A 576,716-nucleotide genomic window follows, 5' to 3' on the forward strand; every position below is an offset into this window, starting at 1 on the left:
ATCTGGCTTCCCCACTTGCCTGGTTACAACTATCACCTGTCAGTCTGTCCTCCTTCCCCTCCTCCACCTTCTTATCCGAGCTTTTCCCAGCTTCCTTTCCCATCCTGATGAAGGGTTTGGTCCGAAACATTGATTGTTTATTCCCATCCATGTATGCTGCCTGATCTGAGTTCCTCCAGCATGTGGTGTGTGTGCCTCAAATGACAGATTATTTTTTAATTGACCTGTTATATGAAGCACACTAGAACATTATTGTTCTCTAAAATCAGGCAGAAAACACTTTTATCTCGAGACCGAACCAGACAGGGAATGAAACCCCAATAATAAATGAGTACTGAGGAGTGTAGCATGTGGGAATTCTATGGTCTCCCATGTGCAGGAAGTGCAGCCAACTCCAGCTCCTGAAAGACCTCATTAAGGAGCTGGAGCTAGAGTTGGATGAACTAAGGATCATCCGAGAGGCAGAGCAATTGATAGATAAGACTTTTGAGCAGGTGGTTACACCCAGAGTGCCGAATTCAGGGAGTAGATGGGTGAACACCGAGAGAGGTAAAGAGAAAGAGAAGTCAGAGCAAGGTCCCCCTGTGGCCATTCCCCTCAGCAACAGGACACTGATGAGGGGGTTGAATTACCTGAGCAAGGCAGCAGCAGCCAGACCAACAGCACTGTGGTCGGCACTGAGCCACAGAAGGGCAGGGTGAAGTCAGGCAGAGCAATAGTCATAGGGGGCTCGATAGTTAGGGGGACAGATAGGAGATCCTGTGGCAGCAAGAGAGACTCCAGGATAGAGTGTTGCCTCCCGGGTGCTAGGGTCCAGGATGTCTCTGAGCGGTTGCAGAATATTCTTGAAAGGGAAGGTGAGCATCCAGAGGTCGTGGTACATATTGGTACCAATGACGTAGACAGGAGAGGGATCGACGTCCTTCACAGTAAGTTTAGGGAATTAGGAAGGAGGCTGAAGAGCAGGACCTCCAAGGTGGTAATCTCCAGATTACTCCTGGTGCCACGAGCTCGGGAAGGTCAGAACAGGACAATAGTGCAGATGAGAGAGTGGTTGAGGGGGCAAGGGTTCAAGGTTTTGGATCATTGGAACCTTCTGGAAAGGGGAGACCTGTACAAGTGGAACCAGTTGCACCTGAACTGGAGGAGAACCAATATTCTGGGAGGGAGGTTTGCTAATGCTGTTGGGGAGGGTATAAACGAAATTTGCAGGGGATGAAGCAGCTGGCACACAAGTACAGACAACTTGTAGGGAGTTTGTGAGGAAGGATAGGAAGATGATAGAACAAAGAAGCATTCAGCCGGATAGTTTGAGATGTGTCTACTTTAATGCAAGGAGTATCAGAAGCAAGGCAGATGAACTTAAGAGCGTGGATCAATACATGGAACTATGGTATTGTGGCCATTACAGAGACTTGGATGTCTCAGGAGCATGAATGGCTGCTGAGTGTGCCAGGCTTTAAAAAAGGATGTTTCAAAAAGGACAGGGGGGGAGGCAAAAGAGGTGGGGGCATGGCATTGCTAATCAGGGATAGTATCACGGCTGCAGAAAAGGAGGAAGTCATGGAGGGATTGTCTATTGAGTCAGTGTGAGTGGAAGTCAGAAAGAGGAAGGGAACAATAACTCTACTGGGTGTTTTTTATAGACCCCCCAGTAGTAACAAAGACACCGAGGAGCAGATAGGGAGGCAGATTCTGGAACAGTACAAAAATAATAGGGTTGTTGTGATGGGTGATTTTAACTTTCCTAATATTGACCGGCATCTCCTTAGACCAAGGGGTTTGGATGGGTTAGTGTTTAATAGGTGTGCTTAGAAAGGTTTTCTGACTCGACATCTAGATATGCCAACTGGAGGAGAGGCTGTACCTGATCTGGTACTGGGAAATGAACCTGCTCAGCTGTCAGATCTCTCAGTGGGAGAGCATTTTGGAAGCAGTGATCACAACTCTATCTCCTTTACCAATGCGCTGGAGAGGCATAGGAGCAGACAATTTGGGAAAACCTTTAACTGGGCTGGGGAAAATATGATGCCATTAGGCAGAAACTTGGGAGTATAAATTGGGAACAGACGTTCTCGGGGAAATGCATGGCAGAAATGTGGCAAATTTTCAGGGAACATTTTGCATGGCGTTCTGCATAGGTATGTTTCATCGAGGCAGGGAACGGATGGTAGGGTAAAAGAACCATGGTGTACAAAGGATGTGGAAAATCTAGTTAAGAAAAGGTTACAAAAGGTTCAAGAAACTAGCTATTGGTAGAGCTCTAGAAAATTACAAGGTTGCCAGGAAGGTGCTTAAGAATGAAATCAGGAGAGCTAAAAGGGGCCATGAGAAGGCATTGGTGAGCAGGATTAAGGAAAACCCCAAGGCATTCTACAAGTTTGTGAAGAGCAAGAGGATGAGCTGTGTGAGAATAGGACCAATCAGGTGCAATCGTGGAAACGTGTGCATGGAGCCGGAGGAGGCAGCTGAAGTACTCAATGAATACTTTGCTTCAGTATTCACCAGGGAAAAGGACCTTAGCAATTGTGGGTTGTGACTTACAGTGGACTGAAATGCTTGACTGTATAGACTTTAAGAAAGAGGAAGTGTTGGAATTTTTGAAAAGCATTAAGTTAGATAAGTCGCCAGAACTGGACAAGATATACCCCAGGATACCGGGCAAGCGAGGGAGGAAATTGCTGAGCCTCTGGCAATGCTTTTCATCATCAATAGGGATGGGAGAAGTAAAGTACCAGAGAATTGGAGGGTTGCAAATATTGTTCCCTTGTTCAAGAAAGGGAGTACAGATAACCCAGGAAAGTATAGACCAGTGAGTCTTATTTCAGTAGTGGGCAAGTTGTTGGAGAAGATCCTGAAAGGCAGGACTTATGAGCATTTGGAGAGACATAATCTGGGATAGTCAGTATGGCTTTGACAAGGGCAGATTATCTCTTACGAGTCTGCTTGAATTCTTTGAGGATGTAACAAAACACATTTTTGAAGGTAGAGCAGTGGATGTAGTGTATATGGATTTCAGTAAGGCACTTGATAAGGTTCCCCATGCAAAGCTCATTCAGAGAGTAAAGAGGCATGGGATCCAAGGAGACCTTGCTTTGTGGATACGGACATCAAAGTTGCTGGTGAACGCAGCAGGCCAGGCAGCATCTCTATGAAGAGGTATCATCCACATTTTGGGCCGAGACCCTTCATCAGGACTGACTGAAAGAACAGCTAGTAAGAGATTTGAAAGTGGGAGCGGGAGGGGGAGATCCAAAATGATAGGAGAAGACAGGAGGGGGAGGGATGGAGCCAAGAGCTGGACAGTTGATTGGCAAAAGGGATATGAGAGGATCATGGAACAGAAGGCCCTTGTCCATTCCCCCCCCCCACATCCCTCCCCACTGATCTCCCTTCTGGCACTTATCCTTGTAAGCAGAACAAATGCTACACATGCCCTAACACTTCCTCCATTCCCGCCATTCAGGGCCCCAGACAGTCCTTCCAGGTGAGACGATACTTCACCTGTGAGTCGGCTGGAGTGATATACTGCATCCGGTGCTCTCAACGTGGTCTTTTATATATTGGCAAGACCCGACGCAGACTGGGAGATCGTTTCGCTGAACACCTACGCTCTGTCCGCCAGAGAAAGCAGGATCTCCCAGTGGCCATACATTTTAATTCCGCGTCCCATTCCCATTCTGATATGTCTATCCACGGTCTCCTCTACTGTAAAGATGAAGCCACACTCAGGTTGGACTTATATTCCGTCTGGGTAGCCTCCAACCTGATGGCATGAACACTGACTTCTCAGACTTCCGCTAATGCCCCACCCCCCTCCCTCGTACCCCATCCATTATTTATTTATATACACACATTCTTTCTCTCTCTCTCCTTTTTCTCCCTCTGTCCCTCTTACTATACCCCTTGCCCATCCTCTGAGTTTCCCCCCCCCTTTTCTTCCTCCCCGGACCTCCTGTCCCATGATCCTCTCATATCCCTTTTGCCAATCAACTGTCCAGCTCTTGGCTCCATCCCTCCCCCTCCTGTCTTCTCCTATCATTTTGGATTTCCCCCTCCCACTTTCAAATATCTTACTAGCTCTTCCTTCAGTTAGTCCTGATGAAGGGTCTTGGCCTGAAACGTAGACTGTACCTCTTCCTAGAGATGCTGCCTGACCTGCTGCGTTCACCAGCAACTTTGATGTGTGTTGCTTGAATTTCCAGCATCTGCAGAATTCCTCGTGTTTGTGGATACAGAATTGGCTTGTGCACAGAAGGCAAAGGGTGGTTGTAGATGGTTTGTATTCTGCATGGAGGTCGGTGACCAGTGGTGTTCTGCGGGGATCTGTTCTGGGCCCCCCCCCCTTTGTGATTTTATAAATGACCTGGATGAGGAAGTAGAAGGGTGGGTTAGTTAGTTAGTTAGCTGGTGACACAGAAGTTGGGGGTGTTGTGGATAGTCTGGAGGGTTGTCAGAGGTTACAGTAGGACATCGATAAGGTGCAGAACTGGGCTGAGAAATGGCAGATGGAGTTCAACCCAGATAAGTGTGAAGTGGTTCATTTTGGTAGGTCAAATTTTGAGACAGAATAAAATATTAACAGTAAGACTCTTGACAGTGTGGAAGATCAGAGAGATCTTGGGTTCCATGTCCATAGGGCACTCAAAGCTGCTGCGCAGGTTGAGTGTTATTTAGAAGGCGTATGGTGCATTGGTCTTTATCAACCGTGGGATTGAGTTCAAGAGCCGTGAGATAATGTTACAGCTATATAAGACCTTAGTTAAACCCCACTGAGTACTGTGTTCAGTTCTCTCACCTCATTACAGGAAGAATGTGGATACTATAGAGAGAGTGTAGAGGAGAATTATACGGATGTTGCCTGGATTGGAGAGCGTGCCTTATGAGAAGAGGTTGAGTGTCCTTGGAGCAACAAAGGTGACTTGATAGAGCTGTATAAGCTGATGAGAGGCATTGATCGTATGGATAGCCAGAGGCTTTTACCCAGGGCTGAAATAGCTAACATGAGGGAGCATAGTTTTAAAGTGCTTGCAAGTAGGTACAGGGGGGACATCAGAGGTAAGTTTTTCACAGAGAGTGGTAGGTGTGTGAAATGCACTGCTAGTGATGGTAGTACAGGCAGATACAATACTGTATTTTAAGAGACTCTTAGGTACATGGAGCTTAGAAAAATGGAGGGCTATGCGGTAGGGAAATTCTATACAGTTTCTACAGTAGGTTACATAGTCAGCACAACATTGTGGGCCGAAGGGCCTGTAATGTGCTGCAGATTTCTATGTTCTATGACTGCTCTGTGTGTTTAAGTGTGTAGCATGTACATCTAGCTGTCCTACTGCCTCTTACTCCCCTCTCAGTCCACCAATTTTCTCAGAGTCCTTTCCACTCCCCTTCTCCTCTCTATGTTGGTGATCTTGCCTATCAACTTTCAGTCCTGATGCAGGGCTTTGACCCAAAATGTTGACAGTTTCTTTTTTCTCATTAATGCTGCTCAGCTCACTGAGTTCTCCTTGCAGATTGTTTGTTTAGTTAAAGCCATTCTTTAGTTAGAGCCTTCAGTATTTTGGGCATTGAGAGAGAGAGGAAGAGGAAAGCCATCCGCAGTACCACTGATGCGGCAGAGAGGACCTCAAGATGGCTGTGGCTCAAAAGAGGGCAGCCATGGGGTCATAAGTAGCTAGCCATCTGGACACAAGCTGGGGTCTGATCAGCCCCAGCTGGGTCACCTAGAGGAGGTTGTATGATGTTGAAAGACCCGAAACACCCGATGATTCCAGGAACATCACTGAAGATGTGTCCAGAAGCATCACTAGATGGATGTACACAGTTGCTTTAAATTTCTTCACATGACTCTATTCACTTATCCCATTTTGACTTGTTATGCAAAGGAGAGGGAAGGTTTCAATTTATTGTCAGGCCTCTTCCAGGGTGCAGTGTCTGCACCACTAATCAATCTCATTTAACTGGATGTAGGATGTGACTGATCCTGTGGGAAGATAACTTATTGGATACACGGTATTGCTTGTATTTTCTGACTTTTATTATCAACCTCAAAGTTCTGCAGAGTGCTCTGAGGATTGCTGTAGTTTCTTTTGACCTCTGATTTCTTTGACCCTAACAGAGCTGTGAATAGTGAATTTGAATGAGTAAGTACTTTTCCAAAACATTCAAATAATGTCAGTTGCAATGCAAGAAGTACTGATGAACATGCCTCTCTAAGATAATGCTGCTGTCTGACAGTAGATTGGCATCTGTGCAGTGGTCATCCCCTTGGATTCTTGGAAATTATTGAAATCATAGCTGATGATCCTTTCATGATTTTTTTAAAATATATGAAACCCAGGTTTCATAGCTGCACAAAAAGGCTGGTATGACTATGCCAAAGATCCTGTGTTGGAAGTTTTTATCCATATTTACTTCCTAAGAAAGAAAGCCACTTAAATAAGCAAAGAGTTCCATGTTTTTTTGAAGCCACAAATCTCAACACACGTGATATGGTGGGAAAGATGAGGAGGACAGTGATGATCCCAGCCATAAGGTTGACTTAGCTGGCTGGAAAATGGATATGTCAGATCCTTTTCAAGTATCCTGTCATACTTCATAATAAACACTTGATTCTACATGAGTAGACAGCATGAATTTCATGTAGATGGGTTTCAGATACGTGTTGCATAAGAAGATCATAAACCCATAAGATACAGGAGCAGAATCAGGCCACTTGGACCATCAGGTCTGCTCCCACCATTTCATCATAGCCGATCCATTTCCCTCAGCCCCAATCTCCTCTCTTCTCCCTGTAACCCTTCACGCCCTGATTAATCATGAATCTATCAACCACCACCCAATGACTTAATCTCCACAACCACAAGTGACAATGAATTCCAAAGATTCACCACTCTATGGCTAAAGAAATTCCTCCTCATCTCCGTTCTGAGTGGATTCCCCTCTATTCTGAGGCTGTGCCCTCCAGTCCGAGACTCCCCCACCATAGGAAACACCCTCTCCACATCCACTCTGTTGAGGCCTTCCAATATTTGATAGGTTTCAATGACATCTGTTGTGTTCTTTATATTCATATGTACTGTGGGTTACTAATAAAGAACCATGTTCTGGAAGAAATAGAACTTTTATTTCACAACAACCACCACGTTTTTACAATACCATGTTCCTCGATCTTTCTATCATCTCCTTGCATGCTCAGAACTCTCTCCAATCACGTTCTTACAGGTCATATCACCACATCTTCCTTTCCTTAAAAAGAAAAACAATTAGCAACATTGACCAGAGCAAATGCATAATTTAACATGTCTCTATCAGTCTCTCTGGGGGTTTATGAACACAAGTAGACCTTTTAAGTGGTTCACACAGTTCTTGTGTTTCATTGTTATTTCCATGTTTTGTCTGGTCTGCATCAGTTAACTGAAACTCTGAAGTTGGCTCTTTCTTGAGGTCTTTGCGATTTCTTCTTAACACTGCTCCTTCTTCTGTTTGGACCATGTATGATCTGGGTTGTACTTCTTCAAGTACTGTAGCTTTCTGTGTCCATGTGTTCATTTTGTCTTGTATGCTTATTTCATCTCCTTGGTGCAGTTCAGGTAATGGATGAGAACATCTGTCAATGTATGTTTTCTGCTTTGCTTTTAGTTCATCTTTCCATTTTTTCACTTGTTCATCTCCCTCTGTTCTCAGAAGGCTCTCATCTATTGGCAGATTGGATCTCAAACAGCTTCCCATCAAAAGCTGAGCAGGTGAAAATCCACATTCAAGTGGACTACTGCGATTGGCTAACAAAGTTTTATAAAAATCACCTCCACTATCTCTTGCTTTGTGCATCAGTTTCTTGATAATTCCTACCGACTTCTCAACTAATCCATTGGACTGAGGGAAAAATGGACTAGATGTTGTATGAACAAAGCCCCATTCATGAGCAAAATGTCTCGTGCATTCACTGTTGGATGGAAGTGACCAACAACTCTGATAGAGGCAGATGCCAAGTTTTTAAGCTCACCAGTGGGAGGTGGTGCTTTAGCACTGCTGGCCCACCACCTCGAGGGAGTCTTGATCATAAGTGGGCCGAAACTCCTGAAGACAGGTGGCAGATCAACTGATGATCCCACTGGTGATAGCACAGGACAGTTAACGTCTTAGTCCACGTGCATTTTTTTTTAAAACTCTACCAGGACTGAGGGAAAAATTGACTAGATGTTTTATGAACAAAGCCCCATTCCTGAGCAAAATGTCTCATGCATTCACCATTGAATTGTGGACCATTGTCTGTGAAAACTTCATCAGGTACACCATGTCTGGAAAAATCTCATTTCATGCATGTAATTACATTCTCTGCTGTTGTTCTGCTCAGACCATATACTTCAGGATACAATAAGTAATCTGTTATTAATAACAAACAACAGGAATTCTGCAGATGCTGGAAATTCAAGCAACACACATCAAAGTTGCTGGTGAACGCAGCAGGCCAGGCAGCATCTCTAGGAAGAGGTGCAGTCGACGTTTCAGGCCGAGACCCTTCGTCAGGAGTAACTGAAGGAAGAGTGAGTAAGGGATTTGAAAGTTGGAGGGGGAGGGGGAGATCCAAAATGATAGGAGAAGACAGGAGGGGGAGGGATGGAGCCAAGAGCTGGACAGGTGATAGGCAAAAGGGGATATGAGAGGATCATGGGACAGGAGGTCCGGGAAGAAAGACAAGGGGGGGGTGGGACCCAGAGGATGGGCAAGAGGTATATTCAGAGGGACAGAGGGAGAAAAAGGAGAGTGAGAGAAAGAATGTGTGCATAAAAATAAGTAACAGATGGGGTACGAGGGGGAGGTAGGGCCTAGCGGAAGTTAGAGAAGTCGATGTTCATGCCATCAGGTTGGAGGTTACCCAGACGGAATATAAGGTGTTGTTCCTCCAACCTGAGTGTGGCTTCATCTTTACAGTAGAGGAGGCCGTGGATAGACATGTCAGAATGGGAATGGGATGTGGAATTAAAATGTGTGGCCACTGGGAGATCCTGCTTTCTCTGGCAGACAGAGCGTAGATGTTCAGCAAAGCGGTCTCCCAGTCTGCGTCGGGTCTTGCCAATATATAAAAGGCCACATCGGAAGCACCGGATGCAGTATATCACCCCAGTCGACTCACAGGTGAAGTGTTGCCTCACCTGGAAGGACTGTTTGGGGCCCTGAATGGTGGTAAGGGAGGAAGTGTAAGGGCATGTGTAGCACTTGTTCTGCTTACACGGATAAGTGCCAGGAGGGAGATCAGTGGGGAGGGATGGGGGGGACAAATGGACAAGGGAGTTGTGTGGGGAGCGATCCCTGCGGAATGCAGAGAGAGGGGGGGAGGGAAAGATGTGCTTAGTGGTGGGATCCCATTGGAGGTGGCGGAAGTTACGGAGAATAATATGTTGGACCCGGAGGCTGGTGGGGTGGTAGGTGAGGACCAGGGGAACCCTATTCCTAGCAGATTCACGTACATCTGCTCTCACTCCATCCTCCCGCCACCCCACTAGGAATAGGGTTCACCAGCAACTTTGATGTGTGTTGCTGTTATTAATAAATAATCTTTGTTGTCAGTTACAAAAAGATCAACGCCCATCTTCTGATAACATTCCTGAGGACTAGGATGTGGATGCAGTGGCTCTTTAGGGTTGCTAGGTTAGTATTTAAAGCATATTTGACAAGAAGACACCAATTCTGCAATTTCTTGATTCATCCTGGGCCAAAACATCACTTCCCACGCTCTTCTCTTACATTTTTCAATACCTAGGTGGCCTTCATGAATTTTCCCAAGCATTACTTTTCGGAGACTTCTAGAAAATACAGTTCTGCTACCTTTGTACAATATCCCATCCACAACAGGAAGTTCTGATCTGTGGTTCCAATATTCTTGTACTTCTAAGGTACAGTCATGCTTATTATCTGGCCATCCATCCATCACTACTAGTATTACCTGACTGAGAATTTTGTCCTCTGTCTTAAGACGCAGCAGTTCCAACTTTCCAGCAGCAACAGGTACAGTCTCTATGATCATATCAACAAATGCCTGAACATCAACAGCGTCCCTGTGACTGTCTTTTGTTGTTGGATCCACAGCTCTGGAAAGTATGTCAGCCGTGTACATGAATTTTCCAGGTTTGTATGACACATTCAATGCATATCTTTGCAATTTGATCATCATTCGCTGAATTCGCAAAGGACAGTCACTTAAAGTTTGGGAAACAATGCAATCAGAGGCTTATGATCAGTTTCATCATCAATAGATTGCCCTGACATAGACTGATGAAATCTCTCACAAGCAAACATAATGCTGAGCAATTCTTTTTCAATTTGGGCATACCTTGTTTCTGGATCAGATAATGAACGAGACGCATAAGCCACTGGTAACCATTCCTGATCATGTTTCTGGAGTAATACTGCTCCTAAGGCTGCCTGAGATGCATCACGTGAGATTTTGGTGGGTCTTTCAGCATCACAGAATTTCAACACAGGTTCTTTGGTGAGCACTTTCTTCAGATTTTGCCATGCCTTCTCCTGTCATGATTTCAACTCCATTCGTTTCTCTTTTCTGTTAGCTGCCTCAATGGAGCAAGCTGTTTCGAAAGATTGGGTATGAATTTTCCCATGTAGTTGACCATTCCCATGAACCTTTGAACATCCTTTTTACATTGCGGTCTTGGCATGTTCTCAATAGCAGAAACCTTCAATGGATCAGGACGCACACCCTCGTTGCTGATGATATCACCCACAAAGGTAAGTTCAGTCACTCCTAGCTGACATTTGTCTTTATTCAACTTCAGGTTTGCCTTGTGTGTTGCCTCTAAGACTTGTCTGAGTCTGGTGTCATGCTTTTGTTTAGTTGATCCCCAAACAATAACATCATCCATGGATGTATCCACACCCTCAGTGTGCTCATACAGCATGTGAATGGTTTTATGGTACACTTCAGGAGCTGATGCAATTCCAAACGGAAGCCGAAGAAAAGAATATCTGGCAAAAGGAGTGTTAAGGGTCCTCAACTTTGAACTCGGTTCATCTAGTTTAAGTTACCAGAATCCAGAGAATGTATCTAATTTACTAAAGTACTTTGCATTAGCAAACTGTGAGATAATTTCTTCACGAGTAGGCAATTTGAAATGCTCTCTTTTAATGGCTCGATTCGAGTCTCTTGGATCTAAGCAAATCCTCAGTTTTCCATTTTTCTTATCAACAATGACAAGTGAATTGACCCATTCAGATGGTTCATCAATTTTTTTTATGACTCCTAACCGTTCCATTCTGTCAAGCTCTGTTTTCAGTTTATGACGTAATGCAAAAGGCACTTTTCTACATGGATTACTACGTGTTGTCAACTTTAATCGTGTGCTCTCCTGGAAGACAACTAAGCCCTCTGAACAAGTCCTCATACTCTTTCATCAAGTCACTGTATTCTGACTGTGTCACTGTCCAGGACTAATACTCTTTTCACCAAATTCAGTCTCTCACAGGCAGATAAACCCAGTATTGACTGTACGTTCTTTGGCACCACCACAAATTAAAGTGTGTGCACAATATTTTTGTGTGATACTTTTGCCATACTTGTTCCTTTAACTGGAATGTCTGCACCTGAATACCCAGTCACTTTTATATTTGTCTTATGTAACTTTGATTTTGGTTTTAATGCATTAAACTCAGATCCTGCAAGAACATTTACTTGTGCTCCAGTATCAAGTTTAAACAGAATATTATTTTGGTTCACTGGCAATGGAATAGTCCAGTCATTTTTACTTTATTTGTTTTCACAAAGCACATCTATGTAAAACTCAAGTTCATTTTCAAGCACTTCATTTACTTGTATAATTTTCTTTCTACTTCTGCAACAGTGTGAAAAATGTGCAGTCATTGCACATTTTCCCATATGCTGGACACTATTTTGGCCGATGCTGCTGCCCACAGTGATCACATAGCTTTTTTTTCTCTCAGATGACGTCTTGCTCTCTGTTGGTTTTGTTGTCATTTTATTATTTTTTCTAATATGTTTGCACTTCCTCACAGAATCTACATTGCAGCTCTTAATGGTAAGTTCTTTAGCCTGTGACGTCACTGTTTCTGAAGCTTTGCAGAGCATCAAAGCTTTTTCCAAGTCTAAGTCTTGTTCCCTTAACAGTCTTTCTCTCAGACCATCATCCAAAATGCCACAAACAATTCAGTCTTTAATGAGAGAGTCTGTCAGTTCTCCAAACTCGCATGTTTTACTCTGGTGTCTCAACTCAGTAACATATTGATCAATAGCTTCACCAACTCTCTGCGTACATGTAAAAAATCTATGCCGCTCATACGTCACATTACGCTTCGGTATACAAAATGCTTCAAATTTGTCCATTATCGATTTTAACTTTAATTTATCTCCATTTTCAAAAATAAAATGATTGTATACCTCAATTGCGTCGTCACCTATTACGTGGAGTAGAAGTGTAGCTTTCATTTTTTCTAGTTTTTGATCCGCATCAATTGCTGATAAATACAATTCAAAATGTTGCTTAAATTTTCTCCAGCTCTCAGCTAAGCTCCCAGACAATTGAAGTGTCGATGGACACTGCAAACCTTCCATTTGTAAAACTGTTAGCAACACCAAAACAGTTTGAACTCTTTTTTCAGAGGCATTGAAAGCTCCTCGTATGATAAGCCTTTAAATTTCAGAAAAATTTTTGTGAACCTCCTTTGAACTTTTTCCAAAGTCAGCACAGGTCCCAAAACTGCTCACAATACTCCAAGTGAGGGCTCACCAATACCTTATAAAGCCTTGACGTTTCATCCTTGCTTTTAAATTCTAGTCCTCTTGAACTGAATACTGACATTGCATTTGTCTTCCTTACCACTGATTCAACTTGCAAATTAACCTTTTGGATTTGGAATTCCAACGGAGGCAATATTTTCCCTTAAGGAAACCGTGCTGACTTTGGCCTACTTTATCATGTGCCTCAAAGTACCCCGAAACCACATCCTTAACAATTGACTCCAATATCTTCCTGGCTACCGAGGTCAGACTAACTGGTCTATAATTTCCTTTCTTGAAGAGTGGAATGACATTTGCAATTTTCCAGTTCTCCGGAATCATGCCAAACTCAACTGATTCTTTAAAGATCATTACTAACGCCTCCACAATCTCTTCAGCCACCTCTTTCAGAACCCTAGGGTGTAGACCATCTGGTCCAGGTGATTTATCTATTTTCAGACCTTCCAGTTTCCCAAGCACCTTCTCCCTAGTTGTGGCAACTTCATTCACTTTGCCCCCTGACACTCTTGAATATCTCGCATACTGCTAGTATCTTCCACAGTGAAAACTGTTGGAAAATATTTATTCAGTTCATCTGCCATTTCCTTGTCTCACATTATTACCTCTCCAGCATCATTTTCCAGCGGTTTGATATCTACTCTCGATTCTATATATCTAAAGAAACCTTTGGTATCCTCTTTAATATTATTGGCCAGCTTACCTTCGTATTCCTGCTTTTTCCTCTTTATGACTTTTTTAGTTACCTTCTGTTGGTTTTTAAAAGCTTCCAGATCCTCACTAATGTTTTGCTTTATTATATGCCGTCTTTGGCAGCCACTGCTGTGTCATCCTGCCTTTAGAATACTTTTTCTTTCGGATGTATCTATCCTGTGCCTTCTGAATTGCTCCCTGAAACTCCAGCCATTGTTGTTCTGCCGTCATCCCTGCTGGTGTCCCCTTCCAAACAACTTTGGCCAGCTCCTCTCTCATGCCTCTGTAATTCCTTTTACTCCACTGTAATATTGATACATCTGACTTCAGCTTCATTTCCTCAAATTGCAGGGTGAATTCTGTCATGTTTTGATCACTGCCACCCAAGGGTTCCTTTACCTTAAGCTATCTAATCAATTCCAGTTTGTTGCACAACACGCAGTTCTGAACAGCTGATCCCCCAGTGGGTTCAATCATGAGCTGCTCTAAAAAGCCATCTTGAAGGCATTCTACAAATCCCCCCTCTTGGGATCCAGCACCAAGCTGCGTATTGAAATCCCCCATGACTATCATAACATTGCCCTTTTGACATACATTTTCTATCTCCTTTTGTAATTCGTAGCCCACATCTTTGCTACTCTTTGGAGGCCTGCATATAATCCTTGCAATCTTTTTACCCTTGCAATTTATCAGCTCTTACAACAATCTTACACCTTCCAATCCTATGTTACCTCTTTCTAAGGATCTTATTTCATTTTTTACCAACAAGACAAGCCCACCCCCTCTGCCTACCTGCCTGTCCTCTTGAAACAATGTGTATCTTGAATGTTAAGCTCCCAGCTATAATCTCAGCCACCATTCAGTGCCTGCCGAACTTGAACTGTGCTGCAAGTTCATCTACCTTATTCCATATACTGTGTGCATTCAAATATAACACCTCCTGTCCTGTATTCATCACTCTTTCTTATTTTGTCCCCCTTTTACATTGCAACCCATCCCAATGACTACAATGTTGCCCTATTATCAGTCTGTCCTCTTTGCCTTCAGGTGTAACCCAACTCCTTTATACAGGTCGTACCTTCCCCAGAAGGTATCCCAATGATCCAGAAATTTGAACCCTTGCCCCTGCGGCTGTTTCTCAACCATGTATTTATCTGCCAAATGCTCCTATTTTACCCTCACTGGTATGTGACACAGGGAGCAATCCAGAGATTACTACCCTGTTGGTTCTGCTTTCAGCTCTCTACTTATCTCCCTAAAATTTATCTTCTGGATCTCCTCATTTTTTCTACTGATGTCATTGGTGCCAATATGTACCAAGACTTCTAGCTGCTCACCCTCGCTCTTTAGAATTCCGTGGACCCAATTCGAGATATCCCTGACTCTGGCATCAGAGAGGCAACATACCCTCCAGGTGTCCCTATTGTTACCAGCCCACAGGTTTTGTTTACTGTGGACTGTCACTTCAAGAACCTCTAAATAAGGTAGGACTATAATGTTAACACAAGGAAATCTGCAGATGCTGGAATTTCAAGCAACACACCTAAAAGTTGCTGGTGAACGCAGCAGGCCAGGCAGCATCTCTAGGAAGAGGTACAGTAGACATTTTAGGCTGAGTCCCTTCGTCAGGACTCACTGAAAGAAGAGCTAGTAAGATATTTGAAAGAGGGAGGGGGAGGGGGAGAACCAAAATGATAGGAGAAGACAGGAAGGGGAGGGATGGAGCCAAAAGCTGGACAGTTGATTAGCAAAAGGGATATGAGAGGATCATGGGACAGGAGGCCTAGGGTGAAAGAAAAGGGGAGGAGGGGGAAGCCCAGAGGATGGGCAAGGGGTATAGTGAGAGGGACAGAGGGAGAAAAAGGAGAGAGAAAAGGAATGTGTGTATATAGATAAATAACGGATGGGGTACGAGAGGGATGTGGGGCATTAACGGAAGTTTGAGAAGTCAATGTTCATGCCATCAGGTTGGAGGCTACCCAGACGGAATATAAGGTGTTGTTCCTCCAACCTGAGTGTGGCTTCACCTTTACAGTAGAGGAGGCCGTGGAAAGACATATCAGAATGGGAATGGGACGTGGAATTAAAATGTGTGGCCACTGGGAGATCCTGCTTTCTCTGGTGGATAGAGCATAGGTGTTCAGCGAAATGATCTACCATTCAGGGCCCCAGAGAGTCCTTCCAGGTGAGGTGACACTTCACTTGTGAGTCGGCTGGGGTGATATACTGCCTCCGGTGCTCCCAATGTGGCTTTCTATATATTGGCGAGACTGGGACATCATTTCGCTGAACACCTACACTCTGTCCACCAGAGAAAGCAGGATCTCCCAGTGGCCACACATTTTAATTCCATGTCCCATTCCCATTCTGATATGTCTATCCACTGCCTCCTCTACTGTAAAGATGAAGCCACACTCAGGTTGGAGGAACAACTTCTCAAACTTCCGCTAATGCCCCACCTCCCCCTCATACCCCATCCATTATTTATTTATATACGCACATTCTTTTTCTCTCTCTCCTTTTTCTCCCTCTGTCCCTCTCACTATACCCCTTGCCCATCCTCTGGGCTTTCCCCCTCCCCCTTTTCTTTCTCCCTTGGCCTCCTGTCCCATGATCCTCTCATATCCCTTTTGCCAATCAACTGTCCAGCTCTTGGCTCTATCCCTCCCCCTCCTGTCTCCTCCTATCATTTCAGACCTCCCCCTCCACCTCCCACTTTCAAATCTCTTACTAGCTCTTCTTTCAGTGAGTCCTGATGAAGGTTCTCGGCCCAAAACGTCGACTGTACCTCTTCCTAGAGATGCTCTCTGGCCTGCTGTGTTCACCAGCAACTTTTATGTGTGGGACTATGATGTTGTTCACTGACTGACTTGCAGCTTGTTTAACTTTAAAACAAGGACACAGAGAGTCATGGTCGGGGTGTGGAGGGTAAGAGGGCAGAGAGAGGGGAGAGAAAAAAAACCTGGAAAAGAGCAGCAGCTCCAGCTTGTCGAAGCTGGGGTTTTAGAACTCTGATATACCCACAAGGGTGGTTTGATTATAATCCATAGGAGTGAATTAAGGAATGTCCTGTGGGAAGTTAACCCTTGCCTGGGTATGTTATGTGGTAACTGCTTTGAAGACGACATCCCTGTGACAGATCACCCTGGTGGTAATTTGTTTGTGGATTTGGAACGGCTCGATGGAGGATCTTCGACAACTGATATTTATTAATTACCATCATGGAACCTGTGGAATTCAATGTAATTGCCTTCTCTCTACATTTACCCTGGATTACAAATATCTCTCTCTCTCACATCATTTATTCCGCAGATTAACTGAACTTTCCTACTTTACCATCTCAAGACTCTAAGCTTTGTTTCCCCAAGCTTAACTTAGTCTGGGTGCTATATTACGCACATATATACACATAACACTGTTAACATTTGTTTACCTTGGTTAAGTTATGATATTATAAGTAGATACTAATAAAGATAGTGGTTTTAACATTAAAACCCAACTCAGTGCGAAATGTCTTGCTGCTGGTTTATTTCTAAAACATTACAGTTCGTAACACTATCATGGCCACAGAATCAAGTCTCTATTCTTCTAACTATGAACTCTCCTATCACCACTACAGTCCTCTCCTCCTCTCTTCTCTTCTGATCCACAGACCCGGTCACTGCAGCTCTCCCCTGGTAAGTCGTCCCCCTCAACGGTATACTTATTATTGAGGGGAATGGCCATAGGGGTACTCCGTACTGGCTGTCCATTTACCTTCCTTCTACTGACAGACACCCAGTTTCCTGTCTCCTGCAACCTAGGGGTGATTCCCTCCCTGTAGTTCCTATCTATCCCTTCCTCAGACTTCCATATGAGCTGAAGGTCATCGTTCCCTGAGGTGCTGCACGCCTGCTGCAGATGTGGTAAGACGTGAGGCTAGAGATCTTCCAGAGTTCCCATATTGTACACAAAGAACACAACACAACCCCGGAGCTGTTTTCACTGCACTAACTATGCCCAAACAGACAATGAATGAAGAATAAAGAAGAAGCAGCTTACCAGATACTTAACTTGCTCAAGCTTGATGAGCCAAGGCTAAAACTTCCCTTGCAGTCGCCATTACCTCAGCTTCCCAAGGACGAAAGATTGGAGCGACTGGGCTTGTATACTCTGGAATTTAGAAGGCTGAAAGGGGATTTTATTGAAACATATAAGATTATTAAGGGATTGGACACGCTGGAGGCAGGAAGCATGTTCCCGCTGATGGGTGAGTCTAGAACCAGAGGCCACAGTTTAAGAATAAGGGGTAGGCCATTTAGAACAGAGTTGAGGAAAAACTTTTTCACCCAGAGAGTGGTGGATATATGGAATGCCCTGCCCCAGAAGGCTGTGGAGGCCAAGTCTCCAGATGCTTCCAAGAAAGAGATGGATAGAGCTCTTAAAGATAGCAGAATCAAAGGTTATGGGGATAAGGCAGGAACTGGATACTGATTGTGGATGATCAGCCACGATCACAGTGAATGGTGGTACTGGCTCGAAGGGCCGAATGGCCTACTCCTGCACCTATTGTCTATTGTCTATTGACTCCTGCTTCTATCTTGACCACTGGACATAATGTCATAAGGGGGTATTGGGAGCGGACCCACATGCAAGACACAGACACTGAAGTACTAGGAACAGGACCAGGTTTGTCAGGAAAGCAAGGTAAGATATTGACACAGGCCCTGGATGAGACTAGAATTCAGGGCCTGGGCTAGGACTTGGGTTAGAAGCATGGGACCTGGAAATGGAACTAGGAACAAGGAGCCTGGATTAGGAACTCGGAACTCTGGAACCAGAGTCTGGACAAGGACTCGGAACCTGGGTCTTGACTTGGAACCCGATCCCGGGTCTAGGCTAGGATTCGGGACTAGGATCTTGGCAAGGACAGGAACGTGGCTACAGGACAGGATGAGGTACTCCAGCACAGGATGAGGTATCCCAGCACAGGACGAGGTATCTCCAGCACCGGGCTGGGCGAGGAAACAGAACTAAATGAGGACACAAAGCTCAGATTTGGACAGGCTGGAACACGGCGCCTGGACTTGGTCTTGGAACACAGAACCTTGGACTTGAACTGGACGCTCAGAGCCTTGGACGTGGACTGGACGCTCAGAGCCTTGGACGTGGACTGGACGCTCAGAGCCTTGAACGAGGTACTCCAGGGCGGGACGAGGCTCTTGGACTAGTTTTGGCTCAGCTTTTGGACTCAGCTTGGTTAGGTTCTTGGGTACAGAGCCGGGATTCCTCCTTGGAGCACAGGGCTGGGACCCTTTCTAGGATGCAGGGCTGGGATGACTGCCGAGGTAAACTGCCAAGGATTCGGATGGGGACGATCCAGCCCAGGACAAGGAATCTCCAGCACCGGGCTGGGCAAAAACATGAAGCCTTGACTTGGACAGGACTGGAACACGGCACCTGGAACTTGGAACACAGGAACACAGAACACAGAGCTGGGACCCCTTCTTGGGAACAGGACTTAGGACTGGGGCTCTTCTTTGACACGGACACTAAATACGTGGACACAAAGAGATAGTTCTAACCTCAAGAATAGATAGTTCCTTAACTTGGCTTGGCATGGCATGGCAAGGCTCCAGTCTCACTTAGGTGGTTGAACTTGACAGGGATTCAGACAAGGCTTCAAAAGGAAGGGGAAGGGAACAGTCTGGCAGGGAATCCTTGGTTTGAGAAGTATTTATGTGCCAGCCCAAAACGAGAATCAAGTGCCTCAATTAAGGCACCCAATGGAACAAGGGAAAACAGGAAAACCCGGAATAAGGAATCAGCGGACCGGACCGTGAACCGGAACGTGGACTTCACAGACCGGACCATAACACATAAAGGTTATGCTCTCAAGGTTACAAGAAGGAAACCAATTGTTGAAATAGTTTTTCAAAAATTCCAAACTATGTAAATTTTATATCAAAGTGTTTCACCAGCTATCAAGCAGGATGCAGCCAATTTTCACATGATGAAGCTGTACAAGCAAGAACAAAATATTGATCAGCTATTTTTGTAATTGCATTGATCATTTTTATATAAATATATTGATTAAAAATCAAATGTTAACTTGTGCCACAGAGTTTTTTGGTTCTTTTGCAATGTTCAAGAATAAGTATTATATCAATTTTAGAAAGCAAATAGAGTTTTGGTTTAGCTGTTCATCCTATCTGTATTGTGACAGTCTTTCATTCCTTCTAAAGCTACAGAGTAATTTATATACTCAAGTTTCCAGACTAGATAGGTAACTGAGCCTAAGTTTGCAAAAGTCTTTATTGCTCTTATGAGTGTCCAAAAGTACTGAATATATTTATATATATATATAAGCAATACCTAAGCAAGCTATTTCTTTGTTAAGTTGTGGTTGGGTTCTGCATTGCCTGAACCACTCGGATGACTCTCTTGTTTCTTGGTTACCAGACGTGAAAATAGTCTTTGAAGTGTGGTTTGACCATAGGAGCAACTTCCTCTGATGAGTAATCTTTTTGATTTTAAAGTAGTTCGACAAATTATTTGATTTTGATTCCTGTTCAGTATTGGAACTTTTGAGATACAACACCCTTAAATCTCTTCCAGTTTCAACAACATTCAAGAATTTTGCACTTTTCCTCAACAGTTAATGCTGTCCCTGCATTAAATGTCATCTGCTAATGTGCCTCACATTAACTAACATGTTTTGTATTCCTTTGGAGTTCCTGAGCTGCCTGTCTCTTTCAGCCCCCAAATTTAACTGAATGCTATTTATTTAGTTTATGAATACAAGTCATTGATGTGAATTAGTGAAAGTAATATTTGTAAGTCTGTGCCTTGACTCACTCTAACAGAGATCCCCACCAATCCACTCCTCCCCACACTGCAGCAGTCATAAATCTCCCTTCCAACCAATACTCATTCTTATCCTTCCTTGTTTTGCTCTGAAGTCCAACAACAGTGGGATTAGTTAGTAATCCAATGTAATGGATTTTATCATATGCCTTTTTAAAGATACACATTGCATGATTCACCAGTTGATGTGATTATCACTTAAAAGGAGTGATTAGGCACATCTTAGATGGTGTTTACTGTTATTTTACAAGGGCATTGTGTGAAGGTCTTAAGTTTACTCAAGATTTTACATGTATTTAAAGTTAGTGAACTTGAACCACTGGGGTAGAACTTACCAGAAAATGCTGAATGCTCCATTCTAAACGGCCAGCATTTTTTCTGGCATGAGCCAGAAGGTCCAAAGCTGCTTCTGACTTCCCCATTAATACAGTGGAGATTGTGAAGGAAATGTTGTTGCCAATCTGACCTGACTGGGGTCTGCAAGTGAGGAAACTGAGGATCCAATTGCACAAGGAGGTCTTGAGGCCAAGGTGTTGAAGCTTATTGATTTGTTTTAAGGGAAGATAGTATTGAATGTCGAGCTGTAATCAATAAAGAGCATGTTTACTGTCTAGATGTTCCAGTGTTGAGTGAAGATCCAATGAAATGGCATCTGCTGGGACCTGTTGTGACGGTAGGTAAATTGGAGTGGATCCAAGTCACTTCTTAGGCAGGAGTTGATATGTTTCGTCACCAAGCTCTCAAAAAACACTTCATCACCGTGGATGTAAGTACATAACAAAACCATTAATTCATGCAGCATGGGTGCTGGGATCCCGCACAGCAGAAGGGAAGCAGAGGATCCAAAAAGATAAGATCCTGAGCAGTGCCAGTTTCTTACATCACTGTCTTTAAAAAAATGATGCAACCCCAGTTTGCTGGTTTTCAAAATTGCCAAATACTTAGATTGTCCTAAATCATAAATGTAGAATGACGAGAAGAACTCCATGAAATACTGAAAACTTCTTTAAATGATGCAACATTTAAAATAGAAATATTTTTAAATCCCTTAATTAAAATATTAAATCAAACAATATTCCAAAAACATTAATTGCCATGTATTTTCTGTTCTTCCTTGCAGCAACCCCTTTCCATGGAAAATGAACAGGCTCCAGTTCCTATGCCATGAATTAGGAATATTGAACAGGCTTCCTATTCCATTTTGGTAGTCTCTAATCCGATGGCATGAACATAGATAATCCTTATATAATTTTTTCCCTCCCCCTTCCCATTTCCTCTATTCCTCTTACCTCTTCTCCTCACCTACCTCTTCTCACCTCTCTCTGGTGCCCCTTCTTCTTCCCTTTCTCCCATGGTCTACACTCCTCGTCTAGCAGATTCCTTCTTCTCTAGCTCTTTGCCTTTTCCACCTATCACCTGCCAGGTTTTTACTTCATCTCCCCTTCACCACCCACCTGGCTTCACCTTCTTTCTGAGCATTATATCAGTTCAATTTACTTCCTACTTGCTTTAAACAGGTAGGGCTACTCCACCTCTCTTTATCTATTTTCTATATTTGCTGAATGCTAAATATATCTGAATCTGAATCATTGACATCTTCTGAGTTTATAATTCCAATGTTCCCACATGAAAGTTCTCCATTGGTTCTCCATCACCTACATTTCCATTATCTTTCTTTCCAGAGTTTCAACTACACTTTCCTAAGCAATTCATACTTCATACTTTCATAGATAACAGTCAAATTCTCATCGCAACCAGTAACCTTAAACTGAAAATGAAAAAAATCTGTCTCATTGTCTCATCCGCATATGTAATAGACATGAGTTTTAAACCAAAGATTTGATGGTGATGGACGCAATAGCAGAGCCCATTGTTCAGATGGAGTCATTGAATGGCGTGATTAGATTCAGAATTCCAGCTACTTTTTTTCTCCTTCATGAGCCTGATCTTGAAATCAACAGCAGAAATTCAACTAGTGCCTGAGCAGAGATCAGATAAGCACAGAGTTGAAAGAGAAATGCTATTTTTAAGTATTTATAATTTGGTATTACATGGTATTACATATCAATCAAATAGTTATTTATACCTTTTCATTTTAGTTCCTTAAGGAAACAATAATTTATTGCAATTTTCTTGCAACTAATTACTGTGTTTTAACAACACGGAGGACTTAAATTCTATGTGAAATTTGAACATGTTTACTTCAAAGTTCATGATAGTATCCAATGCCACTGAATATTCCTGCACAAGCTAATCTTTGTCCCAGTAAGTAGTGAGGAAAGCAGTTGGCCAGGAACTATGTTCTGAACTGGTATCCAATGGTGCTGCATTAATGGCCCAGAAGCATAAGTTCAAACCTTACTAAAAGGTTTTGAGCGGGGTCGCTGATGGGTGAAAGAAATAAAGGGCTGGAGAAGGTGGAATCTGATAGGAGAGAGTAGAAGACCATGGAAGAAAGGGAAGGGAGAGGAGCATCAGAGTTGATGGGCAGGTAAGGAGATGAGGTGAAAGAGGGAAATGGGAATAGGAATGGGATTGGTGAAGGGGTCAATTATCAGAAGTTCGAGAAACCGATGCTCATGCCATCAAGCTAGAGGCTGCCCAAATGGAATACAAGGTGTTGCACCTCCAACCAAAGTGTGGCCTTATCGTGGCAGTAGAGAAGGCCATGGATTGAGACGGCAGAATGGGAACGGTAGGTAGAATTGAACAGGGTCACCACCAAGAGATCCCACTTTTTCTGGTGGATGGAGTAGAGGTGCTCAACGGAGCCATCTCCAATCTACATCGGGTCTCACGGATATAGTAGATGACCCCAACAGACTCACAGGTGAAGAGTTACATCAGCTGGAAGGGCAGTTTGGGGCGCTGAATTGTAGTGAGGGAGGAGGTGTAGGGGCAGGTGTGGCACTTGTTCCAATTGCAAGGTTAAGTGCCAGGAGGGAGATCATTGGGAAGGGATGAATGACAAGGGAGTCATATAGTGGGAGGAGGGAAATATGTGCTTAGTGGTGGGAACATTGAAACATAATATGCATCACTGACGGCACCATCGTTATTGGTCAGATCAAAGGTAGTGACAAATCAGCATTTCAGAGAGATATTTAAAATCTGGTTGAGTGGTGTCACAACAATAACCATAACCCAACATCATTAAAACCAAAGAGCTCATTATTGACTACAGGACGAAGAAGCTGGAGGTCCATGACCCTGTCCCATCAAAGGATCCGAGGTGGAGAGGGTCAATAACTTTAAATTCCTTGGTGTCAACATATCAGAGGATCTATCCTGGGACCAGCACATACACTCAGTGGCCATTTTATTAAGTACTTTTCTACACCCGCTCATTAATGCAAATATCTAATCAGCCAATCATGTGGCAGCAATTCAATGCATAAAAGCATGCAGACCTGGTCAAGAGGTTCAGTTGTTGTTCAGACCAAACAACAGAATGGGGAAGAAATGTGATCTAAGTGACCTTGACTGTGAATGATTATTGGTGCCAGATGGGGTGGTTTGAGTATCTCAGAAACTACTGATCTGGGATTTTCATGCACAACAGTCTCTAGAGTTTACAGAGGATAATGTAAAAGACAGAAATAAAACATCCAGTGAGTGGCGATTCTGTGGGTGAAAAAGCAAAGTCAGAGAATGGCGGATTGGTTCAGGCTGACAGGAAGGCAACAGTAACTTAAATAACCACACATTACAACAGTAGTGTGCAGAGGAGAATCTCTGAGTGCATAACATGTTGAACCTTGATGTGGATGGGGTACAGCAGCAGAAGACCACGAACATACACTCAGTGGCCACTTTATTAGGTACAGGAGTTGCCTAATAAAGTAGTCACTGAATGTTCTTTAAGTGTCATTATAAAAAAGGCACAACAACACTTCTACTTTCTTCGAAGTTTGAGTAGTTTCAGCATTTCACCAAAATTTGACAGGATGCAAAGTGGAAAATATCCTGCAGGGTTGCTTCACGGGTTGGTGTAGAAACTCAATGCCCAGGTGCAGAAAGTGGTGGATACAGCCCAAAGAGGAGAAAATCTGCAGGTGCTGGAAATCTAACCAACACACACAAAATGCTGGAGGATCTCAGCAGGCCAGACAGCATCTATGGAAAAGAGTAAACAGTTGATGTTTCGGGGCAAGACCCTTCATCAGAACTGAAAAAAAAGATTAGATAGATACAGCTCAGTCCATCACAGGCAAAACCCTCCCTACCATTGAGTATATTGACGTGGAGCACTGGCACAAGAAAGCAGCATCCATCATCAAACAGCTCCATCATGGTCTCTTCTCTCTGCCACCATCGGACAGGAGGCACCACACCACAGGCTTTGGGAACAATTATTACCTGCAACCATCATACTCCTGAACAGCATAGACAACTACATTCACCACGACTCTGAACTGATTTTATAATCTACAAACTCATGTTCGAGGACTCTTCATGTTCTCAGCGTTATTTTTATTTGCAGTTTGTCAGTCATTGTCTGTTTATGTATAGTTTTCATAAAACTCAATTTTACAAAAAAACTGTACATAAACACCATCTGGTATGGAGGGGCCGCTGCACTGAAAAAACTGCAGAAAGTTGTACTCACAGCCAGTTCCATCATGGACACCAGCCTCCCCAGCATCCAGAACACCTTCAAAGGCAGCATCCCTCTTTAAGGACCCCTCCACTCATCACCCAGGATATACCCTCTTCTCATTGCTACCACCAAGGAGGAGGTACAGGAGGCTGAAGATACACTCTCAATGTTTCAGGAACAGCTTCTTCCTCTCTATCATCAGGTTTCTGAATGGACAATGAACCTGTGAACACTACTTCACTGTTCTTCCTCACTTTTGCACTGCTTAATTTATATGTAAACACATTATAATTTATAGTTTTATTATTGTATTGCAATGTACTGCTGCAGAACAACCAATTTCACGACATATGCCAGTGCTACTAAACCTGATTCTGTATTTCCTTTTTCCCTGTAAATGCCTTTGAAATTTGTGAAGAGGATTAAACAATGTTGTAATTAAAATAGGGGAGTACTACTGTATTTGAAAATATTTGGAATGATAATCATATATCCTAATTCATTTTCTTTGGGCACTGGCAGAGTCCAGTTTCAATCCAAAGTTCCCAGAAGAGACACCAACACAAAATGTAACCAGTCAGGCTAGCAGCTTATGTTGAAATTAATTGCCTGGATGAAGAGTATCTGACTCTGCCATGGACGGCTGTGAAAGGGGGAGGGTTGGGCATGGGGCTAGCACCCCACCCTGTAAAAACCCAGAGCTACAGAAATGCCTGGGAGAGGAAGGGTCTTTGAAGATGGGCTACACCTAGGGACAACCTGTCAGACTGGCGCAGGACAGAGGACTCTGGCAAGCTGCTGCCAGTGGTCTATGCCCCAGTTGGGGTGATGAGGTGCATGGAGAGCATCAATTCTCTGTTTTAACAGTAGGCTAGTGATCAGCTGGCAGAGTTCCTACCTCATACTCCAGTCACCCGTATTCAATCCTGATCTCTGTTGCTATCCATGTGGAGTTTACATATTCTCAGTGAGATCCTCTGGTTTCTTCCCTTATGAGTTTTGGTGAGTAATTGGTCACGGTAAAATTGCCGCGGTGTACTGGTGAGTGGTGTGGTATTTGACGGGAATGTGGGAAGAATCAAAAGAGATGTGTAGCACGGGTGCCTGATAGTTGGTGTGGACTTGATGGACGAAAGCGGACTGTATCGTATTGCTGACTCGATACTGTCCCCCACCCCTGAACTAATTCACACAAACACCAGCTGGGCGTAATCTGCAAGAGGGCAGGCTAAATTTAAAAATTCGCAAGAATGCCCGGAGTTGCAAACACCAGAAAATCTGCAGATGCTGGAAATCCAAACCCACAGAGTTGATTCGGTTCCAACCATGCGGCCCAATATGATGCTTCGAAAATCAAATTAACCCTGCTATGCGTGATCGACATCTCTGCAGAGGTTTGCTTAGCAAGCTACAGAGGTTGCAACACGCACAGAATGATGGAGGAACTCAGCAAGGCAGCAGCATCTGCGAAGGGGAGTCGACGTTTCGGACCGAGATCCCTTATCAGAGGTTGCAGATGTGTAGGCTATCTTAAATTGCAGATCTGAAAATTAGTTTTGGAACCATGGAATCATTAAGTACAATAAAAGCATCATCTGTCCGCACCACTGGGATCATAACCGATGTCCTTCTTATCCGTACAGTGTTAGAGCGGGTACCTCAGGATGAATGCAGAGAAACCTGCTTCCGGCACACCTTGCCGTGCCGAATGGAAGCATCCATTCCCGGCCGGCTGGAGGGAGAGGGAGAGGCAGAGGCGCCGCCGGAGCGAGGCTCCGCGCTCGCTGGGAGGGAGGGAACTTGTGCGCCTGCGCGCGCCTTGCTAGCTAGCTCGCTCGAGGGTTGGGGGGGGGGAACGAGTCCTGTGCGCCTGCGCTGACCTTCTGGCTCGGCTGGACGGGGGATCGCGACGGTGCCTCGGCGAATCTGTGGCGACCCGACGGGAGCATGGGCAAAGAGCAGGAGCTGCTTGAAGCGGCGAGGACGGGCAATGTGGCCGTGGTGGAAAAGTTGCTGAGCGGCAAGCATCGGTTGTCGGCAGGCGGCAGTGGCGGAACCGTGTCCCTGCCTCAGCTTTCCAACCTTCTCAGGTGGGTTAGGCAGGCAGCAACTTGGGACTCGAGTAAGGATGAGGAGGGGGTGACTGGGCCCGGCCTGGGATGAGGCGGGAGTGGGAGTTGAGTGGTTTATGTGGGGCAAGGACTGGCTGTGGTTGCTTGGAGCCGTATCGGGTCCTGTGTTTGATAAATACGCGGTCAATGTTGTGTATATGTGTGATCACCGCGTTTAGAAACAACTCAGTGGTTCTAACTGCAGATGAGAAACAGTTTTAGATTGAAGAGTGAGCTAATGTCACAGGAGAAGTGACTTAAAAAGCCGTTCTGGTTTCTTGCATGACGGAGTTGTGCAATCTGCAATGAGTAATAAAAGTTGAAGTTAAAGGAGTGGGGAAATGGTTGTAAATTTTATATTTGTAACTTGGTTTAAATACTTGGTATTAATGTGTGAAGGTCGTTTACTTCGTAGTCAACTTTGCATGGAGTCTTTAAGACGAAGAAGAGGAATTATTTGTCTCGCATTATTTATGTTTGTAACAACTTTGTTTATACACAGTTCAACTTGAGCGCTGTCTTACGGGACCCCTGGAGTGTGATGGAGCAGATAAATTTACCTTCGACTTGATCGTGATTAATGTTCAGAGCTTGCGTACCGTGGAGTTCTTCAAATTTGGTTTCCTTGTGCCACTAGTATTTGTTTAAACAGAAAATAGTTCGTATCCCTTGATTATTTGGGCTGTGTTACTATTGTACAATGCATCTTCAATATTGCAAGCACTGCTGTTATGTTCTCAGGAGTAAGTAAACTGGAAACAGCAAGCAAGCAGCAAGTGCTGGAAGCACCCACAAATACAGTTGTCATATTCAGTTTATTGTGATAAAGGATAGAAAATAGATCGGATATATGAGAAAGAAGTTGTAACCATTGTATTTCTTTCACACAAGATAAATTACTTGGTTTAATGCATATTGGTCTTAAATATTTGGGAACTTGTATTTGGTTTGAAATGTAAACTCATGAAATGAAAAGACGTAGTGTTTTGAGATTAGATGTGTGGATCTTTGTTGCTGTGAGGACCAACCGAATTAAGCTTGTGGTTTTGTGTTAATTTTGTTGTTGATGGGACATAATGTTTTTGTTTGAAAATAGAAGTAGTTTTTGGTATAAAATATTTGGGAAGAAACATTGCATCACTCTTGAGGGGTTGGTTTTCTATGTAGGAATTCATTCTGCAAAGTTCTTGCATAGTGTTATCAGAATGCAGGGTTAGCTGCAAGACACTGTCTTCCAGTAGAAACATATATTGGTTATTAGCCTTTTTGCCTATTTCAGGATAACTTTATATTGGGCTTAAATTAACTCAGGATAAATCTGTAATGTCATAGGTTTGCACTCCAGTTATCATCAACAAACCTTGATATTAAGTCACTGCGATCCTGCTGAAAAGAATCCTGCTCTTTTGTTCCCCCATAAACAAAGCTGAGGAGACCAGCTGGTTCTACTTCTGACATTGTTACCTGTGAATCTGCATGTACATGTGATTAAAATCGAGGAGACTGTTTCTCTTCGAGCTTGGTGCTCCCTTATTGCCATATAGAGTGGTGGGTACTAATTATAGGTGTTAATAGACAGGTGAATTCAGGAAAGGGAAAAAAGAAAATATAGTTCACTTATTTGGATTATATGGAGACCACCCGTTATTTATTTTTGAGAACTGAGTGCTTGGGATTGGATTTTATTGCAACTCGAGGAATACAAGCCAACTGTGAAAGAAACCTGACACAAGTGAACCAAATTTCTTGTCCCAAGGGTGATACCAATCATGCAAATGATTTTGGAGAAAAGTAAAACGCTTGAGTGAATTTAATGCAGCACTGATAGACTTTTTTTGGTTGAAAGAGATTTTATTGATGTTTAAGTTAAACAGAAAATACAAAAGGCAGTGGTTGATTGCAGCTTTGTTCTTTTAGTTAGTGTTTTGAATTTGTGCTCCATTTTAATTGTGCTTTCCCTCATTGGTTGGTGTAACCAATTCGTAGATTAATCTTTGTAATGATTTTGAACCAATTAGAATCTGTTTCTTTACACTGGGTGAATGGTAGCTCTTTGCTAGGAACCAATAATTTCACTTCTCCCAATGCCAAGAGTGTTTATATGTATATAACAGCCAATATGTTTCTGTGAAAAGATTCTGACACAAAACTATGGAATTGTGAATGGGGAAGAATGTTGTCAAAGTATTTGGCAGTACATAGACTAGTTGGAAACGTGGGTAAAGATATGACAGATGGAGCTTAATCCAGACAAGTGTGAGATGTTGCACCTTGGTAGGTCAAGTAAAATATACAACAAATGACAGGGTTCTTGGGAATATTAATTTGCAGAGGGATCTTGGGATCCGAGAGTGTAGCACCCTGAAAATGACAAATATAGTGGAAAGGATGATAAAGAAGGCTGGCAGCAAACTTCCTTCAGTGTGTGTGTGTGTATTAAATAAAAATTGGGAAATCATATTTGAAGTATTGTGTGCATTTCTGGTTGCTGCACGACAGGAAGTTTAGGGAGGCTTAAGAAAAGGTGCAGAAGATGTTCACCAGGGTGTTGCCTGGATTAGACAGTATTAGTTATAAAGAGAAAATCAATGGCTGAGGGCTATCTGATAGAAGTGTATAATATTATTAAAGTTCTAAATAGAGTAGATAGAGACTTTTTCCCAGTGCAGAAATGTTGAATACATGAGAATGGCTTGAAGGTTAGAGGGGAAGATTGAAAGATTTATATGGGAAGTTTTTTTAATGCAGCATAATATGTGCCTGGAATGCACTATCAGGGAATATGATGGAAGCGGTTATGATAACAATGTAAAGAGTTATTTAGAAGGCACATGAAAAAACAAGGAATGGAGGGATGTGCAAGGTTATCAGCTTAGTTTAAATTCCCATTATGAGTAAGCTCAGGCAATATGGGCCAAAGAGTATTATGTTGAAGGATATGTTTGATTATTTTTGAAGGGTGTGCTGTGCTTTGGACTTGAGGTAGGATCAAAAGCATTACCTTAGTCTTAGACAGTATAGTGTTAACAATGCAGCGACCTGGGAAGAATAAAGCTTCCAGACTGGTTGCCTCCTCTCACAGTCAACTGGTTTTGAGTTGCTAAACAAAGGTACCTCAAAAGTGCATCATTTCTAAGTAAGCTACAAGGATACCATTGGCTAATGTGTGAGATCATGTGCAATAGTAACTTGGAGTAGCTGAGTCCAGCAGATTGCCTGAAAATAAAAGACTGCAGATGTTGAAAAGCTGAAATAAAACAAAAAATGCTGGAAAGATTCAACAGATATGTCACATCAGTTCTGATGAAAGATCTACAGCCTGAAACATGAACACTGTTTTTCTCACTACAGATACTTACTGACTGTTTTCCACCACTTTGTGTTTTGACTGAACTACCTATCATCTTTCCAGAATGTGACATTCATTTACATTGTTCAAGTGAATATTACATTGTGAACTTGGATTGCCTCAGTATATTTCTGCTTAACTTTGTGTTTAACTTGGGCTTTTTTTCCCGATTGCAGTGTTTGTCAGTGCTTGAGCTGCAGATATTAATGCAATAACAGGTATAAGCACATTACCTGAGTAGGTCACGGACATAGTTTGAAGTTTAGAGTTTGGTGAGTTGAAATTGGGTGCATTGGTGTGCATTGAGCATTCAAAATTGTGTTTGTGTAGCACTGTGAAAGTTGGTACATTATTTTAAGAGTAAAATGAAAATGCTTAGAATCAACATAATGGCAGTTATAAACTTAATCTGTATATCAAATTTTAAATGAGGTTTTCAAGAAGCAGTAAGTATGTGTTAATGCTGGGTCATGCTGAGCACATGACAATATGAAACCTTCCTGGAATCTGAGCTTGGAGACCCTTGGACCTAAATTCCTAAATCTATAGTTTTAGCCAGGACACAATCACACTTGAGAAGATAGCCAGGTTCAGGAAGTAGAGAGTATGCTTTCAGATAACTTTGTAATAAGAATTTCATAGAATTGAGAAGGAGATCCTCCAAATAAGATGTTCTTGTTATGTGTTGTGAAAAAGAAGATCAGGCAAATGCACACCAAGGCACAAGGGGTTAGAATATCTAAAAGGAAAGACTTCCAGTTTGAAATGGCACTACCGAACACGTACAACAGCTCTTTGGTAGTTCAAAGGGCAAAAAAATTGACTAAAAACATTACTAATAATATCTTTTCTGAAGTAAATTGTGGCAAACTATCACCGCAGCAATGAAGAAGCAAGCAGAGGTGAAGCTGATTCGAAAGATGGGCCTTGTGGGCGTGTCGCAAAGCTGAAGTGTAATGTGTTCCTGAGGTTGCTGATGGAGTTGGTATCGCAGTTGGAGCGAGTGATTTGGAGAGGAGTCATATAGAAGAGGTTCGATGCCCATCTGCCTGAGCTGGGTGCGAGGTTGGATTGCTTCAAGCGTCCAGCTGATTTAGTGAGATTGAGAACAGCTTCCGGCTACGTGGCCCAAGTATGTCACTGTGCCAGGATCCCCGTCCAAGAGTGAAGCACCACCCAGTGCTTGAACAATTTACATGCTGATCCAGATAGGCAGAAAAGCCCGTGTGTCGGTACTGGAGGTGAGGGTCAGGCTGATTTTGCTCACTCTTCCATGATGTTCTTTCCTGTCTCTGCGCCACCGAGGCTGTGAACCACTGGCAGCTGTTGTCTCTGCGAGTTTCGCAGCTAATATCATGAACTGAGACTCCGGCTGCTCCAGGGAGTGGATAAAGGGACTCAAGCTGGTTCGGAATGCTGTAGTTTGCTCCTATTGTTTGCATGACGTACATGTGTGTGTCTGTCTGTCTGTCTGCAAACAAATCTCAAAGTGTATAGTTTATACATTCCTTGATAAGTAAGTGTACTTTCCAGAATAGAAATATGCTCTCCAGGTATAATTCGAAGCCTGACAATTGTGAGGTACCAAGACAAAGGGTGTCTTGGAGGCTGGAAGGAAATTGAGAAAGAAAATGAAATTTGTTTATAGATACCCATGTGGACCAATGGCATGAGAATAATAAAGAGACTTTGAATTGATAAACAGAAGAATCTTGAACACAAGGAATTCTGCAGATGCTAGAAATACAAAGGAACTCCACAGATCCGGTAGCATCGATGGAAGTGAATAAGCAGTTGCATGTTACGTGCCAAGATCCTTTTTCAGGACTGGAAGGGGAAAGATGACAATAAAAAATGTGGGGAGAGGAGGAGGAGGATAATTAGAAAGTGACAGGAAGCCAGGTAGGTAGGAAAGGTAAATGGCTAGAGAGGAAGGAATCTGATTGAAGAGGAAAATGGACCATGGGAGAAAGGAGGAGGTGAGAAGAGACGAGGGGCCAGATTGGGTAATTTTAAAATCAATGTTCATGAAATTATAGCCTAAGTTAATTGGCAGATAGATTGATCAGAACCATTAACATATGGCTAAAGGTTAATGTGGGAAAGAGGGATCTCCATGGCGACTGGAAATACAGGCTATCGTTGGGTTGCCAACTTATAGGCACTCCTACATACAACGGAGCTCCTACGATATTAAAATCCTATACATGGATTCCTCGGAATTCCAGAAATAGTTTCTTTCCTTTGTCTTGTGGCATTTGTCCAATCAGTATTTTGTGTTTTTGATAACAACGGTGGTATGTTAACTATAGTGTCTTTTATGACTTGGGGCCGAAATTAGCTTATAAATTTAAGTAAAAGTGGAACTCATTCATTATCTGGCACTGGCCTGTAAAGCATACCAAGGTGCCGCATCTTTGCGAAGGCAGAGGTAATGAAAAAGTGCAGATGGACCAGTTGTGCATAGGGATGATGGCAATAAATAGAGTGATTCAGAATCTCATTCAGATGTAATAGTATAGAAACATAGAAAACCTACAGCACAATACAAGCCCTTCGGCCCACAAAGCTGTGCCGAACATGTCCTTACCTTAGAAATTACCTAGGGTTACTCATAGCCCTCTATTTTTCTAAGCTCTGTGTACCTGTCCAGGACTCTCTTAAAATCCTCTATCGTATCCGCCTCCACCACCATCGCTGGCAGCCCATTCCATGCACTCACCACCCTCTGCGGGGAAAAAAACTTGCCCCTGACATCTCCTCCGTACCTACTTCCAAGCACCTTAAAACTGTGCCCTCTTAAGTTAGCCATTTGAGCCCTGGGAAAAAGCCTCTGACTATCCACATGATCAATGCCTCTCATCATCTTATACACCTCTATCAGGTCACCTCTCATTCTCCGTCGCTTCAAAGAAAAAAGGCCGAGTTCACTCAACCTATTCTCATAAAACATGCTCCCCAATCCAGGCAAAATCCTTGTAAATCTCCTCTGCACCCTTTCTGTGGTTTATACATCCTTCCTATAGTGAGGCAACCAGAACTGAGCACAGTACTCCAAGTGTGGTCTGACCAGGGTCCTGTATAGCTGCAACATTACCTCTTGGTTCCTAAACTCAATCCCATGAGTGATGGAGGCTGATGCACTGTATGCTTTCTTAACCACAGAGTCAACCTGTGCAGTAGCTTTGAGTGTCCTATGGACTCGGACTCCAAGATCCCTCTGATCCTCGACACTGCCAAGAGTCTTACCATTAATACCATATTCTGTCATCACAGTGGACCTACCAAAATGAACCACCTCACACATATCTGAGTTGAACTCCATCTGCTACTTCTCAGCCCAGTTTTGCATCCTATCAATGTCCTGCTGTAACCTCTGACAGCCCTCCACACTATCCACAACACCTCCACCCTTTGTGTCATCAGCAAATTTACTAACCCATCTTTCCACTTCCTCATCCAGGTCATTTATAAAAATCACAAAGGGGTCCCAGAACAGATCCCTGAGACACACCACTGGTCACCGACCTCCATGCAGAATATGACCTGTCTACAACTACTCTTTGCCTTCTGTGGGCAAACCAATTCTGGATGCACAAAGCAATGTCCCTTTGGAACCATGCCTCCTTACTTTCTCAATAAGCCTTATATGGGGTACCTTATCAAATGCCGTGCTAAAATCCATATACACTACATACTCCTCTTTCTTAATATCTATATGCTTGTAGCAGTATGCTACGCACAGCGCTAGAATAACGACACATAGTCGGCGAGTTGGAGTTGCGATAAAAGAGATTTATTCAAACTTCGCGGCTTCCTTTAAAGTCTTCCCATTCTCGCCCTACCCGGGCGGGACTACTGTGGGGAATGCATATTCCCAGACCCTTTCTGCGCGCGGGATTTTCCCCCTGCTGGTGAAGATGCCTGGCACCCTTTTTGGGGCCGGCGTCTTTGCCGGCGCGCGCTGTTTCGTGAGCCGGTTCGAGTGTGCTGGAGAGTGGGTTGCCACATAACCCCCCCCCCCCAGAACTGGCGATACATCCCCCAATGTCCACAGTCTGGATCGGCCTCTGTTTGGCAGGTCTGCCCCTGCGCCGCGGTGCCTGAGCCTGGACTGGCTGTGCCAAGTCCACATGGGCCGGTTTGTGTCAGTCCACTGTGAAAACCTCCTCTCTCCCCCCAATGTCCAGCACAAACGTGGACCTGTTGTTCCTGATCACCTTAAACGGCCCCTTGTAGGGCCGCTGTAGTGGTGCCCGGTGTCCGCCCCGTCGTACAAAAAGAAACTTACAGTTCTGCAGGTCTTTGGGTAGTGAATACTGAAGCAAAGTACTCATTAAGCACCTCTGCTATTTCCTCCGGTTCCGTACACACTTTTCCACTGTCACACTTGATTGGTCCTATTCTCTCATGTCTTATCCTCTTGCTCTTCACGTACTTGTAGAATGGCTTGGAGTTTTCCTTAATTCCAGGCGGGCCATGATAGCCGACTTCAGGTGATGGTGGAAACGCTCCACTAGTCCGTTCGACTGTGGGTGGTAGGCAGTTGCGTGGTGTTGCTGTGTTCCTAAAAGGCTGGCCATAGCTGACCACAGGCTGGAGGTGAACTGGGGGCCTCTGTTGGAGGTAATGTGGGCTGGTACCTTGAAACGTGCTACCCAGGTTGCGATCAGTGCTCGGGCGCAGGATTCGGAGGTCATGTTGGTCATCTCTGGTCCAAATATCGTTTGGGCCGTTGGGGTCACCAATTGTAGCGGTGTGCTACACACAGCGCTAGAATAACGACACGTAGTTGGTGAGTTGGAGTTGCGATAAAAGAGATTTATTCAAACTTCGCGACCTCCTTTAAAGCCCTCTCGTTCCTGCCCTCCCCGGGCGGGACTGCTGTGGGGACTGCATATTCCCAGACCCTTTCCGCGCGCGGGATTTTCCCCCTGCTGGGGAAGATGGTCTGGCGCCCTTTTTGGGGCCGGCTTCTCTGCTGGCGCGCGCTGTTTCGTGAGCCGGTTCGAGTATGTTGGAAAGTGAGTTGCCACATGCTCAAGCTTTTCAGTCCGCTGTAAGTCATCCCTACAATTGGCAAGATCCTTTTCCGTAGTGAATACTGAAACAAAGTACTCATTAAGCACCTCTGCTATTTCCTCCGGTTCCATACACACTTTTCCACTGTCACACTTGATTGGTCCTATTCTCTCACATCTTATCCTCTTGCTTTTCATGTACTTGCAGAATGCCTTGTGGTTTTCCTTAATCCTGTCTGCCAAGGCCTTCTCATGGCTCCTTCTGGCTCTCCTAATTTCATTCTTAAGCTCTTTCCTGCTAGCCTTATAATTTTCTTGATTTCTATCATTACTTGGTTTTTTGAACTTTCGTAAGATTTTATTTTCTTCTTGACTAGATTTACAACAGCCTTTGTATACCACGGTTTCTGTACCCTACCATCCTTTCCCTGTCTCATTGGAACGTACCTATACAGAACTCCATGCAAATATCTCCTGAACATTTGCCACATTTCTTCCGTACATTTCCCTGAGAACATCTGCTCTCAAATTATGCTTCCAAGTTCCTGCCTGATAGCCTCATATTTCCCTTTACTCCATTTAAACACTTTCCTAACTTGTCTGTTCCTATCCCTCTCCAATGCTATGGTAAAGGAGATAGAATTGTGATCACCATCTCCAAAATGTTCTCCCACTGAGAGATCTGACACCTGACCAGGTTCATTTCCCAATACCAGATCAAGAACAGCCTCTCCTCTTGTAGGCTTATCTACATATTGTGTCTAGGAACCTTCCTGAATACACCTAACAAACTCCAATCCCATCTAAACCCCTTGCTCTGGGGAGATGCCAATCAGTATTTGGGAAATTAAAATCTTCCCCCATGACAACCCTGTTATTATTACACCTTTCCAGAATCTGTCTCCCTATCTGCTCCTTGATGTCCCTGTTACTATTGGGAGGTCTCTGAGCAACAGTGCCACTCCCCCTCCTCTTTTGCCTCCCTCTCTGTCCTTTCTGAAATATCTTACGCCTGGCACTCGAAATAACCATTCCTGCCTGAGTCATCCAGGTCTCTGTAATGGCCACAACATCATTGCTCCAAATACCGATCCATGCTCATCCGCTTTGTTCATAATACTCCTTGCATTAAAATAGACACATCTCAAACCATCAGTCTGAGTGCATCCCTTCTGTATCACCAGCCTATCCTCCCTCTCACACTGTCTCTAAACTTTCTCTATTTGTAAGCCAACGGCCTCTTCCTCCATCTCTTCAGTTCGGTTCCCACCCCCCAGCAATTCTAGTTTAAACTCTCCCCAATAGTCTTAGCAAACCTCCCCACCAGGATATTGGTCCTCCTGGGATTCAAGTGCAACCCGTCCTTTTTGTACAGGTCACACCTGCCCCAAAAGAGGTCCCAATGATTGAGAAATCTGAATCCCTGCTCCAATCCCTCAGCCACACATTTATCCTCCACCTCATTCTATTCCTATACTCATTGTCATGTGGCACAGGCAATAATCCTGAGATTACTACCTATGAGGTCCTGCATCTCAACTTCCTTTGTTTCCAGGACCTCCTCCCTTTTCCTACCTACGTTGTTGGTACCAATATGTACCACGACCTCTGGCTTTTCTCCTTCCCACTTCAGGATATCGTGGACGTGATCAGAAACATCCTGGATGCTGGCACCTGGGAGGCAAACTACCATCCGTGTTTCTTTCCTGTGTCCACAAAATCGCCTGCCTGACCCCCTAACTATAAGAGTCCCCTATCACTGCTGCCATCCTCTTCCTTTCCATACCCTTCTGAGCCACAGGGTCAGGCTCTGTGCCAGAGGCACGGTCACTGTTGCTTCCCCCAGGTAGGCTGTTTCTCCCCTCCTCCAACAGTACTCAAACAGGAGTACTTATTGTAAAGGGGGACAGCCACAGGGGTACTCTCTTGCATCTGAGTCTTGCTCCTCCCTCTCCACTTATCTGTCTCCCGAAGCCCCAGTGTGACAACCTGCCTGTAGCTCCTCTCCATCACCTCCTCACTCTCCCTGACCAGACAAAGGTCATTGAGCTGTATCTCCAGTTAGTTCCTTAACGCGGTCCCTAAGGAGCTGCAGCTAGACGCACCTGGTGCAGGTGTGGCTGTCCGAGAGGCTGGGAGTCTTCTGGACTTACCACATCTGACCCTGAGCACAGAACACCGGCCTCACACACATACTTCCTGTGTGTATTTTACACAGGCAGCCTACCTCGCCTCAACTTGCTATTGCCGAAGCCCCATTGAACCAAAGTTCTCCTACTCTTGTTTCCCGCTCCCAGGATGCCCACTGTATAAAGCTGTCTTCTTTTAAAACTCTTCACGCTGTTGGAACTGGCTGACGTCTACACGCTTGTGCAGTTGTGCCTCGGATCAAACCGCTGAAGAAATTATGGACTTGCATGACAAAAGATTGTTCTGTGGCTGTAATAAATTATTGTAAATTGCAGTATTCAATTAATATAGGGTGGTGTTCCTCCAACCTGAGTGTGGCTTCATCTTGACAGTAGAGGAGGCCATGGATTGACATATCAGAATGGGAATGGGATGTGGAATTAAAATGTGTGGCCACTGGGAGATCATGCTTCCTCTGGCAGACCTTATATTCCGTCTGGGTAGCCTCCAACCTGATGGCATGAACATTAATTTCTCTAACTTCAGTTAATGCCCCTCCTCTCCTTCTTACCCCATCCCAAAATTTTTTTTTTCTTTTCTCTCACAATGACTCCTTGCCTGTTCTCCATCTTCCTCTGGTGCTTCCCTCCCCCTTTCTTTCTTCCAAGGCCTTCCGTCCTATGATACTCCCCCTTCTCTAGCCTTGTATCCCTTTTGCCAGTCAATTTCCCAGATCTTAGCTTCATCCCTCCCCCTCCTGTCTTCTCCTATCATTTTGGGGCCCCCCCCCCCACTTTCGAATCTTTTACTATCTCTTCTTTCAGTTAGCCCTGACGAAGGGTATTGACCTGAAACGTCGACCGTACTTCCTGTAGATGCTGTCTGGCCTGCTGTGTTCCTCCAGTATTTTGTGTGTGTTGCTTGAATATCCAGCATCTGCAGATTTTCTCGTGTTTGCTGTAGAGATAGTGGTGGCATTGGTAATGATCTATCAAGAATCATTGGATCCTGGCATGATGCCAGAGAACTGGAAAATTGCAAATATCACCCACTCTTTAAGAAATGAGGAAGGCAGTAGAAAGGAAATTCTAGACCAGTTAGCCTACCCTCAGTGGATGGGAAGATGTTGGAGTCAATTGTTAAGGATGAGCTTATGGAGCACTTGGTGACACAGGACAAAATGGGACAAAGTCAGCATGGTTTCCTTAAGGGAAGATCTTGTCTGACAAACCTGTTGGAATTCTTTGAGGGGATTACATGTAGGATAGATATAGGATATGCAATGGATGTTGTATATTCGGACTTTCAGAAGGCCTTTGTAAGTTGCCACACATGAGACTGCTTACCAAGTTAAGAGCACCTGGGTAGTTGCTGAAATGGTTAGAGCATCACTTAATTGGGAGGAGGCAGTGAGTGGGGATAATGTCTGCAAATATTTTAATGTGATTGGCTGTGCAAATATGAGCGATCAATGTATTTTTATCCTAATAGAACCATGTTATTTCTGAACAAAACACATTCTTGAGGTGTGCACTAAAAATGGAAAATGCAGGAAGTATTCAGTTGGCTGCCTCTGGGAAGAGAATAAGTTGTATTGAAATGTATAACTTTGCACCACATGATATTTGGATGGCATCTCACTATACCCTTGCAGAAAGACAAGTGGAAAAGCACTGACAAACCCACATACAAATACATTCATTCTTGAAATGAGAAAACTTTAAATTCCCTGTAATATAGAAAACAGAAAACCTACAGCACAATACAGGCCCTTCGGCCCACAAAGCTGTGCTGTAAGTTTGATTATATTTGGAAAGAACTGGAATCAAAATAGATCTGAAGCCATAAACAGGAGAAAGTCTGCAGATGCTGGAAAATCAAAGTAAAACGCACAATGATGGAAGAACTCTGCGAGTCAGCAGCATCTATGGAAATGAATAAACGGTTGACATTTTGGTCTGAGACCTGTTGATTATTTAATCCAGCATTTTCTGTATGTTGCTTTAGGTGTGAAGCCATTAGCTTTTAAACCTAAGGTTTCATCTTTTTGTAACATTCCATAACCTTTGTTGTTAAGGTAGTTGTAATTTAATGTTCATGAGGTAAGTTTTATCATCATAATTTTCTACAGGGCTATCTGTAGTTAAAACTCATTTCAATTTGGCCAACTTAGTATTGAAAACTAAGCTGTCGGGCCGGCTGGTGGCGCAACGACATCGGCGCTGGACCTGGGAGCGGAGGTTCCTGGGTTCGATCCCAGTCGGGTCCACTCCCGAGTACGCTTTCCATCCGTGTTGGGTTGAGTGTCCAGATCGCAACTCGACCTGGTAAAATAAAAGGGAAAAATACTGCGAAACTGTCTGTGTGAGGAGTGACGCACCACACAGTCTCTTCCTCGCTCTGTGCCTTGTAAAAGTCATGAAAAAGACATCATCACGGACACACACACATGCAGAGATGTGCACACACCCACACGCAGGCTCGCACGCATGCACATGCAAAAAAAACTAAGCTGTCAAGAAATTATCAAATTTTTAAGAAGTATTACAATAATTATTCAGTTCATGCTAATCTGAGTTTTAACAGAACATCAGCAGAGACATCACTGTTTACAACGTGGAGTAGCTGTGTATATTTTCGGGTTATTTTTCCTGAGGAATAACTGGTGCATTAAGTTTTTCAGTCTTAATGTTTTGAGTCATTGGGTAGTTCTTACACTTTTTGCGATGGCTTTAAGGTAAGGGGTGGGAAGTTCAAGGGGGATATTAGAGGAAGGTTTTTTACTCAGAGAGTGGTTGGTGCGTGGAATGCACTGCCTGAGTCAGCGGTGGAGGGAGATACACTAGTGAAATTTAAGAGACTACTAGACAGATATATGGAGGAATTTAAGGTTGGGAGGTTATATGGGAGGCAGGGTTTAAGAGTTGGCACAACATTGTGGGCCGAAGGGCCTGTACTGTGCTGTACTATTCTGTGTTCTATGGGATACAAAAAATTGGTTCAATTATAGAGTTCTTTATCAAGAGAATTTGGTGTGGAAAAATTGGAAATTTTAAAAAGATGGAAGTGATCATCTCAAAAAAATGGACTTCCAAAATTAACGCAAACGACAGGAATTCTGCAGATGCTGGAAATTCAAGCAACACACATCAAAGTTGCTGGTGAACGCAGCAGGCCAGGCAGCATCTCTAGGAAGAGGTGCAGTTGACGTTTCAGGCCGAGACCCTTCGTTAGTCCTGACGAAGGGTCTCGGCCTGAAACGTCGACTGCACCTCTTCCTAGGGATGCTGCCTGGCACCAGCAACTTTGATGTGTGTTGTTCCAAAATTAACTCTGGTCTCAAGTGATTACTGACTTATTAGGAGATGGAAATGGATACAACAGGAAGATCTGCTTGTGTTGATTGACGTCTGCAATTAATTCCTTTTGGTTCAGAAGACAGAAAAAGACTGGAGAAAATCAAGATACTGTCATGATGAAATATATTGCAAGCGATACTGTGCTTTATTTCCTTATCATAGGGTTATGACTTCCATACAGAAATGTTTTTATTTTAGTTTGGTGTATAATTTTGGAAAAATGAGAAGACAGCAAAGCTAAAACGCAAACACGAGGAAATCTGCAGATGCTGGAATTTCAGGCAACACACATAAAGGTTGCTGGTGAACGCAGCAGGCCAGGCAGCATCTCTAGGAAGAGGTACAGTCGACGTTCCGGGCCGAGACCCTTCGTCAGGACAAACTGAAAGAAGAGCTAGTAAGAGATTTGAAAGGGGGAGGGGGAGATCCGAAATGATAGGAGAAGACAGGAGGGGGAGGGAGGGAGCCAGGAGCTGGACAGTTGATTGGCAGAAGGGGTATGAGAGGATCATGGGACAGGAGGCCTAGGGAGAAAGAAAAGGTGGAGGGGAGGAAACCAGAGGATGGGCAAGGGGTAAAGTGAGAGGGACAGAGGGAGAAAAAGGAGAGAGAGAAAAAGAATGTGTGTATAAAAATAAATAACGGATGGGGTATGAGGGGGAGGTGGGGCATTAGCGGAAGTTAGAGAAGTCAATGTTCATGCCATCAGGTTGGAGGCTACCCAGACGGAATATAAGGTGTTGTTCCTCCAACCTGAGTGTGGCTTCATCTTGACAGTAGAGGAGGCCGTGAATAGACATATCAGAATGAGAATGGGACGTGGAATTAAAATGTGTGGCCACTGGGAGATCCTGCTTTCTGTGGCGAACAGAGCATAGGTGTTCAGCGAAACGATCTCCCAGTCTGCGTCGGGTCTTGCCAGTATACAGAAGGCCACATCGGGAGCACCGGACGCAGTAAAGCACCCCAGCCAACTCGCAGGTCTGTCTGGGGCCCTGAATGACAATAGACAATAGGAGCAGGAGTAGGCCATTCGGCCCTTCGAGCCAGCACCACCGTTCACTGTGATCATGGCTGATCATCCCCAATCAGTATCCAGTTCCTGCGTTATCCCCATAACCTTTGATTCCGCTATCTTTAAGGGCTCTATCCATCTCTTTTTTGAAAGCATCCAGAGACTTGGCCTCCACAGCCTTCTGGGGCAGAGCATTCCATATATCCACCACTCTCTGGGTGAAAAAGTTTTTCCTCAACTCCGTTCTAAATGGCCTACCCCTAATTCTTAAACTGTGGCCTCTGGTTCTAGACTCACTCATCAGCAGGAACATGCTTCCTGCCTCTAGCATGTCCAATCCCTTAATAATCTTACATGTTTCAATAAGATCCCCTCTCAGCCTTCTGGAGTATACAAGCCCAGTCGCTCCAATCTTTTGACATATGACAGTCCCGCCATCCCGGGAATTAACCTTGTGAACCTATGCTGCACTCCCTCAATAGCAAGAATGTCCTTCCTCAAATTTGGAGACTAAAACTGCACACAGTACTCCAGGTGTGGTCTCACCAGGGCCCTGTACAGCTGCAGAAGGACCTCTTTGCTCTTATACTCAATTCCCCTTGTTATGAAGGCCAGCAAGCCATTAGCTTTCTTCACTGCCTGCTGTACTTGCATGCTTGCTTTCAGTGACTGATGTACAAGAACACCTAGATCTCGTTGTGCTTCCCTTTTTCCTAACTTGACTCCATTTAGATAATAATCTGCCTTCCCGTTCTTACCACCAAAGTGAATAACCTCATATTTATCCACATTAAACTGCATCTGCCATGCATCTGCCCACTCACCCAGCCTGTCCAAGTCACCCTGCATTCTCATAACATCCTCCTCACATTTCACACTGCCACCCAGCTTTGTGTCATCGGCAAATTTGCTAATGTTACTTTTAATTCCCTCATCTAAATCATTAATATATTTTGTAAACAGCTGCGGTCCCTGCACCAAACCCTGCGGTACTCCACTGGTCACCGCCTGCCATTCCGAAGGGACCTGTTAATCATTACTCTTTGTTTTCTGTCAGCCAGCCAATTTTCAATCCATGCCAGTACTCTGCCCCCAATACCATGTGCCCTAATTTTGCCCACTAATCTCCTATGTGGGACTTTATCAAGGGCTTTCTGAAAGTCCAGGTACACTACATCCACTGGCTGTCCCTTGTCCATTTTCATAGTTACATCCTCAAAAAATTCCAGAAGATTGGTCAAGCACGATTTCCCCTTCGTAAATCCATGCTGACTCGGACCAATCCTGTTACTGCTATCCAGATGTTTCGTAATTTCATCTTTTATAATTAACTCCAGCATCTTTCCCACTACCGACGTCAGGCTAACCGGTCTATAATTCCCTGTTTTCTCTCTTCCTCCCTTCTTGAAGAGAGGGACAACATTAGCCACCCTCCAATCCACAGGAACTGAACCTGAATCTATAGAACATTGGAAAATGATTACCAATGAGTCCATGATTTCTAAAGCCACCTCCTTAAGTACCCTGGGATGCAGACCATCAGGTTTAGTGTGATGATTTTCTGTGTGTGTGTGTAATGGAGCTGGTGTTTATTTACCTATTAATTAAATATATATCTATTGTAAAACTTTTTGAAGCTGAAAAATAATTCATGACAATAGAAATTGCCATATCAAATTGGCTTCTAAATCTTCATCACACTTAATGGTGAATGGTAGTGAGGGAGGAAGTGGAAGGGCATGTGTAGCACTTGTTCTGCTTACAAGGATAAGTGCCAGGAGGGAGCAAAACTGATGATTTGTCAGAAATTAGTGAGAATTGGATGCTTCTCTTTCTGGCCGTCATTTATTGAAAAACTTAATTGAATCACATGAAACTTCTTTGTCTTTCAATAATTATGGGTAAAAAAGCCCATTTTGTATGTAGAAAATAGATAAAACTTGTTAAGTTTTGAAATGCTTGATGTACAAGCTGACAAAACTGTTCTGATTTTGTGACTGGTACAATGTGCTATATTGATTTATTATGTCCTGGAATAAAACAAAGGCATGTTTTAATTACAAAATCTTAATTTTGTTTGGTGTGATGATTTTCTGTGTGTGTGTGTGTAATGGAGCTGGTGTTTATTTACCTATTAATTAAATATGTATCTATTGTAAAACTTATTGAAGCTGAAAAATAATTCATAACATTAGAAATTGCCATATCAAATTGGCTTCTAAATCTTCATTACACTTAATGGTGGATGAATTTTAAAGAGCAGATAATCACTGTATTGACCAAACTTGTGTAAATGATTAATATTAAAAAAAGGCAAAAATGTGAAATAAAACAATTAAGAAGATAATCAGCAGGCCGGCAGCATCTGTGGAGAAAGAAATTACAGTACAAAATAGGAATTGTATAGCCTATAGTATGCTGACGGAAGATTATTCTTTGGATTGAAAAATCTAGGAACAAGCAGATGTTGTCATTTAAGTAATTATTACACCTGATGGCTTCATTCACTATTTAATAAAAGGGTCAAGTATTGAGGTTCCAAGTTCATTCTATCATACAAATTGGTTTAGACATCATCTGCAAATTTGGCCAAAGTTTAGGAATATTTCCGCCTCCCCTTGCCTCTGCCACCTTCTCCTTTGGAGCCTATCTCTGTAAAGATTTTTGCCGCCTTTTTTAACAGTTCCTTACTAATGTGGTGTCAAATTTTGTTAATGTTCCTGTGAAACACCTTTTTTGTACATTAAAATTGATGTGCAAATGCAAAGTTGTTATTGTCTATTTACCTTTTCCGTTCCTTTTTTTCATCATGTTTCTTCATGATTAAACATTGAGTGAGTATTAGTAAAATATTCAGTTGAGGGGAACTTGATAATTCATCCTTATCTCAAAATAGAATCATTTTGGTAAGAATAAGGCCTTCATATTTGTGCCAGTTCTTTTTTTTAATCAAATCTGAAGCATTGTTGTTACCTTCCACTGATTTTCTCTCAAACTCAACCTTCACATTTTGGGGGGGAATTTGCTTTTTGATACTAAGCACATTGCAACTTAATTCAGCAATGCATATGAGTTGTGCTCTGATTTGAAATTCAGTTCCATAGAAGTTGAAAAATATTACACTCCTTTGAAAATTGTCATGTTCTTGGATATTTTCAAGGATTGCATATAAATGGAGTGGTTTAGAAGACTGGACATTCTCTGCTTTGAACAGCAGTGGTATCATAGGATAAACATTTATAGTCATTAAAGTCGACGAAGTTGATGAGGAAAAATTTCTAGTAAGTAGAGATGTTTCTTTATTTCTTATTTCTTTGTTGAAATTGGGCAAAAAATAGCTTGCCTAGCACCTATGCAAGTTAGAGTACTGTCTGGCTTATATATCATGCATATGTGTGGAAAAATGCTATTTGGAGTTTATAACTATTTGAATAATAGAATAGGTGCCATTTCTGGACACATGGGTTTGTAGCCAAGAATTTAAAATATTCCAAATTTATTAAGTGTATTTTATGTCAAAGCAGAATTAGACCATTTGGTCCATCATAGTCATAGTCATACTTTATTGATCCCGGGGGAAATTGATTTTCATTACAGTTGCACCATAAGTAATAAATAGTCATAGAACCATAAATAGTTAAATAGTAATATGTAAATTATGCCAGTAAATTATGAAATAAGTCCAGGACCAGCCTGTGGCTCAGGGTGTCTCACCCTCCAAGGGAGGAGTTGTAAAGTTTGATGGCCACAGGCAGGAATGACTTCCTATGACGCTCTGTGTTGCATCTTGGTGGAATGAATCTCTGGCTGAATGTACTCCTGTGCCCACCCAGTACATTATGTAGTGGATGGGAGACATTGACCAAGATGGCATGCAACTTGGACAGCATCCTCTTTCAGACACCACCGTGAGAGAGTCCAGTTCCATCCCCACAACATCACTGGCCTTACGAATGAGTTTGTTGATTCTGTTGGTGTCTGCTACCCTCAGCCTTCTGCCCCAGCACACAACAGCAAACATGATAGCACTGGTCACCACAGACTCGTAGAACATCCTCAGCATCGTCCAGCAGATATTAAAGGACCTCAGTCTCTTCAGGAAATCGAGTATGCTCCGCCATTCAATTATGTCTGATCCTGATCCTCCACCACCCCCCCAACCCCATTCTTTGGCCTTCTCCCCATTTAAAAACACCAGTTTGAGAGTGCAACACACACAAAATGCTGGAGGAACTCAGCAGGCCGGGCAGCATCTATGGAAATAAGTACAGTGGACGTTTCAGGCCAAAACCCTTTGGTAGGACTGGAGGGGAAAAAAAGGTGAGGAGTAGATTTAAAAGGTGAGGGGAGGGGAGAGAGAAACACAAGGTGATAGGTGAAACCTGAAGGGGGAGGAATGAAGTAAAGAGCTAGGAAGTTGATTGGAGAAATTGATACAGGGCTGGAGAAGGGGGGGTAGTCTGATAGAAGGGGACAGAAGGCCATGGAAGAAAGAAAAAGGGGGAGGAGCACCAGAGGGAAATGATGGATGGGCATGGAGAATAAGATAAGAGAGGGAAAAGGGGATGGGGAATGATGAAGGGGGGGGGAACATGACCGGAAGTTTGAGAAATTGATGTTCATGCCATCAGGTTGGAGGCTACCCAGGCACAATATAAGGTGTTATTCCTCCAACATGAGTGTGGCTTCATCACAACAGTGGAGGAGACCATGGATAGACATATCGGAATGGGAAGTGGAATTAAAATAGGTGGGCACTGGGAGATCCTGCTTTTTCTGGTGGACAGAGCGTAGGTGCTCAGTGAAGCTTTTTCTCTGTCTATATTGGGCCTCACTGATATACAGGAGGCCACGCTGGGAGCACCGGACACAGTATATGACCCAACAGATTCACAGGTGAAAGTCGCCTCCCCAGGAAGGACTATTTGGGGCCTTGAACGGTAGTGAGAGAGGAGGTGTAGGGGCAGGCGTAGCCTTGTTCCGCTTGCAGGGATAAGTGCCAGGAGGAAGATCAGTGGGGAGGGACGGATGAGCAAGGGATTTGTGTACAGAGCGATCCCTGCGGAAAGCAGAAATTGGAGAGAGAAAGATGTGATTGGTGGTGGGATCCCGTTGGAGATGGCGGAAGTTGCAGAGAATTATGTGCTGGACATGAAGGCTGGTGGGGTGGTAGGTGAGGACAAGGGAAACCCTATCCTTGGTAGGGTGGCAGAAGGATGCGGTTAATTCCACTTCCCATTCCCATTCCGATTTGTCTATGAGGCCACACTTAGGTTGGAGGAACAAAACCTTGTATTCCATCTGGGTAGCCTCCAACCAAATGGTATGAACATCGATTTCTTGGCTCTCACCCCATCCTCCTGCCACTCTACCAGGGATAGGGTACCTTGCCCACCCATTGCCTTCCTCTGATGCTCCTCCCCCCTTTTCTTTCTTCCATGGCCTGCTGTCCTTTTCTGTCAGACTAACCTTTCTCCAGCCCTGTATCTCTTTCACCAGTCAACTTCCCAGCTCTTTACTTCATCTATCCCCCTTCAGGTTTCACCTGTCACCTTGTGTTTCTCTCTCCCCTCCCCTCACCCTTTTAAATCTACTCAGCTTTTTTCTCCAGCCCTGCCAAAGGGTCTCGGCCCCAAACATCTACTGTACTCTTTTCCATAGATGCTGCCTAGCCTGCTGAGTTCCTCCAGCATTTTGTGTGTGTTGTTTGGATTTCCAGCATCTGCAGATTTTCTGTTTGCTCACCATCAAAATATGTAAGTTGACAAATTTCAGAAATAGTGGAAACTTATGAGTTCGCGGGCTGTTGGTCTTGGATTCCGCATTTGAGATGACCAAATTTTATTTGCAAAAGCTGCAGCATCAAATTTGAGAAAGGCGACTAAAGTAAAAAAAAAACTCAATAAATCTTAATCTCAAGACTAAATAAAGATATCACATCAAAATACTAAAGTGAAATGTATGCAAATCCAAACTAAAGTTCACATTTATATCTTTGATTCATCTATATGGGCAGTTTGGATTGAATATAAAGAAAGAAGACTGAAGAATGTCATAAGACATCAGAGCAGAATTAGAACATTAGGCCCATCGATTCTGCTACCCTATTCAGTAGACAATTTCTCTTAGTGTGGACTGGTGAACACTCAGTTCTTTAGAAATGTTTTTGTAGCCTTTTCCAGCTTCACGCATCTCTGGAATTCCTTCTGAAAGTTGTTTTGGTCGAGGCATGGTGCACATAAACTGAGAACAGCAGTAACCTGACTTTGTGTGTCTTTTTTATAGGGCAGGGCACCTCTACAACCCACACCTCCAATCTCATCTCATTAATTGGACCCCAAATAGCTTTTGTAGAAGACATTACCCCAGAGGTTCACATACTTTTTTGAACCTAGACTAATTGTTTAAATAGTCAGTATTGATGAGAAGTACAATTGTTTGTGTGTTGCTAGTTGGCAGATTGAATTTGTCTATTATTTTGACTTAGATGAAGGTCAGCCTACATTTTATGAGTAATTAATGTAGACAACCAGGGTTCACAAACTTTTTCTCTTGCAATTGTATGTATACCGAAATAGATGTAAAATGTGACATTTGCTGGGGCAGCCTACAAGAGTTGCCATTCTTCCACTGTCAACATAGCAGCCCACAACTTACTAGCCCTAACACGTTTTTTTTTGGAAAGAGAGAGGAAACCAGCTCACTCAGAGGAAACCTACATGATCAAGCAGAGTGTACAAACTCCTTACAGTGGCATGAATTGAACCTCAATTAGTGATCACTGGTGCTTGAAAGCATTGCTCGAGCTGTTATGCCACCATCTTGGATTGTTAATGATTAACAATTATTAGTTGGTTGAGCTTGGGAGAAGAGATCTTAGAGTTGGGGTAGGCAACCTACGGCCTGCAGGCCATATGCGGCCCGCGAAGGTATTTTGACCGGTCTGCAAGCAAATATTGGGATACTATGCTTATCGGCCTGTGAGCGATTCTTCCCCCCCCCCATTCTGAGTGTTTCATGTGACCACACTGATGAACATGCATGGCGTCTTGTTGCACTGGCCCCAGGTTCCGTTTTGTTCCAAACCAAACACTGGTATATACGAATGACGGGAAGGCAAACTAGTTTATTAATATGTATTAGATACTCTCCGTGCAGGCGCAAGTTTTCAGATGGGATCATTCAAATTTATAAGCAGAAACAGCGTCACTGTGTTTTAACAAGAAATCCAGGCTAAATATTCAGATATTCACATGTGCTACGATACTTCTTGAATAACTCACGTTGCGAAATAAAATTGAAGAAAAAAAAATTCCAATGGCAATGAATGCAAAACCCAGGAAGGGAAACACTGATTGCCGAAATTTCCAAGACACTTGGACACTAGATTACTTCTTATTCGATCAAGCTGGGGAACCAGTTTGTCTCATTTGCCTAGAAAATGTTGCTAAGAAGAAGGTGGCAAATATCAGGTGACATTACGAGACCCACCATAGTGGAAATTTTAACAAGTTTACTGGGCAAATAAGGAAAGATGAAGTTGAGCGAATGAAGGCTAATTTCGGAAAACAAATGTCATTTTTCGCCAAGAAGAGCAGTGAAAATGAAGGAAATACCCATGCCAGCTACGAAGTCTTGAAACATATTGCAGAAAAGATGAAGCCTTTTACAGATGGAGAGTTGGTCAAAGAATGTTTACTGGCAGTGGTGGATATTGTTTGTCCTGAAAAAAAATCTTTATTTGCATCTATCAGATTGACTTCTATAGAAAATATATTCATCTAAGTGGGAAGTATCCTAGCTTAGTGCACCATGCAAAAAAGATGGCATCATTGTTTGGCAGCACTTATCTGTGTGAGCAATTGTTTTCAAAAATGAAGCACACCAAGGACCATTTGAGAACAAGGTGGACTGATGCCCATCTGGATAATCTCTTACTCTTGGCATCAGCAAGTCCGACACCCAATATTGAGAAGCTTTCAAGCAACAAACATCAAGTTTCATATTGATTTATCGACTGTTTGCATTAAAATTTTCTTTTTTATTATACTCAATTTACCACCATTCAATGCATCATGTTCATACGTTTTATGTTTAAAGATTCTTTGCGTCCTTTTACTAGATTCAAAACCTACCTTGATTGAAATGAATTGCAACTAAACTGAGTTCTTTGATTACTAATTGGCATCCTTGGTTAAGCACAAATGATTTTCTATCATGCGTTATTCATTAATTTGAGGCAAAATGTACCTAGATGTATTTAAATGGAAAATTCCCATATCTCAAGTTTTTTTGTGGCATTTATCTGGCCCACTGTCCCCTCATTAATACGCGATCCGGCCCACAGAGGCAAAAAGGTTGCCGACCCCTGTCTTAGAGATTTCAGACCTTCATTTACCTTTCTGAGATTTAGTGGTGCAGTTTCTATAAAGAAATGTAGTCATCAATAAGGAAAACAGACTAACAACTTATCAACAAATGTTTCCATGGCGTTTATCGTCTTGACATAAATTATTGGGCCAATTGTTGTGTCTGCACTTTCAATATGGAAAAGCTTAATTCCTTTTACATGTATATTGCAATTCTTGGTTAAGGGCTGTGAAGCCGAAAGTGCATGGTTGAGTTATTATCAGTTTGAAGGCCAAGGGGGAAACCTGATGTAATGCGATCTGTGACAGCAGGGGACTTTGGTCCAGTGTTTATTGGTAACATCGTGGTGCAGGGGCAGGTATGAGAGGGTGTCCTAGAGCTGCTCTCCTGCCTCTGCATCAGAGTCAATGTCTTGCTACCGCTCCTCTCTTCTTAATACTGCTTATTTTCCCCCTCTATCCCATCCTGATAAAGGGTTTTGACCCAAAATGTCAACAATCCGCCCCCACAATGCTGCTCAACTCACTGAGTTCTTCAGGCAGTGTTTTTGTTGCTCCAGATTCTAGCATCTGAAAACTCTGAGACATGTTAACTTAGTTTCTCATTAAGTGGACTTCCTCATGTAGGCTAACTAAGCGTACATTAACAGTTGACTTTGAAGTTCTTTGCAAATTGAATTCTTAGTATTGCATTCTGTTGAAATAGATTTTTAAAAGCTTTTAAAGCATGCTTACATTTAAGTAGTTTGTTTTTGAAATGCAGAATGTGAGATGCTTTCTTACATACAGAAAAATCTTCAGCAAGGTGAGTTATTCTGTTTGCTTGGTGTTGTGAGGGCAACACAGGAAGTTACAAAAAGTAAATGAGTGTCTTTAACATATGCTTCAACTTCTCTGATTTTGTAGAATATTAACTGTTGAATATATGGTCATCTGTTACAGGAGAAAATGAAATTGGAATATTTTGGAATGACAATGCAGCATTGTCATTTTTTTAATCATGAGTGATATGAATGAATAAATTGTTAATAAATTAATCTCTCATCGCTAATCATGTGTCAATTTTTTGTTTGCAACTGTAAATCTACTGATTGTGGTACCGACCTTAAGACACATGGTTCCATTTGCGCACCTGTGAATTTTGATGCCGAAACTAAAGTACACTTTTTGGAGGAATGTTTATTAAAATGAGTAATAAGGAAGATGTGTCTTTCTATCCAATAGCTAATTTTATTTCAGAGGATTCAACTTTGTGTTTGGAGGAGATGTTTGTGGTTTAGAAGGTGCCTGTGACAACCTGTGCATATAATCCCTGTTTTCAGGGCAATATAAGTTGCAGTACAAAGGTAATCAGTTAGGATTGATGTGAAGTTAAATCTTAAGACTGGCTGTGCTGGTCAAGGAAACTTATTTTCCCACTAACCTGTAAAACTTTCAGGAGTGGTCTGTCAAAATGTCACCCACTCCACCTTCAAATTCTGATTTTGTTATTGGAAGAACTTTATGTTCCTGATCATAAGTCATTCTTCATTGAACTATGGTGATTATGAAAACAATTTTTTTTCTTTAGTCTATTGCTTGCGTTGGGTCTCTGCTTGTGCGATTCAAAATCATATTGCAGGGAAAAATCCAATTTTGCATAGGTTTTTTGACATGCAATACCTTATGGCAAAATGACTTGACTGTAAATGTACTATTCTCTGTTAATGTCTTTGGATAATAGGATTAAATTTACACAGTCACAGTAGTCACTGACTCCTATCCTGGAGCTAGTGCATTCAGGAGAGATGGCTGGTGGACAAAATTGGGTTGGAAGTCAGTGGAGTGTATTGCCATTTGCACAAGTGCATGTATGCACCGATGTAATGAAATCTTACTCTCAACATGCATATGAAAAAAACAAACACTGTTAACAAAGATCACAATTGGAACAGTAAGTTCATATTAGAGCCAAGTTATCAATGTTTGTTCCCATTAGAAAACCCAAGGATCTGATGCCTTTTGAAACCACTGCAACCTGTCTGTAGAGGCCAGTTGTAGGTTTTGTGATTGCTACCCAAGGTTAATTTCCCCACCCTTTGACCCTGTTTGACAGCAGAAAACAAGTTGCAAATTAATACTTAAAAACATTCCTTCACAATACCATGACCCCATGAAAAGTTCTAATTTAGAGAGAACAATGGTTGCTACATTTTAAAAAAATTTTAAAGATATTAAGGTAGATTATTTAATCATATTTATTGTAATTTGTAGTATTTGTTGCACTGCTACAACAAATTTCATGTCATAACTTGGTGATAATAAATCTGATTCTGAGATTACTGAAAGGCTGCGTTTTCTGTTTTTTCTATGAAACAATGTATTGCAATGTATTAAAGATGTTTTACCTCTTACGGCCGATGAGATGGTCACCAGCTCAACTTCAGCAGCCCCCTCAAACCTTAACCCCTCTGAACGCACTGCCCTCCACTCTTTCTGCACCAATCCCAACCTTACCATCAAACCTGCAGGCAGAAAGAGTGCTGTGGAGGATTGATCTCTACCTTGCTGAGGCCAGGCCTCAGCCCTAAAACGACCCCTTTTCCCTATCCCTTGAAGAGGACACCACACCAGACCATCAGAAAACTGTGTCTGACACTATTACTGACGTTATCAGCTTTGGAGAACTCCCATCCAGAGCCCACACTGCTTGCTACTAACTCCTACCCAAGATCCATAAACCTGACTGTCCAGATAGGCCCCATTGTCTGCCTGCTCCTACCCAGCTGAACATGTGTCTTCGTACCTTGACTCTGTTTTATCCCCTTTGGTTCAGTCCCTTCCCGCCTACATCAGCGATACTTCTCATGCACTCAATCTCCTCACTAACTTTCAGTTACCTGGCCCTGACCGTCTCATTTTCACCATGGATGTCCAGTCCCTATACACTTCTATCCCACAAGAAGAAGGCCTTCAAGCTCTCTGCCTGTCTCTCAATAAAAGACCCAACCTGTTTCTCTGCACAACCACCCTCCTTGGTTTAGCAGAACTGGTCCTCACCCTTAAAAATTTCTCCTTCAGTTCCTTCCACTTACTCCAGACTTGAGGGGTAGCCACAGGCACCCGCATGAGTCCCAACTATGCCCGCCTTTTTGTTTGCTGCATAGAATAGTCCATGTTCCAGGCATTCCCCGATAATGCTCTCCAACTGTTCTTCCACTACATTGGTGCTGCTTCATGCATCTGTGCTGAGCTGGTGAATTTTATCAGCTTTGCCTCCAACTTCTATCCTGCCCTTAAATTCACTTGGGCCATTTCTGACACCTCCATCCCCATTCTTGATTTCTCTTTCTCCGTCTCTGGAGACAAACTGTTGACCGACATCTTTTATAAACCTCCCAATTCCCATGGCTATCTTGACTATACCTGTTCCCATCCTAAACGCGAGGAATTCTGCAGATGCTGGAAATTCAAGCAACACACATCAAAGTTGCTGGTGAACGCAGCAGGCCAGGCAGCATCTCTAGGAAGAGGTACAGTCGACGATTCAGGCCGAGACCCTTCGTCAGGTAGTCCTGTACCTCTTCGTAGAGATGCTGCCTGGCCTGCTGTGTTAACCAGCAACTTTGATGTGTGTTGCTCTTCCTATCCTGTCTGCTGTGAAAATGCTATTTCCTTTTCTCAGTTCTTTCGTCTCCCCCGCATCTGTTTCCAGGATGAGGCTTTCCTTTCCAGGACATAAGAGATATCCTCCTCCTTCGAAGAACAGGGTTTCCCTTCCTTTACCTTTGCTGTCCTCTCCTCTATTTCCCAGACATCCATGCTCACCCCATCTTCCTTAATAGTGATACAGTTCTTCTGTCCTTCCCTCCCACCCCATGAGCCTCTTTACCTAACACATAATTCTCTGCAACTTCTGCCAACTCCAAAGGCATCCTGCCACCAAATAGATCTTTACCCCTCGTCCCAATTCCAATCTCTGCTTTCTGCAGGAATCGATTCCTCTGTGATTCCCTTGCCCGTTCATTCCTTTCCATTAGTCTCCCTCCTGCAAGCAGCAGAAGTGCTACTCCTGCCCATTCACCTCCTCCCTCGCCTCCATTCAGTGCCCCAAACTGTCCTTCCAGATGAGGCAACACTTCACCTGCTGGGGTTGTCTATTGTATTCGGTGCTCCTGATGTGGCCTCTACATTTGTGGGACCTGTCACAAATTGTAGGGCCACTTTGAGCATCTCTGCTCCATCCGCTAAAAGTGGAACTTACTGGTGGCCCAACGTTTTAATTCTGATTCGCATTCCTGTTCCAACATGTTGGTCCATGGCCTCCTCCATCTGGGTAGCCTTCAACTTGATGGCATGAAAGTAGATTTCTTATGGTTTAAAAAAAATCTCTCCCCCTTCCCTCTTCTATTCCCCACTCTGACCTTTTAGGTTTAGATTATGAGGACACTCAGTCCTCGTTTATTGTCATTTAGAAATGCATGCATTAAGGAATGATACAATGTTCCTCCAGGGTGATATCACAAAAAAACCTCTTCTAACCTGCCTCTTCCTGGTTCCCTCCTTCCCTTTGGTCTACTCTCCTATCAGGTTTCTTCATTTCCAGCTGTTTACCCTTCCAACCCACCTGACTTCACCTATTATTTTCTTGCTATCCTTCTCTCCCCCCCTCCCCCCCCCCCCCCCCCCCAATATACTGGAGTCTTTCTCATTCCTTTCGAGTCAGGAATAACGGTCGTGGCCCAAAATATCAACTATTTGTTCATTCCATGGATGCCGCCTGACCTACTGAGATCCACCAGCATTTTATATGTGTTTCTTTAGATTTCCAGCATCTGCAGATTTTCTTGTTTTTATGATTCTAGGGTTTGTTTTTAAACCATAAGCTATTACATTGTACATATTTGTCCGATTTATATTTTAGTTTTTTCTCCTTTTCTTTGTCTGACCTAATGTTTACCATTACTGTTATTGGCTGAAGCTTTTACATATAGTATGGTTTCTGTTGCTTAGTTTTCCGTCAATCTCAATGTTTTAATTGTGAAATTAAAAGATTTATAATGAGGCATGTTTCAACTTTTCAGTGGAGTAGCTTTTTAAATGGCCTTTAAGAACCTTATTTTAACAGATTTATTTTCTGCTAGCCAACAATAAAAGTTTAATTTCAATTTTACTGACAGAATCCTGTGAATTTACTTTTGTAAGCAACAAGTGCAGTGCTGTGAAAGCTGTTCTGTTTTATTGATTGTACTTTTTGATGAGCACCTTGTAGCACAAATTCTTGAGTAACTTGAGTTGTTAGTTTAAAGTTTTTTGACTGAACATTATTCTGCCCACATGCCAACCTTTCCATGTTTAATTTCTGGTCCCCTATTTCCTCCCTTTAAAATCCATTAATGTGAATCAAGTCAGTTCTTAAGCTCTACTCTGCAGTATGATTTATTTTGACACTGGAGAGTTATGCAGTTTAGTTAAATGCATAGCTTATTGTGGTGGACCCAACTATTAAATGCTATTTTCCATTTCTCATGAAGGATAGAAAATTGATTTAGTATACCTATTGGTTACATTTTGTTTTGTTTTGTCATATAATTATATTTCATCGTGTCTTTGAATCCTGACAAGTTCAATTTGAAATAGTTCTGGTGATAATAAAACAAAGTCTAGTTTGATTTGGTACTGATAAAAATTACATTTTTTTTGTTGTTCTATAATATTAGAACATTTTAAAGTGAATTACATAGTACTTATGTAATTACATTATGCTGCTTTTTAAATTTTTGGGGTAATAGTGCGTGTGCTGTGATTTAAAAAAAAGTTTTTGTTTGAGAAGTAAGTTGTTCAGGCTCCTACTTTTCAGAGAAGCTACTAATGCATTAATACTTATGTAGCCACAACCGGAAGGTATGCCATTTGAAGAAGCAGTGGAGTATTTCAGTTTGTATTAAACGATACATTAATCAGAAGGCAAAATTATTTGTGTTCAATTGATAAGATCAGCTAAAGCAAAGTTGGATTGGACTATGGAAGGATGCCAATTGTACAGAAACTTGGACTCAATTATTTTTGAAGGGCTGATAACATGCAGGGCATGAATAAAACTAGTTAAACATGCACCACCCAAGATTGACCATAATAAAAACCTGAAAAATGGATGCCCTAATTTTGTTTCAGTTTGTAATAATGCTATTCAACAGAGGAATGCAATACAGTAATGTGGAATATTATGTTATAAACCCCTGTTTAAATATCCGGGAAAATGGTTTCAAACAAGCTTTACAGATTTATTGGAACTTTAATGTTAACTGGGGGAAAAATCTGAAGTAGTCCCAAGGAAAATAATTTTGTATCACATATGGAACAGAGTGTGATGAGCTCCAGTTGCTGCTTTGATTTTCTGACTTGTCCAGATAACTAGACAATCTGAGTGCAGATTTATGACCTTTTATATTGATTTTCTGGTCTTTTTCCTTAAAACTCCTTGGTGTTATTCTTTGCATTCATTATCAGTTAAAAAAAATTATAGCAAAAACCTGTTTCTTGAAAAAGCACTTGTGTTGCAGACCATAACTGATACAGTTGATCAAGATAAACTTTCTTGCTTAATAAATACTTTCTATTAAATGCCTTCCATTAGAAAGTAAAACCTAATTAAACTTAATGTTCATATCTTACAGTTTTTATTCAACAAGTTTGCAATCCCCCCCCCCCCCCACAACCCATTATATTTCAATGTGATATTTTGCCCTTCCACATTAATATCCAGGGAACTTCCTTGTGTGTCGGCAAAATGAAAATGCTACAGAAAAAAACATAGAAATGTAATAGCAAAATTCTGTCAAATTTAAGAAATTAGAACTGCATTTGATGTATGATTTAATTACGCTGCAAATGCACAGCATTTGATGCATCAGCATGGGTTACTAAATAAATGCCTGCGTACATCAGTAAATGACTTATTGCCAGAGTAGAGAGTCCTGATTTTTATGAGATAAAAAAAATTAAAGGAAGAACCGGAGCTATTTTTAAATATTCAAAATGTATTTGATAAGTTACCTTTATAATACTGACAAATAAGCAATGTATTGTACAGATTGAGTATCCCTAATCAGAAGTGCTTGGGGGCTGGAAGCATTTCAGATTTTGAAATATACTGTATAATGAGGTAGCATGAGATCGCCATCATTTCTGACTCTGAATTTATGTGCTGCTGGTAAGCAATCTTTGTCTTACATTTGTTCATCATGCATATCTACTTAACAGAAAAAATTATTATATGCCTTTAATATAATGAAAATATAATATGTGCAGGGTAACAAAAGCAGCACCGCAGCAGCGAGAGAATACCTGAATCAGCGGCTGAACAGCAATAAACAGCAGATTTTCAGTCTCCACCTATGATGCCGTGCTTTGATTAGAAGGTCACTATATTTGTATTTTTACTTTTTTAAAAAGTTTTATGTAAGGTATAAAAACAATCAACATTGTCGACTTGTTCTGGTGTTAGATTTTCATCAGTGATTCATCAATGAATTTCTCTGCTGCTTGATGATCAGCAGACACATAAAAAATTTAATGCAGTACCTTTTCTTATTTTCTGCAACCAGCTTGCTGAATATTTGCAATTACCTTCAATTTTCAACTTGCCATGATAGATTTTTGCTTGTTTCATGATCAGCATACCATTAAGCACCATATTTTCTCTCCGAGGCTGACAAATCTGTTCTTGTAATACACGATCCAGATCTTCATTTTTTGCTTTATGCAGTTTTTCTATTTTACATTAGCTTATGCTCATTATATATGTGAGGTCACTTCTCAGGACTGCCTGTAATGCGCAGAGATCTGTGCATTGCCTGGGAGCCTTCCCAGCCCCTTGTGGATTTTTCCATTTATGATGTCATGCCAGCACTCAAAAAAAAAATTTCAGATGGTTTCTGATTTTGGAATTTTTTATAAGGGGTACTCAACCTTTTTAAAAGAGATTTTAGGTGAGCATATTTACAAATCCTTGGCATGGCAGAATGAGTTTTGAGAAATCGATTATCACTCATAAGAGGGACATTGAATTGAAACACAAGCAAGTTGGATTAAATTTTTGTGAATCTCTTGTAGGCATTTTCAGTTATTCATTCAGCTCTGGCATCACATTTTAAGAAGGGTTTTAGTGCTAATAAATACAAGTACTGGAAGGGAAGGAGGAGAAACTTCTCATGGAAAATCATTAAGATCTGGAGCATACTACAAAGTCTCATAGAATGAGAATCTTTTGGAGCTTTTAAAGGGCAGCATAGGGTGTATGGAGAACGAATTTATAAGGCTTTTGGGTTAAAGAAGTGGGAAGAAGCTGGGTTGTTCTCTGTAAGAATTGGCTTGGACTTAATTGGCTGAATGACTGCTTTGTTTGTTCTATGTCTCTGATTTTACAAAAGGTAGAATCATTGAAATCCACAACATTGGATAACAGCATTATATGTTGTAATCCTTGAAATTAGACATACCATATGCAGAGTCTGATGCACTTCGCTATGTGGCCTGCCTGCTGAGTTCGCTTTATCATGCATTTCCTGATATGGCTGAACAAGTCTTGATCAGAATTGACTGTCTTGTGGCCGACTGCAGCAGAACCCCAAATAAAGACTAAGTACTTTTATGAAAATAACATAGCTTTATGGTAAGCTGCTATTCTTTTAATAAGTATTCTATGGGTTGAAAACTCAGACTTTGGCAATAAATGAATAAGGTGAAATCTCAAAAGAACAATTGGTAGAAACAGTTGATCATTTGGTGAAGAATAATTTTTTTGTTTTGTCAGATGGCAGTTGGATGTCACAGGTTTTGACTGAAGAAAAGGGAGAAGTTCCGACTAAGTACAAGGTTTTGCTAATCAGAAACATGCTGTCATGTCTCCTTGTCTACATTAAGATAACTTCAAGGAAGATAATAAAGAGAGGGATAGAGAGAGAAAAATAATGAAGGAATTAAAACAAAAACAAGCAAAATTGTGTCAAAAATGTGACACAATGAAACACTTAGAGTCATAGAAAAGTATAGCACAGAAAAAGGCCCTTCGGTTCATCTATCTGTGCTGAACCATTTAATCTGCCTATTTCCATCAAACATAGTTCACCATACCCCTACCGTACATATATCAATACAAACTTCTCTCAGTATTGAAATCGAGCTCACATGCATCAATTGTGCTGGCAGCTCATTCCACACTCTGACAACCCTCTGAGTGAAGAAGTTTTCCCTTGTGTTCCCCTTAAACTTTTCACCTTTTACTCTTAACCCATAACTTCCTGTTGTAGTCTTACCCAACCTAAGTGGAAAAAGCCTACTTGCATTTACCCTATTGATACCCCTCATAATTTTGTATACCTCTTATCAAATCTCCTCTCAATCGTTTACGTTCCAAGGAATAAAACCCTAACCTTTTGAATCTTGTAACTCAGGTCCACCTTAAAAAATTTTCTCTATACTCTTTCAACCTTTACATCTGTCCTGCAGGTAGGTGACCAACACTACATACAATTCTCCAAATTAGGCCTCACTAATGTTGTATACTACTTCAACATAACATTCCAACTCCTGTACTCAATAATTTGATTTATGAAGGCCAATGAGCCAAAAGCTGTTTCTACGCTCCTCTCTACTTTTTGAAACATAGAAAACATAAAGCACAATACAGGCCCTTCGGCTGACAAAGCTGTGCCGAACATGTCCCTACCTTAGAACTAGCTAGGCTTTACCCATAGCCCTCTATTTTTCTAAGCTCCATGTAGCCATCCAGGAGTCTCTTAAAAGACCCTATCGTTTCCACCTCCACTGCCACCAGCAGCCCATTCCACGCACTCAGCACTCTCTGCATTTAAAAAAAACTTACCCCCCTCCCCTCCCCTCCCCCCCTCTTCTCCCCTCCCCCCTCCTCTGTACCGACTTCTCAGCACCTTAAAACTATGCCCCCTTGTGCTAGCCATTTCAGCCCTGGGGAAAAGCCTCTTGACGATCCACACGATCAATGCCTTTCGTTATCTTGTACACCTCTATCGTTACTTCTTATCCTCCGTCGCTCCAAGGAGAAAAGGCCGAGTTCACTCAACCTATTTTCAAAAGGCATGCTCCCCCATCCAGGCAAATCCTTGTACATCTCTGCACCCTTTCTATGGTTTCCTCGTCCTTCCTGTAGTGAGGCAACCAGAAGTGAGCACAGTACTCCAAGTGGGGACTGACCAGGGTCCTGTATAGCTGCAACATTACCTCTTGGCTCTTAAACCCAATCTCACGATTGATGAGGGCCAATGCACTGTATGCCTTCTTAACCACAGAGTCAACCTGCGTAGCAGCTTTGAGTGTCCTATGGATTCGGACCCCAAGATCCCTCTGATCCTCCCCACTGCCAAGAGTCTTACCATTAATAATATATTCTGCCATCATATTTGACCTACCAAAATGAACCACCTCACACTTACCTGGATTGAACTCCACCTGCCACTTCTCAGCCCAGTTTTGCATCCTATCAATGTCCCGCTTGTAACCTCTGACAGCCCTCCACACTATCCACAACACCTCCAACCTTTGTGTCATCAGCAAATTTACTAACCCATCCTTCCACTTCCTCATCCAGGTCACTTATAAAATATCACAAAGAGTAGGGGCCCCAGAACAGATCCTGGAGGCACACCACTGGTCACTGGCCCATCTGTAACCACTCTTTGGCTTCTCTGGGTAAGCCAGTTCTGGATCCACAAAGCAATGTCCCCTTGGATCCCATGCCTCCTTACTCGCTCAATAAGCCTTGTATGGGGTACCTTATCAAATGCCTTGCTAAAATCCATATACATCGCATCTACGGCTCTACCTTCATCAATGTGCTTAGTCACATCCTCAAAAAATTCAATCAGGCTGGTAAGGCACGACCTGCCTTTGACAAAGCCTTTGACTATTCCTAATCATATTATGCCTCTCCAAATGTTCATAAATCCTGCCTCTCAGGATCTTCATCAACTTACCAACCACTGAAGTAAGACTCACTGTGTTAACGGTGGTCAACCCGATGTAATGAAACAAGTACCACAGTTGATTCTTTTCCACCTTTATTAGTAGCAAGCTACGAGAGAGAACCCTCCTTCTGCACTCTTACAGAGTCAGCCACGAAGCACAGAGATACAGAGTTTTTATACCATCTTTATGCAGAAAACAATTTCTAGCTAACCCCCACAGTCACATGTTCAGCAGCAGTGATAGTCTGAGACAAAGCCCACTTAATCACCTAAGACAGAAGTAAGTGTACTTGACAAAGAACACTTACTCACATAAAGCAAAGGTAGACAGAGAACAGAGTATAATTAGATTGTCACTTTCTGCATGTGAGACAAGGAAGTTTAGCATCTAATTTCTTATATGTCAGCAGGACAAATTGATCCTTTATCATTTCAATGCAAAAGAACAATCAGTTTGATAGACATTCCAGCTACTCAAATAGATCAAAATTTAATAGTTTAGGTAAGAGACTCCACCAAAATTAAGAAAGGAATGTAAGGAATGTCCTGTCTTATCTCCATCAGCAACCACCTTTTGTCAAAACCAAAATGTGTGATAATCAGGAGATGTCTTTCGTGGGTCTGTGTGAGCGTTTGGCTTTATCTCGCTCCAAGGAAGCGGCTGTGAGACATGCTGTAGCCATTCACAAACCAGAATACACATTCACAGTCGGTATTCAACCTTAACCCATTGTTTACAGAAATCTGAGAATCCCCCATTTCCCTTAAAACCTTATCAACTGGCCTATAATTTCCTAGGCTATCCCTACTCCCTTTCTTGAATGAGTGAACAACATCTGCAACCCTCCAATCCTCCGGAACCTCTCCCGTCCTCCTTGATGATGCAAAGATCATTGCCAGAGGTTCAGCAATCTCCTCCCTCGCTTCCCACAGTAGCCTGGAGTGCATCCCATCCGGTCCCGGTGACTTATCGACCTTGATGCTTTCCAAAAGCTCTAGCACATTCTCTTAATGTCTACATTCTCAAGCTTTTCAATCCACTGCAAGTCATCCCTACAATCGCCAAGATCCTTTTCCGTAGTGAATATTGAAGCAAAGTATTCATTAAGTACCTCTGCCATCTCCTCTGGTTCCAAACACACTTTTCCATTGTCACACTTGATTGGTCCTATTCTCTCATGTCTTATCCTCTAGCTCTTCACATACTTGTAGAATGCCTTGGGGTTTTCCTTAATCCTGCTCTCCAAGGCCTTCTCATGGCCGCTTCTGGCTCTCCTAATTTCATTCTTAAGCTCCTTCCTGCTAGCCTTATGATCTTATAGATTCATATGATTACCTAGTTTTTTGAACCTTTCGTGAGCTGTTCTTCTTGACTAGATTTACAACAGCCTTTGTGCACCACGGATCTTGTACCCTACCATCCTTTCCCTGTCTAGAATTGTGATCACTATCACCCTAATGCTCTCCTACTGAGAGGCCTGACACCTGACCAGGTTCATTTCCCAATACCAGATCAAGTACAGCCTCTCCTCTTGTAGGCTTATCTACATATTGTGTTAAGAAACCTTCCTGAACACACCTAACAAACTCCACATCATCTAAACCCCTCGCTCAAGGGAGATTCAATTAATATTTGGGAAATTAAAATCTCCCACCACAACAACCCTGTTATTATTACTCCTTTCCAGAATCTCTCTCCCCATCTGCTCCTCGATGTCCCTGTTACTATTGGGTGGTCTATATAAAAAAAAAACACCCAGTAGAGTTACTGACCCCTTCCTATTCCTAACTTCCACCCACAGAGACTCCGTAGACAACCCCTCTATGACCACCTCCTTTTCTGCAACTGTGACACTATCCCTGATCAACAGTGCCACACCCCCACATCTTTTGCCTCCCTCCCTATCCTTTCTGAAACATCTAAAACCTGACACTTGAAGTAGCCATTCCTGCCCCTGCACCAACCAAGTCTCTGTAATGGCCACAACATCATAGCTCCAAGTGCTGATCCACGCTCTAAGCTCATCTGCTTTATTCATAATACTCGCATTAAAATAGACACATCTCAAACCATCGGTCTGAGCGTGTCCCTTCTCTATCACTTGCCTATCCTCCCATTCGCACTGTCTCCAAGCTTTCTCTCTTTGTGAGCCAAACTCCCTTTCCTCTGTCACTTCAGTTTGGTTCCCACCCCACAGCAATTCTAGTTTAAACTCTCCCCAGTAGCCTTAGCAAACCTTCCTGGCAAGATATTGGTCCCCCTGGGATTCAAGTACAACACGTCATTTTTATACAGGTCACACCTGCCCCAGAAGAGGTCCCAATGATCTAGGAATCTGAATCCCTGCCCCCTGCTCCAATCCCTCAGCCACGCATTTATCCTCCACCTTATTCTATTCCTATACTCACTGTTATGTGGCACAGGCAGTAATCCCGAGATTACTACCTTTGAGGTCCTGCTTCTCAAATTCTTTCCTAACTTCCTGTAGTCTGCTTTTAGGACGACCTCCCCTTTCCTACCTTTGTCATTGGTACCAATATGTACCATGACATCTGGCTGTTCTCCTTCCCACTTCAGGATATCGTGGATGCGATCAGAAACATCCCGGACCCTGGGACCTGGGAGGCAAACTACCATCCGTGTTTCTTTCCTGCGTCCACATAATCGCCTAACTGACCCCCTAACTATAGAGTCCCCTATTACTGCTGCCATCCTCTTCCTTTCCCTACCCTTCTGAGCCACAGGGCCAGACTCTGTGCCAGGGGCACGACCACTGTTGCTTCCCCCAAGTAGGCTCCCCCCTCTCCCAACAGTACTCAAGCAGGAATACTTATTGTCAAGCGGGACAGCCAGTGGGGTACTCCCTAGCACCTGTTTCTTGCCCTTCCCTTTCCTGACTGTTACCCACTTCTCTTTCCCGTGGTCCCAGTGTGACTAACTGCCTATAGCTCCTCTCTATCACCTCCTCGCTCTCCCTGACCAGACGAAGGTCATCGAGCTGCATCTCCAGTTCCCTAAAGCGGTCTCTAAGGAGCTGCAGCTCGATGCACCTGGTGCAGATGTGGTCGTCCAGGAGCCTGGGAGATTCCAGGACCTCCCACATCTGATACTGAGCACAAAAAACCGACCTCTCACACATACTTTCTGTCTTTATTTCAAACAGATAACCTACCTGGCCTTGACTCCTTATCGCCAAAGCCCCGTTGAGCCCAAGCCTTCCTACTCTGTCTCCCATTACTTTCTCGCCCGCTCTGTAATACCTAATTTGCTCAAATCGAGCCATGTGGGAGATTACCATCCCCTGTTAGAAGTCTCGTTTCCTTCGGTTATTTTCCAATGATGCAATTTTACTGCAAATATATTTTTGTGTGTTGAGTTGGCTGACAGTGTATTACCTGGTACATCAAAAATAACATGCATGATAACATATGTAAGGAGTTTGTATGTTCTCCTGCATGGATTTCCTTCAGGTGCTCTGGTTTCCTCCCACAATCTAAAGATGTACCGGTTAGTCATCGTAAATTGTCCTGTGATTAAGCTAGGGTTAAATCGGGGGGGCAGCATGGCTTGAAGGGGCAGAGGGGCCTATTCTATGCTGAATAAAAATAAAATAACCTGTGAGACTGAAGTAGACCCTCCTTTATGTATGAACTGACCATAATGATATTTAGTCATTCATGCTGCTTTAAAAAGAAAAAACGCAAACATAATGTTAATCTATTTTTCAGCTAAAGCGTGAGTCTCAGCATGTGTCTTTCTGAAATAAATTCTTATTATTGCTCTGGGCACTTAGTTTTTTTGTTGGTCGACAAATGAAGGCGCTCTGATTTAAGTAGTTGCTTACCTCTTTTGTTATTAAGCTTGTCTGCTCTAAGAACCTACTGATTCTATTTATTTTTTAACTTAAAAAAACATGGAAAGAAAGCAGTGGTAGTATTGATGGCAGGTAGGAGTGAGTTGGTAATTGATTTGTTCTCCACTAATAATTTATGTGGATTTAGGCTTCAGCTAAAGTAGTGGGGCAGGGAGCTTTAATGCAAGATTCTAGCCTTGTACATTTTAAAGCTTATTTAAGAACATAAATAAGATATGGCCCTTCTGGCTACGGGGATCAGGGGGTATGGAGGGAAGGCTGGGGCGGGGTTCTGAGTTGGATGATCAGCCATGATCATAATAAATGGCGGTGCAGGCTCGAAGGGCCGAATGGCCTACTCCTGCACCTATTTTCTATGTTTCTATAAATGAAGTATAATGTGAATCAAGGGTTGAGACTGTACTGTAATACCTGTATTTTTCATTTTTTCCTTTTATACTATTTCAATGTACTTGTATATGGAATGATCTATTTTGATGGATTGCAAAATGCTTTTCACTTGATCAAGTGATATGTAATCATAATAAATCAATTACCACAAATCCAGAGGAATGTAAGGATCATGTTCATGGATGTATCTTCATGTTAAAGGCAAATGGGAAAAAAATAAAGGGATATGGGAGACTTGCCTTCACTGGACAAGGAAAGCAATGCAAGTTTTGGATGTACAAACAATGTATAAATCACTCATCAGGTCATACCTAGGGCATGAGGTAAGTTTTTAGTCATTTTTAATGGGAAAATGCACATCGGTCAACTGATACAAAACGTTATGAGATGAGAAATTTTTTTCGTCAACGTGTGGTGAATCTGTGGAATTCATTGTGACATATGGCAGTGGAGGCCAAATCATTGGGTATATTTAAAGTGGAGCTTGGTTCTTGATTAGTATAGGCATCAAAGGTTATGGGGAGAAGGTAGGTGAGTGGGGTATAGAGGGATAATAAATCAGACATGTTGGAATGGCAGAGCAGTCTCGATGGGCAGAATTACCTGATTCTGCTTCAGTGTATTATGTTGTGATGCTTGGGAGAAAATGTTTTTATCTTGAATTCAACTTGATGCACTTGATGCATGCCATCTTGGACAATGTCTCCCATCCACTACATAATGTACTGGTTGGGCACAGGAGTACTTTCAGCCAGAGACTCATTCCACCGAGATGCAACACTGAGCGTCATAAGAAGTCATTCCTGCCTGTGGCCATCAAACTTTCCAACTCCTCCCTTGGAGGGTCAGACACCCTGAGCCAATAGGCTGGTCCTGGACTTATTTCCTGGCATAATTTACATATTACTATTTAATTATTTGTGGTTTTATATTGCTCTATTTATACTCTATTCTTGGTTGGGGCATCTGTAATGAAAATCAATTTCCCTCGGGATCAATAAAGTATGATTATGACTATAACTTCAGAAATATCACTCCTTTTATCAATTTATATTTTCCTGTCGTATGTGCTAAAGGTAGTGAATTGAAATAAAGCAACTTCAGCTAAAAGGTATTATCGTTTATGGCTGACAATGCTTAGTCCACTAACGTCAAGCTAAGCAATTTGATTACAATGGAACCTTGATGGTTGGTTAATCTTTTGAGTAATATTTGTTTGCTTTTGGTGGGAAAACAGTAGAAGATAATGTCAAAAGGATGAAGCTTAGCTGGATTGTTGTGAGGGAATATGAGTAGCTTTGTTAATAATTGGAATTTCTTTGCATGAATGCTACCAAGTCTCTGATTTCTTTGTGGTCATGTAAGTCTGGTAGTTGCTATTGCTTTTTACAGCAGTGGATCACATCTTCCTGTTGGACTTCCAGGTTAGCTTGTAACAATTTCACAATTGTTTCAGAATCTGCCTACATCACGTTGGACCTGGCACAGAAATAGCAACTCATCCATTTGAATTGGCAATAAGGGGGAAAAGTAGTCAGGAGGCAGTTTTTCATTTTTTAATATTAATTGAGTAAATATATTAACTTGTTTAAAATGTATTAATGGAAAATCAGAATGAAAGAATATGTTTCAAGTATAGGTTTCATCAAGTTTTGCTCTTTTCTGAAATAGTTAAAGATTTGGTTGTTTAACATATGGTTGAGAACAGGAGTAGGTCATTTGGTTCCTTGAGTTTGCTCTGGGATTTAGTAAGATGAAAGTTGATGATCTGCCTCAAACCCACTTTTCTGTCCGACTGTTATATCCTTTAATGCCTGTAATATTCAGTGACGTTACCATTCTAAAGAATGGATGCCTAGCCTACACAATATTTTGTCATAGATGAACCTTCTATCTCTGAAACCTGTCTCGTGAACCTTGGTTGCACACTCTCCAGTAAACAGATCCTTTCTTGAGAAAAGAGTTTAATTTTATAGAGTATTCAGTTTTGGTCTTGCTCTATATGTATGCTATGTTATTGGATAACTATTATGAGCCAGAGGGTCACCAGGGAAAGAGGAAGTCCTGTTAGGAGCAAACGGCCAATATGTAAGATTTAAAATGAGTATTTGTTGTTGTATTCAGTAATGAGAGAGACACTGTCATTGCATATTTCAGGATAGGGCTGGGTATTCTAGAAAATACAAACTTAAAAAAAGGCTGTATTACTTCTCTTAATGGACACAAAGGAGGATAGATCCCCAGGGCCTGCTGAGAAGTATTCCAGTTTGCTGTGGGAGACAAAGGAGGTTTAGTAGTAACTTTTTTTGTTGTTGTTGGTTGCAGGTGATACATAAAGAAGGAATAGGAACAGGCCCTTTGGCCCACCTAGTCCATGTCAAATCCATTTAAACTGCCTACTCCCATTGATCAGCACTGTGACTATAGCCCTCTATACCCTTACTATCCATGTACCTTTCCAAACTTCTCTTAAACATTGAAATCAAGCTCACATGATGGCAGTTCACTCCACACCCTCATGACCCTCTGAGTGAAGAGGTTTCCCCTTATGTGCCCCTTAAACTTTTCTCCTTTCACTCTTAACCCATGACCTATGGTTGTAGTTCCACCCAACCTCAGTGGAAAAATCCTGTTTGCATTTGACCTATCTATTCCCCTCATAATTTTGTATACCTCTATCAAATCTCCTCTCAATCTTCTACGTTCTGAGGAATACAGTCCTAACCTATTCAGTCTTTCCTTGCAACTCGGGTCCTCCAGACCTGGCAATATCCTTCAAAATTTTCTCTGTACACTTTCAACCTTGTTTACCTCTTTCCTGTAGGTATGTAACTAAAGCTGCACACAATACTCCACATTGGGCCTCACCAACGTCTTATACAACTTCAACATAACATCCTATCTCCTGTACTCACACGTCTTCATTAAATTCCATCTGCCATTTTTAAGCCCTTTTTTTCCCTAGCTGATGCAGATCCCTCTGTAAGCCATGATAACCTCCCTCGCTGTCCGCTATACCCTCAATCTTGGTGTCATCCGCAGATTTGCTGATCCAGTTTGTTGTATTATCATCCAGATCATTGATCTAGATGACAAACAATAAAGGACCCAGCACCAATCCCTGTGGCACACCACTTGTCACAGGCCTCCAGTCAGGAACAACCATCTACTACCACTCTCTAGCTTCCCCCACAAAACTAATGTCTAATCCAATTTACTATCTTATCTTGAATACCGAGCTACTGAACCTTCTTAACCAAACATTCTCCTGGTAACTTCATTGAAAAACTATAAAATTTGTTGGACGTGACCTACCACACACAAAGCCATGCTGATTATCTTTAATCAGTCCATATCTATCGAAATATTTATATATCCAGTCCCTTCGAATACCTTCCAATAACTTTCCCACAACTGATGTCAGGCTCACCGACTTACAATTTTCTTTTTTATGTTTAGAGCCTTTTTTAAATAGCTGAACAACATTGACTATCCTTCAATCTTCTGATACCTCTCCAGTCACTAAGGATGATTTAAATGTTTCTGCTAGGGCCCTGGCAGTTTCTGCATTGCCTCCCATGGGGTCTGAGGGAACACTTTGTCAGTCCCTGGGGATTTATCCATCCTAATTTGCCTCGGGACAGCAAACACCTTCTTCTCTGTGATCGGTACAGGGTTCATGAAGTTGATGCTGCTTTGCCTGACTTCTGTAGACTCTGTGTCTGTCTTCTCAGTAAATACAGATGCAAAAAAATTATTTAAGATCTCCCTCATCTGTTTTGGCTCCACGCATGGATTACCATTCCAGTCTTCCAAAGGACCAATTTTGTTCCTTGCAATCCTTTTGCTCTTAACATATCCGTAGAATCCATTCGGATTCTCCTTCACCTTATCCGCTAGAGCAATTTCATGCTACCTTTTGGCTCTCCTGATTGCTTTCTGAAGTGTTCTCAAATTTCTTATCCAGAAGAACTTTACTTGTTCCTACCTGCCTATACTGGCTCTGTATCTCTTTTTTTTAACTTGGACCTCAATATCACTTGAAAACCAAGGTTTCCTGTACTTGTTATCATTTAATTCTGATAGGCACATGCAAGCTTTGTATTCTCAAAATTTCACTTTTGAAGGCTTTCCACTATGCCAGATAACAACCTGTCCCAATCTACACTTGCCAGATCATTTCTAATACTATCAAAACTGGCTTTTCTCCAATTTGAAATCACAAGCAGTGGACTAGACCTATCTTTTTGCATATTTACTTTGAAACTAGTGGCATTATGATCACTAGATGCGAAGTGTTCTCCTGCACAAACTTGTCAACTGTCCTGCCTCATTCCCTAATAGCAGATCAAGTATTGCACACTCTTTCATTGTAACTTCACTGTACTGATGAAAGAAACTTTCCTGAATGCACTTGACAAACTCTATCCCATCTAGTCCTTTTACAGTATGGGGTTCCCAGTCAAAAGTGGAAAGTTAAAATCATTGTTATAACAACCTTATGTTTCTTGCAGCTGTCTGCAATCACTCTACAAATTTGTTCCTCTAAATTCCCAGGACCGTTAGGTGGTCTGTAATATAGCCACATTAACGTGGTCATACCTTTCTTATTTCTCAGTTCCACCCATTCTGCCTCACTAGCCGATATTCTCCAGTCTGTCCTGGCGGACCTCTGCTGTGACATTTTCCCTGACTGATAATGCCGCCACCCTCCTTTAATCTGTCCCGCAGTGTCACGTTTAGAACAACGGAACTCCGGAATATTGAGCTTTCAGTCCTGCCCCTTCTGCAACCGAATCTCACTAATCAGAATCAGGTTTATTATCACTGGCATGTGTTATGAAATTTGTTAACTTAGCAGCAGCAGTTCAATGCAATATATAATATAGAAGAAAAAATAATACATAATTAAATCAATTACAGTATACGTATATTGAACAGATTAAAAATTTTGCAAAAAAACCAGAAATAATATATATTGGAAAAAGTGAGGTAGTGTCCAAGAGTTCAATATCCATTTAGGAATCGGATGGCAGAGGGGAAAAAGCTGTTCCTGAATCGCTGAGTGTGTCCTTTCAGGCTTCTGTACTTCCTACCTGATGGTAACAGTGAGAAAAGGGCATGCCCTGGGTGCTGGAGGTCCTTAATGGATGCTGCCTTTCCGAGACACCGCTCCCTGAAGATGTACTTTGTAGGCTTCTTCCAGTCCTGTGCAGTAGCCCCTCCATACAGACAGTGATGCAGCCTGTCAGAATGCTCTCCATGGTACACCTATAGAAGTTTTTGAGTATATTTGTTGACATACCAAAACTCTTCAAACTCCTAATGAAGCGTAGTTGCTGTCTTGCCTTCTTTATCACTGCATTGATATGTTGGGACCAGGTTAGATCCTCAGAGATCTTGACACCCAGGAACCTGAAATTGCTCACTCTCTCCACTTCTGATCCCTCTATGAGGATTGATATGTGTTCCTTCATCTTACCCTTCCTGAAGTCCACAATCAGCTCTTTCGTCTTACTGACGTTGAGTGCCAGGTTGTTGCTGCAACACCACTCCACTAGTTGGCATATCTCACTCCTGTACACCCTCTGGTCACCATCTGAGATTCTACCAACAATGGCTGTATCGTCAGCAAATTTAAAGATGGTATTTGAACTATCCCTATCCACACAGTCATCTGTATATAGAGAGTAGAGCAGTGGGCTAAGCACACACCCGTGAGGTGCACCAGTGTTTATCGCCAGCAAGGAGATGTTATCACCAATCCACACAGATTGTGGTCTTCCGGTTAGGAAGTCAAGGATCCAATAGCAGAGGGAGGTACAAAGGCCCAGGTTTTGCAACTTCTCAATCAGGATTGTGAGAATGATGGTATAATGGCTGCAATTTCATAATTCCTGGTGTTGATCCATGCCCTGAGCTCATCTGTCTTTGTTATGATACTCTTAGCACTGAAATATACGCAGCTCAGAACACTGGTCACACCATGTTCAACCTCCCAATTCCTGAGTTTTGAAATCTTACCAACATCTGTCTGCACAACCTCTCCACTAACTGTTCTGGCACTCTGGTTCCCATCCCCCTGCAACTCTAGTTTAAACCTCTGTGCAGCATTAACAAACCTTCCCGTGAGAAGATTAGTCCTCTAGTTCAGGTGCAAACTGTCTATTCTGTACAGGGCCACCTTCCCTGGAAGAGAGCACAATGATCCAAAAATCTTATACCCTCCCTCCTATACCAACTCCTTAGTCACATGCACATTCTTCCTTGTTCTGGCGTCATTAGTTGTGGCATGCGTAGCAATCCTGAGATCACAGCCCTGGAAGTCCTGCCCTTTAACTTACCACCTATCTCTCTGTACTCCCTATGCAGAATCTCATCAGTTAAACTACCCATGTCATTGGTACCCACATGGACCACGACTTCTGGCTGTTCACCCTCTCACTTGAGAATGCTGAGGATTTCTGAGATGACTTGGAACCTGGCACCCGGGAGGGAACAAACCACCTGGGAATCTTGTTCTTGCCTACAGAACTTCCTTTCTGATCGCCTAACTAACGAATCACCTATTGCCCTTCCTAGTCATAGAGCTGTCTCAGTACTAGAGTACCACTGTGACTTTCTTCTGCTAGGTCATCTCCACCCTCTTCCCCCCCCCCCCCCCCCCCGGTATATACTAGTTGTTGAGGGTGATGGTCACAGGGGTACTCTGCACTGGCTTCTTAAAATTCTTAACCCCTTTCTCCTTCCTGACTATCACCCATTTTCCTGTGTACTGCATCTTAGGTGTAACTACCTCTCTATATGCCCTATCTATCACACCTTCAGCCTCCCAAATGTTCCGGAGTTCATCTAGTTCCAGCTCCAACTCCTTAATGCAGATCGTTAGAAGCTGCATTTGTAGTAGCCAGGGACGCCGGAGGTCTCCCTGCCTTCTCACATCCCAGAAGAGGAGCATGCAACTAGCCTACTGACATCTCTATTGTCCTAACTGAGCAAATGTAAAGAAGGGAGAGAAAAAAACTCAATCTAAAGCTTTTTTTTTGCTTTCTCTGACCGAAGCCTCGAAGAGCTTAAGCCTCAAAAACACCACTGTAATTATGGGTGCTGCATTTGCCCCTGCCTTCCTCTAATTTGTGAGGTGCCAGATGACTGGAGGACAACTGAAGATGAGCAGGGGTAAGTCAGATAATTGCAAGCCAATGAGCCTGATGTCAGTAGTAGAAAAGTTATGGGGAAAAACAATAGGACAATATCAATCTATGCTTGAAAAGTTAGGGGCTCATCAGGGATAATCAGCACAGCTCTGTCGCGGGGAGATCCCGTTTGACTAATTTGATTGAATTTTTATTGTGCATATAGTCTCTGACTAGGTCTCATACAGAAGGCTGTTCCAAAGGGTTAGAGTTTGTGAGATCCAAGGAAAATTAAAACCCACATTGGCTTGATAATATGAGATAGTGAAGGTGGGTAATTGTTCTTGTGATTAGGAGCCTGTGACCAGAGATGTATCATGGGAATTGGTACTGGGGCCTCCAGTGTTTATCATTAACCTTAGTGATTTGGATATAAATGCAAGAAGTATTAGTTTACAGAATCAGCATATAAGGAGAGATTGAAAATTTGGCTGAGTGGTGTCATAACAGCAACCTCTCTCAATATTGGCAAGACCAAGGAACTGATTGTAGACTTCAGGAGAGGGAAACCAGAGATCCATGGGTCAGTCCTCATCAGAGTTGGAGAGGGCCAGCAACTTGAAATTTCCAGGTGTTACTATCTTAGAGGACCTGTCCTGGACCCATCATATTAATGTAATTGCAAGGAAAGCACAACAGCACCTCTACTTCAGGAGTCTGGAGATTTGGCTTGACATATAAAGCCTTGATGAACTTCTATAGGTGTGTATTGGAGAGTGTATTGATTGGCTGCATCGTGGCCTGGTATGGGAACACCAATGCCTTTGAATGGAAAATCCTACAAAAGATAATGGGATTCAGCCCAGTCCATCACGCGATAAGCCCTCCCAACCACTGAGCACATCTATATGAAACACTGTAATAAGAAAGTAGCATCCATCATCAGAGATCCTCACCACCCATGTCATGCTGCCATCAGGTAGAAGGTACCAGAGCCTCAGGACTTTCATCACCAGGTTCAAGCACAGTTACTATCCCTCAATCGTCTGGCTCTTGAGGAAAAAAGGATAACTACACTCATCTATTGAGATGTTCCCACAACCAATGATCTCACTTTAAGGATTTTTTATCGTTATTTCATGCTGTCATTATTTATTACTATTTATTTGTATTTGCATAGTTGTTGTCTTCTGTGCTCTACTTGAACTTTCATTGGCCCTGTTTTTATTCTGTAGATTTGCTGAGTATGCCCACGTATGTACTGTAATGACTGTGGAAGTGTTTGTACAATTTTATAAAACATTGGTTAGCCCAAAACTAGAATATTGTGTGCATTTCTGGTTGCCACATGAAAGGAATGGCTTGGAGTCACTGGAGAAGGGATGAATGAAATTTACCAGAATGTTACCTGGGATGGAACATTTCAGGTGAGGAAAGACTCAATAGGCTGTGTTTATATTTCTTGGGATGGAGATGACTAAGTGGGTACCTTAGAAGTGTATGAAATTACCACAGATGGTGTGGGTAGTGAGAAGCTCCCCTAAAATGGAGACATCTAAAACCATGAGGGTATAAGTTTAACATGAGTGAGAGAATTAGTTAGGATCTTAGAGGATTTTAGAAAATCTTATCACTCAAGAAGGTTGTTGCCATCTGGAACAATCTGCCTTTGAATGTGGGTCATCGTAGCTATCCCTCGTGGTCGATGATGATGGTCCTAGTTCAGTTGATCTATTTATGGGCTCTCAAGTGGCTAGAAGTGGCCTACAGAGCGAAGACACCTGTGCTTGTATTTGTTTAATGTGTACTTGATACTGCACTCCAAGAAGCACACGATACTTCCCAAATCAACCAACTGATTCCAATCGCATGGAAACCACGATGATTGGAGCTGATGGATTTGTTGCAGCCTTCATCTGCCTTCACAACCGTTGAGTTCGAAGTAACTTCGTCTGCCTATTCCACCGTTGAGGTCTTGGTTGGTTTGTTCTTTGTCAGGGACCTCACCCTCGACCTTACCAGGAGCATAGCTCCAGATGGCATTGCTCTCAGCATCACAGGGCCACACACTTCTCCACCATGACAAGGTGAGAATCCACGGAGAAGTGAAGATGGGTGGACATCTTCTCACAGCATTTAAATTGTATCTGGATAAGCATGTGAATCAACATGGCATAGAAGATTATTGACCAAATGGTGGAAAATGGGCCTAGTACAGATTTGAAGTTGGTTTGAAAGACATACTGTATTTCAGTGTACTCTACGACATAATTTCTGTGTACTCTGCGACATTATTCTTGTACTGAAATCTTGAAGTTGATACTCTGGGATATTTTAGACAAATTTTCTCAGATATGGTGTTACATACTTCATGGATTTCTTGTGACTGTTTTATGAGGATAATGTAATGGTCTTGCAGAGGTCACCTGATGTAATTTTCCTGCCGATGGGAGGTCACGTGATGACATGTTCACCACGGGTATAAAGGGAGACCCCTGGGGTGAAGCAGTTGGTTTTCCAGTCAGAGCGTCAGCTAGATACTCCGCTCCGTTGCGTATTTGCCTTATGACGCAGTTTTGATTTAAAACGGAGTTTTATGTTCTATTGTAAGGTACAAAAGTGTTGGGCCGGCAGTTTAACCAATTGCTGCTAGGTTTGTTGATGTGTCTTTTCAGTAAGTAGTATTGGAGAGTGAAGACGGGAACCTGAAGGAGTCATTTGACGGTTGAAAGGATCGACCATTATTGAATTCGTTCAGGAAAGAGTGATCTGCATGAGATAGTGTTACATACCTCATGGAGGTCTTGTGACTTTCTTGTGAGAATGCTGTAATGGTCTTTTGGAGGTCACCTGATGTAATTTTCCCACCAATGTGAGGTCACGTGGTGACATGTTCACCACAGCTATAAAAGGGAAGACCCCTGGTGACGCAGTTAGTTTTCCAGTTAGAACGTCAATGAGGTATTCTGCTCCGCTGCGTATTTGCATTATGACGCAGTTTTGATTTTAAACGGAGTTTTATGTTCTAATGTAAGGTGCAGAAGTCTGGACTGGCAGTTTGGCCACTGGCTGCCAGGTTTGTTAATGTATCTTTTCAGTAACATTGGAGAGTGAAGACAGGTTTGGAAAGGATCGATCATTATTGAATTTGTTCAAGAAAGAGTGATCTGCATGAGATAGCCTCTGCTAAAAGTGGTAGAAAAGGCTGTGCAGGATCTATTCTACGAAGGAAGGTCAGTGCCTTTAAAACCGTTTTATTTTCATCGTCGTGAATCCTGTGGATGAGGTAGGATCTGGCTGGGAGTGGCAGTGACGTCATGTCTTCGAGGAATTCGTTTCTTCATGAAAGTCTCCCCTAATTGACTATTTAAATCTCTTGGACTTTAAAATTTACCATTTGAAGAACTGTGTTTGAATTTATGGCTTTAAGAACTGGTTTTGCATTTATCGCTTTAAGAACTAGTACTGAGTAGCGGTTTAATGAATGGACACATAGCCGTTTACTTCCGGTTAGGGTTTTCATTTTTTTAAATTGTTTACCAGGGTTTAATAAATGTTTGTTTGTTTATAAATCCTGACTCAATATAGTAATCATTGCCGATCACGTGACAATAGCCTCTGCTAAAAGCAGCAGAAAAGGCTGTGCAGTATCTAGTATCCAGAGGGAAAGGTCAGTGCCTTTAAACCGTTTTATTTCAGTCGTTCTGAATCCTGTGGACAAGGCAGGATCCAGTTAGGATCGCCAGTGACGTTGTGTCTTCGAGGAATGTCTTTACTTGAGGAAAGTCTCTCCTAATTGTCTGTATAAATCTCTTGGACTTTTGAATTTACCATTCTAAGAACTGTGTTTGAATTTACCACTTTAAGAACTGCTTTCACATTAAGAACTAGTACTGAGTGGCGGTTTGTTAAATGGCCGCATAGCAGTTTACTTCCGGTTAAGATTTTTGTTTGTTTTTTTATATATTGAGCAGAGTTTAATAAATGTTTGATTGTTTTTATAAAACTTGACTCAATTCTATATTCATTATTACCGGTCACGTGACAATGGTAAGAGACCTGCTTTGGAATCTCTTCATGTACTCTGCATGCAGTATTCAGAAACATGTATTCTCTATCCTCTGGTCCTACCAGATGTCTTAAGAGGTAACTTAACCATTTCTTTTGGTATTCCAACATCATCTTCATCTTAAACCCTTCACCCCTACGGGTGCATGAGCCACCAACAGTAGCTCACTGAAGTCCTCTGTCCTGGGTCAGTCCTTCAAGTCCAGATGTAGCCCATCTATACATTTTCTAAGTGAAAGGTCTTTGGAGCTTCTGTTGCTGTTTCTATAACACAGGGTTGTTAGCTCTATTCCCAGCTCTCCTCCTCCTGCAGCCAGGCTTGGGACCATCCATGGCAGAGTTGGTTTTCCAATATCACCTTTGATTTTTGTAGTTTGACAAGTTTGTTACAATTAATAATTCTGAATCTTGTTTATTCTATTTTACACCCGCTACCAATCTCATTTTAAAGCTTTGCATGTTTCAGTAATTGCAATCATGTCAGATTCCAGCAAGTTTTGCTCTGTAATTCCTCACTGGAATGAAAGCTAGTTCATTAGACTTGAAATAACTTAATTAATGAACACAGCAGCATTTTTAAAAATTTCTCCTGTTGATTACATTATTGGGAATGTTAGTTATGCCATTCTTCTGGACTCATACTGATAAAAGTAACTGTACAGAGAGATTCGGCCTCAGCAGGAATGTGTTCAAATCTGGTGATCTTGCTCTTGGAAGATATCAGTATAGATCTAGTGTAGATAAGATTTGCTTGGACATCGCGGCAAGTTGGAAATTGAATGGATAATTTGGAGCGAAGAGACTAAACTGCTGAAGGAGTTTGATAGGTCAGGCATCATCAGTGAGTGCAAAATGATAATCATGATTTGGATTAAGACCCTGCATCAGGACTGAGGGTGTGGATCGGCGATAGCCAACTTTGAGGAGTGAGAGGGAGAGATGAAACAGGAACTAGGAAGTGATTGGATCGGTGAATTTAGATGAAGAGGTGTTTATGAGCAGATAGAGGGGGAGGGATCAAGGTGATGACAGAGGCTTGAAGGTGAGTGGGGAGATGGTGTTAAAGAGTGTGGAATTTCAAAAGCAGCCTAGGTGGTGAGTGGTATCAGATAAATGAGAGATGCTTGGTAAAAGGGGAACAGTGGGGGAAAGAAACTGAGTGAGTGGATTACTGGCAGACCAATTTTGGAGGGGAGTTGGTGGAGACCGTTAGTGGAAAGAAAGGCTTGCGTGAGAGGATCTGGATAGGTCACAGGAGGGAGGGAGAGAGGGGGGGTGTTGGAGAGCATTAGTGGAAAGAAAGGCTTGTGCGAGAGGATCTGGGCAGGTCACGGGAGGGAGGGAGAGGGGGTGTGGGGAACGTTTGTGGCAGGTCACGAGAGGGAGCGAATTCAACATTCATTCAGTTGTACACTACCAGGCAGAAGTGCTGATCCACTTATTTTCATTTGCCCTGTAATCTGCTTTTTTGGCATAGAGTAGATTGCGCATGATATAAGTAGGCATGCTTTATTGTAGATTTGCACCTGGTATTGCAGGACACTTAAAGAAGCAATTCTAATTGTGCAAGCACTGAGGGGGAAAAAAGGGAAAAATTAACATTTTGTTAACTTCCAAGTTCAATTCTTAAATTATTTCATTTTTATGCTTCTCAGTATCAAATCTTAGCCATGTAACTGGAGGTATTAACTTAAACTTTACTTTTGGGAGCTTGTTTTGTTGAATGAGACTATCAAGAAACTATCTGAATTTCTGGTCCCGTCATGAAAATTAGAATTTGCTCACAATTTATGAACTGTTCCTACTAATTATTGATGTGAATTATTCAAAACATAAACTCTCTTCCTTTTATAGTCTGTTTTAAGCATGCTTCATGGTAAGTTGCAGAAAAATAGGAAGTTTATTTGTTTCCAGTCCTGTGGTGTACAGTTGAATTACAGCTGGTGTTGAATCAGTGTTTTTCGTTAGTAGTTTAAACTTCTGTGGAAGTGAGCTTTTTATGAGCCTTAAAATACTGAACTTTTGAATTTAAACCTTCATATTTACAAAAATCCAGGATCAGTATTGTGTGCTTTAAAATATATATAGAAAAAGATATTAATCGTTCTCTGTGCAATAAAAATCTTGGTTTAGAGTAATAAACTGGATTGGTGAAAGTAAAGATTTGCTTGTCCAGAGTTGAACTGCATGGTCTGTGCTAGGCAAAACGTCTGTTTTGGTGCTTGTGTATCCTCCTCATTTATCCCGAATCATGGTTTCAACTTCATAGGTGATGAAGTTTTTGCACCACTTGCTCTTTTAATCAGTGGCTGATTTACCAACTTGTAGGTCAACTGCCAGGTGGGTACCAGGTCAGATTGTCAAACAAATAGGGAAAGTGCTGTATGAAGTTATTGTGAACAAACATCACTGGCATTATCACATCAACTAGTTGTGGCCATATGCTCCCGAAGACATGACAAGTTCATTGGACTGATCATTAAACACAGAGCTGGACCGATGGCAGATTGAATACACTGTAGGGAAGTGGTCATGCATTTTAGTAGAAGGAATAAAAGTGTAGACTATTTTTTTTAAATAGGAGCAAATTCAGAAATTGGAGGTGCAAAGTGACTTTGAGATCGTTGTGTAGAATTCCTTAAAAGTTAACTTGTAGGTTGAGTGGGTAGTAATAAAAGTAAATGCTGAGGCTTTGTAAACCATTGGTCAGACTGCATTTAGAGTATTATCTTGTGCGATCTACTCTATACCGAAAAGCACATTACAGGGCAAGTTTTGGGCCCCTTTTCTAATAAAGGATGTCCTGGCACTGGAGAGAGTCCAGAGGAAGTTCATGAGAATTATTCTGGGAATGAAAGAGTTAATGTATGAGGTGCATTTGATGGCTCTGGGCCTGTACTTGCTGGAGATTAGAAGAATAATGGTAGGATCTTATTGAAACCCTATTGCATATTGAAAGGCTTAGATAGAGTAGAAGTTGAGAGGATGTTTCAATAGAGGGGGAGCCTAAGACCAGTGGGACTGCCTCAGATGCCCCTTGGAACAGGGGTGAAGAGGAATTTTTTAAGCTCAAGGGTGGTGAATCTGTGGAGTTAATTGCCATAAGACAGCTGTGGAGACAAAGTCATTATGTATATTTAAAATTGAAACAATTAGGTTCTTGATTTGTACTTTTGCGGTATATCACTAATTATGGGCCTCCAATCCAAGAAATAGCCTTCCACCACCAGTCTCTGCTTTCTACCAGCAAACCAATTAAGTATCCAATTGGCCAGTACTCCGTGAATTCCATAAGATCTTAATTTCAAGCACAACTGACTGGCTAGAACCTTATCAAAGACTTTACTGAAGTTCTTTGAACCAAGTCAAGTACCTTGTCTTCAGCTTTATTGGTCACATCATCAGAGAACGCAATCAAGTTCATTTAGTATGATTTCTCGTACACAAAGCCATGTTGGTTACTCCTAATCAACGCCTGCTTTGCCAGATAAATGTACATCTTATCCCTCAAAATCCTCGTCATTAATTCAGCTACCACCGTGCTTAGACTCGCAAACAACAGGAATTCTGCAGATGCTGGAAATTCAAGCAACACACGTAAAAGTTGCTGGTGAACGCAGCAGGCCAGGCAGCATCTCTAGGAAGAGGTGCAGTCGACGTTTCAGGCCGAGACCTATTATTTTGGATCTCCCCCTCCCCCTCCCACTTTCAAATCTCTTACTAACTCTTCCTTCAGTTAGTCCTGACAAAGGGTCTTGGCCTGAAACGTCGACTGCACCTCTTCCTAGAGATGCTGCCTGGCCTGCTGCGTTCACCAGCAACTTTTATGTGTGTTGACCGTACTTAGACTTGCTGGTCTGTCGTTCTTAGGTTTTATTTTTATTTTTTGCTGTTGTTCTTAAATCTCTGAAAATCTTACCCATGGTTAATGATGCAAATACCTCAAGCCAGGGCTCCAGAGATTTCTTCTCCAGCTTCCCACAATGTTTTTGGATAAATTTGCTCAGGGCTTGGAGACATCCAACATGATAGTAATATGAACTCTGTAAGTTATCCCCATTTATTTATGCAAGACACATAATTTCCAGCATCTGTAGAATTCCTCGTGTTTGCCCATTTATTTATCCTTATTGCAATTTCTTCAGATGTTAGGAGAAATAGGAGAAATATTTATTAAGGATCTTGGCCATCTCTTGTGGCTCCATCCAAAGACGTTCCATTTGGTCCTTGGGCCTGTTCTCTCTCTGGTTACTCTTTTTGTTTTAGTATCCCACAAATTTCTTGCTTTTCTTAAATCTTTCTCTACCAAAGCTATCTCATGACCCCAGTATAGGGGATTCAGGAGTATACTCTTGCATCCTAAACTCTGGGGGTTCTCTTGATCCTAGCTGCCTATACCTGACCCATCATTGTATGTGCTTCAACCTTCGTCTATCAGGGTTCCCTTCTACCAGCCTTTACCCTTCACTCTAATGGGAACATACAGACCTTAAGTTAAAAAATCTCACCTTTAAAAGCTTCCCACTTGCCTTTGGTCCCTTTGCTCGCAAATATCTCCTCTCAATGAAACTGTGCTGACTTTGTACTATTTCTTATTATACAACTGCAAGTACATACAAAATTCATCCTTATTAATGGTTTCTAAAATCTTGCCAACCACTGAGAACAGGCGGACTGGCCTGTAACATCCTGCCATAAATGTTCCCCCTTTCTTAAATGGCAGTGTCACATTTGAAATTTTCCTGTCTGGGATTCTCCCTGACTCCAGCGATTCTTGAAAGATCACTAATAATACCTCCACAATCTCTTCAACTACCTCTTTCAGTGGTTTAGTTCATCTGGTCCAGGTGACTCATTCAGCTTCAGGATTTTTTTTTTTAACTTCCCCAGTGCCTTCCTCTTAGCACACTACACTCATCTCCAGCCCAGACTCCAGAATTTTTGGCATGCTACTAGTGCCTTCCTTAATAATGTTAACTTTCAGTATCATTCATTGAGCTGGAGAGCAGCCATCTTGCAACTCAGCATTCTGGATGTCTCCTCCTTTCCTGGTGACTGTTGATTTCCCCAGGTGTTTTCATGTCCCAAAGATGTATGGACTGGTAGATTAATTGGCCACAGTAAATTGCCCCAGTTGTATAGTTGAATGCTTCAATCTGTGAAATATTGATAGGAGTATAGTGAGAATTGAGCAGAATTAGTATAGATAGGTGGTTCGCTGACTAAATGTGGACTTGGTGGACAAAGGGCCTATTTCGGTACTATTTGACCCGAAAGCTCTAACTTTCTTTTGTAACAGTAAATGCTATAGGTACTTCCAAAAAAAAACTTAAATCTTCCTTTGTCACATAATGATGGTAAGTATTATGTCACTGCATTTTATTGTTTTACTTTTTTCCTTGTAGGCAAGTTTGGCAGCTGATAATGCATAGCCAGCTTGCAAAAAGAACAGTGATAAATGAAATTTGAAGGAGATTTACTATTGAGATTTGCTATTTTTTTAACTTTAAAAATGCTATTAAAATGAAAAATAAGATTAATTTTCATATTGTTTATTAATGCATGACACATTTATTATCATATACACTCAGACCCTGCTTAATGCTGACGATGCATTCCTTGGAGGTGGAGCACGATGTAAATCAGCGCTATGCAGGGTCATTATAACATTATGTAAATGGAAATGTGTGCCTGATTTTAAAAAAACAAACCAGAGATATATACACAGTAATTCGTGGAGTAACAAACATGCAAATAGGCTTAGCCTGTGCATTTGTGGTGCAGCAGCACATCGAAGCAGCAGCGGAGGGAAATGGGTGGTGGTTACAACTTAGAGGAAGGACCAAACTGTGGGTCTTCCTCTAACTTTGGCTTCTTCTTCAAGTAAGTGTGGAGGTTTGACTGCTTTTTCTTAAGTTTCCTCTCATGAAGCAAGAAATCATGTGGAGAGCGTCTCCCTTTGCGTTATTGCTCTGCTCCCAGTCAGGGTCATTATCAGTGAACTGGTCCATGATTTGAGCGCCTGTAGTGATGCTAATGCTGAGGAATTTTGTGGTGAGGTTTCTTGCTGGTGTTCACCCTGGGTGCGTTGCTCTGCTAATTCTCGAAGCTTTTTGTTATTAAGGCTCTCCCCATGAGAATGCAGTAACTCTTCAACATTGTCATCATTAACATTCTCTAATCCCACTTCATTGGCCAGTTCAACAATGTTTTGGATGACTGGTTCTGCCTGAAATCCTAGAATGTTGTTGCATGCTCTGGCCATAGCTTCTTCCACACTCCGTTCATGCAGTTTGAAATTGCAGGCCGTCTTCCAGACATTATGGGTAGAAACAATGAAATAAATTGGCGAGGGAGCAAGAACATTTACACCAGTGGGGGAGGCAGAGCATGAACTAAGAAGTCATTGGCTGTGAATGACTCAGAACATATGTAAAGTGCTCTCATTGGCTGATTGAATATTTACTGTAATAGTGGCAGTTCTTCAGAAGTTTTAAGTGTTCAGAATGAAGTTTTATCATTTAAAAAAATTTCAATAAAGAATCAAATAACTGTTATAACGAATCAGTGCTATGCATGGTCTGAGTGTATATGTACAGTAATTATTATCTTGAATTGCAAGTAACAAACTTCACTCGTCTGGTGTACAAAAGGTTAAGGGAAATATCTAAGCCTTCATGCAAGTCTATAAATTTAATAATTTGCAGTGCAATATTATTTTCAATTAGGTAGCTGCTTGTACGTCTTGTAAAACTAAAGTAGCTCAATTGATTTAATGATAATTTGACAAGTTCCCCATATCGCCTGAATGCTGATATGTATTCCTTACTAATGTTACATTACCAGACATCCCACCCTGCAAAAACTCATTTCAGGGAGGTAGCATCATCAATTTGCGGGAGACTCCCAGAACTTCCGAGAGAGGTGGGATGTCTGCAATAGAGTAGCTCCCTAGCAGCTAGCCAGCTAGTTTAAATAACGTTAGCTATGCTAATGAACGAATGACACCTGTTAAACTCACCTCAACATATCTTTTACAGTCTTAACCCACCATGGGCAATAGAAAAGTCACTGTTGCAAACAGTGCAGCGAGCAACATTGTCATTATTTTGACCCCTATTAGGCAGGGGTGTACTTTTGTGTAGTCTGGGGTGACATATATTTTATATTTTCTTTTTTTGGAACACTCTGCCATGGTGCGCTTGCGCTCGCTCGCTCGCGCTCTCTCTCTCGCTTACTTGCTCTCGCTCTCATGGTCGCTCTCTCTTGCTTTCTTTCGCTCACTCGCTCACAAAAAAATTGATTTCCGTTAAATTGTATATAATTTGCGGGCATCAGCGAGCCACTATTCATATGCAGGAGACTCCCGGAACTTCTGGGAGAGGTGGGATGTCTGCATTACATTTTATTAATCTTCTGGCTTGCTTCCAGTTGGATGTTAAAACTCATCCAAGCCACAACAAATTTGGGATCACATGACTAAACATGAAACTTTGTTAATTACCAATGTATTCTGCTAAAACTAGTACATTTAATACATGGTGCCACTTTCTGCAAAATTAGTGTTAATTATTTTGTTTGGAAGACGATCCATTCATTTCAAAATGCCAGAATAGAATTATCTTGCACAGCTGTTTACCGTTAGTACATTAATTGTTCAGTTATTGTCAACAGAGCAGTATTTATATGAAGCGGTTGAGTTGGCTTCCTTTACTGGAAGCTCAAGTTGATAAGTATATGATGGAAGTCTATGAACAATTAGAGAGCTGTACCATTGGTTAATAACAAACAGGGGAGCCTGTTATCAGAATCTACATGATGATTGAATATATAAATATTTTCTGTCTCATTAGTGCATCCTTTAAGAATATGTAACAGTTGACATTTTAAAAAAATATCTCTGACCTATAAAGATGAAGCCACACTCAGGTTGGAGGAACAACACCTTATATTCCGTCTGGGTAGCCTCCAACCTGATGGCATGAACTTCGACTTCTCTAACTTCCGCTAGGCCCCACCTCCCCCTCGTACCCCATCTGTTACTTATTTTTATGCACACATTCTTTCTCTCACTCTCCCTTTTTCTCCCTCTGTCCCTCTGAATATACCTCTTGCCCGTCCTCTGGGTCCCTCCCCCCCCCTGTCTTTCTTCCCGGACCTCCTGTCCCATGATCCTCTCGTATCCCCTTTTGCCTATCACCTGTCCAGCTCTTGGCTCTATCTCTCCCCCTCCTGTCTTCTCCTATCATTTTGGATCTCCCCCTCCCCCTCCAACTTTCAAATCCCTTACTCACTCTTCCTTCAGTTACGCCTGACGAAGGGTCTCAGCCTGAAATGTTGACTGCACCTCTTCCTACAGATGCTGCTTGGCCTGCTGTGTTCACCAGCAACTTTGATGTGTGTTGTCTGACCTATAAATCTTTATATGAAATGATGTTTATATCTCTACTACAACAAAGGAGGTGGACAAGAGATGCATGGGAATACCTTCACTTGCAGGTTTCTTTCCAAGTCAATTCAGTTCAGTTCAGTTCAAGTCAAGTTGATAAAATAGTTTTCTTGTTTAAAGTATTAAAGAAATGTGTCATTTTTAACTTTATGCCATTTTGAAATCAGTTCATCTTTTACGCGGTGAGCTGTTCACAGTACCAGAAATTTTGACCAGGGGTGCCCAAACTTTTGCATGCCACTGTAGAAGATTAGCTGACTGACAGGAGGCAAAAAGTGGGAATAAAGTTGACCTTTTCTGGTTAGCTGCCGGTGACTGGTGGTGATCCGCAGAGGTCATTGTTGGGACAACTGCTTTTCACGTTATACATCAATGATTTGGATGAGGGAATTGATGGTTTTGTTAGGTTTTAGGATGATATGAAGATATGTGGAGGGTCAGGTAGTGTTGAGGAAGCAGGGAGTTCAAAGTGACAAATGGGATATAGTGCAAGGACGTCTATGGTCATGCACTTCGGAAGAAGGAACAAAGGCCTCTTCTATTTTCTAAACCGGGAAAAAATTCAAAAATCAGAGGCGCAAAGGAACACATGCAGGATTTCCTAAAGGTTAACTTGCAGGTTGAGTTGGTAGTAAGCAAGGCAAATGCAATGGAAGTAGTCATTTCAAGAGGACTAGAATATACCAATAAATATGTAATGCCCAGGCTTCCTCAGGCATTGGCCAGGCCACATGAAGAGTATTGTGAGCAGCTTTTGGCTCCTTTTCTAAGAATAGTTATGCTGGCATCTGAGAGGGTCCAGAAGAGGTTCACAAGAATGGTTTCGGGAAGGAAAGGGTTAACATATCAGGAGTATTTGATGGCTCTGGCCCTGTACTGGAGTTTAGAAGCATGGGGTGGCAGGGGTGTGTGGGAAGGGGAATCTCATTAAATATAAAATATTGAAAGGCCTAGATAGAGTGGATGTGGAGAGAATGTTTCCCAGAGAGAAGGGTCCTGAACCAGAAGCTGGAAAATGGGGTTGAGAAGGATAATGTATCAGCCATGATGGAATGGTTCTGTTCTCCAATAATGACTAATTGTGTCCTTTATAGTTGATCAACAGACTTAAGATGCTGAGTGAATTCTATTATAACTTGCACTATCTTTATGATATGAGCAGGATGACAGGCAAATTGCTTGAACTATGGTGAAATGGTAATCCTTTGTTTTAAAAAAATCAATCAGAGCATCACAGGGCAGGTCAGCATTTTTTGACCATCCCTAGTTCTTTAAAATGGTGTGAGCTATTCTGATCTGCTGTAGTATCTGGGCTGAGAAGTGGCAGATGGAGTTTAACCCAGGTAAGTGTGAGTTGGTTCATTTTGATAGGTCAAATATGATGGCAGAATGTAGTACTGGTGTCCTACGCTTTCCGAACGTTCTCTTTACGACATTTCGCTTTTACGAAGGACCTACATTAGTACCTGTTTTCGCTAACTGAAAGAGGATTTTCGCTTTTACGAAAAAAGATGCTCGCTTTAAACTTGTGTTTACCTGGAGAAAGACTACCATGACCATGAAGCCTTGCACGGGCAGGTGTGTGTGCATGTGTGACGTGCGAATGCGTGTACGTGCGAATGCATGACGTGCACATGCATGTACGTGCCGATTTTTTTTTCGACAAATTGATTTTGGCTCAAACTTCCCGATTCTGTTAAGTGAAACTAGACTGTATATACATTATTTCTACTTTATGTAGGCTGTGTATTTATCATACCATTCCTGCTTTTACTATATGTTGGTATTATTTTAGGTTTTATGTGCTATTTAGTATGATTTGGTAGGTTATTTTTTGGGTCTGGGAACGGTCAAAAAATTTTCACATATAAATTAATGGTAATTGCTTCTTTGCTTTACGCCATTTCAGCTTACAAGTGATTTCATAGGAATGCTCGACATTCGGATAGCGGGGGGAAACCTGTAATGGTAAGACTCCTGGCAGTGTGGAGGATCTTGGGGTCCAAGTCCATAGGACACTCAAAGCTGCTGTTCAGGTTGAATGTGTAGTTAAGAAGGCATATGGTGTATTGGCCTTCATCAGCCGTGGGATTGAGGTTAGGAGCTGAGAGGTAATGTTGCAGCTATATCAGACCCTGGTCAGACCCCACTTGGAGTACTGTGCTCAGTTCTGGTCACCTCACTACAGGAAGGATGTGGAAACTATAGAAAGGGTGCAGAGGAGATTTACAAGGGGGATTGGGGAGCATGCCTTATGAGAATAGGCTGAATGTACTTGGCTTTTTCTCCTTGGAGTGATGGAGGATGAGAGGTGACCTGTTAGAGGTGTATAAGATGATGAGAGGCATTGATTGTGTGGATAGTCAGAGGCTCTTTCCCAGAGCTAAAATGGCTAATACGAGAGTGCACAGTTTTAAGGTGCTTGGGAGTTGGTACAGAGGAGATGTCAGGGGAGAGTTTTTTATGCCAACAGTGGTGAGTGCATGGAATGGGCTGCTGGTGACTGTGGTGGAGGCGGATACAATAGGGTGTTTTCAGAGACTTCTGGATAGATACATAGAGCTTAGAAAAATAGTGGGCTATGGGTAACCCTGGGTAATTACAAAAATAAGTACATGTTTGGCACAGCATTGTGGGCCGAAGGGCTGTATTGTGCTGTAGGTTTTCTATGTTTCTATTATATCAGACAAAAAATACTTTCATAGTCCAGCTGGACAGTTGATATCAGGAATTAGGCCCAGTGACTCGGAAAGAATGCAAGTGTACTTCTGAGACATGGACAGCACAGTTGGACAGCATAAAAGTGCTGATAAAGTCTCATAGCTCGATCAACTTGATTCCTGGGGCAGTCTCTGTAGAGCTGACATGTTTTTCTTGTGACTGTGAGTTTCCTCATAATGCTTGAGTTTCTTTCCAACCCTAAAGGTTTGTTAGTTTGGTTAATTGGCTGCCACAGATTTTTCTTACTATAGAAGGTGGTAGGAGAATCGGGTTGAATTGATGGACAAATGAGAGAGAATAAAAATCCCTGGAAATTAGAGATGGGATTGCTCTGAGAGCCAGTGCGGACTTAATGCATGAATTGTTGCCATTTGTGTTATAAAATGTTGGTGCACGGCTGGCATTGTATTGATGATAGAGGCTATGAGTTTGTGCGGTGCTGTCAGAATAGCTTTGGTAAACAAATGTTAATTCTACATGATAGACTGGTGGTGGAGGGAGTGAAGGTATCAAGTCACGATTAAGATACCAGTTATTCAGGCTGAGTGGTGTTGGAGTTGCAGCTGTACTCATTTTAAGCAAGGAATGCATACCACTGTAGAAATGTGAGAGAGGGGGAAAATTTTGAGATTTGTGGGGTTATTTCCCCATGCAGTGGTAGCTACCTATAACATGCAGCTGGGAAGGTGGCAGAAGCAGATATGATAGCAAAACTCAAGAGACATTTGGACAGATGTGAACAGGCAGGGAATGGAGGAAAACATCAATGTGCAGGCTGATGGGATTTAGTTTGGCGTTGTGGTCAGCACAGACATTGGGCTGAAGGGCCTGTTCCTGTGTGGTACTGTTATGTGTATAGAATTTGTGTTGTGGAGCATTTTTATTATGGATAAACATTAATTTTATGGTCAAACTCCACAGTGAACTTTTTCAAAACACAATTATTTACATATTGTCGTAGTAAACCATTTTCCTGTGAACATCTCTGGATGCATTCTGAGTTAGAATATTGTTTTATTTCTACAGTAAAATTGTGGTTTATTTAGAAATGGATACTCCAATTTGCATTGGTCACTGCCTTTTAAAATAGAATAGATGTTTGTAACATCATACAGTGAATTCCCACACAGCTGACTTGAACATAATTTGGATTCCAGAACACAGTTAACACATAATGCAGTCATGTTTGCATAAAACCATGTGTAGCAAGAAAAGTTTAAAAATTTTTTATACATTGTCCACTCCAGTGCAATTGATTTAAAAGGAAAAAAGTTTTCATGCTTTTATCAAGGTCTTTAACAGATAAAAACAGATTTTTAAAAATTTGATGTGTAAAGACCAGAAATAATTGGTTCCAACATTGCCAAATAAAAACAAATTAAGATGCAGCAATAATGAGTGGTTTGTAAATATCGACCTCTCAGCCATAAATTAGAAGCTTCTCATGAGGTAATAATTTCAGTTCAGCTTCTGATTCTGCTGGATGTTGCAAATGTAACATTTTAATTTAGAGATACAACATGGAACACGCCCTCTGGCCCAAAGAGCCGCACTGCCCAGCAACCCAACTACTTATTCCTGGCCTAATCACAGGACAATTTACAATAACCAATTAACCTACTAACCAGTATATCTTTAGATTGTGTTTGGAAACCACAGCACCCTTAGGAAACCCATGTGTTCATGGGGAGGAACATACAAATTCCTTACAGATGGCATTGGAATTGAACTCAGAACTCTGACTCTCTGAACTACAATAGCCTTGTGATAACTGCTATGCTACAGTGGTGCAGGGAGGGCCAGGTTTTTTTTCAGGTGTTATCTTGATTTTGTTTCAAGGTTTTTTTTCCACGTGCAATGTGTGCTACCTGAGAACTGTTCTTTGACCTCGGCAAATATCGTATTGACACTAACCAGAAGAATTGGCATAATTTAGATCAATTAGATGCACTTAAGGTTAGCATTGGAACCATTTTTGGATATTTGTTCAAGCTTTACTGTTCCAATGTGTTGGAATTATTGTTCCACCACACTCAAAGGTGGAATCTTATTTGCTGTCATTCTGTATTAAATGGCATTCTGTGAAGTAATGAAACCAACTATTTAGAAAGTTCATGGTGTTGAAATTCTTGTGTGATGTGGAAATTTTCATGCAAACAAAGGAAAATTACAGGAGGTGATGTGCAGGTCAAGGCCAAACAAATTATGGGTGTCAAGCACCTTCTTGCTACGTCCCGTAACAAATAGCAAATAACTTTGAGTGGTTCAATCATAAGTGCATTTATTTTGCTTGCAGCAAGGGGAGACCATCACCACACAAGCGCCGGTGATCACCTCCAAAAAAGACAGCATAACCACTCCTTCATACACAAGTACAACTACCCATGGTTCAATTCATTGGAGGGGTACAATCTGTCCTTGGGTTTAATCAGAGGAGTTGGCATTCTTCCAGTCATGCATCTGCTGGTCTGTAGTTTGTCAAGGATTCTGGTTCCATTGGCATAATGTTGCACGAATACTATTAGCAAAGCACTCTAGTGCAATACAAGTTCCATTTTCTTACTACAAGTACATTTCTACAGGGGCTTGAATTAAAACTTCGGCAAATTAAGAGAAAATATTCATTTTGAATTTAAGGTGGTGCAGTGTGCTCATGTTTGAGTTGAGGATTGCATTGCAGATTTTAAATTTATTTGGTGGAGGTCTCACACAAGAGAAAATAGTGTAAAAGGCGTTGCTCATCTGTGTACTTAGTAACCAGTTATGCTGAAGTTGTTGAGCTTTTCTGTAGTTGAGCTGCTACAATTTTGTTGTGTGGGATTCCACATTGCATCTCTAGCTAATGAGCTAGCCTCAGAGATTGTCAAGATGGGGAAATTAGCATTCTGACTGCCCATTTGAAAAGGGTTCACTTAATTTAGCTGCTTTGCAATTTTTTTTCACCCTCCACTGACATCTCCATTCCACATGGGGGAAAATCCACAGAAAATAATGACAAGTGTTAAGATTCCATACTGGCCAAAAGAATGTTATCAAATTCATGGCGAGTTGATGTTATGACAACTTAGCACAAGGAAAATCCGATGGTTGAACACTGAAAGCTGTAAGTTCCTGAGCAAAGTGCACGGCTCTACCATTAGTTTTGTGAACATAGTGATTTGCTGACTTCCAATCAAATGAATCGTGTATCATAAGTTTCCTGAATTTGTACTGAAGATATTGTGTAAGCTCAGTGCAAAAATTAAGGAATAAAAATGAAAAGTGCAGAAAATTCTCAGCAGGTCCGTAGCCTCTGAAGGAAGAAACACAGTTAAAGTTTCAGAATAGTAACAGCTTTCCATAACCCTTTCTTCTGAAGGATCATTGACTTGAAATGTTTTCTTGTTTCTCTCTTAACAGATGCGGCCCTCATCCAAAGCATATTTTTAGTGTTTTGTTTTTATTTCAGATCTTCATCTTCAGTGATTTTGATTTTCAATTAGAAAGTAGGGGATTATTTACTTCAGTCAAAGTACCCTTTTAATAGTTTTATACTGACTGTGGGTCAGCCACTCGGTCACTGAAAACTATTTATCCTTGTATTTTAATATTCAGGTTTTCATCCAGTGTATCCTCCTTTTAATTTCTCTTTCTGTAGTTAATGAAACATAGTTAGGTGCAATGACAGAATTTGCTTATTCAGACCATGCACTGTGACTGTCTTTAAATTTAAAGACAATATTTAAATTTGATAGTTTTTTAACATTAATAGCTTGCCTGATTCACTCATGTTCCAGGTACCCTGCAAATAGTATATAATAAAGGTAGAAAATGTTGGATATACTCCTGTATTCAAACATTAATGTTTCTATATTTTTTGTTTTTATTTTAGATTCCCAGCATCAGAGATCTATTGATATATCACTTGTAGCAGGGGCTGCACAATTTCCACCTCTTTTGTCAGACAATATATCATGCAGATAATATTGTCAAGGGCAGCCTAAAGAGCAATGGCTGCCATTTGTTGCCATGTGAAAATGTTAATGGTTAATGGCAAAGCTTAATTTCGAAAAGTTTCTTGAAAATGTAAAGCATTTTCTATGCCAATTTCTGAATGGGGTAACGTAGCAAGGAAAAGCACAACAGCTTCTGTTTTTTTTTGTCCTTACAGGACTGCAAGTTTATTGTTTGAGTTGGTAATATTCAGTCACATGGAAATGTGGAAGGATGACAATTGTCCTCAAGAGAAATTTGCTTTCTGATTGATTCCTCAGTGTAGGAGTGTAGTCAAGAATGATAAAGGATACAGTGGCATGTGAAAGTTTGGGCACCCCGGTCAAAATTTCTGTTACTGTGAATAGTTAAGTGAGTAGAAGATTAAAAGGTTATAAAGTTAAAGATGAAACCTTCTTTTCAACATTTTAAGCAAGATTAGTGTATTATTTTTGTTTTCTATAATTTTAGAGTGAAAAAAAGGAAAGGAGCACCACGCAAAAGTTTGGGCCCCCCAAGACATTTAAGCTCTCAGATAACTTTTACCAAGGTCTCAAACCTTAATTAGCTTGTTGGGACTATGGCTTGTTCACAATCATCATTAGGAAAGGCCAGGTGATGCAAATTTCAAAGCTTTATAAATACACTGACTCCTCAAACCTTGTCCCAACAATCAGCAGCCATGGGCTCCTCTAAACAGCTGCCGAGCACTCTGAAAATTAAAATAAATGATGCCCACAAAGCAGGAGAAGGCTACAAGAAGATAGCAAAGCGTTTTCAGGTAGCCGTTTCCTCAGTTTGTAATGTAATTAAGAAATGGCAGTTAACAGGAACGGTGGAGGTCAAGTTGAGGTCTGGAAGACCAAGAAAACTTTCTGAGAGGACTGCTCGTAGGATTGCTAGAAAGGCAAATCAAAACCCCCGTCTGACTGCAAAAGATCTTCAGGAAGATTTAGCAGACTATGCAGTGATGGTGCACTGTTCTACTGTGCAGCAACACCTGCACAAATATGACCTTCAGGGAAGAGTCATCAGAAGAAAACCTTTCCTGCGTCCTCACCGCAAAATTCAGCGTCAGAAGTTTGCAAAGGAACATCTAAACAAGTCTGGTGCATTTTGGAAACAAGTGCTGTAGACTGATGAAGTTAAAATAGAACTTTTTGCTGCAATGAGCAAAGGCATGTTTGGAGAAAAAAGGGTGCAGAATTTCATGAAAAGAACATCTCAATTGTTAAGCATGAGGGTGGATTGATCATGCTTTGGGCTTGTGTTGCAGCCAGTGGCATGGGGAACATTCCTCTGGTAGAGGGAAGAATGAATTCAATTAAATACCAACAGATTCTGGAAGCAAACATCACACCGTCTGTAAAAAAAAAAGCTGAAGATGGAAAGAGGATGGATTCTACAACAGGATAATGATCCTTAACACACCTCAAAATCCACAATGGACTACCTCAAGAGGCGCAAGCTGAAGGTTTTGCCATGGCCCTCACAGTGCCCTGACCTAAATATCATGAAAAATCTGTGGATAGATCTCAAAAGAGTAGTGCATGCAAGACAGCCCAAGAATCTCACAGAACTAGAAGCCTTTTGCAAGGAAGAATGGGCAAAAATCCCCCCCAACAAGAATTGAAAGACTCTTAGCTGGCTACGGAAAGCGTTTACAAGCTGTGATACTTGCCAAAGTGGGTGTTACTAAGTACTGCCATGCAGGGTGCCCAAACTTTTGCTTCGGGCCCTTTTCCTTTTTTGTTATTTTGAAACTGTGAAAGATGCAAATAAAAAAAAGTAATCTTGCTTAAAATATTAAAGAAATATGTCATCTTTAACTTTATGCCTTTTGGAAATCAGGTCATCTTTTACTCAGCTATTTACAGTAACAGAAATTTTGACCAGGGGTGCCCAAACTTTTGCATGCCACTGTATGTAGCCTTGTCTTGCCATGTTATGTTGAGACACTTTATCTTCCAATGCACTGTCACAATGAGTCCAGTTCTTTTCCTGCAAAGATTCATGTTGTATACTTAGATTTTTGTGTTGACTTCATTGACTATGTTGGAATAAAGTAATATTTCTGAAAGAATGTTTTTTCTATTTCAGTATTTGGAGAGGGCCAAATGTCAATTGTGTGGATTGCTCGGGATATACTCCACTGCACCATGCTGCTCTAAATGGACAAAAGTAAGTGAGGAACTAGCGGATGAAAAATTTGGAATTTTGGTCTTTTATTGAAAGAATGAAGCATTCAGTGTAAAATGTGTTGACTGACTATATATCTCAGTGTAATAGTTTTGCATTACTTTGAAAATGAAAGAGAATAAAGCAGTCTTGAAAGTTTTTATGATTTGCTGAAGATATCCTGTTTTTGCCCTCAAAGAAGGTCTGCCATTGTTCAATGGAGAAAGTTTAGAAGTTCAATTTATTATCAGAGTGCATACATGTCACCACACACCCCTGAGATACTTTTTCTGCGGGCATACTTAGCAAATCTATAGAACAGTAACTGTAAACAACATTATCAGTGAGGAGCGTCAATGTGCTTATAAACAGCTGAATCAGTGAAGTTCATAGAGCTAATGATATTGAGGGTGCAAACTAAGCCCAAGTAGCAATAATCATTTTGGTTTAATTATACTTAGGAAAGGCATGGTCTACAGAGATGTCAAAATTTTATTTGTTGCCACAAAATTGAAATACATGTAATTTGATGAAATTAAACCTAATTTTGTAACATTAATTAAGATTTGCTTAGTCACTGGGAAATCATTGGGAAGTGTTTGCTTGTGCCATATGTCTGATGCACAAAGTTTCAGTTGGAACAAAAATCCTCTGGGGAAGTACAAGGTCACCCGTTCAAGGCCCGAGAAAACCAAATTAAAGCACTAGATGGAGACTGAAGAGGTTCTGTTAATGCTGGAGATTTTAAGCAGCGCACAGAATGTTGGGGGATCTCAGCAGGTCAGACAGTATCTCTGGAGGGAGGTCAGTGTTTCTTAATGAGGAGATGGACCTCAACTAAATTGTAGTAGAGTAGATTTCATATTACAGTGGGTCTCTGCATGAGTGACTCCTTTTCTCAGGGCTGCTGGTCTTAGTCTGAAATGGAAATGTTGAGTTCAGTATTGAATGCTGTGGTGTCGCACAGCTTGAGGTTGCCCACATGATCTATATATTTTGGGTTTTATTCTTTTTCCAGGATAACATACTACCTCCCAATGTTACAGTCTCTTAGCTTGTTATAACTTTTATTTGATATTTGAATGAATGCTTTCTGAAAATTGAAATACAATTTTTAATGATTCCCTTTAGCAGCCTGCATGTTATATTTTCCAAGAATGAATTAATTTGTCAAACATTTTTCTATAACAAAACTAAGTGTAAAGATTCCAACAATTTTTCAGTGACATTTTTCTGCTTTGCATCTATCCCAGTTAACACTAGTATTCAAGAACAGAGAGAGACAGAGTGCAAATTACTATTTAAAAACAGTGGGGTCTTGGTTGCTGTCCTACCACTGGATCGAAGTGTTATTTTCCCAGCAGAGTGCTTTACTTTAATGCTGACCTGGCAAACCAGCAGGTTCAGTCCTAAAATCTGAAACATCCTGAAGTTTCGAGCATGTGCACCAAAGTCAGATTTGATTTGGTTTCAATGAGCAAATTGGCATTTCCAATCAAATCACTGCACAAAATAAGTTCAATCTTGTCTGTCAGTAAAGATTAGATGGAAACTAAGTTTTACTAGAGAAGTACCAGGGTTAAAATGGGCACATATTGTGAACAGTTGAATAGGCTTGAGTGATGCTACCTTATTCTTTGAAAGTCTGATATTTATCTAGTTCAATGCTAACTGTTTAAAGAGAAAATGTTTCCTGTGATTTTAGAATTGAGAATAAAAAAATTGAATCCTGCAAATTTGAGATTGCATCAGGGAATGATCACCACAGTATAGTGGAAATTTGGATCTTCTGCACCCCACACTATCAAAATAAAACATTATAAAGATCAACAGACTTTCATTAGTGATTCGTAATGTGGGATATAGGTTAAAGGAGGAAAATGGAATTGAGGCTCAGATCAGTCAATTAAATTATGGACTCAGTGCATGAAGTTGATAAGGCTGTTCCTGTTTTATTCTTTGTAGTATTTGAAATGAGAAATTTTTCTGATAAAATTGAATTCATATTTTGGAGATTGGCTTGCATTTGGAGAAAAATTACTGAATCTCTGTGAACTCAGTTGTAACTAGTAATATACTTTGGTTCAATTATTGCCTAGATAAAGGCCAGATGGTGTGTTGCGACCATGAAGAGAGAACAGAATGCTTTATTTTCAAAGATAATTGAACTTAACATAACTTGGAAAGCAAATTGACGTTGTAATAATACCATTTAGTTGTAATTGAGCCATTTACTGTCTCTCATGTAATAACATCAGTTTGGAAAGTATTGCAGGATCTTCTTGCCACCATTTCTGTTTAAAGATGTGATTATATTTTTTCTGCTCATAGGGAAGTTGTTGAAATGCTGCTGAAGAACGACGCCTCCACTAACATTGCAGATAATAAAGGATGCTATCCACTTCACTTGGCTGCTTGGAAAGGGGATGCACAGATAGTGAGACTACTTATTCATCAAGGACCATCTCATGCAAAAGTTAATGAACAGGTCTGAAGTCTCAGGGTTTGTGATGAGTGCTGTTGGAGCAAATAAGCTAACTATTTTTAAAGATCGTGGAATTTGCCTTTAAGTTCATATTGATGATCAGCTGCAGTGGAAAAACTCTACAGCTGACATGAGGGCCAGCGATCTTGTTGAGTCTACATGCTGCTTGGATAGCTTGACTGAAGCATCATTATAATTACTAAGAGTCTTCTGTTAGCAAGATGTTAGTCACATGGTTTGAAGTGTTGTCATCTGCTTTAGATTTGGTTTTAAAGTTTCTAGCAATATTCCATTTTTACACCAGTGAGGCTTAGACAAACATTAACATTGGTGGACAACGTGTTGCATCTCAAAAACAGTCTGATCGCAAACAAGATGACCAACAAAATATTTAATTGATTATCTTGTGTTCCTAACATAAACAAACCAAAAAGATCATTTTTAATCTTGTGGAACAGGGGATCAATACAATTTGAATTTAAGAGATAGAAGTAGGTCTTCACTATTTTGATCTTTTATATTATTTACAGACTTAAGTATAGGGAGCATATAAAAATCAAAATAACTTTTTTCTAAAAATAAAAGTTCAGAATTATTTCCACAGGTAATACTCTGAAATTACATAGCCTTAAGGCCATTCATACTTTTACCACACTTCACCTCTATAGTGTTTGACTTTTAGTTATACCCAGCGAGAATTAACCATATCTTCCAATAGTATCTTTCTGGTAATTCAATAAAAAAACTGTGATAATAAGTGACAGTTAAATTAATAATTAAAAACATCACTGAGAAGTGCCATATTTTGAACAGGAGCTCAGTTCCTCTCTATATCCACACTCCCCATCGTTCTCCAATATTGCATGAAGCAAATTAAAAGTCCCATGAAAATAAAATCAGACACTAGCATATTTCAAGCAACACACATCAAAGTTGCTGGTGAACGCAGCAGGCCAGGCAGCATCTCTAGGTAGAGGTACAGTGGACGTTTCGGGCTGAGACGTCGACTGCACCTCTTCCTAGAGATGCTGCCTGGCCTGCTGCGTTCACCAGCAACTTTGATGTGTGTTGCTTGAATTTCCAGCATCTGCAGAATTCCTCGTGTTTACTAGCACATTTCATGTATTTTTACATTTTTTCCAAAAATTTTAGCCTCGAGGAAAATGTATGATGTTTTTGATCAACATTTAGAAAAATGTTCTCTTAGATTTTAAAAATGACATTGTTTCTCTTTGGAAGGAGAAACTGCTAAATATCATATATTGAGGTAATTATTGTCTCACGATTGGGGAATGAAAAATGATTCCACTAATTTTCCTTCAAGGTGTTTGCTTTCACTATTGAAAGCATTTGTTATTTGAAATGTAAGGAGAGTTTAGTAAATAATTGGAGGTCTATACATACTGTAAGGCATGAAAATGCCTGACGCAGGCCTCTCATGGTCTGAGTCGACGTTCCCTTATACATATTTGAAGTATTTGTAATGCACTGCATCTACAGTTAAAATAACACCAGTAGGATGAACAGTATGTTTGGTTACACATTTTAGTTCTCACATACCTGACCGTAGAACGTGGTAACCAGTACAGAATGAGAAATAACATAACAAGCATGACAGACACATGAACACAGCAGTATTTGAAGTTGTTGGGCAAAGAATTCCTTTGGATATAGAATAAAATAAATTTTCTTAAAGTCAAACTATATACCTCTAACTGTCCAAATTTCTCCTTAAGGTGCAGCTGATGTATTCAAATCAGTGGAACTACATCCACATTTTTAATTTTGGGTGCATGTTTAGATTTAGATTTTTTTTAAAAATTATGAACTTGATTTATGGGCACACATTTTAAAAGAATATATATTGCAGCAGTTTGCCAGTGGCTACCATCACTATTATAATGGTTTGGTATTTTGAACAATGGGCATTCATTGATCTTAAAATGGAGGGGATCTTGTGTCCAACTTGTTGATTTAAGAAGTAGTCTAATCACAAACAAGAGAAAATATGCAGACACTGGAAATCCAAGCAACACACTCAATGCTGGAGGAACTCGGCAGGCCAGGCAGCATCGATGGAAAAGAGTATAGTTGACATTTTGAGCCGAGACTGTTCATCAGGACTGGAGAAAATAAGATGAGTCAGAGTTCTCACCTCCTCATTTGACTCCTCAGCTTTTTTTTTCCCCTCCAGTCCTGATGAAGGATTTAAATAGTTGTTTGTATAACTTGGCTGGCTGGAAGAGTGGCTCAACAGATAGTTCTGTTGTCTTGGCTCCAGGAGCCTACATTTAATCCTATCATTATTCTCTGTTTTTAAGGGAAATAAATGTAGCCTTTCACCATCTCTGGCAATCTCCTTTTTGCTCCCTCCATGGTAGTCATATTCTTTAATATCAAGCAGTAGTAAATCAAAGCAACTGAACTTGCTGTGTTGTCGAGAAGACATTTTGCCACTCATCTGAGAGGCTTCTGCAGTTCTGATCCATGGTGTAGTTTTCTGGCTTATAAACTCTTGAGTTGTTTAAAGCGATAGCAATCACAAGAGGGTTGTTAACAGTGGTAGATGCAATGAGAGGGTCATTATCAAAGAAAATGGACATCAAGATATTGAAGTTTACAGGAAACCAATCCACACAGATCAGTATCTACGGTTTGACTCTCATCACCCATTTGAACATAAGTTGAGGGTTATCAGAACAGTACATCATAGCACCAAGAATGTGCCCATTGACATTACAGCTAAAGAAAAGGTGCGCAATATTTGTAAGAAGCCTTGAAAGCTTGTGGCTATCCTGACTGGTCCTTCATCAGGGCAGCAACAAAAACCTGAAGGGACATCAGCCCAGCAGACAGAGGTAAGGAGCAAAGCAGATGGAAAAACAAAGTCATCCCATATGTAGCTGGAGTTCCAGGGAAACTCAGAAGGATTTTCAACAAACACTAAATCCCTGTGCTTTTCTAACCTACAAACACACTCGGACAGAAACTCGTCCACGCCAAGGATCCTACACCCAAACATAATCAGAGCAATATTGTATATGCTATCCAATGCAATGAGAACTGCACAAATCTGTATATTGGTGAGACAAAACAACCACCACGAACAGATGGCCCAACATAGGAGGGCTAACACCTCTGATCAGGACTAGGCTGTATACAAGACACCACCTAAAGGTCAAGAGATATTGCTTTGATGAGAACAATGTGCACAATTTGAACAGGGAGAACAGTGGTTTGAAAGAGGGGCTAAAGAAGCCACCTTTGTCAAACTGGAAAACCCATTCCTGAACAGAGAGGTGGGGAACAACACCACTCATCAGCTATGCAGTCCTGACAATTCTACCCCAGCATCTCCACCACAATTCACACCTCCATTCATGCAAAAATAAGACAAGTAACCCTCTCATTACCTCTCTGATTCTGAATGACCCTCATGGTATTACAGAAAAGTTACTGGGATGGTTAGAGCATAGCCTGTTTGGTAGGAGATCGCGAGTGCGAATAAAAGATTGGCTGCCAGTGAATAGTGGTGTTCTGCAGGGGTCGGTGTTGGGACCACTTTTTATGTTGTATATCAATGATTTAGGTCAGTGGTCCCCAACCTCCGGGCCACGGACCGATACCGATTGGCAAAGCATGTAGTGGTGCAGCGGTAGCCGGGACGCACCCAGCACATCTTTAAGAAAAAAGCCGAAATAAGCAAGCTAATTAATTAAGTGCCACCCGGCACGTAAATGTCAGCCCAGATCAGAGGTGACGCAATTGGCAATCGCCTCTGATCTGGGCCGACATTTACGTGCTGGGCGGCACCTAATTAATTAGCTTGTTTATTTCAGCTTCTTTCTTAAAGAAGTGCTGGGTGCGTCCCGACTACCACTGCACTGCTGTATGCTTCGTGGATCAGTATCGGTTCGCGGCCCGGAGGTTGGGGACCGCTGATTTAGATGATGGAATAAATGGCTTTGTTGCCACGTTTGCAGATGATACGAAGATTGGTGGAGGGACAGGTAGTGTTGAGGAAACAGATAGGTTACAGAAGGATTTAGATTACAGAAGGATTTAGACAGATCAGGAGAATGGGTGAGAAGGTCGTACATGGAATACAATGTTGGAAAATGCCTGGTCATGCACTTTGGTAGAAGAAATAAATGTGCAGTCTATTTTCTAAATGGGGGGAAAATCCAAAAATCTGAGATGCAAAGGGACTTGGGAGTCCTTGTGTAGAACACCCTAAAGGTTAACCTGCAGGTCGAGTCGGTGGTGAGGAACGCAAATTAAATGTTAGCATTCATTTCAAGAGGTCTAGAATACAAGAGCAGGGATGTGATGCTGTTGCTTCAAAAAGCATTGGTGAGGCCTCACCTTGAGTATTGTGAACAGTTTTGGGCTACTCATCTAAGAAAAGATGTGTTGGCATTGGAGAGGGTTCAGTGGAGGTTCACGAGAATGATTCCAGGAATAAAACAGTCATCATACCAGGGACGCTTGGATGCTCTAGGTCTGTACTCACTGGAATTTAGAAGGATCAGGGAGATCTCAATGAAACCTTTCGATTGTTGAAAGGTCTTGACATGGTAGATGTGGGAAGGATGTTTCCCATGGTGGGGGAGTCTAGGACAGGAGGGCACAGCCTCAGGATAGAGGGGTGCCCATTTAAAACAGACGTGGTGAAATTTCTTTTGCCAGAGGGTGGTGAATTTGTGGAATTTATTATCAAAGGCAGATGCAGAGGCCAGGCTGTTGTGTGTATTTAAGGCAGAGCTTGATAGGTTCTTGAATGAACACGGCATCAAAGGTTGTGGGGAGAAGGCCAGGGAGTGGGACTGAGTAGGGGAAAAGGGGATCCACCATGATTGAATGGCAGAGCAGACTTGATGGGCCAGATGGCTTCATTTATGTCTTATGGTCTTGTGTGATTGCTATACCTTTGACCAGCTCAGAGTTTATAAGCGGGAAATCTACCCATCATGGATCAGAACAGAAGGAGCCTCTCAGAAGAGTGGTGAAGCATCTTCCAGACAACACAGCAAGTCCAGTTGCCTTAAGTTACCACTGCTTAATATACAATGACCTGGATAGAACATAGAAATCTACAGCACATTACAGGTTCTTTGGCCCACACTGTGGTGCCGACCATGTAACCTACTCTAGAAACTGACTAGAATTTCCCTACTGCTTAGCCCCTTATTTTTCTAAGCTCCATGTACCTAGGGTCTCTTAAAAGACCTTATTGTATCTGCCTTTACCACCATCGCTGACAGTACATTCCACACACCTACCACACTCTGTGTGGCAAAACTTGTCGCTGACATCCCTCCTGTACCAACTTCCAAGCACCTTAAAACTATGCCCCCTCGTATTAGTCATTTCAGCCCTGGGAAAAAGCCTCTGGCTATCCATATGATCAATATCTCTCATCATCTTGTACGCCTCTATCAGGTCACCTCTCATCCTCCATCACGCCAAGGAGAAAAGGCCAAGTTCACTCAACCTATTCTCATAAGGCATGCTCCAATCCAGGCAACATCCATGTAAATCTCCTCTGCATTCTCCCCATAGAATCCATATCGTTCCTGTAGTGAGGTGACCAGAACAGAACACAGTACTCCAAATGGGATCTAACTAAGGTCCTGTCTAGCTGTAACATTACCTCATGGCTCTTGAACTGAATCCCACGGTTGATGAAGACCAACACACCATACACCACCTTAACAACACTGTCAACTTGCACGGCAGCATTGAGTGTCCTGTGGACACAGATATCAAGATCTCTGTGATCCTCCACACTGCCAAGTGTCTTACCAATGTCTTCAAATTTGACCTACCAAAATGAACCACTTCATACTTATCTGGGTTGAACTCCATCTGCCACTTCTCAACCCAGTTCTGCATCCTATTGATGTTCCACTGTAACCTCTGACAATCCTCCAGACTATCTACAACACCCCCCAACTTTTGTGTCATCAGGAAACTTGCTAACCCACCCTTCTACTTCCTTATCCAGTTCATTTATAAAAATCACAAAGAGAAGGGGGTCCCAGAACAGATTCCTGCTGAACACTACTGGTGACTGACCTCCGTGCAGAATACGAACCAGCTGCAACCACCCTCTTTCTTCTGTGGGCAAGCCAATTCTGGATCCACAAAGCAAGGTCTCCTTGGATCTCATTCACTTTCTGAATGAGCCTTGCATGAGGAACCTTATCACGCGCCTTACCGAAAATCCATATACACTGCATCCATTCCTCTATCTTCAAAAATGTGTTGTTACATCCTGAAAGAATTCAATCAGACTCGTAAGGAATGACCTGCCCTTGACAAAGCCATGCTGATTATCCCTAAACAGATTCTTTCTCTCCAAATGCTCATAAACCCTGCCTCTTTGGATTTGCCTTCAACAACTTGCCCACTACTGAAGTCGTCGTGGTGGCTATCCCTTGAGGTCGAGGATGATGGTCTTCGTTCTGTTGATGTATTTATGGGCTCTCAAGTGGCTTATGAGTCCAATCTTGGCTTTGAAAGTTCTTCTGCATTCAGGACAGGTAGTTCCAGATGGCAGATTGGGCTTTGGTTGTTGCTGCCTCTCTTTCCATTTTCTTCTAACTCTGCACATCTGTTAGCTTTGAAAGTTGTTGTTCCTTCTCGGATGAGGCTTGCCAGAGTTTCCTGTCCTTGGCATTGGTTTCCCAATTGCTGATGTCGATGTTACATTTCTTCATGTTGGCTTTTAAGATGTCTTTGAATCTCTTCTGTTGTCTGCCTCTTTTACGTTTGCCTTCTTTAAGCTGGGAGTAGAAGATTTGTTTCGGCAGACGTTTGTCTTTTATCCGAACAACATGACCGCTTCATCTTAGTTGGTTCTTGATGACATGGGCTTCAATGCTTGTTTTGTTTTTAACACGCTGATGTTGGTTCTTCTATCTTCCCAGCTGATATTTAAGATGTTTCGAAGACAGTGTTGATGGAACCTTTCAAGTGCCTTCAGATGTCATCGATATGTTGTCCAGATTTCCGATGCATACAGGAGCATTGGGATTACCACTGCTTTGTACACAAACACTTTGGTGTCTGTTCAGATGTCACGATCATGAAAGACTCTTGTTCAGAGACTGCTGAAGTAAGACTCACTGGTCTATACTTTCCTGGGTTGGATTATCTCTACTCCCTTTCTTGAACAAGGGAACAATATTTGCAACCCTCCGATTCTCTGGTACTTCTCCCGTCCCTGTTGATGATGCAAAGATCATTGCCAGAGTCTCAGAAATCTCCTCCCTCGCTTCCCACAGTAGCCTGGGCTATATTTCGCCTGGACCCAGTGACTTATCTAGCTTAGTGCTTTTCAAAGGCTCCACCACATCCTCTTTCTTAATGTCTATATGCTCAAGGATTTCAGCCCGCTGTAAATCATCCCCTCAGTTGCCAAGGTCCTTTTCCCTGGTGAATACTGAGGCAAAGTGTTCATTGAAGTACCTCCTCTACCTCCTCCAACTCCATGCACAAGTTTCCACAATCACACCTGCTTGGTCCTATTCTCACATGGCTCATCCTCTTGCTCTTCACATATTTCTAGAATACCTTGGGGGTTTTCCTTAATCTTGCTCACCAAGGCCTTCTCATGGCCCCTTCTAGCTCTCCTGATTTCATTCTTAAGCTCCTGGCAACCTTGTAACTTTGTAGAGCTCTAACAATACCTAGCTTCTTGAAACTTTTGTAACCTTTTCTTAACTAGATTTTCCACGTCATGGTTCTTTTACCCTACCATCCTTTCCCTGCCTCGATGAAACATACCTATGCAGAATGCCATGCAAAATGTTCCCTGAAAATTTTCCACATTTCTGGCATGCATTTCCCTGAGAACGTCTGTTCCTGATTTATACTCCCAAGTTTCTGCCTAATGGCACCATATTTTCCCCAGCCCAGTTAAATGCTTTCCCAAATTGTCTGCTCCTATGCCTCTCCAGCGCATTGGTAAAGGAGACAGAGTTGTGATCACTGCTTCCAAAATGCTCTCCCACTGAGAGATCTGACAGCTGACCAGGTTCATTTCCCAATACCAGATCAAGTACAGCCTCTCCTCCAATTGGCTTATTTAGGTATTGCGACAGGAAACCTTCCTAAACGCACCTCCACGCCATCCAAGTACCTTACTTCAAGGAGATGCCAGTCAATATTAGGAAAGTTAAAATCTCAGATTAGAACAACCCTATTATTAGTGCATCAATCGAGAATCTGCCTCCATATCTGCTCCTCGATGTCTCTGTTACGATTGGGGGGGGTGTGGGGGTGTCTATATATAAAAAAACACCCAGTAACTTTATTGCCCCCATCCTGTTTCTGACTTCCACCCACATTGACTCAGTACACTATCCTTCCATGGCTTCTTCCTTTTCTGCAGATGTGATACTATCCCTGATTAGCAATGCTGCACCCCCACCTCTTTTGCCTCCCTCCCTCTCCTTTTTGAAGCATCAAAAGCCCTCCCCAATAGTATTAGCAAACCTCCCTCCCAGAATATTGGTTTTCCTCCAGTTCAGGTACAACTCGTCCCACTTACACAGGTCTCCCCTTCCTCAGAAAAGGTTCCAATAATCCAAGAACTTCAAACCCAGCCCACTGCACCATCTCCTCAGCCACTCATTCATCTGCGCTATATTCTCGTTCTGACCTTCCCTAGCTCGTGGCACCAGGAGTAACCCCTAAACTTACTGTGCAGAACCTCTACTTCTCTCCTGCCTATGTCGTTGGTACCAATATGTACCACGATCTCTGGCTGCTCACCCTCCCCTTCAAGAATATTCTGCAACCGCTTAGAGACATCCTGGACCCTAGCACCCATGAGGCAACACACTATCCTGGTTTCTCTTTTCCTGTTGCTGAATCTCCTATCTGTCCCCCTAACTTTTGAGCCCCCTATAACTATTGCTTTGCTTGACTTCACCCTACCCTTCTGAGGCTCAGAGCTGACCACAGTACTTTTGGTCTGGCTGCTGCTGCCTTGCCCAGATAGGTAATCCCCCTCAGCAACATCCAAAGGGGTATATCTGTTTGCTAAGGGGAATGGCCACAGGGGGACCCTGCACTGACTGCTTTCTCCCTTTACCTCTTGGTGTTCACCCATCTACTCCCTGAAATTTGCAACCTGGGCGTAACCACCTGCTCAAAAGTCTTATCTATCAAGTGCTCTGCCTCCTGGATGATCCTTAGTGCATCCAACTCCAGCTCCTTAATGTGGTCTTTCAGGAACTGGAGTTAGCTGCACTTCCTGCAGGTGTAGTCATCAAAGAGACCATTAGAAACAGAAAATAGGTGCAGGAGTCGGCCTTTCGGCCCTTCGAGCCTGCACCGCCATTCATTACGATCATGGCTGATCATCCAACTCAGAACCCTATACCTGCCTTCTCTCCATACCCCCTGATCCCTTTAGCCACAAGGGCCATATCTAACTCCCTCTTAAATATAGCCAATGAACTGGCCTCAACTGTTTCTTGTGGCAGAGAATTCCACAGATTCACCACTCTTGTGTGAAGAAATTTTTCCTCATCTCGGTCCTAAAAGGCTTCCCCTTTATCCTCAAACTGTGATCCCTCATTCTGGACTTCCCCAACATCGGGAACAATCTTCCTGCATCTAGCCTGTCCAATCCCTTTAGAATTTTATACGTTTCAATCAGATCCCCCCTCAATCTTCTAAATTCCAGAGAGTATAAGCCTAGATGATCCAGTCTTTCATCATATGAAAGTTCTGCTATCCCAGGAATCAATCTGGTGAACCTTCTTTGTACCCCCTCTATGGCAAGAATGTCTTTCCTCGGATTAGGGGACCAAAACTGCACACAGTGCTCTAGGTGTGGTCTCACCAAGGCCTTGTACAACTGCAGTAGTACCTCCCTGCTCCTGTACTCGAATCCTCTTGCTATGAATGCCAGCATACCATTTGCCTTCTTCACTGCCTGCTGTACCTGCATGCCAACTTTCAATGACTGGTGTACAATGACACCCAGGTCTCGTTGCACCTCCCCTTTTCCTAATCGGTCACCATTCAGATAATAATGTTTTCCTGTTCTTGCCACCAAAGTGAATAACCTCACATTTATCCACATTAATTGGACATGTGATTAGGAAAGAGGAGTTAGAATGCATGGTAATTATGGGAAATATGGAAGGGAAGAAAGCAAGATTTTTCCGCCTCCACCTCATTAGGTTCCATGAATTCCTACATCCTACAGGAGGAGCATTCTACTGTCATATCTGCCAGCCTGTGTGCACTGTACTATGGGCAACCAAGACCAAATCAGCAATAACAAAAAGAAAAACCTACCCTTCTTAACTGTTTCTTTGGCCTTAGCCTCTTCGTGTCGAAGCCTGTTGAGTCAAAGCCTCCCAGGTTCCCACTCTGACTCGAGTTCCCACTCCCAACAATAGCTGCTGTTTTAGAACCTATCTCTCTTTTATGTTTTTAAAAAAAATAAGACCCCCCCCCCCCCCCACGAAAGGAGAAATAACTCACCCTGTTTGGTGGTGCTCTGTCTGCCTTTCGCTGCCACCGATATCTCTGACACTTCCTACGTCTGCACACTGGCTACTGTTTTTAAGAAAATACCCATGTACGGAGAAAGAACTCACCACATTTGGTGGTGCTTCATCTGCCTTCCACTTCCGCTCCCGCCAATGACTGAGAACCTTCATATACATAGAAAACCTACGGCACAGTACAGGCCTTTCGGCCCACAAAGCTATGCCAAACATGTCCTTACCTTAGAACTACTTAGGCTTACCCATAGCCCTCTATTTTTCTAAGCTCCATGTATCCATCCAGGAGACTCTTAGAAGACCCCCTTTCCGCCTCCACCGCCGCCAGCAGCCCATTCTACGCACTCATTACTCTCTGCGTAAAAAAAAAAACTTACCCCGACATTTCCTCTGTACCTACTTCCAAGTACCTTAAAACTATGCCTTCTGGTGCTAGCCATTTCAGCCCTGGGAAAAAGCCTCTGACTATCCACACAATCAATGCCTCTCATCATCTTTTACATCTCTATCAGGTCATCTCTCATCATCTGTTGCTCCAAGGAGAAAAGGCCGAGTTCACTCAACTTATTCTGATAAGGCATGCTCCCTAATCCAGGCAACATCCTTGTAAATCTTCTCTGCACCCTTTCTATAGTTTACAGATCCTTCCTGTAGTGAGGCGACCAGAATTGAGCACAGTACTCCAAGTGGGGTCTGACCAGGGTCCTGTATAGCTGCATCATTACCTCGTGGCTCTTAAACTCAATCCCACGACTGATGAAGGCCAATGCTCCATATGCCTTCTTAACCACAGAGTCAACCTGCATAGCAGCTTTGAGTGTCCTATTAACTCGGACCCCAAGATCCCTCTGATCCTCCACACTGCCAAGAGTCTTACCATAAATACTATATTCTGCCATCATATTTAACTGACCAAAATGAACCACTTCACACTTATCTGTGTTGAACTCCATATGCCACTTCTGAGCCCAGTTTTGCATCCTATCAATGTCCTGCTGTAACCTCTGACAGCCCTCCACACTATCCACAACACCCCCAACCTTTCTGTCATCAGCAAATTTACTAACCCATCCCTCCACTTCCTCATCCAGGTCATTTATAAAAATCACAAAGAGAAGGGGTCCCAGAACAGATCCCTGCGGCACACCACTGGTCACCGGCCTCCATGCAAAATATGACACCTCTACAACCACTCTTTGCCTTCTGTGTACAAGACAGTTCTAGAACCACAAAGCAGTGTCCTCTTGGATCCCATGCCACCTCTCTTTCTCAATAAGCCTTGCATGGGGTACCTTATCAAATGCTTTGCTAAAATACATACACTACATCTACGGCTCTACCTTCATCAATGTGTTTAGTCACATCCTCAAAATATTCAATCAGGCTCGTAAGACATGACCTGCCTTTGACAAAGCCATGCTGACTATTCCTAATCTTATTATGCCTCCAAATGGCCATAAATCCTGTCTCTCAGGATCTTTTCCATCAACTTACCAACTACTGAAGTAAGACTCACTGGTCTACAATTTCCTGGTCTATCTCTACTCCCTTGCTTGAATAAGGGAACAACATCCGCAACCCTCCAATCCTCTGGAACCTCTCCCGTCCTCATTGATGGTGCGAAGATCATCGCCAGAGGCTCAGCAATCTCCTCCCTCGCTTCCCACAGTAGCCTGCTCAAGCTTTTCATTCCGCTGCAAGTCATCCTTACAGTCGCCAAGATCCTTTTCCGTAATGAATACTGAAGTAAAGTACTCATTAAGTTTCTCTGCTATCTCCTCTGGTTACTTACATGCTTTTTCATTGTCACACTTGATTGGTCCTATTCTCTCACGTCTTATCCTCTTGTTCTTCACATACTTGTAGAATGTCTTGGGGTTTCTTTAATCTTGTCCGCCAAGGCCTTCTCATGGCCCCTTCTGGCTCTCCTAATTTCTTTATTAAACTCCTTCCTGCTAGCCATATAATCTTCTAGATCTCTATGATTACCTAGTTTTTTGAACCTTTCGTAAGCTGTTCTTTTCTTTTTCTTTCTTTCTTTTTAAATCTTTCTATTTATTTTTCAAAATTATAAACTCAATAACAAAGTTGGTACAAAGAGATTGGAAAAATGTTCATCAGCATACATAAAATGAATTTTAAATAACATAGATATAAAAGACTTCCAAACTCATTTATGATTAAACATTAAAAAAGAAATAAAAAGAAAAAAATATATAAACAAAAAAAACCCAAAAGAAAAAGAGGAAACCCCCCCGCCCCCCCAAAAAAAAGCAAAACAGGGCTAGACCAACAGCTTATATCAGACATGTTCAATAATGTCGTTAACTCCGCTCCTCTCATCATATTTTAGAAAAAAGATTCTGATAGGTCAGATTACATCATATGAAAATGTTGCATAAAAGGTTTCCAAGTATCTTCAAATTTAACCAAAGGGTCAAAAATATCACTTCTATTTTTTTCTAAATTTAAACTTAATATGGTTTGAGAAAACCATTGGAATGTAGTTGGATTAGTTTCCTTCCAGTTCAACAAAATAGATCTTCTTGCCATTAAAGTAACAAAAGCTATCATTCGAGAGGCTGAAGAAGACAAAGATCTATGTTCTACCATTGGCAATCCAAAGATTGCTGTAATAGGATGGAGTTTTAAATCGAAGCATTGAACTGTTGAAATAATATCAAAAATGTCTTTCCAATATTTTTCCAAAAGAGGACAGGACCAAAAGATATGAGTTAAAGAAGCCACTTCAGAGTGACATCTATCACAAGTAGGGTTTATATGGGAATAAAAACAAGCTGGTTTATCTTTGGACATATGAGCTCTGTGTACTACTTTAAATTGTATTAATGTATGTTTAGCACATATGGAAGAAGTACTAACTAACTGAAAATTTTTTTCCCATTTCACTATAGGTAGGGAAAGTTGAAGTTCCCTTTCCCATTCATTTTTGAATTTATCAGATATACCTGACTGTAATTTCATAATTATATCATAAATTATTGCTGTTCATCCCTTCTGCAAAGGATTAAAACCTAAAATTTTATCAAAAATACCAGAAGGATTTGAAGTCGGATAGGTAGGCAACGTAGTATTTAAAAAAATTTCTTATTTGTAGGTATCTAAAAAAAATGGCATCTAGGCAAATCAAATTTCTCAGATAACTGCTCAAAAGACATAAAGCAGTTATCCAGAAATAGATCACGAAAGCATATTATACCTTTCGTTTTCCATATCAAAAAGGCTTGGTCCATTACCGAAGGTTGGAAAAAGAAATTGGATATAATAGGGCTTGATAACATAAAATCATTCAGGCCAATAAATTTACGAAATTGAAACCATATTCGCAATGTATTTTTAACTATAGGGTTGAAAATTTGTTTATTCAATTTAGATAGTGCAAAAGGCCGTGAAGTTCCTAAAATGGAAGCTAAAGAAAACCCTTGTACAGAATGGCCTTCAAGGTTTACCCAATATGGGCTTGGAGTTATATTCCAATCTTGTGTCCAAAATATTAAGTATTGGATATTAATTACCCAGTAGTAAAATCTTAAGACAGGTAATGCCAAACCACCCTCTTTCTTAGATTTCTGTAAGTATTTTTTACTTAATCTGGGATTTCTATTTTGCCATATATAAGAGGAAATTTTAGAGTCAATATTATCAAAAAAGATTTAGGAATAAAAATCGGTATTGCTTGAAATAAATATAAAAATTTGGGTAAAATAATCATTTTGAAAGCATTAGTACGGCCAATCAGTGATAGAGACAAAGGGGACCATTTAGTAATCAGTTGTTTAACCTGATTAATTAATGGTAAAAGGTTGAAATTGAATAAACCCTTATGTCTCTTAGTAATTTTAACTCCCAAATAAGTAAAATAATCAGTAATCAGTCTAAATGGAGAGTTTCTATAAATGGGAACCTGCATATTTAATGGAAAGAGTTCACTCTTACCTAGGTTCAGTTAATAACCAGAGAAACTACTAAACTGAGCAAGCAAAGTTAATACTGCCGGAATAGATTTTCCTGGGTTAGAAATATATAATAGTAGATCATCTGCATATAGTGATAATTTATGAGTCTCATTTCCACGGGTAATACCAAATATATTAGGGGAGTCACGAATGGCAATAGCTAGCGGTTCCAAGACAATATCAAATAGTAGTGGACTAAGAGGGCAACCCTGCCTAGTACCACGGAATAAATGAAAAAAGAAGATCTTTGGTTGTTAGTAAATACCGAGGCCAAAGGGGTAAAATATATCAGTTTAATCCAGGAAATGAATATCGGACTAAAATTAAATTTCTCAAGGGTATTGAATAAATATATCCATTCAACTCTATCAAAAGCTTTTTCAGTATCCAGTGAAATGACACATTCTGGAATTTTGGGTGAAGGCGTATAAACAGTATAATCTCCTAATATTAAAAAAAGTAACGATTTTTAATAAATCCAGTTTGATCAGCAGAAATAATTTGGGGTAATACATTCTCCAATCTCGTTGCCAATATTTTAGAAAAAATCTTAGAATCGACATTCAGCAGAGATATAGGTCTATAAGATGCACATTCAGTAGGATCCTTATCTTTTTTAAGAATTAGGGAAATAGAAGCTTGAAAAAAAGATTGTGGTAATTTACCTATTGAGACTGCAACCCTAAGAACACTACATAGCCAAGGAGTTAGTGTAGTTGAGAAAAATTTAAAAAATTCTACTGTAAATCCATCTGGACCAGGTGCTTTACCTGAATTCATTGAAAAAATAGCATTCTTTATTTCCTCTGCTGTAATAGGTACATCTAGTTTTGAACGTTAATTAGATAATAATTTTGGAATATTCAGTTTCTTAAAAAATTCATGCATTATAGTGGAGTCATCAGGAAATTCTGATTGATAAAGGGAGGGATAAAATTCTTGAAAGGATTTATTAATCTCATCATGGTCAACTGTCAGAGTGCCATCTTGTTTACGAATCTTAAGAATCTGTCGTTCAACTGAGGCCGATTTCAATTGATTAGCTAAAAGTTTCCCGGTTTTATCACCATGTATATAAAATTGACTCTTAGTTTTGATTAATTGACTTTCAATCGAAGATGATAATAAGAGATTATGTTCCATTTGAAGTTCAACTCTCTGTTTATAAAGTTCTTGATTAGGAGCTATAGAATATTTCTCATCAACTTCTTTAATCTTGTCGACCAGTTTAAGTATTTCCATATTAGTTCGCTTTTTTAGTCCAGCAGTGTATGAAATGATTTGTCCACAAATATATGCTTTAAAAGTATCCCAGAGTATCCCACTGGAAATATCATCCGTGGGATTTGTTGTAAAGAAAAACTTAATCTGTTCATCAATAAACCTAACAAAATCTGAATCTTGAAGGAAAGTTGTATTAAATCTCCATTGTCTAGAATTAGTAGATATATCCCTTAAGTTAATAAACAATTTCAACGGTGCATGGTCAGAAACAGCAATAGAATCATATTCACAACCCGTAACAAAAGGAATTAATTGAGAGTCAATAAGAAAGTAGTCAATTCTTGAATAGTGCTGATGTACATGTGGAAAAAAAAAGAGATCTCTTTGTCTTTCAGATATAAGAATCTCCAAATTTCTGAGATTCCGGAGTCGGTCATAAAAGAGTTAATAAGGGTAGCCGACTTATTAGGAAGTGCTTGTTTAAACTTGGATCTATCTATCAAAGGATTTAAACAACAATTAAAATCACCACTCATAATCAGCATATAGTCATTTAAGTTAGGAAGAGATGTGAGGAAATTCTCAAAAAAATCAGGACAGTCAACATTTGGGGCATAAACATTGAGCATAGCAACTTTTTTGTTAAATAGCAAGCCAGTAGTCAACAAAAATCTGCCATTAGAATCTGAAGTTGTCTCATAGTGCATAAATAAAATTGACGAATCTATCAATATAGAAACACCTTTTATTCTAGCCTGTGAATTTGCATGATACTATTGTCCCTTCCAGAATCTAAAGAAACATTGATTATCCTCTTTCCGGACATGAGTTTCTTGTACAAAAATAATATGAGCATTCATCCTATGGAATACTTTAAAAATTTCTTCCATTTAATCGGGTGGTTTAAACCATTTGTATTCCAAGATAGTCTTATCTATCATAATGAGCTTGAGTATAAAGTATGTAAAGGGTTAACCAGAGTAGAGACTCATGACCCTGGAAGAGGGAAAAAGGTCCAAAGAGGAACCGGAAGTTACGACATTTCAGACATTTTGGTAGTTTCTGGTCGGCCCATTTAAAAAGAAAGAATGAAAAAGGAATAAAAGGAAAAATACCACCCACCTCCCACAAAAACCCAGAAAAAAGCCAGACAGTGGCCAATGCTAAATCTAAGACTAAACCTAACCCATCTTTCCGGAAGGCGACCCAGCAGAAATATGTTTATCAAAAAAAAAACACCACCCTTGTGGAAAAAAGTAAAAACTAGCTATAACAGTAAAAAAAAATCTTAAAGCTATTAAAAGCATCGAATAGTTCCTTGCTACTCGTATTTCAAAGAACATCAAACGTTAGATCATATTACTATATTAATTTTTCAAATATAAATGATCGGAAATGACGTGAGAAACAGCAAGGATTCTGGGGAGAAGAGGAAAACAATCCACCATTTTAAAATATAATACTTTAGTAACATTTCAAAAAGAAAACAAGCATTAAACTTATAACTAAATAACTACCAAAAGGTATTAAGAGTAAGATATACAGGATCACTAACAGAAAAGCCTAATATCGTTTAACTATATAAAACGAACCTACACTGCCAGATCAAGAAAACAAAACCTCGAACTATACAATCAGAGACGGGAAAAAAAAACAAACGATACATTGATTAATCCTCCGTAGAGGGAGGCAGATCATTGAGAAAACTTTGGGCTTCCATGGGATTTTTAAACAGGCTACGCGAGTTATCCGACATAACCACTCTCAGAGAGGCTGGAAACAGTGGCACTATTTTATAAACCCGACGATAGAGTTCTGCCATTTGAGGTTTAAAAGCCATCTGTTTTTTTCAGTACGTCTTGGCTGTAGTCTTCAACAATTCTGAACTTGAAATCTTGAAATTCGATCATACCTTTCTTTTGAGCAGCTCGGATAACTTGTTCCTTCTCGTGGACATAATGAAACGGAATAATGATCGGTCTCAGTTTGGCTGATTTCTCCGGATTAAAACGGAATGAACGATGAGCACGATCTAATATCGGGGGTTCTTCCAATATATCGGAGCCAAACACATCCATTAGCGATTTAGAGGAATACTTAGTAGGATCTCCCTTCTCAATATCCTCAGGAAAACCAATTATTTGCAAATTCTGTCGTCGGGAACGGTTTTCAAGATCGATAGTCTTAGCTTGATAGCGTTCCAATTGCTGAGTTACTGAAGTTAAACTTTCTTCAAGCGCTTCAATTCTTTTTTCTCTTTTACGGCCATCTTCATCTAATTCCGAAATTCTGACTTGATGTTGGTCGGTTTCACGTCTAAATGTTCTTGATTCTTCTTTCCTCAAATTCAACGCTTCTTCAATTGCGGTGAGTCTTCGATTAACTGTATCTTCTAAAAGTTTCTTCATTAGTTCCATAGTTACCGGAGTTTCCTTCGAAGTTCCAGGATCACCATTTTTTTTCCCGTTCCCGCCGGAACCTTTCCCTTCTTTAACTTCTCGTGCTCTGGTATTCATTTTCAATAAGTAAAAGTCATAGTTCAGTAATATAAATGTAATATAGATGGTTTAGTGTAGGTATAGGTAAAGTAGGTAAGAGTAGTTACATGTAAGAAAGTAAAGGATACGGAACAACGCCCAAATGCAGCCCACTCCATGAGTCCCCTGCCGGAACTCTTTTCTTCTTGACTAGGTTTACAACAGCCTTTGTACACCAAGGTTCCTGTACATTACCATCCTTTCCATGTCTCATTGGAATGTATCTATGCAGAACCCCACGCAAATATCCCCATAACATTTGCCACATTTCTTCCATATGTTTCCCTGAGAACATCTGTTTCCAATGTATGCTTCCAAATTCCTGCCTGATAACCTCATAGTTCCCCTTACTCCAATTAAACATTTCCCTAACTTATCTGTTCCTATCCCTCTCCAATGCTATGGTAAAGGAGATAGAATTGTGATCACTATCTCCAAAATGCTCTTCCACTGAGAGACTTGGCACCTGACCAGCTTCATTTCCCAATACCAGATCAATTACAGCCTCTCCTCTTGCAGGCTTATCTACATATTGTGTCAGGAAACCTTCCTGAACACACCTAACAAACTCCACCCAATCTGAACCCCTCACTCTAGGGAGATACCAATCAATATTTGGGAAATTAAAATCTCCCACCATAACAACTCTTATTATTATTCCTTTGCAGAATCTGTCTCCCTATCTGCTCCTCGCTGTCCTTGTTACTATTGGGTGGTCTATAAAAAAAACACCCAGTAGAGTTATTGACCCCTTCCTATTCCTAACCTCCACCCACAGAAACTCAGTCGACAACCCCTCCATGACTTCCTCCTTTTCTGCAGCCGTGACACTACCTCTGATCAACCTATTCTTTAATGTAATGTCCGGTAATGAGATTAGCAGTGGACTCTCTAATGTGTTATACAGTTATCGCCTCGCTCTCATTCATCTTCTGTGCATGATTCACAAAAGAAAAGTTGCCATTTGATGACTTTACCATCTTACTGACATTTGCTATTACCTTCAACATAGATGCACTTCAGTCCCTTACTGCAAATATAACTGTTACTGATTCAGACCTCATTGATTTTGGGTGCAAACCTATCCACATTATTGATCCCTGGTGTTCGTGAACCTGACCCTGACTCTAGCTCCAGCTGCATTGATAGTTTACTAAATGCCTGTACTTGGCCTCAAATACAATCTGTCTCATTGGACACCACAGGAGAGGAATGTGCTAAATTTACCAGTGGTCCCAGTACAACATGCCCAACCTTAAGTATTCAGATAAGTCAATGTTAATGAGGACTTATCATGATTGGTTATAAAGTATTTCAATTCAATATAAAAATGTGTAATCTAGCAGTCTGAGTACTTAAAAGCGATCAGTAATTTACTGTGCACTACTTGTGGTCTATAATCAAAACACGGATTCTCATTGTTTTTTTGATGCCAAATGAAACTATGTACTGTCAGTTCCATTTTCTATCTTGATTAATTCAGAGAACTCTGGATCTTCTTACATTAATGGCTTTTACAAGCCTTTTTCTTGAAATTTGTAGTTTCATGCTGTCTCCCTACATGTATATAGTGTTTTCATTAGTTATTAATTCATTAATGTTTACCCTTGTCTCAGAAGCTTGTTTTGTGCATGGTGATCATATTTTGCAGCTGAATCTGAGATATTGGGTCATAGAGCAGCAAAGGAGCCAAAGTGGAAAATGCAGATAGCAGTATAGAAGGGTAGAAATATTAATCCCAAGCAAACATTTATAATTGGGATGCAGCTGATGGCATGCTTCTGAGTCCAGACTGCTGAACAGGGAGGAAATGCTCCAGCTCAAGCTAAGGTCATGTGCAGCTATAAAAAGCACATTTTTGCTGAAGTGCCAGTCAGTGTTTGGGATCAGATAAACCTGCAGGTGGAATGACCTTCTGGAGAAATGTCAAGAATGTTTTTTTCAAGATTCTGCAGACTCATCTGGGATGTGGTTTTGCCAGAGACAAATTCTATTCTAAAAACAAAAGGAACACAGGACAATGCAGACCACCTGGTGAGTGGTGATTTATGGATATCCTCATCTACTGCAGATGATAAAATCTCAATTTATGTATCTAGATGGCCTGAAGTGGACTGTGCTCAGTGTATCTATTTAAATAGAAATGATAACGAACAAATGTAATTAAGTTCTGCAGTTGTTCATAATGCTTTTAAAAATATCTTCGGCTGTGAAAACAGTATCTTATAGCTGTAATGCAAAATTAAATTTTAAGCCAATTGGATGAACTTCATTTTTTTCCTGTTTCTGATCGTTTAACAACTGATACCACTTTTGCAATCCAAAAGGTTTGGTATTATGGAAACATTGTGCTCAAATCAGTGTTAGTTCATACATTACCCAAGCAAGCTAAAATTATTTGTAGGAATCTTATTCACAACCTAAGCATTCTGGAATGAACAGTGTTGTGTCTGAAGCAGAATTAGGTTGGACAGAAAGATGGATTCCTTGATCGGTTATTGTCCACAGACTTGACTTCTGCATTTGAGGTAAAGCTTATGGGCAATTTGCAGATAAAAGTATAGTTTAATATTACCTTGCTATATATTAATTTTAGGCAATTTGAAGTCTCATCTGCTGTAAAACAAATTAAATACAACCCATCACTCATCTGCTGATACTTACTCTGATAGTGCAGCATGCTGATGACCTTGCCACACCGAGTGCTGTATATGCTCTGCATGCATGTGGCTTCCTTCACTTGCTCCTTTATCTTCTGTCGAAACATGCTTGTGCTACCATCTAAACTGAGGTTGGGATAAGAATTGAAAAAAACTTCTTTTTTGGCCATTTATGATAAATTTTTGGGCCTTCACTTTGGCTTGCTTGATTGGTACAAGTATGAGTACAAAAGTTTACAAATTTTCGTGGTTAATCCTGTGCATAGACAAGAAATACATTTTCCAGTATGGTGCACTTAATTAAAAGTTTGGGAGGATTTTAGCAGTAGTTTGAAATCAAGCTTTTCTGTCAACATGTGAGTGTTTCTGTCCAGACATTTGACATTGATTCTGGATGGGTAGAAAGCTTTATGATTTCATATGCAGCAGGGATGCTCAAGAAAGTAAGTCTGCCTGGTCTTCTGGGTATGTCCTGCAATCTGTCTTTTTTTTAAAAAATTATTTTAAATACTCAATTTTGTTGTAAAGGAAAAGATTAAAGGACAGCTATTAAGCCTTTATCGAGGAAGAAATTAAAAATTCTTGCATACCTCAGCATATTGAGTCAAGACCCAAGTGCTGAATTTGGAATCATGCTATTAGTACTTTGTACAGGAGCAGTGCACCTGGCTACTGAACACTAGGAGCAACTTTTCTGTATCTTTTTGTGCATCCTTAGCTTTGTATAATTTTGTTTTGGTTATAATATATTTTTACTTTATAAGAGAATTTAAAATTAAGTTTGAAATTAATTTAAATGCTCTGAGTACTTAAATTCTTTAAGATATTCACAACTGGTTGAAGTCATTGCATTTATCATAGTTCATTCATCTTTATTTTTCAGTATAACCTTATTTTTATCATTTTCATTTTTTTCTTTCCCCTCATAGAATGCTATTGAGTGCAAAGACCTCAAAAAGTATGGCCCTTTTGATCCTTATATCAATGCAAAGGTGTGTAGATTGATGTTATGGTTTCAGATCTTCTCTTACCCATATTTCAGTTCATCTTTCCTGTCATCTGTGTTAATGTCTCTGTTTTAAACCTATTGTTTCTTCTGTTCATGGTGTGTTTTGTTTTTGTCTGGTTTTGCTAGAGATGAGTATTTTCTGGGAGCATTGAGATGAAGTAATTCGAGTTCTTATTACATATCCTGAATTTTTACTTTGTATGCAAATACTACTTTTTAAAAGCACACTTAACAGATTGATATTACTTCTGCTTGCATGTACTAACAATTTTAGCATGCTGTTTGGTCATTAATAACATACTGAACCATGAGTCAAAAAGCAGGTTAACTCATAGCCAGCTGATAAAATATTTCACTGCTGCAGTGTGTAATAAAACCAGTAACTAATATTTAAGATTTATTTCTTGACAGCTAACATGCTATATTTTGTGTTACTTCTTTTTTCATGCATCTTCCATACATGATTTATTCCTTTATTCCTTCTGTCAAATGCCATATATTTGGTCCAAGGAATAAAGGTGTAAAATATTTTCTAAATGGGGAGCTAATTCAGGAATTGGAGGTGCAAAGAGACTTGGGAGTCCTGATGCAGCATTCCTTAAAGGTTAACTTGCAGTTGAGTCAGTCGAAACTAAGACATTCATTTTCAGAAGCGACAATATAAAAGTAAGGGTGTAATACTGAGGCTTTATAAAGTATTAGTGAAACTGCATTTGGAGATTGTGAGCATTTTTGGGCCCCTTATCTAAGGAAGAATGTGCTGGCATCGGAGTGGGTCCAGAAGAGGATCACAAGAATAATCTGAGGTCTGAAAGGATTAATGTATGAAGAATGTTTGATGGCTATGGGTCTGTAGTTGCTAGGGTTTAGAAGAAAGAGGGGGTATCAATTAAATATTGAAAGACCTACACAGAGTGGATGTGGGGAGAATTTCCCTGAGTAGATGAGTCTAGGAGGACCAGAGGTGGTGAATCTGCAGAATTCATTATCATAGACAGCTGTGGAAGCCAAATCATTGGGTATATTTAAAGCTGAAGTTGATAGGTTCTTTATTTGTTAGGACAACAAAGGTTACGTGGAGAAGGCAGAGGAGTGGGGTGGAGAGGGAAAATAAATCAGTCGCGATCAAATGGCAGAGCAGGCTCAGCAGGTAAAATGACTGAATTCTGTGTTTTGTTGTACGGTCTTATGAGAGAAGAATGGCTATTGTGTGCAATTACAAGTTGGAGAAAAAAGAACCTTTTGAAGAAAGTGGTTGAGTTGGAACTAAAGTAAGATTACATATTTCTCTTTTGGACCTCTTCCACAACTACAAATCCCATTTCCAGAAAAGTTGGGGTATTTTCCAAAATGCAATAAAAACAAAAATCTGTGATATGTCAATTCACGTGAACCTTTATTTAACTGACAAAAGTACAAAGAAAAGATTTTCAATAGTTTTGCTGACCAACTTAATTGTATTTTGTAAATATACACAAATTTAGAATTTGATGGCTGCAACACACTCAACAAAAGTTGGGACAGAGTTAAAACAAGATTGAAAATTGCACAGAATATTCAAGTAACACCGGTTTGGAAGTCTCCACATTAAGCAGGCTAATTGGTAGCAGGTGAGGTATCAGGACTGGGTATAAAAGTAGTGTCCATCAAAGGCTCAGTCTTTGCAAGCAAGGATGGGTCGTGGCTCACCCCTTTGTGCCAAAATTCGTGAGAGAATTGTTAATCAGTTCAAAAGGAACATTTCTCAACGCAAGATTGCAGAGAATTTAGGTCTTTCAACACCTACAGAACATAATATTGTGAAAAGATTCAAAGAATTCAGAGACATCTCAGTGCGTAAAGGGCAAGGTCGGAAACCACTGTTGAATGCGCGTGATCTTCGAGCCCTCAGGCGGCACTGCCTAAGAAACCGTCATGCTACTGTGACAACTATAGCCACCTGGGCTCGGGAATACTTCGGAAAACCATTGTCACTCAACACAGTCCGTCACTGCATCTAGAAATGCAACTTGAAACTGTATTACGCAAGGAGGAAGCCATACATCAACTCTATGCAGAAACGCCAGCGAGTCCTCTGGGCCCGAGCTCATCTCAGATGGACCGAAAGACTGTGGAACCGTGTGCTGTGGTCAGATGAGTCCACATTTCAACTAGTTTTCGGAAAAAAACCGGCGTCGAGTTCTCCGTGCCAAAGATGAAAACGACCATCCAGATTGATATCAGCAAAAGGTGCAGAAGCCAGCATCTGTGATGGTATGGGGGTGCATCAGTGCCCACGGCATGGGTGAGTTGCATGTATGTGAAGATACCATTGACTCTGAGGCATATATTAGGATTTTAGAGAGACATATGTTGCCATCAAGGAGACGTCTCTTCCCGGGACGTCCATGCTTATTTCAGCAGGACAATGCCAGACCACATTCTGCACGGGCTACAACAGCGTGGCTTTGTAGACACAGAGTGCGTGTGCTTGACTGGCCTGCTGCCAGTCCAGATCTATCTCCTATTGAAAATGTATGGCGCATCATGAAGAGGAGAATCAGACAACGGAGACCACGGACTGTTGAGCAGCTGAAGTCTTATATCAAGCAAGAATGGACAAAATTTCCAGTTGCAAATCTACTACAATTAGTATCCTCAGTTCCAAAACGATTAAAAAGTGTTATTAAAAGGAAAGGTGATGTAACACAATGGTAAACTTGCTTCTGTCCCAACTTTTGTTGAGTGTGTTGCAGCCATCAAATTCTAAATTTGTGCATGTTTACAAAATACGATTAAGTTGGTCAGTAAAACTATTGAAAATCTTTTCTTTGTACTTTTGTCAGTTAAATAAAGATTCACATGAATTAACATATCAGAGATTTTTGTTTTTATTGCATTTTGGAAAATATCCCAACTTTTCTGGAAATAGGGTTTGCGTTTTATCCATTGTGCTGCTTCTCTTCCGCTCCTCCAACAAATACAAATGACTAAGGAAGTCAGACTCTTATTGATAGTATGCAATGCAGGGAAATAGCTTAATTCATACGTATGTGATCATTTTCATTTAAAATTATAAATTCAAGTTGTCTACATTTGTAAAGGAAGCTGTGTAGTTTTATAATATTTTAATTACATTTTATTCTCCCACAAAGTCTTAGTGATGGTGGTGATGAAGTCTTGGTCGTAGTACTGTTTGAAATTGTAATTTCTACAGGTCATGGTCTAATTATCCTTCCACTTGTCACTGTTTCATAGGTATTTGATCAAAGTTTGTTTGGAGAAAAATTTATTTTTCATGGTACAAAGCACTGCAGTGTTTTGGATACCTTTGTGCTCCATATTACTTGCCCTGATATGTGCAATACTATATATATATATATATATATATATATATATATATAGTAAGTAGTAACATTGAGTAAGAGGGTATTTATTTAGTAACATTGAGTAAGAGGGTATTTATTTTTAGGCTGAAATTAGAACACAATGTGTTTCATATGATTAGAGCAAACTCAAAATTATTGTTACATTTTTTATGTATTTACCGTATGCAAAAATGCATAATCCCTAAAATATAGTAATTATTGATTTAATGGCATTTCGCTAAATTTTTGTGTCTGCGTGAGGACAATGTACTTAAAAGTTTTAAATTCTGATTGTTGGTTCCGTGCATTGATTATTGGCTTCAAATATATAAAATTATTCAAAAAATTCACAACTTTTACACGTATGCAACCTTAGTTTAAAAGAAAGAATAGCTGCCCATGGTTATATTCTTAGCATATTGAATTTGTATTGTCAAAAAGTCAGCATTTAGAATATTTGCACAAGCATTGTCTGGTATAAATATTGCTACTGAGGAAGCGCTGTGTACTACATATTGTCTTGCAGTTGTGAGGTGCTGTTTTTTTTCCTTTATTCTCTCGGGTACAAAGCCAGACACTATTTCACAACCAAAACGTCTATAGTCTAAGACAATAAGACCCATAAGATATCGGAGCAGCAGTAGGCCATTCGATCCATCGAGTCTGCTCTGCCATTCAATCATGTTTTCTCCCCCAACATGCTAAGTCTTTGGAAGCCTCCAGAGAAAATATTGAATATAACAGTATTGACTTTTAAAACTTCATTTTATAGTGAGTGGATATGGTTGCACTGAACAGATTCATTTCATGAAATCATTACAAGTTTTGAATGAAAGGAACATTCGCTATTTTTTTCTTGACAAAATAAATTCTAATTTATTCTTACTAGAAGCTCGAAGAGTCAAACTTATGCAGTTTGAAAAACCAGTGAAATTTCATGGATTTAGTGTTGGTTAGGAAAATATAAGATATTGGTGCATTGTCTTATGAAAATTGAACAATTTTTTGTATAACTGCAGTGATGATACTCAGATAACCAAGTCTGGACCATCAGCCTTTTGATAGTGAAGGTAAGTTAATAGACAAAATGGGCTTGTGGCAATGATGGAAATAGATAGTCATGGTCAGGGTGTGGATTTTTTTTTTAATTCCACCTCTTCAGAAATGGATTCAGTGATTGTTTAATTTGAATCTTAGATATGGGTTGAGCAGGATATCATTGGCTGAAAAGAACAACTAAAATTATTAGTGCCATTTCAAAATTTAAAACTGTCAACTTAAATCAGGAACCATGGTGCAGCTTTTTGAGTTGGAACAAATCATTCATTTTTCATTTAAATGTGGAGTTACTATCCAACATATTTTAATATGGCTACATTAGGTGATGATTTTTGAGGTATCAAAAGGCCTGGATTTTTCATATGGGTTCAGATATCTGGTGGAAGTCATTGTAGTTTATTGATTTAGAATTCACATCATGAACAGATGCAAACTCAGCTAGATGTGGACAATAAAATTTTTGATATGGGCATGTGGACGAGTGATAATTATCAGTAGGTATGCAATATTTAATAATTTAAAGTTGAGAATGTATCTTGTGCAATGCCGCGGTAGATTCACTTGGTTTCAAAACATGTCAGTGATGTGTTTCGCATGACAAAAATATAGATTATAAGAACTGTAAAGCAGTATAAAACTATACCTGATGCCTTAAGTAAATTAGGTTAAATCAACAGGTCATTTTTCTTTCAAAGATGAACTGCATTTTTTGGGAAACTGTAGCTTAATGAGATTTGTTTTGCGGTGGGAAGGTAATGGTCTAAATGCACTGGAAAGCATAAAGCAATGACAGATCCCTAAAAGTTCCCACAGGGCACTAATCCCAGTAGTAGCAAGGACCTCTTTTCTGATGTGTTGTGGAATTGAGATTCACTTTGAAGGAGTCCATATTGTCATCCAGGGCCAGTTGAGCAGTAAGAATTTTTAGAGTGCACATTGAGGAGGAGAAGTATTTAATTAACCTATGTAACATTGTACAAAGTGTGAAATGAATATCAGAACATTTAGGTCCATGTTGGACTTATAAACTTCTCAAAATGCTTTTATCTTGAAATTAGTTTATTTGATGGATTCATTTTTGATTTAAGAATCAGAGTTGACTACTAATTGTGACTTATTATGCCATTGAAAATTCACTTGCCCTTCATGCAAAAAATTGATAATAGAATAATTTGCAGTAACAGTAGCTCTCAATTCAGTGAACTTTTCCAATTTTAGTAGAGCAGGCAACAAAAACATTAGAAATTTACAACAAAGCAGGTGGCTATAAGATGGACAGCAGCGGTTCCCAAAGTGGGAGATATCGCTCTCTTGGGGACGGTGGGTGATAAAAATAATGGGCATGGTGCGGAGGGTGCTTGATAGCAAGGGGGCAGCTGAGGGATTACAGGCTTAACTAAAGAAGTTAATTAATTGCTTCCTGCATGCATGCAGAGCTCGTTGACTTTATTAACTTTGCCTCCAACTTTCACCCTGCCCTCAAGTTTACCTGGTCCATTTCCGACACCTCCCTCCCCTTTCTAGATCTTTCTGTCTCTGGAGACAGCTTATCCAGTGATGTCTACTATAAGCCTACTGACTCTCACAGCTATCTGGACTACTCCTCTTCTCACTCTGTCTCTTGCAAAAATGCCATCCCCTTCTCGCAATTCCTCCGTCTCCGCCGCATCTGCTCTCAGGATGAGGCTTTTCATTCTAGGACGAGGGAGGTGTCTTCCTTTTTTAAAGAAAGGGGTTTCCCTTCCTCCACTATCAACTCTGCTCTTAAACGCATCTCCCCCATTTCATGTACATCTGCTCTCACTCCATCCTCCCGCCACCCCACTAGGAATAGGGTTCCCCTGGTCCTCACCTACCACCCCACCAGCCTTCGGGTCCAACATATTAGTCTCCGTAACTTCCGCCACCTCCAACGGGATCCCACCACTAAGCACATCTTTCCATCCCCCCCCCTGCATTCCACAGGGATCGCTCCCTACGCGACTCCCTTGTCCATTCGTCCCCCCCATCCCTCCCCACTGATCTCCCTCCTGGCACTTATCCGTGTAAGCGGAACAAGTACTACACATGCCCTTACGCTTCCTCCCTTACCACCATTCAGGGCCCCAAACAGTCCTTCCAGCTGAGGCAACACTTCACCTGTGAGTCGACTGGGGTGATATACTGTGTCCGGTGCTCCCGATGTGGCCTTTTATATATTGGCGAGACCCGACGCAGACTGGGAGACCGCTTTGCTGAACACCTACGCTCTGTCCGCCGGAGAAAGCAGGATCTCCCAGTGGCCACACATTTTAATTCCACGTCCCATTCCCATTCTGACATGTCTATCCGTGGCCTCCTCTACTGTAAAGATGAAGCCACACTCAGGTTGGAGGAACAACACCTTATATTCTGTCTGGGTAGCCTCCAACCTGATGGCATGAACATCGACTTCTCTAACTTCCGCTAATGCCTCACCTCCCCCTTGTACCCCATCTGTTACTTATTTTTATACACACATTCTTTCTCTCACTCTCCTTTTTCTCCCTTTGTCCCTCTGAATATACCCCTTGCCTATCCTCTGGGTCCCCCACCCCCCCCGTCTTTCTTCCCGGACCTCCTGTCCCATGATCCTCTCGTATCGCTTTTGCCTATCACCTGTCCAGCTCTTGGCTCCATCCCTCCCCCTCCTGTCTTCTCTTATCATTTTGGATCTCCCCCTCCCCCTCCAACTTTCAAATCCCTTACTCACTCTTCCTTTAGTTAGTCCTGACGAAGGGTCTCGGCCTGAAACGTCGACTGCACCTCTTCCTAGAGATGCTGCCTGGCCTGCTGCGTTCACCAGCAACTTTTATGTGTGTTACCTAAGTTAATTCTTATAAGCTTTTGATCACAATTTCTCATAATTGATTACAATGATCATGTATTCACCCCACCGTTCTTAGAATTTGCTTTTCAACAACTATAACATGCTTCAAGCAACGTGACACTTCTGTATTTGGCATATCATGAGAAATCTGGACTGAAGAAAATCGTATTCTTTCTGGGCCTGGCCCGGGCATTGTTGCCATTCACTATAGTAGTACAATGTTTGCTGGTACAATTCCAGTGCTACATTTCCTGTGAATTAGGGTATGGAGTTCAATGCGTTAAAGTTCAAAATCTGCTCTTTCAAATGGTCTTGACTGCATTTCTCTAGCCCACAGCCCAAATGAAATATCGCTTCCCTACTTTACATAGCTTCAGGCAGAGTCAGGTTTTGCCTGAGCTATGATGATGTCATAACTTACCCGTTACTGATCGTAGTGCTTGAGGCTGGATAAACAATAGGTAATTACCTGGTCCTTAATCTATAAGAAAAGTGGCAGAAACAAAGTGCAGACAATGTAGTGAGGAGTATTTGAAATATTGATTTATTCCAGCACCAAGCAAAAGTTTTTTTGCGAATGAGGCAATGAAAATTTGATCAGAATACACTCTGATAAAGCAAACAAGAACTTGGCTTATTTTCAGTCACTTTGTGAAAGCTTTTGAGAAATGGAAAACTCTTCAAGACATGTTTGCCAGCACTTCACAACAAAACAGTCATGCTTTGCATGCTTCATAAAATATTTCATTGCTCATTGCTGAAATTGGAAAGCCCCATGCAATCGAAGAACTGATTCTGCCAGCAGTTCATTTTGCATAAGTCACCAGACAAAGTGATTAAAGTGATTCTGCTCAATGACCACTCTGTTCAAAGATGAGTAGATGAGATGTCTGGGAATGTGGAAGACACATTATGCAACAAACTTAGGACAACAGAATTTGCTCTGCATTTGTATGAGTTGACTTTGGCAGGCAATGAATCTTTGCTCCTTGGTTATATTCGCTTCATAAAAGAAGAAAGCATGGTTTAAGAGTTATTTTCCCTGTTTTCTTAACCTCAACATTGATGCCTGACTGCAGCTCTTTGGTTGTGCGTTACTATCTGGTACCTTGCTCAATCAACCATTCTTCATGAGTCTGATTAATATTCTGTCTCTGCATATGGTTAGTTATGTCATGCATCTACAATATACAATAGGAATGCAAGCTTTAATGAACAATATTTCCCCTTAAATCTAAAGTATTACATTTCATATTTGCTCCTTAAATATCATTTAGGACAACAGTGAAGTTAGTTTTATTCAAAGGATGTTGGGAAATATGTTCATTCTGATCTCTCCTGCAGACTAAAGTTGAGCTATGTGTTAAGCACAGATAACAGGAAACTAAATGGGTTCACTTATCACTTCGCTTTGAATATTGTTTCCTTTTTTTGGAAGACTCTAAGCAAAGGTCATATGAGTAAATGACTAAAAATACTTCTGGTTATAAAGAGGTTTGTGCTATGCAACATCTTTCAATACGTCAGAACTTTTTGTAGCCATTTAAGTACTTCAGAAGCCTATTTGCTTTTGCAGTGTACAAACTCTGTTAGCTAATCGGTGACAAAAAGTTCTCAGACCAGAATAAAAGCATTATCTGTTTTTCAGTGACAAGTATATTAGCTTGTGCAGGGGGCAAAATTTGCCAAGCGTTTCCCAAAATTGTATATTCATCATGGAGAGCAGATTGGTCTATTCAGTATCTAAAATGAAGGACAAGACCTTTAGCACTGCAATACTATTTCAGTATTGCTCTGTATTTAAAAGTATAAGTACTTATACTCTTACCTGTGTAAAAGTATATTACTTATAATATTACTTGTCCTCCATACTTGTGTACAGAGGGATTAACAACTTTTTGCATTTTATTTCATGCTTTTAAGTAAGAAATATTGTAGCACACTTAAATGAAAAGGCTGATGGGGGCCGCTGGAAAAAGTTAGTAACTGAAAGCAGGCTTGTCTAATTTAGCACTGAGTTGAAGATGAGACTCATGGTAGAACAGATCTGCGTCCCATTGAGAAAGAGGTCAGCAATTGTCCGGGTTCCAATGAACCTGCAAAATCATCTATCTCATTTAAATTAAGCACTCGTGAATAAGCTTATAATAAATCACTTGAATTTCATAGGAATTGTGTTTAGATTAGATTATGAAGACACGCAGTCCTCTTTTATTGTCATTTAGTAATGCATGCATTAAGAAATGATACAATAGTTCCTCCGGTGTGATATCACAAAACACAGGACAGACCAAGACTGAAAAAAACTAACAAAACCACATAATTATAACACATATTACAACAGTGCAACAATACCATAACTTGATGAAGAAGTCCATGAGCACAGTAAAAGTTCAAAGTCTGTCAAATGTCCCACATCTCACGCAGACGGGAGAAGGAAGAAAAATGCTCCCTGCCATACCCGATCACGGTCCGACTCTTTAAGTCATCCAAAAACTTCGAGCTCTGATCAGCTGTCCGAGTACTGAGCGCCATCTCTATCTGAGCGATTTGACCTCCACCTTGGTCGCCAGCAGCAGGCAAAACCGGGATTTTGAGGCCTTCCCTCCGAAAGATTCCCGACCACGCAGTAACGACAGCAGCGAACGAGCGTTTCAGAAATTTCGTCAGATGTTCCTCTGTGCTTTCACATCCGTCTCCATCAAATCAGAATTGCCCATGGCCCCTATTTAACGGATACGATATCATTTTTCACCGGAGGGCTGGGCACACGCGGCGCACTACTTTCTCTCCTCTCGCTGTGTATAGAGTTTGGCTGCCATGCAAAATCTATGCTGACTCCTCATAATCAGACTGTTGATGCAAGTGCTAGTAGATCCTGTCCCTCAGAATTTCCTCCAGTAACTTGCCCACAACTGATGCCAGGCTGACACGGGATCCCACCACTAAGCACATCTTCTCCCCCCCCCCCCCCAACTTTCCACAGGGATCGCTCCCTATGTGACTCCCTTGTCCATTCGTTTCACCCCCCCCCCCCCCATCATCCCTTCCCACCGATCTCCCTCCTGGCACTTACCCTTGTAAGTGGAACAAATGCTACACCTCCCCCTTCATTTCCTCCCTCACCACCATTCAGGGCCCCAGACAGTCCTTCCAGGTGAGGCGACACTTCACCTGTGAGTTGGCTGGGGTGATATACTGCGTCCAGTGCTCCCAATGTGGCCTTCAGTATATTGGCGAGACCCGACGCAGGCTGGGAGACTGTTTTGCTGAACACCTGCACTCTGTCTGCCAGAGAAAGCAGGATCTCCCAGTGGCCACACATTTTGATTCCACGTCCCATTCCCATTCTGATATGTCTATCTACGGCCTTCTCTACTGACAAGATGAAGCCACACTCAGGTTGGAGGAACAACACCCTATTTTCCGTCTGGGTAGCCTCCAACCTGATGGCATGAACATTGACTTCTCTAACTTCCGTTAATACCCCACCTCCCCTTAGTACCCATGGGTTATTTATTTATTTATTTATTTTTGTATAAAAAAACTCTCTCTCCCTTTTTTCTCCCTCTGTCCCTCTCACTATACTCCTTGCCCCATCCTCTGGGCTTCCCTCCCCCTTTCTTTCTCCCTAGGCCTCCCGTCCCATGATCCTCTCCCTTCTCCAGCCTCGTATCCCTTTTGCCAATCAATTTTCCAGCTCTTAGCTCAATCCCTTCCCCTCTTGTGTTCTCCTATCATTTCAGATCTCTCCCCCTCCACTTTCAAATCTCTTACTACCTCTTCTTTCAATTAGTCCTGACGAAGGGTCTCAGCCTGAAACGTCGACTGTACTTCTTCCTATAGATGCTGCCTGGCCTGCTGCATTCACCAGCATTGTTTGTGTGTGTTGCTTGAATTTCCAGCATCGGCAGATTTTCTTGTGTTTGTGTAATAGAAAATGTCCTTGATTTATGGCACACTCAATATGCCCTGTTCAGGTCCCACCTCTTCCAGAACTGGTCCCAGTCTCTCAGGAATCAAAAACCACCTCGCTTGCAACGCCTCTTCAATAGTGTACATCTGTGCTATTTTTGCATTCATTAATGATATAAGGTGAAATCTGGAGAAGACTATGAAGATCCCAATTTTAAATCTCCTTTGCATCTTTAAATCTGCCTGCAGGGCCTCATCTTTGTCTGCATATGTTATTGATGCTGTTATGGTCCACTGATTTTTTTTGGCTGTGCTCCTATCCCCTCCAGAATTTTCTGCAGTCACTAAATTATATCTTAACCTTAGCAGGAAGGCAATCCTGTAATCACTTCAACCACAGTCTTGTAATAATAGATCTCCTATAACAATTGCATTCTTGACTTTGCTCCTCTTTGTAAAGTTGGATTCCCACAGTGTTGAGTTCTTGGTTTTGATTACAGTCCCCAAAGGAATAATTTAACTCACAAATGAATATTAGTTACACAGCAAGATATTTTCATCGGATATTTAAAGTTTCTGTCCAGTGGTTAATTGTTCGATATCATGAGCCCCATGGTGGCCTTCTCCTTAAACATACAACTCATTAAGGATTAAGCCATAATGATGGACTATAGCAACAACAGCTAATGCTTGTGCTCTAGCTACGAGAGCTTATATGGGACAGCTGCTGAAGGTGTGATCAAGGCAGCAACAATTTTATCATTTAAGAAGCATTTGGATAGTTACATGTAGGGGTGGGGCTCAGAGGGATATTAGCTAAATACTGGAAATTGGGGTAGCTGGGTGGGGACTGTGGGTGACATAGACTTGTTGACCTGAAGGGGTTTTATCCATGCTGTATTATTCTGCATCACTGTTGTTATGGGGTGACGTCCCAACACCAACCAACCCCTGCAACACATTTCTCGGCACTGGCCTCCATTCTGAGAAGGCACCTTCAACCATCATCCCTTATTTTCTATCTCCGAGCCAATTTTGAATCCTGTTAACTACCTCTCTTTGGGTTCCATTGGACCAAACCTTCCAGACCAGTCTACCATGCGGGAACTTGATGAAGACCTTGCTGAAGTTCAATTTGAAGGTCCTGCATGATGCAGGTCAAATAGACAATATCCACTGCCGTAGTCTTATTTACCTTTTCAGTTACCTCTTCAAATAACCTCTGAGAGATTTGTCAAGCATAACTTTCCATGCAGACAAAACTATATTTAAATACAATTACTATAAAATTCAAGTGATATACGAGGGGTGATTGATAAGTTCGTGGCCTAAGGTAGAAGGAGATAAGTTATACAGCTCTCATTACATGCACATGCAGTTCAACTCTTTCAGTGATTATACAGAAAGTTTGAAGTTAATAACTCACCTCCTTCTACCTTAGGCCACGAACTTATCAATCACCCCTGATGCGTTATTAACCTCGTAACATAATCTTATTCTCTATCCCTTTGTTTAAACAAAATATTTTTAAAAAGTTTATCAGAACTTAGTCTACCGTGGCCCTCTTTCTCTCTGTGATTCTCATCTTCACCCAGAGCCTAATTGAACAAGTCTGCTTTCAGGTACTAACTTTCTCAATGCTACCCATCAGCCTTACATTTATTTTAAGTGTGCTGCAATATTTTCTACTTAAAAGCATCAAGTCAAATGCACATGTTGTCAATCATCACAAACACGGGACGAGGTTTTAAAATTTTTAGCAACCACAGCCTGGGGACAATTTAGAGCAATTTTGCAGTGTTGAAGGTTTTGGCCCTTAAGATATTGAAGCAGACCAATCTGCTGCCCAAGATGAACATGGTATGATTTTGGGAAGCATCTGGGATTTGGGGGAGATAAATATTAAGCAAAAGGGGAAAGCCAAAGGTTGAAATAGTTCAAAAGATTTCTGAAAAAATTAGAATCACAATTTGGCAGGGAATGCTAATTGAAGAATGAGAGGCCTTTGCAATGGAGATGTCTCAGCAACAATCAAATGTTATACTTGTAGGAAGAAGGTTCGGAAATTTAAATCAGTGCTTCCAAAATGTCTAAAAAAAAAATGATTGAAATCGAACAGGATGAGTACATTTGGAGTATTGTGTGCAGTTTTCATCACCTATCTGCAAGAAAGATGTAAATAAGTGTAAGGGGGTTTCGATTTTTATGTTACTGCGGAGGCCAATTAAAATGGCGTTTTTGTTATGTCAATCTGGGGAATGCAGCTTTGTTGTGTTTTAGAGGGTGATAAGAGGGTGCTATTAACCAATTGGGATAGTTGTTATGGTTTTGGTGTATTTGAAGATACTGTTTGCGAGGGGGTTTGGGGGCAGAAGGCGGGAGAGCGAGACAGAGGATGGACCAGGCGCTGTGAGTCCGCTAACGGGGTCGGACCCCGAGCGGGACGTTCGGCGAGGAGAGGAGACGGAGACGGACTCGTATGGAGCGTCTGGTCGACCACCGTTGTTGGTCCCAGGCGGCCGGTTGAGGTGGTCCGAGGGGGTCGCAGGGTGACGAAGAAGGTCCTTGAGCTCCAATGGTTTTTGTGCACGAAGAGATTGAACTTTGATAAGTGTGGCACCTTTTATTTTCCTTTTATATTTTATTCTCTTTTAATTATATAGTTCCAGTAATATCTATAAACTGTAAATCATTTAATTGCGTCTGGTGTATTGTCTGTTATTTGGGCGGGGTGGGGTACCTCACACAGCATCCACACAAACGAATTATCCAGTTTGGCGGGGCCGAGGCTGTTTCCCTAGACGACAGCGAGCCGAGCGACCCTGAGAGTGGCCAGGGGGGGCTACATTGTGGGGGCTTTGTCCGGGATGCTTGAGTCTGTTGGTATGCTGTGTGAGTGCCCTGTTTAAATCTGTAATGTGTGTCTCTGTGGGTTATTTGCTGTTGATTGCTGTATGCGTTGTGGGTGCGGTCTTTGTTCGAGTTCAGACTAGCATTGACGAGTTAGAGGTGGCACTCGGGGCTGTCCATGCAGTTGGGAGAGAGAGGAAAGAGTGGTCTGATTTGGAGGTAGAGTCTGCGAACAAATGTTCTAGCTCTGGCAGGCTCCGCCTGGCACTGGGGATAGTGTCCACCCCAGGAGGGGCGGAGGCGCGTGAGACGTGGGCGGAGTGGATTTCTCAGTTGTTAGATGAGTGGCAGTGCTTGGTTGCGGGAGAGCGACAGGGATTGGTTGAAAGTTTGAGTAGGTGGGCTGGTGACGGTGTTAGAGCTGTCAGGTTCACTTACACCGTAGTGACAGCTCTCAGTTATTTGAAAGAGGGGGGGAAAGTTTTCAGTGTGTCTTCTCTGGCGAGGAGGGCGGCTAAATTGCTTGTAGTACCAGGGGGATCATTTCAGGGGATCAGTTGTTCAGCTGATCAGAGAGGTGTCGGGCCCAGTGGGCTTCGGGTCTCTGGGGAAGCACGTTCCCAGCAACATACCAATGAACTTCTGAAAGGAAAAGACCCTATTCCTGAAGGCTTAGAGGGGCCATGCCCCAGGGTGTCGCTATGGATAGAGGAAGCGATGCTAAAGCTATCCTCGACCCCGGGGCACAGATCAAGTTGTTGTACAGTTCGTTTTACAACCGGTGTCTGAAGCATTTATCCTTGACAACCGCAAGGGCACCGGAGACTTTGGGTACTAGTGGCAGTAGTTATCCAGAAGACGATGATTGGTTAATGACCCTGGAGTTCATGGGGGCATTGTCTGGGCACCCAGTGTGTCGAGTTGCTTCTGAGGACGTGTGTAGCAGCCTTGAGCCAGTACCGAATTTAAACGAGACCCGGCGGTGGTACAGCTTGGGGAAAGTAGCTGAGGGTGAGACCCTCTTAGTAGGTGCTCCGAACCACCACGAGGGAGGGGAGTTGACCGCTGAAGACACCTCAGTGAGAGAGAGGTCACGGCAACTGGACGCTAGCGGCGTGGAAGATGAAGGCAGCGTGTGTGGGGATGATGCGACGTGGTTTAATGTGCTGCATCTGAGGGGTGGATGTTGCCAGATCCTGAGGAGTGCGGCTGTTGAGCCGAAGATGGCCTTTACTAGTTCCCTAGGATTCTTCCAATCCGGAAAGATGCCCAAGGGCATATCCGGAGCCCCTGCATCCTTCCTGCGGGGCAGGAGGAAGACCATGGGGGAAGTGAAGGTGTGTGGAGTTTTGACGTATGTGGATGACCGCCTAGAGCTTGGACTCGCCTGGGGGGACTATGAGGCGAGGCGAGTGGCTGATCCCGGGCGACCGAAGCGAAGTGTCAAATGTGGAGGAGTTTTTGGCCGGAGGAGTTTGGTGCAATGTGAGGAAAATGACCCGACATACCAGTTGAACTTCCTGGTGTTCGGACAGACGGTGGTGGACCGGGGGATGGAAACCCAGGTCGTCAATCTGAATGAGACACAGGGAAGAGAGGGGATTTGCACCGCACTGCGGTCATATACTGACGAATTAATCCAGCGAGAAGAAACAATGACCCACCTTCGAAGGGATCAGCAGAAACTCAAGACGTCCATTCAGAACAGATTGGAAGATTTACAAGTTGGGGAAGATCAAGGAAGTGTTCTGACTAAGGTCAACAGAAAACCGAGAGCCCAGGGAGGGGAGTTTGACTACACTCCCAAGGAGGTAAAGAAATGGAGGACAGATCTCGAAAAAGGGAGGCGGACGCTTGAAAGGAACCTGAAGATGACTATCGCGAGTTTAAATGAAGTGGAAAAACTGAAAGTTGACCTGGAAGACGCCCTCAGGAAGAAACAACCGGAGGCTGAACATCCTTTAACTGCTGCTTTTCAGGTCAGGGTGGAAGAAGCTGGTGGGGTAACTGCGTCCCAGATTGAGATGGCCAGGAACCCTGAGTCAGAACTGCTGAGGCTGTGGCGAGAGTTGAAGGAGTCCCCGAAGAAGCTGACGTCTCGACTGCAGGAGGCTGAAGGGGTAGCCCCGGCTAAATGTTCCAGTTTGGAGAAACTTAACCAGCAGCTATCGATCGAGGGAATGAGGAAGGATACGGATTCGAAGGATGATGTGCTGCACATGTGGAACATGCTGCCTTTCGCTAAATTCCCCGTGATTGAGGAAGAGACCTTTGGCCCTTCTCCCACTGAGTCAGGTGTAGTGGGGAGGGCTAGCTGTGGGCAGTCTGAGTTGCGGCAGGATTGGGAAGGAGGAGAGGCGGGGCCCTGGACACGGGACTGGGGGCTCCGAGCTGTAGTGGTGGCCTGAGTGAGAGAGGAGTTGGCAAGCAGGCCCGAGGTATCCCTAGTAGTATCTGAGCCTTTTGGGTTTAGGTGATGGGGTACGGAGGTCTCAGAGGGTTAAGAAGCTCCCAGATAGGTTGGCCTATTTAGCGCCCGTGGGACAGGAGTAAGGTCCACTGTTTGGGGAGCACTGTCACTGTGTGTATCTGTGTATGTGTGTGTTGTGTGTCTGTAGGACTGGGTGGCGAGTTATTTAGAAGTCATGAGGACATGACTTTATTTGGTGGGGGGAGAGTGTAAGGGGGTTTCGATTTTTACGTTACTGCGGAGGCCAATTAAAATGGCGTTTTTGTTATGTCAATCTGGGGAATGCAGCTTTGTTGTGCTTTAACGCTGAGAAAGTTTGCGCTAGCAGCTTATTGTGGTTTAGAGGGTGATAAGAAGGTGCTATTAACCAATTGGGATAGTTGTTATGGTTTTGGTGTATTTGAAGATACTGTTTGCGAGGGGATTTGGGGGCAGAAGGCGGGAGAGCGAGACAGAGGATGGACCAGGTGCTGTGAGTCCGCTAACGGGGTCGGACCCCGAGCGGGACGTTCGGCGAGGAGAGGAGACGGAGACGGACTCGTATGGAGCGTCTGGTCGACCACCGTTGTTGGTCCCAGGCGGCCGGTCGAGGTGGTCCGAGGGGGTCGCAGGGTGAAGAAGAAGGTCCTTGAGCTCCAATGGTTTTTGTGCACGAAGAGATTGAACTTTGATAAGTGTGGCGCCTTTTATTTTCCTTTTATATTTTATTCTCTTTTAATTATATAGTTCCAGTAATAGCTATAAACTGTAAATCATTTAATTGCGTCTGGTGTATTGTCTGTTATTTGGGCGGGGTGGGGTACCTCACACAGCATCCACACAAACGAATTATCCAGTTTGGCGGGGCCGAGGCTGTTTCCCTAGACGACAGCGAGCCGGGCGACCCTGAGAGTGGCCGGGGGGCTACATAAGTTTGAACGAGTATAGAGAAAAGTTACAAGTATTTTGCTGTGTCTGGAGAACCTGAGTTATAAGAAAAGATTGAGTAGGTTAGGACTTTATTCCTAGGAATGTAGAAAATTAGAGGAGATTTGACAGAGGTATACAAAATTGAAGGGGTATAGATAGGATAAATGCAAGCAGGCTGTTACCACTGAGGATCGGTGGAACTCCAACCAGAGGTCATGGGGTAGGGGTGAAAGGTGAAAAGTTTAAGGGGAACATGAGAGAAAACTTCTTCACTCAGAGGGTTGTGAGAATGTGGAATGAGCTACCAGCGCAAGTGGTGCATGCGAGTTCAATTTCAACATTTGAGATTAGTTTGGATAGGTGGATGGATGGCAGGGGTGTGGAGGGCTGTGGTCCTGGTGCAGGTTGTTGGGAGAAGGCTGTTTAAATGGTTTGGCACAGACTAGGTGGGCTAAAGGGCCTGTTTTTGTGCTATAAGTTTCTATGACTATGACACTACATATGATACATGTCAACCTGTGGGCACAAGGGAGAATCTGAATGGTTAAAGAAAATTCAGTGTTAAGTAAAAAGGAGGACTGGCATCGAAATTATTTTAAAAATAATTCTTTTGGCATGTGATCAGAAAGTGTGTTGAAAAAGATTGTGAAGCTTGTGAAGCCACCCTGAGCCCATAAATTAGATGGGGGGGGGTATGGATGTGCACCCTGAGTAGTTTTTGATCAGTTTTCACTAAAAAAAAATCTGACGTCTCAATATATGATGTATTTCAGAATTTGGATGGACTCAATATTAAGGCAGTACTCGCTGTACTTAGTGGTAAAACTTTTCTGAACCAGGTGAAATGTTTCCTGGACTGCCAAGGGAAGTAATAGAAATCTTGTCCTTGATCTTCGAAATGTTATGGATTTGGTAAACATTTAGTTAGGTCTCTGATGCCTTGATATCATAATCCTTTGTTAATTGCACATGCAGCTCACCAATTTAAAAAATACTATGTACATGCAGTACAGTGCATGAATTATAAACCTACTTATGACCTTGTGTATGCTGGTCTGGTTCTGTATAAAGCATTTTCCCCCTAATTCTTCATTTTTATGTCTCCCAGTCGTTTTAGCATTTTCATTTCCATGACAGTGCTAACTCTGTCCAAGGAGCAGAAAGCTGCAAATGCAGCACCCTTATTCAATAAAAGGGGGTGTCAAAAAATGATAGAAATGGACAGATGGATAATTTATTTTAATGTTGGGAAAATGAGCTGTTACATTTAAGAAGAAACAGTATGAATGAGAGAGCACAGTTCTGAAACAGAGACCTGGGGATGTATGTACATTGCTCATTGAAAATGTAGCTCAGGTTGAGAAAGTGGTTTAAAAAGCATACAGGATCTCAGTTCACAAAGGTACGAAAGTCATTGACCTTTAAGGAACACTGGTTTGGAGTATTTTAACCGCTACCCCTGTCTCAGGAAGGTGTAACTATTTCAATGAGAATGCAGAAAGGATTTCTTAAAATGCTTTCAGAGGCAAAACTTTAGTTACATAGTTACTGGTTGATGTTGGTGTTCTTCGTAGAAGAGGAGATTATGCTGGAATCTGATAGGCGTTTACAATAATCAAGGGTATCAACCAAGTAAATAGAAAATATTTCTGTCGATGGAAGAATTGAGAACCAAGGAAACTATAATGAAGATTGGCAAAAGAGCCAAAACTGACTGAATGGGGTTTAGCATGCATTGCCAAGGAAGAGGGCTTCTGAAGGGAATAGGATAATTATAATTAAACTTTTAAAATATATATGTACTGTAATTCATATTTTTTATTTCATAACATATGCCAGTAATACTAGACCTGATTCTGATATGAAAATGAACAATTTGCATGCTTTTGCGGAGAGAACGTAGGAGTGGCATTGCTGTTACTTGACTCTGTTATGGATTTTAAGGGCCAAATGGCTGTATTTGAATATGGGGTGGATTTCTGGGTTGAGTAGTGTCAAATGAAAGTTACTGGTTATTCATTGGCTGCAATGAATTGGACTCACTGTAATATTATTGGAATTTATTTACAATGGCAGTATAGTAATATTAACCAAGGGTATTGATACATTTAATCAGAATGCTGTGTTCAAACTAAATTATGAAAAGATTCAAGCAGATGTCTGTTTAAAAATATTTTCAAGGATCTAAGGATGTGCAAGCTGGAAATGAAACAGAAGATCAGTAGGATAAGAATCGAGAGCAAACATTTCAACAAATGTGCATTAAGCTTCATGAAATGCATTAAGTTTTATATATGACTGACTTAAGATATTGTGCAGTAATGTAAGCCTCCAAAGTTTAAGGTTTAATTTTGTTATTGGGTCCTTTCAGCAGTACTTACATTGAAGGTGCTTAAAGGGAAGTTTTTCTAAGTGACTGTAATGGTGGCATAGTGGTCACGTTACTGGACAAATGACCCTGTGGCCTTGACTAACAATCAAGCAATGAGAGTTAAATCCTACCATTCCTATTTTTGTAATGATAACCACAAAGTTCTTGCATTGTCATAAAATCTTGTTTCCTTGTGTCAGTCAAGAAGGGAAAACAGTCATCTTTATCTGTGACTCCAGACACATGGCTGTCTTAGAAGTTGTCCTCTGAAGTGACCTAGAAACCAATTATGGGCAGACAGTAAAGAGTAATCTTGTTAGTACTGTCACAGTAAGAAGTAATAAATTAAAACAAGGAAATTTGTGAAAGGCACATTTAAACTTTTATTTGAAAATTGAGAACTGAATCTTCATAAATTGGAGCTTTGGCACTGCTATATTTTATATCTGGGGATACGGTGGCTGTGCATCTTTGCTGTTTTACATCCTAAGAGGATATCTTTGCGGTAATGTCACTTGCACATGGGAAGTTTGGGAGAAAGCTGGGATGAAGTAAGCCTTAACCGTCCTTTGTATTTTAGAAAAAAACAATAAATATATTTTCCTTATTTACAGGATAGGTTTTCATTGCTGAAATTCACGAATGCACTTACCTGTATTAATGCAGTAGCCTGTATTAAAATGCCAAAGAATTTTCTCTGTTATTATTAGCACTATAATTTTATTTAGTTTGGAAATATAGTGGATTCCGGTTAACTGGGACACGTCAGGACTACAACATTTGACCCAATTAGACGGCTGCCCCAATTAGCCAGTTTCATAGAAATCATTAAAAAAAAAACTACATTTAACTGAGTAATAAAATATGTATTTAAATGAAATAAAGAACATATTAGAACACTAACAACACCTCTTCAGTACTACAAAATTGTATTAGTTCCTAATGGTTATCAACAGAGGAATTCATCTGCACTCATCTGTAGTGTTCCTTTGACTGTAAGTGAACAAAATCAGTGCAGACACCGAGTGCAGATAATGAAATGCCTTCATACAATGCTTTAGACAACTACATCCTCCAAATATTCATTTTCATTGTAACATTCAAGATGATTATTGATACCTTCAAATTCTTCATAATACTTGAAACCACAGTGAGCAAAACAGTTCTAAGTTGTCTCACTGCTGGTATCTCACTGACTATTAGTGACAAAAATCATTGCTTTTTAAATATAAACACGCATAACTGATGCTCTCTGAACACGCTGTCGTGTCTATTGGCCTCGGAACTGATACTAGTTAGAAACTGCTCGGCAATAGTCTCCTGCTCCGATTAAGCAGCATAGTGTTCCAAATAAATGAACGTAATCCCGGCTGTTTTCTTGATTAATTTTTGTTCTTTAAGAGTTGTCCCAAAGAAACAGCTGCCCCGATTAACTGATAACCCAATTAATCAAAATCAACTGTAGTGTAATTATGAAATTGTTATTTAATTAATTTTGGTATGTAAATATCACCTACTGAAGTTAGAGGAAGTGCTTTCAGAAGCTGCACAAAAATCTCAGGTTGAACAGAGGAGTTAACAGTGAAGTTGTAGGCTTCATTGAAATCTTTCTTCTGTAGATTGCGAGGAGATTTGATGGAGGTATACAGAATTATGAGGGTATAGATAGAGTAAATGCAAACAGGCTTTTTCCATTGAGGTTGGGTGTGATTGCAGTCAGAAGTCATAGGTTAAGGGTGAAAGGTGAAAAGTTCAAGGGAAACCTGCACTCAGAGGGTCGTGAGCATGTGGAATGGGGTGCATGTGAGCTGGATTTCAGTGATTAACAGAAGCTTGGATAGGTAGATGGATGTAGGGGCCCTGGTACAGCTCGATGGGAGCAGGCAGTTTAAAATGGTTTTGACATGAACTAGATAGGTCAAGAGGCCTGTTTCTGTGTTGTACTTTTCTATGACTCTATCTAAATTGTTGTAGCATTGTAAATCTGCTTTGCTTGATTTTGTAAATTGTTGATACTATACAAAGATTTTTCCTGTAACAATATTCATGTATGTATGTTGTGAGTGTGTGTATTTGTATATATGTGTATATGAATATGTGTATGTATATATACATATATATTTTATCTATGTGTATATAAATGTGATTATTTGTGTTTGCATTTTCCTTTCTGTATGACTGGTTTGTAAATAACTTACAGTGCTCATTTACAGTATAAATTTTGATAAATTTTATCATGATTTGAGAATGTTTAATTGAAGTGCTAATAATATCTTCTGTAATGTTGTTAGCAATATTCTGTGAAATAAGCTATTTTATTTTAAAACATTGACAAATGTTATATCAAATGCTAAAAATATGTTAAATTAGTACTGGGCTTGCGATCCCCAAAGAAAAATTTTGCTTGTTATGTTTACCAATGAGCCATGTAGTCTCTGGCATAGTTTGGATCCTTCCGTTTCAAAGTTGTCAACTTTGACATAACAATCTTTTTGAATATTGGCCTTTTCTGTTTCTCTAGTTTCAGTGGTTCAAAGGTTGGAGCTTGTTTCTTACTGGCTTGGCCTTTGGGTCTCCCCTTACAACTTAAGCAAGGATAGTCAGTCAAAGCGCTTTATTAATATCATATTTTGCCTACATTCACTGGGGTGTTTTTACTCTGAAAATCTCGTGAAAATTCAGTTTGTGTTTAATTACTAGAGATGCTTTGCTCACTTTACCTGGCGAATATCTATAATGACTAAATCTGGCAATTAAATAACCAGAGAAAGTTTATCCTCATTTTTTCATATTACATTAATTATTAAAACTTTCTGGATGAAAAACAATCAGTTTTGAAGGAATTGCATGCCAGATTCTCAGGTTTTGTATAATTGGCATACACTAGAGTTGGATTTTGGCAACAGAATCATCTTATCCATTGCCATCTGATTACTAATTTTTTTTTCTGGAATAACTGGCAACTTTTATCCATTAGGCTATGAATAATACTGTCTTAAATGTTATGAAGTACATTTATAGTGACAGGATAAATGTGATTTGGTAGTGCATGGCTATGGGGAAGTGCTATTCATTTGCTTCTAATTAATATATATGCTTTAATCATATGTGTTCATTTTGTTATCCCCTTTCGTGACAGAATAATGACAATGAGACAGCTTTGCACTGTGCAGCACAGTATGGTCACTCAGATGTTGTAAAAGTTCTTCTTGAGGAACTCACAGATCCCACGATGAGAAACAACAAGTTTGAAACTCCGCTGGACCTGGCTGCATTGTATGGGAGGTTGGAGGTAGTGAAAATGCTACTCATTGCACACCCAAATCTACTGAGCTGTAACACCAAGAAGCACACACCACTTCACTTGGCAGCAAGAAATGGGCAAAGAGCAGTTGTGCAAGTCCTTCTCGAAGCAGGAATGGACATTAACTATCAGGTAATAGCTGGGTACATCAAGGGCACACAACAATTTTTCTACTCCACCCCAGTGTGGCTGATGTTTGTTTTCTCGTAGCAGCTTGTATCTCACTCCAAGAAGTCATTATCTTGAGTTGATGATTGCTCAGCTGTTCAGATTTACAACACCTCATTACTGGACCTGGTAAAAAGACATAATTCTGATTATTTTATTTAGCAATTGAGCTAACTAGATTTTCGCTTGTCTTTTCACTTGGATAGCTGTAGGTCAGTTAGTGATGTGGGATATTGAACCAATATCCTCTTGCACAGTGAACTTCACACTGCATGACACCACTGTTTGTCTTCTGTGATGTTCTTTGTCATCAATTATTTGTTTGATTGCTTGTTTGTTATATACATGTATATTATATTGCATATTATGTACTTGCATATTATATATCAGTTGATGTGGTAATGTATATAGCTTAGTCCAAGGGAGGAATCATATGATGTGGGATAAAGTTTTTGTTTATGTAGTGAAGCAGATTTCTGTTACTGAGCAGGAAAGCCATGGAAAAAGATGGAACAGAAGAGTGAAGTGCACCTTCTACATTTTTGAAGGGCAAATGCTTAGAGTACTGTTGATATTTTGAAAATTGGATGCCAGTTGAAGGAGGAAGTTGGAAGGAATACAAGAAATACAAAAAAACAAAAGAGGTGGCAAGCGATTAAAATAATTTGAAATGAAATGGCGTGATAGAAACTAATAAAATGAAAAGGTGGATTAAACACAAAATATCTTGCGTATGGCAGAGGAAGCAGACAAAACTAAATTTCTGCTAAAATATAATAGCCTCAAAATTAAACTTCACAGAGCCAATACCTACAAGTTAGTATTCATGATCTATAACTGGGCATCGTTTAATAGAGCATAATTTTGCGAGCAGCTGGTGTTAGTGTCAGTATGCAGATTATGGTATTTACTGATGTGTGATGCTGATCTAAGACCAACACTCTGGTTAGAACTCAGTTGTCCACCTGAAAACTACCTTAACCTCATGCAGCAGGAAGGACTCTCTCCAAGCCTCTGCCAACCAACATTTTCATGGGATATTTAACTATTTACCGATTTCTAATTGTTGCAATCGTGCCACTACAGTTTAGTAGTTCTTTCAGAACTGCTAAATTGAAAGTTAATGGTGCAGTGGTGCTGAATAATTTGGTTTGACTTCAAATGCCCAAATTGGTTGAAAAGTTTTGTGTATGATATACTTGACAAGATGAAGCCAATTTGTTCCAACATTGGCTTAGTAGAAGCCAGCAAATGGTTGTAGGCCTGTGACTAGAGGTATGCTGCAGGGATTGGTGTTGGGTCCATTGTTGCTTAATGATTTAGATGATAATATAGTAAACTGGATCAATAAATTTGCAGAGGGACACCAAGATTGGGGGTGCAGTGGACAGTGGCAAAGGCTATCAAAGCTTGCAGCATGATCTCAGCCTACTGGGAAGATGGGCTGAGAAATGGCAGATGGAATTTATTGTGGACAAATGTGAGGTGTTGCACTTTAGGAAAACAAGCCAGCATAAGACTGAGACACTGAATGTTCGGTGTCTGAAGTGTGCCATAGAACAAAGGGACCTAGGAGTACAGATCTATAATTTCTTGAAAGTGGTGACACAGGTAGAGTGCCAAAGAGAGCCAAAAAAAAAGCGTAGAATATCTACAGCACAAGACAAACCCTTTGGCCCACAATGCTGTGTCAAACATGTACTTATTTTAGATATTACCTATGGTTACCCATAGCCCTCCATTTATCTAAGCTCCATGTACAAGAGACTCTTAAAAGACCCTATCATATCCGCGTCCAACGCTGTGGCTAGCAGTCCATTCCACACCCTCACCACCCTCTATGTAAAAAAAGACTTGCCCCTGACATCTCCTCTGCACCTACTTCCAAGCACCTTAAAACTGTGCCCTCTCGTGCTAGCCATTTGAGCCCTGGGAAAAAGCCTCTGACTATCCACACGATCAATGCCTCTCATCATTTTATACACCTCTATCAGGTCACCTCTCATCCTCCATCGCACCAAGGAGAAAAGGCCAAGTTCACTCAAGCTATTCTCATAGGGCATGCTCCCCAATCCAGGCAACATCCTTGTAAATCTCTGCAAACTTCCTATAGTTTCCACATCCTTCCTGTAATGAGGTGACCAGAACTGAGCACAGTAGTCCAAGTGGGGTCTGACCAGGGTCCTAAAAAGATGTAACATTACCTCTCGGCTCTTAAACTCAATCCCATGGTTGATGAAGGCCAATGCCCTATATGCCGCCTTAACCACAGAGTCAACCTGCATAGCAGCTTTGAGTGTCCTATGGACTCGGACCCCAAGATCCCTCTGATCCTCCACACTGCCAAGAGTCTTACCATTAATACTATGTTCTGCCATCATTTTTGACCTACCAAAATGAACTGCCTCATATTTTTCTGGGTTGAACTCCATCTGCCACTTCTCAGCCCAGTTTTGCCTCCTTTCATATCCCTCTGTAACCTCTGACAGCCCTCCACACTATCCACAACACCCCCAACCTTTGTGTCATCAGCAAATTTACTAACTCATCCCTCCACTTCCTCATTCAGGTCATTTATAAAGATCACGAAGAGAAGGGGTCCCGGAACAGATCCCTAAGGCACACCACTGGTCACCGACCTCCATGCAGAATATGACCCATTTACAACCACTCTTTGCCTTCTGTGGGCAAGCCAATTCTGAATCCACGAAGCAATGTCCCCTTGGATCCCGTGCCTCCTTACTTTCTCAATCAGCCCTGCATGGGTTACCTTATCAAATGCCTTGCTGAATGGGGTACCTTATCAAATGCCTAGCTTTGGCATATTGGCCTTCATAAATCAGGGTGTTTGTTACAGGAGTTGAATGTTACATTGAGTTGTATAGGATGGTGAGGGTGAGTTTAAAGTATAATGTACAATTTTGGTCACCTTCCTACATCAAAGATACCAGCTTGAATGAGTGTGGAGAAAATTGAGAAGGATGTTGCTGAGACATGAGGACCTCAGTCACAGGGAAAGTTTGAATAGAATATAGAACAGTACAGCATAATTCAGGCATTAGTTACGTTATACTTTATTCCCTGGAGTACAGGAGAATGGGGAAAGCTTATTGGCCTAAATGTACCTCTGTTAGTCAAGGTTGACAGTGGATATTGCATCCTAGCTGTCTGTGTGCTATGCAAGGCAGTACAGTATGGAGAGCAAGCTGTTGCCCATGCAGTAGGCTTCCCTTCTCCATGCAGCTGATGAATCCAAAGGAATAACAGATTGTTACATTTGCCAGCAGTGGCATCACAGGAGTTGCCAGTCAGCATTTAACTCAACGTTGGACTGCCTTAAGGACCCCAGCTCTGGATTTTTCCTCGGCGTTTACTCCTGAAACCTTCCCCAAGAGCAGGCATAGCCACAGAGCTGATGAGATTTAAGATCCAAGTTTTCCTTCTAGGTGAGCTGCCAACCATGGCTGCCTGGATTGACTGGTTTTAAGGCCCTAGTAACCTGCCTTTTCCCTTTTCTACTGTGAGTAGAAATGGTTCTGCTGGGCATAGTAGCTGAACCATTGAGAAGGCCAGGAGCTGGACTAGGTTGTCAGAGGTGCATGCCATTGGGAGCATTTACTTGGTAATGGGAGCTTATCCCCGCTACCTTCCCCTGCTGTGACAAGAGACAGATGACAGTTTTTGGAAGTATTCAGAATTATGAGGGATATAGATGGGGTGAATGCATGCAGAGTTGGGTGAGATTAGAAGTAGACGTCATGGGTTTTGGATGAGAGGTGAAGTATTTGAAAGGAACCTGAGGGGAAACTTCTTCACTCAGAGTATTGAGGGTGGAATGAGCTGCCAGTGGAAGTGGTGGATGTGGATTCAATTGAGACATTCAAGAGAAGTGTAGATAGGTACATGGATGATGAGGGATCGGAGGGACATGCGCTGGGTGCAAGTAGTTGGGACAAGACAAGATCGGTCAAAGGAACAATTTCTGTGCTGTAGTATTCTGACTACTGAGGGTTTAAGGGTGTGAGTAGCATAAAAAATGTGATGAATGAGGATATTTTTGAGTGTGTTAAATGCTGCACTACATTATTGAAGTTAAGTGTACATTTTGATTGGCCTAATCTCAAATAATAATGAAACAGCCTACAGAGGAGAAGTCCTTACACAGTGCTGTCAAGAAAACAACCTCTCCCTCAATGTCGCAAAAGCAAAGGAGCTGTTTGTGGACTATAGGAGGAATGGAGACCAGCTAGCCCCTATTGACATCAGTGCATCTGGGGCTGGGAGGGTAACAGCTTTAAGTTCCTCGGCATAAACATCATCAAGGATCTCACGTGCTGTGTTCATACCGGCACTGTGGTGATAAAAGGCACAACAGCGCCTTTTTCACCTTAGACGGTTGAAGAAGTGTGGTGTCGGCCCCCAGATCCTAAGAACTTTCTCAGGGGTACAATTGAGAGCATCCTGACTAGCTGCTATGGGAACTGTACTTCCCTCAATTGCAGGACTCTGCAGAGAGTGCTGTAGATGTGAATTTCCCACTATTCAGGACATTTACAAAGACAGGTGTATAAAAAGAGCCCGAAGGATCATTGGGGGCCTGAGTCACCCCAAACACAAACTGTTCCAGCTGCTACCATCTAGGAAGTGTTACTGCAGCATAAAAAGCCAGGACCAACAGGCTCTGGGACAGCTTCTTCCACCAGGCCATCAGACTGTTTAATTCATGCTGACGCAACTGTATTTCTATGTTATATTGACTATCTTGTTGTACATATAATTTATTATAAATTACTATCAATTGAACATTGCACATTTAGATGGAGACATAACAAAGATTTTTACTGCTCATGTATATGAGGGATGTAAGTAATAAATTCAATTCAATTCATTTGACTGAATGATTCTAACCTTGACAACACAGTTGAAATCATTGATTTTTATACACTGCAGCACCTGTGTTTAATATTTACCAAATTTTGTGATATGTGAGCTGCAATGTAAGAAATTCAATGATTGTGGAAACTTCGGGCTCTCTGAATACAATCTTTCCACCATCCTAATGGAACATCTGTATCATGTTGGAAAAGAATGTTTTATTTATTTATTTACTTATTGTTAAGCAAGTCCCTCCCATGTTTCAAATTAGAACCCACTCTAAGCACAGTATCGTTCTCCTTTTAAAAAAAATATAGATCATATCTCAATAGTCATTTGAGCCTTCGGTTGCACTAGCCATTCACTATTGAGGCAGTAAGCCAATGAATTAACAATAGTTGCAAAACCGAGGAGATGGTTGACTAATGTCCAAGTGGATATTATTAGGAAACTAGAAGAAACAGATAAGTTTGCGTAGTTAACAGAACAAGAAAAAATGTACGATTTGATGAATAGGTGACAGGAGAAAAGAAATGCCTAATAAAGACCGCAAATGCTAGATGAGTTCACACATCTCCTGAAGTCTTCTCCGCCATTTACAAATACCTGATTGTATTCTCAATTCCACTTTTTCACCTTCCTTTGGTGGGCAACAGAAAAAAATGGGAGTACCATAAAATGGAAGTTGTGAAAGGGAAGGAAAAAAAAGAAATCAGTGTAGCTTCACTTGCACCTTGAAGCCATAGTTAAGTAGGGGACTTTGCAGTGTGGAAAGTTAAAATGTATTATAGAGAACAAAGTTACTCTGTTAAATAATTACAGGGATTCATTGTATTGGTAACTAAAACTTGTGAGCTATCAAGACAGTGACTGAATTTTAACAATGAATAATCTTGATCTTTTTAGAATTTCAAATCATTAGTAAAGTCTATATATTAATACAGAATTGATAATATTATTAAACAATATATTTATCATTTTATTAAATATGGTAGTTAAATACAGTATATTATAAATAACCTATAACTTCTGTTAAATAAATACCCGTAATAGTTATCTGCAAACACTCTTGAGGTTCAATTCTATCTTATTTTGTTGATGAAACAATGTGTAATTGACATGGTTCTGAGACAAAATCCAATGTGACTTTGATTTTTAGATTGATTCTCATGACTAACCTAATCTCAATTAAGTCACCCATGGAATTTTAGTTTGCTTTTCACTCCGGGGCCCAAGGAGTAAGTTAAATGTAATAATAGCTTTGAAAACTCTTTTGAAAGGTACAGTGGCATGCAAAAATTTGGGTACCCTTGGTCAAAATTTCTGTTACAGGTGTCCCCCACTTTTCAAACGTTCGCTTTACGAAACCTCACTATTACGAAAGACCTACATTAGTTACCTGTTTTCCTAACAGAAGGTGTTTTCACTGTTAGGAGAAAAGCAGCGCGCAAAAAAAAGCATGCGCCCCGAGCTGCTGCTCTTCCCCGGATTCAGAATGGTGTTCTCGCTGGCATTGTTTAAACACGTGCCTGTGACTAGCCGTTAGCAAGATGAGTTCTAAGGTATTGGAAAAGCCTGAAAGAGCTTGTAAGGGTGTACACTTAGCGTAAAACTAGACATAATTAAATGTTTCGATCGTGGTGAACAAAGTAAGGACAAAGTGACTTTGACTTGTGGAAGTTGACGAAGATGATGTTGAAGAGGTCTTGGCATCCCATGACCAAGAACTGATGGATGAAGAGCTGATGCAATTGGAAGAGGAAAGGATAACAATCGAAACGGACTGCAGTAGTGAACGAACGAAAGTGAAGTCGTCCAGGAACTGAATGTGAAGCAACTGTGAGATTTTCGCTGCAATGATAAAGTACGACTTTAATTTTAAAAGGGTACGTTGGTTTAGGGCATATTTGCAAGGTGGTTTGAGTGCTTACAAAGAACTGTATGGTAGAAAAATGCACGAGGCTAGCAGTCAAGCATACTGTCGCCTTTCAAGCCTTCCACATCAGCCACAGCAGACGACGAACCTCGACCTTCGACATTGAGGCAGCCAGACATAGAAGAAGATGACCTGCCTGCCCTGATCGACGATGAGATGACACCCCAGTGTCCCACCACCCCAACCCCCGGGCTGCGGACAGATACTGATTCGTGGAGAATGCAGCGGTAGCCGGGTCGTGAAGAATGCAGCGGTAGCTGGGAGGCAACCAACACATCTTTAAGAAGAAAGCTGAAATAAACAAGCTAACTAATTAGGTGCTGCCTGGCATGTAATTGTCGGCCCAGATCAGAGACGATTGCCAATTGCGTCGCCTCTGATCTGGGCTGACACTTACGTTCCAAGCAGCTCCTAATTAATAAGCTTGTTTATTTCAGCTTTCTTCTTAAAGATGTGCTGGATGCGTCCCGGCTACCGCTGTACCCCTGCATGCTTCGCGGGTCGGTATCGGTTCGCTGTCCGGAGGGTGGGGGCCACTGCACCCCCCAACTTCCAACGACTCAGCTTAACACACCATCATCAGTGTGCTCGATGTCTTCCCGATTCCCGTGATACTACACTATACATACATTATTTCTACTTTATATAGGCTGTGTACTTTTAGGTGTTATTTGGTATGATTTGGCAGCTTCATAGCTTAAAGGTTACTGGAGAGCGCTTGCACCGAGTTTTTGCCGATGGCGCTTGTGTGAGATTTTCGCTACAGAAAACAGTGCAGGCAATGATTGTGGAAAAGTATTTCTACTTTTATAGGCTGTGTATTTATCTTATCATTCCTGCTTTTACTATATATGACTGTTATTTTAGGTTTTATGTGTTATTTGGCATGATTTGGTAGGTTATTTTTGGGTCTGTGAACACTCACAAATTTTTCCCATATATATAAATGGTAATTGCGTCTTCGCTTTACGACCTTCCGGCTTACGAACCGTTTCATAGGAACGCTCTACCTTCAGATGGCAGGGGAAACCTGTACTGTGAATAGCTAAGCGAGTAAAAGATGACCTGATTTCCAAAAGGCATAAAGTTAAAGATGACACATTTCTTTAATATTTTAAGCTCCATCTTTTACAGTTTCAAAATAACAAAAAGGAAAAGGACCCGAAGCAAAAGTTTGGGCACCCTGCATTGTCAGTCCTTAGTAACACCCCTTTGGCAAGTATCACAGCTTGTAAACATTTTTTGTAGCCAGCTAAGAGTCTTTCAAGTTTTGTTTGGGGGATTTTCACCCACTCTTCCTTGCAGAAGGCTTCTAGTTCTGTGAGATTCTTGGGCCGTCTTGCATGCACCGCTCTTTTGAGGTCTATCCACAGATTCTCGATGATGTTTAGGTCGGGGGACTGTGAGGGCCATGGCAAAATCTTCAGCTTGTGCCTCTTGAGGTTGTCCATTGTGGATTTTGAGGAGTGTTTAGGATCATTATCCTGTTGTAGAAGCCATCCTCTTTTCATCTTCAGCTTTTTTACAGACAGTGTGATGTTTGCTTCCAGAATTTGCTGGTATTTAATTGAATTCATTCTTCCCTCTACCAGTGAAATGTTCCCCGTGTCACTGGCTGCAACACAAGCCCAAAGCATGATCGACCCACCCCCGTACTTAACTGTGGGAGAGGTGTTCTTTTCATGAAATTCTGCACACTTTTTCCTCCAAACATACCTTTGCTCATTGCGGCCAAATTTCAGCGTCAGAAGTTTGCAAAGGAACATCTAAACAAGCCTGATGCATTTTGGAAACAAGTGCTGTGGACTGATGAAGTTAAAATAGAACTATTTGGCCGCAATGAGAAAAGAGGATGGCTTCTACAACAGGACAATGATCCAAAACACACCTCAGAATTCACAATGGACTACCTCACGAGGCGCAAGCTGAAGGTTTTGCCATGGCCTTCACAGTCCCCCGAGCTAAACATCATCGAAAATCTGTGGATAGACCTCAAAAGAGCAGTGCATGCAAGACAGCCCAAGAATCTCACAGAACTAGAAGCCTTTTGCAAGAAAGAATGGGCGAAAATCCCCCAAACAAGAATTGAAAGACTCTTAGCTGGCTACAGAAAGCATTTACAAGCTGTGATACTTGCCAAAGCTGGTGATACTAAGTAGTGACAATGCAGGGTGCCCAAACTTTTGCTTCGGGCCCTTTTCCTTTTTTCTTATTTTGAAACTATAAAAGATGGAAATAAAAAAGTAATCTTGCTTAAAATATTAAAGGAATGTGTCATCTTTAACTTCATGCCTTTTGGAAATCAGTTCATCTTTTACTCGCTTAGCTATTTACAGTAACAGAAATTTTGACCAGGTGTGCCCAAACTTTTGCATGCCACTGTACTTTTGCCAACTTGGGTAATAAAGGAGTTGTGTTGTTCTCGGCTGCTGCAGTTGACTGATCTTATAACGTGTAATGAATAACTATATAAATAAGGTAAGGATGCCTTTTGAAATGTTGGATGAGTTAGAGGAAGAGAGGAATAGTAGAAAAATAAAAATAAATGTGATTGTTTATAATTCTTGTGTGCAAAATTCAGTAACTTGCTTCAAAGGTCAGGAAACAAAAGAAATTGTTTAAATGGAAAACAAAATTAATCCTTTTTCCACTTTCTCAATCTTCAGACAGAGAAGGGTAGCGCACTTCATGAAGCTGCATTATTTGGAAAGACAGATGTGGTCCAGATACTTTTAGCTTCTGGTAAGTCCTTGTTTTTGAAACAGAGTATCAAATAATTTTTTGATGAACAACTGTCGATGTTTTTAATGCATCTCAGTAATATCAAGTCCTATAAATGATGTGGGAGTTAGTTCTTAATTTATGTTTATTAGCTATTTTGATTTTGCATACCTGTTGGTATACAGATGGTCACACAATAGTTTTGCATTAAAGGCCTTAAACCTTTTGATTTCTTTCTTTGCGAAGACCAACCGTAGCATTGAGCCACTTACCAGTGAAATTTACTTTCTCCTTTCCATTATCTTTCATCTCGATACTTAATAGTTGGTAGTCCACTCATCTCCTGAAGCCTTCTCCACCATTTACAAATATCTAATTGTATTCTCAATTCTACTTTCTCACCTTCCTTTGGAAATCTTTCACCCTTTGCTTATCATGTATCTGTCTACCTCTGACTTAAAAATATTCCAACTCAAGAATCTGCAGCAAACTCATCGCACCATCGAGAGCGAGAGAGACTACGGGGGCCTCCGCCAGTACATCTGCAGCAGCTAGACCATGATATTCCTTGTCCTATGACGCCTCAATTGGCAACACTGGCCTGGAATTGGCTGTCCACAGGGCTGCACTCCAGAGGCGCCATCTTCCAAGCCGCGCCTGGAGGATGTCAGAAAACAGTGAGCTCCAGGAGCAGGAATTCATCCGCTGTTTAAAAAAAACAGTTTGAGTGCCATTGCCGATCAGGACCTCGATAGAACCTCAGCCACCTTGCAAAGAAATGAAAGAGACATTAAAAAAGGGGATTTAAGCTGCTTCTGCAGATGAGCTTGAAGAAGCAGCCACTTGGCACCATCTTTTATTGCATCTTTCTTTGATTTTATTCTAGATTCATCGATAGGTAACATTCTTTCTATGGCCACCCTGACAAGGTCTCATGTTTCAATCCGTTGTCTCACTTATCTAAATTCTAGCCGTGCAAGGTTACCCTGTCCAACACTTCCTTATTGACAGCCTTCAAGTTTCAAGTATTGGTCTAATTCAAGATTGTCATTTCCAGTACACAAGTGTATAGGAAATGAAATAATTGCTACTCCAGATCTGATGCAGCACAAAAAACCCCACAAAAGATAAAGAGCACAATAATAATAAAAAAGTACAATAAATATAAATATGTCAGTTAGCTTATATACATTGATTGTAGGTCCATAAAGTAATGCTGGAAACTGGAGTGTCTGTACATAAAGCGACTGAGAGGAAATGATAAAGTAGTTGGGGTTGGGGGTGTTGGTTAGTAGGTGATGTGTTGATCAGCCTTACTGCTTGGGGAAAGTTGCTGCTTTTTTTATTTGAGTGTGGTGGTGGTACACCCCGAACTGGATCTTGGACTTCTTAATGGAATGACCCTAGCCAGCCCAAGTTGCCAGCAACATCTCAAGCTTCATCACGCTGAGCACTAGTGCTTCCCTCTCCCTGACACCAGGGCTGTGTGCTTGTTGCAAGGCTCCCTGCCCTCATTCTAACTCCTTCCTATAGGAGCATATTGAGAGTGTCCTGTCTGGCTGCATCGTTGTGTGGTACGGAGGATGCAGATATCAGCAATGTTCCCTCCAAGGTGTGCGTGTGCACACATCTTTTGCTACCAGCGCACAAAGGAATTTAAACTGCTCACAAGAAGTTGTTACCCTCTACTTCTTTGGAATATTCAGTACATTGCAATATTCAGTACAATCAGATTTCCTTTACAGTTCAATGCAGACGGTGTTGACAACTTGGTGTTTGCGTTAATATGTCTGCAGATCTTAGAACTGCCATATTTGTACTGCTTTTATTGAAGTGCACACATGTTGTTACTGGGCAAAAAAAAATGAACAGCACAAAAGTTTTGCTTGCTCTGGTCACTTCAAGTTAAAGGGAACATTGGGTATCAGACCGCAAGAGAATTGCCGGGGTCTTCCATCCCTCTGTTTGTGACATTTACCAGGAGCATTGCAAACGTAGGGCCCAAAACATTGTTGAAGATTACACCACCCATCCCACAATCTACTTGACCCACAACCATCAGGCAGGAGCTATAGAAGCACCAGAAATAGGACCGTCAGACTGGGTAACAGCATTTTCCCTCAGGCTGTGAGACTAATGAATACCCTGTCACCACCGAGGTCTCATCAGTAGGTCAGCATGCTGTTTACTGTATACCTGTTTTGCATGCATTGTGAATTTTTTAAAATTAACTTATTATGGTCATATGGTTTATCTGCTATGTGTTAGATGTCTTGTGGGAGCACCGAGCCCCGGAGGAACGTTGTTTTGTTTTATTGCATGTATGTACGGTCTAATAACAAAGTTGAACTTGAATGGTGTGGATACAATGTAGCCTCCCCCCTGATGGGAGTGGGATAAACTGTCCATGAGCCGGAAGGGCGAGATCCTTCATGACGTTTCTGGCTCTTTTCCGGCACCTTTCTATATATAATACATGAAATGCAAACAGGAAGGATCTAAAACAGGTTGTCAAAACTGCCCAACACATTACTGGAACCAGCCTACCCATCAACAAGAACACACTACTTTTATTGTCAATATTGTATTTGCCACAATGCATTTCTATACCATGCAGTGACACAACTTGTTAGAATGCTCTCTTCTGCGTATTTGTAGACTGGCATGTACATAGTGCAGCTCTCATCAGTCTCCTCAGAGTAGCTTTCCTGATTGTGTATAATATGTTCTGGGGCCAAGTGAGGTTGTAAGGGGTGTGCTTGCCCAGAAGTTTTGAAACTGCTTGCAATTTCCACTGCTGTGTTGCTGGAGTGAGTTCTCCTAAAGTCGGTAACCATCTTATTTGTCTTGTTGACATTCAGGAAGAGGTTATTTGCCTGTCACCAGGCCTTGAGTTCTTCCATTACCTCTCTGTAAGTTGCCTCATACTTGTTGGTGATGAGCCCCACCACTGTTGTGTCATTGGTGAATTTGACAATGTGATTACTCGGGTGCTTAGCCATGTAGTCATATGTGAGCAGTGTATTGCAATGGGCTCAGCGCACAGCTCTGGGGGGCACCCATGTTGAAGGTTGATGATGAGGGAGGACTGGTTGTGTATCCTGATTATCTGGTCTGTGGTTAGGAAGTCCAACACCCAGTTGGTGCTCTATTTTCAGTGTATCAGTATCCTCCCTTAACAAAAATAGCAATATTGTACATAGTATTTCAGATGAAGTCTCATAAGTGCTTTATAAAACTGAAGCAAAACCTCCCTACTTTGGCATTCAATTGCCCCTACCAACAAGTGACATCCAATTGGGTGTACTGCATTTGGTGTTCATAAAGTGATGCTTTGTATATTGGAGAAACTAAATGCAGATTGGTTGATTCCTTTCTGCAGCATATGGTTGTTTTTGTTCAGCTTGCCCACCCCCCCCCCCCCCCACACCACTGTCTCCCACCCAGAGGTCCCCTCCTTCAGTCTATAGATCACTCAGTTGGGAGGATATTGCATGGCTGGTAATTATTTGACCCCAGCAAACCTTTGCCATCTATCTCGTAGGAAAGAAACTGATGTCTCCTTTTCCAAAGCCATTTTTATCAGACTAACCCTGGTTTTAATGAGAACCAGAACTACTTGTTTAAATCTTTGACACCCAGCTACTCTATTCTATGTGTGTTAACAGTCAATTGCTAGTCTTTTCAGAGTTATTAGTCTACAGGTCCAGCACTGAATTTTTCACAAAAAGTGACCTGGCCTATTCAAATTATATACAGTGGATTCTAGTTATTTTGGACACATCAGGACCAGTACATTTTGGCCCAATTAAGTGGCTGTCCTGTGTATCTGAAGTTTTTTGGAAATGTTGATAAGACCTCAGACAAAGTCAGGAATCAAAAAGTTGAGCATGGTGACCTGAGCAGCCTATATTTCAATGCAAGAAATATTGCAGGAAAGGTGGATGAGCTCAGGGTATGGATTAACTCCTGAAATTGTGATATTGTAGCCATTAGTGAGTCTTGGTTGCAGGAGGGGCAGGACTGGCAGTTCAATATTCTAGGGTTCTGTTGTTTTAGAGATGAAGAGCAGAAGAGATTAAAGGAGGAATGGTGGCGTTACCAGTCAGGGAAAATGTCAGGGCAGTGCTCCGTGAGGACTGACTGGAGAACTCGTGTAGTGAGGCATACTGATGGGTGGAACTAAGAAATAAGAAAGATATGACCATGTTAATTGGGCTATATTACAGACTAACCAACAGTCTGCGGGATTTAGAGGAACAGATATGTAGAGAGATATAGTAGGTGATTTTAACTGTCCACATATTGACTGGGAATCCCATACTATAAAAGGACTAGATGGGATGCAGTTTGCCAAATGCGTTCAGGAAAGTTTCCTTCATCAGTATGTAGAATTCCCAACAAGAGAGTGTATGATATCAGATCTGCTGTTCGGGAATGAGACAAGACAGGTGACAGAACTTTGTCTAGGGGAACACTTTGCATCCAGTGACCACAATGCCAGAAGTTTCAAAGTAAATTTGCAGAGAGATTGGTTTGCTCTGTGGATTGAGATTCTAATTTGGAGAAAGGCCAATTTTGATGGGATCAGAAATTATCTGGCAAGTGTGGATTAGGACAAACTGTTTTCTGGTAAAGGTGTATTTGGTAAGTGGGAGGCCTTCAAAGGTGAAATTTTGAGAGTACAAAGCTTTTATGTGCCTATCAGAGTAAAAGGTAAAGGGATAACAAGTGTAGGGAACCTTGGCTGTCAAGAGATATTGAGGGCCTGGTAAGGAGAAAAAAGGAGATTCATAGCAGGTATAGGTGAGGAGGAAAAAATGTGGTGTGTATGGAGTATAAGAAAAAATGCAAGAGAACACTTAAAGGAATCTGGTAGACTAAGTAGACAAGGTGAAGGAGAATCCTAAGCAATTCTACAGAAATGTTAAGAGCCAAAGGATTACAAGGGAAAATTGGTCCTCTGGAAGATCAGAATGGTGATCCATGTATTTACTCGTAAGAAGGACACAGTCTATAGAAGTGAGGGAAAGCAGCATCAATTTCATGGACCTTGTACAGATTATGGAGGAGGATATGTTTGCTACCCTGAGGCAAATCAGGATGGATACATTGCCAGGCCCTGTCAAGGTGTTCCATCGGACCCGACAGGAGGTGTGCAGAAATTACCGACATCCTAGCAGAGATATTGAAGTCATCCTTAGTGCCAGTAGAGGTATCAGAGGATTGTAGGATAGCCAATGTTGTTCCGCTGTTTAAATAAGACTCTAAACATAAACCAGGAAATTATAGACCGATGAGTCTGACATCAGTTGTGGGGAAGGTCTATCAGTATTTGGATAGACATGGACTTATTAAGGGTAGTCTGCATGGCTTTGTATGTGGTAGGTCGTGTCTAACCAATCTATAGAGCTTTTTGAGGAAGTACCAGAAAAGTTGATGAAGGCAAGGCAGTGGATGTTTCTACATGGACTTTAGCAAGGCATTTGACAAGGTTATGCATGGGAGGTTGGTCAAGAAGTTTCAGTGGCTTAACATTCAAGATGAGGTAGTAAATTGGATTAGATATTGGCTTTGTGGGAGAAGCCATTGAGATGGTTGCCTCTCTGACTGGAGGCCTGTGACTAGTGTGCCACAGGGATTGGTGCTGGGTCCTTTGATGTTGGCTATCTCTATCAACGACTTGGTTGATAATGTGGTTAACTGGATCAGCAAATTTGCGATGAACCAAGATGGGATGTGCACTGGACAGTGAGGAGGGCTATCATGGCTTGCAGAGGGATCTGTATCAGCAGGAAAAATGGGCTGAAAAATGGCAGATGGAATTCAGTGCAGACAAGTGTGAGGTTTTGCATTTTGGTTGGACCAACCAAAGTAGGTCTTACACAGTGAACGGAAGGACACAGAAGGTCATAAATAAACCTTTTTGGCAGATTGGCCTTCATATATCAATCTATTAAGTATAGATGGGATATTATGTTGAAATTGTCTAAGACTTTGGTGAGGTCTAATTTGGGGTATTGTGTGCAGTTTTGGTCACTAACCTACAGGAAAGATGTAAATAAGGTTGAATGAGTACAGAGAAAATTTACAAGGATGTGGCCAGGACTGGAGGACCTGAGTTATAAGGAAAGATTGAATAAATTAGGACTGTATTCCTTAGAACATAGAAGATTGAGAGGATATTTGATAAAGGTATACACAATTATGACGGGTACAGATAGAATAAATACAAGCAGGCTTTTTCCATTGAGGTTGGGTGGGGTTACAAGCAGAGGTCATGGGTTAAGGGTGAAAGGTGAAAAGTTTAAGGGAACATGAGATGAAACTTCTTCTCTAAGAGGGTTGTGAGAACGTGAAATAAGCTGCCAGCACAAGTGGTGCATGCGAGTTTGATTTCAATGTTTCAGAGAAGTTTGGATTGTATGTTGACTGGAGTACTGTACAGATGCAACAGGAGTGTTCCCACACCGGTCTGACAAAGATTTTCAATGGCAAGCCCAGTCTCTATATTAAAAAAAGAGGTACAGCCTGTCGGAGCAGTCACCATCAGAGCAGTCTGAGGCAGAGTAGGAAGGCTTTGGCTCAAACAGGACTTCAATGAGAACAGGCAGAGGTAAGGTAAGTTCATTCCTTATTTTTTTTTTAATTCAGCTCCAGAGAGAATAGGGGGTGTGTCCACAGAGCCAGTGTTCTGTTCTGGGAGTCAGATGTGGGATTTCCAGGAGACTCGCAGCCTCCCTGATGGCCGCGTCTTTGCCAGGTGCATTGAGATGCAGCTCCTTAGAGACTCTGTTAGGGAACTGGAGCTGCAGCTGTATGACCTTTGGCTTGTTAGGGAAAGTAAGACAGTAATAGACAGGAGCTACAGGACGGTAGTCACCCCAAGGCTACAAGAGATAGATAAATGGGTGACTCAGGAGAGGGAAAGGAGAATGTCAGATAGTGGAGAGCATCCCTGTGGCTGAACCCCCTCAACAATAAGTACTTCATTTTGAGTACTGTTGGGGAAGACAACCTACCGGGGGAAGCAACAGCGGCCATGCCTCTGGCACTGAGTCTGGCCCTGTGCCTCAGAAGGCAGAGAACTGGAGAGGATGGCAGCAGTAATAGGGAACTCTATAGTCAGGGGGACAGATAGGCGATTCTGTTGATGCCAAAAGGAAACATGGATGGTAGTTTGCCTCACAGGTGCCAGGGTCTGAGATGTTTCTGGACGTGTCCACTATATCCTGAAAAGGAGGGTAAGCAGCTAGAAGTCGTGGTACATATTCAGTTTTCTGGATAATTGGATGTCTTCTGGGACAGGTGAGAGTTATGGAAATTGTATCAGCCTCCAAGTAGTAGCCAAGATGTGGGACTGAGATTGCAAAGGGAGCTGGAAACGGCATGTAATAAGGGTAATGACAGAATTGTAATGGGGGACTTCAGTATGCAAGGGGATTGGGAAAATCGGGTTGGTGTTGGATCGCAAGAGGGGGAATTTGTTGAATGCCTATGAGATTGCTTTTTAGAGCAGCCTGTGCTTGAGCCTACTCAGGGAAAGGCTATCTTAGATTGGGTGTTGTGTAAAAACCCAGATCTTATTAGGTAGCAACGTGAAGGAACCCTTAGGAGGCAGGGTTCATAATATGATTGAATTCATACTGCAATTTGAGAGGGAGAAGCATAACTCACATGTATCTGTATCATAATGGAGTAAAGTGAGAGAGGAACTTGCCCAGATGGATTGGAGGAGGATACTGGCAGGCATGAAGGCAGAGCAGAGATGACTGAAGTTTCTGGGAATAGTTCACAAGGTGCAAGATAGATATGTCCCACAGAGGAAGAAATTCTCAAATGGCAGAGGCAGGCAACCATACCTGACAAAGGAAGTTGAGGACTGTATAAAAGCCAAGGAAAGGGCAGATAAGGCAACAAAAGGAAGTGGGAAGTTGAATGATTGGGAAGCTTTTAAAATCCAACAAAGGCAACTAAAAAGTTATAAGAAGGGAAAAGATGAAACATGAGGGCATCCTTGCCAATGATATAAAGCAGGATACCAAAAGTTTTCTGAGTAGAATAAAGAGTAAATGGGAGGTGAGTGTTGATATTGGACCACTGGAAAATGATGCTGGCGAAGTAGTTATGGGGACAAAGAAATGACAGAATGAATGAGTACTCTGCATCTGTCTTCACTGTGGAAGACACTAGCAGTGTGCCAGAGGTCCGTGAGTGTCATTGCTATTAAAAAGGTCTTAAGGTGGTTAAGCCACCTGGGCCAGATGGATTACATCCCAGAATCCTGAGAGAAGTTGAAGAGATAACGGATGAATTGGTCATGATTTTTCAAGAATCACATGATTTTAGTATGGTCCTAAAGCAGGGGTCCCCAACCTTTTTTGCACTGTGGACCGGTTTCATATTGACAATATTCTTGCGGACCGGCTGACCGGGGGGGCGGTGGGGGGTTAGGGTTGCCAACGTACAAGAGTAGCAGTCAAATACGTAGCGTTTACCCCAAGGAAGACTACAGTGACCATGAAGCCTTGCGCGGGCACCAGTGCGCATGCGTAACTTACATATGCCGATTTTTGCCGATTCTGTTGGTGGCGGGGGGGGGGGGGTGGTGCGCAGAGATGTTAATCACGACCGGAATATCGGTGATAAATGGCTAATACACTCAATTTCGTTTCTAAAAGGGTTTATCTAACAAATTTAATATTAAAACACAGCGCATATTTTCCTTGCATGAATATGTATTCCAAATTAAAAAGGCCTTATCCAAAATTGATGGTTTAAAAAAAATTGAGATGGATATTACTAGAAAGAATAAAATTACTTAACTCAAAAAATCTACGAAACTGAAAGCAAACTCTTAATCTATGTTTAGTAATGGGATTAAGATCTTGCCTACTAATCTTAGAAAACAAAAGGGAAGAGGAGCTCCCAGTAAAGAGGCCAAAGAGAATCCTTTCACTGAGTATTCCTCCAAATCCAACCATGATGGACATTCATGTATATCTAAATTGTGAATCCAAAAAGTAATATATCGAATGTTAATTGCCCAATAGTACATTCTAAAATTTGGCAAAGTCATCCTTTTTTAATTTCTGCAATAAGGGTTTACTCAAATCTAGGATTTTTATTGTTCCAAATATAAGATAAGATATAGAATCTATTCTGTCAAAGAACTTTTTAGGAAAAAGGAAGGAACTGCCTGAAATATATACAGGTGTCCCCGCTTTTCGAATGTCCACTTTATGAAACCTCACTGTTGCGAAAGACCTACATTAGTTACTTGTTTTCGCTAACAGAAGGTATTTTCACTGTTACGAAAAAAAGCAGCAAGCGCCCCGAGCAGCCGCTCTCCCCCGGATTCGGAACTGCATTCTCGCCGGCATTGCTTAAACACGTGCCTGTGAGCATCCATAAGCAAGATGAGCTCTAAGGCATCGGAAAAGCCTGAAAGAGCTCGTAAGGGTGTTACACTTAGTGTAAAACTAGACATAATTAAGCGTTTCGATCGTGATGAACGAAGCAAGAACAAAGTGAGTTTGGCTTGTGGAAGTTGACGATGATGATGTTGAAGAGGTTTTGGCATCCCATGACCAAGAACTGATAGATGAAGAGCTGATGCAATTGGAAGAGGAAAGGATAACAATCGAAACCAAATGCAGTAGCGAACGGACCGAAAGTGAAGACGTTCAGGAACTGAACGTGAAGCAACTGCGTGAGATTTTCGCTGCAATGATAAAGTACGACTTTAATCTTGAAAGGGTACGTCGGTTCAGGGCATATTTGCAGGATGGTTTGAATGCTTATAAAGAACTGTATGATAGAAAAATGCGTGAGGCTAGCAGTGAAGCAAGCCTTCAGCAGACGACGAACCTCGACCTTCAACATCGAGGCAGGCAGACATAGAAGAAGATGACCTGCCTGCCCTGATGGAAACAAACCATGCCGACACCCGGTCCGCGGAGAATGCAACGGTAGCCAGGACGCACCCTGTACATCCTTTAAAAAAAAGCCGAAAAAAACAAGCTAATTAATTAGGTGCTGCCTGGCACGTAAATGTCGGCCCAAATCAGAGGCGATTGCCGATTGCGTCGCCTCTGATCTGGGTTGACATTTACATGCCGGGCGACACCTAATTAATTAGCTTGTTTATTACGGCTTTTTTTCTTAAAGATGTGCTGGGTGCGTCCCGGCTACCGCTGGACTCCTGCATGCTTCACGGCAATGTATCGGTCGGCGGCCTGGAGGGTGGGGGCCACTGCACTACCCCAACCTCCGACGACTCAGCCTAACACACCATCATCAGTGTGCTCAGCGCTGTCCCAATTCTGGTAAGTGATACTACACTGTACATACATTATTTCTACTTTATATAGGCTGTGTATTCATCATATCATTCCTGCTTTTACTATATGTTACTGTTATTTTAGGTTTTATGTGTTATTTGGCTTGATTTGGTAGGTTATTTTTGTGTCTGTGAACGCTCACAGATTTTTCCCATATAAATAAATGGTAATTGCTTCTTCGCTTTACGACATTCCGGCTTACGAATCGTTTCATAGGAACGCTCTACCTTCAGATGGCGGGGGAAGCCTGTAAAGAATTTCGGTAAAGCTATCATTTTAATAGCATTAATTCGACCTGTTAATGATAATTTCATAGGCGACCATTTCGAAAGTATTTGCTTGGTGTAATCAATTAATGGAAAAAAATTGTATTTATAGAGATCCTTAAAATGTTTAGTAATTTTAATACCAAGATAGGTAAAGTAATTTTTAGCAATACGAAAAGGTACTTGATGGTTTGGATTGGAAATAACACACTTTTATGTAAATTTAATTTATACCCAGAAAAGCTGCTGAATTCAGAAAATATAGATAACATAGAAGGAATAGATTTCCTAGGATCTGAAATATAAACTAACAGGTCATCTGCATATAACGAAACCTTGTGTATTTTGTCCCCTCTCTTAATACCCTGAACAGTATTAGAATCTCTAAGAGCAATAACAAAGGGTTCTAAGGCCAAGTTAAATAATAAAGGGAAAAGAGGACATCCCTGCTGAGTACCCCTATATAATCTAAAATAGGGAGATTTTTTATTATTAGTTATAACCGCAGCCATAGGAGCATGATAGATCAATTTAATCCCGGAAATAAATCCTGGGCCAAGATTAAATCTTTCTAAAACCTCAAACAAGTAAGACCACTCCATTCTATCAAAGGCTTTCTCTGCATTAAGAAAAACAACACGTTCAGATTCTTCAGATAGAGAAGAATGAATAATATTTAATAATCTTTGAATGTTAAAATGTGAATATCTATTTTTAATAAATCCAGTTTGGTCATTGGAAATAACAGTTGGTAAAATACTCTGAAGTCTGTTAGCCAAGATCTTAGAAGGAATTTTAAAATCCACATTCAATAGAGAAATTGGTCTATAAGAAGTGCATTCAGATAAATCTTTATCTTTTTTCGGAATTAAAGAGATTGAAGCTTCATAAAAAGTTTTCGGGAGAGTCCCAGAGGATATAGAATCAATGAAAATTTGTTATAATTGAGATATAAGTGTATCAGTAAAAGTCTTATAAAATTCCACTGTATATCCATCTGGTCCCGGAGCCTTGGCTGATTGGAAAGAGGATATAGCCCTTGCTATTTCCTCTTGTTTAATAGGTGCATCTAATGTATTCAAATCTTGAATAGAAATTTTAGGTATATTCAATTGTTGCAAAAAACTATTCATAAAAGTAATATTGACTGAAAGTTCAGATTTATAAAGATTAGAGTGGAAATCCATAAATATCTTATTAATTTCATAAGGATCTACCGTTTCAGTTCTATCAGGTCTTCGTATTTTCAGGATCTGTCTTCTAGCCTTATTTGCTTTTAACTGACCGGCTAATAATTTGCCTGATTTGTCTCCATGTATATAAAATTGGATTTTGGATCTAAGAAGTTGCTGTTCAATGGGAAAAGTCAAAAGCAAATCATGCTGTGCTTGGAGTTCCACCCTTTCCTTAAAGAGATCTTCACTAGGCATTACTGAATAAACTTTATCTATTTCTTTAATCCTATTTGTAATCAGTAAAAGTTCCGCCTTAGTTTTCCTTCTTAAACCTACTGAATATGAAATTATCTATCCCCTAAGAAAAGATTTCACCGCATCCCAAATAGCCAAGTTTGACATTCCTTCAGTGTACTTAATTCAAAAAATAGAGAAATTTGCTCTTTAATAAAATTTACAAAAGTTGAATCTTGTAACAACGAAACATTAAATCTCCGCTGAGGTATCTGAATATTATCAGAAAACTTCAAAGTTAGTTTCATAGGTGCATGATCCGGCAATGGAATCATATTATACGCACACCTAGCAATAGAGGGCACCAATCATGTGTCTAGCAAAAACTAATCAATTCTTGAATATTTATGGTATACATGTGGGGAAAAAAAAGAAAAGTCTTTTTCTTTAGGATACTTAAATCTTCAAATATCCACCAAACCGTATTCTAATAAAAAAGAATTAATGCAAGTCGCAGCTTTATTAGGAAGCAACGGATTGGTGGACGATCGGTCAATCGACGGATTGAGACAGCAGTTAAAGTCACTGCCCATAATCAACCTGTATTCATTTAAATTCAGCAATACAGAAAATAGCTGCTTAAAAAATTCAGGGCTATCTATATTAGCTGCATATACACACATCAAAGCCACCTTTTGACCACATAACAGACCAGTGACAACTAAATATCTTCCAATTAAATCAGTAACAGTATTAAAATAAACAAAGGGGATTTTAGAATTAATAAAAATAGATACCACTCTTATTTTATTTACTGATAAAGAATAAAATAAGGGTCCCTTCCAAAATTTAAAAAAGCGATTTTCATCCTGCCTGCGGATATGGGTCTCCTGCGCAAAACTAATATCTGCATGAAGTGTTTTTATTTTCTTAAAAATCTTTCTGCACTTAATAGGTTGGTTCATATCGTTTAAATTCCCTATTACTGCTCTGCTTAAGCGTCTGATAGCGATCTTTCAGATTCTTCAAAGATTCCTGAACAGCGAGAATGTTTTATTCAAGCATTTCATTAGCGTTCGTCAATTTATCGATTTTGGTATCCACCGTACCGATCTTCACATTAATAGCTTCTATTAAAGAGAGCATTCTTTCTGAAGTAGAAACCTCCTCTGATTTCTTTGTTTGTTGAGCTTCAGGAAGAGTTTTGCCACTTCTTAATTCGTTTCCAGATCGAGTATCAGCCATCATAATTAAATCGTAAATCCTTCAGCAAATATAATAAATCTTCAAACTTGAAATGAATCTAGCAGTGGCAAATAAGTTGTGAAAGATGGAGCTATGACAAAAAAGTCGTATTCCATACGCTGTCAAGTGGAGACCCAGGGAAATCTTACCTGACAAATCCGTTAGAGTTCTTTGAGGAAGTAACAAGCAGGGTGGACAAAGGAGAGACAGTGGATGTAATTTACTTGGATTTTCAGAAAGCATTTGATAAGACGCCACTCATGAGGCTGCTTAACAGGATAAAATTGTATGGCATTACAAGCTGGCATGGATAGCGGAATGGCTGACAGGCAGGAGGCAGCGAGTAAGAATAAAAAGAACCATACCTGATTGGCTGCCAGTGACGAGTGGTGTCCCTCAGGGGTCCATATTGGGACCGCTGCTTTTCACATTATTTGTCAATGATTTAGATAATGGAATTGATGGCTTTGTGGCAAAGTTTTCAGATGATACAAAGATAGGTAGAGGGGTAGGTAGTACTGAGGAAGCAATGCGATTGCAGCAGGTCTTAGACAAATTGGAAGGGTGGGCAAAAAAGTTGCAGATGGAATACAGTGTTGGGAAATGTATGGTATTCATTTTGGTAAAAGGAACAATAATGTGAACTATTATCTAAATGGGGAGAAGATTCAAACATCAGAGGTGCGAAGGGACTTGGGAATCCTCATGCAAGACTCCCAGAATGTTCATTTGCAGGTAGTCTGGGGTAAATAAGGCAAATGCAATGTTGGCATTTATTTCAAGGGGAATAGAATATAAAAGCAAGGAGATAATGCTGATCCTTTATCAGACACACGTCAGGCTGCACTTGGAGTATTGTCAACAGTTTTAGGCCCCAAATCTCAGAAAGAATGTGTTGTCATTGGAGAGTGTCCAGAAGACGTTAACAAGGATGATTCTGGGAATGAAAGGGTTAACATATGAGGAGTGTTTGGCAGCTTTGAGTCTGTCCTCCCTGGAATTTAGGAGAATGTGGGGGGGGATCTCGTTGAAACTTACCAAATATTGAAAGGACCAGATGGGGTGTATGTGGAGAGAATGTTTCCTATGGTGGGGGTATCCAGAACTAGAGGGCACAGCCTCAGAATTGAGAGGTTTCTCTTTAGAACAGAGGTAAGGGTTTTTTTTTTACCCCAGAGAATACTGTATCTGTGGAATTCTCTGTCACAGTCTGTGGTGAAAGCCAAGTCAGTGTGTATTTAAAGCAGAAGTTGATTGTTTCCTGACCGGTCAGGGCATCAAAGGAAATGGTGAGATTGCAGGTGTACGGGGTTGAGTGGATCCAGTTTCAGCCATGATGGAACAGCAAAACAGATTCAATGGACTGAATGGCCTAATTCTGCTCCTATGCTATATGGTAAGGGTATGAAGTGCTCTCTTCCTGCTACTGTCGATGGGAGAAGGCAGTTTAAATGGTTTCGGCATGGACTAAGCCAAAGAGCCTGTTTCTGTGCTGTACTTCTCTGACTATTACTCTAAATGGTTAAAAAGGAATTAAAAAAAGACAAACTGAGCAACAAATTATGTATTTCAATGAAATATAGAACAAATTAGAACACTTACAGTGCTACATTACTATAAATCTATATGTTAATTCTGAACAATTATCAGTGGAGGAATTAATCCAGTGTATGCTGCTGTGTTCTTTTGACTGTAAAAGACCAAAAATTCGCACAAACATCAACTGAAGATAATGGATTGCCTTCAAACGATGCTTTTGATGATTGTATCTTCCAAATCTTCATTTTCATTGTAACATTCAAGGTGATTGTTGATAGCTTCAAATTCTTTGTAGGTTCTAACTTGTTAAAGTAGTGCAATCATTTCATTCACTCCTGGCTGTTTCAGGCATCTCCAAGCCTGAATGCTTGAAACCACAGTGAGTAAAATGGTTCTGAATTGTCTTGCTGCTTATTTCTCGCCAACTATCCAGTGACAAAAATCATTGTGTTTTAAGACAAACACACACAATTAGTGCTATTTGAAAATTATTTCTTCTTCACACAGCGTAGTGTCTTAACAGCCAAGCAAGTGCACATGACTGAAGTTGGTTAGAAACTAACTTCTGTTGCCGTAACTTCTACTGGGGCAGAAAATAATCTGCAGATGCTGGGGTCAAAGCAACACTCACAACACGCCGGAGGAACTCAGCAGGTCGGGCAGCATCCGTGGAAAAGATCGTTTGACGTTTCGGGCCAGAACCCTTCGTGACGAAGGGTTCCGGCCCGAAACGTTGACCGATCTTTTCCACAGATGCTGTCCGACCTGCTGAGTTCCTCCAGCGTGTTGTGAGTGTTTCTACTGGGGCAATAGTCTCCTACCTCAATTAAGCAGCATAGTGTCCCAGATAACAAAAGGAATTCTGGCTGTTTTTCTTGATTAGGTTTTGGTCTTTAAGAGTTGTCCCAAATGAGTGGCTGCCCCGATTAACTGATGGCCCAGTTAATTGGAATCCATTGTATTTCTGGTTGAAATTGGTATTTTTTTTTGTCCTTGGAGCATATTTGGGAGTCATAGAGAGATGCACTGTCCAAGCAGGCCTTTGACCCATCAAAGATTCAAAGTACTCAGTACACAACCCCGAAATTCATCTTCACAGACGGTGTGGAACCCATTCAAAGAAAAACATCAACCCGAGCAAAAAAAAAAACCACATTGTCCAAACAGCGACAAGAACATCAACCTCCCACATGCAAAAAAAAATTATGCACATGGCAACAAGAAAGAATGAGCAAAATCTCTGAAAATAAAACAAACTAAGAGTCCATCTTCAGCTCAGCTCAGTGTTCCTTACCTGCAGGCCACCCCAGTTCAAAGTTGCCCAAAATAGCAACAGAAAAGGAGCTACAATCCAATACACAAACTGCAGACCCAGAACTTCAGTACCATCCTCCAACAGCATCGAGGGAGAAAGAGACCATTCAAAAGCACGGACTTTCCCCTGGGATCAGCGAGGGAGAGGGAGACCATCACATGCAAAACCTTCCATCAACATCGAGTGAGAAGCTGGTAGATAGTGCTGAGCACTCGCTCGCCTTCCACATTCACCTCCTCTGTTTCAATCTTTGATGCTTTGATTGGTGAGAAGTAGCGTCAATCATGGGCTCGTGCCCATCTCTCAGCTTCTTGGCCTCACGGCTGTTCATCTTGGAGACAGCAAACTGCCAGATTGCTCAACTGGCCTGAAAACAGACCATTAAACTTGAACACGAGGAAATCTGCAGATGCTGGAATTTCAAGCAACACACATAAAAATTGTTGGTGAACGTAGCAGGCCAAGCAGCATCTATAAGAATGCTGCGTTCACCAGCAGTTTTTATGTGTGTTCCATTAAACTGAAGATCATCAGCTCCAACTCTGCCAGAACAACATTGAAAAGAAGGCATAAAAGAAGTGAAAGAAACGGAAGCATGGCAGCGCCTCTACTTAGAAGTATGAGGAGATTCTGAGTGACATCTCAGACTTTGACAATCTTCCATTGGTGTATTGTGGAGAGTGTATTAACTGGCTGCATCACATCCTGGTGTGGAAGCACCAATGTCTTTGAACAGAAAATCCACTGAAAGTGGTGGTTTGGCCCAGTACTGATCATCCATTGACATAAATCCCATATTTTATCTTTCTAAGATGATTTTAACAAAATCGGAATTTTATTGGAATTTAACATTTGTTTTTGTATTTTAAAAATACATTTATTGAAGTGGGGAGGAGTCATCATTTTCCAATGACACATAGATACATTGTTAAAGCAAGGTGTTTATACAGTGCATTCTGTTCTGAAACTTCATTATACTGATTAGCTATTGCATAATATTATAGCTTGAAGTTATTTTGTGTTAAACTTTCAAATATCTCAGAATATGCACTCACACTGGTTGGAGAGATAACGATTCAAGCTGTTTATTATAGATTTCACAAGTCAGCTTGGTGACTAAATAGACATGTTGCCAATTTGACTTGATAAATGCCCTGTGTGGCTTCATGTAGGGAGTTGTCACCATGTCCACTTTGCTCTGCATTGGGGAAATAAATTCCTTCCCTGAATAAAGGTAAATATCAGTTTTCATGGACGATGTGCTTTGCACATGTTAAGTTAGGGACTATTAACTTACGTTGTGTACATATGCCTGCTAATAACAATTTTTTATGTTTTGCACAGAAATTGATGTTCATATTAAAGATGTGCGTGGGAAGACAGCATTGGAAATTGTGAAGGAACATCCAGCTCAGAAGAGTAAGGAGATAGCAACTCTTATTCAAGGTAAAGAACTTCTACTTTTGGTATATCATAAGCTAATTACTCTTTAGTTTAAGAGTCTCAGTTTTTATTTGTGGGATGAGATTGGGATTATGGAATGTTATCTCCTGTGTATTTATCTTCCATCTTATTTGATGTTGGTTGGTGTAGAAAATAGAATTGGGATTATGTGAGAATGCTGTTATTGGACTACAGTTCAGCAGTCAACACCATAGTTCCATCCAGGCTCGACAAGAAGCTCAGAGACCTCGGCCTTCACTCTGCCTTGTGCAGCTGGATCCTGGACTTCTGTCAGATCGCCAGCAGGTTGTAAGAGTGGGCTCCACCACTTCCAACCCTCTGACTCTCAATCCAGGAGCACCTCAGGGCTGCGTACTGAGTCCTCTCCTTTACTCCCTGTATACCCGTGACTGTATTGCCACCCACAGCTCCAATCTGCAAATTAAATTTGCTGATGACACCACATTGATTGGCCTTATCTCAAACAATAACCAGGTGGCCTACAGGGAAGAAGTCATCTCTCTGACACAGTGATGTCAAGAAAACAACCTCTCCCTCGCGAAAACAAAGGAGCTGGTTATGGATTACAGGAGGAACGGAGACAGGCTAATCCCTATTGATATCAATGGATCTGGGGTTGAGAAGGTAAACAGCTTCAAGTTCTTTGGTATCCACATCACCGAGGACCTCAGGTGGTCTGTGTACACCAGCTGTGTGGTGAAAAAGGCAGAACAGCACCTCTTTCACCTCAGATGGTTGAGGAGGGTTTGGTATGGGCCCCCAAATCCTAAGAACTTTCTACAGGGCACAAGTGAGAGCATCCTGACTGGCTGCATCACTGCCTGGTATGGGAACTGTACCTCCCTTAATCGCAGGACTCTGCAGAGAGTGGTGCAAACAGCCCAGTGCATCTGTAATTATAAATTTCCCATGATTCGAAACATTTACAAGGGCCCGTAGGATCATTGAGGACATAAATCATCTGAACCACAATCTATTCCAGCTGCTACCATCTGGGAAGCGGTACTGCAGCATTAAAGCCAGGACCAACAGGCTCCGGTACAGCTTCTTCCACCAGGCCATCAGACTGATGAAATCACACTGTTCTCTATATTATGTTGACTGTTCTGTTTATTATAAATTACTATCATTGCACATGGCACATTTAGATGGAGATGTAATATAGAGATTTTTACTCCTCATGTATATGAAGGATGTAAGAAATAAAGTCAATTCAATTCAATCTAACCTTACCTAAGAATGGAAATTACTGGAAACACTCAGCAGGTCTGACAGCATTTGAGGAAAGGGAACTAAAGTTTCTTTCAGGTCAAAGATCCTCCTTCAGGACTGGGGCCGTGAGAAAAATTATTTCAAGTTGCAGTGTAAGAGCCAACTGATGTATGGAGTTAAACATGAATCTTGGGAAATGAGGAGAACATGTCTCGAGAAATGCTGGATGCTTTGAACCTACTTATGATTCTGGATGAATCCGGATTGTGAAATCTGGAATTTTGGTTGGAATCTACATGGAATGGATGGGAGCCAGAAACATGCTAAGGAAGAAGTTTGTCTGCAGAAGGGATTTTTTAAAACAGTATTACAGTATTTTTATGAATGTGATTGTGGGTGCAGTTTGATCCATCAGTTCCATGTTGTGTGAAACATGGGGGCACCGACAGTGGATGTATTGTGTATGTTTTATCATCATAAACCTTGAACGTTATTTGCCAGAAGCTGCTGGTAATTCTGTTTTTAAACTTGCAATCACCAAAAATCCTGCAAACAAATATTATCTGCTTCTAAAACTACCATTTGACATTATTGATTACACTTCAACAATAAAAGGCAAAAGGAATACATCATACAGTGGAGGAAAAGATATTTCCAAGCCATTTGCAACTCTCTTCCAGCTGCCAGCTGATAAATATAATTTAGCTAGTTATTGAATCTCAGCATGTACATCTTCTGCCATCCAGAAAAAAAAATATAGGTGTAGGCGAGGAAGCGAATAATACCTTAATTGTGCATTTTTAAGCGGTGAGAAGAATAGTTAATGCCAAGACAACAACAAGAGGCAATTTAAAAATTACTGTCATACTTTATTGTGTGTCAGTATCACCAAGAAAAATATTTTGTTAGATTCACATTTGCCTTTCTGAAAGCAAACATGAACTTCAATCTAATGGCATGTTTTACTAACTTAAATCAATATTTTTGTGAAATATTCTGCCTTTGGAATGATAAATTTGGACTAGTCTGTAAGTAATTTTTGTTTAATTTTTAGTAAAAACTAAGGAGCAATTGTTCATCTTATTAGGTTCTTTGTGAGATACAGGTTATATTTCTTGCAGCAGTACATGCTCATGATTTGACAGTTTCCTGATAACAGATTAATTTTGTTGCGACTTCATTCTTTGTACAGATCATATAGCAGGAAAAAAGATCCCAAAGTACACAGAAAATACTGTTCCAGTGTCTAAAACACACCCAGTTTCCATTCCTGAGCCTGGTAATCAACAATCAGTCGGTAGGCCAATTCTTTAACTTGATATTAAGTGCTTCTGTGCCTTTGAAACACTGCATATACTGAACAATTCCTTGTTCAGTTGCCATATATGATATGCTTAAAAGATTACTTTGCATTTCTTTCTTTTTCTGGTGGCAGAACACCTAATTAACATCAATTTGTACTGTTTTCGTTATTAGTAAATTCTCAAGGGAAGAATGTAAAACTAAAACCATAATTTTGGTCATCTTAATGAAATGGAAGAGTAGATCTTCCGCCATACCCTCCAAATATCCAGACCTGCCTTTCAGTTTTTTTGCACTACCTTACTTTCCATTTTCTATTTTCTATTTATGATTTATAATTTAAAATTTCAATATTTATTATCGATTTGTACTAAAGGGAGTGGGAAGCGCAGAATCAAATATCGCTGTGATGATGGTACATTCTAGTATCAATTGTTTGGCGACAATAAAGTATAAAGTAAAGTATGGAAATACTTGGATCTACTGGCAGATAACCCATTACTGGGCTGTCTGAGAGTATAAGCTAAATTTTGGCTTTCAGCTTAGTAGAGACCCTAGATATCTGCACTTGACTCTCATTGCACACTGAATGTTGCTGACCCTCACCTCCTCTGATTCCCCCCTGCCCCAACCAAATGAGGGCCACCTGATGGACCTCTGGTTTCCTCCTCCTGTCCTCCTGAAGTCAGTTATCATCTCCTTGGCCTTGCTGATGTTGAGACAGAGGTGGTTGTTGTGGTACTGTGGCACCACTCAGCTACAGCATGAATTTTCCAGCTCTGTGGCTGGGATGTTTTTCTTTTCAACTTACACAAAGTTAACTTGATCAGCTTTGACCAGTGGCCATTTGGCACTTGGGATTAATTTGTAAGAGCAAATTAGAGGAAGACAGGGGCAAACACAGCGGCTGTTCTCAGAGTGAGCATAAGTCAGTGATGATCTTTAAGGCTTTAGCTCTTCGAGGCTTCCATGAAGAGAGGCTTTACTCTGAGAAAGCAAAGGAAAGAAAGCTCAAGTTTTTCCCTTCTCTTCTTTATATCTGCTCAGCTGGGTGGAGATGACAGGCAGGATGGTGCAATGCTCCCCTTGCAGGATGTGGGAAGGCAGGGAGACCTCCAGTATCCTAACCATTACAACTGTGAGAAGTGCATCCATCTGCAGCTTCTTCATTAAGGAGGTGGAATTGGGACTGGAAGAACTCTGGATCATTTGGGGGGTTGAAGGGCTGATAGGTGGGACACCTAGAGAGGTATTTGCTCCCAAGGTACAGGACACTAAAATCGGCTGACAGTCAGGAAGGGGAAAGGGGTTAAGGAGCCAGTGCAGAGTACCCCTGTGGCCACCCCCCTCAACAACAGGATACTGTTTGGGGTGGGGGGAGAGAGAGGAGAATGACCTATCAGACGAAAGTCACAGTGGTCAGGTCTCTGGCACTGAGTCTGCCTCTGTGACTCAGAAGGGAAGAGTGGGAAGAAGAGGCACGCTGTGGTGATCAGGGATTCATTAGTTAGAGGAATGGACAGGAGGTTCTGTAGGAGAGAATGAGATTCCCAGATGGTATGTTCCTTCCCAGGTGCCAGGGTCCAGGATATCTTGGATGGAGTCTTCAGCATTCTTAATTGGGAGGCTGAACAGCCCGAAGTTGTGGTCCATTTTGGTACCAATGACATGGGTAGGATGAGTGACGAGGTTTTGCATGGGAGTTAAGTGGTTAGTTAAAGTGCAGGACTTCCAAGGTTGTGATCTCAGGATTGCTACCCATGCCACATATTAGCGAGGCTATAACTAAGAAGATTATACAGTTTAATATGTGGCTAAGGAGTTGGTGTAAGGGGGAAGGGACAGGATTTTTGGATCATTGGGCTCTCTTCCAGAGAAGGGTGGACTTGTATAGAAGGGATGGTTTGTACCTGAACTGGAGGGGGACTAATATCCTAGCAGGAAGGTTTGCTCATGCTACATGCTAGGGTTTAAACTAGAGTTGCAGGAGGTTGGGAACTAGAGTGTCAGAACAGTTAGTGGAGAGATTTTGGAGCCAGATGTTGTTAAGACCTCAGACAAAGTTAGTAATCAAAAGCGCAAACACGAGGAAATCTGCAGATGCTGGAAATTCAAGCACCACACTCAAAATGCTGGTGGAACGCAGCAGGCCAGGCAGCATCTATAGGAAGAAGTACAGTCGACGTTTCAGGCCGAGACCCTTTGTCGGGACTAACTGAAAGAAGAGATAGTAAGAGATTTGAGAGGGGGAGGGGGAGATCCGAAATGATTGGAGAAGACAGGAGGGGGAGGGATGAAGCTAAGGGCTGGAAAGTTAATTGGCAAAAGGGATGCAGAGCTGGAGAAGGGAGAGGATCGTGTATCAGTATTACAGTGGAGTAAAAGGAATTATAGATGCCTGAGAGAGGAGTTGGCCAGAATTGATTTGAAAAGAACACTGGCAGGGATGGCAGCACAGCAGCAATGGCTGGAATTTCTATAAGAAATTCAGAAGGCACAGTCTATATACATCGCAAAGAGGAAGAAATATTCTAAAGGAAAGTTGACACAACCATGACTAACAAGAGAAGTCAAGCCTACATAAAAGCCAAACAGAACATATGATAGAGCGAAGATTAGACCAGCCGGAAGAGTTTAAAAGGAGACAGCTTTTCCTTCAGTAGTTTAATCGAGGCACGACTGCGCAAACGCGTGGACATCAGTGAGTTAGACCAGTGGGAAGACTTTAAAAGGAGACAGTTTTACAGAGCAGGCGACAGAGTAGGAGGGCTTTGGCTCAACGGAGCTTAGGCGATAACAGGTTGAGGTGATGTCAGTTACTTGTGAAGAATAGAAATAGGAGGTATATCTGTGAGGTCGGTGTTCTGTACTGGCTGTCAGATGTGGGAAGTCCGGGCGACTCCCAGCATCCCGGACGGCCACATCTGCGACAGGTGCATCAAGCTGCTGCTGCTTAGGGACTGTTAGGGAACTGGAGGTACAACTCGATGACCTTCGTCTGGTCAGGGAGAGTGAGGAGGTGATAGAGAGGAGCTATAGGCAAGTAGTCAAACCGGGGCCTCAGGAGACAGATAAGTGGGTAACTGTCAGGAGAGGGAAGGGCAAGAGTCAGATACTAGAGAGTACCCCAATGGCTGTCCCCCTTAATAAGTACTCCTGTTTGAGTACTGTTGTGGGGGGGGGGGGTATGGCCTAGCTGGGGGAAGCAATAGTGACTGTGCCTCTGGTGCAGAGTCTGGCACTGTAGCTCAGAAGGGTGGGGAAAGGAAGAAGACAGCAGTAATTGAGGACTCTATAGTTAGGGAGTCAGACAGGTGATTCTGTGGACACAGAAAAGAAACATGGATGGTAGTTTGCCTCCCAGATGCCAGGGTCTGGAATGTTTCTGATGGCGTCCACGCTATGCTGAAGTGGAAAGGTGAACAGCCAGAAGTCATGGTACATATTGGTACCAATGACATAGGTAGGAAAAGGTAGGAGGTCCTGAAAACAGACCACAGGGAGTTAAGAAGGAAGTTGAGAAGCAGGACCACCAAAGGTAGTCATCTTGGGATTACTGCCTATGCCATGTGACAGTGAGTATAGGAATAGAATGAGGTGGAGGATAAATGCGTGGCTGCGGGATTGGAGCAGGGGGTCGGGATTCAGATTTCTGGATCATTGGGACCTCTTTTGGGGCAGGAGTGACCTGTACAAAAAGGACAGGTTGCACTTGAATCCCAAACGGACCAATATCCTGGCAGCACACATCAAAGTTGCTGGTGAACACAGCAGGCCAGGCAGCATTTCTAGGAAGAGGTACAGTCAACGTTTCGGGCCGAGACCCTTCGTCAGGACTAACTGAAGGAAGAGCGAGTAAGGGATTTGAAAGTGGGAGGGGGAGGGGGAGATCCAAAATGATAGGAGAAGACAGGAGATGGGAGGGATGGAGCCACGAGCTGGACAGGTGATTGGCAAAACGGATATGAGAGGATCATGGGACAGGAGGCCCAGGGAGAAGGAAAAGGGGGAGGGGGGGGAAACACAGAGGATGGGCAAGGGGTATAGTCAGAGGGAGAAAAAGGAGAGAGAGAGAGAGAAAGAATGTGTGTATATAAATAAATAATGGATGGGGTATGAGGGGGAGGTGGGACATTAGCAGAAGTTAGAGAAGTCGGTGCTCATGCCATCAGGTTGGAGACTCCCCAGACTGCCTGGCCTGCTGCGTTCACCAGCAACTTTGATGTGTGTTGCTTGAATTTCCAGCATCTGCAGAATTCCTGGTGTTTACGTTTTTAAATATCTTGGCAGGGAGGTTTGATAAGGCTATTGGGGAGAGTTTAAATTAGAATTGCAGGGGGGTGGGAATTGAACTGAGGAGATGGAGGAAGGGACAGTTGGCTCACAAGTAGAGAAAGCTTGTAGACAGTGCGAGAGGGAGGATAGGCAGGTGATAGAGAAGGGATGCGCTCAGACCAGTGGTTTGAGATCTGTCTATTTTAATGCAAGAGGCATCATGAACAAAGTGGATGAACTTAGAATGTGGATCAGTACCTGGAGCTATGATATGATGGCCATTACAGAGACTTGGATGGCTCAGGGGAAGGAATGGCAACTTCGAGTGCCAGGTTTTAGATGTTTCAGAAAGGACAAGGAGGGAGGCAAAAGAGGTTGGGGGCATGGCATTGCTGATTAGAAATAGTGTCACAGCTGCAGGAAAGGAGGAATTCATGGAGGGATTGTCTACTGAGTCTCTGTTGTTGGAAGTTAGAATCTGTAAGGGGTCAATAACTCTACTGGATGTTTTCTATCAACCACCCAATAGTAACAGGGACATTGAGGAGCAGATAGGGAGACAGATTCTGGAAATGCATAATAGTAACAGGGTTGTCGTTATGGAGGTTTTAATTTCCCAGATAATGATTGGCATCTCCCCAGAGCAAGGTGTTTAGATGTGGTGTGGTTTGTTAGGTGTGTTCAGGAAGGTTTCCTGACACAATATGTATATAAGCCTGCAAGAGGAGAGGTGTACTTGATCTAGTATTTGGAAATGAATCTGCTCGGTGTCAGGTCTGTCAGTGGGAGAGCATTCGGGAGATAGTGATCACAATTCTGTCTCCTTTCCATAGCACTGGAGAGGGATAGGTACAGACAAGTTAGGGAAATGCTTAATTGGAGTAAGGGGAAATATGAAGCTATCAGGCAGGAACTTGGAAGCATAAATTGAGAAGGGATGTTCTCAGGGAAATGTACAGCGGAAATGTGGCAAACGTTCAGGGGATATTTGTGTGGTATTCTGCATAGGTACATTCCAATGAGACAGAAAAAGGATGGGAGGATACAGGAACCGTGGTGTTCAAAGGCTGTGAAAATTTAGTCAAGAAGAAAAGAAAAGCTTACGAAAGTCTAAAAAACTAGGTAATGATAGAGATCTAGAAGATTATAAGGCTAGCAGAAAGGAGCTTAAGAATGAAATTAGGAGACCCAGAAGGGGCCATGAGAAGGCCTTGGCGAGCAGGATTAAGGAAAACCCCAAGGCATTCTACAAGTATATGAAAAGCAAGAGGATAAGACGTGAGAGAATAGGACCAATCAAGTGTGACAGTGGAAAAGTGTGTATGGAAGCAGAGGAGATAGCAGAGGTACTTAGTGAATACTTCGCTTCAGTATTCCCTATGGAAAAGGATCTTGGCGATTGTAGGGATGACTTACAGCGGACTGAAACACTTGAGCATACAGGCATTAAGAAAGAGGATGTGCTGCAGCTTTTGGAAAGCATCAAGTTGGATAAATCTCTAGGACCGGATGAGATGTACCCCAGGCTACTGTGGGAGACAAGAGAGGAGATTGCTGAGCCTCTGGCGATGATCTTTGCATCATCAATGGGGACGGAAGAGGTTCTGAAGGATTGGAGGGTTGCAGATGTTCCCTTATTCAAGAAAGGGAGTAGAGATAGCCCAGGAAATTATAGACCTGTGAGTCTTACTTCAATGGTTGGTAAGTTGATGGAAAAGAACCTGAGAGGCAGTATTTATGAACATTTGGAGAGGCATAATATGATTAGGAATAGTCAGCAAGGCTTTCTCAAAGGCAGCTCATGCCTTACACGCCTGATTGAATTTTTTTTGAGGATGTGACTAAAGACATTGATGAAGATAGAGCAGTAGATGTAGTGTATATGGATTTCAGCAAGGCATTTGATAAGGTACCCCATGCAAGGTTTTTTGAGAAAATAAGGAGGCATGGGATCCAAATGCCTTACACGCCTGATTGAATTTTTTTTGAGGATGTGACTAAAGACATTGATGAAGATAGAGCAGTAGATGTAGTGTATATGGATTTCAGCAAGGCATTTGATAAGGTACCCCATGCAAGGTTTTTTGAGAAAATAAGGAGGCATGGGATCCAAGGGGACCTTAATTTGTGGATCCAGAATTGGCTTGCCCATAGAAGGCAAAGGGTGGTTGTAGACGGGTCATATTCTGCATGGAGGTCAGTGACCGGTGATCTCGGGTCTGTTCTGGGACCCCTTCTTTTCATGATTTTTATAAGTGACCTGGATGAGGAAGTTGAGGGATGGGTTGGTAAATTTGCTGATGACATAAAGGTTGGGGGTGTTATGGATAATGTGGAAGGCTGTCAGAGGTTACAGCAGAACGTCAAAGGATGCAAAACCGGGTGAGAAGTGGCAGATGGAGTTCAACCCAGATAAGTGTGAGGTGGTTCATTTTGGTAGGTCAAATATGATGGCAGAATATAGAATTAATGGGAAGACTCTTGGCAGTGTGGAGGATCAGGAGGATCTTGGGATCCAAGTCCATAGGACACTCAAAGCTGTGGCACAGGTTGACTTTGTGGTTAAGAAGGCATACAGTGTATTGGCCTTCATCAACCATGGAATTGAGTTTAGGAGCCTAGGGGTAATTTTACAGCCATATAGGACCCTGGTCAGACCCCACTTGGGGTACTGTGCTCAGTTCTGGTCACCTGACTACAGGAAGGCTGTGGAAACTATAGAAAAGGTGCAGAGGAGATTTACGAGGATGTTACCTGGATTGGGGAGCATGCCTTATGAGAATAGGTTGAGTCAACTTGGCCTTTTCTCCTTGGAGCGACGGAGGATGAGAAGTGACCTGATGGAGGGGTATAAAATGATGAGAGGCATTGATTACGTGGATAGTCAGAGGCTTTCTCCCAGGGCTAAAATGGCTAACACGAGAGGGCACAGTTTTAAGGTGCTTGGAAGTAGGTACTGAGATGTCAGGTCTAAGTTTTTCACACAGAGAGTGGTGAGTGTGTAGAATCGATGGTGGTGGAGGTGGATATCCCCCTCAGCGACGATCGACACTGGGGCACCTCAGGAGTGTGTGCTTAGCCCTCTGCTCTACTCTCTATATACACATGACTATGTGGCTAGGCACAGCTCAAATACCATTTATAAATTTGCTGATGATACAACCATTATTGGTTGATTGTCAGGTGGTGACGAGGGGGTGTACTGGAGTGACATATGCCAACTAGTGGAGTGGTGCCGCAGCAACAACCTGGCACTCAACATCAGTAAGACAAAAGAGCTGATTGTGGATTCAGGAAGGATGAAATGAAGGAACACATACCAATCCTCATAGAGGGATCAGAAGTGGCAGGAGTGAGCTGTTTCATGAACCTGGTGTCAAGATCTCTGAGGATGTAATCTGGTCCCAACAACGACTATGGTTTATGAGGATTTTGAAGAAATTTGGCACGTCAAAAATACACTCAAAAACTTCTATAGATGTACTGTGGAGAGCAGTCTGACAGGCTGCATCACTGTCTGGTATTGGGGGGGGGCAGCACTGAAAGAAGCTGCAGAGGGTTGTAAATCTAGTCAGCTCCATCTTGGGTACTAGCCTACAAATTACCTAGGACATCTTCAGGGAGCAGTGTCTCAGAAAGGCAGCGTCCATTCTTAAGGACCTCCACCACCCAGGGTAGGCCCTTTTCTCACTATTACCATCGTGTAGGAGGTACAGAAGCCTGAAGGCACCCACACTGCGATTCAGGAGCAGCCTCTTCCCCTCTGCCATCTGATTCCTAAATGGACATTGAACCCTTGGATACTACCTAATTCTTTTTTTAGTATACAGTATTTTGGATTTTTGCATGTTTTTTAATCTATTCAATATATGTATACTGTAATTGATTTACTTATTTTTATTTTTTTTTCTTCTATATTATGTATTGCATTGAACTGCTGCTGCTAAGTTAACAAATGTCATGTCACATGCCGGTGATAATAAACCTGACTCATTCTGATACAGTCGGGTCTTTTAGGAGACTCTTGAATAGGTACATGGAGCTTAAAAATAGAGGGCTATGGTAACCCTAGGTAATTTCTAAAGTAAATACATGTTCGACACAGCATGGTGGGCCGAAGGGCCTGTATTGTGCTGTAGGTTTTCTATGTTTCTAGATTAGTGGGAAGTTAGAGAATTGGGAAGCTTTTATAAACCAACAAAAGGCAACTAAAGAAGTTATTATGAAACGCGAAGATGGAATGCGAAAGTACACTAGCCTATAGTATTAGACGATATCAAAAGTTTCTTCACATACATAAAGTATAAAAGAAGTGAGAGTGGATATTGGATCGCTGGAAAGCGATGCTGGAGAGTAGTAGAGGGGGCAACGAAATAGCCGATGAACTGAATAAGTATTTTGCATCAGTCTTCACAATGGAAGACACTAGCGTTATGGTGGAAGATCCAGGTATCAAGGGTATGAAGTGTATGAAGTTACCATAACTTGAGAGGTTCTTGGGAAACTGAAAGGTCTGAAGGTAGCTAAGTCACCTGGACCAGATGGTGTACATCCCAGGGTTCTGAAAGAGGTGGCTGAAGAGATTGTGGAGGCATTAATGATGACCTTTCAATAATCTCAAGATTCTGGAATGGTTCCAGAAGTCTGGAAAATTGCAGATGTCACTCCACTCTTCAAGAGGGTAGGGAGGCAGAAGAAAGGAAACTATAGGCTCATTCGGCTGACCTCAGTGGTTGGAAAATGTTGGAGTCATTTACTAAGGATGAGGTTTCAGTATTTGGAGGCACGTTATAAAATAGGCGGTAGTCAGCATGGTTTTCTCAAGGGAAAATTTTGCCTACCAAATCTGTTGAAATTCTTTAAAGAAGCAACAAGTAAGATAGACAAAGGAGAATCGGTTGATGTGTCATTCTTGGATTTTCAGAAGACCTTTAACAAGGTGCCACATATAAGGCTGCTTAACAAGCTATAAACCCATTGTATTACAGGAATGATTCTAGCACAGATAAAGCTGTGGCTGATTGTCAAGAGGCAAAGAATAGGAATAAATGGAGCCTTTTCTGATAGGCTGCCAGTGACTAATGGTGTTCCGTGGGGGTCAGTGTTGGCACCAATCCTTCTGACGTAATATGTCAATGATTTAGGAAATGGATTTGATGGTTTTGTTGCAGAGATTGCAGACAGTATGAAGGTGGAGGGGCAGGAAGTTTTGAGGAAGTAGAGTGGTTACAGAAGGACAGACAGATTAAGAGAATGGACAAAGAAATGGCAGATGGAATACAGAGTTGGGAAGTGTATGCACTTTTGTAGAAGAATTGAAAGGGTTCACTCTTTTCTAAATGGAGAGAGAATACAAATAAACTGAGATGCAAAGGGACTTGGGAGTCCTTGTACAGGATTCCCTGAAGGTTAGTTTGCAGATTGAGTCTGGTGAGGAAGGCAAATGCAATGTTAGCATTCATTTCAAGAGGACTAGAATATATGAAGGATGTATTGTTGAAACTTTATCGAGTACTGGTGAGGCCTTACTTGGAGTATTGTGAGTAGTTTTGTGCCCTTTAGGATGATTTGAAACTGGAGAAGTTCGTGAAAATGATTCCAGCATTGAATCGCTTATCATATGAAGAGTGTTTGATGGCTCTGGGCCTGTATTCACTTGAACTCAGAAAAATGAGGGGTGACCTCATTTAAACTTATCGAATGGTGAAAGGCCTTGAGAGAGTGGATTTGGAGAGGATATTTTCTCTGGTGAGAGAGTTTTGTACCAGAGGACACAGCCTCTGAATAGAAGGGTGTCCTTTTGGAACAGAGATGAGGATGAATTCCTTCAGCCAGAGAGTGGTGAATCTGTGGAATTTGTTGCCATAGGCATCTGTGGAGGCCAAGTCTTTGTTATATTTGAGGCAGAGGTTGATAGATTCCTGATTGGTCAGGGTATGAAGGGATACAGGGAGAAGGCAGGAGATTGGGGCTGAGAGGAAAATTGGATCAGCCATGAGGAAATGATGGAGCATCTCGATGGGCCGAATGGCTTAATTCTTCTCCTATATCATATGGTCTTGTGGTCTAATTCTGGCAGAATGGCAACGATTCAATTATAACAAATACAAGAAATTGACTGCTGAAGGAAAGACAAACAGCTTATTTTACTTGATTTAATTGAATTGATGGTTTAATTGTTTATAAGTAAGAGTAACTTTAGTTTTCTATAGCTATTTTAAATAGCTCTCAAATAATTTTGACAGTTTCTCTATCAAAGACTGTTATAAGCAGTATTGTCAGTTCTGATGATTGGTGATTCTGGGAGTGGACTCTTCTATTCTGAGCCACACTGGAAGAAGTAATTAGTTCGGGGAAAACAGCCAGTTAATTTGGAGCAGAAGAATATCTGCTCCAATTTTTTTTTTTGGCTTTTGATGCTCTTTGTGCTTGAATATATAACTGAACTGCAAAGAGTTAAGTGTAGGAAATTGTGGTTTTACAGTATATTTGACGTACCATCTATGATTTGGAGAGTAAGCAGAAGAAATGAGCCTTCAGTCGTCTTTGCCATAAACTGTGTAACACTAGGTAACTGCAAATAACCCTCTACCGTTAAGAGGCTTGGTGATATTCCCTATTAAATTTATAATTGGAGTGACAGGAAGCTGCAGGTGCAAAGGGATACGTAAGGAAACATGTTCATTGAAGGAGGTTAGGGGTGGGAGTGGTTGTATAGGTATAGTAAGTACATATTATTATTACACCTTATTATCACCTTGAATGTGATGGTTATACTTGAGGAATAGGGTCATTTTTTTCTTTGATAATGCCAAAGGTATAATTCCTTATAATAAAGCAAAATCCCCATGAGTCATGGTTTTGTGGCAATATTTGCAAGGTTAGTACATCCAAAGACTAGCTCAAACATGTTAAGTATCAAGTGGTCCCAATTTACTCTTCACTATATTGTACTTACTTTTTTGCCAAGACTTAACATAGTTTTTTTACTGTTCCCTTCGATCTAATTCCTTCTTATGTTTCCACTCCATTTCTAAATAGTGTATTCTATTAGATAAGTAAATAAACTGAAATGTAACTCTATCTTAATGTAAAGTTAGTAGCAAACCTAGTTAAGACAGACAATTAATTTACAAAAGTCAAGACGAAACAAGAGCATGCATAGGGATTTAAATATGCAAGCTTTTAGAGATGCATGGGTGATTACTTATGTTGCAGATCAGATCAGGTATATGCATTGCGTTTGTAATCTTAAGCAATGCATTTTTTTTGGGTATTATTGGAAAATGTATGGATGTCAAAGAACTTGCACACCTTGGAACAAAAGATTAGGCAATTTATCATGAAAAATGCAGCAGTATCCTATGTATTTCTGCATATTTTGAATTTAAACATAGTAGAAAAACATAGTTGTTTTCTGAATATGAAATAAAATGATCTGTATGAATAGTGTTTTTAAATTCAATTCATTGAAGGCAGATTGTATTTGCCCGCTTGAAATTGGCTGGAGATGTGCAATTGCAAGATTAAGTTTGTGAACCCTTTGCAATTACCTGTTTATTTCTGTATTAATTACTCATAAAAATATGGTCTGATCTTCATCTGAGGCAGAATAATAGACAAATACATTCTGCCTAAACTGATAACACAGAATTGTACCTTCATGTCTTTATTGAACACACTGTTTAATCATTCACAGTCTAGGCTGTAAAAAGTATGTGAACCCTTGTATTTAATAACTGGTCGAACCTCCTTTAGCAGCAATAACCTCCACCAAATGTTTTCTGTAGCTGCTGATCAGACTTGCACAATGACGGAGGAATTTTAGACCATTCCTCAATGCACAACTGTTTCAGTTCGTCAGTATTTCTGCAATACCTTGCATGAACAGCCCTCTTCAGGTCATGCCACAGCATCTCAATTGGGTTAAGGTCTGTCCTCTGACTTGGCCATTCCAAAACACTAATTTTTTTCTTTTTAAACCATTCTGTAGTTGATTTATTTGTGTGTTTTGGATCGATCCCTTGTTTCATCATCCAACTTCTTTTAAGCTTCAGGTGACCACTACCCTGACACTCTCCTGTAAAAATGCCTGGATACAATTTTGAATTCATTGTTTCCTCAACAATTGCAAGCTATCCAGCAAAGCAGCTCCTTCCACCATGCTTCACAGCTGGGATGAGGTTTTGGTGTTGGCGTGCAGTGCCCATTTTTCTCTAAACGTAGTGGTGTGCATTTCTTTTGTTTTAATTTTATTTTTATTTGGATAAGGAATTCACAAATATGTACTTTTTTCACACATATAACCTTTTCCATTTTTTTATATGTATAAAACTACAATTATTTATACATTCTTAAGTACACATTGAGATGATATAAAAGGAAAATAAACATTTAAATAGATAATTATGTACTGTGGTAAATCTAACCTATTAGGCTAAGTAATGGAATTAGTTGTTAAGAAAAATGGTAATAATAGTTTCCATATAACCCTTCTGGACCATTTCCACTGGTCCAAAATGTTGTATATAAGCCTATGTATCAACCATTGTAGGTGTTTATATCCTAATTTGTTCATGCTTGCTCCTGCCCGCAGACATAATTATCCAATCCCTATGTACTTATTTACTTAATTTTTTCATTTTTTTTTTATCCCTTTCCCAAATCTTTCCCTTTACTTGTGTTAATTCTCTATTTTCCAAAAGAAAACAAAAAAAACAAACATTTAGACTAGGGGTGCTTACGTTAGCAATATTACTGTGTTCATGAGAAGAGCAGTATAAATCATTAGGAGAGTCATCTAAAGTCTGCTCGCATTGGGGTTATATATTCAATCCATTTATTCCAGATTTGATAAAATTTTTCTTTTTGAGTTCTCAGGGAGTAAGTCAACTTTTCCATTTTAAATATTTCCAAGATAATTTCGTACCAATCTTCTAATGTAGGTGGTTTTGGATTTAGCCATTTTCTAGTGATTGATTTCTTACTTGCCGCTAAGAGGACCTGCAGCAACTTTATATCTTCCTTCTGTTCAAGAAACAATACATGCCCCAAATAGAGCGTCTCAAAGTTCAGAGGTATCTGGGACCTAAGTACTTTAACTAATGTTCTATGAATACCTTCCCAAAATAGACTTAATTTAGGGCAATCCCAAAAAATATGAAAATGATTTGCCTTCTTGGAGCCGCACCTTCTCCAACACATCACATTTGTATCTTTATATTTTTCCTGATATGGGGTCTTGAAGTATCTTATAATGTTTTTCCAACAATGTTCTCTCCAAGTCAAAGAATTAGTCGAGGACCATTGAAAGCTGCAGATTTTCTCCCAAGCCTCCTCTGAAAGTACCAACCCCGCTTCTTTCTCCCATTTCTCTTTAATATACAGTGTATTTACATTTTTAGCATGGGAGAGTGCATTATATAATCGAGAAACTGATTTACTAGGTATTGAACTGCAAGCCGAATTCAGAATCTTGAAAAATTCTAATTCTACTGTTGATAGGTCTGTATATCTACAACTCTGGTTAACATAGTTTCGTACTTGAAGGTACCTAAAAAAGTCATTATGTTCTAGGCCGTGTTTGTCCTGCAGGATTTGGAAACTTTGTAATACTCTTTTATCTATAAATGAGAGGTAGGTTGTAAGACCTTTCTTTATCCATAGCTCAAATCTTTTATCTCTTCTGTTGGGAAGGAATTCGGTCTCATATGCACACCATCTAAAGAGTTTGAACATGTTATTAATTCCACATGAATTAACCACCTTCTGCCATACTTTTAATGTAAGATTTATCCAAGCGTTTTTAAATTTTTCCAACTGGGCCATCAATCCTTTGTCAGCTATTGAGGCCTGAAAAGGAAAACTGTCAACTAATCTAAATTCTATTTCCTTCCATCTAGCCTTATATTCCCTATTACACCAATATAACAGAGGGGTTATCTGTGAGGCATAAAAATAATTTCTCAGGCAAGGAAGAACCATACCTCCTCCTTCCTTCCCTAACTGTAAGGTGTTATATCGAATTCTAGGTTTTTTTCCTTGCCAAATGAAGTGGGAAATCCATTTGTCCCATTCCCTGAATTGATTATCATCCACCTCCACCGGTAAAGTACGGAAAAGATACAATAACCGAGGAAGAATATTCATTTTTATAGTATTTATCCTTGAATTTAAACTTAAAAAGGGGATAAGATTCCATCTATGCATATCTGCTTTTATCTCTGAGATTAATGGCCCATAATTTACCTGTGACAGTGTTGAAAGATTCTTCGGCAGGGTTATTCCTAAATATTTTAATGATTTAGCTTCCCACTTAAGATCAGATGTATCCTGCAATTTTTTGGATGGTGTATAATTTAGGGACATAACCTGCGTTTTCTTTACATTTATTTTATAACCTGATATTTTCCCAAAGTCATCCAACAGCGTAAACAATCCTATAAATGATTTTCCTGGTTCACTCAGATAGACCAAAACATCATCTGCGAATAACGCCATTTTCTGTTCAATCCCTGCCACCTTGATACCTTTTACGATTTCGCTCTGTCTTATTAGTTGGGCAAGCGGTTCAATATATAGCGCAAAAAGGACAGGAGAAATTGGGTATCCCTGTCTAGTGCCTCTCTGTAAGATGAAGGAATCAGAGCAGTCCCCATTTACCTTAATTCGGGCTGTAGGGCTGTCATATAGAGTCTGAATTACTTTAATAAACTTTTCTTGAAAGCCGAATCTTCCTAACACTCTGTATAGGAATGCCCAACTAACGGAATCAAAAGCTTTCTCAGCGTCCAATCCTACTACCATTGTCTCTGTCTCGTTCTTATTAACCTGTTCTAATATGTGCAGAGTTCTCCTTATGTTGTCCTGTGTTAGTGGTGTGCATTTCTACCAAAAAGTTCAATTTTTGTCTTATCTGTCCACAGAACATTGTCCTGGAAGTGTTGTGGAATACCTAGATGGTCTTTTGCAAACTTGAGATGTTCAGCAAGGTTTTATTTTGGACAGCAGTGGTTTCCTCCATAGTGTCCTTCTATGAACACCAATCTAGTTCAGTGTTTTTCTTGTAGTGGACACAGAACAGAGACTTTAGCAAGTTCTGGAGATTTCTGCAGAATTTTGCTGTTACCCTTGGATTCTTTTTCACTGTTTTCAGCATTGCACATTGTGCTCTTGGTGCGATCCTTGCAGGTCGCCCACTCCTCGGGAGAATAGCAACAGTACTGAATTTCCTTCATTTGTAGGCTATTTCAGTTAGTGTGGACTGATGAACACTCGGGTCTTCAGAAAAGCTTTTGTAGCCTTTTCCAGCATCATGCATTTCTACAATTCTTCTAAGGTCTTCTGAAAGTTGTTTTGATCGAGGCATGGTGCACAAATCAGATCTTTCTTGAGAAGAGCAGGCTCTGTCAGTAACCTGACTTTGTGTGTCTTTTTTTTTTATATAGGGCAGGGCATCTCTACAACCCACATCTCCAATCTTATCTCATTGATTAGAACATCTGACTTCAAATAGCTCTTGTAGAAGGTATTACCCCAGAGGTTCCCATACTTTTTTGAACCTAGTCTGTGATTGTTTAAATGGTGTATTCAGTATTGATGAGAAGAAGTACAATTGTTGGTGTGTTATTAGTTCAGGCAGATTGTGTTTCTCTATTATTGTGACTTTGATGTAGATCAGACCATATTTGATGAGTAATTAAAGCAGAGAGCCAGGTAATTGCAAAGGGTTCACAAACTTTTTATTGCAACTGTAGCTCATCTGTTTTTGTTACTGAAATCTCCTGCCCCCACACTCATCTCTTTCTACCTTGAAGGTGAGGAACAGTTGGAATTATGCAAGCTTATTACAGAATTTGAAGCCCAGCAAGAGGAGGAATGCCCATATGAGGCTTTGTGCAATGCAACATCACACTCCATTGAAGGGCTGGACAGTTTGAAAGCTCCAGATGTGGAAGCAAGTTCAGGTCAAGAATTAATAAAGGTCAGTATTAAAATAAAACTGCTTCAAAGTACCTTTACACTGCAGTAGGATAGAGTGTTCTAGCAACTTCTCTGTGCTGTGATACCATGACTTTCCAGAATCAAAATGTAGACATTGCTTTTCAATATGATCCTTTAAAATGTTCCAGGGTAATTGCAAATTGTTGTTCATACAGTGCAACTTCTGTTATTTTATAGTTAGATTTTCCCAATGTATTTCATACTGACTACTGGACTTGACATATTACGTAACCGGCAACAATGAATATTAATTGAGACAGGTTATATAAAAACCATCAAACATTTATCAAACACGAATAAACAATAAAAAAAAACACGAAAGCCTTAACCGGAAGTTAACTGCTATGCAGCCGTTCAACAAATCGTCACTTGGCACTGGTTCTTAAAGTGTTAAATGCGAAAACAGTTCTTAAAGCGGTAAAGTCAAATACAGTTCTTAAAATGGTAATTCTGAAAATCCAACAGATTTATACATTCAATTGGGAGAGACATCCCTGGAGAAGGATTTCTTGATAGACACGACTTTCCTGTTGGTTCTGTCCAAAGGATTCATGATGCAGGAAATAAACGGCTTAAAACAACTGACCTTAGTTTATAGAGAACAAATCCCGCATGAACTTCCTTGCTCTTTTGGCAAGAGTTATCTCAATGCAGGTTGCTACTTCAACGAAGACTCAAAAGGTCGATCCTTTGTTAAACTGCCGAACGATACCAACTTCTCTTAATCCTTCAGGTTCTGTACTACTTTTCTTTTCAACTCTTTTTATTGTTATATTATACAGGAAAAATAACATGAGTACATTGAAGTAACAACACTTACAATGTTTCAAAAAAGACGTTATCTTAAAGATTGAAAAAAAAATTTTGTGATAACAAAAAAAAGTACGAAGCAGAAAAGTGAGAAAAAAAATAACCTATTAGGTGTACAACCCCAGAGCCATGCGTCATACAAAAAGCTTCTAAAAATAAACATCAAACCGCCAGCAAGAAAAGAAAATATACTAAAAAAATTTACAGTTAGATCGTGGAAAAATTATATCAGTTAACTCAAATGATAATAACGAGCAAATGAGCCCCATCTTTTCTCAAAATCAAATAAAGGTTCAAAGGTTCGACTTCTAATTTTCTCCAAACTAAGACATAGCATCACTTGAGAGAACCATTGTGACAAAGTGGGAGCTGATGTATCCTTCCACTTCAACAAAATGGCCCTCCTAGCTATCAATGTAACAAATGCAATAACATGTTGGTCAGACACAGAAATACCATGAATATTTTGAGGAATTATTCCAAAAAGCACAGTTAATTTATTAGGTTGTAAATTAATTTTAAGTGCTTTAGAAATTGTTGAAAAAAACAACTTCCAGAACTGTTCCAATATAGAACAAGACCAAAACATGTGTGTCAGTGTAGCTATCTCAGTTTTACATCTATCACAATGACTATCAACATTGGAAAAGATTTTAGAAAGTTTCTCCTTTGTCAAATGATAACGATATACAATTTTAAATTGAATCAATGAATGGCTAGCACAAATTGAAAAAGAGTTAACCAACTTCAAAATCTGCATCCAATCCTCCATCATAAAAGTCAAATTAAGTTCCTTTTCCCAATCCTGTTTAATCTTAGATAAAGGACGCTTATCCCATTGTAATAATAAATTATAAATTCTTCCAAAAGAACCCTTAGTCAAAGGATTCATACTCATAATAGTATGTAACAGGTCAGCCTCCAATATGTAAGGAAAATTACTTAAATATTTTTGTAAAAAATGTCTAACTTGAAGGTATTGCAGAAAGTATGAGTATGAAAGAGAATATTTATCAATTAATTGTTCAAAAGACATCAATCTATCTTCTTTAAATAAATCCAAAAAAGAATTAATACCTTTATTTTTACAAAGTAAAAAAATTGGATCGCTCAAAGAAGGCTTAAAAAAGTAATTTTGGTAAATTAAACTATAAAGTTTAAATTTTTTTAAGATTAAAAAAATTGCAGAACTGGAGCCAAATTTGTAAAGAATACTTAATCACAGGATATAGGTTTAAATTAACATCTTTAACTAATTGCATAGGTAAAGGAGCTCCCAATAACGAGGTTAAATAAAACTGTTTTACAACTTTCAGTTCCAGGTCTACCCAAATTGGCCGATCACTCTTATCAACCCAGTATAACCAAAAAGACATATATCGCACATTAACAGCCCAAAAATATATTCTTAGATTAAGCAAAGCAAGACCTCCATCCTTTTTCAATTTTTGTAAGTGACATTTACTAATTCTTGGTCTTTTATTATTCCAAATAAAAGATAAAATAATAGATTCAATCCGATCAAAAAACTTCCTAGTCAAAAAAGCAGGAATATTCTAAATAAATATAAAAATTTTGGTAAAATCATCATTTTAACTATATGAATACGACCAACAAGTGAAAATGTAAGTGAACTTCATCTACTAAATAAATACTTCATAGAGTCTACTAAGGAAACAAAATTGGCTTTATAAAAATCCTTATATTTTTTAGTAATTATAATACCTAGTTATCTAAAAGAGTCTGTAACCTTAAAAGGGGTATTATCATATATAGAGACAGAATCATTTAAAGGAAACAATTCACTTTTACTAAAATTTATTTTATATCCTGAAAAACATCCAAATTCATTAAATAATTTTAGCAAGACAGGAATGGATTCGTCAGGGTTAGATATATAAACCAATAAATCGTCAGCATAAAGAGAGATCTTATGCATGGTCTCATTCACAAAAATCCCAAGGATATTTTTAGCCTCACGAAGAGCAATAGCAAGGGGTTCTAATATTAAATTAAACAACAAAGGACTTAAAGGACTTAAAGGACAGCCTTGCCTTGTCCCCCGTGAAAGCTGAAAAAAAGGAGACCTACAATTGTTAGTGAAACAGTAGCAATAGGGACTTTATATATCATTTTAATCCAATTATTAAAATTAGCACCAAAGCCAAATTTCTCTAAAACATTGAATAAATATTTCCATTTGACTCGATCGAACGCTTTTTCAGCATCCAAAGGTACAACACATTGTGGAGTTTTAAAAGAGGACAAATATATAATGTTAAATAGTCTCCGAACATTTGAAGAAGAATAGCGACCCTTTATAAAGCCTGTTTGATCTCTAAAAATAAATTTACCCAAAATATTCTCCAACCAATTGGCCATTATCTTTGACAAAATCTTAGCATCGACATTCAGTATTGAAATAGGTCTATATGAAGCACAGTCAGTAGGATCTTTATCTTTTTTAAGAATTAAAGAAATAGAAGCCTCATAAAAAGTAGAGGGTAAGTCACCTTTCACAAAAGAATCCTTAAACATTTCCAACATATACGGAAAAAGCAACTTTCCAAATTTTTTATAAAATTCGACAGGATAGCCATCGAGTCCTGGGGACTTACCAGATTGCATTGAAAAAATAGCTTTATGAATTTCTGCTTCAGTGATTTGAGCATTGAGAGTTTTTTGATCCTCAGCCGAGGTTTTAGGAAGAGCAATCTTTCATAAAAAAGCATTCATTTCAGAAGAATCTAATGGACATTGAGATTTATAAAGCTCAGCATAAAAATCTTGAAAAATCTTATTAATTTCTTCATATTCCTGAGCTAAGGTACCATCTTTCCTACGAGTTTTCTTGATTTGCCTTTTGGCTGCAGCCATTTTTAATTAAGATGCAAGCAGTTTATTATTTTTATCTCCAAACATATAAAATTGGCTTTTTAACTTAAGCAAATATCCTTCAATGGGATGAGTTAATAACAGGCTATATTGTGATTGAAGTTCCACCCTTTGTTTAAATAAATCAGTATTGGGGGAAATTGCATAGATATTATCTAAACCTTTAATTTGTTTTGAAATTCCATCTAATTCTGCTTTAGTTTGTTTTTTAAGTTTCGCTGAATAAGAAATAATCTGACCACGTGAAAATGCTTTAAATGTATCCCATATAACTAATTTAAACATACCCCCTGTATCATTAAAAAGAAAAAATATTTTATCTGGGTTTCAATGAAACTGACAAAGTCAGAGTTTTGCAATAATGTTAGAGACATGCACCAAGGTGGGCGGGCAAGAATGACATCATCAAATCCAAAAGACAAACTCAGAGGCGCATGATCAGATATAGCAATAGCGTGATATTCGCAAGTTTTAACACTAGGCAAGAAGCGGGGATTGATTATAATATAATCGATCCTCGAATATTTTTTATAAACATGTGAGAAGAAAGAATATTCTCTATTATCGGGATAGAGATACCTCCACAAATCAATCAACCCAAAATCAATCAAAAAAGAATTAATAAATGACACAGATCGATTTGGAAGTCGCTGATTGGTTGAGCTCTTATCAATCATAGGATTTAAGCAGCAATTAAAATTCCCACCCATTATCAGCATATATTCATTTAAATCAGGTAGTGAAGCTAATACCTTTTTTAGAAAAGGATCATCTAAGTTAAGACCATACAAGTGAACCAAAACAACTTTTTTGTTACAGATTGTTCCTTTAACAATTAAAAATCTGCCATTAGAATCTGATCCAATATCCTCTTGAATAAATATATTAGGTTTAATAAAAATAGACACGCCTTTTGTTTTACTCTGAGAAGTAGAGTGGATTTCAAACCATTCCACCATCTAAAAAATCTATTTTGATCTCCCGCCCTGATATGTCTCTCTTGAGCAAAAATTATATCAGGTTGGAATCGATTAATAATTTTAAGTCTTTTTTCATTTAATAGGATGATTCCAACCACGTACAGTCCAACTTATTATATTAATCCGTTTAAATACCATACTATAATTTTATTCTACTTTATACATGTACAAAGCACATACCAATACGGGATGATCAAAAATGGCGGTGATGAAGAATACAACCAGGTAAAAAACACGTATGCTCTGGAACCACCCAATGGGAAAAAACTCCTAACTCTAAACCCATCCACCCACACCCAGAAGCCCGAAAAAGGCAAGCGATCTATGATAGAATTGAAAGCTACTGACTGCTCTGTCTGTGTTTTCTTTCCCTCCCCCAGTTAGTAAAAAAGTAAAGTGACCTTGTGAAAAAAACAATAAAGTCTCAGCAAAAAAAAAGGTATTTACTTTCCATCGACTAATAAACAAGAAAGAACCAAAATAATGTTCTCTCTTAGAGAAAAAAAAGAGCCATCTTTAAGTTTAATATTAATTCCCTAATAAAGCTTTGAATTCAATTATAAAATGTTACAATAAAACAGAAAAAAAATATAAAAAGCCCTATTAGTAGGAAAAAACTACCAATTAGCTGATTTAAAAGAAAAGAAACAAACCAAGTATTAAATTAAAGGAACAAATCCCCTTATCTTCTTCTCTCAGTCGTAGAATGTTCAGAGATCATTCAGACAGAGATACTTAAGCCATAAATCTTTCCAAAGGAAAACCAACAATATGCAATAATGAACAACTCTCCTTGTTTTCTTTAATTAGTCTCTCAATGAAATATACAAATGACCTTCATAAATCTTTCAAAAATGCGAATAATATACAGATAGCCAAACAGCCTTTCAGATAGATCATTCAACAGCGGCATCAGTAACAGCGGTGGGTATAGCCTGAACAAAGTCCAGTGCAGCTTTTGGATCAAAAAAAAGTACGAGGAGGAGAATTAGCAGGAAAAACTTTAATTCTTGTCAGGTACCTCAAAGACGGAGTAAGTTTTTTTTATCATATGCTTGTTTCATTACCAGGGCAAATTTTGATCTTTGTTCCATTATTTCTCTTGGATAATCTTCATAAAAGCGGAGCTCAGATTCCATAAATCTAAAAACTCTCTGTTTTCTTGCCTGTTGCATTATTTGATCTTTAATTTTAAAGTGATGAAAGCAAACCAGAACAGATCTTGGTTTACTAGAATTCTTCAATTTCGAGATAATTGCCCTTTCTATAGCAGGCGGCTTTGACAGAATGGTAGGAAATAAAGTGTGGAAAAGCTTACCAAAGTAAGCAGTTAAATCTCCATCTTCAGCTCCTTCTTTGCAGCCCAACAATTCGTATATTCTTTCATCGAGACCTAGTTTCCAGGTCTATTATCTTATTTTGATATCTTTCCAAACGAGTTGTAGCTTCAGACAACTTTTGCTTAGTTATCTTCAATTCCTCTTGAGTTTCCAGGTCTTTCCCAGAAATTACTTCATTTCATTACTATTCTTTTCCAGTTTGTCTTTAATTGATCCATTCTGACCCTTAATTGAATTCAGTGTCCGAACGATATCTTCAGCCCACGATGGCATTTCATCAGATCTTTGCTTTTGCACCTTTCCTTTCCCATTACTTTTATCACTAGGTTCAGGTAAATTCTTCCCACTTCTTGTAGACATAGACATATTGTTCCCCCTCAAGAATCAGCAAGCAAAAATTTTAAATTCAAAGCTTAAACTAGGGGGAGAGAAAGAAAACTAAGAGCAGCACAAAAACACTGCTACTCCATTTGCAGACCGGGTCCTGTACTTTGATTAAAGTCTTCACTCTCCATTACTGCTGGAAAAAGGTACATCAACCCATCTAGCAAAAATTTCCTGTCCAGCACTATTGTACCTTGCAACAGAACGTAACATTCCGTTTTGAAAATTGAAACTGCGTCATAAAAACAAATACGCAACAGAAACTGAGACACAGCCACACGTTCTAGCTGGAAAACTAAAAACTAACTGCACCATCTGAGGTCTTCCCTTATATACCCGTGGTGCACATGTCATCACGTGACCTCATCGGCAGGAAAATTATATCAGGTGTCCTCCAAAAGACCGTTAAACATCATTCTCACAAAAAAATCACAGATCTCCTTGAGGTATGTAACAGACGGTAAAATCTTTTCTATTAAAAGTTTAAAGCGTTGCATCACAACAAACAATTTATTGTTGAAATACAGTCTGTGTTGATGATAACATGTAAGATTTGGTTCATTATTACTGATTTGTATTTTTCAGATTTTTTTTATATAATTATCTTTTTTATCTTTCTGGCAAGTGTTGCAGAGCAGTAGTTTATGGAGTTGTTATAGTGATGAAAATCAAGTATTACCAAGCGGTTAGTGTTGCACAGGTCTTCAATTTATAGTCTTTAAAAACATTCCATCCTGTGATTGTTGCTTAGAACCTGGTGAACTTCTGTATTTTAATAGTTTCGTGCTACGTAAATATTACTGTCAAATATCAGGACCATACCATTAACAGATATCCGTATTAAGGGCATTCTAGCCCTAAGACAGGCACACAGTGCCAGTAATTAGTATTTTATATTGCTTTGTGTTGTACCCAATGTTTATTGGAAGCTTGTAGTCATAACTTTTCCAGTTGGAAATACTCGATGTTGATCCTTTAAAAGATTATTGTTAAACTTGACTCTTTGAAATCCTGCAAAAAATCTAACCACATTGTCATTGACCTCTAGTGTCTTAAATTATTGGAAGTGCCACTATCTATATATAGTAGCACATGTCAGCAAGTGTGTAAGTATTCATGGATGAGCTGGGATCCTTTCCTTTGAGACACTGTTTCACTCTTGAACAGCACCCCTAAACAATGTATTCAAGCATGGTTTTAAGACTGAATTTTGTAGTTAATATGATTAACTGCTGTGTATATTTGGTTAGGTTTTAAACATTCCTGATTCAAAATAGTTTTTAAACTTTGGTTAAGTTTTAAACTCTCCTGACTCAAAATCTCCTTTTGTGCTGAATGGTCAAACATCTTGTACTACTGAACCAATAGTATGTTCACCATAAGGGCTACAGCAGACTGAGGGTGACTCACCATCAGTTTCTTGAAAACTTCTGCCATAGCCAACTATATCTACACTTGTTTGAATTCAAAGGAAACAAGTATTTCAATAAGTAGGAGAACTCAGAAATTTAAGGTTTTTGTTGAGGAAATGGTAAGATAATTCAGAGGAGGGTAGTGGACATTTTCTGTGTGGACTTCAGTAAAGTATTTGACAAGATCCTTCCTGTTGCGCAGGCCATAAGGTGAAGGTTGAATGGGATCCGTGGTGATTTGGTGAATTGGATCCAAACTTGGCTCATAGAATACAGGGTAGTGTGAGAGGATTGGTTTATCCTGACTGAAGGACTATAAACAATGCTGTTCTGCTGGGATCTCCTCTTTTTTTTGGTATTTATGGATACCAAGAATTGTTGTTAAAGGATGCCACGGGATAGAGATTATCTGGAAAATTGGACAGAGACTGGCAGATGGAGCTGGATCTGAAATAGTGAGGTGTTGCATTTTCAAAGGTCAGATGCAAAAGCATAGTCTTCACTAAATAGCAGGAGCCACAGAAGCTTTGATGTAAAGAGGGAGTCTTTAAGTGGATTGGGTAGTACAGAAGGTGTGCAGCACGGGAACAGACACTTGGCCCATAAAGATTATCATGGCAATTTAAGAACAGAATACATAAGGAGCAGAATTAGGCGATTCAACTTACACATCTCCCTGCACTTGGTCTATATCCCTCCGTTCCCTGCCTGTTAATGTGCCTGCGTAATGCCTCTTCAACGTGACCATTTTAACTGTTTCCACCATCTCCCCTGGCAGTGCATACTAGGCACTTAATTCTCTGCTTAAAAAAAACTTGCAATATAAATCTCATATAAACTTAGTCCTTCTCATCTTAAAGCTGTGTCCTTCAGTATTTGACCATTACACCTGAGAAAGTGACTGCCTTTCACAGAGAAAACAAAAATTTGTCCAACCTCTCCTTTTAACTAATGCTGTTTAATCCCTGTGAAATTTTGGCACCCTCTCCAAAGCCTCCACATTCTTTCTTTAATGGGATACCTAGAAGTGCACGCAATACTCCAGATGTGGTTGGTTACCGAATCTACAGAAAACTGAACAGTTTAAAATTGTTCTGAATTTATTAGAACACTTCCAAGTATGTACATTGCAAGATGAACCTGCAGCACTTAAATGTTTAATTTCTGTACATTTTAAATCAACACTAAGATTGTCAGGTAAATATTATATAAAATAATACTTCCTATATGAAACAATTTCTCAGTTTAAAAAGTTTGTGTAATTCATAAATGTGTATTAATCCACATTGTCAGTTTATCTGACTTGGACATCTGTACATCATAACTGTGAGTAAGCTGTAGGCAGATGATTAGTTGATTGTGTACCTGACCACCTATTCTCCCATGGGATGTGCCAGTAGTCGAGATGTAGAGCACAGAAGTTGAGCCAAGGGGCCCAGACTTGTACTATCTATGGTTGGTACAAGTTGCACCATTATTAGATGGAGCAACTGTCCTTATTTTTTTTTTAAAAGCAAGTCCATGCAAGTTGTTTTCTCTTTGCATTTGATTGATGTCTAATAATTCAGCATATTCAAAAACAAATTGGTTTTTATTTTGTTAAAAAAAATGTCAAACTAACAGAGACATTCTAAGACAATTAAGGAAGATCTTTGACAATTTGTCCTAAGATCATTAGGGCATTAAAGAAACTGGTCCCTGGAATCCACATGCCACCTGATTTCTCTGGTCATCCCATTCTGCCCAGTTGGACAGCCCCAGAATCTATACCCCCATTTTCATTAATCCTACAAAAATGCAATGGTACTCTGTCCATGTGAATAGTGTGCACTGTTGACTAAGTACTGAAGTAGGCCAATATTACTTGATCTCACCAGTAGAGGGTACTGTACTCTTATAGGTTGCATGCACGTACCCAATATAGAACACATCAGGAGTTTTTTTGACTGGGCTCAAAGAGCATCATTTCAGATCTCAATGTGCGACAGGGAAGTTCATTCAGCAATGGAGAGGCATTTGTGAAATTCAGAGTAATTCTGTTTGAAAGCTGTGAATTTAGAAGGGATTTGTTGAACTCAGGAACTGTTAGGGTGAGTCTGAGGTGGCATTATCCTTGCTGAACAAAGAAGTTTGAAACTATGATTTAGCATGTTGTACCTGTCAGTTTGCTCCAGTGCTAGACTTCACATGGATTAGGGCAGTGGAATCCAATCCTGTCGGGACACCATTATTATGCAGGGAATTGCCAGTTCTATTTCAGACCTGGTGTAGTATCAGAGACCCCCTTGGATTAAATGGGGGTTCTTAGCCAGCAGATTAGGAGGGCAAAAGAAGATGTAATGTTTTACAGTAGTTAAATGGGTTTATTTGAAAGTATTTGTTCATGCACTGCAGCTTTATTTCTTAGAAATAATATTTTTACTTCAATTCTAATTGATCTTAAGTGATTCTGTCAGACATTTCATCCCTTTCAAGTTCACTTGCTACTTATAACTTCTGAAGAAGACAAAATCCTTCATTTTTTCCCCATCTGTTGGCATCTATGGGTTACCCAGGGTAGAGCTGAGATCTAGGCACCTACTTAAGGTTATGGAGGGCAAGCAAGTTTGGCCTTCTGCTGCATCAGAAACTAGTGTGCAGGAACAGTGGACAATGACACCAAGTGGTAGCTTGATCCAGGACCAATGTAGACCAATGTATTATTGAACTATGCACAGGGAACCTCAGTTACCCAAGAAGATGTTGTGGATAATTCAAAACACATTAAAAACCTTCAAACTATTGCACACTACAGGGCATCATGTTGCTAGACTGCTGCCATTGTGGAGTTTGCATATTTATCACTCACTGCTCTTCCTGGAAGAGCGGGACATTTGCGCCTTGAAATATCTGCATGTTTAATTTTAAAGTGAGTAAATTTCTTCCTGGCTCACTGAATACCAAATGGAATGTTCGGTTGACCCTTGACATTAAAAATCTTTGTGTAATTAACAAAGCCCACAAGGCTGGAGTAGTTATTACATCTTCTGAAAGCTTCAGAGCAAGAGGATGTGGTGGATCAGTTCAATTTTTGGAGACTGAAAACCTGAGAATTTACCTTAGCCTTGTTCCTTTCATAGCTGTTGTGATGCAGACTAACCATCTTCATTAGTCCTGATGAAGGGTCTCAGCCTGAAATGTCAACTGTACCTCTTCCTAGAGATGCTGCCTGGCCTGCTGCGTTCACCAGCAACTTTGATGTGTGTTGCTTGAATTTCCAGCATCTGCAGAATTCCTCGTGTTTGCAATTTACTTTCAGTTGCATTTGCTTTCACAATCACCTCTAAAATGCATATTAATCAGACAAACAAATTTGTGAATTTTGTGGAGAGAAAATTAAGCAATGAGTTATGTGAATCTTGTTTTAAGATCTGCAAGAATGTGTTTTAATTTTCTTATAAGTGAGTATTTTAGTGTGTAGTATCTCATGAAGATATTTTTCAGGATCTGCAGATGAGCACTTGATATGAAAGATTTGTTTTCATTTAGGATTCGGATGTGAAGGAAACTCGAGAAGACCCTGAAGAGGATGAGAATCCCTATGAATTTTTACTGACTGCAGAAACAAAGAAATTAACCCATTTGGACAACTTCCAATATAAAGCAGAGAATACAGGTACTGTGTGTATGTGCTGTTTCTGAAATCAACTTGGGCAATTTAAATGGCAGATTTACTGCAGCTTGATTTGTTCTTAAAGATCATTCTTCAATTTTTTGTGAAGTTAAATAATTATATATCAAAATTAGACAACCTACTTACAGCGGATAATGTGAGCAGCGATCATTTTCGTGTTCTAAATGAGATTCTGCAGATGTTGGAATTCCAGTGTAACATACACAAAAACTGCTGGAGGAACATAACAGGTCAGAAAGTATCTGGAGAGGAATAGACAGTTGATGTTTTGGGTTGAGACCCTTCATTGGTACTGCAAGGGAAGGGGGAAGAAGCAGAATAGTAAGCTGGGAGAAAGGGGAAGGAGTACAGGCTGGCAGGTGATATGTGAAACCAGGTGAGGAGGAAGATGGGTGGGGGAGGGGTGAAGTATGAAGCTGGAAACATCGATTTCTCTAACTTTCAGTAATTTCTCCACACTTCTCTTTCTTTTACAATTCCTCATTCTGACTCCCTTCTTACCCTTTCTAATCATCTTCCTCTGGTGACTTTTCTGCTTCCCTTTTTCCCATGTTCCATCTCCTTTTGTGAGCAAATTTCCCCTTCTTCAGCCCTTCACCTGTGCCACATACCACGTCTCAGCTTCTTACTTCATCCCCTCCACCCCAGAATTTACTTGCAAAACTCAGGCAACTTACTTTCAGTTGCATTTGCTTTAACAATCACTTTTAAAATGCGTATTAATCAGATCAGGCATAGGTGTAGAATGTTCAGACAGAGGTAATTACCTCTGACATACTGACAGTATGCAAATATTAATTATTGTTCAGAATGTTTTATTTAGCGATACAGCACAGAGTAGGCTCTTCTGGTGCTTCGAGCCATGCTGCCCCAGCAATTCCAACAACCCAGATTTAACACTATGCTAGTCGTTGACAATTTACAATGACTAGTTAACCTACTGGTACGTCTTTGGATTGTGGGAAGAAACCAGAGGACCCGGAGAAAACTCGCGCATTACATGAGGAGGACGTGCAGAGTGGCACTGGAATTGAACTCTGGAACGCCTCAAGCTGTGATAGTGTTGCACTAACCGCTGGGTTACAGTTGTCATAGATATTTTCCTGGAACAAAAACTGTGCATAAATATGTGATTGAAGAGTGATATAACAATTAAATTTGTCTACTAGTGAAACATGTTCATTGGGCATTATCTGACAGACTTCTGAAAATTGAACTAAATCATGAATATCTGAAGCAGAAGGAACAGATAGAATTCAGAAAGTACTGCATTTTAGTCACCTATCTCACAGGAGATGAAATGTAAGGTGAAATCAGTGCTGCTTCAGTTGTATAGAATCTTAGCCAGGCACATACAATAATTGCATACTGCATTTGCAGTTAGAAGAGAGATGAATGATAAAACACAGCAGCACAGATATGTGCCCCTCTTCCTATGATATTGGGCTAATCAATAAAAACCTACTCCATTATCAATCCTGTCCTTCCATTCTGTGCAGCCCATAACCCTTTATTATTTTTACAAACATGAGCCTATCAAGTTCAAGTTTAGTTGTCACTCAACTACATAAATACAGCCAAACGAAACTGCGTTACTCCGGGGCCAAGGTGCGAAACACAGTACCAACAGTCACACACAGCACAAGGCACCTATAAGGTAGCAAGCACATATAAGATATCAGTAAAATACAGTCACACAAAAAATATAATCTGAGACCATCAGTCCATGAATGTTGCAGGAGCTGGCAGTTGAACACAATACAGCTTGTCTTCTGCCGAGTGAACACTGGGGAGCAGCATCGACTACAGCTTGGACACCACGCCATACCACCTCCAGTGGAGTGCTCTGCTCCAACTCTGCCTCCACCTCTCTGCTGGGCAGTTGTAAACAGGTGACACAGTGGCTTGAGGCCTAGTCATCACTACAACTGAGAAGATGCAATCCCCCCCGCCCCCAGGCAGTTTGCCAATAAACCAGTGAATTGGACAAGTAGCATTCCATGTTAACAATGTTCAACAGAATCTTGCAATCACAAGAAAAATGACTAAGACAATCACCAGCTGTTCGACTGCACAGCTCCTTCACGCACCAAGTCCAGCCTCTTCAGTTCCTCTGCTAATGGGCAGCTTGCTGATGGGGTAGACCTGCAGTACTTTAAGTTCTTAATGTCTAGCAGGATCCTGCAGTCGTAAAAAAATGCATTTTATAAGGACGTTAACACCTTTGATTGACCCTGTAGAAGCTGCTGCAATCAACTGTGCCACATCTTACTGGAAGTTAGAGGAGCTCTAAAGAGAAAAGCCCTCGTTCACTTAAACACTCATCATAAAACACATTCTGTGATCCAGGCAGTATCCTGGTAAATCTCCTCAGCACCCTCTACGCTCTTTAGCAAAGATGTTTCAGGTAATAAATGGATTCGGAAGTTGGAGAATGTTAGCATTTCGAAAGTGTCAACTTAATATTTTGAATTAGCCTGTTTAGCTCTTCTAGATATAAAAGGTGGCTGGAATCTAAAGTCCAAAAGGGCTATAAATGTAGGGCCAATGAAAACAGTAAAGACTGAGAGTGACAGGTCTTTATTTGTTAGGGACTTCAAGGGTTGTGCATCAAAGCTGGCTAAAAGGAGTTGACGTGCAGTACATCATAGTTACCAGAAAGGAATACCTTTGAACCGCTCATTGGCTGACTTTCATTCTATTTTTTTCCCAAGTCCCCATAAACACATTTAAGATTCTAGTAAATATTTGGCAGAATCCCAAGTAAATATCATATGGCTGATGAATTTGCAGATCAAGGTTTGTGGTATTTTTTTGTGAAAATGCTCCTTGAAACACTTGTTAACAGCACTATTGGATCTGCTATTAGGGAATGAGACAGGTCAGGTGACAGAAGCTTCTGTCGTGTAACAATTTGCATCTAGTGACCACGATGTCATGAGTTCCTAAGTAAATAGACAAAAAGATAGGTCTGGTACATGGGCTGAGATTATAAATTGAAGAAAGGCCAATTTTGATGGTATCGTATCAGAAATAATCTGGCAAGTGTTGATTGGGACATGCTGTTTTCTGGCAAAGGTGTACTTGGAGAGTGGGAGGCCTTCAAAAGTGCAATTTTGAGAGTACAAAGCTTGTATTATTTGTCAGAATAAAAGGTAAGGATAAAAGTTGTAGGGAAACTTGGTTTTCAAGAGATATTGCAGCCCTGGTTAAGAAAAAAAATAAAGGTGTGTAGCTGGTATAGGCAAGTAGGATCAAATGAGGTGCTAATGTAGTTTAAGAAATACTGTCAGAATGGCTAAAAGAAGGCATGAGGTTGCTCTAGCAGACAAGGTGTAGGAAGATCGTAAGTGGTTATACAGATGTGTTGATAGTAAGTGACAAAAATCAACCTGTGGAAGATCAGAATGGTAATTCATTTGTGGAGCCAGAACACATGGGGGAAGATATTAAATAGATTTATTTTGCATCTCTGTTTACTCAGGAGACAGACACAGAGTCTATAGCAGTGAGGCAAAGCAGCATCAACTTCATAGACCCTGTACAGATTACAAAGGAGGAGGAGTTTGCTATCGTGAGGCAAATCAAGATGGATAAATCCCCAAGGCCTGTCAAGGTGGTCCCTCAGATCCTATGGGAGACAAGTGTAGAAATTGCTGGGGTCCTTTCAGAGATATTTAAATCAACGTGAGAGGTGTCAGAGGATTGGAAGATAGCCAATGTTGTCCCAATGTTCAAGAAGGGCTCTAAGCATACAGCAAGAATTCATAGGCCGGTGAGTCTGAAATCAGTAGTGGGAAAGTTATTGGAAGATTTTCTAATGGAGCAGATATATAAATATTTGGATAGACATGGATTGATTAAGGATAGTCAGCATGGCTTTGTGCGTGGTAGGTCATGTCCAACCAATCCTTAGTGTTTTTTTTTCAAGGAAGTTACCAGGAAAGTGGATGAAGGCAAGGCAGTGATGTTGTTGACATGGACTTTAGCAAGGCATTGACAAGATCCTGCATGGGAGTTTGGTCAAGAAATCTCAGTCACTCGACACTCGAGGTAGTAAATTGGATTAGACATTGGCTTTGTGGGAGAAGCCAGAGAGTGGTAGTAGATGGTTGCCTCTCTGACTGGAGGCCCTGTGACTAGTGGAGTGCCGCTGGGTTTGTTGTTGTTTGTCATCTATATCAATGATCTGAATGATAATGTGGTTAACTGGATCAGCAAATTTGTGGATGACACCAAGACTATGGGTGTATTGCACAGTGATGAAGACTATCATGACTTACAGAAGGATCTGCATCAGCTGGAAAAATGTGCTGAAAAATGGCAGATGGAATTTAATGCAGACAAGTGCAAGTTTTTGCACTTTGGTAGGACCAACCAGGGTGGATCTACCTTAGTGAATGGTAGGGCACTGAGTGGTGTGGTAGAACAAAGGGATATGGGAATAGAGGTCCATGATTTGTTGAAAGTGGCGTCACAAGTAGATAGGGTTGTAACGAAAGCTTTTGGCACATTGGCTTCATAAATCATAAATCATATTAACAGCAGATAGGATGGGATGTTATGTTGCTGTTGTACGAGACATTGGTGAGGCCTAATTTGGAGTATTGTGTGCAGTTTTGGTCACTTAGCTACAAGAAGGATGTTGCCTGCTCTGCAGGACCTGAGTTAGAAGGAAAAATTTGAATAGGTTAGACTTTATTCCTTAGTATGTAGAAGATTGAAAGGAGATTTGATAGAAGTATACAAAATTGAGGGGTTTAGATAGAGTAAATGCGAGCAGGCTTTTTCCACTGAGGTTCGGTGTGACTACAACCAGAGGTCATGGGTTAAAGGTAAAAGCTGAAAAGTTTAAGGGGAGCATGAGGGAAAACTTCACTCAGGGTTGTGGGAATGTGGAATGAAATGCTTGCATAAGTGGTGTATGCAAGCTCAATTTCAACTTCTAAGTGAAATTTGGATAGGTACATGGATGGTGGAGGTATGCGGGGCTATGGTCCAGGTGCAGGTCGATGGGAGTAGGCAGTTTAAATGTTTTTTGGCGTGCTCAAGATGGGTCAAAGGGCCTGTTTCTATGCTGTAATTCTCTATGACTCTACTACAAGGGAGATGACAATGCTTGAACATACTAATCAATGATCAACATCATAGACGTTTAGATTGATCAGTGTGAATCGCATTATTAGAAAGTAAATTGCTGTATATGGATGAGAAATGGGAGCTTAACGTCAAAGGATATACTTGGTATTGGGAGCTTGAAATCAAAGAATATACTTTGTATCGAATGGACAGGCAAGAAGGCATAGGTGGTGGTGTGGCTCTGTTGGTAAGAGATGGAATTGCATCTTTAGAAAAAGATGTTATAGGGTCAGAGAATGTTGAACCTTTGTGCATGGAGTTAAGAAACTGCAAGGGTTTAAAAAAAAATTCATGGGAATCATTTATATGTCTCCAAGTAGTAGCCAAGATGTGGGGTTGAGATTGCAAAGGGGGGCTGGAAAAGGCGTGTAATATGGGGTAATGTCACATTTGTAATGGGAGACTTCAGTTGGGAAAATCGGGTTGATGTCGGATTGCAAGAGGGAGAATTTGAATGCCTACGAGATGGCTTTTTAGAGCAGCATGTGTTTGAACCTACTTGGGAAAAGGCCATCTTAGATTGGGTGTTATGCAACAATTCAGATCTTATTAGGGAGCTTAAAGTAAAGAACCCTTAGAAGGCAGTGATCATAATATGATTGAATTCATACTTTTATTTGTGAGGGAGAAGCAGAGCTCACATGTATCAGTATTGCAATGGAATAAAGGGAATTACAGAGGCATAAAAGAGGAGCTTGCCCAGATGGATTGGAGGAGGATACTGGCGGAGGTGACAGCAGAGCAGAGATGGCTGAAGTTTCTGGGAATAGTTCACAAGGCACAGGATAGATATATCCCACAGAAGTTCTCAAATGGCAGGGGTAGGCAACCATGATTGACAAGGGAAGTTAAGGACTGCATGAAAGCCAAAGAAAGAGTATATAAGGTAGCAAAACTGAGTGATTGGGAGGCTTTTAAAATCCAACAAAAGGCAACTAAAAAAGCAATGCCGGCAAAAGATGAAATACAAGGACAAGCTAGCCAATAGTAATGGGGGGGGGGCAAAGAAATGGCAGATGAACTTAATTAGTACTTTGCATCAGTTTATACGGTGGAGGACACTAGCAGTATGCCAGAGGTTCATGAGTATCAGACAGCAGGAGTAAGTGCCGTAAAATAAGAAAAAGTGTTAAGCTAACTGAAAAAGGTGGATAAGTCACCTGGACCAGATGGACTACATCCAACAGTCCCAAGAGAGGTTGCAGAAGAGATAACAGATGCATTGGTCATGATCTTTCAAGAATCACTTGATTCTGGCATGGTCCTAGAGGACTGGAAAATTGAAAATACCACTCCACTCTTAAAGAAGGGAGGATGGGAAAAGAAGGAAATTATTGGCCAGTTAGCCTAACCTCAGTAGTTGGGAAAGTGTTGGAGTTCGTTAAGGATGAGGTTTCAGGGTACTTGGAGACTAATGATAAGATAAGTAAAAGTCAGCATGGTTTCTCCAAAGGGAAGTTTTGCCTGACAAATCCATTAGATTTCTTCAAGGAAGTTAGCAGCAAGGTGGACAAAGGCGAGGCAGTGTATGTCATTTACTTGGATTTTCAGAAGGTGCCACACATGAGGTTGCTTAACAAGGTACAATCCAGAGGTGTTACAGGAAAGTTACTGGCATGGATAGAGTAATGGCTGACAGCATGAGGCAGCGATGGGAATAAAGGGGGCCTTTTTTGGTTGGCTGCTGGTGACTAGTAGTGTTCCTCGGGTCAGTATTGGGATCACTACTGTTCACATTGTCTGTTAGCCATCTAGATGATGGAATTGATGGCTTTGTGGCAAAGTTTGCGGATAATACAAAGATAGGTGGAGGGTAGATAGTGCTGAGGAAGCAATGCAATTGCAGCATGTCTTAGACAATTTGGAAGTATGCCAAAAATTGGCAGGTGGAATACACGGTTGGGAAATGCCTGATAATGCATTTTGATAAAAGAACAATAGTGCGAACTACTATCTAAAAGGGGTGAACATTCACACGTCAGACGCAAAGGGACTTAGGAGTCCTCATGCAAGACTCCCAGAAGGTTAATTTACAGGTTGAATCTGTGGCAAAGAAGGTAAATACAATGTTGGCATTTATTTCAAGGGGAATAGAATATTAAAGCAGGGAGATGATGCTGAGGCTTTATAAGACACCTGTCATGTTGCATTTGAAGTAGTATCAACAGTTTGGAGCCCTGTATCTCAGAAAGGATGTGTTGGCATTGGAGAGAATCCATAGGAGATTCATGAGGATGATTCCAGGAATGAAGGGAATTAACATATGGGGAGTGTTTGGCAGCTTTGGGCCTGTACTCACTGGAATTTAGAAAAACATAGAGGGATCTCTTTGAAAGTTACTGAATGTTGAAAGGACTGGATAGGGCGGATGTGGAGAGGATGTTTGCTACGGTGTGGTATCCAGAACTAGAGAGCACAGCCTCTAATTTGAGGGATGACCTTTCAGAATGGAGATAAGGAGGAATTTCTTTTGCCAGAGAGTGGTGGATCTATAGAATGCCCTGCCACAGACTGTGGTGGAGGCCAAATCCATGTTGGAGCTTGGAGAGTGAACAACAGATATGGGGAGTTCAAAAATGAAAGGTAAGAGTGCCGTTGCTACAGGTGGCAAAATGAAGGAATACAAAGATTTAAAATAAAATGCATTGCCTTTCCCTGTGCAATGGCAAGGAAGAAATGAGGATGAAGCAAGATTCAACATTTCAACATGCTTAAGACTATCATTACTTCCAAATAATATGTATAATGGGTAGTTCATTGAGCCCATTCAGACTTGAGGTAATGGAGGTTGTTTACAAGAAATCAGTAGTTAATTTAATCATACTATATCATACTAAATGGCCAGCTGGTGGCATAGTGACATCGGCACCGGACTTTGAAGCAAAAATTCCCAGGTTCGAGCCCAGCCAGCTCCCCAGGCACGCTTTCCATCCGTGCTGGGTTGAGCGTCGACCTCGTAAAAAGGAAATTGCCTGCTACAGAAACATCAACAGCAAAAAGTTGATGGCTTATGCTCCCTGTGAGTTTCAAAAAGGCAATTTCCTTTTTTTCCTATGTCATACTAAACTATATAAAGAACATTATAGTTGAAGGTACAGTTTTATTTTCAGACTTGGGACAAGTGTTGAATTGGGATTTTTTTTTAAAAGAGGTTTAGGTTAAAAAGTGTAGAGATTTGGGGTTCTGCACAGATCTGTATATCGGCAAGACAAAACAACCACTTCACAAAAGGATGTTCCAACATAGAAGGACTACCACCTCAGGTCAAGACTCAACTGTAGATCTACACCTAAAGGACAAGGGACATGCTTTTGATGTTAACAATGTGCACATTTTGGGTAGGGAGGACAGGTGGTTTGAAAGGGATTAAAGAAGCCATCTTTGTCAAACTGGAAAACAGAAGGGTGGGGTACGACACAACCTATCAGCTACTTGCAGTGCAGTCCTGATATCTCTACCCCATCTTCTTCCCAACAGTTCACACCTTCATTCATGCAAAGATTACCTCTGTGACTCTTAATAACCCTCATGTGATTGCTATTCCTTTCAACAACTCAGAGTTTATAAGCCGGAAAATGACACCATGGATCCGAACTCTCAGTTGAGTGGTGGAATATCTTGACAACACAGCAAGTCCTGTTGCCTTGACTTATTACTGCTTGATACAGGGTTCTGTTTGTTGATTTGCTATAATATCTAGCAGCATTTTTGGAAATAAAAGTTAGATCTTCTTCCTCTGGAGTTTTAACAACCATTATGGAAAAAAAATCCTGCTGATTATAATTTAGGCCAAAAGAGAGATTAAAAGAATTCCAATGTTCATATCTATTGTGATCCCAGTGAAGAAAATGGAATATGAATTTAATGTAGAGAAGCATCCAGTTGTACAATCATTCCTTACAATTAAAAGTAAAAGGATGAGGAATTAGTAGGGATCAGAGAATTTTAAAGAGCTATTTAAGAAGCAGAGGGATCCAAAAAAATTTTGGAGAGAATCCGAAAATGCAAGTTCAAGGCTAAGGTCAAAGTCACTGGTAGGATGAATAAGCAATAGAAGCAAACTGAAGTCAAAGGAAAAGTGTTGGTGGAATGGTTTCGGCTCATTGGTTTGAAGTTAATAAATTACATTGGAAGAGTGAGCAATGGTTCACAATTGCACAATTAGAAGTGCACAACAAGATATTTAAAATGAGGTGCAGGATAGGCTGAAATACAGATGAGGCAAACAATAACATAGGTTCAGAGATTGGAGTCTTGTGATGCAGTGTCCTCAGTAACAATCTTAGTATGTGGTTGAACAGGATTCTGTAACCAGTTTTATATGGTCTGTACATCAGAGACTGGTATACATTGCCATTGTGCCATTGAAAGCAGCAGAAGACATTTAAAGTCCAGAATTTAGTTTTAAAGGTGGGAAAGAGAGCTCAGAAGTTTGTTTTCAATTTTTCAGTATATGGTCATTTAATAAGGAATTGAATTCTGCACCAACACCGTGTAGGGGAGCCCTATGCAATTCCACCATTCCTCATCTTTCAGAATTCTTTGTACTGTAACATACAATGAACTGTCAAATATGTGAATTAATTATCAATGCAGAAGGAAGAATTTGGTGTTAAAAGCTTTGAATTTACTGAGGTTTGGATATACTGTGGGTTGCAATTTGGATTGCTAACCTTCCCAAAAGAGCATAAGGACAGTATATTGGATGGGAATCTGCTGAAATTTGTCTGTTGAACACGACTGCTGGAAGTCTGGTGCTGGCTCATAGTTCCAGACATCAAATTCAATCCCAACCTCAAATCAGATGTATGTGTGGGGTTTTCACATTATCCCTGTGACCATGCTGATTTCCTCTGGTCCTCTAGTTTGCTCAGTTAAATTGGCCACTGTATATTGCCGTTTGGTTCGTGATGGAAGCTGGTGGAATGTGAAGAGAGTAAAAGTGGATTAGTACAGAATAAGTGTAAATAGATATTTCGATTGTTGGCGATGACTTGGTGGGCCAAAGAGCCGGTTTCCATGTTTTGTACATGTGTGACTGAAGCGAATGTTAGCTTGCACATCTCATTCACAGTGCCTCCTAGATTGTCTGCAGGAAATAGAAATTTGGTGGCCATGTTCCACATCAATTATATGACATGCATCTCTATGGCAAGTTGTAGGTTTACTTGCCCAGTGGCTTGTGTGTTGAAATATAATATCCTCAAATCTCACCAGGTTGGGCCACAGCCAGAAGAATTCTTGGTATTGATGGCCTGCCCAAATTGTAACTTATCTGCTTCAGTGATGAAACACCTGATTATTAAGTTTAAGCTCATAATGAACAATATTTAGCCTTTACAATTAACATTTGCCAGCAAAACATTACCTAAAGACACAAGATGTGCAGTGTTTTTTACAGGAGAAATAATCTGCAGTATAATGCATTTTCACATTCTTCATTGTGCCCTGATAATGACTCCCCCGTAGCGGCAAAAACTAATCCAAAATCAAGACAACTGCCACTAGCCTGCGAGCGTCACATGGTTATTATACTTAAGTGATGCATCCCGAGCTCCTACAAAATGATTGTTCCAAAGAATCGAATTCCTTATTTCGATTCATTATTGGCGATTAGCAGGCATACAAATTGAAGCAATATTAGGTGGCCAGCAAAGGTGATGACCTCCACTGGTTGGAAATTGCCACGAGATAAGAATACGTAACTTATTCCTTCACTTTTACCATGCCCCCACTCGTGACCTGTTTCCATAATAAATACACTCCACAGGTAGATAGGGTCATAAAGAAAGCTTTTGGCGCATTGGCCTTCATAAATCAGGAGGGGGGATGTTATGTTGAAGATATATAAGATGTTGGTAAGGCTGAATTTGGAGTATGGTGTGCAGTTTTGGTCACCTACTGACAGGAAAGATGTAAACAAGGTTGAAAGAGTACGGAGGAAATTTACAAGGATGTTGCTGAGTCTGGAATCTTTGAATAGTTTCGGACTATATTCTTTAGAGCGTAGAAGATTGAGAGGAGATTTGATAGAGGTATACAAAATTATGAGGGGTATAGATAGGGTAAATACAAGCAGGCTTTTTCCACTGAGGTTGAGTGGGACTACAACCAAAGGTCATGGGTTAAAGGTGGAAGGTGAGAATTTAAAGGGGAATGTGAGGGAAACTTCACTCAGAGAGCCACCTGCCAGCACAAGTGGGTCATGTGAGCTCAATTTCAACATTGTAAAAGAAGTTTGGAAAGGTACATGGATAGTAGGGATATGGAGGGCTGTAGTTCCAGTGCAGGTCGTTGGGAGTAGGTAGCATAAATTGTTTTTGCCATGGACTGGATGGGACAAAGAACCTGTTTCTGTGCTGCACTTTCATGACTGGTGGCACACAGAATGCAAAGAAAAGAGAAAACAGATATATGGCTCCTACATTCCTGTCCCCTATTATTATACTATAATAATTACATCCACATACTACTAAGACACAGGAGACATGAAATATTAACATTTACACAAATGCCTTCTTTTGGTAAGCAGTCTATCCCGGATTGTGCTCTGCGCCTGCCGAACCAGGTTGTTCCTCTTGACTGCATTCAGGAAAATCTGCCTTGAATCGCTGCTGTCAAAGCTCATCCATGTGGAAAACTGACGTTCCATTAACTGTCAGCAGTTAACTCTCAGCAGGCAGCGCAGCACGGCAGCAGCGGCCTTTCGGATCTGGTGTTACTTTAATTTAATTTTAAGGCACAATTCTTGATTAGGGCACATGGATAACAGAGTGATTATCTACCATCACACACAAAATGCTGGTGGAACACAGCAGGCCAGACAGCATCCATAGGAAGAAGCACGGTCGACATTTCGGGCCGAGACCCTTCGTCAGGATTAATTGAAAGAAGAGATCCATACCAGTTCAGGTGAAAACCTGGCCAGCAGGAGCCATCCCTGCTCTTCAAGACTGCTTTGAGCACACTGACTGGCACATGTTCAGGGAGGCTGCAACCGATAGCGACTCTGCCAACTTAGAGGAGTACACGGCATCAGTGACTAGCTACATCTGCACGTGCATCGATGTAGTCACTGTGGCCAGACCATCACCACACACGCTAACCAGAAGCCATAGATGACCGTAGAGGTGCGTGCGCTGCTGAGGACCCGTGACCCTGCCTTCAGAGCAGGCAACAAGGCAGCCCTAACAACAGCGAGGGCCAAACTGTCCCGGGCCATCAGAGAGGCAAAGCGTCCACATGCCCAGCGAATCCACGGCCACTTCCAGGACAGCGGCGACACGCAGCGCATGTGGAAATGCATTCAGGACATCACCAACTACAGGACAACATCACCTGACTGCAGGTGATGCCTCCCTTCCATATGCGCTGAACAACTTCTACGCTCGTTTTGAGGCAGAAAATGACATGGTGACGAGGAAGACTACCCCTCCTCCAAATGACCAGGTGCTGTGTCTTACCGTGGCCGATGTGAGGAGAACCCTGTGCAGGGTCAACTCACGGAAAGCTGCTAGACCAGACAATATTCCTGGCAGAGTGCTTAGAGGATGTGCAGAGCAGCTAGTAGATACTTTCACTGACATCTTCAACATCTCCAACATCTCCCTGAGCAGCGCCGTCGTTCCTACATGCTTCAAGGCCCCGTGCTGAAGAAGTCTTCAGTGTCCTGCCTCAGCGACTACCATCCCGTTGCACTCACATCCATCATCATGAAGTGCTTTGAGAGGCTTGTCATGAGGCACATCAAGACCCTGCTGCCTCCCTCACTGGAACCCCTGCAGTTCGCATACCGTCCCAACAGTTCAACAAATGACGCCATTGCCATCACCCTCCACCTGGACAAAAAAGACACGTACGTTCGAATGCTATTCATAGACTTCAGTTCAGCATTCAACACAATCATTCCTCAGAAACTGATTGGAAAGCTGAGCCTACTGGGCCTAGCCATTCCAAAACACAAATTTTCTTCTTTTAAACCATTTTGTTGTTGATTTACTCTTGTCTTTTGGATCATTGTCTTGTTGCATAATTAACTTCTATTAAGCTTCAGCTGATGGACTGCTATCCTGACATTCTGTAAAATATCTTGATAAGATTTTGAATTCATTGTTCCTTCAATGATTGCAAGCTGTCTAGTCCCTGAGGTAGCAAAGCAGGTCCAAAGCATGATGCTCCTTCCATCATGCTTCGCAGTAGGGGAGAGATGTAGTGCCCCTTTTCTTCCAAAGATAGCAATGTGCATTTCTGCCAAAAAGGTCAACTTCTGTCTCATCTGTCCACAGACCATTGTCCCAGAAGTGTTGTAGAACATACAGGTGGTCTTTTGCAAACTTGACATGCAGCAGTGTTTTTTTTTTTGGAGGGCAGTGGTTCGCTCTGTAGTGTTCTTCCTTGAATACCGTTCTTGTTCAGTGTTTTTCTTATAGAGGACACATGAACAGAGAGTTTTACAGGTTCTTCAGATTTCTGCAGGTCTTTTGCTGTTACCTATGGGTTCTTTTTCACCTCTTTCAGCATTGCACATTGAGCTCTTGCTTTGATCTCACTCCTAGGAAGAGTAGCAACAATATTGAGTTTCCTCCACTTGTAGACAATTTTTCTTACCATGGGCTGATGAACACTTGGGTCTTTAGATATTCTTTTGTAGCCTTCTTCAGTTTCATGCATCTCTACAATTCATCTAAGGTCTTCCAAAAGTTGTTTTGACCGAGGCATGGTGCACATAAACAGATCTCTCTTGAAGAGCAGGCTCTGTCAGTAACCTGACTTTGTGTGTCTTTTTTATAGGGCAGGGCACCTCTACAACCCACACTTCCCAATCTCATCTCATTGATTGGAATGCCTGACTCCAAATAGCTTTTGTAGAAGGCATTACCCCAGAGGTTCACATGTTTTTCCTACCAAATGCATGTAGCATTGGGTTATTTTTCTCAGTAAATAAATGAACAAGTATAATGTTTTTGAGTTATATGTTTAATTGGGTGCTCTTTATCTAGTTTTAGGATTTGCCTGAAGATCTGACCACGTTTCAGGTCAAATTTATGCAGAAATAGAAAATTCTACAGGGTTCATAAACTGGGGTGCAAAGGGACTTGGGTGTCCTTGTGCAGGATTCCCTAATAGTTAATTTGCAGGTTGGGTCAGTGGTGAAAAAGGCACATGCAGTGTTAGCATTTATTTCAAGAGGACTAGAAGATAAAAAGCGAAGATGTAATACTAAAACTTTATAAAGCCCTGGTGAGGGCTCACTTGGAGTATTGTGAGCAATTTTGGGCTGCTTATCTTAGAAAGGATATGCTGAAAGTGGAGAGGGTTCAAAAGAGGTTCATAAAAATGATTCCAGGGTTGAACGGCTTGTCATATCAAGAGCATTTGATAGCTCTGGGCCTGTATTCACTAGAATTCAGAAGAATGATGGGTGACCTAATTGAAACCCATTGAATGGTGAAAGGTCTCAAGAGAGTGGGTGTGGGGAAGATGTTTTCTGTGGTGGGAGAGTGTAAGACCAGAGGTCCACAGACACAGAATACAGAGGCATCCTTTTAGAATGGAGATGAGGAGGAATTTCTTTAGCCCGAGAGTGGTGAATCTGTGGAATTCTTTGCTAGAGGCAGCTTTGGAGGTTGTCTTTACTTGTATTCAAGGCAGAGATTGATAGATTCTTGGTTGGTCAGACCATGAAGGGATACAGGGAGAAGGCAGGAGATTATGACTGAGAGGAAGAATGGATCAGCCATGATGAAATAATGGAGCAGACTCGACTGGCCAAATGGCCTAATTCTGCTCCTATATCTTATGGTCTTATGGCCTTATAATTTTTTGTCGAAGTATTCTCTCCCCAGATATTAGATCTTTCTTGGAATATAGTTTATTGGCATTAACTCTCACTGGTACTAACGGTCATTATAAAAGATTCCTTCAGAGCACCAATTATTCATATGAGCTGTGTTAAAATCAGAGGACCGAACCAATGGGAAGAAAGCAGAGTTGACAATTCCAGGGGGTTATTTGCAATTTCATCTCATTGAACATTCAAAGTGCAGAATCTAACTGTCCAGATGATTTTCACATCTTTTAATCAGCATTAATGGTGGCCAAGTGGTTAAGGCGTTTGTCTAGTTACCTCAAGGTCACTAGTTAGAGCCTCAGCTGTGGCAGTGTCTTTGTGCCCTTGAGCAAAGCATTTAATCACACATTGCTGTAGTCTGTACGAGGAGTGGTGCCCCACACAGACTTCCAATCTGCGCCTCGTAAGGCATGAAATGCCTGACGCAGGCCTCTCATGGTCTAAGTCGATGTTCCCTCCCTATGGTGCCGGTGCTGCATAGAATCTAAATAGGGCAGACTTTATCAATTGTTACGTACCCCGTAACTGGGTTGCTAAACCAGCAGAAATGGACTACTAGTTGGAGTCTGGTTTAACAGAAACTAATAAAGTTTTATTAAAGAAATAAGTAACTCAGTACTCTAATCGTACAGATGTAAATGCAACAGGTTAGCAATGATAAAACACACATATACACAGAACTAGGGTAATAGGAATCAACCAAGCTCTAATGCAGTCTAGGGGTAAAATGATCAGTCTCAAGTGACGCAGAGTTCAGTTCAATTTAGTACAGTTTGCAGTAATCGCTGTTGTGCCGTTGGAGAGAGAGAATGCAAATTTTGATTCAAACAGACCTTTGATGTTCTTCACAGTTAGCTTTCGGGCGAACCCTTTTATGTCTTCTGTGGTCACCGACTGTGACTCCTCTGTTCCGGATACGACCGTTCTTCCGCGGTGAACTCGGTACCCGGGCAAGGGCAGACACACACACCAGGTTCCCGCTGATCGTCCCTTTTTACCCTGTCAGTCTATGGTTGGTTCCCTCGAACCAGACCTCCAACTCCCACCAACTTGTGGGGGCACACCGTTCTTCCAGGGTCTCGTTATCTCGTGATCGCGTGGTGTATCGTGCCTTAGTGAACCTGTTCTTTTTGTCCTTCTGCTGGGGTATCGTCTGTCCATCAAACTTCAAACAGTTCAGGTTCAAAGCAACCGGTCTGTCAATATTCTGAAATGTGTTTCTTTCCCGTTAATCTCTCTCTTCTCTCTCATTAGCATCAATCTTCTGATAACTTGGTTTTTCGTCACACAATGAACTGAAAATGAGTATCAATGAAACATTAGTCTGTTATAAACGGTGCCAGTGAACAACATGACCAACTGTGATGTCCTGCAGATAGTTCACAAAATTACTGCTTTTACTACTTTCAAATATGATTCTACTATTAAGATGCATGTAAATGGAAGCTGGGGTTTACACAATGATGGTGTCTTTTAGGGCTGATTGAATGATCTGGCGCTTTGCTGTCTTCGAGAGAGCTTGGTGAGGTTTGGAGCATTGTGTGCTACCAAGAAGCCTGGTGCAAGCTCATGATCGACTCTGTTGCTTCTCTCAAATTGAGGCAAGCAGATAGAAGTTGACAAGTATGAGAATGGAGGTCTGGCAGGTGTTTTGCACCATCTGCCTGAGTCTGATCAGTCTTTCTGTCTTTTTCAAGCTGCTGTCAGAGGAAAGCGCAGGAGTCTTGTGATCTATGTTCCAAGGATTAATTGGTGACGCTTTAGAGTCGTTTTGGGGCCTTTCGTGTTCATGTTGCATGTGTTTCTGGATTATGGTTACTCTTTCTTTGCTGTTTTTGAGTGGTTTGATCAGGGAGATTGATGTGGACTCGTGCGCTTCAGTGAAGAATGGCTCCTCAGTCTGCAGTCAGCTAGTGGTGCGGTACTGAACTGAACTGTAGGATGGCTTCTACAACAGGATAATGATCCTAAACACACCTCAAAATCCACAATGGACTACCTCAAGAGGCGCAAGCTGAAGGTTTTGCCATGGTCCTCACAGTCCCCTGACCTAAACATCATCGAGAATCTGTGGATAGACCTCAAAAGAGCAGTGCATGCAAGACAGCCCAAGAATCTCTCAGAACTAGAAGCCTTTTGCAAGGAAGAATGGGCGAAAATCCCCCAAACAAGACTTGAAAGACCCTTGGCTGGCTACAAAAAGCATTTACAAGCTGTGATACTTGCCGAAGAGGGTGTTACTAAGTACTGCCATGCAGGGTGCCCAAACTTGTGCTTCGGGCCCTTTTCCTTTTTTGTTATTTTGAAACTGTAAAAAATGGAAATAAAAAAGTAATCTTGCTTAAAATATTAAAGAAATGTGTCATCTTTAACTTTATGGCTTTTGGAAATTAGTTCATCTTTTACTCGCTTAGCTATTCACAGTAATAGAAATTTTGACCGGGGTGCCCAAACTTTTGCATGCCACTGTATATATAGAGATAGAGATATGGAGATATATATAGAGAGAAGAGACACTGATTAAAAAATGTACTCTGAATGTGCAGTTACTGTCATGGGCACATATTTCGATCAGGAAATGCAGGTGGGTATGCAAAAATAATTGATGTTTGCAGCTTGCCTGATGGATGAGAATTCTTTTGATTGCAGCAGCCTTAAAAATTCCTGTTTTCAGCTGGAATGAAACAAGATTTTAGAAAAATGTGCTACAAATTCCTCGAGATTATTCCCAGTCGTAACAAAATCTCCAAATTGCATATTAGCTCTTGAAAGTGTTCAATGAATTTTATGGTATTTCCATGCTGTGAATGCAGTGGAATTCCATAGTTCTTTGCTTGTGGTGCTCATCTGTCATTGCTAAAGATATAGCTTGGCACCACTTCTATAGAGCAATTAAGAATGGCAATTAATGCTGGCCTTGACACTGATGCAACATGGAAAATGAAGACATAAAAAAGGAAGATGTTGCTCTTTCTTGAGCTTGCAGAATCATAAATTCATGACTATTTATAGCAGCAACTATAAACCCAATCTGCACTAGAACTGCATGTACAAACAACAACAGAGCATAGAAATAAGCTATACGGTCTAACCGGTCATTTGGTATGATCTTCAGTGTCTGTCTTTATGATCCTCATGACTTTTTTTTTCTCAAGCCACCTTATTTCATGCTCTCCATGTATTCTTCCATTCTCTCTGTTACATATTTATTTAGCTTCCTGATCCCTGCTTCCTGTCCTTTTCTTCCTTGTGCTAAGATATAGAAATTGCCATTCAGTGTAAAATTCAGGTTAAGTATGGAAAAAGTCAGTACTTAGTATCATCACAAATCAGACACTCAAAACATTTGCTCAGGAAGGAAAAATGCATTTGTGAAGGATGGAAATTGTTCAAGTGTTTTTCATGTTTAAAAGGTACTTAGTGTCAAAATTGTCTTCAGACTATTATTGTAAATGTACTATATATTTATAATGTAATTTAAGCTCTATTCTCTTGCAATTTAGAGGAAACTGGTAATATAACCTGATACTTGGTTGACATTACATGATTGTGTGGGCTTGTTTCTCCTATAGTAGTTCATTATCATATAAATTGGCTCTGCAAGTTAGAGCATTCCTGAAATATTGAAGGTAAACTTGATTGCATTTTTGAATTTGCGTACATGTTTAAATGAGACATTTCCCTTGGAGATTTGTAGAATGAATGTTCTTAGGCTGGGTCTTGGGATCCAGTATGACTGACTTTTGCTCTGGTTTTGTGGGATCTGAAATGACTAATGGAGCCAGTTTGAAATTGCAACCTCCTCCACAAATGAGGCAGGTAATGGTTGCAAGAATGTTACGCACAGCATTTCTCTCATGAACCTGGATACAGGAAACATGTTTCAGAAATAATCCATGTCAGTTGCTTTGAAGATAATTTTTCTTGCTTTAATACTGTTCCAACTTAACCTGTTATTTCATTATTTGTTAATAAAAGACTGAGGCTTCCTCTTTTTCATGTTTTGTATATTTTACCTCTTCATTTTTTTACTCAGTTTCAAACTTTGAATTTGACATGGCAAAACCTTGCCTATTTAATTTCCTTGATTGTTCAAGGAACTTGAACCTTAAGTTCTTTCTCCTGAACTCTCAACAATTTCTCCTTCATTGCCTCCCACTTCCTTCAAACTCGAGAGGTAACCATGGGCACCTGCATGGACCCCAACTATGCCTGCCTTTTTCTTTGGCTACTTAGTACAGTTCTTGTTGCAAGACTTCCCTGGAAATGCTCCACAGCTCTTCCTCAGGTACATTGACGACTGCATTGCTACTGCTTCATGCACCGATGCTGAGTTAATCAATTTTATCAACTTTACCTTCACCTTTACCCTGCCCATAAATTAACTTGATCTATTTCTGACACCTCCCTCTCCATTCTTGATTTCTCGGTCTCGGTCTCAGTCTCCATCTCTGGAGACAAACTGTCAACCGTCATCTTTTATAAACTTACCTACTTAATGATGGCTTGTTGCAAAGTTTGCAGAAGATACAAAAATAGGTGAACGAGCAGGTAGTTTTGAAGAAATAGTGAGGCTGTTCCCAAGATGAGGTCTTTCCAGGACTTCAGAAGTGTCCTCATTCAAAGAACGAGGTTGCCCTTCTTCCACCATTGATACTACCCTGACTCGCCTCTTATCCATTTCCCGAACACCCAACATCTTCATGCTGTCTTAACAGTGGTAGAATTCCTCTTGTTCTTACCTACCACTGCATGAACCTCCACATCCAATGCATCATTCTCCGCAACTTCCGCCATCTCCAATGGGATCCTACAACTAAACACATTTTTACTTCCCCCACTCTCCACTTTCCACCAGGATTGCTCCCTCCATGATTATCCATTAATCTCCTGCCATTAATCTTCCTCCTGGCACTTATCCTTGCAAGCGGCCAAAGTGCTACATCTGCCCATTCACCCCACACCTCCGTTTAGGACTCCAGACAGTTCTTCTAGGTGAGGCAACAGTTCACCTGTGAATCTGCTGGGGTCATCCATTGTATCCAGTGCTCCTGCTGTGAATTAAGGGACCACTTCATTGAGCACCTCCACTCCATCCACCAAAAGCAGAATGTCCCAGTTCCCCAACATTTTATTTCAGATTTCCCTTCCTGTTCCGACATGTCGGTCCATGACCTTCTCTTCTGTCACGATGAGGCTGCCCTCAGGGTGGAAGAGCAAACCTTAAGTTTCGTCTGAGTGGTCTCTAACTTGATGGCATGAATATCGGTTTCTTCCTGTTTAAAAAGAAAAAAATCCTTCCCCCTCCCCTCTTGTTCTTTTCCCACTCTGGCCTTTTACCTTTTCTCACCTGCCTATCTCCTCCTCTTGGTGCCTCTTATCCTTGCCATTCTCCCGTGATCCCTTCGTCTCTAGCCCTTTGCCTTTCCCACACGGCTGGTTTCACCCATCACCTTCCAGCTATCCTCCTTCCCCTTCCCCCACCTTTTTGTTCTGGTGTCTTCCCCCTTCCTTCCCAGTGCTGAAAAGGTGTCTGGGCCCAAAACATCAACTGTTCATTTCTATGGATGTTGCTTGACCTGATTTCCTCTAGCATTTTGTGTTTGTTAGTTTGGGTGGTAAGTCTCTTTATGGGGAAACCTAACTCACTGGCTTGTTACTGGTGACCAGTCAGTAAGTAGCAATCCACCTGGGCCAGTTCAATTTTTACTAAAAATAATCCTTAGTTTTATTTAGATGCATTATTTGTTGTATTCTATAGCTATTTGAAATCTGATGCCTTTCTTCAAATTCTCAGTGGAAGATGCTGCATTTGCTTCCTCATTTGTATTTGTAATTTTAAGCTTGCATTACATAAGTGTTTTTGAGTACTGCAGCATGATAGGCCAAATGGCCTAGCTCTGCTTCTATATCTTACGGTCTTATGGTTATTGTGGTGGTAGTAATCTTGGTACTAGAATTGAGGTTGAATGGTCTTTGACAATAAAGGTCAGTGAAAAGCATGAACCCTCCATTTTCCCATTTGGTATTGGTTGGCTATCAACTCCATGGGATCTCTGGTGTTCAGTAACAAACCATAAACGATTCCAAATCCACTCTGCATGTCAATGACAGTGACATCTCCCTTCCAGGTAAGCTGAATGCCTTTAATACAGAATTCCAAAAGGTGCCAGTCAGTCCAAGTTGGCAGCAACATCTGAAGCTCCAACACTGGTGACCATGAGCACTGGTGTCTCCAGGGCTGTGTGCTCAGCCCGCTGCTGTTCATGCTGCTGATTCTCAACTGCACTGCCAGATTCAGCTCTAATTATATCATCAACTTCGCTGCTGATACCACAGTGGTTAGCTTCATCAACAACAGTAATGAACTGGGATCCAGAGAGGAGCTGGAGAGGGTTGTCAAACAGTGTGAGAATAACAACCTGAGTCTCAACATGGACAAGACAGAATCAGAATCAGGTTCAATACCATAGGCATATGTCATGAAATTTGTCAACTTAGTTTACAAACTAAGTAAATCAATTGCAGTAAATAAATAAATAAATAAGTGTGTGTGTGTGTGTGTGTGTATTATGTATGTGTAATAGTTAAATTAAAAATAATGCAAAAACAGAAATAATAAAAGTGAGGTAGTATTTATGGGTGGCATAGAAATGTACAGCACATTACAGGCCCTTTGACCCACAGTGCTATGCCTACGATGTAACCTACTCTAGAGACTACCTAGAATTACTCCACCACATAGCCCTCTATTTTTCTGAGCTCCATGTACCTATCTAAGAGTCTGTTAAAAGATGCTATTGTATCTGTCTCTACCACCCTCGCAGGCATTGCGTTCCATGCACCCACCACTCTGTGTGGAAAAACTTGCCTCTGACATCCCCCTTGTACCCACTTCCAAGCACCTTAAAACTATGTCCCCTCGTGTTAACCATTTCAGCCCTGGGAAAAAGCCTCTGACCATCCACACGATCAGTGCATCTCATCATTTTATACACCTCTATCAGTTCACATCTCATTCTCTGTCGCTCCAAGGAGAAAAGACCAAGTTCACTCAATCTTTTCCCATCAGGCATGCTGTCCAATCCAGGCAACATCCTTGTAAATCTCCTCTGCACTCTTTCAATGGGTTCAATGTCCATTTTTAAATATTATTTCTGTTTTGCACTATTTTTAATCTAACATTATATAGTAATTGATTTATTTGTTCTATATTTATCATGTGTTGTCTCATACTGCTGTTGCTGCTAAGTTAATAAATTTCATGACACATGCTGTTGATAATAAACCTGATTCTCATTTAGGAATTGTATGGCTGAGGGGACAAAGCTATTCCTAAATTGCTGAGTGTGTGCCTTTAGTCTTCTGTACCTCCTTCCCAATGGTAACAATCAGAAGTCCTGTGTGATGGGGGTCCTTAATGATGGATGACTCCTTTCTGAAGTACCACTCCTTGAAGATGTTTTGGATACTCCGGAGTCTAGAACCCAAGATAGAGCTGACTAATTTTACTGCTTTTTGTAGCTTCTTTCAATCCTGTGCTGTAGCCGCCCCCAAACCCCCATACCAGTCAGTGATGCAGCCTGTCAAAATGCTCTTCATGGTACTTCTGTAGAAGCTTTTGAGTGGCTAAGTTGACAAACCAGTTCTCTTCAAACTCCTAATGAAATATAGCCGCTGTATTGCCTTCTTTATAGCTGTATTGATATGTTGGGGCCAGATTAGATAGAAACATAGAAAACCTACAGCACAATACAGGTCCTTCGGCCCACAAAGCTGTGCCAAACATGTCCTTACCTGAGAAATTATTGTGAAGATGGAGGAGAAGATGGCGGCGTGACGGCAGCGCGCATGGCCACTTCGGTGGTGATGTCTGTTATCTGTCAAGTAGGGGATCGTGCACAATCCTGATTTGATGGAGACAGACGTGAGAGTGTGGAGGAACATCTGGAAAACTTCTGAAATGCCCGCTTTGCTGCTGCTGCTACTGTGTGGTAACTAGAATCTCCGGAGCAGAAGGCCCCGAAATCCTCAGCTTTGCGTGTTTCAGCGGCCGGGGCGAGGTCGAAGGTGCTCGGCGGAGGATTGCGTTGGGGAAGCTGGTTGGAAGCTCGAAGTTTTCGGATGGATGGACTTAGTGTCAGCTATGGTTGGCTGCTTCCAAGCATCGGCAAGTTGACGGTGCCTGGAGGTTTATGGCAGGGAATTTCTCCCTTTTGCCACTGCGATCGGGGACTCGGGAGTCAATCGACTTGGGGACTTTTGAGATCTTATTTACCGTGCCCATGGTTTGTTCTTCAACAAATTATGGTATTGCTTTGCACTGCTGTAACTATATGTTATAATTATGTGGTCTTGTCAGTGTTAGTCTTTGGTTTGTCCTGTTTTCTGTGATAATCACTCTGGAGAAACATTGTATCATTTCTTAACGCATGTATGCATTTCTAAATGACAATAAAAGAGGACTGAGTGTTCTCATAATCTAAATTACCTAGGGTTAACCGTAGTCCTCTATTTTTCTGAGCTCCATGTACCTGTCCAGGAGTCTCTTAAAAGACCCTATCGTATCCGCCTACAATCACCGTCGCTGGCAGCCCATTCCATGCACTCACCACTCTGTTTAAAAAAAACTTAGCGCTGACATCTCCTCTGGCACGAGAGGGCACAGTTTTATAAAGCACTGGTGAGGCCTCACTTGGAGTATTGTGAACAATTTTGGGCCGCTTATCTTAGAAAGGATGTGCTGAAAGTGGAGAGGGTTCAAAAGAGGTTCATAAAAATGATTCCAGGATTGAACTGCTTGTCATATGAAGAGCGCCTTAAAACTGTGTCCTCTTGTGCTTTCCATTTCAGCCCTGGGAAAAGCCTCTTACTATCCACACATCATCTTATACGCTTTTATCAGATCACCTCTCATCCTCCGTCGCTCCAAGGAAAAAAGGCCGAGTTCACTCAACCCATTCTCATAAGGCATGCTCCCCAATCCAGGCAACATCCTTGTAGATCTCCTCTGCCCCCTTCCTATGGTTTCCACGTCCTCCCTATAGTGAGGTGACCAGAACTGAGCATAGTACTCCAAGTGGGGCCTGACCAGGGTCCCATATAGCTGCAACATTACCTCTCGGCTCCTAAACTCAATCCCAAGGGTCTTACCATTAATACTATATTCTGCCATCATATTTGACCTACCAAAATGAACCTACTCACACTTATCTGGGTTGAACTCCATCTGCCATTTCTCAGCCCAGTTTTACATCCTATCCTGTAACCTCTGACAGCCCTCCACACTGTCCACAGCACCGCCAACCTTTGTGTCATCAGCAAATTTACTAACCCATCCCTCCACTTCTTTATCCAGGTCATTTATAAATATCACGAAGAGTAGGGGTTCCAGAGCAGGTCCCTGAGGCACACCACTGCTGACTAACCTCCTTGCAGAATATGACCTGTCTACAACCACTCTTTGCCTTCTGTGGGCAAGCCAGTTCTGGATCTACAAAGCAATGTCCCCTTGGGTCTCATGCCTCCTTACTTTCTCCATAAGCCTTGCATGGGGTACCTTGTCAAATGCCTTGCTGAAATCCATATACAAGATCAAGATCCTCAGAGATCTTGACATCCAGGAACTTACTCACTCTTTCCACTTCTGATCCCTTGGAGGATTGTTTCATGTTTCCTCATCCTACCCTTTCTGAAGTTTACAGTCAGCTCTTTGGCCTTGCATGGAGTTGCAAGACGGTTGCTGCAGTACCACTCAACTAGCTGGTAAAAGTAAAGTAAAGGCATCCGTTAGTCTTGCGAGACCATGGGTCTGTGCCTGGAAAGTCTTCACTCTCCAGGGCGCAGCCCTGGGCAAGGTTGTATGGAAGACCAGCAGTTGCCCATGCTGCAAGTCTCCCCTCTCCACGGCACCATGTTGTCCAAGGGAAGGGCATTAGGACCCATACAGCTTGGCACCAGTGTTGTCGCAGAGCAATGTGTGATTGAGTGCCTTGCTCAAGGACACAACGTTCCCTCAGCTGGGGCTCGAACTCACGACCTTCAGGTCGCTAGTCCAGTACTGTAACCACTTGGCCATGTGCCAACTAGCTGGTACAGTGCCAATAAAGAGTATTCCACCCCCCCACCCCCCCCGGAAGTTTTCATGTTTTATTGTTTTACAACATTGAATCACGGTGGATTTGATTTTGATGTTTTTGGCACTGCAACAGATAAGACCTCTTCATGTCCAAGTGAAAACAAATTTCTACAAATTGTTCTGAATTTATTACAATTTTTAAACAAAATAATTGATTGCATAATTACTCACCTCCAAGTCAGTATTTAGTAGATGCACCTTGTCAGTAATTTCAGCCTTGAGTCTGTGTGGATAGGTCTCCATCACCTTTGTACATCTGGACACTGCAATTTCTTTCCATTCTTTACAAAACTGCTGAAGCTCTGTCAGATTGCGTAGGGATTGTGAGGGAACAACCCTTTTGAAGTCCAGCCACAAATTGTCAATTAGATTGAGGTCTGGACTCTGACTTGGCCACTCCAGGACATTTGTTGTTTTTAAGCCATTCTTCTGTAGATTTGGCTTTACGCTTGGCAACATTGTCTTGCTGGAAAACAAATCTTCTCCCAAGTTGCAGTTCTCTTGCAGACTGCATCAGGTTTTCTCCAGGATTTCCCTGTATTTTGCTGCATTTATTTTACCCTCTGCTTTCATAAGCCTTCCAGGGCCTGCTGCTGTGAAGCATCCCCACAGCTTGATGCAGCCTCACCATGCTTCACGGTAGAGATGGTGTGTTTTTGATGGCGTTTAGCCTGATGACCAAAAAGTTCAATTTTGGTTTCATCAAACCATAGAACCTTCCTCCAGCTGACTTCAGACTCTCCCATACGCCTTCTGGCAAACTCTAGCCGTGACTTCATGTGAGTTTTTTCTCTTTGCCGCTCTCCCATAAAGCTGCGACTGGTGAAGCACCTGGGCAGCAGTTGTTTTATGTGCAGTCTCTCCCATCTCAGCCACTGAAGCTTGTAACTCCTCCAGAGTTGTCATCGGTCTCTTGGTGGCCTTCCTCACTAGTCCCCTTCTTGCATGGTCATGCAGTTTTTAAGGATGGCCTGCTCTAGGCAGATTTACAGCTGTGCCATATTCTTTACATTTCCTGATTGACTTAACTGTACTCCAAGGGATATTCCTTGGATATTCCTGAAATCTGGAGGAAAACACACAGAGGATGCAGAAGGGGATCACAAAGTCGAGGAAAGAGGACCAGGTTGAGACAACAGAGACTTATGGACAAGAGGAGTTCGGTGGGTAATACAGTTCTGGCTGACCGGAAGTGCACTGAGAACGGTAAGCGTAAAGGAGTTGGGTGCTTACTGATCTGGTTAACAACAGATGGTGCAATCCGGGGCATATTATGATCGTGTTTGCAGACTGGATATTGAACTTTTTACTGTTGGACTTCGGCCATATTCCACTGTGATACAACACTTGGCGGCACGGGAGGTCATTCCTGCCTGTGGCCATCGAACATGCAGCACCTCCCGTGGAGGGTCAGACACCCTGAGCCAATAGACTGGTCCTGGACTTATTTTCCATCTGGCATAGTTTGCATTTTGTTGTTTGATTGTTGGGGTTTTTTGTATTGCTATATTTACGCTCTATTCTTGGTTGGTGCGGCTGTAACGAAACCAAATTTCCCTTGGGATTAATAAAGTATATATATCTATCTATCTATCTATCTATCAATCTATTCAGTGACTTGGAAATTTTCTTGTATCTGTCTCCTGACGTGCTTTTCAATAACCTTTTTGTGGAGTTGCTTAGAGTGTGCTTTTGTCTTCATGGTGAGTTTTTTGCCAGGATACTGACTCACCAGCAGTTGGACCTTCCAGATACAGGTGTATTTTTACTGCAATCAGTTGATGATTTAGTATGTCATATTATAGGGGATGAATTCTTATGCAATCAATCATTTTGTGTTATATATTTGTAATTAATTTGGATCACATTGTGGAGATCTATTTTCACTTTGGCATAAAACAGTCTTTTTCTGTTGACCAGTGTCCAAAAAAAGCCAAATTAAGTTGACTGTGATTCAATGTTGAAAAACAGTAAAATCTGAAAACTTCCAAGGGGGTGAATACCTTTTATAGGCATTGTATATCTTGCCTCTGTACACCCTCTAATCTACATGAGATTCTGCCAACAATGGTTGTATCATCAGCAAATTTATAGCCAGTCAGTTATGGGTATAGAGAGAGTAGAGCAGTGGGCTAAGCACACATCCCTGATGTGTGTCATTGTTGATCATCAGTGATGTGGAGATATTAATACCAATCTGCACAGATTGTGGTCATCTGGAGACCTCAAAGGACCAGGAGGTAATGTGAACTTTGGGAAGGCACAGGTCAACCACTCTCAATTGCATACAGTGAGAGTGAAGAGCACAAAGTTCCTTGGTGTGCACATAATGGATGATCTAACCTGAAGCCACAATACCATTTCACTTGTCAGGAAGGCACTGCAGTGTCTGCGCGTTGAGGAGATTGAGGTGTGCAAGGCTCCCTACCGCCCTTCAAGCAACTTTCTACAGGAGCACCATTGAGAGTGTCCTGTCAAGCTGCAACATTGTGTGGTACAGAAGCTGCTTGGTATCAGACCACAAGACCCTACAGGGGATAGTAAAAACCAGGGAGAGGATTGCCAGGGCCTCCTTCTCCCCCCCCCCCCCCCCCATATTTGTGACATGTGCATTGCAGACAAAGGGCCCGAAGCATTGTTGGATATACCTACCATCGATCCCACAATATCTTTGATCCACTGCCACCAGGAAGGATGTACAGAAGCATCAGGACTAGGATTGCCTCAGTTTTTTCCCTCAGGCAGTTAGACTAACGAATACTGTACCATTACCAAGGTTTTGTTACAAGAACAGCAAACTGTTTTCTGTTTACCAGTGCATTGCACTCCATGCATTTGAATTATATTTTGTTAACTTATTTATGGTAATATTTTGATTTGTGTGCTGTGTGTGGTATATTTTGTGGGTGCACCATGTTCCAGAGAAATGTTATTTCATTTGGTTGTAGATATGAGCAGTCAGATGACAGTCACAAATTGAGCAGCCATTCACGATAAACAATTCTTACAATAGCATGCTAGGAAGTAAAAATGGCAAATTTTAACATCCAGAGCAGGGGTTCCCAACCTGGGGTCCACAGACCCTTTGCTTCATGGTATCAGCCCATGGCACAAAAAAGATTGGGAACCTTTTCCATAACACGTAACCAAGGTTGAGACCAACAAAGGTTAGAGATCTTAATGTTCTTAAAAATAATGAAGAAATATAATCAGCTTAAAATCCATGGCAATTTGAGTAATTTGTGTGATGGAATTGCAGTCCATGAAAAAATTGGTTTTTTGATGCTTAGCAGATTGTTAGTTTACAATTAAAAACATCTCCTGAAGCAAAATATATTTTGAGTAATTGATAGTGAGAATAGTGAACGAATGCCACAAGTTCTCATCACATTTGGAAAGATTGTGCTGGTGAAGACAAAAGGCCACGGGGAACAGGGAGTCATTGATGGCAAGTTTCGTATTTTCAGCATGTTACTGAACATGCATACTTCTGAGAAATTGTCTGTTTCACTCTGCAATGATATTGGACACTTGGCATTTTCATGACCATCATAACCATAAAATTAAGGCCATCTTGTCAGGGAATCTTAAGGGTTTGCTATGTTTAAATTTGATGGATGGAAGACATCATTCTTGAGGCAGGTTTTCTGGAACTGTTGGGAGTGATTTAAACCAATATGGCAGGAAGGTGGGAAACAGTGTGATAGAGCTGAGAAAGTCAGCAGATTAACAAGTAGATATGGATGTAACATGAATGTAAGGAAGGACGAGCCAATATTTGGGTACAAATGCAGATAGAGCAAAGAGTTAAATTGTACCACAGAGGCAAAATTCAAAAGGGTGAAGAATGCAGGACTGAAGGTGCTGTGTTTAAATGGCATTCATGTAGCATACGGAATATGGTGGATGAACTCGTGCAGTTGGGATTTGTTGGTATGACTTCGGCTGGTCGTGGCTGAAAGAAGGCCGTAGTTGGGAGCTTAGCATCAAAGGATATACTTTGTATCAAAAGGACAGGCAGGAAGGCATAGGCAGTGGTGTGGCTCTGTTGGTAAGAGATGGAATTACTTCTTTAGAAAGGGGTGACATAGAGTCAGAGAATGTTGAACCTTTGAGGGGGGGGAGTTAAGAAACTGCAAGGGTGAAAAAACCATTATGGGAATCCTATCGGCCTCCAAATAGTGGCCAAGGTGTAGGGTTGAGATTGGAAAGGGACCTAGAAGAGGCATGTAATAAGGGTAATGACACAATTGTAATGGGGGACCAATATGCAAGGGGATTAGGAAAATCAGGTTAGTGTTGGATCACGAGAGAGGAAATTTGTTAAATGCCAAAGAGATTACTTCTTAGAGCAGCTTGTGCTTGAGCCTACCTGGGGGAAAGGCTACTTTGGATTGGGTGTTGGGTAATAATCTGGAATTGACTTTATTATTGCATCCTTCATATACATGAAGAGTAAAAATCTTTATGCTACATCTTTGTATCTTTGTCTAAATGTGCAATGTGTAATTTATAGTAATTTATAATAGTATGTACAACAGGATAGTCAATATAACATAGAAATACAGTTGTGTCAGCATAAGTTGAGCAGTCTTGTGGCCTGGTGGAAGAAGCTGTCCCAGAACCTGTTGGTCCTGGCTTTTATGTTGCCGCACCATTTCCCAGATGGTAGCAGCTGGAATAGTTTGTGGTTGGTGTGACTCAGTTCTCCAATAATCCTTCGGGCCCTTTTAATACACATCTTTGTAAATATCCTCAATAGTGGGAAGTTCACATCTACAGATGTGCTGGGCTATCCACTTCACTCTCTGCAGAGTCCTGTGATTTGAGGGAAGTACAGTTCCCATACCAGGCAGTAATGCAGCCAGTCAGGAAGCTCTCAGTTGTGTCCCTGTAGAAAGTTCTTAGGATTTGGGGGCCCACACCAAACTACTTCTACCATCTGAGGTGAAAGAGGCATTGTTGTGTGTTTTTCACCACAGAGTCAATATGTACAGATCACGTGAGATCTTTGGTGATGTTTATGCCGAGGAACTTAAAGCTGTTCATCTTCTCAATCCCAGAACCATGGATGTCAATAGCAACTAGCCTGTCTCCATTCCTCCTGTAGTCCACAACCGGATCTTATTAGAGAGCTTAATATAAAGAACGCTTAGGCGACAGCGATCATAATATGTTTGAATTTATACTGCAATTTGAGAGGGAGAAGCGTAAGTCACTGTCGCCCAATCAGTATCATATTGGAATAAAGGAAATTACAGAGGCATGAGAGCGGAGCTTCCCCAGGTGGATTGGAGGAGGATACTGGTAGGGATGAAGGCAGAGCAGCGATGGCTGAAGTTTCTGGGAATAGTTCACAGGGTGCAGGATAGATATGTCCCACAGAAGAAGTTGTTCGCAAATGGCAGGGGTAGGCAACCGTGGCTGACAAGGGAAGTTAAGAACTGCATAAAAGCCAAGGAAAAGACATATAAGGTAGCAAAAGTGAGTTGAGTGATTGGGCAGCTTTTAAAATCTACCAAAAGGCATGAGGGAAAAGATGCAATATGAGGGCAAACTAGCCAGTAATATAAAGCAGGATACCAAAATTTTTTTCAGTTATAATATAAAGAGTAAAAGGGAGGTGAGAGTTGATAATGGACCACTGGAAAATGATGCTGTTGAGGTAGTAATGGGGGACAAAGAAATGGCAGATGAATCGCTTGCATGACATTCTGAAGTGAGAGGATGATCAGCCAGATGTCGTGGTGCACATCGGTACCAATGACATAGCAAGGAAGAGTGAGGAGGTCCTGGAGAGTGAGTATAGAGAGCTTGGTAGGAAGTTGAAAAGCAGGACCTCGAAGGTGGTAATCTCAGGATTGTTACCTGTGCCACGTGCCAGTGAGGATAAGAATAGGATGCTCTGGAGGATGAACAAGTGGCTGAGGAACTGGAGTAGGGGGCAGGGTTTCAGATTTCAGGATCATTGGGACCTCTTCTGGGGCAGGTGGGACCAATATCTTTTCAGAGAGGTTTGTTAGTACTATTGGGTAGGCTTTAAACTAGATTTGCATGGGGATGGGAACCAGAGTGCCAGAGCTGACAGTGGGACTGGGGTGAAAATAAATGATGTTAAAAGTTTAAGCAAAGCTGCAAAGAGAAAGGTTGTGAGTGGTGGTAAAAATCTTCTGAGATGTATATATTTCAATGCTAGGAGTATTGTGGGGAAGGCAGACAAGTTGAGGGTGTCGATTGACACGTGGAATTACGACGTTATAGCAATTAGTGAAACTTGGCTACAGGAGGGGCAGGACTGGCAGCTTAATATTCCAGATGTTTCAGATGTGATAGAGGCAGAGGAATGAAAGGTGGGGGGTAGCATTGCTTGTCAGGGAAAATGTTACAGCAGTGCTCAGGCAGGACAGGTTAGAGGGCTTGTCCACTGAGTCCTTATGCAAAGGTATGGCCACATTAGTGGGACTGTATTACAGACCACCCAATAGTCAACGAGACTTGGAAGAGCAAATCTGCAGAGAGATAGCAGGCACTGCAGGTATTAATGTTAAGACTCTTGGCAGTGTGGAGGATCAGAGATCTTGGTGTCTGTGTCCATAGGACACTCAAAGCTGCTTCGCAGGTTGATAGCCTTGTTTAGAAAGCGTATGGTATGTTGGCATTCATCCCGTAGGATTGCGTTCAAGAGCCATGAGGTAATGTTACAGCTAAATAAGACCTTTGTTAGACCCCAGTTGGTGTACTATGTTCAGTTCTGGTCACTTCACTACAGGAAGGATGCGGATACTATAGAGAGAGTGCAGAGGAGATTTACAAGGATGCTGCCTGGATTGGAGAGCATGCCTTAGGAGAATAGGTTGAGTGAACTTTGCCTTTTTTCCTTAGAGTGATGGAGGATGAGAGGTGACCTGATAGAGGTGTATAAGATGATGAGAGACATTGATTGTATGGATAACCAGAGGCTTTTTCCCAGACCTGAAATGGTTAACACGAGGGGGCATATTTTTAAGTTGCTTGGAAGTAGGTACAGAGGGGATGTCAGAGCTAAGTTTTTCACACAGACAGTAGTCGGTGCATGGAATGCATTGCCAGCGACGATGGTGGAGGCCGACATAATAGGGTCTTTTAAGAGACTCTTAGGTACATGAAGCTTAGAAAAATAGAGGGCTATGCAGTAGGGTAATTCTAGGCAGTTTCTAGAGCAAGTTACCTGGTCAGCACAACGTTGTGGACCAAAGGGCCTGTATATGTGCTGCAGATTTGTACGTTATATGTTTTAAGGTGGATGAGTCACCTGGACCAGATGGACTACATCTCCGAGTCCTAAGAGAGGTTGCTGAAGAGATAGCGGATGTATTGGTCATGATCTTTCATGAATCACTTGATCCTGACATGGTTTCAGAGGACTGGAAAATTGCAAATGTCACTCCACTCTTTAATAAGGGAAAAGAAAGGAAATTATAGGGCAGTCAGCCTAACCTTGGTGGTTGGGAAAGTGTTGGAGTCTATTATTAAGGTTGAGGTTTCCAGGTATTTGAAGACTCATGATAAAATAAATCAAAGTCAGCATGGTTTATAAAACTTCATGAAACTATTGACTGGTTGGAGATGCAGCACTGTAAATAATGCTTAAAACAATGAAGAAAGAACAAAACATTTGCACGGTGTGCTGTGGTATTCTACAAAAGTGAAAAGGGGGAAAAAAAACTGTATCTTTGGTTCTTCCAGATGTGACAGCTGGCTCTGCTTCTGTATCCTCTGATGTGACAACAAAGCCTGGTCGAACCTTCACCTCTTCTCAGGTCAGTAAAAGAAAGCAATACTTGTAATTCTTTAGGATATTCTGATGTTATTGTCATGCAGTAGTTTGTATTAACGTACAACATTGAAAGCAGTTATAATGTAAATATGTGGTTAATCATTAGGATTTTAGGACCTATTTGAGTTTATTGTCATAACGTATATATACTCAGAATATAAATGCCAGAATAATTTGCTTTTTCAGCAGCAGCACAGTACATGACAAACATAAGTTAATGAACTTATTTTAAAATTCACATTTTATGCATAACTTACATGACAAAGTAAAGACAATGACATAATTTCAAATTAGAGAAAAATAATCCATGACCATATTAAGTTTTTGAGGTTGGTTCAAGAACCTGATGGCAGCGGGGAAGAAGCTGCTGTTGAACTGTGGTATGCATCTTCAGGCTATTGTGCCTTCTGCTTAATGGCAGCATTGAGAAAAGAGAATGGCCCAGATGATGCGGTCCTTAATTTTGGATGTTGCCTTCCTGTTCTCAATAGTGGAGAAACCATTACCCCCTGTAGCTTCTTTTTCTCCGATCCCGTATCAGGCCATGATATGACTAGTCAAAATGCCTGTAAAAGTTCATCAGTGTTTAACATATTGAATCTCAAAGTTTTAAAAGCAGAGGTGATGGTGTGCTACCTTCTTGGTTGCATCTGTGTGCTGGGTGCAGGATAGAATCTCCAAGAATCTGATAACCAGAACTTGAAGCTGCTCACTCTTTCCAGTGCAGAGACTTTAGTGAGAACTGTGCATGTTCTCCTGCCTTCCCTTTCTGAAAGTCTCCAGTCAATCTTTGTTTTGCTGACATTGAGCACAGAGTTGTTGTTACACCAGTCAACCAGCTGACCTATCTTACTCCTGAATGCCTGCCTCACCATCTGCCAACAACAGTGGTGCCATTGGTAAATTTCTAGGTGGCATTGGAGCGATATCATTGGGTTCAAGTGAAGCTGGTATTGATTTCTTCTAAAAATTAACCTATTGACATTTTGTAAAGTTTATACTTCTATGCTGCAACAAAACATTTTTATTTGCATGTGTTTACAAAGTTCAGAAAAATTATATCCAGAGGACTTTGAGATACCTTTTACTTTTATGCTCTCTCTGGGACAATTTATGACATCTAAAGAACCCAAGTCCTCCATGGATAAATTTCTTCTCCTTTACAAAATACATTTGCTGTATTATTTGAGTTATTCTTAATTGACATACAGAGCAGAATAGGCCCTTCAAGCCCTTCGAGCCATGGCACCTGTTGTTAGGTGAATGAAAATTACTGGTAGATATAAAGCAGCTTCTTTATTCGACAAAACAAGGATAGCAGGCATCATACGGAGATGCTTTAGGTGGAAAGATATGCTGGCCCAACGTGGGATTTTATATTTCATGTGCCAAACATCAAAGGACAACTCAGTATTTACAATGTATGGACAATGCTTTCTTTGAAATGCTTCTGGTTCGCATCCACACCACACACATCCAAATTAATTTTAATCATCATTGTCTGGGCTGGGATTCACAGCTTTTAGGAACCCATTGTTCAGAACTGCACTCCAAATTAAATGCACAATACATTTTCAGATGTGAAGACTGGTAGCCAAAGTCAGTTGCTAAATGTAAGTGTCCGCAATCCAGAAATCCCTCTAACACCACACAGCAATCCCCAGATTTAGTTCCAGGCTAATCAGAGAGCAATTTACAGTGATCAATTAACCTACAAAATGATACATCTTAGGGCTGGGAGGAAACCGGAGCACCCGGAGGAAACCCATGCGGTTCCACAAACCCATTCCCACAAACTCCTTGTGGGCAGTGGTGGGAATTGAACCTAGGTCGCTGGTACTATAAAGTGTTGTGCTAACCAGTATGCCATCATGCCACCTTGGTTATATTCAAGTTATTTTATTATTTATTTTCTGAAGGTGGCTATTTTTTCTTGCCAGTGCATGTACCCTCCAAGCTCGAGAAGGAAGGTAAATCAGTTTATTATAAAGTCGTTATTTATTGCCGTTTGTAGAAAATGTGGTGGAAACCATATCCCTACTTAACCAGAGCTTAGCCAGTCATGCGGCTTTTTGTTAAAGTTCAAGTTTATATTATTGTCATATGAACAAGTAGAGATGTAATGTAAAGCTTAGCAGCTGCGTCATGGACATGCAGCATCATATAAGCAGCAGAACCAGAATTAGGTTTAATATCATCAGCATATGACGTGAAGTTTGTCGCTATGCGGCAGTGGTACATTGGAATTCATAATGAAGACTGTGAATTACAGTGAGAATACATGTACGTGTATGTATGTATATGTCAAAAAGTAGTGAGGTGGTGTTCACAGGTTGAATGTCCATTCAGAAATCTAATAGCAGAGGGGAAGAAGCTGTTCGTGAATCATTGAATGTGTACCTTCAGGCTTCTGTACCTCTTCCCTGTTAGTAGCAATGAGAAGAGGGAATGTCCTGGGCAATGGGGATCCTTAATGATGGATGCCGCCTTTTTGAGGTATCGCTCCTTGAAAATGTCCTGGATGCTGGGGAGGCTAGTGTCCATGATGGTGCTTACTTCGATCCTGTGCTGTGCTCCCTCCACCTTCCAGTACCAAACGGTGATGTAGCAAGTTAGAATGCTCTTCACAGTACATCTGTAGAAATTGGCGAGTGTCTTTGGTGAGATACCAAATCTTCTCAAACTCCTAATGAAATATAGCCACTGTCATGCCTTCTTTGTAACTGCGTCGTTTTGTTATGCCCAGGATAGATCCTCAGATGTTGACACCCAGGAATTTGAAGTTGCTCACCTTTTCCACTTCTGATTCCTCTGTGAGGACTGGTGTGTGTACCCTTGTCTAACCCTTTTTCAAGTCCACAGTCAGTTCTTTGGTCTTACAGACATTGAGTTCAAGGAGTTCCTGCAACACCACTCAGCGAGCTGATCTATCTCACTCCTGTACGTCTTGTCGCCATCTGAAATTCTGCCAACAATAATTGTGTTATCAGCAAATTTATAGATGGTCATTGAGCTGTGCCTAGCCACACAGTAATGGGTGTAGAGAAAACAATGGACGAAGCACACATCCTTGAGGTGTGCCAGTGTTGATTATCAGTGAGGTGGAGATGTTATTTCCAATCCACACAGTTTGTGGTTTTCCAGTGAGGAAGTAGAGGATCCAGTTGCAGAGGGATGTACAGAGGCTCAGGTTTTGGAGCTTTTTGATCAGACCTGTAGGAATGATTGCATTAAATGCTCAGCTTAGTCAGTAACCAACAACATGACATAAGTATTAGTATTGTCCAGGTGATCCATGGCTTCATGAAGAGCCAATGAGATTGCATCCACTGTAGTCCTTTTGTGACGAAAGGTAAATTACAGTGGGTCCAGGTCCTTGCTGAAACAGGAGTTGATTCTAGTCGTAACCAACTTCTCAAAGCATTTAAAAACGCAAACACGAGGAATTCTGCATATGCTGGAAATTCAAGCAACAGACATCAAAGTTGCTGGTGAACGCAGCAGGCCAGGCAGCATCTCTAGGAAGAGGTACAGTCGACGTTTCGGGCCGAGACCCTTCGTCAGGACTAACTGAAGGAAGAGCTAGTAAGAGATTTGAAAGTGGGAGGGGGAGGGGGAGATCCAAAATGATAGGAGAAGACAGGAGGGGGAGGGATGGAGCCAAGAACTGGACAAGTGATTGGCAAAAGGGATATGAGAGGATCATGGGACAGGAAGCCCAGGGAGAAGGAAAAAGGGGAGGGGTGGGAAACCCAGAGGATGGGCATGGGGTATAATCAGAGGGACAGAGGGAGAAAAAGGAGAGAGAGAGAAAGAATGTGTGTATATAAATAAATAACGGATGGGGTACGAGGGGGAGGTGGGGCATTAGCGGAAGTTTGAGAAGTCAATGTTCATGCCATCAGGTTGGAGGCTACCCAGATGGAATATAAGGTGTTGTTCCTCCAACCTGAGTGTGGCTTCATCTTTACAGTAGAGGAGGCCGTGGATAGACATATCGGAATGGGATGTGGAATTAAAATGTGTGGCCACTGGGGGATCCTGCTTTCTCTGGCGGACAGAGCGTAGGTGTTCAGCAAAATGACCTCCCAGTCTGCGTCAGGTCTCGCCAATATATAGAAGGCCGCATTGGATCACCGTAGATGTGAATGCTACTGGACGAAAGTTATTAAGGCAGCTCACCCTGCTTTTCTTGGCACTGGTATGATTGTTGCTGTTTTGAAGCAGGTGGAACTTCCAGCTGCAGCAATCAGAAATTGAAGATGTTTTTGCATACCCCCAACAAATGGTTAGCACAGGTTTTCGGAGCTTTACTAGGTATTCCATTGGGGCTTGTTGCCTTGTGAGTGTTCAACCTCTTGAAAGATACTGACGTTGGTCTCCAAAACAGAGATCGCAGGGTCACCAGGAGCTGCAAGGATCCTCAAAGCTGTAGTTTTATTCTCCCTTTTAAAGCGTGCATCTAAGGTGTTGAACTCATATGGGAATGAAGCATGACTGCCTTTCATGATCAGCACACAGAAATGCTGGAGGAACTCAGTAGGCCAGGTAGCATCTAGGAAGAGAACAGTTGACGTTTTGGCCTGAAATGTGCCTGCACTCTTTTCCTAGATGCTGCCTGGCCTGCTGAGTTCCTCCAGTACTTAGTGTGTGTTGCTCGGATTTCCAGCATCTGCAGATTTTTTTCTTGTTTCTGCCATTAATGATGTTAGGTTTCACTTTGTAGGAAGTAATGGCCTGCAAACCCTGTCAGAGCTGACGTTCATCCGATTCCATCTCCAACCTTATTCCAAGTTGTTCTTTTGCTCTTGAGATAGCCCTCTGAAAGTTGTACCTGTCCTTCTCATATAGTTTTGGGTCACTAGACTAGATCTAGCCCTCAGTAGACTAGAAATCTCCTGGTTCATCCATGGCTTTTGATTTGTATGTTCTTGTGGACACACACTCATCCACACAGGTTTAAATGAAGTCAGTAACAACTGTGGCATACTCATTCAAACTTGAAGATGAATCCCAGAATATAGTCCAGTCCGCCAACACAAAGCAGACCCTTGAGCACTCTTGCTCCTCTTTTGTCCATACTTCCTGGTCTTCACTACTAGTGCTGCAGTCTTCAGTCTCTGCCTATAATTAGTGAGTAGAAGTACAGCCAGGTGATCAGTCTTTCCAAAGTGTGGGTGTGGGATGGCACAACAATTCTCTTGATGGTAGTATAACAGTAGTCCAGCATGTTGGCTTCTCTGGTTCTACATGTGCTATCTTGATAATAATTATTTGGAAACTATTTCAAGCTAGCCTGGTTAAAATCCCCCAAAATGATGAGAAAGGTATCGGGGTGCGCTATTTCATGCCTGTTGATTATGTCACTTGTTCGTTTGGGTCTGAGCGTACAGCACGAGTTCAGGAGTTTGTCAAGTTGTAGGAAGTGACCTCTGGCTGTTACATGTATGTCTTTCGAAACTCCCTCACTTAACTGAACTGCTTTATTTCTCTCTCCAGGATACAGCTCTGCTTGCATCTAATGTTAACCATTCATTCAAGAGTCAAGAGACCAACCTCCTATGTGACCCATGTCAGAGTAAACCAAACCTAGCACTCAATCTTAAACCTTCATCTGTGATTGGTGCCACAGGTAACTCGATAACTTGCACTACTTTTATCAAAGATCAGCCATTTGATAACTGAAGCAGTATGGTGTGGCATTGTCATTTAATCCCTTATGGTAGGTGTGTGGTTTGTATATTTGTGTGCTTGAATCGTGTAAAATCTCATAGTATACATTGAGATTTCTGCTCTCCTTAAAATATATTGTCTTTTGGATTTATGTATATATGCTTGTCACATTCTTTTACGAGCAGGGTCCTTGATGGCAACATTGGAATAATGAATCAAAAGAATTACACAAGAAGATTGGGACAATGCTCAAGAATGTTGGTTTATGTATGGTTTGTTTTAAATTACTTTCTGGTGCTAAGGTCCCAAGTATATGTGGATATAAAACTGCATTGATAAGGTACTTTATAACTATGAGAAATGCCAGATTAGTTAACAGTAAATATGAAATTTTTGCTGTAATTTATAGTGCCTGCAAAAATCATAATATGTAACATGATGGAAATAGATATATTTTCATCTCCCATTAGTGTGCATTCAACCGTGCTAACATGACCTTTGTCCATTGAGTACCAAACTACACTGATCAAAAAAGCTCCCAAGGACAGGGTTCCCTGCAATGTCAGTGACTGCAATGATTTGTACTGGGTTGGTTAATTGGTCACAAACAAGAGAAAATCTGCAAGTGCTGGAAATCCAAGCAACACACACAAACTGCTGGAGGAACTCAGCAGGCCAGGCAGCATCTATGGAAAACAGGGAACAGTTGACATTTTGGGCCCAGGACTGGGGAAAGATGGTGTGGGGAGGGGAGGAAGAAGTACAAGGTGGTGGGTGATACTTGCGAGGGAGAGGGGTAAAGAGCTGTGAATTCAATAAGTGAAAGAAAAAGGGGTAGAAAAGGGGGAAATCTAATAGGAGAGGACAGAAGACCATGGACGTAAGGGAAGGGGGAGGGAAACACCAGAGAGAGGTGATGCACAGGTAAGGAAATGAGGGGTGAGAGGAAAATGGTGAAGAGGAGGTGGAGGGGCATTACCAAAAGTTCAAGAAATTGATGCTCATGCCATCAGGTTGGAGGCTACCTAGATGGAATACAAGTTGTTGCTCGTCCAACCTGAGTGTGGTCTCGTTAATTGCTTATTGTAGATTGTCTCGTGATTGGGTTAGGGTTAATCTGGTTTGCTGGGTGTTGCACAGTGTGGCTGAAAGGGCATACTCCATGCTGTTTTGCAAAATAAAATAAAAGTAAGAATGTAATGTTTGGACTTTCTCAGGCATCGGTCAGACCTCACTTGGAGTATTAAGAGCAGTTTTGGGCTCCTTATCGCAGAAAAGAGAGGATCCAGAGGAGGCTTCCTAGAATGATCCCAGGAATGGAAGAATTAATGTATAAGGTTTTGTGTTTGAGCTCGCTGGAGTTTGGAAGAATGAGGGGGATCTCATTGAAACCTATCAAATGTTGAAAGGCCTAAACAAAGTGAACATGGAGAGGATGTTTCGAATACTCGGTCACTCTAGGATGAGAGGGCACAGTCTCAGAATAAAAGGATGCCCCTTTAGAACCGACATGGGAGGAATTTCTTCAGCTAGAGGGAGATGAATCAGTGGAATTCATTGCCACAGATGGCTGTGGAGGCCAAGTCGTTGGGTGTATTTAAAGCAGAGATTGATAGGTTCTTGATTATTCATGGCGTCAAAAGTTACAGGAAGAAGGCAGTAGAATAGGCATGAGAGGGATTAAACCTCAATAAATCAGCCATGATGAATGGCTGAGCAGACTTGATGGGTTGAATGGTCAAATTTTGCTGCTATGTCTTATGGTCGTATGGTCAACAGGAGGTATTATGTAGATAGAATGAAGGCATGGCCATCTATCAAAAGAAAGAGCATATACAAGAAATTTGGAACTATATGGAAAGGTAAAAGTTCAGTAGATGTTAGAGACCAGAGGGAAGGCCATGAGAGCTGTTAATTTGCTGCATTGCTGGATGGAAACAAGAATAGGTCAGCTGCACAGTGTGATGAGTTATGAGTGGTATGAGTCATTATGTGAGCAACTGAATTTTGGATAAATTAAAAAAAACAAGCTGGTGGAGAGAAGGAAGTTAGGGAGGCATTGAAGAAAAGAATAGGTGAGACAAATAAGGGAGAGTTGAAACATCAGCTAGAGAAGTAAGAATTATCTTGTGTACTCTTTGTGGTTTTTTAATATAGTACAATATATTTTGCTGCTCTCATACTAAGATAAGTAAAATGTGGAAGTTTCTATTTGTTGACATTACTTCGTCAAATGTCCATGGTGACTCTATTTTGGCAAATTGTGGCATCCAAATCTTGTTGTTGTACTCTGACAACACTTTCAAATTGGTAAGTTTATCTGTCATCAGCTTTGCAATTTGCTTCAATTTCAACTTCATTTTCAATGCTGTTCCATTTCCTTTGATTTGCTTGGGCAAAAGGATTGGACTAGGGGATAATTTCCTGTAATTTAATGGCATATTTGGCCTCCAGAAGCTTGTGGACTAAACTCCATTAGTTTCTTTAGATGCATTTCTAGCCTTGTTGAAAATATGCAAGCAAAAATTGTAAGTTGAGATCCTTACCCACCCCTGATCATAAATGTGAGTGCGTGCTTGCGCGCGCGCACACACACACACACACACACACACACACACTTTCACACACTCTCTCTATAATAAAGTTACTATAATAAAGAATGATTATTTTAAAGAGAAATGTTTTTGTGGACTGCATTGTGACATGCTATGTAAGAGGGGGTCACATTAAATTTAGATTAATTTTTTAATTAACTTGCATTCTTCTTGGATTAAAAAAGTCTATTGTGCTTAGAATGTATGGTATTTGTAAAAGTCTTTGCCACATATATATAGGTAGGGTGCCTAAGACTCTTGCATGGTACTGTATTTGTCAACATGAAGCAAAGGGCAAGTTTGTAAATCTGGCAGGAGCAAAGGATGTTGGGAATGGCAAGGATGGAGCACCGGGGGAGGAGTGTGGGACGGGTGGCCAAGGAGGATTGCCGGGGGTGGGGTGGGGTGGGGTGTGGTGTGGGTGCAGACAAACTTAGCCCTGCACCAAGCATGGCCATTTGATTTCCAAATTTCTATTGATCATTACTGAATGTCTCTCTTGTGCTTCTCCCTCCCCTCTCAGCCCACAATGGAGACCTGTATCAGGATTCGGTTTATCATCATTCACATATCTCATGAAATGCAACAGCAGGACAGTGCGATACATAAAATTACTGCAGTATCATGCAGAAGTCTAGGACACTGTAGCTATAATTTATGTGCCTCAGACTTTTGCACAGTACTGTATCTAGTAATTGATTAATACCAAGCAAACTCTTTCCAAACTCTTACACCATGGAGATTTGGGATAATAGCCTTACTAAATAAGTGGCATTGATGAAAGTTAAATTGATAGGATACTTTGGTGATATAAATCAATCTCATTATTATTTTTTAAATGTGCTTTGCAATACCGAAGTTCCATATACTCTTTGAAATGTTCTTCCCAGGCTACACATTCTTGTGCACAACAGATCCAATGCAAGGTTCTAGTCATTAAACTGCTTGATGTCATTGTGTAGCCTTGTCTCTAGTATTTGTAAGCTGTGTGTTTTTGTATATATTTTTCTCTCCTTCAGGGGACAAATATTACCATTGATTTGAGTTTGAAAGACTAACTGGAGAACAGAGAATCTTATTTTTTATATATTTAGTGATACAGTGTGGAGTAGGTCATTCAGACCTTCAAGCCACACTGCCTCAGCAACTCCACAACCCTGATTTACCCTAAACTAATCATGGGACAATTTACAATTATGAATTAATCTAGCCCGTACATCACTGGACTGTGTGAGGAACCTGGAGCACCCAGAGAAAAACAATGCATTCTACAGGGAGGACATGCAGAGACTCCTTACAGAACAGTGCTGGAATTGAACTCCGAACTCCAGAATGCCCCAAGCCATAACAGTGTTGCATTAACCACTACGCTAAATGTGGTGCCCTGAAAGAGAATCTTGAGAAAGAAGCCAACTCAATTCCTTTTTCAGCAAACAGGAGAATCACTGAAATTGCTTTTGTGTTCAGACACAACGAATCAAGTTGTTTCCTCTGCAAGGTGATACAGAGGATAACATTTCCTGCTGGGCATGATAAAAATTAAAGTAATATCACCTTCCAGAAAGCTGTGGCATTTTCTGTGAAAATTAGGATCATAATTTACTCAAAAATGCAGACTAAAAGAAACCTTTAAATTAATTATTCATTTCAGACTTGGATAAAATTTTCAATTATTGACCAAATTGCCTTGAATGTAACTGAAAGTAATTAGTTAACACAGTGCCATGAAAAAGAATTCAGCCTCCACAACTATTATCACATTTTACTGTCTCATTTTCTAGATTTAAAATATATTGAAGTAGAATTTTTGAGCAAATCTACAAAACATTGTGCGTCATGTTAAATCAAAATAAAAATTCCAAAACCTGTCAACAATTTACTAAAATTTTAAAACCAAAATTGTGAGGCTGAGAAAGTATTCATCCCCTTTGTAATTACAGCACTAACTTTCCTCAGGTGCAATATATTACCTTACCAGCTCACCCAATTTGTTGATGTAGAAAATTGAGGATCACCAGATTAAATACCCCCTCTCTCTCTGTAAGGTCCGACAGTATGGTAGATTTTCAACAAGCCAAAAGGAAGACAAAAGAGCATGCAACACAAGTCAGGCAAATGATAATAGAGAAGAACAGATGTGGGGAAGAGTACAAGACCATCTTTAATGCACTGAGCATACCTTGGAACTCAGTGTAGTCCATCATAAAAAAAGTGAAAAGTGGCTTCAACTGGAGATGAAGTTCATGACTCCACAATCTCTAAGGCCTTGCACAAAAAGGGTATTTACTGAAGAGCAGCAAGGAAAAAGCCCTGTCTAAAATAACATATCCTTGCCTATAAAGACTTTGCAAAGCATCGCTTAGAAGATATGTAAAAATTTGGAAGAAGGACTTGTGGTTGGACGAGACTGAAATAAAACTTTTTGGCCTCAACACTAAATGGTGCTTTTGACGTAAATCTAATACTGCACATAAACTAGCTGACACCATCCCAACTGTGAAGTATGGCAGAGGTAGCATCTGGCTATGGCGATGCTTTTCAGCAGCAGGGACTGGAGATCTGGTCGGCATATATGGGGAGATGAAAGCTGCTAAATACATAGAAATCCTGGATAAAAACCTGCTAGCCTCTGCCAGAAAGCTTAAACTGGGAAGGAAGTTCATCTTTCAGCAGGACTACGACCCAAAGCACACTGCCAGGGCAACCATGGAGTGGCTTCAAATGAAGAAAATTGATGTCCTCGAATGGCCCAGTCAGTCCTGACCTTAATCCAATCAAACATCTCTGGCAAGACCTCACGATTGCTGTCCACCTCCACTTCCCAGCTAACTGACACACCTTGAGCAATTTTGCAAGAAGGAATGGTAAATCTTGCTCCACCGTGCTGCGAGACAAAATTCAACTGGGTCCTGTGCAAAGGGGGATGAATACCTCTGAAGTGATGACATTTTATTTTTGAATTTTTAGTTTTTCATGCTTTACAATTTAACCTATATTTCGGGCTCTACTGTGAAAAAGGAAGCATATTCATAAATAGAAGTTCTCATTTGATGAAAATCTCTGGTTGTACTTCTCAGTTATGGGAAAAAGGGTTGAGGGCTGAATACTTTTACAAGAGCTTGTAAGTCTTCATATTTGCCTTGTACTGTATACTTTGAATTAAATATAATTGACTGGACAATGAATTTTGTACTGATGAATGATACATTGTAAAGTGTTACAGATTTAGTCATTGTACTGATCTGATCAGCTATGCTTTTGACCTTTAAATGTTTTCTGCACTGTTGCAATTTTTGGCAGAGACTTCTGCATTCCACTTGCAGCTTGCATGTTCTATTGGTGGTTTGGTACATAATAAATCGTTACAGAACAAGCAAGCAGTAAGAGTTAGAACTCCATGTCCTGATCTGAGAACTATCACAGCCAATGTTTGAAAGGCAAATGCAGTTCAAGTCTAAATTCATATCAACTTGAAAATCTCAGTGGGTTACTGGATAATAAATTAGCTACAAGAATTGAGAGTATTTTGTTCTGTGCATTTGTTTTCCAGAATCAGATCCATCTTTCAATAAGCCCATTCTTTAGAGTAATATGTTTGTGTCCATTTAAGATTTGTCTTGTCTTGAAGTGGTGAAGAATGCTGCAATATCTTAAATAGGAATGTTGACAAAGTATTTTGCAGGGCTTAATCAGGAAGCGGCTCTGCAGCATTACATAAGGAACCTAGCATGTAAAATCCAACTTATTTGTGGGTTCCATAGCATTAGAAAAACATTAAACACCATTCAAAATTGAAATTTTGTTATTGAATAGATCACTTCAATCAGGAGATGATAAATAGCCCTTTTCTATGCTGAGCCCATCATAGATCAGTTTTCTCATAAAGGCAGAAAATAAAGTTGTGTGCTGAAAAAATTATACTTTGGAGTAATTGCAGATCAGGGCTAACAGAGTCACCAATTTTGGGTGAGCTTCAAGTACACTGGTGAACAGCAGACATATCTTTTCAACTTTGTTTTCATTTTAAAGAAATCAAAGTTGCAGAACTGTACAAAGCCAAGTGTAAAATGGGAAATCAAGTTTTAACATTTCAATTATTTTATGCTTTCTTTTAGTAGCCTGGCACCACATTCTTATACCATCATTAAGGCTTCCTTGTGCTCTTCTGAACTTTTCTTTGTGTAATTTTGCAGCAAACGCTTTTCAGACAGTACAGGAAATTGATCTGTTTATTTGTTCCTATTTTTGCTATAAGTAGCTAACCAAACCCTTCTAAATGAAGGTATTTTCTGAAATATTCAGGGTAGTGATTTGACCTCCTATGGCTGTATTTTTGGACATAATTAACAGAAAGCTGAGGTGAGAATGTACTTTATTTTAAGGTGTACTCTTATTTCACAAAATTTGCTTAGTGCAGGGAGAATAAGGAGAAGTTATCACATCTGTGTAAGTTAAGCATCTCTGAAGCCTGTAACTAATTCTCTGGTTGAGAAGTTGCTACAATACAAAGTTAAAAGAGGAACTACTGAGAGCTAGTGATTTAGTCAATGAATCTGGACAGTGCCAGTAATTGGGGATCAAAAGTGGAATAGGATGATCCCCCTGGCACAAAAACACCGAAGAAAATGGATTAGGTATACTGACCCCCCCAAAGCCTCCTTCCCACACAAACAAAACAGATCAGGCACATTGGTCCCCAAATCTCCCCACCCTCACACACACACAAAACCCTAAAGGGATCAGGCTCATTGACCCCGAAATCCCTCCTCCAGCATAAAAAAAATGAACAAAATGAATCAGGTACATTGACTCCCAAATCCCCCTCCCCGCACAAAAGAAAACAAGAAGATTGGGCAAAAAACACTGAATATATATATAAAAAAAACTATAAGACTAAAAAAAAGTCAATAGTGCAAAGTCCTCATCCAAATCGCAGAAGAAAACCTGGGCAACACTCTCCGGGTGCAGTGGCAGGCTCTGATACAGAGCAACCAGTCAAAAAAGCAAGTTCACTCTGTACTTGCTTTGGTGCTTCAGTGGGCAAACAATGGGAACTTTAATTGGCGAAATGCAGCCAAACATTGGCTTGTGCCCTTTCCTGCAGCCTGCCTGTAAAGAGGCTTGCGCATGCTGCCTTTTCCTCCCGGAATCCTCTAAGAGGCTGCAGAGAGCAATAACACTCAAACGATCTCCAAACTTCACTCTTGCCTTGATGTTTCAGTCGCCTTTGTCACTTTAATTGGTGAACAGTAGAAGCTATAATCAGCAAAATGGGGTCAAACATTGGCTCGTGCACCATCCTGCAACCTTCTCATTACAAGGTTCACTCACACTGCCTCTACCTCCCAGAATCCTCTCAGAGATTGCAGAGCGCTGAAGCACCCAAACAATCTCCAAACAGCAAAACACGGGCTCCAACAGTTCCAGAGTCACATTCAAGATGAGAAACAAATGTAAAAGGCATAAAAAAAGTGAAAAGATGGTTTCATGATCTATCCAAAGGATGTCAATCAAAGGAGCATTGTACGCAGGCACTATCTTGGCCAGAAGGGTTCCCTCCATCTGTGATATTTTGTTACAGATATTACAGATTCTATAGTAGGAATTTGCCATTGAACCTGTTTTGTTGCATTAAAGTGGTATTATGCATTTAAAGGGAACAGTGTCAGTGGGCCAAGCAATATCTGTGGAAGCAAAGTGATAGTCAATGTTTTTGGTTGAGACCCATCCAGCAATTTTTGCTTCAGATAAAAGCATCTGCAATCCCTTGTATCTCTATGCATCAGAAGGTATGGCTTCTTGATTAATTTTTACAGATAATTGTATTAATGTGTTTGTATTTTGTTAATGGAGTTAGAAAAGAATCAGGTGCTCTTTAGCTACTTTGTCACTGATTCAGATTTAACCTGCCCTAATTTTAACAGTAGTTCGAGGTACTTAAGGCTTCATGACATTGACTGTAAATGACAATGTGAAGCTCTTTTCCCTGTGATTTTTCTATTGATCTACCCAATGGAAAGTTTGGTAGAGTCTGGCCCAATTCAATAGCAGATCTTTTTCTTCTTTCCTGACAAGTTATGGTGCCCTTCTTTCTGCACGGCATGCACTTTGATTGCCAACTGCCAGAAGTTAAGATGAATGGAATTTTTCAGCCTTTTGTTTAACCAGAATATTTTAGAGATGTCTGAGAATATGGAAGCTGGAATCTGGAGCATCAAATTGTTGGAGGGTCTACTGGGCCCTGCCTCACTGTCTTACTACTCCTAATTTCCTCATTAGTGGTTTTCTCTATCCTCTCTTGAGTCCTGAAGCAGGAATTCAACCCAAAATGACAACAGTTCCTTCCCACCCCTCACCACACCCCGATGCTACTGGACCCATTGAGTTCCCTGAGCAGATTCTTGTCAAGACACTTGTCTTCTTACAATGCATCAGTACCCTATCTTTTCTAGAATTTTGTTTCAGTTGGTCATTCTCTGTGTGGCATGTTATTGTTACTTTATGTACATCCTAGAGATGCAAGCTTGTCTAATGGCCTGGCTCATCAGTTATAACATTTTTCTAACTCTTAATGTTCATATTGCTTTCTCTGTACTTGCATCCCCACAGAGGTAATTCATTCACTTTTGATTGGGGAATTGCTGAGATGACCAACATTTATTAATTGCCCTTGGGAAGGTGGTGGCAAGCTGTCACCTTGAGGCAAACTAATGCTTTTTGTAAAGGTACTTTCATAGTAGTATTGTGTACGGAATACCAGCATTTCAACCTGATATGTTAGGGAATAGAAATGTATTACAAATCAGAATGCTGTGTGAATAGAAGGGCGACCTGTGGATACTGGTGTTCTCTTGTGCTGGAAGCTCTTGATCTTGGTAGGTCAGTGATTTGGGAGGTACCGTAAGAGTAGTCTGTGCAATTAATTTCAATACATTTGCAATTGATATACTATTCCTCCACTGTGATAGGGTGAATTGATGAGATGCCAATCAAGCAAGCTGTCTTGTCTTGGATGGTGTTAAACTTCTAGAATATTGTTGCCTCAACCAGGCAAGTGGAGAGCATTTCTTCTGACTCCTTACCTGAGGCTGTGGGATTGGAGGGGTTGAGTCTTTTGCTGCACATACCTGTGGTTTTTCCAAGGGTATTTAGGAGATCTAGCAGTGGTGCGGTTGAAATCAAGGGTGGTGGTGAGATTCCCTCTTGTTGCAGATGGACATTTCTGGCACTTGGGTGAAGTGAAAATTACCTGCCAATCTTCGGCCTATGCCTGCATGTTGTTCATGTATATGGATTGATTCATTTGCTGAGGACTTGCAAATGAAATTGAATGTAAAGCAATCGGAAGTAAACATTCCCACTTCCAATCTGTGGAATGAAGGTCAGTGATGAAGCTGCTAAACATGGTTAGGCTTGCAGTCTACAATGACAAACACATGTAGTGATATCCTGGGGCCTGGACATTGTCCTTTGCATGAAATATAACATTAAACATTGGGGTGTTTTCTCCTTGATGGGCCATTAACTTTGGTTTCACCTGGATGACTTGATGCCCTGCTTGGACAAGTGTATCCTACTTGTTTTATCTTGTCTACTGTTGATAATTGTGTTTCAACTGTCAAGGTAAAATTTGGAGAATTTTCCACCTTATTTTCCTCAGAGATGCTTCAAGCTTTTTGACTCATGTATTTTGATGTCTTTTTGTATGGTTTGAAGATGTAGTTAATGATTTTTTATTAAAAACTGTAGACGTTGGAAATGTGAAGTGTGAAGTATTGTCATCTTCTGTTTCTGTGTTGTATTTTGTTTAAGATGTAGGCAGGATATGTTGAACTGTATTGTATTAATGGAGAAAATATACAAGATATTGTTACAGGGGTATCAGGATAGGCTTATGAGACTGAAACATCGAGGTTTCTAATATGATTTCTTATAGCTAATCTTCATAGCATGGGAGTCAGTTTTGTAATTTTCCTCACCACGTTAGTGCGGCCTTTCAGTGCCAGCTGCACAGAATGCAGAGTACTGCAAAAGGTTGGCAGTGTTGGTCCCTTCTGTCTGGACGCATGCCTTGGAGAGACCCTACAGCAGTCTCAGCTCTCTCCAATATTTCAGATGTGCTTGCTTGATCACACTATTCCAAGGGATGTGCAATGTCTGGATATATATACCTGACAGAAAATAGTTAGGGAATCATGTCATTCTTAAAAGATCATATGAAAAACATTTTATTTAGACATCAATTACACATAAATTGGCAGTGCAGTCTGTAAATTTTGATAAAACACAGTAACTTTTAAGAATATTCTGCTCTTTGACCTTACTATCAGCTTGCATCTTCAATGTAAGATTTTCCCCCCACTAACCAACACCATGCTAGGGCTTAACTGCCGTGAATTCGAAGGATCAAATTACACAATACTTGGCATGTTTTTTGATTTTTTTGATAAACAAGTGTTTAGATTGCATTGATGTTTTAACCTAATGTAAAAAATGAACGATTTTTCTGTTTGGATATTAGTGAATCTATTCCCATGGACAACTTTGTAAGATCTTATAAGCACATCTGACATTGCCGACTGTTTCTAGTATAAATAAAAAAAAGGAATGTTTGTGCAGCATCTGAAACCTAATGTTTTGCTGTTGAGCTTCAGCAGAATTGTGGACATTGAGTCATATCTGCTGTCTGTGCTATGTCACTAGGCATTTTGGAATTGGTTATATATTATGTATATTGAAAAGTAATGATACTAACCTTATTGTTCAATTTCATTGTCTGCATTTGACATACAAAATTATCAATTCCTTGATTGGAATGGGTTTCATCACTTAATTTTGTTACCTAATAATGTGATGGCATAACCCCTTTAGGTCCCTTTAAATTTTGGCACAGATTAATTCTACCCAAGAACCCCATCATTTTATCATTGGTATGACAAGCTAACCAATTGTATTGTTTTCAGTTGTTTTTATTGAGCTGTTAAGTGTCAGTGTGGTGGTTATTATTGTATTATATGTGTTAAGCTTAGAATAATCTTTGATATTTTAGGATAATTGATCTTCAGTTACTTGAATGGAAAATTCAATGTTAAATCTTAACGATTTACACTTAAAATTCCTTTCAGAATCACCGTTAGCATGGTTATCTGAGACACTATCACCATATGGGAGAATATCAGCTGACAAAAGTGGGAATCAGAATGGGCAAAATAACACTTTAAAACTGGTTAAGGTTTGCAATACATCAGCGAAGGAGGCTGTCGTTATTCAGCCTCAAAGCCCAAAACATAAAATTGGCCAAGAACCTTGAAGGAAAATACATGATTGAATTAACTAACAACTTGCTGGAAAGTGAACAAAATATACCCATAGGACCAAATGTGATTTTGGTCTTGGTTTCAGCACTATTTCATTAATAGTGTCAGAGCATGGTGTTCATCATGGTGTTAGAGGTAGTTCAAACATTACATACACGTCTTACCTTCAAGTAGTCTGAAAGTCAGTGCCAGCAAGGAGTTGAACAGTCACCCAAGGTGCAGCAAGGTCAATAGGTGGAGTTAGGAAAGCATTTCTGTATTTTCTGGCACCAGAATGTTTTTTTTTCAGCATTTGAATATAAAATACATTTGTCTTTCATTAGCAGTTGTAGAGACTACTGAAAAATTTTCAAGACGGTCCAGCCAAGTGGATTTATGGACTCTTATCTCAGAACTAACTTCCTCAAGTTACCATGCCCTTGTTCTCTGCACCCTCCCCCTCCAGCTGAATATGTAAAAATAAACCCAGTAACTGCTAAATGATTTGCAATTGTCAATCAAGTGAATTTTCCTTTCCCAACTTTCGACATTTGTATATTCCCTATCTGTTGCCCAAAATCATGTTACCCTTAGAACTATCTTGAATTTTAAATTAAAATGACCAACCTTGCAGATTAATATTTACTGATTATGCATGAATTTTAAATAATATTTCTCCAAATCAATATTAGGATATTAATTAATTCATGCTAGAGGCCTAGTACCAGTATTAATCATTTTCCAGCAAAGGTATCCACACTGATATGGTGTCAGCAGCTTTTAAGTTAATCAAAATTGGTCAATTTTACCTAAGATTCCAGCCTTGGAAGACTAGTACCTCTTTTTAATGCATACAACAAAGCTACCCAACGGATTCTCATATTTCCACCCTTGGTCTTAAATACTAAGAAAATTGTTGTCCTGATTAAACCCAGAATCTAATGGTGTAATGTAAAGACAATTGGAGCTTTTATTACTAAGTACGTGGTTATCATCTACATGTGTAAAATAACGGTAAATGTGATTCTTGGCCCTGGTTCCAGTCCCACATTATTCCCATTGTTTTTAATCCTTCAGATCCCATTTTAAACCATTTTGGACAGTAAAAAACAATTTCTTATTTAACATAATAAGCACTTCTTAGACCATTTTCTCTGACAAGGTTGACTTACAAATCTGATCAACTTACTTTTACTATTGTTAGTGTTTTAAAACTGGACTACTTTGTCATTTGAAAACATACTTTCCTTGTTTCTCCAAGTAAACAAGATACTGTTTCCAAACTCAAAAGGAATTAAACAGAAAGTAAATCCTGTCTTTGATGCACTTTTTTTAGATAAACAGGAAGAGTAATCAGAAACAGAATGAACTCAGGAAGTGCTGCTGCAGTGTCTCCTGTGGATATAAAAATGGTCATCAATCTTAGAACCTTAGGAAAATGGGCTTCCTTGAAGCTAAGTATGCATAATATGTCTTGTAGCATATCAATCCTGAACAAATTAGTCTTCTGCCATGTTTTAAAGCCCAAGTTCACTCCCTAGTAAGACCACAGACATCAAATGATTGCCAGTTCATTTAACGACCACAGTTAAATTGACAAACATTTGAAAGCGATATTGTACCTGGTCATAATTCACTACTCTTGCTATCAATTAGCACACTTTTCTGAGTTAATGTCAGCAGTACTTTGTTTAAGGAATCACTTCTAGAACAATGCTAAAGTGATAGTAACTTTAGAAGAAATGTAAATTGATAAATTCAACTCTTACAGCTAATTTAAAAACAAACCTGAATTTTTAGATTTGATGTATTTTGACCTAGATGTGTGCATTTTAATCCTCTGTATTAATTCTTAAGCTTCACTTTTTAGGAAATACCTGAATTGTTCACAGAGCTTCTTAGTACTTCTCACCCTAGTCCTTTCTCGTGCATTGCCTTTACATGTTCCGTTAATTTGACTGACAAGTGCAAGTTATTGTAGTTGTACGTACCTGTGTGTTTTTGCTAATTCTGGTGCCTTTTGAATGGATAGCCCACTGATCTCCACTTTGGGTGAATACAGGATTCTAATTGGGTATCCATTGTCAATTAAACTTGATTTGTTTTCTGATTATGTTTTTTTTTCTGGTTGTAGTAGTTGACTTTTATCCACAGATGTGGACTATCGGGCTAAAGGACAATTTCAACATCCTAATAAATGGTAATGATTAGGGTATGGAATTTGGTGCCTGGTGAATTAATGGAGAAAGATGGTTTAAAATTTAAAAGCACATATGTTACTAAATTGGCAATTGAGATTTATAGTAAGTGAATGGACTGCAGAGCATCTTGCCTTGGTATTTTGTTTCCATCGGAGATTATGAACTTTTTCTCTGGTACCTCCTGATAGCTAGCCCGGTTGGTAATTTTATTTCATTTGGGCTGTCTTTCTGTCATCTCAGGTTGAACATGCAGCCTGAACTTCATAAGGGTTGTGTGGAATTACCAGAAAATAGAATATTAGGTGCTTTTCTAAAATTCCTAATTAGAGTGAGCAGATTATTATCACACTCATGTAGAGGAAAATCATGTAAAAGAAAGCAAAGATTGCAAAACTACCTACGTGGAAATGAAAACAGTTCTCTATTTTTCTTCAGGAGAAAAATACATTTTCTTGTGGGCATACTTAGTAAGTACAAGAAATATAATAGAATCAATGAAAGATCACACCCAAACAGTGTACAATTCACAACTCAGACTCTAAAGCCTCTAATAGAATTATGAATGACCAGCTGGTATCTACCTGTTGATTATGTAGACAATAGGTTATTGGTGAAATCATTAAAATAATTAACCACGGGGGTGGGGGGGGGGCTTGTGTAAGTGATTAATTGAAAATGATGTATTGACCCAGGTCATGCTCTCTTCTCACTGCTGCTGTTAAGGAGAAGATCAGGGGTCTCAGGACCCACACCACCAGGTTTGAGAACAGTTATTACACCAGAGCCATCAGGCTCTTGAACCAGTGGGGATAACTTACTCAATTTCAGTTGTTCTATTACTGCAAACTGTTCCCACAAACTATGGGCTCACTTTCAAGGACTAATTATCTCATATTCTCAGTAGTTATTGCTTATTTACTATTATTATTTCTTTTCGTCCTTTCGTATTTGTACAGTTTGTCTTTTGTACACTGGGTGTGATCCTTCATTGACTCTGTTATATTTCTTGGACTTACTGAGTATGCCCAGAAGAAAACAAATCTCAGGTTTGCATAGAGTGACATATGAGTACTTTAATAATAGATTTACTTTCAACTTTGAACTTTTGACTGCTGGAATCCAGAGCAACAAGAAATCAGCATCTGTAAGAGGAAAGGAAATTTCTCTTAAAATAGACCACGTTACTTGAAAAGGGAATAGAGATAGGCAATCTGATTTGTATGGTATTTGTAGGGTTAACAATGCAAATAATACATATACTGAGCTGTACAGAGTAAAGAAGTTAAAAGGCTCTCCTGCTGTTCCAAGGTAAACCTGGGATAATTGAGGATTTATTTGTACAAATCATGCTGTCTGACATATTTTGCAGTTCTCTATACAATTGAATGTATTCCCACAGGGCCGGTGGTCTGTTACATCTATTTTTTATTTATGCCTACCATCATGCCGTTTGTAGTTTTAATCATAGAATTCTGTCCATATAAAGGAAGCATTGCTTTATATTAATATTAATAACAGCTATACATAGGCAGTAATGTCTTTCATCTGACTGTATAAATCAGCTTTGGGATTGGAATTTCACAAATGTTGTGCAACTGTGTTTGCAGAAATCTTTTACAATCAGCTGTCTGTTTCAGCTCTCTGAGCTGGGTATTTAATAAACTATTCTTTTGATTTTCACTTTGCTTCTGAAGGTCACATGAAAAGTGAGATTGAATCTCAAGACGTCAACATTCCTGAACAGTTTTCGGGTCTTCTGCATGGTTCACCTCCAGTCTGTGAGATTCAGGAGGATCCAGTCACACTACTAGCTGCTCTGAGCAAAGGGGGAGTGGAAACTGAAGCGATGCTGAACAGAGAGTTGTCAGAGAGTCAACATTGTGCAACAGTGCAAGCTGAGAACGCTGGCATTAAGAACTCTGCTGCTGCAGACACTGTTGAACCAAAAGGGCAGCAGGTAATCTATAGTAACCTTCGTACCATCATCAACCAGACGGAACCAGACGTTTTAATAAGCTCCAGACTTGTCCAACATAAAGACATTTTATTCGGCAAGGGAGTAGAAAAACAGACATGTACTTTGGGAAGAGTGCGGTTGAGTGGAAAGGATAAAGTGGACCTTAAATTAGCAAGAAGTTTGTCAAAATCAGATTCAGATCTCATTACCCGTTCTCCATCTGAGGAGGATATGCTGGGAAGTCGCAGTGAGTCTCTTTCGAACTGCAGTTCAGTGAAGAAACAGTTAGAAAAATCGCCATCCTTTCAGTCAGAATGGGAGGAGGTATGTACCGTTAATTTTAATTATGTGAATGAACTAAGTAATATAATCTTAAATAAATAATCTTTTTCACATAAAGCTGTTGCAGTAAAAGCTGAGTTAATCCTGATTTCTCCAATGCTGGATTTAGGAAACATCTAGTTGTAAGTGTAGCTCGTGCAATATTTACACGCTTTACATAGACACTCTTATTGGTTTTGGGAGTACTGAAATGAGTATGTTACAATCAGATCCGATGTTCTCAAGTCAGTGAAGTTGTTGATATTAGTAAATAGAATTAGCATATATCTTTGGTTATTGAATCTGCTTCAATATCAGGAACATCACGTTTGTGTAAGTGCTGGAAGATTGCAATACAGTCTGATCATATCAAACAGTTCTTAAAGTAGTATTTGTATGTAAGCACAAAGATTAAATTGAATTCCTTCTGCAACAAATAAAGTTCAGCAAAAATGGAAAGCATTTTTAAAGTGCTATTCGTGATCTTTAAAGCTTTTGAATTGAACAGAGTAGTTATTGAATAATTCACTCTTAAGAATTGATTTGAGTACATGTAGCTAAATTATTCATTCTTGCTCAGCTTGATTAGCTGTCACCACATAAACCAGAAGTACTATAACATGAGCTTGTAATATCATGTAAACATTTGTGTTGGGGTGGGGGGGGGATGTAATCTTCATCAGTAGATACATCAACTCCTAAATAATTGATGCATATTTAACAATGGACTTAAAGGCTTTATTCATATCCTCCTTGATTTCTGTATTTCTGTATATCGTACAAGAAAAAACAAACCTCCATCGCACATGTACAATTGCATGTGATTATTTATTTGCAAGTATTTTATCAAATAGCATTTAACTCAGACGAGGGATATCAGAAAACATTTATAGTAATAATACAAATATGGGCAAGTTTGTTTTAAGCTGGAATAGCCATATCTTTTGTTTGAATTTTTAAAAAAATTACTCACAAATGTACTTTATTTTCTTAACAAAAATGTTGGTGTCAATACAACAGAGTGAATAGAAATGTGATCTTTAAATTTATTATTGAATATTGGAAATTTCTGTCCATTTGGTTTCCTCCGCTTTTGGGAATGAAAATTCAAAAACCACTTGAATAAAAAACAATTACCATTATGTAGTATGTAACACGTTGTGTTGTTCAGGTTTTCCACAAGATCAAGAGGCAGCTTCCAATGTTGGTATAGTGTACTAAATTCAACTGGTACTTATTTTGTGATTCATGCTGAGAATTTTCTTGAAAATGGGAAGGAAGGTTGCTTGAATCAGTTCTTTTACGAGCAGCTAGTGAGATTTGAGTGAATCTGACTAAGTTGATAGGGTTCATGCAGCTTAATCACGTCAATGGTAAATGTGCTGATTTGCCTTGTATGATATTTTAACTGAGTATACAGAATATTCCAAACCATATACTTCCTCATTTATATTCAGTATTTAATTAGCTCTCACAATATGACAAATAATGGTACAGACATATTAATTGCCCATTTTCAGTTACGAAGAGAGTGGATTGAAGTTGCTTAAATAGATACTAGTACAGTGTATTTTAGGCTGTTCATTGAATGTTTGATTCTTTCACTCTGCAACTTCATACAATAAAGGAAATTAGTGTGCTAATGATTGGAGCTGGGCAATTAAGCAGTTAGCAGGAGGCAACAGCTCTAGGAATATCACACCTCCACTGTGAGGGCAGGACCAGCATTGTGAATGAAAGAAGTTGCAGCATTGCCACAGTGCTTAGCCATAAGTGATCTTATATAAGATGATCTGTCATGGTTATCCTCCTGAGATCCCCCTCAACCATCACAAAAGCTAATCTTCAGTCAGTTCAATTCATTCTAAGCAATATTAAGAAATAGCTGAGAGCAATGGGTACAGCAAAGTCTGTGGGGCCTAGTAACATACCAGTTATACCATTGTGTTCTGCTTTAGCCAGGCTGTTTCAGTAAAGCTACTGAAACTGACATTAACACAACTCTGGAATATTGCCCCTTTTCCAGTCCAGAAAAAGGAAGACAAATCAGATCCTGCTAATCACTGGCTAATTAGTTTACTTGCAATAATCAGGAAGGTGAATGACGTCACAAACACTACAGTCAGACAGCATGCATTTACCAATTGTCAGCTGTTTGATGCTGAGTTCAAGTGCCTTGCTGACCTCTTGTTCTCAAACTCCACCACAGTCTTTGCCCAAATGTGGATCTCCACACTTGAGGACAAGAGTGACTGACCTTGGCATCAAGGCATCACATGACTGAGTGTAGCGACATTGAGCCACAGTAAAACTAATGTCAATGGAAATTGTGGGAAAAGCATTTCAAAGCGTGGAGTTGTACCTCATCCTAACAAAAACTGTTATGGTTGTTTGAGGGTAATCACTCCAGCCTCGGATTATCAGTGCACGAGTTCTTGTACTCATTATGGCCAAAGTATTTTTAGATGTCTCATCAATGACCTTTATTCCATCATAAGGTCAGAGTGGAGATGTTGAGTTAACATTCAATTTTCTTCTCAACTCCTTAGCAAAGAAAGAAGTAAGATCCAGATGGCATTCAGGCACGAGCTGTTGAGTGGGAGGTAGTTTTTGCACCACAAAACTGCCATTCATTGCCCATTTCCAGCAAGAGAGAGTCTAACCAACTATCCTTAACATTTAGTGGCATTGCTTTTGCTGTGTGTTGCCCAGTCTACCTTAACCAGAAACTCAAAGTGAACCAGCACAAATACTGTGGCTGCAAGAGGTCAGAATATGACATCAATGACTCACCTGACGCATCAAAGTCTTTCTACTATCTGCAAGGTATATTAGAATAGTGGAAGTCTCCCCTTGCCTCCATTAGTATAGCTGCATCTTTATCCAGCATCCAGCAGAAAATACAGTCCACCAACCTACCCCTAATGCACCGTAACTGTAGTGATTCCCATCTATGAACTTGAGCTCTTCCAACAGTACTTGCCAAATTCAGAACTTCTTACCACCTTGTGAGACAAGACTTCACATGCCTCAGAATGCCACTACCTGCATATTCCCCTCCAAATCACATGAAATCCATATTTGGAATTTCTTCATTATTGCTGTTTAAACCTGGCTCTTGCTGCTCAACAGTATTGTTGAAGTTTCTTCGCTTCAAGAACTGCAGCCATTCAAGCTGATGTCTTGCCAGCACCATCTCAAGGTCAAATAGGAATAGTCAGTAAAAGCTGGCCTTGACAGAAATTGTCTTGATCCTCAAAAAATTAATACAAGGGGAAAGTTATTGTAAAGGCGCTGGAGAATAGGAACTTCAAACTTGCCAAGCAGTTGAGTACCTTAGAGCACCAGGGCCTGCATTTTTTATTATAACACAGCCTGAAGAGAAAGGAAGAATGACCTAAAAAAATGATTTGAACAGAACTGTGGAATGGCAAAAATAAGAATGCCATATATTCTTATTACTATATTCTTATTTACACAGTTAAGAAAATGTGCATTTTGTGGTCTAGAAATTTGATCCATATATTTTGTGCAGGAGGCTGGGACAGACATATCACTAAAGTTTCTTGGCCCAACATTGTTTGAAATTTGGAAATGTTGCAAATCTCTGCCAGAAGTGAAATTCAGGATTAGTTTAATGGGCTAGAAAATTTACTTTAGGATGTTAGGGTGCATGAAGTTGATTTTTTTTAAATCTATGGAGACAAAGCTGAACCATCATACCCTACGCACTTGTTGTCAGAATTAAATTACTGTGTTCTAAAATGTATTTTTAGTGGAAGGCTTTTGATAGAATTTCAGTCATTGTTTAGTGATTTTAGAGCTTCAGTTGTAAATTGTAAGTTGAAAGAAATGATCGTGGTTGCAGTCATGATTTCCTTATCACTCTCATCGCATTACATGCATTTGATTTGAGTACGAAGTGTGACTAGGATTAATACCGTGGGCAAAAATTGCAAAGAACAGAAACAGTTTACATTTGCTTGTGCATATTATTCTATGCAAATTGGGATTTAAGCTTTTGACAAATAATTTAAGTGGCTTTTTAAATGTTAAATTCAGTGTGATGCTGGAACAGATTTGATTTTTCATGACATAAAACATATTTGGAAATCCCAAATCTTAGGCCATGTCCTTTTTCACAGTAATAAACGAGAACAGAGCAAACTGAAAGGCAGTGATTTAATATCATCACATGATAGTGTTTGGCACAATGCTGAAAACCTAAACAAAAGTTTGTGAGCCTTACTTCAGACCAAATATGGTAAATAGTTTGTTCAATCTAATCTAGAAACAAATGTGTATGATCTCTGAAATAATTTTACTGTGGATTTTATTTTTAATAATTTTAATGTTTTGAATGATATTTTAGCTAAGGGAGATGATTTGTAATGATGTTAGAAAATGGACTTAATATCAGTGCAAAATAGAATAATTTTGTTTCAAGCTTGCTTTCCAGTTTTGGAATATTTTATGTGCATTCATGGGTTTCATCACATTCAAGCTTGAATTCTGCATGCAGTTTGAGACAATTAGAAACATTTGAAGGGCTGTTCTATTCCAAATTTTTTGGAATAAAGTATGCCAGGGTAGTGTAGCAGTTAGCACAGCACTATTACAGCTCAGGGTGTTGGGAGTTCAGAGATCAATCCCAACGTCCTCTATATAAGGAGTTTGTAATTCTTCCCATGGAATGCTTGGATTTTCTCTGGGTGGTCCGGTTTCATCCCACAGTCCAAAGACTTGCTAGCTAATATACACAAAATGCTGGAGGAACTCAGCAGGCCAGACAGCACCTATGGAATAGAGTAAGTATTTGATGTTTCGGACTGGAGAAAAAAAGTTGAGAAGTCAGGGTAGGAAGTTGGAGGGAGGCGAGGAAGAAGTACAAGATAGTAGGTGATAGGTGAAAGAGGGGGAGGAGGTGAAGTAAAGAACTGGGAAGTTTACTGGTGAAAGAGATAAAGGGCAGGGGATGGGGGAGTCTAATAGGAGAGGACAGAAGACCACGGAAGAAAGGGAAAGGGGTGGAGCACTAGAGGGAGGTGATGGGCAGGTAAGGAGATAAGGTGAGAGAGATGGGCAGGAAAGGGGAATGGAGAGGGGGTGGGCAGTTACCGGAAGTTTGAGAAATCGATGTTCATGCCATCAGATTGGAGACTACTTGGATGGAATGTAAGGTTTTCTCCTCCATGAACATCGATTTCTCAAGCTTCCAGTAATTGCCCCCCCCCACCACCATTCCCTATTTCCCCTCTCACCTTATCTGCCCATCACTTCCTTCTGATGCTCTTCCTCCATCCTGTCTTTCATGGTCTTCTGTACTCTCCCATCAGATTCCTTTCCTCCAGCCCTTTATCTCTTTCCTCTTTTGGAAGAAAGAGATAAAGAGAAAAGATCTCATCTTTTTTTTCCTGGTGAAGGATCTCAGCCCGAAACATCGACTGTTTAATCTTTTCCATAGATGCTATCTGGCTTGCTGGGTTCCTCTAGCATTTTGTGTGTGTTACTTTGGATTTCCAGCATCTGCAGATTTTTTGGTGTTTCTGACTTGCCAGTTGGTAGATTAATGGGTCATTGTAAATTCTCCCATGATTAGGTTAGGGTTAAATCACGGGTTGTCAGGTAGCAGGGCGCAAAGTGTCAGAGGGCCTATTCTGCAGTGTATCTTTAAATACAATAAATAAATAAAATAATAAAGCTGACTTACATGGGCAAAAATATTGGTGATTTTGCCAAAATGGCAAATATTAATATGAAATTATTCCCCTCGGTATGAAATATACATTCTATAAGCTGTTCTCAGCCTTTAAATGTGTGCTTGTGCTATTCATCACTGCAGCAAGAGTGCTATTTTACAAGATACTTGTAACTTCCTTGCTTGACAAAATAATGAGTTAGTAGGTGGAGAGATCCATGTGGATGATAAATGGACGCAGTTAAAAAGAAGATGCCCATTTAGAGCCAGATGGGGGGGGAAGGTGGGCAGCTTGGTTTGTCTACCTCTGATATCCATTGGCTCTTGCCTCCAGTGACGCCCTTCACCTCTCTTTGGTCTACTGTTACCCCCTTTCCCCTCTCTTTGTATTAGCTATCTTCTCTTTCCACACTTAGTCCTAAAGCTACTCAACCTGCAAAATTACTCCAACAAATCCTTGGTTGCTCCAGATTCCAACATCCACAGTCACCTGTCTGTCCATTTGCCTTGCTGGACATTCATTTCTTTCTTTTACTTTTTCAATATTTTTATTATTAATTTCTATGTAAAATAATAGAGTACAAGAAGTATATAAGTAAAAAAAAGATAAAATAATACCAATACATATTTGAGTCATACTTGCAACCTCATTACTCTATATTCATGTAAATTAACTTAAATCATAATATTGAAATATGATAGTGGGTTTAGATTTTTTTTCTGTATAATAATAAAATTATATTCATTTCAATTTAAATTTATTCACAATTGAGCAGCTTTTCCATCACTTCCAGCGTGCTAGTAGTCATTCTAAGTTTTTCCTGGTACACAAGTTTAAAATTCTCATCCACTTATTTTAACTGCATTATCACCTCAGTTCTAACATTCAGCATCCTCTATCCCTACTTCTTTCTGCCTCCCTCACCCAACTCCCACCCACCATCAATCTCTTCCTGCATGTGTAACCTGAGATTTAATAGAAATATACAAAATTTTGAGGGGTAAATAGCGTAAATGGAAGCAGACTGAGGTTGGATGAGACTCAAACTGGAGGTCTTGGATTAAGGGTGAAAGTTGAAATGTTTAAGGGGAATGTGAGGGGGAACTTCGCTCAGTGATGAGAGTGTGGAATGGGCTGCCAGCGGAAGTGATGAATGTGAGTTTGATTTCAACATTTAAGTTAAAGTTCAAGTTCTGATGTATTGTCATTCAACCGTATACATGTATATGGCCAAATGAAACAATGTTCCTCCACAACACAGTATATATAACTAACACACAACATAAGGTAATACTACCACAAATAACTTGAATAGTAAGGTACTTTTATGACACAAGTGAAAAAGTAAACAGTATATTGCTTCTAGCTCTACATATGTGATGAGACCTGGTTGTGGCAGGGTGCTCAGTAGTCTCAGCACCTGGGGGAAGGAGTTGTTTCCCATCATAACAATCCTAAGACTAGCTTGGATAAGTACATGGGTGGGAGGTGTAGGGAGGAGTATGAACAGCTATGATCCAACTGCAGGTCGATGGGACTAGGCAGAATAATAGTTTGCCATGGACAAGATGGGCCGAAAGGCCTGTTCCTGTGTTGTAGTTCTTTATGATTCTTCTGAGGTTGTTTCATGAGATGAAGAAATAGAAGTAGGAGCAGTTATGGGACACAGGATGACGGTCTGCTCATCTGATTGTAAAAAAGAAAGGAATCCGTGAGCAATCTAATCATGGGGGCACAAGAGGCTGCTAGATGGGTATCAGTTTGGCAAAATGGTGCCAGCAACCACGCGACTAATGGCAATGTCCTGCAGACCATTTGTGAAACTACTACTACTAATCTTTGTGCGATAGGAGCGTGTAATTTACATTTTGATCATGTGTTTCTGGGCTGACTGAGTGATCTGGCACTTCGCTGTCTCGGAGGCAATTTGGTGTGGGAGAGCGAGGTTGAGACCAGAGTATGCGGCCTAATGGGGGAGCACAAACCCATTATCGGCTCCATTACTCACTGATCTTGCTGATTGAAGTGTCGAGTGAGATTGAAATCAATAAGGGTGAGAGTGGAAGGCGAGCAGGTGTTCAGCACCATCTGCCGGTGTTTGACCAGTCTCCCTCTCGTTCATTGCTGTCAGAAGAAGGTGTAACAGTGTTGGGCAAGGTTTGATAGGCGTGGTTTGTGGATTGGACTTGTTTTTAGAGGACTCTGCCATTAATATGTGTTTTTGATTTTTGGTCACACTTTTTTATTGCTATTTTGTGCAATTTTGATCAGAGCACTGGCTCTGTGGCCTGCAGTCAATGAATGACAGCGCTAAATTGAACTAATCTAAGCTGAACTAAACTAAATTGAACATTCTTAGACTGGTTCAAGGACTCTGTGGTTGGATGTTTAATAATTTGTGTGTTATTCACTCACTTTTTGCTGTTTGCGCGATTTGAGTGTTTAATGTTTTCTTTGAACTGGGTCCATCGTGTTTCTTTGTATTGTGGCAGTCTGCAGGAAGATGAATATCAGGGTTGTATACTGCATACCTACTTCGATAATAATTGTACTTTGAATATCTGAATCTAGTAGTTGGGCAGAGAGAGCGGCACAGAACTTGTGGAACAGAGAGACTGAGATGAACTGTGGGATAATTTGACAATGGAGGAATTATTGACATGGGTAAATTTGTGCCACCTTGAATGATGTGCATAATGTCAGGTTTCACATCGGTTCATCATACCATTCTCTACTTTAGCACAGTCACCATCATTATGTGCTGTGTTGTATGACATGGGCGATCATGATCTTCCATCTGTTGACCATGATTGTCCTTGGCAAACTTTTCTACAGAACTGGTTTGCCATTGCCTTCTGCTGGGCGGTATCTTTACAAGACTGGTGACTCCAGCCATTTTCAATACTCTTCAAAGATTGTCTGCCTAGTGTCAATGGTCACATAACCAGGACTTATGATATGCACCAGCTGCTCACATGACTGTCCATTACCTGTTCCCTTGGCTTCACATGATCCTGATCAGGAGGCTAAGCTGGTGCTACACCTTGCACAAGGGTGACCTGCAGGAAGGAGCACCTTATACCTCCTTTGGTAGAGACATGTCTCCATCCTGCCACCCTTCTTTAGCACCACTTCTTAAGTCTACTGCCTTATTTTTATCAGATTTGTGTGTAGTATTGTGGATGAGCTGTAGTTTCCTCTAGTTAGATGTGCCATTAGATTCAGTTTTTCCCATGAACTTTGCCTGTTCCATTGGTTATCAGTCAATACCAGGTGCGGAAAAATATTGCAGAAGCAAATAATAAAAATTAAAATAAGGATTCTAGAAGTCTGGAGAAAAAAACAAAATGCTGGAAGCACTCAGCAGGGCAGACAGCAGAAAGAGGCAATTAGTTTCAGGTCTGCAAAGGGTCATAGATTTGACATGTTGACAGTTTCTGGATCTACATATGCTGTCTGACCAGTTTTCCCAGCACATTCTCATTTTCTTATAAAAATAGACCGATCCATTGTACGTGCCAGCATTCTCCCTCAACACAGCCAAACAGTAGAAATCGTATTTAGCCACATCATTGCTAATTTTGATTATTGACATATTTTCTACTTGATGCAGATTCTGTAGTCTCTCAACTTGTGAAGAGTTTTTTCCATATCACCCTGTTTGAAATCTCTTGCATTTATTTTATAACATAATGAGCAAGATCATGCTGGGCTTGGCCTGAGCTTTACATTCATCTCACGTGCTGCTTTCAGTCACATTTATTGTTTGCTGTCATGCACCTCCCAGTGGCCTGCCAGCCTCACCGTTGCAGCAATTCCACAAGATAGATTGGTTTGAAAACAGTAACTTGACTATAGAATCTTTGGTATTCTGACTGTTCATACTGATAGTTCTCTGTTTCTAAATTACTGATCAGAGACTCGTTTAAAAAGAAATTTTTGGAAAATATTGAGTTTGAGCTACTTTTGGAACTGTCTTAACCAAATCATGAAGTGGTACTTATCTCTAGGTAACTATTTTTAACATCTAAGTGCTCTTACATTATTATTAAAATTGCAGAGTTAGATCATAAAGGTAGACCTCTTTCTGGAATTTAGGAACATTTTTAGTGGTTTATTATTTTTGCATTAAATTGGTTGACATTCTTCTGCAAGATCTGGTGTGATATCTTGTTTCAGTTGGCATTGTTAATTCTAAAGTCTGGCATTTTGATCAATTTGAAATATCTTGGTTTGTCTTTCACACCAATGTGAAAACACTATTAGAAATGGTACTTAGATAGTCACCAAAGCTACTTTTAGCAAATTGACCACAAATCTCCTTTTCCGATCTTATTCAGCCCCCAAGGTGTTTTGCTAGCCTTATTCTTTAAAATCCCTCTCAACTCAAATCTTAATTTTTGTGAAGAGAGAAAATCAGTGCTGTTTTTCATTTGGCTTACCAAAGAATAATACTAGCTCTTGATTTCAAAGTGATCTATGATTTCATTCATGTCCTTGATCCTTCCCTCATTATTCTTCCTTTGAAAGAGATCTTTGTTCACACTGTTCCTCCTACTACTGCTGTCATGCACCCTCAGTATGTCCACAGGATACCTGTTAATACAGCAGAACTGACGGAAAGTTGTTCAACCCTGCCTGCTTGAGGGCTAAGACAGAAAGAAGTCTGTCCAGATTTCAGAGAGTTGCTTCATGATGCCAAATTGAGGAACAGCTCCAGCAGCTAATATCTAGTTTCTCTCTTGTTCATAATGATCATCAGCATTGGAAAAATGAACATTAGGACCAGGATGCGAATATGCCACCATCAATTAAAATTAACCCCCAGTTAGATAATGATAGCACCATGTATTCTGGCTGCAGAAACATTAACAATATTCCACTTAAATTAATGCACCTTTTGCTGCATCTGTTGTGCCCAAGCTGGTCAACGAACTGTGGACCAATAGCAACCTGATGAAGAATATGAAACTGAGAGTCTAACAAGCCTTTGTACTTAACACACTGCTCTATAATTACTAGGTATGGATAATGCTTGAAAGGGATAATAAAAGGCTTAAGTTTATCTCAGATACACCTTGGTATCTCTTGGTGGTCATTGTCTCCAACTTAGAAATCCTGTCTATCAGGAATCATTCATTACAAATTGAATAGTGTTTCAGTGGATTGGCCATATTAGTCAGATAAATGATACCTTCTTTCCCAAGGATATTCTGTGAGGTGAACTGGCTTCTGGGTCACAATGTTACTGCGTGCTCATACCTCTACCACTAAGGAAAATGAAGGTAAGGTGTAAAAATGGCAATGTTGATTTAACTTGGAGATCACTGCACGCAGTCAAGACCTCCAAAAACTAATTGCTCGAAGTATCACGAGAGCAGTGGAAAGCACAGTCGGTTGAACAGAGGGCCCAGAGAAAGCAGAGGCCATGAAGTTTGTACCACTTCAGTTTGTTGCATTCATCTGCAGCAAGTATGGCAGTGATTGCCATGCCAGTGTGGGGCTCCTGAGTTATACCAGAGGAAGTTCAACAGAGTTGATCATCAGTCAATATCAAAGATTTCCATGTTGGTGGAAGACTGCATTTTGTTTGACATTAAATATGAGCATTTGTCATTTTTGTTGAGTGGACCCATCAATACCTAATCTGCTGCGGTCCTCATTTGCTGTATGGAGAACTTTTGTACAGGCATGCATCTTGGCCAGCAGGCACCAGTACTATTCTTGTTGTATATCGTCGACTTGTGGTGACCCTATGGATAGTGTAGTTACCCTCACCCTATTTACACTGCAGTTGCATCCATTGTCTGACCAAGTACAAATACTGCTTCGTTGCTGTTTTCAATGAAAAGTCATTACCTCAGTTGGTGGCTCTGAATATGAAAGTAAGTGATGGTGTGTTCTAATCAGTATTGTCATCTTGGTCTTTCTGGATTGGTTGCATTTCTTGACGATGTAAAATTCTCAAGAATTTGAACATGGGAAACCAGAGCACCAGCAGTAATCGTATGTGATCCCAAGGGGAGTGTGCAGACATCACACGCACACACACAGCACCAAAGTCAAGTTTGAATCTGGAGATGGCAGATCACCTTGCAGTGCTACCCATTTGTCCTTTTAATGGTTTCAGCTATGCTAATTCTTGTTTTCTTGTACTGTTGATTTACTAAAGCAAAAACAAATCCCATACATTGTTCAAATTTTTGTATTTAAATTGTCTGGTGTCATAATGGATTTCTTCCATCAGTTGTTACATTATCTACCAACTTTGAAAGTGTGGCTGAAGTATTATCTTGTTTGCTGTCAGGCAGATCTACTGAAACTAATGGCAAAAGAAATGCATATTGAGACATAAAAATGCCTTTGTGCAACTCAAAGGGTAATATTAGACTCCTGTTGAATATCAACTTAACCTGCATAGAACAATATAATGCACATTTCTGCTTTTTTATCAAAGACTGGCAAATTTGACATGTGCCCCTCTGGGAGGTTTGAATGTGCTTATTCTTTATTGGGCATAAAATTCCCCCAAACTACATTGGTAGTATGAATTTCAATCTTACAACCAACAGCCAGGTTTTACTAATTCCATTTCCCTGAAATGATGACAGTAAAAGGGCCATCTGAAATCGTTGTCCTCCGTGACCTCAAGCAAACCCTGGACTGTGCCTGTGCGTGCCTGGACTGTTTTCTCCAGGAAGTAAATGTCATGGTTATTCTTGGCTTTCTAGCCTCAGGATGACTGTAGTCATCTTCCATCTCTGCCACTTTCCATAGTTTGCTGCTCTTTGATGCATTGAGTAGTTAGCCAAACTGTATTGTCAAGGTGAAAAGATTTCATATATTTTTCTTCAACCCACCACCACAGGCTTCCCCAGAGTGTAGGCAATCTTGTATGACTTTTATTGTATCAGTCCTTGAAGAAGCTTCGTGGTATCCTCTGGTTCGAAGCACACGAGTCTATGCAAAATTAAGTTGCCTTATGTGAGTATCACTTCAGTCTATGCAGGTTATTCTAACTCTCCTGGGACAATCTGCTACATATCTCTCATTGCAGAATCACTAGCAGCACCCACCTGTAGCTTCTAGAATATAACTTGTACTTGCTTTGCACCTTTAAAGAGTAGTATGTGAAATTGCAGCTGCTAAACTGTGGCAGTAATGAGATCAGTAGAGGACTGCTGTGGCGATAAAATGTTTAACAGAGAAACCCAGTAGCACTGAGACTTCCACAAATTTAGAAATTTGTAGTGGACTGCTTTTGTAGATATTTGAATGGGTGACCTGTTAGGGCAGTTCAGAAGGTATTTAACTGTCAGTAATTTGTTGTGGATGACAAATTTTGGATGACTGATCTACTACTAGTAAAACTATACCTTTGTAAATAATGGTTTTCTTTCGGATCAATTATAGGATATGTAGATAAGGAAGTTTGGCAGGGGTCATTTAGCCCTTTCACACATAATTCAGAAAAGTTCATTTTTCCAAATAACACATACTGTTCAAAATAATTTAGTGAAGAGACTGTACACTGTTAGAAGGAAGACCCTCAACAGCATTGATGCGCAGAGGGATCTTGGGGCTGAGTCCAAAAGTCAGCAGCTTATGTTTCATCTCCAGTCAGGTTGCATCCGGAATATATCATCCAGTTCTGGTTGCCCCATTATGGAAGCATGTCAAGCCTTTGGAGAGTGTGCAGAAGAGTTTAGTGAGATGCTGCTTGGATTAAAAGGCATGTGCTGTAATTATGGAAGCATGTTGAGGCTTTGGAGTGTGTGCAGAAGAGGTTAGTGAGATGCTCCTTGGATTAGAAGGCGTGTGCCGTAAGGATAAATTGGACCAGTTTGGGGTTGTTTTCTCTGGAGCGGAGGAAGCTGAGAAGAGATCTAAGAGGTTTATAAGATTACCAGGAGAAGATAGTAGACAGCCAGTATCTTTATGTCCTTGTATTGAAATATGAAGTATCTGGAGAGCATCTATTTAAAGTGAGAGGAGACAATTTCAAAGCGATACGTGAGGTCAGTTTTTTTTTTGCGCTAAATGGTGGGTGTCTGGAATGTGCCACCTGAGGTGGTGCTGGAAGCAAATACACCAGAGGCATTCAAGACCTTCCGAGATTGGCACATGAATGTGCAAGAAATGGAAGGATATCAACATTGTGTTTGCAGGAATGATTAGTTTAGTTGGGCATTGAACTACTAATTTAGTTACCTTGACAGAATATTGTGTGCTGTTCCTGTCCTTTACTGTTCCATGTTCGGGTCCTTTTCAGACCATATAAATGAAGTTATCCTGAACCTAATAAAACATCCTGATTTCATCTCTATCCTTTTCCAAATGCTACATGCTATATGTGTCGTTTATGCATTTTAGCCATTTTGTAATTTTTTTGTAGTCCACTTTGGTGTTAATTACCTTTAAAATTGGGAAAATATATTTTCATTCTAAAGTCTAAATCATAAGCTTGTTGTTTATTAGTACCTATCTTTGACTTTGGAGTTATACTCAAATTCTATTATGTCATTAACTGTTCCTTGCCAGCCCCTCCAACCTTCCAAATACTTGTAGTATCTGTTCTGTGTTCTGCTGAGTTTCTGTTCATGCTCTCCCCTCACTTCTTTTTAAAACCCTGCTCTCATCTTTTACAACATGCTGGAGGAACTCAACAGGCCAGGCAGCATCTATGGAAAAGAGAAAAGCAGTCAACACTTTGGACTGAAACCCTTCATCAGGACTGTTGAAGAGTCAGATGGCCAACAGTTCGCTCATGTGAATGTTCAGGAGGCTTAATTGTAGTTGGTTCAAAGAAAAGGGATGGACATAGAATTGGTACCCAGAAAATGTAATTTGTAATGAGAGTCAAAGATGATGTTTTTAGTTTTTCTGATATTTAGTTGAAAATGAGCATTGATGAAGTATTGCCACTGTAAATGTGGAAATTGTAATTGTGTCATTATGAAGTATTTCTGAGCAGAAGCATGGTGATGATAATAAATCAGTAGGTGATTCTATTTTTCAGAATATTTTGCCTTCCATCTTTAGATGATCCTCTCGCCATGCTACTTGATACGAAGGATGCTTTCCCTAGAGAAAGGGTATTAATGGAATCAGAGAATAAAAGAGACCATAATATAATCTGGAGAAATATGTGTTGAAGGTATTGCTACAATACGAAACTGCTGTGATGTACTGCCCTGCTATCTGAAGTTATGTTGAGAATCTGGTGGAGAAATCAGCCATTTGGCCTTGGATCACCTGGATGATAGTAATACCTATGTCAGTTTGCTGTTTATTGATTACAGTTTGGTATTCAATTCCATCATACTCTTAATACTAATCAATAAGCTCCAAATTCTGGGCCACTGTACTTTCCTCTGGAACTGAATACTTGACTTTCTCATTGGGAGACCACAGTCAGTGCAGATCAGAAATAACATCACCTCCTTGTTGACAATCAGCACTGGCACACCTAAAGCATGTATGCTTAGCTTGCTGCTCTACTCCCTCTATACCCATGACTGTGTGGCTAGGCACAACTCAAATACCATTTATAGATTTGCCAATGATACAACTGTTGCTAGCAGAAACACACACTAAATGCTGGAGAAACTCAGCAGGCCAGGCAGCATCTATGGAAAAGAATGCAGTCGACGTTTTGGGCCAAGACCCTTCAGCAGGACTGGAGGAATAAAGAGGAGGAGAGTTGAAAGGTGGGGCAAGAGGATGGAGAAACACAAGGTGATAGGTGAAACTGGGAGGGGGAGGGGTGAAATAAAGAGCTGGGAAGTTGGTGAAAGGGCTGCAGAAGGGGGAATCTAATAGGAGAGGAGAGAAGGCAATGGAAGAAAGAAAAGAGGGAGGAGCACCTAAGGGAGGCAGTGGGTAGGCAAGGAGATGGATGAGAGAGGGAAGGGAAAAGGGGATGGGGATTGATGAAGGGGGGGGGGCGGGTTTTACCAGAAGTTCGAGAAATCGATGTTCATGCCATCAGGTTGGAGGCTACCCAGACAGAATATAAGGTGGTCGTCCTCAACCTGAGTGTGGCCTCATAGCAACAGTAGAGGATGCCGTGGATAGACATATTGGAATAAGAGTGGAATTACATGGGTGGCCCTTGGGAGATCCTGCTCTTTTTTTTTTGCGGATGGAGCGTAGTTGCTCGATGTAGATTGGGAGACCATTTTGCCAAGCATCTACGCTTCATCCACTAAAAATGCAGCATCCACCTCTGTGCTCTACAGTTGGAGGGGGATCTTTTCATGAAATTCTGCATCCTTTTTTCTCCAAACATACCTTTGCTCATTGCAGCCAAAAATGTCTATTTTAATTTCATCAGTCCACAGGACTTGTTTTCAAAATGCATCTACTACTACTATGTCGACTTCGGCGTCGGGCACGATAACGGACTCTCCACTACTCCCTCTCCCTTCAGGCTTGTTTAGATGTTCCTTTGAACTTTTTGAATAGAACTTTTTGGCCACAATGAGCAAAGGTATGTTTGGAGAAAAAGGGTGCAGAATTTCATGAAAAGAACCCCCCTCCAAATGTTAAGCACGGGGGTGGATCGATCATGCTTTGAGTATGTGTTGCAGCCAGTGGCAAAGGGAACATTTACTGGTAGAGGGAAGAATGAATTCAATTAAATACCAGCAAGTTCTGGAAGCAAACATCACACCGTCTATAAAAAAGCTGAAGATGAAAAGAGCATGGCTTCTACAACAGGATAATGATCCTAAACACACCTCAAAATCCACAATGGACTACCTCAAGAGGCACAAGTTGAAGGTTTTGCCATGGCCCTTACAGTCCCCTGACCTAAACAGCATCGAGAATCTGTGGATAGACCTCAAAAGAGCAGTGCATGCAAGACAGCCCAAGAATCTCAGAACTAGAAGCCTTTTGCAAGGAAGAATGGGCGAAAATCCCCCAAACAAGACTTGAAAGACTCTTAGCTGGCTACAAAAAGCGCTTACAAGTTGTGATACTTGCCAAAGGGGGTGTTACTAAGTATTGCCATGCAGGGTGCCCAAACTTTTGCTTCGGGCCCTTTTCTTTTTTTGTCATTTTGAAATTGTAAAAGATGGAAATTAAAAAGTTTTCTTGCTTAAAATATTAAAGAAGTGTGTCATCTTTAACTTTATGCCTTTTGGAAATTAGTTCATCTTTTACTCGCTTAGCTATTCATAGTAACAGAAATTTTGACCAAGGGTGCCCAAACTTTTGCATGCTACTGTATATATTACTTGTACTTTTTAGGCTTTTAAAAAAAATTTGTATTGCAATGTACTGCTGCTGCAAAATTGTGTATTTTACAACATATGCCGGAGATACTAATTTTGATTCTGTTTCACCAGAGCTCCTGTAGTGATGTCTGGTACATTAATTGTGTAGCTGCTACATTTGTCAACAAATCAACCAGGTCTTTTGGAGTCTCTCATTGCTTGGCTATGCAGTCAAAGTCAAGGGGAGAGATAGTAGCTTACAATGCATCCAATATGATTACAACGACAGCCATCCTACAGGACTATGTTGCTCATCTGTGTTTTCATAGCCAGCATCTGCACATTGTTTTCATGCTTCACTCAACACTGAACAATATAGTAATGAGATCCCCTTTCGTAGCTGTGGGAGATCTAAGTTACTGGCACAGCAGCATGCAGGCTGAGCAGATGTCTTGAGTACAGTGAGGTGTGTAACTGATTCTTTGGACTGCAGGACCAAATGTGTTATAGTAGCTTCATTCTGTGGGATAGCACTAACTGGAGTGTCAGTGAACTTCAGTTTTTGCACATGGAGGTGCTTATCCCTTCCATCCTTAATTTTGACAATAATGTTGTGAAGTCTTCTCCTTGGTAGCCTCCCAGGTCAGCTTTCCTGGCTTTTTTTTTTGTGATCATCTCGAATAGTTTGAATTGCATCAGAACTTTTCTCGGACTTTCAACAAGTTGATTTATTTGACTACATTTGAAAACACATTATTCTTCCTCCAACAGTGCTGTTCATTTTTTATGCAGTTTAATTTGTAAAAACATCACTTCCTGTTCGTAAGCTTATTTTTTACATAATTTCTTGCACAGGTTAATTTGGATTTCAGCTTGAAGTACACACAGTAAAAAGATATCCATCTCCATCACTCTTTATTTGCCCTTGAAACAGCAATGTCTGTGTACCTTGCGCTTTCATAATGGTAAACACAGTAGATAAACTTCGAAGGAAGCATTATGTTTATTGTTCATCACTATTAAGGTTATCATTGCGCCACAAGTTCACTCTAGTCCACAACATAGCTATAGAATGTTGTATGTTTAGATTACCTTGTTTAATGCTGATAGTCATGGAGTCATAGTCACAGAACAGTAAAGCTCAGCAACAGGCCCTTCGGCCAATCTAGTCTGTTCTGAACCATTTAAACTGCCAACTTCTACATTGAGACTCTATGGCCGTCTCCTAAGTAAATACAGGTGCAAAAAAATCAGTTTAAGATCTCCCCCATCTCTTTTGGCTCCATGCATGGATTTCCATTCTAATCTTCCAGAGGACCAGTTTTGTCCCTTGCAGTTCTTTATCCCTTAATATAACTGTAGAACTGCTTGGAATTCTCCTTCACCTTGTTTGCTGGGCAATTTCATGCCTTCTTTTATTCCTCCTGATTTACCTTTTTAAGTGTTCTCTGGCATTTCTTGCCAATCAATCCAATTGCTTATTAGCTGCTGCTCAAAAACAACATACATGTGTGTCAATGATTTATGTACTCATTCAACAAACTTGGGTGAGTGCTTCAGATCTTGATTGACTGCTGCTTAAAACCATAAGGCTCTAAGACATAGGAGCAGAATTAGGCCATCTGGCCTATCGAGTCTGCTCCGCCATTCAATCATGGCTGATCCTTTTTTTTTTCTCTCTCCTCCTCAACCCCAGTTCCCGGCCTTCTCAATCTCTGCCTTAAATACACCCAACAACCTGGCCTTCTCAGCTGCGTGTGGCAACAAATTCCACAAATTCCCCACCCTTTGGCTAAAGAAATTTCTCTGCATCTCTGTTTTGAAACGGCGCCCCTCTACCCTGAGGCTGTGCCCTCTTGTCCTAGACTCTCCCACCATGGGAAGCATCCTTTCCACATCTACTCTGTCTAGTCCTTTTGACATTCCAAAGCTTTCAATAAGATCACCCCGCATCCATCTGAATTCCAGTGATTACAAACCCAGAGCCATCAAACGTTCTTCATATGATAACCCTTTCATTCCTGGAATCATCCTTGTGAACCTCCTGTGGACCTTCTCCAATGCCAGCACATCTTTTCTAAGATGAGGGCCCCAAAACTGTTCACAATTCTCAAGGTGAGGCCTCACCAGTGCCTTATGTCAGCATCACATCCTTGCTCTTGCATCCTAGACCTCTTGAAATGAATGCTAACATGGCATTTGCCTTCCTCACCACCGACTCAATCTGCAAGTTAACCTTCAGGGTGTTCTGCACAAGGACTCCCAAGTCCCTTTGCATCTCAGATTTTTGGATTTTCTCCCTGTTTAGAAAATAGTCTGCACATTTATTTCTTCTACCAAAGTGCATGATCATGTATTTTCCAACATTGTATTTCATTTGCCACTTTCTTGTCCATTCTCCTAGTCTGTCCAAGTCCTCCTTCATCCTACCTATTCCCTCAACACTACCAGCCCCTCCACCAACCTTTGTATCATCTGCAAACTTCGCAATAAAACCATCTATTCCATCATCTAAATCATTTATATACAGCATAAAAAAGTGGTCCCAACACCAACCCCTGCAGAACACCACTAGTCACTGACAGCCAACCAGAAAAGGATCCTTTTATTCCCACTTGCTGCCTCCTACCAATCAGCCAGTGCTCTAACCATGTTAGTAATTTTCCTGTAATACCATAGGCTCCTAACTTGGTAAGCAGCGTCATGTGTGGCTCCTTGTCAAAGGCCTTCTGAAAGTCCAAATATACAAAATCCACTGCATCCCCTTTATCTATCCTACTTGTAATCTCCTCAAAGAGTTCTACAGGTTCGTAAGGCACCAAGTACTCCATCACCTCATCCTTAACAATTGACTCTAACATCTTCCCAACCACTGAGGTCAGGCTAACTGGTCTATAGTTTCCTTTCTGCTGCCTTCCTCCCTTTTTTAAAGAATGGAGTGACATTTGCAATTTTCCAGTCCTCTGGCACCAATGATTTCTGAAAGATCATTTCTAATGCCACCACAATCTCTAAAGCTACCTCTTTCAGAATCCTAGTGTGCAGTTCATCTGGTCCAGGTGACTCTAGGTCTTTCAGCTTTTTGAGCTCCTTCTCCTTTGTGATGGTATCTGCACCCACTTCTCTTCCTTCACACACTACAACATCAGGCATACTGCTAGTGTCTTCCACAGTGAAGACATGCAAAATACTCATTCAGTTCATCAGCCTTCTCCTTGTCTCCCATTATTATTTCTCCTGCCTCATTTTCTAGCGGCCCTAGATCCACTTTCATTTCTCTTTTATTTTTAACATACTTGAAAAAACTTCTATCCACTTTGATATTATTTGCCAGCTTGCTTTCATATTTCATCGTTTTTTTTAAATGATTTTTTTAGTTGCTCTCTATAGGTTTTTAAAAACTTCCCAATCCTCTATCTTCCCACCAATTTTTGCTTTGTCATATACCCTTTCTTCTGCTTTTACGATAGCTTTGACTTTTCTTGTCAGCTATGGTTGTACTATTTTACCATTTGAGTATTGCTTCAGTTTTGGAATACATATCCCTGCCAGCAGCTCCTTCCAACTTACTTTGGCCAACTCCTCTCTCTCATACCACTGTAACTTCCTTTGCTCCACTGAAATACTGCTACATCAGACTTTACTTTCTCCCTATTAAATTTCAAGTTGAACTCAATCATTTTGTGATCTCTCACTCTCCTGAGGGTTCTTTTACCTTAAGCTCCCTAATCGCCTCCGGTTCATTACATAACATCCAATCCAGTATAGCTGATTGTCTAGTAGGCTCAACGACAAACTGCTCTAAAAAGCCATCTCGTAGGCATTCAACAAACTCTCTCTCTTGAGATCCATTACTAACCTGATTGTTCCAATTGTTCTGCATGCTAAAATCTCCCATGGCTACCATAACATTGCCCTTTTGACTTGCCTTTTCTATTTCCTGTTGTAACCTGTGGTCCGCCACCCAGCCACTGTTGGGAGGCCTGTATATAACTGCCATCAACGTCCTTTTACCCTTGCAGTTTGTTAACTCAGCCCACAAGGATTCAACATCTTCTGATCCTATGTCACATCTTTCTACTGATTTGATGCCATTCTTTACCAATAGAGCCACACCGCCCCTCTGCCTACCTTCCTATCCCTCCGACATAACATGTAAACTTGGATATTCAGCTCCCAACTACAACAATCCTTCAGCCACGATTCAGTGTTGGCCACAACATCACACCTGGCCATCTGTAATAGTGCAACAAGATCATCCACTTTATTTCTTATACTAAGCACATTTAGATACAACACCTTGAGTACCATATTTGCTATCCTTTCTGATTCTGCATCCCTAATGTTTTGATACTCAGCCTGTTGGCTGCAACTAAGTCCCATCATCTGCCTGCCCTTCCTGACAGTCTGACTGCATGTTATCTTTACTTTTTACCATTTGTCCTATCCTAAGTCCCTTCACTCTGGTTCCCACCCCCGCTAAGTTATTTTAAAGCCTCCCCAACAGCTCTACAAACCTGCCTGCGAGAATATTGGTCCCCCTCGGACTTAGGTGTAGCCCGTCTCTTTTGAACATGCCTCCCCCAGAAGAGAGCCCAATAATCCAAGAATCTGAAGCCCTGCTGCCTGATCCAGCTTCTCAGCCATGTATTTATCTGCCAAATCATCCTGTTTCTACCCTCACTGGCGCATGGCACAGGCAGCAATCCAGAAATTACTACCCAGGAGATCCTGCTTCTCAGCTTTCTACCTAGCTCTCCAAATTCTTTTTTCAGGACGACTTTGTTTTTCCTTCCTATGTCATTGGTACCAATATGTACCAAGACATCTGGCTGCTCCCCCTCCCTCTCCAGAATGTTGCGGACGTGATCTGAGACATCCCTGACCCTGGCACCAGGGAGGCAACATACCATTCGGGTGTCCTGTTCACATACACAGAATCTCCTGTCTGTTCCCCTCACTACTGAGTCCCCTTATCACTACCACTCTCTTCTCTCTCTTTCCCTTCTGCACCACGGACTCATGCTCAGTGCCTGTAACCCGGTCACCTTGGCATTCTGACGTCAAAACACCAGACTGCCAGGAGTCAATGCCATATGTACTCAATGGGCTAACCTGAGAGAGCTATATCTTCTCAAGCTTTAGATTGTTTATGAGAATAGTTGATAATATTAGCATATTCAGGCATACGATTCTGTATTGAATCCAATCTGCATTTTACTTATCTTTCTGCAGTTTCACTAAGTTTTCTTGTTAAAAAACCCCGATGAAAGCTGATGTGACAAAGGGAATAGAAACATCATTAAAAATGGCTTTCACACAATCTGAGTTTTCAACCTATTTAACAATTGGTTACAGACTTTCCCTTGTTGATATGTGTGAGTCATATTTGCATATTACAAAGAAACCAAACAAAAAATTTACCTGGATTTGCTTATTCAGTGTAGCATTACTTTCTTAATTCTGTTCAAAAATGCTCATGCTGTAGTACAGAATTGTTTGTCCAATACAGACCAAATTAGATTTTGTCAAAAGTAGAGTAGGTGTGAATAATACTTGCAAGTAGTATGCAGTGCTGTGAAAATTCTGCTGAGTTCACAGTTTTGGGGTGGATCTTTGTTAAGCAGTGTATTTGTGATCTTTTGCATTTAATTGCTTTTTGTATCACTAAACATTTATCTTGCATTTGTGGTGAGGGCTATGTTGCTACATCTCTGATGCTGTTGAAAGGTTTCTGGTCTCCTGCTTTCTGAATTGCAACTGATTTTATTTGTCATACTCTAGTTTAGTCTTAATGTAATTTGCTTGATATTTATTTCAACACTTATAAATATTTTTCTGTTGCCTGACAGGTGCATATTATGTCTAAATGCTACATAATGTGCTTGTTGGAATGCTTCTTGATGAGCCTGCATGTACTAGTGTCTTCATTTGTTGTTGTTGAAGATCTTGGTTGTTCAGTTACTGCTGCTTGTGATTATTTAACATCTTGGCATGTTTCCAGTCTCACTTTCAAATGTGTCTCCTCTGATTTTTTTTTTATTATTTTGCTCCTTGTTGCAGTGATTTCTTTACTACTGAGGAGCATTTATTTGCAATATTTCTGCAAAATCTTCTTTTGGAAATGCATCAGATTTTGTGAGCATTACAAACATTGTTTTAAAAAACTATAATCAAGGGAATCTAGTGTTTGAGGTAGGTTGGGGAATGTATTCTCTGCTTGATTTTCATTGGTGTTGGTAGTTGCTATGGAAATATAAGTAGAGGAAGTCAAGTAGCACTAGATAACATTACAAACGGGATATGATGGATAACGCAATTAAATGTATGTGTGACAGTGTTGAGGCTATACATTTGAAGCATTTTCAAAATGTTACATGTGAGTATTATTTTACGATTACTTTGTAATGGTTTTCAGATTGCACTTGATGCAGAATTTTTTTTAGAATGTGATGATTACAGAGAGATAAATTTCTCCTTCCTGAATTTGTATTGCTTTGCCATGATTTTGAAGATTATTTTGTTATGGAATGTGTTTTTCCACTGTTAAGAATTGATGGGCACTTCTCCAGGGATCATGAAGTCAAAATGGTCATCGTGTTGGAGATAGTTTTGATTTATTTGGGGCTTTATTTCCCTCTACTCTGCTGATACTTAATGAAGAAAGCAAATTGTCTTGAGTACTCACGTACTTTTAATGGTCATTATTGGAGGATTGATCAGTTGGAGAAAATTTTGCATAAATGATGCTAAAATTTCAGGTTCTTAAACTCCGAAATGGAGTTGAGAAAAACTAGAACGAATGTCTGCTTTGTAAGTGGAAGAAAGGCACGTTGGGCAGTGTCCTAGCCCTGCATATGATGTCCATGGTTTAAGACACTTTAATAATAAATTAAAATAAATATTCCTCTCCCCAGATGAATTTCCTTATTCTATGAAACAAAATAAGGAAGATTTTTATTTTAATTTTTTTAGTGCCCTTCTGTTATCTACAGATCATGCATGATTATACGATGCCCTTTCTGGTGTATCAAGGAGCACTTTCAAAATGACATTTTTTCTGAATTTTATCACTTCAGAATAATTTTAGGAGAAGATTAGTTAATCCTTTTGAAGATCACCAAGAGCATCTGAATAAAAATGGCTTCAAAATTTGATCAATGAATTTTCAAGATATACGAGCTAGGTATTTCTGTATCTTTCAATATTTATAGTAGTCAATAGGTTGGTTCATTCTCTGACGCTTGGAGCCCGTTCTGGGTGATAAACTATCATTGAGGTTTAACTGTCTATTTTGATGTTAACCCACTCTTGATCTAGTGCTCACCTTGATTATCCAGATTCAGAAGTAAATATTCTGTCTTTCACCTCAGAGATGTGAATGCAGTCAATAAATGAAATGATCACTTAACTGTTTAGGCTAATAATATAACTGGCATAAATCAGAGATTACATGGTGATAAATTGTGTACTCGCAGGCTTCACAAGCTATAAACTGCATTCTTCTGCTTGAGTATATTTGGTTGTTGATTGCAAGTGCATAAGTGTTCAATGACTTTGGGTCCCACTTGTGAAGCTTCTTGCTTTGTGGCTGAGAAGGCCATGGACTGACATGCCAGAATGGGATTAAGATGGAATCAAGATGGGTCACCACTGGGAGATCCTGCTTTTTCTGGCAGATGGAATGTAGGTCCCAGTGGCTACCCATTTTAATTCCACTTCCCACTCAGACATGTCAGTCCATGGCCTTCAAACTGTCACGATGAGGCCACACTCGGGTTGGAGGAGCAACACCTGTATATTACGTCTGGGTAGCCTCCAACCTGATGGCATGAACATCGACTTCTTGGAACCTCTGGCACCCCCCCACCCTCCTGGCCCCCTCCCCTTTCACCATTCCCCATCCCCTTTTCCCTCTCTCACCTTACCTGCCCATCGCCTCCCTCTGGTGTTCCTCCCCCTTTTTCTTTCTTCCATGGACTTCTGTCCTTTCCTATCGGTTTCCCCCTTCTCCAGCCCTGTACCTTTTTCACCACTCAACTTCCCAGCTTTTGACTTCACTACTCCCCCTTCCTGGTTTCACCTGTCACCTTGGATTCTTCCTCCCCCTCCCCCCACGTTCTTACTCTGACTCATCTTTTTCTCTCCAGTCCAGATGAAGGGTCTCAGCCCAAAGTGTTGACTGTACTCTTTTCCATAGATGTTGCCTGGCCTGCTGAAATCTTGCATTTATGAATTTTAAGATGGACATGTTTCAGTCTGAAACAAATTAATTAATTTTTTTCTTAATATCATTTACAGATAAACTTATGGTATAAATGGATCACAGTGATAGAAATAGTACAGTTGTACATTTGTAGATGCAAATATGCTCTAAATCAATTGTACCTTTACTCAAGGGACAAGTTGTTAGATTGTAGGTCTCTTGAATTTTGGGACTGAAACATCTTGACAACCACTGAAGTCAAGTTAACTGGCCTATAATTTCCTGTCTTTTGCTTCCTTCCTTTAAGGAGTGAAGTGACATTTGTGATTTTCCATTTGTCGGGAATCATTCATGAATCTTAAAAGATCACAACTAATGCCTCTACAGTCTCTCAGCTACCTCTCTGTCAACGCTGGAGTGCAGTCGGACTAGTCCAGATAACTTATCTACCTTAAGATCTCTCAGTTTCCCAAGCACCTTTTCCTTAGTAATGGACTACACTCAGATCTGCTGCTTCAATCTCTTGAATTTGTGGCACGTTGCTTCCACAGTGGAGAAGACACAAAATACTACTTCAGTTTGTCTGCATTTTCTCTGTTCCCATTTACTACATCTCCAGAGTTATTTTCCAGTAGCCTGATTCTCTTTTACCTTCTATATATCTTTAAAAAAACTACAGACCTAAATCCAAATATGTCCAGCTAGTTTCTTGGCTTTCTTGGTATCATTCAGTATCTTAAAGATTCTGCATAATGCCCTCTCTTTTGCTTGAGTCATTTCAGTTTAGTGTGGATCCCAAAATAGCAAATAGAGTAGTACTTTATTCATATACACAGATTCATTGTTAAAACTGCAAATTCATTTTGTGCTCTGTATCGCTTAATATAAAGATCAATAATTAACTAAATTTTCAACAGCCTTTTTTAACTGAGCAACTTTTGTTGAGGAGTCCTGAACATTTCATTGTATTTTCTTCATATGCTCTATGATATTTTCAGCATCCCCAAATATATCACTAAATGGTCACTGACATTACAGAAGGACATAATAGTTTTTGATCCACTATTTTTGCCTTTTTCATTGCTGTCTCGACCTAATTGGTTTCTCATAGTTGTTTTTTTTTGAAGATACGGTTAATTGATCTGCTTCTTATACTGAGATAGCTTCCTACTGTGCAATGTTTGATTCATTTTGACGGTCTCAAAAGGACAATTCCAGGTGCCAGTGACACTAATGGTTCAGGCATTGGCATAGCTAGGCCAAAACTGAACATACCACATCCTCAGTCCTTCATGAATTTGATGATAAAACGCCTGCAGCATCCAGTACTTCCGGCAGCATCTCCAGAAAGTGAATTAATTTTGATGACAGATCATCAGCATGAAATATTAACCCTTTGTCTTTTAAGATGCAGCAGGACTTGCTCAGTAATTGTATTTTCATTTTGCTTCGTTTTAAATATTGCTTACATTTTTAAACTAGCAAATACTTGATGCTTATTTGATTTAATGATAATTTAATGAAAATTTAAGGGATTGTCCAAATTTGAATTTAAACCTATACTGAAGCCTAGGCATTTATATTGATTCTTTACTGGTCCATTTAATTGCTCAAGGTAAACTGTGTCCCTCTAGTGTTTTACTTTATTTATCTGTTTATTTATTTAGCTACTTTTTTAAAAAAACATTTAAAAATTAAGATTTTTGCCCCAGCAAAGTAAACCTATAGCAGGCATGCCCAAGTTGGCATGCACAAAACCTTTGTTGGCTTGCGGCATGCAGAGCTGCCCCTCCATTTTTTAAATCACATCTCATAGTGAAAAGATACATAATTATCACAAAGAAGAGAAAATCTGCAAATGCTACCTTGACTGTGTTTTATCTGTAGGTTTAGCCCTTCCTATTTACATCTGTGACACCTCACACATTCTTGATCTTTTCAGGGATTCCAGGTTCCCTGTCCCCCATCATTGTATTTTTGCTATGGATGTCAAGTCCCTTTACACCTCCATCCCCCATCAGGAAGACCTCAAATCTCTCCGTTTCTTTCTGGGCACCAGACCCAACCGGTTCCCCTCTACCACCACTATCCTCTGCCTAGCGGAACTTGATCTCATCCTAAATAATTTCTCCTCTTGCTCCTTCTACTTCCTTCAAACAAAAGGGGTAGCCATGGGCAGTCACATTGGTCCCAGCTATGCCTGCCTGTTTGTCAGCTATGTGGAACAGTCTATGTTCCAAGCCTACACTGGTAATCGTCCCACACTTTTCCTATGCTACATTAATGACTGCATTGGTGCTGCTTCCTGCACCCGTGCAAAGTTGATTTCATCTACTTTACCTCCAACTTCCACCCTGCCCTCAAATTCACCTGGTCCATTTCCGGCATTTCCCTTCCCTTTCACGGTCTCACTGTCTCTATCTCCGGAGACAGCTTATCCGCCAGTGTCTATCATAAACCAACAGACTCTCACAGCTAACTGGACTGTACCTCATCTCACCCTACCACTTGTAAAAATGCCATCTCCCTTCTCTCAATTCCTCTGTCTCAGCTGCATTTTCTCTCAAGATGAGGCTTTTCATTCTGGAATGAAGGAGATGTCCTCCTTTTTCAAACAAAGAGGCTTCCCTTCCTCCACCATCAACACTGCCCTCAGCCGCATCTCTTCCATTTCATGCACTCTTGCCCCATCCTCCTGCCACCCTACCAGGGATAGGGTCCCTCTTGTCCTTACCTACCACCCCACCAGCCTCCGCATCCAGCACATAATTCTCTGAAACTTCCGCCACCTCCAACTGGATCCCACCACCAAACACATCTCCCCCCCCCTTCTGTGTTTTGCAGGGATCACTCCCTATGTGACTCTCTTGTCCATTTGTCCCTCCCCACTGACCTCCCACCTGACACTTATCCCTGCAAGTGGAACAAGTGCTATACCTGCCTCTACACCTCCTCCCTTGTTACCATTCAGGGCCCCAAACAGTCCTTCCAGGTGTGATGACACTTCACCTGTGAGTCTTTTGGGGTTATATACTGTGTTTGGTGCTCCCAGTGTGGCCTCCTGTATGTCGGTAAGACCCGGTATAGATTAGGAGACAGCATTGCCGAGCATCTACACTCTGTCCGCCAAACAAACAGGATCTCCCAGTGGCCGCTCTTTTTTAATTCCACTTCCCATTCCCATTCTGATATGCCCATCCAAGGCCTCCTCCACTGTCGTGATAAGGCCACATTTAGTTGGAGGAACAACACCTTGTATTCTGTTTGGGTAGCCTCCAACCCGATGGCATGAATATCGATTTCTCAAACTTCCAGTAATGCTTCCCCCCCCCCCCTTCATCTTTTCCCATCCCTTTTTCCTTCTCTCATCTCCTTGCCCACCCATCACCTTCCCCCGGTGCTCCTGCACTCCCCGACCACTTTTTTCTTTCTTCCATGGCCTTCTGTCTCTTCACCAATCAACTTCTTAGCTCTTTGTTTCATTTCCCCCCCCCCTCCAAGTTTCACCTATCGCCTGGCATGTCTCTCTCTCCTCCCCCCACCTTTCAAATCTGCTCCTCAGCTTTTTTTCTCCAGTCCTACCGAAGGGTTTGGGCCCGAAACGTCGACTTTGTTTTTTTCCATAGATGCTGCCTGGCCTGCTGAGTTCCTCCAGATACATAGTTATCTCCACTACCAAGTGATGCAGTACTTGATTTTTTTTAACCACCCGAGAGCAGTGAGGTATTTTCACAGGAAACGTCTCACACCAGCTTGGCACCAGCTATATTGTTGTGATAAAGTGCCGTTGGATGATACATTTTGAAGTCCTTGAAGACCTGTTGTGCATATAAATATTTGGGTAGTAGGTGTAGGCCTAAGAAGAACAACGTGAGCCCCCTTAATGACTTATCACCCGGTAGTTCTCACATCTACAGTGATAAAATGCTTTGAGAGATTGGTCATGACTAGATTGAACTCCTGCCTCAGCAAGGACCTGGACCCATTGCAATTTGCCTATCACCACAATAGGTCAACAGCAGATGCAAATTCAGTGGCTCTCCATGTGGCTTTAGATGACCTGGACAACACAAATACCTCTATCAGGATGCTGTTCAGCGACTGTACCATCATTCCCACAATCCTGATTGAGAAGTTGCAGAACTTGGGCCTCTGTACCTCCCTCTGCAATTGGATCCTCGACTTCCTAACTGGAAGATCACAGTCTATGTAGATTGGTGATAACAGCTCCTCCTTGCTGACGATCAACACTGGTGCACCTCAGAGGTGTGTGTTTAGCCCACTGCTCTACTCTCTATATACCCATGACTGTGTGGCTAGGCATAGCTTAAATACCATCTATAAATTTGCTGACGATACAACCATTGTTGGTAGAATCTCAGGTGGTGACAAGAGGGCGCACAGGAGTGAGATATGCCAACTAGTGGAGTGTAGCCGCAGCAACAACCTGGCACCCAACATCATTAAGACGAAGGAGTTGGTTGTGGACTTCAGGAAGGGCAAGACAAAGGAACACATACCAATCCTCATAGATTGGTATGTGGAGAGAATGAGCAGTTTCAAGTTCCTGGTGTCAAGTTTTCTGAGGATCTAACCTAGTCCCAACATAACGATGCAGCTATAAAGAAGGCAAGACAGCGGCTGTACTTTATTAGGAGTTTGAAGAGATCTGATGTGTCAACAAATACACTCAAAAAACCTCTATAGATGTACCATGGAGAGCATTCTGACAGGCTGCATCACCCACTGTCTGGTATGAAGGGGCTACGGCACAGGACTGAAAGAAACTGCAGAGGGTTGTAAATTCAGTCTGCTCCATCTTGGGTATTAGCCTACAAAGTACCCAGGACATCTTCAAGGAACGATGTCTCTGAAAGGCAGCATCCATTACTAAGGACCTTCAGCACCCAGGGCATGCCCTTTTCTCACTGTTACCATCAGGTAGGAGGTACAGAAGCCTGAAGGCACACACTCAGTGATTCAAGAACAGCTTCTTCCCCTCAGCCATCCAATTCCTAAATGGACATTTAACCTTTGGACAATACCTCACTTTTAAAAAAAATATATAGTATTTCTGTTTTATGCACGATTTTTAATCTATTCAATATACGTATACTGTATAAAGTACATTGAATAAGATTTACTTATTTTTTACTTCTATTTTATGTATTGCACTCAACTGCTGCTGCTAAGTTAACAAATTTCACGTCACATGCTGGTGATAATAAACCTGATTCTGATAGTCCTATTGATGGAACTAGTGCTACATGCACAACTCTGTAAAGAGCCAAATGTAAGCCTGATATAAAATGTTTGTCATTGTTAGTTCAGCAATAAAAATCGCCCTGACAGTATGTGTTTATTTTCCTTTTCCTTGACCTTTTATAAATATGCACACAAGCATGTAATTTCACATTGATGTTTCTTATGTTATATATAAGGTACAGTAACTATGCTATTTGGAAATATTATTTTTGTATTTTAAAAAAAAATTAAAATTAATAGAATGTTTTCTCAAGTACTTCCTTTGTATCAATGTCTCTGCTATTATTTTTATTCACAGTAAAACAATAAATTCATGTGTTAACAGAATTCATCTCTTTCCTTAAATGTCCATAATTATTGTTAGTAATTCATTAATCAATAATAATGTCTGCTCAAAATTACCATGGCATGTGAGAATATTTATTGGATTGTCACCAATTTTGGAACATCCTCTCAAAAGTTTGTCACCCCTGCATTAACTGTAAAACATTATGAAAGGGCCTTGAACATGAATCATTAGTTCTATTTCTCTTTCAGCATACTGCTTGAACTGAATATAACCATATAACAATTACAGCACGGAAACAGGCCATCTCGGCCCTTCTAGTCCGTGCCGAACTCTTACTCTTACCTAGTCCCAGCGACCTGCACTCAGCCCATAACCCTCCATTCCTTTCCTGTCCATATAGCTATCCAATTTAACTTTAAATGACAATATCGAACCTGCCTCAACCACTTCTGCTGGAAGCTCGTTCCACACAGCTACCACTCTCTGAGTAAAGGAGTTCCCCCTCATGTTACCCCTAAACTTTTGCCCTTTAACTCTCAACTCATACCCTCTTGTTTGAATCTCCCCTACTCTCAATGGAAAAAGCCAATCCATGTCAACTCTACCTATCCCCCTCACAATTTTAAATACCTCTATCAAATTCCCCCCTCAACCATCTACGCTCCAAAGAATAAAGACCCAACTTGTTCAACCTTTCTCTGTAACTTAGGCAATGAAACCCAGGTAACATTCTAGTAAATCTTCTCTGTACTCTCTCTATTTTGTTGACATCTTTCCTATAATTCGGTGACCAAAACTGTACACAATACTCCAAATTTGGCCTCACCAATGCCTTATACAATTTCAACATTACATCCCAACTCCTATACTCAATGCTCTGATTTATAAAGGCTAGCATACCAAAAGCTTTCTTCACCACCTTATCCACATGAGATCCCACCTTCAGGGAACTATGCACCATTATTCCTAGATCCCTCTGTTCTACTGCATTCTTCAGTGCCCTACCATTTACCATGTATGCCCTATTTTGATTAGTCCTACCAAAATGTAGCACCTCACATTTATCAGCATTAAACTCCATCTGCCATCTTTCAGCTCACTCTTCTAACTGGCCTAAATCTCTCTGCAAGCTTTGAAAACCTCCTTCATTATCCACAACTCCACCTATCTTAGTATCATCTGCATACTTACTAATCCAATTTACCACCCTATCATCCAGATCATTAATATATATGATAAACAACATTGGACCCAGTACAGATCCCTGAGGCACACCACTTGTCACCGGCCTCCAATCTAACAAATGGTTATCCACCACTACTCTCTGGCATCATTTTTGAATACTTACATCATTTTTTTTCATTTCAAATTTCTAACTTTTTCCTGAAAAATACATTTTTTATAATTTCATCTATTATTCAATGATTAAGATACTAGATAAGGACTTGAAGAAAAACAAAGCAGTTATAACATCATAATAAAAACCAGCTGAGACATCAGATAATAACCAGACAATATCTGTTGATGTTAAATTATTAGTTGATGTGTTTGAGGTGAGGTAAGTTCATATTAAACTGTCTTTCGTACAGCATGCAGCAGAGGAAATAGAGCCCAGTCATTTAGTGTGGCCTACAGTTATGGTTAACTGGGAAAGCACTCAGTTATCTGGCTGGAATTGTATATTGTCTCATGATATTCAGTTATCTTTTTTCCAGCCAGGATGGCAATGCTTGGATAACTCGCTTATAAATAGCTTAAGCAATTTAATGCAAAGCAAAATGTATACAACCACATAATTCAATCACTGCATCTTATTGGATTACCTGTCTTTTTATTATCTGAAAATGGCTGCATTTTTGGAATCATAGGTTCTGTTTCTTCTGCTCCTCTCTTGGTATTTGAATTTGATTTTATCATCAAAAGTTATGTCATTTACTAAGTGGGGAATTTTGCACTGGTGTTAATTTTGAAGAGTAGCTTTATCTCATTTGGTGTCCTTTATGGGCGGGGCTATAATGCAAAATAATAAGTCCCTTTGTTGAATTGAGTTCCTGGGCAAATGATTTTCTTATTACCTCTTGTACTTGGCAAGGTGCTTTGAAGCATTCGTAATTCCTTGGAAATACTTTCTGTCTGCTCTTATAACTGGAAAACTATCCCTGTCCTGTGATTAATTTTGCAGAGGAAAGAAATTTATTTTTTATATCTACCAAGAAGTTGAGCAGGTGTCATATTCTTCCATATTGTTTTTAAGAGTTTTAATCCTTGGAAGCTGGTAGCATGTGAAGAGCCTGCTTGTTCCTTTTTATCTTTAGTGCCTGTTTGCTGAAACAAATGTAAATATTCTGTGCTCCATTCCCCAAGGACTCTGCTGCTGATGGTTCAAATAGTTTCCCCTTTTAAGGATGAAATGACATTGCCCTCCTTCCTAAATTCTTTTCCCAACTCTGTCCATGATGACTATTAAATACACAATGCTTCATCTTGCATTCCCACTCTACTTGGAATTTATGTCACGTTTTTCAACTTTAGTATGTTACAATACATATTGTAACTTTTGAAATTTAAATCCTTGCAACTTAGCGAGTTGTTGGTGGCTGAGTGATACAGAGGAAGTAGTTTTTCTCTTTCATTTTAATTCTCCTACAAAACCCAAAATGTCATATATCCAACATATTCATGTTTTTTGTAAGTATATCTATCTATCTATCTCTCTGTGTATGTATGTATAGGAAATATAGTTAGGGTATAGTTAGGAAATATAGTTGTCAACGTGGAGCGGGAGAGCAAGTTTGTAAATCTGGCAGGCGCGAAGGATATTGGGAATGACAGTAGTTGGGCACCACAGGAGGGATGTGGGACAGGTGACAGAGATGGAGTGTCAGAGGTGGGGGTGTGGTATTCGTGCAGTCACACCCAGCCCTGTGACACTAGGTAAGGTTATTTGATTTCAAACAACTGGTTAATTGATTATGACAGAATCTCTCTGGTGCTTTCTGCTCCCTCCCCTCTCCCTTTCCCTTTTCCCAACCATGATTCCCCTCTCCCTGCTCCTTTCCCACTCCCAGTCCACAACAGAAACCCATATCAGAATCAGGTTTATCATCACTCGCATGTGTCATAACATTAGCTTTCTTTGCAACAGCAGTACACTGCAATTTTTAAAATTACTTTGGTACTAAGCAAGGCTAAGGGACCCCAGTTATATCTATGTATGCACTTAAGACTTTTGCACAGTACTCTATATATAAAGGTGCAGGCGCACATTCACACACGTGCTTTTTGAGAGTGTATGTCTTTGGTATTTTGGTTCTCCCTAACACATCTGTTGATGTAAAATCCAAGTTTAATTGTACAAATCACATTTCTACTGATTCTCTTGAGCTGAAATAACAAGAAACTTGAGTAGGAGTAAGAGTGCTGCTGACTATGCACTGTTGATCTGATTTTGGCTTTAACTGCTCTTGACCTATTACCCTTGACACCTTGCAGACCAAAGTTCTGTTTACCTTTTTATGTTTAAAGTAAATACAGCCTTCACTGGTTTGAAGTTGAGATTTCAAGTGATGCAATACCACCTAATTACTTGGATTGTACATTTTATTAAAAACACCTTTCACTCTGTGCTCAACTGCAGTGAGTATTGTTCAACTTGATTAACCTCTCCCCATAAGAAAATCTCTTTGTCCAAGGAATATTACCTTCTTTGACCAGACTTCAATGCAAATAATGTCTCTCCTTAAAGAGATCAGGACTGTACCATGAATTCCAGGTTTGGTCTTGGTAATATGCTATACAACATTTGTAGAATTTACCTACTTTTGTAATCAATTACCCAAATCAAATCTGAATTTCTGTTTCTATTTGCCTTATCAAGCGATAACTTGATTACAAAGGCACACTTTTTCCTCTGCATTTGTTGACAAAGAGTAAAGCTTCCATTTCCAGCTAGATGCTCTGCTTGCCAAATGTTTGCTTTTTCAGCTAGCTTTACTTATTTCGGATACAGCACAAAGTAGGCTCTTCTGGCCTACTGAGCTGCACTGACTAGCAACTCACCGATTTAACCCAAGCCTTATCACAGAACAATTTACAATGACCACGTAATCCATTAACAGGTTTGTCTTTAGCCTGAGGGTGAAAACCGAAGCACTAGGAGGAGACCGTGTGCTCAAGGGGAGGACGTACAAGCTCCTTACAGAGGATGCCAGAATTGAACTCCATACTCCCATGCCCCAAGCTGTAATAGCGTCACGCTAACAATTATGCTACCGTGGCTTGTCTTGCTTTATCGTCTCTATGCCCTTCTTAACTTTCTAAACCATCCTTTTTATGAATAGAAATTTTGACTTTTTTATATTCAGTCCCTAACAAAGTTATTAAAAAAAGTGTGTCATTGTTTCAACGATTGGCAACCCACTAATTGCAGTTCACCAACCTGGAAGTGATATTTGTATGTTCTGCTAATTCTCCGATAATGCTGATAAATTATTCCTTGTGCCATGTGTTCTTAATCTGTGCAAAAACCTTGTGCAGCATCAAATTTGCCATCCTTATCACCTTCAATATCTCTCCAGAAATTTTGATCTGTCTTGCTTGGGCAAATTCAAATGAAGCAGGTTGACCTGCCACAATGCTCTAATTCAAGAAATGTCCCTAAATGATTTTTTTTTCTGTTGACTGATATATTTACACTCGAGCTCAAGTTTTCCTTTCATAGTCATAGTCATACTTTATTGATCCCGGGGGAAATTGGTTTTCGTTACAGTTGCACCATAAATAATTAAATAGTAATAAAACCGTAAATAATTAAATAGTAATATGTAAATTATGCCAGGAAATAAGTCCAGGACCAGCCTATTGGCTCAGGGTGTCTGTCCCTCCAAGGGAGGAGTTATTAAAGTTTGATGGCCACAGGCAGGAATGACTTCCTATGACGCTGTGTGTTGCATCTCAGTGGAATGAGTCTCTGGCTGAATGTACTGTGCCCAACCAGTACATTATGTAGTGCATGGGAGACATTGTCCAAGATGGCATGCAACTTGGACAGCATCCTGTTTTCAGACACCACCGTCATAGAGTCCAGTTCCATCCCCACAACATCACTGGCCTTATGAATGAGTTTGTTGATTCTGTTGGTGTCTGCTACCCTCTGCCTGCTGCCCCAGCACACAACAACCAAACCTTTTCTGGGGAGCCTTGCTAAATATCTGAAATCCTTACGCACCCTTTGGTATCTCTTGTTTATCTAGTTGACAAGACTCTGAAAATTGTCAAGAAATTGCCTGTAACAATTTTGACTGTTTCCAATTTATCTTTTAGTGTATAAACTCTCATTACTTATAACTTAAGTGATGGTTTCTAATATTTGCTGTGTTTTTGTCCCATGGCACCATTTGCCCATTGAAGAAGTTATAACCAAAGCCTTTGCCATGTTGGATTGTCATGCTCTGAGGACCCATCTGCTTCGGGTTTCTCTACTTTCTTATGACTACTTGTCATCTTTGCACAAGTTACACATTTCAGGCAGAAGGTTACAGCACTGAATTTGAAGGCATAATTTAGGTTGGCACATTAGTACACCATTAGAAGGTTCTGCATTGTTGACAAAATTGTCTTTTAGATGAAAAGTTAATTTTAGACCTTGGAGGAAGTGAGTAGCTTGTGTTATGATTTTGAAAAGAGGAGAGCTCTCCCCATGACATGCCCGACATTTAAACTTAGAATAACAGTGTCAGAATTCTGAATTTCCAAATATGTATGCACTCTGTGTATCCATCTGAGAGTTCTGATTTTATAATGCATATGTGGGAGTTAACAATATGTTAATTGGTTGCATCATATCTATACAAAACAGGCTCTCTCGTAAACAAAAACAATTTGGGGAAACATTTTGAGTGTCCTGGAGACATGAAGATTCATTATTTTTTGATTTCAGCACTTCAGTGTGTCATTTGTTCATTTCCTTTTCCTTATATTTAAAAAAAATACAAAAGAAAGTTAACTGCAACAACTCCTTCATACTTCCATCCAGAACAATTGGACACCATTATTTATTTCTGATTGGGCTAATTTTTTTGACTTTATTTCCCTTTTGTATGCCTAAGAACCTCTTTTCATTATTCATTAATCTTCCTTTCAATCCTGCTTCCTTCTTTTTGCTGCTGCTTTTATATTCCTCACTTTGATTGTGCATCTGTCTTGTGTTCTATCTCTCTCACTCACACACAGACAGGCTTTAATGTATCTGTTGATCCTTAGAACTTGTGGTTCATCCTCTTGGATGACACTTATTTTGTTCAGTGACTGTTGGTAATAGGTTTTCCATTGTTATCTGTGACGGTAAAGTTTAGATCTTCTGCATTATTTTAGCCAGTTTGTTCTGCCTATCCAGTCATGTCTGGTTGTCTTTTCTACACAGCATTTGCTTGTTTGGTTTATATCTTAATTAATCTCCCCTCTAACTATCTAATATGTATAATTATCTTTGGTTGAGATAATTGACTCAAATCATTAAATCCGTCGAGTCACAGCCCTCTTTTTCTTTTTTCCCTGTCCTGACCTATTTTATCCCATGCTTGTGGAACTCTCTTCTTTATTTAAAACAGTTAGTAAATCGGTTGCTGTATTCAACACGTCATCGTTTTTTTTTCTGTCTAAAGGTAATGAATATTACTAGCTCAAGAGTTTGACCTTAAATCTTCTTTTAAAGAAAAATACAATTATTCTTTGAGTATCGGGTGAGGAATTATGATGGGAACTGTGTGTCCACATTCAAGATTGTACTTTCCAACTTTGATTTGCCAATTTGTTATAAATCACACTTCCATCATTTTCAGATTTTTGCTCATTTTGCAGTTCAGTCATAGATGCTGTTCCAGTTTATTTATTTTATACTACAGATGGTTATGTTTCTCAATTTCATGCAGTGTAAATCTTCAAAGTAAAAATGTTTTGTTTACATGGTGTTCATAATTGATGTGTTATAATCAGTGCCAAGCACACAGGCATATTTCATTACTTATCGCTCTTCTGAAACTTGATAGGACACTGGAACTGCTATATAGTGGAGTGTTTTAAGCTGATAGAATTTGGTTTTGGATATCTAGATTTGAGAATCCACAAAAATGTGACAGAAGATCCAACCTAGCAAATGAGAAAATCCATTACTAATCTATTTGAAGCTTGTGCATTCAGGTTTAACTGCTACAGATCTCAATAATGTATAACATTTAAAATTGTGATCACCTTTACAAGGTGGAGAAGATTGATTATGAGTTCCATCATTGATTTGCATCATTTTGTATCTCCTGCAAAATACAACCTTGTGGATAAGATAATGATAGGGTTTTCAGTGATCATTTCAAAGTAAATACTTGCATATTTCATGTGACGGAGGCCATATAATTCATCAGGTCTGTGTCTGAACATAGCAATTCAAACAGTCCCATTTTCCCCTCTATTTCTCCGTAGCTTGCGAACTTATTTTCTCTCTTATGCCTATTGGTTCTTTTGCCACATATTTACATTAAAGAATAATCAACAGCAGCCAAATAACCTACCAGAGTGACCTTGAGATATGGGAGAAAACTGGTGGACTCAGCAAATGCATGTGCTGATGGGAAATGTGCAGACTCTATACAGGCTGCACCGGTGGTCAGGATCAAACCAAAGGTACATATCAGAATCAGGTTTCACATCACTGGCATACATCATGAAATTTGTTGTTTTGAGGCAGTAGTAGATTGCAATATGTAGAAATAAAAACTATAAATTACAATTAGTAGATGTAAAAAAAGAAAAATTAAATCGGTAGTACAGAAAGAGGGATAGAAAAATACTGAGGTAGCTTTCATGGATTCATTGTCCATTCAGAAATCTGATTGTGGGGCGGAAGAAGCTGTTGGTGAAATGTTGAATGTGTGTCTTCAGGCTCCTGAATCACCTTCCTGATCGTAGCAATGAGAAGACGACATGTCCTAAGTGATGAGGTGATTTTTAATGATGGATGCTGCTTCTTTGAGGCATTGCCTTTTCAAGGTGTCCTGGATGCTGGGGAAGCTAGTGCCCATCGTGGAGCTGGCTAAGTTTATAACTTAATGTAGCCTTTTCCACTCCTGTGCAGTGGTGCCTCCACACCAATAGGTGATGCAACTAGTTATAATGTTCTCCATGCTACATTTGTAGAAATTTGCAAGTATCTTTGGTGATATACCAATTCTCCTCAAACTCCTAATGAAATATATCCACTGTTGTGCCTTTGTAACTGCATCAATATGTTGGGCCCAGGATAGATACTCAGAGGTGTTGTTTTATTTATTCATTTACGGGATGTGGGCGTCACCAGCTAAGCCAGTATTTATTGCCCATCCCTAGTTGTCCTTGAGAAAGTGATGATGAGCTGCCTTCTTGAACCGTTGCAGTCCCTGGGGTGTAGGTACACTCACAGTGTTGTTAGGGAGGGAATTCCATGATTTTGACTCAGTGACAATGAAGGAACAGCAATATGTTTCCAGGTCAGGATAGTGAATGGCTTTGAGGGGGATTTCCAAATGGTAGGTGTTCCCAGGTATCTGCTCTTCTCATCCTTCTGGATGGTAGCGGTTGCGGGTCTAGAAGCTGCTGCCCTAGGAACTTTGGTCTGTTGTTACAGTGCATCTTGTAGATAGTACACACTGCTGCAACTGTTTGTCGATGGTGGAGGGATTGGATGTTTGTGGAGGGAGTACCAATTAAGTGGGCTGCCTTGTACTGGATAGTGTCAGGCTTCTTGAGGGTTGATGGAGCTGCACTCATCCAGGCGTGTGGCGAGTATTCCATTAAACTCCTGACCTGAGCCTTGTAGTTGGGACAGGCTTTGGGGAATCAGAAGGTGAGTTACACGCCACAGCATTCCTAGCCTTTGACCTGCTCTGGTAGCCATGGTGTTTATATGGCTAGACCAGTTCAGTTTCCTGTCAATGGTAACCTCCAGGATGCTTATAGTAAGGGATTCAAATATGGTTACGCCACTGAATGTCAAGGGAGAATAGTTAGAGCCTCTCTTGTTGGAGATGGTCTTTGCCTGGCACTTGTATGGCTTGAATGTTACTTGCCACTTGTCAGTCCAAGCCTGGATCTTGTTTCAGGTCCTGCTACGTTTGGGTATGAATTGCTTCACTATCTGAGGAGTCATAAATGGTGCAGAACATTGTGCAGTCATCTGCAAACATCCCCTTTTCTGACTTTATGATGGAAATAAGGTCACTTGTGAAGCAGGTGAAGATGGTTGGACCTAGGATTCTTCCCTGAGGAACTCCTGCAGTGATGTCCTGAGGATGAGATGAATGACCTCCAACCACCACAACCATCTTCCTTTGTGTCAGGTATGATTCCAACCAGCGGAAGGCTCCCCTCTAATTCCCATTTACCCTATTTTAGCTAGGGAACCTTGATGCCATACTCATGTCAAAAGGTGCCTTGATGTCGTCAAGGGCTAGCACTCTCACCTCACCTCATGTTTGGACCAAAGAGGTGATGAGGTCAGGAGCTGAGTGGCCTTGATGGATCCTAAACTAGGCATAGTTAAGCAGGTTATTGCTGAGTAGGTGCTGCATGATAGCTCTGTTGATGACCCCTTCCATTACTTTGAGGATTGAGAGTAGGCTGATAGGGCGGTAATTGGCTGGGTTGGACTTGTCCTGGTTCTTGAGTACAGGACATATATGGGCAATTTTCCACATTGCCGGGTAGATGCCGGTGTTGTAGCTGTACTGGAAGAGCTTGGCTAGTCGTGTGGCAAATTTTGGAGCACAGGTCTTCGGGACTACTGCTGCAATTTTGTCTGGACCCATACCCTTTGCAGTATCCAGTGCTTTTTGCCATTTCTTGATATCACATAGAGCAAATTGGATTGGCTGCATACTGACATCTGGGGTGCTGAAGCTTCTGGAGGAGGCCAAGTGGATCATCTACTTGGCATTTCTGACTGAAGATTGTTGCAAATACCGCACCCTTATCTTTTGCACGGGTGTGCTGGGCTCCTCTAACATTGAGGATGGGAATATTTGTGGAGTGTCTTCCTCCAGTGAGTTAGAAACATAGAAAATAGGTGCAGGATTAGGCCATTCGGCCCTTCGAGCCTGCACCGCCATTCAGTACGATCATGGCTGATCATCCAACTCAGAACTCTGTAACAGCCTTCCCCCCCATACCCCCAATCCCTTTAGCCACAAGGGCCATATCTAACTCCCTCTTAAATATAGCCAGTGAACTGGCCTCAACTGTTTCCTGTGGCAGAGAATTCCACAGATTCACCACTCTCTGTGTGAAGAAGTTTTTCCTCATCTCGGTCCTAAAAGGCTTCCCCTTTATCCTCAAACTGTGACCCCTCGTTCTGGACTTCCCCAACATCGGGAACAATCTTCCTGCATCTAGCCTGTCCAATCCCTTTAGGATTTTATATGTTTCAATAAGATCCTCCCTCAATCTTCTAAATTCCAACGAGTATAAGCCTACTCGATCCAGTCTTTCATCATATGAAAGTCCTGCCATCCCAGGAATCAATCTGGTGAACCTTCTTTGTACTCCCTCTATGGCAAAGATGTCTTTCCTCAGATTAGGGGACCAAAACTGCACACAATACTCCAGGTGTGGTCTCACCAAGGCCTTGTACAACTGCAGTAGTACCTCCCTGCTCCTGTACTCGAATCCTCTTGCTATGAATGCCAGCATACCATTTGCCTTTTTCACCGCCTGCTGTACCTGCATGCCCACTTTCAATGACTGGTGTATAATGACACCCAGGTCTCGTTGCACCTCACCTTTTCTTAATCGGCCACCATTCAGATAATAATCTGTTTTCCTGTTTTTGCCACCAAAGTGGATAACTTCACATTTATCCACATTAAATTGCATCTGCCATGAATTTGCCCACTCACCTAACCTATCCAAGTCACCCTGCATCCTCTTAGCATCCTCCTCACAGCTAACACTGCCGCCCAGCTTTGTGTCATCCGCAAACTTGGAGATGCTGCATTTAATTCCCTCATCCAAGTCATTAATATATATTGTAAACAACTGGGGTCCCAGCACTGAGCCTTGCGGTACCCCACTAGTCACTGCCTGGCATTCTGAAAAGGTCCCGTTTATTCCTACTCTTTGCTTCCTGTTTGCCAACCAATTCTCTATCCACATCAATACCTTACCCCCAATACCATGTGCTTTAAGTTTGCACACTAATCTCCTGTGTGGGACTTTGTCAAAAGCTTTCTGAAAATCCAGATATACCACATCCACTGGTTCTCCCCTATCCACTCTACTAGTTACATCCTCAAAAAATTCTGTGAGATTCGTCAGACATGATTTTCCTTTCACAAATCCATGCTGACTTTGTCCGATGATTTCACTGCTTTCCACATTGCTGTTATCACATCTTTGATAACTGACTCTAGCATTTTCCCCACCACCGATGTCAGGCTAACCAGTCTATAATTCCCTGGTTTCTCTCTCCCTCCTTTTTTAAAATGTGGGGTTATATTAGCCAACCTCCAATTCTGAGGAACTAGTCCAGAATCTAAAGAGTTTTGAAAAATTATCACTAATACATCCACTATTTCTTGGGCTACTTCCTTAAGCACTCTGGGATGCAGACCATCTGGCTCTGGGGATTTACCTGCCTTTAATCCCGTCAATTTACCTAACACCACTTCCCTACTAACATGTATTTCCCTCAGTTCCTCCATCTCACTGGACCCTCTGTCCCCTACTATTTCCAGAAGATTATTTATGTCCTCCTTAGTGAAGACAAAACCAAAGTAGTTATTCAATTGGTCTGCCATGTCCTTGCTCCCCATAATCAATTCACCTGTTTCTGTCTGTAGGGGACGTACATTTGTCTTAACCAATCTTTTTCTTTTCACATATCTATAAAAGCTTTTACAGTCAGTTTTTATGTTCCCTGCCAATTTTCTCTCATAATCTTTTTTCTCCTTCCTAATTAAGCCGTTTGTCCTCCTCTGCTAGACTCTGAATTTCTCCCAGTCCTCAGGTGAGCCACTTTTCCTGGCTAATTTATATGCTTCTTCTTTGGAATTGATACTATCCCGAATTTCCCTTGTCAGCCACGGGTGCACTACCTTCCTTGATTTATTTTTTTGCCAAACTGGGATGAACAATTGTTGTAGTTCATCCATGCGATCTTTAAATGCTTGCCATTGCATATCCACCGTCAACCCTTTAAGTGTCATTTGCTAGCCTATCTTAGCTAATTCACGTCTCATACCTTCAGGGTTATCCTTCTTTAAGTTCAGAACCTTTGTTTCTGAATTAACTATGTCACTCTCCATCTTAATAAAGAATTCCACCATATTATGGTCACTCCTACCCAAGGGGCCTCTCACGATAAGATTGCTAATTAACCCTTCCTCATTGCTCAATACCCAGTCTAGAATAGCCTGCTCTCTAGTTGGTTCCTCGACAAGTTGGTTCAGAAAACCATCCCGCATACATTCCAAGAAATCCTCTTCCTCAGCACCCTTACCAATTTGGTTCACCCAATCTATATGTAGATTGAAGTCACCCATTATAACTGCTGTTCCTTTATTGTACACATTTCTAATTTCCTGTTTAATACCATCCCCCTGTGGCCTGTACACAACTCCCACCAGCGTTTTCTGCCCCTTAGTGTTATGCAGCTCTACCCATATCGATTCCACATCCTCCCAGTTAATGTCCTTCCTTTCTATTGCGTTAATCTCCCCTCTAACCAGCAATGCTACCCCACCTCCTTTCCTTTCATGTCTATCCCTCCTGAATATTGAATATCCCTGGTCACCCTGGAGCCATGTCTCTGTGATCCCAACTATATCATATTCATTAATAACAATCTGCACTTTTAATTCATCCACCTTGTTACAAATGCTCCTTGCATTGATACACAAAGCCTTCAGGCTTGCTTTTACAACACTTCTAACCCTTATACAATTATGTTGAAAAGTGGCCCTTTTTGATGCTTGCCCTGGATTTGCCAGCCTGCCACTTTTACTTTTCACCTTACTACTTTTTGCTTCTACCCTCATTTTACACCCCTCTGTCTCTCTGCACTTGTTCCCATCCCCCTGTTGTGAACTAACCTCCTCTCTTCTAGTCTCTTTAATTTGATTCCCACCCCCCAACCATTCTAGTTTAAAGTCACCTCAGTAGCCCTTGCAAATCTCCTCGCCAGGATAGTGGTCCCCCTAGGATTCAAGTGTAACCCGTCCTTTTTGTACAGGTCACACCTGCGCCAAAAGAGGTCCCAATGATCCAAAAACTTGAATCCCTGCCCCCTGCTCCAATCCCTCAGCCATGCATTTATCCTCCACCTCATTGCATTCCTACTGTCACTGTCGCGTGGCACAGGCAGTAATCCCGAGATTACTACCTTTGCGGTCCTTTTTCTCAACTCCCTTCCTAACTCCCTATGTTCTCCTTTCAGGACCTCTTCCCTTTTCCTCCCTGTGTCATTGGTACCTATATGTACCACGACCTCTGGCTCCTCACCCTCCCACTTCAGGACATCTTGGACGCGATCAGAAATATCCCGGACCCTGGCACCAGGGAGGCAAACTACTATCTGGGTCTCTGGACTGCGTCCACAGAATCGCCTATCTGACCCCCTTACTATCGAGTCCCCTGTTACAACTGCCCTCCTCTTCCTTTCCCTGCCCTTCTGAGCTGCAGGGCCGGACTCTGTGCCAGAGGCACAGCCATTGTCGCTTCCTCCAGGTAAGCTGTCCCCCCCAACAGTACTCAAACAGGAGTACCTATTGTCAAGGGGCACAGCCACCAGGGTACTCTCTGTTACTTGACTCTTCCCCTTCCCCCTCCTAACCGTGACCCACTTGTCTGCCTCCCGTGGCCCCGGTGTGACCACCTGCCTGTAACTCCTCTCTATCAACTCCTCTCTCTCCCTGACCAGACGAAGGTCATCGAGCTGCAGCTCCAGTTCCCTAACGCAGTCCCTTAGGAGCTGCATCTCGGCGCACCTGGCGCAGATGTGAACATCCGGGAGGCTTGGAGACTCCAGGGCCTCCCACATCCAGCACCCAGAACAACAAACTGCCCTCACACTCATACTGCCCCTCTCCTTGAGTAACAACAAAAAATGAATACCAGTTGTTTGATTGTCCACCACCATTCACGGCTGGATGTGGCTGGACTACAGAGCATAGGGTAGTTCTGTCTATTACTTGCTGCTAATGGTGCTTGACATGCAAGTAGTCCTGTATTATGGTTTCACCAGGGTAATGACTCATATTTAAATATGTCTGGTGTTGTTCTTGACATGCCCTCCTGCACTCTTTATTGAACCTGAGTTGATCCCCTGGCCTGGTGGTAATGTTAAAGTGTGGGATATGCTGGGCCATGAGGTTACAGATTGTAGTTGAGTACAATTCTGCTGCTGCTGATGGCCCACAGCGCCTCATTGATGCCCAGTCTTGGGCTGCTAGATCTGTTCGAAGTCTATCCCATTTAGCATGGTGGTAGTGCCCCACAATGCAGTGGAGGGTTTCTTCAATGTGGAGACAGAGATGCTTCCGAGGCAGGCAGGTTGGTGAGAATGGGGTCAAGTATGTTTTCCCTCTTGTTGGCTCCCTCACCACCTCCAGTAGCTCCAGTCTAGCAGCTATGTCCATTTGAACCCGACCAGCTTGATCTGTGGTGATATGACCATTCCTCTCTTGCGAAGTCCCCCACCCAGTGTACATTCTGTAACCTTGCCACCCTTGATGCCTCCTCCAAGTGCTGCTTAACATGGAGAAGTACTGATTCATCAGATGAGGGAGGACGGTATGTGATGATCAGCAGGAGGTTTCCTTGCCCATGTTTAATCTGGTGCCATGAGACTTCATGGAGTCCAGAGTCAATGTTAAGAGTTGCCAGGGCAACCCACTCTCTGTTGTATACCACTGTGCCACAACCTCTGTTAGGTCTATCCTACAGCTGAGACAGTACATACCCAGGAATGGTGATGGTGGAGTCCAAATTGTTAACTGTAAGGTGTGATTCTGTCAGTACAACTATGTCAGGCTGTTGTTTGACTAGCCTCCCAAACTTTGGTACAAGTTCCCAGATGTTAGTAAGGAGGACTTTGCAGGGTCGAGAGGGCTGGTTTTGCCATTGTTGTTTCCAGTGCCTGGGTTGATACCAGGTTATCCATCCAGGTTCACTCCTTATTATTTTCTTTTTAGCAGTTGGATACAACTGAATAGCTTGCTAGGCCATTTCAGAGGGCATTTAAGAGTCAACCACATTGTTGTGGGTCTGCAGTCACAAAGGCCAGACCAGGAAGGAGGGCAGGATTTCTCCCCTAAAGGGTATTAGTGAGCCAAATAGGTTTTTACAACTATCAACATGGTTTCATGGTCATCAGATATTTTTTATTGAATTCAAATTCGCGATCTGCCATAGTGGGATTCGAACTTATATCCCCATTGTATAATTGGGTCCCTGGATTACTGATCCAGTGGTAATTAGCACTATGCCAAATCTCCCCGCCAACACCCAGGAACTTGAAAATGCTCACCCTTTCCTCTGCTGATCCTGCAATGAGGACTGATGTGTGTTCCCTCAACATCCCTTTCCTGAAGTCCGCAGTCAATTCCTTGGTCTTGCTGAAGTTGAGTGCAAGGTTGTTGTTGGGATAACACTCAACCAACTCATCTATGTCCTTTTGTCACCATTTGCAATTCTGCCAACAATGGTTGTGTCATTGTCATACTTATAGATGGCGATTGAGCTGTGCCTAGCCACGCAGTTGTGGTGTAGAGAGGAGAGCAGGGGACTGAGCACTCATCCTTGAGGTATATCAAAGTTCAAATGCAATTTATTATTAAAAGTACATCTGAGTCACCATATATAAATCTGTGATTCATTTTCTTGCGGGCATAGATAGTAAATCCAAGAAACACAATAGAATCAATAAAAGACCGCACCCAATGGGACAGACAGCCTATGTGCAAAAGACCACAAACTCTGCAAATACAAAAGAAAAAAATAATAATTAATAAGCAATAAATATCGAGAACATGAGATGATGAGTCCTTACAAGTGAGTCCACAGTTTGTGGGAACAGTTCAGTGATGGCTTGAGTGATGTTATCCCTTCTGGTTCAAGAGCCTGACGGTTAAGGGGTGTTAACTGCATTTGAACCTGGTGGTGTGGGTCCTGAGGCTCCTGTGCCTTTTTCCTGATGGCAGCAGTGTGAAGAAAGTTTGGCCTTGGTTGTGATGACCCTTGATGATTATTTTTTGTCCTTTGCATTAGTGTGTTAGTAGAAAAGTGCAAATTTTAGATTGCCAAACATTCATTTTCAAAAAAATTAAATGTTACAGAGAAATGTTTGTATTTGGTCAAATAAGGTAACATATTAAGTAATAGACCATTTTCAAATAAAAACTTGATGACTTTGTAGGGATATAGCTCATGCATGATTAAGCAAAGATAACAAACAGATGCTAATGATCAATGACATAATGAGTTGAATGAACTAAAATGATTAAAAGAAAAACAGGTTTAGTATGGTGCTTGGAACAACCTACCAGCCAATTTTCTTATACAATTGAACAACAGTGTACCGAAGAGAATTGATGCTGACCAAATATTGATGTGATTTGAAACAGTTCTTTTTACTGTTTACTGCTCTTTATTGTAAACTTTTTGATATTTAAAAACTTTATTTCATTATTTTTGAAACCTTTGCTTTACAGAATTATTTTATATGTGCTGAGACTTTTGCACAGTATTGTATATGCTGAGTCCAATGTTTTTGTCAGTGTGGAGAAGAGTATATTACCAATCCACACAGACTGGGCAATATTTGTTGAGGCAGCTCACACTGCTCTTCTTGGGCACTGGTATGATTGTCACCCTTTGGAAGTGGGTGAAGCCTGGTTTCGTGTCTGTGGTCTCACAGTGTGTACTCAGCTCTGTGCTAAACTGAGGCTGTGGCCTGCTGTGGCTGCAGTGATGCCTGGCTTTGTGTCTTTCATAAAACTACAGTTCTGAATGTTTATTTTATTATTTGCAATTTTTTTTCCCTCTGCACATTGGGTGTTGGTCTTTTTTAAAGGTTATTTTGGGTTTCTTGTTTTGTGGCTGCCTGTAAGAGTCAAACCTCAAAGTTGTATAATGTATACATACTTTGAAATTCTGACTGTAGCAGTGAGAGAATGAAGATGTCCTTGAACACTTGGAGCTTTGACCAGTGACCAATCGGGAGATGAGAAGCTTGAGAGGTCAGAATTTCACTTGGGTTCGCTGACTGATGCTGCGTCCACACTAGACCGGATAAATCCGTAACCAAAGCTTTTTCTCTTCGTTTTGACCCTCCGTCCACACTGAAACGGCATTTTCCTCCCCCGAAAACGGAGATTTTCTAAAACGTCCTCCAGAGTGTGTAAATTTGAAAACGCCGATTGTGCAGAGCAGTGTGGATGGGGTAAACGGACATTTTTGAAAACACTGTCGTGACGTGCCGGAACAGATGGCGGCAGCACGGCATTTCATTGTTTTCTTGAACGCAACCTCCCACACAACCTAACAATTTCAGAACAGACGGCAACAAGACTAAAGCCAGAAGAGTTAGAAATGTGCTCACCAAATACTTTGACCCATAGGTTACTGAATAAATAAGTATACTCACTTTGCCCTGTTTTCTGTCCTTGCTTGTATGAAGGTGGTTTGCCTATTTATGCAAGTATTTCTCTGACAATAGATGTGTAACAGCCTAATGTAACATTGTATGGAAATACAAGTTAACACTGATGCTGACATGTTTTATACATTTAACAAGGCACTTTATTTATCATGGTCCCTTCTGGCAATCCCCCACCTTACTATTTACCTCAACCCCTTGTTTAATTTCCAATCATTCCCAAGCTCCACTAACTACACACACCTGCTTTCCATCAGAAAATGCAGGATAAAAGACCCTGTGATCACAAAAAGCTGCTGCCAGTTCGTTGGTCAACTCCGGTGTGAGTAACCTTGTTTCATGGTTCTCAGGGTTGTTAGTTCTAAGTCTAGCATCGCTCCTGGATTCTCTCCAAACCCAAGACTTCGGGTAAAGACTCTCCTGGAAACCAATTCCACGCTCGTTATGGCGATAATGCCTCCTGACTCTGCCCCCACGCCCGTGTTCTGCACTTGGGTTCGTCCACCGCCACGCTCATGTAACATTATTAATATATTGCTTGTGCAAACATTCAGTAGATGTAATTTTCACTTTTGCTCAGTAACTCGTTTCATTGCACATGTTAAATACAGCAATTTCATTCTTATGGATGAAAACATGGCAAAAAGTGTTTTAGGACATTGGGCAATATTAGAAAGAATGCTCCTTGTTAGGACAACCATTTGATTTAACAATTATACAGGTATATGCACCAACAACAGATGGAACAAATGAAGATTAATTCTGTGAAGAGCTTGAACAGGCAAAGAATGGATGCAAATCTCAAGATATTGTTATTGTCATGGGAGATCTAAATGCTAAAGTAGGACAAGGTGCTGATGGAAATACCATAGGAAAATTTGGACTAGGGGAAAGAAATGAAAGAGGTGAGAAATGGGTAGAATGGTGCAAGATGAATAATCAGGTCATTATGAATACCTACTTTAAAAAACATCCAAGACGCTTGTGGACCTGGAAAAGTCCAGGTGATAACACTAGAAATCAAATTGACTTTATTACTATAAACCAAAGATTTAGAAACTCAGTGACTCAATGCAAAACATATCCAGGTGCAGACTGTAATAGTGACCATAACCCAAGTAGTATGTCATGTAAAAGTAAAACTTAAAAAACTAATGCAAAAACCTGAACAATCCCTTGATTACTTGCAATTAATTAAAGAAGAAAACTTAAGACAAAAATTTACAATTGAAGCAAGGAATAAATTTCAAAGTCTAGAAATAGAATCTGTTGAAGATGATAGCAATCATGTAGAAATGAAATTTAACTCTCTAAAGGATGCCTTGGTAGAATCAGCGAAGTCAGTGATTCCTAAAAAAGAAAAAAGCACAAAGAATAAGTGGATGATAGATGAAATCAAAAATCTAATGGAAGAAAGGAGACGGAAGAAAGCAAATCCTATAGAATATAAGTCCTTAGATAAAAAAAGTTAAAAGCTTATGTCAAAAAGCCAAATTAGAATGGTTAAACCAGAAATGTGAGCAAACAGAAAGAATCCCTATTACTGATCCAAAAAGGTTACATCAACAAATCAAGAATATCACTGGTAAAAAACCCCTCTGTTCTTCAGGTGGATGTTTGAAAGCAAAGGACGGTGCCATTATCATGGAAAAAGAGATTATGAACAGATGGACTGAGTATATTCAGGAATTGTTTGAAGATGATTGAGGCGAAAAACCAGAAATTAAGAAAAACACTGAAGGTCCAAGTATTTTAAAATCTGAAGTTCGTAATGCAATAAATAAGATGAAGAAAAGAAAGGCAGGTCCTGATGAATTAGTAATAGAACAAATTATTGCTCTTGAAGAATATGGAATTGAAAAACGTACTGATTTAATCAATGACAATTCATGAGACTGGAATAATACCAGAAGAGATGAAAAAATCAGTATTTATCACTCTTCCTAAGAAAGCTGGAGCAATAGAATGTGAATTACATTGGACCATAAGTTTAATGAGTCATATCACCAAGATACTTCTAAGGATTTTGATGACGAGAGCTAAAAGTAAGATACAAGCTGAAATAGGCAAAGAACAATGTGGTTTTGTGAAAGACAAAGGTACAAGAAATGCAATATTGATGTTAAGGATACTATCAGAATGAGCTATTCAAGTGTAAAAAGATTTGTTTGTTTGTTTTATCGACTACACAGAAGCATTTGATAAAGTTAAGCACAATAAGTTATTTGAAATATTACAAAAAACTCTAGATCTAGATTTGAAAGACCTCCACCTAATCAGAAATCTGTACTGGGAACAAACTGTCCTGTAAGAATAGATGGAGAAGTGAGTCAGTTTACGAAAATCAAGAGAGGCATTAGACAAGGGTGTGTTTTCTCCCCTGATTTATTTAATGTGTACAGTGAAACAATATTACAAAAAATAAGAGACGTCTTGGGAATCAAAGTTGGCGATGAAAACATCAATAATTTCAGAAATGCAGATGATACTGTTAATTGCAAGTACGGAGGAAGAACTACAAAACTTAATTGATATAATTGTTGAAGAAAGTGCAAAAATGGGTCTATCTGTCAACTGCAAAAATACAGAATGTATGCTGATATCCAAAAAGAAGGAGAATCCTATCTGCAGGCTGAGAATAAATGGGGAAGACATAAAACAAGGACAGAACTTTTGCTACTTAGGAAGCTGGGTGACATCAGATGGCAGGTGCGACTTGGACATCAAAAGAAGAATAGGGATGGCAAAAGACACCTTTATGAGAATGAAGAGTATACTGACCAATACTAAACTAGGCATGACAACCTGCCTCAGAGTACTGAAATGTTACGTTTATCCAGTTATGTTATATGGCTCAGAATGTTGGACAATATCTAGTAACATGAGGAAACGAATTGTAGCTGCAGAGATGTGGTTTTTGAGGAGGATGCAAAGAATACCATGGATGAAACAAATATCTAACGAGGATGTCATGAACAGAGCAAACACAAAAAGAGAAATAATGTATGAGATCATGAAAAGGCAACGTAACTTCATTGGACATGTGATTAGGAAATAGGAGTTAGAATGCGCGGTAATTATGGGAAAGATTGAAGGGAAGAAAGCAAGAAGAAGACAAGACAAATGGTGATGGAGACAGCAGCCAGAGAATTGGAAATGAATACCAATGAATTGTTCCACTTGACCCAAAACAGGAGTATGTAGGCCATGGCAGTCAAAGCTCAAACTGGGCATGGCACCTGATGATGATGATGAAATACAGCAAAATAATACACAAAGACATGGCAAAAGTAAAGGCAAACAAATGAGTTAACAGCAAACAACAGGAATTCTGCAGATGCTGGAAATTCAAACAACACACATAAAAGTTGCTGGTGAACGCAGCAGGCCAGTTAACAGCAAATTTCACTTTTCCCCTGTAACAAGCCTTTCTGCATTTAGTTGTAGCTGTCATCCCTTTCATCAGTGAAGAGACTATGGCTGTAGGAAATGTTTCTGGAAAACGCGCACCAAGTCTTTCGTTTGGCAATTTTCTTTTAAGTTTTTCTAGTCTAACTGGGCAAACGCGCACCAAGTACAGTATACAGTTTTCTCTTCGCTTGTTTTCCGTGTGTCCTGCGCATGCCCAGTAGGAGGAGATTCACCCAAATATCCATTCTAAAGTGGACGGAGGTATTTTGAAAAACGCCTGGTGTGGACGCCTATCATTTTTACGCGAAACTGATGTTTTCAAAATTATCCGGTCTAGTGTGGGCGTAGCCTGAGTATCAAAGGCAGCACCTTGCGACAGTTTTCTTTTTTGGAGTTTTGACCAGCGACCATTCTAGAGATGAGAAGCTTGAGAGGGCAGAACTTTAATTGGGTTCGCTGACCGAGTATAAAAGGCAGCAATTCACAGCAGTTTTTTTGGCACTTTGACCAGCAACCAGTTGGGAGATCAGAAGCTTGGGATGAGGGAATTTCATTCGGGTTCGCTGACTGAGTATTAAAGGCAGCAACACATGGCAGTTTTTTTTCCGGAGCTTTGACCAGTGACCAATCAGGAGATCAGAATCTTAAGAGGAGGGAGTTTCACTCGGGTTTGCTCTCCCTATATAAAAGGCAGCAGCTTGTGGCAGTTTTTTTTTGGAACTTTGACCAGTAACTAAATGATGCTTGGGATTGATTTGAGATAAAAGAAGGCACAGGCAAGCGGAGTAGCCTTCATCACAGCTGTCATTGTTGGAGTGGGCAGAGTTAGATTGAAGATTTTGAGGCTTTACCTCTTCAAGGCTTCAGTGAAGAGTGGCTTCACTCAGAGAAGGCAAAAAAGAAAAGTTGCAAAATAGTGAAATGCTTCTCTTGCAGGATGTAGGAAGGCAGGGAGACCTCCAGTGTCCTTGACTACTACAACTGTGAGAAGTGCATCCAGCTGTGGCTTCTAAAAATTTGTATTTGGCCTATTGGCCTTCATAAATCAATGTTTTGAGTACAGGAGATGGGATGTTAGGTTGAAGTTGTTATAAGATGTTGGTGAAGCCTAATTTGGGGTATTGTGTGCAAATTTGATCACCTACAGGAAAGAGATAAACAAGGTTGAAAGTTTGAGAAAATTTGGAAGGGTGTTGCCGGGTCTAGAGAACCTGAGTTATAAGGAAAGATTGCAAACACGAGGAAATCTGCTGATGCTGGAATTTCAAGCAACACACATAAAAGTTGCAGATGAACGCAGCAGGCCAGGCAGTATCTCTCGGAAGAGGTCCAGTCGACGTTTCGGGCCGAGACCCTTTGTCAGAACAGGAAAGATTGAATAGGCTAGAACTGTATTCCTTAGAATGTGGAGGATTGAGAGGAGATTTGATAGAGTTATACACAAATGCAAGCAGGCTTTTTCCACTGAGGGTTGGTGGGACTACAACCAGAGGTCATGGGTTAAGGGTGAAAGGTGAAAAGCTTAAGGGGAACATGAGAGGAAACTTCTTCACTCAGAAGGTTGTAAGACTGCCAGCACAGCTGATGCATGTGTGCTCAATGTCAACATTTAAGAGAAGTTTGGATAGGGACATGGATGGCAGGGTTATGGAGGACTGGCCGATGGGAATATGCAGTTTAATATGCAGTCTTGGCTCCATCGCTCCCCCTCCTGTCTTCTCCTATCATTTTGGATCTCCCCCTCCCACTCCAACTTTCAAATCTCTTACTCACTCTTCCTTCAGTTAGTCCTGACGAAGGGTCTCGACCTGAAATGTCGACTGTACCTCTTCCTAGAGATGCTGCCTGGCCTGCTGCATTCACCAGCAACTTTGATGTGTGTTGCTTGAATTTCCAGCATCTGCAGAATTCCTGTTGTTTGCAGTTTAAATAGTTTTGGCATGGACTAGATGGGCTGAAGGGCCTTTTGCTGTGCTTGTCTATGACTGTGACTCCTGCTAGCTGGTTGTTTGGCACAGGTTTTCAGGGCCTGACTTCTTGTGAGGCTTCACCTATTGAAAGATGCTCCATGAGACAGTGGCTCTCCTAGCATGTTCTTGATGTGGGAGAAAACTGGAGCATCTGGTACAAACCCACACAGAGACCATGCAAAGTCCACATTGACAGCATCTTAAGTAGAATTGAATCCAGTTTCCTGGTGTCATGAGTGAACAACTGCAATATTAGTCCTGAAGTTTCCTAACACATCATAATGAGGTTGAGATAGAGATGTATATAAAAAGAAATTACTCTAAGTGACAGATGGCTTCTGATATGTGGAAAGTGATGTTGGATATCTTGATTGGTGGACGACAGTGTGCAGTGGGAGCAAGTTGGTGGATGTCCTTTAGTATCCAGATGACAAAATATTCATTGTAAAGCTTGACTTTCATCTTCCTGTGGGGGAAAAAAAATCAGTATTAACAGAGCATTGTGAATGGTCAACGTTCAAAGTACATTTTATTATCAAAGTATGTATACTTGGACAGGTAAGAAGAAAGATGAGAAACAAGACATCCAGGGTAGTAATCTCTGGATTGCAGCCCATGCCACGTGCCAGTGAGGGCACGTAGGGGATAATTTAGCAGATGAACTGGGGCAGGGTTTCAGATTTGTGGATCATTGGGATCTCTTCTGCAGGAGGTACAAAATGGGTGGGTTACATGTGAACCTGAGAGGGACCAATATCCTTGCAAGCAGGTTTGCTAGAGCTGTTTGGGAGGGTTTAAACTAATTTGGCAGGGATTGGGAACCAGAGAAAGAGTGCTGAGGAGTGTGTAGTGAGACTCCTGGCAAGGAGGGGCTGGTGACAGGATAAAATTGCAGTCAGCAGGATGAGTTGTAATGTAAACGGCAGGCAAAATCGTAACAGATGAATACGGGAGTGAAAGTGTTATATTTGAATGCATGCCGTGTGTGGAATAAGGTAGATGAACTCTAGCACAGTACAGATGGTCAGGTATGACATTGTGGGCATCACTGACTCGTGGCTGAAAGAAGATTATAGTTTGGAACTTAATGTCCAAGGACAAGCAGGTAGGCAGAAGGGGTGGCGTGGCTCTGTTAATATAAAATCAAATCAAATCCTGAGAAAGAGGTGACATAGGAGTGGAAGATGTAGAATTGTGGGTTGAGCTAAGGTACTGCAAAGGTCAAAAGACCCTGGTGAGAGTTGTAGTTACAAGAAAATGTTTGTGAACCCTTTGCAATTACCTGGTTTTCTGCGATAATTACTCATAAAATGTGGCCTGTTCTTCATCTAATGAACAAACACAATCTGCCTAAACTAATAACAGACAAACAACTGAACCTTTTCATGTCTTTATTGAATACATGTTTAATCATTCACAGTCTAGGCTGGAAAAAGTATGTGAACCCTTGTATTTAATAACTGGTAGAACCTGCTTTAGCAGCAATAACCTCCACTAAATGTTTCCTGTAGCTGCTGGTCGGACTTCACAACGGCGAGGAGGAATTTTAGACTACTCCTCCATACACAACTGTCAGTTCATCAGTATTTCTGGGATACCTTGCATGAACAGTCCTCTTTAGTTCATGCCACAGCATTTCATTTGGGTTAAGGTCTGGGCACTGACTTGGCCATTCCAAAAAATTTTCTTCTTTTTAAACCATTTTGTTGCTGATTTGCTCTTGTGTTTCGGATCATTGTCTTGTTGCACCACCTCACTTCTATTAAGCTTCAGCTGATGGACAGCTACCCCAACATTCTCCTGTGAAATGTCTTGATACAGTTTTGAATTTATTGTTCCCTCAATGATTTCAAGCTGTCCAGGCCCAAAGGCAGCAAAGCAGCCCCAAACCATGATGCTCTTCCATCACGTTCCACAGTTGAGATGAAGTTTTGGTGTTGGTGTGTAGTGCCCTTTTTCCTCCAAACATAGCGGTGTGCATTTATGCTGAAACATTCAACTTTTGTCTCATCTAACCACAGAACATTGTCCCAAAAGTGTTGTGGAACATCCAGGTGGTCTCTTGCAAACTTGAGAGATGTGCAGTAATGTTCTTTTTTTTTTTTGGAGAGCTGTGATTTCCTCTGTGGTGTCCTTCCATGAGCACCATTCTTGTTCAGTGTTTTTCTTATAGTGGATGCATGAACAGAGACTTTAGCAAGTTCAAGAGATTTCTGCAGATCTTCTGCTGTTATCCTTGGGTTCTTTTTCACCTATTTCAGCATTGCATGTTGTGCTGTTGGTGTGATCTTTGCAGGATGCCCACTCCTTGGGAGAGAAGCAACAGTACTGAATTTCCTCTATTTGTAGACAATTTCTCTTACTGTGGACTGATGAACACGTGGGTCTTTAGAAATGCTTTTGTAGCCTTTTCCAACTTCATGCATCTCTACACTTCTAAGGTCCTCTCTAGGTTGTTTTGATCGAAGCATGTGCACATAAACAGATCTTTCTTGAGAAGAGCAGGCTCTGTCAGTAACCTGACTTTGTCTTTTTTTATAAGGCAGGGTACCTCTACAACCCACACCTCCAATCTCAGTGCATTGATTGGAACCCCTGACTCCAAATAGCTTTTGTGAAAGGCATTACCCCAGAGGTTCACATACTTTGTTGAATCTAGACTGTGATTGTTTAAATGATGTACTCAGTATTGAAGAGAAGAGATACAATTGTTTGTCTATTATTGTGACTTAGATGAAAATTAGGCCATATTTTGTGAGTCAGAAAATCAGGTTATTGTAAAGGATTAACAAACTTTTTCTTGTAACTGTATATACAGACCCCAAACAGTAGTAAAGATGTGGTCTACAAATTACAATGTGAGATAGAAAACACATGTCAAAAGGGCAATGCTATGATAGTCATGGGGGAATTGCAAGATGCAGGAAGAGAGGGGAAAATCAGTAAACACAAAATACTCTGCAGATGCTGGGGAATTCTCCAACTTCCGGTAATTCCCTCCCCCTCCCCCTCCCTCTCCCTATCCCTATTTCACTCTGCCCCATCCCCCAACTGCCTATCACCTCCCTCATGGTTCTGCCTCCTTCTACTACCCATTGTGTTTTCCCCTATTCCTTATTCACCTTTCCTGCCTATCACCTCCCTGCTTCCCCTCCCCCACCCCTTTATCTTTCCCCTTACTGTTTTTTCTCCTGGAACCTACCAGCCTTCTCCTTCCCACCTTACCCCCACCTTCTTTATAGGGCCTCTGCCCCTTCCCTCTTCAGTCCTGACGAAGGGTTCCAGCCCGAAACGTTGACTGATCGTTTCCACGGATGCTGCCCAACCTGCTGAGTTCCTCCAGAGTGTTGTGAGGGGAAAATCAAGTTGGTGCTGGATCCCCAGAGGGGGAATTTGTAGAATGCCTATGAGATGGTTTTTTAGAACAGCCCATGGTTGAGCCCATTCGGGGATCAGCTATTCTGGATTGTGTGATGAACCAGAATTGATTAGAGAACTTTAAGGTAAAGGAACCTTTAGGGGCCAGTGATCATAATATGGTGGAATTCACCCTGCAATTTGAGAAGGGGAAGCTAAAGTCAGATATATCAGTATTATAGTGGAGTAAAGGGAATTACAGTGGCATGAGAGGGGAGCTGGCCAAAATTGATTGGAAGGGGACACTAGCTGGTGACAGAACAGCAATGGCTGAAGTTTCTGGGAATAATTTAGAAGGCACAGGATATATACCGAAAGAGGACGAAGTATTCTCAAGGCCGGATGACACCAGCAGTATACCCGAAGTTTGAGGGTGTCAGGGGGTGGATGTGTGTGAAGTTGCCATTTCAAGGGAGAAGGTTCTTGGGAAGCGAAGGTCTGAAGGTAAATAAGTCATCTGGACCATATGACATGCACCCCAGGGTTCTGATAGAGATGGCTTAAAGAGAACATGAAGGCAGTAATAATGATCTTTAAAGAATCCTCCAAACCTTGGGTCATTCTTTGCCCTCTACCTTGTGGGTTCCACTACCTTGATTTGGTGAGTACCCGAACTTTCCAATTCGGCTCAGCTGTTAAATTGATCAAGCCTCTGATCTTTCCTCACCTCTGCTATATCGAAGTGACTCCAAGTCTGCTCCAGCAATTCCAGCCTGGACGTGCTACAGCTGTCCTATCCCACTGAGACTCCAGCCACAGAGCAAAAATGCCAGATCCTACAGGTGATTCAGCTCACCTCCAACAGAGAAGCCACAGGCCATTGTTTTCAGTGATTGTTTACCAGAAAAAGTGTGAATAACTGAAGTATTTAGTTGCCTTTTTTTTGTTTCATTGGCCACCAGAAAGTAGTCACTTAAACCCGCAAGTAGCGGCATCTTCATCTGTGTACTCAAATTAGTGGCTGTGGTTGCAGTGATAGTGGGTAGGAAAGTGAATGTGATGAAAGTTCACAGGCAGCCCCCTCATTTCTGCAGTTTGTCTAATGTAGATTTACATACCAAAATGTATGGAATATACACTATATTCTGTGAAGACAGTTTGGAAACTTTTTTGTAACCACCATGATTGGACTGGTCACTTTTCTTGAAGATGGCCTTCCGTTTCCAATCCTCAACTGTATGATGATCATTGTATGAAATGAACCAGGGAAGCTTGTTAACTGAATTGAAATAACTTGCTGTGCATATTCATGGTTAATGAGTAATTGCATTTGAGCTTACTCGCAGAACCAATTACTTAATAACGTCTCAAGAATAATCATTACAATAGTAATGCATTAACTTGTGATTTTGAATTTACTACCTGAATATAAAATCAGTCTCAGAGCACAGTGTACTAGATTTGTTCCAAAGACGCATATAGCATACGGACACTAGAAAATAGGAACAGGCCATTTAGCCCTTTAAACCTGCGCTGTATTACAGGATGTCCAGTGTACTCGCGGCCTCTTATCCACTTATCTGCACACTTTCAAGGTTTTGTGTATTTTGTTTTAAAATAACCTCAATCATCTTGTCTGCACAATCCTCTTGGGTTAGAAAATTCCAAAAATTTGCAACATTCAGTGAGAAGTTTTCTTCCAAAACCTTTTCTTCCAGACCATTCATTCTGTATTCTACGCAATAACAATTCAGAAATCCATACTAGCTCACTTATCTCAATGCCGTAAGCTCTTAACTTGTGCATCAGCCTTATATATGACATTCTCACTCTCATGTTGTGGATGATGATGGACAATTCAAAATAGGCCTATACGTGTTTTCCAGCACTTATCCATCACACCTATTTTGCAGGATGTACTGTATGTACACTCCTAACGTGTGGGTTTTGCTAACTAAGCATTCTTTTGGAAAGGTGTGGGCTGGGTTTGCAATAGTTTGTTTTTTCTATTTGCATTTCATGAAAACATTGCTCAGGTTTCTGGGCAAAGGCCTTTTGAATAATAAAAACCTCAATGTTGGGGTCATTTGAGAATCAGCTATTTGATCCTGCAGTTTATATGTTTTGGTGATTTCAACTTGCATACTAAAATAAATGGGACCTGTTTCCTAGTAGACTCTGATGTAGGAATACTAAATAGGTAGCTGAATGTATTACTGATTTCTTATAGGTTTGGTGTTGCATAACTGTAGACTTCTCTTTATATGATTCTGCTTAATTATACTTGCAACCTAGTTGGATGGCCTAAGCCTCATAAATTTGCCAAGGCACTTGCATCTAATTCTGGTTGCTGCACTGCAGGAAGATTGCAGAAAAGATTTTGATTTAATGATAAGGATGAGTAACTTCAGTATTTCAAATAGTTCAGAGCAACTGGGATTGCTTTCTTATGAAGGTTGCACATTCTGTCTGATCATCATTATAATCTGCAATATACTGTCATACCGGTTCGTCGAAGCATATTCAGTTACTAGCAAAAGGTGATGGACAAATATTTGAGGGAGAAAGCAAATGCAGAGCTATGTGAAATAATTGGGGAGTGTAACTCATTAGAGTGCTCTTGCAGTCAGAGCATTATCTTAACATTTGGTCAAGAGTAGGCTGTACAATCTACTCAGCCCATGGGGTTAAAGAATTTGAAGGATTTTTCAATTCTTGTGAAGTAAGTTTGTCATATTGATTCCAAAATGATGGAATTGAAGGCTTCCTTCTGTGGTGTTATGACTATCAAAATTTGGAACTCTGTAGTTGTCTCTGTCTGTCTTACCAATTTTTATCAAATGTCAGAATAAACCTTAGTTATGGCCAGTTTTGTAATTTCATCAAATAATGAAGTCCCTTGGTCCCTGCAAGAAAATTTTTTTTGGGTTGAGTTGAAGATTGGGGCTGTATGCTGGAGTTTTTGCTGGTAGTTGGATACAGCTTGGCTTTAGTTTGTACTTAATTTGAAAGGTGGTGTAGATTGGTATGAGAGACAATTTGAGAAAGTAACTATAGGCGTTTTTAATTGCATGTTTCTGCAGAAGTACTGCAGGATCCATGCTATCAAAGAAACCAGCGGATTTTACCTCAATAACATGATCCTTTCTTTGAATCCTTCTGAAATTGACCACATCAACAGATGGCAATTTGCCTCTGCAATTTTTGCAGTTTTTTTCATGTGTTGTCGGATCTCCAGCTTTTAATGAGTGCCAGACATACCCAATTTTTAAAGTGTTTTAAGTAACATAAGCTCTGAATTTATTCAATTTGTTTCTATACAAAAAAAGCAATTTGAAAAGAGCCACCATTTTACCCTGTGCAAAAATTGTTCAAAACATATTGTAAAGTTGTGAAGGCTGAGCTTTGTCAATACGTTGCAATTGTGACTATTCTTTGAATTTCCCTCCTGTCTTTTTTACCATGTCCCTTTCACACCTCTCAAAATCAAGGATGATTTGCTTTCACTCTGCTCCTGAGGTTATTGATGAGCCCAGTTTCAGACCCATAAACCCTAGCATAAATGGGACAGTGTGCATGATTGGATGGGCGAGAGAATAGCTTGTAATGTGGTGCCATAATTGACTGTCGTTTATGTTAATCTGCTGTGTAATGTATGTCCTTGAAATGCTTAATGTCATCCAGAGTGCTCCTTGTTCATTTTGAATAATCATGAACCAGGGCTTTCCAGAAGCCTTTGGGCATGCTGTGTTTATTCAAGCAGACTTTAAGAACTTTCTTCAACCTTTTCCCTTGTTCATCTAGTTATCTCTTCCATTGGTAGAGCTTGGCGTAAAGTATCCACCCAATTGCTCATCCCTCTGCAATTGGACCTTGGACTTTCTGTCTAACAGACCCCAATCAGTTAAGTTAGACAACCTCTCCTCCTCCACTCTCACCCTGAACACCGGCGTGCCTCAAGACTGTGGGCTGAGCCCTCTTCTGTACTTCCTTTTCACCTATGACTGTGTTCCTGTACACGGTTCTAACTCCATAATCAAGTTTGCAGACGACACCACGGTGGTTGGTCTGATCAGAGGGGATGACGAAACAGCCTTCAGGGACAAGGTTCAGCACCTGGCCGCGTGGTATGCCGACAACAACCTGGCCCTTAACACCCAGAAGACCAAGAAGATCATTGTGGACTTCAGCCATGCTAGGAGCCACACTCACGTCCCCATCTACATCAATGGAACTGTAGTGGAGCGTGTATCAAGTTTCAGATTCCTTGGTGTCCACATTTCCAGGGGTCTCATTTGGTCTCTGAACTCCTCCATCCTGATCAAAAAGGTGCAACAGTGCCTTTACTTCCTGCGGAGCAGCAAGAAAGCTCACCTCTGTCCCAGGATACTGACGGACTTTTACTGCTGTACCATTGAGAGCATACTTACCAACTGCATCTCAGTGTGGTATGGCAATGGTCCCATATCAGACTGCAAAGCAATCCAGCGTGTGGTGAAAACTGCCCAGCGGATTATCGGCATCCAATTGCCCACCATTAAGAACATCTACCATAAACTCTTCCTGGGTAAGGCGAAAAACATTATCAAGGATACATCTCACCCTAACCATGGACATTTTACTCTCCTCCCATCCGGTAGGCGCTACAGGAGCCTCCGCTCCCACACCAGCAGGCACAGGAAGAGCTTCTTCCCCAAGTCTGTGACCCTGCTAAATCTCACATCACAGCGCTAAGCAGTAGTGCACCCATATTGTATCTCAGTACTTTTATATTTGTGTGCTGTAGCACTTACTCTTTATTCGCAGTTATTTTGTAAATAACACTATTCTTTGCATTTCTGGTTAGATGCTAACTGCATTTCATTGGCTTTGTATCTGTACTCGGCACAATGACAATAAAGTTGAATCTAATCTAATCTAATGTTGGACACATGGATGACATGGTCTGCCCAGAGAGCAAACTGTAATCTAGAGTTATCAGTACTGGGGATAATAGCATGGAAAGAACATAAGTACTTACCCTTTCAGTGTGTTTAGAGGCTTTTAAAAACAGATCTTGTTTCCCCACCATCACCACTCCCCCCTTTCTCTCTAGTGCTTTTAGCACGAGATCTGGCTTATCCAAATTCTTAGAGCAGTTAAGAGGGATATCACTTCTGCACAATAGTCTGAGTTTTGAACTAGTTTTGAGGTAGTGATCTTCAAACACCTATTAATGCACCAGCACGCCTCGGTAGAATGAAGTTCTCTGTCTGAACTTGTAACTTTCCAAAACCTAGAAGGTTGCATTTCATTAAAATTGTCATTCTAATAACAACAGTTACAATCATTTTGTAATATAGCATTAGACCATTGATAACACAAAATAACACATCAATTGTTTATTGAGTAAAAATATTTTAAAAAAATTTTATGTTATCTTTTCCATACAGCTTTAATCTGATATTTGTACTGGAGGGGGAGGAATTCTGGTAACTTATAAAAATGCAATGACAGTTATTATCTTGGTGCTGCTCTTAATCTTTTATAGTTACTTCTTTTGTTCCCCTTTTTCCCTGCACCCTCACCATGAAGCCAGATAATGGATTGATTTTCTGGTGAGAGCTCAAGGTTTCATAAATTTAAATGCCATTGTTGTAACTGTCCGTATTTTGCTATGTTTTAGCAGTCTTGCTTACATGGTATTTTGTTTGATGTCAATACTACTAAAACAATCAAAATTAATTAATAATTGTAAACTGTCATATTTAGGAAAGCGTTGCAGTTCCCCAGTTGCTAATGCATGCAAAACAACAAATTGAAACATATTGCGAGGTAACTGATTTTGTGAAATCTGCTATATATGCAAATGTCCTTTGCACACAGTCTTGTATTTGCTAACGCATCTTTGAATTCAGCAGCTTGATATTATTTGACCTTGCAAAGAGAGCGTTTTTATTGTATTTTGCAGCTTATTTGTGCATTCTGCATAACATGTATTTGATGTATGAGTATTATGTCAAGGTTAAATTTGTAATTTGACAAGTCCTCTTGGTTCCTGTTTACCGTGCGTTTATTTCATTTCCCACAGCAGAAGCCAGTGCTTCCAATACCTAATCTTCGCAGAACTAAGTCTTTGTACAGTGTAAGATTTTTCTTTGTGTGGAATGGATTGTAGAATGGTGTGAGAAACTTTAGCTCTTTTGTAGTCTGGGAATCTTTTAATACTAATCAACACTTGCTTCTGGATTGGTCTGCTTCTTTCTCCTCTTTTTTTAGTGGATGTGCATGTTTATGTTTTACTTTACAAAAGGTGGCCTATAAAACTGAACTGGGCTTTTAGGTAGTGTTGTGACTTGCTTAAAGTGGCTTGTGCTTGCTGATTTTATTCTTTAAATGGAAGTATCAGGTTGACAGAAATGTATCAATGTCAAAATGATCATTATCTTAAAATGCTCATTGTCTTTTTCTGCAGATTGAAAAGATAATGACTTCCATTGGTGCAGGGATTGACAGTGACTTCAGAAAAGAATGGCACAGTGCTGCAGGTAATTTCTATGTGCAGTATATATTAATAATTTGGTTGAATTAGTCAATTCATATCAAACTGTGTTTAAACTTGAATTGATTTGCATGTAGGAAAACAATAATTATGCTTTGAGGTTAATGAAGATCATTCCTTTTAGTTTTGTATGAGAGATTAGATTTGTAAAGAAACTATTGAAAATTACATAGTTTTAAAATCTTGCTGGCTACAAAAATGTTCTTGTATGTTTTGCAGTAAGATGGTAGTGCAGTACAATTATTATTTCATTTTAATGTGTGCATTTATGTTAAACAGAAGCTTCAAAATCTGAAATCATTTTTGTACAAGTAGAATTTAAGTTGCCATTGTAACATGTTCCCAGGAAGTGCTAAATGAATCATATTTGTCTTTTTTAATTTATCTTTTGGCTCATATTTATTTCTGCTTGCTGAGCATGAAGGGAATTCAGTTCGAAATTGAATTTAAAAGTCTGAGAATTTGGAAACATTAACAATGGAATTTTGTGTGGCTATTTGGGAGTGGAAAGGATTAAAAAAAAATCCATAAAGCCAGAAAAAAAAAGCTTTGCAGCCTCTGCTGAAGGTTTTACATTTGCCAGACGGACGGTGGTGACTGAGGTGTACTTGGAAAGCAAGTAGAGGGAGAAAGGATGCTTGTGTCCTGTACATCTGACTTCAGTTGCTGTTCCAAAGTATCATCTCTGGAAACAGAGTTCAAATACATGCTGTAAGTATTAGATTCCAATAAATAAAACATTAGGTACTGCAGTTTACGAAGCATATCTTCCTATCATGCAAGGAGGCTGAAGAGTGTCTTTTTAGAGGTGCATGGAATCATGAGGAGCATTAATAAGGTTCATTTGTTCATTATGTGCTGTGTAGTATGACATGGGCGATCTGACTGTGATCATTCTTGGCAATTTTTTCCACAGAAGTGGTTTGCCATTGCCGCCTTCTGGGCAGTGTCTTTACAAGATGATGACCCCAGCCATTATCAATACACATGAGAGATTGTCTGCCTGGCATCAGTGGTCGCATAACCAGGACTTGTGATATGCACCAGCTCATAGAACTATCCACCCCACCTGCTCCCATGGCTTCACGTGACCTGGGGTGGGGGTGGAGGGGGTAAGCAGGTGCAGCACCTTGCACCTCCTTTGGTGGAGATCTATATCAACTCTGCCATCTTAAGGTAGGGAAGTCTAATACTGAGGAGAATAGGTTTAAAATGAGGGGAACCTGAGGGACAAGTTTTGTGGCTAATAAGGTAGATATTGAATATGTTGACTTAAGTGTGGAGAACTTGAAATCATGTCTCATCAAGATTCTGTTTGTAGTGGAGTGGACTGTAGAGTTGCAGAATCTTTGAACTTTTTTACACTGAGTATGATGGATATTTGGAATGAGCCTTTGGGGAAGTGGTAAAGGCAGGTATAATTACAGTGCTTAAAATACAGGTACATGGATAGGCAAGGTACAAAACAAGAAAAAGGGGCTTGCTCAGGAAGGTACCTTGGTCAGGTTGGATGAGTGGGACCAAAGAGCTTGTTTCTGTGCTGTATAATTCTATTAAAGATATTCACTATGCAAGAGTTTACAGATGGTATAATGTGAAATGAGTGTTGAACTCTGTCAAATGCTATTATATAATATTTTCTGGGAAGAAAGAATTATAAATTTAACCAAACTTTTGTGAGAGAACTTTCTGCAGAGCATTTTGCAAAGTTTCTGCACGTTGCAGTCTGAAAGTGTTTTGACTGCATTAAAAGGAAATTCAGGGTACATTTGTGCATATCAATGACCATCCTTGTGAAGCGCAAACTGAAACACATTCGATACTGGACAGCACACTATGCTTATCACACAGTGTTGTGTGGAATCTACCAAAAAAAATAAAAGCCTGTAACTGGCTTGCTCAGATTGGACAGGTTGGGGATACTTATAATCGAGAGCCCAGATAAAGCAGAGAGACTGAGATAGTTATGCTGTAGAATTAAGTCTTAACTATGAGAAGCAGAAAATAGTGGGGATACTCATCAGGCCCGACAGCATCTCTGATGAGAAAAGCTGCTAACATTTCAAATCCCAGGCCCTTTGTGAAATGTAAGTGTGTCTTAATAACAGTGCTGTTAATTAACTGTTTATGGTTGACAAGCATATATCAATCAGCACCGAGGTAATTTACATCTGTTTGAATTTCCAGTGATAGAACTCTACCTGAAGTTATATGAAATATGTCACACTTTAGAATTAAGCTGTACTTGGACATATTGCTCCAATGAAAAATTGACACTTGACAGAATCTCTAGGTCATTGTTTTTTAAAATCAGCAAATATTTAAATGTCATGCAAATAAATTTAGCATGTGGTACTGTTTAATGTTCTTTATCTGGTGTCCCTTCCATTGCTTCAGAGCTTAAACATTAAATAGAATGAATACCATTTCCATATCAGGTTAATACTTATTTTGAACTAGAATAATTAAATTTGCTGTGGAGATGCAATACACATGTTGCAAGGTACGGTACGGGCAGCAAAGTAGTGTAGCGGCTAGCAGTTAGATCAGCTTTCAATTCCCGCCATATACAATCTCCCCATGACCACGTGCGTTTCCTCCCACATTCCAAAGACAGACGGTTAGTGAGTTACAGGCATGCTATGTTGGTGCTGGAAGCAATACTGATTTGATTTGATGCAAGCAACATATTTCACTGTGTTTCGATGTGCATGTGACAAATAAATAAAGTTATTATTTTAAAAAAACATGGTAAATGAATGCGTCTAGTGGAATTAGACCCCTCTACCACCACTCTGCTCCGTCTAGTGGAATTAGCCCCCTCTACCACCCCTCTGCTCCATCTAGCGGAATTGGTCCTTACTCTTAATAATTTCTCCTTTGGCTCCTCCCACTTCCTCCAAACTAAAGGTGTAGCTATGGGCACCCGTATGGGTCCTAGCTATGCCTGCCCTTTTTTTGGCTTTGTGGAACAATCTATGTTCCGTACCTATTCTGGTGTCTGTCCCCCACTTTTCCTTCGCTACATCGACGACTGCATTGGCGCTGCTTCCTGCACGCATGCGGAGCTCGTTGACTTTATTAACTTTGCCTCCAACTTTCACCCTACCCTCAAGTTTACCTGGTCCATTTCCGACACCTCCCGCCCCTTTCTAGATCTTTCTGTCTCTGTCTCTGGAGACAGCTTATCCACTCATGTCTACTATAAGCCTACTGACTCTCACAGCTATCTGGACTATTCCTCTTCTCACCTGGTCTCTTGCAAAAATGCCATCCCCTTCTCGCAATTCCTCCGTCTCCGCCGCATCTGCTCTCAGGATGAAGCTTTTCATTCCAGGATGAGGGAGATGTCCTCCTTTTTTAAAGAAAGGGGCTTCCCTTCCTCCACTATCAACTCTGCTCTCAGACGCATCTCCCCCATTTCACGCACATCTGCTCTCACTCCATCCTCCCACCACCCCACTAGGAATAGGGTTCCCCTGGTCCTCACCTACCACCCCACCAGCCTCCGGGTCCAACATATTATTCTCCGCAACTTCCGCCACCTCCAATGGGATCCCACCACTAAGCACATCTTTCCCTCCCCCCCTCTCTCTGCATTCCACAGGGATCGCTCCCTACACAACTCCCTTGTCCATTTGTCCCCTCCATCCCTCCCCACTGATCTCCCTCCTGGCACTTATCCTTGTAAGCGGAACAAGTGCTACACATACTCTTACACTTCCTCCCTTACCACCATTCAGGGCCCCAGACAGTCCTTCCAGGTGAGGCGACACTTCACCTGTGAGTCGGCTGGGGTGATATACTGCGTCCGGTGCTCCCGATGTGGCCTTCTATATATTGGCGAGACCCAACACAGACTGGGAGACCGCTTTGCTGAACACCTATGCTCTGTCCGCCAGAGAAAGCAGGATCTCCCAGTAGCCGCAGATTTTAATTCCACATCCCATTCCCATTCTGACATGTCTATCCACGGCCTCCTCTACTGTAAAGATGAAGCCACACTCAGGTTGGAGGAACAACACCTTATATTCCGTCTGGGTAGCCTCCAACCTGATGGCATGAACGTTGACTTCTCTAACTTCCGCTAATGCCCCACCTCCCCCCCTCGTACCCCATCCGTTATTTATTTTTATACACACATTCTTTCTCTCACTCTCCTTTTTCTCCCTCTGTCCCTCTGAATATACCCCTTGCCCATCCTCTGGGTCCCCCCCCCCCTATCTTTCTTCCCAGACCTCCTGTCCCATGATCCTCTCGTATCCCTTTTGCCAATCACCTGTCCAGCTCTTGGCTCCATCCCTCCCCCTCCTGTCTTCTCCTATCATTGTGGATCTCCCCCTCCCCCTCCCACTCCCACTCCCACTCCCACTCCCACTCCCACTCCCACTCCCACTCCCACTTTCAAATCTCTTACTAACTCTTCCTTCAGTTAGTCCTGACGAAGGGTCTCGGCCTGAAACGTCGACTGTACCTCTTCCTAGAGATGCTGCCTGGCCTGCTGCATTCACCACACATCAAAATTGCTATTGCGTAAATGAATGCATACTCTTTTTGTGATAATTGGTAGAAGATATATACGTGAACTGTGTGGCTACTAAGGTGGATATTGAATGTGTTGTCTTAAGTGTCGAGCGCTTGAAATTATGTTTAGTCAGGATTCTGTTTGTAGTGGCCTACACTGTAGAGTTGTGGAATACAGGATCAGTCTTGTCATTTTATCATTTATATACAAAAGCGTGATAGAGGCTAAGATGTCTACCACCAGCACCTCAGCCAGGAGAGTTGAAAAACAGATTTGACACTGGCTGGCAAATGAACTGCAAGATTTCATGAAGACCTCGAGTTTTGTCTGAGAGATGTGATTTTCAAAGCATGTTTCCTTCTCACCCTGGTTAAGTGCTTGATGCCTCCTTGTGGAGGAGAGGAGAAATAGAAGAGGCAACACCACTGAGCATTCATTCATCATTTGATCACAATCGCTGGAGGGCATCAGCAGTGTTCTGTCACCTCTAGGCATTCTTGCAGCAAGAAAGGATAAGACTTGCGTGTCAAAGTAATGTTTTGATTTTTTTATAATATGCATATTTATAGATGAAATAATCATTCACATTCTGAAAATCAAAATGTTAGCTCTCCAATTCTGTCTTCCTTCTGCACTCTCCATTCATTGTCTTTTCACTTTTTATTGGATTCTTCCCATTCCTCCTTTCTTTCATTCTTTCCTTTACCTACATGTAATAGTTTTTTTTATCAAAAGTATTCCTTTTAACACAGTTCAATTTCTAAAATTTGCATTCCTGAGTTATTTCCTTTGCAGACATCATTCTGCACAATCTCATCAATTGGATGAGGACATTATTCTATTGATTGTAAGGTAGGGTTTGGAAGGCAGATTTTCAGAAAAATTAATGGTACAGTTTTAGTTTTCTAAAACAAGACTTTTTGCCTCTTGCTGATAACTACACAGGACACTCCCAACTACTTAGACTGATGTCCTTAGCTGTAATGCATGCTTTTACTGCAGTGTTTTCTTTGCTTCCATTCCATATGAAGTTGTCTAATTGCTCTGACTGTCAGTTGCAAGTTGCTCAGGATATTGAATGGTTGATTGTGTATTCTAACTGGTGTTTTGCATTCGGAGTTCAGAGGGGGAGGGGAGAAGATAGTGAGGCAGTGAGATAATAGTGTGAAGGGATCAAACAAGGAGCTCAGCTGGCAAACGGTGAACACTGCTGCTGCACCAGAAGCAGATCATTAATACGAGTTTGAGGCTCACATCCCAGCTGTATTATTAACAATATCAGATTGGAGGCAGCATGCAGCCGCTTGACCTGACTTGAATGCAGAAGCAGCAGCTTCTTCGTGCTGAATGCCACATTTGATTCAAACAAGTTTAGTAATGGCGATACCAGAAAGTCTCATGTATTTGACAATTGATCTGGATATGTATTTAACTATTGCTGTAGATTAATTAAAATCGTGGCCAAGGCTGACACATTCATATGTCTGAAATCTATTTAGGAACTCCAGAGGATTTAATAGCATTCTCTGGGTTTTGTGAAATGGCTGAGGACTGATCAGTGATATTTGTTTGGATCAGTCGCCCAGGGACATTGCAGGGAACCATGATGTGGCAGTGCCACATCTCCTCATCGGAGTGCCATTGTTATCGCCTCAATGGGTTTTCCTTGCTGAAGCGTTTGCCGATTAATCTCTCAACAGGTTCACGGATATTGGAGCAGAGTGTTGGGCAATGGCTTGAGTCCATTGGAATGACACAGTATGAAAGCAAGCTGGTACTGAATGGATTTGATGATGTGCACTTTATGGTGAGTACAAATGCCTCTAAGTTAGTTTATTCAATTCAGGCTTGTGTTGTACATTGCTGCTATATATTAAACCAGTAGCCAGGATATTCATCAAATTCAGGTTAATTTGCTAATTTCACAGTGCAATCTGTTTGTTGAGTACAGTAATATATGCACCATATTGCAAAATATAAGACATTGAAAACTATGACAATATCTCTAATTATACAGCAATGGAAAAAATCAAATACTTCACATCTTTTGTCACTTTCTAATTTCAATGGATTACAGAAGAAATTGTTAAAAATGAGCAATTCTTGGTAAACTGGATGTGAAGATTGCTGTTATCTGTGTTAAACCAATAAACAAACAGGTTTGACTTGTTTTAACCGCACTCACTGCTCTATCTCTTACTTTCTTGTAAGTATATTATAACATGTTTTAAGTAATTTAAAAAAAACCATTGTATGCATTACACTCTAGTTTTAGATGATTTGAATTGTGGATGTTATCTTAAACATGTGTATTAAAGTTTCCAAAAGGGGGAGGAAGTAATGAAGCTAAGTAAATAATTATTTTATGTGTAACTGATCCTTAAAAGTCAGCATTGTTTCTACTTAACATTTCTAAAACATGCAATTAGAAATAACATCATATCTTAGAGAAGTGCATCAAGTCTTCAAGCTTTATTTGCAAATTAGCAATCTCTCCTTAAATAAAAATTTAAATCAGTGTATAGAATCCATATTCCACTACAGACAGCTGTTTTCTCTTTTTATTAATAATCAGCAAAAACTTGGAATAGAGTTGTATTGTTTTTCATTGGATGCCCAATTGTCACTTTAAACCCATGCAGTAGGAATGTTATTGTGGAGTGCGAATATTCAGCCAAGATGTTGTTCTAAGTAATGTAATACACGTACTTTCTTATGTGCTTCATGTTATGTTCCCAAAAATAAGGTGACAGCTATGTACCATTCGGTTACCCATTTTGTAAAAGTCTCTTGTTGAAGAATACATCTGATAGGAGGTGGAGGGGCATCTACGAGGTGTGATAGGAGGTGGAGGGGCATCTATGAGGTATGAAGTTCTGCCTAGCCCTTTATTTTAACTGTTGGCAGTAATGGATCACCACACATGAGCTAATGGTGGTTTGAGCACAAGCTTCAGAGTGGAGTATTGTGCACAGGAAGTCTGACTTTTGCTTTTATTGGAAATGAAGTTGCAGTGATTCTTGCATCGACAAAGATTCATTTTAAAGCTTTAGCATTCCATTCGCTATGGCAGTTGAATCGAGAGGAGGGGTAAGTGAAGAAGCTGAGAGATGGTAAGTGGAAAATGTGAAGAGCTAAAGAAGAAGGAATCTTATCAGGGAGGAGAGCAGACCATGGAGAAAGGGAAGGAAGAGGAGCACCAGAGGGAGGTGATAGGCAGGTGAAGAGAAGAGAAGGGATAAGAGGGGAGCCAGAATGGAAGATGAGAAGGGGGGGAGAAATTACCGCGTAAGAGAAATCAATGTTTGTGTTGACAGATTGGAGGCTATCCAGACAAAAGATGAGGTGTTGGCCCTCCAACCTGAGAGTGGCTTTGTTATGTCATTAAAGGAGACCATAGACTAACGTATGGGAATGGAGAGTGGAATTAAAATCCTCACTGTTGTGGATGCAAAGAAGGTGCTCAACAAAATGGTCCCTCAATCTACGTTGCGTCTCATTGATGTGTAGAAGTTGTTGCACCGGGAACACTGGATGCAGTTGATGACCTCGATAGTGTTGGCTCACCTGGAAGGACTGTTTGGGGCCTTGAATGGTGGTGAGAGAGGAGGTGAATGGGCAGGTGTCGTACTTGTTCTGTATGCACGGATTAGTGCCAGGAGGGACAAACAGGCAAAGAAACCAGATAGAGTGATCCCTGAGGAAAGTGGGTGGGGAGTTAACAATGTGTTTGGTGGTAGAATCCTGTTGAAGATGACAGACGTTCTAGAGAGTGATGTGCTGTATTGGATCAATCAGCATTTAACTTTGCTTTCATTGGCATGTAGAAGCACTCATATTTTTCTCAAGATAATTTTATGAGTTACAATTTGCTGAGTGTTACAGTTCTAACTGTACAACAGAGTTCTTTATTTTGATTTCATTACAAACCCAGATTAAGAGATCAACACCAAGGAGAAAAAGCCAATATAAGTAAAAGATTTTGGTTCAATCTAAAAAAATGTATCATTGCATCCTCTGGAAGCTGTTTCATCTTTTAAATTAATTGTTTGAGTTTTGTCAAATGGGATGTTGGCTGAAATGGTAAGTAATTTTTTTCATAAATGTTACATGTATGAAGATCTTTCCCGGAACAAAACTTCCATTTGAAAGCTAAGAGAACAATGAGTTAGGCTACTCTTCAATGCACATACTGTTGCATGTATTTTACGTCATTGACTCAAAACTGGGATGAGTTTAAACATTAAATCCAATATTTTTATGTTATAGAATATGATGCAGCCTCTATCATAGAAATTGAATGTTTATCTTTAATGTTAGTCGTATCTGCAAATTTAGTGGAATTTGGGTTTTCTTTGAACTTGATGTTAAAATTTAAGGTGAAATGTACTGGAGCTGATCATAAAAGAAGTTGAAGATTGGATCAAATTTTAATATTTGTTATTAGCTCATAAGGAAGTAACAGATAATGAATTAGGGTGCTGAAATATTTGTGTTGCATCTTGGTTTTTTAAAAATCTGGTTAGATACAGCAGAAATCTGGTTCTGCATGAAATACCAGAATAATGTACTAGTGTATTTGTAGGATACTGTGTTTAGCAGTTTGTTAAGAATTTACTCACAGGGGACTAAATTATGGGCTAGAGCTGCTTTTCTCAGTTGTAACTGGAATATTTTTCTTCCAAGCATTTTATTTACATTATACTTTGCTCTCATAAGCATGCATAAATGTTTCATCTAATATTGGCAAAGTTTCTGAAATCTGCTTGTGTACAAAGCAAATTGAGGTTAGGAACATATACCCTGAGGAAAGTAACAACTTTCAAGAAACTTCATTTGCATGCTCTTTTAGTATCATCAGTGCTGTATATTTTGGAAAATATATCCAGGTTGCATCACTGTCTGGTATGGAGGCACCACTGCAGAGGATTGGAGAAAGCTGCAGAAAGTTGCAGGCTCAAAGTTGAAAGAGTCCAAAGTAAATTTATTATTTAGGTATATATATGTTAGCATGTACAACCCTGAGAGTCATTTCCTTGTGGGCAAATATAGTTAATACAAGAAACCCAATGTAAGTAATAAAAGACCATACCCAACAGGATGGGCAAACAACCAATGTTAAAGAAAATAGCAAACTGTGAAAATACAAAAAGAAAGAGAAAAAATGAATAATTATAATTTTATTTTTATTTATATATATATACACGCAATAAATATGAAGAATATGAGGTGAAGAGTCAATAGACAATAGGTACAGGAGTAGGCCATTCGGCCCTTCGAGCCAGCACCGCCATTCACTGTGATCATGGCTGATCATCCACAATCAGTATCCAGTTCCTGCCTTATCCCCATAACCTTTGATTCTGCTATCTTTAAGAGCTCTATCCATCTCTTTCTTGAAAGCATCCAGAGACTTGACCTCCACAGCCTTCTGGGGCAGAGCATTCCATATATCCACCACTCTCTGGGTGAAAAATTTTTTCCTCAACTCCGTTCTAAATGGCCTACCCCTTATTCTTAAGCTGTGGCCTCTGGTTCTGGACTCACCCATCAGCGGGAACATGCTTCCTGCCTCCAGCATGTCCAATCCCTTAATAATCTTACATGTTTCAATAAGATCCCGCCTCAGCCTTTTAAATTCCAGAGTATACAAGCCCAGTTTTTTGACATATGACAGTCCCGCCATCCTGGGGATTAACCTTGTGAACCTACGCTGCACTCCCTCAATAGCAAGAATGTCCTTCCCCAAATTTGGAGACCAAAACTGCACACAGTACTCCAGGTGTGGTCTCACCAGGGCCCTGTACAGCTGCAGAAGGACCTCTTTGCTCTTATACTCAATTCCCCTTGTTATGAAGGCTAGCATGCCATTAGCTTTCTTCACTGCCTGCTGTACTTGCATGCTTGCTTTCAGTGACTAATGTACAAGAACTCCTAGATGTCGTCGTACTTCCCCTTTTCCTAACTTGACTCCATTTAGATAATAATCTGCCTTTCTGTTCTTACCACCAAAATGGATAACCTCACATTTATCCACATTAAAGTGCATCTGCCCACTCACCCAGCCTGTCCAAGTCACCCTGCATTCTCATAACATCCTCCTCACATTTCACACTGCCACCTAGCTTTGTGTCATCGGCAAATTTGCTCATGTTACTTTTAATTCCCTCATCTAAATCATTAATATATATTGTAAACAGCTGCGGTCCCAGCACTGAACCCTGCGGTACCCCACTGGTCACCACCTGCCATCCCAAAAGGGACCCGTTAATCGCTACTCTTTGTTTTCTGTCAGCCAGCCAATTTTCAATCCATGCCAGTACTCTGCCCCCAATGCCATGTGCCCTTATTTTGCCCACTAATCTCCTATGTGGGACTTTATCAAGGGCTTTCTGAAAGTCCAGGTACACTACATCCACTGGCTCTCCCTTGTCCATTTTCATAGTTACATCCCCAAAAAATTCCAGAAGATTTTAAGGTTGTGGGAACAGTTTGCTGGTGGGACGAGGTTGAGAGAAGTCATACCACCTAGTTCAGGAGCTTGATGGTTGAGGTGTAGTAACTGTTCCTGAACCTGAGGCCTCTGTACTTTCTTCCTGATGGCATCAGTGAGAAGATAGCAGTTAGCGGAGAGGTTGTGGAGACGTGTTGGTAAGACCTCAAACAAAGCTCAGAATCAAAAGGTGCAACTAGTGTCCTGAGCTGTGTATATTTCAATGCAAAAACTTTTGTAGGAAAGGCGGGTAAGCTCAACGTCTGAAATTGTGATGTAGCCATTAATGAGACTTGGTTGCAGGAGGGGAGGACTGGCAGCTCAATTTTCAGGTTTTGTTGTTTTAAACGTGATAGTGGGAGGGATTAAAGGAGAGGTTGCATTACCATGCAGGGAAAATGTCACAGCATTGCATAGTCAGGACAGACTGGAGAACTCATCTAGTGAGGTGTTATGGGTAGAACTGAGAAATAAGACAGGCATGTCCATGTTAATGAGGATATGTTGCAGACCACTCAACAGTCCCATTGATTTAGAGGAACAAACTTGTAAAGAAATCGCAGACTGTTGGAAGAAACATGTAATGCCCTGGTTAAGATTTTTACTGCTATGCTGTAGATATTTCATTTTAGCAGTTCTGTAAGAGCAGGCAGAATTCAGAATCAGGTTTATTATCACCAGCATATATCGTGAAATTTGTTAACTTAGCAGTAGTAGTTCATGCAATACATAATATAGTCATACTTTATTGATCCCGGGGGAAATTGGTTTTCGTTACAGTTGCACCATAGATAATAAATAGTAATAGAAATAGTAATAGTAATACTACTATTGGTAAATAGTAATAGTCATGGAAATAATAAATAGTAATAGAATAGTAATAGAAAAATAGTAATAAATAGTTAAGTAGTAATATGTAAATTATGCCAGTAAATTATGAAGTAAGTCCAGGACCAGCCTATCGGCTCAGGGTGTCTGACCCTCCAAGGGAGGAGTTGTAAAGTTTGATGGCCACAGGCAGGAATGACTTCCTATGACGCTCTGTGCTGCATCTTGGAGGAATGAGTCTCTGGCTGAATGTACTCCTGTGCCCACCCAGTACATTATGTAATGGATGGGAGACATTGTCCAAGATGGCATGCAACTTAGACAGCATCCTCTTTTCAGGCACCACCGTCAGAGAGTCCAGTTCCATCCCCACAACATCACTGGCCTTAGGAATGAGTTTGTTGATTCTGTTGGTTTCTGCTATCCTCAGCCTACTGCCCCAGCACACAACAGCAAACATGATCGCACTGGCCACCACAGACTCGTAGAACATCCTCAGCATCGTCCGGGAGATGTTAAAGGACCTCAGTCTCCTCAGGAAATGGAGACGGCTCTGACCCTTCTTGTAGACAGCCTCAGTGTTCTTTGACCAGTCCAGTTTCTTGTCAATTCGTATCCCCAGGTATTTGTAATCTTCCACCATGTCCACACTGACCCCCTGGATGGAAACAGGAGTCACCGGTACCTTAGCTCTCCTCAGGTCTACCACCAGCTCCTTAGACTTTTTCACATTAAGCTGCAGATAATTCTGCTCACACTGTGACGACAAACCAAGTTATCAGAAGATTGATGCTGATGAGAGAGATAAGGGAGACAATGGAGAAACCTTCAAAATGCTAATAAGAGAGAAGAGCAAGATTAACGAGAAAGAAACACACTTCAGAATATTGACAGACCGGTTGCTTTGAACCTGAACTGTTTGAAGTTTGATGGACAGGCGATACCCCAGCAGGGGGATAAAAAGAACAGGTTCGCTAAGGCACCACACACCATGAGATAACGAGACCCTGGAAGAGCGGTGTGCCCCCACAAGTTGGTGGAAGTTTGGAGGCCTGATCGCAAGAACTGACCATAGACTCACAGGGTGAAAAGGTACGATCGGTGGGAACCTGGTGTGTGTGTCCGCCCTTGCCTGGGTGCCGTGTTCACCGCGGAAGAACAGTCGTATCCGGAACGAAGGGGTCACAGTCGGTGACCACAGAAGACATTAAAAGGGTTCACCCGAAAGCTAACTGCGAAGAACATCAAAGGTCTGTCTGAATCAGATTTGCATATTATCTCTCTCTCTCTCTCTCTCTCTCTCTCTCTCTCCCCCCCCTCTCTCCCCCCCCCTCTCTCCCCCCCTCTCTCTGTCTCCCCCCCCCCAACGGCACAACAGCGATTACTGCGAACTGTACTAAGTTGAACTGACCTCTGTGTCACTTGAGACTGATCATTTTACCCCTAGACTGCGAGACAGCATGGTTGATTCCTATTACCCTAGTTCTGTGTACATGTGTGTTTTATCATTGCTAACGTGTTGCATTTATATCCTTACGATTAAGGTACTGTGTTACTTATTTCTTTAATAAAACTTTATTAGCTTCTGTTAAACCAGACTCCATTTCTGCTGGTTTGGCAACCCAGTTACGGGGTACGTAATGTAAGTGGGGATCTCATCCGCGATTTTGAACGCCAAATTTGGGACTGGGTAAATTGATTGGGTTAAAATTCCTGAAAGAAAGAAAGGGCAAACAGCAGAAATGGAGATTGAGGAATTTCTAAAGGCGCTAACCTTGGAGGCATTAGAGGATGCCAGGAAATCAGAGTTGGCAACTGTTGCCAAATGGTTGAATCTTTTTAAGGGGAAGTCGACAATGAGGAGAGTGGAGATGCACAGAGCTATCATTGAGCATTATGTATCTAAAGGTGTGTTTCCCCAAAGGGAGCTGGAGGTGGTATCTATGGGCAAACCTGGTGGAGAAGCAGTACAGCTGCAGATTGAAAAATTGAGACTCGAGCATAAGTTCCGGGTAAAACAGCTGGAGCGAGAAGAGAGGGACAGGCAGTTAGAGCAAGAAGAGAGGGACAGGCAGTTAGAACGCGACGCGAGAGAGAAACAGAGGGAAAGGGAATTTGAGCTGGAGAAGTTAAGGATGACGCTCGCGCAGGGGCCCATGCCAAACCAAGGTGGAGGGTTCAGGGTGACCCAGGAGGTTAAGCTGGTTCCCCCATTTGAGGAGGCCGATGTTGATCGGTACTTTCTCCATTTTGAAAAAGTTGCTGCAAGTCAGGACTGGCCGAGGGATAAGTGGGCTGTTTTGCTTCAGAGCGTACTTAAAGGAAAAGCTCAACAAACTTACTCGGCATAGTCCGCAGAAGATGCCCAGAGGTATGATGTGATGAAAGAGGCGATACTCAGGATTTATGAGTTGGTCCCGGAGGCATAATGGCAGAGGTTCTGGAATGCGAGGAAGCAGTGGGATCGCACGTATTTAGAGTTTGCCCGTGAGATACAGATGTATTGTGAGTGTTGGTGCACCTCGAAAGGGGTCAATGGGCATTATGACAGACTGCTACAGCTAATACTGATTGAGCAGTTTAAAGGTTGTGTCCCTGAAGGTATGAGGCCCTATCTAGATGAGAAAGAGGCAGAAACTTTAGCCGCAACTGCTAAGTTAGCGGATGAGTACACGTTGACACACAAAGCGAAATTTACCCCGAGTAAAAGCTACCAGAAGGGTAGTCAAGAGGGCGGAGAGAGTCCGCCAGAAAAGCCAGAAAGTAAGCCGGGGACTAGCGAGAAGGATAAGGAAAACCGGGAGCAGTTTGGTAGGAAGTCTCCTGGGGTCATATGCTATAATTGTGGGAAAGCCGGTCACTTTGCATCCAGGTGCTTTGCCCCAAAGAAGGAGACGGGGAAAGGAAAAACGACGGTTCCGACTGGCTATATTGAGCTGGCAAACAAACCGCTAAGGGAGAAGAGGTCTGATAAAGTTCAGGAAGGGCGCGAGAAGTTTATCTCGGCCGGATTGGTGTCAGTGAAGAAGGGGTTAAACCCGGTTCCAGTACGGATCTGGAGAGACACTGGAGCTTGTCAGTCATTGATCTTAAAGAGTGTGTTAGACTTTAGTTCAGAGACCCAGACTGGGGAGGTCAAGGTGATAAAAGGCATTGGGAAAGGGACTGAAGCAGTACCTTTGCACCAGATTCGCCTAAAACGCTACTTGGTCTCCGGAGCGGTCACGATAGGGGTGAGGCCTGAATTACCGATGGTAGACGTGGAGGTCTTGCTCAGTAATGACCTCGTCGGCGGAAATGTGTTCTCAGCAGTAAAACTGACAAGCCAGCCTGCCAGCATTGAGGCCCCGCCCATGGACTCACAGGTTTATCCCGTTTGCGCAGTGACTAGGCGCATGTCCAGAAAGGCTGCCGAAGCGAATATAGATCTAGCTGAGATGTTTTTACCAGCCTTGTACCAGGAGGGGTTAGAGAGTGAGAAGCAGCGAAGTGAAATGGAAGTTGAGGTAGACTTATCATTAGCAAGGAAGGAATTTATACAGGCACAGGAGCGAGGCAAGGAGCTGATGGTTTTGACGGAGACAGATCTCTTCGAAGCAGAATTAAAAAGGGAGCCAGTGGGCTATTATGTGAAGGAGGGAGTACTAAAGAGGAAAGGGAGACCAAGTACCGTGCCTGCAGATGAGGAATGGGGGGTGGTGCCGAAAATTTATGGGGATGAGGTTTTTAACCTGGCCCACAAGATACCCCTCGGTGGACATTTTGGGGGGGAGGAAAACAGTCGGCGGAATCATGAAAGAGTTTTACTGGCCGCACAGGAGGAAGGATGCTATTGACTATTGTAGACGTGAGCTAACACAGTTACAGGCTTTTGATAGGCTAACAGCTTGCCACGATAGGCAAGCAGACCTAGTCGGTGTTATCACAAAAATTAATGAGGCTAAGGTGCCACCTGATAAGGGGAAAACCCATTTTGAAAAGATAAGTGTGGTGCTGACCAGATGGGAGAACTCTATTGTTTTGGCCAACTTTGCTGATGAGTTCTCTCACTTAACCCCCGAACAGAGCGAACCTCTGAGAAAGATAATTAACGGGCACGCACACGTATGTCCGGATGTCCCGAGGCGATGCAAAGAGCCGGGACATGGTGTTGTTGTCACCTCAGGCCAGCCTAGTAAGCAGCACCCCTATAGGATGATTAATTCAGTGACAAAAGGGCTAAGGAACACAGAAGCGTATATTGACGATTTAGTGCTCTGGATGACACAAAGCTGGGCGGCAGTGTTAGCTGTGAGGAGGATGCAGGGTGACTTGGATAGGTTAGGTGAGTGGGCAAATTCATGGCAGATGCAATTTAATGGGGATAAATGTGAGGTTATCCACTTTGGTGGCAAGAACAAGAAAACAGATTATTTGAATGGTGGACGATTAAGAAAAGGGGAGGTGCAACAAGACCTGGGTGTCATTGTACACCAGTCATTGGAAGTGGGCATGCAGGTACAGCAGGCGAATGGTATGCTGGCATTCACAGCAAGAGGATTCGAGTAGAGGAGCAGGGAGGTACCACTGCAGTTGTACAAGGCCTTGGTGAGACCATACCTGGAGTATTGTGTGCAGTTTTGGTCTCCTAATCTGAGGAAAGACATTCTTGCCATAGAGGGAGTACAAAGAAGGTTCAGTAGATTGATTCTTGGGATGGCAGGGCTTTCATATGATGAAAGACGATCGGCTAGGCTTATACTCGCTGGAATTTAGAAGATTGAGGGGGGATCTTATTGAAACATATAAAATTCTAAAAGGATGTGGGAAGTCAGGGAGCCCTCCAGTGTCCTTGACAACGACACCTGCAAGAAGTGCATCCAGCTGCAGCTCCTGACAAACTGTGTTAGGGAACTGGATGACCTGTGGATCATTCGGGAGAATGAGGAGATTATAGATCGTAGCTACAGGGAGGTAGTTACGCCAAAGGAGCAGAGGACAGGAAATTGGGTCACTGTCAGGCGAGAGAAGAGGAAAGGGCAGGCAGAGCAGGGTTCCCCTGTGGCCATTCCCCTCAACAACAAGTATACCGCATTGGATACTGTTGGGGGGATGACTTACCTGGGACAAGCTGCAGTAGCCGGATCTCTGGCACAGAGTCTGGCTCTGCAGTGCAGAAGGGAGGGGGGAAAAGGAGGAGAGCGGTAGTGATAGGGGACTCGATAGTTAGAGGTGCAGATAGAAAGTTCTGTGGTCGTGACAGAAAATCCAGGATGGTTTGTTGCCTCCCAGGTGCCAGGGTCAAGGATGTCTCTGATCGATTGCATGACATTCTGAAGTGGGAGGGTGACCAGCCAGATGCCGTGGTGCACATCGGTACCAATGACATAGCAAGGAAGAGTGAAGAGGTCCTGGACAGTGAGTATAGAGAGCTTGGTAGGAAGTTGAAAAGCAGGACCTCAAGGGTGGTAATCTCAGGATTGCTACCTGTGCTAGGAGCCAGTGAGGGTAGGAATAGGATGCTCTGGAGGAGGAACAAGTGGCTGAGGAACTGGTGCAGGGGGCAGGGTTTCGGGTTTCAGATTTCAGGATCTTTGGGACCTCTTCTGGGGCAGGTGGGACCTGTACAAGAGAGACGGGTTACACTTGAACCATAGGGGGACCAATATCTTTTCAGGGAGGTTTGTTAGTGCTATTGGGGAGGCTTTAAACTAGATTTGCAGGGGGATGGGAACCAGAGTGCCAGAGCTGACAGTGTGGCTGGGGTGAAAATAAATGATATTGAAAGTTTAAGCAAATCCGCTGATAGAAAGGTTGTGAATGGTGGTAAAAATCTTCTGAGGTGTATATATTTCAATGCTAGGAGTATTGCAGGGAAGGCGGATGAGTTGAGGGCGTGGATTGACACATGGAATTATGATGTTGTAGCAATTAGTGAAACTTGGCTACAGGAGGGGCAGGACTGGCAGCTTAATATTCCAGGGTTCCGATGTTTCAGATGTGATCGAGGCAGAGGAATGAAAGGTGGGGGAGTAGCATTGCTTGTTAGGGAAAATATTACAGCAGTGCTCAGGCAGGACAGGTTAGAGGGCTTGTGTACTGAGTCCTTATGGGTGGAGCTGAGAAACAGGAAAGGTATGGCCACATTAGTGGGATTGTATTACAGACCACCCAATAGTCAACAAGACTTGGAAGAGCAAATCTGCAGAGAGATAGCAGGCAACTGCAGGAAACATAAAGTTGTGGTGGTTGGGGATTTTAATTTTCCATACATTGATTGGGACTCCCATACTGTTAGGAGTCTATGGTTTAGAGCTTGTAAAATGTGTTCAGGAAAGTTTTCTAAATCAGTATATAGAGGGACCAACTAGAGGGGATGCAATATTGGTTCTCCTGTTAGGAAACGAATTAGGGCAAGTGACAGAAGTCTGTGTAGGGGAGCACTTTGGTTCCAGTGATCATAACACCATTAGTTTCAACTTCATCATGGACAAGGATAGATCTGGCCCTAGAGTTGAGGTTCTGAACTGGAAGAAGGCCAAATTTGAAGAAATGAGAAAGGATCTAAAAAGCATGGATTGGGACAGGTTGTTCTCTGGCAAAGATGTGATTGGTAGGTGGGAAGCCTTCAAAGGGGAAATTTTGAGTGCAGAGTTTGTATGTTCCTGTCAGGATTAAAGGCAAAGTGAATAGGAATAAAGAACCTTGGTTCTCAAGGGATATTGCAACTCTGATAAAGAAGAAGAGGGAGTTGTATGACATGTATAGGAAACAGGGAGTAAATAAGGTGCTTGAGGAGTATAAGAAGTGCAAGAAAATACTTAAGAAAGAAATCAGGAGGGCTAAAAGAAGACATGAGGTTGCCTTGGCAGTCAAAGTGAAGGATAATCCAAAGAGCTTTTACAAGTATATTAAGAGCAAAAGGATTGTAAGGGATAAAATTGGTCCTCTTGAAGATCAGAGTGGTCGGCTTTGTGCGGAACCAAAGGAAATAGGGGAGATCTTAAATAGGTTTTTTGCGTCTGTATTTACTAAGGAAGCTGGCATGAAATCTATGGAATTGAGGAAATCAAGTAGTGAGACCATGGGAACTGTACAGATTGAAAAGGAGGAGGTGCTTGCTGTCTTGAGGAAAATTAAAGTGGATAAATCCCTGGGACCTGACAGAGTGTTCCCTCGGACCTTGAAGGAGACTAGTGTTGAAATTGCGGGGGCCCTGGCAGAAATATTTAAAATGTCGCTGTCTACGGGTGAAGTGCCGGAGGATTGGAGAGTGGCTCATGTTGTTCCATTGTTTAAAAAAGGATCGAAAAGTAATCCGGGAAATTATAGGCCGGTGAGTTTAACATCAGTAGTAGGTAAGTTATTGGAGGGAGTACTAAGAAACAGAATCTACAAGCATTTGGATAGACAGGGACTTATTAGGGAGAGTCAACATGGCTTTGTGCGTGGTAGGTCATGTTTGACTAATCTTTTGGAGTTTTTCGAGGAGGTTACCAGGAAAGTGGATGAAGGGAAGGCAGTGGATATTGTCGACATGGACTTCAGTAAGGCCTTTGACAAGGTCCCGCATGGGAGGTTAGTTAGGAAAATTCAGTCGCTAGGTATACATGGAGAGGTGGTAAATTGGATTAGGCATTGGCTCGATGGAAGAAGCCAGAGAGTGGTGGTAGAGAATTGCTTCTCTGAGTGGAGGCCTGTGACTAGTGGTGTGCCACAGGGATCAGTGCTGGGTCCATTGTTATTTGTCATCTATATCAATGATCTGGATGATAATGTGGTAAATTGGATCAGCAAGTTTGCTGATGATACAAAGACTGGAGGTGTGGTAGACAGTGAGGAAGGTTTTCAGAGCCTGCAGAGGGACTTGGACCAGCTGGAAAAATGGGCTGAAAAATGGCAGATGGAGTTTAATACTGACAAGTGTGAGGTATTGCCCGTTGGAAGGACAAACCAAGGTAGAACATACAGGGTTAATGGTAAGGCACTGAGGAGTGCAGTGGAACAGAGGGATCTGGGAATACAGATACAAAGTTCCCTAAAAGTGTCGTCACGGGTAGATAGGGTCGTAAAGAGAGCTTTTAGTACATTGGCCTTTATTAATCAAAGTATTGAGTATAAGAGCTGGAATGTTATGATGAGGTTGTATAAGGCATTGGTGAGGCCGAATCTGGAGTATTGTGTTCAGTTTTGGTCACCAAATTACAGGAAGGATATAAATAAGGTTGAAAGAGTGCAGAGAAGGTTTACAAGGATGTTGCCGGGACTTGAGAAACTCAGTTACAGAGAAAGGTTGAATAGGTTAGGACTTTATTCCCTGGAGCGTAGAGGAATGAGGGGAGATTTGATAGAGGTATATAAAATTATGATGGGTATAGATAGAGTGAATGCAAGCAGGCTTTTTCCACTGAGGCAAGGGGAGAAAAAAACCAGAGGACATGGGTTAAGGGTGAGGGGGGGAAAAGTTTAAAGGGAACATTAGTGGGGGCTTCTTCACACAGAGAGTGGTGGGAGTATGGAATGAGCTGCCAGACGAGATGGTAAATGCGGGTTCTTTTTTAACATTTAAGAATAAATTGGACAGATACATGGATGGGAGGTGTATGGAGGGATATGGTCCATGTGCAGGTCAGTGGGACTAGGCAGAAAATGGTTCGGCACAGCCAAGAAGGGCCAAGGGCCTGTTCCTGTGCTGTAGTTTCTATGATTCTATGATTGGACAGGCTAGATGCAGGAAGATTGTTCCCGATGTTGGAGAAGGCCAGAACGAGGGGTCACAGTTTGAGGCTAAAGGAGAAGCCTTTTAGGACCAAGATGAGGAAAAACTTCTTCACACAGAGAGTGGTGAATCTGTGGAATTCTCTGCCACAGGAAACAGTTGAGGCCAGTTCATTGGCTATATTTAAGAGGGTGTTAGATATGGCCCTTGTGGCTGAAGAGATCAGGGGGTATGGAGGGAAGGCTGGTGCAGGGTTCTGAGTTGGATGATCAGCCATGATCATACTGAATGGCGGTGCAGGCTCGAAGGGCCAAAAGGCCTACTCCTGCACCTATTTTCTATGTTTCTATGTATCTCAATAAAATAAATCATGGAATGGCATCGTACAACAGGAGACCTTTCAATGAATTATGCCTACATCAGCTCTTTGAATGAGCTAATTAATTATGCCCCTTGCATAAAGCCCTGTATTTTTTTTCCTTATCCAGCTTGATTTGAGGTTATAGTTAAATCTGCTTCCAGCATTTTTTCGGTGCAAGAGGTCAAACAACTTGAAGCAAAAGAACTTCAATTGTGGATTATTAAGACTTTAAGACATAGGAACAGAATTAATCTATTTGGCCCATCAAGTCTCCTCTACAATTTAATCATGGCTGATGTATTATCCCTCTCAACCCCACTCTCCTGCCTTCTCCCCTTAACCTTTGACACCCTGACTAATCAAGAATCTGTCAGCCTCTGCTTCAAATATCCCCAATGACTTGATCTCCATAGCCATCTATGACAATGAATTCCACAAATTCACTACTCTCTGGCAATAGAAATTCATTCTCATCTCTGTTCCAAAAGAAAATGTATTTTGTGGCTGTATCACCTGGCCTTAGAGTCTTTCCCTATTGGAAACATTCGCGCTGTGTCCACTCAATCTACCACAGCCATTAAGTGCTCCTCATACCTTAGCAATTTCATTCCCAAGATCATTCTCATCAACCTCCTCTGGACCTCCTCCAATGTCAGCACATCTTTTTTACACTTTGTAGATAAGGAGCCCAAAACTGCTCTCAATACTCCAAATATGTTCTTATCAATGCCTTATAAATTCTCAGTATTACATCCTTGCATTTATATTCTAGTCCCCTCAAAATAAATGCTAACATTGCAATTGCCGTCCTTACTGCCAACTGAACCTGCAAGCTAATCTTTGGGGAATCCTGCACAAGGACACCCAAGTCCCTTTGCACCTCTGGTTTCTGAATTTGCTCCCTAATTAGAAAATGGTCTACACCTATTCCTTCTAACAAAGTGCATATCCTTCCCAACACTGTATTCTTTGCCTATTATCACTACCTGCCCCTCTACCTATCTTTGAATGGTTTGCAAACTTGGTCACTGAGCTATCAATTTTTGTCATCCAAATCATTGACATATAATCTGCAAAGAAGCACTCCCAATACCAATCCCTGTGGAACACCATTAGTTCAGTAGCAGCCAACCGGAAAAAGACCCTTTTATTCCCCTCTTTACCTCCTGTGAGTCAGCTAATCTTCTATCCATGCTCGTATCCTTCCTGTAATACCATTGGCTCTTATCTTGTTGATCAGTCTTAATGCTGCACCTTGCCAAAGGCCTTCTGAAATCCAGAATCTCGTAATTCTTGAAAGAGCACTACTAATGCCACCTCATACTCTTCAGCTATACCTTTCAAAACTCTGGGATGTAGTCCATCTGGCCTAGGTGACTTATCTATCTTCAGACCATTCAGATTCCCAAGCACCTTCACCTTAGTAACAGCAACTATACTCACTTCTGCCCATTGGCACCTGAAACATAAACATAGAGACGCATAGAAATCTACAGCATAAACTGTCTAGAATTTCCCTACCACATAGCCCTCTATATTTCTAAGCTCCATGTGCCTATCTAAAAGTCTCTTAAAAGACCCTATTTTATCGGCCTCTACCATCTTCGCCGGCAGTGCATTCCATGCACCCACCACTCTCTATGTGAAAAACTTAACTTTGACATCCCCCTTGTACCTACTTCCAAGCACGTTAAAACTATGCCCCCTCGTATTAGCCATTTCAGCCCTGGAAAAAAAGTCTCTGGTTATTCACACAATCAATGCCTCTCATCACCTTATACGCCTCTATCGGGTCACCTCTCATTCTCCGTCGCCTCAAGGAGAAAAGGCCAAGTTCACTCAACCTATTCTCATAAGGCATTCTCTCATATCTAGCAACAGCCTTGTAAATCTGGCATATCTGAATTACCTGAATATCTGGCAAGTTGCTGGTGACTTCCACAATGAAGACTGACACAAAGTACTTGGTTTGTCTGACATTTCTTTCTTTTTAAATCTTTTTATTGAATAAGTACACAGAAGGTAAACCATATAGGCACTAATACACTGTTAGAATATAATATATTACAGGAAATATTAAAACAGAAAAAAATTAATACAAACAGTGCAATTTAAACATAAAATAACAAGGTGATATAATAGTATACTAATTTTTATATAAATAGAAAAAGAAAATAAAACCCAAAAAACCCATCGTGCAACTGAACTAAAAAGCAAAGCAATGGGCTAACTAGGAAACAAGTAGAGTTAAAGAACTTAAAATCACGTCCTCAAACCCGACCTCCATTAAAAACAGTTTAAAAGAAAAACAAGAAGGGAATATAAATATGGACCGAGAGAAAAAAAATTACATTAAATGAAAATGTTGAATAAAAAATCTCCAGGTCTAATCGAATTTAACTGAAGAATCATAAAGATTACTTCTAATTTTCTCCAAATTTAAGCATAATATCATCTGGGAAAACCAAAAAAACGTAGTTGGAGCATTAGTCTCTTTCCAATGTTGTAAAATACATCTTTTCGCCATTAAAGTAAGAAATGCAATCATTCTACGGGCTGAAGGAGAAAGATTACTGGAAATTTTAGGTAATCCAAAGATGGCAGTAATAGGATGAGGAGAGATATCTATATTCAATACCTTTGAGATAATATTAAAAATGTCTCTCAAAAAGTTTCCAGAGTAGGACAGGACCAAAACATATGAGTTAAAGAGGCTATCTGCCCCTGACATCTATCACAAAAAGGATTAATATGAGAATAGAAACGAGCTAATTTATCTTTGGACATATGTGCTCTATGGACAACTTTAAATTGAATTAGGGAATGTTTAGCACAGATAGAAGAAGTATTGACTAGTTGTAAAATCTGCACCCAGTCATCCGCCAAAATAATAAAACCCAATTCCTGTTCCCAATCTGACCTAACCTTATCAAATACAGCTTTCCTAAGTTTCATAATAATATTATAAATAATAGCCGTTGCACCTTTCTGACAAGGATTAAGGTTAATTATAGTATCTAAAATATATGTAGGAGGGAGCATTGGAAAGGAAGAAAGTATAGTACTTAGGAAATTTCTAACTTGGAGATATCTAAAAAAATGTATTCTTGGTAAACTATATTTATTAGATAATTGTTCAAAAGACATGAGGGAACCATCTAAAAATAAATCCAAAAACCGTGAAATGCCCTTAGTCTTCCAAATTTGAAAAGCACGATCCGTGAAAGAGGGAGGAAAAAATATGTTACCTAAAATAGGGATCGCTAGCCCAAATTGGTTAAGATCGAAAAATTTTCTGAATTGAAACCAAATACGTAAGGTATATTTAACTATCGGGTTATAGACCGGTTTGTGGCGTTTCAAATCAAAAGGAAGAGAAGAACCTAAAATAGAGCCAAGTGCATAACCTTGAGCAGATTGTAATTCCAATGCTACCCATTTAGGAATGGATAGTGTATCTTGGTCAAGTAACCAAAATTTCATGTGTCGAATATTAATTGCCCAATAATAGAATCTAAAATTAGGTAATGCTAAACCTCCATCTCTCTTAGCTTTCTGTAAATGTATTTTACCCAGTCTCGGGTTTTTATTTTGCCAAATAAATGAAGAGATTTTACAGTCAACTTTATCAAAAAAAGATTTTGGAACAAAAATCGGTAATGCCTGAAATATATATAAAAATTTTGGCAGAATAAACATCTTAACTGCATTAATATGACCGATCAAAGTTAAATATAATGGAGACCATTTAAATGAAAGTTGAGTAATATGATCAATTAAGGTTAAAAAATTAGTCTTAAATAGATCTGCACCACACATAAAAGTTGCTGGTGAACGCAGCAGGCCAAGCAGCATCTCTAGGAAGAGGTGCAGTCGACGTTTCAGGCCAAGACCCTTTGTCAGGATGTGTTTACAAGTAATTTTAATCCCAAGATATGAAAAATAATTATTAATCAATTTAAATGGAAGGTTATGATACAAGGGAAGTTGTTTATTAATCGGGAGAAGTTCACTCTTACTGAGATTTAACTTGTAACCGGAAAAGAGACTAAATTGTGCTAATAAATCTAAAGCAGCAGGGATAGATTTTTGAGGATTAGAAATATATAAAAGTAAATCATCAGCATAAAGTGATACTTTATGAGACTTTAAGCCCCGAGTTATCCCAATAATATTTGGAGATTCTCGAATAGCAATTGCAAGAGGTTCTAATGCAATATCAAATAATAAAGGACTAAGAGGACAACCTTGTCTAGTACCTTGAGAAAGAGGGAAAAAGGGTGAACTTAAGAGTTAGTATGGACTGAGGCCATAGGAAAATGATATAACAATTTAATCCAGGATATAAATTTCGAGCTAAAATTAAACATTTCAAGCACCTTAAATAAGTAAGGCCATTCTACTCTGTCAAAGGCTTTTTTAGCATCTAAAGAAATAATGCACTCAGGAACATTTTGTGAAGGAGTATAAACAATATTTAACAGTGTGCGAATGTTATAGAAAGAGTAACGACCTTTAATAAAACCCGTTTGGTCTTCCGAGATAATATAAGGAAGTGCTTTTTCTAATCTGTTTGCTAATCATTTAGAAAAAATTTTAGAATCAACATTTAATAAAGATATTGGTCTATAAGATGCACATTGAGCAGGATCTTTATCCTTCTTTAATATTAGAGAAATTGACGCTCTATAGAAGGATTCGGGAAGTTTACCAAGTTTTAATGAAGCCTCCAGAACCCTAAAAAACCAAGGGATTAATGAAGGTGCAAAAAATTTATAAAATTCCGCGGTAGACCCATCAGGGCCAGGAGCTTTCCCCAGGTTCATACAAAAAATAACATTCTTAATCTCATCAGTGGTAATGGGAGTATCTAGCATAGAGGATGTATCCTGTGAAATCTTAGGGTAATCTAGGTTATCTAAAAAGTCATTCATATATTTAGAGTCTCGTAAAGACTCTGATTGATATAAGGAGGAATAAAAATCAAAAAAAGCTTGATTAATCTCAGCATGATCAAGTATCAGTTGATCATTTTGATTATAAATCTGATTAATTTGAAATTTAGTATAATTAATCTTCAACTGATTAGCCAACAGCTTACCAACTTTGTCACTATGTACATAAAATTCACTTCTTGTTTTCTTTAATTGATTTACAATCGAGGACGAAAGTAATAAACTGTGTTCCATTTGAAGTTCAGTTCTTTGTTTATACAACTCCTCAGAGGGAGCTGTAACATATTTCTTATCAATTTCCTTAATCTTGTCCACAATTACCAGCTCCTCCTGCTTCAGCTTCTTCCTCAAAGCAGCAGAATACGAGATAATCTGACCACGAATATAAGCTTTAAAAGTATCCCAAGGGATGTTCATAGAAATACCTTCCGTATAGTTGATTGTAAAAAAAAATCAATCTGTTCATTCATAAAGTTAACAAAATCCAAGTCCTGAAGCAACAGCGAATTAAAACGCCATTGTCTATTATTTTGTGTATTGGCCTGAATTTTAATAGAAAGCTTAAGTGGAGCATGATCCGAAATGGTTATAGAGTCATAATCACATTTAACCACTGAAGAAATAAGACGAGAGTCAATAAAAAAAAATCAATTCTTGAATAGGAATGGTGAACATGTGAAAAAAAAAGAAAAATCTTTTTCCTGAGGATGCAAAAAATGCCAAATTTCCGTCGAACCAGAATCAGAGAGGAATGAGTTAATCAAAGTTGCAGATTTATTGGGTAAGGTCCGTAAAGGAGGCGAACGGTCCAAAACTAGAGATAAACAAGTATTAAGATCTCCGCCCCAGATCAGTGAAAACTCATTCAAATTCGGGAACAGATTAAATAGTGATTTATAAAATTCCGGACAGTCCATATTGGGAGCATAAATATTAACCAGAACTACCTTTTTATTAAAGAATAGACCACTAACCAATAGAGATCTACCATTCAGATCAGAAATAATATCATGTTGTACAAAAGTAACTGAGGGGTCTATAAAAATAGAGACACCTCGAATCTTAGTGTTAGAGTTCGAAAGGAACTGTTGACCCTTCCAAAATTTAAAAAAACGTAGTCTGTCCCTCCTCCGCACATGGGTCTCTTGTAAAAATAGAACATGTGCTTTAAGTCTCTGGAATACTTTAAAAACTTTTTTCCTTTTAATTGGATGATTAAGACCGTTAGTATTCCAAGAGACAAAATTAATAATAGACTCTATAAACCCTAGAGTCAACCCGCAAAAAAAAGGATTGACAATAGATTCGACCCACGAACCCGGAAAGGGAACAGAACAAACAAGAGATAACAGGAAGGAGAATGCAACCAATGCTTCAGTAATGTAAATAGCCCAAGAAGAAAAAAACTAAAAAGTGAAGCCCCTCCCACCACCCCCCACCCCCCACCCCATGACCCCAAAGCTAAGTCTAAAGCAGACCAGCCAGAAAGAAGCAAGCACTAAGACTACCCCCATGACTTCCGATAGACACTCACTAAAAAAAAGTGTAAGTATAAAAAAGATCAGCTAAAGTTATAAAACAGTAAAGGAATAAAAAAAAGTAGACCAATTAAGACAAACACGATATAATACAAAGAAAAAGCCAGTAAATATAAAGAAAACCATAACGAACAACAGACCCTATGATTAAACAAAAAAAAAAGAAACAAGATAATTAACATAGACTAGTTAGGAAAAACTACAAAAAGTACATTTGAAAACTACAAAATTTAAGGCCTCAAAGGAAATACGTGAAATGATGCTGAGGGAATAACCACCCAGAATCCCCAGGGAAAAAGAAAGGAATGACGCAGTTGAAAAAAAGTTTGGCAACCATATTAATTAACCGAAAATAAACTTTTCTGCCCATATAAAGCAAAAAAAATTAAACCCAACAGATTAACAGCCTCCGATCAAACGGAGATAATTAAAAATTACGATTAAGATGTTGAGGGTGAAAATTGATCCAGGTAACTCTGGGCATCCGACGGAGAATCAAAAAAACGGGGAGCCCTATCAAGCGTGCGAATCCTTAAACGCACTGGGTAAAGCAGCAGTGGTTTTAAATCCATCTTGTAGAGTTCCGACATCACAGATCTGTAACGAACCCGTTGATCCCAAATCTGTTTACTGAAGTCTTCCACGAATCGGAAATGAAGATCCAAAAAATCAATGTAACCTTTAGATCGAGCGAATCGAAGCAATTTCTCCTTGTCTTGAAAGTAATGAAATCGTAAAATGACATGCCGAGCTTTATCTGACTTAGACGAATATGATGGAACTCTGTGAGCCCGATCCAGTAATGGTGGTTGGTCAGGAAATACGGTGGGAAATGTATCTTTTAAAAGTTGAGAAAAAAACTTTATAGGGTTGTCAGATTCAGCAGCTTCACGAACACCAATAATTCGAATATTCTGCTGTCGTATTCTGGATTCTAAGTCAGAGTTTTTAAAAGTCAGAAAGTCAAGTTTTTTCTTCATTACAGTAATTGTTTCTTCAATTTTCCCCATCTTGAGTTCATTTTGTTGCATGGATTTTTGAAGATTAAATATAGCAGACTGATGTTCCGTGATAGAGGTTTGCATTTTATCGATTGCATCTGCAATTTTCTGGAGATTAATTGAAATTTCCGCACGAATCAGCTCCGTTATAGAGGTTGAAATTTCCGTTTGAATTAGATCCGATATAGCTTTCAAAGTTAACGGTGGTTCAGTCGGAGGAAGATCGGTACCTTTTGGTCTAACCGGAGGTTTGCCGTCTTTCCCATTTTTCCCGTTCTTAGACATAGCAGACCGTAAAAGCATCCGAATATCAAAAAACACAATTTGTTTCAAAGTATTATAAAAGTCGATGCCTTAATGGTTAGCTTAAATATAGCTGATCATAGGAAAAAAACTCAGAGGTAATGGAGCGAGTCAAGAACACGACTTCACTCCATGAGCTCTACCGGAAGTCTCGGTTTGTCTGACATTTCTTTGTCTCCCATTGCTTTTTCTGCAATATAGTTTTCTAGGGGTCTGATATTCACTCTTGCCTCTCTTACTCTTCATAAATATGAAAAAACTGTTGGAGTCCTCTTTGATATTATTGGATAGCCTCCCTTCATATTTACTCTCCTCATTGCTTTTTAAGTTGCCTTCTGTTGATTTCTAAAAGCATTGGCTTCCCACAAATTTTTGCTATATTGTGTGCCCTCTCTTTTGTTTTTATGCTGTCTCTAACTTCCCTTGTCAATCACAGTCACCTTATTTTCCCTTTAGAATGCTGCTCTACTTTGGGATGAACTGATCCTGCACCATTTGAATTACTCCCCAAAGCTGTAGTCATTACTGCTCTGCCATGATTACTGCTAGTGTCCCCTTCCAATCAGCTTTGGCCAATTCCCCTCTCATGCCTCTGAAGTTCCATTTACTCCACTGTAATACTGATACATCTGATTTTAGCTTTTCCCTCTCAAACTACACAAAGCCCAATCCAAAATAGCTGATCCCTTTGTGGACTCAATGAGGCGCTGCTCTAAAAAGCCATCTCATAGGCATTCAATAAATTTTTTCTCTTGGAATCCAGTGCCAGCCTGATATTCCCAATCTACCTGCATGTTGAAATGCCCCATGACCATCTTAACACTGCTGTTTTCACATTCTTGTTACTATTTGGAGGCTTCCCATCAAGACCTTTTACCCTTACAGATTCTTAACTCCCTACAAGGATTCTGCATCATCTGATTGAGACTATTTGGGCAGTGGGCGCATCAGCCTTCTTGATCTCGTCACCTGAGATTCAGTGTCACAGAACCCTGCCACTTTGATCTGGCCCATGCCTTCATTAACCAGGTCCAAAACTTGCCTTTATTGGATCTTGCCCCTCCTTACACAAGTCATCGTGTTTGTGGGGATGTGGCCAGGGTTAATTGGGGTGTACCTGGTGTTAGTGGGGGGGGGGGTGTGCCCCCTTGGACTTTAGGATTACATTTGAAGCTCGGGCTGGTGGATATATATGTTGGGTTGGGAGAGATCAGGTTGTGGAGTTTTGTGTGGTGAGCATGTAGGGCTCTGATAGATAAGGTAGTGTACTGGCTGTGGGGGTGTGGCCAGGGTTAAACGGGGTGCGCCTCTAAGGATTTGATTTCATTTTTCACCAACAGTGACACCCCACCCCCTCTATCTTACCTGCCTGTTCTTTCAGTATGATGTGTATCTTTGGATGTTGAGCTCCCAACTACAATCTTCCTTCAGCCACAACTCCGTGGTGCTCACATTATACCTGCTAATCTCTAACTGCACTGTGATTGTGAATTCCATATACTGTGTGCATTCAAATACAGCACCTTCAGTCCTCTATCCATCACCCTCATAAATTTTGTTTGTTATCCGAAGTTAAATTCCTATCCCTTTCTAAACTTTGCTTTTTTTATTCTACAGGCTTCTGTAATCTCTTGTACTCTCCTTCCTTTTTACTTTTCCTTACTTTTTCAAGCTGTTCAACCCCCTCCCCTGCTTCTATTTAGTTTAAAGTCATAAATTATTAAATCTATGTCTTTAATAAGACACAAGTTTCTTGTTTATTGTAATTATAGCCAGTTCGATAAATTTACCAAACATTGATTTGGCCATATGCAAAAGAATGGAAGTGTACTTATTTATTATTTTAGAATGCTTTAGAATCACAAAGTTTAGAACCATTGGAAGACATGGGGGCTGGTAATTCAGTTGTTGGATATGGCAGGCATGAAAGGTTGCATGACCTTTTTCTGATTCTGTTACATTCTTAATGGAGCATCCATTACATCAGGTAGTGGCCAAATAATCTGGTCTGTGTCACATTGTTTAAGTGATACATAGTGGCTAGCATAGAGAGAAAACTTCTTCAGATTTGTTGTATAGTATCTTAGTTGTTCGACCTGAGATGGATTGAGGTTCTGGTTCAGCATTTCACTTAAAAGCTATCTCCTTCATCTTCAGCTTCACCCTCCGTTCTGTCCTGCAGTATTGATTTAAATTATGCCTTTTAATGTTTCAAGTGTAATTCAAGTTAACAACCATTGCCTTAGTTGGCACATATTTTCTGACCCCTGTTGATTTGCAACTTTCATGTTCTGACATTATGATCCTCCTGTATCCACATTTTAAATTAACCAATTATATGTGCATGTGCTACCATGCTTGCTATTCTCCAACCCCCTCTAAAATATTCTCTGAATAGGCATGATTTACTATATTCACAGCTAGGCTCCAGCTGCATATCTGGTCTTGATCCCCAGTATGATCTGGACATAGCCCGATAGTTGGCACACCAGTGCAAGTTACTGATTGCACTCCTGTGTTTGTTCCTAACACCATAGTTGCTTCTCATCTGGGAGGAGGAGCAAATGCCAAAACAAAATAACTGGTACATCTCCCTTTTATCTACCAGTAGTTTTTCTGCAGTATGTTTAGACTTGAAATAGTTACAGAAAAGCATATCAAGGCACTGGAGAGTGAGAGAGAGAGAGACCACATGCACAACCTCTGCAAAATAACAGCTCTCACTCTACAGGGAACTATCCATGCCCTCTCCCGGCCATTGTTCCCAGCATTAATAAAATAGGCATCCGTTAGTCTCGTAAGACCATGGATTTGCGCCTTGGAAGGTTGTATGGAAGACTAGCAGTTGCCCATGCTGCAAGTCTCCCCTCTCCACGCCACCGATGTTGTCCAAGGGAAGGGCATTAGGGCTGATACAACTTGGCACCGGTGTCGTCGCAGAGCAATGTGTGTTTAAGTGCCTTGCTCGAGGACACAACAGGCTGCCTCAGCTGAGGCTCAGACTAGCGGCTTTCAGATCACTAGACCAATGCCTTAACCACTTGGCCACTTAACCAGCCCAGCATTAAGGCACTAATTATTCGGTCTACATCAGACTCAAAATGGAGAGTCTGTCCTGAGCGTTGTCTCAGGAAGAAATTACCAGTGGTAAAGAATCAAGGGTATCCTTAATTTAGTAGGGGTGAGGTGGGGCAGGATGTAATAGTGACATGGGCTTCTGGGAGTCCTGAACTATGTACACTTAAAGAGTTAAAAGACAATAAAAGAATGAGTAAGTTGAGTGAAGTTTGCACATATCTACAGTGCATTAATTAAAAAGGCCCTCTGGGTATAGCAAAGTCTTTTGCACACTTTTTAAAAATCTCTCAATGGGGTTTTATTTGTTTGCTAAGTTTTCATGTAGCATAACTCATTTTGAATTCCTATTTGTATCTGCATGTAACCGTTCATCAATTAATATTCAATCTTACAGTACATCTATTATAAAGAACCTACTATCTACTGTCAATTTACATGTTGTTTTAACTAAAGGCTGTTACAACTGTATCTATTTTTGTTGCTTGCATGATATCCTGAAAAATATTCTAAGGTCTTTTGTAGCATTTTTCCTCCCTTTATACCATGTACAACGAATTCTCGTTAGTTAGGACAACTGCTTATTTGGGACAACTCTTAAAGAACAAAAATGAATCGAGAAAATAGCTGGCATTACCTTAATTTATTTGGGACACTGTGCTGCTTAATTGGAGCAGAAGACTGTTTCTAAATAGTTTCTAACTAGCGTGAGTTGTGTGCACTTGTGTGGCCATTAGACATTACACATGCTTCGAGCAAAGTTTTTAAATAGTGTCTGTTGCGTGTTTGTTTAAAAGGCAGTGATTTTTGTCACTGATAGTTGGCGAGAAATAAGCAATAAGACAGTTTGGTCACTGTGGTTTCAAGCACTCGGGCTATGAGATGCCAGAAGGGGCCAGGAATGAAAATGAAACAATTTCACCCCTTCATGTTAGGAACTATGAAGAATTTGAAGGTATCGACATTCATCTTGAATATTATAATGAATCTGAAAATTTGGAGGATGCAGTCATCAGTACCATTGTTTGAAGGTAGTCTTATTTTCTGCACTAGGTGCTGCATCTGTGCTGATTTTGTTCATACACAGTCAAAAGAACACAATGTGGATAAATTCCTCCGTTGATAAGTATTAGGAACCAATACACTGTTTGAAAGTACTGTAGTTGTATTGTTAGTGTTCTAATTTGTTCTATGATTCATTTAAATACACAATTTGTTACTCAGTTAAATGGTAATGTGCCTTTTTTTTGTAATTTATTTTTTATTGAATTTCATCATCAAACATTTTCATAAGATGTATTTCAGATACTGTACATATATATCATATAATCATATTTGTCACAAATCTCCACATAATATTTATCTGAGGTTTACACTTATAGAAAGGAGAGGAATCGAAAGAGCAACTGAAAGAAGAAAACTATGTACAGAGTAAGGAGTGATTTTTGTTTACAACATATTCATTAACTTGTGAGAATAAAATCAGGCCTATGAGGTGTTATGTAGTTAAGCTATTTTTCCCAGTATGAATCAAATTGTTCCCACTTATGGTTAACAGATGCTGCTATCTTCTCCATTTTGTAAATGTCCATTGTAATTTCCATCCATACATTTAAAGTTGGGCTCTCCTGTGATAACCATTTCCTGGTAAGGATCTTTTTACTAGCCACCAGCAGTATATTCATTAAATATTTATCTCTTTTTCAACCATTTTTGAGGTATATACCCAAAATATATGGTCTAACTTTCTAAGGGTATTTCACATTTAAAGATGTCTTGTAGGGCAGCGGTCCCCAACCACTGGGCCGCAAGGCATGCACTACTGGCCGCGAGGAAACGATATGATTTGGCGATAGGAGTCAGCTGCACCTTTCCTCATTCCCTGTCACGCACTGCTGGGCCATTACGCGCGCGTCGTCCGTGTCAGCGCAGGAAGGAGATCAACTCCTCGAGCTTGCAAATAACGGTGGGCTGAAAAGTATGTTTGATATAACACCTCTGCCGGCATTCCGGATCAAAGTCAAGGCTAAATATCCTGAGATAGCCAGGAAAGCATTGAAAACATTGCTTCCATTTCCAACATATCTCTGCAATGAATGCAACAAAAACTAAACTGCGGAATAGACTGGACATAAGGAACCCCCTTTGAGTATCGCTGTCTCCCATCACCCCTCGATAGGACCGTCTTGTTGCAGGAAAACAAGCCCAGGGCTCCCGCTGATTCAGCGATATTGGTGCGTTGCAATGATTTTATATTTTCATATGAGGAAAATATGCGCCGTGTATTTGATATCCAAATGTTACTTAAAATGTTATGATGCTATTATAAGTGACTTACATAACCATGTAACAATTACGGCATGGAAACAGGCGATCTCGCCCCTTCTAGTCCATGCCGAATGCTACTCTCACCTAGTCCCACCGACCTGCACTCAGCCCATAACCCTCCATTCCTTTCCTGTCCATATACCCATCCGATTTTTCTTTAAATGATAATGTCGAACCTGCCTCTACCACTTCTACTGGAAGTTCGTTCAACACTTCAGGCTCCCCTGTCCTCCCCTGATAATTGTCTTATCGCTATATTCATGCGAGTAAAATATGCGCTGTGTGTTTAATATTAAATTCGTTAGATAAACCCTTTTAGAAATGAAATTGAGTGTATTAGCCACTTATCACCTATATTCCGGTCGTGATTAACACACACCCCCACCGCCGCCGCCAACAAAACTGGCAAAAACAATTCTTAAGAAATCAGCACGTAAACGCATGCACAAGTTACGCATGCGCACTGGTGCCCACGCAAGGTTTCATGGTCATTGTAGTCTTTCTTGGGGTAAACCCAACATATTTGACTGCTACTCTTGTAAGTTGGCAACCATACCCCCACCCCTGGTCGGCCGGTCCGCAAGAATATTATCAATATGAAACTTTTTCGCAGTACGAGAAAGGTTGGGGACCCCTGTTGTAGGGCATTGTGTATCCCACTTCAATAGTCTTTAATAACAGGGCATTCCCAGAAAATATGATAATGGTTTGCAATTTTGACTTCCACAATTTCTCCAGCAAACAGGGAGGTTACTATCATAATGGGATTTCTGAGAGGGTGTAATAAAATATCTTACCAAGTTTTTCCAACCAAACTCCCTCCATTTCTGTGAACTGGTACTCTTCCATTGATACCGCCATATCATTGTCCATTCTTCCTTAGATATTATTATCCCTCCTTCCTTCTCCCATTTTGTTTTAATGTATGAAGTCGAATGTGTTTTAAGATTTGACAAACCCTTATACATGCTTGAACTGATTCTACTACCGTTGTCTGAATTATATGCTTTTCTAAATAGCTCTATCAGACATGTACTTGCCTTGGTTACATTTTTAACTGTCCTATTAACATACTGTTGCATCTGTAAATACCAGTAAAGTCTTGTTTTTCTAATAAGTGTTTCTCTTTGAGCATTTCAAAACTGAACAGTGTTCCTTCTTTCATTATATTGCAAATAGCTGTTATTCCTTTAGCTGTCCAGTCCTTAAATCTAGCATCCAGTTTATTCGGCATAAAATCCGAGTCACATGCACACCATTTAAGAATTGCAATGTCTCTCTCTAGTTTATATTCTTTTATAATAGTTTTCCATATTTTAAGAGTCCATTTCACCCACGGGTTATCAGTAGTATTTGTGTAACTTTGTAGGTTGTTATCAGCCAAAATTGCCTGTATGGGGATGGAAAGTATCCTCTCCTCAATGTTTTTCCATTGAGCATCATATGATGGGTTGCACCAGTATCTCACAGCTCTCAATTGTGCGGCAGAATAATAATCCCCCCTTTTCCTTGGCTAATTGCAAAGTTTTGAGATGAACCCTAGGCCTTTTACCTTGCCATATATATCTTGATAGCATCTTGTTCCATTCATTGAATTGATTTTGGTTAATTTGTATTGGTAGGGTCTGAAAGAGATATAGTAGTCTGGGCAGTATATTCATTTTAATAGATTCAATCCTTGAACTGAGACCAAGAAAAGGAATTAGGTTCCATCTTGTTATATCTTCCTTAATTTTTTTATATATAGGCTGATAATTGCATTCTGATCATTTTGCCAAATCTTTTGGAATAATGATGCCCAAATATTTGACAGACTCTGTTTGCCATGCCCAAGGATATCTACTTTCAATTTCTCTTGGTGGGCTATAGTTATATGAAAGTAACACACATTAAAGTTGCTGGTGAACGCAGCAGGCCAGGCAGCATCTCTAGGAAGAGGTGCAGTCGACGTTTCAGGCCGAGACCCTTCGTCCTGACAACTTTCGTCAGCAACTTTAATGTGTGTTGCTTGAATTTCCAGCATCTGCAGAATTCCTGTTGTTTGCATTATATGAAAGTAGTTGGGTTTTATCTATGTTGATCTTGAATCCCGATAATTGGCCATATTGTTCAAAGGATTGCATCAATTTAGGTAAAGAGTATGTTGGTTGCCCTAGATAGATCAAAATGTCATCCGCGTAACAGGCCAATTTATGCTTTGTCCCTTTAATAGTAATTCCCCTAATATCTTCATTTTGTCTGATGTACTGAGCTAATGGTTCTAGATACAATGCGAAGAGTAGCGGTGACCATGCACAACCCTGTCTTGTGCCCCTTTCTAGGGTAAAACTATTAGATAAATATCCATTGATTTTAATCCTAGCAGTAGGGTTGTCATATAGTGCCTGTATAGTTTTAATAATTGTGTCATGTGGACCAAATCTATGTAAAACTCTGTAAAGAAAATTCCAATTAATCGAATCAAATGCCTTTTCAGCATCCACGCTTATCACTATTGCTTCAATTTCATTTTTTGTATATGATCCATAATGTGAAGTGTCCTTCATATATTGTCTTGTGTTTGGCATTGTTGTATAAAACCTGTCTGATCATTATGTATCAGTGTGGGTAGAAACGCTTCTAATCGTTTGGCCATGATGGAGGTAAAGGTTCTATAATCCACATTAAGAACAGATACTGGTCTAAATGACCCACATTCCATTTTATCCTTGCCTTCTTTCGGTATAGCTGAGATTATCTCCTACTTCCAGCTGGGTGGCATTTACACCTTTCTTAGAGCCCAGTTCAGTGTGGGGAATAAAACGGGAATTAACTCATTTCTAAATTCTTTATACCACTCTGCTGTATATCCATCTGATCCTGGTGACTTGCTTAATTTAAGCCTACTAATTGTGGTTTTTAGTTCAGCTTCAGTTATGTCAGCAGTCATCGTTATATTTCGTTCTTTGCTTAAAGTGGGTAACTCTAAAGAATTCAGAAAGGTGTCAATTTGAGTTATGCTTCCCTCTGGAACTTTGGAATATAGAGTTTTGTAAAGCATTTCAAAAGCTTCTTGAATTTCACTTAGCTTATTTTTTTATTTCTTTTGTTCTTGGATCCCTGATTCTATGAATTGTATTTTCTGCTATTTTTTTTTTCAGTTTCCACACCAGCCATCAAATTCTAAATTTGTGTATATTTACAAAATACAATTAAGTTGGTCAGTAAAACTATTGAAAATCTTTTCTTTATACTCTTGTCAGTTAAATAAAGGTTCACGTGAATTAACATATCACAGATTTTTGTTTATATTGCACTTTGGAAAATATCCCAACTTTTCTGGAAATGGGGTTTGTATTTACCTCACTCGTATCTACTTGGTTATAATTAGCAGTGTTTTTAAATAGCTTTTTCTTACCATGAAGTAATAGAGGAGACAGGCATAAAGAAATTAATTTGTTAGAAATGTTTTATTAGTCTAGCAAAGGAAAACAGTGCAAATACAGATGTGAAGTCATTAGTCAACATGTAAGAAGCATGGTTGATTAAAAATATTTTTAGAATGGCTTATTTTTACAATGTAAAATTATTTTTACAATGGGAATTAAATGTAATCTCAAGGTTGTAATACTCCATGTCCTTCCAACAAATGGAACAGTACGTATAAAATTTTTCTAATAGTCTGTTTCTAGTTGTAGCTCAGTGAAAATCATAACACATTTTCAAATAGCATAGCAATGCTTAACATGCACTTTAATATTGCATTTTTATTCATGGTTCATCCCTTGTATTTTACCTACCATATTATTGAAGATTCTTTCGTCTCTGACACAGTCTCATTCATCACTACGCTTGTTCATTTGCATTGACTTCCAGTTCAGCAAATAACTCAATTTTAAAATTGTCAAACATTTTCATGGTGACAGCCCTGCAAGGTATCCTGCCTTCTCTAAATTTAGCCTTTTGAATACACAGTTTTCTTTTCACCATTTACAATTGTGGCTTCAACTACTGGGCCATCCCCTATGGAAATATTTAATTCTTCCTGTTCTCTACTTTCCTTTCCTCCAGTAAGGCTCTCTTGAACACATGTAAGTTTTTGGATATCCACTCAATTTACCAAACAGCCTCTCATTTCTTGTAATGAAAAACTATGTTAAATTAATTCACAAAAAAGTCAATAAACATTTGTAATGCTGAAATTATGCTGGGATTGTGCAGTCAGCTTCTCCAGTCCGATGCTGGATAACATGTAATCCCAAGTGCTGGGAAGTGGTAGTTGGACATTGAAATAAAAATGCATGAACAAATTTTTAAAAGCCACAGGTTAAAATTTTAATAAAAAATTAAAGCTGGAAATATCTGAACTTAGTACAATTTGTGTGCAGCAAGTTTGTTTCGTTACTATTAATAGTAACCATTTAAGTTTCATTAAGCTACAGCCACATGCATTATTGATTTCAATTAGAGCAGAGAACAGCATTTATACTGATGAAGTCAGTTCATACAAAGCTGGATGGACCAATTGTAGATGATTAAATTTATGAATTGTGAATATTGTGTACTACTTATAGGCATCCGTTAGGCTCGTGAGGCCATGGATTTACGCCTTGGAAGGTTTCCAGGGCGTAGGCCTGGGCAAGGTTGTATGGAAGACCAGCAGTTGCCCATGCTGCAAGTCTCCCATCTCCATGCCACTGATGTTGTCCAAGGGATGGGCACTAGGGCCAAAACAGCTTGGCACCGATGTCGTTGCAGAGCAATGGGTGGTTAAGTGCCTTGCTGAAGGACACAACTGAGGCTAAGGCTCAAACTAGCAACCTTCAGATCACTAGACCGAAGCCTTAACCACTTGGCCACACACCAACACATTGTGTACTTAGATTATTGAAATCAATCAAGTTAACCAAATGAGAAAATGTTCCACTTTGCATCCTAAATAGTGAATTAGGAAGTAATTGTTGTGGGGTATGGGGTTGATTGATTAATGAAATGGTCAGTGTTGTGTCTACTGGTTTTCTTCAAAGACCTGTTTACTATTTGTGACACAGGGAAGAGAATTGAATCCGGATCATTAAGAGTAGCAATAGATACATTACAAACTACAGCTTTGCTGACAGAGGCTATGACTCATGGTAACTGTAGGATCTAAACAAAAGGCAAGGGTTCTCAAGTGGGTCGAATGATGCCAGCTAAAGTGTTTGTCAGAACCATGTTGTTTAACATAAAATTAGTCTGTTTAAAAGTTGCTTTGAGGCTGCCTGAGACAACTGTGCACACAATCATTTTAGATGTAAATTGTTGACCATAAGGTGCATGAATTTGATTAGAAGCTTATGTGGGTAGACAGGTAGCAAATTAGGGATAACTGATGTTAAACAAATCTTTCTGAGCTAACCAAATTTATAAATGTTTAACTTCAATTTTTATGTATGAATTTGCACATTGTGTAGATGTATTAATATAAATTATAAATGCTGACTGTAATTGATTAAAATATTTATTGTATAAAATTTCAGGAATTTCCATTTATTTAAAATTTTGTTGTACTTGCCAGGATATTGCAAAGTATTCTACAAATTGTTACTATGAAGTAGATTCATTGTTGCTGTCGATGTTAATTTAGCAACCATTAATTAGTAGAATTGGAACACTAACTTGTTAATTTATTTCTAGACATATTAGTTAAGGGAAAATTATGTCTGACAGATGGACTTTTATCAGATCAACTTTAATTGTACGAGATGATTAGCATTCCCTAGAACAGGAAACTGGAATTCAACTTGAATATTTCAACCAGAGGATAACACCTTTGCTAACACTTCAAGTGCAGAAACAACAGTAAAGCTTGGTAAAGTGGAGTAGAAGTAGGCAGGTTGCCCCTTGTTCCTGCACAGCTACTCAGTATGATCATGGCTGATCCTCTATCTCGATACCATTTTCTAGTTCTCCTCTTCTTTGATGCTTTTTCAATGTGATCTGTTTACCACTTAAATACTGTATATTTGATTACTTTTTTTGCCACTGCAGCCTTCTGTAGTTGAGAATTCCACAGGTTCAAGTTTCTCTGAATGAAGATGTTCTTTGAGAACATTTCAGAAAGACGAATCCCAAAAAACGTGCAATTTAACTCAATACCCAGTGGATTTTTTTTTTGTTTAGTAGCCTCCTAGTTCTGGTGTTTATTTTAACAAATCCTATGTTTTGATCTTCAAGGCAAATATGCATTGTACTGAACCTAATACACATTGTACTGAACCTAACAGGTGAAGGAACGGGAAGAGTCAGGTACTGGAGAGTACCCCTGTGGCTATCCCCCTTAACAATAAGTACTCCTGTTTGAGTACTGTTGGGGGGACAGCCTACCTGGGGGAAGCAACAGTGGCCATGCCTCTGGCACAGAATCCGTCTCTGTGGCTCGGAAGGGTATAGAAAGGAAGAGGAAGGCAGTAGTGATAGGGGACTCTATAGTTAGGGGGTCAGACAGGCGATTCTGTGGACACAGGAAAGAAACCCGGATGGTAGTTTGCCTCCCAGGTGCCAGGGTCTGGATGTTTCAGATCGCGTCCAAGATATCCTGCAATGGGAGGGAGAACAGCCAGAGGTGGTCCATATTGGTACCAATGACATAGGTAGGAAAAGGGAAGAGGTTCTGAAAAAAGACTACAGGGAGTTAGGAAGGAAGCTGAGAAGCAGGACCGCAAAGGTAGTAATCTGGGGATTACTGCCTGTGCCACACGACAATGAGTATAGGAATAGAATGAGGTGGAGGATAAATGCATGGCTGAGGAATTGGAGCAGGGGGCAGGGATTCAGATTTCTTGATCATTGGGACCTCTTTTGGGGTAGGTGTGACCTGTACAAAAAGGACAGGTTGCACTTGAATCCCAGGGGGACCAATATCCTGGCGGGGAGGTTTGCTAAGGCTACTCGGGAAAGTTTAAACTAGAATTGTTGGGTGGGAACTGAACTGAAGAGACTGGGGAAGAGGTGGTTGGCTTACAAATAGAGAAAGCTTGGAGGTGGTGTGTGAGGGAGGATAAGCAGGTGATAGAGAAGGGACACGCTCAGACCGATGGTTTGAGATGTGTCTATTTTAACACAAGGAGTGTTGTGAACAAAGCGAATGAGCTTAGAGCATGGATCAGTACTTGGAGCAATGATGTGGTGGCCATTACAGAGACTTGGATGACTCAGGAACGGGAATGGTTACTTCAAGTGCCGGGTTTTAGGTGTTTCAGAAAGGACCGGGAGGGAGGCAGAAGAGGTGGAGGCGTGGGACTGTCGATCAGAGATAGTGTCACGGCTGCAGAAAAGGTGGGGGTCATGGAGGGATTCTCCGTGGAGTCTCTGTGGGTGGAGGTTAGGAACAGCAAGGGGTCAATAACTCTACTGGGTGTTTTTTATAGACCACCCAATAGTAACAGGGGCATTGAGGAGCAGATAGGGAAACAGATCCTGGAAAGGTGTCGTGATGGGAGATTTTAATTTCCCAAATATCGATTGGCATCTCCCTAGAGCAAGGGGTTTAGATGGGGTGGCATTTGTTAGGTGTGTGCAGGAAGGTTTCTTGACACGAAATGTAGATAAGCCTACAAGAGGAGAGACTGTATTTGATTTGGTATTGGGAAATGAACCTGGTCAGGTGTCAGATCTCTCGTTGGAGAGCATTTTGGAGACAGTGATCATAATACTATCTCCTTTACAATAGCATTGGAGAGAGATAGGAACAGGCAAGTTAGAAAAGCGTTTAATTGGAGTAAGGGGAATTGTGAGGCTATCAGGCAGGAAATTGGAAGATTAAATTGGGAACACATGTTCTCAGGGAAAAGTACAGAAGAAATGTGGCAAATGTTCAGGGGATATTTGTATGGAGTTCTGCATAGGTACGTTCCAATGAGACAGGGAAGTTATGCTAGGGTACAGGAACCGTGGTGTACAAAGGCTATAATAAATCTAGTCAAAAAGAAAAGAAAAGCTTGCAAAAGATTCAGAGAGCTAGGTAATGTTAGAGATCTAGAAGATTATAAGGCTAACAGGAAGGAGCTTAAAAAAGAAATTAGGAGAGCCAGAAAGGGCCATGAGAAGGCCTTGGCGGGCAGGATTAAGGAAAACCCCAAGGCACTCTACAAGTATCTGAAGAGCAAGAGGATAAGACGTGAAAGAATAGGACCTATCAAGTGTGACAGTGGGAAATTGTGTATGGAACCGGAGGAAATAGCAGAGGTACTTAATGAATACTTCAGTATTCATGGTGGAAAAGGATCTTGGTGATTGTAGTGCTGACTTGCAGCAGTCTGAAAAGCTTGAGCATGTAGATAATAAGAAAGAGGATGTGCTGGAGGTTTTGGAGAGCATTAAGTTGGATAAGTTGCCGAGACTGATGAGATGTACCCCAGGCTACTGTGGGAGGCAAGGGAGGAGATTGCTGAGCCTCTGGTGATGATCTTTGAATCATCAATGGGGATGGGAGAGGTTCCGGAGGATTGGAGGGTTGCAGATGTTGTTCCTTTATTCAAGAAAGGGAGTAGAGATAGCCCAGGAAGTTATAGACAGATAGACCAGTGAGTATTACTTCAGTTGTTGGTAAGTTGATGGAGAAGATCCTGAGAGACTGGATTTATGAACATTTGGAGAGGTATAATATGATTAGGAATAGTCAGCATAGCTTTGTCAAGGGCAGGTCGTGCTTTACGAGTCTCATTGAATTTTTTGAGGATGTGACTAAACACATTGATGGAGGAAGAACAGTAGATGTAGTGTATATGGATTTCAGCAAGGCATTTGATAAGGTACCCCTGCAAGGCTTATTGAGAAAGTAAGGAGTCATGGGATCCAGGGGGACATTGCTTTGTGGATCCAGAACTGGCTTGCCCACAGAAGTTAGAGTGGTTGCGGATGGGTCATTTTCTGCTTGGAGGTCGGTGACCAGTGGTGTGCCTCAAGGATGTGTTCTGGGACCCTTACTCTTCGTGATTTTTATAAATGACCTGGATGAGGAAGTGGAGGGATGGGTTAGTAGGTTTGCTGATGACACAAAGGTTGGAGGTGTGGATAGTGTGGAGGGCTGTCAGAGGTTACAGCGGGACATTGATAGGATGAAAAACTGGGCTGAATAGTGGCAGATGGAGTTCAACCCAGATAAGTGTGAAGTGGTTCAGTTTGGTGGGTCAAATATGATGGCAGAATATAGTATTAATGGTAAGACTCTTGGCGGTGAGGAGGATCAGAGGGATCTTGGGGTCCGAGTCCATAGGACGCTTAAAGCAGCTGCGTAGGTTGACTCTGTGGTTAAGAAGGCATATGGTGCATTGCCTTCATCAATCGTGGAATTGAATTTAGGAGCCGAGAGGTAACGTTACAGCTATATAGGACCCTGGTCAGACCCCACTTGGAGTACTGTGCTCAGTTCAGGTCGCCTCACTACAGGAAGGATGTGGATGCCATAGAAAGGGTGCAGAGGAGATTTATGCCTTATGAAAACAGGTTGAGTGAACTCAGCCTTTTCTTCCTTGGAGCGACAGAGGATGAGAGGTGACCTGATACAGGTGTATAAGATGAGAGCCATTGATCATGTGAATAGTCAGAGGCTTTTTCCCAGGGCTGAAATGGTTGCCACAAGAGGACACAGGTTTAAAGTGCTGGGTAGTAGGTCCAGAGGACATGTCAGAGGTAAATTTTTTACGCAGAGAGTGGTGAGTGCGTGGAATGGACTGCGGACAACGGTGGTGGAGGCAGTTACAATAGGGTCTTTTAAGAGACTTTTGGATAGGTATATGGAGCTTAAAAAATAGACAGCTATGGGTAAGCTTAGTAATTTCTAAGGTAGGGACATGTTGGGCACAACTTTGTGGGCCGAAGGGCCTGTAGGTTTTCTATGATTCTGTGATAATGGTGACCCTTAAAAGGCCGCCTTTGGCTTCAGGAGAAAGTTATACATGAATTCACCATGATTAAGATAAGAGTAGCAGGAAGTCAGCACAGATATAGGTTCCAGATATGTATTGCTTCAGTTCTGAATCATAGAAGATATGCAGAGGGTGTTGAGGCATAACAACAGTCCCATACAGTATTATTGGCATTTCCATATGTACTTTTCATCATTTGGGGTACTGTCCACGTGCATACAAACATAAAATTCCTGAATTTGCTGGCAATTCTGTATCATCCTTTTCACAACTGTGCTCTGTTCAGTTTTTCATGGAATACAGTGGCAGAACACAAAGTTGCATCAATTCCTCAAAGCTTAAGTCTATGGAATCTATCCAAAAACTTTGTGCTAACTTGGATCTGGTGCGGGAATTAAATCTCTGTTCATATGAAGGGAGTAAATTCAGTAAAGGGAGATTCTGTGCCTATGAAAGCAAACCTGCTTTAGTGTCACTGTAACATGTAATTTCAAATACTAGAACAGGCTGTCACTCGAAACCCATTCACCCTTGTGAATAATTTTGAGTCTTTTTCTTCCAGTAAACATTAGTTGGCAATCATTTTGAGAAAATGACATTACTTAAGAACACAGTGTTACTACTAAGCTGTGTATCTGAAATATCAATTTTCAATCAACAAATGGGTCGAAGAAAAGTACAACACAGAAACAGGCCCTTTGGCCCATCTAGTCCATGCCGAAACCATTTAAGCTGCCTACTCCCATCGACCATTGCCTTCCATACCCCTACTATCCATGTAGCCAGACTTCTCCTAAACGTTGAAATCAAGTTCGCGTGCACCTCTTGTGCTAGTTGCTCATTCCACACTCTTGACGACCCTCTGAGTGAAGAAGTTTCCCCTCTTGTTCCCCTGAAACATTTCACCTTTCATCCCTAACCCATGACCACTGCTTGCAGTCCCACCCAAGCTTAGTGGAAAAAGCCTATTTGCATTTACCCTATCTATACCCCTCATAATTTTGTATACCCCTATCAAATCTGCTCTCAATCTTCTATGTTCTAAGAAATACAGTCCTAACCTATTGAGTCCTTCCTGATGACTCAGGTTCTCCAGATTTACATCATCCTTGTAAATTTTAATCTGTACTCTTTCAACCTTGTTTACATCTTTCTTGTTGGTAGGTGACTAAAACTGCATACATTAATGTAATATAAAGAGTGGATTTATATATATAGACTCTGCTATTACTTTGCATGGGAAGTTTTGCACGGGAATACGTAATGATTTTTCTTATCCACTAGAATAAATTGGATTAGTCATAGAGTACTACAGGCCTTTCTGTCCATCCAGTCTATGCCAAACTGATCTTGTGCCTACTCCTATCTACCATATCCCTCCAATGTACCTATCCAAACTTCTCTTGAATTTTATAGTTGAACTTTCATCCACCATTTCCAGCAGCACCTTGTTCCACACTCACACCACCTGATAAGTGTAGAAATTTCCCCTCAGGTTCCCTTCGAATATTTCACTTTTCATCCTAAACCTATAACTTCTAGTTCTAGCCTCATCCAGCTTGAGGGGAAAATGCCTGCATGCATTCCCCCTATCCATACTCAAAGACCATATGACATAGGAGCAGAATTAGGTCATTCAACCCTTTGAGTCTGCTCTGCCATTACATCATGGGTGATCCTGGATCCCACTCAACCCCATACACCTGCCATCTCACCATATCCTTTAATGCCCTGATCAATCAGGAAACGATCAACCTCCACCTGAAATATAACCACAGACTTGGCCTCCACTGCAGACTGTGGCAGAGGATTCACTACACTCTGGCTAAAAAAGAATCTTCCTTACATCTGTCTAAAAGGTCGCCCCTCAATTTTGAGGCTGTGCCCTCTAGTTCTGGATACCCCCACCATACAAAACATCCTTTCCACATCCACCCTATCTAGTCCTTCCAACATTCAATAGGTTTTAATGAGATCCCCCCCCCGCATTCTATTAAATTCTAGTGAGTACAGGCCCAAAGCTGCCAAACGCTCCCCATATGTTAACCCCTTCATTCCCAGAATCATCTTTGTGAACCTCCTCTGGACTTTCTCCAATGACAACACGTTTTTTCTGAGATATGGGGCCCAAAACTGTTGACAATACTCTAAGTGCTGCCTGACTAGTGTCTTATAAAGGCTCAGCATTATTTCCTTGCTGTTATATTCTGTTCCCCTTGAAATAAATGCCAACATTGCATTTGTCGTCTTTACCACAGACTCAACCTGTTAATTAACCTTCTGGGAGCCTAGCACGAGGACTCCTAAGTCCCTCTGCACCTCTGATGTTTGAACTGATTCCCCATTTAGATAATAGTCTACACTGTTGTTCCTTTTACCAAAATGCATTATCATACATTTCCCAGCACTGTATTCTATCTGCCACTTTTTTGCCCATTCTTCCAATTTGTCCCAAGTCCTGCTGCAATCGCATTGCTTCCTCAGCACAACCTACATCTCCACCTGTTTTCGTATCATCTGCAAACTTTGCCACAAAGCCTTCAATTCCATTATCTAAATCATTGATAAACAATATGAAAAGCGGTGGTCACAATGCTGACCCCTTGAGGAACATCAGTAATCACTGGCAACCAACCAGAAAAGGCCCCTTTTCTTCCCACTGGCTGCCTCCTGCCTGTCAGCCATTCTGCTACCTATACCAGTATATTGCCTGTAAAGCACACAATGCTCTAAATTCGACCTCAACAACATCTTACACAACCTCAACATAACATCCCAACTCCTGTATTCAGTGCCTTGATTTATGAAGGCCCATGTGCCAAAAGCTCTCTCTACAACCCTGTAATGCCACTTTCAAGGAATTATGGATCTGTATTCCCAAGCCCCTTTTGTGCCCTGCCCAAAGTGGAACACTTCACACTTGTCTGCATTAAATTCTATCTGCCATATTTCAGCTGATCTTCCCATCTGATTAAGATCATACTGCAAGCTTTGATAGCCTTCCTCAAAGTCCACTTTGTGTCTTCTGCAAATTTACTGATCTAATTTACCACATTATTATGGTCCATCTGCAGGTCAGTGGGACTAGGCAGAAAATGGTTCGGCACAGCCAAGAAGGGCCAAAAGGCCTGTTTTTGTGCTGTAGTTTTTCTATGGTTTCTAAACAGCAACAGACCTAGCACTGATTCTTGCGACACACCATTTGTTACATGCCTGTCAGTGATGGCCTTATTACCACTCCGGCTTTCTCTTGCTAAGCCAGTGTATGGTCCAAATGAAATATTTTCCTTTGGCTGTACTCTTTGAAGTGCACCCGTACTTTTGAGATTTCTGCATGAACTGTGAATTGAGAGTGGCATTTTCAGTTGTAATTTGTGAGTAAGATAAATTAGATTGGCTGCACACTATACAGATGCAAAGTTTACTTAGTGTAGTTTAAAAAAGTGCAACTTGTTATCCTAAACCTATCTTACATCTGTACTTCTTTAAGATGCTATTGCTGGATTTTCTGTACAGACCTGCAACTTGAAAATCACTGTCTCTGCAAGTTACTCTGTTCAATTCATTCTCCCCTTGATTCCTCATTTATAGCTCCATTATAATCAGTTGCTTGTTCATAATTTTAACAACATACATTGATTACTTTTGCTGATAAAACGTGCAACTGGAAAAATGTTTGACTATTAGTCAAATTTGCCTTTAAACTTGTTTGAAATTAGATACCCCTGTTTTCATACCACAATCTGTGATGACTGTTACTACTGTATTTAACTTAACAGAAAATTCTGGATGCAACTACACCTTTTATTTGCAGAAGCTTGCACTTAATATTTCTCAGGAATTGAAAAATGAGACATTTGTTACATGGTATCATGCCTGTTGAGGTCCAATATCAAGCTTTGCTTATCATAATAAAGCACAAAATTTTAAATGAATACTAATTGCAGTATATATGAGTACCTGCCTTGAACAATTCCTGATTTAACCTTGATCTGCATTTCTACTGCCAGTTTACCCTTCAAGCAAAAGCTCTTGAATAATTACCATAACACATAGGAGCAGAATTAAGCCATCTAGCTCATCAAGTCTGCTCCGCCATTCACTCATAAATGATCCTTTTTTTCTCTCCTCTTCAACCCCAGTTCTCGACCTTCTCCCCGTAACCTTTGATGCCGTGTTGAATCAAGAACTTATCAATCTCTGCCTTAAGTACACCAACAACCTGGCCTCCACAGCTGCATGTGGCAACAAGTTCCACAAATTCCCCACCCTTTGGCTGAAGAAATTTCTCCGCATCTCTATTTTGAAAGGGCGCCCCTCTATCCTGAGGCTGTGCCCTTTTGTCCTAGACTCTCCAACCATAGGAAACATCCTTTCCACATCTACTCTGTCTAGGCCTTTCAACATTGCCACTTTCTTGCCCGTTCTCCTAATCTGTCCAAGTCCTTCTGCAGCCGACCTGTTTCCTCAACACTACCTGCCCTTCCACCGATCTTTGTATCATATATAAACTTGGCAACAAAGCCATCTATTCCATCATCTAAATCATTGATATACAGCATAAAAAGAAGTGGTCCCACCACTAACCCCTGCGGAACACCGCTTGTCACTAGCAGCCAACCAGAAAAGGATACTTTTATTCCCACTCGCTGCCTCCTACCAATCAGCCAATGCTCTAACCGTGTTAGTAACTTTCCTGTAATATCATGGGCTCTTAACTTGGTTGGCAGCCTCATGTGTGGCATCTTGTCAAAAGCCTCGTGAAAGTCCAAATATACAACATCTGTTGCACCCCCTTTATCCTACTTGTAATCTCCTCAAAGAATCCCAACACATTTGTCAGGCAGGATTTTTCCTGAAGGAAACCATGCTGACTTTGTACTATCTTGTCCTGTGTCACCGAGTACTCCATCACTTCATCCTTAACAATTGATTCTAACATCTTCCCAACCTCTGAGGTCAGGCTGACTGGTCTGTGATTTACTTTCTGGGGCCTTCTTCCTTTATTAAAGAGTGGATTGACATTGCAATTTTCCAGTCCTCTAGCACCATGCCAGAGTCCAATGATTTCTGAAAGATTATTTCTAATGCCACCACAATCTCTAATGCTACCTTTTTCAGAACCCTGGGATGCAGTTCATCTGGTCCGGGTGACTTGTGTACCTTTAGGTCTTTCAGCTTTTTGAACACTTTCTCTTTTGTAACAGTAACTGCACCCGCTTCTCTTCCTTCACACATGATGACATCAGGCATACTGTTAGTGTCTTCCACAGTGAAGACTGATGCAAAACACTCATTTAGTTCATCAGCCATCTCATTGTCCCCTGTTATTATTTCTCCTGCCTCATTTTCTAGCAGTATCTATATCCACTCTCATTTCTCTTTTATTTTAATATACTTGAAAAAACTTTTATTATCCACTTTGATATTATTTGCTCGCCTGTTTCATATTTCATCTTTCCCTTCTAATGATTTTTTAGTTGCTCTCTGTAAGTTTTTTAAAACTTGCCAATATTCTATCTTCCCACTAATTTTTACTTTGTTGTATGCCCTTTCTTTTGCTTTTACAATGGTTTTGGACTATTACAGGACTACTTTTACTAATTCAGTAGCGGACATTGGTTGTTCTTTATGGAATTTGTCAAAATAATAGTGAAGGTCTAATTGAAGCAGCTGGTATTTAAGATAAGTTTACTAGTGTACCATGCAGAAAAGAGGTAGCATGATTACAACACAAATCTGAACTTGCAATCATATTTGAGTGATCAAGGAGCTAAAACAAACTTTGTTGTACAAGAGTGTTGCAGTTTTATTATCATTCAAAGTTCAAAATAAATTTATTATCAAAGTAAATATATGCACCATTTAGTACCCTGTGATTCATGTTCTTGCGGGCATTCACAATAAATACAAAGAAGCACAATAGAGTCAATGAAATACTGCACGCGACAAATGGACCAATATGCAAAAGATGGCAAACTGCAAATACATGAGGGGGAGGGAATGCAATAAATATCGAGAACAGGAGGGAGTTCACAGTTGAGGTGAGTATAGTTATCCCATCTGGTTGAAGAGACTGATGATTGATGGGTAATAACTGTTCTTAAACCTGGTGGTATGGGTCCTGATGCTCTTGTTTTTCCTGTTGGAAACAGCGAGGAAAGAGCATGACCTAAGTGGTGGGTGCCCCTAATGATGGATGCTACTTTCCTGCAATAATGCTCCGTGTAGTTGTGCTGAATTGTGAGGAAGGCTTTACCTTGATGGATTGAGCCATATCTACTATTTTTGTCCAATTTTTCTGTTCAAGGACATTGGTATTTCTAAACCTGGCATACATATGGCATTGGAGCTATGCTTAGCCTTCTTGTCAGAAGTATAAGGTGAGTAGAGCAGGCAGGCTTGTGGTGCACCTGTGATGATGGTGATTGTAGAGGAGATGTTGTTGTCAATCTGAACTGACTAGGGTCTGCAAGTGAGGAAATTGAAGATCCAGTTGCATAAGGAGGTATTGAAGCCCAGATCTTGGAGCTTATTGATTAGTTTTGAGGGAATGATAGTGTTGAATGCAGATCTGTAGTCAATGAAAAACATCCTGATATACGTATCTTCACTGTCCAGATGTTCCAGGGTTGAGTGAAGAGCCAATGAAATAGCATCTGCTGTTGACCTGTTATGATGTTCAGCAAATTGGAGCAGATCATCGGACAGAAGTTGAAATACATTATCACCTACCTCTCAAAGCACCTGGACAACAGTTATTGAGGCAGGTTACCACATTCTTGTTAGGCACTGATATAATTGAAGCCTGTTTGAATTAGGCAGATACCTCAGACTGCTGAAGTGAGAGGTTAAAGATCTCAATGAACACTCAAGCCAGTTGAATAGCACAGGTCTTCAGTCCATCTGGGCCATTTGCTTTCCATGGGTTCACCCTTTTGAAGGATGCTGTCACGTCAGCCTCAGAGACTGAAATCACAAGATTGTGAGGGGCTGTGGGAGCTCATGAAGATGCCTCCATATTTTGTCGGTCAAAGCAAGCATAAAAAGCATTGAACTCATCAAAGAGCAAAAACTTGTAGTCACTTATGTCCCTTGGTTTCACTATGTAGGAGGTGATAGCATTCAAGCTCTGCCACAGCTATCAACTGTTCTTCTGTGATTCAGGTTTGGTATAGAATGATCACTCTGCTTGTGATAATCGCTTTCCATAGGTCATACCTGGACTACTTGTGTTTTACTTTAGTCACCAGACCTGAATTCACTGATCTGACTCTCAGCAGATTGCAAATATCTTGGTTCTTCAGGGCTTCTGGTGGGAAGACTGGATGATCTTGTGGGGACATACTCATCCACAACTGTCTTTATAAAGTCCATGACAACTGTAGTGTATTCATTCGAACCCTCTGATGAGTCCTTAAACATGGCCCACTCCGCCAACTTGGAAAAAAATTCCGAACCTCTCCTCTTGTCTTCTGTGACCACTGTGGGGTCCTTATCTCTGAACCTTGCTGCTTAGCCTCTGCCTTTATGCAGGTAGGAGGAGGATATTAATATTATGTTATAACTGAGGTTTACCTGATACCCTAATATTCTGTTAATTTTTCCTAAAATGTATACTTTTTTATGCATTGCAAGGACAAGCTGCAAGTTATCCTCATTTTTTAATACTCATTCTATTGAGTTCTTTCAAGAACTTCTATATTTTTAATTCTTTTTACCCCAGGGCTCAAACATAATGGAAGAGCATGATTTAAGAGAAATTGGAATTCATGAAGCAGGACATCGACGAAAAATACTTCAAGCTGCACGTTCTCTTCCAAAGGTAAGACTTCTGATAGTGTTTCTATACCAGCAAACCAAAAGTAAATGTATATAAGAAGTGAGAGTTAAGACATGTACCGTGTGTAACATCAATATTTCAGTGAAGGGTATAACAAAGTATAGTTATTATTGAATATTAGTTTACTCTAAACAGCTTCATTTAAATAAGGTATGAATGTGTATCAGTTTATAAATGATGTCTGATTCATGAGTTATCCTAATTACATTCATTGTAATTAAAGTAATTTTATAAAGTACCACATTGTAAGCAATATGTATATCTTTATCATAACTCTGGGTCTGTATATTGACAAACTTGCTGGACTCTTGAAGTGGGATGAGAGCAATAGCCTTTAAAGTCAAATCAGCACTTCAATGTGTATGGAAGAACATAAAGTGGAAACTGAAGGGAAAACTTACCATGGGCTGGTATTATTACTAGGTATAGTTACTTAACACAAAGGACAATGGTTGTGGTTTATTTAGCAGTGCTCACAACTCAAGTCTTCAACTGCTTCTCCAATAACATCCACCCATTCTAATCCAAAGATTAAGATGGTTGCACACAATGTTCAAAGGGGCCTCTCCTATTCACATTTATGAATATTCTAGAGCACATGACTCAAACTTGGACTTTGTTGTTACTCTAGACCATAAAGACAAAATTTGATATCTTTGGTGAAATTTGGATCAATTTTCCATATGGTCTAAGATATGGCAAGCATTTTTTTTAATGTTGACACGCAAAGAATAATATATGTTGGAATGTGTTATAATTATTGACTCGGATTCATCTAGAATCATTGGCCTTCAGATAGGAACAGGGTATGTTGATATCATACAGTTTAGTCAGGCCCCCAGTTCTGCAACAAGGAGCTTGGTCACTTAATTCTAGAAAGTATATTGACTTCGTTAGGAGTTTGAAGAGATTTGGTATGTCAGCAAATACACTTAAAAACTTCTATAGATGTACCGTGGAGAGCATTCTGACAAGCTGCATCACTGTCTGGTATGGGGGTGGGGTGGGGGAGCTACTGCACAAGACTGAAAAAGCTCCAGTGGGTCCATTTAGTTGGCTTCATCTTAGGTACTAGCCTACAAAGTACCCAGGACATCTTCAAGCAGTGGTGTCTCAAAAAGGTAGCATCCATTATTAAGGACCCCAACACCCAGGGCATGCCCTTTTCTCATTGTTACCATCAGATAGGAAGTACAGAATCCTGATGGCATACACTGAGTGATTCAGGAACAGCTTCTTCCCCTCTGTCATCTGATTCCTAAATGGACATTGATCTCATGAACAATACCTTGCTGTTTTAATATATATTATTCTGGGTTTGTACAATTTTTAATCTATTCATTATACATATACTGTAATTTATTTATTATCATTTTTCTTCTTCTATATTATATATTGCATTGAACTGCTGCTGCTAAGTTAGCAAATTTCACGACACATGCCGGTGATAATAAACCTGATTCTGATGCTCTAAAGGCCAAGTTGATTACAGGGCTTCAGGCTCAAAGTTTTTCATAAGAGGTGGAAGGACATCTTATTTTCTTTCAAGGAGTAATTGCATAGTGGCTTCAGTTGTTTCAATTAATTAAACGTCCAGATGACTGTGAAGTAAGTACATCAAGAGCATAGACTGGTCACACATAACACCTCACATTTCTTAAAACAGGTTAATGATTGCTTAAGTTGTTTCCTCTCATCCAAGAAAAATAGATTTGAAAAACAGGCCGTTGTGAAGACTGATGTTAAGGAAAGAGGATTTAATTTCCATTGTTTAAAGAGATTGAAGGCTGGAAAGACATTAAATAAAAGTGAATGAGGTGATGTGTGGGCATTTTTGTGAGTGATTGTGCAGAAATCTGTTAATTACTGATTTTAAAACCCTATTGGAATAGATTACTGATAACAATGGCATTTCATTTGGAAATTTGTAAAATCATGTCTTAGCAGGAGTTGACTGTCAGCCTTTTCCAACAATAGATTCAAATTAATGATATAAAGTTTTAGGACCATTGGTATTGCCATGCCAATTGTCCAGACAAATAGAGAGGGTAGTACATGAAACTGCTCACTGGCAGAGGTTGAAAAGACTTGGAGGAAATAAGATAAAGCACTCTTTCCTGCATATCTACTCTTTAAGGTACTCTTGTAGATCAGTCAAACTAGTTATGACTCTGAAGATAATGCAAGTATTGATATTGAGCATCATTGAGTAGCTTACTGCTGTACAATTGGCATTTGGCAGCACTTCCATTGCTTTGTCGACAATTTATAATGATCATTGGCCATATTGGATTCATCCTGTATTTTATGCATTGAACTAGTTTTGACTAGTGTTTGAAGTGAAAATGGAAAAGGCTTTGGGTACTCAGCAGATCAATTACTGGCTAATGATGCATCTAAGTGGTTCATTTTGACAGTTTCTCTGATATATTGAATTCTAATGTTGTGTGCAATGGAGACACTTCTCTAATGAGACCACAAGACTTAGTATCTTAGTAATGAGACCATAAGAATTGGGCTTTCAGACCTTGTCAAGGTGTCACACATGAGGCTGATTGGCAGGAGACAAAGAACGGGATTGAAGGTAGCCTTTTCTGGTTGGCTGTCGGTGACTAGTGGTGTTCCACAGGGGTCTGTGTTGGGACCGATTCTTTTTCTGTTATATGTCAGTGATTTGGATGATGGAATTAATGACTTTGTTGCAAAGTCTGCAAATGATATGAAAATGGAGGGGCAGATAGTTCTGAGGAAATAGAGACACTACAGAAGAACTTAGACAAACTAGGAGAATGGGCAAAGAAGTGGAAGATGGAATAGTGTCTGAAAGTGTATGGTCATGCACTCTGGGTGAAGAACTGAAAGGGTTGATTATTTTTTAAATGGAGAGAAAATACAAACAATTGAGGTGCAAACGGACTTGGAGTCCTTGTGCAGAATTCCCTAAAGGTTATTTTGCAGGTTGAGTCTGTGGTGAGGAAGGCAAATGCGATGTTCGCATTAATTTCAAGAGGATTGGAATATAAAAACAAGGATGTGATGTCGAGACTTGATAAAGTACAGTTGAGGCCTCACTTGGAGTATTGTGAGCAGTTTTGGGCCCTTTATCTTGGAAGGGATGTGCTGAAACTGGAGAGGGTTCAAAGGAGGTTCATGAAAATGATTCCAGTATTGAATGGCTTGTCAGATGAAGAGCATCTGATGGCTCTGGGCCTGAATTAACTAGAATTCAGAAGAATGAGGGGTGACCTCATTAAAACCTATTGAATGATATAAAGGCCTTGATAGAATGGATGTAGGGAGGATGCTTCCGATGATGGGAGAGTCTAAGACCAGAGGACACAGCCTCAGAATAGAGGGACATCCATTTAGAATGGAGATGAGGAGAATTTTCTTTAGCCAGAGAGCAGTGAGTCTGTGGAATTCTTTGCCACAGGCAGGTATGGAGGCCAAGTCTTTATGCCTATTTTAGGCAGAATTTATAGATTCTTAATTGGCCAGGGCATGAGGGGATACTGGGAGAAGGCAGGAGATTGGGGCTGAGAGGAAAATTGGATCAGCGATGATGAAATGGTGGAGCAGACGCAATGGGCCAAATGGCCTAATTCAGCACCTATGTCTAAGACCACAGACATAGGAGCAGAATTGGGCCATTCAACCCAGCAAGGGTTGAAATTGCTCTGCCATTTCATCATAAGAATTTAAGAACGTAAGGAATAGGAACAGGAGTAGGCCATCTGGCCCATCAAGTCTGTTCCTCCATTCAATAAGATCTTGGCTGATCTGACCATGGACTCATTTCCACCTACCTGCCTTTTCCCCAGAACCCTTAATTCCCCTGCTATGCAAAAATCTATCCAACTTTGTCTTAAATATATTCACTGAGGTAGCCTCAACTGCTTCATTGGATCATAGCTGATCCATTTCCCTCTTAACCCTATCTCCTGTCTTCTCCCCTTAATCTTTCACACCCTGTCTAATCAAGAACCTATCAACCTCCACCTTAAATGCACCCAGTGACCTGGCCTCCACAGCCGCCCCATTGCACCGGATTCCGTAGATTTACCACTCTCTCATGAAAGAAATTCCTCCTCATCTCTGTTCTAACTGGATGCTCTCGCTATTTTGAGCCTGTGCCCTCTGGCCCTAGACTCCCCTAGCAGAGGAAACATCCTTTTCCTATCCATTCTTATTTGGGCCTTACAACATCCGATGGGTTTCTTTAAGATACCCCCTTCATTCTTCTGAATCCCAGAGCCTTCAGTCGCTGCTTATATGATAGCAAGCCTTACATTCCCGGAATAATTCTCGTGAACCTCCTCTGAGCCTTCTCAAATGTCAGCACGAGGACTTCCAGAACCCCTTGCACCTCGGATTTTTGAACTTCTGAATAGTTTATGCTTTTATTCCTTCAACCAAAGTGCATGGCCATACACTTCCCGTCACTTTATTCCATCTGTCACCTCTTTGCCAGTTCTCCTAATCTAAGTCCTTCTGCAGCCTCTCTGCCTCTCCAAAATTTGCCTTAAAGCCATCAATTTCGTCATCCAAATCGCTGACATAAAACATTCCCTCCACACCTCTCTGACATAGTGGGGAACCGCGTACAAGGCAAGTTACAGCAGTGGTTTTGCCATTGCCTTCTGCCGGGTGAGTTTCCAAAGAGATCACCAGCTCAGAACCCAGCACAGATGGAAAGCATGCAGGGGAACCGGCTGGAGCTGGATTTGAGCTCAGGACCTTTTGTCCCGAAGTCCGACGCTGATGCCACTACGCCACCAGCCGAGACAGGAAGGGGAAAGGAGATTGAAAAATAGGTAAATTAATGCGAACCACTATCATTATCCTCAGTACTTCTTCCAGGCAGTTTCTAAGAGGAGAAAGAAGGTGTGTTATAACTTGCCTGGGAAAGGGCCAGTTTCATGGATGGGATCTCCTTTTTGCATGCAGTTTTTAAAATGAACACAAAAAAAAGCATGGAAACTGAAAATACTGAATGGTGTTAGTGCTTAACATTTAATTCTTTTGCACTTGTTCCCTGATTTCAGGGGAATTACTCTACAAAAACCTATATAATCAGGTGGGGACCCTGGGGTTGCTCATTTTTAATCTAGCCGTTTAGTTTTGTGGAAAGACTTATTAGAGATTTGTGCTATGAAATTGCAATCGCTGACTATTTTAAATGCATATAGCACTTTCCATTTCATCACCTTTACTAGATTTCCCATGGTTATAAAGAAAAGAAATAACCTTTTCAGCCTGCCATGTTTTTGTTTTATCGTTTGCCATGCTCCAGTTAATTTCCCATGTATTACTTACAGTCAAACCTACATTAGGATGAAAAAGCAATGGGGGTTTGTGAAGCACAAAAGTGGTCAGTGGAATCAATTTGTTAAGAAAGCCAATAGCTAAGCCAAATTGATCAAATTAACTGAGTTCATAATGGAATAGTTTTTTCACTGGTAACAAGGTTTTTTTCCAGGAATAAAGCTTTGCTTTTTGATTTGGCACTTTAGAGCCTCTTGACTTGACTGTGTATAAGTGCAGGGAATTATATTGCTGTTGTCATTAACAGTGTCTCTATTTCAGTAAAGTCTTCTTTTGCCTTGTGATATTAGCCTTTTGGTTGTTTAATCTCATGTTTCCAACCTGAGCAGACCTCTTTCTGATCTTGCCGCCATTGCCCTTTTCCCTACCTTTCCAATTGCTTGAAACTTCTTAGATTTGTGACAGATTCTTGATCTGACAAGATGGAAAATTTACCTTTTTGCCTTTGCTCAATATTTCCTGCACTTCCCATTTATAGTTCAGATTTCCAAATTGTGCAGTAACTTGCAGTTTCTTTCCGGTTGACTATCTCCACGAATAAATATCCCAGGAGGTAAACTAATTTCAGCAGAAGAGATGGTGGGACGTCTTCCAGAATTCTAATACCTGCATTTGTGCAAAAAGTAAGTTTCTATAGCCATGAAACTATAAGAGATGAGAGGAGAATTAAGCCATTCAGCCCATCGATTCTGCTCCACTATTTCATCATGGCTGATCCATTTTCCCTCTCAGCCCCAATCTCTTGCCTTCTCTCTGTAACCTTTCACGCCCCGACTAATTCAGAACCTGTCAACATTTGCCTTAAATACACTTAATCACCTTGCCTCCACAGCCACTTGTGGCACTGAACTCAACAGATTCACCACTCTCTGGCGAAAGAAATTTATCCTCATCTCCATTCTGAATAGATGTCCCTCTGTTTTGAGGTTGTGCCCTCTGTTTTTAGACTCCCCCACTGTAGGAGACATTCTCTCCACATTCATTCAGCATCCTTTTCACAATCAATAGGTTTCAATGAGATCCCCTCTCATTCTTCTAAATTTCAGTGAATACAGGCCCAGAGCCATCAAATGCTCCTCATAAAATAAAATTCTCAGAACCCTCTGGAATGTTAGCACATCCTTTCTTAGATAAGGGGCCAAAACTGCTCACAATACTCCGACTGAGGCCTCACCAGTGCCTTCTAAGGCCTCAGCATTACATTCTACGTTTATGTTCTAGACCTCTGGAAATGAATGTTACCATTGCATTTTCCTTCCTCGCCACCAACTTAACTTGCAAGTTAACTTTCAGAAAATTTGCACGAGGACTCCAAAGTCCCTTTACGCCTCGGATTTTTGTATTTTCTGTCCTTTAGAAAATAGTCTATGCTTTTGTTCCTTCCATCAAAGTGCATGACCATACACTTCCCAACACTGTATTCCGTCTGCTACTTCTTTAGCCGTTCTGCTAATCTGTCAAAGTCCTTCTGCACCTATCTTCGTATCATCCACAAACTTGGCCACGAAGCCATCAATTCCGTTATCCAAACCATTGACACATTAAAAAAAAGCAGTACCAGCACCTGCAGAACACCACTTGTCACCAGCAATCAAGTAGAAAAGGCTCCCTTTATTCCCACACTTTTGCCTCTTTCCAGTCAGCTAATGCTCTAAACATGTTAGTATCTTTCCGATAATCACCTTGGGCTAGTATCTTGTTAAGCAGCCTTGTATGATAACTTGTCAAAGGCTTTCTGAAAATCCAGTGCACAACAACAATACTCCATTGTCTATTTTACTTGTTTTTCCCTCAAAGAATTCCAACAGATTTGTCACACAAGATTTTACCTTAAGGAAACCATGGTGACCTTAACCTATTTTACATTGTGCCTCCAGATATCCTGAGACCTCATCCTTTACATTCAACTTCAACACCTTCCCAACCACTGAGGAGTAGCTAACTGGCCTACAATTTCCTTTCTTCTTGAAGAGTGGAGTGACATTTGCAATTTTCCACTTTTCCGTAACCACGCCAGAATCAATTGATTCTTGACATATTATTACCAAATCCTCCAAAACTCTTCAGCTGCCTTTTACAGAAACCTGGAATGTCATCCATCTCATCCAGGTGACCTATCCACCTTCAGACCTTTCAGTTTCCCAAGCACCTTTACCCTAGTAATTGGACTCAATTCTGCTCCTGACTCTCAAACTTCCTACATGCTGCTAGTGCCTTCCACAGTGAAAATGGATGCAAAATACTTATTTTGTTCATCCGCCATTTATCTGTCCCCCATTACTACCTCTTCAGAGTCATTTTCCAGCAGTCCGATATCTACTCTCGCCTCTTTTTACTTTTCATATATCTGAAAAACCTTTTGGTATCCTATTTTGATATTCTTGGCTAACTTACTTTTATACTTCATCTTTTCCCTCCTTATAGTTTTTTTTTAGTTGCCTTCTGTTTTTTTTTAAAAGCTTCCTGATCCTCTTAATTTCCCATTAATTTTTGCTCTATTACTGTGCTCCCTTTTGCTTATGTTGTCTTTGACTTCCTTGTCGGCCACAGTTACTTCATCCTGCCTTTAGAATCCTGCTTCTTTATGGGGATGTACAGTGGCATGCAAAAGTTTGGGCAACCCTGGTCAAAATTTCTGTTACTGTGAATAGTTAAGTGAGTAGAAGATGAACGGATCTCCAAAAGTCGTGAAGTTAAAGATGAAACATTCTTTTCAACATTTTAAGCAAGATTAGTGTATTATTTTTGTTTTGTACAATTTTAGAGTGAAAAAAAGGAAAGGAGCACCATGCAAAAGTTTGGGCACCCCAAGAGATTTGAGCTCTCAGATAACTTTTACCAAGGTCTCAGACCTTAATTCGCTTGTTAGGCCTATGGCTTGTTCACAGTCATCGTTAGGAAAGGCCAGGTGATGCAAATTTCAAAGCTTTATAAATACACTGACTCCTCAAACCTTGTCCCAACAATTAGCAGCCATGGACTCCTCTAAGCAGCTGCTGAGCACTCTGAAAATTAAAATAAATGATGTCCACAAAGCAGGAGAAGGCTATAAGAAGATAGCAAAGCGTTTTCAGGTAGCCGTTTCCTCAGTTCGTAATGTAATTAAGAAATGGCAGTTAACAGGAACGGTGGAAGTCAAGTTGAGGTCTGGAAGACCAAGAAAACTTTCCGAGAGAACTGCTCGTAGGATTGCTAGAAAGGCAAATCAAAACCCCCATTTGACTGCAAAAGAACTTCAGAAAGATTTAGCAGAATCTGGAGTGTGGTGCACTGTTTTACTGTGCAGCGACACCTGCACAAATATGACCTTCATGGAAGAGTCATCAGAAGAAAGCCTTTCCTGCATCCTCACCACAAAATTCAGCGTCAGAAGTTTGCAAAGGAACATCTAAACAAACCTGATGCATTTTGGAAACAAGTGCTGTGGACTGATGATGTTAAAATAGAACTTTTTGTCCGCAGTGAGCAAAGGTATATTTGGAGAAAAAAGGGTGCAGAATTTCATGAAAAGAACCCCTGTCCAACTGTTAAGCACAGGGGTGGATTGATCATGCTTTGGGCATGTGTTGCACGGGGAACATTTCACTAGTAGAGGGAAAAATGAATTCAATTAAATACCAGCAAATTCCGGAAGCAAACATCACACCATCTGTAAAAAAAGGTGAAGATGAAAAGAGGATGGCTTCTACAGCAGGATAATGATCCTAAACACACCTCAAAATCCACAATGGACTACCTCAAGAGGCACAAGCTGAAGGTTTTGCCATGGCCCTCACAGTCCTCTGACCAAAACATCATCGAGAATCTGTGGATAGACCTCAAAGGAGCAGTGCATGCAAGACGGCCCAAGAATCTCACAGAACTAGAAGCCTTTTGCAAGGAAGAATGGGCAAAAGTCCCCCAAACAAGAATTGAAAAACTCTTAGCTGGCTACAGAAAGCGTTTACAAGCTGTGATACTTGCCAAAGGGGGTGTTACTAAGTACTGACCATGCAGGGTGCCCAAACTTTTGCTTCGGACCCTTTTCCTTTTTTGTTATTTTGAAACTGTAAAAGATGGAAATAAAAAAGTAATCTTTCTTAAAATATTAAAGAAAAGTGGCCTCTTTAACTTTATGCCTTTTGGAAATCAGGTCATCTTTTACTTGCTTAGCTATTCACAGTAACAGAAATTTTGACCAAGGGTGCCCAAACTTTTGTATGTCACTGTATCTATCCCATGCCTTCCAAATTTCTCCCAGAAACTGCAGCCATTGCTGCTGTACCATCATCCCTGCTAGTGTCTCCTTACAATCAACTTTGGCCATTTCCTCTCTCATGCCTCAATAATTCCCATTATTCCACTGTGAGACTGATGCATCTAACTTTTGCTTTTCCCGTTGAAATTGCAGGGTGAAGTCTATCATATTATGACCACTGACTCCTATAGGTTCCCTTAACTTAATCTTCCTAATCAAATCTGGTTCATTACACAGCACCCAATCCAGAATAGTTGATCCCGTAGTGGGCTGAACCACAAGCTGCTCTAAAAAAAATCATCTCATAGGTATTCTACACATTCTGTCTTTTGGAATCCAGCACCAACTTGGTTTTCCCAATCTACCTGCATAAACATCATAGATACTATGATGGGGTCTCAATTCCACCATGAGAAGAACAATGTGAAAGGGCACTTGGAAATAATGATTCATACAAGTTATCCTCAAAGTTGCATGCCACTCAGTCTTGAAACTATATAGCCATTTTTTCATCTTTGCTAGATTTAAATCTTGGTGATCCCTGCCCAGCAACACCAATGGTAACTAAATTCACCTTGAACCACTGCAATTTAAGGCTGGGAATTGAGCATTAAATAAAGGTTTTAAAATAATTCTAACATCCCATAAATTATTAAAGCAAAACACTTGGGACTTCATTTGATGTATTTATTTCAGATTGTTGCAAATAACTGCATTGTCCCTAAATTTCAGAGGAAGATAAATCAAAACCATTTAAAGTATAGGTAAGGAATGAGATAAGCCTGCATTGCAATAACTCTTATTAGTTGTATTGATTATTGGTTTGTATTTTTGTATTGTAGATTAAACCATTTGGTTTTGATGGAAATAGCAATGCTTCACTTGTAGGATGGTTGGAATCACTTGGGCTACAGAGTTACCATCAGACCTTTCTGTCCAGTGGGTATAATTCAATGGATTGTGTGAAAAATCTCTGGGAACCAGAAATTATAAATGTAAGCTTGATGATTTTTTTCAAGTTTTTATAATAATGGTGAAAATGCTGTCTTTCACAGATATATCTGAAAATTATGCGTTCATTGTTCCACCTTAGTTTTGCTTAATGACATTACTTTAGAGTGTTTAGATTCCTTGATGTTACTTATAATTTAGAGAGGTGCTGACAGACTGGAAAAAGAAAATGTTTGGACATGTCTTGTGCGCTTTATCTCACACGTGTTCACTCATCCATTGGTTTGCAATATCACCGCATTTTCCCTGACTAACACCATCAGCTGCCCACGCTTGTGTTCACCTGTTTCCTAGCACCTGTGCTCTGTCTCTCTATGCTGCTGTCTTACCCCGGCCCACATGCAGTTCTTTTATTGATATGAGCAGTAGGTAAGTGAAGCTACTTCCCACACTTCTATGATCTCTGCATGTGTCGGAACATGCAGTCATTATTATAGTATAGGAAGAAAATAACTAAATTATCTATTAAGAATCAGAAATATGATGAAAAATGTATTTTCTGCTTTAGTAATATTGAATAAGAAGTGTGATGGAATCCTGAATTATCCCTTATGAACTGTGCTTTTAAAAAGAGAGAGAGAGCTGTACAGCACAAACACCTTGTTACTAAGAGAGAGAGAGGTGAAGACTGCTCACAGTTTGTTTGGAATTTCTGCAAGGACACCAGCTTCTGAGTTCCTACAGAGAGAGAAGGGAGGAGCTACTTGACAGACAGCTGGTGTTCAGCATGCTGAGATGAGCTTTGTTGTGCCCACAGAAAGGTGGGTTTTTAGAGGATTGATCAGGAGAATCGATCAGTGGCTCTCGCAGTGTGGAAAGGGTGTGACTGATGGGAAGTTATTAGTGTTTCCAACCCTTGCCCGGGTTGATGACCCCACCACATAAAATGGTCCCCTTGTTGTGGTCACATTTGGTAACTTCTAAAGGATTTCGGAGGACAACGGGAAGATCGATGGCATAGGCTTACTCGAACAACCACAACACCTCTCTCTCTCCAACTAAATACCACGAACTGAACTTTACCCATCATCATAAGACTATCCATTTACCTCTAGGCTTGAAGAAGCTTGGTTTCTATATTTACACACACACACACACACACACACACACACAGACACACACACACACACACAAAATCTTTGCTAACCTGTTTGATATATCTGAATTTTATTACTGTGTTGTGTAGTTACTAATAAAATAGCATTAGTTAGCAGCAATACCAGACTCTAAGGTGTTTTCCATGTCTGCTGGTTCTTTAACCCATCACGGGGTACGTGACAGAGGCAAAAGAAAAAGTAACTTGGATAGTGAGTGGAATGCTCTTACTTTTGATTCAAGCTCCCTGGTTTACATCAAGTTAATAAAGTATTTGATTAATTGCTGATAGAGATTAATTTTTATGAAAATGTATGTTTCAGTGATGTCACTGCTTCCTTCAAGGAAATCTAATGCACATGTCAAATTTGCAAGATGACATTGTTACATGAAGAGCAGACTGCTTGTGGGTTTTGATAGATTCTTATTGAATAATATTTATTGTATGTATTTATCAATGTTTGTTATAACTCATGAAAGGACAAATTAACTTGAACCACCTCTTCATTCACCCTGACCTTCTGAGATTAGTCTTCAGAGCTCAAGGATACTAAGTTGATTAATTACCCTTCGCGTGAAAGAAGCTAAACATATTTTTGCAAGATTTATATTTCCCGATCATGTGTGTTGTTTTAGGTTCTGAAAATAACCTTACTAGGTCATCGAAAACGAATCTTAGCATCTCTAGGCGAACGGCCCAATGAAGAACCACCTCAGAAACCACCAAGAGCTTCACAATTGAAGGTAAGAAATTTTTTTCAATGGCACGTAGCTGGTGGTGTTTTAAAGTTCTACCAGCTTTAGATGCAGCACATAATGGTCATTTTAGCTGAACCATGCAGTGACAATTAGATTAGATTATGAGGACACCCAGTCCTCTTTTATTGTCATTTAGTAATACATGCATTAAGAAATGATACAATGTTCCTCCAGAATGATTTCACAGAAACACAAGACAAACCAAGACTAAAAAAACTGACAAAAAACACATAATTATAACATATAGTTACAACAGTGCAAAGCAATACCGTAATTTGATAAAGAACAGACCATGGGCACGGTAAAAAGAAAAGGTCTCAAAGTCTCTTGAAAGTCCCATCATCTCACGTAGACAGTAGAAGGAAGAAAAACTCTCCCTGCCAAGAGCTTCCAGCGCCGCAAACTTGGAAGCACCTGACCACAGCCGACTCTTGAGTCCGTCCGAAAACTTCAAGCCTCCGGCACCAAGCACCATCTCTGCCGAGCGCTTCGGCCCCGGCCTCGGCAGCAGGCAATAGGCAAAGCCGAGGATTTGGGGCCTTCCCCTCTGGAGATTCTTGATTGCAGTGTTGAATGCAAATTTGTAGTTGGTGAATACTTGGATACTGTTTACATTTGTCTCAAATTAAATTCCTTAATAAATTTACAATTAATATCAGTCAATTACAAAAATTCAAGCCTTGCAGTTCAAATGCAAGATAATTGAATGTATGCATTGCTTTCAGTCTAATATTTAACTCTAGTGACCGCAGTGAAGACTAAAATTGGACATGGTTCAAAATCCCTTCATTCTCATCCGTGTACAGTCATTTCACTCTTTGCCTCCCAGTTTTAACACAGATAACAGAACTTGTTCAAGTTTCATCTTCCCAGTGACAGAGTAGTAAAATGACTTCTGTATTGTCCACTGTGTCTACTCTGCTGTGTGGTAGATCATGGATGATCTTCTACCCTAGCCCTAGTTTCTGAGCAAAACTGATGTCCTTTGATAGGCTACACATCAATTATTTAGAAATCTATTATTCTTTGCCTTAAATGATGTAGCAAGTAAACCTCCATTGCCCTTTAAGTGAAGAATTACAAAAGTTCATTAACCTTACACTTGGACCTTGCACTTTTTATTTTGTTCCAAAGTGTCTTGTGTGACATCTTGGTAAAGGTTTTCAAATGCAAATGTAGTACATCAATTGGTTTGCCTTTATCATTTCCCTCCGCTACAGTCACAGAAATCTGGCAGATTTGTCAAGCAGCTTTTCAGTTTAAAAATCTATTTTCTCAGTATTACATGGTGCAGTCATACCACTGCTTGCAGCATTTTCAGTGCTGAAGATATCAGTCTGATTTATAGTTCTGCTTTCTCTCTTCAATTATTTGACTGCATTTGCTGCCATTTGATTTGTGCGAGCTATTCTAGCCCTGTTGAATCTTGGATGTGACAGTCCTGCATCCATGTTTTTCATAACCTCCTCTTCAAAACGCCAGCGGATTTTATTCCATAAGGAGTAAGAATCAGTTGATTCCAGAGGTACGTGGTGCATCCACCTATGTTGATTACTAGTATGATCCAGTAAAATATAAACACAGTAGTAAATTGTTAAAATAAAGCTGAATTAATGATCTTCCTATTTTCATTCTGCGTAAGTAAACATCAGTAATTTGCGGAGATTTGAGATGAACAAAAATTAATGGTATTGTGCATAGCCAAGAAGGTTGCCTAGCCTACAGCAGGATCTGAATCAAATAGAAAGTGGGATGAAGCAATGTAGTGCATTTTGGGAAATCAAATTAGTTTAGGACATGTTCATTAAATACTCTGGCATGATGTTAATGAACAGAGAGAAAATAATGTAGAAATCCTTAGTTACCTGAAAGTAACAACACAGGTAGCTTGGGTGGTGAAGAAGGCATGTGGCATGGTTACATTTTTCTGGGTCATAACATTAAAATGTCAGCATCGGAAAGTTATGTTGCAACTTTACAGCATGACTGATGGGCAGCACTTGGAGTATTGCATGCATTTCTGGTTGCCATAGTATGGAAAGGATGTGATTGTGCTGGTGAGAGTGCAAAAGAGATTCACCAAGATATTGTCTGTATTGGACAATTTTTGTCATAGAAAACAATCAAGTAGGTTATTCAGTCCTGTGGAAGAGTTTTGGACAGAAACGTCAGCTGTTCACTTTTCCATAGATGCTGCCTGGCCTGCTGAGTTCCTCCAGCATTTTGTGTGGGTTGCTCAAGTAGGTTAGACTTGTTTTTCCTGGAGTGAAGGATTTTGAATTAGAGAGATTTAACATTGTGAGAGGCATAGGGCAAACAGTCAGAATCTATTGGACAGGGAAAGGGTCATAAAAATGAATAGGCATAGGTTTAAGATTGAGAGGAAGCAATAATAAAGGGGATCTTGGAAGAAGGTTTCACACGTATTGTGGTTGATTTCTGGAATATCCTACCAAAGGAGTTGGTGGAGGCAGATATGATAACTTGTTTAAGAGGCATTTAGACAGGCACAACAAGACACAAGGATTTAAGATTCAATGCACATTTATAATCAAAGAATGTATAAACTTTAGACCTTGAAATTTGTTTGCTTGTGGACATAATGTGGGGAAGCACATAGATGTAGTTGGACAAAATAATCAGCGTGTGTGTGTGGGCCCATTGCTGTACTGTACAACTAATCCATTGATCCTGTGACACAGAACTCACTACCATTGAGGGAAGTGGAAATAGTAATTGTGGCTTCCAACAGGGAATGGATTGCATATTTTAGGGAAGATAATTTGCAGGACCCTGAGGAATGAGGTGCTGACTCAGGAGACTGCATTGACCCCACTGTGCCATAAGAATTTTGTGGCATTCTGTCATCAGCTAATTTCTCCTCTGAACCTCCCTCAAAATTCAAAGATTCAAAATACATTTATCATCAAAGAATGTATGAAATTGTACAACCTTCAGATTTGTTTGCTTACAGGCAACCACAAAGCACGAAACCTGAAAGAACCCAATTAAATAAATAGCAGACCAACACCTGATGCTCAAGGGAAAGGAAAGAAACACAAATCATGCAAACAAGTGAAGCAAACAACAACATTCCAAACCTGGAATGTATCTGAACCCTCTGGAATCTGCTTCTGTCTCCCAAAACCCTACTGGTTTTGTGACAAATTACACATACGTGGAGCATAACCTCCTGTGTTCCTCTGCCTGAGTAATCTGTTTGAGTCAGTATTTCATGTTCAAAGACTACTCTAGACTGTCCTTACTTTCTAGATCTGTCTATTACTTTTCAAGTTCAAGTTTATTGTCATTCAGTCATTTATATGTGTACTGCCAAATGAAGCAACATTCCTCCAAACCCAAGGTACACAACACAGTGCATAACTCACAATGCATAAAGTAATATTACCATAAATAAATTAACAACTAATAAAATATATTCCAGAAGATTAACATTTCACTTAAGTTGCATTTATGACATAAGTTTAAGAAGTAAATGGTATAATGCTACTGGTGTTTCATAAGTGATGAGACCTGAGTGGTGACAGGGAGTTCAGTAGTCTCACGATCTGGGAGAAGAAGTGGTTTCCCATCCTAACAGTCCTTGTCTTCATGCTACAGTACCTTCCACCTGATGGTAGGGGAGTAAAGAGAGATATTAAAGATTGATTGAAATTCCATGGGAATGAGCAGGAACATAGTGGAGTATTGGTCACAAATTTTATTTTCTCTTGATACTATAGTTTAAAAGAAAAGCTATAAAACCCAAAATTATTAAACCAGGAGCAAAAGCTAAGAAATGTGCAAGTAAATTAGGAGGACAGGTTAAAGTATGTATATAAGTAAGCAATCATTGCAGAAGCATTCAACATGTAAAGGGAAAATTGAACACATGACCCTCTGATATGAAGTCACACTTACCTGTGATGGTAGCAATTATCAGAAATGGCTTCATCTTTGCTACAACAAGGAAGTAAATAAATTTGGTTATAAGGTATATGGCAAAGATGATATAGGAGGAGGAGTAATAATTAGGCTTCACATCTCTAATATTGGTAGACAAGGTTTATGAAAATGATATCAAGTTATTATTGGCTGTTCGGTAGCAGCCATGAAATGATTGAACCCATAAATGTGGAGATTAGTTAAGCATGTAGCAAAAATGTGGTTCAATAGGGGAATGCTTTTATTTTGTCAGTTCTTGATTGTCCATTCAACAGATACAAAGAATCCCAGTAACCATGACAACTGTAGACTATACCTTAAGAGTTCAGTCATACTTTCATCTGAGTCCACCAAATTCTTTTAAAGGCTGTGTATCCGGAGTGTCTGAGCAGCTTTGCCTTGACACCCAGCCTTTCTTATACCATCTGTACTTCACCTGCCCTGGTACCATAAATGGGAGCAGGAGCTCCTCGTGGTGCTCGGCCTTGGTGCAGTGTTTTTATAAACACAGTGTTTACGTGATGGTCTATCTCAACAACCTGGAGAAGCACATGCAATGCTTTTGCGGATTTGCTGGGACAAAGCTGCCAACTGCCTCCACTGCCTGTTAGGCAGGGTGCACCTCATGTATACCCAGCACAACAGAAATTTCCAATCCAGGTTTGAAACAGAGTGAATTGCAGAGCCACAGTAAATTGTTTGCCTTGATGTAGCCTCTAACAACAATAAGCCACCAAAGGCATATGTCAGACAAATGCATCCTGAGAAGGTAATTACCAAACTGTGGACATTCCTGTTGGCTGAAGGCCTGCAGAGATTAGCTAGTTTAGAGCTGGAGGCAAAGCTATTTTTCTCTTGCTTAATTAACTAGCCAAATGGTAAATCATCTGCCACTTAATTGAGTACCAACTGTATAGTCTGGAAAGATAATGAATTTTTAGAATACTTATACTGCAGGATCGTCCTAAAAATCCAAAATTCAGGTCTTTTTAGATTTCAGCAGGCCAGGCAGCATCTATGGAAAAGAGTAAAATAATCAACGTTTCAGGCAGAGACCCTCCATCAGGACTAGAGAAAAAGATGAGGTCAGAGTAAGAAGGTGGGGGGAGGGGAGGAAGTAGTACCAGGTAGTAAGTGATAGGTGAAACTGGGAGAGGGGGAAGAGTGAAGTAACGAGCTGGGAACTTGATTGCTGGAAAAGATAAAGTGCTGGAGAAGGGGGAAATCTGATAGAAGAGGACAGAAGGCTATGGAAGGATGGGCAGGTAAGGGGATAAGGTGAGAGAGGAAAATAGGAATGGAGAGTGATGAAAGGGAGGAGCAATTACTGAAGATACAAGAAATTAATGTTCATGCCATCAGGTTGGAGGCTACCCAGATGGAATACTCCTCCAACGTCAGTGTGGCCTTATTGTGGCAATAGCGGAGCCCATGGATTAACATGTCAGAATGGGAAGTAGAAGTAAAATGGGTGGCCACTGGAAGATCCCGCATTTTCTGGCAGACAGAGCGTAGGTGCTAGGTGAAGCAGTCCCTCGATCTACATCTGGTCTCATTGATATTTAGGAGGCCACACTGGGTACAGTAGATGATCCCAGCGGACTCAAAGGTGAAGTGATACCTCATCTGGACGGACTGTTTGGGGCCATGAACTTCCACGATGCTGCCCTGGATTTGAGTGCCCTCCAAGATCATTTTTATGATGAAAGAGATATGTTGGTCAGTGAGTCACTTGAAGGAGGAGTCGGTCTCTGTCAAGAATGGAATATTGAATTTGAAAGACGTCAGAGACGAAAGAAACAAATGGCTGGTGAGAACTCAGACACTGGGTTAACAGCTAAGGAGGAAATGGAAAGAGTCATGAAGGCAACACTCGACCGTCTACAAAGAGAAATGGACGAAAGGTTCGCTCGTTTGCATGATATTGACGCCAAGTTTGGGTTCCTTCTTGATGTCGAGGGACTGTGTTACGGCACTGACAGTAACAAACTAAAGAAGAAGTGCGAAAATTTGGGCAAATTGTACAGCACTGATGTTGATGAACGGCAGCTATATGAAAAAATTTTGGATTGCAGAATGTTGCTATCAAGGCGGGTCAACATGAAAATATCAAGACCTGAAGAACTTCTTGAATTTATTGTTCAATATGGAGATGAGAGCGTCTTCCCCAATCTTCGCATTGCTATTCAGATAATGCTAACTATCGCAGTTTTCATCGCCAGCTGTGAGAGATCATTCAGCAAGTTAAAACTAATACTTCCGTATTTGAAAAGCTTCATGGGTCAAGGCACACTCTGTGATCTTGCTCTGCTGAGTGTAGTAGAAAGTGAAGAAACTGAAAAAACTGACTGATCACATCATAGACCAATATGTATCAGTGAAAACAAGGAAGGTGCAGTTATAATTTTCATGTAGTGCCATAATTTGTCAATTAAAAGATTAACGAGCTTGACTTGTATTTTTGAGCTGATATTATGGTAAAGTTATCTGAAAGATGGGTGTCAGATGTTTGGACAGAGGCGCAATTTCAGTACTTGCCATAGGCGTTATTTTCCGTAGCTACGCCCCTGATGATTGAAACTTCTAGTCATCAAGGAATGCCAACAAAGATTCATATAGATGGGCATGCCTGGCAAATATATTTACATATGTTTATGAAATGGGTATTAGATACAGTTCTGCAATCACATTTAAAATGTCATTTGTAGTTGCAAGTTTATAGATACAAGGGCTTACCTGAAATACTGGAATATAGGATAGAATATTACTACGGACTTGAGGCATTTAACAAAAAATTCCTCCATTGTTATCTAAAGTTGAATTTCATGAAATGAAATACAGGTGTGTATCTGGTGTGGAAATTGATAGGCAGCAGAAGGCAGTGATGATAGGTGCTGTGGTTATCAGATGTAACTTGTGCAGTTCCACAAGAATCTATGTTGCAACTTATTTTTGTATACATCCCCCTTAACCACAGTGTGTTCTGTCCATAAAATTCATTGAAGTTTTCCCAGAAACTTTCCCATAGGAATGCCAGCAATTCAAGAGGTTGGTTTATCCCTATCTGTTTGATAGGTTCTGTTAATATAAAGTAAATGCTGCATTATCATTGTAACCACACTATTTAAATAGATTTTGAGGAGTCTTATAGAGAACTTCAGTTTAGACTTTGTCAGAACAATAGGGTGACACTATGGTTCTATTAAACATCAGATCATATGGCCTTCGCAAGCTATATGTCAATTTGTTGAAATGGCATTCTCCTTTATTTAATATTGTATCTCGTTTTATTTACAATTTTGCTGAGTATTTCATTGACTAATATTAATTGATATGACACTTATTTCTGCTGCTATTTGAGGACATTCATTAAAAATGCTGTAATTACATTTTCATTTTTCCATTTTCATGACATTGTAATGCTCATTTCTCAAGCTTATAATTAGCTAGAGGATGTATTAACTGAAGTTGGGATTGATGATTCTCTTTATTCAATATTGCTTTAAGAAAAATAAATTTTTTGCATCCTTTGATTTTTTTCTGATTCTCTTTCTTAAACATCTTTGCTTAATTGTAGAATCTTTGACTTATGTTGCCTGATCAATAACTTTATGTCTATTTAATGCTTTAGGTTTTTAGATTCAGTTAGTTATAATTGGCCACGCAATATTAATTAGTTGCCATTAAAGTGTCATTCAGACATCAGTTACATAAATATTTTCCCAATACCTCTATTTGATGAACACAGAATTGTGATATGTTAATCAGACAAATATAGCCTCACCTAGATTATCAGGCAGCACAATATCTTTGATCAGTATTCTGTCCACAGTCTAAAAGAGGTGGGGTACTGTGCTGTATAAAGTACTCGTGAACTGATGGAGCATTTATTTACTGCAGTATTATATGTACTTTAGTGTTTCATGGTGTCTCTTTTGGGTTTCATAGGTTGGGGCACAACAGTGCTTTGATTTGGTTTAATGAATTGCCAGGATAGGCTAACATTTGTTTTTCAGAAAGCACTGTACAGGTGCTAAGCACTTGAAACTGTTTTGTTGTCATCGAAATTGAGCTTTTCTGCTTTTATCATTACAAAAAAGATATTTCACTATTTGCTTCAACATTGGAATACACTAAAAGCATTTCATGACATTCCTTCATTTGTACAGCATATGTGAAATAAATATTTCAGGGAGTTAAAACTCATAATTTTTTTGAACTGCAAGTATTTTGCTAACTTTTAACAATGAACAGTGAACTTCTCTGACAGTATATATGATTATGAAGACACGTAGTCCTCTTTTATTGTCATTTAGTAATGTATGCATTAAGAAATGATACATTATTTCCTCCAGTGTGATATCACAAAAGACAGGACAAACCAAGACTGAAAAAACTGACAAAACCACATAATTATAACATATAGTTACAAACAGTGTAACAATACCATAACTTGATGAAGAAGTCCGTGAGCACAGTAAAGTTCAAAGTTTCTCAAATGTCCCACATCTCACCCAGACGGGAGAAGGAAGAAAAGCTCTCCCTGCCATGCTGACCACAATCCAACTCTTGAGTCATCCGAAAACTCCGAGCTCTGATCAGTTCTCCGACACCGAGTACTGAGCGCCATCTCTGTCCGAACGATTCAACCTTCTTCTCGGTCGCCAAAAGCAGGCAAGGCCGGGGATTTTGAGGCCTACCTTCTGAAGGATTCACGACCACACAGTAACGACAGCAGCGAACGGGCGTTTCAGAAATTTCTCCAGATGTTCCTCTGTGCTTTCACGTCCATTCTCCATCAAATCAGAATTGTCCACGGTCCCTATTTAACAGATACGATATCATTTTCACTGGAGAGCTGTGCACGCGCGGCATGCTGCCATCTTCTCCTTCTGCCGTATTATGTGTATCACGTAATTTACAGGTCAAGCCTTGTTCTTTGTGGTATTAACTGTTACTAAAATTATTCCTTTCTTTTCTTTCAATATAGTACCTAGTTTGACCTTCTATTCATCTCCCCTAATTCACAATTTTCCTTCTGGGATTGTGTTACTTTCTAATACTACACTTAATTAAGGAGATGCGCAGTTGAATAGCCTGTACTAGTTTCTTAACTGTAGTTTTTCCTTGTTTTGACATTGTCAGCTCGTACTTTGAGTACTTTTACTGGCATGAAAAATAAACCCTAAAAGTGGGAAGTCTGGGAGATGGCAGTCACTGGTAGATACCTTGCTTAGGTAAATTATGTGCTCAGTATTAGCCAATACAGTACCAATAGAGGAATAAAACAACTACATAATACATCTGCTTAATGACTCTTTTTGATGGAAATAATTCCTAAGGCGTGTAGCTGGGGTGTTTGATGGTTGGGTTGAGTGTTCCCCAGTCTTGGCAATTTACTTGCAAACATTTCGCTACCATGCAAGGAGACATCATCAGTGCACTGTTCATTGCGGTGTGTCCTCTGAATGCTTGGCCTTTATATTCTTATCAATCAGCTGATTGGTCATCATTTCACAAACTCATTTGCAATGTGGGGAGAAAGTCTCACCACCGATTAGCTGTGGGCAAATTTCGTGTGTTAAGGTCTGAAATCAGCAATGAGATTTCCTACCCATATCATAAATGAGTTTCTGAAATGACGACCAGTCAGCTGATTGATAAGGCCAAGCACTTAGAGGACACACCACAATCAACAGTGCACTGCTGATGTCTCCTTGCATGGTGATTGGGAAGTCCTGCTCATGGTGAATGGTGCAGCGGTACTCGACAAAGTGGTCCCCTAATTTACAACATATCTTATCAATGTAGAGGAGGCTGCATCATGAGCGCCAGACACAACAGACAACCTTAGCAGATTCGCAGGTGAAGTGTTGTCTCACTTGGAAGGACTCCCTCGGACTGTGAATGGAGGTGAAGGAGGAGGTGTATGGGCAGATGTAGCACTTCGGCCACTTGCAGGAATAAGTGCCAGGAGGGAGATTAGTGGGGAGGGATGAGTGAACAAGGGAATCAATTCTTGCATGGTGACAAAATGTTTGGAAGTAAATTGCCAGCATTGCAGAGGGAGCAGTCCCTGCAGAAAGCGGTTTGGAGTGTGAGAGGGGATAAAAATATGTTTAATGCTAGGTATCCTTTGGAGATAGCGGAAGTTGCGGAGGATAATATGTTGGATGTGGAGGTTGATGGGGTGGTAACGACAATAGGAACTCTATCACTGTTAAGGCAGCAGGAAGTTAGAGTGAGCACGGATGTTTGGGAAAAGGAGGAGATGCAGGTGGAGGCAACATCAATAGTGGAGGGAGGGAAACCCCATTGCTGAAAAAAAGGAGGACATCTCCAATATTCTGGTATGGAAAACGGCGTCCTGGGAACAGATGCGGTGGAAGCAAAGAATCAAGGGAAAAAAGGGAATAGTATTTTTACAGGATATAAGGTGGGAAAAGGTATGATTGAGATAACCATGGGAATCCGTAGGTTTGTAGGAGATGGGAGATAATCAAATGCCAACTAAGCTAATCCCTTTTGACTACACAATGTCCATATCCTTCCATTTCCCTCATATCCATGTGCCTATCTAAATAACTGTTAAAAGTCCCGAATGTATCTGCCTCTAGCACCATCCCTGACAGTGCATTCCAGGCACCTACCATTCTCCACGTTTAGAAAAAAAACAATGTGACTCTCACATCTCCTTTAAAATTAGCACCTCTCACCTGATATTAAACATTTCAAACCTAGGAAAAAGATGTTGTCTGTCTACTCTATCTATGCCTCTCATAATCTTATTAACCTCTATCAGATCTTCACAACATCCGCCACTCCAGATAACAACCCAAGTTTGTTCACCCTCCCATGATAGCACATGCCTTCTTATCCAGGCGACATCCTGGTAAACCTCTTCTGCACTCTTTTCAAAACTAAAACTTCCTTCTTATAAGGAAGAAAGTTCTTTAGCCGGAGGGCAATGAATTTGTGGAATTCATTGCCACTGATGGCTGTGGAGGCCGAGTCATTGGGTATATTTAAAGCAGAGATTGATAGATAGATTAGTCAGTTTGTCAAAGGTTACTCGGATAAAGTGCTAGAATGGGGTTGAGAGGAACAATAAATCAGCCATGATGGAATGGTGGAGCAGACTCACTGGGCCAACTGGCCTAATTCTGTTTATGATTATATTATAATGGGGTGACCAGAACTATGCAGTACTCCAGATGCAGACTAAATGGAGTTTTGGAAAGCAGCAACATAACTTCCTGATATTCAAACTTAATGCCTCAACTAATAAAGGCAAGTATGCCATATACCTTCTTAACCACCCTATCAACCTCTAGCTACTTTAAGGGAGCTATAAACCTGAACCCCAGGATCCTTCTCCTCATCGACACTGTTAATGGTCTTGCCCTTAATAGTGTACTTTCTCTTTACTGTTGACCTACCAAGGTGCAACACTTCACATTTGGTCAGGTTGAATTCCACCTGCCATTTCTCCACCCATATCTGCAAATGATATGGATATGGATTTGGAGTATTGATATGGATATCAATGGACTGCTTTTTCAGTCTTATAGTTTTTTATATTTTATGTTTTCGCCGGTCTTGTGGATTTGGGGGGGTCAATGTTCTTGTGGTATTTTGTGTAGGGAAGGGGTTCTGAGGGTTAATGGGTTTTTTTGTTGGTTTCTTTGTGCAGGGGAGGGAGTGAGGAATACTATTCTTGTTGCATTTCATGTGGGGGAGGGCGGTTTAGGGGTTGATGATCGTATTCCCGTCCTTTTTTTCTTGGTTTTTTGGCTATCTGGAAAAGAAGAATTTCAGATTTGTGTACTTTGATCTGCTGTAATCTTTCCCAGTCTTCTTTGCTATCTACAGCACCACCAATCTTAGTATCATCTGCAAACTTGCTTAACCCACACATCAACTTTTTCATCCATGTCATCACAAGCATCAGGGTCCTAGTGCAGATCCTTGCCGAACACTACTAATCACAGACCTCCAGCTCAAATAAGACCCTTCAACCACTACCCTTTGTCTTCTATGGGCAAACCAGTTCTGAATCCAAATGACCAATTCACCATTGACCCCATGCATCTTAATCTTCTGGATGAGTCTCCCTGTGAAGAACCTTATCAAATGCCTTACTAAAGTCCATGTAGACAATATTCACAGCTCTACTTTCATCATCACACTTGTCACCTCGTCAAAAAATTTAATCAAGTTAGTGAGACGTGACTTGCCTTGCACAAAGCCAAGTTGGCTTTCCCTAATTAGGCCATTGTTTTCCAAATGCTCATAAATCCTATCTCTAAGAATTCTCTTCAGTAACTTCCCTACCACTGACAGGAGGCTTGCTGGTCTATAGTTTCCAGGATATCAGAGTACATACATGTCACCACATACAACCCAGAGATTCTTTTTCTGAGGGCGTACTTAGCAAATAATATAGAACAGAAACTGTAAACAGGATCAATGGACAACAAACTGTGCAAATACAGATATAAATAGCAATAAATAACATGAGTTACTCAGCAGCCCTCCGGGACCTCACCTGTGGTATTGGTCAAGGCCCCAGCAATCTCTTCATTAGCCTCTGTCTGGGTATAACCTGGGTATATTCCAACAGGACCTGGGGACTTATCTACCTCAATGCTCTTTAGGAGACCCTACGCTGCCTCTGCCTTTACTTCAAAATGCCCAAGTATATCAATACTCTTGACACTGATCTTCACGCCCTCCTCCTTGGTATATACTGATGTAAAGTACTCAATAAGGAGCTCGCCCACATCCCTTGTATCCAAGAAAATATTCACCCCTTTATTCAAAAGTAGTCCCACCTCCTTCCTAGGTATTCCTCCTGCCCCAGTGTATGGATAGAATGCCTTGGGATTCTCTTTAATCCAACCTGCCAAAGGTTCTTCCTGGTCCCTCCTGGCTTTCCTATTTTCCTCCTCGAGCTCTTTTCTGGCTTCTTTATAATTCTCCAGGGCTCTGTTTGTTTGTAGCTTCCTCACTTTACATTTCCTTTTCCTTCTTGACGAAATTCACCACCTCCTTTGACATCCTCTTTTACCTTCCCATCATTTTCCTTCCATCTGACTGGATTGTACCTGGTCCAGTTGGTCTTTAAACACCTCCCACATGTCAGATGTGGACTTGCCCAAAAACAGCTCTTCCCAATGAACTCTCTTTAGTTCCTGCCTAACACTTCCCCCGCCTCCCGCCCCATTACCTCCCTCTGTATCTTGCCTAAAACAGAGATACCCTGAGAAATTAAGCACACATTCCTGTCCTCCTCGTCCTGGTCGCCCCTGCGCCAGAAGAAGATCCAATGATCTGAGAACCTGAAATCTTGTTCCTGCACCAGGTTCTCAGCCAGTTGTTCATCTGTGCTATCATCTTGTTGCTGCCCTGACCAGCATGTAGCACCGAGAGTAATCCAGAGATTACCTTGGAGATCCTGCTCTTCAGTCTTTTTCCTAAATTCCTACACTCAATGCGCAGGTCCTCTTCTCCCTTTCTACTGATGTCATTAGTAGCAATGTGCACTATGACTGCTCACCTTCCCCCTTGAGAACATCTTGCAGCTGCTCTGAGACATCCTGGACTCTAGCACCTGGGAGGCAACTCACCATTCTGGCACCTTTTTCTTGGCCAGAGCATCTCCTGTCACCTGCCTAAAGGCTGATTTATACTTCTGTGTCAAATGGACGCCATAACCTACGCAAGTGGCCTACGTGTGTTGTGAGTTGGTGTGTCTGTGTCGCTCTGCAATTCGGGCATGTCAAGTATGCGCACACACCTGCCTGTGCAAGGCTTCCTGGTCATGGTAGTCTTTCTCAGTGTAAACAAGTTTAAAGCGAGCGTCTTTTTTCGCAAAAGCGAAATAATTTCAGAGGTCTGTAAAGCTTTATGGAAAACATTGCAGCCAGAGTTCCTTCCCTGCCCTTCAGTCGTCAGTGGGAAGCTATTGCAGCGTAGGAAGAAATGCGATGCTACCAAGTGGACCAATCACAGTTGTTGCGGTGTGCGTTGCCACGACGCGTAGTTACATTTTGGGAGAGGTGCGCGTCAGACTACGGCGTAGGGATCCGCGTAGGCTCTGCGTAGGGTTCGCGGCGACGCCGTACTTACGGCGTCGATTTGACGCAGAAATATAAATCAGCCTTAAGTTTATATTTCCCTGCTGAGCCTTAGAGATTGCCTCAGTGCCACTGGAACTAGCTGCTTTTGCTGTGCCCTGACATGTCGTCTCCCCCAACAGTATCCAAAGAGAGTTATTGCTGAGGGGAATGGCCATAGAGAACCCTGCACAAACTGCTTACTTCTGGTGCACCCATCGACTATCTGAAGCCTGCACTCTGGGTGTGACCATCTCAGTAAAAGTTTCAACTATGAGGTTTTCAGCCTCCCAGATGGTCCTGAGTACATCCAGCTCCATCTACTTGATGTTGTCAGTCAGCTGAAGTTGGGTGCACTTCCTGCAAATGTAGTCATCAGGGAGACTGTTAGGTATCCTGTAATCTCACATCTCACAGTAGGAGCATTCCACTGCCTTACCCATCCTCCAGCACTGAGCTAAGGACTAAGGGTTTATAGACAATAAAAAATCTTAAATGTTATTGTCTGTATTTTCTTTCTGAAACCTTTGGCCCCAGGTTCTATAATCAAAGCAAATGATAACAAATGACCCAGCACCCTTCACCTCCAGCTGTTCTCACCAAAGCCTGACAACTCTGACACTGGCCCATTCCCAGAATAGGCCTTACTTCTTTTTATTGGCTCAAATAAAACTCATTCAAATGAGTCCCTCACGAGAGACTCTTTCTTATCAAATAAGTGGCTCCCACTGTGCAATGACACTGTTCCCTCACTCCCTAATTCAAAGAATGACTCGCTCCCGATGCGATTTGTTATTTTCAAATACCTCCAGCCCTGCAACGATGCTGCTGTCTCACTTGCTAATTCAAAGAATGACGAAGTATTTTATAGTGCTGCCACTGTTAAATGATATTGAATGATTGGACAACCAAACCAGCTCAAAACTGAGCATCTCTGAGTCACTTTGGGCTATCAGTATCAGAATTGTATTTCCCTTCTATACCATTACCATTAAGCCAGGGGATCCTAGATGAGTGACTGTGGAAGAGCATGTGTGGAGCTGCATCATGTGCAGTGATAGAAAATTACATTGCAACCTGAATCTGTACCATATTCACAAATGCCTAACAGCAAGATGGCAAAGCCCATAATAGCATCTTCCAAATCCACAACCTTTGCAGCCAGGAAAAAGACAGACAATAGCATATCGTAATGCCATCACTTGCAAATTCCACTTCAACTTGCACATTACCCACCATTCTGGTTTGGATGCTTTTTGGTGTGATTAGTGGTACTGTATTGTCAAAACCCTGCAGCTTCCTGCCCAGCAACACTGTGCGAGTGCCTTCCCCAGATAGACGAGTACTTAAAGAAGGCACCTCATTACTATCTTTACAGGGGCAATTTGGGCAAGACATTTAATAATAATTTTATTGTGTAATTCTGGAAAAAGAGTCACCACTGATTTGAAAGTAAATTTGATAAGGCTTTGGCCTTTGTGATAAGGTCTTTCCAACTAATTTGCTTCATTATTCCAAGGTGCAACTTGAACCATGGTGTTCTTTGCTATAATTTTATGACAAAGAATTTTCTTGGTAAAAGTTGAACCTCAGAATATCCACTGCAAGCATTTCACTACATTTTCCATGTTTGTAAGTGACTAGTATGTCAAAGCTTTACCCATGACACACACAATCCATGCTCCCCTGATCTTTGTATGATCTGATGGTACTTTCAAGGCTCACCATCATAATCTTACATTTGCATAGCTCTGTTTTTAGTTCACAGTTTCATGACATTCAACAGCGTGTTGTAATGTCTTTAGGGGTGGTGGTGTGGAGGTTCTTTGCCAGTCATTTCATTCATTATGTTGTAATAATGAGGACACCTCTAGGAATTTTCTGAATTTACGTTTAGTATTATTTAGGTTTCTTTAAAAATAGTTACTCAATTCTTAAAATCGTAAGTTTTCAGAGAAGTTGCAATTCAAATACTCATTTGCTGTGTATCAGAGAACTGAAATTGGGACTAAAAGTTGGACCATTTTACCTTCTGAGCAGTGGTGAATAAATATATTAATATCCATTGTTTCTGCACACTTTAAAAATCAAGTCAATAGTAGAATTATTTGTGAATAGCATGGAATAAAGCCATTTGTCATGACTATAGATAAATAGGAATACAAATGTTTACTAACATTTTTACCTGTTGATTATGGAGTAACTGAATGCAATGTGTGTGAATTTATTAATGCAGTCTCTGCTGCCTAAAAGGAATGAAAATTGTTATTTAAGTCCTTAGTATAATTACCATTGATTATTCTCAGCTGAATAGTTTTAATTATAATGGGGTTTCTCATCTTTGTGCTCAGCACAGTTGTCAAACTGCAATTTGCACAAAAATATAGCTTTGATTATTATTTTAAAACAATTGGTATTTTCATTTCAGTTGTTCATCTCATCATAATTTGCAGCTGCCATGTACTCCATTGTGTATTTTATAAACCTAAGGGCTTTTGGTGGAAAATGAGTTGTCATTGGATTTTTTTTTATAGATTCACTGGTGATGTCTTACTGTTCTCTAAGTAATCTGCTTAGTTTTATGTGAAGCGTATGTTTGAACTCCTAAGGTCTACTTTTGCTACCTGGACTTGATGAGCTGAACAGTCACAACCTTTGAAACTTTTACTAAGAGTTCTGTGCCTGATGATAAAGTTTATCTTTCCCATTGTAGACTTAACATCATCGTGTCAGATATACGTTGATAGCTGCTTAAAATGACAGGCTACATTAATATTGGCCTGTGCTTAACAGCTGTTTTTAGTTTCATTCCAGTGCCGTTCTTGGCAAGAAGCCCCTTCTATCAAGCAGCTATTCAGATTTCAATCACGTAGGATCCATGGAGAGTTACAGTTGTGTGCGCTTGGACATCACACGCAACAAATTAGGAAGTGGCTTCAGATTTGGTTTGAGCTGGCCAGAATATTTGATTTTGCTGAGTTCAAAAACAAAGGCAAACTTTTAGTTCATTTTAGGAAATTAAAATTTTTAAGGCAAAAAACAACTAGGGAGCTTTTAAAATGTTTTAAAATAAACACTGGTAAAGATGAATTCAAATAATTATTGGAAAGCTATCATCATCATCATCATCATCAGGAGCCGTACCCAGTTTGAGTTTTGACTGCCATGGCCCACACACTCCTGTTTCAGGTCAAGTGGATCAATTCATTGGTATTCATTTTCAGTTCTCTAGCTGCTGCCTCCATCATCATTTGTCTTTGTCTTCCTCTTGCTTTCTTCCCTTCAATCTTTCCCATAATTACCATGCATTCTAACTCCTCTTTCCTAATTCACATGTCCAGTGAAGTTACGTTGCCTTTTCATGATCTCATACATTATTTCTCTTTTTGTGTTTGCTCTGTTCATGACATCCTTGTTAGATATTCGTTTCGTCCATGATATTCTTTGCATCCTCCTCAAAAACCATATTTCTGCTGCTTCAATTCGATTCCTCATGTTACTAGATATTGTCCAACATTCTGATCCATATAACGTAACTGGATAAGCATAACATTTCAGTACTCTGAGACGGGTTGTCATGCCTAGTTTAGTATTGATCAGTATACTCTTCATTCTCGTAAAGATGTCTTTTGCCATCCCTATTCTTTTGATGCCCATGTCGCACCTGCCATCTGATGTCACCCAGCTTCCTAAGTAGCAAAAGTTCTGTACTTGTTTTATGTCTTCCCCGTTTATTCTCAGCTTGCAGATAGGATTCTCCTCCTTCTTGGATATCACCATAAATTCTGTCTTTTTGCAATTGATAGACCCATTTTTGCACTTTCTTCAACAACTATAATGGAAAGCTTTAATGTCTTTTAACAATAAATTAAGCCATATATACGTATATGTTCTTGGTGATTTTCTTTCATTATGATCATCTTCTATGTGTAAACACTCCTCCCGCCTCTCCACTGTACCTCCTGTAAAATCTTTGAACACAATAATCTTTATAAGTAATTTGCAGTGAGGACAAGTTTGCACTGTGTCTTAATCTTCAGGATAAATGTAATCTCAGAACCATATGTGTACCTGTTAGAGACACCTTCAGTATTTCTTGACAGCTTTGGGATTTCTGCATCAAATCATGTGTTAAAATGCCGAAGCTGATGTCAGCCTGAAGGAGAAAAGATGGCAAATCTTACTAGTTTTGCTATGATCACTGCCATGAAATCTGGGCTGCCATTCACTTAATTCTTTTCCTACCAAAAATCATACAAGGGAGACTAAGGGTAAAACTGGATTTGCAGTCCCCCTGCACTACAAACGTATTGATGTATTTTTGTAATGAAACAGTTTAGCAAAGTGCAAATTGAATCACAGTGGTATTGTTTTTTTTCAACACACATCAAAGTTGCTGGTGAACGCAGCAGGCCAGGCAGCATCTCTAGGAAGATGTACAGTCGACGTTTCAGGCCGAAACCCTCAGCCTGAAACGTCGACTGTACCTCTTCCTAGATGCTGCCTGGCCTGCTGCGTTCACCAGCAACTTTGATGTGTGTTGCTTGTATTTCCAGCATCTGCAGAATTCCTGTTGTTTTTGTTTTTTTTAACTCTGCTCACTCTATTCATACAAATTGTTCAAAGCAGATTACAATGTTGCAAGCTGCTCTGACATTTCTTCATATTATTGGTGAATTTAGATTGATCCCTTTTCCATTCAAGAACACAGATAATGTCAGTGCATTTTTCAAATCATTCCATGTGTTCCACGTGTAGTGCTTGTAGAGTATATAAAGTCAGTTCACAATTAATTTTGAATTCCTATTTGAGAAACTTCAGAATTTTCAGATACATAATCCTGAACTTAGAATCAACTAGTTTAAACTTAATCTGCTTGATACTTGCAAGACATGAACTCAAAACCAGGAAAGGTAGTGAGGAGGATGCAGAGGCTTTGGGGTAATTTAGGCAAGTTGACTAAGTAGACAGATACATGGCAGTTATAACTTTGACAAATAAGTATAACTCATACAGTACATGAGTTATAACATGGATAGTTAGAAGAAACAAAAAAGTTGTATTTAAATATGATACATAAAAGTACTGGAGGAACTCAGCAGATCTACGGAGGGAAATGGACTGTGGTCATTTTGTGTCAAGATCCTTCCGTCAGGATCAGGTGGGGGGTGGATGATAGACGGTGGATGAGCAACACAGTAGCCTAAGAGTTAGCACAACTCTAACGGTTCGGGGTGTCAGAGTTCAGAGTTCAATTTTGTTGTCACCTGTAAGGAGTCTGTACATCCTCCCTGTGGAATGCATGGGTTTTCTCCAGGTCTTCCGGTTTCCTCCCATAGTTCAAAGGTGTGCCGGTTGGTGGATTAATTTCTCATTGTGATGAGGCTGGGGTTGAATTGGAGGGGCTGCTGTGCAGTGCAGCTCGAAGGGCTGTATATCTACATAGAATAAATAGTAAAGCAACGGGTGGATACAGGTGAGGGGGTGACAGGCAGCTGAGAGTGGAAATGATTTAAGAAGCTGGAAGCTGATAGATTGAAGGGACAAAGGGCTGAACAAGATGAAATCTGATAGAAGAATACACTCTCAACCCAAATCCTCGACTGTCCATTTTATTTCCCTCCGTAGATGCTGCTTCTGCTGCTGAATTCTTCCAATATCTTTGTGCATTGCTTCAGATTTCCTGCATTTGCAGTCTCTTATCCTTTTATTATTTAAATGATAGGTTGCCCGTGTGGATGTGCAAAGGAATCTGAGTGTCCTTGTGCCCTTGTCACTGCAAGAAAGCATGGTACAGCAAGCTGTTTAAGAAGCAAGCAGTATGTTTGCTTTGATTGTACAAGGGGGATGGGAATTGAAGTGATAGAACTGTTGTTTTACAAGGAGAAGTAGTGAGACTGTCAGGAAGGATAGGCAGATGATGATGATAGGGCAAAATTGCAGTCAGTGGGATGAGTTGTAGTGTAAAAGGGGGTCAAAATTAAAAAGGATGATGGATGCAGAACTGAAGGTGTTAGATTTGAATGCATGCATTATACAGAATAAGGTAGATGATCTTGCATCGCAGTTAGAGATTGGGAGGTATGACGTTATGGACATCACTGAGTTGTGGCTGAAAGATTATAGTCGGGAGCTCAACATCCAAGGATACACATTGGCTGTGTTGGTAAAAAAAAATGAAATCAAATCCTTAGAAAGAGGTGACATGCAATCGGAAGATGTAGAATCCTTGTGGGTAGAGTTAAGAAACTGGAAGGGTAAAAGGACCCTGATGAGAGCTGTATACAGGCCTCTGTGTAAATTACATCTCACAGGCTGCAAATTACAACGGGAGATAGAAAAGGCATGTCAAAAGGGCAGTGTTACGATAACCATGATTTCAATATGCAGATAGATTGGGAAACTGAAAGGTCTGAAGGTAGATAAGTCACCTGGACCAGATGGACTACATCCCAGAGTTCTGAAAGAGGTAGCTGAAGAGATTGTGGAAGTATTAATAATGATCTTTGAAGAACTAGTCAATTCTGATATTGTTCCGGGGGGGCTGGAGAATTGCAAATATCACTGTACTCTTCGAGAAGGGAGGAACGCAAAAGAAAAGAAATTATAAGCTAGTTAGCCTGATCTCAGTGGTTGGGAAGACTTTGGAGTCGGTTGTTCAGGTTGAGATCTCGGGTGCTTGGAGGCACAATGTAAAATAGACCAAAGTCACCATTGTTTCCTTGAGTAAAAGTCTTGCCCGACAAATCTGTTGGAATTCTTTGAAATAGCAAGCAGCATGGGCAGAGGAGAATCAGTGGATGTTGTGTACAGGTTTCTCCTGCCATCCGAAGGTAGAGCGTTCCTGTGATATGGTTTGTAAGCCGAAATGTCGTAAAGCGAAGAAGCAATTACCATTTATTTATATGGGGAAATTTTGTGAGCGTTCGCAGACCCCAAAATAACCTACCAAATCATGCCAAATAACACATAAAACCTAAAACAACAGTAACATGTAGTAAAAGCAGGAATGATATGATAAATACACAGCCTATATAAAGTAGAAATACTTTTCCACAATCATTCTCCGTAGGGAAAATCTCACGCAAGTGCCGTCGGCAGAAAGTCTCACACAAACGCTGTTGGCAAAAATGGTGCAAGCGCTCTCAAGTAACCTTTAAGCGATGAAGCTGCCAAATCATACCAAATAACACATAAAAATGCACAGTCTATATGAAGTAGAAATAATGTATGTACAGTGTAGTATCACTTACGGGAATCGGGACAGCGCCGAGCACACTGATGATGGTGTTAGACTGAGTTGTCACAGGTTGGGGTGGTGCAGTGGCTCCCACCCTCCGGGCCACCAACTGGTACCGATCCATGAAGCATGCAGGGGTGCAGCGGTAGCTGGGAGGCACACAGCACATCTTTAAGAAAAAAATCAAAACAAACATGCTAATTAATTAGGTGCTGCCCGGCACGTAATTGTCAGCCCAGATCAGTGCCGATTTCTGATTGCATCATCTCTGATCTGGGCCGACAATTACGTGTTGGGCGGCACCTAATTAATTAGCATGTTTATTTGGGCTTTTTTCTTAAAGATGCGCTGTGTGCTTTCTGGCTACCGCTGCATTCTCCGTGAATCGGTATCTGTCCGTGGCCTGGGGGTTGGGGTGGTGGGACACTGGGGTGTCATCTCGTCATCGTCTGTTTCCATTAGGGCAGGCAGGTCATCTTCTATCTCTGCCCGCCTCAATGTCGAAGGTCGAGGTTGGTCATCTGCTGTGGCTGAAGTGGAAGGTTTGCTTGACTGCTGAGCCTCGCGCATTTTTCTATCACACAGTTCTTTGTAAGCACTCAAACCATCCTGCAAATATCCCCTAAACTTACGTACCCTTTCAAAATTAAAGTCATACTTTATTATTGCAGCGAAAATCTCACGCAGTTGCTTCATGTTCAGTTCCTGGATGACTTCACTTTCTGTCCATTGGCTATTGCATTCGGTTTCGATTATTATCCTTTCCTCTTCCAATTGCATCAGCTCTTCATCTATCAGTTCTTGGTCATGGGGTGCCAAAACCTCTTCAACAACATCTTCATCAACTTCCACAGGCCAAACTCACCTTGTCCTTGCTTCGTTCACCACGATCGAAACGCTTAATTATGTCTAGTTTTACACTAAGTGTAACACCCTTACGAGCTCTTTTAGGCTTTCCGGATACCATAGATCTCATCTTGCAAACGGATGCTCACAGGCACGTGTTTAAGCAATGCCGGGGAGAATGCGGTTCCAAATCCAGGGGAGAGCGGCTGCTCGGGGCGTGCGCTGATTTTTTCGCGCACTGATTTTTTTTCGTAACAGTGAAAACACTTTCTGAAAGCGAAAACAGGGTACTAATGTAGTTCTTTCGTAACAGTGAGGTTTCGTAAAGCGAGTGTTCGCAAAGCGGGAGACACCTGTACTTGGGCAAGATCTTTGACAAGATGCCACACATAAGGCTGCTTAACAAGATAAGAACCCATGATATTACAGCAAAGATACCAGCATGGATAGAGCAGTGGCTGAATGGCAAGAGGCAAAGGGTGGGAATAAAGGGAGCCTTTTGTGATTGGCTGCTGGTAACTAGTGGTATTATTCCACAGGGGTCATTGTTGAGTCTGATTCTTTTTATGTTGTACGTTAATGATTTGAATGATTGAATTGATAGCTTTGTGGCCAAATTTTCAGATGATACGAAGATAGGTGAAGGGGCAGGTAGTGTTGAGGAAACGGAGGCTGCAGAAAGACTTGGAAGGATTTTGGAGAACGGGCAAAGAAGTGGCAGATGGAATGCAGTGCCAGAAAGTGTATGATCATGCACTTTAGTAGAAGGAATAAAAGCATAGACTAAACAGGGAGAAACTTCAAAAATCCAAGGTGCAGAGAGATTTGCGGAGTCCTTGTGCAGGATTCCCTGAAGGTTAATTTGCAGGTTGAGTTGGTGTTGAGGAAGGCAAATGCAATGCTAGCATTCATTTCGAGAGGACTAGGATATAAAAGCAAGGATGTAATGCTTTCCTGACTTGAAATTTCAGACTATATATTGTATACATTTCTCTGACATTAGATGTACTTGTAGTGTTCTCGTGCAGTGTGTTGAAACTCTGACTAAACACCAAGTTAAACCGGAGCCAATGAAGACAGAGTCGTAGTAAGTTTAACCATTTACTGTTCACTCTTCCACATTAACGTCGTATGGTGAAAACTGTTGATAAAAAAATACAAACATTATACAGTGTCTGTTTCATTCTGGAGACCATGTGCGCTCTCTTCTTTTAGTGAGTGTCTCCATCCGCCCTGAGTAGCGGGCGAGGGGGTCACGTCAAACCGCCATTGGGCTCGAGCCGACCCTGCGTTTGAAATTGAAAAGCCGGCACACGCACCGCCCCGACCGTCGCTTCCTTAATGGAAACCGCGTTAATATTTTTACTTCAAATACATTCTTATGAACTTATGGCGTTGCTTCTATAATGTTTCTTTGTGGGTAGAAACGGAGCTCTTCACGATCATGCTGCATGCATGGCACCCACCTTCACACCCTCTCCGAACTGGAGGTTACACATAAGACGTGGCGAAACCAGAGGTGATGTCATCACATGCCGTGATATACCATAGACCAGCGGTCCCCAACCACCAGGCCGCTAAGCATGTGCTGCTGGGCCGCAAGGAAACAATATGATTTGGCAATATGAGTCAGCTGCACCTTTCCTCATTCCCTGTCACACCCTGTTGAGCTTGAACGCATGCGAGGTCATTACCCGCGCGTCATCCATGTCAGCGCGGGAAGGAGTTCAGCTCCTCGAGCTTGCAAATGACAGCGGGCTGAAAAGTATGTTTGACATAACATCTCTGCCGGCATTCTGGATCAAAGTCAAGGCTAAATATCCTGAGATAGCCACGAAAGCACTGAAAACGTTGCTTCCATTTCCAACATATCTCTGCAATGAATGCAACGAAAACTAAATTGCGGAATAGACTGAACATAAGGAACCCCGTTCGAGTATCGCTGTCTCCCATCAACCCTCAATAGGACTGTGTTGTTGCAGGGAAACAAGCCCAGAGCTCCCACTGATTCAGCGATATTGGTGTGTTGCAATGATTTTATATGTTCATACGGGGAAATTATGTGCTGTGTGTTTAATATCCAAATGTTACTTAAAATGTTATGATGCTATTGACTTATATAATCATATAACAATTACAGCACGGAAACAAGCCATCTCGGCCCCTTTAGTTCGTGCCGAATGCTACTATCACCTAGTCCCACTGACCTGCACTTAGCCCATAACCCCCCATTCCTTGCCTGTCCATGTACCCATCCAATTTTTCTTTAAATGATAGTATCAAACCTGCCTCCACCACTTCTACTGGAAGTTCGTTCAACACTTACTTCAAGCTCCCCTGTCCTCCCCTGATAATTGACATCACTATATTCATGCGAGGAAAATATGCGCTGTGTGTTTAATATTAAATTCGTTAGATAAGCCCTTTTAGAAACGAAATTGAGTGTATTAGCCAATTATCGCCTATATTCTGGTCGTGATTAACACCCCCCACCCCCTCCCCGAACAGAATTGCCAAAAACGATTTGCAGAAAAAAATCGGCAGGTACACGCAAGCGCATTGGTTCCCGTGCAAGGCTTCATGGTCATTGTAGTCTTTCTCTGGGTAAACACAATGTATTTGACTGCTACTCTTGTCTGTTGGCAACCCTACCCACAACCCCCCCCCCCCCCGGGTCGGCCAGTCCGCAATGAATTTACCTTTGTTAAACTGTAACATAATTATCAACCTTTAACTTTAACTAGAAAATAGTTACAAACAAATCATTTAAAGCGTAGACCCAACAAAGTCAAATAAATGCCTTAAGGGCAACACAGTACCTGTTGAACTTATTGAAATATCGTGAGCAGTTTTGGCCCCCTTATTTAAGAAAGGACGTGCTGACATTGGAAAGAGTTCAAAGAGGGTTAACGAGAATGATTCCGGGATTAAAAGGCGTGTCATTTGAGGAATGATTGATGGCTCTGGGCCTTTACTTGCTGGAATTTAGAAGAATGGATTGGGGTGGGGAGAGGGATTTCATTGAAACCTTTTGGAAGTTGAAAGGCCTAGATAGAGCGATCTAGGATATGGAGCGGATGTTTCCTATAGTGGGGGAACCTAGGACCAGATGGCACAGCCTCAGAATAGAATGGTGTCCAGTTAGCTGTGAAGGCCAGGTCTGTTTAAGGTTAATAGGTTCTTGATTTGTCAGAGTGTGAAAGGTTCTGGGGAGAAGACAAGAGAATAAGGTTGAGAGGGAAATAGCTCAGCCATGATGAAAAGGCAGAGCAGACCTGATTGGCCGAAGAGCCTAATTCTGCTCCTATGTCTTATGGAGTACAGAAACAAGATTAGAATGGCCCTGATGAGAACACATCCAGAATATTGTAGGCAGTTCTAGTGCCTTTATTCAAAAAGGATACAACAGTACTGGGAGGGCAATAATGATTCACCAGACTGATTACCCGAATGGCAGGACTGTTGAAGAAGGAATTGTTTGGCTAGGGCTGTATTCAGTAGAATTTATAGGAATGAAGGATGGTTTAATTGAAACACGTGACAGATTGGATTCATGGAAAATTGTTATTCTGTCTGAGAGATATAGCACTATAGCCAGCATAATTAAAGACCCTCAATGCACTGTTATAATGAATTGGTCTGTATGAACAAAGTTCAAAATAAATTTATTATCAAAAAACATGTATGTTACCATATGCTACTTTGAGGTTCATTTTCTTGAAGGCATTTACAGGAGAAAATAGAATAGAATTTGAAATGAAAGAAATAAAATAAAATAGAATTTGCAAAAAACTATACATCAACAAAGGCTGACAAACAGCCATTGTGCAGAACTGCAAATGAAAAACAAGAACGCGTTGTCAAGAGTCCTTGAAAGTGAATCTGCAGGTCATAGAATCAGTTTGGAGTAGTGGTGATTCAAGTTATCTATGTATGTTCAGGGGCCTGTTGATTGTAGGGTAGTAACTGTTCCTTAACCTGGTGATGCGGGACTTAAGACTTCTGTACCGCCTGCCCGATGGTAGAAGCGAGAAGAGGTGACGATCTGCATGGCAGGGATCTTTAATGGATGCTGCTTTCTTGTGGCAACACTTTATGTAAGTATACTCTGTGGTAGGGAGGGCTTTGCCTTTGATAGATTAGGCCGTGTCCACCACTTTCTGTAGCCTTTACAGTTCTGGACATAGGTGCTTTCATACCAGGCCGTGATACAACCAGTTAGGTGACACTCCTCTGTTCATCTCTGAAGTTTTTCAAAGTTTTTGGTGACATACCAAATCTAGGCAAACTTCTAAGAAAGTAGAACTGCTGTGCATCTTTTTTGATGACACGTGCTGGTCCCGGTACAGATCCTCTGATATGTTAAAACCAAGGAATTTAAAGCTGCTGACTCTCTCCACTTCTGATCCTCTGATGAGGACTGACCTATGGACCTTTGGTTTCCTCCTCCTGCAGTCAATAATCATCTCTTTGGTTTTACTAACATTGAGTGAGAGGAGGTTGTTGTGGCACCATTTAACCAGGTTTTTAATCTCCCTCTTGTATGCCAATTCATCACTGAATTGCAAGACAAGTTTTCACTGTATCTCAGTGCAAGTGACAATAATAAACCAATTTACTAATATGTGACTATTGCACAGTTTCATTTTTATTAGCATGGCAGCAACCAGCTTTGTTTTGTCATTCTTCCAGGAAGATCGACGCGAGTCTCGAATAACACTTCGCCCACCTAGTTTAGCCACACCATACGCTCCTGTTCAGAATTGGCAGCACCAGCCAGAGAAGCTTATTTTTGAGTCCTGTGGCTATGAAGCTAATGTGAGTATTTAGAACTGGATTTTTTTTTTATTCATGACATTAATTAAGAAATAAAACATATCATTTTTGCACAATAGGTGATATACCTAATTTAGTCTTTTACTTTTGCGATAGCATTGCCATTTACTTGAACTTTGAGTTAAAAATTATGGAGAGTAATGGTTGGAGCGCATTTGAGACAATTCACCACTAAATACTCTTAATGTTCACATTGACCACATCTTTATCGAAGGCTACTCTTTTACCAGTGTAATTGCTTATGCTAAGGTATTCTTTTAAACCTATGTTACATTTATCTTTGTGAACAGTCACATTATACAGTTTTGTGTTATGAAATGTAAAGCAATATTTCTGCTTCCATTTTCATGTAATGTTAAGGCTTTATAAGACACTGGTGAGGCCTTACTTGGAGTACTGTGAGCAGTTTTGGGCCCCTTATCTAAGAAAGGATGTACTGACATTGGAGAGGGTTTTAAGGAGGTTCATGAAAATGATTCCAGGACTGAAAGGCTTATCATTATGAATGTTTGATGGCTGTTGTTCTGCATTCACTGACATTCAGAAGAATAGGGGGGAATCTCATTGAAACCTATCGAATGTTGAAAGGCCTCAATAGAATAGATGTGGAGCGGGTGCTGCCTATAGTGAGGGAGCCTAAGACCAGAGGAGACAACCTCAGAATAGAGGGACGTCCATTTAGAATGGAGATGAGGAATTTCTTTAGCCAGAGAGTGGTGAATCTGTGGAATTCGTTGCCACAGGTGGCTGTGGAGGTCAAGTCATTGGGTACATTTAAGGCAGAGGTTAATAGATTCTTGATTAGTCAGGGCACGAAGGGATATGAGGAGAAGGCAGTAGATTGGGGCTGAGGGAAATGGATCAGCCATGATGAAATGGCTGAGCAGACTTGATGGGCCAAATGGCCTGATTCTTCTGTATCTTGTGGTCTTATGGTCATACATGAAAATGTGTGGTTTATTTGATCTTTTGTTGACTCTTTTAATGGGGAAGAAGTTACTTCTCCAGAAATTATCTGAGGTTTCCTTTTACATCTATACTTTTTAAAAGAAGTGTCTAACTATTCATAGCACTTATTTAAACAACATAAAAACTGAGAAACCTTTAATTTAAAGAACATTTTGCAAGATACACTCTACTTGGAATTCTAGGCAGGTGCACGTATCGATTATAACCGTTTCGATGGCAAACTCTGCCATCTTCTTCAGGGGTGATGCCTGGGTATGTCTGGTGGGACAGTTATGATTCATAACTATATCTAGCTAGAAGCCCGAGAAGAGTTTATTTATCATATATGCCAGGAAAGCACTAAATCCTTTTTTAACATTTTGCAGGTTAATTCAATACAACTTGTTGAAACTATTGCAATTAACTATCTTTATTTGTTGCAGTATTTGGGTTCCATGCTGATTAAAGACCTAAAAGGGACTGAATCAACCCAGGATGCTTGTGCAAAGATGAGGGTTTGTATAAATAGTTCACAAATTGATCCGGTATTTAGAATTACGCCATGTTTACGTCTTTAATGCATCTCTTGTGCTTTTGTCTAGAAATCTACTGAACAAATGAAAAAGATACCAACTATTTTCCTGTCCATCACTTACAAAGGCGTAAAATTCATTGATGCATTTAACAAGGTATTTGTGGAATTATTAAACATCATTACTTTATATATTCTACTTTTCAGTCAATTTTAAAGAATTTTAGATTCATGCGCAGATTAAGTTGACTTAGCTTTTGTATTGTATCCATTTATTTTACCACTGCAAGTTTAGAATATCCCAATATATACTGAGAGATTATCTGAATTATAATACACTGAAATCTGATGTTTACAAAACAAATTTGGTAAACTTTTTTTTTCGGAAATAATGTCTTACTGCAGAACAAAACCTTCAGCACTGAACCTTATGTTGTAAATAGTGATTTGGTTTTATAATGTGTGTGAAATGGAAAACATCATTATGATAGACATTTTTTACGTTACCCTGATAACAAAATAGTGCAAATATAATAGCAGATCTGTGACCAGAACAGTAACTGTTAACTTGACTTGTGTCTGCCTCTTTCCTCTCAACAAGGTAAATTACACTTTTCCTTTGGGGAACTGACATCTCAGGACTTTGTTTTTGGATAATTTGAACTATGTTTTAAGTTATTTTGTGTTCCTACTTACTGGAGAGGTTTACCCAAATGGAGCTGGAAGTGACTGGCATTTTTAACCAGTTGCTCAGTTGTGCTATTGCTGTTGGCTGCAAGTCTGATATAATATTTTCAATGTCACACTTTCAATAGTGGGATTTTGAATTCTTTGCCTTGCAAAATGCTGGAATTTCTGTTAAACTACATTAAAAATCATGAGCTAATCTTTCTATATGTTAACATCAAAACACTCACTCAGTAAACCAGTAATCTAAGACTTTATGGAGGTCCTACAAATATTTCCACATTGCACCATCAGAAACATTCTTTCAAAACAGCTTTACAGTCCTCTTAGTGCTTTCCTGAAATATCCTGATTTGCCTAAGACACAGACTGCACTTTACTGCAGGAATAGTCATTTCAAAATAGACTAGAATTTCCTGGCATCAGTAACCCACTGCACCTACTGCTCACTTAGCTACAAGCCTGTGCTTCCAATGCAGAGACCAGGGTGAAAGCGTTCTGCAAGATCCATTCTGCTTTTCATTGGCAGGGTTTCTTGAAATGCAGGCCTATGGACATAATTAACATCTTACAATTCAGCCAAAAGAAGCAACTATTAGACCTGCCGTAAAAGACTTCAAAAGCTGTTCTACCATGTCAATTGTAACCTCTTGCCAAGACTTGCAAAAAGCTGTGCATGTTTTAGACATTCAGAAACATCCAGTAAAAAACTGCAGAGAATTGTGGGTGCAGTGAAGTGCATAGAAACATGCCTCCCCTCTGCGGCCTCAGTAAAGCAGCCAGAATAATCAGGCATTCTCTCCTCCTTCTAACATTGGGCAGATGATACAAAATCCTGGAAAAACATACTGAAACCCCTTTTTACCAGGTGTCTCTAGAAACACAGATGGTTAGCCCCTCACTAACAACCCCATGTACTCAGCAGTGAGAGACCACCTTTCTCAAACTCCTTAGGTCTAGGGTCTATATGACTTGGGTCCCATCAGACCAGGAGAGCTGGGATGTCTTGACCACCCACACCCCAACCTGAGCAAATGCTGCCCACTTGCATTCCTGTCAGCAAGAAATACCAATCGTACACTGCATGCAATTATAAGGAAAATGTATTTATAAATATCAACTTAATCAAACAGTTGTTAAAGAAGAAAGAAAAAAGGAAAAGGGCTCATTATAATTAAAACAGTCATATTTGAATAAAGTTAGAGCTCAGATCTTCCAAATTTGGCACGATGAATGTCCTTGTATACACAGCACCAACTCCTACTTGCTGATCACTAATAGAACTTTCCATCTTGGACTTCGTCAAATCGCACATTCCAGTTGGATTGAATTCTACCGCTGGTGCTCTCAATCTTCTTCTCTCTTCATCTTCCACCAAAAAACGAACCTCAACCCCTTCAGTGTCCATCACAAAACCTCTCCACCCAGCTTTCTCTAGAACCTTCTCCCAATTCCACCATCCTGATTGACTGACCCGGTATTTGTAAGCTGAACGTTGCAACCTCTTATCTTTAATGGTAGCCCAAAATCTACCAGCAGAACACCCTGCTTCTACAGAAAACTATTAAATTAAATACCGTACAACATTAGCAGTAAAAGCTTAACCAGGGTGTTACAAGATAGGTGGATAGTTTATTGATCCCGAAGGAAATTACTGTGTCACAATAGCATTACAAGTGCAGAGATATATAAATATATAAATGTTAGAAGAGAAATAAGAAAGAATTTAAAAAAAAAGTTACCTCAAACAGGCTAACAGGAGGGGTCATCACTTCCATGGCTATAGGTTGACACCGAGGGTAAGAATGACCTCATATAGCACTCTTTGGAGCAGCGGGGTTGTCTTAGTCTATTACTAAAAGTACTCCTCCGTTCAGCCAAGGTGGCATGCAGAGGGTGAGAAACATTGTCCCGAACTGCCAGGATTTTCCATAGGGTCCTTTGTTCTACCACAGTCTCCAGTGGAGCAATTGTCAAACCTCCTGAAAAATTGGGTAAACTCATTAGCTCATTCACGGCTGCATTCAGAGGCTCTACAGCTAGGGCCTTGAGGTCAGTGATGTTCCTCATGCCTCTCCACACTTCCTGTGTGCTGCTCTGCCCAAGCTTGTTCTCCAGCTCACTCCTGTATTCCTCTTTAGTCACCTTGATCTTCTCCTTTAGCTCCCTCTGCATGTTTCAATTCCTCCCTGTCTCCTGATCCTAAGGCACCCTTTTTGTGGTTGAGAAGAGGTGACCCATAGTTTGTTAGGAAAGCAGCGAACAGTCCTTGATGATATTGCAGTGTCCACACAGAAGTTGATGTAGCCAGTGATTCAAGTAAGACCACTAATGTCCTCCCCATATGGTTCACAAAGCACATTCCAGTCAGTAACTTCAAAGCAGCCCTTCAAGTTCTCGATGGCCTCTGGAGCCCATTTCTTTACTATCTTGGTGGTAGCTAGCTGTTGCTGTACTTTGGGCTTATACAAGGGCATGAGTGAACTAGGTTGTGGTCTGATCTTCCAAGTGGGGGGAGAGCTGTGGAGCTGTACGCATCTTTAATATTTGCATACAAGAGATCCAGTGTTTTCTTTTGTATGGCACTTGACAAACTGATCAAAGGTGGGTAGGGGTGCCGAGAGAGAAACATGGTTGAAGTCTCCCTATACTGCAGTGAATGCATTGGGATGTTGAGTCTGAAGTCTCACGATGATAGTGTGAATGATGTCACACACAGCATCGGGACTGCGTCGGAAAGGCAGAATGTAAACAATGAACAATATGGTGTGGCTGAACTTGCGCAGGAGATAATACGGATGCAAATTCACGGCAAGTGGATCAAAGTCCTGATAGCAGATTCATTCTTTCACAGTAATGTGACCGGGATTACACCATCTGTTGTTCACAACCACAGCAAGCCCACCTCCCTTTCTCTTACCGCACTGTAGATTAACTCTGTCTGCTAGTATCATTGAAAGCCCATTCACAGTAGTGCTGGAATCTGGGATTCACTCATGTAACCGTGTCTTGGTGAAACACATAACAGTGCATTCCCGATATTCATTCTGTTTCCTCGTGAGTACTACTAGTTCCACCATCTATTTGCCAGCATTCTTACGTTCCCCATAAGCAGGAGATATAGTTTATATCTCCATCTCGATGCAACACTTTTTACCTAATCTGCAGTCTCAGGATCTCCATCTCAGCTTGTTCAAAATATTGAGCTTCTGCTGGGCAAACAAAGGCTGCTTCCCAGCTGCTAGTAGCTGCTCCCTCATATACACAATTTTGCCTCCACTACTGTAGTCAAAGCACTCAATGGAATAAAGTATTCTGAGTGCTAGAAGGATGTTGAAAATGTTCTTAAACAGATTAATGTTCATTGGTATTTTGCAGTATTACTAGCCAGTACAAAAAAAACAAAAGAAACGCGCTACATAACGATTAGCCAAACAAACACACAGAGCTACTGTAACGTGCTGCCACCTTGCACGGCGCATACAGATACAGTACCATCACCCTCAAGGACAGTCTCTAATCCATTGTTATAAGACTTTTGAACGATCCCCTGGTACGATAAGATAGACTCTTGACCTCACAATCTACCTCGTTATGGTCTTACACCATATTGTCTGCCGGCATTGCACTTTCTCTGTAGCAGTTTATTCTGCATTCAGTCACTGATTTTTCCCTTCTACTGCCTCAATGCACTGATGTGATGAAATGATCTTTTGGACAGCTTGCAAAAGAGTTTTTCTCTGAGCTTGGTACATATGGCAACTTACCGATGATTTAAATGCATTTGCTGCAAATGGTACTGTTTCAGCTTGTGGAGTTGTCGTTGTTACAGTGGGCTATTGTAGAAACCTAGAAGGAAATTTGTGGAGTTCAGCAGTGGAAATTTTGGGACTTCATAATGAAGTTTTGTGATGGAATCCCAAACCTCGTAACATGTAACGTGGTAAATTCTGCCAGTTTCATTTCCCCAACAACTACAATGCTGTTGCCTGCCATTGCCTTAAGAGTTCTTATTCAAATTATAATGAGATTGATCTACGTGATGTTATTGCATCATCGGACAGCTCTGTGCTGGCAGGACTTTTCATGTTTGCCATGCAGTATTAATGTGATACAAGCCCCAAAAGACATACTGTAGCAATTATTACTTCTTTATTCCATGGCACTATAATATGTATTTTGAGTAAAGTCAGTTTGAGTGAAAATGCTATTTATGTAGAGCTAGAAGCTTTGTAGTATAATAAAACTTGGTAACAGGAAAAGGCTTGCAACAGGCACATGTGACATGATGCAAAAGCTTGAAGTGAAATAAATACAGAAAAGACTGGAGATGCTCAACAAGTCCATAGCATTTATGGAGAGAGAAACAGTTACTATTTAAGGTCTTCATTTGATGAAGGATCATTGAACAGAATCATTAACTCGTTTTTTTGCCATTTTCATAGATGCTATCTAATCCCTTGAGTATCCCAGTCTTATTCTGTTTTTATTCCGAATTTCTAGCAGTTGCAGTTTTTTGCTTTTCAAATTTTGACATGACTTGTTCCAATAAGTGCTGCTCACTGTGGTATTTTCACTACTTTTACCTTCTGCATCCACAGTTTGTTTGTTGTGATGTTTTTTCCTGGAATCATAAAGTTTTTAAGGTATTTAATAATGTTTCTTTCATTTGTAGAATATTATTGCTGAGCATGAAATTCGCAATATTTCCTGTGCTGCCCAGGATCCTGAAGATCTTTGTACATTTGCCTACATCACAAAAGATCTACAAACAAATCATCATTATTGCCACGTTTTCAGCACACTTGATGTAGTATGTCATATCCTCCTTTAGTATAATAGGAAGTACAAGTATTGTGTTTTTCTCTAAGATTCAAGCCATTAATTTTCAATTCTCGGGTGATAACCTGTCATTGATACCAATTGTGAAACCTGGCACCTTTCCCACTCCCAACACTCCTCTTAAACATAACTGATAAGCTTTGATTTATGCTACTGGTGTTTTAATAGTAATTAACATTTGTAATATCAGGAAATGCTTCCCAAATTCAACTCAGAAAAGACAGCTTGGTGGGAGGTAATAACTGTATATTTAATAAACCTTCATATATTTTAAAGCTTATAGTTTTGGACAGCTTTAATATTTTACCACTTCTCATTCAAAGTCATTGGTTGAAATGTCGTAGGTTGCTTGATCACAGCGAAATATTTTAGTAGATGATCACCCTGAATGTGAGGAATTTGGGAGGTGGAGTGCAGGAGTGTTTGGTTCTGAAAGAAGGAATTTTGCAGGATGAGACTTTCCAGTAGTCATTAAAAAAGAAATGGTATGTAAAATGAAAGCAGCTGTTAAGCTATGAATGTCTGAAAACAAATCAGTACTTCAGGAAGCTCTTTTGAAGGCAGGCTCAGCATATACAAGAACATACCAAAATACAGGATAGTACAAGGGACAATAGCTTAATTTTCTTGAATTTGTGCAATTCAATCAGGTAGTGTTTTTTTTGTTTTAATCTCTACTGAGGGCTGCGAAACGTGAGTCACTTTTTTCATAAAATACATCATAAGATGCAACTGCAGGGAAACTATCCAAGGCTAGGTCCATTGATATGATTGTTTTCAATTCTAGGATTCAGGCATCCTCTTGCTACTCTCAGAAAGCACTGAGCAATAGGGTAGATTTTGACTTGAAACTAGGGGACACCTTGTGTTTGAGAGAAGCAGAGTCAGATCTTAAGATGTTCTGTTTCAGAGATGAGACAGAGACCTAGAGAAATATTAGAGATATTTAAAAATTATGATCATGATTCTTACAAACTGGATTCAGCTGCTTGGAGACCATGTCCAGTTCTTTGATCTTATAATGGTGATTTTTAATATGTATTTTTGTAGTAGCAAACATCATGCATGTCCCGCATGATCTTCATTATAGTCTCACTGGGAAGGTCAGTGCATGGATTTAACGTAAGAATTTACATATTAGTTAGCATAAAAATAGAATAGTGCTTATTGGCTAATAACTAAACGGTTTATTTCAAGAGAAAATACTAAGATGCAAAAAAATTGAAGTAGCATTTTTATTGCTTTCTTTTTCAGAATTTAACCTATGAAATAATCCTTACACTAGGACAGGCATTTGAAGTAGCCTACCAACTTGCACTGCAGGCCCAGAAACCACCTCAGATATCTCTTGCCACAGCTGAAGCAGAGTCCACAGAAGCGAGGACATCCAAGCCAGTCCCCAAACCGCGGTCCAGCATGAGAAAATCTGCTGTAAGTTACACTCCTAAAATGACTTAATAAACTTAAGAAAATTCTGGTTTGAATCAAGAAAAATGCTGCCAACATAATCAAAGGCCCCACCCAAGCTGGATGTTTTTCTGCCCCCTCCCATTGGCCAGGGGATACAAAAGCCTGAAAGCACGTGTGACTAATTTCCACCGCCTCAGCAGCCTCTTTCTATTGGAATCAAATATTAATAATTTAGGTCATTGAAATATGTGTAGTAGTGTGATTAAAGGTGAACAGTGTGCCAGTACATGATACAGTGTAAGGTACCCCGGGCAGTAGTTGGCCAATGCCCCCATATCAATCAAAGTATGGATTTGAGCTCAGAACTTCAACCCACTGTTTAATTAACTGCCAGCTCGCCCTCAGTTGAGTTTTACTTCTGTGAAAAGATGTAGAACTATCACAGGGATTGAGTAAAGAGAGAGTTACTTGCATATGCTCTGGGGAATGTTGGCAGTAGGTAACTCTATCAAGAAAATACCTCATTCATATATGCCAGCACACCTCCCTTTAATAAATACTGTATGTATATTTACAGAATTAATGAACTCTCTTCAACATTATAAGTATTTAAAAGAAAATAATCAAGAGATTAAAATCGTATTTACCTTGATGTTTGTTTAAAATTGTGCTGTATCAGTTCAAATGTATAAGTGGACGGTAATTGATATGGATTCATTTCATTTATTAATGACTTGGTAGTGACCTGGCTGGATATTATAGTATGCTGTAACTAGTTCACTAATGACTGCTGTCGTTTCTTACTAAATGGACCAGGTGCAGCCACTTAATAGCAGATGCTGTTACTGTCACACGTGCACTACTCACAGGCCTTCGCTTCCTCCTCTACCGCTGCATTCGTTCAGCCAAGGAGTCCAGGTTTATCTCTATATTTATATATCACTGTTTCTTTCCAGTTTTCTCATATACATTCCCATCCATGCATGGCAGCCTGCAGCATGAAAGTACACATGAAAATTATTTATTCATGAGATCTGAATTTCTAAGTGCATTTTTTAACATACATGCTTGATTGTTCAGGAATTAACTAAAAAGTACTATAAGAACTTGTGGCTGGTGACACTGGAATGACCAAACTGAAACAAGATCATGAGATGTAAGAATAATTTCAAGTTTCTCATTTAAATACAACTGGAGCATTTTGCAAATTAAAAGTATGATTTTCAAAAGTTAAAAATAGAAATATTGTGGAAATTCCTGGGCTAAAAGCAGCACAAATGATGTAATTACAGTGGAGAAGTCTGATTCGTCCATGTTTGCCAGACTTCTATCACAGCTCCTGGCTAATCTCATTTCTTGCATCTTCTTTCATTCTTCCATTTATATTCGTCATTTTCCAATAATTCTTGTATTTCCTTTTGTCATTGAGATAAGTGACAAGATTTATTTTCTCACAATATTTATTGTTTATTTATTGTTTATCTTCCAAAAATTTTAAGGCATTGCAATAATAAACAGTATCCAATGTAGTAAATAAACCAAGTTATTAGTTATTTATAGCAAATTAAATCAAGAAAATTTCCTTAATGATTAATCTACACCATTTACCTCACGATTTTTGCTTATAATTTTAAAACAGAAGTAGACTTTAAGATTGCTTCATAACTGGTGCTATGTTCCACAACCATGATAATTTTAAGATAAATTGTGGTTTATCTTATTTGTGAATAACCTATCTGAGGTCATTGCAAGAATGTCAAGTAGCAGATGGTTAGACTCGTTAATAATAAGTTTCTGAATTCATCCTCTATTATTCTTTAACAAAAAATGAACATATGTGAAAATACTTTAATGAGTCATGACCATTTTGTTGTCATTGCCAAATTTGGTTAGTGTATGAATAGTGCCCCTCTTAAGTAACTTCCTTATTGTCATTTAAGCTTGCAAAAACTAGTTGATGTGGTTAAATATAGCAGATTATAGTAGTGATTTTCCTTAGCTATTCCTTTTAGATCTTTTTACATTTGCATGTGCTGACTGATGAAACTTCTGTCAGTGATTCACTTGCTTATAAAACAAGATTTGCGCTCAAGTAATGACCTCAGAAAAATACATTTATTCCATGCTTTTCAAGTATCAACTGCTTCTCAGCTCGAGGGTAGGATTTTAACCTGATGAGTTTAGCAAACTACAGATTTTATTATTATGAAGGAACTGCTATACCCTGAGCTCTATTGCTCACTGTTGGGCCTAATATACAAATAACTCATGGGCACTTTTGCACAAGGGTATTTTAAAATATGACTTGTTGCCCAGTTGTTAGACTTTCCTAGATGTGTGAGAAAGTTCCACATTGACCAAAATAATATGTATTACAGTGGGTATCTGCTACCAAATGTGTCCTGAGAAACACTGCTTCAAGTCAATCCCTAATTCACTGGAAGAGTATCTGTGCAATTGAGTTAGTGGCACGTTATGAGCAATAGCACATTAAAGAAGTGCCATATTTGCAAATCAAATAAAAACATTTTTTGTTGAGAGGTTGGGAACAATTTAAAGGACAAAATGCCAGGTTTAGCAGGTCAATAATGAAATATGAATACTTTAATGTGTTCTGAAGGTATCGCAACTGAGACATATTTTCAAGAGAAGTAACAACTGGCCATAAAAGCCTTGTCATATAAAATACTAACTCTCAGAGAAATTATTAATTGTGGCTCATGCAGGTTTGAATAAGATTGTGTTCAAAAACCACTGTGGCTCAAAAAGTACTTTTTTGAAATATAGTCACTGTTACAGTGGAAGAAAGTGGCAGCTCATTGCACTAAGCAAGCTGCAATACACAGTGCAACATTTCATTAATTGGTTACAGTTTGGGGGATGTAGGCTATGGATTTGATACTTAGGAGTGGGGAGACTGATAGTGGATTCTGATTAATTGGGATGCACTGGGACCAGTGCATTTTGGCCCAGTTAAGCAGCTGCTCCAATTAGCCAACGTTTCATGGAAATTGTTAAACAGGTATATAAAAAATCAAACTTAAGTAAAAAAATTATGTATTGAAATGGAATATAGAACAAATTAGAACACTACCAATATTACTGCGGTACTATAAAACTGTGTACAGGTATCCCCCGCCATCTGAAGGTAGAGCGTTCCTGTGAAACGGTTCGTAAGCCGGAATGTCCTAAAGCAAAGAAGCAATTACCATTTATTTATATGGGAAAAATTTGTGAGTGTTCGCAGACCCAAAAATAACCTACCAAATCATGCCAAATAACACATAAAACCTAAAATAACAGTAACATATAGTAAAAGCAGGAATGATATGATAAATACACAGCCTATATAAAGTAGAAATACTTTTCCACAATCATTGCCTGCACTGTTCTCCGAAGTGAAAATCTCATGCAAGCGCTGTTGGCAAAAACACTCTCCGGTAACCTTTAAGCTATGAAGCTGCCAAATCATACCAAATAACACGTAAAAATACACAGCCTGTATAAAGTAGAAATAATGTATGTACAGTGTAGTATCACAGGAATAGGGAAGACATCGAGCACATTGATGATGGTGTGTTTGGCTGAGTCGTCGGAGTTTGGGTGATGCAGTGGCCCCCATCCTCTGGGCAGCGAACCAATACTGATCCGCGAAGCGTGCAGGGGTACAGCGGTAGCCAGGACACACACAACATATGTTTAAGAAAAAAGCTGAAATAAACATGCTAATTAATTAGGTGCCGCCTGGCACGTAAATGTCGGCCCAGATCAGAAGTGATGCAACCGGCAACAAATAAGCGGCTGCCCCAATTAACCAATGGCCCAATTAATTTATTTGAATATCTTATATCCACCCGAAGGAGAGATGGATTCTTGGCTTAACTTATCTAAAGGACAATGCCTTTAATAATATTGCACTCCCTTGCTGCAGCGCTGGGATGTCCACTTAGATTCAAGCTTGGTGTGGGATTTGAATTTGGAACAACTTTTAGACTCAAGTGCTCCCTCTGAGCCACAACTGCATGCCATGAAAACACTACAATGTCAGAAATTATTTCTACAGAATACTTAAAATAATGTTATTACTGCTAGTTTGATCATGTTGGTTGTACCTGTGGTTCTGCTGTTTGGAAAAAGCAGTACCGTACGTACAAAGACATGCTTTAAATCTGGTATCTACTGAGTGACACAAGCCAGTGTATCTAGCATTCCTCTCTTTCTTGCTGAGATAGCCTGGGATTTTTACCAGGAAATTAGCTTCTTCAATCAAACACAAGTCAGACCTGATAAAGAATCAGGATCTTATTTATTTCCATGAATTCTTGGCCAGGAAACTGAGAGATAAACTAATTTCCCCTTAAAGTTTCTTCCAAAGTTTTAAAATCACATTTTAATGATTTATAATATTATTTTTGTAAATGCATCAGAGGCATTTAAAAATTGCTCTTAAAAATAAATCTCAGCCATAACAGTGGGAAAAGATTTGCCTCCCTTTGAAGCTGTAAGGATATTACACTACTAAGGTCTCAGTAATGTGCTACTTGAAATCCACACGCTGTTGAAGCTTGCAGGGTGCATCTCAGATTCAGGCCTAGACAGCTTTACTGAAGTCCAGCCCAACTAAGTGCAGCTGAACTAATTCCATGGATGGTAAGTACAGGCAGTAAGGTAGGCCCAGTATGGCTTGACCCATTGACCTTATGAATGAGTAAGGGGAAGGAGCTGGAGGCCGGAGCACTCCAAGATTGGAGGCCAGTGATCTCCAAGCACAGCGGTCTGAGGTCTGCGGTGCCTCGAGAGCAAGAGCTGTTGATCCTTGTGGTTGTTAAGTCCCGGGATTGAACGTTCAAGTAGCTTGGCAGACCCTCAGGTCAGAGGTTGAATCTTGGGCTTAATGTCTGGAGTTTGAAGCTCCAAAGTCAGTGAGTGCAAAGGCTGAATGTCGGAGTATTGGGCCACGATATGCAAATTGGAGGTCCAGCAACGACCTATCTGTGTGTGGGTGAGGGGGTGGGAAGGGATTTGTTTTGCTTTTATTGCTTGTTGCTTTGCTTTTGTTGCATCCTTAAATGTACTTGTTTATCAGTATAAAAATCTAGTCATACCATATCACCCCATAAACTGCACAGTAAATTGTTTTGTGATATGGTAAAGCACTGCCATTTAAAATTCTTCTTTTCCCAATGATTTCTGCACAAAGAAAAAAAAAAGTGAGAACTGGCTGTTGAGCATTAGGACTTCAGCATTATATAAGGGAGCTTTTAAGGTCAGCAATTAAATCCTCCAGCCATATTCACTTGTTATTTAGTAATGTTTAAGCATTTGAAGATTATCTTGATTGAATAGAAAACTACATTTGACTTATTAATTCCTTTTTCTTACCGAGTTGTGCTGTACAAACTGGTATTTTGGTTGTTTCCAGATGGGGATAAAAAAACTTTCAAAATGACTAGTATAAAGAAGGTTCCTAGATACTTGTAATGGGAGCAAATTTTTTTACAGGTCTATTCCTCATTAAAACACCTAGATTAAGTCTCAGTCATGCTGGCCTTGTACACTAATGTTTTTTTTTAAATCACTTTTCTCTTTCCTACAAAAGTTGGATAGTCAAAGTGTTGAATATGACTCAGTTTATCAATGATTTTCATTGCAGTTCTCATCAAATTTGGATTGTTAGTTAAATGTAAACCAAAATAACTTGCATTTTCTCATTTTATTTTTGTAGATTGACAACATTGATCAAGATTCTCAATCACATGGTGCTGTGGCATGGATAACTGACTCTAAGCAGGACTCCAAGAGGACAATCAGTACAAAGTACGAAACCACCATTTTCTGACCATCTGGTGCTCCCACTTCTATTCCGTGCCTTTGCACTGTGAATCTGTTCTATTTCTCCGCTTCCTACAGCGGACACTTAAAGCTGCTTTCACTCTCTTCTCAAAGGGAAACTTCATACTTGAGCTTCCGATACTCAACTCTGTAGTTGAATACAGCTGCCTTCAACATCTGGTGATCTTACAGCCATCTTAAAGCAAAGGCTTTGGAAATTACTTGGAATCTTACTCCATATCTGAACTTTGAAACACTCTAACCTCCGAGCACTGTGAGCTATTGTACTGTTAATCCATCCAAACGCTACTAAAACGCATATGGCAATGTTGCATGCATCAGTATCTGTTCCATTTTTTCCACAGCTCTACGTCTTTGAAAGGAAATGTGTTAGAGCTACTAACCTGGTGAATTTAATGAGCTTTAAAAGACCTCATCTCCTTTCTTAAACATGCTGTTTAAGAACTTGCTTTCTTAAACTTGTTGATTTAAACAATTTCAAAACATGCCTTATCCGTACAGTCATGTAGCTCAGTTAGTTAAACTGGGTGTGAAAGATGGGGCCCAAATCAGCCAAATTGACACAAAATGACAAAATGCAGACTTATTTCTATGTTCTGATATTTTTACAGAGTTTCTACAACATATTGTAAGTTTGGCCACAATTTTCTTATTGTAACTGAACTGGCTAAATGACCTGTAGCCTCTTTTGACTGAAATTTTCATTTCAGATGTTTGCCTCAGGATGGGACATGTGAAAGGATTAACTTTTCTAAATCTTTTCTGATATTGAAGCGCTTACTGAGCAGATATTTAACTTTTTTATGTGATCCAATTCAGTATTTTCTCTAAGTGATCAAAGGATATTAAAGTTTCAGGGATCACATAAAACTGTTCAAACTTTACAACAGTCTATATAATTAAAAGCTGCTTTATTCAAAATATGCAATACACAATTTTTCAGGCTCTACATTATTTATGTTGTATAATACAAATAATTGGATAATACAGTTTTATTTTAGGAACCGAATCAATGAAAATTATTAAGAGTACACTGAATGCTGGAGTAGTAAATAGTGGATGTGAAGTATTACGTTCAGTATTTGTATACACTTCAGTTGTTATAGTATGTCATTGTCATCATATGGAATTCTTGATTTACTTTCTCCATAATTCAGTTATTTGAGTATTTATCTTTAATTAGCAGGGCAAATGGGAATTTCTTAATTGCTCTTGTAAACTTATTCTGTTGCTTCATTTTCACGTTGTGCTTTGTACTCTGAAGACCTCACTTTCTGAATGAACCGTGTTTTTTTCAGTACCTGTAATTGAGATTAGCAAGACACTTTGCAGAGGTTATATGCATAGTCAGCAAATCAATCTGTGTGCAGAAAACTGATAAGTTAATATTTTTAATTTGTAGAAGGATCCATACACAAAATATTAATCTGTTTCTTACATCCTGATTCTCCCGCTGAATTTTTCCAGGATTTTCAGCTTTTGTTTCTAATTCGCAGCATAGTTAGTGTTTCAGGAGTTCTAATAATTAACAAATATTTGTTATAAATTGTTTGTAACAACTGTTCATTTATCATTAGCATCCATCCTTGAAATGGGACAAGTTATTTCGCCATATAACACAGTTTATAATGTTGTCAACTCCAGACTTACAATTTATCACAAATTCAACCTTTAGATACCTTAATAATCCTCATGAGAAATGGCTTTCCTTTAAATATCGCTAAGTTTGCAAAGAAGAACTATTCATCCTTGTTGGAAATCCTGTATTGCACTGTACAAGATAGGCTTGTGCGAGAAAGTTGTCTTAGCCATTGATGCCTAATGAGGTTGTTTCCTGCATTGATGCTCTGCCTTTGAATCCAGTAACACATTCAGCAATGATGTTTGATAGCATTTTAAAAGTGCATTGATAACATGTGCAGCAAAGGAGGAGCTGTTATGACCTTCCAAACTGATTTCCAATTATGCTGCATAAAAACCATTCTTGTTGATCTTGGAGGTCAAGCTGAGTGAGTGTGGTTTGCTGCAGACACTGGACTTTCTGTAGCTTTCAGCCATTGTGTCTGCTCATTTTGCTTCCATGATAATTCATTATATGACTTCATTGGAATAGTTAAATTATTCCCCCCCCCCCAAAAGTGTCTGGTGAATCAGTGTGTTGCACGATTTCACATTGTACCCCTTCCTTTGACTATTTGATGTACTTGTTGGTGATTTAAACCTAAAGCCTATGTATAATACTCAACTCTCATTCTTTATAACCACAATTAATTCAGAGATTGCTGTGGCTTTTTTGCTTGCCCAATCAAATGTAATCACTTCCATTAGAATTTCGCCTTACTCAGTATTAGCAAAATGCAACAGTCCATTTTGACATTCACCAGTAAATGACTCCAGTCCAGCACCTTGTCCAGTAGCTAATTTGAAAATGAATCTTTGTCCTTGCCTGAGCTAAACAACCTACTTCAACTTTTCATCTTTATCTACTTTAAATGTTGACCTTCTGGTGTATCCCAATAACGAAAATATTTTGGCTACTTTATCATCTTTCAATTTTTTTTGGCACGAACTTCAGTAAATTTATCTTGACACTTGTATTATCAAGAGGAATATCATTTTTTAAATCCACACAAGGAGGTTCTTGGTATCCAGATGAGTGATATGTCCAAACATAATTTTAAATTCTGTAATTTAAGGTTCTATGGTGCTGGATTACTCTGAAAACTTTTCTGAGATGGATATTTAACTCAGAGCTACTCATCTTTGAAATTATGATGTTGTGTCAGAATTCAGGTTGTAAAAGTGACCATGGATTGCTCCACCCACCAATTCCTACTCTGTCCTTTCTACCTTGTAAAGTTCTTCGAGATACGATAGAAAAGACGGCTGTTGCTGCTACCGCATCAAATAATCTAATTCTTTGAATCTTCTGATGGATTCTTGGAATTTAATCTTGTACACTAACCAATATTTCAAATGTTTATCTTGCCCCAGTTTGGAAAAGGTGTCAGATATATATTGTTGAAATGCTGAAACCTTACCTTTCTATTTTGGAAATGTAAGCATTCTATAGATTAAAATTTATCTTTACTGTAATCAGGGTGTTTTTGAAGTCCATTATTAGTTTAATCATTTTGTGGTGTGACCCAGGACATTAATTGGTGAGTTGATCCTTCAGAATTTATAAGAGGATTTAGCTCCAGCCATTTAATCATGGAAAAAGCTGAGTCTTGGCAATATTGGTAATCAAACCTGTCAACTTTGTCCCTATGATAGTAAAATAAAACTGGCATGGTTCAGTGCTGTAGTCTTATGGTGAGCTAGAAGAAATCATATCCAGAGTTGCAGAAGCCATATTTAACATGTGACTGATAACCATTTTATTGTGTAGGTGTACATGTGGATTTGAGCCAGTACTCCACACGTTGTCATTAAAAAAAATTCTATTGTGTAATGGGAAGGTTGCTACTAAAAGAAGAGGACTAAGTTAGTTTATTGCAGCTAGTAAAAGGTGTTGTGGCTTCTTGTGGTGGGGAACTGCAGAATGTGTAAGCTATTACTTGTTTTTCTTGAAGTGGGAAAATTATTCCAGTCCCCTATATGAAATTGGATTTACTATTTAATATACATCACTGGAAGACTTCCCATAAACAATAACAGGATACAAATAAAACTACAGATGCTGCAATCTAAGACTAAACCAGAAATGTTGAAAGTACTCAACCAGTCTAGCAGCTTCTGTGGAATTAGAACCAGTTAATGTTTTGGTTTAAGGACAAGTTGGTCTTAGTAACTGAAGTTGATAGAGAGCATTCGGTAGAGTAAAGGAAATGTCTGTAATACAGTGATACAATGGACAGCCATTGAATCAACAGTTAAATTTCTTTGTAAACTTAGGAAGGCACCTCATTTTTCAAGTGGGAATGTTGAAGCCTGCAGGACTTGTTAATGAATTCTCCAGCTTCTGATAACTTGCTCTTCAGTTATATCAGGACTCTCTATTTACAAATGATATTTCTTCCCCTGCCCCTAATACAGACACACCATATTTATTGTGGCCTGCACAATGATTCCCAGAAAGCCACATTAGCAACATGTTCCACTGACAATGGGTCTTAACTGTCTCAGGGCTGAATATTTTTTCTCTGTTACTGGCATTTTTTTCTACCTTTTGTCCTCCTCCATCATCTGTTACTTGGACTAACTAACTTTCTCTCTTTCACAATTCTGATGAACTGAAAACATTTATCTGATTTCTCTTTCCACAGTTGCTGCTTGATGAGTTGAATTCTTCCAGTATTTGTATTTTTTTCCCATGACTATATAAGGTGGATGAAACTGATGCAGGAAAGCCAACTCAAAATACAGCATCAAAAATAATTACATTTGCAGAGGCAGCAACAAAAGATTTTTTAAAAATCTGTCTGATTCTATTGATATCTTTAAATGACTACTGACTTAAGTGGTGGAGCACATAGGTTGTTTTGTAAATATGTAGTGCCCTTTCACCTGGTTTTCTTAAATATATTTGGTAGCTTTTGGCAACTAAGAATGTGTGATGAACTTGTTTATTTATGTATTTTGGATTGTCGCAAGTTTAGTAGATGTTACCATTCCTTGCTGGTGTAGTAAAATTAAGTAGGATATTGATCACATGGATCATTTGGGAAATAACAGCAGTAACCTTATACTGCATGTAAAGCTGTTCTGCTGACTTTGCCAAGGAATTACTTTAGCAATTTCAGTTCACCAGAAATTGTTGTGTGGCTTTTTATATATATTTATGCACTTTCTGTTTAGGTTGAATATTGACAGAAGATTTTTTCCATGGAAGAAAATAGTTAATTTCTTCTTGGTGGAAACAGTTCATTGTAAATGCTGTTGTGCTGAATGTTCCTGTCATGTACTTTGGCAATTTTATAGTAATTGAGTTCACTTTACTTGTTACAATGTTAGTAACAGGATTTTAAAACAAGGCTTTAGGTGCAATAAAAAAATCAGCATAAGCACAGCCATAAATCTTAATATTCATTTTATAACTTGACAGCAAGGAAGGCTATACACTAATTCAGTTGTTCAGTAGTTCCATTTAATATTGGAGAATGTATGCAGTATCCAACCTGAAATTCTTACTCTTTGCAGATATCCACAAAAACAGAAGGGTACCCCAAAGAATGAGTGACAGTAAAAACGTTAGAACCCCAAAGCCCCCTCCCATGCACAAGCAACAGCAAAGCATTGACCCTGCCCCCTTCCCACTTACTTCAGCAAAAAGCATCAGCACCCTCCACCCACTAAGCCAAACAATAGCAAAGCCCCCCCAAGAAAGACCATGATCTGCAGTACAACTCTAGTACCATTGTTAAGTGCCAGGTATTAATTTACTGTGATGTGCGCAGAAATTCAGTGGATGACACTTTTTTTTCCTCACACCTCATATATGAAATTCCTGGAATACAGCACAATTACAATAGATTCAGGGTCAAATCATACCATTCCAGAAACTCAACTGGTCATTGTGAGTCATAAATTCCTATTTCATATATAACTGAATTTCACTTAAGACATGAGTGTAATGATGTCAGGCACTCTTCACCGAAAGATTTATGGAAGAAAAAAAATACCTCTCATTGTTCTGTAGTATGCTTGTCTTTGAGAGCTCTCAGCCTAATTGGCTGTATTATTTGCTAGGTTCTTATTGAGATCACCTCCGCATGAAGGTGTTTTCTTACCTGTTTTCTTTCAAGTTGTCAATCTGCTGTTTATCTGGACTGAATGCTGAATTAACCTGAAATAACTCCTGCACCATCTTTTCTTTCCAACCAATTATAGCCCCTAATCTTTTCCCTATTACTCATCACCAAACTTTACCACCAACAGTTATGATCTAAGGATGTCAACTCACTGATCCTTGCCCTAACAGGTGGAGGGAGGATCCCAGTTCACTGACTCTGGAACTGATCTATTTACAACTTGCTATCAACTCCCAACTTTTACAATTTGTAGCCTTTCCTGTTTGCATCATCAAGTTGCAGCCTCAGACAGACTTGGCTCTGTATCAAATACCTTGCTTACATGAATGGTTGCATGACCAAGATGATCATTGGATCATGTTCTCTGGCTTTTACAGTCAACCTTTACTAATCCAACTACCTGTAATCCAGCTCCTTCGATAATTCGGCACTGATTATGCTTAATGTGATCCTTCTGTAATTCAGCATTTTCACTAATCCGGCACTCCTCAGGTCCCAATGGTGTCGGATTATTGAAGGTCGACCTGTATTTCACTTAAGTCACCAATGAGTTTCTAAACCCTGAACATCTCTTAGATTGATTATATGAAATGATTGTACACTTGTATCATTCGACGGTAATGAGGAGATTGGTCAAGGTAGTGTGCGTTGTGGAATGAAATCAAAGACTGATGTGTCAATAGCCAAGTCTCAATTGATAAATTGTTTGAAGAGCTTATTCCAATGAGCACTGCTGCTTCTAACCACATAAATCCTCACCCTTCCTTGGCTCTAAGAAGGGTAAGCCTTGGATATCTGGGCTGTGAATGTCTTCACAGCACTAAAGTCCATCCACTAATTAGTTTACCTCCTGTGTTCTTTCCATCTGCCATCTGTTGGACACAAGGGATTTGAATCGGACCTCAGGAGATTATTAGACCAACGTGAGATTAAAAAGACATATGTCAGAAGTTTAAAGCTCTTCAATCCAATGGTGCAGTTTTAAAACTTAGCAGAGGGTATGCATTCACAAATTCAAGGCCTCATCTCCCAATATCAGAAAAGAGGATATGCCTGGGATCTCAAGAAAGGAGTCATCTGTTCTTACAGTAACTTCAGAGAATCTGTTTCTTGTCTGCTGGAGGGAAAGACATCACGAAGATCCTCACCCAAAACCTCCAGAAGAGCTGCTCTGTATATTTCCTCTATTAAGAGACACAATCTACATTTGATAACTCAAAGGAATATCAAGAGTAGTATCAACCATAAAACATTGCACTTTTTTTAATCGTTACCTGGATTGTCTTGGACTCTCAGTTGGAAGAACCCTTCTTGAATTTAGATGCCCTCAGAAATTTGTCTGCATTTTCTACAGGCCCATTCCTTTTGCAGGCTGTGTTCTAGCTAGGCTGTGTCATTGCGTAATCTTTTTCTCATTCTTTCTTGGCACAATATTCTACCTCAGCTCCAACAGGCTTCCCACTGGAGTGAAGCCAATCTACAAAATGAATGGGAACTATTCACCCTATGTTGTTGTACTCCAGTAAGAGCATCACACAATTTCTGCTGTCACGCTACAGGACTCTGCTCATGCTTCTGCACATTCGGAGGCTGAACTCCAAGTCACCATCAATTTGCTCACTGAGATGTAGTAGGGAATGTTCCATACATTCAGTATCTGCAAAACAAAGATCCTCCTACTGTTTCCAAACAGTGATGAATCATGGTTATACCTTGGAAAACATAGATCACTTAACAAACCACGTAAGTGCCTCTCAATGAAGGTATACAATTCAACACCTCATCCAATGTCTGAGAACAGCTATTATTGCCATCCCCCTGTATGCTTCTGAGGGCACTCAAAACACAGGAGAGGTACTATCAAGCAGTCCTGGTACATTGTTTCCAGCTGAAATATCACCCAATTCCTTTCCTCCCACAGATATCCTCCAGCGGGTTGTTTGATACCATCAGTACTGTTCAAAATTCTACAAATCAACTGCAAGGGTACGCAAAGCAATGCTTACATCCTCTTCCAGGCAACATCCCAAGTAGAAAAGGTTCTAACCACATTCAGCAACATCTGATGGTTGGACAACTTTGTTTACATGCACACCAGACTTCCAAAATGTATGCTTCATTATGAACTAACCATGCCAAAGGATTTCCTGCAGTGCAGAACACTAAGTATTCTTCATGTGCATCATTTTTATTGAACACCTGTTACATAAATGGGGATTGACAAGCCACCTCAAATGTGTCATCTGTACTAGTGTGGAACTGCAGTCTTGATGGCTATCTGTACTTTTCTCTTGCTAAAACTGCCTTTGTGTAGTGTCGCAGAGCATTCCTGTTTGGCTTAATTGCATTTTACATCTCCTAATCACAGTCTCCAGTCCCAGCCCGCTTCCCCCAATAAACACTGATAAACAGGTGCAAGTAATGAGCCAGTTTCAGATCAGTATATATTTCTGTTGTTAATATTTTAATTGTTACTTGGAATTGAACTAAGGTTACATGAAGATGGTGTCACTGAAAAACATAATGTTGAAGGTGGAAAATTGTTTTGTTGAGGTTTAGAGAGATACATCATCAACCTGCCTCTGCAGCTCACCAAATCTGCACTGACCATCAGGCAACCATTTAACTAAATCCTATCCCGTGGCATTTTTTTCTCACTGTTTTTGCATCATCAAGATGCCCCAAGATTCTGCCACTCATCTACACATGGGGGAGGGGGCAGCGGAGCAATTTACAGTGGTTAATTAACCTACCGACTCGTATGCTTTTGTCTTTGAAAGCAAACCAGAGGAAACACAACAGACAGAAGGTAAGTTCACACATGTCACTGGAGGTCAGCATTGGACCTAGGTTTCTGAAGTTCTGAGGAAGCAGCTGTACAAGCTGCCCTGCTCCACAGCTCACCATGTTTATTGCCCTTTACACTTCATTTTCCCTCATTAGGCACTTTCACTGTTTCTTGGCTGCATCATAGGATAGTTATTTAGCATCAGATCTTCAAGGATAAAACCATCATGGCTATTCTCACTCTCAAAAAAATCTCACCTACTTCCTCAGGCTGGAGCATTCAATTCTGTTGATAATCGCATGTTTTATCATTTTATTTTAAATTACACAGGTCAAGCCATTAAATTTTCTACAAAAAAAAGGTTGCCACTGATAATCCAGAAACAGTAAAAAGTTTTGTTAATGCATTGTTTATATATAATTTATACTGATTTACATGGTGCTCAAAGTAAGCTTAAGCCATATTTCATAGAATAAAAACTCAATTTCATAGAAACCATGTTAAGATTAAGATTGAACTCAGCCTTCAATATATATAGTAAATGAATCTACAAGATAGCACAAGGGCTTTGAAATAAAGCAGTTTTTACATGTGAGATAAACTTGAAAATTGGATTCCTTTTATTGCCGATCACTAATGCCTTCAATCAGGAATGTTAGTTTAGGCATTCAGTTGGCAATTGTCAATAATTCTGTAAAATTGATTATAAAATGAGGCTGTTAAAAGTAAGATGTACTTTTTGGAAGGGAAGTGAAAAATACCTTTTTTGCTTTGTTGAAATTAGGAATTAATAATCTCTGTTCTTTAGCAAGAAAATATTAATTACTTGTGCCCCATATTTTGTGTCGACTTCTATTGTCTCTTCTGTTGATTACATTTCTGTACTAATCTGTAATTTTTCATTGATTGTAATGTGAAGCATTGCCATACTGCGAACCAGTTCCATGTAATCGGCTCATCTGATTTTTTTGGTTTAAGTATTAGGACTGCTTTATTCAACTTAATGATTTGCTGAAGCACACCCAAAAAGTAGTTTTGGGGAGAGAAGAAATTGACACAAGATTGTTGGTCATTTCTGCAAGGGCATTGCATTGGCTTAGCAGAGAAAATAATGTGGGTTGACTTAAATCATTCAAATTGTAAGCAACTTGAGTGAATACATCTAATTTAATTATGTGCTTATATGTCTTGATTCTATGTAACCTTCAATACATTCACATTACATTTTTTCCTTTTCATTTTCTGCCCCATTCTCTGACTGTCAATGTGATCCAGCTTCATTTCTGAGCCTTTCCTGCTAATGATATCTAAAGGCTAGTTCAGTGAGTAAATTGCCCTCATGTCTCATGTCTTGATTATTACCTCTCAGATAAAGTAACCTTATCTGTGGCCTTTGGCTAGAAAACATTGATTTCTATCACCTTTTCACTCATCTGAAAGATCAGATGATTATTTTCTTTCTGACTTTAAACTTTCATTCAAGCATTGATGCAGGTTTTGCATTCTGAATATCAAACAGTTTTAACAGCAAATAAGTATGTTGAGAGACTGTTCCTCTACTGTCATGAATTTGGCATTAAAGTCCATGTAAAGCAGCAAGGTGCTAGACTTGTGTGCACAACTTAACATAACAGAACATAGATCTGATGCAATCAGGCAGAAGTGAATTTTAACACCAGACATTACTTTCAACACTGAAAATTTAGCTTAACAAATACAGAATTTCCTTCACAAGTTTAGTTATTCTTGGAGCTGAAATGCTTTCTGAATTTTTTTCTAGAACACATCATTTAGAATTGACAATTCTTGGTCTAATCAATTCTGGTTTTTATCCTTCAGTCTATTGAGAAGCTGAATGTTTCTTTTTCTGCTCACAATTTCTACAGATTCCCTAGAGAGTATCACACCAGATCAAATAACTGGTGAGAATAAGTTAAACTGTCTGTGAGCAGATGTTAATATACTGAACAGTGAGCACTATTTATTTGTTGAGTGTAACATTCATACTTGAGTAAGTTACAGTTAAGATTGTAAAAAATTATCTTCAGGTAGAAAAGAAGAGAAATTGCATGCCATCTAATAGTCTCAAAATACTCAATATGAATCAGACTATGTGATACAGTATGCCTTTGGTAATGGGATGCACTTCCTTGGGCAAATCCAATTTTAACCAGCTTTTAATGCATTTAAGATGAAATTGTCTCAATTTGGCTGTTGGGATCAGTTAAATCAGATTTATTCCTTTCTGTTTCTTTTTTTAAAGTGCCTAAAAGCTTTGCTGAGTAGCTATGTTCTACCTATTCCATTTAGTCTTTCAATTCTTCTTTCTAATCTGCAATGCCACGTTGGCCTAAAATGTGTTCTTAAATTAATTGCTTTAAAATGCACAAAATATTCAGGATTCCTACATGGTTATTTGTAGCCTTCTGTTGTGGAAATTGTTGTATTGTCTGGAACATCCAAGTTCAGTCACTGTTTAAGTTTAACATCACATACATTTTTCTTTTTGTTTTAACTTCATGTAGCTGAAAGCCTGTGGTGAGTGTATGTTTACTGGAAATGTGGCAATGGGTGACAGATCATCATAAGCGAAAATTAAAGCCATCTGAGAAATGACAACGCACACCCAGCAGAACATGGAACTGAAGTTGATCGGTGTGGCAGTGGCTTCCAGATTCAATATAATCGCACAACATAGGAAAAACAATTTTAAAACTTCCTTTACAAGTGCTTGAATGCCAACAAGAGATTTAACTATTTAACCAAAGAAGATTCATTGCGAACTTCACCAAATTGCCCTTTGCAGCAAAGATCAGTTGGAGCAATCATCTTCGATATGGTTTACGCTAGTTTATTTTCGCTATCAGTAAACAGAAATGTCTGTTGTCCCCAGCGCCTTAGTACATAAACTGTGAGGAACAGGATTTTAGTTTTTAATGTTGAAAATACTTACATTAAATCATATTTTTAATTGTCCTTTATTTCCTTCAACCCATCCCTGTTGTACAAAGCAAATCTAATTAAGATCACTGGATTCTACAGATCTAACCTAAAGCAACTGAACACATTAAAGAGCAAGTACAGCATTACCTTCTTCATGAACTTGTATTATGAAAGATTAATAATTTTATTGGCAGGCATCTCAAAATATTTTGCTGTGTTCAAATCATATCTGATCTTCTCATATCGCTAATCATTTGCAGATGGAAGAAGATATTTGATCAAAATCTTGGTATCATAAAGTTTGGTGGATTTTGCTTCAGTAGCATTGTTATACTTAAACCATGACCCTGCACTTGAATGATGCAGAAAGATATCAGGAAATATGGTTATGCTTTAAATTTACTGGAATAAATTTCAAGCAATGCTTCTGTCCGAAAGCAAAATTGTGTCCTTATCAGCCTCTGCAAAATTCATTCGTTTTTTTTTTGCAAAATACCACTTTCATGTCCATTTCCTGGAGTTCAGTTAGGTCATGAATTATAAAGGAAACATTGGAGCTGAAATTCTTAGTGGTATATGAAAAAATGTCAATGTTTCATTTTTACAGGACTGCAATAACAAGGAGAGTGAAATATTCAAAAGCATGATTGTGGGAATTAAATACTACCAATTTTACCAGTGGTTTAGCATGAAGATGATGGTTTCTTTGTTTGATTCATATGATATAATACTGACCAAATCCTATGAAGAGTCATTGTGGAGAAAATTAAAAGTCAATAGATGTACAAGACCCCTTCCTGAAGTGACTCAACAGTTACAAATTTGTACTTGGATTGAACTCTAATGAATTATCCCTGTTTTCACCTTTGGATTGTAATTATTATTTTTAAATCATTGGTTTCCTTTTGGAGAAATTTGCCATTACTTAAACTCCAAAAACCAAAAGAATAAATTCAGCTGCTTCTGTGACTGTGGTCAGAGTAGCCCTGATTTTAGAATTAAATTTCTGAAGGAGACAGCAGGTTACTGCCATTTTGTCATCTGCTTCCTCAGTGATGGGACATTCCAACATTCTGTGCAGTAGCTTATTTTGGCCATGTCAAGAAGTGACATTCTCTCTAAGCAGTGCTGACCTTGAGCAGCTGGCAGCCCTGAATTTTGTAATCAGCAGGCAGTACTTAAAGATTTAACAGATGTGGTGCAATTATTAAAATTGGGATTGTTGGATAATTATTCCAATAAGCAGTTACTAATTCGTGCTGCGCAGGACATTAATGCCATAAAATGGCTTTTGAATCAAAAGAGTTGGCTGGTGAAGAGAATTTTTTAAGTATTCAAATTATGTACAGACATCTAAGCAGCAGTGTTGTTACCCAAACTTGTCTGCATAAATAATTTGAGGGTATTTGCTCATTCATTAATAATGAATCACCTCTTTTGTAGAGATTTTTAATAGATGTCTTGATTGTTTTGATGAACAGTAATAATCTCAGTAAAAGTGCACTAATGGGCAAGGAACATAGCTGCTTCACTAATTTGAGTCTCAGTTTGACTATTGTAAAATTGTTTAAAAATTTATTTCTACTCTTGGTCAAGGGCTGTGAATGCTGTGTAGACACTAAGCAGGGCTTACTAGTGTATATCTTGTTCTGAACTTCAGATATTTCTAATGGTTAGTATTGGATCTATATGTATTGATGGGTGTTTATTAATTTTCTAGTTCTATATTGCAGTACTTGAACAACATATATTTCTATGTGTACATAACTGTAGATTCATAAACAAGTATTGCAACTGGACACATCACGGTACCAAACACTAGGATTATTGTGCAAAAACTAGACTGACCTCATAACAATACGAGTTTGTAAATTTACCTGGGCTTCCAGTCTGTTTTTGGTTTTTTTTTTGCCTTTATTTGTACAATTGGAAATCAATCAATAAACAGAACCTGATTAACACTATTGTGCAGATCATTCCAAAGAGCCAAACTTAACAGTGCCAAATGCTTTTAGTTTGCAGGGTCATATACTTGAAATTCAGTTTTTCACTTATCCATTACAAAAACCGCACCAAGTCTTAAACCACGTCATGTAGTAGCTTTTCTATACTTTTCACCAATAAATCTTAGCCTCTGTGAGTTTCATGATGCCATTCCCTCCCCACGGTTCAACACAAAAATAAACTACAACGCAACCTAATATTGAGTTAATTTTTGTCCTCTCTTGGCTTTCTCTTCCAATTCACTTAGACCAGTGAGTAAAATTGGATTCCAAAATTTTTTCCTTTTTATGGAATTCTTTTCCTTGGGTTATAAGATCTCAATAATCCTGATTCCACTCCTGCACTTTAAGGTTTAATTAAAGTTGTGTAAAATATAAAACGTCTTCATAATTTCATTACAAGAATTCCATCGTGAGCATTCTTGAATTTAGTAGAACTAGTTTGTCCCATTAATATGATTCTAATGTGGTTTGGAGAGTTTATTAGGTACATTATTTAAATATTTAAACTAGTTTGTTTGGAAAATTTTAGTGAACAAGCACACCAAAGTTCTCTATGGATATCAGATTTCTCCCCCATCCTTGAACATCACTTCTTCATTCATACTCAAGTTTCAAATCAGTCTACAGCAAGTCAAAGCAAAATGTACATCAATTTCAAGTACAATACTGCAGAAGAAAATGCTACAAAGGAAATTCTTATCATCACAATCCTGTCCTTGGCGTATCAGACATAGCAGATAGCAGCCAATGGTGATTGCTAATAGGTAATAACTGCCATAACCACTTGAAGTTGCAGTCACTTCAACTCAGAAGATGTGCAGACTAGCCTGGTTCTGCAGTGGTTGCCGCACTGCTTGTTCATGTCCTGAGACTGTCCTACTCCCATGATCAGCTGTCCCTAGATGGTTCAATATGAATTCTCAGCATTTCCAGTGAAATTGATACTCTATCAAGTAGTATGTTGAATAGCATCCTTTCAATTCATGCATCAACTACAGTCAGAAATTGGTGAATTCGCTATTACTATGTGCATGTAAATTAGCATTTTGTATAAAGTTTTTTGAGATTTGGACCACAGCCAAGCCTTACTCCTGGGAAAAGTTTAATGGTACTTTGCACTCCATCTGAGCCACATTATTCATTCAGCTGCTGGAAGAATGTTAATGAGGTAATGAGCCTTCTGGCAAAAGGCCTGAGAAGATGAGAAATGTGAAGAACTCACAAGATGTATCATAAGGATATGCTAAAGGTAATGGAGTAAAATTAGGAAGAGAAGCTATTGCAGAAAGGTCAGGAATTAACTTTCTATATCTAGCCTATCAACATTTGAAAGTTAAAAGGGGAACCAAATGAGTGCACTTCCAACGAGCTGGATGATAGAAGTCATAGTTTGGTCAGGTCTTTCAGACATCTTAGGGAATATTGGATCACCTTCACTGACCACATGATGATATTGGTACTGTTAGTGACAGCAGTTTTGATATTATGATCACTTGGAGTAATTAGAAGAAAAATGAATGTTATAAAATATGCAACTGAATGTGGGAATGTAGTACATTCAGAGATATGAAAACTAATAGTGAAGGAATGAACTGCCACCTGGAGAGACAGACAAGGGCAGAGAGCCCTTCAGGTGAACTGCTGGTAGGCTTGAGGGAACTGCAGACAATACTCAATATTAACAACAGCTACTGAGATGGATGGTCATGGGTGAGCTAGCTAAATGAAATAGGAGAGGTGCTCTTGGCAAATGCAGAGGAAAGGAGAGTTCGGACTGATTAGAGGAGGTCAAAGATTGCATCATTTGTGATTGAGGTAATGGAGGTAACAAGAAAACCTGAGGTACAAAGTCAATGGAGTGGCTATTAATATACAGTAGGTGAGATTATGGAGAGTAAGGGCAAATAACCTCAAAGTGGGCATTATGAATTGAGATGAAAATTAAAATCTTCGTTTATAAGAGGTTCTTGGTTCTGAGGGAGAAAAGCAGTGAAGGTGCTACAATGAGAAAATGTGGTCCTTGGAGAAAACAAAATAAATGGATGTGAAGATTAAAACATGCTCAACAGTAATGTGCAGAGGAAGGAGAATGGTGTGATTGATAGTGCAGTTGCTCTGAGGAGAGAGGTCAGTGCAGGGGAGGATAGGGTGGCTGGAGCAACAATTACATGAGGTGAAACTGGCGACATTCATCTCATGTTTTTCTATTCCCAAGATTATAATTTCTAAATTCTGGGAAAATATGAAATTGCTAAACAATACCTAGCACACCTAAATCATTTTTTACTTTGTAAGCAATCCTTTTCCAAACAAAAAGAATAGTCAAAAAGTGATTTTAGAGTTGAGCCAGTGGGGAAGGAATAATAAAGCTGAAGACAGAATTAAAGGAACAATGCTTTTGGATAAGTGAACTTAAGGTTATGTGAATGGTTTGTGTGAGAGAATTTCAGTTCTCTGTTTTGAGCAGAAGAATTTGAAAGTGAAACATGGAGTTCAAAATTTGATGTGTGGCCAGAGTGGAAAGCAACATAAGTCAGGGAGTTCAAAATTAATAACTGACCAGGTCTTGGTATAATCTGAGACACAGGTATCAGAAAGGAAGAGAGGTAGTGGCTAGACTTTTCAGCTTGTGTCTGTTTCACTACTTGGCCCTTGCCTAATCGATACATCTGTTGTGAAGGTGTATCCACAATAATGTTAGAGGGAGTAATCATCATGCAGTTTTTATGGAGGCACTCTTCCGTTGTGTTGAGGGTTAGTCATTATCTTGAATAGTTCGGACTCAACAGATCTAGCAGCTCTAATCATGATGTTCATGACTACAGCAACAGTCGCAACAGAAGAAATTTCATTCACAATTTATTAATAGTATCAGCATGTTGGGATACCACCCATTGTGGCATCAAATCCATTAAATGTTTAGGTTCCTAGTCTGTTGAAACTCCAAAACTGTACAGTACGCAACTGTCACAGCCTGCTTAGATAGCCACAGATAAATAATTCTCCAACTAACATCACAACAAAATTATGCAGTCTTGGTAGGCATTCATGAATGGTGAGGACAAGAGAAACCTCGTGGGAAAAGGAATATTTATAAAGATTGCATCTTCAGTGGGTACAAAACTTGGATATTTGCCAAGGTCCTCAACAGGAAAAATGGAGATTCACGTTATCACAGAGATCATTTCCTTTGATTCACTCCACATGCTATGAAGAAATGTGATATTGGCTGTAACAAAGGTTAAGGGGCCAGGAACAATCCCAGCTATGCTTTGAGGATTTATAATTGATCTAGCTGCACCTCTCATACAGTGGGAACATTGGCATCCACACATTGATGTCCCAGTTATCTCATACAATTAAGTACGTACTTAATCTGGACCATTACCATCCAATTTGTCTTCTGTCAACTATCAGTAAATTGATAAAAGGATAGTGTAAGAAAAGTATTTAATCAGTAACCTTACTGAAGATGAGGTTCAGTTCTGAACTTTCCATACTTCTTTCATACTTTGGTCCAAAACCTGAATTTTAATGATGTAAAAGTGATTGTCCTTGAGATTAAGACAACTTTTGACTCTAGCAAAGTGCCCTAACATTTTCGGGGCTCCTCAGTTGTTGCAGTTGTTCTTTTTCAGGACTGGTGATACACTGGAATAAACACAAATGCAGTCATCTTCAGGAAAAGTCATCTGGCAACAAAGAAAATGGAGAACTGAACTGGGGTTTTCATCACATTCATAATTAATAGTGTAATGTTTTTTTCATCATGAAGATTGTGGGGTTCCTTTTTTTTAAGTTCACCAAACAATGTTGTTTCCTTTTGATGCTGCATTCTGTCTGTTTCAGTTTCACATTTGATCATTTGCAAGTTCTCGCAGCTGCCAACATTTAACCATGCAGCTGTATTCTTGCCTGGCAGCTCTGAAAGTATCATTCTCAAGGGAAACAGTACTTTTCCAGCCACAGGATGTGCTGCTGCTTAATGAATGTACTCTATGCTGAAATGATGTGAGTCAGGTGGGAGAGTTTTCTTTGAGAATCTGGCAGGTTGATGAAAAGCAGTGTCTGTAGGAAATGATTTTGCAAGGAGACTACAGACTCCCTCCAGGATCCTGACAGGATGTTGCCATAATGACCTCTTTGAGGATTAATACTATGTCAGTGCAGTCTATAAATTCCTGCACATTTGGAAGACTGCAACATAATAAATCCCTGTACTTGCTCTGTGGACTCTAGGAAAATAGTGGTGTCCTGTCCTTGAACTAGGAGATTGGGTGGCCTTGCTAATGTAGCAGTGATCAGCAGCAGCAACCTAGAATGATCTTGATAATAGGAAGTTGAAAATATCTGTGGCTCTGACCCTATCTACAATTTATGGCTAAGACCAGAAGAAATGAGCAAAATGTTTTTGTACTCCAGGAGTACAAGAAATGAGAAAAATATTCTTACACTCTAGGAAAATCTTTTTTTTCCCAGCTTCATAGCATTGTTTTGGTTTGTACAAAGGAACTTCAAGGCTTACCAATTGATGGATAATGATATGTAAATAATGTGTGTTATTGTGTACTGCCAACTAGCCTAAAATAGTTTTTGTACTGTTATTCCTACTGGAGCTTATTCTTTCCCTTTGTGTGTGTGTGTTTTTTTTCCCCCAGCTCCATGAGAGTGATTGATAAATTTCATTTGGTTTGTTACCAAATTACTACTTGATGAACCCAACTGCTACCAAGCCTTCTCCCTGCTCCATCAGCATCCTCCCTACAGCACTGTCAGATACCACACTGCCAAATGAATGCCATGGTTCCCACTTCAGTGCTGGTGATTTATAGGTACCTTATCCCCAGTAAAACATAGCACAAACCAGCAGGTCACTGAAACCCTAACATGAAGCATAATAACTGGTCACCATGCTTGCTTCTAGAATCTGCAGTGTAGGATACAGAAGCAACTGAATATTCTGGGAGTCCAACGATGGAAGTTTGGAACTTTTTCATGCTTCTTTTCTTACTGGAATGATTAGGCATATTGAAGTACCGTACAGGAGGAGAGAAAGTTCTCTCCATAACCAGGTGTGTTTCCTCACACACCCTATGTGCTGATAACTTACAAAGAATGCTGTAAGTACTCAGCAGGCCAAACAGCATCTGTGGATGCCGATGTCTTGGGTTGAAATCCTGCACAGAGTCCTGATACAGAGTTTTGACTCAGAATGTTTACATATATTTTCCTTCACAGATGTTGTTTGACGTGCTGGGTTCTTACAGCATTCTGAGTTATTTTGATATTGATTATATCTTCTGTTCATTTATTTGCTTCCACAACTCTTGAGTGTGCTGGCCTCTTTGGTATTTGCTGGACTTGCTGGATATCCAGTCCAGGCCTGTCTGGGATTGACTCATGCAGGATGTTGGTTTAAGCCCCATACTTATTAAAGCAAAGTAAGTAGATGCTGAAGGGGGTCTCAAGCAAGCAGGTATTGTAGAAAAGGGTTTGGATTTAAAGTTCAAAACTGAACAAGATGTAAGGGCAGCAAATATTTCCTCCCACCTTATAGATGAAGATTGGTGCTCCTCTGACCTGGGTTCACCTGTGTTGACGTGTGACCAACTTGCAGGAATATTCTTGTGTGGTTTGTCCAGCCCCAGATCTCCAAACACACTATTCATCAATAGGCCTCTGTGAAAATCTCTGGAATTTCTTTTATCATCTTATGACTCAGTGAGTTTAACATCCAACTGTACCTGTGTTACAGGCAGGTTCTTATCACAATGTATCCAGAACCTTTGCTCTGTTTTCTGATAGCTACAGCAAAGAAACCTTGATGCCAGGTTCGAGAGGTGAGAGAGTAACTTGTTGGACAATTTAATAAAGGAGTTGCATTTTTAATAAATTTAACAATAAAGAAAATAACCTTGGAAGTGGTAAGAGTTGGAGAAACTGAAGATATCAGAGTCAGGTTTATTGTCTCTGATATTAGTCATGAAATTTGTTTTGTGACCATACAATGCAGGCATAACAATAACTATAACTTACACTATAAAAAATAATAAGTATTTAATGGTGCAACAGGCCAGATTCAACCTGATTCAAGGTCAGAATAAGAATACTGAAGAATGGGTTCGGTGTCAGGAAAAGAGACAGATTGGCAAGTGTAAAAAACATGCTCTCTTGTCTTATTGCCGGGGAAGGCTATGATCTTACACTTGCAAAAGATAAAAGTAAAAAATATTAAAGGGCAAAGTGCAGTCAAAGTAAATTTATTATATAATGAAGTCCATACGACAGAGGAGCGGAATTGGGCCATCGAGTCTGCTCCACCATTCCATCATGGCTGATTTATTATAACAAATAATAACAAAGGCTGACAAACAACCGATGTGAAAAAGAAGACAAATTGTGCAAATAATAAAAAAGTAAACAAATAAGACTGAGACATGAATTGTAGAGTCCTTGAAAATGATTCTATAGGCTGTGAAGTCAATTCAGTGTTGAGGTGAGTGAAATTTTCCACACTGGTTCAGGAACCTGATGGTTGTTGGGTAATAGCAGTTCCTGAACCTCGTAGTGTGGGACTTAAGGCTCCTGATCTCTTGCCTGATGGTAGTTGTGAGAACAGAGCATGGCCTGGGTGTTGGAAGTCCTTGATGATGGATGCTGCACTCCTGATAAACTCCGATGGATGCACAGTCGAGAGTACCCGGATTGGTTGCATCATTATCTGGTATGGAAAACACCAATGCCCGGAAACAGATATTCACAGTTGTCTTCTTTTGCATATTGTTTGTTTGTCAGTCTTTGTGTGTAATTTCTCACTGATGCTATTGTATTTCCCTGTTCTAATGTGAATTCCTGCAGGAAAATGAATCTCAGGTAAATATATGGTGACATATATGTACTTTGATAATAAATTTACTTTGAACTTTGACACACAATCTTCTAAGAAAGAAGGGGCGCTGTCGTGCCTTGTTTGTGATGGCACTTACATGCTATTCCCAGAACAGATCGTCCGATATGGTAACACCAAGGAATTTGAAGTTACTGACTTATAAGGAGGTAGTTTAAGGAGGCAGTTGCTTCTGAATGGAAACATTATCAGGGTTATATTTGGTCCCCATATGAAGCAGATATAAATAGTTATATATTTCACCCATTATTGTTTTCTTTAAAATATATCTTATAAAATATTAATATCTTATAAAAATATATATATACCTTATTAAAATGTTTCTTTAAGATATACCTCCTTTGTTGAAGGTATCGACTCCTGCAGACTAAAAAATGCTAGGTGGCTCTGCTACTTCACATCACTTGAGTAATTGTTCTTCACCAGCAGGCATTTGTGGTGACTTTGAAAGAGGCAAGAATTACTTGTGTAACTCTCCTTTCGGCTAGCGGTTTAACATAAGGGATGATAGCCCCTCCAGCCTGGCCAAACTTAAGAAATCTCGTTTGGGTGGATGCTGTGTGATGCGTCCCCTGTTACAAATCAGTACCACGAAATAACAAACAGTACACAATATGTGATTAAATGATTGAGGTTTATAATTCTTATGGTTAGTAAAGAAAACAAAAAAAAGGGCCCATTTTCATGAAACAGTCTAATGTGCAACGTTGGAGCTTACTAATAAGGCCGTTCCTCCACCATCGACCTCATCCGATCGTCGCTGACCTTCGAACCTTCGTTCCAAGTCCACTCCATCCAGTGGTCTACCAACTCTCTCCGTTCGCGTCTTCTCTCTTCATCTCTCCCCGGCAAAAGACCGCAAACTCCCGGCTCCCGGACACACAAGAAAGAATAACATCCCGCTCATGGCTAACATGCCCCATTATTTCTAGCCACGACCTAAACAATGCTGCTACAGAGAAACCATTACCCTAGCAGTGGAACATTACAGAGAAGCCATTACATTAGCAGTGAAACCTTACAGCATGTTACACTTGCAAACCCAGTCATGCTGCTTCTCATGTATCAAAGCATAAATATACTGTAGTTGCATGAGAAGGTCATTCGACTTTCCATTTTACATGATCATGGTTTATCATCTACTTACGTCCTCTGATCCCGGCTACATCCTATATTCATTAATCTTTTTTGCATTCGCTGAGTCAAAAATTTCTATTGATCTGCTTAGGATGTGTCCCTTAGTTCTAGACACTCTAGCTTTTGGGAGCTTCCGTCCTCCAGCTAGACGATCTAGTTCCATTAGAATGTTACAAACTTCTAGGAGATCTTTTTTTTATTCTCCTTAAATGAATAAACACCTGAAACGCCAAACCTCTTCTTATACACGAACCGCTATCCTAGAATCAGTCCTGTAAACCCTCATTGCCCTTCCTCCAAGATGAAAGCACCCATCTTCGGGTATGAAAACAAAAGCAAATGGCAAATTCCCAGATGGCAGTCTCACCACTGTTCTATACCACTGCTGCAAGACATCCTTGTCTCCCAAACTCCAATCTACTTGCAATGAAGATCAACATATCAGCTGCCTTCCTAATTGATTGGTGCTCCTTAAGACTTATGTTCAGTGATTCGTGCACAAAATACCTAATCTATCATCATTCAGAAATAATCTGTTTCTAAAACTAAAGTGGAAGCCCACTCATTTATCATGTCAAACAGTGTCTGCATGTGTCTGCCCCGTCACCTAACTTGCATAAATCATACTGGACCTCTTTGCATGCTCCTCACATCTCAAACTCTGCCTCCTTGAGTTTGCATTTAAATCTTCAATTGTTTCTCTATTTCCCAGTTATAACTCCCTCTGTTTCTGGCTATAGGGGCTTGTCAAATGTTTTCACTAACCATTACTTTTCACATACTGTTTTTATAGAAATGTTTGCAGTAGTTTTTTACATCATCTGTGAGCTTGTTCTATTACTCCATTCCCCACCTCCTTAATCTCTTTGTCCTTCTTTGCTGAATTCTAAACTACTCCCAATCCTCAACCCCTTACTTTTCCAGGCATTGTTATGTCTCTTCTTTGAGGTAGGGTTAGGATTGAGCCTTCCTTTGAACATTATTGCTGTTCTCAACCTTTTCTGGTACCTCACCTGTGGCTAACAAAGGGCACAACAGCATGCTGTGATAGATCTCAATCAATTCTGGGTATTGATCTTGCTTTACTCGTTCCAAGTCTGCCACCTTCTCAATATTGACCATGCTCCAGACTATCAAATTACCCTCCCTGAATTCACTAGCTTCCATGTCCTTCTTAGTCAATGCAGATGAGAACGATTCATTTAGGACCTCATCCATTTCATCTGGCTCAACACGCAAGTTACCATTTTTGTCCCTAAGAGTACCCACCCTTCCCTTGATGTTAATATATGTGGAATGCCATGAGATTTTCCTAAACACGAGATTCTGTAGATGCTGGAAATCCAGAGCAACGCACACAAAATGTTAAAAGAACTCAGCAGGTTAGGCAGCATCTATGGAAATGAATAAACACTTGATGTTTCAGGTGTGACCCTTCTTCAGAACTGGAAAGGAAGGGGGAAGATGCCAGAATAGGAAGGTGGGGTGAGGGGAAGGAGGGTGAGCAAGAAGGTGAGAGGTGAAGCCAGGTGGCTGGGCGAGGGAGGAGGAAGTAAGAAGCTGGGAGGTAATGGGTGGAAAAGATAAAGGGCTGGAGAAGGAGGAATCTGAAGGAGAGGAGAGGGGACCATAGGAGAAAGGGAAGGGTCATGGACACCATGGGGAGATGATAGTCAGGTGAGGAAAAGAATTAAAAGACCAAAGTGGGAAATTGAAGAAGGGGAAGGGATAAAAATTATAGGAGGTAGGAGAAATCAATTTTCATACCATGAGGTTGGAGGCTATCTAGACGGAATATGAGGTGTTGCTCCTCCAACGTAAGAGAGACCTCATCATTGCAGAAGAGGATGCCATGGACTGACATGTCAGAATGGGAATAGGAATTAAAATCGTTGGCCATTGGGAAATCTGCTTTTGGCAGATGGAGCAAATGTGCTCGACAGATCAGACACCGATCTACATCAGGTCTCACCAGTGTGGAAGGGGCCACATCGGGAGCACCAATACAATAGATGACCCCCAACAGATTCGCAGGTGAAGTGCTGCCTCACCTGAAGGACCGTCTGGGGCCCTGAATACAGTTGAATGAAAATGTGACTAGACAGGTGTAGCACTTCTGTTGCTTGCAGGAATAAGTGCCAGGAGGTATATTAGTGGGGAGGGATGAATGGTCAAGCGAATCATGGAAGGAGCAATCCGAGCATAAAGTGGAGCATGGGGGAGGGGTGATGAGTTTTGTGGTAGGGTCTCGTAAATCAGAACATGGGGTAGGTGATGTGTTTTGTGGTAGGGTCTCGTAAATCAGAACATGGGGTAGGTGATGTGTTTTGTGGTAGGGTCTCGTAAATCAGAACATGGGGTAGGTGATGTGTTTTGTGGTAGGGTCTCGTAAATCAGAACATGGGGTAGGTGATGTGTTTTGTGGTAGGGTCTCGTAAAGCAGAACATGGGGGGGTGACGTGTTTTGTGTTCGGGTCTCGTAAAGCGGAAGATAGGGGCGAGGTGATGTTTTATGGTAGGGTCCCGTAAAGCGGAACATGCGGACGTGATGTGTTTTGTAGTAGGGTCTCGTCAAGCAGAACATGGGGTGGGGTGAAGTGTATTGTGGTAGGGTCTTGTAAAGCGGAGCACAGGGGTGGAGTAATGTGTTTTGTGGTACGGTCCGGTAAAGCAGAACAGGGGTAGGTGATGTGTTTCGTGGTAGCGTCTCGTAAAGCGTAACATAGGGCTGGGGTGATGTGTTTTGTGGTCAGGTATCGTAAAGCGGAATGAGGGTTGTGCTGTGTTTTGTGCCAGGGTCTCGTAAAACGGAACATTTGGGTGGGGTGATGTGTTTTGTGGTAGGGTCTCATAATGTAGAAAATGGGGGGGTGATGTGTTTTGTGGTAGGGTCTCGTAAAGCAGAACATGGGGGGTGATGTGTTTTGTAGTAGGGTCTCGTAAAACGGAACATTGGGGTGGGGTGATGTGTTTTGTGGTAGGGTCCCGTAAAGTGGAACATGGGGGTGGGGTGATGTGTTTTGTGCTAGGGTCCCGTAAAGCAGAACATGAAGAGGGTCATGTGTTTTGTGGTATGATCCCGTAAAGCGGAATATGGGGCATTGATGTGTTTTGTGGTCAGGTCCCGTAAAACAGAACATGGGGGTGAGGTGATGTGTTTTGTGGTAGGGTCTTGTAAAGCGGATCATGGGGGTGGGGTGATGTGTTTGTGGTAGGGTCCTGTAAAGCAGAACATTGGTGGGGTGAAGTATTTTGTGGTAGGGTCCCGTAAAGCGGAACATGGGGTAGTTGATGTGTTTTGTGGTAGGGTCTCGTAAAGCAGAACATGGGGAGAGGGATAGTGATGTGCTAGTGCCCCGTAAAGCGGAACATGGGGGTGGGGTGATGTGTTTTGTGGTAGGGTCTCGTAAAGCGGAACATGGGGGTGGGGTGATGTGTTTTGTGGGAGGGTCTCGTTAAGTGGAACATGGGGGTGGGGTGATGAGTTTGTGGTAGGGTCCTGTAATGCAGAACATTGGTGCAGTGATGTGTTTTGTGGTAGGGTCCCGTAACGTAGAACGTGGGGGTGGGGTGATGTGTTTTGTGGTATAGTCTCATAAAGCGGAACATGAGGGTGGGGTGATGTGTTTTGTGGTAGGGTCTCGTAACGCGGAACATGGGGGTGTGGTGATGTGTTTTGTGGTAGGGTCCCATAAAGCAGAATATGGGGCGTTGATCTGTTTCGTGGGAAGGTCCCATAAAGCGGAACATGGGGTGGGGTGATGTGGTTGTGGTAGGGTCCCATAACGCGAAACATGAGGGTGGGGTGCTCTGTTTTGTGGTAGGGTCTCGTAAAGTGGAACATGCAGGTAGGGTAATGTGTTTTGTGGTAGGCTCCCATAACACGGAACATGGGGGCAGGGTGATCTGTTTTGTGGTAGGGTCTCGTAAAGCGGAACATGGGTGGGGTGATGTGTTTTGTGGTAGGGTCCTGTAAACTGGAACATATGGAGGTGATGTGTTTTGTGGGAGGGTCTCGTAACGCGGAACACGGGGGTGTGGTGATGTGTTTTGTGGTAGGGTCCCGTAAAGCGGAATATGGGGCGTTGATGTGTTTTGTGGGAGGGTCCCATGTAGCGGAACATGGGGGAGGTGATGTGGTTGTGGTAGGGTACCATAATGCGTAACATGGGGGTGGAGTGATGTGTTTTGTGGTAGGGCCTCGATAAGCGGAACATGGCGGTGGGGTGATATGTTTTGTGGTAGGGTCTCGTAAAGCAGAACATGCAGGTGGGGTGATGTGTTTTGTGGTATTGTCCCGTAAATCAGAATATGAGGGTTGGGTGATGTGTTTTGTGGTAGGGTCCCGTAAAGCGGAACATGGGGGTGAGGTGATGTGGTTTGTGGTAGGGTCCCGTAAAGCGGGACATTGGGGGAGGTGATGTGGTTTGTGGTAGGGTCTCGTAACGTGGAACCTGGAGGGGGTGATGTGTTTTGTGGTAGGGTCCCGTAACGCGGAATATGGGGGTGGGGTAATGTGTTTTGTGCTAGGGTATGTACAGCGGTACATGGGTGGGGTGATGTGTTTTGTGGTAGGGTCTCGTAAAGCAGAATGTGGGGTGTTGATGTGTTTTGTGGGAGGGTCCCCTAAAGCGGAACATGGGGGGGGTGATAAGTTTTGTGCTAGGGTACGTACAGTGGAACATGGGGGGGGTGATGTGTTTTGTGGTTGGGTCTCGTAAAGCGGAAAATGGGGGTTCAGTAAAGTGTTTTGTGCTAGGGTCTCGTAAAGCGGAACATGAGGGTGGGGTGATGTGTTTTGTGGTAGGGTCTCGTAAAGCGGAACATGGGGGTGGGGTGAAGTCTTTTGTGGTAGGGTCCCGTAAAGCGGAACTTGGGCGTGGGGTGGGGTGATGTGTTTTGTGGTAGAGTCTCATAATGTAGAAATTGGGGGGGTGATGTGTTTTGTGGTAGGGTCTCGTAAAGCAGAACATGGGGGGGGTGATGTGTTTTGTAGTAGGGTCTCGTAAAACGGAACATGCATGTGGGGTGATGTGTTTTGTGCTAGGGTCCCGTAAAGCAGAACATGAAGAGGGTGATGTGTTTTGTGGTCAGGTCCCGTAAAACAGAACATGGGGGTGAGGTGATGTGTTTTGTGGTCAGGTCCCGTAAAACAGAACATGGGGGTGAGGTGATGTGTTTTGTGGTCGGGTCCCGTAAAACAGAACATGGGGGTGAGGTGATGTGTTCTGTGGTAGGGTCTCGTAAATCGGAACATGGGGGTGGGGTGATGTGTTCTGTGGTAGGGTCCTGTAAAGCAGAACATTGGTGGGGTGAAGTATTTTGTGGTAGGGTCCCGTAAAGCGGAACATGGGGTGGGGTGATGTGTTTTGTGGGAGGGTCACGTTAAGTGGAACATGGGGGTGGGGTGATGAGTTTGTGGTAGGGTCCTGTAATGCAGAACATTGGTGCAGTGATGTGTTTTGTGGTAGGGTCCCGTAATGTAGAACATGGGGGTGGGGTGATGTGTTTTGTGCTAGGGTCCCGTAAAGCGGAATATGGGGGGGGGGTGATGTATTTTGCGGTAGGGTCTCGTTAAGCGGAACATGGGGGTGGGGTGATGTGTTTTGTGGTACGGTCTCGTAAAGTGGAACATGGGGGTGGGGTGATGTGTTTTGTGGTAGGGTCTCGTAACGCGGAACATGGGGGTGTGGTGATGTGTTTTGTGGTAGGGTCCCGTAAAGCAGAATATGGGGCGTTGATCTGTTTCGTGGGAAGGTCCCATAAAGCGGAACATGGGGTGGGGTGATGTGGTTGTGGTAGGGTACTATAACGCGGAACATGGGGGTGGAGTGATGTGTTTTGTGGTAGGGCCTCGATAAGCGGAACATGGGTGTGGGATGATGTGTTTTGTGGTAGGGTCCCGTAAAGCAGAACATGGGGGGGAGGTGATGTTTTGTGGGAGGGTCCCGTGTAGCGGAACATGGGGGAGGTGATGTGGTTGTGGTAGGGTACTATAACGCGGAACATGGGGGTGGAGTGATGTGTTTTGTGGTAGGGCCTCGATAAGCGGAACATGGGTGTCGGATGATGTGTTTTATGGTAGGGTCCCGTAAAGCGGAACATGGGGTAGGTGATGTGTTTTGTGGTAGGGTCTCGTAAAGCGGAACATGCAGGTGGGATGATGTGTTTTGTGGTAGGCTCCCATAACGCGGAACATGGCGGTGGGGTGATGTGTTTTGTGGTATTGTCCTGTAAAGCAGAATATGGGGCATTGATGTGTTTTGTGGGAGGGTCCCGTAAAGCAGAACATGCAGGTTGGGTGATGTATTTTGTGGTAGGGTCCCGTAATGTGGAACATGAGCATGGGGTGATGTGTTTTGTGGTACGGTCTCGTAAAGTGGAACATGGGGGTGGGGTGATGTGTTTTGTGGTAGGTCTCGTTAAGCGGAACATGGGGGTGGTGATGTGTTTTGTGGTAGGGTCCCGTAAAGCAGAACATGGGGGGGAGGTGATGTTTTGTGGGAGGGTCCCGTGTAGCGGAACATGGGGGAGGTGATGTGGTTGTGGTAGGGTACCATAACGCAGAACATGGGGGTGGAGTGATGTGTTTTGTGGTAGGGCCTCGATAAGCGGAACATGGGGGTGGCGTGATGTGTTTTGTGGTAGGGCCTCGATAAGCGGAACATGGGGGTGAGGTGATGTGGTTTGTGGTAGAGTCTCGTAAAGCGGAACATGGGGGTGGGGTAATGTGTTTTGTGGTAGGGTATGTACAATGGTACATGGGTGGGGTGATGTGTTTTGTGGTAGGGTCTCGTAAAGCGGAATGTGGGGTGTTGATGTGTTTTGTGGGAGGGTCCCGTAAAGCGGAACATGGGGGCGGTGATAAGTTTTGTGCTAGGGTACATACAGTGGAACATGGGGGGGGGTGATGTATTTTGTGGTAGGGTCTCGTTAAGCGGAACATGGAGGTGGGGTGATGTGTTTTGTGGTAGGGTCACGTAAAGCGGAACATGGTGGGGTGATGTGTTTTGTCCATGGTCTCGTAAAGCGGAACATGGGGGTGGGGTGAAGTCTTTTGTGGTAGGGTCCCGTAAAGCGGAACTTGGGCGTGGGGTGGGGTGATGTGTTTTGTGGTAGGGTCTCATAATGTAGAAATTGGGGGGTGATGTGTTTGTAGGAGGGTCTCGTAAAGCAGAACATGGGGGGGGTGATGTGTTTTGTAGTAGGGTCTCGTAAAACGGAACATGCATGTGGGGTGATGTGTTTTATGGTAGGGTCCCATAAAGCGGAACATGGGGTAGGTGATGTGTTTTGTGGTAGGGTCTCGTAAAGCAGAACATGGGGGGAGTGATGTGTTTTGTGGTAGGTCTCGTTAAGCGGAACATGGGGTGGGGTGATGTGTTTGTGGTAGGGTCTTGTAAAGCGGAGCACAGGGGTGGAGTGATGTGTTTGTGGTAGGGTCCTGTAAAGCAGAACATTGGTGGGGTGAAGTATTTTGTGGTAGGGTCGCGTAAAGTGGAACATGGGGTAGTTGATGTGTTTTGTGGTAGGGTCTCGTAAAGTGGAACATGGGGGTGGGGTGATGTGTTTTGTGGTAGGGTCTCGTAACGCGGAACATGGGGGTATGGTGATGTGTTTTGTGGTAGGGTCCCGTAAAGCGGAATATGGGGCGTTGATCTGTTTCGTGGGAAGGTCCCATAAAGCGGAACATGGGGTGGGGTGATGTGGTTGTGGTAGGGTCCCGTAAAGCAGAACATGGGGGGGAGGTGATGTTTTGTGGTAGGGTCTCGTAAAGCGGAACATGCAGGTGGGATGATGTGTTTTGTGGTAGGCTCCCATAACGCGGAACATGGCGGTGGGGTGATGTGTTTTGTGGTATTGTCCCGTAAATCGGAACATGAGGGTGGGGTGATGTGTTTTGTGGTAGGGTCTCGTAAAGCAGAAAATGGGGGTGAGGTGATGTGGTTTGTGGTAGGGTCTCGTAACGCGGAACATGGGGGTGGGGTAATGTGTTTTGTGGTAGGGTATGTACAGCGGTACATGGGTGGGGTGATGTGTTTTGTGGTTGGGTCTCGTAAAGCGGAATGTGGGGTGTTGATGTGTTTTGTGGGAGGGTCCCGTAAAGCTGAACATGGGGGGGGTGATGAGTTTTGTGCTAGGGTATGTACAGCGGAACATGGGGGGGTGATGTGTTTTGTGGTAGGGTCTCGTTAAGCAAAACATGGAGGTGGGGTGATGTGTTTTGTGGTAGGGTCTCGTAAAGCGGAACATGGGGGGGTGATGTGTTTTGTGGTAGGGTCTCATTAAGCGGAACATGGAGGTGGGGTGTTGTGTTTTGTGGTAGGGTCTCGTAAAGCGGAACATGGTGGGGTGATGTGTTTTGTCCATGGTCTCGTAAAGCGGAACATGGGGGTGGGTGATGTGTTTTGTGGTAGGGTCCCGTAACGCGGAACATGGGGGTGGGGTGATGTGTTTTCTGCTAGGGTATGTACAGCGGTACATGGGTGGGGTTGATGTGTTTTGTGCTAGGGTCCCATAAAGTGGAATATGGGGGGGGGGGGGGTGATGTATTTTGTGGTAGGGTCTGGTAAAGTGGAACATGGTGGGGTGACGTGTTTTGTCTATGTTTTCGTAAAGCGGAATATGGGGGTGGGATAATGTGTTTTGTGCTAGGATATGTACAATGGTACATGGGTGGGGTGATGTGTTTTGTGGTAGGGTCTCGTAAAGCGGAAGGTGGAGCGTTGATGTGTTTTGTGGGGGGGTCCCGTAAAGCGGAACATGGGGATGGGCTGATGTGTTTTGTGGTAGGGTACCATAATGCGGAACATGAGGGTGGGGTGATCTGTTTTGAGGTAGGGTCTCGTTAAGCGGAACATGAGGGTGGGGTGATCTGTTTTGTGGTATTGTCCCGTAAAGCGGAACATGGGGTAGGTGATGTGTTTGGTGGTAGGGTCTCGAAAAGCGGAACTTGCAGGTGGGGTGATGTGTTTTGTGGTAGGGTCTCGTAAAGCGGAACACGGGGGGATGATGAGTTTTGTCTATGGTCTCGTAACGCGGAACGTAGGGGTGGGGTGATGTGTTTTGTGGTAGGGTATGTACAGCGGAACATGGGGGGGGTGATGTGTTTTGTGGTAGGGTCTCGTTAGGCAGAACATGGAGGTGGGGTGATGTGTTTTGTGGTAGGGTCCCGTAAAGCGGAACATGGGGGTGGGGTGAAGTCTTTTGTGGTAGGGTCCCGTAAAGCGGAACTTGGGCGTGGGGTGGGGTGATGTGTTTTGTGGTAGGGTGCCGTAACGCAGAACATGAGGGTGGGGTGATGTGTTTTGTGGTAGGGTCTCGTTAAGCTGAACATGGGGGTGGGGTGATGTGTTTTGTGGTTGGGTCTCATAAAGCGAACATCGTGGGGTGGTGTGCTTTGTGATAGGGTCTGATAAAGCAGAACATGGGGGTGGTGATCTCTTTTGTGTTTGGGTCTTGTAAAGCGGCTCATGGGGGTGGGGTGATGTGTTTGTGGTAGGGTCCTGTAAAGCAGAACATTGGTGTAGTGATGTGTTTTGTGGTAGGGTCTTGTAAAGCGGAACATGCACGTGGGGTGATGTGTTTTGTGGTAGGGTCCCGTAACGCGGAACATGAGGGTGGGGTGATCTGTTTTGTGGTAGGGTCTCGTAAAGCAGAACATGAGGGTGAGGTGATCTGTTTTGTGGTCGGGTCTCGTAAAGCAGAACATGAGGGTGGGGTGATCTGTTTTGTGGTATTGTCCCGTAAAGCGGAACATGGGGTAGGTGATGTGTTTTGTGGTAGGATCTCGTAAAGCAGAACATGAGGGTGGGGTGATGTGTTTTGTGGTCGGGCCTCGTAAAGCGGAACATGGGGGGGTTGTGATGTGTTTTGTGGTAGGGTCCCGTAAAACGGATCATGAGAAGAGTGATGTGTTTTGTGGTCGGGTCTCGTAAAGCATAATGTGGTGGTGGGTGATGTGTTTTGTGGTCGGGTCTCGTAAAGCGGAACATGAGGGTGGGGTGATCTGTTTTGTGGTATTGTCCCGTAAAGCAGAATGTGGGGGGTTGATGTGTTTTGTGGGAGGATCCCGTAAAACAGAACATTGGGGTGGGGTGCTGTGTTTTGTGCCAGGGTCTCGTAAAGCGGAACATGGGGGAATGATGTGTTTTGTGGTAGGGTCTCGTAAAGTGGAACATGTGGGGGGTTGATGTGTTTTGTGGTAGGGTCCCGTAAAGTGGAAGATGGGGGTGGGTGATGTGTTTTGTGGTAGGGTGCCGTAAAGTGGAAGATGGGGGTGGGTGATGTGTTTTGTGGTAGGGTCTCGTTAAGCGGAACTTGGGGCTGGGGTGATGTGTTTTGTGGTATTGTCCTGTAAAGCGGAATGTGGGGGGTGATGTGTTTTGTGGTAGGGTCTCGTAAAGCGGAACATGGGGGTGGGGTGATGTGTTTTGTGGTAGAGTCTGAGAAAGCAGAGCATGGGGGTGGGTTGAAGTGTTTTGTGGTAGGGTCTCGTAAAGCGGAACATGCGGGTATGGTGTTGTATTTTGTGGTAGGGTCGCATAACGCGGAACATGAGGGTAAGGTGATGTGTTTTGTGGTAGGCTCCCATAACGCGGAACATGGCGGTGGGGTGATGTGTTTTGTGGTATTGTCCTGTAAAGCAGAATATGGGGCATTGATGTGTTTTGTGGGAGGGTCCCGTAAAGCAGAACATGCAGGTTGGGTGATGTATTTTGTGGTAGGGTCCCGTAATGCGGAACATGAGCATGGGGTGATGTGTTTTGTGGTACGGTCTCGTAAAGTGGAACATGGGGGTGGGGTGATGTGTTTTGTGGTAGGTCTCGTTAAGCGGAACATGGGGGTGGTGATGTGTTTTGTGGTAGGGTCCCGTAAAGTGGAACATGGGGGTGGGGTGATGTGTTTTGTGGTAGGTCTCGTTAAGCGGAACATGGGGGTGGTGATGTGTTTTGTGGTAGGGTCCTGTAAAGCAGAACATGGGGGGGAGGTGATGTTTTGTGGGAGGGTCCCGTGTAGCGGAACATGGGGGAGGTGATGTGGTTGTGGTAGGGTACCATAACGCGGAACATGGGGGTGGAGTGATGTGTTTTGTGGTAGGGCCTCGATAAGCGGAACATGGGGGTGGTGTGATGTGTTTTGTGGTAGGGCCTCGATAAGCGGAACATGGGGGTGGGGTAATGTGTTTTGTGGTAGGGTATGTACAATGGTACATGGGTGGGGTGATGTGTTTTGTGGTAGGGTCTCGTAAAGCGGAATGTGGGGTGTTGATGTGTTTTGTGGGAGGGTCCCGTAAAGCGGAACATGGGGGGGGTGATAAGTTTTGTGCTAGGGTACATACAGTGGAACATGGGGGGTGGTGATGTATTTTGTGGTAGGGTCTCGTTAAGCGGAACATGGAGGTGGGGTGATGTGTTTTGTGGTAGGGTCTCGTAAAGCGGAATATGGTGGGGTGATGTGTTTTGTCCATGGTCTCATAAAGCGGAACATGGGGGTGGTGTGATGTATTTTGTGGTATTGTCCCGTAAAGCGGAACATGGGGTAAGTGATGTGTTTGGTGGTAGGGTCACGTAAAGCGGAACATGAGGGTGTGGTGATGTGTTTTGTCCATGGTCTCGTAAAGCGGAACATGGGGTAGGTGATGTGTTTGGTGGTAGGGTCACGTAAAGCGGAACATGGTGTGGTGATGTGTTTTGTCCATGGTCTCGTAAAGCGGAACATCGGGGTGGGGTGAAGTGTTATGTGGTAGGGTCCCGTAAAGCGGAACATGGGTGTGGGGTGGGGTGATGTGTTTTGTGGTAGGGTCTCATAATGTAGAAAATGGGGGGGTGATGTGTTTTGTGGTAGGGTCTCGTAAAGCAGACATGGGGGGGAGGTGATGTTTTGTGGGAGGGTCCCGTGTAGCGGAACATGGGGGAGGTGATGTGGTTGTGGTAGGGTACCATAACGCGGAACATGGGGGTGGAGTGATGTGTTTTGTGGTAGGGCCTCGATAAGCGGAACATGGGTGTGGGATGATGTGTTTTATGGTAGGGTCCCGTAAAGCGGAACATGCAGGTGGGGTGATATGTTTTGTGGTAGAGTCTCGTAAAGCGGAACATGCAGGTGGGGTGATGTGTTTTGTGGTAGGCTCCCATAACGCGGAACATGAGGGTGGGGTGATGTGTTTTGTGGTATTGTCCCATAAATCGGAACATGAGGGTGGGGTGATGTGTTTTGTGGTAGGGTCCCGTAAAGCGGGACATTGGGGGAGGTGATGTGTTTTGTGGTAGGGTCTCGTAAAGCGGAACATGAGGGGATGATGTGTTTTGTGTTAGGGTATGTACAGCAGTACATGGGTGGGGTGATGTGTTTTCTGGTAGGGTCTCATAAAGCGGAATGTGGGGTGTTGATGTGTTTTTGGGAGGGTCCCGTAAAGCGGAACATGGGGTGGGTGATGAGTTTTGTGCTCGGGTACGTACAGTGGAACATGGGGGGGGGGGTGATGTGTTTTGTGGTAGGGTCTCGTTAAGCGGAACATGGAGGTGGGGTGATGTGTTTTGTGGTAGGGTCTCGTAAAGCGGAACATGGTGGGGTGATGTGTTTTGTCCATGGTCTCATAAAGCGGAACATGGGGGTGGTGTGATGTATTTTGTGGTATTGTCCCGTAAAGCAGAACATGGGGGGTGGGTGATGTGTTTTGTGGTAGGGTCTCGTAACGCGGAACATGGTGGTGGGGTGATGTGTTTTGTGCTAGGTTCCCGTAAAGCGGAATATGGGGGGGGGGGTGATGTATTTTGTGGTAGGGTCTCGTAAAGTGGAACATGGTGGGGTGATGTGTTTTGTCCATGGTCTCGTAAAGCGGAACATGGGGGTGGGATAATGTGTTTTGTGCTAGGATATGTACAATGGTACATGGGTGGGGTGATGTGTTTTGTGGTAGGGTCTCGTAAAGCCGAAGGTGGGGCGTTGATGTGTTTTGTGGGAGGGTCCCGTAAAGCGGAACATGGGGATGGGCTGATGTGTTTTGTGGTAGGGTACCATAACGTGGAACATGAGGGTGGGGTGATCTGTTTTGTGGTAGGGTCTCGTTAAGCGGAAGATGGGGGTGGTGTGATGTGTTTTGTGGTATTGTCCCGTAAAGTGGAACATGGGGTAGGTGATGTGTTTGGTGGTAGGGTCCCGTGACGCGGAACATGGGGCTGGGCTGATGTGTTTTGTGGTAGAGTCTCGTAAAGCGGAACATGGTGGGGTGATGTGTTTTGTCCATGGTCTCGTAAAGTGGAACATGAGGGTGGGGTGAAGTGTTTTGTGGTAGGGTCCCGTAAAGCGGAACTTGGGCCTGGGGTGGGGTGATGTGTTTTGTGGTAGGGTGCCGTAACGCAGAACATGAGGGTGGAGTGATGTGTTTTGTGGTAGGGTCTCGTTAAGCTGAACATGGGGGTGGGGTGATGTGTTTTGTGGTTGGGTCTCGTAAAGCGAACATCGTGGGGTGGTGTGCTTTGTGATAGGGTCTGATAAAGCAGAACATGGGGGTGGTGATCTCTTTTGTGTTTGGGTCTTGTAAAGCGGAACATAGGGGTTTGGTGGTAGGGTCCCTTGAAGCAGAGTATGCGGGTGGGGTGATATATTTTATGGTAGGGTCTTGTAAAGCGGATCATGGGGGTGGGGTGATGTGTTTGTGGTAGGGTCCTGTAAAGCAGAACATTGGTGTAGTGATGTGTTTTGTGGTAGGGTCTTGTAAAGCGGAACATGCACGTGGGGTGATGTGTTTTGTGGTAGGGTCCTGTAACGCGGAACATGAGGGTGGGGTGATGTGTTTTGTGGTAGGGTCTCGTAAAGCAGAACATGAGGGTGGGGTGATCTGTTTTGTGGTATTGTCCCGTAAAGCGGAACATGCACGTGGGGTGATGTGTTTTATGGTAGGGTCTCGTAAAGCAGAACATGAGGGTGGGGTGATGTGTTTTGTGGTAGGGTCTCGTAAAGCAGAACATGAGGGTGGGGTGATCTGTTTTGTGGTATTGTCCCGTAAAGCGGAACATGGGGTAGGTGATGTGTTTTGTGGTAGGATCTCGTAAAGCAGAACATGAGGGTGGGGGTGATGTGTTTTGTGGTCGGGCACCGTAAAGCGGAACATGGGGGGGTTGTGATGTGTTTTGTGGTAGGGTCCCATAAAACAGATCATGAGAAGAGTGATGTGTTTTGTGGTCGGGTCTCGTAAAGCATAATGTGGTGGTGGGTGATGTGTTTTGTGGTCGGGTCTCGTAAAGCAGAACATGAGGGTGGGGTGATTTGTTTTGTGGTATTGTCCCGTAAAGCGGAATGTGAGGGGTTGATGTGTTTTGTGGGAGGATCCCGTAAAACAGAACATTGGGGTGGGGTGCTGTGTTTTGTGCCAGGGTCTCGTACAGCGGAACATGGGGGGGTGATGTGTTTTGTGGTAGGGTCTCGTAAAGTGGAACATGTGGGGGGTTGATGTGTTTTGTGGTAGGGTCCCGTAAAGCGGAACATGGGGGTGGGTGATGTGTTTTGTGGTAGGGTGCCGTAAAGCGGAAGATGGGGGTGGGTGATGTGTTTTGTGGTAGTGTCCCGTAAAGTGGAAGATGGGGGTGGGGTGATGTGTTTTGTGGTAGGGACTCAGAAAGTGGAACATGGGGTGGGGTGATGTGTTTTGTGGTTGGGTCTGATAAAGCAGAACATGGGGGTGGTGATCTCTTTTGTGTTTGGGTCTTGTAAAGCAGAACATAGGGGTTTGGTGATGTGTTTTGTGGTAGGGTCTCGTAAAGAGGAACATGAGAGTGGGGAAGATCGGTTTTGTGGTAGGGTCCCGTAAAGCAGAGCATGGGGTTTGGTGATGTGTTTTGTGGTAGGGTCCTGTAAATCGGAACATGGGGGTGGGGTGATGTGTTTTGTGGTAGGGTCTCGTAAAGCGGAACATGGTGGGGTGATGTGTTTTGTCCATGGTCTCATAAAGCGGAACATGGGGGTGGGATAATGTGTTTTGTGCTAGGATATGTACAGTGGTACATGGGTGGGGTGATGTGTTTTGTGGTAGGGTCTCGTAAAGCGGAAGGTGGGGCGTTGATGTGTTTTGTGGGAGGATCCCGTAAAGCGGAACATGGGGATGGGCTGATGTGTTTTGTGGTAGGGTACCATAACGTGGAACATGAGGGTGGGGTGATCTGTTTTGTGGTAGGGTCTCGTTAAGCGGAAGATGGGGGTGGTGTGATGTGTTTTGTGGTATTGTCCCGTAAAGCGGAACATGGGGTAGGTGATGTGTTTGGTGGTAGGGTCCTGTAATGCGGAACATGGGGGTGGGGTGATGTGTTTTGTGGTAGGGTCTCGTTAAGCGGAACATGGGGGTGGGGTGATGTGTTTTTTGGTAGGGTCCTGTAAACCGGAACATATGGAGGTGATGTGTTTTGTGGTAGTGTCTCGTAACGCGGAACATGGGGGTGGGGTGATGTGTTTTGTGGTAGGGTCTCGTAAAGCGGAACACGGGGGGATGATGAGTTTTGTCCATGGTCTCGTAAGGCGGAACATGGGGGTGGGGTGATGTGTTTTGTGGTAGGGTCCCGTAACACAGACATGGTGGTGGAGTGATGTGTTTTGTGCTAGGGTATGTACAGCGGAACATGGGGAGTGATGTGTTTTGTGGTAGGGTCTCGTTAAGCGGAACATGGAGGTGGGGTGATGTGTTTTGTGGTAGGGTCTCGTAAAGCGGAACATGGTGGGGTGATGTGTTTTGTCCATGGTCTCGTAAAGCGGAACATGGGGGTGGGGTGAAGTGTTTTGTGGTAGGGTCCCGTAAAGTGGAACATGGGGGTGGGGTGAAGTCTTTTGCGGTAGGGTCCCGTAAAGCGGAACTTGGGCGTGGGGTGGGGTGATGTGTTTTGTGGTAGGGTGCCGTAACGCAGAACATGAGGGTGGGGTGATGTGTTTTGTGGTAGGGTCTCGTTAAGCTGAACATGGGGGTGGGGTGATGTGTCTTGTGGTTGGGTCTCGTAAAGCGAACATCGTGGGGTGGTGTGCTTTGTGATAGGGTCTGATAAAGCAGAACATGGGGGTGGTGATCTCTTTTGTGTTTGGGTCTTGTAAAGCGGATCATGGGGGTGGGGTGATGTGTTTGTGGTAGGGTCCTGTAAAGCAGAACATTGGTGTAGTGATGTGTTTTGTGGTAGGGTCTTGTAAAGCGGAACATGCACGTGGGGTGATGTGTTTTGTGGTAGGGTCCCGTAACGCGGAACATGAGGGTGGGGTGATGTGTTTTGTGGTAGGGTCTCGTAAAGCAGAACATGAGGGTGGGGTGATCTGTTTTGTGGTCGGGTCTCGTAAAGCAGAACATGAGGATGGGGTGATATATTTTATGGTAGGGTCTTGTAAAGCGGATCATGGGGGTGGGGTGATGTGTTTGTGGTAGGGTCCTGTAAAGCAGAACATTGGTGTAGTGATGTGTTTTGTGGTAGGGTCTTGTAAAGCGGAACATGCACGTGGGGTGATGTGTTTTGTGGTAGGGTCTCGTAACGCGGAACATGTGGGTGGGGTGATGTGTTTTGTGGTAGGGACTCAGAAAGTGGAACATGGGGTGGGGTGATGTGTTTTGTGGTTGGGTCTGATAAAGCAGAACATGGGGGTGGTGATCTCTTTTGTGCTTGGGTCTTGTAAATCGGAACATAGGGGTTTGGTGATGTATTTTGTGGTAGGGTCTCGTAAAGAGGAACATGAGAGTGGGGAAGATCGGTTTTGTGGTAGGGTCCCGTAAAGCAGAGCATGGGGTTTGGTGGTGTGTTTTGTGGTAGGGTCCTGTAAATCGGAACATAGGGGTTTGGTGATGTATTTTGTGGTAGGGTCTTGTAAAGAGGAACATGAGAGTGGGGAAGATCGGTTTTGTGGTAGGGTCCCGTAAAGCAGAGCATGGGGTTTGGTGATGTGTTTTGTGGTAGGGTCCTGTAAATCGGAACATGGGGGTGGGGTGATGTGTTTTGTGGTAGGGTCTCGTAAAGCGGAACATGGGGGTGGGTGATGTGTTTTGTAGTAGGGTCCCGTAATGCGGAACATGAGGGTGGGGTGATGTGTTTTGTGGTATGGTCTCGTTAAGCGGAACATGGGGGTGGGGTGACGTGTTTTGTGGTATTGTCCCGTAAAGCGGAATGTGGGGAGTTGATGTGTTTTATGGTAGGGCCTCGTAAAGCAGAACATGGGGGTGGGGTGATGTTTTGTGGTCGGGTCCCGTAAAGCGGAACATGGGGAGTGGGATAGTGATGTGTTTTCTGGTCCGGTCTCGTAAAACAGATCATGGGGGGTGTGATGTTTTGTGGTATGGTCTCGTAAAGCGGAACATGGGGGTGGGGTGATGTGTTTTGTGGTAGGGTCCCGTGAAGCGGAGTCTGCGGGTGGGGTGATATATTTTATGGTAGGGTCTTGTAAAGTAGAACATGGGAGTGGGTGATGTGTTTTGTGGTAGGGTACCATAAAGCGGAAGATGGGGGTGGGTGATGAGTTTTGTGGCAGCATCTCGTAAAGCGGAACATGGGGGGTGATGTGTTTTGTGGTAGGGTCTCAGAAAGCGGAACATGGGGGTGGGGTGATGTGTTTTGTGGTAGGGTCTCGTAAAGAGGAACATGAGAGTGGGGAAGATGATCGGTTTTGTGGTAGGGTCCCGTAAAGCAGAGCATGGGGTTTGGTGATGTGTTTTGTGGTAGGGTCCCGGACAGCGGATCATGGGTGGGCGTGATGTTTTGTGGTAGGGTCTCATAAAGCAGAACATGGGGTTGGGGCAGGTGATGTGTTTTGTAGTAGGGTCTCACTGAATATGGTGGAAGTTGTGGAGAGTGGTGTTTTGGATGCGGACAAGAAGAACTCTACCCTTTTTAATGCAGCAGGAAGATTCAGGAGATGCAGGTGAGGGCAGCATCAAAAGGTAGAGGAAGGTAAACCTCTTCTTTGAAGGAGGCGAACACTCTGATGTCCTGGAAAGGAAAGTTTCATCCTGGGAATAGATGCAGTGGAGGTGAAGGGACTGAGAAAAGGGAATAGCATTTTTAAAGGAAACAGGATGGGAAGTTATTGCCATGGGAATCGATAGGTTTATAAAAGATATAGGTAGACGGTTTGTCTCCAGAGATGGAGTCAGAGAGATCAAGAAAGGGGAGAGGTATTAGAAATGGCCATGTGCAAGGAGAAGTTGGAGGTAAAGTTGATGAAATTTAAAATCTCAGTATGGGTGCACAAAGCAGCACCAATACAGTCGTCAGCGTAACACAGAACCTACAAGGTCGTTCTGGTCCCTTGACTTGTATTTGTGGCTTTCACTTCAGATGCATAAGTACTCTCTGATTTGTCCATCTGCCTGTCTGTCTCTCTCTCTGTCTCTGTCTCTGGCTCTCTCTCCCTCCTTCCCTCTGTCCTCTCTCCTGGGAGCCACTCTGAAATTGAACTTTTAACTGACTCAGAAATCTTGTGTGACTTGGTGTTTAACTGTCACTTGCTACTATTCTTGCAAAGAATCTCAAGTTGATAAAAGGCAGTAAATGAATTGATGTTCAAGTGACAGGACCATCCTGATAGGGATGGTGAAATGCAGGAGAACTTGCTAATCTCCCCAATCATGGACTCTCTCTACCTTCTCACTGCCTTGGTAAAGCAGCCAACATAATCAAAGATTTGAATTGACTTCATTACTTACATCCTTCACATGCATGAGGAGTAAAAATCTTTACATTACATCTCTGTCTAAATGTGCAATTTATAGTAATTTACCATAAATATTATGTACAACAGGATAGTCAGTATAACATAGAAACACAGTTGCGTCAGCATGAATTAATCAGTCTGATGGCCTGGTGGAAGAGGCTGTCCCAGAGCCTGTTGGTCCTGGCTTTTATGCTGTGGTACCATTTCCCAGATGGTAGCAGCTGGAACAGTTTATGGTTGGGGTGATTCGGGTCCCCAATGATCCTTCTAGCCCTTTTTACACACCTGTCTTTGTAAATGCCCTGAATCACGGGAAGTTCATGTCTACAGATTTGCTGGGCTGTCCGCACCACTCTCTGCAGAGTCCTGTGATTGAGGGAAGTACAGTTCCCATACCAGGCAGTGATGCAGCCAGTCAGGATGCTTTCAACTATGCTCCTGTAGAAAGTCCTTAGAATTTAGGGGCCCATACCAAACTTCTTCTATCGTCTGAGGAGAAAGAGGCACTGTTGTGTATGTACAGACCACGTGAGATCCTCGGTGATGTTTTTGCCAAGGAACTTAAAGCTGTTCGCTCTCTCAACCCCAGAGCCATGGACGTCAATAGGGGTGAGCCAGTTTACATTCCTCCTGTAGTCCACAACCAGCTCCTTTGTTCTTGTGACATTAAGAAAGAGGTTGTTTTCTTGACACCACTGTGTCAGGGTGATGACTTCTTCTCTGTAGGCTGCCTCACCCTGGACAATCTTCTCCTCCTCCTGTGTGGCAGGAGGTACAAAAGCCCGAGAGCACATATCATCAGGCTTAAAGGCAGCTTCTGTCCCCTCTTGACCTCGTAATCTATCTCATCGTGCCCTTGCACCTTATTATCTACTGGATTTGCATTTCTCTGCAAAATGTCACACTTTATTTTGCATGCAAGAGGAAATCTGCAGATGCCGGAAATTCAAGCAACACACACACAACTCAGCAGGCCAGACAACATCCATGGAAAAGAGTAAACAGTCGACGTTTTGGGCCGAAACCCTTCATCAGGACTGCAGTTGTTTCTCTTGTACTACCACGATGCAGTATTGTAGTGAAATGATTTGTAATGGATTGCACACAAAACAAAGTTTCTCACTGTATTTGACAATAATAAACCGATTACCAACCTGACACAATGGTTTCCAGTCTGTACTCTAACTAAAATTAGCTAAGCTTTCGCTGATTATGAGCCAAACCAGGTTTGCATGACCAGCTTTTAACTTGTTTCAGCAGTGAAGATATTACTCATTATTTTGTAACTGCTAATTAAACAGGATAGAAGGGAGTAAAATGATGACATTAATTTTTGAATGTTGATTTTTAAATCAACAACCATATTCCTGCACAGTAATTCATCAACTGACTCTGAGGCTTCCTATACAACATGTAAAGCTGATGAGTAGTAGTATACACATTATGGACCTCAATAAGCATGTAAGTTCATCAAGGAGGCACCTCAGATCTCATTTGGAAGAACTGGTGCAGGATGAATATTAATTTGTGATGGTTCTGACAAACTGTGAGCTGGGTATCCAAAACCAACAAGTTTGGTTGATATAAGAGAATAGTGTTCCCAAGCTACAAAAACCTTTCGTTCGGTTGACAAGCAGCAGATACTGTTATTTTATTTAACCTCTTGTTAGTTTTTCCAATAGCTGCCATTATTGTATTTTTACTGAAAGACATATAAGAATTAGATGTCATTTTAGTTTTGATTAAAGTGTTAATAGCCACTCTACTATTTGGATGAGGGCAGCATACTTCTCATGATACTGCTTCAACTTGTTTTCTCTCTATTCTTTATTTTATGTTTCAAATATTTTTCAATCTAAGAGCGTAACCTTCCATTGGTACTATCACAACAACTCATTCTTGTTGGAGTTAATATTCATGCATATGAAGTGTTCAGGAAAGGTATTGATGGGAAGAAAGGGAACTTGGGTGACAGCTTTTATAAGGGAAGACACCATTGAAAAGAAGATATGACCTTAAGGGAGTAAGGACGGAGCCCATTTGGTTAGATATGAAAACAAGAAAAAGTATGAATTAGCTGATGGCATTCAATAGGCCTTCCTTCCCATATTCAATCCTCCTTGCCCCCAAATTCCTTCTCCTCTTCTCCCTGCCCCCAACCTCTCCCCATTCACAACACCAAACTTGTCCTCATCCCTTCTAACCACCAAACTCCCCTGCATCCCTCCTTGCACTCAGTTGCTCCCTCACACACTCATCACCTTTAATCCCTCCTTCACTCTATCCCAGAGCACTCCCTCACACTCTTCCTACCCCAGTCTCTCTGCCTTTATCTCCATCACCCAGCACCTAAGACAATAATGGACACGGAAAGAATGGCAGACGAAACAATCTCTCAGCTCTCAAATCTTCATAAAGTTAATCTTCTCAGATAGCATGCCACAGACAACCAGTTGACTATCACCCTCCTGGAGTGTCCATAGTTAAAGGTTTATCCTGAAATCCATCAGAATTGGCATCTGTGAAAAAAACTCTTGGTTACCTATCAGAAAGAACCGTGACTGGTGTTTTGAGAATAGCTCGGAGATCAAGGAGATGATTAAGTGCAAACAAAAGGTATTCCTGAATTTTAAGTTCCACCATTCCACAAAAGTAAGAGAAACAAATCTTCGGCACCTGTAGGCAGAGGTCCTGCAGATCTAAAGATCTAATGATTTGAAGAACAAATGGGGTGTCAAAGGCGTGCAGGAGGCTCAGTAACTCATTGAAAGCCAGGATGTGAATGGCTTCTTCAGCAATTTCAAGGCCACCCACAGTCCCAACTTCAATGTCCCACCCCAGCGAGGACCAAGAGTGGAGGTAAACCTGATCAACTGCCCTTGGAAGGAACACTTCACGACCTCTACCACAACTTGCTCCTTGATGTGATTTCCCTTCACTCCATCCCTCAGCAGCCTATTATACCAACAAACCAAACCCCAACCGGAAACAACAATTGTGTCCCCTCTGAAGTTCTAAACCCATAGTCTCACTGTCCACTTCTGGGAAAAGGAGAAGTCAAAAGTGCCATAATGATATCTAGCCACTTGAAATGAGACACCTGACTGTTATAACTGTGGAGGAGATCTTATTGTTGTCAGCTGCAGCAAAATGCCAGGTTGCTCCTCAACTAGTCTCTTCCAGTCAGTGAAGAGGTCACCCCTGCACTGCAGTATGGATTCTGTCCACGTGGACTGATGATCACTATGCCACAACTCCAAGAGAAATGCAGGGAGCAGCAGCAACCACTTTACATAGTCTTCTTCAACCTCACTAAATCTTTGATTCCATCAAATGCAGGGTTCTCCTCAAATCTGGCTGCCTGCAGAAAGTCATCTCCATCTAACATTTGTTCATGAAGGCATTCTTCCATTTGTAGAGCCATAAAATTCACTTACTGTCTCATGGCAATGTTTTATTAATTACTTCTTCCCTGACCAAAACTCAACAGTGAGCAATCAATATTTTTTTATCCAGTGGTTTATTTGTTTGGAGATTTATTTTTGATACTTTCTGATAAATATCAATGCTCCTGAACCATAATACACTGAAAGTGAAATATAGCAATGACAATATTATAACTGTACCTAAAAGAAGACGACAATCTTTTATTGATGAACTGTTATGTTTTGTTTCCTAAAGATGTCCATTCTATTTCCTACCAACCATCTCAATCCAGATATCTTTGAAGTCATGCTGAAGAGTCAAACATAGAAATCATTTTATGAACACACTTGCTGATACAAAGAGCCGAGATCATCTTTTTTTAATACACACACATACACACTCACTCTCTCTTACACCCACTCTCTCTCTCATACACACTCAAACACACACTCACTCACTCACACACACACACACACACAGTCACTCACACACTCACTCACTCTCACTCATACACACACACTCACTCACACACTCACTCAAACACTCTCACTCATACACACACACTCACTCACACACACACACACACAGTCACTCACACACTCACTCAAACACTCTCACTCACACACACTCACTCACTCTCTCACACACACTCACTCACACATACTCTCTCTCTCTCTCTCGCTCTCTCTCACTCACTCACTCACTTATTCATGCACACACACACCAATAGGTTGGAATTTAGTGATGACTTTGAATAAATAAGGCACATATTAAAGTTTAAATGCTAAAGGTGTATAAAGCCTTGTGTGCAGGTGTATTTTCAGTTTTCATCACCATCTCTGACCTTGTATTCTGCTCCTTTTTCCTACAGTTTCTTTATGTTCACGTCGATCTGTGGGCACTTGTTTCAACTCCTGTGTGAATTATCTGTTTTTCTTGACAAATCAATGTCTCTGTTGAATTTTTACAGTGAGGAAGTAGATTATTCCCAATTTCCCACTTTAAAGTCTGTGCTTGAGATTTTTTAAAGTCTATTTTCTATGGCTGTATACTCATGGATTCACCTTCAAGGGCTCTTCACCTCATGTTCTCAATATTTATTGTTTATTTATAATTTTTTTATGCTTGCAGTTTGCTGCCTTTTGCACACTAGTTGTTTGTCCATCCCGTTGGGCACGGTTTTCATTGTGGTTCTTGGATTTACTGCGTATGCCCACAAGACAATGAGTCCCAGGATTGTATATATTGACATATATGCACGTTGATAATACATTTACTTTGAACTTTGAAAAAAGGGAACAGCAAACATTCTTTGTGATTTTCCTGTCACTATTATCGCCAGTCCTCGGGATCAGGTAGATGGTTGAAAAGCGAAGTGCTGCATCAAGTGTCTGGGCTGGGCTTCCATGAGCTCCCATCTCATGGCCTCAGTTTTCTCAACACTATCCGGAATGTTCCTTCTGCACACTGAGTGATTCGAGATTTCCATGAGTCAGTGGAAAGGTTACATTTTTCAAGAAGATGTTATGAAAATCCTTGAATGTTCTCCTCCACTGAGCTGGCAATCTTTCTCCTTGACAGAGCTTGGGATAGAGACAGGGTCTTTCCTTAACATTTTAATGACAAACATTTTTCTTTATTTCTAGAGGCACAAAATCCACCTGCGGACTGTTGGTTGTTTGGGTGCTAAATCGCTACTGTGTACATTTGCGTTTATTGACCGAGCTCAGCCAGTCACTCAGTGAGAGCAGTGATAACATGTGCTTTTTGCATGTTGGAATGTATTTTTGCATGTTGGAATCATTCAGTGTGATGGCAGTCAGTGTTGCACCGATTTGATGTCTTTAATGATAAATTGGGTTGTCCAGTCATGATCAGGGATTCCCTGGAATCCAGCAGGACACTACATTTATTTCCACAGAAGCTTTGATTTCTTCAGGTCATTTTCTCTGCCCACCTGGAGAGTCTACCTGTGACAGTGGTGTGGACAGAGAACCACAGCTCACATTTTCATCAGCTCACATGGAGGATCGGCTGGGGGCTAAAATCCCCTTTCACTATGGGAGGACCATCATGTTTACTGAAGATGGGTTTGATGCTCCCCCTTCCCCAGGAAGGTAGAACAGGCAAGGGAACTACTGGAAGAGGAAGAGGAAGAACAGAAAGACTCTCAGCAGTTGGTTGCTCACACATCACAATACGTCAGAAGCCTCCCGGCAGTGAAGAGGTTCTAACAGAGCTGTTCCACTCACTGCAGGCACAACTCTAGATGAAGACAGACCTCCACTGACAATGATGGTTACTGTGACCTGAGCAATCTTCTTTTATGCTTCTGGACCACCTGAAGTTGAAGCAGGGGCCATCTGTGTTGTTCTGTGGTTTGTAGCACACTATACTGTATCCAGGGAAGTCACAGAGGGCATCTATTCCAAGAGAGCAGAATTCACCCCATTCTTCTCTGTCAGAAAGCAGTAGGAATGGGGCACTGTAAGGATTACCACCACCTTGTGTTTGTGGATGTCACAGAAGTTGGTGGTGTTGTAATAGTTGTCTTAGGCTACAACAGGAAATAGATCAGATGGGAAGCTGGACAGAGCATTGTGGATAAATCTCAGGCAAGTGTGAGGTGATGCAACTGGAAAAACAAATCGGGTCCAGGACATACCTGTAAATGGTCCGGCCATTAGGAATGTTGATGAACAGAAGGAAATGTGCATACAGGTCCATATTTCCCCAAGGGTAGTGAAGGAGGCATTCAGCATGTTTGCCTTCATAGGTCAGGGCATAGAATATAAAAGTTGAAACTTCATGTAGCAACTTTCAAAAACACTGTCCAGAACATACTTGGAGTATTGTGTGTGGTTCTGATTGGCCACTATTAGGAAGGATGGGTTTGCACTGGAGACAAGTGATCTCACAGGATGTATAAAATTTGAAGAGGAATGAATAGGGTAGATAGAATCTAATTTGTCTATGGTTGGAGTATCAAAAAGACGAAGGCATAGGCTTAAGGTGAGTTCAATGCATCTGCAGGAAAGTTACGACTTTTTGATATCTGAAAAATAACAACAGTTATCTGGTTCCACAACTTCCTCTATGTTTCAGAGATATTTAAACAGGCACTTTAATAGGCAAGGCTTCGAAGGATTTGGACCAAATGTAGCCAAATATTATTCATGTATTCTAAAGGCAGGATGGCTGACAAGGGAAGTCAAAACCAACAAAGCAAAAGAGAGGGCATATAATAGAGCAAAATTAGTGGGAAGTTAAAGGATTGGGAAGACAATTAAAAAAGCTGTAAGGAACATAAAGATGAAATATGAAAGTAAGCTAGCCGATAATATTAAAGAGGATACCAAAAATTCCTTCAGATACATAAAGAGAAAAGGAAAGTTGAGAGTAGATATTGGATCACTGGAACATGGCGCTGGAGAGGTAATAATGGGGGATAAGGAAATGGGGGATGAACTGAATAAACATTTTGCATCAATCTTCACTATGAATGACACTAGCAGCAAGCCAGAAGTTCAAGTATGTCAGGAGGCAGAAGTGAGTGCAGCTGCTATTACTGAGGAGAAGGTTCTTGGGAAGCTGGAAGGTCTGAAGGTAGATAAGTCACCTGGACCAGATGGACTGCACCCCAGGGTTCTGAAAGAGGTGGCTGAAAAGAATTTAGAGGCATTTGTAATGATCTTTCAAAAATCACTGGATTCTGGAGGTCTGGAAAATTGCAAGTGTCACTCCACTCTTCAAGAGGGGATGGAGGCAGAAGAAAGGAAATTAGCTAGTCCTCAGTGGTTGGGAAGATGTTGGAGTCGATCGTAAATGATATGTTTTCGGGGTACTGGGAGGAGCATAATAAATTAGGCCAAAGTCAACGTGGTTTGCTTCTGGGAAAATCGTGCCTGACAAATATGTTGGAATTCTTTGAGGAAATAACAAGCAGGATAGAGAAAGGAGAATTGGTGGATGTTGTGTACTTAGATTTTAAAAAGGCCTTTGACAAGGTGCCATACGTGAGGCAGATTAGCAAGATGAGAGCCCATGGTATTACAGGGAAGATTCTAGCATGGATAGAGCATTCGTAGATTGACAGTAGACAAAGAGTGGGAATAAAGGGAGACTTTTCTGGTTGGCTGCCAGTGACTAGTGGTGTTCCCCAGGGGTCTGTGTTAGGACTGCTTCTTTTTACGCTATATGTCAAAGATTTGCATGACGGAATCGATGGCTTTATGGCCAAGTTTGCGGACCATATGAAGATAGGTGGAGGGGTGGGTAGTATTGAGATTATCGTTGACATGTCGGTGATATAGAGCATTATCCAAAGGGCCAATGAGCAGTGAAGTATCCATTATCTCCTTGCTTTCTATCACTGGTTTATTGAGTTGTAACTCATAACCTTTATCATCTGGATGAATCTTGTCTTCACTATTGATCGCTCTGTGGAACTGTGTAGTAGAGTGATGCTGGGATTCCCTGTCAGAGTCATAGAAAAGTACAGCACAGAAATAGGCCCTTCAGTCCATCTAGTCCTTGCTGAACTATTTAAACTGCCTATTCATACTGTTATTTGCTCTAAGCTTACAGTCATGTGGTTCAGCACTTTCCAGATCTGCAGAGGAAAGGAGAAGGAAGCAGAGTGGAAAAGGCGACATGGAAAGCCTCCCTCTGGTTAACAGACAAAGAACACCCTGCTAATAGACCTGTGCCCATCAGTACTATACCTCACGTTATACAGAGACAGACTTGCACACATCAGAACTCTACTCTGACAAACAATACTGCACCCCACTCCACTGTGTTCACCAGTACTGCACCCCAGTCCCCTGTGTTCACCAGTGCTGTACCTCAGTCCCCTGTGTTCACCAGTACTGCACCCCAGTCCCGTGTTCACCAGTACTGCACCCCAGTCCCGTGTTCACCAGTACTGCACACCAGTCTCTGTGTGCACCAGTACTGCACCCCAGTCCCCTGTGTTCACCAATATTGCACCCAGTCCCCTGTGTTCACCAGTACTACACCCCAGTCCCCATGTTCACCAGTACTGCAACCCAGTACCCGTGTTCACAAATACTGCACTCCAGCCCCCTGTGTTCACCAGTGCTGTACCTCAGTCCCCTGTGTTTACCAGTACTGCACCCCAGTCCCGTGTTCACCAGTACTGAACCCAGTACCCGTGTTCACAAATACTGAACCCAGTCCCCTGTGTTCACCAGTACTGCACCCCAGTCCCCATGTTCACCAGTACTGCAACCCAGTACCCGTGTTCACAAATACTGCACTCCAGCCCCCTGTGTTCACCAGTGCTGTACCTCAGTCCCCTGTGTTTACCAGTACTGCACCCCAGTCCCGTGTTCACCAGTACTGAACCCAGTACCCGTGTTCACAAATACTGAACCCAGTCCCCTGTGTTCACCAGTACTGCACCCCAGTTCCGTGTTCACCAGTACTGCACACCAGTCCCGTGTTCACCAGTACTGCACCCCAGTCCCCGTGTTCACCAGTACTACACCCTAGTCCCCGTGTTCACCAGTACCACAACCCAGTCCCCGTGTGCACCAGGACTGCATCCCAGTCCCTGTGTTCACCAATACTGCACCCAGTGCCCTGTGTTCACCAGTACTGTACCTCAGTCCCCTGCGTTCACCAGTACTGCACCCATTCCCCGTGTTCACCAGTACTGCACCCCAGTCTCTGTGTTCATCAGTACTGCCCCCTAGTCCTCGTGTTTACCAGTACTGTACCTCAGTCCCCTGTGTTCACCAATACTGCACCCCAGTCCCCATGTTCACCAGTACTGCCCCCTAGTCCTCGTGTTTACCAGTACTGTACCTCAGTCCCCTGTGTTCACCAGTGCTGTACCTAAGTCCCCTGTGTTCACCAGTGCTGTACCTCAGTCCCCTGTGTTTACCAGTACTGCAGCCCCGTCCCGTGTTCACCAGTACTGAACCCAGTCCCCGTGTTCACAAATACTGCACCCAGTCCCCTGTGTTCACCAGTGCTGTACCTCAGTCCCCTGTGTTCACCAGTACTGTACCTCAGTCCCCCGTGTTCACAAGTACTGCACCCCAGTCCTGTGTTCACCAGTACTGCACCCCAGTCCCGTGTTCACCAGTACTGCACCCCAGTTCCGTGTTCACCAGTACTGCCCCCCAGTCCCCGTGTTTACCAGTACTGTTCCTCAGTCCCCTGTGTTCATCCGTACTGTACCTCAGTCCCCCGTGTTCACCAGTACTGCAATCCAGTTCCGTGTTCACCAGTACTGCACCCCGGTTCTGTGTTCACCAGTACTGCACCCCAGTCCCCGTGTTACCCAGTACTACACCCTAGTCCCCGTGTTCACCAGTACTACACCCCAGTCCCCGTGTGCACCAGTACTGCATCCCAGTCCCCTTGTTCACCAATACTGCACCCAGTGCCCTGTGTTCACCAGTACTGTACCTCAGTCCCCTGCGTTCACCAGTACTGCACCCATTCCCCATGTTCACCAGTACTGCACCCCAGTCCCGTGTTCACCAGTACTGAACCCAGTCCCCATGTTCACAAATACTGCACCCAGTCCCCTGTGTTCACCAGTGCAGTACCTCAGTCCCCTGTGTTCACCAGTACTGTACCTCAGTCCCTTGTGTTCACCCGAACTGTACCTCAGTCCCCCATGTTCACAAGTACCACACCCTAGTCCCCGTGTTTACCAGTACTGTACCTCAGTCCCCTGTGTTCACCCGTACTGTACCTCAGTCCCCCGTGTTCACAAGTACTGCACCCCAGTCCCGTGTTCACCAGTACTGTATCCCAGTTCCGTGTTCACCAGTACTGCCCCCTAGTTCCCGTGTTTACCAGTACTGTAACTCAGTCCCCTGTGTTCACCCGTACTGTACCTCAGTCCGCGTGTTCACAAGTACTGCATCCCAGTCCCCGTGTTCACCAATACTGCACCCAGTGCCCTGTGTTCACCAGTACTGTACCTCAGTCCCCTGCGTTCGCCAGTACTGCACCCATTCCCAGTGATCACAAATACTGCACCCAGTCCCCTGTGTTCACCAGTGCTGTACCTCAGTCCCCTGTGTTCACCAGTACTGCACCCCAGTCTCCGTGTTCACCAGTACTGCCCCCTAGTCCTCGTGTTTACCAGTACTGTACCTCAGTCCTCTGTGTTCATCAGTGCTGTACCTCAGTCCCCTGTGTTCACCAGTGCTGTACTTCAGTCCCCTGTGTTCACCAGTGCTGTACCTCAGTCCCCTGTGTTCACCAGTACTGCAGCCCCGTCCCGTGTTCACCAGCACGGAACCCAGTCCCCGTGTTCACAAATACTGCACCCAGTCCCCTGTGTTCACCAGTACTGCACCCCAGTCCCCGTGTTCACCAATACTGCACCCCAGTCCCCGTGTTCACCAATACTGCACCCCAGTCCCCGTGTTCACCAGTACTGCACCCCAGTCTCCGTGTTCACCAGTACTGCACCCCAGTCTCCGTGTGCACCAGTACTGCACCCCAGTCCCTGTGTTCACCTATGCTGTACCTCAGTCCCCTGTATTCACCAGTACTGCACTCCAGCCCCCGTGTTCACCAGTACTGCACCCCAGTCTCCATGTTCACCAGTACTGCACCCCAGACCCCGTGTTCACAAGTGCTGCCCCCTAGTCCCCGTGTTTACCAGTACTGTACCTCAGTCCCCTGTGTTCACCCGTACTGTACCTCAGTCCCCCGTGTTCACCAGTACTGCAACCCAGTTCCGTGTTCACCAGTGCTGTACCTCAGTCCCCTGTGTTCACCAGTACTGCACCCCTGTCTCCGTGTTCACCAGTACTGCACCCAGACCCCGTGTTCACCAGTACTGCCCCCTAGTCCCCGTGTTTACCAGTACTGTACCTCAGTCCCCCGTGTACACCAGTACTGTACCTCAGTCCCCCGTGTTCACCAGTACCACACCCCAGTCCCCGTGTGCACCAGTACTGCATCCCAGTCCCCGTGTTCACCAATACTGCACCCAGTGCCCTGTGTTCACCAGTACTGTACCTCAGTCCCCTGCGTTCACCAGTACTGCACCCATTCCCCGTGTTCACCAGTACTGCACCCTAGTCCTCGTGTTCACAAATACTGCACCCAGTCCCCTGTGTTCACCAGTACTGTACCTCAGTCCCCTGCGTTCACCAGTACTGCACCCCAGTCCCTGTGTTCATCAGTACTGCCCCCTAGTCCCCGTGTTCACCAGTACTGTACCTCAGTCCCCTGTGTTTATCAGTGCTGTACCTCAGTCCCCTGTTTTCACCAGTGCTGTACCTCAGTCCTCTGTTCACCAGTACTGCACCCCTGTCCCGTGTTCACCAGTACTGCACCCCAGTTCCTTGTTCACCAGTACTGTACCTCAGTCCCCTGTATTCACCAGTGCTGTACCTCAGTCCCCTGTGTTCACCAGTGCTGTACCTCAGTCCCCTGTGTTTACCAGTACTGCACCCCAGTTCCATGTTCACCAGTACTGAACCCAGTCCCCGTGTTCACAAATACTGCACCCAGTCCCCTGTGTTCACCAGTGCTGTACCTCAGTCCCCCGTGTTCACCAGTACTGCAATCCAGTTCCGTGTTCACCAGTACAGCACCCCAGTTCCGTGTTCACCAGTACTGCACCCCAGTTCCGTGTTCACCAGTACTGCAACCCAGTCCCCGTGTTCACAAATACTGCACTCCAGCCCCCTGTGTTCACCAGTGCTGTACCTCAGTCCCCTGTGTTTACCAGTACTGCACCCCAGTCCCGTGTTCACCAGTACTGAACCCAGTACCCGTGTTCACAAATACTGAACCCAGTCCCCTGTGTTCACCAGTACTGCACCCCAGTTCCGTGTTCACCAGTACTGCACACCAGTCCCGTGTTCACCAGTACTGCACCCCAGTCCCCGTGTTCACCAGTACTACACCCTAGTCCCCGTGTTCACCAGTACCACAACCCAGTCCCCGTGTGCACCAGTACTGCATCCCAGTCCCTGTGTTCACCAATACTGCACCCAGTGCCCTGTGTTCACCAGTACTGTACCTCAGTCCCCTGCGTTCACCAGTACTGCACCCATTCCCCGTGTTCACCAGTACTGCACCCCAGTCTCTGTGTTCATCAGTACTGCCCCCTAGTCCTCGTGTTTACCAGTACTGTACCTCAGTCCCCTGTGTTCACCAATACTGCACCCCAGTCCCCATGTTCACCAGTACTGCCCCCTAGTCCTCGTGTTTACCAGTACTGTACCTCAGTCCCCTGTGTTTACCAGTGCTGTACCTAAGTCCCCTGTGTTCACCAGTGCTGTACCTCAGTCCCCTGTGTTTACCAGTACTGCAGCCCCGTCCCGTGTTCACCAGTACTGAACCCAGTCCCCATGTTCACAAATACTGCACCCAGTCCCCTGTGTTCACCAGTGCAGTACCTCAGTCCCCTGTGTTCACCAGTACTGTACCTCAGTCCCTTGTGTTCACCCGAACTGTACCTCAGTCCCCCATGTTCACAAGTACCACACCCTAGTCCCCGTGTTTACCAGTACTGTACCTCAGTCCCCTGTGTTCACCCGTACTGTACCTCAGTCCCCCGTGTTCACAAGTACTGCACCCCAGTCCCGTGTTCACCAGTACTGTATCCCAGTTCCGTGTTCACCAGTACTGCCCCCTAGTTCCCGTGTTTACCAGTACTGTAACTCAGTCCCCTGTGTTCACCCGTACTGTACCTCAGTCCGCGTGTTCACAAGTACTGCATCCCAGTCCCCGTGTTCACCAATACTGCACCCAGTGCCCTGTGTTCACCAGTACTGTACCTCAGTCCCCTGCGTTCGCCAGTACTGCACCCATTCCCAGTGATCACAAATACTGCACCCAGTCCCCTGTGTTCACCAGTGCTGTACCTCAGTCCCCTGTGTTCACCAGTACTGCACCCCAGTCTCCGTGTTCACCAGTACTGCCCCCTAGTCCTCGTGTTTACCAGTACTGTACCTCAGTCCTCTGTGTTCATCAGTGCTGTACCTCAGTCCCCTGTGTTCACCAGTGCTGTACTTCAGTCCCCTGTGTTCACCAGTGCTGTACCTCAGTCCCCTGTGTTCACCAGTACTGCAGCCCCGTCCCGTGTTCACCAGCACGGAACCCAGTCCCCGTGTTCACAAATACTGCACCCAGTCCCCTGTGTTCACCAGTACTGCACCCCAGTCCCCGTGTTCACCAATACTGCACCCCAGTCCCCGTGTTCACCAATACTGCACCCCAGTCCCCGTGTTCACCAGTACTGCACCCCAGTCTCCGTGTTCACCAGTACTGCACCCCAGTCCCTGTGTTCACCAGTACTGCACCCTAGTCCTCGTGTTCACAAATACTGCACCCAGTCCCCTGTGTTCACCAGTACTGTACCTCAGTCCCATGCGTTCACCAGTACTGCACCCCAGTCCCTGTGTTCATCAGTACTGCCCCCTAGTCCCCGTGTTCACCAGTACTGTACCTCAGTCCCCTGTGTTTATCAGTGCTGTACCTCAGTCCCCTGTTTTCACCAGTGCTGTACCTCAGTCCTCTGTTCACCAGTACTGCACCCCTGTCCCGTGTTCACCAGTACTGCACCCCAGTTCCTTGTTCACCAGTACTGTACCTCAGTCCCCTGTATTCACCAGTGCTGTACCTCAGTCCCCTGTGTTCACCAGTGCTGTACCTCAGTCCCCTGTGTTTACCAGTACTGCACCCCAGTTCCATGTTCACCAGTACTGAACCCAGTCCCCGTGTTCACAAATACTGCACCCAGTCCCCTGTGTTCACCAGTGCTGTACCTCAGTCCCCCGTGTTCACCAGTACTGCAATCCAGTTCCGTGTTCACCAGTACAGCACCCCAGTTCCGTGTTCACCAGTACTGCACCCCAGTTCCGTGTTCACCAGTACTGCAACCCAGTCCCCGTGTTCACAAATACTGCACTCCAGCCCCCTGTGTTCACCAGTGCTGTACCTCAGTCCCCTGTGTTTACCAGTACTGCACCCCAGTCCCGTGTTCACCAGTACTGAACCCAGTACCCGTGTTCACAAATACTGAACCCAGTCCCCTGTGTTCACCAGTACTGCACCCCAGTTCCGTGTTCACCAGTACTGCACACCAGTCCCGTGTTCACCAGTACTGCACCCCAGTCCCCGTGTTCACCAGTACTACACCCTAGTCCCCGTGTTCACCAGTACCACAACCCAGTCCCCGTGTGCACCAGTACTGCATCCCAGTCCCTGTGTTCACCAATACTGCACCCAGTGCCCTGTGTTCACCAGTACTGTACCTCAGTCCCCTGCGTTCACCAGTACTGCACCCATTCCCCGTGTTCACCAGTACTGCACCCCAGTCTCTGTGTTCATCAGTACTGCCCCCTAGTCCTCGTGTTTACCAGTACTGTACCTCAGTCCCCTGTGTTCACCAATACTGCACCCCAGTCCCCATGTTCACCAGTACTGCCCCCTAGTCCTCGTGTTTACCAGTACTGTACCTCAGTCCCCTGTGTTTACCAGTGCTGTACCTAAGTCCCCTGTGTTCACCAGTGCTGTACCTCAGTCCCCTGTGTTTACCAGTACTGCAGCCCCGTCCCGTGTTCACCAGTACTGAACCCAGTCCCCGTGTTCACAAATACTGCACCCAGTCCCCTGTGTTCACCAGTGCTGTACCTCAGTCCCCTGTGTTCACCAGTACTGTACCTCAGTCCCCCGTGTTCACAAGTACTGCACCCCAGTCCTGTGTTCACCAGTACTGCACCCCAGTCCCGTGTTCACCAGTACTGCACCCCAGTTCCGTGTTCACCAGTACTGCCCCCCAGTCCCCGTGTTTACCAGTACTGTTCCTCAGTCCCCTGTGTTCATCCGTACTGTACCTCAGTCCCCCGTGTTCACCAGTACTGCAATCCAGTTCCGTGTTCACCAGTACTGCACCCCGGTTCTGTGTTCACCAGTACTGCACCCCAGTCCCCGTGTTACCCAGTACTACACCCTAGTCCCCGTGTTCACCAGTACTACACCCCAGTCCCCGTGTGCACCAGTACTGCATCCCAGTCCCCTTGTTCACCAATACTGCACCCAGTGCCCTGTGTTCACCAGTACTGTACCTCAGTCCCCTGCGTTCACCAGTACTGCACCCATTCCCCATGTTCACCAGTACTGCACCCCAGTCCCGTGTTCACCAGTACTGAACCCAGTCCCCATGTTCACAAATACTGCACCCAGTCCCCTGTGTTCACCAGTGCAGTACCTCAGTCCCCTGTGTTCACCAGTACTGTACCTCAGTCCCTTGTGTTCACCCGAACTGTACCTCAGTCCCCCATGTTCACAAGTACCACACCCTAGTCCCCGTGTTTACCAGTACTGTACCTCAGTCCCCTGTGTTCACCCGTACTGTACCTCAGTCCCCCGTGTTCACAAGTACTGCACCCCAGTCCCGTGTTCACCAGTACTGTATCCCAGTTCCGTGTTCACCAGTACTGCCCCCTAGTTCCCGTGTTTACCAGTACTGTAACTCAGTCCCCTGTGTTCACCCGTACTGTACCTCAGTCCGCGTGTTCACAAGTACTGCATCCCAGTCCCCGTGTTCACCAATACTGCACCCAGTGCCCTGTGTTCACCAGTACTGTACCTCAGTCCCCTGCGTTCGCCAGTACTGCACCCATTCCCAGTGATCACAAATACTGCACCCAGTCCCCTGTGTTCACCAGTGCTGTACCTCAGTCCCCTGTGTTCACCAGTACTGCACCCCAGTCTCCGTGTTCACCAGTACTGCCCCCTAGTCCTCGTGTTTACCAGTACTGTACCTCAGTCCTCTGTGTTCATCAGTGCTGTACCTCAGTCCCCTGTGTTCACCAGTGCTGTACTTCAGTCCCCTGTGTTCACCAGTGCTGTACCTCAGTCCCCTGTGTTCACCAGTACTGCAGCCCCGTCCCGTGTTCACCAGCACGGAACCCAGTCCCCGTGTTCACAAATACTGCACCCAGTCCCCTGTGTTCACCAGTACTGCACCCCAGTCCCCGTGTTCACCAATACTGCACCCCAGTCCCCGTGTTCACCAATACTGCACCCCAGTCCCCGTGTTCACCAGTACTGCACCCCAGTCTCCGTGTTCACCAGTACTGCACCCCAGTCTCCGTGTGCACCAGTACTGCACCCCAGTCCCTGTGTTCACCTATGCTGTACCTCAGTCCCCTGTATTCACCAGTACTGCACTCCAGCCCCCGTGTTCACCAGTACTGCACCCCAGTCTCCATGTTCACCAGTACTGCACCCCAGACCCCGTGTTCACAAGTGCTGCCCCCTAGTCCCCGTGTTTACCAGTACTGTACCTCAGTCCCCTGTGTTCACCCGTACTGTACCTCAGTCCCCCGTGTTCACCAGTACTGCAACCCAGTTCCGTGTTCACCAGTGCTGTACCTCAGTCCCCTGTGTTCACCAGTACTGCACCCCTGTCTCCGTGTTCACCAGTACTGCACCCAGACCCCGTGTTCACCAGTACTGCCCCCTAGCCCCCGTGTTTACCAGTACTGTACCTCAGTCCCCCGTGTACACCAGTACTGTACCTCAGTCCCCCGTGTTCACCAGTACCACACCCCAGTCCCCGTGTGCACCAGTACTGCCCCCTAGCCCCCGTGTTTACCAGTACTGTACCTCAGTCCCCCGTGTACACCAGTACTGTACCTCAGTCCCCCGTGTTCACCAGTACCACACCCCAGTCCCCGTGTGCACCAGTACTGCATCCCAGTCCCCGTGTTCACCAATACTGCACCCAGTGCCCTGTGTTCACCAGTACTGTACCTCAGTCCCCTGCGTTCACCAGTACTGCACCCATTCCCCGTGTTCACCAGTACTGCACCCTAGTCCTCGTGTTCACAAATACTGCACCCAGTCCCCTGTGTTCACCAGTACTGTACCTCAGTCCCCTGCGTTCACCAGTACTGCACCCCAGTCCCTGTGTTCATCAGTACTGCCCCCTAGTCCCCGTGTTCACCAGTACTGTACCTCAGTCCCCTGTGTTTATCAGTGCTGTACCTCAGTCCCCTGTTTTCACCAGTGCTGTACCTCAGTCCTCTGTTCACCAGTACTGCACCCCTGTCCCGTGTTCACCAGTACTGCACCCCAGTTCCTTGTTCACCAGTACTGTACCTCAGTCCCCTGTATTCACCAGTGCTGTACCTCAGTCCCCTGTGTTCACCAGTGCTGTACCTCAGTCCCCTGTGTTTACCAGTACTGCACCCCAGTTCCATGTTCACCAGTACTGAACCCAGTCCCCGTGTTCACAAATACTGCACCCAGTCCCCTGTGTTCACCAGTGCTGTACCTCAGTCCCCCGTGTTCACCAGTACTGCAATCCAGTTCCGTGTTCACCAGTACAGCACCCCAGTTCTGTGTTCACCAGTACTGCACCCCAGTTCCGTGTTCACCAGTACTGCAACCCAGTCCCCGTGTTCACAAATACTGCACTCCAGCCCCCTGTGTTCACCAGTGCTGTACCTCAGTCCCCTGTGTTTACCAGTACTGCACCCCAGTCCCGTGTTCACCAGTACTGAACCCAGTACCCGTGTTCACAAATACTGAACCCAGTCCCCTGTGTTCACCAGTACTGCACCCCAGTTCCGTGTTCACCAGTACTGCACACCAGTCCCGTGTTCACCAGTACTGCACCCCAGTCCCCGTGTTCACCAGTACTACACCCTTGTCCCCGTGTTCACCAGTACCACAACCCAGTCCCCGTGTGCACCAGTACTGCATCCCAGTCCCTGTGTTCACCAATACTGCACCCAGTGCCCTGTGTTCACCAGTACTGTACCTCAGTCCCCTGCGTTCACCAGTACTGCACCCATTCCCCGTGTTCACCAGTACTGCACCCCAGTCTCTGTGTTCATCAGTACTGCCCCCTAGTCCTCGTGTTTACCAGTACTGTACCTCAGTCCCCTGTGTTCACCAATACTGCACCCCAGTCCCCATGTTCACCAGTACTGCCCCCTAGTCCTCGTGTTTACCAGTACTGTACCTCAGTCCCCTGTGTTTACCAGTGCTGTACCTAAGTCCCCTGTGTTCACCAGTGCTGTACCTCAGTCCCCTGTGTTTACCAGTACTGCAGCCCCGTCCCGTGTTCACCAGTACTGAACCCAGTCCCCGTGTTCACAAATACTGCACCCAGTCCCCTGTGTTCACCAGTGCTGTACCTCAGTCCCCTGTGTTCACCAGTACTGTACCTCAGTCCCCCGTGTTCACAAGTACTGCACCCCAGTCCTGTGTTCACCAGTACTGCACCCCAGTCCCGTGTTCACCAGTACTGCACCCCAGTTCCGTGTTCACCAGTACTGCCCCCAGTCCCCGTGTTTACCAGTACTGTTCCTCAGTCCCCTGTGTTCATCCGTACTGTACCTCAGTCCCCCGTGTTCACCAGTACTGCAATCCAGTTCCGTGTTCACCAGTACTGCACCCCGGTTCTGTGTTCACCAGTACTGCACCCCAGTCCCCGTGTTACCCAGTACTACACCCTAGTCCCCGTGTTCACCAGTACTACACCCCAGTCCCCGTGTGCACCAGTACTGCATCCCAGTCCCATCATTCACCAATACTGCACCCAGTGCCCTGTGTTCACCAGTACTGTACCTCAGTCCCCTGCGTTCACCAGTACTGCACCCATTCCCCATGTTCACCAGTACTGCACCCCAGTCCCGTGTTCACCAGTACTGAACCCAGTCCCCATGTTCACAAATACTGCACCCAGTCCCCTGTGTTCACCAGTGCAGTACCTCAGTCCCCTGTGTTCACCAGTACTGTACCTCAGTCCCTTGTGTTCACCCGAACTGTACCTCAGTCCCCCATGTTCACAAGTACCACACCCTAGTCCCCGTGTTTACCAGTACTGTACCTCAGTCCCCTGTGTTCACCCGTACTGTACCTCAGTCCCCCGTGTTCACAAGTACTGCACCCCAGTCCCGTGTTCACCAGTACTGTATCCCAGTTCCGTGTTCACCAGTACTGCCCCCTAGTTCCCGTGTTTACCAGTACTGTAACTCAGTCCCCTGTGTTCACCCGTACTGTACCTCAGTCCGCGTGTTCACAAGTACTGCATCCCAGTCCCCGTGTTCACCAATACTGCACCCAGTGCCCTGTGTTCACCAGTACTGTACCTCAGTCCCCTGCGTTCGCCAGTACTGCACCCATTCCCAGTGATCACAAATACTGCACCCAGTCCCCTGTGTTCACCAGTGCTGTACCTCAGTCCCCTGTGTTCACCAGTACTGCACCCCAGTCTCCGTGTTCACCAGTACTGCCCCCTAGTCCTCGTGTTTACCAGTACTGTACCTCAGTCCTCTGTGTTCATCAGTGCTGTACCTCAGTCCCCTGTGTTCACCAGTGCTGTACTTCAGTCCCCTGTGTTCACCAGTGCTGTACCTCAGTCCCCTGTGTTCACCAGTACTGCAGCCCCGTCCCGTGTTCACCAGCACGGAACCCAGTCCCCGTGTTCACAAATACTGCACCCAGTCCCCTGTGTTCACCAGTACTGCACCCCAGTCCCCGTGTTCACCAATACTGCACCCCAGTCCCCGTGTTCACCAATACTGCACCCCAGTCCCCGTGTTCACCAGTACTGCACCCCAGTCTCCGTGTTCACCAGTACTGCACCCCAGTCTCCGTGTGCACCAGTACTGCACCCCAGTCCCTGTGTTCACCTATGCTGTACCTCAGTCCCCTGTATTCACCAGTACTGCACTCCAGCCCCCGTGTTCACCAGTACTGCACCCCAGTCTCCATGTTCACCAGTACTGCACCCCAGACCCCGTGTTCACAAGTGCTGCCCCCTAGTCCCCGTGTTTACCAGTACTGTACCTCAGTCCCCTGTGTTCACCCGTACTGTACCTCAGTCCCCCGTGTTCACCAGTACTGCAACCCAGTTCCGTGTTCACCAGTGCTGTACCTCAGTCCCCTGTGTTCACCAGTACTGCACCCCTGTCTCCGTGTTCACCAGTACTGCACCCAGACCCCGTGTTCACCAGTACTGCCCCCTAGCCCCCGTGTTTACCAGTACTGTACCTCAGTCCCCCGTGTACACCAGTACTGTACCTCAGTCCCCCGTGTTCACCAGTACCACACCCCAGTCCCCGTGTGCACCAGTACTGCATCCCAGTCCCCGTGTTCACCAATACTGCACCCAGTGCCCTGTGTTCACCAGTACTGTACCTCAGTCCCCTGCGTTCACCAGTACTGCACCCATTCCCCGTGTTCACCAGTACTGCACCCTAGTCCTCGTGTTCACAAATACTGCACCCAGTCCCCTGTGTTCACCAGTGCTGTACCTCAGTCCCTCGTGTTCACCAGTACTGCAATCCAGTTCCGTGTTCACCAGTACTGCACCCCAGTTCCGTGTGCACCAGTACTGCATCCCAGTCCCCGTGTTCACCAATACTGCACCCAGTGCCCTGTGTTCACCAGTGCTGTACCTCAGTCCCCTGTGTTCACCAGTGCTGTACCTCAGTCTGTTCACCAGTACTGCACCCCTGTCCCGTGTTCACCAGTACTGCACCCCAGTTCCTTGTTCACCAGTACTGTACCTCAGTCCCCTGTGTTCACCAGTGCTGTACCTCAGTCCCCTGTGTTCACCAGTGCTGTACCTCAGTCCCCTGTGTTTACCAGTACTGCACCCCAGTTCCATGTTCACCAGTACTGAACCCAGTCCCCGTGTTCACAAATACTGCACCCAGTCCCCTGTGTTCACCAGTGCTGTACCTCAGTCCCCCATGTTCACCAGTACTGCAATCCCGTTCCGTGTTCACCAGTACTGCACCCCAGTTCCGTGTTCACCAGTACTGCACCCCAGTTCCGTGTTCACCAGTACTGCAACCCAGTTCCGTGTTCACCATTACTGCAACCCAGTCCCCGTGTTCACAAATACTGCAACCCAGTCCCCGTGTTCACAAATACTGCATTCCAGCCCCCTGTGTTCACCAGTACTGCATCCCAGTCCTGTATTCACCAGTACTGCACCCCCGTCCCGTGTTCACCAGTACTGCACCCCAGTCCCCATGTTCACCAGTACTACACCCTAGTCCCCGTGTTTACCAGTACTGTAGCTCAGTCCCCTGTGTTCACCCATACTGTACCTCAGTCCCCCGTGTTCACAAGTACTGCACCCCAGTCCCGTGTTCACCAGTACTGCATCCCAGTTCCGCGTTTACCAGTACTGCACCCAGTCCCCGTGTTCACCAATACTGCACCCAGTGCCCCGTGTTTACCAGTACTGTTCCTCAGTCCTGTGTTCACAAATACTGCACTCCAGTCCCCTGTGTTCACCAGTGCTCTACCTCAGTCCCCTGTGTTCACCAATACTGCACCCAGTGCCCTGTGTTCACCAGTACTGTAACTCAGTCCCCTGCATTCACCAGTACTGCACCCATTCCCCGTGTTCACCAGTACTGTCCCCTAGTCCTCGTGTTTACCAGTACTGTACCTCAGTCTGCTGTGTTCACCAGTGCTGTACCTCAGTCCCCTGTGTTCACCAGTACTGCACCCCAGTTCCGTGTTCACCAGTACTGCACCCCAGTCCCATGTTCGCCAGTACTGAACCCAGTCCCCGTGTTCACAAATACTGCACCAGTCCCCTGTGTACCTCAGTCCGCGTGTTCACAAGTACTGCACCCCAGTCCCCATGTTCACCAATACTGCACCCCTGTCCCGTGTTCACTAGTACTGCACCCCAGTTCCTTGTTCACCAGTACTGCCCCCTAGTCCCCGTGTTTACCAGTACTGTACTTCAGTCCCCTGTGTTCACCAATACTGCACCCCAGTCTCCATGTTCACCAATACTGCACCCCAGTCTCCATGTTCACCAATACTGCACCCCAGTCCTGTGTTCACCAATACTGCACCGCAGTCCCGTTTTCACCAATACTGCACCCCAATCCCTGTGTTCACCAATACTGCACCCCAGTCCCATTTTCACCAATACTGCACCCCAGTCCTGTGTTCACCAATACTGCACCCCAGTCCTGTGTTCACCAGTACTGCACCCCAGTCCTGTGTTCACCAATACTGCACCCCAGTCCCCTGTGTTCACCAATACTGCACCCCAGTCCCGTTTTCACCAATACTGCACCCCAGTCCTGTGTTCACCAATACTGCACCCCAGTCCCCTGTGTTCACCAATACTACACCCCAATCCCTGTGTTCACCAGTACTGCACCCCAGATCCGTGTTCACCAGTACTGCCCCCAGTCCCCGTGTTTGCCAGTACTGTACCTCAGTCCCCTGTGTTCACCCGTACTGTACCTCAGTCCCCTGTGTTCACCCGTACTGTACCTCAGTCCCCCATGTTCACCAGTACGGCAACCCAGTCCCCGTATTCACAAATACTGCACTCCAGCCCCCTGTGTTCACCAGTGCTGTACCTCAGTCCCCCGTGTTCACCAGTACTGCACCCCAGTCCTGTATTCACCAGTACTGCACCCCAGTCCCGTGTTCACCAGTACTACACCCTAGTCCCCGTGTTCACCAGTACTGCATCCCAGTCCCCGTGTGCACCAGTACTGCACCCCAGTCCTGTGTTCACCAGTACTGCACCCCAGTCTCTGTGTTCATCAGTACTGCCCCCTAGTCCTCGTGTTTACCAGTACTGTACCTCAGTCCCCTGTGTTCACCAATACTGCACCCCAGTCCCCATGTTCACCAGTACTGCCCCCTAGTCCTCGTGTTTACCAGTACTGTACCTCAGTCCCCTGTGTTTACCAGTGCTGTACCTAAGTCCCCTGTGTTCACCAGTGCTGTACCTCAGTCCCCTGTGTTTACCAGTACTGCAGCCCCGTCCCGTGTTCACCAGTACTGAACCCAGTCCCCATGTTCACAAATACTGCACCCAGTCCCCTGTGTTCACCAGTGCAGTACCTCAGTCCCCTGTGTTCACCAGTACTGTACCTCAGTCCCTTGTGTTCACCCGAACTGTACCTCAGTCCCCCATGTTCACAAGTACCACACCCTAGTCCCCGTGTTTACCAGTACTGTACCTCAGTCCCCTGTGTTCACCCGTACTGTACCTCAGTCCCCCGTGTTCACAAGTACTGCACCCCAGTCCCGTGTTCACCAGTACTGTATCCCAGTTCCGTGTTCACCAGTACTGCCCCCTAGTTCCCGTGTTTACCAGTACTGTAACTCAGTCCCCTGTGTTCACCCGTACTGTACCTCAGTCCGCGTGTTCACAAGTACTGCATCCCAGTCCCCGTGTTCACCAATACTGAACCCAGTCCCCTGTGTTCACCAGTACTGCACCCCAGTTCCGTGTTCACCAGTACTGCACACCAGTCCCGTGTTCACCAGTACTGCACCCCAGTCCCCGTGTTCACCAGTACTACACCCTTGTCCCCGTGTTCACCAGTACCACAACCCAGTCCCCGTGTGCACCAGTACTGCATCCCAGTCCCTGTGTTCACCAATACTGCACCCAGTGCCCTGTGTTCACCAGTACTGTACCTCAGTCCCCTGCGTTCACCAGTACTGCACCCATTCCCCGTGTTCACCAGTACTGCACCCCAGTCTCTGTGTTCATCAGTACTGCCCCCTAGTCCTCGTGTTTACCAGTACTGTACCTCAGTCCCCTGTGTTCACCAATACTGCACCCCAGTCCCCATGTTCACCAGTACTGCCCCCTAGTCCTCGTGTTTACCAGTACTGTACCTCAGTCCCCTGTGTTTACCAGTGCTGTACCTAAGTCCCCTGTGTTCACCAGTGCTGTACCTCAGTCCCCTGTGTTTACCAGTACTGCAGCCCCGTCCCGTGTTCACCAGTACTGAACCCAGTCCCCGTGTTCACAAATACTGCACCCAGTCCCCTGTGTTCACCAGTGCTGTACCTCAGTCCCCTGTGTTCACCAGTACTGTACCTCAGTCCCCCGTGTTCACAAGTACTGCACCCCAGTCCTGTGTTCACCAGTACTGCACCCCAGTCCCGTGTTCACCAGTACTGCACCCCAGTTCCGTGTTCACCAGTACTGCCCCCCAGTCCCCGTGTTTACCAGTACTGTTCCTCAGTCCCCTGTGTTCATCCGTACTGTACCTCAGTCCCCCGTGTTCACCAGTACTGCAATCCAGTTCCGTGTTCACCAGTACTGCACCCCGGTTCTGTGTTCACCAGTACTGCACCCCAGTCCCCGTGTTACCCAGTACTACACCCTAGTCCCCGTGTTCACCAGTACTACACCCCAGTCCCCGTGTGCACCAGTACTGCATCCCAGTCCCCTTGTTCACCAATACTGCACCCAGTGCCCTGTGTTCACCAGTACTGTACCTCAGTCCCCTGCGTTCACCAGTACTGCACCCATTCCCCATGTTCACCAGTACTGCACCCCAGTCCCGTGTTCACCAGTACTGAACCCAGTCCCCATGTTCACAAATACTGCACCCAGTCCCCTGTGTTCACCAGTGCAGTACCTCAGTCCCCTGTGTTCACCAGTACTGTACCTCAGTCCCTTGTGTTCACCCGAACTGTACCTCAGTCCCCCATGTTCACAAGTACCACACCCTAGTCCCCGTGTTTACCAGTACTGTACCTCAGTCCCCTGTGTTCACCCGTACTGTACCTCAGTCCCCCGTGTTCACAAGTACTGCACCCCAGTCCCGTGTTCACCAGTACTGTATCCCAGTTCCGTGTTCACCAGTACTGCCCCCTAGTTCCCGTGTTTACCAGTACTGTAACTCAGTCCCCTGTGTTCACCCGTACTGTACCTCAGTCCGCGTGTTCACAAGTACTGCATCCCAGTCCCCGTGTTCACCAATACTGCACCCAGTGCCCTGTGTTCACCAGTACTGTACCTCAGTCCCCTGCGTTCGCCAGTACTGCACCCATTCCCAGTGATCACAAATACTGCACCCAGTCCCCTGTGTTCACCAGTGCTGTACCTCAGTCCCCTGTGTTCACCAGTACTGCACCCCAGTCTCCGTGTTCACCAGTACTGCCCCCTAGTCCTCGTGTTTACCAGTACTGTACCTCAGTCCTCTGTGTTCATCAGTGCTGTACCTCAGTCCCCTGTGTTCACCAGTGCTGTACTTCAGTCCCCTGTGTTCACCAGTGCTGTACCTCAGTCCCCTGTGTTCACCAGTACTGCAGCCCCGTCCCGTGTTCACCAGCACGGAACCCAGTCCCCGTGTTCACAAATACTGCACCCAGTCCCCTGTGTTCACCAGTACTGCACCCCAGTCCCCGTGTTCACCAATACTGCACCCCAGTCCCCGTGTTCACCAGTACTGCACCCCAGTCTCCGTGTTCACCAGTACTGCACCCCAGTCTCCGTGTGCACCAGTACTGCACCCCAGTCCCTGTGTTCACCTATGCTGTACCTCAGTCCCCTGTATTCACCAGTACTGCACTCCAGCCCCCGTGTTCACCAGTACTGCACCCCAGTCTCCATGTTCACCAGTACTGCACCCCAGACCCCGTGTTCACAAGTGCTGCCCCCTAGTCCCCGTGTTTACCAGTACTGTACCTCAGTCCCCTGTGTTCACCCGTACTGTACCTCAGTCCCCCATGTTCACCAGTACTGCAACCCAGTTCCGTGTTCACCAGTGCTGTACCTCAGTCCCCTGTGTTCACCAGTACTGCACCCCTGTCTCCGTGTTCACCAGTACTGCACCCAGACCCCGTGTTCACCAGTACTGCCCCCTAGCCCCCGTGTTTACCAGTACTGTACCTCAGTCCCCCGTGTACACCAGTACTGTACCTCAGTCCCCCGTGTTCACCAGTACCACACCCCAGTCCCCGTGTGCACCAGTACTGCATCCCAGTCCCCGTGTTCACCAATACTGCACCCAGTGCCCTGTGTTCACCAGTACTGTACCTCAGTCCCCTGCGTTCACCAGTACTGCACCCATTCCCCGTGTTCACCAGTACTGCACCCTAGTCCTCGTGTTCACAAATACTGCACCCAGTCCCCTGTGTTCACCAGTACTGTACCTCAGTCCCCTGCGTTCACCAGTACTGCACCCCAGTCCCTGTGTTCATCAGTACTGCCCCCTAGTCCCCGTGTTCACCAGTACTGTACCTCAGTCCCCTGTGTTTATCAGTGCTGTACCTCAGTCCCCTGTTTTCACCAGTGCTGTACCTCAGTCCTCTGTTCACCAGTACTGCACCCCTGTCCCGTGTTCACCAGTACTGCACCCCAGTTCCTTGTTCACCAGTACTGTACCTCAGTCCCCTGTATTCACCAGTGCTGTACCTCAGTCCCCTGTGTTCACCAGTGCTGTACCTCAGTCCCCTGTGTTTACCAGTACTGCACCCCAGTTCCATGTTCACCAGTACTGAACCCAGTCCCCGTGTTCACAAATACTGCACCCAGTCCCCTGTGTTCACCAGTGCTGTACCTCAGTCCCCCGTGTTCACCAGTACTGCAATCCAGTTCCGTGTTCACCAGTACAGCACCCCAGTTCTGTGTTCACCAGTACTGCACCCCAGTTCCGTGTTCACCAGTACTGCAACCCAGTCCCCGTGTTCACAAATACTGCACTCCAGCCCCCTGTGTTCACCAGTGCTGTACCTCAGTCCCCTGTGTTTACCAGTACTGCACCCCAGTCCCGTGTTCACCAGTACTGAACCCAGTACCCGTGTTCACAAATACTGAACCCAGTCCCCTGTGTTCACCAGTACTGCACCCCAGTTCCGTGTTCACCAGTACTGCACACCAGTCCCGTGTTCACCAGTACTGCACCCCAGTCCCCGTGTTCACCAGTACTACACCCTAGTCCCCGTGTTCACCAGTACCACAACCCAGTCCCCGTGTGCACCAGTACTGCATCCCAGTCCCTGTGTTCACCAATACTGCACCCAGTGCCCTGTGTTCACCAGTACTGTACCTCAGTCCCCTGCGTTCACCAGTACTGCACCCATTCCCCGTGTTCACCAGTACTGCACCCCAGTCTCTGTGTTCATCAGTACTGCCCCCTAGTCCTCGTGTTTACCAGTACTGTACCTCAGTCCCCTGTGTTCACCAATACTGCACCCCAGTCCCCATGTTCACCAGTACTGCCCCCTAGTCCTCGTGTTTACCAGTACTGTACCTCAGTCCCCTGTGTTTACCAGTGCTGTACCTAAGTCCCCTGTGTTCACCAGTGCTGTACCTCAGTCCCCTGTGTTTACCAGTACTGCAGCCCCGTCCCGTGTTCACCAGTACTGAACCCAGTCCCCGTGTTCACAAATACTGCACCCAGTCCCCTGTGTTCACCAGTGCTGTACCTCAGTCCCCTGTGTTCACCAGTACTGTACCTCAGTCCCCCGTGTTCACAAGTACTGCACCCCAGTCCTGTGTTCACCAGTACTGCACCCCAGTCCCGTGTTCACCAGTACTGCACCCCAGTTCCGTGTTCACCAGTACTGCCCCCCAGTCCCCGTGTTTACCAGTACTGTTCCTCAGTCCCCTGTGTTCATCCGTACTGTACCTCAGTCCCCCGTGTTCACCAGTACTGCAATCCAGTTCCGTGTTCACCAGTACTGCACCCCGGTTCTGTGTTCACCAGTACTGCACCCCAGTCCCCGTGTTACCCAGTACTACACCCTAGTCCCCGTGTTCACCAGTACTACACCCCAGTCCCCGTGTGCACCAGTACTGCATCCCAGTCCCCTTGTTCACCAATACTGCACCCAGTGCCCTGTGTTCACCAGTACTGTACCTCAGTCCCCTGCGTTCACCAGTACTGCACCCATTCCCCATGTTCACCAGTACTGCACCCCAGTCCCGTGTTCACCAGTACTGAACCCAGTCCCCATGTTCACAAATACTGCACCCAGTCCCCTGTGTTCACCAGTGCAGTACCTCAGTCCCCTGTGTTCACCAGTACTGTACCTCAGTCCCTTGTGTTCACCCGAACTGTACCTCAGTCCCCCATGTTCACAAGTACCACACCCTAGTCCCCGTGTTTACCAGTACTGTACCTCAGTCCCCTGTGTTCACCCGTACTGTACCTCAGTCCCCCGTGTTCACAAGTACTGCACCCCAGTCCCGTGTTCACCAGTACTGTATCCCAGTTCCGTGTTCACCAGTACTGCCCCCTAGTTCCCGTGTTTACCAGTACTGTAACTCAGTCCCCTGTGTTCACCCGTACTGTACCTCAGTCCGCGTGTTCACAAGTACTGCATCCCAGTCCCCGTGTTCACCAATACTGCACCCAGTGCCCTGTGTTCACCAGTACTGTACCTCAGTCCCCTGCGTTCGCCAGTACTGCACCCATTCCCAGTGATCACAAATACTGCACCCAGTCCCCTGTGTTCACCAGTGCTGTACCTCAGTCCCCTGTGTTCACCAGTACTGCACCCCAGTCTCCGTGTTCACCAGTACTGCCCCCTAGTCCTCGTGTTTACCAGTACTGTACCTCAGTCCTCTGTGTTCATCAGTGCTGTACCTCAGTCCCCTGTGTTCACCAGTGCTGTACTTCAGTCCCCTGTGTTCACCAGTGCTGTACCTCAGTCCCCTGTGTTCACCAGTACTGCAGCCCCGTCCCGTGTTCACCAGCACGGAACCCAGTCCCCGTGTTCACAAATACTGCACCCAGTCCCCTGTGTTCACCAGTACTGCACCCCAGTCCCCGTGTTCACCAATACTGCACCCCAGTCCCCGTGTTCACCAGTACTGCACCCCAGTCTCCGTGTTCACCAGTACTGCACCCCAGTCTCCGTGTGCACCAGTACTGCACCCCAGTCCCTGTGTTCACCTATGCTGTACCTCAGTCCCCTGTATTCACCAGTACTGCACTCCAGCCCCCGTGTTCACCAGTACTGCACCCCAGTCTCCATGTTCACCAGTACTGCACCCCAGACCCCGTGTTCACAAGTGCTGCCCCCTAGTCCCCGTGTTTACCAGTACTGTACCTCAGTCCCCTGTGTTCACCCGTACTGTACCTCAGTCCCCCATGTTCACCAGTACTGCAACCCAGTTCCGTGTTCACCAGTGCTGTACCTCAGTCCCCTGTGTTCACCAGTACTGCACCCCTGTCTCCGTGTTCACCAGTACTGCACCCAGACCCCGTGTTCACCAGTACTGCCCCCTAGCCCCCGTGTTTACCAGTACTGTACCTCAGTCCCCCGTGTACACCAGTACTGTACCTCAGTCCCCCGTGTTCACCAGTACCACACCCCAGTCCCCGTGTGCACCAGTACTGCATCCCAGTCCCCGTGTTCACCAATACTGCACCCAGTGCCCTGTGTTCACCAGTACTGTACCTCAGTCCCCTGCGTTCACCAGTACTGCACCCATTCCCCGTGTTCACCAGTACTGCACCCTAGTCCTCGTGTTCACAAATACTGCACCCAGTCCCCTGTGTTCACCAGTACTGTACCTCAGTCCCCTGCGTTCACCAGTACTGCACCCCAGTCCCTGTGTTCATCAGTACTGCCCCCTAGTCCCCGTGTTCACCAGTACTGTACCTCAGTCCCCTGTGTTTATCAGTGCTGTACCTCAGTCCCCTGTTTTCACCAGTGCTGTACCTCAGTCCTCTGTTCACCAGTACTGCACCCCTGTCCCGTGTTCACCAGTACTGCACCCCAGTTCCTTGTTCACCAGTACTGTACCTCAGTCCCCTGTATTCACCAGTGCTGTACCTCAGTCCCCTGTGTTCACCAGTGCTGTACCTCAGTCCCCTGTGTTTACCAGTACTGCACCCCAGTTCCATGTTCACCAGTACTGAACCCAGTCCCCGTGTTCACAAATACTGCACCCAGTCCCCTGTGTTCACCAGTGCTGTACCTCAGTCCCCCGTGTTCACCAGTACTGCAATCCAGTTCCGTGTTCACCAGTACAGCACCCCAGTTCTGTGTTCACCAGTACTGCACCCCAGTTCCGTGTTCACCAGTACTGCAACCCAGTCCCCGTGTTCACAAATACTGCACTCCAGCCCCCTGTGTTCACCAGTGCTGTACCTCAGTCCCCTGTGTTTACCAGTACTGCACCCCAGTCCCGTGTTCACCAGTACTGAACCCAGTACCCGTGTTCACAAATACTGAACCCAGTCCCCTGTGTTCACCAGTACTGCACCCCAGTTCCGTGTTCACCAGTACTGCACACCAGTCCCGTGTTCACCAGTACTGCACCCCAGTCCCCGTGTTCACCAGTACTACACCCTTGTCCCCGTGTTCACCAGTACCACAACCCAGTCCCCGTGTGCACCAGTACTGCATCCCAGTCCCTGTGTTCACCAATACTGCACCCAGTGCCCTGTGTTCACCAGTACTGTACCTCAGTCCCCTGCGTTCACCAGTACTGCACCCATTCCCCGTGTTCACCAGTACTGCACCCCAGTCTCTGTGTTCATCAGTACTGCCCCCTAGTCCTCGTGTTTACCAGTACTGTACCTCAGTCCCCTGTGTTCACCAATACTGCACCCCAGTCCCCATGTTCACCAGTACTGCCCCCTAGTCCTCGTGTTTACCAGTACTGTACCTCAGTCCCCTGTGTTTACCAGTGCTGTACCTAAGTCCCCTGTGTTCACCAGTGCTGTACCTCAGTCCCCTGTGTTTACCAGTACTGCAGCCCCGTCCCGTGTTCACCAGTACTGAACCCAGTCCCCGTGTTCACAAATACTGCACCCAGTCCCCTGTGTTCACCAGTGCTGTACCTCAGTCCCCTGTGTTCACCAGTACTGTACCTCAGTCCCCCGTGTTCACAAGTACTGCACCCCAGTCCTGTGTTCACCAGTACTGCACCCCAGTCCCGTGTTCACCAGTACTGCACCCCAGTTCCGTGTTCACCAGTACTGCCCCCCAGTCCCCGTGTTTACCAGTACTGTTCCTCAGTCCCCTGTGTTCATCCGTACTGTACCTCAGTCCCCCGTGTTCACCAGTACTGCAATCCAGTTCCGTGTTCACCAGTACTGCACCCCGGTTCTGTGTTCACCAGTACTGCACCCCAGTCCCCGTGTTACCCAGTACTACACCCTAGTCCCCGTGTTCACCAGTACTACACCCCAGTCCCCGTGTGCACCAGTACTGCATCCCAGTCCCCTTGTTCACCAATACTGCACCCAGTGCCCTGTGTTCACCAGTACTGTACCTCAGTCCCCTGCGTTCACCAGTACTGCACCCATTCCCCATGTTCACCAGTACTGCACCCCAGTCCCGTGTTCACCAGTACTGAACCCAGTCCCCATGTTCACAAATACTGCACCCAGTCCCCTGTGTTCACCAGTGCAGTACCTCAGTCCCCTGTGTTCACCAGTACTGTACCTCAGTCCCTTGTGTTCACCCGAACTGTACCTCAGTCCCCCATGTTCACAAGTACCACACCCTAGTCCCCGTGTTTACCAGTACTGTACCTCAGTCCCCTGTGTTCACCCGTACTGTACCTCAGTCCCCCGTGTTCACAAGTACTGCACCCCAGTCCCGTGTTCACCAGTACTGTATCCCAGTTCCGTGTTCACCAGTACTGCCCCCTAGTTCCCGTGTTTACCAGTACTGTAACTCAGTCCCCTGTGTTCACCCGTACTGTACCTCAGTCCGCGTGTTCACAAGTACTGCATCCCAGTCCCCGTGTTCACCAATACTGCACCCAGTGCCCTGTGTTCACCAGTACTGTACCTCAGTCCCCTGCGTTCGCCAGTACTGCACCCATTCCCAGTGATCACAAATACTGCACCCAGTCCCCTGTGTTCACCAGTGCTGTACCTCAGTCCCCTGTGTTCACCAGTACTGCACCCCAGTCTCCGTGTTCACCAGTACTGCCCCCTAGTCCTCGTGTTTACCAGTACTGTACCTCAGTCCTCTGTGTTCATCAGTGCTGTACCTCAGTCCCCTGTGTTCACCAGTGCTGTACTTCAGTCCCCTGTGTTCACCAGTGCTGTACCTCAGTCCCCTGTGTTCACCAGTACTGCAGCCCCGTCCCGTGTTCACCAGCACGGAACCCAGTCCCCGTGTTCACAAATACTGCACCCAGTCCCCTGTGTTCACCAGTACTGCACCCCAGTCCCCGTGTTCACCAATACTGCACCCCAGTCCCCGTGTTCACCAATACTGCACCCCAGTCCCCGTGTTCACCAGTACTGCACCCCAGTCTCCGTGTTCACCAGTACTGCACCCCAGTCTCCGTGTGCACCAGTACTGCACCCCAGTCCCTGTGTTCACCTATGCTGTACCTCAGTCCCCTGTATTCACCAGTACTGCACTCCAGCCCCCGTGTTCACCAGTACTGCACCCCAGTCTCCATGTTCACCAGTACTGCACCCCAGACCCCGTGTTCACAAGTGCTGCCCCCTAGTCCCCGTGTTTACCAGTACTGTACCTCAGTCCCCTGTGTTCACCCGTACTGTACCTCAGTCCCCCGTGTTCACCAGTACTGCAACCCAGTTCCGTGTTCACCAGTGCTGTACCTCAGTCCCCTGTGTTCACCAGTACTGCACCCCTGTCTCCGTGTTCACCAGTACTGCACCCAGACCCCGTGTTCACCAGTACTGCCCCCTAGCCCCCGTGTTTACCAGTACTGTACCTCAGTCCCCCGTGTACACCAGTACTGTACCTCAGTCCCCCGTGTTCACCAGTACCACACCCCAGTCCCCGTGTGCACCAGTACTGCATCCCAGTCCCCGTGTTCACCAATACTGCACCCAGTGCCCTGTGTTCACCAGTACTGTACCTCAGTCCCCTGCGTTCACCAGTACTGCACCCATTCCCCGTGTTCACCAGTACTGCACCCTAGTCCTCGTGTTCACAAATACTGCACCCAGTCCCCTGTGTTCACCAGTGCTGTACCTCAGTCCCTCGTGTTCACCAGTACTGCAATCCAGTTCCGTGTTCACCAGTACTGCACCCCAGTTCCGTGTGCACCAGTACTGCATCCCAGTCCCCGTGTTCACCAATACTGCACCCAGTGCCCTGTGTTCACCAGTGCTGTACCTCAGTCCCCTGTGTTCACCAGTGCTGTACCTCAGTCTGTTCACCAGTACTGCACCCCTGTCCCGTGTTCACCAGTACTGCACCCCAGTTCCTTGTTCACCAGTACTGTACCTCAGTCCCCTGTGTTCACCAGTGCTGTACCTCAGTCCCCTGTGTTCACCAGTGCTGTACCTCAGTCCCCTGTGTTTACCAGTACTGCACCCCAGTTCCATGTTCACCAGTACTGAACCCAGTCCCCGTGTTCACAAATACTGCACCCAGTCCCCTGTGTTCACCAGTGCTGTACCTCAGTCCCCCATGTTCACCAGTACTGCAATCCCGTTCCGTGTTCACCAGTACTGCACCCCAGTTCCGTGTTCACCAGTACTGCACCCCAGTTCCGTGTTCACCAGTACTGCAACCCAGTTCCGTGTTCACCATTACTGCAACCCAGTCCCCGTGTTCACAAATACTGCAACCCAGTCCCCGTGTTCACAAATACTGCATTCCAGCCCCCTGTGTTCACCAGTACTGCATCCCAGTCCTGTATTCACCAGTACTGCACCCCCGTCCCGTGTTCACCAGTACTGCACCCCAGTCCCCATGTTCACCAGTACTACACCCTAGTCCCCGTGTTTACCAGTACTGTAGCTCAGTCCCCTGTGTTCACCCATACTGTACCTCAGTCCCCCGTGTTCACAAGTACTGCACCCCAGTCCCGTGTTCACCAGTACTGCATCCCAGTTCCGCGTTTACCAGTACTGCACCCAGTCCCCGTGTTCACCAATACTGCACCCAGTGCCCCGTGTTTACCAGTACTGTTCCTCAGTCCTGTGTTCACAAATACTGCACTCCAGTCCCCTGTGTTCACCAGTGCTCTACCTCAGTCCCCTGTGTTCACCAATACTGCACCCAGTGCCCTGTGTTCACCAGTACTGTAACTCAGTCCCCTGCATTCACCAGTACTGCACCCATTCCCCGTGTTCACCAGTACTGTCCCCTAGTCCTCGTGTTTACCAGTACTGTACCTCAGTCTGCTGTGTTCACCAGTGCTGTACCTCAGTCCCCTGTGTTCACCAGTACTGCACCCCAGTTCCGTGTTCACCAGTACTGCACCCCAGTCCCATGTTCGCCAGTACTGAACCCAGTCCCCGTGTTCACAAATACTGCACCAGTCCCCTGTGTACCTCAGTCCGCGTGTTCACAAGTACTGCACCCCAGTCCCCATGTTCACCAATACTGCACCCCTGTCCCGTGTTCACTAGTACTGCACCCCAGTTCCTTGTTCACCAGTACTGCCCCCTAGTCCCCGTGTTTACCAGTACTGTACTTCAGTCCCCTGTGTTCACCAATTCTGCACCCCAGTCTCCATGTTCACCAATACTGCACCCCAGTCTCCATGTTCACCAATACTGCACCCCAGTCCTGTGTTCACCAATACTGCACCGCAGTCCCGTTTTCACCAATACTGCACCCCAATCCCTGTGTTCACCAATACTGCACCCCAGTCCCATTTTCACCAATACTGCACCCCAGTCCTGTGTTCACCAATACTGCACCCCAGTCCTGTGTTCACCAGTACTGCACCCCAGTCCTGTGTTCACCAATACTGCACCCCAGTCCCCTGTGTTCACCAATACTGCACCCCAGTCCCGTTTTCACCAATACTGCACCCCAGTCCTGTGTTCACCAATACTGCACCCCAGTCCCCTGTGTTCACCAATACTACACCCCAATCCCTGTGTTCACCAGTACTGCACCCCAGATCCGTGTTCACCAGTACTGCCCCCAGTCCCCGTGTTTGCCAGTACTGTACCTCAGTCCCCTGTGTTCACCCGTACTGTACCTCAGTCCCCTGTGTTCACCCGTACTGTACCTCAGTCCCCCATGTTCACCAGTACTGCAACCCAGTCCCCGTATTCACAAATACTGCACTCCAGCCCCCTGTGTTCACCAGTGCTGTACCTCAGTCCCCCGTGTTCACCAGTACTGCACCCCAGTCCTGTATTCACCAGTACTGCACCCCAGTCCCGTGTTCACCAGTACTACACCCTAGTCCCCGTGTTCACCAGTACTGCATCCCAGTCCCCGTGTGCACCAGTACTGCACCCCAGTCCTGTGTTCACCAGTACTGCACCCCAGTCTCTGTGTTCATCAGTACTGCCCCCTAGTCCTCGTGTTTACCAGTACTGTACCTCAGTCCCCTGTGTTCACCAATACTGCACCCCAGTCCCCATGTTCACCAGTACTGCCCCCTAGTCCTCGTGTTTACCAGTACTGTACCTCAGTCCCCTGTGTTTACCAGTGCTGTACCTAAGTCCCCTGTGTTCACCAGTGCTGTACCTCAGTCCCCTGTGTTTACCAGTACTGCAGCCCCGTCCCGTGTTCACCAGTACTGAACCCAGTCCCCGTGTTCACAAATACTGCACCCAGTCCCCTGTGTTCACCAGTGCTGTACCTCAGTCCCCTGTGTTCACCAGTACTGTACCTCAGTCCCCCGTGTTCACAAGTACTGCACCCCAGTCCTGTGTTCACCAGTACTGCACCCCAGTCCCGTGTTCACCAGTACTGCACCCCAGTTCCGTGTTCACCAGTACTGCCCCCCAGTCCCCGTGTTTACCAGTACTGTTCCTCAGTCCCCTGTGTTCATCCGTACTGTACCTCAGTCCCCCGTGTTCACCAGTACTGCAATCCAGTTCCGTGTTCACCAGTACTGCACCCCGGTTCTGTGTTCACCAGTACTGCACCCCAGTCCCCGTGTTACCCAGTACTACACCCTAGTCCCCGTGTTCACCAGTACTACACCCCAGTCCCCGTGTGCACCAGTACTGCATCCCAGTCCCCTTGTTCACCAATACTGCACCCAGTGCCCTGTGTTCACCAGTACTGTACCTCAGTCCCCTGCGTTCACCAGTACTGCACCCATTCCCCATGTTCACCAGTACTGCACCCCAGTCCCGTGTTCACCAGTACTGAACCCAGTCCCCATGTTCACAAATACTGCACCCAGTCCCCTGTGTTCACCAGTGCAGTACCTCAGTCCCCTGTGTTCACCAGTACTGTACCTCAGTCCCTTGTGTTCACCCGAACTGTACCTCAGTCCCCCATGTTCACAAGTACCACACCCTAGTCCCCGTGTTTACCAGTACTGTACCTCAGTCCCCTGTGTTCACCCGTACTGTACCTCAGTCCCCCGTGTTCACAAGTACTGCACCCCAGTCCCGTGTTCACCAGTACTGTATCCCAGTTCCGTGTTCACCAGTACTGCCCCCTAGTTCCCGTGTTTACCAGTACTGTAACTCAGTCCCCTGTGTTCACCCGTACTGTACCTCAGTCCGCGTGTTCACAAGTACTGCATCCCAGTCCCCGTGTTCACCAATACTGCACCCAGTGCCCTGTGTTCACCAGTACTGTACCTCAGTCCCCTGCGTTCGCCAGTACTGCACCCATTCCCAGTGATCACAAATACTGCACCCAGTCCCCTGTGTTCACCAGTGCTGTACCTCAGTCCCCTGTGTTCACCAGTACTGCACCCCAGTCTCCGTGTTCACCAGTACTGCCCCCTAGTCCTCGTGTTTACCAGTACTGTACCTCAGTCCTCTGTGTTCATCAGTGCTGTACCTCAGTCCCCTGTGTTCACCAGTGCTGTACTTCAGTCCCCTGTGTTCACCAGTGCTGTACCTCAGTCCCCTGTGTTCACCAGTACTGCAGCCCCGTCCCGTGTTCACCAGCACGGAACCCAGTCCCCGTGTTCACAAATACTGCACCCAGTCCCCTGTGTTCACCAGTACTGCACCCCAGTCCCCGTGTTCACCAATACTGCACCCCAGTCCCCGTGTTCACCAATACTGCACCCCAGTCCCCGTGTTCACCAGTACTGCACCCCAGTCTCCGTGTTCACCAGTACTGCACCCCAGTCTCCGTGTGCACCAGTACTGCACCCCAGTCCCTGTGTTCACCTATGCTGTACCTCAGTCCCCTGTATTCACCAGTACTGCACTCCAGCCCCCGTGTTCACCAGTACTGCACCCCAGTCTCCATGTTCACCAGTACTGCACCCCAGACCCCGTGTTCACAAGTGCTGCCCCCTAGTCCCCGTGTTTACCAGTACTGTACCTCAGTCCCCTGTGTTCACCCGTACTGTACCTCAGTCCCCCGTGTTCACCAGTACTGCAACCCAGTTCCGTGTTCACCAGTGCTGTACCTCAGTCCCCTGTGTTCACCAGTACTGCACCCCTGTCTCCGTGTTCACCAGTACTGCACCCAGACCCCGTGTTCACCAGTACTGCCCCCTAGTCCCCGTGTTTACCAGTACTGTACCTCAGTCCCCCGTGTACACCAGTACTGTACCTCAGTCCCCCGTGTTCACCAGTACCACACCCCAGTCCCCGTGTGCACCAGTACTGCATCCCAGTCCCCGTGTTCACCAATACTGCACCCAGTGCCCTGTGTTCACCAGTACTGTACCTCAGTCCCCTGCGTTCACCAGTACTGCACCCATTCCCCGTGTTCACCAGTACTGCACCCTAGTCCTCGTGTTCACAAATACTGCACCCAGTCCCCTGTGTTCACCAGTATTGTACCTCAGTCCCCTGCGTTCACCAGTACTGCACCCCAGTCCCTGTGTTCATCAGTACTGCCCCCTAGTCCCCGTGTTCACCAGTACTGTACCTCAGTCCCCTGTGTTTATCAGTGCTGTACCTCAGTCCCCTGTTTTCACCAGTGCTGTACCTCAGTCCTCTGTTCACCAGTACTGCACCCCTGTCCCGTGTTCACCAGTACTGCACCCCAGTTCCTTGTTCACCAGTACTGTACCTCAGTCCCCTGTATTCACCAGTGCTGTACCTCAGTCCCCTGTGTTCACCAGTGCTGTACCTCAGTCCCCTGTGTTTACCAGTACTGCACCCCAGTTCCATGTTCACCAGTACTGAACCCAGTCCCCGTGTTCACAAATACTGCACCCAATCCCCTGTGTTCACCAGTGCTGTACCTCAGTCCCCCGTGTTCACCAGTACTGCAATCCAGTTCCGTGTTCACCAGTACAGCACCCCAGTTCTGTGTTCACCAGTACTGCACCCCAGTTCCGTGTTCACCAGTACTGCAACCCAGTCCCCGTGTTCACAAATACTGCACTCCAGCCCCCTGTGTTCACCAGTGCTGTACCTCAGTCCCCTGTGTTTACCAGTACTGCACCCCAGTCCCGTGTTCACCAGTACTGAACCCAGTACCCGTGTTCACAAATACTGAACCCAGTCCCCTGTGTTCACCAGTACTGCACCCCAGTTCCGTGTTCACCAGTACTGCACACCAGTCCCGTGTTCACCAGTACTGCACCCCAGTCCCCGTGTTCACCAGTACTACACCCTAGTCCCCGTGTTCACCAGTACCACAACCCAGTCCCCGTGTGCACCAGTACTGCATCCCAGTCCCTGTGTTCACCAATACTGCACCCAGTGCCCTGTGTTCACCAGTACTGTACCTCAGTCCCCTGCGTTCACCAGTACTGCACCCATTCCCCGTGTTCACCAGTACTGCACCCCAGTCTCTGTGTTCATCAGTACTGCCCCCTAGTCCTCGTGTTTACCAGTACTGTACCTCAGTCCCCTGTGTTCACCAATACTGCACCCCAGTCCCCATGTTCACCAGTACTGCCCCCTAGTCCTCGTGTTTACCAGTACTGTACCTCAGTCCCCTGTGTTTACCAGTGCTGTACCTAAGTCCCCTGTGTTCACCAGTGCTGTACCTCAGTCCCCTGTGTTTACCAGTACTGCAGCCCCGTCCCGTGTTCACCAGTACTGAACCCAGTCCCCGTGTTCACAAATACTGCACCCAGTCCCCTGTGTTCACCAGTGCTGTACCTCAGTCCCCTGTGTTCACCAGTACTGTACCTCAGTCCCCCGTGTTCACAAGTACTGCACCCCAGTCCTGTGTTCACCAGTACTGCACCCCAGTCCCGTGTTCACCAGTACTGCACCCCAGTTCCGTGTTCACCAGTACTGCCCCCCAGTCCCCGTGTTTACCAGTACTGTTCCTCAGTCCCCTGTGTTCATCCGTACTGTACCTCAGTCCCCCGTGTTCACCAGTACTGCAATCCAGTTCCGTGTTCACCAGTACTGCACCCCGGTTCTGTGTTCACCAGTACTGCACCCCAGTCCCCGTGTTACCCAGTACTACACCCTAGTCCCCGTGTTCACCAGTACTACACCCCAGTCCCCGTGTGCACCAGTACTGCATCCCAGTCCCCTTGTTCACCAATACTGCACCCAGTGCCCTGTGTTCACCAGTACTGTACCTCAGTCCCCTGCGTTCACCAGTACTGCACCCATTCCCCATGTTCACCAGTACTGCACCCCAGTCCCGTGTTCACCAGTACTGAACCCAGTCCCCATGTTCACAAATACTGCACCCAGTCCCCTGTGTTCACCAGTGCAGTACCTCAGTCCCCTGTGTTCACCAGTACTGTACCTCAGTCCCTTGTGTTCACCCGAACTGTACCTCAGTCCCCCATGTTCACAAGTACCACACCCTAGTCCCCGTGTTTACCAGTACTGTACCTCAGTCCCCTGTGTTCACCCGTACTGTACCTCAGTCCCCCGTGTTCACAAGTACTGCACCCCAGTCCCGTGTTCACCAGTACTGTATCCCAGTTCCGTGTTCACCAGTACTGCCCCCTAGTTCCCGTGTTTACCAGTACTGTAACTCAGTCCCCTGTGTTCACCCGTACTGTACCTCAGTCCGCGTGTTCACAAGTACTGCATCCCAGTCCCCGTGTTCACCAATACTGCACCCAGTGCCCTGTGTTCACCAGTACTGTACCTCAGTCCCCTGCGTTCGCCAGTACTGCACCCATTCCCAGTGATCACAAATACTGCACCCAGTCCCCTGTGTTCACCAGTGCTGTACCTCAGTCCCCTGTGTTCACCAGTACTGCACCCCAGTCTCCGTGTTCACCAGTACTGCCCCCTAGTCCTCGTGTTTACCAGTACTGTACCTCAGTCCTCTGTGTTCATCAGTGCTGTACCTCAGTCCCCTGTGTTCACCAGTGCTGTACTTCAGTCCCCTGTGTTCACCAGTGCTGTACCTCAGTCCCCTGTGTTCACCAGTACTGCAGCCCCGTCCCGTGTTCACCAGCACGGAACCCAGTCCCCGTGTTCACAAATACTGCACCCAGTCCCCTGTGTTCACCAGTACTGCACCCCAGTCCCCGTGTTCACCAATACTGCACCCCAGTCCCCGTGTTCACCAATACTGCACCCCAGTCCCCGTGTTCACCAGTACTGCACCCCAGTCTCCGTGTTCACCAGTACTGCACCCCAGTCTCCGTGTGCACCAGTACTGCACCCCAGTCCCTGTGTTCACCTATGCTGTACCTCAGTCCCCTGTATTCACCAGTACTGCACTCCAGCCCCCGTGTTCACCAGTACTGCACCCCAGTCTCCATGTTCACCAGTACTGCACCCCAGACCCCGTGTTCACAAGTGCTGCCCCCTAGTCCCCGTGTTTACCAGTACTGTACCTCAGTCCCCTGTGTTCACCCGTACTGTACCTCAGTCCCCCGTGTTCACCAGTACTGCAACCCAGTTCCGTGTTCACCAGTGCTGTACCTCAGTCCCCTGTGTTCACCAGTACTGCACCCCTGTCTCCGTGTTCACCAGTACTGCACCCAGACCCCGTGTTCACCAGTACTGCCCCCTAGCCCCCGTGTTTACCAGTACTGTACCTCAGTCCCCCGTGTACACCAGTACTGTACCTCAGTCCCCCGTGTTCACCAGTACCACACCCCAGTCCCCGTGTGCACCAGTACTGCATCCCAGTCCCCGTGTTCACCAATACTGCACCCAGTGCCCTGTGTTCACCAGTACTGTACCTCAGTCCCCTGCGTTCACCAGTACTGCACCCATTCCCCGTGTTCACCAGTACTGCACCCTAGTCCTCGTGTTCACAAATACTGCACCCAGTCCCCTGTGTTCACCAGTGCTGTACCTCAGTCCCTCGTGTTCACCAGTACTGCAATCCAGTTCCGTGTTCACCAGTACTGCACCCCAGTTCCGTGTGCACCAGTACTGCATCCCAGTCCCCGTGTTCACCAATACTGCACCCAGTGCCCTGTGTTCACCAGTGCTGTACCTCAGTCCCCTGTGTTCACCAGTGCTGTACCTCAGTCTGTTCACCAGTACTGCACCCCTGTCCCGTGTTCACCAGTACTGCACCCCAGTTCCTTGTTCACCAGTACTGTACCTCAGTCCCCTGTGTTCACCAGTGCTGTACCTCAGTCCCCTGTGTTCACCAGTGCTGTACCTCAGTCCCCTGTGTTTACCAGTACTGCACCCCAGTTCCATGTTCACCAGTACTGAACCCAGTCCCCGTGTTCACAAATACTGCACCCAGTCCCCTGTGTTCACCAGTGCTGTACCTCAGTCCCCCATGTTCACCAGTACTGCAATCCCGTTCCGTGTTCACCAGTACTGCACCCCAGTTCCGTGTTCACCAGTACTGCACCCCAGTTCCGTGTTCACCAGTACTGCAACCCAGTTCCGTGTTCACCATTACTGCAACCCAGTCCCCGTGTTCACAAATACTGCAACCCAGTCCCCGTGTTCACAAATACTGCATTCCAGCCCCCTGTGTTCACCAGTACTGCATCCCAGTCCTGTATTCACCAGTACTGCACCCCCGTCCCGTGTTCACCAGTACTGCACCCCAGTCCCCATGTTCACCAGTACTACACCCTAGTCCCCGTGTTTACCAGTACTGTAGCTCAGTCCCCTGTGTTCACCCATACTGTACCTCAGTCCCCCGTGTTCACAAGTACTGCACCCCAGTCCCGTGTTCACCAGTACTGCATCCCAGTTCCGCGTTTACCAGTACTGCACCCAGTCCCCGTGTTCACCAATACTGCACCCAGTGCCCCGTGTTTACCAGTACTGTTCCTCAGTCCTGTGTTCACAAATACTGCACTCCAGTCCCCTGTGTTCACCAGTGCTCTACCTCAGTCCCCTGTGTTCACCAATACTGCACCCAGTGCCCTGTGTTCACCAGTACTGTAACTCAGTCCCCTGCATTCACCAGTACTGCACCCATTCCCCGTGTTCACCAGTACTGTCCCCTAGTCCTCGTGTTTACCAGTACTGTACCTCAGTCTGCTGTGTTCACCAGTGCTGTACCTCAGTCCCCTGTGTTCACCAGTACTGCACCCCAGTTCCGTGTTCACCAGTACTGCACCCCAGTCCCATGTTCGCCAGTACTGAACCCAGTCCCCGTGTTCACAAATACTGCACCAGTCCCCTGTGTACCTCAGTCCGCGTGTTCACAAGTACTGCACCCCAGTCCCCATGTTCACCAATACTGCACCCCTGTCCCGTGTTCACTAGTACTGCACCCCAGTTCCTTGTTCACCAGTACTGCCCCCTAGTCCCCGTGTTTACCAGTACTGTACTTCAGTCCCCTGTGTTCACCAATACTGCACCCCAGTCTCCATGTTCACCAATACTGCACCCCAGTCTCCATGTTCACCAATACTGCACCCCAGTCCTGTGTTCACCAATACTGCACCGCAGTCCCGTTTTCACCAATACTGCACCCCAATCCCTGTGTTCACCAATACTGCACCCCAGTCCCATTTTCACCAATACTGCACCCCAGTCCTGTGTTCACCAATACTGCACCCCAGTCCTGTGTTCACCAGTACTGCACCCCAGTCCTGTGTTCACCAATACTGCACCCCAGTCCCCTGTGTTCACCAATACTGCACCCCAGTCCCGTTTTCACCAATACTGCACCCCAGTCCTGTGTTCACCAATACTGCACCCCAGTCCCCTGTGTTCACCAATACTACACCCCAATCCCTGTGTTCACCAGTACTGCACCCCAGATCCGTGTTCACCAGTACTGCCCCCAGTCCCCGTGTTTGCCAGTACTGTACCTCAGTCCCCTGTGTTCACCCGTACTGTACCTCAGTCCCCTGTGTTCACCCGTACTGTACCTCAGTCCCCCATGTTCACCAGTACTGCAACCCAGTCCCCGTATTCACAAATACTGCACTCCAGCCCCCTGTGTTCACCAGTGCTGTACCTCAGTCCCCCGTGTTCACCAGTACTGCACCCCAGTCCTGTATTCACCAGTACTGCACCCCAGTCCCGTGTTCACCAGTACTACACCCTAGTCCCCGTGTTCACCAGTACTGCATCCCAGTCCCCGTGTGCACCAGTACTGCACCCCAGTCCTGTGTTCACCAATACTGCACCCCAGTCCCCTGTGTTCACCAATACTGCACCCCAGTCTCCATGTTCACCAATACTGCACCCCAGTCCTGTGTTCACCAATACTGCACCCCAGTCCTGTGTTCAGCAATACTGCACCCCAGTCCCCTGTGTTCACCAATACTGCACCCCAGTCCCCTGTGTTCACCAATACTGCACCCCAATCCCTGTGTTCACCAATACTGCACCCCAATCCCTGTGTTCACCAATACTGCACCCCAGTCCTGTGCTCACCAGTATTGCACCCCAGTCCTGTGTTCACCAATACTGCACCCCAGTCCCCTGTGTTCACCAATACTGCACCCCAGTCCCCTGTGTTCACCAATACTGCACCCCAGTCTCCATGTTCACCAATACTGCACCCCAGTCCTGTGTTCACCAGTACTGTACCCCAGTCTCCATGTTCACCAATACTGCACCCCAGTCCTGTGTTCACCAATACTGCACCCCAGTCCCCTGTGTTCACCAATACTACACCCCAATCCCTGTGTTCACCAGTACTGCACCCCAGATCCGTGTTCACCAGTACTGCCCCCAGTCCCCGTGTTTGCCAGTACTGTACCTCAGTCCCCTGTGTTCACCCGTACTGTACCTCAGTGTCCTGTGTTCACCCGTACTGTACCTCAGTCCCCCATGTTCACCAGTACTGCACCCCAGTTCCGTGTTCACCAGTACTGCAACCCAGTCCCCGTATTCATAAATACTGCACTCCAGCCCCCTGTGTTCACCAGTGCTGTACCTCAGTCCCCCGTGTTCACCAGTACTGCACCCCAGTCCTGTATTCACCAGTACTGCACCCCAGTCCCGTGTTCACCAGTACTACACCCTAGTCCCCGTGTTCACCAGTACTGCATCCCAGTCCCCATGTGCACCAGTACTGCACCCCAGTCCTGTGTTCACCAATACTGCACCCCAGTCCCCTGTGTTCACCAATACTGCACCCCAGTCTCCATGTTCACCAATACTGCACCCCAGTCCTGTGTTCACCAATACTGCACCCCAGTCCCGTTTTCACCAATACTGCACCCCAATCCCTGTGTTCACCAATACTGCACCCCAGTCTCCATGTTCACCAGTACTGCACCCCAGTCCTGTGTTCAGCAATACTGCACCCCAGTCCCCTGTGTTCACCAATACTGCACCCCAGTCCCCTGTGTTCACCAATACTGCACCCCAATCCCTGTGTTCACCAATACTGCACCCCAGTCCTGTGTTCACCAGTACTGCACCCCAGTCCTGTGTTCACCAATACTGCACCTCAGTCCCTGTGTTCATCAATACTGCACCCCAATCCCTGTGTTCACCACTACTGCACCCCAGTCCTGTTTTCACCACTACTGCACCCCAGTCCTGTGTTCACCAATACTGCACACCAGTCCCTGTGTTCACCAGTACTGCACCCCAGTCCCTGTGTTCACCAATACTGCACCCCAGTCCCTGTGTTCACCAATACTGCACCCCAGTCTCCATGTTCACCAATACTGCACCCCAGTCCTGTGTTCACCAATACTGCACCCCAGTCCCCTGTGTTCACCAATACTGCACCCCAGTCTCCATGTTCACCAATACTGCACCCCAGTCCTGTGTTCACCAATACTGCACCCCAGTCCCGTTTTCACCAATATTGCACCCCAATCCCTGTGTTCACCAATACTGCACCCCAGTCTCCATGTTCACCAGTACTGCACCCCAGTCCTGTGTTCAGCAATACTGCACCCCAGTCCCCTGTGTTCAGCAATACTGCACCCCAGTCCCCTGTGTTCACCAATACTGCACCCCAGTCCCCTGTGTTCACCAATACTGCACCCCAATCCCTGTGTTCACCAATACTGCACCCCAGTCCTGTGTTCACCAGTACTGCACCCCAGTCCTGTGTTCACCAATACTGCACCCCAGTCCCCTGTGTTCACCAATACTGCACCCCAGTCCCGTTTTCACCAATACTGCACCCCAATCCCTGTGTTCACCAATACTGCACCCAGTCCCCTGTGTTCACCAATACTGCACCCCAGTCTCCATGTTCACCAATACTGCACCCCAGTCTCCATGTTCACCAATACTGCACCCCAGTCCTGTGTTCACCAATACTGCACCCCAGTCCCCTGTGTTCACCAATACTGCACCCCAGTCCTGTGTTCACCAATACTGCACCCCAGTCCCCTGTGTTCACCAATACTGCACCCCAATCCCTGTGTTCACCAATACTGCACCCCAGTCTCCATGTTCACCAATACTGCACCTCAGTCCCTGTGTTCATCAATACTGCACCCCAATCCCTGTGTTCACCACTACTGCACCCCAGTCCTGTTTTCACCACTACTGCACCCCAGTCCTGTGTTCACCAATACTGCACACCAGTCCCTGTGTTCACCAGTACTGCACCCCAGTCCCTGTGTTCACCAATACTGCACCCCAGTCCTGTGTTCACCAATACTGCACACCAGTCCCTGTGTTCACCAGTACTGCACCCCAGTCCCTGTGTTCACCAATACTGCACCCCAATCCCTGTGTTCACCAATACTGCACCCAGTCCCCTGTGTTCACCAATACTGCACCCCAGTCTCCATGTTCACCAATACTGCACCCCAGTCCTGTGTTCACCAATACTGCACCCCAGTCCCCTGTGTTCACCAATACTGCACCCCAGTCCTGTGTTCACCAATACTGCACCCCAGTCCTGTGTTCACCAATACTGCACCCCAGTCCCCTGTGTTCACCAATACTGCACCCCAATCCCTGTGTTCACCAATACTGCACCCCAGTCTCCATGTTCACCAATACTGCACCTCAGTCCCTGTGTTCATCAATACTGCACCCCAATCCCTGTGTTCACCACTACTGCACCCCAGTCCTGTTTTCACCACTACTGCACCCCAGTCCTGTGTTCACCAATACTGCACACCAGTCCCTGTGTTCACCAGTACTGCACCCCAGTCCCTGTGTTCACCAATACTGCACCCCAGTCCTGTGTTCACCAATACTGCACACCAGTCCCTGTGTTCACCAGTACTGCACCCCAGTCCCTGTGTTCACCAATACTGCACCCCAGTCCCTGTGTTCACCAATACTGCACCCCAGTCTCCATGTTCACCAATACTGCACCCCAGTCTCCATGTTCACCAATACTGCACCCCAGTCCCCTGTGTTCACCAATACTGCACCCCAGTCCCCTGTGTTCACCACTACTGCACCCCAGTCCTGTGTTCACCAATACTGCACCCCAGTCCCATGTGTTCACCAATACTGCACCCCAATCCCTGTGTTCACCAATACTTCACCCCAGTCCCTGTGTTCACCAATAGTGTATCCCATTGTTATACGCTGTCAGACCGGCCATTGCTGCTGTGATCAGTGTTAAGACTTGCAGAACCTGATATATCTCTCCAAATTCTTGCAAGGCCAAGTTACAAATGCTCCATCCTGAAAGTTTGCTGATGCAACAAAACATTGTCAAGATCAATAATTGCTCGTTCAGTTGGATATACAGTATGATGCCAATCAATTATTTAAATCTCAATGTAATCAAAATTAAATTAGTTTGCTGAAGCAGTACAGATTGCAATCACCACAGGATCATGAATAATCAAAACATTGTTGCTGCACGAACATAAGAGGGGGTGAGTTCCGCCTAGAACATCACAGGCACATCCTGCCCTATGATTGATACTGTCTACTGGAGATGGCAACATCTGTCATTAAAAATCTCCAGCATCCAGGCCGCACCATCTTTTCGCAGCTACCACCAGGCAGAAGCCTAAATTTCCACACCATCAGTTCAGGAGCAGCAACTTCCCTTCAATCATTCATTTCTTGAGCCAACTGGCAAAACGCTGATCATCACAGTTTAGCAACGCGATGACTACTTGGATCACTTCTCCTGATCTAATTGCGTTCTTTCTTGTAAAAATTGTGCATAATTTATGTCTAATTTGTTTTTGTTGTGGATGTTATTTATATGATGTGAAGTGGCTGTGGAGCTGCAGCAAGTATTTCATTGCATCTGTGCATAGACACACTTGTGCACATGACATTGAACTTGACTTTGTTCAGGAAATCTAGATGTGCCTTGGGCAGTCTTTCATTGGGCTAGGAATTCTTCAGCCAGTGAAAACATGCTGTGCGGGTAGTCCATGCCTTAATGAGAATGAGATCCAAATCATCATACACATTAGAACTGGCTCCATCAACCTGCATTTGTGCACATGCTATGCCACTGACATTGTCTTCAGTGATCACCCACCTTGGCATGGAAGGAAAATGATTTCAGGGTCAGATCAAGGGTGGAGATGCATCAGGGACAAGCAGAGAGCAGTTTGGGAGGTTTGGAAGACTGGGAGAAGATTATGGGTGTGTGTGTGAGAGGAGGATAGTGTCAAGGATAGGAAGGGATGGAAGACTGGAATGAATTAAGGTGAAAAAGACTGCAATGAGGAAAAGAATGGTAGGATGAGAAATTATGTGGAGGGTGTTTAAGGGTGAATCAGGGTTGAGGGAAATACCATTTCTTCACCTTCAGTTGGGCCCAGTAATATGTACACCTTGTATCTAGTTACATCAACAACAATCAGGACGAGGAGGAAAAGTTTGGGGTACTCCAGAACATCTGACCATTAAGTTGCAAACCGCACCTAACATATTGGCTGATAAGTGTTTTGGGGTTTTGTTTAGTGATGATATTGATGGTTATTCCAGGAGAGCTTCCTGTTTTTCAAAAAAAATCATTAGAATGCTCACATCCACAGGAAAGGACAGATGGATGAACTTAAGCACGTCAAACATCTCCTTTTCTTAGGGACACAGTAAAGCAGTGAGTACGAGAAGTTTCAGAATGGAACCTGGGCAACTGTCAATGTGTCTGCCTTTATATGGGACCATGCTGCTTGACAGCAGGAAGAATATACCTGTAATTGGCCATCCCACTGCAGGACGAACCATATCAAGAGAGAAGCCTGGCACAAGGTTAGCACAAAAGTAGTTCTGAACATTAAAACAAAGTCTCCCAGCAATCAGAGACACTACAGCGTAATTGTGGGGCTTGGGTCCCAATTAATTCTGGTCCTTGAGCTTTGTAGTTTCATCCACATTGTGGTTGAAATAAGTTACAATCAATTAGCTTCAGTGAACCAGAAGAAATAAGAATATCTTGACATCTATCCCTGCCTGCCTCTTAGAGTCTTCTGTTTAAATAGGATCACCCTTCATTCTTCCAAATTCCTAAGGGTATAGTTATGCGATAGGTCATAATATTTTTTCCTCCTACCAGGTTATGTGTGGGAGCACCAGATCCGATTTTAATAATGGTGATAATGGTAATTTTAATAATGGTGTAATATTCCACTGTGCAATTATAATAGATTGTTATTTTATTTCTATCAGGTAATTAAATGGTAACTAAATTAATAATAAGATATATAAAGAATGGGTCTGAACAACTGAGTAACCTTGCTTTATCCTTTCCTGTGCTTTGTGGCTTTAGAGATGAGTTTAACGCTTTTGACATTTGAAGGATGATGTAAAGAACTTGGTTCTTGATTTCATCAATATTCAGCATTACTCATGGGTGAGAAGAAATGAAGTTAATGGACTGGCTCCAAACCATTTCAGTGTTAGATTTATAAGTTTTGAAACATGATTTACTCCACTTTTTGCCCTTTATTTCTAATGCTCATGATAATTTTGGCTTGCCAACACGATCCCTGCCACATCGTATGGGAAACATCACTTTCTGTGCTCCCAATCAATGTCGGAGAGTCTACATTCCTGCAGCACTTCCCTTTTGCATTATATGCATTTACCACACATTTTATAGGGTTGCTTGCACAAGGATTGGGATTTTTGACAGTAACTTGCACAATGCTTTGTATATGATGTACTTCAGAACATCCCTTCCCTGCAATACCAACCGTAATGCATAAAGACTCCTTCCAGTGGGAATTTAATATAAGGATTTCTAAGCTCTCATGAAAAGCAATTGAAAATATAATGTAAGTCACCTTGGAGCACTTGCTTTGAATAAGGTGTTAAAATAAGTACTCCACATGCTGCACCGAGGGGGGGGGGGGTGCAGCAGAGAGCACGTGTGATGTGAGAGCAGAAAGTGCTGCCTTGGTTTGGTTGAGCTGCAGATGCTGCACGACACAACTCATAAATCTAACCTCGGGATGATCTGAGCTTGTGCATTAGATTCATGTCTCCTCTCACATGGGTTACAATGAATACTGATGAACTGAGAGTCCTCTGCGTTTTTAAAAATCAAGGGCAATATCGCAGCCCTTTCCTCCCTCCTCTCAGCCTGAGGGCAAGTTGCCACCTCAAAACGAGTCGTGATCTTTAAAAGCACGGAGGGCAGAGAGGGAAAATGGAGTACAAGAGTCATTAGGGATACATTGCTCTCGAACAAAGTATCACAATGTAGAATGCTCCTTCTGACGGCTAAACTTGATGTGAAATGAAGTTTGTCTGTGTTGGAGGGTGGCTTTGGGAGAGGTGTTGGAATTTGCAACCTGCACCGGGACCACAACCCTCCATACCTACCATCCATCTACCTATCCAAACATCTCTAAAACGTTGAAATCGAGCTCAAATTCACACTTGTGTTGGCAGCTCATTTCACACTCTCATGACCCTCTGAGTGAAGAAGTTTCCCCTTATGTTTCCCTTAAACTTTTCACCTCTCACCCCTAACCCATGACCTCTGGTTGTAGTCCCACCCAAGCTCAGTGGAAAAAGCCTGTTTGCACTTACACTATCTATACCCCTCAGAATTTTGTATACCACTGTCAAATCTCCCTTCAATCTTCTACGTGCTAAGGAATACAGTCCTAACTTATTCAATCTTTCCTTATAACTCAGGTCCTCCAGACTTGACAACATCCTTGTAAACTTTCTCTGTACTCTTTCAACCTTGCTTACATCTTTCCTGTAGGTAGGTGAACAAAACAGCACACAATACTCCAAATTAGGCCTCACCAACATCTTATACAACTTCAACTGTGGGAAGCGAGGAAGGAGATTGCTGAGCCTCTGGTGATTATTTTTGCATCATCAGTAGGGATGGGAGAAGTAGCAGAGGATTGAAGAGTTGCAAATGTTGTTCCCTTGTTCAAAAAGTGGATTAAAGATAACCCAGGAAATTATAGACCAGTGAGTCTTACTTCAGTGGTGGGCAAGTTGTTAGAGAAGATCCTGAGAGGCAGGATTTGTGAGCATTTGGAGAGGCATAATCTGATTAGGAATAGTCAGCATGGCTTTATCAAGGGCAGGTCATGCCTTATGAGGCTGATTGAATTCCTTAAGGATGTAACAAAACACATTGATGAAGGTAGAGCAGTGGATGTAGTGTATATAGATTTTAGTAAGGCATTTGATAAGGTTCCCCATTCCAGGCTCATTCAGAAAATAATGAGGCATGGGATCCAAGGAGATCTTGCTTTGTGGATCCAGAACTGGCTTGCCCACAGAAGGCAAAGGGTGGTTGTAGATGGTTTGTATTCTTCAAGGAGGTCGGTGACCAGTGGTGTTCTGCGGGGATCTGTTCTGGGACCCCTCCTCTTTGTGATCTTTATAAATGACCTGGGCGAGGGAGTAGAAGGGTAGGTTAGTAAGTTTGCCAATGACGCAAAAGTTGGGGGTGTTGTGGATAGTCTGGAGGGTTGTCAGAGGTTACAGTAGGACATCAATAAGGTGCTGAACTGGGCTGAAAAGTGGCAGATGGAGTTCAACCCAGATAAGTGTGAAGTGATTCATTTTGGTAGGTCAAATTTGAAGACAGAATATTAATGGTCAGACTCTTGGCAGTGTGGAGGATCTGAGAGATCTTGGTGTCCATGTCGATAGGACACTCAAAGCTGCTGCGCAGGTTGACAGCGTTGTTAAGAAGGTGTATGGTGTGTTGCCTTTTGTCAACCAGGGGATTGAGTTCAAGAGCCGTGAAGTAATGGTAAAGCTATAAGACCTTAGTTAGACCCCAGTTGGAGTAATGTGTTCAGTTCTGGTCACCTCATTACAGGAAGGATGTAGATACTATAGAGAAAGTGCAAAGGAGATTTACAAGGATGTTGCCTGGATTGGAGAGCATGCCTTATGAGAATAAGTGGAGTGAACTTGGCCTTTTCTCCTTGGAGCGGCAGAGGATGAGAGGTGACCTGATAGAGGTGTATAAGATGATGAGAGACATTGATCGTGTGGATAGCCAGAGGCTTTTCCCAGGGCTGAAATGGCTAAAATGAGAGGGCACGGTTTTAAGGTGCTTGGAAGTAGGTACAAGGGGGATGTCAGAGATAAGTTGTCAGGGTGCGTGGAATGCACTGCTAGTGACAGTGGTAGAGGCAGATACAATAGGGTCTGTTAAGAGACTCTTAGATAGGTAAATAGAGCTTAGAAAAATAGAGGGCTATGCAGTAGGGGAATTCTAGGCAGTGTCTAGAGTAGGTTAGATGGTCGGCACAACACTGTGGGCGGAAGGGCCTGTAATGTGCTGTATATGTTCTAAGTCATAACTTATTCCATCTTCAGTAGTTCAATAATTCCATTTAATATGGAGAAATGTATGCAATATACATCCTGAATTTTGTTCTTTGCAAACATCCACGAAAGCAGAAGTCCCCCCAAAGAATGAGTAACAGTTAAAACATTAGAGCCATACAGCCCCCACTCACAAGCAGTAACCAAAGCAATTACTGTTCCCCACCACACCGACTTCTACACCCTCCACCCACATAGCAGACAATAACAAAACCCCCAGTAAAGACCATGATTTGCAGTACAACAAAAACAAATTGCTTACCCAACAATTCAGCCTGCCACAGGCTGTCTCGCGCTCTCCCTAAGGGGAAAAAGAAGTGCCCCCTTTCACAGTGAGAGGGGAGACGTAACAAAACAATTTGCTGATTTACGGTATTAAAAGTTTTTTTTCTCCCCCGAGTGCTCTGCCCAGACAATCGGCAACAATCTCTAACCCACCAACGAGAGAGAGAACATAATTTGCCGAGTACAGAGCGTCGGACAGCTGATCCGCTGTTCCCAATATTCCGTACTCTCCCGCAACGCTTCAGTCAGTGGCATCATCCTAGAATCAGCCTGTCCACAGGACCGCAAAACCTCAGAACCCTGAAGGCATGCTGCTGTTCTAGGATGAGATATCGAAAAGCAGCCGTGAGCCCTGGGGAGTGGGTCCCACCACCGCAAAGAACCGAAGTCTGAGTGTAGCTCCAGGCCAGGGACTGCAACAGAACCCCATCCACCCGGAAAAGGAGAGGAGAGACAGGGAAGGTAGAAATTAAGCTGTTTTCTCAGATGAACATGAAGGAGTCGCAATTTAGCGCCATCAACTCCATCTCCGTTTCCATCTATGTCTCTCCTTGTAACTCAGGTCTTCCAGATCAGGCTTGTCAATTTTCTCTGTACTCTTTCAACCTTGTTTACATCTTCCCTTTAGGTTGGTGACCAAAACTGCATACAATATCCCAAATTAGGGCTCATCGCTGTCATATACAACTTCCTGTACTCAGTACTTTGATTTACGCAGGCCAGTGTGCCTAAAGGTTTCTTTGTGACCTTATCTACCTGTGACACCAGTTTCAATGAATTATGGACCTGTATTCACAGATCCTTTGTTCTACCACACTCCTCCGAGCCCTGTGTAAGACCCACTGTCATTTGCCTTACCAAAGAGCATGACCTCACACTTGTCTGCATTAAATTCCATCTGCCATTTCTCCGGCTGATGCAGATCCTTCTGTAAGCCATGATAGCCTTCCTCACTGTCCAATACACCCATAGTCTTGGTGTCATCCACAAATTTGCTGATCCAGTTAACCACATGATCATTCAGATCATTGATATAGAATAATACAGCACAGTACAGGCCCTTCGGCCCACATTGTTATGCCGACCCTCAAACCCTGCCTCCCATATAACCCCCCACCTTAATTTCCTGTACATACCTGTCTAGTAGTCTCTTAAATTTCTCTAGTGTATCTGCCTCCACCACTGACTCAGGCAGGGTATTCCACTCACCAAGCACTCTCTGAGTAAAAAACCTTCCTCTAATATCCCCCTTGAACTTCCCACCCCTTATCTTAAAGCCATGTCCCCTTGTATTGAGCAGTGGTGCCCTGGAGAAGAGGCACTGCTATCCACTCTATCTATTACTCTTACTATCTTGTATACATCTATCATGTCTCCTCTTATCCTCCTTCTCTCCAAAGAGAAAAGTCCTAGCTCCCTTAATCTCTGATCATAATGCATACTCTCCAAACCAGACAGCATCCTGGTAGATCTCCTCTGTACCCTTTCCAATGCTTCCACATCCTTCCTATAGTGAGGTGACCAGAACTGGACACAGTACTCCAAGTGTGGCCTAACCAGAGCTTTATAGAGCTGCATCATTACCTAGCGACTCTTAAACTCTATCTCTCGACTTATGAAAGCTAACACCCCACAAGCTTTCTTAACGACTCTATCTACCTGTGAGGCAACTTTCAGGGATCTGTGGACATGTACCCCCAGATCCCTCTGCTCCTCCACACTACCAAGTATCCTGCCATTTACTTTGTACTCTGCCTTGGAGTTTGTCCTTCCAAAGTGTACCACCTCACACTTCTCCGGGTTGAACATCTGCCACTTCTCAGCCTACTCCTGCATCCTATCAATGCCTCTCTGCAATCTTCAACAATCCTCTACATTATCTACAACACCACCAACCTCTGTGTCATCTGCAAACTTGCCAACCCGCCCTTCTACCCCCACATCCAGGTCGTTAATGAAGATCACGAAAAGTAGAGGTCCCAGAACCCATCCTTGTGGGACACCACTCGTCACAACCCTCCAATCCGAATGTACTTCCTCCACCACGACCCTCTGCCTTCTGCAGGCAAGCCAATTCTGAATCCACCTAGCCAAACTTCCCTGGATCCCATGCCTCTGACTTGCTGAATAAGCCTACTGTGTGGAACCTTGTCAAATGCCTTACTAAAATCCATGTAGATCACATCCACTGCACTACCCTCATCTATATGCCTGGTCACCTTCTCAAAGAACTCTATCAGGCTTGTTAGACACGATCTGCCCTTCACAAAGCCATGCTGACTGTCCCTGATCAGACCATGATTCTCTAAATGCCTATAGATCCTATCTCTAAGAATCTTTTCCAACAGCTTTCCCACCACAGATGTAAGGCTCACTGGTCTATAATTACCCGGACTATCCCTACTACCTTTTTTGAACAAGGGGACAACATTCGCCTCCCTCCAATCCTCCAGTACCATTCCCATGGACAACAAGGACATAAAGCTCCTAGCCAGAGGCTCAACAATCTTTTCCCTCGCCTCGTGGAGCAGCCTGGGGAATATTCCGTCAGCCCGGGGGACTTATCCATCCTAATGTATTTTAACAACTCCAACACCTCCTCTCCTTTAATATCAACATGCTCCAGAACATCAACCTCACTCATATTGTCCTCACTATCATCAAGTTCCCTCTCATTGGTGAATACCGAAGAGAAGTATTCATTGAGGACCTCGCTCACTTCCACAGCCTTCCACCTTTATCTCTAATTGGTCCTACCTTCACTCCTGTCATCCTTTTGTTCTTCACATAATTGAAGAATGCCTTGGGGTTTTCCTTTATCCTACTTGCCAAGGCCTTCTCATGCCCCCTTCTTAAGCTCCTTTCTTGCTACCCAATATTTCTCAATAGAACCATCTGATCTTTGCTCCCTAAACCTCATGTATGGTGCCTTCTTCCACCTGACTAGATTTTCCACCTCACTTGTCACCCATGGTTCCTTCACCCTACCATTCTTTATCTTCCTCACCGGGACAAATTTATCCCTAACATCCCGCAAGAGATCTCTAAACATCGACCACATGTCCATAGTACATTTCCCTGCAAAAACATCATCCCAATTCACACCTGCAAGTTCTAGCCTTATAGCCTTATAATTTGCCCTTCCCCAATTAAAAATTTTCCTGTCCTCTCTGATTCTACCCTTTTCGATGATAATGCTGAAGGCCAGGGAGTGGTGGTCACTGTCCTCCAGATGCTCACACGCTGAGAGATCTGTGACCTGACCCAGTTCGTTAACTAGTACTAGATCTAGAATGGCATTCCCCCGAGTCGGCCTGTCAACATACTGTGACAACTATCACTCTCTGGCTTCTCCCACAAAGCCAATTTACTATCTCATCTTCAATGTCGAGAGACTGAACCTTCTTGACCAACCTCTCACGTGGGATCCTGTCAAGTACCTTGCTAAAGTCCATGTGGACAACATCCAGTGCCGTGCCTTCATCCACTTTCCTGGTAACTTGCTCAAAAATCTCTATAAGATTGGTTAGACGCAACCTACCACGCACAAAGCCATGCTGACTATCCTTAATCAGTCCATGTCTATCCAACTACCTGGTCCCTCAGAACACCTACCAATGATTTTTCCACAACTGATGTCAGGCTCACTGTTCCATAATTTCCTTGCTATATTTTTAGAGTCTTTCTTAAACTGTGGTACAACATTGGCTATCCTCCAATCCTCTGGTACCTCTCATGTTACTAAGGATGATTTAAATATCTCAGCAATTTCTGCACTTGCCTCCTGCAGGGTCCAAGGGAACACCTTGTCAGGCCCTGGGGATTTATCCATCCTAATTTGCCTCAAGACAACAAACACCTCCTCCTCTGTAATCTGCATAGGGTCCACGACCTTGATGCCACTTTGCCTCACTTCTATAGATTCTGTGTCCGTCTCCTGAGTAAATACAGATACAAAAATTCATTTTAGCTCTCTCCCATCTCTTTTAGCTCCACACATGGATTACCATTTTTATCTTCTGGAGAGCCAATTTTGTCCTTTGCAGTTATTGTCCTCCTAACATATCTGTAGGATCCCTTAGAATTGTTCACCACCTTGTCTGCTTCAGCAACCTTATGCCTTCTTTTAGCTCTCCTGATTTCTTTCATTTCTTATAGTCCATAAGCACCTCATTTGTTCCTACGTGCCAATACCCGCTATGCACCTTCTTTATTCTTAACCAGGGTCTTCTGTCATCTGCCCTGTCTCATTCCCTAAATGCAGATCAGGTATTGCACATTCTCTTTTTGGAACTTCTACATACTGATTAAGGAAACTTACCTGAATACATTTGACATACTCGATCTCATCTTTTACAGTATAGGAGTTCAAGTCGATATGTAGAAATTTAAAATCACCTGAATAACAAGCTTATGTTTCACACAACAGACTGTGATTTCTCTGAAAATTTGTTCCTCTAAATCTCTCAGACTGTTGGGTGGTCTGTAATATAGCCCCATTAATGTGGTCAAACCTTTCTTATTTCTCAGTTGCAGCCATAACAGCTCACTAGAGGAGTTCTCCAGCCTGTCCTGACTGAACACTGCCATGACATTTTCCCTGACTCCTTCTTTAATGCCTCCTGCTCTGTTGCGTCTGAAGCAAAGGAGACCCAGAATATTGAGCTGCCAGTGCTCTTGTTTAATTTCTTGCTTTAGTTGCACAGTTTCTGGTTCAGTTTCTTCGTCCTGCCGCTCCTGCAACCAAGTCTCACTAATGGCTACGGTGTCATAATTCCAGCTGTTGATCCATTCCCTCATCTCAGCTGCCTTTCCTACAACACTTCCTGCACTGAAGTATACACAGCTCAGGCACCATGCTCAACCTTTTGATTCCTGACTTTATCTGAGTTCTTACCAACATCTGTCTCCACAACCACTCCACTGACTGTCTGGCACTCTGGTTCCCATCAAATGGTGATGCTGAAGAATCTGTCTCTGCACTACGTTCCTGAACTGAGCATTTGAATAAGGCAGTGATATTGGTGCAGACAGCTTCCAAAAATGCCAGGGTCTGAGCCTGATGTAAATATGGTGTCTGGGCAAAAGGTAGGAGCAGAGTTAAAAGTTCTACTATCAACCCAAGTCAAGTGAGCATGTTCAGTGACAGAGCTGAGACTGGTGGGAGAAGCTGCTGTCACTGTACTGGAGATCACCCGTCACAGTGATGTCAGTTCCCAGCAGCAAATTGCTTCAGTAGCAAAAACAGACAATCCTCAGCAGAATAATGTCAGCCAAATATGGTCACACAGCTGTTCAAGGGCAACGCAATATGCAGGCTTACACAAAATGAAGACGATAAGCATAATTGAGAATAATGCTTAAACAGCATATTTGTGTCTCACAGCAATAACCGGAAATGTAGCACTTTATAACGAAAATGAAAATTAATGACAAGATTGATTTAACCATTAGTGCCACAACTGACTTTTCAGTTATGGTTAAAGGTAAGTATATCAAATTATTAGCAAAGTGCCATTTACAGAAATGGTGCTGGAATTGAAGACATTCTTGCTGAGACATCAAAAAACCCTGGATCTGAAACAACCTACAGCTTTCCATAATGGCTGAATGATACACGTTATCAATTATAGCAATGAACTGTACAAGCAGACTACCTCTGACACATAAACATTGACTCAAAGAAATAACAATGGAAGAACGTATTTAGTGTGAGCACTTTGCAATCACGAGATTCGGCAGATGCTGGAATTCCAGAGTAACACAGACAAAATGCTGGAGAGAATTAAACACTTGATGTCTCAGGCCGAGACCCTTCATCAGGACACTTTGTAATGTCTAGGTAAACTTCTAGAGCAATGTGCAGATCAATTTAAAGATTTGCGTGGCAGCTTTACAGAAGTCAAAGCTCACAAGCGCAGTTAGTTAATTGAGGAGATAGTCCACTTCAAGCCCAGACTATTTCCCTTGGCATTTAGTTGAAGCAAACTTGCAAGAGAATTTGCCCATCACTGTCACACTCCTCCCATTGTGTCCACTCCCCCTACTGTTCCCATCTGCCAATCCCACTTCCCTTATTTGACTCTATGTTCCACCTTCCTTTCATGTTTGATTCCAACATCTACAGCCCTTCTACTCTTCCCTCTTCTATCTCCCTCCTCTCCTTACTTGCTGCAATACTTCCCTCACTTCTTTCTACCGGCTATCTCCCCTCTATCTGTCAGTCCATCTCTCCTTTATCTTTCAGTTCTTATGATAGCTCTTGATCCAAAATGTCAGCTCTCCATTTCTCTCACAGATGCCGCCTGACATTCCGATTTCCTCCAGCAGTTTGTGTGATGCTCCAGATTCCAGCATCAGCATCCGGACGGACGTCAATGTGGACCAATGCACAACTGTGGTGGTAAAATTTTCCTTAATAATCTAACAAAATATCTGTTCAACCAACTTGATGTACACATGCAGTGGAGTTAAGGAGGACAGGCTTCGAGACTTCCTGGGATCATCGTTGCTGTTACAATAATTTGTAATCTCTTTGTCTGTTTAGGATGTGCAACCAGCCAATTGCTGCTAACCGTGGGTCCCATTAGTTCCTTCAGTCTTTTGCTTCCACCATAATTGCCATTTCTATATGCCAAAAAGAAAATGAACATCACCTTGGTGGGACTCAGCAAGTCTTGTCCCAAAACATTGAGTCGTTATTCTCCTCAATAGATGCTGCCTGACCTGTTTAGTTCCTCCGCAACCTTGAATGAATTGCTTAAGATTTCCAGCATTGCAGAATCTCTTGTGTATATGATGCACTTGCTGAATGCCAGGTTTCAAGGAGAGTAAACAGGGTTTGATTGACGGCAGTATGAACTATCAAGCATGAGCCAGGTTCATTAACTGTTCAGTTTTCCACAACAATCAAATTAACCACGTAATTATATAGTAACCACAATGTGCTGTGATGATCATAGGAACAGAATTATCTTCCAGAAGGAAAGACACAGCAACAAATGCCTTCATTGCTCAGAAAGTAGTGCTTATTTAACAAAATAAACTGGCTGACAGTTACAGATTGGGACAAGTGAGATCGTTGATCATCACCTGAAGGAAATCCAGTGACCATGGTGACTGAAATAGAACCAATACCTTTAATGTAACAAATGAAGACTTTACAGAACAGATTTCATCTGATTTCCTCTTATCCTGTGAAAAGATTTGTACTAAAGGGCCTTGACTTGGCAGGGAATAAATTTGTCACACAATTTTGAGAGAAATTTGTTCTCTCCGAAAGATAGTCTTTCCAACTTGCTAAATTGATTGTTCACTAACATTCATTTCTCCCTTCAGGTTCTTTGTCTCATTAGTGCATCCACCAAGGGGAAATGCTCCTTGTGTTTGTTCTTTCTTACCTACGGTATATTTGGACCCTGAACTGTCCCTGATGCTACCTCCAAATCTCATTCCTCACGTTCTTGCTCAGCAGGAAGTCCTAATTTACGACCTGTGACCTAGACCCTGCATGCTGCAGCAACCTACATTTGCTGGCTGATTGACTTTTATTCTTTTCACATAGAAATTTCTGATCCTTTAATTTTTTAACAAGGCTGTCAAGAGTGAGATTGTAATCTACACCATCTGTGAGATTTGAATCTACTTAACTATTTCTTTGTCTTGAAAGATGCTTGCATTGTGTTACAATCGCAGAGTTTAGTGGCACAATTACTTCCAATTTGATCACACTAGTGGTATTTGAGATGAGGAGGAATTTATTTAGCCAGAGGGTGGTGAATCTGTGAAATTCATCACCATGGCTGGCTGGGAAGACCCAGTCATTGGGTAGATTTAAAGCAGAGGTTGATAGGTTCTTGATTAGTAAGGTTATAGGGAGAGGGCAGGAGAATGGAGTTGAAAGTGATATGTTACGTACCCCGTAACGGGGTTGTCAAACCAGCAGAAATGGAACACTCGTTGGAGTCTGTGATTACTAGGAATTAATAAAGTTTTATTAAAGAAATAAGTAATACAGTACACTAACCGCAAGGATATAAATGTAACAGGTTAGCAATGATAGTATACACATATACACAGAAATAGGGTAATAGGAATCGACCAAGCTCTATCGCAGTCTAGGGGTAAAATGATCAGTCTTAAGGTGAAGCAGAGTTCAGTTCAGTCTAGTGAAGTTCAAAGTAATCGCTGTTGTTGTGCTGTTGGGGAGAGAGTGAGAGATGCAGTTGGTTTCAGGCAAACCTTTCGATGCCTTCTGATCCAGCTGTGGTCACCGACTGTGACCCCTCCATTCCGGATGCGATCGTTCTTCCGTGGTGAATCTGGCACCCAGGCAAGGGGGGACACACACACCAGGTTCCCACCGATCGTACCTTTTCACCCTGTGAGCCTCTGACCGATTCCTGCGAATCGGTCCTCTAAACTCCCACCAACTTGTGGGGCACAATGCTCTTTCCAGGGTCTCGTGGTGTGTGTGTCGTGCCTTAGCAAACCCGGTATTTTTATCCCCCTGATGGGGAATCACCTGTCCATCAAACTTCAAACAGTTCAGGTTCAAAGCAAACTGTCTGTGGCAGATGCCAACATCTGAATTATGTGTCTCTTTCTTGTTAATCTCTCTCTTCTCTCTTATTAGCATTTTGAATGGTTCTCCATTGTCTCTCGTTATCTCTCTCATTAGCATCATCCGTTCTGCAGCTCTGCTTGGCTTCACACATGACAGATAATAAATCAGCCATGATGGAATAGTGGAGCAGACTCGATGGAAATTGAATGGCTTACTTCTTCCCCTATGAATCAACAAACTCATTTGTAAGGCCAGTGATGTTGTAGGGATGGAACTGGACTCTCTGACGGTGGTGTCTGAAAAGAGGATGCTGTCCAAGTTGCATGCCATCTTGGACAATGTCTCCCATCCACTACACAATGTACTGGTTGGGCACAGGAGTACATTCAGCCAGAGACTCATTCCACCAAGATGCAACACAGAGCGTCATAGGAAGTCATTCCTGCCTGTGGCCATCAAACTTTACAACTCCTCCCTAGGAGGGTCAGACACCCTGAGCCAATAGGCTGGTCCTGGACTTATTTCCTGGCATAATTTACATATTATTATTTAATTATTTATGGTTTTATATTGCTATATTTATACTCTGTTCTTGGTTGGTGCAACTGTAACGAAACCAAATTTCCCTCAGGATCAATAAAGTATGACTATGACTATGACTATGACTATGTCTGGTATTTACAGACCATGGCATCTTGACGCTATTCTTGTTTATTGTTTACTTACATGATACAAATCAAGTTTCAATTAGAACTCGGCGCAATCAGAAAGATCATTCTCGTCCTTGAATTGTCACATTATCTAGAAGGTCATTAAACAAGAGAAAATTGTTTACACACCATGCTCGGTTCACAAAGCACAGTATCGCTTAAAAATTTGTGTTGCATCAGCACAATTTGCAAGCTGGACCAGGAACAACTGAATAAATCACTCATACACTAAAGCCCACTAAACAGAGCACCAACCAGGATATGAAATAAGATCAAGTTTATTGTCATTCAGCCATACACACGTATACAGCTGAACGAAACATCGTTCCTCTGGGGCCAAGTTGCAAAACACAAGACATGCAGTCACACACAGCACACATAGTTAGGGTCAAGCACATACAATCTCAAAATAATATTAGCACAAGTCCCTGAGTGGCATGGCCACTAATTGTAAGGATATTGAGAAGACAGTTGCCTTATTAAACTAATGAATATAAATTAAGACCTGGTTGTTACTCACCAAAATTTGTTGTAACAAATAACAATTCAGCAGCAGGAAATTGTAATATGGATGAGCCTATGTTACTTGGAATGTGGAGACATTTAGTATTGTAGAGAAAATATACAGAGAATATTTTTCCTGTAGCTTTGGCAATGGAATAAGGTAGCAATCTTAAAATTAGTTAATCCAGAAGCACAATCTGGAAGGCCTACTTTACTCAAAGGATGACATCAGGAATGACTGTTTCACTCAAAGAATGAGATCAGGAATGACTGTTTCACTCAAGGAGTGACTATTTCACTCAAAGGATGACATCAGGAATGACTGTTTCACTCAATAATGAGATCAGGAATGACTGTTTCACTCAAGGAGTGACTATTTCACTCAAAGGATGACATCAGGAATGACTGTTTCACTCAAAGAATGAGATCAGGAATGACTGTTTCACTCAAGGAGTGACTATTTCACTCAAAGAATGAGATCAGGAATGACTGTTTCACTCAAAGGATGACATCAGGAAGGTCTGTTTCACTCAAAGGTTGACATAGCATGATGATCCATCAGTTCTTATAGAATGAGATGGCAAAGTTTTCATGGAATCCATCAGGAAATAAGGGATGAACTACAGTTCAGCTACAATCCAGTTACTGTGAAATCTGTTTATTAATATGGTTGGAGCTTTGATGGCATAGTGGCGGATTTTCGGGATTATTGGATGTTAGTCTGATTCAGATTCAGACTCCAATGTGTTTTTAATTTGCTTCTACTTCTCGACGTTACACAGTGGTACAATAATCTTTGCAGTGCCCGTGGTAAGTTTAAAGGGAATGCAAAAAGCAGAACAAGATTCACTTAAAGGAAACACAGGAAATAGGTGCTGTTGTGAGGAAAGGAATGAGAGTCACAGGGCAACACGTCCAAGCAAAATGAGTCCAATGCAGATCACTCTGCCCACACAGCTAGTCCCAACTTCCCATTTCCCTCCAAGCCCTGTCTCTCCACGTAACTCTCCACGTGCTTCTTAAATGATACTATTGTACCTGCCTCAATCACTTCCTCCGGCAGCTCATTTCATATACTCACCACAGTCTGGGTGGAAAAAGTTGCCCTTCAAGGCCTTTTTTGAAAATCTTTTCTCTCTCACCCTAAACCTATGCCCCCTAGTTCTGGACTCTCCTACCCTGTGGAAAAAACTGCTACCATACTCCTTATCTATGCCTCTCAGACCTTCTATTCCTGGCACCATCTTTGCAAATCTTTCTGTACACTTTCCAGTTTATTAGCTCTTCTTTCAGTTAGTCCTGACGAAGGGTCTCGGCCCGAAACGTCGACTGTACCTCTTCCTAGAGATGCTGCCTGGCCTGCTGCGTTCACCAGCAACTTTTGTGTGTGTGTTGCTTGAAATTCCAGCATCTGCAGAGATTTCCTTGTGTTTGCATCTTTTCTTTAATAGGGTGACATCATAATGCATCACTGTATTGTAATCTGTTTAACAGTCCTCAGCCCACTTTCCAAGTGAATCAGGATTCCCTTGCAAACTACAAGAAACTTCTTCACTAACAATAACAGCTTACCTTCCACAGCAGCCTACCAGATGGACCTTGACAAAGGCCTTGCAAAAGACCAAATAGACAACATCCACTGCCCTACCCTCACTTGCCTTTTGGTTACCTCTTCAAAAAACTCTAAAAGACCATAAGACCAGAAGATATAGGAGCAGATTTAGGCCATTTGGCCGATCGAGTCTGCTCTGCCATTTCATTATGGCTGATCCATTTTTCCTCTCAGCCCCATCCTCCTGCCTTCACTCCGCATCCCTTCATGCCCTGACAAATCAAGAATCTATCAATCTCTACTTTAAATACATAAAGACAGCCTCCACAGCCAACAGTGGTAACGAATTCCACAGATTCACCACTCTCTGGCTGAAGAAGTTCCTCCTTATCTCCATTCTAAAAGGACACCCCTTTATTCTGAGGCTGTGTCTCTGGTCTTAAACTCCACCAGCATAGGAAACATCCTCTCCACATCTACCCTATCGAGGCCTTTCAATATTTCACAGGTTTCAATGAGGGCACCCCTCATCCTTCTGAATTCTGATGAATACAGGCCCAGAGCCATCGAACACTCTTCATATGACAAGCTGCTCAATCCCCGAACCATTTCCATGAATTGCCTTTGAACCTTCTTCAGTTTCAACACATCCTTTCGAAGATAGGATCCCAAAACTGCTCACAATTCTCCAAGTGAGGCCTCACCAGTGCTTTATAAAATCTCAACATTTCATCTTTGCTTTTATCTTCTAGTCCTCTTGAAATGAATGCTAATGTCGCATTTTCCCTCCTCAACACAGACTCAAGATGCAAATTAACCTTTAGGGAATCTTGCACAAGGTCTTCCAAGTCCCTTTGCGCATCAGAATTTTGAATTTTCTCTCAGTCTATCCTTTTATTTCTTCTACCAAAGTACATGCCCATACACTTCCCGACACTGTATTCCATCTGCCACTTCTTTGCTCATTCTCCTAATCTGTCTTAGTCCTGCTGTAACCTCCACTTATCTTCATATTGTCCACAAACTTTGTAACAAAGCCACCAATTCTGTTATCCAAGTCATTGACGTATAACAGAAAAAGAAGCGGTCCCAACACAGACCCCTGTAGAACACCACTCGTCACTGGCAGTCAACAGAAAAATGTTTGCTTTATTCCCACTCTTTGCCTCCTGCCAATCAGCCAATCCATGCTAGAATCTTTCCTGTAATACTATGTGCCTCCAAGCATCCCAAAACCACACCCTTAATAATCGACTTCAACATCTTCCCAACCACAGAGGTCAGACTAACTGGCCTATAATTTCCTTTCTTCTGCCTCCCTTCCTTCTTCAAGAGTTGAGTGACATTTGCAATTTTCCAGTCTTCAGGAACCATTCCAGAATCTAGTGATTCTTGAAAGATCATTACTAATGCTGCCACAATCTCTTCAGCCACCCCTTTCAGAGCCCTGCCTGGGGATCACACTATCTGGTCCAGGTGACTTATCTACCTTCAGACCTTTCAGTTTCCCAAGAATCTTCTGGAACAGGGGTCCCCAACCTTCTTTGCACCGTGGACTGGTTTAATATTGACAATATTCTTGCGGGCCGGCCGACCGGGGGTGGGGGGGGCGGTTTTCAAGTAGGGCTAAACTCATCTCAACATGTTTTTTATAGTTAGGGTTGCCAACTTTCTCACTCTCAAATAAGGGACAAAAGTAGCAGTCAAATCCCGGGACATTTTATCCCAGGAAAGACTACCATGACCCTGAAGCCTTGCGTGGCACCTGTGTGTGCCTCCCCCTCCTGTCTTCTCCTATCATTTTGGATCTCCCCCTCCCCCTCCAACTTTCAAATCCCTTACTCACTCTTCCTTCAGTTAGTCCTGACGAAGGGTCTTGGCCTGAAACGTCGACTGCACCACTTCCTAGAGATGCTGTCTGGCCTGCTGCGTTCACCAGCAACTTTGATGTGTGTTGCTTGAATTTCCAGCATCTGCAGAATTCCTGTTGTTATTTGGTATGATTTGTTAGGTTATTTTTTGGGTCTGGGAATGCTCAAAAATTTTTCCGATATAAATTAATGGTAATCGCTTCTTAGCTTTACGCCATTTTGGCACAAAAGATTTCATAGGAACGTTCTACCTTTGCCGGGGAAATAAGGGACAAACCAATTTAACCCCATATACGGGATGTCCCGGCAAATACGGGACAGTTGACAACCCTATGTTCAAGTTCAACAGTGCGTGACAGGGAATGAGGAACGGTGCAGCTGACTCATATCGTTTCCTCACAGCCCGGTAGTGGTCTGCGGCCCGGTGGTTGGGGACCCCTGCTCTGGACATTCCACTGTACTGCTAGTGACTTCCACAGTGAATGCAAAGTACTTATTCAGTTTGTCCACCATTTCCTTGTCTCCCATTACTACCTCTCCAGCATCGTTTTCCAGTGGTCTGATATTCACTCTCACCTCTCTTTTACACTTTATGTATCTGAAGAAACATTTTGTATCCTGATAAATGTTATTGGCTAGCTAACTTTTGTATTCCATCTTTTCTTTCTTAATGACTTTCTTAATTGTTTTCTGTTAGTTTTTAAAAGCTTCCCAATTCACTAACTTTTCACTTATGTCAGCTCTATTACATGCCCTCTTGGCTTTGACTTCTCTTGTCAGCCATGGTTACGTCATCCTGATCAAAAAGGCGCAGTAGCACCTTTATTTCCTGCGGAGCATCAATAAAGCTCACCTTTGTTCCAGGATACTGACGGGCTTCTACCGCTATACCATTGAGAGCATACTCACCAACTGCATCTCAGCGTGGTAAGGCAATTGTCCCGTATTGGTCCACAAAACACTCCAGTGGGTGGTGAAAACTGCCCAGTGGATTATCGGCACCCAATTGCCCATCATTGAGAACATATACCATAAACGCTGCCTGGGCAGGGCGAAAAGCATTATCAAGGATTAATCTCACCCTAACCATGGACTTTTTACTCTCCTCCCATCCAGTAGGCACTACAGGAGCCTCCGTTCCTGCACCAGCAGGCTCAGGAAGAGCTTCTTCCCCGAGTCTGTGACCCTGCTGAACCACACATCACAACGCTAAGCAGTATTGCACCCATATTGTTCTGTCTCAGTACTTTTATGTTTGTGTGCTGTAGCACTTACTTTTTATTCGCAGTTATTTTGTAAATAACACTATTCTTTTGCACTTCTGGTCAGATGCTACTTTCATTTCATTGGCATTGTATCTGTACTCAACACAATGACAATAAAGTTGAATCTAATCTAATCTAATCTGATAATGGTTTTAGAATGCTTCTTCCTCTTTGGGATGTATGTATCCTATGCCTTCTGAATTGCTTCCAGAAATTCTGGCCATTACTGCTCTGCCATAATCCCTGCCAGTGCTCTTTTCCAATCAATTCTGGCCAACTCCCCTCTCGTGTCCCTGTAATTCCCTTTACTCCATTGTAATACTGATACATCTGACTTTAGCTTCTCCTTCTCTAATTTCAAGATGAATTTGATCATATTATAAACACTTGCCCCTTGGGGTTCTTTTACCTTAACCTCTCTAATCAATTCTGGTTCATTGCATAGCACCCAATCCAGAATAGCTGATTCCCGAGTGGACTCAACCACAAGTTGTTCTATAAAGCCATCTCATAGGTAATTCCCTCTAGTAACGTTCCTACCACTGATGTCAGGCAGACTGGCCTATAATTAGTTGGCTTGACTTTGCTACACTTCTTTAACTATAATGTTGTTCTTTAACAACATTAGCCACTTTCCAGTCTTCTGGAACTTCACCAGTGGCTAAGGATGAATGAAATACCTCCCATGAATGTCATCCGTAACTATTAATGTTATGTCCTCCAGAATCAAAAAGGAGCTACCTGCCTCCTCACTTACCTGGATGTCTGTCACACATGAAGCTTTAGATTCTGGAACATTGAACTGTCAGACTACATCCACACTACACTGGATAATTTTGAAAACGAAGCCTTTTCTCTTCGTTTTGACCCTCCATCCACACTAAAGCGGCGTTTTCATCCCCCGAAACGGAGATTTTCGGAAATGGTCTCCAGAGTGAATAAATCTGAAAATGCCTAATATCCATTGTAGTGTGTACGGGGTAACCGGAGAGATTTAAAAACGCTGTCATGACAACACCACAACAACAATGCTTTTCTGCTTCTGCTTGGTACTGCGCAAGCACTGCCGGACGGCTGTTATAACGCACAGTCGGTGTGAACGGCGTGAGAGTTAAATTGTAAAGTGAGCTTTTTGACTATTTAAAAACGCTGTCATGACGAGCCGGAACAGATGGCGGCAGCGCGGCGTTTCATTGTTTTCTTGAACGTAACATCCCACGCAACCTAACAATTTCAGAACAGACGGCATTGAGACTGAAGCCAGAAGAGTTAGAAATGTACTCACCAAATACTTTGACCCATAGCTTACTGAATAAATATGTATGCTCACTTTGCCCTGTTTTCTGTCCTTGCTTGTATGAAGGTGGTTTACCTATTTATGCAAGTACTTCTCTGACAATAGATGTGTAACAGCCTAATGTAACATTGTATGGAAGTACAAGATAACACTGATGCAGACATGTTTTATACATTTAACAAGGTGCTTTATTAATGCAACAGAGTTAGTCAGTTTTTCAATGTTCGTCATCAACCGAGTCATACTGCCCGTGAACTCCCTGTCGGTTGCCTCCATACACTCCAGTATTTTTTTTATATAGTTTTAAGTGGTCCTGCGTGAGAGCCAAGAGCAATTCCTTTGAAGTTTTTCTACTCTGTAACTGGACAAACGCGCACCAAGTATATCGTTTCCTCTTCGCTTGTTTTCTGTGTGTCCTGCGCGTGCCCAGTAGAAGGAGATTCACCCAAATATCCATCTAATATGGACAGAGATATTTTGAAAAACGCTTAGTGTGGACGCCTGTCGTTTTTACTCAAAACCGGCATTTTCAAAATTATCCGGCATAGTGTAGACGTAGCCTCAGTCCTGCCCTTCTCTCGGCCATATTTCTGTTGAGGCTCAATCCACACTCTTTGTTTGTCCTCCCTCCCTGTTAAGCCTCATGCATTACAATAAATGCAGTTTAACTGAGTATTCATTCCTCCACTCCCACCCCCATAGAACCATGTCCTTGCCTAACCTGATTACTCTCGCTGGCTACTGTTTTCACCCTTGACTTGCTCCTGCTCAAAGTTCCAATCCCCAGCCAATCTAGTTTAAATCCTTCTTGGTAGCACCAGCAAAGTTCCCATTGGTCCCAGAAACAACTGATTTCTGAGTGAAGGATCTTGGTCTGAAGCGTTGACTGTTTATTCCCCTCCACAGATGCTAGCAGACTTGCTGAGTTCCTCCAGTATTTTGTGTGTGTTGCTCAAGTTTTCCAGCATCTGCAAAACCCTTTGTGTTCATGATATCTGAAAATGTAGCAATCTGGCTGCTGGTTAATCCTTAACTACCAGGCACCAGACCCATGTGATTTTGTGTTTACGAATAGAGCGTTGTTTTAAATTGATTAATTTATTGAGATACAGCACACTATTTAAAATGCCCAGTTAACCTATGAACCGGTACGTCTTTGGACAGTGGGAGGAAACCGGAGCCTTCAGAGGAAACACACAGGGTCAGAGGGAGAATGGACAAACTCCTTACAGGCAGCTAAGGGAATTGGATCTGCGTCACTGGAACTGTAAAGCATTGTGTTAACCTCTGTGCTACCGAGCTGCCCTGTTCATACCTTTTTAATCAACCTTGACTTCAACGAACCTAGGAAGATACAGTCATTGACAATTTCAGCGCAGAAACAGGCCTTTCGGCCCATCTAGTCCATGCTGAACCATTTAAACTGCCCACTGCCATTGACCTGCACCAGAACCATAGCCCTCTATACCACAACTATCAATGTACCTGTCCAAACCTCTCTTAAATGTTGAAATTAAGCTCGCATGCACCACTTGCGTTGGCAGCTCATTCTACACTCTCACTCTGAGTGAAGAAGTTTTCCCCCATGGTTCACCTTGAACTTTTTACCTTTCACCCTTCAGCCATGACCTCTGGTTGTAGTCCCACCCTATCTTAGAGGAAAAAGCCTGCTTGTATTTATCCTATTTATACCCCTCCTAATTTTGTATACCTCTATCAAATCTCCTCTCAATCTTCTGCATTCCAAGGAATAAAGTCCTAACCTATTCAATCTTTCCTCATAATGCAGGTCTTCATCCTTGTAAACTTTCTCGGAATCACACCACAATAATTCATGTGTGAGGTCGGTGAATGATTATTGTTTTGTATCACTTCAAAACCTGTTATTTTTTCCAACTAACTCAAACTTATTGCTTAAACCACTTATACTTTTAGATTTTGATATAGATTTTGAGATGTTGTTTCATCAGTTACCATGAAATTGAGGGTTTATTTCACATCTTTATCTTCTTTGAAATTTAATAAAAATGGAATAATGTTATTATAATCTTGTACTCTATTATGAAGAGAGAAAGAAGTCACTTTCCTCAGAGCAGGATGTGCTGGTCCAACTCCCTGAAACTGCTTCTGCTGCAGAATGCTGTTCATAAACCTAACCCTGAAATAACCTGGAGATGGTACATGAACTTCAGTTCTCCTCTGCTCCTCTGCACTCAATTACATTGAATGTGAATGCCAGTGAAACCAAGGCAACAAAACAGGAACTGTGACTCCTTCGCTTTTATATATATATTTTATTGTTTTTCCCAGATTCATCAGAATGCAGCATCGTATTTTAATGTTTGGTCGTAATTTTTTTTCAAAAATATTTTCTCCCTGGCTACTGCTAAATTTCAGTGCTGAATTTTTACATATGCAGAATCATATAGAACATCTATCATGTTGATAAGGTATTGCAAAATGGCAAGTTGACATACAAGTTTATGATCATAGGCCTACATACACAGGCAATAATAACGGCCATGACAATTAGCATTTTGCACCAGCAGCATAGTACAAGATTAGCACATTATCATGAATTTAATTCAACATAAATTATGTGACACTATTAAGTTATGAATGTGCAAAAATAAACAGCAAAATTAATATGATATTTATGCAAATATATACATATATAGAGAGAGAGGGAGAATCTGAGGAGATGTCATGGTTTATTCCGTTGGGGAAGCACCTGTTGTTGAATCCGCCCGATGGCAGCTTCAAGCAAGCAAAGGACATGGTCTGAATGGTGAGGGTCCCTGATAATGGATGTCAGCTTCCTGAGACATTGCCTTTTGTAGATGTCTGTGGAAGTGGGGATATTGAATCCATGGTGTGGGAAGTTAGCCAAGCCACAGCAGTGGTATCTTCAGTCCCCAAGCAAACCTCCTGTCTATTCCTTTTCCCATTTTTGGAGTCCTTTCTTTGAAGGATCTAACCAAAGTAGAACTCATAAATTTCTACAGATGTACCATGGAGAGCATTCTAGCTAGTTGTATCACCGTCTGGTATTGGGGGGAGGGAGGCATTGCAGAGGACTGAAACAAACTGCAGAAAGTTGTAAACTCAGTCAGCTCTGTCATGGGCAATAACTCCCCCAGCATCCAGGACATCCTCAAGGAGTGACGCCTCAGAAAGGCAGCATCCATCACTGAGGGTCAACATCATCCAGGACATGCCCTCTTCTCATTGCTACCACCAGGGAGGAGGGACAGGAACCTGAAGGCACACACTCAATGATTCAGGAACCCCAACAGCTTCTTCCCCTTTGCCATCTGATTTCTGAATGGGCATTGAACCCATGAACACTACCTCACTACTTTTTTTTTCTCTTTTTGCATTACTTATTTAATTTAACTTATATATAAAATGCAATACATAATAAAAATTGTAAATTACAGTAAGTATATACATTATGTATTGCAATGTACTGCTGCTGTGTAACAACAAATTTCATGACATATCCCAGTGATATTAAATCTGATTCTGAACTGATTCAACCCATACACTGCATTGTATCAATGTATGAGAAATGGTTGACTAGGAGTGAATATTTTAAGCCAAGGCATTGTCAGCAGTTTTGGGTGGCTGTGGAAAGTACTCTACTGCATCTTTCAGAAAACCAGGGGAGCTCCCCATGGCAATTTGGACAAAGCTAATCCCTCACCAAGAACAATGACCCTTGTCAAATTGATGCCTGTGGAAATGTTCTCTGCTGGTTGCTCTGCTTACTCCTGAAAAGTGACTGATTAGTAATGACTAGCTAACAATTGTTTTACAAAGTGCATAATTTGTCTGTGATTCAATATCAATGGAAAATGTCAAGGAAAATAGTGATTTTATTGCGAATACTCTGAAATCTGTGATTTGTCTTCCATGCATCTGGTGCTTTAACACATGGAGTCTTTACTTCTAGAGTACACTTCTATAGATGTGCAGAGGAAAATGTATTGACTGGCTGTACAATGGTCTAGTATGGGAACACCAATGCCTTTCAATGGAAAACCCTACGAAAGGTAATGGATTCAGCCCAGCACATCACAGCTAAAGCCTTCCCAACCATTAAGCACATCTACATGAAACATTGCTGTAGAAAAGCAGCACCTATCATCAAAGACCTCCACCACCAAGGCCATGCTGTTTTCTCGCTGCTGCCATCAGGTATGAGTTATAGCTGCCTCAGGACTCACGCCACCAGGTTCAAGAACAGTTACTACCTCTCAACCACCAGGTTCTTGAACAAAAGGGAATAACTACACTCATTCTATTTCTGGTGTTCCCACAATCAATGATCTCACTTTAAGGACTCGTTACCTTGTTATTTCATGCTCTCATTATTTATTGCTATTTATTTATATTTGCATTTGCAGAGTTTGTTGTTCATTGATCCTATTTATAGTTACTGTTCTATAGATTTCCTAAGTATGCCCGCATGATAAAGAATCTCAGGGTTGTGACGTGCATTCTCTGATAATAAGTTTTACTTTGAGCTTTGAGTAGTGTAGGCTTGCACGGAAGAACAGACTGGATAAGTGCCCCAGGCTGTTCACATTATGCCAGCCTTCACACTGTCTGTAAAACCTGCTTTGTCAGTTGCCAGGTCATGGATTTCAGCTTCTTTCTTGGATCTCTCAATCTCTCCACCCACTCCACACCAGCTAGAGCCCTTGCCTACCACCACTCCCTAACCACTGATCTGCTAACCAACCCCATCTTGACCACCAATCTTTCCTTTTACCCAGTAACAGCCTGGAATGCAAGGCTATCAGGCAACCCAACCTGCTATCAGTTTTCCTGTCAGACCCGAGCCACTAATTTCCTTCTACTGACGCCCAACCCAATATACCAAACTGTAGGCTTCAGTACTGAATTATGATTGCCCATGACATCCAGCAATTCTATGTCTACACCCTCCCTCCCCCGGACATGGTTAAGAGCTTACTTGATTTTCTTTGTCCACTCCAAGCTGATAGAGAAGCCAAAGAAAAGATCTGTGCTTATGTGCAAAGTTTATTCAGTCATGTCTTATGCTGCACTGAATTTTGCAGCCTTGAGGTCCAGACAAAAATATTTGTTCAGTCACTGTAGTTTGGTTGTTTCCCAGGTCTCACTACATGTCAGGCAATTTCTGCTCACATCTTTATACGTAAATAGTTTCCCCAAAGTTGTGGAAAATGTTACACTAAACGTTGACTAAGTTTTTTTTAACAAATGCTGCTCTCCGAGAAATCTGGTGACCTGGTGCTTCTCATTCCCAAGTCCTTTGCGGCTTCTGCTGTAGAAAATGAACAAAGTGACTCAGTGTCCAGTGGATACTACGCATAGGTGTCCACTTTGGTACTGAAGGTCCACTTTGGTCTACGCCCACCTGGACAAGCCAGCGAGCACTGTGAGGGTCATGTTTTTTGACTTCTCCAGTGCGTTCAACACCATCCGCCCTGCTCTGCTGGGGGAGAAGCTGACAGCGATGCAGGTGGATGCTTTCCTGGTGTCATGGATTCTTGATTACCTGACTGGCAGACCACAGTACGTGTGCTTGCAACACTGTGTGTCCGACAGAGTGATCAGCAGCACTGGGGCGCCAAGGGGGACTGTCTTGTCTCCCTTTCTCTTCAACATTTACACCTCGGACTTCAACTACTGCACAGAGTCTTGTCATCTTCAGAAGTTTTCAGATGACTCTGCCATAGTTGGATGCATCAGCAGGGGAGATGAGGCTGAGTACAGGGCTACGGTAGGAAACTTTGTCACATGGTGTGAGCAGAATTATCTGCAGCTTAATGTGAAAAAGACTAAGGAGCTGGTGGTAGACCAGAGGAGAGCTAAGGTACCGGTGACCCCTGTTTCCATCCAGGGGGTCAGTGTGGACATGGTGGAGGATTACAAATACCTGGGGATACGAATTGACAATAAACTGGACTGGTCAAAGAACACTGAGGCTGTCTACAAGAAGGGTCAGAGCCGTCTCTTGTTCCTGAGGAGACTGAGGTCCTTTAACATCTGCCAGACGATGCTGAGGATGTTCTACGAGTCTGTGGTGGCCAGTGCTATCATGTTTGCTGTTGTGTGCTGGGGCAGCAGGCTGAGGGTAGCAGACACCAACAGAATCAACAAACTCATTCGTAAGGCCAGTGATGTTGTGGGGATGGAACTGGACTCTCTGACGGTGGTGTCTGAAAAGAGGATGCTGTCCAAGTTGCATGCCATCTTGGACAATGTCTCCCATCCACTACACAATGTACTGGTTGGGCACAGGAGTACATTCAGCCAGAGACTCATTCCACCAAGATGCAACACAGAGCATCATAGGAAGTCATTCCTGCCTGTGGCCATCAAACTTTACAACTCCTCCTTTGGAGGGTCAGACACCCTGAGCCAATAGGCTGGTCCTGGACTTATTTCCTGGCATAATTTACATATTACTATTTAACTATTTATGATTTTGTTACTATTTATTATTTATGGTGCAACTGTAACGAAAACCAATTTCCCCCAGGATCAATAAAGTATGACTATGACTATGACTAATATATTACTGTCGGACCTCCACTGCAGTACTGAACGTGTTACTGTCAGACCACCTCTCATGTAGAGTGACCCCCCACTTCCCCCACCCCACCCCACAATGGCCTTGGAAAAGATCTGAATGGGTGCTCGGTCGCTCGGGAATCATACACTTTGGTTGGTTTTATGAAGGGTGTCTGATACAACCCTAGTAAATCGTTAAAGAGTCAGGTAACACGCCTTTTGGTAATTTTACTCCAATTCATTGCAGTGGTAAGGACAAGGTTCCAAATCAGATTTATCCAGCGGATTCAGTGAAATGTGTATCATCCACATTAACAATTCACACACATCAGGTGTGCTGGGGGCAGCCCACAAGTGTTGCCACACATTCCGGTGCCAACACAGCGTGTACAACATGCTGTAGGAACTGAACACATCAGCTGGAAAGGAAGAATTGGCGTTTTGGGCTGAGACCCTTCATCAGGACTGGAATGGAAGGGGGAAGGAGAAGAAGGTGGGGGAGGGGAAGGAGGATAGCTAGAAGGTGAAAGGTGAAGTCAGGTGGGTGGAGAAGGAGGGATGAAGTGAGAAGCTGGGAGGTGATAGGTCAAAGGCAAAGGGCGGAAGGAGGAACCTGATAGGAGAGGAGGCTGGAACCTGGGAGAAAGGGAAGAAGATCCTTGTCCTTACCTACCGCCCCATGAGCCTCTGCGTTCTGCACATCATTCTCCACAGCTTCCGCCATCTTCAACGGGATCCTACCACCAATCATATCTTTATCTCCTCTCCACCGCCCCCCCACTCTCTGCTTTCCTCAGGGATCACTCCCTCTCTGATTCTCTTGTCCATTCACCTCCTCCCCACTAATCTCCCTCCTGGATACTTACCCCAGCAAGTGCTACTCCTGCCCATTCACCTTCATTCAAGGCCCCAAAAAGGTCTTTCTAGGTGAGGCAACACTTCACCTGCAAATCTGTTGGGTTGTCTACTGTAACCCATGCTCCCAATGCGGTCTCCTCTACATTGGTGGGACTCGACATAGATTGGGGACTGCTTTGTCCAGCACCTTCGCAACAAGCAACAATCTGCAAGAAGCAGGATTTCCTGGTGGCCAACCATTTTAATTCCAATCCCCATTCCCTTTCGGACATGTCTGGCCATGGCCTCCTCTTTTGCCACGATGAGGCCACTCTCAGGGTGGATGAGCAGCTCCTCATATTCTGTCTGGGTAGCCTCCAATCTGATGGGATGAACATCGACTTCTCTAACTTCCAGTAATTTCCCCCACCCTTCCCTCTTATTCTATTCCCCAGTTTAGCTCTCTTCTTCTCTCTTCTCCTCTTCTCGCCTGCCTGTCACCTTCCCTCAGTGCCCCTCCTCCTTCCCTTTCTCCCATGGTTCCACTCCCTTCTCCTTTCAAATTCTTTCTTCTTCACCCCCTTTGCCTTTTCTATCTATCATGTCCCAGCTTCTCACTTCATTCCCCACTCCCCCATTCACCTGGCATCACCTATCACCTTCTGCCTGTATTGCTGCCCCCCCCCACCTTCTTTTTCTGGCATCTTCCCCACTTATTTTCTGGTCCTGAAGAACAGTCTCAACCCAAATTGACAATTGTTTATTCCTTTCCATAGATGCTGCCTGACCTGCTGAGTTCCTCCAGCGTTTTGGTGTTACTCTGGATTTCCAGCATCTGCAAGATCTCTTGTGCCAACATAATATGCCCACAATGTTCTGACTCCAAATGATAAAAGCGGTTCGAACTGTCTGTCTATAAGGCAGTTCCTGTCTCCCTGATTTCTTGTAGAGATTTAAATGACCATGTACAAAGTGAAGCCAAGTGGTTAAGGCGTTCATCTAGTGACTGAAGGTCACTAGTTCGAGCCTTGGTTGAGGCAGCGTGTGTGTCCTTGAGCAAGGCACTTAACCACACATTACTCTGCGACGACACTGGTGCCAAGCTGTATGGGTCCTAATGCCCTTCCCTTGGACAACATCGTTGGCGTGGAGAGGGGAGACTTGCAGCACGGGCAACTACTGGTCTTCCATACAACCTTGCCCAGGCCCGCATCCTGGAAACCTTCCAAGGCTCAAATCCATGGTCTCATGAGACTAACAGATGCCTATATATATATATAGTGAAGCAAATGAAAAATTTATCGATTCTCAAAGTTTAATATTTTGATTTTATTGGTTATTTTGAACTAGATTAGTGTGATTATCAACATTAAGAACGTTGTTTGTCGGGTAGAAGGTATGGCTGGCAATTACATAGCATCTTTTAACCCTGCAGAATGTACCAAGTGTTTTACAGTCAATGGCGTCCATTTGTTGTTGCAGTGAAGGACCAGTGCCAGCTCATTTATACACAGTGAGTTCCCACAAACGGCAATAATCAGCTCATCTGCTTTTGGCTGTTGACTTGACGGATAAGTATCGATTCAAACACTGAAGATAATTTGCCAGGTGTTCTCCAAAACCACATTATGGGATCTTACAGCCTGCTGACAGAGCAGTTGAGACTATGTTTTAAAATCAGATCCGAAAGACAGGACTTCAGATACTACAACACTTCTTAAAGACTGCTCTGGATTATTCCCTGAGAGTGTAGTATTAATTTTTTTTAATATTGTCTCCAGTCGATATAGGCAGAAGAATCATCAACAAGAGAAAATCTGCAGATGCTGGAAATCCAAGCAGCACACACAAAATGCGGGAAGAACTCAGCAGGCCAGGCAGCATCTATGGAAAAGAGTCCTGCCAAAGAGTCTCAGCCTGAAACGTCGACTGCACTCTTTTCCATAAATGCTGCCTGGCCTGCTGAGTGCCTCCAGCATTTTGTGTTGATAGCTTCTTGACTGGTCAGAATATGGCAAGAAGGCAGGTGTATGGGGTTGAGTGGGATCCGAGATCAGCCATGATAGAATGGTGGAGCATACTTGATGGGCCGAATGGCCTAATTCTGCTCCTATGTCTTAAGGTCTAAGCAGGAAATGTTGTGATACACTCGGCAATGACTCTACATAAATGAGAAACTGATAATCACAATGAGAGAGTTTGGAGAAGAGACTGAATACAGGCTTGAATAAGTCGTCCCTATGATTACGGAGCTAAAAAGCAAATTAGGAAGGGAGCCTCTGGAGAGGACAAGCATGTTATTAGAAGGCTGAAAGAACAACACACTTCTACAGCGCCAGGCAACCTGATAGCCTGGTGCCTTGTGTCATTCTTAAGAAAGATTGTTCCAATTTTATCCCACTCAGCAGGCTGTTATGGTTAGCTGTTGTTGGGCTGTCTGAGTGAGCTGCTGAGGAAGGAGGTGAGTTTGATGCCTAAATGTAACCTTGAGCCAAAATCAAATATTGTCTTCCAAAGAAAGACTAACAATATGGAGCACAGGCAAAAAGGATCTACAATCATATTAAAACTCCCCGGTGTGTTCTAGGCTACTGTGTATAGAAGGCTGCATATTGTCCTGGTGGAAAATAATGTGTTGTTCCTAAAGCTTGTGTTAGAACATAAAACATTGAACAGTGGTACAATGAAACATTAAGAGGCATTTGGTAAGTACGTGGAGGGGAGGGGCTGTGATGGTCAGGGGCCGAATGTGGGTAATAGGGAAGATGTTGTGGTTGGCGTGAACCAGTTGTTTCCATACTATATTACTCCATGACTCTATCAGCGCTGGAACAATGTTACGCGGAGCTAATTAAATTAGTGATCTAATGCCCAACTAAATGAATCTCTCCTGCCAACACAATGTTCATGTCCTCCCAATTTCTGCATATTCACGTCCCTTGTACGTCTCTTTTTCATTTCCCTCCCCACTACCACCAAAAGCAGTGCATTCTGGGCACTCACTGCTCTCTGGGTAAATAAAATTGCCTCCCCCTTTGCATGCTTTCAGGCATTAGACATTTTAGCCCCAGGGAGAAAAGATGTGTGCTGTCTTCTTTGTCTGTGCTTGTCATAATCCAATCAACCCCCTATCAGATCTCCTCTGGGCCTGCTGCTGCACAGACAACCCTTTCCTTCCAGCATGTGCACTCTAATCCAGGCAGTATCTTCTGCAGCCACTCTTGCTGGGTCTTGTGGAATCGGTGCAGATGATCACAGAAAGATAGGTCAGACTGGGATGGGGAATTGTAAACTAGAAACCATAAACAAGGACAGAATTGGTAGCGTCTTAGACCAATGCAGACTGATTTGCCAAAAGCAAATTCTGTCTAGCTCGAATGATGGCATTGTACTGATAGAGTAAAGAGATTTCAGAAAGAGTAAATGAGAGACATATATTTGACATTCAAGTGGGAATTTTCAACAGATTTTGATAAAGAGCCATACTAAAGGCATCATCAGCATTGAGGCAAGGAGTAACAGCAGTCGTAGCCACATGAATAGGAAGCTGCTGAGGCAAGTGGAGAGTTGTGGTGAAATATTGTCTTGTGACTGATGAGTGGGTTGCTTATGGTTGATTAGATGAGATTACATTTATTTATCACATGTATGTCAGAATATACAGTGAAATGTGTTGCTTGTGTTAACAACCCACACAGCCTAAGGACGTGCCACACGTTCTGGCAGCAACACAGCATGCATGCAGTGTTTAGCAGAACGGCACGCAGCATCAGCAAAACAAAACAAATCCTTTTCCAGCCTTCCAGCTGCACACACGTCGGGCTCCAGCCCTAGGACAGGCCTCTGACCGTGAGTCCTTGGCCTATGCCTTGGACTGGTGGACTTGCAGTCTCACCGACCTAGGGGCTTCCCCAGACTTGCCCACTGCGGGCTTTGGTCTCCGGAGTCAGATCTCGGGACCTCAATCTCCAGGTTGGGCCCTCTAGATTCACTAATTTCACTGTCTTGACCTTAGGGCTTGCCAATTATTGGCCTCCAACCTTCGGACTTGCCAACCTCTGGGTTTTGATCCCAGGACTTGTTAATCATGGGCCTCCAGCCTCCGGACCTGATGACCGACCTCAGACCTCGGAAACCATGACTCGTCAGCCTTGGGGATCATTGAGCCATGTTCCCGGGGCCTACAGACTTCAGACCTCTCTCCTTGGGGATCGCTGGTCAGAGGGTTGAGGTACTCCATTGAGAACACAGAGCTCAGAACCTAGAGTAGGAAAACACAGGAATAGGTCCTTCAGCCCTTGGTGTTGTGCCAGACTAATTAAGCTAATGGCCATGATTTCCTCCTGCCTGCACACAAGACCACGAAATAAGATCATAAGGTATAGGAGCAGAACCAGGCCATTCACTCCTCTCTATTCAATAATGGCTGTTTTTTCCTCAAGGTCAATATTCATTTATTCTCTGCACATTTACATGCCCATCCACGAGCCTCTTAATCTCATCGATCATATCTGCATCCACAATCACCTCTAGCAGAGCATGCCAGCGTCCATCACTCTGTATAAAGAGAACTTGACCCACCTGTCATAGAACATAGAACAGTACAACTCAGGAACAGGCCATGTTGTGCCAAACTAGCTAAAAAGAAAATTAATAAAAAACCTAAACACTAATCCCTCCTACCTACACAATGTCCATATCCCTCCACCTTCCTCATATCCATGCGCCTATCCAAATGTCTCTTAAAATCCTCCAATATACTTCCCTCTCTCGCCACACCAGACAGTGCATTCCAGGCATCCACCACTCTCTGAGTAAAAAACTTGCCCCTCATGTCTCCTTAAACCTACCCCTCTCATGTTCAATGCATGCCCTCTGGTATTAGACATTTCTATCCTGGGAAAGATTGTCCCCATTTACTATCCATTTTATATATCTCTATCAGATCTCCCCTCAGCCTCCACTGCTCAAGAGAAAACAACCCAAGTTTTTCCAGCCTCTCGTGTTAGCACATGCCCTCTAAATCAGGCAGTATCCTGGTAAACCTCTTCCACACCCTCTCTAAAGTCTCAACATCCTTCCTACAGTAGGGCAACCAGAACTCCAAATGTGGCTTAACCAGAGCTCTACAAAGTTGCAACATTACTTCTTGACTTTCGAACTCAATTCCTCAACTAATAAAAGCAAGCATTCCAAAAGCCTTCTTAACCAACCTGTTGACCTGGGTAGACTTTCCTGGAGCTATGAATTTCGACCCCAAGAATCTTTTGCTCAGCAACACTGTTAAGGGTCTTTATCTGGGTTAAACTCCATCTGCCATTTCTCTGCCATATCTGCAACTGATCTATAATCGCCCTGTATTCTTTGCCACTGTTCTACACTAACCACAACTCCACCAATCTTGGTATCATTCACAAACTTACTAACCCACCCATGTAGATTTTTATCCAGGTCATTAATATACATTACAAACAGTAGAGGTCCTAGCACAGATCCCTGTGGAACTCCGCCAACTACAGACCTCCAGCTCGAATGTCCCTTCAACAACTACCCTCTGTCTTCTCTGCACAGGCCAGCTCTAAATCCAGACAGCCAATTCACCCTGGACTCCATGCATCCTCATCTCCTGGATTAGCCTCCCACGAGGAGCTTTGACAAATGCCTTACTAAAATCCATATAGACAACATCCACTGCCCTACCCTCATCAATCTCTCTCATCACCTTGTCAAAAAACTCAGTCAAGCTGGTAAGACATGACCTGCCTGCACAAAGTTATGCTGACTTTCTCTAATTAGACCATGGGTTTCCAAATGCTCATATATCTTATCCCTAAGAATTTTCTCCAGCAATTTCCCTACAACTGATGAGAAACTCACTTGTCTATAGTTCCATGATTTTTCCTTGTTCCCTTCTTAAATAGAGGTTCAACATTAGCCACTCGCCAGTCCTCCAGGATCTCAACTGTGCCTAGAGAGGACAAGAAAATGCTGGTCAAAGTCCCAACAATCTTGTTGCTTGCCTCCCGCAAAAACCTGTGGTAAATCCTATCAGGCCCTGGGGACTTATTCACTTTAATACACATTAGGAGGCCCAACACTACCTCCTCCTTTACCTCTAAACACCCTAAAATATTTATACACTCAGCACTGATCTCCTGTTCCTTCATGCTCCTTTTATTGGTAAATACTGTAGTAGAATACTCACTATGTACCTCACTCACATTCTCCACATCCAAGCAAATGTTCCCCTCTTTAACACTGAGTGGTCCCACCCTCTCCCTAGCTAACCACCTGCTCTTGATGTATGTACAGAATGCCTTGGGATTCACCTTAGTCCTACTTGCCAAGGACTTTTCATGGCCCTTCCTGGCTTTCCTAGTTCTTTATCACCTTCTTTATATTCCTTGTGTCCTCTGTTTAATTCCAACTTCCAAAGCTATACATACATTTCCATTTTCTTCTTGACTAAATTCATCACCTCTCTGGATATCCAAGGTTCTCCTATCTTTCCACCCCCGTCCTTCCTTCTAACAGGAACATATCTTTCCTGAATTCCTGTAATCTGTGCGATTGGTCTTTAAACACCCTCCACGTGTCTGATGTGGACTTGCCAGAAATAACTGTGTTCCCATTAACTCTTCTTAGGTCCTGCCTAATGCCCTTGGAATTTGCCCGACTCCAATTTAAAACTCTCCCACCAGGACCATACCTATCTTTGCTGATAACCACCCTGAAAGTTAAGGAGTCATGGTCACTGTTCCCTAACTGCTCACCTACTGAAAGGTCAGTCATCTGACCAGCCTCATGAGCCAACACCAGGTCCAGTATGGCTACTTATCTCATTGGACTGTCCCATATTGATTTAATAAACCCTCCTGGATACACTTAACAAGTACTTCCCCATTTAAACCCCTGGCACTAAGAAGTTCCCAGTTTTTTGGGGGGGAAGTTGAAATCCCCCATGACAACAACCCTATTAATTTTACACATTTCCTCAATCTGTTTATGTGTCTGTTCCTCAATGTCCCAGTGGCTATTGGGTCTGCAGTACAATCCCATCAGACTGAGGGTACTTCTCCTTCTAAACTCCTTGCTCTCATCCTTAGACATTTCAACATTAACATTGGGATAAAGGTTGGTCAAACCACACTTGGAGTATTGTGAGCAGTTTTGGGCCCCTTATCTATGAAAGGACGTGGGATCACAAGAATGATCCCGAGAATAAAAGGGTTAACATATGAGGAGCATTTGATGTCTCTGGGTTTGTGGTCACTGGAGTTTAGAAGAATGAGAGGTGTCTCATTCAAACCTGGATGGCTTCCAGACTGTTCAGGCTGACCGGAAGTGCACTGACAGCGGTAAGCGTAAAGGAGCTGGGGACTTACTGTTCTGGTCAACAACGGATGGTGCAATCCGGGTCATATTACAATCGAGGAATGTGTTTGTAGACCGGATATTGAACTTTTTGCTGTTGGACTCTGGCCATATTCCACCGAGATACAATACTGGGCGGCATGGGAGGTTGTTCCTGCCTGTGGCCATCGAACTTTGCAGCTCCTCCCGTGGAGGGTCAGACACCCTGAGCCAATAGGCTGGCCCTGGACTTATTTCCATCTGGCATAGTTTGCATTTTGTTGTTTGATTGTTTGTGGTTTTTGTATTGCTATATTTATGCTCTGTTCTTGGTTGGTGCGGCTGTAACGAAACCCAACTTCCCTCAGTATCAATAAAGTATATCTATCTATCTATCTATATTGAAAGGCCTAGACAGAGTGGACGTGGAGAGGACGTTTCCTATATATAATGGGAGAGTCACTGCCTCAGAATATAAGGATATTCCTTTAAAACAGAGATAAGGAAGAATTTCTTTAATCAGAGGGTAGTGAACTGTCACAAAAGGCTTTGGAGGCCAAGTCATTGGTTATTTGAAGCGGAGGATGATAGGTTCTTCATGCAGGCTTCAAAGGTTACCGGGGAAAAGCAGGAGAATAGGGTTGAGAGGAATAATAAATCAGCAATGATGAAATATCAGAGCAGATTTGACATGTCAAATGGACTAATTCTGCATTATGTCTCATGGTCTTTCAAAACATACTGGCTGTCTGCTCTGTCTGTGGCTTTCATAATCCCAAAAACTTCTAGCAGATTTCCTTTCAGCCTCCACCACTCCAGCAAAAATAACCCATGAGGTTTGCCTTGTAGCACCTGCAATCTATTCTAGGGAGCATCCTGGTAAGCATCTTCTGCACTTTCTCCATGTCCTCTGCCTCCTTCCTACAATAAGTGACCAGAATTGAATGCAATACTCCAGATGTGGCTTAACTAGAGTTATATAAACTGCAACATTAGTTCATGACTCAACTAATAAAGGCAAGTATGCTATATGCCTTCTGTATACATGATCAGCTTGTGTGGCCACTTTCAGGAAGCTATGGACTTGGACCCCAAGGTCCTACTGTACATCAACATTCTAAAGGGTCCTGCCATTAACAATGTATTTTTCCTTTCTATACGATTTCCCCAACCTTGCCCAGATTAAAATTCATCTGCCATTTCTCTGCCCATATCTGCAACTGATCAATATCTTGCTGTACCCGTTAGCAACCATCCGCACTATTCACAGCAGCACCCATCTTTGTGTTATGTTGTATAGTTATAAATACATAGACCAAAGAACTGGGATGGTTCCCTTGGGGAAAGAGGATATTGTGACATGATATGATAGAGGTATTTAAGATCTGGAAGAGTGTAGATGAAGTCGACAGAGAGAAACTTGTCATGTTTTCTCACAAAGAAGGCCATTTTGGGCCAGTACATCATGCTAATTCATGGAGCAAGCCTTTGCCCACTATTTTTTCCCTGTAATATATTCAATCCCACCTCCCACCAAGGATTTAAGATCCAAATTATGCTGTTCAATTAACCCATGGGCCCACATTTTGTGAACTGGTGGGGTGGGAGATCTGGTGCACCCTGAAGAATCCCATGTGGTCACAGGGAGAAAATGCCAACCCTACATAGACACAGATGCAGGTTAGAACTGAACTTGAAGCCCTGGAGTTGAGGCAGTGGTTGTGTGAGCTGGGTCACTGTGCTTCCCATTGGCAGAAAAGTCAAGAATCAAAGAGCATAGATGAAGATGGTTATCCAAAGAACCAACAGCAATTTAAGGAGAAGCCCTTTTGTGCAAAATATGGTAGAGACTAGAGTGGCTAACAAGTGGAAGCAAATTATTTTATACCATTCAAGAAATAACATGTACGCAAGCATCTGAAAATAAAACATTTGAAAAGCTGTCGGGTGAGGATTGAGGAGGAAACTTTGCTACAAACTCTTCCACAGAGCTGGCAATGGTCTCTTTTCTTCCTATAACCCATTTTCAGGTCCTGCAGTGAGGCTTGGAGAGTGTTGCTGGCTAGCTTTGCAGACGCTGAATCCAACAATCTGTGTGACTACCCACTGACAAAGGAAATTCTCAAGCCCTGAGAATGTGCTCAGAGCCAAGGTTTAACATCTGTGCACGCTTGAGTTTTAATGGAGTACTGATGCGTACGTTTTTGAAAATTCTATTGTCTGAATACTGTCGCGTGTTGCTTGTTTGATTGTGCATTTATCTCAGACAGAAGCCCTGTTTTAATCCTTCAGCCATACAGCACTTCCCTGAGAGTTCAGCAAAATCAATATTTTTAGTCTATTCTGTACATTCACATTTTTGTTTCAGCTGTTTATGCAGCACAATGAATGAGTCTGGGGGCCTCTCAGAAGATAATTGAACCAATTGATCACTCGATATAGAATGAACAAGGAAGTCTGAGGATATTATTAGCGCTTCTGATGTTATCTGTAACTGCCAGCCAAGAATATGTAGTTGTAGCAGATTGCAGTACATAAGTGGTTGATATTTGTTTCCAAACCTTCATGAAATAGAGTTTACTCTTGGGAAGACAGGTAAGTGATGTAATGACATAAAATGTAAATGCGTCAACTCTTAGTTTTACTCAGTTTCTCCTCCCGATGTCCCTCCTCAAGGAACTGTCTTCAATTCCTTTGGATCTGATATCCAATAAGTTGCCACCTCATTTGGGCGGGTGACCTGTAGAGAGACAGCAGTGGCACTATGACGATAGGTTACACAGGAGCAGGCCAATAATTAACACCAGGCTACTTACTCATGGGTGGTCGTAGCTACAGTGGGTCAGACTTCTCCACTTCACTCCCTATCATAGGAGAAGATCAAATGTAAACCATCATTCACACCCATCAAATCCATTCTTTTTCCTGATTTTTAAAAATGAATGAAATATTATTATTTTCTTTCAAAACCAGAGAAAATCTGCAGATGCTGGAAACCCGAATTGCTCTTACTATTTTCTTTGAAAAAAACTCTTTCCAATCCCATTTCTTTTTTCCCTCAGAATCAGAATCAGGTTTAATATCATTGGCATATGTTGTGAAAGTTGTTGTTTGCGGCAGTGGTACATTGTGATACACAATAAAAACTGTGAATTACATTAAGTATTTAAAAAATAAAAAGAGAGGGAAAAATACTGAAAAAGTGTTCATGGGGTTATTGTCCATTCAGAAACCTTATGGTGGAGGGGAAGAAGCTGTTCCTGAAAAGTTGAGTGTGTGACTTCAGGCTCCTGTACCTCCTCCTTGATGGTAGCAATGAGAAGAGGGCATGCCTCAGGTGATGGAGTTCTTAATGAAGGATGCCATTTTTTTGAGGCATTGCTTTTTGAAGGTGTTCTGGATGCTGGAGAGGCTAGTGCCCATGATGGAGATGGCTTAGTTTACAACTTACTGCAGCTTTTTGCAATCCTGTGCAGTGGTCACTCCATACCAGATAGTGATGCAGTCAGCTAGAATGTTCTCCATGGTACATCATACAAACAGTAGTCTGGATGTAGGGTGTAAGTTGAATCAAGAGTTAAAATTGGCATGTCACAAAGGTAATACCACAGTTGTTATGGGGGACTTCAACATGCAGGTAGACTGGAAGAATCAGGTTGGTACTGGCCCCCAAGAAAGGGAGTTTGTGGAGTCCCTCCAAGATGGATTCTTAGAGCAGTTTGTACTGGAGCCTACCAGAGAGAACGCAATTCTAGAATTTGTGTTGTGCAATGAACCAGATTTGATCAGGGACCTCGAGGTAAAGAAGCCATTAGGAGGTAGTGACCATAATATGATAAATTTTAATCTACAATTTGACAGAGAGAAGGGAAACTCGGAAGTGTCAGTATTACAGTTGAACAAAGGGAACTATGGTGCTACGAGGGAGGAGCTGGCCAAAGCTCAATGGAACAATACCCTAGCAGGGATGACAGTGGAACAGCAATGGCAAGTGTTTCTGGGAATAATGCGGAAGGTGCAGGATCAGTTCATTCCAAAGAGGAAGAAAGTTCCTAAGGGGAGTAAGGGGAGGCCATGGCTGACAATGGAAGTAAAGGACAGTATAAAAATAAAAGAGAAGAAGTATAACATGGCAAAGATGAGTGGGAAGCCAGAGGATTAGGAAACTTTTAAAGAGCAACAGAGGTAACTAAAAAGGCAATACGCAGAGAAAAAATGAGGTACGAAGGTAAACTAGCCAAGAATATAAAGGAGGATAGTAAAAGCTTCTTTAGGTATGTTAAAAGGAAAAAAATAGTTAAGACCAAAATTGGGCCCTTGAAGACAGTAGCAAGTGAATTTATTATGGGGAACAGGGAAATGGCAGACGAGTTGAACAGGTACCTTGGATCTGTCTTCACTAGGGAAGACACAAACAATCTCCCAGATGTAATAGTGGCCAAAGGACCTAGAGTAATGGATGAATTGAAGGAAATTTATATTAAGCAGGAAATGGTGTTGGATATGCTGTTGGGTCTGAAGGCTGATAAGTCCCCAGGACCTGATGGTCTGCATCCCAGAGTACTTAACGAGGTGGCTTTAGAAATTGTGGACGCATTGGTAATCATTTTCTAATGTTCTATAGATTCGGGATCAGTTCCTGTGGATTGGAGGGTGGCTAATGTTGTCCCTCTCTTCAAGAAGGGAGGAAGAGAGAAAACAGGGAATTATAGACCGGTTAGCCTGACATCGGTGGTGGGAAAGATGCTGGAATCAATTATAAAAGATGAAATTATGACACATCTGGATAGTAGTAACAGGATTAGTCTGAGTCAACATGGATTACGAAGGGGAAATCGTGCTTGACTAATCTTCTGGAATTTTTTGAGGATGTAACTATGAAAATGGACAAGGGAGAGCCAGTGGATGTAGTGTACCTGGACTTTCAGAAAGCCTTTGATAAAGTCCCACATAGGAGATTAGTGGGCAAAATTAGGGCACATGGTATTGGGGGCAGAGTACTGACATGGATTGAAACTTGGCTGGCTGACAGAAAACAAAGAGCAGCGATTAACGGGTCACTTTCGGAATGGCAGGCGGTGACCAGTGGAGTACCACAGGGTTCAGTGCTGGGACTGCAGCTGTTTACAATATATATTAATGATTTAATGATGAGGGAATTAAAAGTAACATTAGCAAATTTGCCGATGACACAAAGCTGGGTGGCAGTGTGAAATGTGAGGAGGATGTTATGAGAATGCAGGGTGACTTGGACAGACTGGGTGAGTGGGCAGATGCATGGCAGATGCAATTTAATGTGGATAAATATGAGATTATTCACTTTGGTGGTAAGAACGGGAAGGCAGATTATTATCTAAATGGAGTCAAGTTAGGAAAAGGGGAAGCACAACGAGATCTAAGCACAACGAGATCTAGGTGTTCTTGTACATCAGTCACTGAAAGCAAGCATGCAAGTACAGCAAGCAGTGAAGAAAGCTAATGGCATGCTGGCCTTCATAACAAGGGGAATTGAGTATAAGAGCAAAGAGGTCCTTCTGCAGCTGTACAGGGCCCTGGTGAGACCACACCTGGAGTACTGTGTGCAGTTTTGGTCTCCAAATTTGAGGAAGGACATTCTTGCTATTGAGGGAGTGCAACGTAGGTTCACAAGGTTAATTCCTGAGATGGCGGGACTGTCATATGTCGAAAGATTGGAGCGACTGGGCTTGTATACTCTGGAATTTAGAAGGCTGAGAGGGGATCTTATTGAAACATATAAGATTAATAAGGGATTGGACACGTTGGAGGCAGGAAGCATGTTCCTGCTGATGGGTGAGTCCAGAACCAGAGGCCACAGTTTAAGAATTAGGGGTAGGCCATTTAGAACGGAGTTGAGGAAAAACTTTTTCACCCAGAGAGTGGTGGATATATGGAATGCTCTGCCCCAGAAGGCTGTGGAGGCCAAGTCTCTGGATGCTTTCAAAAAAGAGATGGATAGAGCTCTTAAAGATAGCGGAATCAAAGGTTATGGGGATAAGGCGGGAACTGGATACTGATTGTGGATGATCAGCCATGATCACAATGAATGGCGGTGCTGGCTCGAAGGGCCGAATGGCCTACTCCTGCAGCTATTGTCTATTGTCTATCGCCTATCTGTAGAAATTTACAAGTGTATTTGGTGATATACTAATTCTCCTTAAGCTCCTAATGAAATATGACCACTGTCATGCTTTCTTTGTAATTGCATCAATATGTTGGGCCCAGGACAGATCCTCAGAGATGTTGACACCCAGGAACTTGAAACTACTCACCCTTTCTACTTCTAATACCTCGACGGGGACTGATGTGTGTTCCCTCAACTTAGCCTTGCTGAAGTCCACAAACAACTCTTTGGTGTTATTGATGTTGGTGCAAGTTGCCGTGGCACCACTCAGCAGCTGATCCATCTCACTCCTGCACGCCTCCTTGTCACCGTCTGAAATTCTGCCAACAATAGTTGTGTCATCGGCAAATTTACAGAAGGCACTGGAGCTGAGCAAACATGGGTGTGCCAGTGTTAATCCTCTCTTTTCTCCTCTTTCTGTACATTATTTGACATTGAATTCACTTGCTGTATTCCACCCTTTATTTCAGTCCTTCCTTCACTTCAGTCTCATTAGCTAAGGTCACACACAGCCCTGTTGTTCTCCAGGTTTCTAAATGGCCCATTGCCTCTGTGGCATGTTACCCATGGCAACTGTGCAGATAAAATAAACTGAAAACCTAAACATGCAGGAATAAGGTTAACTGCACCATGCTTGTTCCAGCAAATACATCTTATTTACTTATGTTTTGCGCATAACCTGCACAATGAGAGATCTCATATATTGTGGGTTGTTTTGATATTGAATTAGTTGCTTAAGGGAAATATGACAAGCAGGTGACTGGACTGAAACAAATGACTGAAGAGGGACAGGACCAGTGACAGCAGAGCCTCTGTTTTAAAGCTCATTCTTTTTATTACATTGACTTATGAGATTTCTGTTACCTTTACTACCACAGAGGATATGTTCTATGATTTCAGTCGTGAAACCTGCCATTTGATGACTTTGGCCATGAGCTGTCAATGGGTCACTTTCCAAAGGGAGACCACCTGTATTTAAAAAGGGCACTATCAACTTAATTTGGATTTAGTCAGAACTGTTATCTGCAATGAGATTATATGGCTGATTAGACAGTATTCAGCAGAATAGATTTGTAGTTTCTGGGTACATTTTAAATTTTAGTCAGTATAATTGGATTAAAAATTAAATTAGCCAGTTTGGGTTTTCACTGCATCTAATAAAGTTCAAGAAGTGATTCAGTGGCAGCCTGACATTGGCTTTCACTCTGTCAAAAGACCGGGTTCAGGTTCAATTTTATTTACTGCTTGTACATCGAAACATACAGTGAAGTGCACCATTTGTGTGAGTAACCAGGCCGACTTAATTTGTTTTTCTGTTGTTACAAATGCTCTTAAGCCTTTGTCAGCTGTTCAGGCTTAGATGTCAGAATTTAACAGGATCAGCAGAGGTGGTCAGTTTATAATGGATGTAAGGTGACTTTGCTTGTGCAGCAGAGTTCTAATCCACTCGGGATTGATCTTTCCTCTGTTTATTGGCCAGTCACTGATCAATAAATTTGTGACTCCCATAGTCCCAAAATGAATTATCATTTATCAGAATGCAATACCACATCATAATTGGAGAAAAGTTTGCAGCAAGAATGTAAATTGTTGACTGCCATCTACTGGTTTCTCAGGAAAGTTAATGCATGTGAACTTATTTCTCAGTGTTGCTCTGCAGGATTGAAATTTTCAGAAAAATAAGTGTACCTTGGTTATCATAGCCACCTAGTACTCTTTACATTGATAGGCCATAAGACATAGGAGCAAAATTAGGCCATTCAGTCCATTGAGTCTGCTCCACCATTCCATCAGGGCTGATCCCAGATCCCACTGAACCAATGCACCTGCCTCCTTGCCATATCCTTGATATTAATCTGGGTTTCTGAAGTAAATATAGAAACATAGAAAATAGGTGCAGGAGTAGGCCATTCAGCCCTTTGAGCCTGCACTGCCATTTATTATGATCATGGCTGATCATCCAACTCAGAACCCTGCACCAGCCTTCCCTCCATACCCCCTGATCCCTTTAGCCACAAGGACTATATCTAACTCCCTCTTAAATATAGCCAATGAACTGGCCTCAACTGTTTCCTGTGGCAGAGAATTCCACAGATTCACCACTCTCTGTGTGAAGAAGTTTTTCCTAATCTTGGTCCTAAAAGGCTTCCCCTTTATCCTCAAACTGTGACCTCTCGTTCTGGACTTCCCCAACATCGGGAACAATCTTCCTGCATCTAGCCTGTCCAATCCCTTTAGGATTTTATACGTTTCAATCAGATCCCCCCTCAATCTTCTAAATTCCAACGAGTACAAGCCCAGTTCATCCAGTCTTTCTTCATATGAAAGTCCTGCCATCCCAGGAATCAATCTGGTGAACCTTCTTTGTACTCCCTCTATGGCAAGGATGTCTTTCCTCAGATTAGGGGACCAAAACTGCACACAATACTCCAGGTGTGGTCTCACCAAGGCCTTGTACAACTGCAGTAGTACCTCCCTGCTCCTGTACTCGAATTCTCTCGCTATAAATGCCAGCATACCATTTGCCTTTTTCACCGCCTGCTGTACCTGCATGCCCACTTTCAATGACTGGTGTATAATGACACCTAGGTCTCGTTGCACCTCCCCTTTTCCTAATTGGCCACCACTCAGATAATAATCTGTTTTCCTACTTTTGCCACCAAAGTGGATAACTTCACATTTATCCACATTAAATTACATCTGCCATGAATTTGCCCACTCACCCAACCTATCCAAGTCACTCTGCATCCTCTTAGCATCCTCCTCACAGCTAACACTGCCGCCCAGCTTGGAGATGCTGCATTTAATTCCCTCATCCAAGTCATTAATATATATTGTAAACAACTGGGGTCCCAGCACTGAGCCTTGTGGTACCCCACTAGTCACTGCCTGCCATTCTGAAAAGGTCCCGTTTATTCCCACTCTTTGCTTCCTGTCTGCTAACCAACTCTCTATCCACATCAATACCTTACCCCCAATACCGTGTGCTTTAAGTTTGCACACTAATCTCCTGTGAGGGACCTTGTCAAAAGCCTTTTGAAAATCCAAATATACCACATCCACTGGTTCTCCCCTATCCACTCTACTAGTTACATCCTCAAAAAATTCTATGAGATTCGTCAGACATGATTTTCCTTTCACAAATCCATGCTGACTTTGTCCGATGATTTCACCACTTTCCAAATGTGCTGTTATCACATCTTTGATAACTGACTCCAGCAGTTTCCCCACCACCGACGTTAGGCTAACCGGTCTATAATTCCCCGGTTTCTCTCTCCCTCCTTTTTTAAAAAGTGGGGTTACGTTAGCCACCCTCCAATCCTCAGGAACTAGTCCAGAATCTAACGAGTTTTGAAAAATTATCACTAATGCATGTACTGTTTCTTGGGCTACTTCCTAAAGCACTCTGGGATGCAGACCATCTGGCCCTGGGGATTTATCTGCCTTCAATCCCTTCAATTTACCTAACACCACTTCCCTACTAACATGTATTTCGCTCAGTTCCTCCATCTCACTGGACCCTCTGTCCCCTACTATTTTTGGAAGATTATTTATGTCCTCCTTAGTGAAGACAGAACCAAAGTAATTATTCAATTGGTCTGCCATGTCCTTGCTCCCCATAATCAATTCACCTGTTTCTGTCTGTAGGGGACCTACATTTGTCTTAACCAGTCTTTTCCTTTTTACATATCTATAAAAGCTTTTACAGTCAGTTTTTATGTTCCCTGCCAGTTTTCTCTCATAATCTTTTTTCCCCTTCCTAATTAAGCCCTTTGTCCTCCTCTGCTGAACTCTGAATTTCTCCCAGTCCTCAGGTGAGCCACTTTTTCTGGCTAATTTGTATGCTTCTTCTTTGGAATTGATACTATCCCTAATTTCTCTTGTCAGCCATGGGTGCACTACCTTCCTTGATTTATTCTTTTGCCAAACTGGGATGAACAATTGTTGTAGTTCATCCATACAACCTTTAAATGCTTGCCATTGCATATCCACCGTCAATCCTTTAAGTGTCATTTGCCAGTCTATCTCAGCTAATTCACGTCTCATACCTTCAAAGTTACCCCTCTTTAAGTTCAGAAACTTTGTCTCTCAATTAACTATGTCACTGACGAGATTGCTAATTAACCCTTCCTCATTGCTCAAAACCCAGTCCAGAATAGCCTGCTCTCTAGTTGGTTCCTCAACATGTTGGTTCAAAAAACCATCCCGCATACATTCCAAGAAATCCTCTTCCTCAGCACCTTTACCAATTTGGTTCACCCAATCTACATGTAGATTGAAGTCACCCATTATAACTGCTGTTCCTTTATTGCACACATTTCTAATTTCCTGTTTAATACCATCCCCAACCTCACTACTACTGTTAGGTGGCCTGTACACAACTCCCACCAGCGCTTTCTGCCCCTTAGTGTTATGCAGCTCTACCCATATCGATTCCACATATATCGATATATGCAGCCAAAGACTGGGGTGTGGTGCTGTAATGCAGAATTAAAGCTGCTGCTGTACCTGGGTTGTGTCTTGAACTTGGGTGCTGTCCATATGGGGTTTACACATTCCTCCTGTGACTGTGTGAATTTCCATTGGGTGCTGCAGCTTCCTCCCATGTCCCAAAGATGTGCTTGTTAATTGGCTACTGGACATGGTCCCTGGTGTTGGTGTTGGCAGGCCAGTCAAGCAGGATATGAGAGGAGAAATGAGAGAGAATGGATTACAGAGGTGAAAAAGGTGGGAGAATGGAGTTGATAGGAAAGTACTGAGAGCTGACATTAACTTGATGGGATAACCGGCCTTCTTCCATGTTAAGAGAAAGGAGTTGAGAAATACACAAGACAATGTGTGACAGAGAAGGTGTAATCAACATTTGTAAACAGTCATTCAATAAACCAGCTCACACATAGTCGGATCTATTTACTTACAGAAGAGCAGGAAAGCTGAAACTGAACAGTTGAGCATTTTAACAACACCTACTGGGAGAGGAATGCCTTATTTTCTACTTCTATGCACTGTTACCTGTGACTGAACATTTGGTGACAAAATTCAGATGTTCCAATATGTCTGTGTATTAATATTTGATGTGATGTTCTTGGAGACTTCAGTCATTATTACATTATTCATCTGCAGACAATAGTTCCCAAAGTAGTGAAGTCTAGGGACACTATAACTCATTACTTGAAATTAAGCTGTATGTCAGGGTCATTCATTAGAAGCTCATGCCTTGTTATTACGGAATCCTAATGTTTATAGCACAGTGTTGAAATATATAACTGAAGTCGTTGGGTGATTGAAATTCACTAAGATTCCAGAAAGCAGAAATGTGAAAAGTTTGGAATAATGTCCATAACCCTGAAAATAGAATTAGAATTCCAATTTATATTACATATCTTTGGCTTCTCTATTTTGGGGAAATAATTTACCAACATAATGCTTTTATTAAATATTACATCTCTCACTCTACAACAAATAGAGGCAACAATTTCTCAGCAGAATTATCTATGTATTCCACAACACATTTTATAAATTTGGGATCTCTCTCATGAGTAGAGAAGCACATACAGACACTGGTCTAGAGAACCACATTTCTTCAGTCTTAGTAACCATGAACGCATCTAATGAATTTTCTCAAAAAGCTGTTTATTTGGATGTTCACTCCTTTATAAATTGAACTCATGAGCACCATGTTATCAATTATCCCAGTGAAGAACTAACATGGACACAATGGTCAGATAGACTATTTCAGACTGCATGATTGAAGATTCCTTTTCAGACAAATGGGCAAAAAACCTAGAATGTGATGTCGTCTTCGTTGCCTTTAAAAAGAATAGTTGCCCTCTGATCACTTCTCATGGCTCCTCATAAAACTGACTGACTGATTCCAGATGACATACCCATGCCTAGTACAAGACTCTGCCACACTCTGCTACTTGCATTTCACCAGGAAAAAGGTAGCTTCTATTTAAAATCGAATTTTGGTTATTGGAAAGTTCGTTTCAAACGTTTGATTAAGCTGAACACGTATCTAAACTCTGTTGAGTATGGTTGAACTGTTTGCAACATATTAAAATCTCACAAAGATGTGAGATCATCAGCTTTATTGGCAAAGCAGATCAGTAGTAAGTTGGCTGGAAGGTCACTAAATTTCGCAGGTGCCAAGTTTCCCATTATTGTATATGAACTATTAACCCATCTGTCTGTCATTATTTGGATTCCCCCCTTAATGAACAAATGTTTGGCCTTTTTGGCTGAAAGTCATATTTAATCACAATATATTTCCACCTGTCTGTAGCAAGCGGCAATAACAATGTGCACTCATATTTCACAGGTAAGGAAGCAGCCCTGTTCAGTCAAACCAAACCAGCATTTCACAAAGCATCCCATAACTTAGGTCAAAGTTGAGCAGGCATCAGTTCTGATCCATGAGCACGCTGAAGTAACACCAAGTAGTATTTTCCAAAGAGTGATTTTTTTATTGCAGTGTATTTATTAGATGCTTTGCTACTGAATGGTAGAGATGATTTGTACATTCTGCCTTAACAGATTTCTTCATTGATCACATGGAAAGCATAAAATGTAGTGAAGATAATAGTCAAATACTTTGGGACATATAAATGCAAGTTATCGACACAACATTTTACAGGTGCTGGATAAACAGACACAGAATGCTGGAGGAACACAGCAACTCAGGCAACATCTGTGGAGGGGAATAAGCAGTCAATGTTTTGGACTGAGATCCTTCATCTGGACTGGAAAGGAAGGGCACATGAGCCAGAATAAGGTGTGGGGAGCAGAAGGAGTAAGAAGGTAGTGGGGAGAAATTACCGGAAGTTAGACACATTAATGTTTATGTCTTTGGGCTGGAAGCTATGGTGTTGCTCCTCCACCCTGAGTTTGGCCTCATCATGTCTATAGAGGAGGCCATGGACACCCATGTCAGAAATGGATTGGGAAGTTGAGTTGAAACACTTAGCCAGCAGGAGATCCTCCCTCTTGTGCCAGACAAAATGAAGGTGCTCAACAAAAATGTAAATTACTGGTTGCCTTTGTCGTGCTGCAGCTGCTCCAGTGTTCCTGCTTTTCCTCTGCTCCAGTGTCCCTGCTCAATAGGAATCTGTTGGTTGCCTCTCATTTTGTACTTGACTTCACCAACGAACTTCCCTAACTGCTGCCAATGCTCGTTCATATTTGTCCATGTCGATGCACTAAAACTGTGTCAGCCTTGAAAGGGTAACTATGCTGACTTTTCCTGAGTATAAAACTGTGAAATCAATCCTTGGCTGCAGCAAACAATGATCATGTCCAACAACAGAAGAAACAAGATAAAAGCCCGTGACCAGGTAGTTACAGGAGAGGTGAGATTATCAGACAATAGAAGCCCTCCACCATCGCAAAGTGGCCTCTGAGATCGCTGCCAACCAGATCATCACCTGCCTACTTATAGAATCTCATGTGCATTTCACAGACAGTCATTAAATTCCTCAGACTACTAGGCAAGTTTAGTGCCCAACCTGAGTTGCAATGTTTGATGTTCTCAGGTCAAAACTACTTTGTACAAATGTCACACACACAAAAGGCTGGAGGAACTCAGCAGACCGGCAGCATCTATGGAAAAGAGTACAGTTGGCGTTTCGAGCCAAAGGACTCCTACTGAAGTGTCTCAGCCCAAAACGTTGACTGTATACTTTTCAGTAGATGCTGTCAGGGCTGCTGGTTTCTTCCAGCATTTTGTGTGTGTTGCTTGGATTTCCAGTATCTGCAGATTTCCTCTTGTTTGTGATTTGATTCTCTCACTTTTGCACCATTACCACTTTACAACTGATGGGCTCCAGACTTACTGAGTTCACCAAGTTGCTCCTCAAAATCCATGGCAATCTTTATGCATCAATTCCCTAACTATGCTAGCACCACTCAAAATTATGATAGAAAAAAAACAGAAGTATATACTTAGGTTGTTAACAAATTCACTAATATTTATAGCTTGTTTAAGTTGCTCTATCCAGACACTGATAATCCCTATCTTCAGGTTAGAGTTCCGTTCTTCATGAAAATATTCATATTGTGGTTTAGCCAAAAACTGCTACAAATGATTAATGAATCCAGTTGTTTGTTGCTGATTGCTTTTATGTCATTAGCTATTTATATTTGCTAGACAATACTACATTGTCCCATTTCCACTTTGCAGTTGACATGTTGTATACCTTATTTACTCTCACACTTTGCCATAGACACCTACAAATTGCCCATCCCTTCTGAATCTGGTTGGGAGCAGAAAAATATTACTTGGCATCAATGAAACAATCAACTTAACACTATGAGACTGAAATATTTAATCTGCACAGATAGGGAATGGAGGAATATTTAATCCACATTGAATGTAAATAGGTGAATGGGAATAGAGGAATAGGAACATTATAAATCCTGTTTCTATTTGAATGTGAAGAATGGAAATAAGCCTCTTATGTTCTAAAACATACTGTATGGTAATCTGCCTTAATACCATGAGACATTAGTCCATTCAGCCCATTGAGTCTGGTGTGCGATTCTATCATGGCTGATTTATTATCCCCCTCGGTATAATTCTCCCTGTAACCTTTGACACGCTTACTATCAGGAACCTATCAATCTCTGCTTTAAGTACACCCAATGACTTGGCCTCTACAGCTGTCTGAGGCAATGAATTCCACAGATTCACCATCCTCTGGTTAAGAAGTTCCTCCTCATCTGTTTTAAAGAGATGTCCCTCTATTCTCAGGCTGTGCCCTCTGGTCCTAGACCCTCCCACTGTAGAAAACATCCTCTTCATCTAGGTCTTGTATTTTTCATATGTTTCAATGTGATTTCCACCCCCCCCCACCATTCTTCTAAACAATGAGGACAGTTTAGAACCAATAAATGCTCCTCATATGTTAACCCTTTCATTTCCTGGATCATTCTTGTGAACCTCTCCTGTCATGTCAGAGCATGTCAGAAACTGCTGATCTCCTGGGATTTTTATGCACAACAGTCTCCAGAGTTTATAGAGAATGGCACAGAAAACAAGAAAATATTCAGTGAACGGCAGTTCTACAGGCAGAAAATACCTTGTCAATGACACAATTCAGAGGAGATTGGCCAGACTGTTTCAAGCTGACAGGAAGACGACAGTATCTCAAATATCTATGCATTACAACAGTGGTGTGCAGAAGAGCATCTCTGAATGCACAACATGTTGAACATTGAAGTGGTTTTCCACAGGGATTGGTGCTGGGCTGGTGAACACAGATGGTGCACAGTGGTCAGCGTGGGCTGAACAGCCTCCTTTCATGCCGATTGACTCTTTCTCTATACGTCAGTGACGGGGTAAGAGGGTACAAATTATAGCTAGCTCAAATCCAATGCTCGCCTAACGGCTTCACTTCTGTGAGTGTCATTATTGTAGTAGAGTAGGATAACAAGATATCTTTATTTCCCACATGTTTTAATGCTACAGCTGCTTTGTATAATACCATTTACATTGTAAATGCATGCTGGTATTTATTTATACACATTTTAATCCATATATATTGTTTAACTTTCAACTTCATTCACTTTCTTTATGTATGTATAATTCTTTATTCTTTTTAATTGTTGAATGTTGTCTTTTGGGGCATGTTGTGTCCTGACCAACACACCATAGCAAATTCCTGATACATGTATATGTTGAATCAAATTGATCCTTGATCCTTTAGATCAAAAGTTAGCACAATCTGGAGATCAAATCTGTCATCTCACAAGTGTACTGTCCCCATTGCTCACTCATTGATGAGCTGATTTATTCAGGGAGTGCATATTTCATTCTGGAATTAAATTTTATTTAAAAACAACCATAACAATATTGGTTATTTCTACAACGTTGGGTCCCACTACACATATTTCTCCTTTACAGACCAGTCATTAGGGGACATGATAGAACCTGCAGAGTGTTCATTACCAATGTCTAATTGCACTGCCTTTGGATGAAAAACATTCATTACAAAGGGGCTGTAACCAATTCTTCATGTAAATCGATGTATGCACTTGGGCCTGAAAAGATAGCTATTCCATTGAAACATTAATGAGTCTAATCAGTAAAAATGCATTATGTCATTCTGGCCAGAGACTGGGAAAGGATGAGGAGTCTATATTCTTGTAACAATTGTATATGTGATCCTGTTCTGTATCAATATTAATTATGTTGAGAAAATAATGAGTTGAGGAAACTATTCACTCAGAAGTGGAAAAAAAACAGTAACATTTCTTTGCCAGTTTTATTCTTTACAAATCCTATATGAATTTTGTAGGGCAGTTGGGGAATTGCCTGGTTTTTAATTTTCTAAACCTTTTACAGAGGTTTATAGTTCAGTTAATTCTTTCACTGATGCATTTTGTATCTGAAATGGAGTAGATACAGTATATAATTTGATCTCATAATTAGCAGGCTTCATTTTTATGGTTATTTTCCTTGCTCTCTATTCCTCAGTGGGGAATGCTTTTAAAATCCTAGTAAATGTCAATGAACAGCCAACATTACTAAAACAAATTACATGTCATTATCCCAGGACCTTGGGGTGCCTGAATTGATTGCTGACTTTCCGACATATGTACAACAGTAACTACACTCCAAAACAAATGTGATAGCCTGTGGTTAGGAAAGATGCACCAATGTTGAAATTCATTAGCTTTGTGTTTGGATGAACAAAGGATCATTGTGATACACCTTGTGCTGCTCTATGCCTTTGGATCATAGATTGCAATGAGTGTGCAACAGGGTAATTACACTGTACCTGGGAAAATGCTTTGATGCATGCAGGTCCTGATTGTTCCTGTCTGTTCTAGGCACTTCACTACACCACAGTCATGGAAGGACTTCAGTGCTAAAAGACACACTCTCCCTTGGTAACCAAAACAGCAGAAACACATCACACATGGAAAAAGCAGATGGGCGGAGGGGGGAGGGGAAGGAGCTTGAAGGGTCTCTGAGGACGATGAGATTCACGGAGGTAGTCACATTACAATGCAAGTATCAGGAGATCTTTAAAGACCTGCCGTTAGGGTAGTAAGAAATAGTTTGTAGTCCTTGTTACCTCAACTAACATTTTGAAAGCATAGGCAGCAGAGAAAAATATATCGCGATCTCTTGTGATATGCCAAGGTGAGTTTTTCAGCACTAATAATAATACACTACCTTTACCAGCACTAAATATAAACCCCTTCACCCACTCTCACCTCCACTAATAAATGAACACATACAGTAAATGACTCACATAGATCTATCCTTGCTCATACACGCACAGATAGATTCACACATGTACATTCAACAAGCCAGTGAGGTGATATTTCCACTTTTTAATCTTGATCAAATTTACCAACAATGAAGGGATGGCCTCTGGGGTGAGACAGGTTCCTTGTGCTCACCAGCTTACTGAATTGGGGAAGAGGATCTCTTGTCAGAAGACTCACTGAAGCCCAGGTAAAATCCAGAGCAGAGGGTGCTTGAAATATCTGATGTAGATTCTGCCCTGTATGAGAGCAGCACAAATGATGCCAGACAAAGCATTTGTCTTTCTCCATGAGCCAGCTATCCCATACTGTAGCTTTATTGACTGAAAGTAGAATCACATCAAGAATAAGAACTTCTCCTGAGTTTTCCTCTTAACCAAGTGAAGGAAAAAAGCCTGTGCAGTCAAAAATGAGGACACTGGATCACAGTGTTAGGACTTGTAAGACAACTGCAAATTACTCAGTAAAGGTGGGCACATAGCTGCTAATAACAAGTTTCACTTCAGTCTTTAGTTCATTGTTAAAGCATTAACTAATCTTAATTTGGTTACATAATTTCCTTGTTCAATTATTCATTGCATGGGGAATGATGAAGGGAAGACAACAGGAATTCTATTGAAGTGAACTAAGCCCAATGGAAAGAGCTGTTTGGGCATTCATTCCCTGCTGGGGGGGTAGGACATAATCTGAGAGATGTAAAGTAAATCACTCAAACTCGATTGCCATACGTTTATCCTTTCTTAACAAAACCTGTTCCGTATTTTAACACACAATAATACTTGTAAACGTGTCCTGAAACGTTCTCTATTTCTCTTTCCACAGATGCTGACTGACCTCCTGAGGGTTTCTAGGAGTTTGTTTCAGAATTCTGGCATCTGCACTTTAAAAAAATTCTTTATGTCTGTTGCTTGTTGAGGTTTTCCAGCTGATAAAATGCTTATTATGTAAAGCTGATAATTCCAAATTCACTATATTGTATCATTTCACAAACAGGAATTAATTGCTACTTGGAGATCACAACAAAGCCATTGTCTGAGAGTCTCAATGCTAGGAATGAATAGTGCATGGCCCCTCACACAACTCTGTGTGGTTTACAGGGCTGATTGTTATAATCTTGAGTGAATTCCCATCCAAATGATGTCACTTATGCAGGAGAACCAGTTGTTCCAATTTAAGAAAGTAACAATTGATGAGATTGGACTAGAATCTAGAGTACCAGTCGCCTTTCCTTTTGGCGGCGTCAATTGGATTAGAGTCTATGATGGCTCAGTCTGAGTCCTGCCGTTAAGCAATTGAACAAGCGTTCTAGGGCCAGTGAATAATTTAATAAGGATTACTTCCTATCTCAATCTGAATAGATTAAAATTACTATATCAGCCAAGTATCATTTGTCTTTCAAGGATTCTATTTGGTAATTCATTAAGCTAAAACAGATAATCTGTTTTATTTAAGACTTCAAATCCTGGGCTCAACCTAAGGAGGGTGTAGTGAAAAGGGCATTATGTGCATTACCTTGTTGACTGAATAAGATAATAGATATGCAAAAAAAACCCACAACGATCAGCTTACCAGAATTTTAATGCAGCTGTGTGCAGAGATGATTGTGTCTGTATGTCCTCAAACAATATACTGCACATACTGAAAACCTGAAACAACATAGGGAAATCTGCTCATTCTTATTAGGTCAGGCAGAATCTGTGCAGAGAGAAATAGACCACAAGACATCAGACATAGAAATGGACCACAAGACGTCAGACATAGAAACAGACCACAAGGCATCAGACATAGAAACAGACCACAAGGCATCAGACATAGAAACAGACCACAAGACATCAGACATAGAAATGGACCACAAGACATCAAACATAGGGGCAGAATTAGGCCATTTGGCCCATCGAGTCTGCTCCACTATTCCACCATGGCTGGTTCTTTTTCCCCTCCTCAGCCCTACTCCTCAGCTTTCTCCCTGTAACCTTTGATGCTGTGTCCAATCAAGAACCTATCAATTCTGCCTTAAATACACCAAAAGACCTGTCCTCCATAGCTGCCTGTGGTAGCAAATTCCACAAATTCACCACTCTCTGGCTAAAGACATTTCTCTGCATCTCTGTTTTAAATGGATGCCCCCCTATCTAGAGGCTGTGCTCTCTTGTCCTAGACTCCCCCATCATGGGAAATGTCCTTCCACATCTACTCTGTCTAGGACACTTTCAACATTCAAAAGGTTTCAATGAGATCCCCTCATCTTATAAATTCCAGTGAGTATAGACCCAGAGCCATTAACAGTTCCCTTTATGATAACCCTTCATCCCTGTGAACCTCCTCTGAACCCTCTCCAATGTCAACACATCTTTTCTTCAATGAGGAGCCCAAAACTTTCACAATACTCAAGGTGAGGCCTCACCAGTGCCTTATAAAGCCTCAGCATCACATCCCTGCTCTTGTATTCTCGACCTCTTGAGATGAATGCTAGCATTGAATTTTACTGACTCAACCTGCAAGTAGACATTTAGGGTGTTCTGCACAAAGACTCCAAAGGCCTTTGCATCTCAGATTTTTGGATTTTCTCCCCGTTTAGGAAGACTGCACATTTATTACTACTACCAAAGTTCATGACAGTGTATTTTTCAACATTGTATTTTGTTTGCTACTTTCTTGCCCATTCTCCTGATCTGTCCAAGTCCTTTTGCAACCTGTATGTTTCCTCTACACTAACCATGCCAGTAACTTTCCTGTAGTATCATGGGCAACTTCTCCGTCATAATAGTAACTGCACTCACTTCTCTTCCTTCACACTCTTCAACAACTGGCACACTGCCGTGTCTTCCACAATGAAGACTGATGCAAAATATTCATTTAGTTCATCTGCCATCTCCGTGTTCCCTGTTCTTATTTCTCCGGCCTCATTTTCTGGTGGTTCTATATCCACTCTCATTTCTCTTTTATTTTGATACTTGCAAAAGCTTTTACTATCCACTTTGGTATTGATTGCTAGCTTGCTTTCATTTTTCATCTTTTCCCTCCCAATGATTCTTTTAGTTGCTCTCTGTAGGTTTTTAAAAACTTCCCAATCCTCTATCTTTCCACTAATTTTTGCTTTGTTGTATGCCCTTTCTTTTGCTTTTACATTAAATTTGACTTCCCTTGTCAGCCACAGTTGTACTATTTTGCCATTTGAGTATTTCTTCATTTTTTGGAATACCTCTATCCTGCACATTCCTCATTTTCCCCAGAAACTCACACCATTGCTGATCTACTGTCAGCCCTGCCAGTATCTCCGTCCAATTTACTTTGGCCAACTCCTCTCTCTCATACCACTGTAATTTCCTTTACTCCACTGAAATACTGCTACGTCAAACTTTACTTTCTCCCTATCAAATTTTAAGTTGAACTCAATCCTATTGTGATTACTTTCTCCTAAGGGTTCTTTTACCTTAAGCTCCCTAATCACCTCTGGTTCATTACATAACACCCAATCCAGTATAGCTGCTCCTCTAGTAGATTTAATGACAAGTTGCTCTAAAAAGCCATCTCATGGGCATTCAACAAACTCACTCTCTTGAGATACATTACCAACCTAATTTTCCCAAATGACCTTCATGTTAAAATCTCTTATGACTATCATAACATTGCCCTTTTGACACTCCTTTTCTATTTCCTGTTGTAATCTGTGGTCCACATCCCAGATACCGTAGGGAGGCCTGTATATAACTGCCATCAGGGCCCTTTTAACCTTGCAGTTTCTTAACTCAACCCACAAGGATTCAGCAGCTTCCAATCCTATGTCACATCTTCCTACTGACTTGTAGCCATTTTTTACCTGCAGAGCCATGTCATCTCCTCAGCCTGCCTTCCTATCTCTCCAATACAATGTGTAACCTTGGGCATTCAGCTCCAAACTACAACCATCCTTCAGCCATGATTCAGTGATGACCACAATATCATACCTGACACTCTGTAATAGTGCAACAAGATCATCCACCTTATTTCTTACACTCCATTCATTGAGATATAACACTTTGAGAACTGTAGTTGATGTTTTAGCTCAATGATCCTTCCACTAGATCTCTCCTGTATCATCTGATTACTTTGTTTGTTGCCATGGTCAGGTTTGTAAAGTTGATTACTAACGTACTCCATCTTCAAAAGAAAAAAACACTTCGCTATTTAATTGTCCCAATAAATGTTCCTGTCCAATGCAGAACCACACAACTGTGGTTACCCAATGGTGCAGCTTCCTCCTGTCTAGCATGATGTCCATGAACTATTCAGTCTCTCCAGGTACAATGTGTGGTGTCTGGTGGCAGTGCCTCCTCATCCAGCTGAGCTCTCCAACCGGCAAGGAGGTGGACCATAGAGCATATAGCGGCTACTCGAACAAGCCAACACCAGAGACCGAGCCTGTATGACGCGCCTTCAGACCCAATCCAATAATAATGATGTTCAAAGTCACAGAAATATATTTGATTTTTATTCAACAACTAGCAAAACAATCTTGAAGCAATAAAACGAATGAAACTAAAATGATTGATATTAAAGAGAAAGAGAAAGGGGCTTTCCTTCCTCCACCATCACCTCTGCTCTCAAACACATCTCTCCCATTTCACGCATATCTGCTCTCACCCCATCCTCCTGCCACCCCACTAGGAATAGGGTTCCCCTTGTCCTCACCACCACCCCACCAGCCTCCGGGTCCAACATATAATTCTCCGTAAGTTCCGCCACCTCCAACAGGATCCCACCCCTAAGCACATCTTTCCCTCCCCCACTTTCTGCTTTCCGCAGGGATCGCTCCCTATGCAACTCCCTTGTCCATTCGCTCCCCCCCATCCCTCCCCACTGATCTCCCTCCTGGCACTTATCCTTGTAAGCGGAACAAGTGCTACACATGCCCTTACACTTTCTCCCTTACCACCATTCAGAGCCCCAGACAGTCCTTCCAGGTGAGGCGAAACTTCACCTGTGAGTTGGCTGGGGTGATATACTGCGTCCAGTGCTCCCGGTGCGGCCTTCAATATATTAGTGAGACCCGACGCAGACTGGGAGACTGTTTTGCTGAACATCTACGCTCTGTCCACCAGAGAACACAAGATCTCCCAGTGGCCACACATTTTAATTCCATGTTCCATTCACATTCTGATACGTCTATCCACGGCCTCCTCTATTGTTAAGATGAAGCCACACTCAGGTTGGAGGAACAACACCTTATATTCCGTCTGGGTAGCCTCCAACCTGATGGCATTAACATTGACTTCTTTAACTTCCATTAATGCCCCTCCTCCCCTTTTTACCCCATCCCTTATTTATTTATTTATTTATTTATTATTTCCCCCCCCCTTTCTTTCTCTCTCTTTTTTCTCCCTCTGTCCCCCTCACTATAACTCCTTGCCCATCCTCTGGGCTCCCCTCCCCCTTTCTTTCTCCCTTGGCCTCCCATCCCATGATCCTCTCCCTTCTCCAGCCTCCTATCCCTTTTGCCAATCAACTTTCCAGCTCTTGGCTCCACCCGTCCCCCTCCTGTCTTCTCCTATCATTTGGGATCTCCCCCTCCCCCTCCCACTTTCAAATCTCTTACTATTTCTTCTTTCAGTTAGTCCTGACGAAGGGTCTCGGCTCGAAACGTCGACTGTATCTCTTCCTAGAGATGCTGCCTGGCCTGCTGCGTTCCACCAGCATTTTGTGTGTTGTCTATTGATATTAAATGTGATTAAGCAGAATTAAGGTAGTTAATTGGTCAACCCGGCAGTCTCTGACTCTAACTGATCTAATGAAAGCGAAAGACAAAGCATGAATACATAACTAAACTCTTCGCTTTACCACGTCCCACCCATGTGACCAACTACCAAAATAAACATAATAAAAGCACAACACAAAATACAATGCAGATAGAAAACAGATACAAAGGCTCCAAAATCCCAGTCCCTTAACTATAATAATTCCAACTACATATTACCAAAACACAGGAGACATGAAATCTTAACATTCACACAAATGTCCCCTTTCTTCTTTCTTCTTCTTCCAGAAAAGTCATATAATACTCATCTAGGCCAGAGGCGACCAGCATTTAGCCCAGTACGGAGTGATCTTTATCACCTTTCTCTGACAAAACAGAATCATGAAACTTCTAGAGCTGTATCTTCTCAAACCTCTGCCTCCTGTAGAAGACAGATCTTGGTTATAGGATGATCCAAACAGCTGGATTTGGTGTTGACGTGTGCCTGTTGCACAAATCCTCTTCTGTCTGGAAAAACTTGAATGATTCTTCCCATGATCCATGAGTTTTGAGGTGCTGTTCAATATCTCCTGGGCGCAGATTGTGTTTTATAACTGATCATTTCTGATGCTCCTGTAGTTGGGATAGATATTCCTTGATCCACCATTTCCAAAACAAATTTGACATGCACTAGACTTGCTTCCATCTACGAAGAGCATAAAAATCTTCCTGTAGGAACACTCCTAGTGGTATTGATGGTGAGGTCTTCAAAAGCAACAGAGGGTTAGATGTTAACTCTCCATAATCACTGGGATCGGATAACTCTTTAGGAATCGGACATCCATTCATAATAGCCACTACTTCACAAAGAACTGTATGAATTCCCTCTTCATCAAGATTCTACACTTTCATGGTAGAACTGAGACCCCTCCTTACCGACCTGCTCAATCTCTCCCACACTCCTCTATGATGTAAGCCAGCTGCGGGTTTAAAAATCCTTTTAATTTCCTTCTGTTCCTTTTCACACTTTCTCCACTTTGCAAATGTGAGAATTCAACTGGAAGTCTCATTTGACAAAAACCAACAATCTCCAATTTGGCTTTTCTGAGCTCCTCCACTAAAAGATAATCTCAGCCAATTTGACCTTTGGCTGCCTTCATCTCTCACTCCAGAGAATGCCCTTGTACCTCATTTAAGTCCAACAGAGAGTAAACTATATTCAGTTGCTTCCTCTTCTGACTAAGAAATAACAGCAAGTTCTTAAATCTAAGAATCCAGGCCACTGTCTTCCTCAAATGGGTCCAAGACAGAAACTGATAGATAATACGTGTTACTGTGTCCAACTCCTCTTCTATCTGCATTGTAACAATTTCCTTGACTTCTGGATCATCTAGCAGAAGTTCTTCAGAACAATTAGGATTCACGGGCCATTCACTTTTAGGCTGAAGAAGATACTGAGGTCCTTAAACCTAAGTCTTATTCTTCAGAAAAGTCTTCATCAACTCTCTAGAGGCAACATCTGTAGGATTGCTTGAAGTATTCTCATACTTCTATTAAGACACCTGTGAGACCTTAAGAATTTCTGAAACTGTTAGCAACAAGGATTCAAAACTTGGAAGTCTCATTCTTGTTATACTTCAGCACAGAAGTATTATCAGTCCAAAACATTGAGTCCTGAAGCTACATGTGCCACACGTTCCTCCACAATGTATCCATATGGCTTGCTATTGTAGTAGCAATGAGCTCCGCATGCGGGATGGAAACTGACTTCAATGGACCTACCCTAGATTTTCCCATGATAAAAGCACTGTGCACCTGCAAACTCATGTCATGCAACAATAGGTAAGCCACTACTCCATAGCCATCTTCACTTACATCTGTAAAGTGATGGAACAGTGGGACATTAACTTCACCAAAATCCAAGGGTTTCAAACATTGAGCTACCTTGAAGACTTCCATTTGGCAAAGTTCTTCCAGCCAACTTGTCCACTCATTGGCAACTGATAGCATCATCCCAACCAAGCCCTCTCTTGAAGGTCTTGAAGGATCTTCTTAGCAGATAACATCACTGGACTCAGAATTCCCAAGGTGTCATAGATAGAACTAATTGTGGAGAAGACCCCCTTTCTGGTAAGTGGTCTATCTTGGATTATCTTGGATTAAACTTGAAAGTATCAGACTGAGTACAGCATTGCATACCCAGTACTCTCTCCATTGAGGGAAAATCTCAATCCAAATCCAAATCCTTCATGTCTTTCACTCCTTATGCTTCAGGTATTACAGGTATTACACTATGCCTGTTGCTTATCCACTCTGTCAGTCAAAAACCATCTTTAGTACAAATGAATACAAGGTCATAATAGAGGAACACTGACACCAAACTGTCATCAACATAAAAGCAATGCTAAAACCTTCCAGCGTATCGTGCTGAATGGTTCTTCATTACCTTCTATGCATTTTCTAAAAGTGAAATTGGCACAACTCGGTGATGAATTTGCTGCAACAAGACTTGACCATCATGCTAAAGTCCACCATATCTCGGCTGAGGTCACCATCAGGCCACCAAAGAAACCGGAGTAGGTCTGCATCTTCGACTACTGCTTTAACCTGATGAAACATTGATTCAATACCTGCCATAATCACCACTGGTTCTTTTCTGAATCTAATTATGGCTCCAATCAATGAACTAGTAAGATCAGGTCCCTGTAACAGCTGAGTATTAAGTGATATTCCCTGAAAAGTCGCTCCACAGTCAAACACAACACAAAGTTTCTCTTTTCTGAGGTGATAAACGCCATGATGTGGAATATACCAGACTTTCCCATCACAACATTCCAGATATCGGGTGGCACTCTTTCGGCAAAACCTTTGGAGATGACATCTTCATGGAAGCTGTGTAGTCAGTGTGAAATGACGCACAGTTCTTAAACCTTTTCCTTAGATTTAGTGTGTGCTGTTCAGCAATCTTCCTGTTATTAGGCATATTAAGAACGTTCTTTTTCAAAGATAAACTAATCTGGTAGTGGTCATCCACCAGCTTTGCAGAGCTTGCCACCAACTCCATGAACTTGTGATCTTCTTCTGACAAACCAGGTTCCTCATCCTGACTGCATTCAGGAAAATCTGCCTTGAACTGCCAAAGCTCATCCAAGTTCAAAACTGAAACCCTGTTAACTGTCAGCTCTGGCTAAGCATAGTCTCTTCCATCACCATAGTCTCCTTTCAATGGTCAATTAATAACCGAACTTAACAATGTTCTGATTGCATAGGGTCCACCATTAAAACTATGAATCACTTGCGATGGCTCTAATACCTAAGGCATATTTATCCCTATCAGCAGCTCAATTTCTGGCAAATGAATATGCTTCAGGTGAGACAATTCCAAGAGATCACTCAGATAAGGAATGTTCCCTTTGTGGACAGGCGTACTTTCCTGTGTATAGATGTCGGGCAGTTCACTGTAGTTCTCACTATGTAAACCAGCCCTTTCCAATCCTGAAATGATGCAGTTACTTACAATGTTCTCCTGACCCATAGTGCAGAAGAGAATGCGTGTTCTTCTTCCCGTCGGGTTGAGTTTGTTTGCTATGCAGAACTCTGTCATACATCCTTGATCTAGGAAAGCATTAGTAACCACTGTCTCGTTACCCTTCTTAGGCTTCACCTGATCTGGAATTACGGGAAGTTTACAATCAGGATAACCAGCCCCTGTAAAACTATTGGGCACCAGGGCATTACTTGCTGCAGTGTTTAATTCTTTTACGGCTTGTTTTGAATCTGCACCCGTTTCATCAGAGTGAATATGAGGTATGCTGGGATGCTTGCCACTGCATACCTTGCTTGAAAGGTGCTTCCTGCAATCCTTGTTGATGTGTCCCTTACCAAAACAACCTAAGTAAACGCCATTTTCTGTTAGGAAGGCAATCTTCTCATTCTAAATCTATTTTTTTCCCAGCTGAAAACTTGAATCCAAAGTGTGTTCACTCTGGCAGAACAGACAAACACTTCTGACTGACAAAGCAGCGTCAAAGCTGCTTCCTTTAATTTAATTAATCTGTAAATTAGTTTTGTCCACACCTTCGCTTACTGCAGGTGATGTAGTATCCTGTATATTTCCATACACAGAAATCCTCACCTGTTTTTCGATAAAAGTAGCCTCACGGTTGTGCTTATCTAATAGTTTACAGGCCACACATCTCCATTTATCCCAAAACATGTATGGCAACTTTTTTACAACAATTGATATATTAATAGGCATGTCCAGCTCTTGCATGTACCGGACATCTCCCATTGCATTACAACAGCCTCTAAGAAAAAGACTGTGGTCTTGAAGAGCCTTCTCATCTTCAGATTTGATTGGCGGCCGAGGAAGAGACTTTTGCATGTAGGCTGATGCAATTTTCTGCTCATTACCAAAATGTTCCTGTAGTAAAGCCTTGGCCTTTAGATATCCTTCCTCCCGGATTGTCTTGCTAGCAACTTTTGACAAGCTGTCTAGGGCAACCTCCAGTGAACTGTTTGAGGAAATAGAGAAGGTTGCCATAATCATCAGCCTTGCCTTGAACACTATTCTTGAAAGCACCCATAAATGCATGATATTGCAATTGATCGCCACTGAAGATTTGAATCTCTCTTTTAAGCTGAGTTGCAATGCGATGTTATTACACCACTGAGGTTGTTATTTCCCTCCTTATGGCCTCCAGTGCATTATTCAGACCTCTATCATCTGAAACATGAGTGTTTCCATATTGTAAGTTAATGGCCCCAGACGCACCTTGTGCTGTTGGATATGACATAGGTTCAGAGTGAGAGTGGACACCTTCAACTACCCCATGGGGTCATAACTCCTGGCTCACAGACATTTGAGGAATAAATATATCCACATTGAGATCGAGTATGTTAGATTTTCTCTGTGCCATGTCTGGGAACTCTTACCATAGAACTATCTTCCTGGAGCACCTTTCGCACCCACAGCACTTGAAGCTTTCAGCGCTTTAGCTTTAGTCATTCTAGCTATAATTTCTTCCTGCAACTTAAGCTGCTCCATCTTTCTTCATATATACTCCTTTCCTTTCCAAAGTTCTGCATCCATCTGCTCCACTTGTTCTTCCAATACCATGTTTATCCTTCAACATTTGTTTCCTTGTGCATTACTCAGCTAAATCAGCTTCCATTCCAATGCATGCTGAGGAGGTATCAGATGCACGGGATGCTCTGCTAGTAATAAAACCTGCTGCAAGCACATTAGATGCATTGTCATCTGGGTGTACATCATCCTGTAAATCATCAGCTTTATACGTAGTCAAAGCATACCCTGGAATTTGATAAATATTTTCTCTTGCTTCAGCAACATGACCTTCCTCAACATCGAATGTTTCTTTCAGCCATCGTTCAGCCTCTGCTATGACTCTATTAATAAGTGTCTCAATATTTGCAATGCTTTCAGTTTGTTTACTTTGCTCTGAGATAGGAACATGTCATATTGCTTAGCAACAGGTTCATGAAGACTTTTCAAATCTTTAAATGACACTGCACTTGTGAGACATTTTGCTTTTCTCGCATAAAACTTCTAATGGATGGTATTAAATCTTTAATTGTTTCCACAATGCTACTATATTCCTTTTGAGCACTTTCAATTCAACTCGCTAAAGCTTTCACAGTAAGTTTAATTTCTCTTTTAGACCAGATTTCAAGGTGACTGCCTTTAGCTTCCAGACTAAACAAACAGCGTTCAATTCAAACATTGGCAATCAAAATAGCTCAGCATTTCAATAGAACAAAGCGATGAACTCCATACTGTAGAGCTTAAGTTCAACAATGACCATCCAAACCGTGTTCCAACACCAAACACTCAGCATAAGTCAACAAAAGGTCATTACTTGCCACAAGCTGCTCCTGGTTTATTAATATTGCTTCTAGTTTTGCCCACAGGTTGGAATCAGTCTTTTGCCAAAGTCAAGTGTTCACTTGATATAACTGTTTGTCATTTTTGTTAACAAAATATAGCGGCTACTCAAACAAAGCAACATCGCTGTTAGAGACCAAGCATGGGGAGTTATCCTGTATGACACAACTTCAGATCTAATCCAATAATAATAATATTCAAAGTCAAAGAAATGTATTCAATCCTTTATTAAACAACTAGCAAAACAAACACTCTTGAAGTGATAAAACTAATAAAACTAAAACTAGTGATATCAAGCAGAATTAAGCAAAGTTACGCTTTCAACAAAAAGATATCATACCTGCCCATCTCTAGCCCTTAGTGACCTAACCAAAACTAAAGATAAAGCATGAATACATAACTAACTCTGCTTTACCACAACCCCACCCGTGACTAACTACCATAATAAGCACAATAAATGAGCAACACAGAACACAATACAGATAGAAAACAGAGCAAATGATTGCAAAGTTTCTGTATCTGTGCACAATGTGTCCCATGAAGCTGCAAATTAATGATCCAACATCAGTGCGACAGCTTCATGCCAGTCACCAATTTTGACTTTAATGGATAAACCTTAGCAACATAGAATGATAAAACTCCTGATAACATGCAGTCTGTCTTATGGAATTGGCCTCAAGTTCTATGTTAATACTGTAAGGATAGCAAATCAAGCCACAATGTTCCTCCAGTCTAGTTCCCTTGGTATAAAATTTTGTCTCTCTCCCCATTGCTGACCTGCTTGATGGGACAGGCTCTTACAATGTCCTGATAATCTTCAAGCCCATCCCCAACCAAATTTATTCAAAGAGTGACACTGAATCATTCACACAGAGAATGATAGACGCATTTAGAGCAAAATGCAGAACAGTGAATATTGCTGCTTGGTCTCTCTGCAAGGTATCCCATGTGACCTTGCTCACGTGAATCTTGTGAAGCATTTTCATGCAATGCATTTCCATCCATCTGCAGCAGAGGTGCCAAACAAATCTTCCAGCTCTTGCAGTTATGGGTGTTTTAACATTTCATCTGAGCCTTCCAGAAATGTTCATTGTCTAAATATTCTTTTTCAAAACCTTGCAGCTCAGTTGAATTGTTAGGAGACTGATTGATTTCTTTGCAATAATTTCACTTCTACAGAAATCAAATGCATAAATATCAAAAGATTATGGATGCACCTCTGGTGATATATTAAATAAACTGACATGATTTCAGTCCAATCAAAGGAGTTAAGTGGTTCCATCAGCCTAATGCATTTTGTTCATCGGGAGTCCTTCACTGTTGCTGTTCAGTATTGTTATGTTTGTTTTTGCCCGATGGAGAATTTTGATTGAAGCAAGTGCCTTTAATAAGCTGAGGCCACTTGGG

At 42.1% G+C, this 576,716-nt stretch overlaps 1 protein-coding gene and 1 long non-coding RNA gene across 15 annotated transcripts; one reads left to right on the forward strand and one right to left on the reverse strand.

The window, feature by feature from the left end:
* Positions 1-26,765: 26,765 nt before the first annotated feature.
* Positions 26,766-436,679, forward strand: LOC140209900 (ankyrin repeat and SAM domain-containing protein 1A-like). Of its 14 annotated transcripts, XM_072278544.1 has the most exons (28): positions 26,767-26,995; positions 93,953-94,033; positions 96,362-96,518; positions 118,375-118,437; positions 141,363-141,659; positions 151,173-151,248; positions 168,689-168,790; positions 171,213-171,317; positions 187,414-187,580; positions 198,950-199,076; positions 231,947-232,020; positions 237,537-237,669; positions 251,735-251,800; positions 253,496-254,082; positions 316,927-316,989; positions 317,630-317,702; positions 323,942-324,048; positions 369,435-369,533; positions 379,956-380,108; positions 381,856-381,963; positions 408,820-408,945; positions 410,355-410,426; positions 410,514-410,600; positions 415,805-415,942; positions 417,226-417,402; positions 418,198-418,299; positions 423,107-423,198; positions 434,301-436,679. In XM_072278544.1, exons 1-28 carry the CDS (start codon positions 26,853-26,855, stop codon positions 434,302-434,304), a joined length of 3,579 nt encoding a protein of 1,192 aa, XP_072134645.1. In that variant the 5' UTR covers positions 26,767-26,852; the 3' UTR covers positions 434,305-436,679. The 14 variants fall into 14 exon arrangements, with proteins under 14 accessions (XP_072134643.1, XP_072134644.1, XP_072134645.1 ...); XM_072278542.1 differs by lacking the exon at positions 434,301-436,679 and having other exon boundaries at positions 26,766-26,995; positions 423,107-424,295; XM_072278543.1 differs by lacking the exons at positions 316,927-316,989; positions 434,301-436,679 and adding an exon at positions 317,246-317,299 and having other exon boundaries at positions 26,766-26,995; positions 423,107-424,295.
* On the reverse strand, positions 232,230-249,993 carry LOC140209902 (uncharacterized). Its single transcript, XR_011889092.1, has 3 exons — positions 249,786-249,993; positions 248,284-248,475; positions 232,230-232,603 (listed from the first exon to the last, which is right to left on the reverse strand). It is a non-coding gene; the product is annotated as an uncharacterized lncRNA (long non-coding RNA).
* Positions 436,680-576,716: the final 140,037 nt, after the last annotated feature.

The sequence above is a fragment of the Mobula birostris genome, chromosome 14 (genome assembly GCF_030028105.1).
Source record: "Mobula birostris isolate sMobBir1 chromosome 14, sMobBir1.hap1, whole genome shotgun sequence".
Taxonomy (NCBI): Eukaryota; Metazoa; Chordata; class Chondrichthyes; order Myliobatiformes; family Myliobatidae; genus Mobula; species Mobula birostris.

What these genes read in the sequence shown, in the direction of transcription:
- LOC140209900 (XM_072278542.1), top strand. Translation starts at nt 26,853, where the DNA reads ATGGGCAAAGAGCAGGAGCTGCTTGAAGCGGCGAGGACGGGCAATGTG. An exon ending in ATCCTTATATCAATGCAAAG is followed by an intron (nt 118,438 to 141,362) that starts GTGTGTAGATTG and finishes CTTTCGTGACAG; the next exon opens with AATAATGACAATGAGACAGC. An exon ending in AAATTGAAACATATTGCGAG is followed by an intron (nt 316,990 to 317,629) that starts GTAACTGATTTT and finishes CTTTTTCTGCAG; the next exon opens with ATTGAAAAGATAATGACTTC.